The following is a 576,716-nucleotide window of genomic DNA, read 5'->3' as shown; positions in this document are numbered from 1 at the left end:
ACAAATACCTTTTTGGTATAAGTATGTCTCAGATATGCCTGGGACACACTGATGCTGAAAGAATTTAAAAGTCAAGTACTCACATCATTTTGTCTGTTAAGTCTGAAAGCTCAGCACAGTGAGCCTCCAGGACTCAATTCTGAAAACAGCAGAAAGTCATGCAAGGACTTTAAGCGGTGCGTGCCATGGATTGACGTATGTATTTGAAAGACCATTCTGGCTTCTGTATGGGAAATCAATTGTGGTGGTGCCAGATACGGAGAAAGTTACTATAGATGGTCATAGAGGGGGTGACGGTGGTCTAGTGCGTGGTGGGAGTGACTGTGGCTGGAGAATGGGCTGGTTCAGGGGCATCTGAGTGAAACTCATTAGAGCTCAACGTGGACTGGGTTGTGTGTGTGTGTGTGTGTGTGTGTGTGTGTGTGTGTGTGTGTGTGTGTAGAAGGAACTAATGGCTCAAAGGGAATTTAGAAATGGATGAACAGACTCATCTGTTCCTTGGGCCTGGAGAAGCTTCTTGGGTGTGAAAGTTACTTAAATGAACCAAGAAGTCTCTGCAGTCAAGATAAGTGGTGGCATTATGACATTCGGGGACTTTGGTGGCCAAGATACATGGTGATATTAGTGGACTTAGATGGTCAAGATCTGTGGAGATATTTTGTGCAAAAATATGTGGTAATATTAAGGGCCTTTGGTAGTCTTCCTCAATTCTATATCATAGCCCATCGCATTATATCTTGACTGTTAACATTTTTAACCAAATGTGCCTATATGCTTTAGGGGTTTTTCATGGGGAGAAATCCCAGTTTCCATGTTTCATATGATATTCCCACTCACTCTGGCAGAAGCCAAAAATAGCTGACATCTGGGACTCTAGATTTTTCCATTTGTCAAGCCAATTTTGAAAGATGAGGTTGCTTTCTGTTTAAGCGATGACGACCTTTACCCAGGAGAGACACAACAGTTCATTAAGCTCTTGTGGGCTTAACTAAGAGAGGCGCATACTGGAGCCAAGAAGAACTTGTGAGCTGCACACAGCTTTACAGGGCCAGTTCCGATCACTTCAGGGAGCTGGAACTAGAAAAAGGGAGTTTAGGAAAGAATCTAAGGAATAGATTCTAAACATGGCAGAAAGAAACAAAGAAGGGCCTGTGTTCACTTCCAAGACATAATCCCCACTGTATATGCTCCTGAAAGCTGAAGAAATAAACACATTTATCATTCATGGGGCAGAATTATTTTGGCAAGAAATCTACACCCAGAATACATCAGACTGATAATATATTCTGAGGGGGAAAATGTCGATTTTCAAAGCTGGTAGATGCTTCTGTAACATGTCAGGTTAAGGGACTGATTATGTCATTATATGTGTATCAAATGTCTAAAATACAGAGTAAATGATCCACACATTCAGGTCTTTAGAAGGTAGGGAGTGGACGCCAGCAGCCTCAGCAGGCAGCACACATGCAAAGTCAGACTGGAGGTGGTTGATTGCACTAGGGGCTCCTGAGGAAGAATTTGTGGTGTTCTGGCTGAAACGCTGCATTCGGCATAAATAAATGCATTACTCTAAACATTAGAATTGTAAAGACTGAAGCAAAGCTCTCTCCCTGCTCTGTATAAATCTGGCTGCTGGGGGAGGCCAGGAAAGAATTTTTCAGAGTGGATTTCTGTTCTGGAGTGCTAGTATAGATGCACTTACCATGTTTAGCACAGTTACTGTAGGGTCTGTGGGTGTGTCTCTCCTTAGGATCCTCCAGAGGCTAGCATTGGGACACTCATGTATTCAGGAACAAGAGGAGGAGGTTTTTCTAGAATACCTCCCAGGCTGCATGCTGACTTAGAGGGGCAATAAGTTTCTGTCTAAATGGGTGGTTGAAAGTGGGGTTTCTCGCCGGGCGGTGGTGGCGCATGCCTTTAATCCCAGCACTCGGGAGGCAGAGCCAGGCGGATCTCTGTGAGTTCGAGGCCGGCCTGGGCTACCAAGTGAGTTCCAGGAAAGGCACAAAGCTACACAGAGAAACCCTGTCTTGAAAAACCAAAAAAAAAAAAAAAAAGAAAGTGGGGTTTCTCACCCTCAGAAGTATTAACTTCTGGGATTGGATCATTCTTTGCACTGTGCCATATTAGGAGCATCCTTAGGCTCTGTCCATAGGGCTTTCCATGCCACCCAGTATGAAAATTAAGAATGTCTCCAGGGTCTAGGGTGATGGCTCATTCAGTAAAGCACTTGCCATGCAAGCATGAGGAGTTGAGTTTGGGTCCCCAGCACTCAAGTCACATGAAAACCCAGGCATGGCAGTGCACATCTATAACACCACCAAGACAGGTAGATCCCTGGGGAATCGCTGGCCAGCTTGTCTAGCCGAGTCAGTGAGCTTCAGAGCCTGTCTAGAAAAATAAAGTGGAGAATGATTAAGGAAGACACTCAACATCTACCTATAGCCTCTACATGTGTGTATATCTCTGTGTGTGTATGTCTCTCTCTGTCTCTGTCTCTTCCTCCCTCCTTCTCCCCCTCTCTCTCACTCTCCTTTGAATCCCCAGCTTATTATCCACAGCATCCCAGAAACCAGCCTTCTCAGGCATATCTCCACATACACTTCTCTGTCCTTCTCCCCTTGGAGAGATGTCCAATTGTTTCTTCTCGCAAGAAAGGGATACCCTATTGGTATGCACTGGCCTCTCCTCTAGGCCCTACCATATTGTCTTAGTCCCTGTACCAGACAGCTCATCTCTTCCCACCTTCCCCTGGGAGGTTTGTCTGATTCTCACAGTCAAAAGGGCATCAGGGAGAAATTGCTCCAGTTACCCCCTAAGCCCCTTTTCTTTTACTGATCTGCTCCTGTGGAAACCTGGCCCAGTCTCACAGGGCGGCTGGGAACAGTGGCCACTCTCTTAATCTCCAATCACAAAACCCAGTGAGCATGCACTGTGTGTGCAAGTATGTGCAGCTAATGAGCTGCCAGGCTGAAGAAGAAGAAGCCCTAGGTTTGGTGTTCCCCTCTTTATGAAGCACAGCAGAGGGCCAAAGAGAATCAAATTCACAAAGTCAGGGACACTGAGTCTATTCATAGAGCCTTAGTGATCAAGAGAGAAAACCTGAGTCTGGGTGTTCACTACGGACTGGGCATCACAAATGTAAGCATTTTAAAACAAGAACTTTATTTCAACTTTACATCCTGAAATGATACTGTTATGTAGGGCAATTACATAATAAATTTGTTAGAGGGATAGGCAGCAATAAAGATGGTAGTAATGGTTTGTCATTTAATAGCTGAATTGTAAATGAGTTTTCGGCATTAATGTAGCAGGTTGCCTCAATTAGGAGACCATTCTTAGGGACGTCTTCAATTTCTTAAAAAAAAAAAATGTTTCTGAGGTTCGGTATCATTAATTTCCTCATTTGAAGATGGTCCATATTTAACTGTTTGAAGTCAGGGATGTTTGGGTTTTTGAGGAGTTGGAGCCAGCTGAACTTACGAATGTGTACATATATATGAATTGATGTGTGAACCAACAGGGTCTCTATCTGTACTAACAGTCCTCCAGGGCATCCAGCTGGCACAGTGATCAACCACGAGCAGGCTCGGGGGAGCATGTGCAAGTGGCGTGGTCATGAAAGCCTCCTTCTAGCTCCCTGCTCTTAATAAGCAGCTTTGTGATCTAGAATGCTTCATTCATAAAACACAAAAAGCTAGATAACCCAGCAGACAGGCTTGTTGATCCATGAAGGTCATTGTTCTGTGTAGACGGATTATGTCAGGTGACATAAGCAAAAGATTTAGTGACATCCATGGCTTTGTGGGAGCTATAGACAAGGTAATCCCTGCTTTCACTGATACTACCATTCATAAGCCATTGGACTCCTCTGTGATTCCTTCCTTCCTTCTTTCCTTCCTTCCTTCTTTCTCCTTTTTAGACAGAGCCTCATATAGCCCAGGCTGGCCTCAGACTCCCTAGGTAGCCAAGGATAGTCCTGAACTTCCAATTCTCCAATCCCTCCTGAGGGCTGCACACCATCACACCCAGTTTATATGTTTCTGGGGATGGAGCTCAGGGCTTCCTGAATGTGAAGCAAGCACCCCACCCACTGAGCTACAAGCCAGCCCTACTCTGATCTTCTTACCTTCTGGTTGGCCCTACTAGTTCAGACAAGACTCTGTTCCTCCATTTGTCCTCATGTGTCTGGTCTTCCAGAACAAACAAATATCAGGAAGACAGATTTTCCTCCAAACATACCTAAAACTATGCTGTAATCCTCTCTGTTGTCAATAAAACCAGGGAAATGGACCTTTCATTCGGCCCTAATTACCTTGTGGGACCCATAATCCTCCATGTCTTATGAGTTTACGCAATCTTCCCCATGTTCCTCAGCTGAACGGTGGCCGGATGGACTCCAGCCTAATCCTTCTCACTGGATCCCAGCACGAGGTTGTGACGATCACCTGATCATCAACTTGACAAGATTGAGCATCACCTTCTGGGGACATCTATGAGAGAGTTTCTAAATTAGGTTAGCCGAGGGGCGAAGACCACCCTAAATGTAGGCAGCACTACCCAATGGGCTAGGGTCTGCGACTGAATGAAAAGAGAAATTGAGCTGAGCACCAGCATTCATCTCTCTTTGCTTCCTGACAATGGATGATATGTGACCAGCTGTCTCACGGTCCCGTGGATGTACCTTCCCCACCATAGTGATTTGTTCCCTGAAACTGTGAGCCAAAAGCAAACCTTCCTCCCCTAAGTTGCTTTTGTTGGATGTGTTATCACAGTTAGAAGTAAAGTAAGCAATCCAGAGCTACTCAATGAAATCTATGGTTTGCCATGATTGTACGAACACGGTAGGGGAAGTGGGAGTATGGCTGGGGCATGCAGGAAGCCGATGTGAAAACTGGCTTTCACTCCTGCTATAAGCAGGGACAAGACACGCCCATAAACAGACTCAGAAGCAGCAGAATTCTCCCTCAGCAGTGCACAGCCCTCTTCCTTGTCCCAGGCTGTGCCAGGCTTACTTATGCCTTAGCACCTGTGCCTAGAGCCCTCATCCTCGTGCGTGTTCCTAGAAATTCCTTCTTAGCTCTTAGCCTTCTCTCCTTACAAGACTTTTGCTGACTCCAGTGTCTAACAACCCATCCCCCTGCTTTACTTTCTACAGCAGTTGTCTCCTACAACTGAAGTGCATCTGTGCAGGGCTGGCTGAGGAGAGCATGCACAGAAACGTGTTTCCTTGGTTGTCTGAATTCTCTCAGAAGTTAGAGACCTGTGAGCCAGGCAGATGTTCAGTCCATAAAGCAATTGCTTTGAAAACTTGAGATTTGGGTTCAGTCCCTCAGAACCCACTTTTTAAAACAAGCCTGGTATGATGGTCTGCACTTGTAATCAGAGCTGGGAAGATGGAGACAGGCAGGTTCCTGGGACCCACTGGCCAGGCAGTCTAGCCTAGTTGGCTTAAGCTCACGCTGTGATCCAGGCACGAGTTTCAGACTTTGTCTCAAAAAAAAAAAAATACCAAGATGGATAGCACCTAAGGAATGATGCTTCAAGTTGACCTCTCACCTCCATGTACATGCCCACACACATGAATTTACAAAAGCATGAAAATATACACATGGGGAGTTGAGTTTTTGTGGCTATTGTAGTTTGGTTCCAAGGTATAACCCTAAAGCTCATGTGTTGAAGGCTTGCCAAGTACCCAGTTTCTCTTTCTGCTAATAGAATATTAGTTTAACTATAGAGAACCCTCTATTCTCACTGGCCACACAGAACCTGCCAATTGGAGCCAGAAAGAGGCACATGACTCAGGCCTGGCAAATTAGGGTTTGCAGTTCTGTAGCTACCATGATTGGTTCTGAGATAAGCAGGGGACCTGAACCAGGCCACTGATACTCTATTCTGTGTTTATGCAAATTTGCAAAGAAGTACACTCTCTGTGTCTGTGGATGTGGCCTGGCTGGCAGACCCTCAGCTGTCTACTGCCTGAGTTCATCTTACCATTAGGACAGGGGGCCTACTGAGAAAGAAGCCAGTGTAGAAAAGCCTACAGAAAGATAAGGAGAGAAGAGAGAATGAAGTCTTAGGATTAACATCTAGATCCAGCCACACCTGAAACTAACATCCCTCTGAACTTCTCAGTAATGAACCAATAAAAATCTTTGATCAATATCTATTATATAAAAAATTTTACATATTTTTTAATCTTTTTTTAAAATTTACTCAGTTTGAGTCTTTCGCAACTGCAAAGCTAATGCAGAAATCAAAGTGATAAGAAGCCTGGAACTCACGTTTGGCTCCCAGCATGAGCTTAAGCTCTCTCAATCCTGGATCTATAGCATATTGGGCTTCGACCATGAGAAACATCATCGAGCAAAAGCTGGCGACATTTGGGTGGAAAAGAACATTTGTTTATCTTCCAGCTTATCGGTGGTGGATGTGTGACTCTAATCTCTCTTTAAAGGGCAACTCTTTGGAGCTGGATGCTGCTTAAATACCAGGCCCAGACAGCTGCCAAAGGGAACATCATCCAGCAAAGATTTCCAACAGAGGTGAAGTCAATGCTGGCTCTACACTTTCTCCCGACCATAAAACAAAGCAGAATGTACACTGTGCACTTGGCCCCTGGGAACAATACAAAGGAAGAAGCACAAAGAAATATAGCAAGCATTACCAGGAACTGGCCGTGTATTTCAGAACTGGGGATGGGTTTATGCCCTTAGGCTCATTGTCTGGGATCAGGGTTGTGGAATCAAGCCTAGTGTGTTAGCCCACTTTCTGTTACTATATCAAATACCTGAAGGCTTTGACTTATGAAGGAAAAAAGGTTTCTTTTAATTCATGGTGTTGAAGGCTCCAGTTTGTGGTTCGTGGATCCTGGTGCTTTGAGTCTGTGGTTAGGCAGCTTGCCATAGTAAGAATGAAGAACAGAGCAAAACCATTTAATTCCTAGCCAGGAAGCAAAAAGAGTTGAGAGCAACCACGACCCACAGTCTTAAAGGACAACCCTCCAGTCACCTAAAAAGACCTCAGATGGGCCTGTCCTATATAGGTTCCAGCATCTCCCATTAGTGCCACTTTAGAGACCCAGAGCCTTTAACCTTTTGAGGGATATTTAGAATCCAAACTACAGAATCCAAGATCTGCTGCTGTCATGGCAGCCTTTGTTTCTTTCCCTTATCATATGAAGTGGTAAATACCTGCCATGGTCAGATAGCCACAGTCTACATGATTGGAGTCTGTCTAAAGGGGTGTGTATGTGTATGGCACATACACTCATGTGAGTGCACAAACACGTGGGGTCCTAAGGACAACCTCAGGCGTCACTCAAATGCTCTTCATCTTGCTTTGGAGCCTTTTATGTTCTGTTTTTGTGGGTATGTAGTATGTGTGTGTATGTGTATGTGTAGTGTACAGATGTGGTATGTTTGTACGGTGTATGCATCTGTGTGAGGATATACACATCTATGAACGCTGCAGATGCCGAAGGAGAAGTCAGCTGTGCTGCTTGATCATTCTCTGCTTTATTGACTCCAGAAGGGTTTCTTGTAGCTGGAGTTTTCCTGCCTTGCCCACAGGCAGGACAAATCTCTGTCACTCGCCAGTCCTACAGCTGCTCAGACCCAACCAAGTACACACAGAGACTTATATTGCTTACATATTGTATGGTCGACTTCTAGCTATCTAGTTCTTACAGCTTAAATTAACCCATTTCTATAAATCTATACCTTGCCACGTGGCTCGTGGCTTACCGGTGTCTTCACATGCTGCTTGTCATGGCGGCGGCTGGCAGTGTCTCTCTTCTGCCTTCCTGTTCTCTCCTTTCTCCTCTCTGTTAGTCCCACCTATACTTCCTGCCTGGCCACTGGCCAATCAGTGTTTTATTTATTGACCAATTAGAGCATTTGACATACAGACCATCCCACAGCAGTTTCTCACTAAACCTGACTTCAGAAGGGTTTCTCACTAAACCTACAGCGAGGCTGATGACCTACAAGCCTCATTGAGCCTTGTCTCTACACATAGACACATGCATGTGTATACACACACACACACACACACACACACACACACACACACACACATTGGGGGAGAAGAAGAGGAAGATAAAGAGAGAGCTGGAGTTATACTCATACACCTGGCTTTTAATGTGGGTGCTGAGGATTTGAACTTTGACTCTCTTGCTTGTACAATAACTGGCACAGTGAACTTTGGCCCTAGCCTACCCCTTGTTTTTCTGAGACAGGATCTCTCAAAAATCTGGAGGTTGCCAGGTAGTGTAGACTGGGACCCACCTGTCTCCACCTTCCCAGTGCTGGGATAACAGGCTCATGCTACCACACCCGGCTTTTTCATGTGCATCCAGAACAGAACTCCTTGTGCCTGTAAAGCAAGCATTTCTGAATGTAATGAGCTATGTCCCTAGTACTATTCGAGGTAGTCTTAAAGGAAAAGCCAGGAGCCATTGTCGCCTTGAGCTTATCAGAGTCCCACATCATGACTTTCTAGGGAGACCACAGGCTCTCAGCTCTGGATCCAGGCATCTGCCTGATCGCTGCAGGATTTCCATTGCCACTGAGCAGCCAAGGAGCCGTTGAAGCTCCAGCCTCGAGTGCTGGCATAGAGGGTGCCTCTACCAAGCCTGTTTCCTGTCTTAGAGAATTAAAGAAAAGCAACATCAATGGTCTGTTTGGAGAACTGTGCAGTGTTGGGTATACAGTCAGTGCCCAATAAATGCTAATCCGGAAAGTGTTGGAAAAGTCTAGGAAAGTAATGCTGGCATGCATCTTGGAGAATCCTCTTGCTCTAGGGACCCTGAAGCAGCATTGGCAAGTCCCAATTCCTTTAGCTACCAGGGCTGGGGAGGAATGGGGGAGGCAGAGATGAGGACTAGCCAGAGTCCCATCTAGCTGGGACTTGCTCTGATTCCAACTAGATACTCTTTGCCTTGGAATGCAGTCCCATACTGATAAATCCATCTCAAGTTGAAAACGACCCACATCAAAAATACATTTGTCATTATAGCTACTTTGGGATATGGCCACTTCAAGAATTTCCCTGAGGTCTCTGTTGCCAGAGATTAAAACTGTACTAAACTCTTAGCAGCAGGTGTGATGGTTTAATCTTGACTGTCAGCTTTCTGGGATTTAAAGTCACCATGGAAACAAACCTCTGGGCATCTCTGTGATAGAGTTTCTAGATTGGGTAATTGAAATGGGAAGGCCCACCCTCAATGGGGATGGAACCATCTCATGGACTGGGGCCCAGACTGAATAGAAAGCATTCATCTCTCTCTGCTTCCTGACTGTGGATGTGATGTGACCAGCCTCCCCACACTCCTGCCACCAGGGCTTCCCTGATATGAGCAATGCACCCCCAAACTGTGAGCCCAAATAAACCCGTCCTTCCTTAGATTTCTCTAATCGAGAAATGAATTCAGCAAGTCCTCAGTCCTGGTCCCTCTGTGCTAAAGCTAAGGCAGCTTTGTTTTAACACCTGCTTAGCCCGGGTTCTCTTAAAAACGACAAAGCCAAACCAAAAGGCCGAATGATCCCAGCATTCTCAACAACTACTAATCCATTAAGGTCCATTTTGAAGGCAGAACAGACTTCTTCAGGCATCGTAATCTGGGAAGAGGGTTCAGGGAGCAGAGAGTCATTGGGCAGAGAACACACATATTGGCATAGTTGTGAGAGTGAAGAAGGGAGGGCAAGATCCAGGAGCCCTCAGATCCCTCCACTTCTGCCAATAGACGACAAGGAATGTCCAGACGGCCTTTGGATAGCTAGCCACAGAGCCACAGAAAGAGAAGGCACCACCCACAGCAGTGGCTGTTTTCCCTAGACATTGCTAGAAGAAATTGAGAACACGAGCAGACTGGAGGGCGAGGGCTCTGTGCTGCCCCCAAACACTGGTCAGCGCAGACTCTGACATTTACAAAGCCGCCAGGACCACTTCAGCCAAATCCCTCTTCCCTTCGTATGCCCCTCATGATATTTAAACAGAAATGTCACCCTTGTGGCATTTATGTACCCCGCAAGTCCATCAGAAATGTGGCTGTCGTTGGGCTGACTCCTTCATGCTCTCTTTTTAGAGCCAAAGAGGAAAGTGCTGGTTTCCAAGGAAGAAGAAAAGGGACAAACAGAGCAAAACCCAGTAGGGGCTTTATAAACCAGGACGAAATCAAGCTGCAGTAGCAAACACTGTCAATGCAAATGCTGGAATAGACAGAGAGGTCCAGAGACCCTGCCCACCTAAGGCACTGGGTGGTTTACTCAAGCCTCTTGTGTAAGATCGTGACTATGGTCAGAGCCATGGCACAACTCAAAAAGGAAACCAGCAGAGAGAGCATCAGGCCTGCAGCAGAGAATTACAAACCATGCCCCTTGGTGAGAGGACAGCCCACACTGAAGGTGGCTTCATCTTGGCATCATCTCCTGTCTTTGAAAGCCAGGGACAGGTTGGACAAGCAGAGCCACTCAGTATCTGGTTTCTTGAGTTGGAGATCAAGTTACTACATCCTGGGTTTGTGTTAGCAGAATAGCTTTTTTTCTTCTTCTTCTTCTTCTTGGCAACATGCGCTAACGACTATACGTTTTTAAATGCGCAACAGTACACAGCACAGACAGACTCCTATTTGGAAGCATCGACACCTCTGTAAGGGCTGCAGCTAAATTGGAAAGTGTGCACTTTTGAGCTTGCTAGGGTAGAGATGCATTTGTGGCAGGGAATGTCTGATAAGCTCTGTCATTGCAGTTCCTCTCCCCCACACACACACACACATAGGAGGGGGTCAGAGAGAGAGAGAGAGAGAGAGAGAGAGAGAGAGAGAGAGAGAGAGAGAGAGAGAGAGAGAGAGAGAGAGAAACATCTACACTCGCTCACTCCTGAGTCTCTCCCCTTTACCAGTGGAATTTTCTTCCTCATGACAGCTTCAAGTGAGGAAGACCCTGATGCCCATTCTCTGACTCTGCAATGACTTGGGCACACTTGTGAGGCTAGGTGACATTTGTTTGGGCTCCGAATATGGTTGCTACACCATCTTGCTGTGATTTCCCCAGTGACGTCCCTGGAACTGACCAAACTCACGAAAAAACAAGTTATGTGTTCACGTCTTCAGAGGAGCAAAGCCTGTGGGACCTGCATCTCATTGGTCTTGTTGGCCATCAAAGTTAAAGCTTTGTAGCTGAAGAAGCTAGGCTTGGCAGGAAGACAGGGAGAGAGAGCTAGCCCCTCACCACTGCCTTCTGTGCTCTTTCAGCTTGACCCTTATAATTGAAGTTCTCGGGGGCAGCCTCTTCGGAAGTTTTGCTGTCTTGGCTTTTCTTAGTGTGGTTCGGGATACCTGGCTGGAAGGAGAAGACATGCAAATAGGCATCGATGCCCTTGGCCCTCCTTTGGCACAGACAATAGAATACTGACAATACCTCCTGTCAAGCAATAGATAACACATCCACAATCACCAGGCTTCTTAGCATACATTGGATAACTCAAGACCTTTGATTTTCTAGATATAGAAGAAAGGAATTGCAAACAAAGACTGGAGTGGGGGACCGATATTAAATCTATTTTCTTCCTAGCAGTTTAATTTCAACAGCGATTGCGAGCCATCAGGTAGATAGGCAATCGACCTCCTGATTCTTAGATAAACCCCTCATTCCCACCCTGAAGGTCCTTTTTTCTAGCACCAAGGTCCCGGGCAGGTCCTGACTCCATAGCATGTTAGAGCTGTGAGTCATCAGATTATGCTGGTTGCCATGGAGATACTCATCTGGGTCTATTGGTCCCTCCAGGTCTGGGTCTGTTGCTTCTGCACTAGGCGTGAAGGATGGAGATCTTGGTGAGGTTGGGAAGCTTGTCCTTAGCATCTTCACCCTGTCCCTGCCTTGGGCTATGTCAGGGTACAGGCTGCTAGGGGCCCTCACTCGCAGAAACCTTTAGGGGGCAAGTCCAAGGAAAAAGCTTCTGTTCAAAAACTATCCCTTCCTTCTTCTTCACATCCTTCTTTCCCTCCTCCTTCAGACGTTTTTCAAGGGTTCTCCTTGGTCTACTTCTTTTTACCTTCATGGTTTCAAATTTTGGCAAACTAAAAGGGAAGCAGCATTCTATAGGGAACTCCAGTTCTCCATATGTTCGGAATCTCCCAGCTGAAGATACACAGCCCTCTTCACTGAAAGATGAAAAAGAGAGAATGGAGAAATCATCTTCAGTCTGGGAATGGAGTTCAATGGTAGAGTGTGATGGAATCTACATGGATTCCAAAAATCTCAGTTTACCAACTGGGAACCAAGCATTCAAACATATGGGCCTCTGTGGGTCATTCTAGTTCAAACTACCATAGATACACATGACCCAGATACACTACTCCTGGGTATTTACCCAAAGGTAAATAGAGATTCTTGTTAAGTCTTATTTTGCAAATGTGTAACCAAAGCGCTTACAGATGCCCCTGTGGGAATCAGCACAACTCCCCAGATAAACACAGACAACATTAGAGGTCTGCATTAAGCCAGTGACTGGCTGTCACAATTTCTCTTCTGTTTCTGTGATAAAGAGAGACTGGCCAAAACACTTTAGGAGGGGAATGGTCTATTTCAGCTCATAATTCCAGATCACAGTCCACCAACAGAGCTGGGACTCAAGAGAATATCTGAAGCAGAAACCATGAAGGAAGACTCACTCACTTGTGTTTAGATAACCTTCTTGTATCTATCTTGTAGCCAGGACCACCTATCAAGGATGCAGCCTTGCCCACCGTGGGCTGGACCCTCCCACATCAATTAGTAACCAGGGCACTGAAGAGATGGTTCAACAGTTAAAAACCCCTGCTCTTCTTGCAGTAGACCAGAGTTCAGTTCCTAACACCTGTATCAGGTGAATCACAACTGCCTGTAATTCAGCTTCAGGACATCCAATGGCCACTTTTGGCATCCCTGGATACTCTCGTGCACATGTGTGCACTCACACTTACACATGCATATACATTTTAAAAATTGAAATTAAAACAAACCAATCAAGACAACCAATCCCCTACATGCTCACAGGCCAGTGTGTTCTGGGCAATATCTCAATTGAGATTCCCTTCTCAGTTGACTCTAGGCTGTCAAGCTGGCAAACAAAGCTAATAGCCATGGATTTTCCATGCCAAAGCCCCAGTTTTCCAGTCTGGCTCTAAATTTGGTCATGTGTAAAACTAAAGAATTGCATCTGTTGACACCAGACCCTGCCACTCATCAGCTTCAACAGTCTTGGATCTTTGATGCTTTTAATATAGACAGTATTTTTAAGTACTATTTTGTGGATGAGGGACCTGCTCCACACCCAACTGCAGAGCAGGATGGATTTAAGTCCTGAGCATGTCAGTCTGCCATGAGTGTACCTTCGCTGTGACTCTGTAAAACCCAGCAAACTTTTATATGTATTAAAGTTTAATCATAGCCCAAGAGTGAGAAGGCAAAAGGGAAGTGAGCAGTTCCTAAGGGGTGATTTATCCATGTTGATTCTCATATGTATGGTAAATAGTTCCCTTGCCTGATTCTGTGATGAGAGCAGTTTCTTATAGCCTGGGGGCAGGAGGCGGGGCTATAAGAAAAGCAGAATCCATCTAGCATAGAAGAAAGGGCTGAAATATTCATGTATCTCTTTAGAAACATAGCATGGTGTGAACAGAAACACGGACTTTCAACTTGGTCACATGTACATACCACAAAGGCACTACTGCCTTCTCAATGCTGACTGGATGGGTAAAAATGTGGGATGGCACTGGGCACCCAGCAAAGACATGGAGCCAAGGAAGATGGCATGTGGGTATGAACATCTGAGTGGCTGCATGGATATGTGACAACATGTGGACACACATAAATAGATGTTATGTAGTAGAAAGGTGATAGACAGACAGACAGATAGATGGCAGACAGACATATAGATATAGAGAGGTGAGTGATAGATGATAGATATAGATAGATAGATAGATAGATAGATAGATAGATAGATAGATAGATGATAGATAGATAGATAGATAGATAGATAGATAGATAGATAGATAGATAGATGATAGATGATAATAGATACTAATTTGCTTTATATTGTTGTGATAAAACACTCACCAAAAGTAAGTTGAAGAAGAAGGTGTTTGTTTCAGCTTACACTTCCAGGTAATAGTTCATCAGTGAGGGAAGTCAGGGCAGGAACTCAGAACAGGAACCTGGAGGCAGGAACTGAAACAGAGGCCATGGAGGAGTGCTGCTTATCTGTTTCTCTCCATGCCTCACTCGGCTTGCTTTCTCATATATGCCAGGACCACCTGCCTAGGGGTTGGCTCATCCACAGTGGGTTGGGCCTTCCTTAGGTCAATTAGCAACCAAGAAACTGCCCCACAGACATGCCTACCAGCCAATGTCATGGAGTTCCTCGGTTGAGGTTCCTTCTTCCTGGATGACTCCAGTTTGTGTCCAGTTGACAAAAATTAATCATCATAGACAAACCAATGACAGACAGACAGACAGAGATGTTTGAGTACATACAAATGTATAACGGAAGTATAATTATATACATAGAAGGATATGATGATGATGCAAGCTGTATTCTAGTAGTAGGTTGCTTAGGTTTTAGTAGGTTATTTTATATCACTCAGAATGGAAGTAGGCAAATATTGTCTTTAAAGAGCCAGATAGCAAATATTTCAGGCTGTGAGTCACAAAGTGTCTGTTGCTCACTGTGAAGAATAAAATCTACAGACAGCATGAAAACACACAAGGGCCTCATATGCCAATAAAGTTTTATTTCTGCACACCAGAATTGGAGGTTCTTGAAATGGTCACATGTCAGCAAGCATTATGTTTCTACATTTTTCAAGCATTTGGAACTGGAAGTACAACCATCTGCTGGCAAAGTACACCCTACAGACACAGACGGTAGGTGAGGCTTGATGGAGGGGTCACAGTTTGCCAATATGTAACTTAGAATGCCATTTCTCAGGAACAGATACTCATATGTGCTATCTAGGTGAGACTGGGTCAGTCTGCAAAGGTCAGTTCAATCCAGTAAGAATCAAAAGCATACCAAAAACAGTACCTGATTTGTGGGTGTTTATGCTAGACCCGGGCTAAGCTTTCAAATCTATCTTTTCCCTTTGTAATCATTACAATTCTCAGAGGGAAAGGTTTGGATGCTTAAGTGACTTGTCCTCCTGACCTAAGAAACTGCATGGCTAAGATTTGCATCTTGGGGTCATTGGGCTGTGGTGTGTGTGTATGAGCATCTGTCTGTGTATGTAGTGTACATGTTTGTGTGGGTATATGCGCACTCATGTAGAGGCCAGAGGACAGGGTTGGCAGGTCCCCGCCACTCTCCTCTTTACTTTTTGAGTCAAGATCTTTCACTGAACCTGCAACTCTGATTGGCTAGACAGGCTGGCCAGGGATCTTCAGGGATCTACCTGTCTCTGGTTCCCCCTGACCACCAGCACTGGGGTTACAGGTGTGTGCTGTTGAAGCACCTTCTGGTGAGGTTTCTGGGGATTCCGGTCCTAATGCTTGCACAGCGGGCAGTTTGCCAACTGAGCCCTTTCCCCAGCTCCCAAGCTGTGATATTTCAGCAGAGGCACACAGCCTTCTTGTAAGATAGGGATGATATCTGGTGCTTAGTGGGCCCTGGAAGCATATGAGTTACCATCTTTGCCACCATTATTGTTAATTGTTCCACATCAGCCATACTGAATCACTACTCACAATACTACTTCCTCAATCTGGCTTCCAACATGAGATGCCCAAACATGTTCCCTTCTACTGGCTTTCTACACCCCAGAAGCATCATTAGCAAATAATGATGTAACAGCATTTAACCTGTGCTTTTGGCTCTGCCTAGGATCGGACAAGTCAATCATTCCCCAGATGCTCACGTAAGGTAACCAATAGGGAGAGGGAACTCTTTTGGGGTCTGGGGAGATGTTTCAGTCCATAAAATGCTCAACATATAAATGTGAGGACCAGAACCCACATAACAAGCCAGGTGCATGCAACACACACCAGAAATCCCAGGGCTGGGAGGAAGAGATATGAGGATCCTGAAACTTACTGGCTACCTAGCCTAGTCTATTAATAAGTTCCAGGCCAATGAGAGACCCTGTCCCCCCAAAAAAACCAAGGAGGACAGCTCCTGAGGAATAAGGGCAAATGCTGTTCTCTGAGCTACACACATGGAGAAAGAGGAGAGAGAGAGAGAGAGAGAGAGAGAGAGAGAGAGAGAGAGAGAGAGAGAGAGAGAAAGAGAGAGAGAACTATTTTCTGGCATAGTCTGCCCATTGCTAGTATATGAATGGTTAGCGAGTGTCTTAGTCACTGTTCTGCTGCTGTGAAATACCAAGGCAACTCTTATAAAAATAAAACATTGGGAATTTGCTTACAGTTTTTGAGGGTTAGTTCATGATCATCATGGGAGGAAGCACACAGGCATGGGACTAGAGCAATAGCTGATAGCTTTACAGAGAGAGAGAGAGAGAGAGAGAGAGAGAGAGAGAGAGAGAGAGAGAGAGAGAGAGAGAGAGAGAGACTGGGCCTGGTGTGGGCTTTTAAAACCTCAAAGCCCACTCCCAATGCCACACTTCCTTCAACAAGGCCACACCCCTGAATCTTTTCCAAACATTTTCCTAGTGTCTAAACATTCAAATATGTAAGTCTGTGGGGCCAATTCTAATTCAAACTACCACAGAGAGTCATGTATCAAAGAACCAAGGTGCCAGCCGGGTGTGGTGGCACATGCCTTTAATTCCAGCACTTCAGAAGCAGAGGCATGAGGCTGTCTGTGAGTTTGAGGCCAGCCTGGTCTACAGAGTGAGTTCCAGAACAGCCAGGGTTACACAGAGAAACTCTGTCTTGAAAACCAAAGAGAGAGAGGGGGAGGAAGGAAAGAGAGAGAAAGAGAGAGAGAGAACAAACGAACCAAGGTGCTCCATATATATGAATGTGTTACATCCATGTCCCAATCTGGAAACGAATTATTTCCTCATCAGCATCCTTAGAACTATTTAGTATTCATACAGACTACAATGTTTGCTGAGAATGAAGAGCTCAGATCAGCCACTGCTGAAGCAGACTGCCTGAGACAAAGATACGAGCAAACATATTTGTGCCCACCCCCTTCAGTTTTCATCTCCCTGCTTTTGGCCATGGCCTCTTTGCAAGTTCCTAGTGGCACATATTTTTAAATGGATCCTGTACCGCTTCGCTGTCCTTCCCGATGCCCAAATCCTCCTTGCCCTGGACTATTTTGAGATATCAGGAGACCACTTCAGAGTAAGGTACAGACAACAGATTAGACAAAATGTTCTCCTTGTCACCTTCACCACCCCCACTGTCCCCATCTTGAAAGAGATCACCTGTCAACCCTGAGTGAGTCTCTCTTAGCATAATCTAGAACAATTGGGAGCCTGTCTTTCTGATCAGATCATCTAATTGACCTATGACTACATACAGCCTGCCTCCCACATGCAGTTCATCAAATCCTTAATCCATGTACCTATTAGTGCGTAAGAAACCAGCTGAAGAAGTAGTGGCTTACAACAATTTACTGTCATGTCACACTGCTGGGAATGAATCAGCTTAGCTGGGTGGCTCTCACAAGAGGTCCTTTGTAAATTACAGTCAGATGGTGGTGGTAGTTGGTGCTGAAGTCACATGAGGCCTACCACCAGTGCCTGTGCTGGGTGCAAGTCTAGTCTGGAGTCTTAGAATCTCTCTGTCTCTCTCACTCTGTGTGTGTGCGTGTGTGTGTGTGTGTGTGTGTGTGTGTGTGTGTGTGTGTGTGTGTGTGTCCATCTATCTGTCTGCATGAGAAGGAGATGCAGAATGTAACACGCCTCAGTGGTAGAGTGCATGCCAGGCTCATCCCCAGTGCCACCCCAACAAGCAATGGTGTGAATCCACACTCGCCCAGCCTGTACCTGAAGCTCCCCGGGGAACAGAGGCCTCACTGTTTCTCTGAGCAGCCCATCCAGCAGCAAACATCTCTGCCTCCCAGAAAATTCTGTTTGCCTTTAGTAAAGATCTGCCTCATGCTGACTTTATTCTAGCTGTAGTTCTTAGGAAACAAAGAACAGTCTTCCTCTTTTCCACAGGACAATGATTGCGGTCCTAAAATACCATTCTCCATCCCCTCTGAGTCTTCTTGTCTCAGAGCTGGGTTCCCCTGAATCCCATCCTCTCCCCACCCCACCACCATCCCGTGGGCCCCCTCCCAGGTACATTTCTCATCATTCCTCCCCCAGCCTCACATATCTCCTCTTAACAAGCTCTATTTTCTCCATGTCGTTCTTGAAGTGCAGAAGAGGAGGCTGGCTAAGGACACCTCACATCCTAGGTGGCATTGCTTGAGCAGGAGGTTAAAACTGACCAAGGGGGCTGGAGAGATGGCACAGCGGATAAAGTCCTGCCACGCAAACCTGAGGATCTAGGTTTACAACCTCAGAACCCATATGAAGTTGACTGGTAACATGCGTGTCTGTAGTCCCAGAGCTTTGACAGGGAGACTGGAGGCTGAGATGGGAAATCCTCAGCATCTTATGAGCTAGTTAGCTTGGCATATGCAGATGAGAACAAAAACCCTCTCTCAAACATAATGGAAAGTGAGTACTGAAACCCAAAGTTGTCCTCCGACCTTTACACATGCACTATGGCATGAGCAGGGAGAGAGAGAGAGAAAGCTAGTGAGTGAACCAGTGGCTGACTGATAGATCCATACATTCACAATAAGATCCAACATGCTCACCATCTGGGGGGGCAGGGAGGGAGGGAGGGAGGGAGGGAGGGAGGGAGAGAGAGAGAGAGAGAGAGAGAGAGAGAGCTAGTGAGTGAACCAGGGGCTGACTGATAGATCCATACATTCACAATGAGATCTAACATGCCTACCATCTGAGAGAACTCAGGGGCTGAGAATAGAACACAGTGAAGGAAAGTCTGATGATCAAATCCCAATGACAAGGATGACAGGCTTAAAAAGATGACACACACACATCATCATCATCATCCAAAACCCTCTAATGTCACCAGCTCAGTACTGGGGAGAAATAACCATGACAGAGAATTAGGGCAGGTGGGTGCTCCTGTGCCCACATGTGTCCCAAGAAGAGTAGCAACAAAACATGGGACATGGACCCAAAGCGCACTGTGTTTAACTTAATAAGCTCTTCCAATCCAGGAGAGACCAAACTGCCTTCACAGGTACACTGAGCACCACCCGTCCCCAACCATGGATGGTGAAGTGTAAATCTATTTAGTCTTATGAATAAACACCAGGAGTCAAATATTAGGGTAATAACCTGAAAGATCAAAGAAATGAAGGAGTAGCCACAGTCACTTCTTACTTCTACAAATCATCCTCGGATGGAAAGTGGTCAGAGATTCTGCCTCCATCTGCCTTATATTCTTGTCTCCACTTCCCAAGTGCTAGGATTAAAGGCCTCCAAAGTGCTGGGATTAAAGACCTCCAAAGTGCTGGGATTAAAGGCGTGTGTCACCACTGCCTGGCTTCTATGGTTAACTAGTGGCTAGCACCACCCTCTGATCTTCAGGCAAGCTTTATTTATCAGAACACAAACACAATATCACACAACAGGGTGGCATGCAGGCCTCTTGAGCAAGATAAATACATTTCAGTAAAGCTACAGTTGTAGTGTTTTTCGTACCTGAACTACAGAGTGCAGATTTCCCATCTCCTGAGAGCCCAAGACTGCTTTTTGGCAGCTAGTGGTTGAATTTGTCTTCCATGGAATGTTTTGAGCATCTCCAAGGCCACCAAAGGTAGACAGCAGCAGTGCACCCCCCACTCCCTTGCTGCAGATCCCCTAAGATCATCCCACTAAACTGCACAGTTCATTCTCGCATACATAGGAGTCATCTACTGAAGGGCTTCACCAGGTTATGGCCCAAGGACCAAGTGACTGTGGAAGCCAAGAAGACCCCATCTTCAAGGTCCTGCTTGGGGACAGAGTTTCACTCTGGGGAGCATTCCTCATGCCAAGGCAATGTGAAGACCCCTCAGGGTGGCTTGTGGATGAGAAGAAGTGAGGGAAGAATGAAATGGGAAGTTGGTGTTGGGTCATCAACCTGAGTGTGTGCCCGGTGGGCTAACTGTAAGATGCCAACCAACTCTTTTATCTTCCCTTTCTCTTCCTTTGTTGGCTTTATCAAACATTCTTCCTCATCATCATCACCATCAGGACCATCATGATAGCCACCATCATTACTGTCTTAGTTAGGGTTTCTATTGCTGTGAAGAGATACCATGACTACAGCAACTTTGAAAAAGGAAAATGTTTAATTGAGGTGGAGGCTTACATTTTCAGAGGTTTAGTCCATTATCATCATGGCAGGGAGTATGGTGGCTTGGAGTATGGCGGTATGCAAGCAGACATGGTGCTGGAGAGGTAGCTGAGAGTTCTACATCCTGCACAGGCAACAGGAAGTGGTCTGTCTCACTGGGCGTGGCTTGAGCATGTATGAGACCTCAATGCCCACCTCCACAGTGACACACTTCTTCCAACAAGACCACACGTACTCCAATATAGCCACACCTCCTACTAGTGCCACTCCCTTTGGGGGCCATTTTCTTTCAAACCACCACACGATCACAATCATCATCACCACCACCACTGAAACTATCTGACAATTGCCACTGAGTACCTAAGAAGCTCTGAAATAGAAACAAAGTACAAACTGTTTCTGACAGGTTTGATGATTTGTAATTTTTTTTCTGCTTATTTTATTATTGTTTTAGACAAGGTCTATGCATCCCAAGCTAGCCTCAAACTCTCTGTGTCTGTGGAGATGACCTGCTGATCCTCCGCCTCCTGGAATGACAGGCTTGTGCTACTGTGTTTGGTTTATGTACTGCTAGAGATGGAACTCAGGGCTTCATGCATGCAAGGCAAGCGTTCTACCAACTGAGCTACATCTCCACCCCCAGTTTTACATCTTATAGAATTTTAGTTCATGATTTTCAAGATATAATCCCTGGATCTCTAAGTGTCCCTAGAGCCTCCCCTTCAAAGATGGAAATGGTGGTACCAGAAGGTTCTGGAATAGATAGGCAGTTCATCTCCCAGTTGTGATATCAGACTGAGTGGGAGTGTGGCTCATTCGCACTGGTTTGCATGCCCCTCCTTCACACAGAAGTCCCTCATTCAGAGGGTGTGGGGAGTAGCAAGTCTTTGGTTTCAGGGAAGTGATACAAGGAAGATGGCAGCAGGCTGTTGGAGGGCATCATGGCCTTCCATCTTTCTCTCGAGAACCCATGTTGCTCATCCCTTCCACCCTGGGCTACCTGAATCAGCATCCCACCTACCCAGCCCAGGTCAGAGGTTCCCCAGCCCAACTTGCCAAAACTCAACAGTCCATCCTTGCTGGGTGTGCACCTCATATACACAATCGGGAAGCCTTCCAGACACACGCTGTCTTCTTTCCAAAGGGCAGCACTTGTTATTATGCGCCAATGAACTGCTTTCTCAATTGAAAACATGTATTTTTTACAATTTTCATTTCTCTCCTTCTTCCAAAAATGAGAATCAAGTTATAACTGTGGTCGGGCACCTTGAGAGCATTCCTGCTTTTATACTTCATAGACTCCTTAATAATACAAAAATTGCCCACAGCACTTCACACTGAGTTATGAAGTCATTAACATTTCTGGGGTAAACACAATACCCCAGGACAAGTTATTAGACGGATCGTAATAGGGGAAGTGTGCACACTGAAAGGGCCCCGCATCACACTTCCTCCTGCTCCTACAAGAAGGCGTTGGGAACAGTGCTCCACATCCCACACAGACGGCACTTTTCTCAGCCAACCAACTGGGCATATTGGAGATTGGTGAAATTTTAAAGAATTGGTACCTTGGTATCCCAAGGCCGGCAATCTTTCCAAACTCTGAGCTCTGCATTCTGCCTCAAGGTTCCTGTGTATTTATGAGCCTGTCGGTTCCCCCTCCACAGTCCATCAGACCCATAACAAATTCTATCTGGCAGTGCTGTTTGCTTTTAAATTAGATGAGGGATCCATCACACATGTTCTCCACTCTCCTCCCCTGGCCCTTGCTCACCAGTCCTTCACAATTATGTGTCAATGTCACTCAGCAGAAACTGTATTTTCCCTCCTTTTTGGAAAAAAGAATTGGGTGTAATACGTATGTGTGTATGTGTGTGTTTAGTGTGTGGTTGTGGGTATACATGTGCCATTGGGTGTGTGGTCAGAGGACAATCTCAGGGGTCTATCTTCACCTTTGACCTTGAGGTATGCTAACTGGACCTAAAGCTTCTGTGATCCTCCTGTCTCTATGTCTCCCCTCACCCTGGGAGTGCTAAGGTTAGAGGCATGCGCTACTATACCCAGATTTTACGTGGGTGCTGGGGATCCGAACTCAGGCTCTCATGCTTGCCTGGGAAATGCTTTACCCACGGAGCTATCACACCACGAAGCTATCACACCAGACCTTCTCTTTCTTACCTCGATGAACAATAGAAACTGAGGTGGAGAGGGTAACTGTACCCTGCCTGATGATTCTCTATTTTATTGTTGTTTTATCTGTTCACATACAGGATCAGAAATATAAGGAATATGAAGAAACTGGGGAACAGGGTAATTCACCCCACAGTGGAGCATCTGTGCCTCTAGCTGCATTCCCAGTCAACAGATAGAGTTCCGGGAAGTCCATAAGAGGCCTCACACATCCTGTGTCCTTGTGGAGATCCACATACTCCATGGTACTGGGGTTGAGCTTACTGATAAAATCCCTTCCAAAAGAATGTGATCAAAGAGTTAGGTGTATTCCCCCCAAGGAGAACCCCAGTTTCCCATCCTGCATCCACAGCAGGTGCTTCTAATTCACACACACACACACCCTTTCTTTCTCATTAAAATGCTCCAGTGGGCACTTCCACTTTCCACAGATACAGGATTAAAAACAACGTGCTAATTATCAGGGAGTCCCAAAAAGGTAACCCAAGTCCAAGTGCACATGACTCTTGAAAGCCAATTAAAACCATTGCACCAGCCTGTTGTCATGGGGCATACCTGCAATCCGGGTCACTGGGAGGCTGAGGCTGGAGGAGGAAGAGTTCAGGGCTGCAGAGTAAGACTCTGTTTCACAAACAAGCAAAACCCCACAGCACTCACCGTCTAAAGCACAAGTTTCCATCTCACTGCTGTGACATCCGCTACCCGCAGCTCTTGACCATGCTCTGGGCAGCCTGTGGCGTCTTCAGCAAGAGCCTTCAACCTCTGACACCAGGAGGGTTTTGAAGCTCATGGGTAGAAACGATGGTGGCCACCACCTCCTCCTCTGCCTCCAACTCCAGATATTCTCCTGTTCCTTCACTCCATTTCCCATCAGCCACATCCTGGATCCTTTGAATCTACTGCCCAAGTTCTATCCTGAGTTTGGAGCTTTCCTATCAAGTCCCTCTTCCATTCGCTGAACACATCCCTTGTCCTCTCCAGACATTGCCATTGCCTGACTGGCCAGCTGGAACACTAGCTCCCATTCTGAGTGCATGAGTTCACTAGGCACCTTTACTGTGTGGCCTCTTCCTGTTTCCTTCTTGTTCTAGTTTCATTTCTGTTGTTGTGATAAAAACACCCTGACAAAGGCAGCTTTAGGGAGAAAGGGTGTATTTTTAGCTGATAATTCCATCATCTCAAGGAAGGAAAGGCAGGAACTCAAACAGAGAGTCACATCATATCTGCAATCAAGAGCAAAGAACAATTAAATGTGTCCATGCTGTGGCTTGCTTGCATCTACCTCTCTTCTGTCTTACATAGTTCAGGACCCCTGCCTAGGGAGTGACGCTGCCCACAATGGCTTTCTACAGCAATTAACAAGCAGGACAGTTTCCCACAGACATGCCCACAGGTCTACCTGATCTAGATAATTCCTCAACTGATATTCTCTTCCCGGGTGATTCTAGGCTGTGTCTAGTTGACAATTTAGCCAGCACAGCTCCAGTGCCATCTCAAGCTCCTCTTGGCCATGTGCTGTGATGATCCTCAACCCACTCACCCCTGCATCCTCATTGCCTTTCTGCAGGACAATGTCACTGGATCAACCTGTGGTGATGTATTGTGTACCCCAATAAAATTTACCTGAAGATCAGAAAGCAGAACAAGCCACTAGATTAAACATAGGTGCCAGGCAGTGGTGGCACACACCTTTAATCCTAGCACTTGGGAGGCAGAGATCTGTCTGGATCTATGTGAGTTCAAAGCCACCCTGGAATACATGAGATTGACTCAGTCTAAGAGAGAAAACAGATCCAGCTGGGATCTCCCGCTCCCCCAAGCTCTCTTTCCCTCAACCCTCGCCCAAGGTAAATGAAGACCACATGAGAATAGGAAGAAGCAAAGTGCTAGAGAGGCCCACAGAAATCCACAAAGATACCCCCACAACAGACTGCTGGCAATGGTCGAGAGACAGCCCGAACTGACCTACTCTGGTGATGGGATGGCCAAACATCCTAATTGTCGTGCTAGAAACCCCATCCAACTACTGAGGGATCTGGATGCAGAGATCCATGACTAGGCCCCAGGTAGAGCTCTGGGAGTCCAATTAGCGAGAATGAGGAGGGTTTATATGAGCGAGAATTGTTGAGACCAAGGTTGGATAAAGCACAGGGACAAGTAGCCAAACAAATGGAAACACATAAACTATGAACCAATGGCTGAGGGGTCACCAACTGCATCAGGCCCTCTGAATGGGTGAGACAGTTGATTGGCTTGATCTGTTTGGGAGGCATCCAGGCAGTGGGACCGGGTCCTGTGCTCATTGCATGAGTTGGCTGTTTGAAACCTGGGGCCTATGCAGGATCGCTTGGCTCGTCCTGGGAGGAGGGGACTGGACCTACCTGGACTGAGTCTACCAGGTTGATCTCAATCCGAGGGGGAGGCTTTGCCCTGGAGGAGGTGGGAATGGGGGGTGGGCTGGGGGGAAGGTGAGGGGGGCTGGAACGGGGAGAACAAGGGAATCCGTGGCTGATATGTAGAACTGAATTGTATTGCAAAATAAAAATTAAAAAATTAAAAAAAAAAAAAGAGAGAGAGAAAACAGAGCCAGGCAGTGATGGCACACACCTTTAATCCTAGTACTGGGAAGCACACACCTTTAATCCCAGGAAGTGATGGCTGGGCAGAGAAAGGTATATAAGGCATGAGGAGACAGGAACAAAAGGCTTTTCGGCAGAAGCATCCTTTTCGGCTAGAGGCTTTTTTTTTTCAGGCTGAGGAATTGGTGATGTAAGAGGTGGTGGCTGTGGCTTGTTCCTTTGTCTTTCTGATCTTCAGACAGATTTTATTAGAGTATACAATATATCACCACATCAACCCCAAGACACTCAATAGGACTTTGCTTTGTTTATAAGTGCTGGGAAATGTGGTACTAGTTTTGCCACATGATTGTAGTGCATAAAAAAAAAAAAATCCCAGACAAGGGATTATGGAGGTTTGGGGGAACTGTGGGCATGACACTCCCACATTTCTAACATACCTGAACTTTAACACTTCCCAAAATGCCTGTTAAAAAGTCAAGAGTGAGCCGGGCGGTGGTGGCGCACGCCTTTAATCCCAGCACTCGGGAGGCAGAGCCAGGCGGATCTCTTTGAGGCCAGCCTGGGCTACCAAGTGAGTTCCAGGAGAGGCGCAAAGCTACACAGAGAAACCCTGTCTCGAAAAACCAAAAAAAAAAAAAAAAAAAAAGTCAAGAGTGAGTATCTGTGGCCAGAGAGAACTCAGCTTCTGTCCCAAATAAGGGCAACCTTCTTTCTAAGAGGTCAAACCAGGAGTACAGAACAAGACAACTTGGTAAGAATGGAATGGCCTCTGAATGTCTTCTTAATGAAATGACCAGAAGTTCTTCAGACTGACCAAAGAGTACTCTTCACTAGCTGGTACTAGAAGAGCCTGGGACTCTAACCTGGATCATAGTAGAGAAGGTGTGAACCATACAGGCCCTCTTGGATTGGCCAAGGAGATATAGTGTGGCCATCACCCCAACCCAAACACAGTCCCAGATGATATGCTATTTATTTTTTTAAACCAAACCCCATGTAGCCCAGGCTGGCCTCAAACTTGCTATGCAACTGAAGATAGCCTTGATGTTCTGATCCTCCTGCCTCCACTTTCCAAGTGCTAGGATTAGAAGTGTGAAGCACCCTGCCTGGTTTATGCACTGCTGAGGATCGAACCCAGAGCCTCTTGAATGCTAAGCCAGCACCTTACCAGAAGAGCTGTAGCCCTAGTCCTGAGAAGCTAGCATAAATAGTGACCTTAGCACCAATGCAAAGTGATGGTTTCTTCTCTTTCTGTTTCAAGGCACTTGGGGTGGACTTGAAGCTCTCCATACCTTCCTGTTCTTCTACTCTTCTTTGTCTAGATCCTGTGTGGGGAAGGAAAATGTAAGCCTTGCAAAGGTGCTAGAGATAGCAGAGGAGGCCCAAGGGCTACGTGCAGGTGTTTTTAGACCTGTTCTCACCCTTGGGGAAAGGGACAAATGACTGCCAGATGTGTTTCCCTGAGTACCAGTCTCCACTGGGGTGACACAGACAGTCACTCTTGACATTGGGGTGGGAAGACAGAGATGCTCAAGTCCAGACTCAGGGGTCTCTGGTGTGAACAACAACGACCATCCTCCAATTATCCACAATAGGAGAAGTTGGCCACGCTGCTTTTTCTCCATCTCTCTGATTCTCTGTCCCTTCCAGATGCCAGCATCAGATGAGCTCAATGCCCCCTAAACTGTGAGATACAGGAGGGAGGGACCACACCTGCCTGTTTTCGTTATATCCCCAAGCACTGGCAAGGTGTCTGGCATATAGAAGAGTCTCAGTAAGCATGTGGAAAGGAAGGAAGGAAAGAAGGAAGGAGGGAAGCAGGGAGGAGGAAGGAAAGAGGCAGGCAGGTAGGCAGGTAGGCAGGCAGGCAGGTAGGCAGGCAGGCAGGCTGACTGCCTAGTAGGAAGGAATGCACCACAGGCCTCCCATTTTCGCTGTCAATAACACTCCACAGAGCTTGAATTGAAAAGATTTCCTCAACTCCAGACCTCCTCGTCCTTTCCAGCCATTCTGAAGCCACACTCCCATGTCAACCATCGTCACTGTCTAGCAGAACAGTCACTGTGCTGGAAATGTTTTGTGTTTGCCATTAGCATGGCAGACACTAGCGCAGTGGCTCTCAGCCTTCCTAAAGCTGCACTTTGATACAGTTCCTCACACCGTGGTGACCCCCACCATAAAATGACTTCGTTGCTATTTCATAACTATCATTTTGCTACTATTGTGAATTACAATGTAAATATCTGATCTGCAACCCCTGGGAAAGGGTCATTCAGCCCCTATGGGGTCATGACCCCCAGATTGAGAACCACTGCTCTGTCATGAGGCACTCCTTGCAGGCTGGTCACACGGTTGTGTGTGCGTGTGCTAGTTAGCATCTGTCACTACAGCAGCAGACAGCTAGAAAGTGGGGACAGTTATCATGGAACTCCGTGTTGTTTGGGAAGCTCCAGCCATAACTGAATGGCCTCCTTGTTGGAGGCCTGTGGTGATACAACCTATCATGGTAAGTGAATTGTGAAAGAAATCTGTTCAGCCCCAGCAAGAAAGGAAAGAGAGTAGACGGGAGCTGGGGAGGTGGCTTGATCAGTAATGTGCTCGCTATGCAGGCATAAGGGCCTGAGTCCGATCCCAAAAAAACATGTAAAAAATCAGGGCATAGTGGCATGCACTTGATCCCAGTGCTGGAGAGGTGGAGATGACAGATCACTGGGGCTTGCTAGCCACCCAACCCAGCTGAACCAGTGAGTTCCAGGTACAAGTGAAAGATGCTGTCTCAACATCTGAGATGGACAGAATCCTAAGGAACCACACCTGAGGTTGACCTCTGACCTCCACACACACGTGGACATGCACTCCCCCACAAATGCACCCACATGTACACAAACACACACACATATACATACAAGAAAAAGAGAGAGAAAGGATAAGAGGGTCTGCATCCCACAGTGCCCTTCAAAGGCACATCCCCAATGACACAAGGGTCTAGACCCTGCCTCCTAAGGTTCCACCACCTTGCAGGAGTGTCACAGGCTAAGCATTTAATACAGAAGCCTTCGGGGGACATCCAAGGTCCAACTATAGCACTGCAGAAATGAATGGTGAATTTTATTGCATTTTAACTCTTACAAACACCAATGAATGGCCAGATGTGGCAGTGCACGCATATAATCCCAGCACCCAAAAGTGGAGGCAGGAGAATTACAAGTTCAAAGCTCATCTGGACTCTATGTGGATCTGAAGCCAGCCTGGGCTGTATAATAAGACCTTGTCTCAAACGTAAAAACATTTAAATATCTAGCTGTCTGTGTGGCCCACGGGTTCCATCTTGGGTACACAGGTCTAATTTGATATGTACTCGGCAGTTGTTATCACACCCACCCAGGAATCCAGTTTCCGTTTAGTCCATTTGGACACCTGCCACTCGCCCAGTAAATTTTTATAACCATTAAATTCCCAGTCTTGATTTTTTTTTGTTTTTTTTTGTTTTGTTTTGTTTTGTTTTTTTTCGAGACAGGGTTTCTCTGTGTAGCTTTGTGCCTTTTCTGGAACTCACTTGGTAGCCCAGGCTGGCCTCGAACTCACAGAGATCCGCCTGGCTCTGCCTCCTGAGTGCTGGGATTAAAGGCGTGCGCCACCACCGCCCAGCCCCAGTCTTGATTTCTACAAAAAAAATTGTGTGATTTTTTTCGAGATTTATTTTTATTTTATGTGTATGAATATTTGCCTGTATGTATGTATGTGTGTATGTATATATGTATGTGTGTGTGTGTGTGTGTGTGTGTGTGTGTGTGTGTGTGTGTGTGTATATATATATATATATATATATATATATATATATATATATATATATATATATATATACACTGTGTGTGCGTGCCCATGGAGGTCAGAAGACAGTGTTCGATTCTCTGGAACTGGTGTTACAAGTGGCTCTGAGCTGCCCAGTGTGGGTGTTGGGAATTGAACCTGGCTGGGTTCTCTAAAAGAGCACCAAGTGTCCTTGACTTCTGAACCATCTCTCCAGCCACAGCTCCTGTAATGAGGGAGATCATCCACATGAGTCTCCTATGCCTCACCCATGTGAAGGAAGACTCTGGGAGATGCTGAGGATACCCTGGAGCCCCTCAAGTGGTGTTCACATGTGTCTTCTCACTTCCCTGTCCTTCTGGATGCTCGTGTTCCTGTTTACACACTTGTATCTATCTGATCAAACACAGCTTTGCACAAGAAACAACCCAGGAAAGGGGGACTAACCTCCACCCTGGAAACTGGGAGAGGCTGTGCCCACACATTTAAGACGATTTTGGTTGTAAAGAATGATGCCCTCGAGAGCAGCATAAGTAATAAATGAGTGCTAGGGAATCCCAAGGAAGCATCTTCAAGTCAGGACCAAGGCAATCACAGCTAAGTGGCCATCTGTGACTGGCCAAGCTCAGGGGCTTCTGGGCTTAGATTTTGCCTTTCATAATCACATGATGAACATCTAAGAAAGTCTAGAGAGCTAGAAATGATCATTCCCCTTCTAGACACAGGTGTGGCCAACCTCCTGCCTATGGGTCACACAGGTCTCAGGGTAGCTATGAATGCAGCCCAACATATTTATAAGTGACAACATGGTGTTACAATGTTAAAATGTTGGACACGTTTGATAAAGTCAACTGTCTGGTCAGTTAGTATAGTTAGTAACTTACTCTTTTTTTTTCATGTTTTTTTTAAAGATTAATTTATTTATTATGTATACAGTATTCTGCCTACATGTGTCCTTGCAGGCCAGAAGAGGGCACCAGATCTCATTATAGGTGGTTGTAAGCCACCATGTGGTTGCTGGGAATTGAACTCAGGACCTTTGGAAGAGCAGTCAGTGCTCTTAACCTCTGAGCCACCTCTCCAGCCCTTTTTTTTCATGTTTAACGATCAGTTTAGGGGAGGTCTTGGGTGTGTCCCAGTGAGAAAACACTTGCCTAATATTCACAAAACTTTATACTCCATCCCAGTACCACAAAATAATAATAATAATTTTGTTTGATTCAGTTTGTTTTTTTCTGAAAATGCACACAACACCAAAGAATATAAATAATATTACTAGGACTGTGCTCTAAGAAGTAAATGTCAGGACCAGGGTCCCTCATGCTCTGAGACACTGAGGTTTCTTGGAAGGATGAGTGGAAGAAAAGATCTCATTTTACAAAAAAAAATCAACCAACTGATCACTCATGAAATGATTCTCCTTCCTGATTACTACTAGAACAGCAATATAAGCATCTGTCACCAGGGTGGCAGGAAGACATCCATCATCCAGTATGACAGGAAGATCAACCCACTCCACACAGGCTTTTCCTACTGGATCAGGGTCCAGGATGCCCCCTGTTGACCAGGAATTTATCTTTCAGTTGATGCAATAGGGAAGGAAAGAGAAACTCTCTGGGCATAGCTGTTTCCTAAGCCTTGCATGAATGTCTTAATATTTTAACAGGTAAAACTGTGTTCATACCTAGTCTATTCATCACAGCCTAAATCACCTGAGAAAGGGGTCTCAATTAACTAGGAGTCTTTACCAGGTTTGTCTGTAGTCTTGTCTGTGAGGGATTATCATTATTGTTAATTGGTGTAGGAGAGCCCAATCCACTGTGGGTGGCACCATTACCTAGGTAGATAGTCCTGAGCTGTGTAAGGAAGCTAACAAACCAGGAGCTGTGAGAGTGAGCCAGAGAGTGAAGCTAGTAAGCAGTTCTCCCATGCTCATTGCTTTGGATTCATTCTTGGGTTTCTGCCCTGTCTTCCTTCAATGACCCAAAGCATAAGCCAGGCAAACCCTTCCCTCCCTATGTTGCTCAGAGTCAGAGTGTTTTACCACAGCAACAGAAAGCGAAGTGGGAGAGCTGTGAACGGACTGAAAATCACTCCAATTTAACCATTGTGTCAAACCCCACTCCTGTGCCCGACCCCACCTTAAACGTCAGCTTTTCACTGTCAGTCTCTTGCTCTGCAGAACTGCCAAGACTGCAGCTGACGTATGGCTTCACAAAGTCAATAAAAATGATGTAGAAGAACAATGTACGAGGAGCTCCTGGCGAGCCACTGACAAAGGATGAGCTGGCAGAATCGGTCTAGGCAACATCGTCAGAGAGGATACTGAGAAAAAGACTTCAGGAGACTGTGTGCACAGAATAGTGTGGAGTCCTCGATGAGACCCGGGGACAATAGAGGGACATTTGAGGGAAAAGAAAAAGAACCAAACCGGAACAAAGTCTGTTATTTAATTAATAGTAACATAGTCACATTAATGTCTTATTTTTGACAAATAAGAGCATTATGAGACAGTGGATTAAAAAATAGATGAGGATTTGGCATATTATATAACCATCACAACTTTGGAGTAAGTCTAAAATGACCTCCCAATAAAGGGAATGATTGAGTATAACTAGGGTGGACCCATGACTTGGGTTCATAAAGTCCCCAGATGGATGTTTGCAGAATGTGTCTCCCTTCACAGTGTAGCAACAAACATCAAATATGATGGAGGGTTGGAAAGTAGCTTCAAGTTTAATGGGGGGATGTCAGATTTTATTTGAAAGACCTCATTTGATTTGCTTTTGTGCTAATTCCAAGAATCAATACCCAGTAGCCATTAGGACCATCAAATCTTGTTAATGTAAAATAATTCATGTCCAGAATTTTTTTCCTTTATTTTTTAAGGTGGAGTCTAGTTCTAATCATATAGATGTTGCTGATTTTAGCCCCACCTGCCCATGAAATGAATGCATTAAAAAAAAAACCTCTGTGTGTATGCGTGTGTGTGTGTGTGTGTGTGTGTGTGTGTGTGTGTGTGTGTGTGTGTCCATCCCAGGGCACATATGTGGAAGTCAGGGGACAACTGTGTGAGGTCACTTCTCTCCTTCCACCCTTACATAGGTTCTAGGAATCAAACCCAGGTCATCATGCTTGTGCGGCAATTACTCTTACCCACGGAGCCATCTTGCCAGCCCCATAACTGTATATTAAGTCATCATTTTCTAGTCTCAATGACACTTGGATAAGTGGATCCCCCCCCCCCCGGTCTGGTGTGTCTAACCCCCTCCCCACCCTCCTGTCTCTGTGGGAGTCTCCATAGTGCTGGAACCGAGAAGTCCACAGAAGACTAATGCACTTTTATGTGTAATAAAGGTACTTACTGATTGTGGAAGGGTGGCTAAGTAAAATATGATGTCACTTCACCTTATTGGCCCCCAGAGACCTTCAGCAAGCTTTCTGGATTGCGTCTATACTTTGGCTTTGTGTTGGCTTTTTATGAGACCATATGTTGATACTAGCTTTCAAGGTAAATGCCAAAGGGTCTGGCTGCATGCTGGGTACCAGATCTGTTGAGTGGTGCCCACTGCCACCTTCTTTCCAGATGGGACACACACCATTTTCTGTTCTGTAGAGGGAAGTTGAAGCCCAGATGGGTTGGGCATATGCCAGCCTTGTTGAAGGACTGTGAACCTGTGATCATTAAGGTCTACCCACACTGGCCACAGAGATCCCTCCCTTCCAAGGCAACAGTCACACAGAAGCTTTAGGGTACTCTGCCTTTCTTATGGCTTAGAAGATGTTAGCTAGCACTTTGGATTTTTAAGTGAGATCAGATGTTTTATTTTTATTTGTTCCATTGTTATTATTGTTGTTGTTGTTGGTGGTGGTGAGATATATATATATATATATATATATATATATATATATATATATATTCTCTCTGGGTCCCACCAAGCCCTGGCAGTCCAGACGCTTATATTATTTAAACTGCTCGGCAATCAGGCCTACCATCGTCTAGCTCTTACTCTTCTACTCAGCCCATTTCTATTAATCTATACTTTGCCATACTATACCTTACATCTTCCTTGTCCTGGCAGCGGCTGGCAGTCTCCCCCTCTGCCTTGGAGGTAGACCGAGCAGAGTTCTCCAGAGAACACCATCAGACTGCACCGTTCCCAGACCCTGTAGCCAATCCCTTCACTTGTAAGTTACCCCACAAAATAAACCTCCCTTTTAACTACATGGAGTGGCCTTAATAATTACACACACACACACAGACACACACACACACACACAGACACACACACACACACACACACACACACACATGTTTTACTGAAGCCAGAGGTCAAAACAAGTGTCTCCCTCAATTCCTCTTCATGTTATTTTTTAAGACACATTCTCTAATTGAACCTAGAGCTCATGACTGTGATAGACTGGCCAACATTTAACCCCAAGGATCTTCCTTGTCTCTGCCTTCCAGTGTTGGGATCATAAGCATGGCCACTGCACCCACCCTCTAGTGCTGGGGTCATAAGCCCAGGCCACTGCACCCACCCTCCAGTGCTGGAATCATAAGCCCAGGCCACTGCACCCACCCTCCAGTGCTGGGGTCATAAGCACAGGCCACTGCACCCACCCTCTAGTGCTGGGGTCATAAGCACAGGCCACTGCACCCACCCTCCAGTGCTGGAATCATAAGCCCAGGCCACTGTACCCACCCTCCAGTGCTGGGATCATAAGCACAGGCCGCTGCACCGGGTTTTTTTTTATATGGAAGCTGGGGATCAAACTCAGGTTTTTATTCTTGAGTAGCAAACACTTTACCAAACAAACCATCTCCCTGGCCCCTGTATTTGTTTTTAGCACAGAGATATTGAGTAAGTGAACTATGTAAGAGTCCTGTGAGTAGCAGAAAAATATTAAAAATAGGCAAAACATACATGGGTTCCTGGCATTTGGGAAAACAAATTTGTTCTGTGCTAATAAAGGTGATCAGCAAACACCATCTCTTCTGTGTGTCAGCAGACTATGACGACTATCTTAATTACCTTTCTTCTATGCTGTGATAAAACACCATGTCCAAAAAGCAACTTGAAGAGGAAAGGGTTTATCTCATTTATGCTTCCATATCACAGTCCATCATCAAAGAAAGTCATGGTAGGAAGCTCGAGGCAGGAACTGAAGCAAAGGCCATGAAGGAAAGGGAAATCAAGGCAGGAACCCAAGGCAGAAACCTAGATGCAGAATCTGAAGTAGAGGCCACAAAGGACTGCTGCTTACTGACTTATTCCCCATGGCTTCCCAGGACCAGCATGGAGATGGTACCACCCAATGTGAACTGGGCCCTCCCCCCATCAATCATCAATAAAGAAAATGCACAGCAGGCTTGTTTGCAGGCCAGTCTGGTGGGAGCATCTTCTCAATTGAGGTTCCCTCTGCCCAAAGGACTCTAGCTGCGTTAAGTTGCCATAAAACTAGCTGTCACAGAGACTATGTATTTAAGATGAATAAAAGTACATGCATTTACCTGACAAGAAGATTTGAGCTCGACTTAGGGAGGTTGTTCTTTCCCATCGCCACTCTCCACAGCTGTGTGACTAACGAGATCAACAAGATTGGGGGGCTCAGGCACATACTACAAGCAAAGCCTTCCCCAAAGCAATGCAGCTCCCCAGATGTAAGCAGCTGAGCCAGACACCAATGCGTATAGGCCCTCTCTCCCCTCTCCGCGGGGAGTTTTACCACGTAGATTCCATGCCCTGCCTATATTTCTAAAAGTTCTTGAGTTCTCTGTCACAAGATAATCAAGTTGAGCTCTACCATCTATCTTCTACCTCTGCTTCCCCCAAGGACAAATGAAATGGCTACAAATTAAGCAAGTATTTTTCCAAATGGCAAAGATAGAATGAATTCCCAGGGCGATTTATGGGACGGGTGAGTAAAAATGAACCTTCCTTCAACAGTGGTGATTTGTGGACATGCAGTAAGCTCTTTCCTGGGACACGTGGCTATGTGTGCCCCCACCCTCCAAAGCACAGAGATCTAGGCAAGTTCAATCCCAAACTGGGGACATAAGTCTTCGATTTGTATTTCCCAGGCAGATGAGTGGTATGAAAATGCTCCTGGCCCCAGGAGAGTAATCTAGAATCTACTGCTGAGCCAGGGGACATGGAGTTCCTCACTAGACCCTCCCACATCGAATTCTGGCAGAGGGTTTGGATATAAGCAAGATCAGTTTAGATAGGATTCAGAACTTTGGAGAAGACATGCTGGTTATGAGGGGGCAAAGCTTGCTGCTCTCTGAGGCCATGGCCTTGCTGCTCTTACATGTGTCTGTTTCCAGCCTCTGAGTTATAGATTCTGATCTCTCCTCGTCCTTCTTTTTTTTTCAACTCTACGAAAAAAATTTAAAAAAGCATGTGTTTCCCTTTCCTGGAACTGAACGGTTTGAAAATCTCTCAGTCCCATCTTTATAGACAGCCTCCGCCGTCACACAGAGCAATTTCAACTGAGGACAAAAAGCAGCAAATGGAAATGATTGCTCATCTGCCTTGGCAGCCCAAAAAATCAGAGTTCAAAGCTGAGGCCTGTTGAGGTTATTACGGGCTCCCCAATTCATTACAGAATATTGTGTCCCAAATGCACAGATTGGTAGTGTTGTGACTTTAAAAGAAAAGAAATACAGGTTTCTGGGATGGAGCAAACACAATATACAATAACCCTTTGGAATGAGCTTTATCATGAGAGAGAAAGAGAAAGAGAGAGTTCGTGATCTAACAGGTAGATCAACCAGGGTATCATGCACATATTCCTGAAGGCAGCAAGTGTGTGGTCTGTATCTAGGGTATTCACTCTAGGATCCAGAGGCTCCTTTTGCTCATAAGAACTCTATAAATTTATCAATGCACACAAACATGATGCTAACCATGAAGAACCAGTGACAGCAGGTAACACTTATTCACATGTATACTTCATATTTCCAGAACCAAGACAATCCAACACAAATGAAGCCCTATCCCTTTACCTTCTGCTCAACTCCAATGTTGACAGATTGACAGGTCAGGGAGCAACAGAAGTCAATGAAGACCAAAGTCATGTGTATGCACAAATACAGTGGGCACCACCCATGTGGTCTAAAGCACTGCATTGCTAGACCTGCCCAGCTCTGAGTGGCAGGAAAGAAAATCAGCATGGGTGGTTGTCTTAGTTAGAGTTGTTATTTCTGTGAAGAGACACCATGGCCATGACAACTCTTATAAAGGAAAACATTTAATTGGTGCTGGCTTATGGCTTCAGAGGTTTAGTCCATTATCATCATGGTGGGAAGCATGGCAGCATGCAAGCAGAGATGTTGATGGAGAAGGAGTTGAGAGTTCTATATCTGGATCCACAGACAGCAGGGAGAGACTACCACACTGGGTGTGGCTAGGGCATCTGAGACCTCAAAGCCCACCCCCTAGTAATGTACCTCCTCCAACAAAGTAGCACCTATTCCAAAAAGGCCACACCTCCTAATAGTGCCATTCCCTATGGGTCTATGGGGGGGGCATTTTTATTCAAATCACCACAGTGGTGGCAGGGTTAGGGGCACCTTGAGGTTGATCCTGACTCTCAACTTGTTTGGGTTGAGAGGTGATGAAATTGGTGAAATATACCTCTGGAGGTGTTCATGAGGGAGTTTCCAAAGACAATGAGATCATTGGGACTTTGATCTAATCAATAGTTTCTTTGATTGATGGGTTCAGTATATAAGTAGACTATTGGGAAGGGGTGGAGCCTGTTGGAAGAAATCATTGGACATATCTGTGGGTATTATATCTTGGCTTGGTCCCTTTCTGTTAACTGCTCTACTCTGCTCCCTGTCTGTCACAATGCCTAATGCTCTGGCCACCCTGCCCTTCCTACCATGATGAACTAAACCCTCTGAAACCATGAGCCAAACAAAACCCTCTCATTTTTAGTGGTTTATATCCGATATTTTGTCAGAATGGTGCAAAAGTAACATACTTACTGTGCAGTCGGCTTCCTGTTACTCTAACAAGATACCTGAGATGATTAACTTATCATAAGAAAAGGTTTATTTTGGCTCACAGCTCAGAAGTTTCCAGTCTGTGATCAAGCAGCCCCTTTCCTTTTCACTGATGGAGCTTGTGTTATAGCAAAGCCATGGATACCAGGGGTCAGGGAGCAAAAGGAAAACAAGATATCTAGCCCACCCACCCCCCAAATCACCTTTGGAGTGTGTAACCAATGATCTACAGAACCCCCACTCATCCTGCCTCCTGAGGTTGCTGTCCTTTCCCAGTAGTACCACCACTGGGACTAAAGCTTTTAACATATGTTAAACATTTGGATAACACAGTTATCCAAAGCACAGTGTCTATTTATAAAGTACTTCATGTATCATTGGCTGGTCAGTAGTATGATGAGAAGCAGAAACTTGTAACTATCTGGGTGACCTTGGGCCGTCCTTGACATTTCTAAGCCACACTTATTCATCTTTAATTGGGCTCTATGGCCTGTGTCTCACTGCACTTTACAAACACTTTATCACAAACAATATGAGTGGATCTCTACAAAAGGTAACAGTCATCTATCTGCATTGTGGGCACATCCCAGAAGCATTTGAAGCCTTGTGATAATGAATGCACACTCTAGGGATGGCAACAGAAGCCCTTCAAAGTCTACATCAGAACCAAAAGATAGCTCAGTCAGTAAAGGGCTTGCCATACATGTGTGAAGACCTGAGTTTAATCCTCAGAAGCCAGGTGAAAAAAAAAAACTGAGCATAGTACCACACACACTCGAAATCCCAGCACTGAGGGAAGCAGAAATAGGTAGATCCCTGGGGCTCCCTGGCTGGCCAGCCTAACCTAACTGGTGAGCCCCAAAACAGCATCTTAAAAAATCAAACCAAACAAACAAAGGAAACAAGGAGGAAGGATAACACCCTAGGGCGGCGGGCTCTGGCCTCCATATGCACACACTCAACACACCAGTCTGCATCGAAGAATGCTAGTTTTGTTCTACTTGCATTGAGTTGAGTAATGTTTGAAAGAGGGCTGTCTAGAAAGACAGAAGATGCTTGCCCAACTCTCATTAAGCCTTTCGAGACTTTGCCTTGACCAGTAATGAGGTTGTTATAGAATGGGCTCACCCAGCAATCCTCTGCTCTGCTCTGAAGTGGGTGTGGTGTGGCATTTATCCCCTGACCCATGACCTGTGAGATTAGCTGATCCTGGAGTGAACCATGCATGCATGGGCTGGAGGGTGGACCTGTGCCTTGCCTGCCTCTCATGCATTCAGTGGCTCACTGCTACCCTTGGGAAATTATACCATCTAGTTAAAAAGTGACCTCTGCTAGGTGTGGTGGCACATGTCTTTAATCCCAGTACTTTGGAGGCAGGGAGATCCCTGAGTTGGAGACTAGACTGGTCTACAGAGCTATATGGTCAGTCAGGGCTACACAGAAAAACCCTGTCTGGAAGCAAAACAAAACAAAACAAAAAAGTGACTTCCATCCCATGAGTAGGATCTCCTTTCATGTCTAATAGCATGCGCGCGCATGCACACATACACACACTCACACACACACATTCCACCCCATCTCCCACTCTTCAGCTGTAGAAACTGCCTCATCCTTGCTACATTGATTTGGTAGCAAACAAATGACAAGATGATAACGGGTCACGTGACACTCACTTCCCTCTTACTGTGAGCATCGTCCGCTCCCCCAGCTCCTCAGAAACTCCCCTCTTCTGAGTCTCTTGCATTAGCTGTGAGAAAACCAAAAGTTCCATAGATGGCAGCTGCTTCTGTGAGCAATGAAACAAATATGGAATCTGATTACGAGCTGACCAGTTAAAGGAAAGGACAGCCCAGGCATTGCTAATACGACAATTAATTGTAGGTTTTGGCTCATCTCCGTATATTTGGTTGCCTATTAAGATAATGAATCAATTCTCCAAGACTGGATCTGAAAACACAATCAGACTCAGCCAGAAAGAAACAAATCCTCGTATTTCTGACTTCATGAGATGCATGTTTTTACCCAAACAGTCTTAAAATGGGCTTTGACGAGTTTTGAAAAGAGCCCATGGCCTTTTGAGGAGCCCCAGCTGAAATCAGAAAGGTTTTTTGAAGAAAGATCTCATTATAAACGGAACAATTTGGGGAAACTGACATTGATTCAAAAAGTGTCTTGAGTAGAGATTTCTGAGTTGGGAATTAGGGGATGGGTGTCTTCCCCCTTCAGGGATTTTCTAGGGGATCTCAAACAGAGATATAGGTATAGATATAGATATAGATATTTGTATAGGCAAAACACAAACTTCAAGTTTTGGGGTTCTTTTAAACATCTGCAAAAGTGTAAAAAGAGATAAAATGGGTCCTTTGAGTGCCAAACAACCAAGGATGTGGAGAGCACGGGAGGGTCAAAATGTGTATATGTATAAATGCAATATATATATAATATATATGTATATATGTATAAATGTATATATATATAAAATCATAAAGCAATGCAGAAGTGGAGGTTTCTAGTGAAATTCAAAGCATGCTGTTGTCTCTCTTCTTGCCTGGGAACAGAAGAGTCCACATTAGGTTAAATTAAAGGGGGTCCTATTTTTGAAGCACTTTTCTTTGTGTAAGAAAGGGGCATTACAAGATAAAAATAGAAGGATAGGAATGTCGGGAAGGGTTTGGATAACTCCCTGAGAATGTATATATGTCAAGAAAAATTGTCTTTATGTAGAGGAAGAATTGATAAACGTTCAGGGAACACTTGGTAACTTCTAGTATGCTGCCATCCAGCTTTCCTAGACACCCAGGTCATTCAGAGTTCTCTCTGCTGACCTCCCAGAGAGTATCCCATGCTACCCACATGTAGCCCCGATGAAAGGTCTCAGATGGAGGCTCAAAGGAACACTGAGACCGATTGTTAGAGGTAAGATGCTGTGGGATGTTCTGTATGTCAAATGTGTTGCTGATTGGTCAGTAAATAAAACACTGATTGGCCATTGGCTAGGCAGGAAGTATAGGCGGGACAAGGAGGAGAATAAAGCTGGGAAGTGGAAGGCTGAGTCAGAGAGACACTGCCAGCCGCCACGATGACAAACAGCATGTGAAGATGCCGGTAAGCCACGAGCCACGTGGCAAGGTATAGATTTATAGAAATGGATTAATTTAAGCTGTAAGAACAGTTAGCAAGAAGCCTGCCATGGCCATACAGTTTGTAACTAATATAAGTCTCTGTGTTTACTTGGTCGGGTCTGAGCAGCCGTGGGACTGGCAGGTGACAGAGATTTGTCCTGACTGTGGGTCAGGCAGGAAAACTCTAGCTACAGTAAGAAGTTTATTAGAAGAATTATTAATGCTATGCACAGACAGACAACATCAGAGCCAGGCCTCTAAAGAGAATTCAGGCCCAAGAGACAGGGCTGGGGTCTCTTATTGGTCTCTGAGGATGGGAAGGTTTCACAGCCCAAGGCTGTAGCTAGGCCCTCTGATTTCCGGTTTGGAGGCAGGGAAGGGGCGGGAAACTGGACGCGTGACCACCAGTGCCCAGTTTCATGTAAACTTACTTCCCAAGTGAGATATTTTGGCACCTGGACATCTATTAGCTAGAGACTCACAGACAGTGACCTCAGTAGTCAGTACCTGTGAGAGGGAAGGACTGCTGAAGGTGTGGCCTAGTAGCAGTCTGGTCTGGAGTCTAACACTACACTCATCTCCTTTGTTTACCCATCTGTCTGCCACACACTCTGCTACACGCGGGGAAAGGTCTTCAGTGTCTTTTCGCTTCCAGCCTGCCTCAGAGTCGTATGGAACAAGCTTGGGACCCAACTGAACACTGAGTTCACCTTCCCCACAAATTGCTTCGTGGCTTTGTTATTGATGTTGTTGCTTTGAGGCAGGGTTGTGTGTAGCCCAGGTTGGCCCCAAACTCGATATATAGCTGAGGATGACCTTTAACTCTGTTCTTCCTGCCTCTACTCCCAAGTCCTGGCTTGCAGGCCTGTCCCACCACGCCCAGCTGCTCTGAGATCTCCTTCAGAACCTCATTATTTCTCTCCCAATTGCCTCTAGGAAGACACTCATGTTGCTCTCCACAGATCAAGAAAAGCTCTACTTGGCCAGACTTGTGCCTCTTTCTTGGGGGTTATTATCCTTACTAACCCTGAATTTTGTCTGCAGAGGCAGCAAGATGGGTGAAGGAGTGGTCAGATGGGAATCTCTCTGAATAAGAGGCCATCCTTCTTCTCCTCCACGAGCAACAGCATGGCCTCCCTAAACGGCCCACCCAGTGCAGTGGTTTTTATACATTCTCTGGAGACAGATTGCCCAAAATGGACTCTGAGCTTCACCACAGGCCCCCCCAGTGACCTCGGGCCAGTTACTCAATGTCTCCATTGCCCACAGTGCTTCATCAGCAAAAGGGAAGTAATGACATAGTCCCTCTCACAAGATTGTTGTAATGCTCTGTCCAGAGCGCTCAGCATATCGCCTGACTCTCACATGCCTGCTAGCATAGGTCGGCATGAGCTGCGGTAACAAAACAGATAAGATCTCTGTGTCTTAAAAATTGAATCCAAGTAATGTGCACTCTTACTACACATAGGCAGACCAGGGTCTCTGACCACTGACGCCCTAAGAAAACTATAGTAAAGGAGCTGCCAGCTGTTTGTCATGTCAGAGAGAAGGAAGGAGAGAGGGGTAGGTCACAATGGCTCTAGTGCATCCCTTATATTCACATTGGTGACCCTCTATGTCTAGCTTTTCCATATCTGTGGTTTATCCAACCACAGATCAAAGATATCCAACAACAAAAATTGTGTCTGACCAGACTTTTTCTTGCCATTGTGTGTGCACATATGTGCATATGTGCATGCATGCATATGTACACATACATATGGGAGTCAGAGCATTACATCAGGTCATCCACTTTTTTTTTTGACAAAAATGCTCACTGCTGTATTGGTCTCGAAGTCACCATGTATGCTAGAAAAGCTGGCCAATGAACCTCCAGGGCTTCACCTGTCTCCTTCTCCCTGGCACTGGGATTGCAAATGTCTGCCACCATACCTGGCTTTTTTGCATGAGTTCTGGGGACCTAATCCATGTCAAGGCTCAAGAGCTTTACCAACTAAGCCATCTACTCCAGCCCTCTTGTCACAGCTACAAAGTAGAACAGTTGTTAGTGCTGCATTCCCATCAGCGTTGTGAACCATCTACAGATGACCTAAAGGTGTGGTGCTTTGAATAAGAATGGCCCCTACAGGCTCATCTACTTGAATGTTTGGTTCCCAGTTGATGGGCTGTTTAGGAAGGATTAGGAGATGTGGCCTTATTGGAGGAGGTGTGTCACCAGGGGTGGGTCTGAGGTTTCCAAAGCCCTCACCAAGCCCAGTTTTGATCTCTGCCTGCAACTGGTAGATCAGATCTGAGCTGTCAGCTACTGCTCCAGCACCATGCCTGCCTTCCTGCTGCCACACTCCCCAACAAAGTAATCATAGACTAACCCTCTGAAACTGTGAGCAAGCCCCTAATTAAATGCTTTCTTTTATAAGTTGGTCGTGACCTTGGTCATGGTGTCTCCTTAGCAATATATCAGTAACTAAGACAAAAGGATCTTAGAGGTTGTGTATTGGCTGTGTGCAAGTCCTGTATCATTTCAGATAAGAAGCTTGAGCACCTGTGGGCCCATCCCCCATGGATAACAATGGTGAATGTGTTTCATTGACTATAACAAGTTGCCACAAAGAACATCTTAGGTCCTTTGAGGTAGGAAAATAGAATCCTACCAGGTGCCTAAATATTGGGAGAACCAGCCAGGCATGAGGTTAATCCCAATGTTACGGAGGCTAAGATAGAAAGTTTGTACATTCAGATGAGACTGAGATACTTAGTGAGACCATGTCATTGTGGCAAGACAGCAGTGGGAGATGAGAAACTTTTGGTGAGTGATCACACTGTGCTGACTGACACATGCTGATGGGATTCTTACACAACCTTCAAGCTTTCCCAAGCAGAAATGTCAAGGCCAGTGGCATGTGCCAGGCACTTACCATGACCAAAGCCACCTCTCGGTTCTCCCCCCCACCACCACCACCCTTGCACTTTACCTCATTTGCAGCAAAGACACTGTCTCCACCTCCCACCAGAGTTCTAGCTACACTTTTAGAATATACATTGTGGACAGCCAATGATTCTTGAGTCAGCTGATGCAACACTTCGGTCTGGGTGCCTGACAGATGGAAGGAAAAGCTCCCAGGGAGAAAATGGAAGTCTGCTTCTCTGCTTTTCTTCCGGAGTGTAGGAAATACCAACAACCTGGTCCTTAAGAAAAATAACCCCCAAGTCCTCAGGCCTGTTGGTTGGCTTAATGGGAAAGCCTTTTTGCCCTCCATCCTTTACAGGGGAGGTGAGAGGTGCTAGGAGCTGGAGAAGAGCCCTTCCCCGATTTTAAATGGCTTCCTAAATGTTCTTTGGTGATTTACGTAGCAAATAACTAAAACACACAAGGAAGCTGGTAACCTCTCCTTTGATCTCGCCCACGGGGAGGACGGGGAGGAAAGGCCTCTTGGAAGACTTTCAGAAGCCACTAAACTGCTTTCTATTGATTTTACACTAAGATACTTTATCACCCTTGTTGCCTTAAAAAGAAATGAAATCTGTGTCAGAGTCTAAATAGACTTTCCTAGAAAAATCAGCCCCATGCTTCTTGGCAAACGTTGGAAGGGATGTTTATCAGCTCTGCCACATCAACTTTTGGGGGACTTTTTTTTTTTTAACAGATGCATCTTTCCTGCCATAATGCCCCAGTCCTCGAAAGCACTGTGACCCATGTGTCAGCTCCTGAGATTAAGCTTCAAGGGGTCTGAATTCACACTACAGAGTCCCTTGTCCAGTCTCCTTCCTGCACACCCAGGAAAACACCACTGGGAGATGTCAGCAGCTTGCACATGTCTGTTAAGTGGGCAGACCCCAAGCTCAAACCCAACTCTGTGGAATCTCAGAACTGTGACCAATGTTAAACTTCCAATGTCTATTGCAGTTTCTGCCTCACCACATGTGATCCAAAATGTCAGCAGCTTTGTCTGCTGTCCCCAGAGGAAGGGATGGGACAGGAAGGGGCTATGTAGGCTCCTTCTTCATTTGTACTTGGAGAGTCAGCTCTCCTGTTTGAAGAATTCAATACATAGAAACCCTAGCCTACAAAACTCATCAATCATAGAGATCTTTCATTTCATGAAAGGGTTCTATGTAAGGAAAGACCTGGATTCTAGTCCTGACCTTGTCTGTGGCTGGCTACATTTCTGTGACCTACTCAGCAAATCACTCCTGGCCTGAGCATCAGCATCGGTCAAAATCACCTTTCCCTGCCCTTCAAGCAGAGCATAGTCTTTGAGTGGATTACAGAAACCAATATAAGTTCCTTCCTGGGATGTGCTTTTTGGTTTTAAGGTTTTTGAATTTTGATTGATGATTGAGTGAGTGTTTATGTGTGGAAGTACATGTGTGTGGAAGCATGCGCCCACATGTGTGCATGTGAAGGTCAAAAAACAACCTCAAGGGTCAGTCTTCAAACATCTTCCACCTGTCATTTGAAACAGCATCTCTCACTGGCCTCGATCCATGCCAAACAGGCTAGGCAAACGAGCAACCATGGATCCCCCTGTCTGTACCTCCCATGGTGTTGCTGGATCCAAGTGCACACCCCTGTGCCCAGCTTTTTACAAGGTTCTGAGCAGCCCATCTCAGGTTCTCATGCTTGAAAGGCAAGTGCCTTACCAACTGGGGCATCTCCTCAACCAATTAAAATCTGATTTTATAATAATTCATATTTACAAAAAGGGCATAAAGAACTCCATAGTAGACACCCATTAGACTGAAGATCTAATCTGTGAGAAAGCAAGTGAAGCCCTTTTCCTCCATTACCAAGCCAGGCCATCCCCATCTTTGCACACCACCCCATCTTTGGCCACCACCCCAGAAGCAACTCCTACCCGGAATTCAGTACTTTGCACCTCCACACATCTCTTGATCATTTCTCAACATATGTTTAAATCCATGAATAATAAACAGTTCTGTTTTGCATATCATGAATAGACAAGTGGGGCAATTCTACGGGTTTCCTTCTGGGATTTGCTTTTTAGCTCCATGTTCTATGTAGTCTAGAGCACACTGTGGCTGGCACATTAGCCATAGCGGTCTTTCCTTTTCACTGATTAGTAATCTACACTATTTCATGGAGTGGAGACAGTGAGCCCATTTGTGTCCTCTTAGGAGTGGCAACCAGGGAGATTGTGACTTTCCACTGTTTAACAGCACTGCCCTGAGCACTCCTTCCCTATCCCCAGCACACAGTGTGAGGGTGAGGGGGAATGTTCTCCAGTGTGCGGCACAGGGGTGGGATGACTGAGTACTAAGATGTTAGCTACCTCTAACCTCTGGTCTTTCTGGTCTTGACTCTTCATCATCAATCTTTCCAATTATGTCTTGGGAACATTTTACAGTTTTATCTATAACTGGTTTGCATAGGCTTTGCTGCACCCTTTAGTGTTTTTCCCTTGCTATCATCAATGAAATTAATTTTTGTCTACCGATATTTTCTTATTCACTCATTTATTAGCGATTTTGAGACAGTCTCTCATAGCCCAGGCTCACATCAATCTTTGTTGCCAACACTGGCCTTCAACCCTGATCTTCCTGCCTCTACCTCCCAAGTGCTAGGATTGTAGGCATGCACCATCATGCCTGGCTTGTCCACTGAGCTTATAGAAGAGCACACATGCTGATCTCCTTGTTCGCTTTCATCCTTCTTCAGTAGCATCCACGCTGTTCTCTTTGTAGATAATCAGATCATCGTGTTGTTTTCCAAATCCTGCGGTGTTGGCTGCCTGTCCGCCATCTCTCTCTCCCTACTTCTTTCTCATTAGCAGAACCTAGAATTCTGGCTAAAAATATTCAATTGCCCAGTCTCCTTGAATCTTGGAGAGGACAATGCATGAGAAACAATTCAAGAGAGAGGGATGGGGCAGGCATAGGTCTGAGTCTCTGGAGATGAAAACCTTTCCCAGATAAGAGGCCAAGCTGGGAGAACAGAGGACTGCTGAGACTCGTCCTTAGTTGTGTCTATAGCTGAGTCATAGGACATCACTGATCAGAGACGGACTGTGTTCGTTTCTCATCTAATGAACATGTAATTAGTCAGCTTTTCACTACTGTAGCAAAACACCTGAAGCAGACTACTTATCAAGAAAGTATGTTTGTGTAGTTCAATTTGGGGTGGTTGAAGTACACGTTGGGTAGCTTTGTTTCCTTGACATCTGGTACAGGAAACAGATGGCATTATATTACAGCGGGAGTATTCAGGAGCCAGGAGCTTCATTTCAACCTGGGAAGCAGAGAGTGGGAAGGACTAGACTTGTTCCTTTCATAACAACCTTCTCTTGAGAACAGCCAAGGGGTTACTTGAAAAATACTTTCATCCCTTCCAAGGCCACACCCCTGATATTACAAGGACCCCTGAAAGGTTTGAGGATGGAGCTCAAGGGGGGTACTAAGACAGATTACTGGGGATTGAGGAGTTTATTAGAAGAGTTATTAGTGCCATGGATGGACAGACAGAGAGGCAACAGCATGGTGGGGACTCTGAGGAGAGTTCAGATCCTAGCACTAGGGACTGAGAGCATGGCCAAGGCTCTGAAGAGAGGCCCATGTGACAGGAGTGGACAGGAGAGGTTTCACAGCATAAGACTTCATCCAGGCTCTCTGGTTTACAGACAGCAGTCAGGGAAGGAGAGGGGGCAGGAGCATGGCCACCCATGTCCCTTTTGATGTACACTCACTTCCCAGGAGAGTATCTTGGCACGTGGGAGTCTGTTAGTTAGAGAGTCATAGACGGTGTCTGTGAGAGGAGATGTGCTGCAGGTGTGGTGGCCTGAGCAGCACCTGGATTCTCACATCCCAGGCTTATAGCCACCAGGCCCCTCTCAGTAGTATGCAGCTGGGGACCAAGCCTCCAACACATGGGGACTCTTGGGGGACATTAAACCACACCTACATGACAGTAGTCCCCACACTTAAGAACACACAAATATTATCTCCAGGGAATTCTGGAGTTTTTGCTTGTGTGCTTGCTTTGGTTTGTCCAATACAGAAAGGACAAGGTCCTTGCCACTTCCTTAGACTACAGGTAACTTCTTCCATGGTCTGTAACTCTTTGGAACCTCATCCACTATGGTTTGAACATGTCCTCAAGTCTTTTGTTTTGGAAAATCTGTCCTTACTGAGGTCTAGATGAACTTTCAGTGTTCTCTATGAAGGACCAGTCTTTGGAATTCACTTAGTGTTATGTTGGCTTTTCTAGGGAGTCATGAACAGGCATCTACTTACCCCAGTTAACTTTTCTGGGGAGTCATCAACAGGTATCTACTCACCCAGAGCATCAACAAGGAATGAAAGGAACAGCCCCACTGAAGTCCAGCCTGGAGGGCCAATGACTTCATCTAGCTTTTATGTAGATCATATGGGAGGGTTTATTTAAAGGGGTATAGCGGGACCCCCAAAGCAACTGCATAACCTCAAAGACCCAACCCATGGATGACCCCATGGAAGCTTCATCATAGAGACCCCCTGCCATTTTTTCATCTTCCACTTTATATATATATATATATATATATATATATATATATATATATATATATATATTCTAAAACCTCCCAAGATCACTTGAAACTAGAGGAACAGAAAGGAGCCTCAGGTGACAGTCCTATGACCCATTCTACTAATGTCCACAGCCCCATCATCATTAGCACCAACCTAACTATCATTGTATTGTTCTGCTCGATGGATTGCCATGGCTACAGGGCCAAGATCTCAGTTCCAACGTGGCAATGAGATAGTCACATTATGCCCAGAAGAAAATGCTGTGCAATAGTTAAAATGGCAGAAAACAGAAGAAGAGTTGACTTGGTTTTATCTCCCTGTTTGGGGGAGGTTCGAGTCTGTCTCTGGTCTCCAGTAAAATCCACACATCTTTGTACTGAACTTACCAACATCGGTCATGCCTCTTGGTACCAAGATGGCTCCCATCCTCAGCAAGCATGGTCTTGGCCCTCTTGCCTGGTTTCCTGCTCTTATTTTTTTCCCTTTTCAGGAATTCTCTCACTCTTTTTCAGGCTCAATGGCATCTGAGAGGATGCTTGTTGTATCTTGTCCAGCATTTCCAGATGTTAGGTTGTGTTCTAGATGTTAGGATGTGTGTTAACTCTCCCCTCCTCTTGGTACTCAGGACATAGAGACAACCTGACTGCAAGCACACACTATGGTCTACTCATCAAGTCCATGGCATGGGACCTTCCCCAACTTCTAAAACCTAAAAGTGGGAACCCCCCTCCATTGCCTCATTGCCTGAACACTCTTCAAAACCCTCACTGTGTTGGTTGTCTGTCTGTGACGTTAGAACTCAGTTCTGACAAATATATTACCCCCAAATAAAATCCTTGGGTCAAGCAAACTAGTTTAGTGAGTAAAGCGTTTGCCATCAGACCTGACAACCTGAGTTGCTGGGATCCCTGGGACCCACGTAGTAGGAGGAGAGAACCAACTCCAGCATGTTGTCCTTCTATCCCCACATATACTCTATGTCAGATGTACGCATGGGCACGCACAAAATCCTACCCACACACATGAAATAAAATGTAATATAGGAAAATATTTAAAGTACAATCAATTTTAATGTTCCTCTTAAACATTACAAACATTAAAAGGAAATTTCAGAAGTAAATAATTCATTAGTCCTAAATTGCACAGTGTTCTGAGTAGCATGGGAATAGCTCACCACATTGCACTCCATCCTGCCCAGGACATGTCTGGTGTGTCCATGCTGTATGTACTACCCACCTGGTAATCACTCAGCAATATCCCAGTTGTCAAATGAACTGTAGTCATGTCACAGTGCTTATGTCCAAGTACACTTTATTTCACTAAATAATGGCCCCCACAGGACAACAGTAGTTATAATGAACATTTTTTCCTGGACCAAAGAGAGGCCACAAAGAGCATTTTTATGTGAAAGGTAAAATCTTACCTCAGGGGTGTATGCATGCATAGGATTCAGCATTATCTGTGGTTCCAGGGATACACTATTGGTCTTAGAATGTGCCATCTGTGGGTAGGGTGGAGGAGACTACTGCAATATACAAGAGAATGGAACAAAAAAGAACCTTCCCCAGGAGTATCTAGAACATTTGACCTAAGGCTTACAGATCGAAAACCCAGTCAGGAAGAAAACTGGGTGGAAGTGTTCCAGGTAGAGGGCTCAGCCAACACAGATACTCCAGGGACGGGTGAATACCAGCATATACCTGCAAGCAGGACAGTGGCCTTGGAGCAGAGGGGTTGCATTTTTAAATGTTTCTATTCTGCTTCTTCCCAAGGTGTCAAAGCCAGCCATGGGTAACACATACTTCTACCTTCTGACAGGAGCCTGGTTTAGACTTGGGAAACTTTTAAATTGTGATAATTATTTTTAGAATAAGTTAATTAGAATTAGATAAAGTCTGAAAAGCCTGCTCCCCCTACACACACACACACACACACACAAAAGCATAACAATTAATAGAGAATGCAGTCTTGACTTGATCCAGGGATTAAAACCAAGGACAACATTATTCTCAGGAGCCAGCAGGGCTCTGGGAGAGCATTCAGATTACAGTGTTTCTTCTTCACCCTCCAGTCTGTTTTCCGCCGTGGTCTCATGATGATGACAGATGGGACAGATAGTTGATGCTCCTCAGTGCTACATTGCTTTATTGGTGACTGAGATCCGAGATGCCTGGATTGTTGGTCCACCCTGGAGAGGACATCAGAAAAGAGACTTTTGAGTCAAACATAGTGAAGGAGGTGGATATTCACAAAACCAAGTAACAAAGTCCCAGGTGATGGGAACAGCCTGAGCAAAGGAGGAACGAAACAGTGTGGCTGGGTGCAGGACCCAGGATGGCAGGGTTTGGAGTCTGTTTAACATGGCTTCTCATTTACAGACTTCATAGCATAATGGATCCGGGGCTTGAGAGATGGCTCAACAGTTAAGAGTGCTTATTGCTCTTGCCAAGGACCCAAGTTCAGTTCCCAGCACTCACATGGCAGCTCACAACCACCTATAACTCCAGGTCCGGGGGATCTGGTCCTCTCTTCTGACTTTTGCAGGCTCTTGCACGCACACTGTGCAAATAAACTCACACAGGCACACACACATACAATTTGATAAATACGTACATAAATACATGTTTTGAAATAAATAAATAATCATGGGCCTGAGTCCCAGGGCACTGGCACCTGTTGAGACATCCAGGTTCTTGGGCAATGGATTAGATGGGGGACACATGGCTAGACATAGAAATAGAAACAGTTTATAACAAAATAGAAAGTGCTATCAATGTAAGTGGGCTAGTGTGCCCCAAAAGTGCTGGGCCACAATGCACACAAACCTTTATACACAAAACCAAGTATATATATATATATATATATATATATATATATATATATATATATATATATATATAAAACAAAGCATTCACCTCCCCAGTGTATGCTTATTGTGAGCCTTTCTTGAGCATGCTCTGTTTGTTACTTGAAGGTCAGGTGAGGAAGGGTGGAAGGGTGGCCATTATTTCTCTGCCAGCTGGATTCTTTTAGGTGTGAGTTTTTTTTGGGGGGGGTGGTTGGAGATAGGATTTGTCTGTGTAACAGTCCTGGCTGTCCTGGAACTCACTCTGCAGACCAGGCTGTAGGTGTGAGTCTTGATGTAGTTCTCTCCAGTATCTAATCTCCTACCACAGGAGGCCTGGGAAGTTCCTGGACCCCTCAGCTCCAGACATCTTTGTCCCATGGGAGCAGATCTCTACTCTGCCTCTCTTGTGCCCCTTGGCAGTCATCTGCCAGTTCATCCTCAGCACAGATGGTGTCCTCCAGGAAGGGACCGTGAGGTCCTTCCTTCGCAGCACCTTTACCGCCAGGTTGAAGAGACAGCGTCATCTCTTGCCATCTCTTGGTTCTAGGACTTCACCAGTACCAAAATGCAAGATGTTCCAGTTCTCTCTTCAACACGGTATGGTACTTGTGTGGAACCTCCATACTATCCAGGGTGACTTCCAATATCTACGGCATCAGTGCTGGGAACATGGTTGCTCTGCTCTATTCTTCAGGGTCTGAGGACAAGAAAACCATTGCCACATTTACTTCAGATGAAGCTTTGTTTTGTTTTGTTCTCCCAAATAGTTCCTGGTTGACACTGCTGATGTGGGCCTCCTGATGTGTGAGGATAATTCCCAGAAGGTGATTATCAGGATCTGAGTTCTAAATAGGTTTGGGTCAACATTAATATCATTATTTATCAGTGGTGTGTCAATGTTTGCAGAGATCAAGCCTAGATACATGGTTGATGCCTGACTGGGATGGGACAAGGGAGCTGGGTAAAAAGGGATAAGAGTCTCTCTCTCTCTCTCTCCCTCCCATCCTCCCTTCCTCCCCCCACTCCACCCCCATCTTCCCTCTTACTTATTCCCTCCTCCCCTCCTGCCTATTCTTGTGGGGACCCCATTCCCAGGATCAGATGGAAATTCTTCAGCCCTAGGGATGGCTGTTCCTTCCCTCCCAGGTCCTGCCCCGGCCTCCCCAGCACCACCTCCTTCTACTCCTCATCTTCAACCGCAGGCTCCTCTCTCCACCCCTACCCCATCATTTCTGCTTTGTTCACACTTCTCTGCTCCCCAGAAATATCACTTTATCCAGCAGTCTCGCTGGTTGTAAATTGAATTGCAAGTAGATCAGCATAAATCTGAAGGCGCATTTGCATCAGTTACATCATGACTAGACAAGCCTGAGGCCCCGGGAGGTCTCCGCTTGTAAGCCCCACTACCCTTTGGCTATGAACTTGCGACCCATCACTCAGTATCCACCAAGCCCACATCTGAGGGACCCACACCAACCAGAGATCCCACCCAGGCTTGTAATTAGAATGGCAGGCCACTGGTGACACTGGGAAGGACTCACCTTCCCCCTTCCTTGCCACCAGGAGCCATTACGGAGGTACAGCTCCCTTTGTGAAGCCTCTTGTGACTCTCTTGGATGGGAGGAATCAAATTAAACCCCAGAGAGGATTTGGGCTGCCTCTATTTATGTAGCTGGGCTCCGCACAAATCTAATATTCTGTAAAGATGCTAAGCTCTGCGCAATTGTGTGCCTCGCGCCTTGTGCAAAGGCACTCATAAATATCTGCTGGCTGCTTGGTTACAAATAACAGCAGCACCACTCTGGCAACTGTGTAGTATCATCTGCTCAGAGTGTTTGTTCCTTTCTAGGTCAAGGCCTTCCGTATGTTGATAATGGCCTGGGTGAGGCAGCTGGTAGGGAGACAGAGGGAAGCAGGCGTAGACGCTTCCCTGCCTGGCCTTCAGGTTCACAGCCAGTGAAAGACAGCACAGTCCTTCACCGCCGATGTTTAACCACTGACGGAGGTAGGCACAGGTGTAATAACCCAGGCCTGAGGGAAAGAATTAAAGCTACCTGGAGCCCTGCTCGCTCCTCCCCCTTCCCAGAGGATAGCAAACATCCCGTGTCTCTGTCCATGGCCATCAGGGAAAGTTAAACCGTCTTTATTCTCTTTAAATGTCACCAATATGTTTGAGTGCCCTTGACCAAGATTTCTAGGACTTGGTTCAAAGCTGAAAACCTGGATTATTCCTCTGGAGCCCCTTCAATTTAATTTAATTTTTAGAATAGAAATGGCTTAGGATAGACATTGCTGGTTACTTTCAGCCCAAGAAATCTAAGAGTGTGTGTGTGTGTGTGTGTGTGTGTGTGTGTGTGTGTGTGTGTACCAGAACACATGCATGTGCACAGGCATGTACATGAGGATGTCAGAAGTCCTCCTCGGGTGCTCTCCACTTTATCTTTTTGAGACATCGTCCCTCACTAAGACTGAAACACTCCATCTCAGCTACGCTGGCTGGCCAACAAGCCCAGGGATCCTCCTGTCTCCACCTCCCCAGGGCTGGAACTGCAGGTATTCGCCTCTGCTCCTGGCTTTTTCCTCCGGGTCCTGGGGATCCAAACTCAGGCCGCCATGCCTGCCCATTAACCACTTTATGGCTGAGCCATCCCCTGCACACAAGCAGGGCTTCTTGGAGGAAGAAGCACTTCTCCCAGCCTGATGGGATGGCCGCTTAGGAGTTTGTCCTGAACAGTTCCTGTGACTGACAGCCCAGGCCAGTAAGGCCCTTCCAACACATACCAGACCCCAAGAGGGCAGAGTCCCAGGCAAGAGGACTGGGGGGTTACCTGTAGAGGATAGGATAGCCGCTACCTGGGCCCTGTCTCTGTACCCACTGCCTTCCCTTCCCTTCTGCCAGAGTGCCTGCTCTGTTTTCCAACCACAAAGGGAGCCAGTATCAAGCGGTGACTTGGGGGTTGCCAGGGAAACAGCTTCCTGTGTTTGCTGGTTGAAACTTGTCTCTGGTGTGTAGCAGGTGGGTCTAAGGAGCCAGGGCTGTCTACATTCTCGCAGGGAGATCTGTTCCTATCTGAAAAGCGGCAGGAGAGCCCTGAGAGAGCCTTCATGCAAAGTTGGGCATGAGCATCCTGGGGGTTGGAACCAGATTCAGAGAGTGGCTGGACAAGAAAAAAAAATAGTAATAATGAGACCCAGTCAAGAAGAAAGCCTCTTTACAGACTGCTTATAATGAGTCAGGCAATGGTTTAATCCCCTTAAGGTGTATTACCTAATTTAATGCTCTGTCAAGGGCACCAGTCACAGGGCTTTGAAGCAAGCCCAGGAATGGAAGTGACTGGATGGTGCTGCTCTGTGGCAATGAGGCCCATGGGGAAACTGAGGCTCAGTTTTTCCAAGACAAGGTGGAATGTGAACGCATAAATGAAAACTTCCTAATTCCTAAATCTTGATGACAAGTAGGAGAACCACATTTAGCCCATGCAGGTAAGAGGTACCGCGTCAGGGAACGGTGGCAGGTTCTTGGCCACCACTTTTTGTTCATGGCCCTAGGGCTCTACAGGGTAGAACAAGGCTTGTGTCTCTCTGGTGAGGATACACACTCTCCAAGTACATATACCACTGGCCAAGGCCACGAGGCCAGTGAAGAGGTCACTAGCACTCTCATGTCAATGACCTGAAGCTTGGCTCCTGAGTGTGGGGCCCCTACATGCTGATTGCCAACCATGGTCCGTCTGGATGGAGGGCAACACAATACCCAGCTCCATCACTCTCAGAAGCTGTAAATGAATCTACAGTCAGGCTGGGTCCTGTCGATGCTGGACTCCACCCCAAGGGCTTTGTGAAATGCCAACACCTGGGCCTCATTTCTGGGCTCTAACTTAATTAGCTTGGAGCAGGACTTAAACACCAGTGTCTTGGGTTTCATTGTAGTTTATTTGAGACAGGGTCACACTGTGTAGCCCTAGCTTGTCTGGAACTCGCTATGTAGACCAGGCTGGCCTCAGGCTCACAAAAGCACTAGTGGTTTTTTTGTTTGATTATTTGTTTTGTTTTGTTTTGTTTTTTTAAAGGCATCCTCTGCGAATCTAGTACACATCCAAGAATGGGGTGACAAGCCCTCAGCCAAGCTTCTGGGATAAAGATGATCCAGGTGAAAGGTTAGGAGCCAGGCTGGATCTGGTTGGCAATCTTGCCATGTCACACACCCCAATCCTCAGAGCCCTTCTTCACATCCATGAGGGTGATGGTAGCCAGTCTACTGGACTCTCATGAAGAACACGGTGCGGGTGATAGCAATGCCATGTGGCATGCATGGAATTAGCATTCAATAAAAGCCATGTGGACTGAAGAGATGGCTCAGTGGGTAACGTGCTTGCTGCACAGACATGGGACCTGAGTCTGGATCTCCAGAATCCACCTTCAAAAGCTAGATACAGAGGGTGTGGAAGGGGGGGCATGTCTTTAATCCCAGCACTTGGGAGGCAGAGGCAGGTGAATCTCTGAGCTCAAGGCCAGTCTGGTCTACAGAGTGAGTTCCAGGACAGCCAGGGCTACACAGAGAAACCATGTCCCAAAAAAAAAATTTTTTTTTTAAGCTGAGCACAGCAGTATGCACCCATCACCCTAGCACAAGGAAGATGGAAACATGGATCATTGGGGCTTGGTGGTCACTCATCCCCAGGTCCTAGCAAGAGATCCTGTCCAAACACTAAAGTAGAAGCAACTGGTGAAGACACCTGATGTCAACTTCTGGTTCACAAACACATGTGTATACATGTGCGCACATGCGTACACACACACACACATGCACGTGGGCACAGGAAGTCAGGCTTCAGCTCTGCTGGCCTCTGGTTTGGGCCACACCCATATGGGAGCAAAGAGCAATAACCCCTTGAGGACTTGAACTGATCCCCTGTATCACCCAATTGCACTAGCTCAGATGTTGGGGTGCTCATCCAGAGGGACATAGCAGTTCCCCTTACAGAAGAACCACCTTCCACAGGAAAATATCTCAAAATCCCTCTCTACACATCAAGTCAAAAAGAATATTTACAGGCATCCCCCTGGAATATTCAGCAGGTCTCCCCAACACCATCAAGTTCATACATTTGATTTGAAGGATCCAGAGGCCATTTAGAGGGAAACATATAGAAATATTAATCTAGTACTTGAGGTTTCTAGAAAGATCTGTATTAGAATCCACATTTCCATGAGCAGATGATCCAGTAAAATAAAGATCAAAACACTGTCATGTGGTGTCACTCCTCCAGAGTGAGCTATCTGGTGGACTCTGTCTTGCTTTCCAGACCCGTGCTAAGCTCACTTCGCTGCTGCTGGCTACCTGCATCCACACCATCACAAGTCAGCCCAGAACTACACAAACCAAATACAACATCTTTGAAGACTGGGAAACATCAACGCCCTTTCTGTAATGAGAAATCCATGGACTGTTTAAAGGAAAAAGAACTTATTAAGGGGAAAACTCACTGTACGGAACAGAATTGACACAGGTTCTGGAACGGTGTTCCGGCCACCTGGATCAGTCCTGCATCCAAGTCCCACGAGGTAGCCAAGAGAGAGATGCCTACATGCATCTCAGGTCTTAAGGGTCACCAAGAGGTCATGCCGCAGGGGCATGTACTTCAAGGTCATAGGCAGGTAGCTCAGTAACCAGCATCTCTAGAGCTGGGGCTTCAGGGTCATAAACAGAACAGCTACCCACTACATCTCCCCCTTTTGTCTAAATAAGAAAGTCCTAACCTAATACAAAACTATATACAATAGGAACGATTGCTAAGTGTTGTCCAGGAGAGGGGAAAAGTAATAACCTAAACGAAAATAGAATTACAACCAAAAAGAACAACATCAAACAAGAGACACATACTAAAATCCAGGGATGTTCAGAACATAGGTAAATGGCATATTACCGAGATTACTCCAAAAGCTGTTCTATCCTAAAAAAAATCTAACCTTAGTATCTAAATGTTCTTAGCTAAGATATGAGAGGATCATAAGTGTAACTATCTAGTCTTCAATCCCATCAAAGACCTGAGAAGAAACATAATACCTGAGAAAACAGGAAATGCAAGCCAGCAATTGCCCCATGTGTGCTATGGAATAATCCTCCTGTACACTGTGTAATTATACTCTGATTGGTTTAATAAAGAAGCTGACTGACCAATAGCCAGGCAGGATAAGTTTAGGCAGAAAAACCAAACTAAGGAGGGGATGAAGAATTGCAGCATTGGGAGAGAGATGCGAGCTAGCTACCCTGTAGCTCGAGTTTTCCTGCCTGGCCCACAGTCAGGGCAAATCTCTTTCACCTGCCAGTCCCACAGCCTCTCAGACCCGACCAAGTAAACACAGAGACTTATGTTGCTTTCAAACTGTATGGCCATGGCAGGCTTCTTGCTAACTGTTCTTATAGCTTAAATTAATCCATTTCCTTTAATCTATACATTGCCACATGGCTCGTGGCTTACCGGCATCTTCACAAGCTGTTTCTCATCGTGGCGGCTGGCAGTGTCTCTCTGACTCAGCCTTCCACTGTGGGCCAGGCAGGAAAACTCCAGCTAAACTACCCAAGAGGCAAGATGCCAGAGGACTGGTAAAGCCACGAGCCATGTGGCAATACATAGATGAAAAGAAATGGGTTAATTTAAATATAAGAGCTAGTTGATAATAAGCCTGAGCTAAGGGCCAAGCATTTTGTAAGTAATATAAGCTTTTGTATGTTTATTTGGGACCAAGTGGTCAGGACAGAAAACTCTGCCTCCATTTACACATGTGACCTTGCCTAGCTTTTCTTTATGTGACTTCTGGGGATAAGACTCAGTTCCTCATCCTTGCAAGGCAAGTGATTTACCAACTGAGCCATCTTCCCAGCCCACTTCTGACTTCTTATGAGGCATCACATCTACAAAGACTGGAAATGCTGTCTTGAAATTAAAATTTAGGTGACGTCTGAGCAACATTCATATAAAATCAATTACACTTGAGGGCAATTATGCACATGGCAATTCATGATGTCACATTGGAGGCTGAAGCCAGCCATCACAGCAGTATTTACGCTACAGACATTAGTGGATACCATGAGTTAAGACTTTTTGTGACCAAAGGCAGTTGTTAAACATGTGCAGCCTATTACTCAGGCATATATGCATAAAAACTGAAATATTTAATGTGGGCTTATGGAAGCATGAACATAGATCATTTTAACCTGAACTAATTCAGCCAAGGGAAATTTTTCTCTGTGTTATCTGCCTTAATTTTTGGGAAAGGGCCTCTGTTCTGACTAGCTTTAATTGTGTGTCAACTTGTCACAACTTAGAGTCACTTGGGAAGAGAATCTCAATAAGGATTGTCTGCACTGGGTTGGCCTGTGGGCTTGTCTGTGGGGCATTCTAAGTTAATTGATGTGGGAAGACCCAGTGCACTGTGGGTAGCACCATTCTCTAGGCAGGGGCATCAGAGTTGTATGAGAGTGGAGAAGTCAAGCTGAGCACAGGGAAGCAAGAACTGGACATGCGGGGCTGGAGAGATGGCTCAACTGTTAAGAGCACTGGCTGTTCTTCCAGAGGTCCTGAGTTCAATTTCCCAGCAACCACATGGTGGCTCACAACCATCTGTAATGAGATCTGGTGCCCTCTTCTGGCCTGCAGGGATACATGCAGACATTACACTGTATATATAATAAATAAATAAATCTTAAAAAAAAAAAACTGGACATGCATTAATTCCTCTCTGCTCTTGATTGTGGATATGATGGAGCCAGCTGTCCCAAGTCCCTGTCATGTGACTTCCCTGGAATGATGGGCTGTACCTGGAATTGTAAGCTAGAGTAAACCCTTTCTAAGTTACTTTTCTGTCAGGGTATTTTATTGCTACAACAGAAATGAAATTAAGAAGGTCTTTTCGCTGAATCTGGAGTTCCTTGATTTGACTAGATGGGCTGCCTAACAGGCTCCAAGCCAGAGCAACACAGGAAGCTTCCAGATGTGCCTCCCAGCAACCCATTTCTTTCTGCTAAGGTTTGCCTCCCAAAGGTTCTACCACAGCGCCCCCACCTGGGGACAAAGTGTTCAAACATCTGGGCCTGTGGGAGACATTTTATTGTACTTCCAAATGGTAACACACTGTGTAGCTGATTAATGATTGCACTCCCAGATCCTGCCCTGGGGCTTGACATTCAGCAGAGAGCTGGTGACTGGTTGGCTCCAGAATCAGAAACCAACAAGAACACTAATAATAGTACTTGACCTTCAGAAGCCCCTTCCATTAGAAGTAAACAAACATTACAAATTTAGCTGGCTCCATGGGAGCTGCCAAACCTGGTATCCCAGTGGAAATCATTCTCCCAGGCCCCCGTGCCCGTCTTACCATGACACACCGACATCAGAAGGGAAGAATTCCTTCCGAGTTTCAACTTCTACAGTGTACATCAACATGACCAAACTTAGCTGGCCTCCTCTTAGCCTGGAAGTGACTGATGGACCATCCCCACTGACTTCCCAGAGAAAGCCCAGCCCTTCTCCTGGATGGTTCAAGTTTTATCCCCAGTTCTTTTCAGTACCAATTCCCAACAGGACAAATGCCACTGTGTCACCTTGTTATGCTAGGTACCCCAATGAGGCACCCATAGCAAAATGCAAAAAGTAAATAGACAAGGAGACATAGCCACTACTTGAGTTGTGTGTTGGTGTCAAGCATGCCCAACACTACCACCACCGCCACCCCCAGAGAGGCAGGTAAGCAGTGTCCTTGTTTTTACTACTTGTCACTCATCTGCCCCTGAGGATCTAGGCAAGGGCTGATGTTTGTCAAGAGAGCCTAGATGAGCCAGCCACTGGGATAAATACCACTCAGCAGTATAGACAGACTTTCTAAGTATCTTCTCAGCAGGACTTCATTCAGGTCTTATTCTTCATAAACCTGGAACTATGCCCTGTTTCTTGGCCAGTATTCAGCAGACAATCCTGAGCCCCAGCCTGCAGCACTATAAAATATGAGGTACACACAGGAAGTAGCTCTAAAGGGATGTGAGGGACACACAAGAAGCAGCCCTGAAGGGTGACGTGTACACACAGGAAGGGGCTCTGAAAGGCACGAGGCTCTCACAGGAAGCAGCTCTGAAAGGTCACAAGAAACACACAGGAAGCAGTTCTGAAAGGTGTGAGGCTCTCACAGGAAGTAGCTCTAAAGGTCACAAAATACAAACAGGAAGCAGTTCTGAAAGGTGTGAGGCACAAAGGATACAGCCTTGAAGGGCATGTGCTTTCTGACTAGCTCTGACCCGTGATCCTCTGTGTGCCAGCATCCATCCTGGGGCATCTAGCCTGGGGCAGGCTATCAGAGAGAGGACCCTTTTGTGCACAAAGCAGAAATGTGTCAAGTACGCTCAAGGTGAAAGACGGGTTTAGACAAGGCATCCATGGATTCAGGGGAGCAGAGATCAGAAATCTCCTCATCTTTCCTCTTCACTTCTCATCTCCTCCCTGCCTCCCAGCTTTCTCAGATAACCTACAGCCAAAATGATTGCTCAAGTTACACTGAGATCTTTCAGCACAAGCACCGCCTTGAACCAGAAATCCCCTTTATAGCTTTTGTTCCAAAGGGGTTCTGATTGGCTCAAGCCAGTTCCATGGACCTCACGTTTCCAATCAACTGATCATGGTCACTGACTGGCTGGAGCTGGTCCTCCTCACACCAGAGGCACAGGAAGGAAATGTAGCTTTATATAGATATGTGATAGTCAGTGCATGGAAATGAATCAACTCACCAACTAAAGAGCCATTTCCCCTAAAATAGAGAAGAAATAACCAGCTGGGGATGAATCAGTGGCACCCCCATTCCTGGTAGCAGGTGTCCAAGTCCATCCTTTAGGGCAGCCAGGTTCACACTCTGTAGCAGGCTTTTTCCTTTGAGTCATCAACCAGTCCCCAAATAATAACCTGGAGACTTATTCCTAGTTATGAATGCTCGGCCTTATCTTAGCTCTTATTTTAATCTGTTTCTCTTTATCTATATTTTGCCTCAGGGTTTTTTTACCTTTCTTTCTTTCTTTCTTTCTTTCTTTCTTGTTTTCTTTCTTTCTTGTTATCTTTCTTTCTTCTTTCCTTCTGTACATTTTACTTTCATTGCTTCTTGTATCTGGATGGTAGCTGCCTGGCTTCTGGCCTCAGGCATGTCCCTCTCTTTCTCTTGTTCTCACCTCCTTCTTCTCTCTCCTAGAATTCTCCTACTTATTCTCCCTGTCCACCAGCCCCATCCCTCTCCTGCCTACCTATTGGCCATTCAGCTTTTTATTAGACCAATCAGGTGCCTTAAGCAGGCAAGGTGAAACAAATGCAACACATCTTTACATAATTAAACAAATGCAGCATAAACAACTGTAACACATCTTTACACAGTTAAGGTAATATTCCACAGCACCTCTGGGATTTTGTTTAAGCCATTGATGGTATGAGGTAGAAAACTGATATGCAGTACCTCTGCTGACAGATGTTCCATTTCTTGGACAGCAGCATCATCTGCTTCTTAGGGCAGTTGTGAAAACTGAAACATGTCTGTGAAGAAGATACCTGAAATCCTCAAGCCTGAACTGCATGGCCCAGAGTCGCAGCCATTGCCACAGCTAGATTCCAGTCCCTCTCTATTTAGAAATAGGCCCCACCCACCCCTTGCCTGGAAACAACACAGTTCTGCAGGGGGAGTCCAAAGACTTGAAATCAAGAACCAGTTCTACTTCCAACTCCTGTGTGAGCTAATGAAGCCACTCACATTGTCCATGCTTCTGTGTCCCTCTTAAGCAATCTGAACTTTAGAAACAAACCAAGCCAGGAACTGGGGATAATGCAGGGTCATGTGTTAACTCCTGTGTGGCAAACTAGAAATCCAAATGGGCAATAATACTCATCTACTGGATCTGTGTGTGTGTGTGTGTGTGTGTGTGTGTGTGTGTGTGTGTGTATGGAACATGTGTGCAGGTGTGTATGTGTGCACCAGCACTGGGCTGGCTATGCAAAAGATCCCATAGATCTACCAGTCTCTGGCTCCCCGGTGCTGATATTACAAGCACATACCACCACCTCCAGCTTTTTCTATGTGAGTTCTAGGAATCAAACCCAGGTCTTTGTGTTTGCAAGACAAACACCTTCCCCCACTGAGCTATCTCCCCAGTCCTCTGGTGAGTTTTTGTGTCTGTTTTATTCCATAAAGAGAACTTGACTCTGAGGTTATATCTTCCTTACTCTTTTAACATCAAATGCTCTCTTCCACTAGGGGTGGTGAAGGTTACATTTTCATTTTATACTCCTATTGTTCTTTCTTTAAGAAATCATAAGGTGACAACATTGTGTCCCGCCCACCCCCCATTTTCACTGGCCTATGAAACCCTAAGGTTGGCAACAATAACAATAATCTTCAGTCAGTGTGACCAGATTTGAAACCACATAGAACACACATCTTTAGGCATATCTCTGAAGGTGTTTCCAGAGAGATTTAATGGACAGGAAAAAATATATCACTGTAAATGTGGATTGCTGAAGCATGGTTCTAATTAGTCTTAACAACAAAAACCTGGGGTCAGATATTGAGAGTGAAAGCTGAAAGATCAGAGAAGCAGATCAGCAACCTCTAGAAACTTCTTACCTCTATGAATCCTCAGACCAAACAGGGGAGATTCTATCTCCACCCACTTTATATTCCTGTCTCCACCTCACTAGTACTGGGATTAAAGGCGTGAGCCTCCCAAGTGCTGGGATCAAAGGCATGATCCTTCAAAGTGCTGAGATCAAAGGTTTGAGCCTCCCAAGTACTGGGGTTAAAGGTGTGTACCACCACTGCCTGGCCTCTATGGTTAACTAGTGGCTAGCTCCACCCTCTGATCTCCAGGCAAGCTTTGTCAGAATACAAACAAAATATCGTACAACAGATAGTACCATCCCATAAGCTGGGGTCTCAGACTGAACAATAGAAAATTTAAAAAAAAAAAAAAAAAAAAAAAGGTGAGCTGAGCATTCGTCTCTCTCTGCTTCCTGATTCTGGATGCAAGGTGACCACCTACCTCATGCTCCTGCCACCACAGCTAGAGTCATTGTCAACACCACACCTCCCCAGCTCTGATGTACTGTACCCTCAAACTATGAACCGAAATAACCCCTTCCTGCCTTGAATTGCTCTAGTTAGGAGTTTCGTCACAGCGATAAGAAAAGTAACGAATGTGGCAGATGAGACGAACTCTGAAGCCTTTGATGTTCTGACCGGATCAGAGTCTATGGTGAGCAAGGACAGACCTGGGATCCAGACAGCCTGGGTTTACTGAGAACCATGTCACACTGCACAGGTCACCACCCTCCTCACCTGACACATGGAGGTTGTAACAGTACCCAGAGGACAGGAGGTGACACTGGTGTGAGAACTGAGCATGGTCAAGATCTAAAGTGTTTTGTTTTGACAGGCGGCCAGCATGGCAAAAATGCCCATTAAACAGTTGGCACTGGTGAGGGTGGTGTAGAGGAACTGGGAAGCAGAGGAGAAAGAGAAAGGAGGAGAGAAGGGAGGGGAAGGGAAGGGGCTTTGCTCCCGGTAGTCCCTCTTCGCTTGGTCATCTTAGGTTAACAGAAGAGACACAGCCAGGCCCTTAGTGGAAATGACAGAAACTGGAAGGCAGGGGAGTATCCTGCGCAGATCTTGTTTCTGGGTGGAAATTACATTGCCCACTGAAGAAATTAAGCGTGTGATTCTTGGTATCGGGGTCCCATCTTGAACACAAGCCAGGCCACCTCAGCTCCTCTGCATGCTCCCAGGGGAGGTAGCACCGGCTAAGGTCCATCAGCGCCAGCTCACTTTCTGAGAAACACTCAACCCAGGTTTCCAGGTACAGGATGCTCAGACTCTGGTCAGGTGTTCTGCAGTGGTCCAATCTGCTAAAGTAGGGGCGTGGCTAAACCCCTGAGCCATCTCAAAATACTCAAAAAGACTTGAAGAGCCGAAACCGCTGTAACTTCTCGCCAGTGGCTGACAAGAGACAGAAGAACCATGAAAAGATAATCGAGGAAGGTTAGCAACATGAGACACCCAGAACGCGCAGGGGAGAGGTGGGACGAAGAAAATAATGACGTTGGGAGTAATGCTTGTTTAGGACTGTGCTTTGATCGGTTGTTGTGGGGGTCAGATTCTTATCCCTAAAACAATCAACTGTGAGGAAGAGTAGATTATAGAACAACAACAACAATAAATGAACCCAGTGACTACAGGAAGAGAACAACTCTTTCTGCAAAGCTCTAGGTACATACATAGTCAGTGAAGGATATGGCAGCTTGAGTTCCAAAGGCCTAAAGCGCCTGGTTTGTCTCCCCGAGGGGAACCGACCCATCAAAGGCACAGTTACTTACGGGGTAACATCTCACTCAATCTTTGCTTAGGTGGGAGCTGGCTCCTCCAGAGACACGCGGAGACACAGGGCTGCCATTCTGTTTGTTCAGCAGAAGATTGAAATCTTCCAGCTAATTTAGAGCTATTCATGCTACTAACATCTAATGTGGAAAAGGGTGAATTAGTTGTGAGCAATTGCCTGAGTCTCAAAGCATGTAAGCCCCAATCTTAACCAGAAGCAAGTGGAAGGGAATCCATCTGAAATGTTTGGAATGCAGAAATACATATATATGAATACATATACTGGTTTTGATTTTCTGGGCAATTGATAGTAGTTCTAAAACCACAGACATTTTGTAGCTTGACACACCTGGGTAAATTTGACTAGACCTTCACAGACTACAGGGCTGGCTCCGAAAGACCCACGTGGTCTCTTCGAAGAAGAAATAGTTCCAGAGTGGGCTGGGAAGATGGCCGATTCTGTGGGTAAACTGCTTGCTGCACAAAGCATGAGGCCCGGAGCTGTGGCCCATGCACACACCTATTTTACAAGTCAGTGTAGTGGCACATACTGGCGGGCTAGACATCTAAGATGTCAAACTCCGGATTGAGTGAGAGAGCCTGCCTCACAATAAAACAGGGGGAGCAATTGAGACAGCCAGTGTCAACCTCTGACTTCTACACACACCCATACAGCACCCACATGCAAACACGTGAACACACACACACACACACACACACACACACACACACACACACCACAATTTCTGAGTCTTATGTTGGTACATTCCATGCACGTCCTAAGCAGGTCTCAGGAGTCCCTGGTCAGCTTTTCTTCTGTTAGATTTTCAGTCTCTGGAAACATTGCTGGTGTTCACAGAGATGTGGACTGTCGTGGAATCATGTGTACAAGTTACAAGCAACTCATCTCTGCATGTATCGGCTGAGTACCTACTAAGTGCAGGTGTGAGTACAAGGAATGCCGTGTTTATTTTCCAACCACTTGCAGTAAATGTTGATTAGGGGGAAATCTTTCCTTCTTCCTACACGTCCATATGGCAATGCCTTCCAGAGATGGCTGCTTTAACGATCAGCCGGCCAAGTCCTTGCTTGCATAGGGCTCTGAAGTATATTTAGTTAAGACAGCTCATCTCCGAGGGGATTTGTGGGAAACAGTGTTGTGGATCATTTAAGAGGCCTTACACCGAGTAGCACTTGGACACATTTGTTAAGGAGCTGGCACAGATGGACAGGGTGAGCTGTTAAATAAGAAGATGGCATTTTAAGAGCCGCTGGAAGAAGCCTGTGGTGGCTGTTCCTGTGGAGTGTACCAAGCTGCAACAGGCACCAGGATATCAGCCATAGGGGTCTCCCAACCCAATAGAGACTGGCCTAAGTTAGAACTGGAGACACTCTAGGTCCAAAGTCGTCTGTCTAATCACAAGTGACTCCTGAGAACAGGATACACCCAGCAGTAATCCACAAGAGTTACCTGGGGTAATGGTTCAGTCAGTAAAAACGCTTGCTGTGTAAGCATGGAGCCCTGACTTTGACCCCCTGTGACTTACATAAAAAGCCAGGCACATCTGTGCACACCTGTCATCCAGAAGTGGGAAGGTGGAGGCAGGAGGATACCTGGGACTTGCTGGTCAGCCAGTGCTAGCTGAATTGGTGAGCTACTGCTTCAGTGAGGGACTCTGGCTCAAAAAAATAAGGAAGCAAGAAAATGAGGAAAATACCAGACATTGATCTCTGGCACACACACACACACACACACACACACACACACACACACACACACACACAGGGGTGGGGAGTGGGGGTGGGACAACACATCCAAAGTTCACTCTCTCAGAAATTCAGGCTCCATGATCTGCAGTGGGGCCCAGGAAGACATCTTACCAATACCTCAAGAGTGTCCAGTTGATGTCCCTCTCACTCCTCACCCCCCACCCCCGGTCATTTTTTGGGAATGATTCTCAAACATACTTCCACCATGGCCTCTCTGCAGAATTCCTGGTTGGGAGAGTCGGGATATGTACCAAGCTGCCCCAGCCTATCTCAGTGAAGTCTTCCTCTCCCCGGGTTTGTCCTGTGGGTAGGGTCAACCTCACCTCATGCCTGTAGTTTAGGAGCCTGCCTTATGCACCCTTCCTTCCCTGCTCTTCACTCTTTATTATTCTCAACTCATCCTAGCTCCATCTCCTGAGGAGTGATCAGATCCATCCATCATCCACTCCTCTCCACCATCCCAATGGACGCTGGCCTAGTTGAGCTGTCGTGATTCAGCTTCTCGCCCTGTTTCCTGAAGAGCTTCCCAGGGAGTCTCCCCGCCTTTGACTTTGCATGTTTATATGTAACTATCAACCAACTACCTTGGTACCCAGTTGCTCTCAGAACAGAGCTCAAGCTCCCTAATGTAGTATGTGAGGGTCTCACCTTCCTGCCCGCTCTCGTCCCTCAGGGTTTCCTTCCTAGTGACAACCCCTGGGCTTGATTTTCTGCTCCTCACATTCCCTTTGTGTGGAGTGACCTTCCCACGATTGTCTGCCAGGTGGACCTCTGCTGAAGCTAGAGATCTGGGGTCAATTTGGACTTGGCCCTCGATTTCATCATCTGATTAAGTCAAGGAGACCCGTCTCCTGCCTACATCCCTAGGTTTTGTTAACTGAATTCCTTTATTCCTCCACTCCTGTTCTGTTTTTTAATAGCTTTATTGGAATATGATTTACATAAGGTAGAATTTACCCATCCTAAGAGCACAGTTGGGTTTTGTTTTGTGTAGTAGCTGCAGCACTGGATATATTTGCCGCCTGATTTCAGAACATCCCATCACCCCAGACAGAAACCCTGGAGCTACTTATAACCCCCACCTCCACTTCCTACCCTAGCCCTGGCCACCCACAGTCTACTTACCGTGACCACAACTGCCCTCATTCCGGGCTTTGGGTGGCAGTGGGATTGTAAGATGGGTGTTCCTTTGCATCTGGCTCATTCACTGAGGGTGCTTTGGAGGATCCTTCCTGCTTGAGCCTGTATCTGCTCTTGTTTCTTTTGTTTGCCATGCAAGAGTTCACCGGTAGGGATGCCCCCATTTATTTACTGGCTTGTCATGGGGTGGGCACTTGGGTTGTTGGCACTTTTTAACTCTCATGAATGGTGCTACCGTGAATGTTCACTTACGAGTCTTGTGGTGGTGTTTTACGTTATATTTCTGCTCCTGTTTACCTCTGAAATATCTACCTCCAAACCCTGTAGCACACATACACACACACACACACACACACACACACACACACACACACACACACACACACACTGAGAGCAAGAGAGAGAGATAGAGGTCCTTCACTTTTTTTTGGCTTGGATTTATTTTTAAAAGCAAGACCAAATATAACCTTGCAGATCTGTACATAAAAGTGAGGGCAAAGAACTGTAAGCACAATTCGCCTCTCAGAATACCTCTGATTTTTTTTAATTACTATTGAGGATGAAAATTAGGGTTAAAAGGCTTAGTATAATACTGCCTTCATGTGATAATTACTGCAAAGACAAATAAACTAGGGATTATTGCCCGTAATCACTCACCTTTTTTCGTTTTTGAATCTCTGTCCTCTGCTCACCCATCTCCTTTTGCAAGAATCACTAAGTGGCCTTAAGCCTCTGTGTTTGCTACAGCCTAATTCAGTAAAATGGGCTCTTTGGGGGGTAATGTCTCTTGGCAAACCTCCTTTGAATGCCCTTGGGAGGCTATGTGCGTCTATGCTTGCAAGTCTCCAGGCAAATTGGTGACAGACTCAGGAGGCCAGCCTGAGAGCAAGACCCCTGCAGGAAAGGCCGCCATCCTTGTGAATTCATTCTGCTTGAATTAGGAATGGATTGGCCTTGAGAACTGAGGGCAGAGTGAACAGTGGGACCCCAACCACCACCACCAGGGCACCATGGAGGGTTAGTCTTCATCTTAGGATCTGCCCCTACCTTTAATTGTGCTAGCAACTGGGGTGAGATCACAGTGGTGCAGAAGGAGGGTGGAGCTTGCACCCCATTGATATTTAATGTGCCCCTCCTTCCTTTGGAACTGTACCCAGAGCCCAGCAGAAGGGCGTGGTGCTGGTTTAATTCAAGCAGCCAGGGAAGTCCCCTAGGGACCTGGCCCCAACCCCAGTGCTTTAGGAAGGCTGCCCCCTGCAGCTTAGAGGGCATTTTCACTGCAGCCTCTGTGCTCACAACCCTTCTGAGGCAGGCCAAGTCACTACCATCATTTAATGGGTAGGTGGGACATGTAAAAATAACTCAGTGGGTGACACTTTACATTTAAATGCAGCTTTAGAGGTTATTTCAATGGTGGCCACTGGACCGTTTGGGGGCTTCATATTTCTTGATACAGATTAGTGACACAGGAGCCACTGTCACAGCCAGCACAAAAGCTGTGCATTCATATGGCCAGCCATGTTGTCAGCAGTCACACTAAGGGCCTCAGAAGTTGCTGGCCCGGGTTCAGCACCTAGGGGCAGAGGAAAAGAACTGGACACTCCCCTGATCCCTGAGCCTTCCTGAGTGAAATGGCCCCCAGAATTCAAAAGGGTTCTCTACAATGGAATCTTTCTGAGGAGACCCTCTGTGAGGAGGCCGCCCTCTCCACAGATGTCTGCTGTGACTTGGGGATCTGAGACCAGGCCTGGGAAACAGGAGCATAAAGGTTTCCAGTGTAGTTTACCATCTTGTCTCCGGTGCTCAGAGCCCAGGTCCTGGACCTGAGTCTTTTCCTAGGGTTTTCTGTAAAAAGGCGGAGTAGATCCTGTACTGGAGAATGTGTTTGGGCTTTACGCACGCGCGCGTGCCTGTGTGTGTATGTGTGTGTATGTGTGTGTGTGTGTGTGTGTGTGTGTGTGTGTTTTCCTGTGTGTATACATGTATCAGTGGAAGCCAGAGGCCAAAATCAGGTGTCTTCATCTGTCACTTCCCACCTTGTTTTGAGACAGGGTCTCTCACTGAACCCCAACTCACTGATAAAGCTGCTGATTCTCCTGTCTCTGGCTCCCCCATAGTAGTCATGTGCTGCTCTCCCTGGCATTTTAGGTGGATGGTGGGGATCTGAACTCAGATTCTCATGATTGCATGGCAGTCCCTTTAACAGCCGAGCCATCTCCCCAGTCCTTATTTGTGACTTTCTTAGTGAAACCAAAGCCTCTACTGTGAAAAGCAGAAACACTCAGACTGTGTTCTAAGAGCAGCTGGGAAAGCCCACTCCCACGTGCTGTGAATGGGAATCTGAGGCCAGGGGTGTGGGGAGTGAGCACGCACACACTATCTACCAGGTGACCTGTCCCATCTCGTCAATATTCACGTTCACACTTCCAGATGGTGAAAGACCTCACAAGGGTCCCTAGGTGTCTCTTCAGAGCCTGGACTCAGTCTCCATTCATGAAACCATAAACACCTGCTGGATTAAGCGTTTATACAAGCGTTAAATACTCACTGTATACTGAGCACTCTCCTGGGCATTACTGAGTCAAGACAAGAAGGAGGGAGATTGTTCCCTGCAGTCCAGAAAGCAGATATGCCACCTGTAGCAACCCCTTCAAAGGCCGTGATGTAACAGACCAGAAAATGTAGCAGACTGTTCAAGTGCTCGTCAGCGCTGATGGATGGGAGAGAGGTTTGAAGTCCTATTTCATGCATGAGAAGCAACCCACTTCTGATTCATTAAGTTCCCTTCTCCTAGGGGTCAACCCATTTCTCCTAAACTGAGCAGAGCCTCCCACCTGCTTCCTGGGCGCTCCCTTGCGTCTGGAGGAAAATGTAGCTGAACCATTCCAAATCACACGGGAAGGGCTGAGCAAAAAAATAAATTAAACTGCTTTGCAGAGAGCAAGTGCATTTTCAGGAATCAACTTGAAGCTTTCCCATGACCCTTTTTCCTGAACAATGGAAGCATGAGAGAGGCCTGTCAACCCCAAAGGGAGTGAGCACAGGTGTAAACTTCGAGTAGATGTTGACAGAGACTCGTGGCGCTCTCTGGTCCATGGGTAAAGGTTTTGTTCCTAAAGCTGCACAGAACTTCTTTTTCTGAAGATTGTCACTTTGGGGAACGGAGAAAGGAGGAGAAAACTTGGCACCAGTTTGTGAAACAGAAAACATCTTCGTTAAGAAGAAACACCTTCATGAAGATAAATGAGCGGTCAGCGTCAGAAGGGGCTGGGAGCTCTGCTTATGTTTCTCCACTAGACCATTTCTCTTGGTCTGGCTGGCTTTTCTCTAAAATATATACTCTTATACCAAGCAATAGGAATTTCTGGATGCTGGATTCTCAGTGAACAATTTTAGGCATGCATATCCAAAGTTCTGAAGAGACTCAAGGAAATCCTTGTAAGGACTTTGGAAAAGTAAAATCCACCACTGAAACAGCCACATGGTACATGGTGGATATCTTAGTTTACTTTCTATGGCTGTGATAAAGACCATGACCGAAAGCGACTTGAGGAAGAAAGGGTTAATTTGGCCTACAGGACACAGTCTATCAGCAAGGGAAGTTAGGTGAAGAACTCAAGGCAGGAACATAGAGGCAGGAACTGAGGCAGAAGCCACGGCAAGGCAGTGCTTACTGGCTTGATCTCCTGGCTCATGTTCAGTTACCTTCCTTATACCTTCCTGCATCACCTGCCTAGGGGTGGCTCTGTCCATAGTGGGCTAGGCCCTCCTGCATCAATCATCAATCAAGAAAATGCCCCCATAGCCCTGCCTACAGGCCAATCTGAAGGAAGCATTTTCTCAGCTGAGTTTTTTCTTCCCAGGTATGTCTAACCAGCATGGCAGAGGTAAAGCAGGTCACTCAGTAGATAATATAAGTCTGCCCACTTGACCCTCCAACCCAAGATGTTTCATTCATTGCACAGGGAAGCTGCGTTTCATAACCAGTCCCCAAACATCATCAATAGACATGAAGTAGAGTTCTGCTTCTTGCAAATTCAAACAGGTTGTCTTTGTTCTCTGGAACCTTGCCTCCACTCATGTAGCCATTCCTTATCAGGCATCCACTATTGATGATGCTATGTTCCTAGGTGCCGAAGATACAGAGGGGACATAGTACTCATCTCCACCCTGGTGAGTTCTCTGCCTGATGGAGGTCAACACCAGGTAGAGGGTACCAGCCTCTGGCAAACCAAGACTTCAGAAAAGGACCAGAGGAGGAAGAGCAGGAGGAAGAGGGGAGCAGTGGTGAGGGAGGGCTACTAGGTAGGGGAGTTCTGAGGTAGAGGCCGGGTCAGTGTAATGCTGTAGATGTTAAAGTTCCAAGGAACAAGTGGAAAGGCTTGATTAGAGTAACAGCTCCCAGAAAACGGTAAGATAGGATTTCAGCTGGATGGAGAAAGAGACAAAAATGGGAAAGCAGGGAAGGAAGCACCAGGAGGGTCTTTGTAGGAGTCTGTGTGCAAATGACAGCATCTGAGCGAGATCAAATGCGGGAAGGGAAGGCTGAAAGACAGTCAAGAAGTAGGATCTAGGACCCTGTTTATAAATGTGTGCACATGCATGTGTGAGTGTGTGTGTCTGTGTGCATGTGTATGTATGAATACATGTGTACTTGTATATGTGTGTATGAGTATGTATATATGTGTGAATGTGTGTGTGTGAGAGTGTATGTGTGTGTGTGCATGTGTATGTGTGTATGTGTATGTATGTATACATGTATACTTGTGTATGAGTATTGTGCATGTGTGTATGTGTGAATGTGTATGTGTGAGTGTATGTGTGTATGTGTGTGTGTGTGTGTGTGTATATATATACATGCACCAGGGTATTATGTATATGGAGATCAGAAGACAACCCAGAGGAGCTGCTTCTCTCTTTTGACCATGTAGATAGATCATCAGGTTGGCCAGAAGTGCCTTATTAAAAGAAAAATACCTTATACTTTATGTCCTGGGGATCTGGTTATTCTATCATAAGGATGACATCTATCAAGTCACCCAATGCTGATTCTATATAATTGTTATCTGGTTCTACTGGCCTTCAATGTTGGGAGCCAACAGGGACACCATTCTGTTACCTCTCTCATCCATCAGTGTATCTCCAGGCCTCTGTACAGTGTCTGGCACAGGAATCAATACAAACTCATCATCCTGTAGGTCAGTGGTTCTCACCCTTCCTAATGCTGCGACCCCTTAATGCAGTCCCTCATGTTATGGTGACCCCCAACCATAAAATTATTGTCATTGCTACTCCATAACTATAATTTTGCTACTTTTAGGAATCATAATATAAATATCTGTGTTTTCCAATGGTCTTAGGCGACCCCTGTGAAAGGGATCATGACCCACACGTTGAGAACCGCTGCTGTTGGTGTACATGAGATAGATGGAGAGCCATTTGTCTTTCCAGATGCTAACACTGTTTATCTTTGACAATTCAGACTACTGCCTAAGGCAGCCAGGTTATTTGTGGCAAGAAAAAGAGCCCTTGATTTGGAGCTGTGAGGTGACCACAAGTCCCTACCTTTGTCATACAGTCTATGCCCTGAACAAGTCACCTGACCTCTTGGAGCCTTAGTTTCCTCATATGTAAAATGAAAGTGATATTGGTGTTGAACTTCACAGATTATGGTGAGCATTAAAAATGGTTATTCAGGCTGGAGAGATGGCTCAGCAGTTAAGAGCACTGGCTGTTCTTGCAGAGGTCATGAGTTCAATTCCCAGCAACCACATGGTGGCTCCCAATCATCTGTAATGAGATCTGGTGCCCTCTTCTGGCATGCAGGTAGAACACTGTATACATAATAAATAAATCTTAAAAAAAAAAAGAAAAGAAAGGAAAACACGGTTATGCAAGGTAAGCATTATTTATAATGTTTTCTGCAAGGTAAATAAAAAGACCTAATAAGACAAGAAAAATAGGAAGATAGGAAAGAGGAAGGAATGGTAGTTGGTTGTTAAGTGTAAATAATAGATACATAATTAAGGGATGTATGTATGTATGAGTGGATGGATGGATGGATGGATGGATGGATGGACAGATGATTATCCAGAGGGATGGATATGTGGATGGGTGGGTGAATATGAAGATAGATAGATTATAGATATGCAGATGGATAGATGGATGAATGGATGAGGAGACTGATATCCAGAGGGATAGATACGTGGATGAATGGACAATATGTAAATGGATGGATGGATGGATGGATAGATGAATATGAAGATGGGTAGATTATAGATAAGCAGATGAATGGATGGATGGATGGATATGTAGATAGGTGAGTGATAGACAGATAGACAGATGGATAAATATTCAGATAGATGGATGATGGAGGCATAGAAGAACAAAATATTCTGAAGATGATACCTGAACCAAGTGCTCTTTTTCAGACCAAACTTAATCCATTTTAAGAGCTTCTAAATTATTAATTGATTAGTGCTAAACATTGAGAGGCCACCTGGCCCTGGTTTCTACAGATGTCTACAGCTGACTGCCCCTGGGTGCTGAAGACTTGAGGTTCTTATTTTAGGTTGTGTCTAGACATCTCTCTAAATAGGAATGCCGCCGTGCTAATCTGCAGGTGTTGTTTCTGAACAGTTATTTCTAAACACTACAAAAGAAAAGATCCAAAAGGAAATAATACCAATTTGAGAGCAAGGTCTGTCATGTGAGAAGTCTTGCCAGTGTGTCTGTCCCTCCCATGCCACCTGGTTCCTGCCTAGATGCTACCCAATTACTGGCGAACCGGATAGTCACAGTGGGTATCATTAATTAAATGCATTTTGACTAATTAATTTACGAACTGGTAAATAGGGCCTCCCTTTGGTAGTTTGGAGGTGCAGCTACCAAGGCTGCTGATTAAAATGTGAAGCCAATCTGGCTAGATGGATGGGAACACTTGGGCAACATTTGTTGTGAGGTTTACCGAATGGTATCCTACTGTTTTCGTTAACCCCCCTTTAATCAGTAAGTATAAAATTCATCCAAGAGCATAAACTATATCTGACAATGGCATACATCAAATCCCAAACTGAGCATTCAAAATAAATTGTATCGAGATTTTTGTCACGAGCATTGATTTCTGCCTTTCAAGCCGGTTTCTGGGGCAGCCACATAAAAGTTAAATACAAGCTATCTATGGGTCCATTGGATTGCAGTAATTCATTAAGCCAACAGCGGCATTAATAAATCTAAGCATGGAGATTGCCTCTGCAGACACCCTCGGCTTGGAAACATGCCACTAATCAGTGAGGGTGGCACAACTAATCTCATCGGCGGCACAAAGTACTTTCGGAGAGTGGTGAAGGGCCGACTTCTGAGGGTAGGATTGTGCTCCACAGGCAGGATTACATTGGAGGGAGAGAAGAGCCCCAGTGGAACCAGAGCCTGACACGCAGCATGTGGACAGCTCAGACCCTGGAGCTGGTTTGCATCTTGACTGTGAATCCATTGGTGAGAGATCTAAGGTGTCCACACACACACACACATACACACACCACACACCACACACACACACACACACACACACACACACACACACACACACACCTCCACGCTCAGTTACTTCTGCTGCTGCTGTAGTGTTTTGTTTGTTTGTGTTTTGTTTTGTTTTGTTTTCGTTAACGTGGCACAAACTAGCATCATCCGGGAAAAGGGAATCTCAACTGGAAAATGCTGTCATCAGATTGGTCTATAGGCAAGTCTATGGGGCATTTTCTTGATTTATTGATGTGGGAGAGGCCTTAGTCTCCTCTAAGAGGTACTATCCCCAGGTAGGCGGTCCTGGTCCTGGCTTGCATTAAAAAACAAACAAACAAAAAAAAAAAAAAAAACAGGCTTAATGAGCCATGAGATCAAGCCAGTAAGCAACATTCCTCCATGGCCTCTGCTTCAGTTCCTGCCTCCAGGTTCCTGCCTCCAGGTTCCTGCCCTGACTTCCTCTATGATGAACCTGTAAGTCAAATAAACCTTTTCCGGTTCCAAGTTGCTTTGGATCATGGTAACAAAAAAGCAAACTAGGATGCCTATCACCCAGGGGGATAATGACCTCTATGCTCTTGAGGCAGATCTGCAACGTGAGTTTGTATCCACTGTCTCCTCTACTCCCATAGCCATGCCGGGAGGGACAAGACCCAGGTTATTGTTATTACACCCATTTTCTAGAAGTAAAAAACTGAACTTTAAAAACAAAGTGATGGACAGTGGGGGCACTTTTTAGTCAGTAAAGCACTTGCTGCACAAGCCTAAGGACCAGAGTTCAGATCTTCAGCACCCACATAACCCAGGCAAAGCATCATGTGTGGTAATCCCAATGCTGGAGATGTAAAGACAGAAGGGTACCGTGAGTTACCGGCCAGTCTAACTGATCAGCAAGCTCCAGGGTCAGTGAAAGCTCTGTCTCAAAATTAAGGAGGAATCCATAGAAAAGGACACCAACATTGGATCTGGCTTCCATATGCACGTGCACACTTACATGCTTACATACATATGAACATCACATGCACATATATACACAAGGACACACATACACATGGGGGAGGGTGATGAATCTGAGTCTCTATGACCAACAGAACTGGAGTCTTGGGTAATGCTCAAATGTCTAAACTCTGAGTTCAAATTCTGCCTCTTGTGACCTAGTTCTGTGTCCTTGGGCAGGTTAGTTATTTTCTCAGCTAAATAGTGAGGAATAATATCCATTCCCCATTTGCCAGGTGATCTAAGAAGTGCCTGATTTAGGCTACACACATACTGAGGACTTTATAGTGTTGGCTGTGACACATATAAAGCCTTCAGATGCTGTCTGCATCAAACCCATCTGGGCAGCCATGGAAAGCAACTAGTGAGGAGTTCAAATCCTGCCCCCACCCCATGGGCCAAAGGTGGAAGACTCCCTCGTCCTTGCCATTGGCCTTGGCCTTGACTTGCAATTGCCCTTCCCAACTTTTCCCAAGAAGCGTCCTTGATGGTGTATATTAAAAGCAGCCGGGATATTTCCGTTCCTTTCAGCTGTGACTCATTATTTTAAATAGCGGCGCAATGAGGAGATGAGAAAAGAATTTAAATACACTAACTGACAGGATTTTTAGGGAAAGTGATAAGCAAGGAGGAGAAAACGGCAATCAAGAAAATTTACATGAAGCCTTGTGATCCTCCGGTCATCTATTTAGGGGTCTGGAGATGGAAATGCGTCTTTTTACGTCGGGAGCAATCATTCAACTGGACAGAAAAGAATCTAGGTGAATCAAGCTGTAGGTGCAGAAGAGAGTTACATCAAGGAAGACCAAATGTGCATGTTTCTTTGTGGGGGAAAGTGGTCCAATTTTACTGGAGGTAAAGACCATGGTGGAGTGGTAAGTCCGGTCGCTCATTCGGAGTCTGTGGATAGAAATGTGCCTTCAGATGTAGTGTCAGCTTCCGGTTATACATCTGAGTATAACCTGGGAGGAAAAACGGTTTCATGTCCATTCATTTACTTGAACTTGACAATGTGCCCTGAGATAGGCAGGTAAGCATTGTCATTCCCAGTCCAAATAGTATAATATAAGCTTCCTGAGGCCAGGGGCAAACCTTCAGCTTCATTCCCCCCTCCCTCTCCCCTCCTCCCTCCCCTCTTTCTTTTTCCTTCCCCTTCTCTTGCTCCCTTCTTTTCCTCCCTTTCTCCTCTTCCTCCTCCTCTCTCCCCTCTCTGCCTTCCTTTCTTCTCTCTCCCCCTCCCTCCTTCCCCCTTCATCCCTCTTCTCCTTCTTCTCCCTCATCTTCCCCTTCCCCTGTTCTTCCTCCCTGGACTTGCCTAATAAAAACATAAACACAGCCAAATGTTACAGCCAGGGCTCCATGATGCCATGCTCGCTCACGACAGGAACATCTCCCAGAGGCTGCACTGCACAGAGGCCTCGCAAGCACCCAGCTCTACCATCAGCACCCTGGAGTTCAAACCCCAGCTCCGCCACTTGTCGCCTCTGGGACCTTCAGAATTGAGCGCCTAGAACCTGAGCGTGCACCAATACTAATTACACCTTCCTTTTGAAGTCCTTATCGTAATTACATTTCAAGAGGCTCAAATGAGGGGATGGAAAATGCCCAGCACCATATTCAACGCCTATTGCTGTTCAGAAGCTGTTGTCCTCACTCTCTGGGGAGAACACTCGACGAACATAAGCACGTGTGTCTGACCGCTACCCGACATTGTTTTGGAGAGAGCCTCAATCATCCCATTCAGAATGAACGGGAACAAAGTGAGCGGCTGGCCCACACATGGCACCAGGAGGACTCCTTCAGCTCCCGGGCAGAGCTTCCCTTTAATTTGATGCAGTGTTCTGGTGTTAATCAGCACGGGAGGCCTGCTGTGAGGCTGCCCGCTGCCACTCAGAAGGGTCCATCCACTTTATTACTTCTCAGAACATCATAGAGGCCTTCTGCTGGGTGGCAGTGGGGGTGGGGGTGGGGAATCTGCTCATTTAATTTCAGAATAAGGGATAATTAGTACCAATCACAATTCATAGCTACAGGAACCCGACACCTTTTTCATGGCATATTACTTAGGATTTCTGCAAATTCACTGATGGGCTCTGAGACTTCCAGAATAATCAAATGGCTGTACTCAGCTCCTCTGCTTTCATCCTCACTGGGGAAGGTGTCATTAAAACACTCGTGCTTCAAAGCCGTGTGTCATGATGATTTATGTGACTTATATTAGTGGTATGGGTGTGATAATAAGACTAGGTGACCAGTAGCTGTGAGTTGGACAAGGTCCGTGGTAGGTGAAGAATTCAGAGAAATGAGGCTGACACTGTGTGATCACCTACCATACACTAGACCTGTGGACCATAAAATCCTCCTATCTCATGAAGTCCCTAGTCAGGGCCACCTGTAACCTCCATGTTCTAGATCTGCAGTCAGTCCTCAAATCCCTCTGTTCGCTTGACCCCTCAGAGGGGAGCAAAGCTCCCTTCAATCATTTTCTCTTTTAATTCCCAGGGCTGTACCAAAAATACCTGACCAAATCAACTTGAGGAAGGGTTTGTGTTGGCTCATGGTTCAGAGGTTCAGTCCATCGTGGTGAGGTAAATGTGGCAGCTAAAGTAACTCTAGCTGTGGAGGCAGGAGCTTGAGTCGTGGTCACATGCATCCCCAGTCTGGAGGAGAAGAGAGCTGCATGCCAGGGTTATTTGCTTTCCTTTATTTAGTCCATGCACCACAGCCCATGTGATGGTGCTGGACACAAGGTAGGATCTTGAGTTAAACTCTGCTGGAAACATCCTCACGGTACACCCAGGAATGAGGAGCATCACTTCCCCTCTGTGGCTGTCAGGATGCCATACCTGATTATCTCTTCCTGTTCTCGAGTTGTTCCTCCTATCTGACATGGTGATGTCACAGGGACCCTCCCATTCCTTCAACATGCACTTGTCCATCCTTTCTCTACAGCCCATATCTTTTCCTACAGATGGAGTGAGGGAGCGCTCCTCAATAAAGTGCTCAGTTCAATTGCTTCCATTGCACAATGCTTATCAGAATCCCACGGACAAACCCCACCCTCTCCAGGGCTTGGTCAGCTCTTCTGACCTTCAATAAGGGTGAGGTAGGCATGACTGAATGGGCTCACTTCTAGCACGGATCCAGGGAGGGTGGGAAAGAGAGAATACTTACTACAGTGGTTTGCATGAGGAATGTCCCCCACAGGCTCGTCTATTTGGACACCTGTTCCTCAGTTGGTGGTGCTGTATATGGAGGTTATGGAACCTTTAGGAGGTGCAGCCTTTCTGGAGGAAGTGTGTCACTGGGGGCAGCCTTTGAGGGTGTATTGCCTGGTCCTGCTTCCTATTCCCTGTGTGATCAGCTAGTTTCCATGCTGTGTCATGCCATGACTCCCAACCATCATGGACCCTCCTTCTGGTACCATAAATCAAAATAAACCCTTTCTTCTCTATATTACTTTGGGTCATAGTGTTTTACCACAGCAACAGAAAATGAAATAATATACCTATAGGATCACAACTTTCAAATCCCTGTTTCCAGCCATGCCCATCCCCTGATGTCCAAACGCAAGTATCCTTCCACCTTTCTGATGTTACCATTCTGATGTCTAACATGTGCCTGGAAAGTAGTAGCACATCTCCAGCCCTGCTCCCCCTGATGCCTTCCCCAAACTATGAACAAGTTGTTCATCCTTCCAGTCTCTAAAGGCCAAAACCTGAGCTCAGGTCATCCTTGGCTCCTCTTTCTATCCCAAAACTTCCAACCTGTCATCAAATCTCACGACCCAATCTTCAACATCCCTGGAGAAATGGGCCCATAGTACCTCAGATGAGGTGGTCCCTATTGGTGGTGCTTCTCAACAGCTCCTGCTACCTCTTAATAGGAAGGAGGTGGGAGGTACCCCAACCTAGATTTACAGAAGATACTAGAGGTTAGGACAGATAATAAAGGGACCAAGATGAGGGAGCAGGGGAAAGACATCATTCCTTAGCCAAGAGAAGTCAGCTTTTCACATACTTTAACCTTGGTCTTCCAGCTTCCAGAACAATGAGAAAATTTGTTTCTATTGACTTCCCAACTCTTTAGTAGTTGGCTGTGACATCTCTAGAACATTAATGCATTCTTCCCTCCATATCTATAGTGTCCACAGGGATGTGTTCCAGAATGCCCCAGCTACCCAAATCCCAGTCCTATCTATAAAATGGTGTGAACTTGCATGTAAATGAAACTATCTTTCTGTATTTTTTAAAGTCATCTCTAGACCATCCACAATGCCTAGTAGAGTCTAAATGCTATATAAATAAATACATGTATTGTCTGGAGAGTTCTGGATTGCTTTTCTTGGACACTTCCAAACCACAGCCAGTTGAATCTGCAGATGCAGAAGCCTTGGAAATAGATGTGTCAGATGCAGAGGGCTGACTATTCAGTCGGCACCACAAGCCTTCATCCACATGCTGTTTCATAATACCTTAGTGGGTTTCTGCGGTGTATCAGCCGTAGACTCTCAGCAGCTTACAACAGCGTTTATTCTTCAGGTTTGCAGATCTGCCTGCTAGTAAGGTGTGGTGTCAGCTTGACTGGCTTTTGTTCCAAGCTGTAGGCCTGCCTCACAGTTCGCCACTAAGTCTTTGTGGGCCACAGCATTTCCCTGATGCATACTTGTTGCTTGGAAGATCACAGAACCTAGAGTCCAGTCAGAGAGGTGTGAAGGTGTTCAAGGCCTGTCACTGTTGAAAATCAACTTAACTGGTCAAAGCAAGCTATAAAGCCATGGCATAGAATATCAGCAGGTTAGGGACATGTACCAAACTGACTTCAGGAAGAAGTGACGAAGTCACAGGGCAAGAGGGATAATTAGCCTGAGGACTAGACCCGGGAGCAATGATCCAACTACTTACAAAGAGGCAAAGGGAGTGAGGAGGAGACCCTAAATGATTCCCCAGGCAGCACAGTGCACATCCCAGCCTCTAAAGACACACGTGTCAGCGAAGGTATCCTGTTGCCACGGACGCGGGGGAAACCAGGTTTCTGCTGCTCAGTTACCTCGGAGCCCATTGGACCTCAGCACCTTCTCTGAACTGCACACACCATCTCAAGGCACTGGCTGTGTGGGCAGAGGAACCAGATCTTTCCAGGAGAGGAAGGTCGACTTAGAATAGGCCCAGCTGTTCCCTGGAGGGGCTGACGGAAGAAGGGAGGGGCTGTGGCAAAGGGGCTTTGTTTCTTTGTTTTTTAAGTTGTTGAGACAACTAAAGAAGAATTTTTTAAGGGTTTGGTTATTCATTTCTGGGAGAGCCCATTGCCAAGTTTGCAATCATTTTTTTTTTTTTTTTTTTTTTTTTTTTGTGTGTGTGGAAAACGAGTGTGAGATCAAAGGGAGACTTCTGAGCAGAGCAAGCACCTCGGACCCGTTTGGACGCTTTTCACAAGGCAAGGACCAGAACCAGAGCTGGCTGGGGATTTTCATGTGCCCTCCACACAGACAGACAGATCAAATGGCACAGCTTAATGCACTCAGCTAATATTTATCAAATATCCCCCGAGGCCATATAAACACACAAACATATTATCCTAATAGTAAGAGAAGTGTTGCCTTTCCATGTGTAGATCATGGAGACTGGTCGGTCCTCTCCCGGGTCTCAGTCACTCCATTTAAAGTAGGGGTGTTTGGCAAAAGTGAAACTACTTTGAGATCTCTTTCCAGTCAATCTCTCTCCCTCTCTCCCCTTCTTTGTCTCTCTCACTCTCCTTCCCCATCTCTCCCTCTTCCTTTCACCCCCTCCTTCCCCCTCTCCCTCTCCCCCTACCCCCTTCCTCTCTTCCTCTCCCTCTCTCACCCTCACTCCCTCCCTTCCCCTCTCCCCACTTCCCCCCTCTTTCTCTTTTTCTTGTGTAGCCCAGACTGGCTTTGAACTCCCTACATACCCAAGGAAAACTACTAGCCTCTAATCTTTCTGTGTCACCTCCTGAGGGCTAGGATTATAAATGTATAAAGCCACACTAGTTCCAACACACTGGCAATCGAACCCAGGGCATCCTGTATGCCAAGGCAAGTGCTCTGAACTGCATTCCTAACCCCAGACCTAGAATTCTAATGGCGACAGCCGGGCAAAGTTCTTGCTTAGTTGACAAGCGCTGAAACCAAGAACCTATGTCTTTAAAAACATGCTGGATGTGGTCACACAGGCTTATGGCCCAGTGCTGGGGAGGTGGGGACAGGCCGGTCCATGGGGCTTGCTGGCCAGTCAGTCTAGCCCACTCAGGCCAATGAGTGACCCCATCTCAAAAAACAAGGTGGACAGTTCCTGATGAATGACAGCTGGGGTCACACACTTGCTTATAAACCATAAACACATCATCTTAATAGTATTGCCTCTCCCTTCTTGATCTTTCTATTTATTTATTTTTCTTTTTTTTTCCATGTCTCTCTCCCATAATAGGAAAGGACAGTGAGGTCAACATTTGACACACACACACACACACACACCCCCCCCCGCCTCCCGCACCACACACATATACTTACACATGCACATACACACAAGTATACCTGTGCTCTCTCTCTCTCCTCTCTCTCTCTCTCTCTCTCTCTCTCTCTCTCTCTCTCTCTCTCTCTCTCTCTCTCTCACACACACACACACACACACACACACACAACATACACACACACATTTTTTTAAAAAAAAGGCAACTTGGGCCAGGGAGATGGCACAGTAAATAAAGAGCTTGCTACAAAAGTGGGAGACCACAGTTTGGATCCCCAGCACCCACAACGCTGGGGCGTTGTCTCTAATCATAGCACTTGGGGAGCAGAGACAGGTGACCCCCCAGAGCTAGCTGGCTAGCTAGAGTAGCTGAGTCAGCAAAATCTGTGTTCAAGTGGGAGACCCTGCCTCAACATGTAAGGTAGAGGGTGACTAAGGAGAACATTCACCATCAACCTCTGGCCTCGTGGACATGAACACAGTGAAAACTCCAAGATGGAAATTTAGTGAGAGATGTAAATTATTCACTGTCCTGTTCAGAGATCTGTGAGTGTCTGTTCTTTGAATTAAAACAACAGTAATAAGTGTATCTTAAAACTAGAACTTGGAGCCAGGGATGGTGATGCAGGCCTGTAATTCCAGCATGGAGAAGGCTGGAGCAGGAGGATGACCATGAGTGTGAAGTCAACCTGGACTACATAGAGAGATCCTGCCCACCCACCCCCCCACACACACACACAAATAAGCAACAACACTATAACCTAATTCGCCATGGAGTCCTCTGAGCTAGGAAGGGGGCAATCCAGCTGGCAGGTGGCATGACTTACTTCTTCCTGCCCTCAAACAGGGAAATTCTCTATTCTCAAGGTTAAAAACACCCCATTGCTTTATCTTGTGGGGCAATTAATGCATTGTTTAATCTTTAAAAAAAATTTACACGTGTACACAACGTATTTTGGCCAAGTTGACCATCTCTATTACTTCCTCTATACCCTTCTCTCTCCTGCTGAACGCCTTTGAGTTCAGCATCACTGTCTTCTCAGAACGATACCCCGAGGGCTGGCTGAGCCCCAGGACTGACACATCTTTGGGGAGATATTTACATTCACCCTTGAGTTTGATACCTCCTAACAAATGACTGGATGAGTGCCCACATCCATCTTTCTTTTCTTCCCCAAAGCTGACTAAAGGGCTCAGGCTCTCCATCCTGCCTCCAAAGTTATTAGATCCCCTAGGGCTGTGAAGTGGCTTTGCAGGTCTCCCTTAGGGCTGCTGAAAGGGATGTAGCTCCTTTACAGATAGTTTCTTTGTTTTAAATCATCATCATCATTATCATCATTATTATTTTATTATTATTGGTGGTGGTGGCGGTGGCGGTGGCAGTGGCGGTGGCGGTGGTGGTGGCAGTGGCAATGGCTGTGGTGGTGGCGGCGGCAATGGCAGTGACGGTGGTGGTGGTGATGGGTGGTGGTGGTGGTGGTGGTGGTGGCAGTATGTGTGTGTGTCTGTGTGTGTGTCTGTGTGTGTGTGTGTCTGTCTGTGTGTGTCTGTGTGTGTGTGTGGGTGACATGTGGCGGTCAGAGGACAACTTTCAGGAGTCAGTTCTCTCCTTCTACTCTGGGCTGTAGAAATGAAGCTCAGGTCCCCAAACTTCCATATCAAGCATTTGTAGCCCAGGCAGCCACCTCACTGGCCTCAGTTCCATCTCGTAGAGATAGGATGACTGTTTTGGAGCCAGGACAGAGCATCCTGTCACCTGTCACTCCAGTGACCTCAGAGGCCAGGCATGGAACAGGGTTAGAGCCGGTGACTCAGAATCAGAGTGCAGAGGCTTCACGGTGAAGAGAAATAAGGATTCATTTACCCAGCACAGCCTGTCTCCTTTACAAGCAAAGCTCCTGTGTATTTGTTTCTCAAAATAAAAATATCAGTAGTTAGCTGCAACGGAGCAGGGGGGCTCACAACACCTTCTGGCTTCCAGGATGGGAGGATGAAGCATAGCCCACACTGCTCTGAACAATACAAGCTCCTCTTGACAGCACACATGCTTATTAATGTGGGCTTGGGATGCCAAGGATTGCCTTATAAATTGTTTTACATGTCCCTGGCATAAAATAAGGCAGACGATAAAGAGACAATTGCTTAATACAACTTTCCCATCAAGTAGACTGCTACATAAAATGGCTTCCTTTTAATTTCATGTCTTAACTGGACAGCTGGCTAGGAGTACACAGGGTGGTGGCTGCAGGGGAATTCTTTTGCGGATGCTGGTTTGAACAATCTATACTATTTGGCAAATAAATGCTTTTCTTGGGTCATTTCCTTACAGGTAGATTTGAATATTGGTTTAAAAGAAAGATTGGGGCTGGAGAGAGGGCTCAGGGGGAGGGAAAGCTCACTGTGCAAGCATGGGTTCAATTCCTGAGTTCAATTCCCAAGCAGCCACAAAAAAAAGCTGGGCACGGCTACACATGCCTGTAATCCTAGCACTGAAGAGAGGGGTGCGGAGACAGGAGAATGGCTGGGACTTGTTGTCCGAAAGCATTGCTGAGAAACAGCAAGGTTCGGTTTAGTAAAAGACCCCATGCCCGGGGAATAAGGCCGAGTGATAGAGCAGGACCCTCGATGGCCTCTGTACACACAAGCGCATATGCCTCATGATAAATACATGCACACAGAGAGCATGATAAATTTTTAGAGGAAAGATCTGAGCAAGATTCCTACCAATATTCCTACTTCAGATTCCTCAGAAGAGATGGTATGTCATCCCTAGGTCCCAGCCTCCTATCAGTGGGTCATTGGGTAATGTTAAAATCTGAATTCTTATCATTGGCTGGTGCCTCTTATATTGTCTCTGCTGTGGCCTTAAATGACAGTCATAGTCACTGCATGGCCTATGTGTAGGAGGATGTACTTCTCTTGGGGAAGGTAGTCTGGGAGCATAAGGTATGGGGGTTGGGGGGAAGCAGTGTACTGGGCCAGCAGGATGACTCAGCAGGTAAAGGTGCTTGCCACCCAGCCTGATGACCTGAGTTCAATCCCCAGAGTCCACAAGGTGGAACAAGAGAATCATCTCCTGCTAGTTGTCTTCTGACTTCTACATGCTTGACATCACATGCGTGAACACACATGTACATGCCAATTATTGTTTGTTTCATGTGTGTAGACAAAACAAATAAATGTAAAAAAACATTTCGAAAAGCAGTGAACTCGGGGAAATGGAAGCTGACAAAAGGTGTGCAAGTGACGGGGACAGATGTCAGCAAAACTGAGCAGAGGGCTTTTCCCAGTCCAGATGATGCCAGCTAAAGAAACAAGAGAAAAAGACGCCACAAAAATGCCTCCTTTTTAAAGGGGCGTGTGAGAATACGCCCCTTACCAAATCCAATCCTCCCCCCTTTTTTTGAGACAGGGTCTCACTATGTAGCCCTAGCTGGTCTGAAACTTGCTATCTAGACAGGTTGGCCTCGAACTCAGAGAGATCTGCTTGCTGGGATTAAAAGGGTCACTAAACCCAGGCCAATCACTTATATTTTTAAATGCCTGCAACATCCTTAAAGCACAAAATACAACTTTTCCTTAGTAGGAGATCACAGGAAAACTAGCATTATCTGTAAGGTCAAATTTTAAATTGTGTGTGTGTGTGAGTGTGTGTGTGTGTGTGTGTGAGTGTGTGTGTGCATATGCAATGTCACTGGCCCTAAAGCACCATTTTTTTTAAGCTAAAAGAACCAATTTACCAAATGGGTCCCCAGGGCTAGAATAATTAATATCCTCCTCACCCAGAACAGCCCCCTCCTCCCTTGCCTTTGAAGCAACTCAGGACCTTGGGCAGAGGTGAAGGGCATTAGGTTAGGAGGGACACAGATGGTCTTAGTGTAGCCACGTGTTCAAGGAGAAATAGAGAAAGAGAGACGAGGTGGGGCCCTAGAACTGGGCATGTCCACGGGGATTAGATAACTCACAGAGTGCCACAGAGCTAGTAAGCACAAGGCTGGGGCTTGTGGAACTCTACCCCTTACCAAATCCAATCCCTACCCCAACCCCAACCCTACCCTTTTTTGAGACAGGGTCTCACTATGTAGCTCTGACTGACCTGGAACTTGCTATGTTTACTAGGCTGGTCTCACAGAGACCCGGGTTTGACTAACTCACTCCAGAGCCAAGGAACAGAAGCAGTGCCCTCCCTGGAGGTGAAGGGAACACACTGAGGAGTCAGCACCATCCTGCCTGGGAGCTGGCAAGTAAAATCTTCACTAAGATGCGAAAGTAGGGTTGATGCAGCACATGTGTAGGGGCTGAGGGTGTAGCTCAGTTTGCAGAGTGCTCATCTATCAGGCACAAGACCCTGGCTTCAGTCCCCAGCATCACATGACAGTGAATGTCTGTCATCCCAGCACTTGGGAGATGGAAGTTCAAGGTCATCCTCGGTTATATAGGGAGTTAAAGGCCAACCTGGAATACACGAGACACTGTCAAAAAAGAAAAAGAAAAGAAAAGAAAAAAGGACAACACAATAGAGTGTGAGAATAGCTGGGAGACTCGTCCCTAACCTTTGTGCCTTTGTCAGAAGAGCTTCTGGGAGATGCCGGAAAACAAAATGGTGTCTGCTACATTGAAATAGCCCGGGTGGAAAAGGGATGGCTGTGGGTTGGGCCAGTTCTTCAACGGTTCTCTGTGGGTAAAAACGTTCATCTCAGAGTCTCATATTTTGCTTAGTTGTTGCTTTTTGTTCATGGTCATCCCAGATACCTCGACAGAGTCATCATCTGTCAATAGCTCCTCAGCTGGGAGTGGGGACCTTGTGACACTCTGCCTGCTCCATGCTTGAGTGCTGACTGGGTTGATCCTGTGAGGGTTTTTGCAGGAAGTCACAGCTGCTGTGGATTTGTGCGTTTCTGAGTGTCCTCCAGTCTTCCTTAACTTCTGGCTCTTACGATCTCTCTGTCCCCTCTCCTCAAATGGTTCCTGAGCCTTGGGATGGGGAGGGGGATATTGATGTCACACTGTGGCTTAGTACTCCACAGACACTTACTCTCCACACTTTGACCAGTTGGCATCACGTGGCTTTTGAATGTCTTTTTGTCAATGAATCTGCAGAACGGATGGTTTTGGCTACACACATACACAAAAGGGGCACACCTGGTCACTTTCCCAAGCTCCAGATGAGCCATTGCTTAGGAGGCTACCTCATGCTTCATACTTATGACTCTGCATTATGTCCATGCAGACATAAACATATGTACATCAGTGGATATGGTCAGCCCCCATGCACCTGCCTTCCCATCTCACAGCCACAGGCTCTGTCCTAAAGCTGGACAATCCTCTCCCGTTGGGTTCCTCCAGTTTCTTTGTTTCCTCACAGTGGTTGTGAGGGACCAAGGATGGGGTCCTGCTGTCTGCTCTCTCTTCTCTCTCCGTCCCAGTGAGTCTTCTCACCCACAGTTGATCTGCTGGCTGTTCTGCCTTGCCCTTTTCCCCAGAGTGAACGCTAAAACCCACTCAGCCAAAGTAAACCATGTAAATGTACAAGAGATACATCTCCGAGATTGGCCGGGATTCACATGTGACAATTTGAATAAACACAGCATCCGTCTGCAGAGGGGAGGGGAATTCCCTAAGGACTCTGGCAGAGGGGGATGGGGGAGACGTGAGTCAGACAACGAGGAGGAGAGGGGACCCTTAAAAACCCCTCCTGAGGCTGGCAAGCTTCTGACATTCACACATTTCACACTGCACCTGGCACTTTGTGAACCCCTGCCCTGAGTATCCAAAGTGAGTTCCAACTTGATCATGCGTTGGATTCTCCCATGCAGCTTGCTGCAGATGTGGATTCTGGGCTCTGCTCAGGGACGCTGGTAGGTCAGGAGTATGTCCTAATGTCTTTTTATTTTACTGTGTATCTATATTTGTGTGTGTGTGTGTGTGTGTGTGTGTGTGTGTGTGTGTGTGTAAACCAGAAGTCAACCTTGGTTGTTGTACCTCAAGTGCTATCCATCCTTGATTTTTTTACTAGCCTGAAACTAGCTAAGTAGCCTAGATTGATTAGCCATGGGGCCCCAGAGACCTGCCTGTCTCTGCCTCATCAGCTCTCAGATTATAAACACACACTACTATGTCTGGCTTTTGTGTGTGTGTGTGTGTGTGTGTGTGTGTGTGTGTGTGTGTGTGTGTGCAGGTCTGAGGCTCCACACTCAGGTCCACACACTTGTAAGGCAAGCACCGTTCTGACCGAGCCACCTCCCAGCCCCCGGGCTTCTTGTTCTATTGAACATCTTCTGAAGATTGCAGTTTGGGGAGGGCTTCATCTTCATTTTGAGAAATACTAGGAGCAGCCTGAAGTTTAGAGAGGTGCATCACTGAGCCTGGCAAGGGACACTGTTTGGGAGGAGTGGCCTTTGACTTCTTAAGGCAGTGGCTGGGCCACCTTCCCAGATGTTCCCCATCCTGTGGTAGCCATGTGCCAAGAAGTACCGAGGTTTCATGGTCACTGACTCCAGAGCCAAGTGGTCTACCATATGTTGATTCCTCCTTCATACTCTCCCTCCCACCTGTCCTGCACAGGGATCCCCACAAACCCTTGGCTCGTCTCTCAGCTTGCAGGGGATGTACATGAATGCCACCCCCAGCTTCCCAGTCAGACAGAAAATGAGTCCCACGTTGAGTCAGAGAGAAAACTGGGCCACATGTGGGTGTAGCAGAGTGCAGGCCCCCAATTCACCCACTCAATAAAGACATGAAGAAGGGCGTGCAGGCAGGGTACGAGCCTCAGGAAAACCTTCCAGGAAGCCCTCAGAGGCTTGAGCATCAAATGCACAATCCAGCCCCCTCCTCACTCAGCAAGAGTATAGCAAGAATCAAATGAGAGAGCGGGGAAATAGCTTTAGTGGAAGTAAGATGTGCCTGGGTTTCCTAGGGACAGCTGAATATTCGGAGGGTTTTAACGAGGGAAACGAGACTATTTGTGGATATGGAGGTGTGAGGACAAGGGGCATGAATTTGCTTCACTGTCCACAAACTCTTTGGAGAAGTGTAGATGATGATCCAGGCAACAAAATCAGAGTTGAGGAAAGGCCCCCCTCCCCTGCCCCACCACTTGAGGCCTACACTCCCGCTGGGTAGGTGTATGTGGCGGGAGAGGGGGAGTTTTATACAGGGGATTCTGTTGCAATATAAATACTCAAATTGTATTTATTTTGCAGAAGAAACAGGGCTGCCTGGGGCCTCGGGCAGAGAAACAAAAAGACCTCTACTCAAGTGAGCTACACTGACGGTGACTTACCCCTCAATCCATCCAAGATTGCCCTCAATCCATCCAGCTTCTCCTCTCTCCACTCCTCCAAGAGCACAGTAGCTCAAGTTATCAAGTAATAAACAGAGCAATCACCTGTGGTGGTCTATGCCAGGAAGTGTCAAAGTGGAATGTTAAATCTGAGAGGTGACAAGGACTTAGGGACAGAGAGTCAGGGGAGAATATTCTAGGCAAAAGAAAAGCAAGGAGAGAGGAAGACTGCCAGGTGGGAAGGATTGAGAGCTGCGGTATAAGGAGCTGGTGGCCTGATTGTGCCAGGTTGTGGCCTCACCGGTAATTTAGAACAGGGCCCTTGATACAGTATAAAGATGGATCACTCTCCAGATCATGGTGTTAACTGCCCCTGGCTCCTTCCTCAGCATCCTGGCCCCTGTTTCTGCATCCAGCCTCCATTTGTCTGCAGACAAGGAGGAAGGCAAAGGACACGAGGCTTGTTGCCTTCTGCTACCAAGCAGCATCATTACACCATGGAGGAGGGCAGCCACATAGGTGGGGATCCAGGGCGTTATTCACATTTTTCCCTTTAGAGGGTCTAGTTTGGAGTTAGGTGACAAGGCCCATCTGTAAAAGGGTGCATGCAGATGGGTCGTCTGCCATGAATGGGCACCGAGCCTTGATATTCTCTCTCTCTCTCTCTCCCCTCTCTTCATGGTATGCATGCCTGTGTGTGCATGTTTGCATGTGTACGTACAGGTGCTCATGCACATGTGTATGGAGGACCAAAGCTGATGCCAAGAACCACACTCCATACCTCCTCCGCTTTATTCACTGAGGTGGGTCTCTCATTCAAACTCAGAACTCATTGATGAGACTGCTCTCAGTCCCCAGCTTGCTCTGGGGATGCCCTGTCTTCTGATTCCTGAGGCCAGAGTTACAGGCAGGCTGGCACACTCACATGCCATGTGCAAGGACTCTGGGGACCCAAACCATGAACTCTGGTCCTCTTGCTTGCACAACAAGTGCTTCCACAACTTGGCCATCTCCCCAGCCCGTGAGCATCATTCTCGCCAGGACTTTCCTGTCTCTGGGCTGCCATCGGAAGACACGGGCTTCTGAAACTTTTTGTTCCTTGAGGTCATCCAGGGAGGAGGAGTGTGCTAGGCTGGAATTCAGGAAGTAAAAGCAGACCTTTTCTTTTTTTTTTCTTTTTTTAAATTTAATTTTTTTAATTAACATGTTTTCATTTATTTTACATACCAACCACAGCTTCCCCTCTGCCTCTCCTGTTCCCCCGCGCCCCCCCCACACACACACACACACTCCCATCTACCAACCCTCCCACTCTTCCTCCTTCTCCTTTCAGAAAGAGGCAGGCCTCCCAGGGGCTTGAACAAAGCAGGGCACTCAAGTTGAGGTAGGACCCAGCTCCTCCCCCACCACCATCCAGGCTAGGCCAGGTAAACCAGTTTGGGGAACAGGTTCCCAAAAGCCAGCTAAGTGCCAAGGACAGGTCCTGATCTCACATCTAGGAGCCTTACAAACAGACCAAGCTACACAACTATCACACACATGCAGATGGCCTAGGTTGGTCCCATGCAGGCTCCCCAACTGTTGGTCCAGAGTTCATGTGCTCCCCTGAGCTCAGGTCAGCTGTCTCTGTGGTTTCCCCCTGTCATGACCTTGACCCGCCTGGCTCGTACAATCCCTCCTCCTTTTCTTCAGGAGAATGGGTAGCTTGGCCCAGTGCTTTGCCGTGGATCTCAGCATCTACTTCCATCAGTTACTGGATAAAGGCTCTCTGATGACAAATAGAGTAGTCACCAATCTGATTACAGTAGATGGCCAATTCAGGCACAATCTCCAATACTGCTAGGAGTCTTAGCAAGGGTCATCCGTGTGGATTCCCGGGAGTTGGCCTAGCACCAGGTTTCTCCCCAACCCTGCAATGGTACCCCCTATGGAGACGTTTTTCTCTTTCATTGCTCTCCCTCTCTGTCCTGCCCCCAACTGGCCTCCAGCACCTGGCCTGCCCAACCTGCTCCCTCAAGTTTTCACCCCCCATCCCCCACCCCACCCCCATACCCCTCAACCAAAAGAATGGATAAAGAAAATGTGGTACATTTACACAATGGAGTATTACTGAGCTGTAAAAAAATAATGACCTCATGAAATTTGCAGGCACCCAGTCCCAGAAAGACAAACATGGTATGTACTCACTCATAAGTGGATATTAGGAGTAAAGTATGGGATAACCAATCTCTAATCTCCAATCCACAGCCCCAGAGAGACTAGATAACAAGGAGGGCCCAAAGAGAGATGTAGCACGAATCTCAACAGGTCTTATTAATAAAATCAAACCTGAAGCCAGGTATTGGGGTGAACGCTGGAACATCAGAGAAGCAGAACAAGCCACAGCTACCTCAGCTCGCCAATTCCTCAGCTGATCCTGTTTTCTCAGACTGGAAGCTTCTGAGTTCTCATCTCAGCTGAACTGCTGCTAAAAGCCTAAAAGCTTAACCAGCTCTAGTTCCTGGTCCTCACGCCTTATATACCTTCCTGCTTTCTGCCATCACTTCCTGGGATTAAAGGCATGAGTCCCCATGCCTGGCTGTTTCCAGTGTGGCTTTGAACTCACAGAGATCCTCCAGAAGGCTAGGATTAAAGGTGTGAGTGCCACCATTTTCTGGCCTCCATGTCTGTCTAGCAGCTGTTCTGTTCTCTGACCCCAAATAAATTTATTAGGGTGCACGATATATTGGGGAACACAATATCACCACAGAGGGATGAATGGATTTCCCTGGGAAGGGGAAATAGAAGAGATCTCCTGGGTAAAAGTAGACCTTTTGGGTTGAGAACAGGTGCATCTTGATGCTTTTGTGTGCAAGTGTGGCCCAGCCGAAAAAAGCCCCTTTTATCGTGTTGATAGAAACAAATTAAACACAGACCTGTAATTCTTTAAAAACACTGGAAGCATCCCCCTGTGTTTCTAAGTCAAGGTCTATGAACCCACAGAGAAAGCAATCCGAAAAGACTCCAGAGGGCTTCAGAGACAGTTCAGTCAACAAGGCGCTTGCCTTGCAAGCATGAGGACCTGGATTCTGAACCCCCAACACACACATAAAATGCCGAACAGGCCTATAATCCCAGCCCTGGGGGCCAGAGACAGGCAGATTTCTGAAGCTCACTGGCCAGCCAGTCTTACCAAACCTGTAAGCTCCAGCTTCAGTGAGAGATTCTGTCTCCAAAAAAGTAGATGGAGAGTGAGAGAGGAAGACATGGATATTGACCTCCACATACGTGTGCACACAAGTGGGTGTGTAAATATGTCCATGCACACATAACACACACACACACACACACACACACACACACATAAAAGACAGAAAAAGAGAAATCCGAAAGTATGTCCTTGCTTCTCTCTCTCCCTAGATGTTTGATTTGTTCTGATTTGATGTGAAGATGCCAGTGTGGGGGACAGTCTCTCCATGGAGGGAAGATGAGTAACACTTGCTCAGTTTGTTTACCGCACAAACACACTCAGACACAGTGGAGGATGCAGCACTGGCGAGGGTCTAGGTGTCAAGAATGGGAAGAGAAACAGTGAAAGACCCAGCCACCTTTGTCCCCTGTCCTCAGCTTCACAGTGAAGCTGGAGGAGCATGCAAATAGACACATCCCTGCCCTTCTGGTGAGTGCCATAAAGGGTGTGAACACACACACACACACACACACACACACACACACACACACCACATCTGCCTACAGCCTCTCTTGTTTTCTGGTTGAGTTTACTCCTGGGGCACCCCCACCACCATCCATACATGCCTTTCATTCTACGCCCTCAGAATTCATATAAGATGATATCCACCGCTCTATTGCAAGCAACTTGATGACATTTGATCTGTTTACAGCACTGTGCAAACACAGCCACTGTCTAGTTCTGAGACACCTTCACCACCCCAGCATACCCTACAAAACGCCTAAAATAACACAGTAAGCAGTTCCTCCTCAGGCTCTGCTCTCTCAGCCACCTGTCTGCCTTCTGTCCCCCTAGAGTCACTTCTCCTGCATTTACATATGAACAGTCACCCATTGTGTGACCTTTCATGTCTGGCACCGTGTTTTGGGGTTTCATGGTTGTAAGGAATGTCATGTCTGCCCTTCGCTCCTTACCATGGCTGAATAATATTCCACCACGTGGATCGCTAACACCGTGTCTTCATCTGTCGGGCAGCTGAGTTCTTTCCACCTTCTGACTGTGGCAGCACAGTGCTACAGTGAACACTACACCATTCCTGCCATCCCTGGAGTTTTTCTTTAGCTATATAGGTTGTTTAGAATGGATATGCTGAGTTCCGTAGTAATTCCACATTTAACCTTTCTCTCTCTTCACTTCATTAATTTGTTTGTTCGCTTGCTTGCTTATTGAGAGGCAGTGTCTTACTATGTCTCTCTGGCTGGCTGGCCTGGAACTCCCTGTATGGAACAGAATGGCCTCAAACAGAGAGACGGCCCGGCCCCCCCCCCCCCCCCCCCCCCGCCTCTGCCTCCTGAGTGCTGGGGTTAAAGGGCATTGCACCACCTTTAAGGTTTGAAAGTATGGCCAATCAGGGTTCCCCAGTGACATCATCCTTTAATAACGCCACAAAGCCTTGTGGGTAGATGCCTCCTAGTAGATGTGGATACATGCCTTCCCAAAGGCCTTCCAAGAACTGGACCTAGAGGTTAAACACATCCAGCCTCTCTGAAGGCCGCTGCCGACCTACTTGGTCAAAGCTGAGCTAAGAATACTAAGGTCAGAGACACGATCCCTACACCGAGCAAAGTGGATACACTGTGCCCTGGACCCTACACTCTGCCACCCAGGAATGTCCTCTCCTCTTGCAAAAGCTTGTCCACGGGGAGAGGGGCAGGACAACTGTATAATTTTACGGGTCTGCATAAAAGAAGCCAATGAGGCTGTAACTCAGTCGGTGGAGTGTGTCTCTAGCATGCCCCACACCCTGAGTCATCCCAACACAGAATAAACTAGGTGTGATGTGGCATGCCTGTTAAGCTCAGCACTGGCCTGTAACATCAGCAATCCAGTAAGTAGAGACAGGAGGATCAAAAGTTCAAGGTCATTCTCCACTATACAGTGAGTTGAAGAGACCCTGCCCCCCCCCCAAAAAAAAAGAGAAAAGAAAAAAGAAAAAAAAGTTTACTGAAAGCACGTAGGATTAATTGGCATCATAGAATTACTTACTCCCAACCTCTCACCATCTAGTTTCTGTGGACTTGATGGGTAATTGCAAACGCTGCCCAGAGTCTCAGTTTCCTCCTAAAACAGGGCCAGTACTCTTTACCCTACAGAGTCAATCACACACAAATGCCTCATGCATGCATGTTCTGGTTGGTTCTCGTGGACTTCCAAGAAATGCTCTTGAACCTAGAGGGTGAGTATCTGTCTCATCTAGAGGCCCCCCCTTGGCTTCTGCAGTTCTCTCTCAGACCCTGTCCCCAGGTTGACTGGGCTGGAATGGTGGCACACTGTTGGCGGGGTTACACTTGGCTCTTTGAAAACCTCCTATTTGCATGGAATGAAGCTTGCTATGGTAACAAGGTCTGGTGGCTGGAATCCAGGGCCCCACTGAAAAATGCAAAGCCTGTGTGTGCTCTGGGAGAGAAAGGAGCCAGAAGGGGCTTATCCAAGCTAAGGTTACCTCGATTCTTCTCAGAGGGGGGAGTAGGTAAACCGAGGCAGCCGAGTTCAACATTCCTACCTCGGAAGGAGGAGAGAGCAAGAAAGCCTGGCCACACCTCCCAACCCTCCTCTGGTCTCAGCTCCCTACTCCCACTAATGTTCGGGCCAGCCAAGCAGCTTAGGACCAGGTACAAGCTAGTCCTCCATCCAGGGGGTGCACATACTCGCTTTCCGGGCTGCAGGCAGGCCCAGCACCACTGGCCAGGCTGGGGAAGGACAGCGCAGGTCAGGCACTGAGGTGGGGGTGGAAGGTGGCAGACTCACTGTCCACTAGCTCTCCTCCCCGCTGGGCATTTCATCCCTGTAACTGGCAAAGCAAGAACTCCACTCTTGAGCTCACTCCAGCAGCCCCCTCCCTCGGCCCTCCATCCCACGCTCCCCTCCAAGGGGCCCCCTATGCAAGCACCCCTCTCTGCTAAGCATACACCGCCTCCTCCGCGGCGACCCCAGCCCAGAGCGGAGCAGTAGTTGGCCGGGGCGGGGCTGCCCACCGCCGCAGGGAGGGGACAGTGGGACAACTGGGGCCCCGGACGCACCCCTAACCCTTCGCTTGGGGGTGCCACCTCCGACCTCACACGGGCGCCGCCCTCTTCTCCCACTCTCCGGGGATGTGTCCAGGAGATGGGGGGCTCACGAAGCCAAGGTGGTCCCTAAGGTCCCCGGCAGGGCCCCCTCCCGAGCAAGCCGCGAATGGTAGGCTCCACTCGGAGAGCGCCTGGCCCGGGCGGCGCACGGTGTCCTCTGCTCGCAGCTCGCCCGCCCGCCCGCCGGGGTCTCGCCGTTCGCCGCTGCTCCTCCTCCTCCCTTCCTCCTCCTCTTTCTCCTCCTCCTCCCCCCGCCGCCTCGCCACCGCCGGCTCGGGCTGGAGGCGCCGCTGTCATTCCTGCGCCGGAGGAGCCGGCGCTTGCCGGTGCCCGGGGGTCGGGGCGCGGGGGAACCCGGGCCGCTAGGGTGACCCAACAGGTAGAGCCCGGGCCACGGCCGGTCACGCGCCCCCCGCGCACATCATGCAGCTCTTTGTCACCTCTCTCGCCCCCAGGCCAAAATCCTGAGCATGATGGAAGACAATAAGCAGCTCGCGCTCCGCATCGATGGGGCGGTCCAGTCGGCCAGCCAGGAGGTGACCAACCTGAGAGCCGAGCTCACGGCCACCAACCGGAGACTGGCGGAATTGAGCGGCGGAGGCGGCGGCCCCGGCTCGGGCCCGGGAGCTGCGACCAGCGCCTCGGCAGCAACGGTGACGGTGGCTGACTCGGCGGTGGCGACCATGGAGAACCATCAGCACAGCGCTCAAGGTAGGAAGCGCCCGGCGCCCGGGGCGGGGACCCAGAGCGCGCTAACCGGTCCCAGTGGTAGCCTGGCCCGCAGTAACCCCCATGCTCGCAGCGAGATAGCTTTGCATTGTGGCTCATAACCCTTTTCGCCTGGCCATATCTACGCGCTGCTTCCCAGCTTGGGAGTTGCAACGCGGTTGTCATGAACGCCAACCCGGGTGCAGTGTGCACGGGGGTCACACGGTCACACTAGCCCCTGCCGGCTAGAGCTAGGCGCCGCTGGCCGGTCCTTTTCAGGAAGCAGTGGAAAGTGCCCTTTGGAGAGCACACAGACCCCAGCTCCGCCGCAAACTTTTCATGCCCTCGCCCCACAGTCCTCCCACCCCTCCAGTTCCAAAGGCCTCTGAAATGATTCCCGGGGGGAATCTTTGAGCTCTGCTGCCCTGGAGGAGTGGACTTGCATGCACTTTTCTCCACGGACGCCAATCCCCTTGGCTAGGTTGCATCTGGAGTTTATTTTCTCCAGGCTTGAGATGGTGCAGGCAGTCCTGTGGATGCTTGAGTCTGCAGGGAGTTTTACATTTCCAGCAACTATACAGGGAAGAGCGCTTCCCAGGGGGAAATCACGGATCTCAAAGCTTGATTGATGGCTGTCTGGAGGAATGAAGGCTTGAATGGTGGGTTGCTAGGAGCCCCTGTTTGAAGGACCCTCTGCAGTTTGGAGGAAGGGAGAAGAAAAGACAGCTGGCCAGTGCTGACATTGAGAGATGACACTTCTGAACCCTCAGCAAGGGGTAAAGGTGTGAAATAAGGTGGCCCTGCCATGCATGCTGTTTTCTGAGCGTTGGAAAGCAGAAGCTGAAGCCAGCTTTTCAGGATTCCCCCCTCCTGCCCCTCACCCTCATCGTCCTTTAAGAAGCAATACTGCTGCTTATTCAAACCATTTGAATTGTAACCTAAATTGCTAAAATCCAAAGGGATGGAGAGAAGAAAAGAAAAAACAAAAAACAAAAAAAAACCCTCCAGCCCAAGAGGACCACTGTATAACTATGTCACTTGGAGTGCAAGGTACCAATGCCCAATGGTTCAGAATGGTTTTCTGATTCTGCTATCTCAACAGCTCCTCCTGAGTGTTGAGAGAGACTGTTTTTATGAGCATGCCTTCACTACTCACTCCATCGGTGTGTTTTGGCCTTACCTTCACAGGAAGGTATGCCTTTGCCCTGTGAGATTCGCAGCTTCAAAATCTGCAGTTCTGTGATTTCTAAGTCAGACCCTAACTTAGTACTTCCGGAGCCTGTTGGGCGTCTTTAGGGATCGTGGATGTAATTTGGCCATGATGTAATGGTGAGAAGGTGGTGTGGCCCTGGTGTTTGCCACAGGGTTTTCAAGGTTGGCATCTGGTTGTTCTTGTCATCCATCCCTGGTTATGTCATCGTGTGAGAAAGAACCGTAGGTGAGAGGAAAGCAGACTGCAGGCTAATGCTTTGGTTTTGCAAGCAGCGACTGTTCTAACATTCCAGAACTAGCTAAGGGCTGGCGTTTGGCTGTGGAGCAAGAGCCCTAAGGGACATGGAATGATACTGGGATAGTCCCACTGGCCACCCGTTCCTGGATGGGGAAAAGTTCAGTGGCTTTTCGTCTGAGTGCTGGTTGCTCTGTGGACTGGGCGTGCTAAGGAATCCAGAGTACCCTGCTGATGCACTTCACTTGAAAATCGAAAGACCTGGGCATCATGATGACTAAATGGTTGTGGAGGCACAGCAGGGGGTGTTTCCTTTTTCTTTTGTGTTTTGTTTTTTTCTAATAAGATGCACAAGGCTGCAGACATGGGAGTGGTTTTGGGATCACTTGGTATCTTTAAAAACACACACCACCAGTAGCTCCCCTGTGCCCATGGGGACCTTCGCACCTGCCTGGTGCCAGTGTCCATGGCAATGGGTAGGTAATAGGCGGACAGAGGAGGAGGGTCTTGTTGTTTCTGATGGTCTTGTTGCTGATGGTTTTCAGAACCGGTACGATGGGCCCTTGGTGACTGTATAATCAGAAAGTGTGTTAATGATTTTTAACTGAACTCATCTGTGGGTAACATGTCCACTTAAGTTAGTATGACTTTACGTGGGTGAGGTGGGTGGAAGGAAAATGAGACTCCTGTATAAGACACTGGGCATTTACTTATCTACAGTAACAGCACTCAATCCTGGAATGTATGTGTGCACACACACATATATGTGTAATACATACATATATATATATATGTATATGTATATGTCATTTAGTCCTTGTGAGCTTTTGCTCTCATTTGTTTTGTTTTTCTTGGGAACTCTGACACTGTTTGCCTAGAAGCCCTGAGCAGGGCAGGTCTGGTCGCCTCTTTTGCCACAGCTCCTGTTATGTTCCTAAAGGGGAGCCTTGAGTTGTTGCGAGCTAGTTTTCAAGTATGGCGGGTCACCTTCCCCCTGTCCTTCCTGACAAGGCACGAGGGTGGTGCAGGGAAGCTGGGGACCCTTGAGGCTTTCTGTTCCTCCAGGTTAGAGTCACTCGTGTGTTCTCTTTTTACCCGCACTGGAGCCGCTCAGTGGGACCAGACCCTAAGAATACCTGAGGCCGTTAAGTTGTCATTTCTCAAATCGAGGTTTTGAACGAAATGAGTATCTTTTAAAACGCAACTGTGTAAGTCACTTTTAGCTAAAGTGCATTATGTACACATTAAGAGCACGCTAATATGCCTTTGACAATATTGGCACAGATAATTACAGGAAAATGCCACCTTTTCCATCCTTACCCCCCTCCAAGAGACGGTCAGAACCATTTTCAGTTTATAAAAAATTCTTTTTGGAAATGAATAGAGGAAGTGCATCACTCCGCTGTTGGGTACTTTTGTTGCAGGCGAGACCACTGGGTTGATGCCTTGTGATAAAGCAAACCTGGGTTTTCCTAGAGGGTTAAGGCAGCGTGTCGTTTAAACAAAATATTAACTCACTTGGGTACCCTGTGTGAGCGGGCACGGTTGCTATGTAACAGGATCTAGAAAGTGAACTGCTGGAAATCTGGGCTCTCGGCACTTCGCAGGATCTGCTTTCGGAATTTCTGTTGAAAGAGCTCTTGGCAGAGGGCCCATTGCCTCTCTCCTGTTGCAAGTGAGTTGGATAATCCTAAGGAGGACTGTAGGCCAGCCTCACCAAGGGCATCCGTGCCGGGTGGCACATTTCACAGCCCCAGAGGCCACCTCTTAGGCTGATGGGGTCACAACTGCTTTTGACAGGTGGACAGAAAAGGGGCTTGGTTAAAAAAGAAAGAAAGAAAGAAAAAAGAAAATACAGAGCTAAGCATTTGTTTCAATTCGTCTTGTTGTGGGAAGGGGGTTGTTTGAAATACATTTCTAAACTGTGCTCCTAGCGGTACCAGCTCTGGGAAAGTGTATTTAAAATGCTTACTGTTCTTTGAAGGCAAAATATAGCAGTTTGCTTCTCTGAGAATGTTTTATCTGATGAATGACTAATATTAGATTCAATTGGCTGCTTTGCTGTGCATAGAATAAAACAATTAAGAGCCATTACACCCAATTTAAATAGGTGTTAACTGTATAGAACATAAAATGCTTACACCCGGTAGGATGGATGCTCACGGCCTTGAGTTCATTGTTTATTTGCGGTGTGTGCACATGGGTACCCGTGGATGCCAGCAGTCAGCACTGGATGTCTTCCTCGGTCCTTCTCCACTTATCTCTTGAGACAGGGTGGTTAACTGACCCTGGTGCTCACTGATTGGCTACACTGGCTTGGCCCCTGAGCTTCAGGGACCCTCCTCTCTCTGCCTCCCCAGTGCTGGGATTACAGGCTCCTGCTGCTGAGCCTAGCTTTTGTCCATGGATGGTGAGGATCTGAACTCCAATGCTCATGCTTGTACAGGGAGAGCATTTCACTGACTGAGCCCTCTTCTCAGCCCCCACTGGCAACTAGAGGTACAGAAAGTACCTTTCTTTGGTATTGGGGAGAGGGGGCAGTCCCTGTCTGCTGCATTTGTTAAAATGGGAAGATGGGAAGGATCAGTCTCCATCTCTGTAAATGTTCATAACTACACACAGGTTGTATTTCCTTCTCCAGGCACTCCAACAGGCAGTTGCCTGGATCTCGGCATCTCCTCACTACAAAACACTGCAAATTCTTTGGTGAAGTTTGCATTACCTTAGGAGTGGTGTGTGTGAGGAATCCACGGAGACACTAGACATTGTTGTTCTGCAGATTGACTTCTGTGCACTGGCATCCACTCCTCCGTTCATTCAGCTCTTGCTCTCTTTTTTCCAGGGGTTCTATCTGCCTCAAAAGAGGGGATTTCCTAATGGTAGACAGGGTGGAACCCAGGCATGAGGCAACATCTCTGAGGCCCCGCACGTTTTTGTCTCTGCAGTGGGCTGAAGGGCCGTGTCTTTGCCTAACGTGGAAGGTGGGGCTTTACATTTCCTCCTAAAAGTTACTGCCTGGAGTCACCAAGAGATCGCTTACACAGGAGGCCAGCATGGTTGAAATTAGTTATTGATTGCCTATCATTTACTATCTTTCCTTTGTCTTTAAAGATGCCTTGGGAGGGTCCCTGGAGCCAAATTTCTGGTTCTGGTTCATTTTGTATTGTGGTGTTTATTTCCTGATTTTTTGTGACTTTCCAAAACTTCTTTGATGTCAAGCGGGGAAGTCTTAGCGGGTCTGGTTTTCACAAGAGGCCTATTTGCATACATATCATCTCAGTGTGAGGTGACCAGTGTCTCCACACCCTCTCCCTCACTCCTCAACCCCAATGGCGCCTTTGAGGGATCCCATAGGGTTCTAATTTGTGACTTCCTGGCTGCCAGGGAGTGGGTGGCAGATGGGCTTGGCAGGTGAGAATTGCTCACTGGAAGGCTGCCTGCCCATCCTGTAAGCCATGTGGAGCACAGAAGGTCAAACTCAGGGTCTTGGACCGCTTGCTGGTTATTTTGTGTGTGTGTGTGTGTCCAGTATTCACTCCCATGTTGTACAGCTAAGGCAGGAAAGGGCAACAGGAACACCCCCATCCTTTTCAGCCCTCTGTACCCATCGTATTGAAGACCTTACACGACAGCCTCTTAGGCTAAGTCTGGTTAGCAGCCCAAGTCAGGGCGGGGGCAGGGGGCAGTTACTAATTGTGCTGGCTAATTCTGACTATCAACTTGGCACACCTGGGGAGAAGGAACCTCATTTGAGGAACTACCTCCATGGGATTGGCCCGTGTGCATGTCTGCCGAGGAGCATTTGCTTGATTGATAATTGACCTAGGAGGGCCCAGTGCACCATGGGTACTAACCCTGCGCAGGCGGGTATAGACTGGGTAATAAAGGCAGTTGGACATGAGCCTGGAAGCAAGCCAGTTCGCAGCATTCTTCCCTGGTCTCTGCATCCGTTCCTGCCTCTAGGTCCCTCCCTTGATCTCCTGTCCTGGCTTCCCTGATGGTGGACTGTAGCCTGTGAGCCCATAAATCCTTTCTTCTCTAAATTGCTTTTGGTCAGATTTCATCACAGCAACAGAGAAGGGAATGAGGACATTTACTTTAATTCCATATCTTTAAAACCAAAAATTTTGAAAGGTTCCTATCAGTAGAGAACTGTGCGTGTGTGTGTGTATATGTATTTGCATATGTGTGTACACGTGTGCATGTATGTACCACAGTGCTTTCAACTTTGAAGATCTCTAATCATTAAAGCCTCAAAATTAAGCCATGCCAGGTATGACTCAGCATTGTGTTATAATTGTTGGAAAGTTCTAACAACTCACATGGATTAGAAAGTTGCGTACATTGGCTGTAGTCAGAGTCCAGAGGGCTCGGATCCATCACCTCTTCCCATTCATTCTTGAGGCTGCAGGAGCCTAGTCTCATGGCGAGTCCTGCACGCTCTGGATTGGTCTACTTGAACTCTGGTCCTTGACCCCACATGCACACACATGCTTACCTGGACACATGCAGCGCCACATAGATCAGGCAAGATGAGAGGGGACTCATTCTGTCTGTTAGACCCAGGGAGCTGGGCGTTAAGTGATCTTTCAGATGTGAATTAGCCCGTATTGTTTGGGCTAGATATCAGGGCAAGGGACACTCTAAAGGACACAGGTGCCACCAGCGTATCACACAGCATGTTGATACCCCAAGGTGCAGAGAAGCAGACTCAGATAGAATCCCTTAGGAAGAGACAGCGTCCCTGAAGCTACAGGGTGGCCATCCACAGTGGTAGAGTGTACCTGGTAGATGCTTCATAGCAGGGTACATTCCCCCCAGATGACAATTACCATCTCTGCTCTCCCTGCCCGGGCCCACCTCTCCTACATGGAAGCTAGCACAAGACCCGGGCTCAGAATGCTTCTTCTACTCCATGAGGCTGGACGAGACCTAGTGATCTTGCTCATGTGATGAACCTCAGATCTGAGTGGTGGCATGCACGTTGTGCTCTGCGGGCCTTCCTGCTTCCCCCTTGGAATCCTCAGCCTCCGCAGACATGAAAGAAGCTGGATGGAGTCTGAGTGAGTTTGGCAGCAGCAACTGTTCAAGCAGGTGGCTTCTGTGGAAAAGGAAATCATCGGTTCTAAATTTATTCTGGTGTCTTTGTTAAGGTGGCGCCAGACCTCTGGGTCAGGCTCCTGAAAAGCCCTTGACCCCTTTTCACCCTCTGATCAATGGGGACCCTCACCCCGGAGCTTTTAACACACAATTCTGCCAGCAGAGAGGTCCGGGCTTCTGTTCCCCTTCTAGACTCTACTGTCAGGCCCAAGGACAGAGACAAGTTGTAAAGAGATGATGCCCTGCTCAGCCGCCAGCCCCTGTCCCCTCCCATCCAAGCATGTGCTTAGGGACCCTGTAGGGATGGCAAGGCCCTTCCTCTCTCAATATTGCCTCAGCTGTGCCGAGTGTTTGAAATACATGAACTGTTCATTATGATCCAAATGGCCTTTGGAAGGAAGCTGGCCCAGGGCTAATATTTTCCATTCGCCTTCAGACTTGTCATTGTGGTTCTCTGAGAACACCTCTGAGGTGCGTGACAAAGCACCCCAGTGTTTCAGGACCCCCTTAAAGCGTGTCCCCTCTCCTTTTTGAATATTTTACTGTAGTTGTAAATGAGAACTAATTTCAATGCCTTTGTCAAAGTTCTCAGTAAACAATAATAAGCTATATGAATAATACTATATGAACCCCAGGCCCAGGGTAAGGGCAACAGTTATGCCCAGTTTGGGGTAAAGGAAACCATGTCTCAGAGAGGTAAAGTCCCCTTTCCGTAGCAACATGAAAATGACCAAGATGGTGACAATATCAGGTGCCATGTGTTGATTCATCTTATGGCAGCCACGGGTCTTTGTAATGATTTAACAAGCATGTGCCACTCCAGTACCCATTACTTATATGGGAAAACTGAGGCACAGAGGTGCTAGGGTACTTGCCAAAGAACATGCAGCTGTTACAGGACCAAGATCTGGCTCCAGGGTCCATACCCTCACTCACACAGCACTTGGGTGCCTGGGGTCAGTCTACTTCCACACACCAGGCCAAGATGAAACCTACAGGTCTCTCTACTGTTTAAGCCTGTGCATGCCCCCTGGCTGCCTCCTAAGCTGGAAGCATCCTTAGGTTGGCTCCATTAAGAGGCCTTGGAGTGCCCCATAAGCCTCCTCTCCCAGATGGTGGGGCCTAAGGTTGGTGGCATTTTGAGGGATGCTCATGATCAAACACCAGGCCCTCTTCCGAGGCAGTGAGGCTGCCAACAAGGACGCAGCTGGGGCTGCTGCAGGCTTAGTGGTCCCCGGTCAACAGTGGAGGGAAAGCTTAGGAACTTGGGTTGAGGACTTCATGTGCTTTCTGTATCTTGGGAACGAAGGTTCTAAACAAAACTGGAATTTGGGGATTCCCTTACTCTCCTTCCAACCAAAGCCCTTCTTCCCCCTCAGCTTCTCCCTTTATGGTCTCGGGAACTTCCCATGGCCCCCAAACATTCCTAGCAGAGGACCAATTGATTCTCACAGACCCTTTCCCCAGGGTCCTCATCCTCCGCTGTCAACAGGTCATGACAGTTTCTTGTTGTTACGACCTTTCTCTTCATTTGTAGGCTTAGCTCTACCCCAGCACCAGGAGCTCTCTCCATACTCCAGTTGTGATGACCAAAAAAATGTCTCCAGAAGTTGCCACACGTCTCTTTGGGCCAAAATTATCCCCTGATGTGACCTCAGGTGAGGGCCATCTCAGTGCCTAGGAGGACAGAGGCTTTTCCTGTTTCCTTCTACTTCCTAGAACTCTGCCTGACACACAGAAGAGCTCAGTAAATATGTGTTGAATAAGTGGGTGAGTGGATGGAGGGATCACGATGGGTGAGGAGATGGATGGATGGATGGGTGGATAGATGGATGAAGGGAGAAATGGATGGATGGAGAGATTAATGGATAGGAGGCACTGGATGAGTGGGTGGGTGGGTGGATGGATGGACAAATGGACAGACAATACTGACTTGTGGATGTGTGGGATTAGTCTACTTATTACATGAAACATGCTATCCTGAGGCTCATTGGTTAATGATGAGTCTCTTTAACTGAAAGCTTATGTATCACAGCCTAAGCACCGCCCCAAGCCCTTTGTTTGTCATGCCTCCATTCATCCTTTAAACCACCATGGGAAGGGGCTGGGGAGAAGACTCAGTGAGAAAAGTGTAGGCACAAGGACCCGCGTTTGATCCCCATAACCGATGCAGAAAACCAGGCAGAGTAGCAACACCTGACACTCCAGCACTGCGCGAGGTGGAGGCAGGAGACTCCCAGGGCTTGCGGGCCAAAACCTAGTGCAACGGATGAGCCCCAGGTCCAGTGAGGGACCCTGTCTCAACGGACAAACGAAATGAATTAAGGTGGAGTGAAGAGCAATTGAGGAACACACCTAACATGGACCTCTGGTCTCCCCCTGCCCTGCGTGTGTGTGCACACATGCATGCAAACACACACACACACACACACACACACACACACATACACACACACTTCCAGACCAGCCTCAGGCTCATAACCAAAAGCCGGATTTTGAGAAATTGAGATTTAGAAAGATTTGGTTGCTTCTTTGCCCCAAGCTCCCCAAAGTGGCCAGCTGACAAGTGAGCAAATGGGTAGGCGGGCACAGGTCCTGCCAACCTCGGAGCCCGCCTACCTCACTATGAGGAGGAGGAGGAGGAGCATAGTTCACTGCTGAAGACACCCCACCTCCAAGATGGGACGGCTTTTGTCCACCACTTCCCCTTCCTCTTTTGTTCTGTCTCTGTCTGTCTTAGGAAATTGGGCTCATTGGTTTAGAAGCCACAGATTTAATAAGATACGGACAAGTTATCGCTCAGCCCGGTAGGTGTGGCTGACTTGGAAACATAATTACTTTTTATAATAAAGGTCTAGACATATAATGGGGAAACAGACAAGAACGTGACAGCACAGAGGCTTCACTGACAGGCGTGACAGCCGTGACATGTAGTAAGAACAGCGTGGAAGCACATTAATGTCACCTCGAAAGGGCAGACTGGCCATGACAGATTATTAAACAATACAGTTTCTTCATAGGTTGGGATTGGACACTGTAGATTACAGTGATGAGGTGGGACCTTCTTGCCTAGAGAAAGATCGTGGACAAAGAGTTAGGCCCAGCTCTTGAGAATCTGAGGCCTAAAGGACAGAGAGTTCAAGTCCAGTCTGGGCTACATTGTAAGACTGTCTCAAAAGAAATCCTCGGCTGTTGACTACAGTCTTTAAGACTCCACGTTAGGTTCCTTTTGACCTTTTAATGTAAAATGCTTTCTCTAAAGGGCATTTGTGTGTTGTGTGCTTTTTTTCTCCATATGTAGAAATGACATAAAAATAGAAGGAGATGGTGGAGGAAAAAGGGAAGGGGAGGGGACCAGAGAGGGTCCTAGAGAGTGTGGGTGATCAAAATGTGTTAAATGTGTGTGACAATGTCAGAATGAAGCCCTGTGATTTGTACAATTTATATAAACCAATAGAAATAAAAAATGATGCAGGAGAAAGCGACTGGGAGAGATGCAGGGCTTAAGTCTAGAATAATTGCTCTGAAAAGTCCTCCCTCCCTCAAGAGAGCAAGAGAAGATGCAGGTCTCAAAGCAGGTGTACACAGAGCTTTTGGGATGAGCTTCCCACTGAGCCCCTTGCCAACTGCAGTAAACCAACTTGAATTTCTTCACTTTCCTTAATGAACCTGAATTTTAAAAAGAAAGCAACTATTGAAAATGGTGTGTTTGTTTTAATTTAGTAAGTGCGATTTGGAACTCATGTCCCCTCTCTTTTCTTTTTGTTTTGTTTGTTTTTCCATCCCCTCCATTTGAAATTCTGTGCTCTGGATGGCAGGATGGTATGAAGTTGAGAAGTCTGCTCCTCACCCTCAACAGTGCTGGGATCTAGATAGTGTGGATAGTATGGAGGAGACCTGAACCACAGGCTTCTGTCCATGGATTCTTTTAATCAATCTATCTATCAACTTCACTGGGCTTTTCCTGGTCCTACAAGGTAGCCACACCACATTCACAGTCAAGAATGGAGAGAAATGGATGTACGTATGGTCTCACTGCTTGTGCCTATCCTGACTTCTCCGTTAACACAGTCCCAAATGGCGCTGCCCACAGTGGGCTGGGTCTTCCCGCATCAATCAACTTAAGGTAGTCCCCCACTGGCACAACCACAGGCCAGCTTAATGTAGACAGTTCTTCATTTAGACACTCCTCCCAGATGATTCTAGGTCATGTGACATTGACAGGTAAAGCTAAACAGCAATATGGTTACATCATCTCTCAAGATGATGCCCTGTTCTCTATACCCAAGGAGAGGCCATGGCATGGGAACCTTCTGGCATCTCCTTTCACCATAATCTTTGACCTGTGCTCAGGCTCACTCTTAGCTCCCCATTGGTAACCTAGCCAGATCACTAGGGAAATGTCTGCTGACTCCAGTGGCTTCTACCTGGAGATGATTTCCCTGAAAGACAAGGTCTTCTATATCCCACATCACCACCATCCAGGATTTTAGAGTATGGGAAGCCCTGGTATGGAGCCCTGAGGTATCAATGCATGAAAGTTTGTATTCCCCCTGTGTCAGGGGAGGGGAGACAAAAGCATCTAAGCCACCAAATCTACCACTTTTCTTTCTCTTCACTGTCCCTCCCAGGAGACCCTTGAGGTCCCCAGAGCCTTGGTTATCAAAGTCCCTGAGGTAGGATGTCTTACAAAAGAATGACAACCCACAAAGTCTTCAGATGTTACCAGGTATCCCCTGTAGAGGATGAAAGAGCTTCTGGCTTGGAAATTCCTGGTTGAATGGAAATGACATTCAGCATGCCCCATGGACTGAGACTCATTGAGTGAATTCTGTTACTAATGGCACATTTGTTGTTGAACTCCAAGTTCTCTCCCTTTTAAAGGAAATCCTTTTATTTCCCCAGTCCACCTCTGTCTCCCAAAGGCAAAGTTGTTTGTCTTTAATCCAAAACATAAGTTTGGGTGCGATGCTTCCATGCGACTTAGGAGCCTTGCTTGTAGGAAAATCTCTGCATCCCCTGGTAGCCTATTGGCTGTCCCTGCTTCCTAATATACCTAGACCCCACTCACACTCATGTTGGAGCCTCTGGATGGAGCCCATTGGTGGTGGTTCATGTAATAAACCAGTCAGCTGTCTTTGATGGGAACCAACAGAAGGCTGCAACCAACTTCTGAGATGCTCAACCCTCAGAGGCTGGAGGGCTGAGCTCAGACGAGACAGATCATATGTTGCAGACTACTTCCAGAAAGTGACCCTTCCCTGCTGAGCGATCTCATGCTGGCAGCATTAGCCAGGGGCCACTTTCCAGGAGTTTAAACATTAACCAGGCGTTTTATTCCATGTTTACATCCAGATAAGACATTGCTGCTACCACCTTCCTGCTGGGGCAGTGATTCCAAGAGAGAGGCAGGAGAGTACTTTCTGGCCTCTCCATATTAGTGGCTATGTCTTTTTCTGTTTGAGGAAATGCTTGAATGCAGTGGGTTAAGTTACACTCCGCAATACTGCTGCTTCTGCATCAGCGTGTGTTTGAGAAAGCATGGGGGCTGGGGAGATGGCTCAGACAGTAAAGTCCCTGCTCTGAGCATGAGGAACCAGGTTTGAGTCTAGAATGGTGGTGTATGCTTGTAATCCCAGAGCTAGGGGAGGCAGAATTAGGTGGAGCCCTGTGGCTGGATGCACAGACAGGTGAGATGTTTAGAAAGCTCTGGGCCAATGAAAAGACCTTGTCTCAAAAATCAAGGTGAACCACTCCTGAGAAATGACGCCTGAGGTTGACAACCCTGTCCATGTGCACGTATGTGCATGTGTGTGCATGTACAACCAAAAACACATGAGTACCTGTGTGCATATGAACATTCACATCTGTAACACACACATGTAAACACACACACATCTACAGAACACACACAAAGAGAAAGGAAAACACAAAAGGACATGTTCTCTCATCAAGCTGTACATTGGAAATACAAAAGTTTGGACTCCCTGCTGCTCTTTCTGGCCACCCATAGTCCCTGTGGCCTTTGGATCTTACAGCACTACAATGGATACAATTGGACACATGTGCAGCTCCATGTAGGACAGTACCCAGCAACGTGAGGTCACAGTCAGGTTTTGGGCACGGGCCCTGGATGATGGAATATGCCGCCCTAAAATTCTGCATCTCTTCTTGATGTTAAAATGATTCTTGTCTCTTGAGCCTGTTTCTGCCCTGGTGTGACATAATCTGATTACTCTGTGATTTGGGCTTGTGGCTTTAAGAAAAGCACTACAAAATTTTCTGCAGAGTGCCTCATTGACTTGAAGACAGGAAAACACCAGTTATTGTCAGAATAACAGAACTGGCCCCCAAACTAGATTTTGGGCAATATGATTTGATTGGCCAACTGCCATCCTTAACTAGCATCATCCTGCCCCCTCTCCAGCTCTGCCCTCAGACCCCTCAAGCATGCCATCTATCACATCATTTTCTCATTTATGCCGGCACTGGATAATGACCTAATCTCCACAGCACGTTCCGATTTATGAGAGGAGATGGCATTTACAAAACCATTTCTCCATTCTACCATAGACACCCGAAGCAGGTCCGCACTTTCTTATAATAAACCTTCCTTTTTACAATGGTTTATCACCTGCAATTAAGATCACCTGGAAGAGCCTCATAAATGGCTTTCATTTCTCTTCTTTTGTGTTTGGTTAATCTCTTGCTGGTGGGTTGCCCAGCAATTGGGAGGGAACAGCCCAGGCAAGGGAATTCCACTCAGAAGACACACCTTACTGTTGGAGAGGAATGGACTGACAGGATGTGGTCACCCCAGGGCCAGACTTAGCTGGGAGGATTGTCTGCACATTGGCAAAGCAGTTCCTGCAGCGGATGTAGCTGTTGGAAGGGAGAAAAGACAAGCAGACACGGCCCACTTAGGAGGAGTCTTCATTGTCTGTCACACACAAGATTGGCATCAAAGAAAACAAAAAGTTTAGGGGACTGGGGAGATGGCTCAGTCGGTCATGTGCTGGCTGTGCGAGAATGAGGCCTCAGTGTGATCTCCAGCACCCACATAAAAAGCTGGAGGTCGTAGGGCATGCACATAAATCCCAGCACTGGTGAGGTAGAGACAGGAAGATCCTTGAGGCTCACTGGCCAGCCAGTCTCACCTAATTGGAAAGCTCTGGATCCCAGTGACAGACCCTGCCTCAAATAAACAAGATGGATGGTGCATGAGGAACTGTCCAATACCCAAAGCTAATTTCTGTCCTCCACAGGTGTACACACACACACACACACACATGCATATGCACCACCACCTCAAACAACAACAATGACAATAACAATAATAATAAATAAATAATTTGGTAGCTGTAGTCAGCCTCATTGTTCGGGTTCAGTCTGAAGTGATGTTGAGAGATCACAGCTCCTAGGAAGGGTCTACGCTGAGTGTGTGGTAATCATTTCTTCAAACAAACGGCAGTGCTGTCGGGGGCAAGTTCAGCATTTAAAGAGTGGGACATAGATCTCTGTCCCCTACTTAGTGTCTGGCCCAGCTCTTAATGTGTCTTAGTGGGAGGAGGTAGAGACGTGTCTTTACCAACAGAAGCCTCAGTTTCCTTGTAGGGAGCCCTTCTCCTAATGTAACTGTAAGATTAAATTAGAGGGCTATGATATGCCAAGCCCAGGACCCAGCGCTTGCCAAGTCCCCTGTAAATGTCATTCATGAACGTCCCCAAGGGTTTGGCATTCTCAAGGCACTGAGAGAAGAGACTACAACCATTTCCTCGTTTATTCCTGCAATAACATTGAAGAGAAGAGTCTGATTGACAGATGCTGTGATGGGCACAAGGGATACCCAGGCAACTGAGGTGTTCACCACCTGCCTGAAGATGGATGAAGGAAGGGCAAAGAGAGGAGACCACAGAGTGGAACTCGAGACCTGGATCCTAACCCTGACTCTGCCACCTTCGGACTGTAGAATAGCAAAGGGGCTGTCTCACCTCCACAGTGACTCGTGATACCAACGGTCTGACCAAGGGATGGGATGTGTTACCCCCACCACCTACGACCTATAGAGCTGTGTGGAGGAAGGGCGCTGGTCACATTGCTGTGACAATTCCTGACGAAAGTGACTAAATGGAGGGAGGGTTTCATTGGGATCACAGTTTGAGGGTGCAGTCCCTCATGGTGGGGAGGAGCATGAGGCAGGGGATCCAGATCCCCAGGCCATGGGATAGTACCACCCACAGTTACGGTGGGTCTTCCTACCTCAGTTAACTTCATCTAGAAACTCCCTCACAGAGACACATGCAGGCTCACCTAGGGAATCCCTCACAGCTGCGCCTCGTGGCATGTCTCCTAGGCGATTCTAGACCCTACCAAGTCAGCAGTCAGTACTAACCATCACAGGAGATGGGACATTGAGTCAGCCAACATGAGCGTGTTGGGTAAGCCTGACCTCTCCTAAGTTCCTTCTACCCGTGATTTCCTTCGTAGCATTAGTGATGGCATCACTCAATCAGCTCCATTTCCAGGTCTATTCTAGAGAATTCAGGTTGTCTCGTTGGGAGAATAAAGCCTTCCTTGGCTTAAGCAGAGATGGCGTAAGCCTGTGATCTTGGCCGGAGGTGTGTGTGCAAGGTCACTTGAACTTCAGTGTGTAAAGTGTGGTTGCCCCAGTGCAAAGCATGCAAGCGGGCTGTGTCTGCGCCAGAGAAGGAGTGCAGAAGAGTGACTTTGCAGTTGAAGAAACTGAGGCCAGAAAGGCCAAGTGAGCCCGCTGAGCCGCAGAGCACTGGGGTCAACTCATCCCCAAGTCTCTATGCTTCTCCAAGTGGTGTCCACATAGATACAGAAGTACATACTGCAGACCCTGGAAAAGCCATGTGACACCATAGACACTTCCCTTCGTGTGTGTGTGTGTGTGTGTGTGTGTGTGTGTGTGTGTGTGTGTGTGTGTGTGTGTATGGGGGAATACATGTACATGAGCATGCCAGGATATAAGGTGTGTCTCCCTCTATCACTCTCCACCTTATCTTCTTGAGATAGGGTTCCTCCCTGGACCCAAAGCCTGCTATTTCCAGTGTAGACTGGCTGTCAAGAAAGATAGGCCTGTCACCACCCCCAATGCTGAGGTTACAGGCACATGTAGCCTTGCCCAGATTTTTACATGGGAGCTGGGGATTTGAACTCAGGTCCTCATCCTTTCAGAAGCAAGCACTCTTACTCACTGAGCCATCTCCCAAGTCCCAGATGCATCCTTTCTGTGTCTCAGTGAACCTGCACTGTGGAGCAGACAAAGTGGAGACAGGGGAGTCCCTGGTCTAGGGTGCATGGCTCAGTTTGGCTCTCATAGAACACAAAAGATCATGATTTGGAAATGAAATAAAATAGAAAAGAACAAGCCAGATGCCCAAATTAAAACATTAAATCTTCCTGGAGTTTCCGTGCTCTGAGCCATGTAAATAGGGGTGAGGGCAGAGTCCCTCTGTCCACAAATCAGCCTCTGGAGCCCGCGGCCCTGGCTCACTCAGGTAGTTCAGCCCCTCACCCTCGGTGCTTGGCATTTCTGAGATACAGGGGGGTTGGAGGGTCCATTTGTCATCCTGACTGCTCTCCCCAGGGTTTCTTGGAGGCACGATCTCAGGGTTGCCTCCTGCATGAAATATGAAGCTCGGGACAGAACCGGGACATTTCAGTGCAGCAGGGTACACAGGGGAAGGCCGGTTCTCTGCCCTCACAGGCTCATTTGCATTAATTCTGCTCCCAACCATTTGTAATATAGTGGTGGGTGTCCATCAAACAGCTATTAACCGCGCAGCCTACTCCTAAGGGGCTGGCTGGGCTGCCTCTTACACATCCAGGGGACAGCGTGGCCCACATGTTGGGTCATTCTGTGGTCTCCTGAGCCACCGCGGAAGTGAGAACTCCCCCTTTGTTTCTGCTTAGTCTCTCAGGATCCTGCATGCTAATGACCTTGGCGTATGACTCCAGCCCTTGAACTGGGTGCAGACACCTGCTCCATCCATTTCCAGCACGCTGTCCTGTTGGATCCCATCGCTGATACTTTCTTGTCTGTGCAGTACAGCTGTCATACAACCATCCACAGCTGGAGTGGGTCAATGCATGTGAATCTCCATCCTAAGTGTGTGACACACATGGGCATGCTGAGGGCTCAACTGACATTAAGTGTGAATGTTAAACCACGTTAAAAATCGAGGACTGGGAAAATGGTTCAGTCTGGAAGACCTAAGTTTAATTCTGAGATCCAATATTCTAAAAGAGAGAGAGCGGAAGGGTCTTTGGGGGGATCTAGCATGTCTCTGATATCTGTGTGGTAGACCAGCATGCCACGAGGACAGGAACACAGTGGAGGTGGGTAGCATGGCATAACATTATTATTATTATTATTATTATTATTATTATTATTATTATTATTATTTTAAGATTTATTTATTTAGTATGTATACAGTGTTCTGTCTGCATGCATCCCTGCAGGCCAGAAGAGGGCACCAGATCTCATTACAGATGGTAGTGAGCCACCATGTGGTTGCTGGGAATTGAACTCAGGACCTCTGGAAGAACAGTCAGTGCTCTTAACTTCTGAGCCATCGCTCCAGCCCAGCATAACATTTTTATTATGCACCCATGTCCCTTAGTTTTCTGGAGACTAAGAAACGATGTCACGTTTCTAAGACCTTGGGTGTCAGCCATTCACTTTGAGGAGCTTTTCCGGGTATATTTTGGGCATGAGGTGCCCACATGAACCTTCTGCTGGTCTAACTGGGAAATCATCCTCCTCTTCCTAATGTATGGATCTCTGGTGTGAAAACTGGCCATAGGATAGACCTGGGTACGTCCAGGTATTGTTAATCTATTCCCCTTGAGCTACTAACGGTGACCAGGTGACTTTGTGGGTAACCTGGGCCTTGCTGACTGTGTAACCTGGGCAAATTCTATAACCTCACTGGGGCTCCAGTTTCTCTGTTCATAAAATGGTACAATATAGTAGAGACAGGCTCATTTTGAGGTTCAAGTGAGATGACAAATACCAAGACATTTTGGTTCCCAAAAGGCTCGTGCCTGGCTTTAAATTGTTTTTGTAGGAGACAGAGATACATGCATAGCTGATCTAATACACTTGGAAAGAGAATTTCTTTAAAAAAAAAAAAGGTTTATTTATTTATTTGTGTATATGTGTGAGTGTATGCACATGAGGTGGGGGTGTATGTGTACATGGAGGCTAGGAGAGGATGTTGGATCCCTACAAGCTGGAGTTAACAGGCATTTTAGGGTGATCAGGCTTGTTGCATGAGCTGGACCCCAAGCACAGCAAGCTTTGTGACTGCTAAGCTGTCTGTCAAGCCCCAGAAAGAGAATTTCTAAGGGAAGTTCTAAGGCCCTTTAGGAACTCAAAGGTGAGACTCTTTCCAAGCACAGGCTGTGGTGGACTGGAAGTGGGCCTCCGTTCCAGGTGGAGAGTCCACACCGACAAGATGGTGACAGCAACACCCAAGCTGTGGGAACTTTAAGTCAAAGGAGCTTCTTACCCTGTGAGTCCCAAATGCTGCAAGCTAGAAAGAAGCTGATCGAGGCGAGTATGGGGGCAGAGGCTGGCTGCCATGCCTGGGCAGAAGTACTGGGCTTTCAAGTAACAGTCAAGGCTTCAGGCCCGGCTCTGCCATTTACTAGCCATGTGTGACTTTGACCAGGGCAATCGATCTCTTGCAGCCTTTGTGTGTGTGCACACATACACATGCCACACACAAACGCACATACACAAACACATACATACGCACCACTTATACACCCACACAACACACACACTGCACATATACACATACACACAAACACATATACACACACACCAGATACAAACACATATGCACCCACATACCACACATAAACACACACTTACACCACATATACACACATACACATCACACATACACCACACGTGCACACACACGTATATATACACAAACCTCCCATACATACATAGACACACATACCACACACACACAGAGACATATACATATACACACCATATGTGTGGTGTGTATATGTGTTTGTGTGCAGTGTGTTTGTATGTGTTTGTTTGTGGGCTCTGTGTGTTTGTGTGTGTGTGTGTGTGTGTGTGTGTGTACTCACACACACATGTGCACATGTGTATAACCAGAGGTCATTGCCAACTGTCTTTCTCAGATGCTTCTCACTATTCTTTAGAGACAGGGTCTCTCACTGAGCCTGGAATTCATCATTTCAGGTAGACTTGCTGGCCAGCCAGTCTCCAGGGCCCTTCTGTCTCCACCTCCCCAGTGCTGGCATTACAGGCAGGTGCCATCACACTTGGCTCTTTACATGGGCTCTGGGAATTCGAACTCAGGTCCTCACGAGTGCATGGCAAGCACTTTTCTTACTGAGCTTTCACCCAGCCCTGCAGCCTGAGGCTTATTTTCTTTAAAATGGAAACAGACAGTTGCACCTTCAGTCTGGAGCAGCTCTGGGGCTCCTGGGAAATGCTGTGTAGACACACACGGCAGAGCTCCCAGCACACATGAGCTTTGATGCAAGTCTTGTCACTGCTGTCATCAATACCCCAGGTCACTGGCAATGGTCCCCTCTCCAAGCTCTACCTAGTCTTCAGGATGGAGTTTTTGGGCCACCCTCCCTGAATAGGAACTTTCTCACTGGCCCCAAGAGAGACTATAGAAGACGGCCACTCTAAGGAGGACATTGTCCTGAAGTTTGACCTCTTACAGGAGTTGCCAAGGAAAAAGACAGTTACTGGGGGCAAAGACTGAGTCCTCTGTGTGGTGGTCCATGGTGGGGGGTGGGGTGTCCAGGACCCCCCACGTCATTGTCAGGCACTAAAGAGCTAATGGATAACAGGATGGTGGAGAAAGGGGCGGGGCTTCCTGCCTGCCAATCCCAGAGCCACGTCAGGGTATTCAGGATGACTGCCATCAGTGGATTTTCCCCTTAGAACCAGATGCTGTGGCTCACAGGTGGGTCTATTTGCCTTCTGAATGCAGAAAACGCATATGCTAAATCCAGACGCTTACGTAGGAAGAGTGCTATTCATGTCTGCTGTGCCTTGAACCACACTGCTCTGCAAGATTTCTGGCTGTAAGGAACCTGAGAATAGGACTGCCCCAAACCCCTAGGAGATGGCTCAGTGATTGCTATAGGATGTGATCCTCCAAGTCAAACAACCACCATCTTCATCAGAACAGCCTTGCCTGCTTGCAAGAGTCCATCACCACCAGGTTGTTGACATTTCCTCATAGAAGAGGGAGATGGGGAGAGTTGTTGACCCCTTTCCTGAGATTCCAGCTGCCCCCTGTGGCCCTTTGATGCAAGTCTACCCTAATTGCTGGTAGTCTGAAGAGTGGGTGGGAAGAGCTAGAGCACACAGGGTAGAGGAGAAGGAACTTAAAAATATGTTGCATCTGTGTGGCTGTGGGGAAGCCACCATCCATCCCTGGTGTAGACTTTCCAGTGCGACTGCTTTGGGGTCCTCTGCTCTCCTGGTTCCCCAGGGAGGACTTGATAGGGTCATACTTTGGTTTGTTTTGGGTCCTTCTGAGGAACGGTGTACACTGCTCATGTCTCCCCATAGATGGGATTCTCTCAGTACCACCATACTGACGCCCTGAGGCCCCTTGGCTTTGCTGGGAGCCTCATGGCTGGGACACCTACCTCTGTCTAGCATTCTCCCCCAAACCAGCTGCAGAGTGGCCCTTCCTCTCCTGATACCCCAAAGAATTTGGGCCTTAGCCTAGGAGTTGAAGTCTTCCTTGCTCTGGGGGACCAGATGGAAGCCAAGGAAATGGCATGCATAGGAAGATGCAAAATCTTGCAAAACCCACTTCTTGCCTGGGCATTCTAAGTACGCCACCGCAGGAGCAGAAGCCACCAGCCAGCCAGTCTTGTCCAGCACAGACCATCAGCCACTGAGACAGCTTCTCCCCTTCTCAGCACGCATTGAAGGGGCAATTTTGGAAGAAAAATGTACCGATTTTTCTTCTCCTTTACCCTGTGTCTGAAAGTCAGCTGTGCCTCTGACGTTTGAAACACAACAGGCCTTTAATAAATGACACCGGTCAGAAGTCCCCAAAGGCAGCCCATTGGAACTCCATCTTGGAAAGAGTGGATTGTATTGATATGTTTTGATTGAGTTTGCTTTGTGTTGGGCCTCAGTGGGGGAAGGGGGACACAGTAGACAGTGAGAAATGGAATTATGTTGACTAAAAGAACCTATCTTTTAGAGTCTCCTTATAAAATATTAATACCTCAAAATCTCTGCTTCACCTTTAAGCCTTACCTGAAGTGAAATGCCCATGTGCCTACCTAGAGTGACACGTGGCTTTGTGGCGGGGGTGGGTTCTGAGAACCTCTTAGATAGACATTGCTGTCCTGTGTGAACATCCATGATGATAGTGTGTGTTTAAGTGGCACACAGGGTGGCCGCTTCCTGGTCTTGGAGATACAGTAAACACAGATATGTGAGGCTGAACTGAGACACTGCTTATGGTAAACTTCTTTCTCTCTTTTTTGTTCTTTCTCTCTCTCTCTCTCTCTCTCTCTCTCTCTCTCTCTCTCTCTCTCTGTGTGTGTGTGTGTATGTGTGTGTGTGTGTGTGTGTGTGTGTGTGTGTGTGTGTGTGTGTGAAAGACAGAGGATTATCTTAGCTGTCTCTCCTCAGGAGTCATTCACCTTATTTTTGAGACAGGGTCTCTCACTGGCCTGGAACTGACCAATGAGCCCCGAGGAGCTTACTGTCTCAGCCTCCCCAACACTAGAATTAAAAGTGCACACCACCATGCTTGGCTTTCTACATGGGTCCTGGGGATAGAACTCAGGTCCTCGGGCTTGCGGGACTATCTCTTCAGCCCTACTATTCTTTATAAATTTTTATTTTGAAGACTCCACAAAGCCTCCACGGGCTTAAATGACCAGAACAGCATGCCTGTGACCGCAGAACTCAGTAAAGAGACTTCATTCATTTATGAAACAAAGTCGAGTTGATTCCTTTTGGGGTGCGAGCCCTGACTGAACCCGACTGGTCCCTACCTGCAGTGACTGCGTTTGTCAGAATGTGGCTTTTGGCTTTGCAGGGATAAATACCACTGTGAGCAGCAATTCCCAGGGACATCATTACTACGTTGGTTAGCAACACCAAAGCCCCAAACCCTCTCATTCCCTTCCCTCCAGCCCCACCTGCTCTCCCCAGACGTTACCCCCAAACTTCACCTGAACAAACAGGAACTCTTGGCTTCTCGGTGAGGTGATGTCTGGCTTTTCCAGTGAAATCTCACAGATAATTGCTAGTCTGTGCCAGGAGCCCTAATAGAGGGAACTGTGGGTGCCCAGCCTGTGTCACCTGAAGGATGCCCCACCCCAGGGGGTGATCATGGAAGAAGTTAGCACTGGTGCCAGGCAGCTGATCAGTAGGGGCACATCTCTCTCCTTCCTCAGCATGCTGCATGTAGGTGGGTTTCTTTAAGCTTCGCAAACAGTTCAGAGGATGAAAGCATCAGGAGACCCACGAAGTAACCTTCGGGGTAGGAGCTGTGATGAGCTGTGTGGCCCCTCACACTTCAGAGTCGTCCAAGGATAACATTCCAATTGTAATTAAAAGTGAGAAAGAAACATCACGTGTCACAAAAAGAATCCAAGTCATTTAAAACCAAGGAACCCAGGAAAAAAAAAAAAAACACTTAGAGAAATTCCCTTTTTAAAAAGCCCCCAAAGAGGTTTCACTTATTTTAGAAGCTAAAAATCCTGCTCAGTGGTAGTTCATCAGACTGTTTGAGGGAGGGTGGGACTCAAAGATTATTTTGACAAGATAGAGTTTTGACTGAGATTGGGGAAAGCTGAAAGCGTTACTTTCAGATGTAATTATGTGAAATTTCAATTATCACCCATCCTTTTTAAAGTCTCTCAGTTTGGCAGGCAATTAGTAGACGTGACAGCGGGTGGGGGTCTGCGAGGTGTGCTGCGTGATTCTTCCCAGGGTCAGCCACCCTCGCAGTAATTGGATGTCCTGGCTGCTCCGGGAATGATAGGATCGGAGAGTGGCATCGATGTGACTCAGGAATCTTGAGGTGCCACCACTATGTGCTCTGGGGGCCCCACGCCTAGTCGGTCTTGATAATTGTCTTCGGTGTGTCAGGTCCATCTAGACCCAGATGCTCTTTGACTGTCGGCTTGGGCTGGAGGAGCAAGCCAGGCACAGGAGCATTCCTGTCTTGCCCTGATTTCTGGCTGAGCCCAGAAATCTGGCCCCACTGAGGGTGCTGATGTCACGAGAGGCTGTTTCTTCTGCCTGTCTGTGCCTCTTTAGCTGCCTGTAACCCATGACATGATTCAATGACCCAGGTTGTCAACCAGATGTCACCATCCCTGAAGTTCATTCAGACGCCTTCACTAAGGGTAACACTGCAGCCATCAGCTGGCCTTGGGGAGTCGCTTCATGTCGGGCTGAGTGGCCTGAGGCACACAGCGCGTGGCAGCCCCTTGTGGTATATAGCATGCCTACCTGGCACATGGGGAAGCAGAGATCCAGAGGGCTCAAGGTTTTGCAACCTGCCCAGGGATTCCAGGATCACCAAGACAGAAATGGATTGGGTCCAGCTCTGTTCTCAGTAGCCTTGCCTGTGAGCTGGGTGATTGTGACAACCCCACAGTGATGCCATTAGCCTCCAATCACCCTGTGAGTCTCTTGTAGGCCTTCTTACAGGACATTTCTGACTGCAACTCTCTCCATAGTCCAGCCCCAGCTTCTGTCTTTGGTACCTGCCCTCTACCCCGTCTCTCCACTCTCCTGTCTTATCATCCAACACCCATGCTCCAGCCACACTGATATTCTGTGTTTGTGTATGCATGTGTGTCTGTGTGCCTGTGGAGGCCGGAGGTCAGCCTCAGGTGTCGTTTCCCAGAAACCATCCACCATGTTTTGCTTGAGGCAGGGTCTCTCACAGGGTCCTGGAATTTCCTAAGTGAGTCAGACTGGTAGTCCATGAGCCCCAGGGCTCTGCCTCCTGCATGCTGGTATTATAAATGCTCTCCACCACACCTGGGTGTGGCACTCAGACTCAGATCCTCATGTTTCCATTGCAAGCATTTTATCAACAGGGCCATCAGCCCCCACACCCAGATTCTAACTCTTCTAGGTTCTCAAAGCTTTTCATGTTGCCTGCAGTCCTGTTCTCTCCTCTTCACACACACAAAAAGAAACCTGCCAATGCTTAAAGGCCTTTTCTGAAAGCTTCAGGGCTCTACCAGACACTGTGTCCCTCCTGTGCACTCCCGGAGCACACTCACTGTGACTCCTGGTGATTCTTCATTGAGCACCTACTACGTTCCAGGGGCTGTTGGAGACACTGGGGACAGAACAGGGAACAAGAAAGTAAAGGAGAGATGTAGAAAGCAGATTTGTCTGCACAACGTCTGGGAAGTGAAGGAAAACAGGCAAGGAAAGGAGCCAGAGATGGGGCCTGGGTCTCCTCCAGAGTCAAGTCAGATGACAGAGGGAGGCATAGGACCAAATACAGAATAAGCATCAAGATGGTTGGGAGAGTCTGTGCAAAGGTCTGTGAAGCTGCAGCCTTCTTGTGTGTTTGAGGAAAGTAAGGAGGTCCACGGAGCTGTAGCTTGGTAAGAGGGAGAAGTAGAAGTTGGCACAATACAGGAACAGGTCAAGGCCGGAGGGGCAGCTGGGCCAGAGCGTGCAGACTGGGTGAGAACGCAGAGGGTATGGCAGTGTGGCTCCTCTCTGCGTCTCTGTCTCTGCCCGCCCCCCCCCCCCCGTGTGTGTGTGTGTGTGTGTGTGTGTGTGTGTGTGTGTGTGTGTGTGCTCCAGAGTTTGATGTCAACTGTCTTTCTCAGTCACCCTCCACGTTACTTTTGGGGACAGGGTCTCTCACTAGGAGGTCACCGGCTCACCTACACTGGCTGGCCACTGAGTCCCCACAAACCTGCCTCTGACTCTTCAGAGTTGGGATGTCAGGTAGATGGTACCATGCTTGGTTTTTATGTAGGTGCCGGGAATCCCAAACAAAACTGGTATCATCTCTGGGCTTTTCTGTCCCGGTGGGATGAAGTCCCCCCCCCCCACAACCCTCTCCCACAGACTCCGAACCTCTACACCTGACTACCGTTAGTGGGGTCCATGAGGCAGTTCTGCGGACCATGTGTGCCTGCAGAATCTGAAGATTTGTTTGAAAAGACGACCCTTGGTTGCCAGAGTAATTTTGGTTCAAGTTGGCACCCGAAACAAAGCGGCCTTTCAACATCCCCGTGGCCTATAGGCAGCCGGGACTTTTTCAATGAGATTGTGGGAAAGTTGCCAAGTCATTCGGGGCCTGTAAATTAGGCCTTGTTTAAAAATTTAGATAAAGCCCGATGTGAGAGAGAAACGCTTTCATAACATTCAACGTGAATTACGCTGCAGACCCCTTTCAAGTTCAATGGAACTGTTCTCTGGAAGCTTGGAGACATGAAATGCCTCAAATGTCAAAAGATTTTTCATTTATTGTCCCAAGTAAAACGAGGGCGTTTTATGTGGTTTAATGGCTCAGATGCACATGTAAATGGAATTCGCTTGGAGAATGCTGGGCCTGTTTCGGGATCTGTTTTCACAAACCTGCCTGCTTTCATTCCATCTCAGCAGCAGCCCTGCAAGGGTGGGTCCCGTGGTCCCTACACAGAGATGAGGAATGTGTAGCAGAAAGTCACCCATGTCAGCTGCAGGCTTGCCACCAACACGTCGTGTGTCTGTTGTTAACCCGTGACAAACCCAGAAGCATTGTTTCATCTTAGCCATGCGTTCCTAAACAGGCCATGTATGACGCCATGGGTAACGGTGGTCCCCAGGAAAGACTTAGGGCTTCTGTTTGGGTCTGACATCCTTTTAAAAAGATCCTTGTTTGTTTTTTTGTGTGCACACACATGCATGCCGTAGTACATTTGTGGAGGTCAAAGGATAGTTTCAGGAGTGAGTTCTTTCCACCACGTGGATCCCGGGAATTAAATTCAGGTTGTCAGGCTTGTTGGTATGTCCCTCTACCCACTGGAACTATCCTGTCAGCCCGATCTGACATCTTAAGAAGTGCTTCATTAACATGGCAGCTGCCTTCTTGGAAAACTCACTGTTTCTCTCTCTTCTGGTCACTGAGGATGTAATCAGTTGCATGCCTGTGTGTATGCACGTGCGTGCGTGCGTGCGTGCGTGCGTGCGTGCGTGCGTGCATGTGTGAGTGTGTGTGTGTGTGTGTGTGTGTGTGCGTGCATGCATATGTATGTACATACATATGGAAGTCAGAGGTTACCTTTGACTGTCATTCTTCAAGTGCCTTCAATCTTTTGTTTGTGACAGGATCTCTCCTTGGCCTGGAACTTCACCAAGCAGGCTAAGGCTAGGCTGCCCCGCAAGCTCCAGGGATCTCCATCTCCCTCTCTCATCTCGCCATGGCTGGCATTGTAAGCGTGTGCTACCACACTTGCTCTTCTACGCAGGTTCTGGGGAGCAAACACAGGTCCTCACACTTGCAAGGCAAGCACTTTTGTGACAGCCCCCAGGATGTGGCCTGTGGTAAGGAGCAGCAAGCCTAGTTATGGTAGCTGGAACCATGACGGGTGTCCCTTCGGAGCCTCAAGAGCATGTGCTCCTTCACACAGCCACAGCTGCAGTTCTTGGGCAGATGATGACCAAGCCTGGCCTCATCTTTGTCCCCTCCTACTGACCCCACCTGGAGAAGTCATCTCCTTTCTGGTCCAAAGATGGTTGCCTGCTGTCCCCAGGAGATCGATCATGTGTTCACATTTCCCCATTCCCATCCACTGCAGAAGAGCTGGCCCTTTGATTGATCTTTGAGGGGTAAAAAAAAAAAAAAAAAGAGTCTTGGATTCAGATCTGACTATTTTGGGTGGGTTCCATGCCCAGCTTTGATCCAGGGGCTAGAGCAAGGACATGTGATGGGACAGAAAGAGGAGGCAGGGGAGCAGGCACTAAGTGACCTCCTTATTTATACCTCAGTAAGCCACAAGCCCTGAACCCAGAGCTGACATGAAGCAGTGGCCACTGGTGCGGTTCTCAGAGGAACAACAATGTGCTTCCCCGGTAGACTACAGCATTCGCCAATTCCCATGTAACTATTCCTTCTGTGGCTGATCGTAAGCCACCAGTGCAGCTAGGGATGTGGCTCAGTGGCAGGGCACTGGCCCAGCATGCACAGGCCAGGGGTTCTATTCAAATATAAGAAGTAAAGCAGTAAGTCACCAAGGCAATGCCACTGAGCATGAGGTTGGGGACAGGAACACATACTTCACTCTCAGGCCAGTGTGCTGCTGTGACACCTCCCCCAGAGGCGCACACATGTTATAGAGGGAAGGCTGGACCCTGGAGTCAAATGCAGAAGGAGGAAAGGATAACAAGGGATGTTAACATGAGCTATCCCTGGGGTGTCCTCACGGTGCAACTTAAAGCCAGGGGCTAGCGGTATTTCCTGCCTCCTCTGCAAAGGTTCAGATAATGGAGCAAATTGAACTAAAACTATAAAGTATATTTTCAAGCCACTGTCCTCAAGTAAGGCCTTTCACATCTCGCAGTCTGCACAGTCATAAATGATTATCGTAATGACCTGTCCCTCCAATGGGCAATTGTGGGGGATTGAGGGGACACTGGCTGTGGCCTTGCTTTGTAAACCACAGGGTGCTATGCAGTCCTAATGTAAGGCTGTCTCTTATTCTTCCTAATGTATCCCTCACCCTAAATGAACCATAATTCAGTAGCATTGTATGGAAGAATGTGTGGCCCTAAGAAAGACACTTAACCTCTCTGAAACTTTGTTTCCTCCTCAGTGGACTAGAATGTAATAATACACATTGTCTTGAAAGGTTGTTGCAATAATTTAAGTCATTATCGTTTTAACCTAATCGTATGCCTATAACATTTTGGCTGGTTACAAACTCTGAACACCACACAAATTCATTGCTTTTCTGACAATAGACCCTGATTTTAGTTCAGAAGTCTATCTTTTCTTTCCATAGAATATGAAGATCATGGCACATCCTCCTACCCAACCCCCATCCTACACCATATCCTATGACTTAGACTAAACAGTATAGTTATTTCTATTGACTTCTGTTATTAGTTCAGAGATAGACCCATCATCCAATCAGCAAATCCAAGCACATCAGTGGCAGCCATCTGGGGACTAGAAGGATGGAGCAAGCTGATACTTCTTAGCACCAGGAAGAGAAAGCCAGGTGAATATAAAAAACAGATGATAGGGACTAGCATAGACATTGCTATTACATATGTCCATACTGTATGTATGTATGCATGCATGTGTTGTATGCATTCGCCAATTCCCATGTAACTATTCCTTCTGTGGCTGATCGTAAGCTACCAATGCAGCTAAGGATGTGGCTCAATGGCAGGGCACTGGCCCAGCATGCACAGGTCAGGGGTTTGTACGCATGTGTAAGTGCCGCACACGTGTGTATAGATATGCTTGCCTGTGCACATGTGTGTGGAGACCAGAGGTTCGCATCAGTGTCTGTACATGTCACTTTCCACCCTACATTTTTGAGTCAGGGTCTCTCATTGAATCTGGAACTTACTGTTTCGGCTAGAGTGACTGTCTCTGGAATCCTTCTGTCTCTGCCCCTGATAGTGCCAGGCTTACAGGTGTACACGGCCACATCCAGCTTTGGTGTGGCTCCTGAGGACCTGAACTCGGGTCTTCACACTTGTGCAGCAAGCGCTTTACCTACTGAGCCGTCTCCCCAGCCCAGGTTGGGGATTTCTGGAAGAGACTCATTTGTCTGCATCTGGAGGATAAGCTTCAGAAAGGTCCTGCAGGTAGCACTGGGGTCCTGCAGCCCTGCAGCCTACAGTGTCTCTGTCTCTGTCTCTGTCTCTGTCTCTCTCTCTCCCTCCCCCTCCCCCTCTCCCTCTGGATCCAATTCCCTCCTACCCCACAGCTCTACCACCTAGGGAGGCTCATTCCCAAGCTTCCAGCTGGCGCTGCACTGCATGCTGATGACATGAAGATGTGCGACTCCAGGTGGCACATATCACAGCTTCTCACCTCACCCTGTGTACTCGAGAGAGTGTGAGGGCACAGAACCCACTTCCTGGCTGGATTCCTCTCAGGGGAGTGAAAACTCCCAGGCACTCGCTCTCTTCCATAGACAAGAAGCTGGGTACAAAGTGCAGGCTGGCTCAGAGGTGTGTGTCCCCAAAGGTCTATGCTGTTTCTGCATATGTGTGTGTGTGTGCATCCATTCGTGTGTATATGGACATGTGTGTGTGGAGGCCAAAGGTCATTGTTGGATGTCTCCCTAAATAGTGCTTCACCGTACTTTTTGACACAGTATCTCTCATTGAACCTGGAGCTGACCGATTTGGACAGGCCAGCAAACCCCGAGGACCCTGCCCACTCCCCTCAGCACCCGCATACCTCCTAGACTTGCTGGTGCTAGGATTGCAGATGTGTGCTATCTTGCCTTGCTTTTGTGTGTATGATGTGTAAGCATGTGTAGTGTGTTTGTTTGCCCATGTGTGTGTGTGTGTGTGTGTGTGTGTGTGTGTGTGTGTGTGTGCATGTGGGCACATGTACCATAATACAGGTGTGGAGTTCAGAGGTCATCCTCAGGAGTCATCCTCCTCTTCCACTTTGTTTCAGACGTGGTCTCTGTTGTTCACTGCTACATAGGAGTCTAGCTGGCCCGCAAGCTTCCGGGAAGTACCCCATCCCCACCTTCCATCTCACAATAGGAATGCTGGGATTACAAGCATGCTACCAGCTTTACATGGGTTTGAACTCAAACCAGGTGTTTTAGCCACTGAGCCATCTCTTCAGCCTCTGCACCTGGTGTTGGGAGTCCAGCCTCAGAGACAGTATGGGAGAGATCTGAGGTCAGCCCTTAAGGTCACACTGCAGCTTCTGGTAAGCTCCTTGGGTTTTAATAAACATGATTTTGATTGGACTTAGAAGTCTGGAGAAGACAAAATGAACATTTTAACAGTTCCCTGTCAAACCCAAGGGTGATCGCCAAACTGTCAAGCTAAAATAAAGCAAGATGAGGCACAGCTCATGTGAGCATCTCTGTTGCTGTTTTGAGTTTTTTGGGGCCTTTCTGTAATTTGCATTTTTCTCCTCTCTCCCACATCACCCTTAGCAGGTGCTAGCTAAGCCTTCTGGGACAGAATGGTGGGCACCAGTGAGTTCACAGGAGGATTCTTGAGAGAATGTTTACCCTGATAATACCAGTCAAAATGAGTTTGAATGCACTGAATATTTGTTTTTATTTGAAATCAAACTTGCGTAGAGCATCACGCACACATACACATAGAGGGTGATTTTTAAGAGCACTGCGTGGGGATGCTTTGTTATTTAGGAGACTCCGTGTGTGTGTGTGTGTGTGTGTGTGTGTGTGTGTGTGTGTGTGTGTGTGTGTATTTGTGTGTGTGTATGTGTGCATGCGCATGCGTATATGATTGTGGGAGACGGAGGTTGACATTGGGTGACTTCTATCAATCTCCACCTTACTTTTTCAGGCAGAGTCTCTCACTGGTCCAGAGCCTATCAGTTCATCTAGACTGACTGGCCTACAAGCCACAGGGATCCTCCTGACTCCTCCCACTCCATGTCAGAGTTACAAGCAAGTGCCATCAGTCCTGGCTTTTTATGTGGGTGCTGGGGCTCTGGTTCTGATGCTTGTGTAGCAAACCTTTTACCCACTGACCCATCTCCTCAGTCCTTTTTCTTGACTTTTTTTTAAATCCACTAATCTGAATTCCACTCATCCTCTGACCTATTCTGTAATTAGAGGCTGTGAGGCCATGATGTTATCCCTTCCCTTCACATGGACTTGTGCTGTTCTTGGTGAGGTGGACAAGGGAAGAAGAAGTTCATCTCCCTGCAGAAGTTCCCTTGTGCGACTTCATCCCTACAGATACCTCATATACCTACTTTTGACCACTTTTATGGGTCAAGCTAGGTATGGCTAACTGTGTCCTTTTCCAGAAATGGACTGGAGGAACTAACATATTTGTTTCTTCATAGTGGTGATTCCCTGTTTGAGGCAAAACCACATACACTTAACATTGTGAGATCTGGTGACTGTCATATCCTTAGTGTCCATGGGGGGTGGGGTTTGGTGGTTCCACCACAGATACCAACACTTGAGGGTGCTCAAGGCCCTTATGGAAGATGGCAGTATCGGCATGTGACCTCTATGCCACCTGTCATTTTTGTCAGACTTTTTTTTGGAACCACCAGCTCCCTAGTAATGACACGGAGACTTTTTATTAATTATGCTCAGGCTTGTTCCCAGCTAGCTCTTATAACTTAAACTATTTCTATTCATCTATGACCTCTGTGTGTCTTCCCAAATGCCTTCCATGGCCATTTCTAAATGGATTATGGTGCCATATTCAAAAGTGAGTGCCATATTCAAATTCAAAAGAAAAGGGCTCCTTGGCTGTGTTATTTAGTGAGTGTGGACTAGGAAGCCAGTGTCATGTCTAGGGTATAGCTCAGTGGCAGAGTACATGCTTAGGTATGCCCAAGTCTCCAACCTCTATCCTCAACACTAAAAGCAAGGGTCTACATGCAACTGTCATAGACAGCATGCTCCATGAACTAGACACTGGACCAAGGATGCTAAAACAAAAAGTGCTAGAGAAAGAAAAAGGGTCCACGATTCCTCAAGAGGCTCCAGCAGTGGGTATCCCTCAACGCCTCGTTTGCGTGCCTTTAACATGGCTCATAGAGCAAGGCTCACTCAAGGTTTGCTGTTGGGAAACTTCTATAATTTTTTTCAAATACTTCTGATCTGAAGTTGGTCAAAGGCAATGACACAGAACCCAGGCATGGAGCTGGGGGGGTCACAGGTTTAGACAGAATACACCATTCTTTCCCCTCTCTTTGCATTTCTCCTTATTGCCTCAAGGAGTTACATGTGCATGGGTCAAGATAGCATGGGGACTAACTCTACACAACCAGTACACAGAATACCCTACATACCATCTTGAACTGCTCCTTCCCTGTGAATCCTGATCATTCTCAGGGAGACCTATCCAATGTTCTCAAGTCTATTTTCATCAAGCCTATTTGATAAAAATTGAATGACCACAAAGGATTGTGGGAAATGGGTGCATCTGCTTGGGCAGGGAAGGTGACTGGAAGGTGAGTTGCCTCCAGAAGGATGGGAGTGAGCATGCCTCTCGAATAGTCTCTATCCTTCCACCTCCACATTCCACTCTTAAAATACAGGACCCCAGGGATGGCTAGCAGCATCCGCCCACAGGTGCCCCTGCCTCTTGTACGCATAACTTGCAGTCTCTACTTCCCACCCCTTTACATCTACACAGACAGCATCTTCTATTGGACTAGGTCACCTTCCCAGATCTTCTTTGGTCTATGCTTCTGCCATTGTCTCATACTACTGTTCATCCCACAAACTGGGCTGGAGTCACATTAATGTGTCTTTGGTCTCCCAGGACACTTTTCTGGCATTCTTTGGCCAGATGCCCTTTATGAGTCTCTCCTGTCTGGAAGGCTACACGAACATCATCACCCCAATTCCAAGGTAACAGAGATTGGTGTCCCTGGTTGGGGCACTTGATCCCCAGAAAGTCCAACAGTAGAAGCTGGAGCAGGAGAAAGGGACCACCCTTTCAAGGACATCTCTCTGGGGACAGTCCCCAGCCACTCTCCAAGCTGGAAATGAAATGGCCAGCTGTAAACATGGGAGGCTTCATACGCACCAGCTTAATGGTTTTCAGTGACATTAAAAATTAATGTTAAACGTCAACACTTTTAGTAATCAAATGTCTCCTTGAAGCTGGGCATCTGGAAACCGTCCCTGTCAGAGTCACTGGGGCCTGTGGCCATAGTCTATTTGGAGTGGTACAAATGCTCTGGGGAGACGAGGCCATCTGTGAGGGGAGCTGGGCTTTGATGGCTCAGGCACACAAGGCCGAGTGGCTAAGCAGCTTCCTCCTCCCCTCAGTCCCCCAGCCTGGTTGTCTCTTACTGGCTATAAATTTCCAGGTCTCCCTACTGTTCTATCCTCACTGTGTGGACAGCACAGAGGGCGGATGGTCTCAGGGGCCCCGAACCCTGTGACACATCCATGCTTTGACTTCTTTGCCCCATCCAAGAATGGAAGGTAAAGCCCCTTCCCATGGCTACCTAGTACTTCCCACATTATGCCTGGGGCCACATCAGCCTTGCCTGTTGCTGACTCCCAGAATCCTTTGTTCCTGCTCTCCTGTGAGGTCAGAGAACTGGAGGTATACAGCCCCAGCTGGAGACGTCTCTCTGTTACACAGTGATCTTCTCTGTGCCTTCCATGAAGGTAGCAATGGAAGACCACAGGCATAGATGATAGTCTAGAAGTCCATGAAAGGTTTTTGGTTTTTGGGTTTTTTTTGAGAAATGTCCTCACTGTGTTGGGCCTGAAATGGCAATATTTTTAAAAATCCAATCTGTTGCTCTAACCAAGTTTAAAAACATCCTTCTATTGCCGATTTAAAAGCTTCAAATTGTTTACTATGTGAAGTGTTGCTTAATAAAATTAGGGCCTAATGAGCTGCCTCGTCCGCCTTGCCAGGTTTCAGGCGCCTGGGCCCCAGCCTGGGGTTTGCTCAGAGCCCAGCAGCTCCATCACAGGCAGACAGGGCCTCCTTCTGTTGCCATGGAGAGGCTGGATCTGAGTTCCCATCTCTCCACTGCAGGCTTCCTCAATGCCCATCCTTCCCCTGTGTGCACATGTACCAGGGACCAGGGCTGCCTGGGACACAGCACAGGGCAGTACCCACACCAGTCCTTGGTTGTAGCCATTTGCAGAGGACAGGCATTCAAGAGAATTGTAATACTTGTTTCTGCACTGGGTTCCCACCGTCACCTCCTCTCCCGGTCACTTTCCTTGTTACTGCTATGAAATACTTGCAAAGGCAGCTTAAGGAGGGGAAGGCTTAGTCTGGCTCACAGTCCGTGTTTGCAGTCCATCATGGCTGGGGAGGCATACAGGCATGAAGCGGCTAGTCACTGAACGTGACAGTTTCCTGTGACTCAATGGCCACTGGTTGGTGGTGTCCTTTCTCAGGGACCGATTCCTTTCTTTCTGTCCCCATAGATGAGTGACAGAAGCCAAGGGACAAGCAAGGTGAGAAGCGGAGAGGCCCGAGGAAAGGGTCTCCTGGTGTGTGCTCCACAAGCTTCCACCACTCAGAGTCCGGAACAGCTGTCCCACGGCTGCCACCTCCTCCATCGGTGTCCCCCTTTTTCTCCATCACTTCCTGGTTCCAGTTGGCAGGGGATGAGGTTTCCCTGTACGTTGTATGTGGGTTCCCTTTGGCTCATTTTAAAGCTTGGAAAAGTCATTCCACTGTTTAAATATGGAAGAGTAACATATTTTAATAATCAGACCCCGGGGCATAGTTTTTCCTGTTGCATGAAAAAAGATTGGTCAAAACAGCCTGCAGTCAATTGCAACATTATGTGAAAGGAATGCAAAGAGATGCGAACCCACGTGCCTCCCTTGCGCTAGACCACCTTGCTGCAGGGCTAAGCTGCTGCTCCTAGTTCTCTGGAGTTGCTGGAGTCGTGCACCTCGGGTTCAAACGAGCTTGGCCTGTTCCCAAGGTTGCTTTGGAGGTCCTGTTAGAGATGGTGCAGTCTGGTTCTTTCTTAAGCTTAGGGAGAGGCAGCAGAGTTTCATGGGGCCTTCTGGTAAGAGGTCTGGCGAGCCAGGTGGTGGTGGCACGCGCCTTTAATCTCAGCACTCGGGAGGCAGAGTCAGGTGGATCTTTGTGAGTTCGAGGCCAGCCTGGTCTCCAAAGCGAGTTCCAGGAAAGGCGCAAAGTTACACAGAGAAACCCTGTCTCAAAAAAACCAATAAAAAAAAAGAAAAAAAAAAAAGAGGTCTGGCGAGATGGCTCAGCAGGTAAAGGCACTTGCTGCCAAGCCTGATGACTGGTGTTTGATTCCCGGAACCCACATGGTAGAGACAGAGAATGAACTGTTGCAAGTTGTCTATGACTGCTACTCACACACACCCTGTGGCAAGCACACATTCACCACTTATACACACGTGGATGTGTATGCGCGCGTGCGCGTGCGTGCATATGTGTGTGTGTGTGTATGCATGTGTGTGTGTGTATGCATGTGTGTGTGTATGTATGCGTGTGTGTGTGTGTGTGTGTGCATGTGCGTGTGTGTGTGTGTGTGTGTGTGTGTGTGAGTGTGTATGTGTGTGTACTAAAAAAGTTCAATAGAGCTAGTAAGATTGTGGGGCTGGAGAAATAGCTCAGTCGGAAAGTTGCTTGAGGACCTGAGTCTGATCCCCAGAACCCACATAAAAGAAAATTCAGCACTGGGGAGGCAGAGACAGGATTTGGTGACCATCCAGTCTCATCTACTTGGCAAGGTCCAGGAGAATGAGAGAACTTGCCTCAGAACAAACAAAACAAGAACAACACCCAGAGTTGTCCTCTGGCTTTCACATTCAAGTGCATGTGCACATTTGCACATAAATATGTGTTTTTAAATGTGTGCATGTGCACACTCCCATACACACACACACACACACACACACACACACACACACACACGTTAAACCTTTAAAGATTAGGTAAGATCAAACATCATTTTAGCACACACCCTTGCAGGCTCTGGGTCAGTAAGTCAGGGAGCCTGTGCAGTCTGCAGACCCCAGGGCCTGCTCATACCCACATACCTGCCACACTGAAAATGGGGCCTGGCATTGTCAAATCTGTTCCAGCAGAAGCTACAATGCTCCTTGTTTCTCCTCTTCTGCTTTGTACACATTGGAATAAACTCAGACTGCCAAGAACCAATCTCAAGTCACATGCTTGTGACATCGTCCCTTCTCCCTGACTGACCCTTGCAGGTCAGCCCCTCCGAACAGCACTGTGCTAGTGGAGCCTGACAAGAATCTTGCCAGAAAGACCGGGTCAGAGTCAAGTATCAGCACCAGGTGCTCTCAGCGCCCAGCTGGCCTTGCAGCTTCCACTGCTGCCCCTCCCTCAGCCACTGCCCCTCCCCCAGCCACAGTGTACACATTCCTATCTCATCGGGAAAGCATTTCTCTGGGGGACCCTGTTTCCCATCTGCCTCCTGTCATGGTGGCATAGTAAATAGAGTCAGGTGTCAAAGTCCACACTGAAGCAAGTGGGCATGACGTCACAGGGACAGAATGACAGTGTTTACACAAGGGCCACCACCAAGAAGCGTTGTACAGAGAGGAGACCAGAAAAGATGGCAGTGCTTAGCTCTGGGCAAGAGGAAAGAGGCCATTCCCACCCCCACCCCACCCCAATCATCTTTCTTGTCTATTTCAAGAGCTTCATGCTGGGAAGATATTTTTGTTGATTTATGGAGAACGTTTTTTGATAGGAAGTCTCACTTGGAAAAGTATGAACTGTGAAGAAGGAATATCAGGAGTGGCGTTAGCAAGTGGAGGTTATCAGATCGGTTATCTGGTCTCCGCAAGCTAATTTCTGCTGCCTGACAGGAGGGCACATGATGGGGGCTGATCTAATAACATACAAAAGCCCATCCCCCTCCCCCACTACCAGTACAGTCCACAGAGAGAGGGCATGGATGCTTCCCTCTGGAATCCTGAGAAGATCTGGAACAGTATTAAATGAGGATCCATGTCAAAGCCAAGGTTAGACTCAAAGGTAGAGCCCTAGCTCATTAGCACTTTGTCCCCCACAAATACTTAAAAGTGGGAGAGGAAAGAGGGGTCACAGCTTTAAAGATGAAGACATCTAAGAATGGACAGACATACTCTGACATGTGCCACTTGGGCATGTGCAGCCAAAAGGTAGGTGGCAGGAAAGGAAGCCGACCTCCAGGGCAGGTTTCCAAAGCCAGTGAGCCTGGAATTCAGAGCAGGTTATTCCAAGGCTCAGGGAACACATTGCAGTGTGGAACATCCTTAAGATGAATTGTTGGCTCCTTGAAGGACCAAGCCAGGCACAGGAAGTGGAGTGTGAGCACTTCCTGGTGGGTCTCCTCTGGTTCAGCTTTGCACAGACCCCTGAGGAGGAAATCTGTTGGAGATGGGTTCTGACTTGAGCTGCCTCTCATGTTTAGAAGAAGCGTTACACTGGCTTGGGTGGCAGGTGGCAGGAGCTTAAACCTCAGTTGCGTTGGATGCAGGTGCCTTGGGATGCTGTACAAGTGAGCTTCCAGTGGGTGTGGGCAATGGCTGGGTACTGGAATGTGCGTGTCCTTTGCTGAAGTGCAGGGACTACGGGCTAGTGTGAGAGAAATCAGTATGTCGCTTCTTAACCGCTTCACCCAACACTAGAGGACTTCGTGCGGAGCCTGGAGGTTGGGGTTTCTTCCTCTGGCCACCACAGAACTAAAAGTGCATCTACAAATGAGTGGGGGTCAGCTGGTACAGCTGGTACAAATCCTCCAAGTTGGCCCTGCGGCGTGAACTTGGCCCTGATGAGTATATTCTGCGGAAGCGTCATCGAAAAGAACATTTGATTGAATCTATTTTCCACAATTTTGATTGGGGCTATTTTTCCTGAGAGGATAATTATGGGGTCTAAAATGAAGCCTTTATACTCCAACATCGGAAGAAAGAGCAATGCAAAATGTAGCTAATGATGCTTATGGCTTGCTCACTGGCGAGGCTGAAGCCAGGGGCCCTCTGCTCACCTTCTCAACTTCATTCAGCAAAAGGGGGGTGGTCTCTGGTATGACCCCAGGGAGCCCCACATGATGTGTCAAGAGGATGTAGTATCCCCAAGAAGAAAATCATCCTAAACTTTGCCGCTCCCCCCAAACCTTGCTGTGGTTTTGAGTTTTGTTTTTTTTTCTTCTTTAAATGAATTCTTGCAGCATGTCTGGAGCTGAAATGAGGTCTGTGCAGGGAGGGTCAGCTAGTGGAAAAGGAGGCCCAGCATTGGGAATGAATAGTCAAAATAGACCACACTAGCGTCTGAAGACAGATTGTGTTGAGAAAGCTGAGTCTTTGTAAGGACCCCAACCATATCATTCTGATCCCGTTATAAATCTATGACAAATGCCCTTCACTTTCAACAACTCCAGGTGCCTATGAAAAATAATTTGAAACCAGAGCCATGCTCTCCTGTAAAAAAGCCATTTCAAAGATCTCACTGCCTTCACTATTCCTTTTTCTCAGTTGGTTTGAGGTTTGGCATTGTTTCTCTCTCTCTCTCTCTCTCTCTCTCTCTCTCTCTCTCTCTCTCTCTCTCTCTCTCTCTCCTTCTACCCACTGTTTAGTTTTATGTATTTATATGTTGGCTTATCTACACACTCGCTGCCCAACCACCTTCCACTCCCATCTTACCATCAATCCATCACTTAGAAAACACCTCATTATTATCTGTGTGTAGGTCACACGGCAGCTTGGAGATCTTCTAGTGGGGACAATCCTGTCCCACCTCGTGCAACATCTGGAGACATTTGGGTTGTCACAACTGGAAGAGGGGAGAGATGTTAGCAGTATCTAGTGAAGATGACATTAAAAGTCTCACCGTAACCCTGACAGCCCCCTGTAGCAGAGAATTCTCTAGAACAAACATAATAATGCTAAGATTGACAGGTTCTGTCAACTCGGAGAGGTTATGGGATGCCTGGCCACTGGCACTTTACAGCCTCACGTGAAAACCTGGCAGATCACGGGAGGATGGTGCCTATGTGACTTGCTGGCCAAGCTGCAAGTGTGTGGTCCTTTCTCCTGCAGAGGTGGGATTAACATTAACAGTCTGCTGTAGAAGCTCTGGGATGATGCTTTCTCTACAGGTCCAGAAGGGTTGCATGAACATGTGGTTGGTGCATCGTGACGGGGTACATGTTGGAGTGTAGGGGAGCCTCTGAGGCAGAGCTAACACCTTCAGGCACCCCCGTGTGTCCGCATGGCTTGACCACAGATACAGACAGGTGGGAGTGCCTGGGTCAGTGGCACCTGAGTAGCTGCTGAGGCAGGCGGCGTGCTCATCAAGGTGTCTGTGGTCCCGGGTGACTGGGAAGGAGCACTGATCCCACAGCTCCACGTGAAGTTCCCCAGTGTTAAGTGGCATGGTGAGGAAGGGACTGGCTGGTTTCTCCTAGGCTGACACTCAACAAGGAAGACATGCCAGTGGTGGAGAAACATTGGCCATTTCCAGCACTGATTGAAAAACGCTTATCTATGCAGAAGAAACCCACGGCACCTGCCCCCACCAACAGGTCCTTGGCCCTCTCCAAGAGGGCTGGAGGTGCTCTCCAAGAGGCCCTGCATTTTAGATGTTAACAATTCATTCAACATTTGTTCAGAAAGAAAAACAAGTCACTAGCTGGGCCAAACAAAATATCCACTCCTGGGCCACATACCACAGGAGTCTGAACTCAGAGTCACTTGGGATTAAAGGAGCGCAGGCCTGTATACCATTGGGTACCTGGGACAGAGTAGGTGTTCAATAGTTGTACACCATGAACGAATCACAGCACAGCCAAAATCTAGCAGTGAGCATAGAATGGCCTTGTGACCTGAGCCTACTGACACTCCAGACTGAACACTTCCCTGTGACAGGCCCAGTCTGAGCACTGTCCTTGTATGATGACTTACATTTGCATCCAATGTCCCACAGCCATTGCTGAGGTCTCTATGTGAGCAGCCCATGCCAAGCAGAGAAACCAGCAAGAGCCAAGCAGGGCTGATCAGAAAGTGCCCCACATCCCCTGGGGCCTCTCAACTTTGCGCTGTCTGCCTCAGGGAGAACCTAGGAAGGGTGTTGCAGGCACAGTCACTACCATTGGAGAAGGTTACATGTCCTTTCTCCTCCAGCCCCCCTCTTTTCCAGATCCTGCCCGTGCCTTGAGAGAGACTCACCAGCTGGGTCATGGTAAACAAGCATATAGTCCCCCTCAAATTACAGATGTTATCTGGTGGCTCTGCTGTGTCTTTCCCAGGCCCCAGGTGGCCTGTTTGATTAACAGTCACAGACACACTGTACACTCAGCAGAGTCCCTGCCTGCCCACTGGCTGATAAGGAAGGAGAGTCCTGTCTTGGGGAAGCACAACACACGTGTCCCAGGCTATGGGAGGAAGACAGACACCTCCTACCCAGGTCCCTGTTGGAACTATTTGTTAAAGCAACCAGGACACATCCCAGGCTGGCTACTGACTCCAGGCCAGAAGGCCCATTTACCTGGTCCTCTCCACTTTGAGCTGCCCAGGAACCACATGGAGAGGAAACAGCTGGGGCTGCACCTGTTTGAAAAAAGACACCCCCCCACCTCGTTTCTTTCTGTGTGTCTCTGTCTCTCTCTGTCTCTCTGTCTCTGTCTCTCTCCCTTCCTCCCCCTCCTCTTCAAACTCCGTATGTAGCTGAGGAGAATGACCTTGAACTTTCTGCCTCCGCTTCTTGAGTGCATGCCTGTTTTTACTCCACCACTGGGGACAGAACCCATGGTTTCAATCACGCCAGGAAAGCAGTCCATCAACTAAGCTACAGGCCATTCTTGAACATTCTTGCACATGCTACTGGCAGCCTGGGGGCCAAACTTTGAGGACACTCACATGGACAGAAAGACTCCCAGATCTTCCCTGTACTCATTCTCTCCCCCTAGATGGAGAGAGCAGAGTTGGGGGCTCAGGAGGATTTGGGAACCCCTCTCCTGGGTTCCTAGGGCCGATGGCCACTCCCAGACCCCAGTCTAGTCCTCCTGAAACTGGTTACATTATAATTCACTGTGCAAGGATTTTGGTGGTTTAAGAAAGTGAACTTATGTCTCCACCCCTTCGTTTTTAAATTATTCTCAACCCTTTGATAATGTAGCAAATTTGGATAGGTCTCCTGGTCATTAGAGTAAATTAGTGAAATCCCTCTTTATAGGTTTTTGTTTGTTTGAGCTTAACAGAGGTCGCTTAAATCAGCGGACGGCAGAGATGCCTTGTGCAGCGAGCGCTCGGATAATACTTCATTATAAGCAGGCTTAGTGGCCAGGACAGACACAGATTAAAGCTGTTTGCTTCGCTGCCCAGGATATGTGGGTGGCTGTGGCACAGAGCTCTTTGCCAGAGAGGGAAATCCTCATACGTTTCTGCATTTACCAAACAATTGCATATTTGCAGTCCTTTACCTATGTGCAGCTGTGGGGTGGGGGGTGGCTAGGGGCAGGGGCTGCTTGCCGGAAGAGTGTGACCAGGTTATCCCCATTTGCTAAGAACTGCTGGGGTTGTTAGAGTCTTCCGTTGAAACCCCAAGTCCAGACAACCTGAGAACTGGCCAGCCTAGGTAGAGAGGCACGGTGCTGGAAAATACAAATCGACAGAGCTCAGAAAAGCTGTGAGGTACCAAGTTACCAGGCACAGGTTTTTCTTATTTGTTTTTGTTTTGCAGTAGAATCACATAAACCCCAGGCTGTTCTTGAACTCACTGTGTAGCTGAGGATGACCTTGAACTTCTGAGCCTCTGGCAACCCCCTCTCAAGTGTTGAGATTACAAATCTGCTCCACCACATCAGGCTTATGTGGTGCTGTAGATGGAACCCAGAGGTTCCTGCATACTAAGCAGGCAGTCCACCTACCGAGCTGTAGTCTCGCCCCACTGGTCACTGTGGAGCATTTACCAGCCTGCTTCTTCGTCTGCATGTTTCCTCCATTTATTCTCAAAGCAATGCAGAGTGAAGGGACTGGGTAGATTTCTCAGTGGTTTTAGCCATGCAAGCATAAGGTACAGAGTTCAGATCCCCAGAAACCCCACACAAATGCTGGGTGGGTATGGTAGCTCACTTGTAATCCCAGGCTCAGATAGGAAATCCCCAGAGTGAGCCGGCAAGCAAGACTAGCCGTATTGGTAGACTCCGGTGAACTCCATCTATAGAGATGTCCTGCCTCAGCCAATAAGATGGTAAAGGAAACAAAGATGATTCCTGACATCCACCTCAGCTTTGACATGCGCACGTGTTCACAGCGTGCACACGCACACTGTGGTGGTTTGAAAGAAAATGGCCCTAAAGGGAGTGGCACCACGTCTGTCTGCATGCCACCACGTTGCACCATGATGATAACAGACTAAACCTCTGAGAATGTAAGCCACCCTGGCTAAATGTTGTTCCTTTCTAAGGGTTGTTGCAGTCATAGTGTCTCTTCACAGCGGTAGAAACCCTGACTAAGACATGCACGAGCTCGTACACACACACACACACACACACACACACACACGCACACGCACACGCACACGCACACGTGCGTGAAACATTGAAAACGAAAACATTTGAGAGTGGTGCAGGTGAGGAAACCGGGGCGGAAAGAGAACCCTCCAGCAAGCAGAATGGTTCTGACTTAGACAGAGCCGAACAAAGTTAACCCAGCAGATCTCAGGACCGCAGTGCTAGGAGAGGCAGCCTCTCGCCTCTGATGGGCACTCACACCACCTAGGCCCATGTTCAAGTACAGATTGCTGCCCTGCCACCCCCACCCCCATGGTTCTGACTCAGTCAGTCTGAGTGGAGCCCTGGAATCTTCAGCTCTCACAGGTTCTTACGTGCATCTGCTGCTGGTCCCAGGGCCTCCGATGGGGGTGCTGAAGTTCAGGCCTGTGCAGCAGAGGCTCCATATTCATCCTCCATACAAAAACAACCTAAAGGTTAGGCTGAGCAGTCCTGAAAGGGGGTGTGTGGGGTCCTGGCTGTCAGGAGAAAGAAGCCAGCACTTTTAGGCAAGAAGGTCGTTGTGACTGTGTACCGTTGTCATGAGTAGGGTGGAAGAGGAAGCCTCTCACTCCATGGCAGACAGGAAGTGAAGATGAGGGGTGAGGGAACTTGTGGCCTACCCCAAGTGATCTACTTTCTCCAGCTACACCTCACCTCCTAAACTTTCCAGAGCCTTCCAAAAGAGAGGCATCCACTTGGGGACCCAGTGTCAGGAGCACCGCCAAGCCGGCTGGAAGGAAGAAATTCTCAAACAGTTGTCAGGATATCAGGTCCCTGCAGGGCCAGAGTGGGGCCCAGCAGCTCCTAGCTCTGTAGCTTTGCGTGGAGGCTCAAGGTCTCTGTACCTCTGAACCGGACATGACTGGGAAGATCTGATAGACTCGCCCTGACACAGAGCTCACACTACATGCCTGTGGCTGGGTACATCCATCACCATTGTATGTGTGTGTTCATGTATGTACAAGTTAGGGGGCACATTCCCACGTGTGTGTGCATTTGTGTGTGTATGCTTGTGGAGGTCAGGGGTCAATGTAGGGCCTCTTCTCAATCACTCTGCCTCGACCTTATTTTTTGAGACAGGGTCTCTCACTAAGCAGAGCTCACCAACTTAGCTAGAGTGGTTGGCTAGTTCGCTCTAAGATCCTCCTGTCTCTGCCTCCCCAGGGCTGAGATGAAAGGGCACACTACCACTCAGCTTTTTACATACGAGCTGGATATCTGTACTCAGGTCCCCATGGTCATATGACAAGATCTTTACTGACTGAGCTACCTCCCTAGCGCCCTTATCATTTATTGTGGTCACTCATTCATAGCTTCTGTTTCTCTATGAAGAGGAAAGAGGGTAGAGTGATCCCACTGAGGGAGAGGAGGGGGGTGGGAGCTGTGGATCCAAGTGCAGTGCTCACCCAGTACCACCACTTCTACATGTCTCCAGTGCATGCTGTCTCAGGGCACTCCAGGCAGGCAGAAGTTACCGCAGTTAAGACAGGAAAAGGGAGATTTTCAAGAGCTTCTGCCTGTACGTTCCTTGGTATGACATTTTAAGAGGTCATGAGGATTAAGCAGAATCTACCCGAAGGAATGTGTGACTGATGGTGGAATTAGGGGTTGTACTGCTGTAGGGTACCCAGGAGGGGAGAGGTCTTGACAAAAATCTAGGCTCTTTGGGGTCTTTGCAGGAGTGTTAAGATAAGAGAATAACTGTCAGTAGTCACCTAGCCCCTCCACTCACTTGAAGTCCAGGGAGTTCCTTCTCTGTTTTATCCTCAGAGGCAGCATTTTATGCTGTTGACTTTATAATCAATGGAAGATAATGGCATAGTAAACTTCTAGAAAGTCAGCCACCGTCTTGCTACTGCCAGGGAGAGTAAAATTTTACGTTTTCCATAAATTCAAGATGAAAACGGCATTCAAAGTCTGTCCCTGAATCAGATCGCTCATTTTCATAGTGAGTGTACAGGCCCAGATACTCTGCAACAAGGCAGTTTTCAGTGTAAGATGGGTCCTGGCACTGGGAAGCTGTTTCCTGTGTTGCCAGGGGGATTTGAGAGTGGAAATCCCCTGCCTCCCAGCTCCCAACCTTCTTTCAATCACACACACACACACACACACACACACACACACACACACACACACACACACATTCTTCAGTAAGACAACAGACAGCCGAAGCTCCGACGCATTACTGTGTATTAGGAAGGGCACTTAGCTTAACCGAAGGGATAAAAGGGCATCACAATTTTGTTTTCAAATGTGTTTAAGAACCTGTTATTAAAACGGAATTAGACCCAAGTCCCTGGGCTGCAGCTCTGTGACTACCGGGAGATAATCTTGGTAATGCGATTAGCTGGAGCAAGAGGGAGAGGAAGGGGAGGCAGCAGGCGGTGTGGGGACTGACTCTGCGGGGTCACTGAGTCACAGCCGCTTCTAGACTTGGTACAATAGACGAGGAGACAATGACCTTCAATGGCTGATCATTATGTACTGTGCAGTGTGTACCTACATTTCTTCCTGTCTACCCCACGAAGTGGATGCTGTTGTACACACACACACACACACACACACACACACACGGAAAGTGAGAGGCCTAAAGACTTCCCTGATATCACCCAGCCAAAAAAGCCGGATACTGGTCTACTGTTGGCGGTCTCAATTTTAAGTACCACATCCCCTCAACAGCAGTCACCACCCCCATCTAGCAGTGAGCTAGTCCAGCAGCTGTCACTGGTGCCCAAGGGGTGACCACTGAGGAAGTGTGAGTGACACATGAGCCTGGTCCTCCTCTGTCATAGCACACTGTCCTCCGAGCCAACAGCTGCCTCTTCATCGGAACAGTGTTGTAGAATATTATTTAAGGTGTGTAACTTTTGTTTGTGTTGCATTTGTTTAACTCTGTGAAGCTCTGTTACTGTGCCTGTGTAAAACACCTGATGGTCTAATAAAGAACTGAACGGCCAATAGCAAGGCAGGAGAAAGGATGGGCAGGGATGGCAGGCAGAGAGAATATATAGAAGGAAAAATCTGAGGGGAGAAGAAGAAGAAACAACAGAGGAAGGAGGAGGACTTCAGAGGCCAGCCACTCAGCCACCGAGCCACCCAGCTACCCAGCCACCCAGCCACCCAGCCACCGAGCCACCCAGCTACCCAGCTACCCAGCCAGACACGGAGTAAGAAGGAAAGAAAAGGTGTACAGGAATGGAGAAAGGTAAAAGCCAAAGCCAAAGATAAATGAGATAACTTAAGTTAAGAAAAGCTTGCTAGAAACAAGTCAAGTTAAGGCTAGGCATTTATAATTAAGAATAAGCCTCCATGTGTGATATATTTGGGAGCTGGGTGGTGAACCCCCCAAAGAGTAAAGAGTCATAGAGAAAAAAACAGCTATGCCTTCATGTAAAAAAATCTCTCACACTGGGCTTGCTGGATATGGACATTCCTAGAAGGACCCTCACCTGAGAATTTAGCCACTCCTCCCAGCCATCGAATGCAGTTCTGTCTGCCCTAATTATACATGTGAGGTCTCAAAGGGGCTTGAGTGTGTAGGCTGGGAGAGGATAAATACGGGTATGGGGGTCCATCTGTGTGGCTATGGGGAAGCTAACCTTCATGCCTGGCAAAGACCTTCTACTGGATCTGTATGTGGGTCACTCTTGCTCTGTAAGAAAGCCTGATAAACATGTTGGTTTCTCGGGGTTAGCTGGTGGAATTTTACTTTGGTTTGTCATTGGGACCTCATGAAGCTAGCGAAGACATTGTTTACATCTTCCCAGGAGAGGAATTCTTCTAGTATTCTTCTTGAGGAAGATTTATTTCTTTTCATTTTGCATGTACAGATGTTTAGCTGCTTGTATATATGAGTATGATTCATGTGTGTGTGTGCTTGTGTACGTGTGTGTGTGTGTGTGTGTGTGTGTGTGTGTGTGTGTGTGCTTGTGCGTATATGTGTGTGTAGTGCCAGCAGAGGACAGAAAAGGGCATTGGATTACAGACAGTTGTGAACTGCCATGTGGGTGTAGGAACAAAACCCAGGTCCTGAAGGAGCAGCAAGTGTCCCTTTAACCTCTAAGCCATCCCTCTAGCTTCTATGCTACCTTTGGCATATGCAAAAAGCTGAGTCCTCTCTGTACCTCTGCCCAGCAGGACCATAGAACAGCAGGTTGGTGGCAGAATACCCTCTAGGACGCCGTGCTTCTGCAGGCAGGTTCCAAGCAGCTAATAAAAGGGTTGGAAAGAGCCATGTGTGTGTGGAGAGTTGGCTGTTCCAGCCCTGCGTGGAGCCTTCTCCATAGTGGATCTCACTTAAATATTGCAAAGACTCTACAAGAGACAGGGTGTTGCTCTCCTCGTGTGTAGATGGGGAAATTGAGGCACTAAGAGGTGGAGCAGTTCTCAAGCCTGAGAGAAAGGGTGCTCTTCATTACTACTGATCCTGGCACTGGGCACAGGTGATGGAGACATGCAGTTCCTCAATGATCTCATCTGGGTTCCGCTTGCCCTCTTCAGCCACGTGTTTCATCCCGGGCTGTCCTCAGAGGATCTGTGGACCTCCAGACAACTGAGCATTGCTCTGGTGAAGAGCAGTAGCAAAGTAGGTGGACCTATCCATTAGAGGTCCTATGACCTACAGTGATCAGCATCACTGTGTGGCCCCACAGCATCCCAGAGAGAGCCTCTGAACAGGAGGATGGTCACATAGACACAGGAACAGGACTAGATGCTCGCTGAGCTGAGCACTTTGTGATCTCACGGGTAAGGGGGAGTTTGTCCATTGGTTGCCTTTTCCTGTGACTGTGACTGATAGCCATGCATCGGCCTGTCTACTGCGCAGTCTTTCCATCCCATGCAGTTGTTCGCCATCAAAGGAGTGACGTTTATCGACTCTGCAGGTAAAGTGAGTGGTGAGCCAGTTACGCAATGGTTTCATTTCCCGTCAATACATCTAGATTTGCTGTCAGGACACTTGATGTCTCAAGAGCCAACCCCCAAGTGTTTCTGAGGGTGGGAGATGGAGGAGGATGGTGTTGAAGGTATTGGCTCTGGGCAGCTGCCAGGCCTGGAAACCAAGTCCTAACCTCTCATGGCTTCTGTTTTTCCTATGGAATCTGGAGGAGTGACCCTCTCTACCTCGATGGAAAATGAAATTAGAAAAGGCCATAGAGGTGAAGGAGAAGGCCCAGTGAGTAAAGCGCCCAGCGGTCCAGCATGAGGATGTGGGATCCACCCCCAGCACTCGTGGTCTGTGGCAACGAGCTACCGTAGGGCGAAGGCTTCAAACCAGGGTAACTGTTTCACTCTCAATTCCGCAAGCGGAAATGCAGAACCCAGACTTCCACAGAGGCTTGCTTCCTCAGAAAGCTAATGGGAAGGAGCCTTCCTGCCTCACGCAACTTCTGGTGGCTGCTCATGCTCCTTGGGTTACAACCGTAGCTCTCCCATTTCTGCCTCTGTCTGTACAGGGTTTCTCCATGTGGTCTCTGCCTGTGTCTCTCAGGATGTCTCAGAAGGATACTAGTTGTTGAGTAAGACCCAGGAAGATTTTATCTCAAGAATACCCCCTCAAGATTCTTAATTAATGATATTGACAAAGACTATTTCCAAATGAATCCTGAGATTCCAGGTGCACAAGAATTTGGGAGCAGGGGACTGTTTAGCCCTCTGTGGATATTTGCTGCATCTTCCAGCTATGACATCCCAGGACAGACAAGTAAAGCCCTGGACACCTCTGGAATTAGAACATTCTTTGGCACCCTCAGCACACTTGGTCACTAGCTCTTCCTGTGTGAGTGTGCATGTGTTCATGTGTGCTCGTGTGTGTGCAGGCATGCATGCACATGGAGATAGGACAATGATGTCAGATGTCACAGGTCTTCTGCTCCTCCTCTCCCACTCTCCACACTGTTTTGTTTTGAAACAAGGTCTCTAATTGAACCTAGAGCTCACGCATTGGCAGGCTAGCCGATAGCCTCCTGTCCCCACCTCCGAAGTCTAGAGATTACAGGCATACACCACCATGCCCAGATTATTGTTGTAGTGTTGCTATTTATTACTGTTATTATTATTATTATTATTATTATTATTATTATTATTAATGAGATGTGTGAGTATGGGCATGTGTAAGCCATGTCATGCAAGTGGAAGCCAGAGGACAACTTCATGGGGTCTGTTCCTCTTCTACCTTTATGTGGATTCTAGGGATGGAACTCAGGTCACCAAGTTTGTGTGGCAAGCACGTCTACTCACTGAGATATCTTCCTGGCCTCATGTCTAGCTTGTTTTGTTTTTTAAAATGAATTCTGGGAATCGAACTCAGGTCTTTACGCTTGTACACCGAGCTCATACGTAACAGAGCCATCTCTCCAGCCTCACAATAGCATTTCTTGAAATCTGGCCTTTCAGAGGATCTGAAAATCCACCAGGGACAGTAGATGGCAAGCTTAGCTCATGCCCAGTTTGCCCCTGGCATACCAAGGACATAGAAGTCGGGAAAATGGTGGTTTTAAAAGACACATTGGAGGCCGTGTCCTTCTCCAACCTTGTGTCCCGGTTACACCTTTGTGGGTCTGAGCTCATGCGTGACCCAGGGACATGGAGGTATGTGTCTTTTCCAGGCAGTCCTGCTGAGTTTTATCTGAACCATCTGACTTTGTCTGCAGGCGGATTTCACTTCAGGTTGTAATTGTTCTGAGGTAAACAGAGCAGATAGGGTGAGGCCTGGGGACCAGGGCTCCTGGATGGACGATTCCCACTGGGAACTGTCCAAGCACACTGTCCTTAAGTTGCTCTTGGTAACCATGGCTGCAGATAACCATGGTATATGCAGATGAGGCCTCAAAAGACAGAAAGCAAAGAGAGGGGATGGAGGTAGATCTCATTTCAAGATTAGGACCCATTCTACGTGAGTCTCAGTGATCAAATTGCTCCTCGAAACTGGATCAGAACAAAGAGCGGTCTACACTTCCCACCATCAAATCCGGCGACTCCATCTTCTCTAGAAAATGCCATCCTTCAGGCTGAGGTCACGGGAATGTGCTCTGAGATGACCCGATTCTGTGAATAAACTCCTTAGGCATCCAGAAGGGAAATGGATTGGAGGGGGAATCAAAGTCCCCAAGAGGCTCGGGAGCCATGTACATAATATCTTTTCTTATTAACAGAACCATAATGAATAAAAACATCCATGCCTGCCCCATCCACTCTGTCCTGTCTGTATGAGCCTAGCATTTTGCCACAGAAGCTTCTGGAACATCCTGGTGGCCATTATGTGTCCCACCCATCCAGTTATTGCAGCTGCCCAACATGTGACAAACCCCTCCACCACCTCAGTACCTCAGCGCCTTGTGATGGGGTGAGGCTACTTTACTCCACGGCAGGGTCCTGTCCCCTACTTCCTTCTGTCCTGTCCTCAGGGCCCCAAATCCCTGCGTGTGCATTCAGAGGTACCCAGCTGTCCCCCAACCCTGCCAAGCTGCCCACACACCCAAAGGGAAGACTACCATACCTCCCTTTCCTGAGTTCAAGGGGATACAGGAAACTACTGAACATGGGTGACCCTGACCTCAGACCCCAGGTCAGTGGGCAGCTTAGACCCAGGAGGCCACCCTTGGCTGAGCTCTGCAGGCCTCAGGGAGGAGCAGCATCTATGCCTCCTCTCTCAGATGTTTCAGTTCATGTGGCTACCCCATGGTGTACACTGGATGGCGGTAGCCTCGTGTGATCCCCACAAGGACCCAAGTGAAGCCCCGTATTACAGATGAAGAAGCCAAGCCTCAAGTCCCAACAGAACCTTCAAAGTCATTCAACCCTGAAGGCTATTCCTTGGACAAGCCAGTGTACTGTAGTGGGTGGCTGTTTGAGCCATGCCCTGAAGCACCACCCCTAGTGAGGTAGCTGTAGCTGTTACACCTGCCAATGACCTTGAGGTACCTGATCCTGGGGCATGGCCACTGGGGATCCTTAAGACCTGGGATGCATGTTCACCCTCCCTTCTTTGCTACCCCTTGGTTTTGGATGCTGGTACAGTCCAGGGCAGAGCTTGCCAGAAAACCACGGTGGATCGTGCCTCACCTTCCAGGATCCTGTGACAATTTCCTTTATTCTGTTCTGTGAGTTAACCCCCAAATAAATTCCTTTGCTCATTAAGCAGGCTCTATGGATTGCTTGCGATATAATCCCAATAGCATATTATTTCCCTCCTGCAGAACATGCATGTGCCTCACTTCCTGCCTCATCTTTATAAAGCAGGAAGTGTCTCCTTCCCTCTCTCTTGCCATAATGATGTTTCCTTAGGCATCTATCTGTCACTGCATCCTTGGATCAAGGTAAAGGTGGTAGACTCTGAGGAATTCCCACAGCAAATACTGCCTTCTCTTCTCTAGCATGATTCTCAGAGTTCTTATTCTTTTAACTCCTGGTAACAGAGCAGGTGTGTGCTGGTGGTCTGAAGCTGGTGTGGCTGACCCTGGTAATTATCATCTGATACGTACATAAACGGATCAGAAACTCTCTCCCAGAACAGTTTGCAGAGGGGAAATTACACAATGGAAACCCTCACCCTCACAGCTTGATCATGGTTGTGGGCAAAGGATAGTTTTTGAAAGACTTAGTTTATTCATATAAACATCTTTTAACCCATTGCCACCCAGCAGTTTCTTCTATTGCTTGGGAGGTTGTGAATTCAGAGTGGAACCAAGTCTTCGTCTTCAGGATGAGGAGCCGTCCCGGGAGTGTATCCACCACCCACCCCACTCCAACACGGGAGGCCATTGTTCTCTTCCCCCAGGACAGTTTTGGTTAGCAGCTTCAATTTGTGTAGGATACACGCAACAGTCCACAACTGCGCAGGTATTTTGAACGGACAGCGTGAGTCCAGCAGGTTGCCGATTGTCTCATGTTGGGAGCAGATGTGGCTTAGGTTTGGGGGACAAAAGGCTTGTTGGGAGCAGTTCTAGTAAAATGAAAGGAGAGAGGCAGGATTGCCCATATTTACCCTTAGGAGACCCGAGCTCAGCCAGCCTAGGGGAACACTCAATGCCCTCAAGGAGGACGCTGCCTCAGCCAGCACAAGCCGGGTGCTGCAGTCCTGCTGGACCGGTCCTTAGCCAGGCTGCCTTGAGAGCCGTGGGATGGAGCAACTCCTCACTCCCCTTTCCTACTTCTTAGCGGAATCCAGGCCTTTGCAGGGTGAGACAGGCTTGCTCCCTGTGAGATCTTTGGCAATGTCTAGAAACACTTTGAGCCATCATAACCTGGCAGCTGCTATTAGTTTCTAGTGAGAAAGGTAGGGATGCAGCTGAGCTTGGTGGACACAGTGTCCATGCTGCAAAAACCTGCCCTAATCTTTTTTTTTTTTAATGATCAAATGACAGACCTGAAGCTCTGAGGATCTGCCCTTCGCTATGAAGCCTTCTCCTAACAGAAATCATTGGTTATGGTTTGAATGTAAAATACCCCCACAGGCTCATGTGTTTGAATGCTTAGTTATTAGCCGGTGGCCCTATTTGAGGAGGATATGGACCATTTAGGAGGTAAAGGAAATGGGTCACTTGGGTGAGGTGTGTTATAGGTTGTGTTCTGACCCCAGTTTTGGCCAAGCTCACTGTTTCCTGATCTTCCGAGATGCCAGCATGCCACCCAACACCACAGCTTGCCACAGTTTCCCCTCACATCATGAGTCAGAATAAATCCTTCCTCCCTGAAGTAGTGCTTGTCAGGGATTTGGTCACAATGATGTTGAAAGTAACCAATACACTGTTCTTGGCGTGCTTTTTAGGAAATAGTTCACAGTTCAGAAAATACTGACTTTTCCAGAGTGTCTCCAACCTGTTAGGCTTCAGGCATGTCCAACCTACAGCCCACAGGGCAGGTATATCCCTGGAGAACTATGAGTGAGGTCCAACACATTTGTAGATGACAGCATCATATTACAAGGTTGGACACCCTTGTGAGGTGACCTGGAAATACATCTGTCTTCAAGAGACGACCATTGGACTTGAGAAGAGAGCTGCGTAGGTACCTCAAAGAGTAGTCAGGTTAGGACATTGCCTCTCTCAGGCCTGCCAGCCCCCTGGGTATTGGGATACAAGGTGCTTCATTTGGCCATCAAGTGCTCCTCCTCCCCCTGCTCCCCCCACCCACCCACACTTCAAATGCCTTTGGACAAGAGCTTATGCTTTCTAAGTACGGCAGGTCTCTCCAGGACGTTTCATCTTAACCATCCTGGGGATGCGGGCATTTGTGTATCTCCACCTCCGAATTGAAGATAGTTCTCTAATTTTAAGATTTGATGCTTCTAAAACCCCGAGAAGTTACCCTTCACCACGTCACCTTCCCCTGGTGGATAACATCTGTTACAGCTTGAATGTGAAATGTCCCTATAGGGTCATGTGTTTGAACACCAGGTCCCCAATCTGCAGCGCCAGCCACTGTTTTTGAGAGAACGTGGAACCCTAAGGAGGTACACATGGCTGCAGGAGGTTTATAGGTTATAGTATAGCTCCAGTGTAGGGGCTGACTTTTTTTTTTTAGAAGCATCTGGAAGCTTTGTAGGCACAGATCATTGGACCCCACCCTAGTTCCAGCTCCAAGAAGTCTGAGGGGATGAGGAGAGGTGTGACATGTTGTATTTTTTAGTTGTGTGTCTCTGGAGTGGTGCATGTGCCGTGGTGTGTATGTGAACATCAGAGGATAATTTTGGGGGTCCTGTTCTCTCTTTCTACCATATGAGTTCCAAGTATTGAACTCAAGTTACCAGGCTTGGTGACAAATGTCTTTACCCACTGAGCCGTCTCACTGACCCCACAATTTGTATTTCTGATGGGTACCCTAGTTATGCTCATACTGTGCTGGTCCAAGACTACCCTGTGAGAGCCACCTGTCTAAAGCTGGGGCTCAAGGGTGGTTGGAGGTGTACACAGTACCATCTAGAGAGCTTGGTAAATACAAAGAATACTGCCATGGATTCAACTGTTGGATTCCAGCTCAGTAGATGTGAAGAGGGCCTTTGCCCCATATTCCAGTGATTCTGGCACATACTGAGATGCTTGAGAACCATCCCTCTAGGAGTCCAGTAACAGGATAGAACAAGTTCTTCTCAAAAGTGGCCAGCACAGTCAGCCACTCTTATTCAAACCCAAGGGCTGAATGAGCCAGCCTGGCCCAGGGCCCCAGAATCTGCATTTCCATCAAGTTCCCAGGTGTGAAGCTACAGAAGTAGCTGAGTGGATAGAGTGCTCACTGGCAAACATGAAGCCCTAGGTTCGATCCCCAGCACTGCATAAACTGGGGATATTGGTGTAAGCCTATAATCCTGGCACTCAGGATGTGGAGGCAGGAAGATCAAAAGCTTAAGGTCATCTTTGGCTATGCAGGGTCAGGAAGCATATTTTGGTAAGAAGGGATACACCAGTAGGGCTTAACCGGGGCTGATTTTTGTCCCAACCTGGCAAACATCTGGCAAAATCTGAGCATTTTTAGCTACTACAGGTAGAGTCTGGTGAAGTGCTATTGGCATCCAGTAGCCAAACATCCCACTGTGCACAGCAGAACCGAAGAATGAATTCATCAGAAACTGCCTAACGCTGAGATGGGGAAGTCCTTACACAGGAAAGGTATTGACAAGCTGACCAACCACCGACAGGGAGCCAGGGTGGTCAGTGAAGACTTCCTGTGCCCACTGAGATGCAATCTGTCAGCCTATAGTATCGTTCGCGCTGACCTAGAGATCTGATGAGTGCTTCTGAGGCTTCCCCCTTCTCCTAACACCTGTCCTTTGGTTTCATTCTTTCTCTGTAGCCCCCGCTGCTTGCCAATGCGTGTGCTGTTTACACATCTTCTCTATGTTCTGTGCCCCGTACTACAATGTCAACTCCAGACTTCTTGCATCATTTTCTCCATATTGACAGCCCCTGGACGATGCTTGATGTGAGCAGATGCTGCATAGGGAGTCCTCACATGGGTCTGCAGAGACAGCACCTGCTGCTCATGCCGAAGACCCAGGTTCAGTTCCCAGCACCCACACGTCTGCACATGTGTCTGTTAACAATGGTTTGTAACTCTAGTGCCGGGGGATCCTGTGTTCTCTTCTGGCCTCCGTGGGCACCGGGCACGGACATAGTGCACTTACATACAGACAGACAAAACAATCAACACATTAAATACGTTTTAAGCTGTTTGCTGAGGGCTGGTGAGATGGCTCACCAAGTGAAGGTTCCTGCGGTCACGCACGAGGACCCGAGTCACAGGAAACCCCCTCGTGGGCTACACTGTAGGCTAGCAGAATGACAAAGCCACTTCTCAAACTGTCCTTCCCCTCCCCCATCCGTGAACGGCGATTGCAGATCGCTGTGGCACGGGGCCCCTGCACCCACCTCACTGTGGCCACTGCTCATTTGTCTTGCCTGTCACCTGTTCAGAGAAGGACAGTAGAGTTCCCTGTAATAGAAAAGGGGCCTCTGCTTTGAGGACTATTCAAGTATCCCAATTTCATGGTATCACAGGGAGACTTGAAAATGAAAATAAATGTCTACATCTCTTTTTAATTCACTGCCTTTCTTGTCCTATTCTTCTTCTACCTCATTTCCATCCAGAAAGTTCTTGCCCTGTATTTTCTGAAAATTAGAAAATCAGACCCTTAATTTGCGTGTCTGCGAGTGCCAGTGAGGGAGCCGGGGAGCGCAGATTCAAAGCAGCCCTTTTAGAACATTCCATTCTGCCATTAGCGGGTCTTGCTCTCTTTGGAAAGGGGAATAATGCCAGAAAGTCTCCTAATTATCACTCGCCTTTTATTCCTACAGCGCCTGCAATGGTCGCGAAACCATCATCCTTGCCTGAGAACTGGGTCCTTATTTGGGGGAGACTTGTGGTCCCCACAGGCTGGGGACAGAGCTGGCAGAATCTGTCTAATGTGTGTGAAGCTGGGGAGGTCAGGACCCCGTCCCTGGCTGGTTGGGAACAAAAGTCCGTGCAGTGTCCAGCAAGTCACTTCTTCACACTGTGCTTCTTGAATCCCTTTTTCTCACTCCGGGCTCCTCTGCCCAGTGTTCTGCAGACGGGTTATTAGGGCAGGAGAGACGTGGACACTCTGGACTGTGGTGTGGTTCAAACCCTCTCTTGAGACAGGTTGTTCCTTAAACTGTTGGGCTCTTAAACTGTTGAAGAACTCAGGCCAAAGATGTGTGCAGCCGGTCATTTTAAGATCCTCCCCAAAGACACACCAAAGAGTTCCCTCAACACACACACACAACCCCCAGTGGTACCTCGGGAGTCCCTTGTCTGTATCCGCATGCTTTGGAACAGATGATGGTGGCACTCTGGCAAGTTCAAGCAACAGAAAATTTGTCGAAGGGAACTTATATGATGTACATGAGACACCCAAGAGAACCATGCCGTGATCCCATGGGCCAATGGCTTTGTAGGGAGGCCAGTGCTCTCCGTGTTTCTTCGGAATAGATGGAGTGAGCACCCTTGTGGCCCAGATCTCTCCCAGTCCATCTCTCCCAGTCACAATCTTCTAAAGCCCAGCTGAGACACTATCTGCAGTAGCAGCCAGAGAAAGGTTCCTGTTTCTGATTGGGAAAGATGTGCACTTAAGGACAATGAACTCTGGAAATGTCCAGTGTTCAGCCTGACCACGAAAAGCAACAGAGGAGGGCCTGGGGAGATGGTTCAGACAGTGGAGCGCTTGCCCTCTCCGCCTGCTTCTCCCATAAAACCCAAGCTGGCCCTGGTGACCTTGAAGAAATATTCCTCCCCAGAAGCCTGGGTTTCAGGATCATTACAACATGAAGGCTCAGTGCTGTCTTCCCAACTACCTGTCTCCAGCTTCTATTCAGAAAGACTCAACTCATCACGAGCCTACAGCTGGTTCTTCAGTGAGAGAAACTCAGACTCAGTGCAAACTGTCCTCTGGGGCATCCAGGAAGTGCTGGATGATGGCCTGAGTTTGGATCCCCAGCATCCACATGAAGACAGAGCACAGTGGCCTGTTCCTGTCACCCCAGTGCTGGGGGAGCCAGGCAAATCCCTGGGGCTCCCTGACCAGCTCTAGCAAAGTCAATGGAATCCTGGTTCAGTGAGAGATCCCATCTCAAAAAAGGATGACGGAAAGCAACTGAGGCAGCTACCCAGTGTCTACCTCTACCCCCTTCCCCTGCATACACAGACTAGCAGATGCCCTACAGCCATGGAGGGCTCTCCCATGACTCTCTGCGTGATGACAAGTGGGGCTTTTGAGAAGAGAGAGACAGAGACTGTAAAAGGTTTCACCCTTCCTATTCCCATCATGGGCAATAATGAGTTAAGCTGGCATTTCCTAAGCTCTTCCTCCCTTCCAGGGGCTGAAGGTGAGTCCTGTTGATGAGGGCTAGACCCCGTGAATGCATGACCATGCCTACAAGCCCCTGCACAGTTCCCTGGATCCAAGCAATACTTCCAAGCTCTCAAAATTGACCAGTTCTCCAATGACTCACGCAGGAGACTAGCTGTGGGCCTCCCTGGCTTGTGGAGTAGGAGTGGAGTCCAGGGATTCTGAAGTGATGACAGGCTCCAAAGCACCCCAGGGGCCCATCCTCAGACCTTGGTGATGACAAGTAGCCATCCTGAATTTCAGGGACGCTTTCCCAGGCTTTTTCCCCTAAGGAGGGTTGGAAATCAGCTTGTCAATGACATCACATAGACAGGAAGACACTTGCAGGCCCCAGAATTATTGAGGGGACCCCTGGAGCCTGTTTCCATCTGGGAAGAGACATGAGGAAGTAGCCAGCCAAGTCTTGCAAGGTCTGCGCCAGTTTCTCAAAGAACTGCTGAGTGGTGACAAGAAACTCTGTGACGACCAAGTACTGAATGTCGCACACATGAGCAAAGGACAGATCCTGGCAGGAAGAGGTCCAGGACTCCAGGCTACTAGTTTGTCTTTCATGGAAGATGCACAGTGGCCTATCACAACAGTAGACTCTTTTTGGAAACCCTGAGGTGGGGCGGGGCAGGGCGGGGAGCGCTTTGATATTGATGCTCTGATTGACACTGGCTGTGTGACTCTGGGTGGGTTACTTTCCCTCTCTGGCACAGTCTGTCATCTACTCAAAGAGGGGCTGATTGCAGAGCCAGCGGACCCCATTCATTCATCTACACTTTGCTGAGGCCCTCTCTTCCCTCTGCCTAGCCCTCAGCAAGGCTCCGGGATTGTCACAGTAAACAGAAGACGGGCACTGGCCTTGCTTTTTGGAGCTATGTCAGCAAGCGACCCCAGATGTATAATGACAGACTGGACCGTGGTCACCGCTGGGGAATAGATGCTGTTATTTCATGAACTCAGTCTTTGCAGAGCTGCTGTGTGTCAGCACCCTCATGCTTCTATTAAGATGTTAAATTTATTCAGGTGTGGTGATGCCAACCGATCAGAAATCAGTTATCAACGAATAGATAGCTTGCAGACAGGCATGGTAACACACCCCTATAGGAAGCACACTTCTCACAGGAAGACTATGAGTTTGGAGCCAGCCTAGGCTACATAGCCAGTACAAGGCCAGCTTGAGCCATGAGACCCTGCCTTAAAAGACCAAAAAAAAAAAGTAGTTCAATAAGTCAAGAGTTTGCCACACAATCATAAGGGCTAGAGTTGATCCCCAGAACCCAAGTTAAAAAGCCATGTGCAGAGGGATCCCTGAGGCTCACTCTCTAGTCAGCCTGGCCTAACAATTGAGTTCCAGGCTCCTAGAGACTCTGTCTCAAAACAAAGGTGAACTGGTTGTGGTAGCACACATGTGAAACATATGCTGAGGCGGGAGGATCCTAAGTTCAAGGCCAGTCTGAACTACAACTTTGGGATGGCCAGATGGCTCAGTGGGTAAAGGCACTTGTCATCCAGCCTGTTGGAAGGAGAGAAGCAACATGGCAGTGGGTGAGGATAACATCACTTAGAGGCCTCTAAGAGAAGGGGCTTGGCCCTCTGTGTTGAGCCCCAGGGAAGCCTCGGGATTGGTGTGGAGGCTGCCAGAGTGCAGGCATGCTTGGAATGGGCCACAGCCTTTCTTGGGGTTTTGGTGGGGAGGAGGAGGCACGGTACAGGTAAACACACTGAGAGAGTTTGTGGTAGAAGACCTTCCATCATTTTACTGGCTCTGAGCTCCTGCTCCACCCCCACCCCCCAGACCCCGGCGCTTGGTCCTAGAGTGATTTAGGGTAAGACAGGCTGGATAGGGGAGCTTTGGTGTGAAAAGTGAAATCTCTGTTTTGCACATAAAATGGGTGTCCCCAGACAAGTTGTTTACACTCTCTAGAAGCTAGCATTAGCTAGTGCTTGAGGGGGCCACTCCACTATTCAAAGACTCCATGAAGTCAATACGTCGTAAACTAAAGAAAATCTAAAACATGATTAACACAGTACATGTTGGTAATGACTAATTAATCACATCTGCACTATGAGGTAGATACTAAGAACAGCAGCACCCCCACTGCAATGAAGGAAACTGAGGCACAAAGAGGTAAGGGACTTTCCCAGGGTCATTTGGTTACTTGGACATGAGTTGAGATGTGAATCCAGGCAGACGTATTCCACAGCCTGTGTTCTGGGACCAGTTTCTGGCCTTTACATAAGAAAGATGTTGTTCTGGTTCACCAAGCATATCTGAGGACTGACTTGGGACCAGGGTCAAGACTGAAGGGTGCAGGGAGGCTGGGAAGGCTGTGCTGACCCCAGAACCAGTGCACGAGAGGGCATGGCTACAAGGAGCCTGGTGACTTGGGGCTCCTGTGGGTGTCTGATCCTTATCCTAGACCTCTGACCTAAGTCTCTACAGTGGTATTTTTCAAATGTTTTAAAAAGATTTATTTATTTTCAGTCTGTGTGTATGAGTGTTTTGTCTGCGTGTACGTATGTGTGTAACATGCATGCAGTATGGAAACCAGAAGAGGGCATCAGATCCCCTGGAACTGCAGTTGTAGATGGTTGGGAGCCTCCATGTGGGTGCTAAGAACCAAACCCAAGTCCTCGGCGAGAGTAGACAGTGCTCTTAACCACCAAGCCGCCTCCTTAGCCCCTGGGGCGATTGATATCTTTAATGAACTCAAGTGATCCTGTTTTACTTCATTTTTTTAATGATCCTATTTTTAAAATGACATTCATATGAAGTAAAATGAACATCTCTAAAGGGTTTTCAACCAGAGGAGTATCAACAAACTCACAAACAGGTGTCATTCACACCCTTATCAAAGCTTTAAGTATTTCCACCAACCTTGAAAATTCCTTTGTGTCCCCAACACCCCACTAAAAGAATCACTGTTCTACAATTTCTCTTTGGGTTTCATGTGCCTCGCTGGGAACTTCACACACATGGGTCCTACAGTGTCTGTGCCTCCCTACAAGGCTACTTGGGCTCTGCAAAGATATTTTGAGACCCAGCCAAGTGACTGCACTTCTGTAGTGCGTTCATTTTATAGCCAAAGGGAATTAAAACATATGGATTGACCATAGTTTGTTTATTCCTTCTGCGGTTGATGGACATTTGGACTGGTTCCAGTTGGGAGCTTGTCTGAGTAAAGCTGCCGTGGACATGTGTGTACATGTCTTATTGTGGACATATTAGCCTTGCTCCTGAGTAAATAGCTCAGACCTCCTGGCTGGGTTCCCCGGGTGACTCACTGTCACAAGCCCAGCACTAGCGTGTTGGATCCCTTAAATGACCCCCTCCCCACTGAGCTCCTCCAGCCCCTAAATCTTACCATCTTAGTTCAACTCAAAAGTAGTGTTTGATATTATTATATTTGTTTACACTATGAGAAAATATACATAACAAAATTCACTATTATAGTACATACCTGTAATTCTAACACTTGGGATGCAGACGCAGGAGGGTTGCTGATTTGGAGCCAGCCTGGCTGACATAGTGAGACTATGTCACTAAAAAACAAGTTAAAGGGACTGGAGAGGTGGCTTGGTGGTTAAAAATACTAGTCACTCCTGCAGAGGATCCAGGTTCAATTCCCAGCACCCACATAGTGGCTCACAACCTTTAGTAATTCCAGGCCCAGGGGATCCAAAGACCCCTTCTGGCTTCTGAGGGCACCACGTGTATATGTGATACACATACATACATGCAGGCAAAACACTCATATGCATGAAATAAGTTAAGCCATATTGAAAAACAGAAGGTTAAAACCCTGCAGTAAGATGACCAGTCTTTACCATGTCCACATTTATTGTGACCACGTCCATGTGTACCATTCACAAGCACTGAGCTACATTCACCATCCTGGCGCCATCACCATCATATATCTTTTCCATCTTTTCAAACTGAAAGACTGCCCTCCCTGCCCCCAGCACCTCCATCAGCCACCACCCTGCTTGTCCTCTCAGTGTCCCCCACCTCCGGCGGCCACCACCCTGTTCCCGGCTGCAGTGAGTTCAGTGGCTCTGGGCCCCTCCTATGTAAGTGGACTCCCTGGGATTTTTCTTTTGTAATTTTGTGTCACCCTTACTTAACGTAGTGTGGAACTTCCCAGGCTCATACAGATGGTAACAGAGGTCAGAATTCTTTTCCGTTTTTAGACTCAAAGATATTCCACAACCTTCCTACACTCTAATGTGATGTTTTAATGGAGAACTGTTTCATATCAAGAAGGAAATGATTTTTTTTAAATCTCTACAGTTATGCCGACCTAAAACTATAAATTCCTTCTGACCCACCAGGACATATTTGACTGTGTTCATCCACGATATTCCAGAACCAAGAGACTGTAAAATGCAGAGGCGTGAACACAAGGTAGATTTCACCAGCTTTTTAGGATAAAAGATGAAGGAGGGTAGGGACTCAGGAGATGGCTCAGCAGTTAACAGCCCTGCCTGCTCTTCTAAACCGACCTGGGTTCAGTTCTCAGCACCCACAGGCAAGCTCACAACCGCTTATACCTCCAGTTCTGGGAGATCCGATGCCCTCTTCTAGCTTTCTTGGGTGTGTAGATGGCATATACACTAACAGACACATAAATTTAAAAAACGAAATATTTAAAAAATAATAATAAAAGTGTGTGGTATAGGGGATGTCAGACTCCACTATCCATTCCTACCCCTCTGGCCCCACCCCCCCCCACTCCCCCATACCCCGCCAAGTCATCTACTCCACCCCCTGACTCCACCCGCTGAGAACTGATTCTCTGGCTAATTCCTTAGACACCCCCTCTCTCTATCTCTGTCTCCAGAACTGTCGGTCCCAGAGTCTGAGAGACAGATCTCTTTGTTTGTATCTCCCTTGGCTGTTTTAAAGCCCGATCTGTCATCGCTGATACACTGTGAATTTCCTATCAGATATGAGAGGAAGCACCCTCAGAATACGTGATGGGCTAAGAAATGTGAACTGAAAGCCATTTAGATGGGAACCAGGGACCTTCCCGGGGCTGAGAAATGCTGAGTGTCTTGCTCCGAGGTGGGGGCAGACCTGAGAGAAGCAGGCAGAGTTAATTGCCTGGGTGTCGAACCGCCCCAGAAGTGTAAGGAAATGAGAAAGGCCATAATTAAAACTCAGTTGTTGGGATTTGACAGTCTTAGATTGTCTCACAGAAGATAAGCAGGTCAGAGACACAGGTTATGTTAATAAGATGTGACCTGAGAGGCACAGTGCAAAGTTTTCCACCCGCTCTCCACATGGAGGCGCTACTCAGCCTTTCTCCCTCAATTCACGATGCCATTGGGACTTTCTCGGACCTTCCTAGCAGCTCTTGCTGTCTCTCCCAGCAGCCTTTGCTGTCTCTCGCTTAACTGTACTGCTTGTTGACTGTTTCGAAGCGTAGAGTACGCTAGCAAATATTTGTCTAATGTGTGCATGAAGAATGAATGCCACCTGTTTGTTAATGTCACCAAGTTCCTTCATGACAGTATCTCCGCTCCTCCTCAGCTGCTAGCATAGCAGCTGGTCCAGGGGACCTCAGGAAAGGTGCTCACGCTTAGAAAGCCAACAGGTCTCCCCTGTCAATCTCAGCCATGTGGGCGTGGCTCCCCCCTGCCGGGCAATCACGGAGGCAGTCAGCATCATAGAAGCAGTTTTTGTTTTCTACCAAATTCTTTGGATTTCCAGCACATAGTTGGAGCTCAACAAAATATAAAGACTAATTAAAGATTGAGGGCTGGAGAGATGGCTCAGTCAGTAAAGTGATTTCCGTACAAGCATATGGACCTGAGTTCAATCCTCCGGGATTCATGTAAAACAAACAAACAAAATCGAAGCAAAACAGGTCCCAGAGATTAGGTATGTTGTGTGCTTGTAACCCCAGCGCAAATTCCCAGGGACCCAGCCCCTTATTCTGGCCTCCGAAGTCACCTTCACTCACATGGTGCACACACACACACACACACACACACACACACACACACATTTTTAAGAATAGTAAGGTGAACAGAGATCAAGGAAAACACCCAGCATTGACCTCTGGCCTCCACACATGCTCACACACACAAATTGCACACTGACTGAAGATTGATATTCAGGTGCAGATCCTCCTTCCTCACCCACTTGGGTATATGACAAAAGTTGAACTACAATGCCCTGTCTGCTCTCCTTTGTTCTGGAATAGAAATCATGAGCCTGTCTTGGGCCTCGCCCAAGTAGGTGTATTACTCCTGGAACAAGCTGGGCACTAGCCCTGGACCACACTCTTGTGAGGTTCTCCTTGAATCTTTGCAATGCCCTGTTGATGTACTTTGATTTCGTGTTAATTCTTTCAAGGGTCATCGGGACCCAGGAAAACCAGCCTCAGGGTGGTAGCACAGGCTTGCCCTCGGAGTCTGTGTGGGAAACTTGGTTGGTTGACTTCAGGCTTGGACAGATTGGCTGTGACCTCAGCTCTGCCTCCCATCAACTCTTTCCTTGGGGGCAATCTGTTCCACACCTGAATACCTGTTTTTCCCATCAACAAAAATGAAAGAAATGGCATCTTCTAGAAACTGATGTCAGAATTAGTTATTTATTCATTAGCTTTGTGATATTGTTTTGTTTGAGATGAATGGAGTCATACAGAGGAAAGGTTTTGGGGGGCTGATAGTTGCAAAGGTTCTGACTGTCACCAGTTGGCCCAGTTGCTATTGGGCCTGTGGAAAGGCAGGGCATTGTGGTGGACATACATAGAAAAGGAAGCCTGTTCACACTGTAGCCAGGGAAGCAAAGAGGGAGTAGGGAACAAGGTCCCAATATCCTTCCCAAGGGTAAATGGCCAGTGACCTCACTTCCTCTCTCTAGGCCCCACCTCCTAAAGGTTCCACCACCTCCCAATAGGGCCACAGCCTGAGAACTATGCTGTCAACACATGAACCTTTAAGGAACATTCCAGATCTGAGCAGTTAGCAAATTACCACAAACCGAGTGACCTCAAGCCATGTAGAGTCCTCTTACAGTTCTGGAGGCCAGAAGGCTATAATAAGTAAATTGTTCCAGGCCAGAATCATGGTATTAGAAGAGCTGGCTCCTTCTAAGTCCCCCAGATGAGTCTGTTCCTTTCCCCTTATGGCTTCTAGAGGCTGCCAGGTGTTTTGACTTATAGCCCCTTCTTGTCTTCCAAGTCAGTGATCTAGCATCTTCTGTCTCTGACTATGTCTCCATTACCATATGTCCACCTCTCTGACCTTTTCTGAATCCCTCTTGCCAAGGCCTTTGTATGTCTGCTGAGATGTCAGGCCCATCTTCAGATCCTCAGTCTCATGCTCTGTGTCCCTAGTGCAATGCAAGTTACCATATTCCCAGGTTTAAGGGGTCAGAATGAGGACATCCCTGGGGACTGTTCAGTTTACCACAGGTGAGATTGTCTATACAGGGACCATCATGTGACTAGAGTGCCAGGTTATCCTGCAACCCCCTCCCCATTTCCACAGTAAAATATATATCAGAGGCTCTCTTAGTTTGCTTCCCTTGAAAGTAAACCGAGTCAAGGATCTTGGAGCATAATGTTGATCTGGGTGATGCCAGACACAGGCAGGACTCTGAGAGGGTGAGACCAAAAGGAGTTGTTTCTAGTCAACTACTGCTGGGAGAGGAAGAGCTTAATCAAATGGAAGAGCTGTAGGAACCCGGATAGTGCATGCCTCTGAGTTACCAACCTTGGCACTGAGTGAACTGGGCCATCTGTAGGTCAGTTCCCATCACTCACTGGAGGAGGGCTTCCCTGGGAGTGTGGCTCTGGCCTCGGAATGCTCCCAACTTCCAGTATCCACCTGTTCCAGCAATGTCCTCAGCTAAGGGTCAATTATGACACCCCCACCCCAGCCTGTATATGTCACTTACATGTGACACAATGAAACTAAGGTGAAGTTAGGGTCATTTAACAAAATTAAAAGGAAGACTTGGCTTCCCTTAAGTGGCTTCCAAAAAGTACTCAATTAGATGCAATTAAGACACACAAAAGATGATGGCTGGGAGAAAGAGTGGCATATGTCTAGAAGAGGTAGCTTCATGTAGAGAAACCCAAGCTGGGAATCGTGGCTGATGGACGTGTGTGTGCACATGTATTCAATGGCCATGACTCCAGAAATTACTACTCCCATTTTATTTATCATTGTCTAACAAACTGAGGCTCAGAGAATTTCGGTGAATTCCCAGTGTCTTGCAGTCAGCAGAAGGTAGCACTTAGGGTCAGACCTCTCCCCTCCTTTCACTCTACGAGCCGTCCATCAGCCCCCGTCACTCTCAAATGCCTCCTGGAATCGCTGGTGCAGGCACCATCTCTTTGCTGGATAGGATTTGATGAGGTGGATGTGGTCTGCAGGTTCCCTCTGGAGTCCTGTTGCTGGGGTCGGCGGTGGGGGGGGGGGGAGGGAGGCAGGGAAAAAGGAAGACCCTTCAGAGTGGCTATGCTTATTGCCCGAGCTCTTGCTGGCCCCGGGGGTGGCTTTCCTCTTCCATTCTCTGTGGATCTCCCTACAGAGGCAGCTGAGGAAAGAACTCACCCCAGGAGCACTAGCTGGGTAAGAGGTGTCTAGAGATCCATCAGGAGACCCATGTGGGAATAGCCAGCATGCTGCTCTTAGGAGGTGGTCCTCACTCTACCTCAAACGGAACACTTGTCAAATTACACTACAGTTTCCAGCATTTACAATAGTCTTCCCTACTTCTGCTGAGATGGTGTGTGTGTGTGTGTGTGTGTGTGTGTGTGTGTGTGTGTGTGTGTTCTTTTATTTGAGACTAGGTTTCAAATATCCTACGATATAGCCAAGAATGACCTTGAGCTCCTGAATGTCTTCCCTCTAATTCCCAAGTGCTAGGATTTCCAATAGGCACCACCACACCCTGTTTTTTACAATACTGGGGGAATGAACCAGGGATTCAAGCATGCTAAGCAAACTCTCTACCAATTCTCATAGAGAGCCACATCCCCAGCCCATTCACTGGCATTTCTAAAGGAAATCTTTGTTGCATGGTAGACTGATTCCCTCAACACCACATGGTGGGGTGCGGGGAGGGGTGCAGGGTAGGAGGTTGGCAATAATAGATTGTGTAAGGGGACGTGGACCAAGTTCACAGTATGTATGCTCTGTGCCTGGGGCACAGAACTAAGTCATCACCCTTTGCAGGACAGAGATGAGTCAAAAGACAGGTGGGGATTCTGGGAGAGTGATGGGTTTAAGATCCCAAGGGTGAGAGTCTCTCCATTTGGGTTGAGGTGCAGCAAGGAAGGCTCCACACAGGAAGTGACACACACACAGGAAGTGACACACACAGGAAGTGACACACACAGGAAGTGACACACGCAAGAAGTGACAAGTGGAGCGGAAAGGATAAGACTGGATGCATTGGGTGGAGAAGCTGAAAGGGGTTCTCTAGGCAGCCTCAGTGACACCAGGAGGCAAGAATCAAAAGTATGTTTTAAAAGATTTTATGTTAGTCCTATCACAAGAGATGAGGTTAGAGATATGAATAAATTCTACTCAGTGGAGCCCGTGGATCTTGCTAGAAAGCTGGAACTTGACATCAGAAGTCAGGCTTCACTGGGCATCCTTGCTTTCTTCAGGGTGACAATTGGGTACGAGTGAAGAGGAGCCTGGGGTGATTTACCTAGGCAATGATGTTGTGTTTGAAGAGTTTTCTCTGCATTTCCACGGTACCAAAGTGGTAAAGCAAATTCTGGTCTTTGGTTTCAGTGATGCAGATTCCAAGATCAGAAGCGGTTTCCTTCATTTACACTGTGAGCATGGTGTGAGCAGTGGACCCACACCTGCAAATTGAACTGGGGCTCTGCGGTGCCTCCTGCATAGGATGGAAAGGCCTTAGTGCCCGGCCACTCAAACTAGAGACACTCACATATTCCCAGCATGCTCTTCTGCTCCCATCACTGATGTTGGAAAATACCATCTATGGCCCAGTTCTGCCACCTGGCAGAGAGGAGGAGACTCTCTTATTGGGGATCTCTAGCCACCCTGTGTCCATCCTCTCTGATGCTCCTGGCCTTCACACTCAGCCTCTGGTCCCCTAAATAAATGGTCTCATGGATGTGCTGTCATTTGCCAGATCATGTTCTTGTGAGTAGTGATGTGGTAAGAGCTCTGCCTGGGTCTGGGTCCAGCTGTGTGACCACAGATTCTTTTCTTCACTGAGCCACTTTCTTTATTGATTAAGATGTTGAGGGCTAGAGAGATGGTTCAGCAGGAAAGAGTGCTTACTGCACTTATAGAGAAGCAGAGCTTGGCTTCCAGCATCAGGCAGCTCATAACCTTCTGAATTTCCAGCTGCAGGAGATCCGGCGCCCTCTTATGGCCTCTGCAGGCACCTGCACTCACACACACATACCTACACACACACACACACACACACACACACACACACACACACACACACACACGCAATTAAAAATAATAAAATCTTTTTCTTTAAAGGAGAGATTTTTGAGTTAACAGGGATTGTCAAGGTCATTTCAAGGATACACCTGTCCTGGTGACCCCTGTGTTCCTGAGGCTACATGTAGAAAAGGCGCTCTCAGCTTGTAAAGGGTAGAATGAACCCTAGAGCATCATCCCACCCTTGGCAGTGTTTGACCAAGAGCCAACACTAGAATGCTTAAGAAGAAACCACTTCCCTTCCATGTTTAGTAACAGAAACCAATATGAATGAAAATAACTAGAATATGGGCCAGGCAAGCATAAGACACAAGGAATGTTCTGAAGTGGCAGCTGGGGAGAGCCTGATCTATGAATTCCTTAATTCCATTTCTTCTTCATGAGGGAATTGTAGCAAAAGACTGCTCCACAGAATTACCTCCAATTGTCGGCTCACACACACTAGGGCTATGCCAAGGAAACTGAGTGTTAAGCATCTTGCCTCCCAGTTCACGCATGCGCTTACTTGTTATTCTGTTTGCAGAGGAAGGTGCCAAGAATACACATGCCTACTCCCCCTCACAATGGAGACTACACATTTGGATGCGATAAATTTCTCTTCTTAAAAAAAAAAAAGGGGGGGGCATGTAACAGCTGATGAGTGTGAAAACGTGCTGGGCTTGGGTACGTTTCCTGAAACTCACATAGGCATGCTCAGGACCCAGGCATATGATGCCAGGGTGAGTTTCTGGTCCTTGCTACAGCACAAGCCTGTGCCTTGTGCCGGACAAAGATTCTGGAGTGTGTCTGTGGCATAGGAATGCTCTGACAAGTGTGTTTGCCACGTGGGACATTGTGTTCTGGAGGCATGGGGTCCCCCTGAGGCTGACAGATGAAATCAGAGAGTAGAAGCTTTTTGGCTGTCACTTCTCAGACAGACTTTGCCAGGGCTGAAGACCAGGAATAATTTTCTCATTGCAAACCTAAAACGCTCAAGAGGAGATAGGAACAAGTGAGGGGCCTCCTGGCTCTCCAGAGCCTGGGGTATCTGTCCCCCAAGCTGCACCTCCTCAGAAGTTGATAGACAGGCCTTCTTCTCAAGGGTCCACATGAGCCTTGGGCAGGTAGGTGCCAAATCTGCCATTCCCTGTGTCCTGAGTGCGACACTCAGACACTGGGGAGGGCCGGCAAGCATGAAGACCAGTTAGGGCAGAACATGTTCCATACTGACAGGCACCTTCGTCACCGAGGGAAGGAATAATCATTTTAGGGAGTCCTTCTCTTTCCATGAAGTGTCCACATGCTCCAGAACCTTCTGCTTCTCTCTGGGCAGCAAATTTATCAGACCCTTCCACACCTAAAGGGAATCCTGGATGCTGCCGTACAGACACCGTCACTTCCACAATCAGATAGATGGTCAGCCTCTAGAAAGAAGTGAGAACAGATTGGTCACTTCATCTTTAGGCTTGTCACACAATCCTCCTCGTCACTTATGCATCCGTAGGGCTACTGGCTCCCTTCATGCTTCTAGCTTCGAGTGCGCTAGTACTAGACACAGCCTTATAAAAACATATACTGTGCACTGTTCCCAGGTAACAGTGAACCTGAGATGGCCTGTTGGATGTTTTTACTGGGAGCCTCAAGTTTAAAGAGGCCACTAAACCAGAGAGACGTCAGGGAGTGTGAAGATCTACTTCATTTATGTATTCACGTTGAAGGCCAGTCTGGGAACTCTGCATCCAGCCTGACATGGCAGGTTTTGAGAAACCCTCCTTGTCACAAATGACTCAAATGAGCCCTCCGTGGCTCAAATCTGATTTGACAATGACAGGTGCTCTCTTCGAGTTCTCATAAGTCACAGAGAGGAGGGTTGCAGTTCAGCAATGGCCAACACCACTGGGCATAACAGAAATCAAGGAAATGAACAGGAAACCTCTACCAGCACACCGGAATGCTTTTATTCAGCCCACTGTCAGCGCCCCCCCCCCCGCCCCCTGCAGCCCAGCCCCCCAATGAACTCACAGATCCACAATATATTCCAGAAGACCAACTCTGGAGTTCTCACTAGGGTTTATCTCAGTTTGGGATAATTACACCCCACACCAGTCCTGCACATTCTGATTTACAAAGATGTCAGCATAGCTGGTTATCATTCCTCACCCTGGACCCGTTATTGCTCTTTCTAATCCCGGAGAGTCATTCGCTGGAGAAGGCCACTTAGAAAACAAATGCGTATTTGAATAGCTAATATTGAATTTACATTTCCATCTCAGGTGTATAGGGATAATGATGCAGCAATTAAAGGCAAATATATAATTTTGAGTCACGACTAGGGATTGCTCCTCGGAGTGAGCAAGTGCTGACTTAGGTGTTTAACTGAATGTTGAATTTTTTTTAAAGCTTTGGGGATTTTTATTATTATTATTGATGGACGGCTTGGTGCTTTCAAATTTCAAGTGGGCAGGTGATGTAGATGTTTTAGAAGAGTGTGTCGGTTCATTCACTGTGACCACAATGTGTCAATAAAACAAGCCAAGCAAGACACAGGAGTTCACACACAGTGACCCCCATCTCTGTGTGTAAGTACAGTTACACATAATCATACACCCATGTGCCATGTATACCAACCGAGATGACCTGGGATGGAGTGAAGTCAGTTCTGCGGAGGAAGGAGGTACCATGCCCAGATCTGATCTGGGTACTGGGAATCCGAAGTCAGGTCCTTATGTATGTTCAGTGAGCACTTTACCAGGAGCCACCTTCTCCCTGTCCCCTATTATTTCCACTTGAACCTGGAGAGCAGAGCACGTTTTCAGGTGAACTTGCCTGTACTAGAATCTAACTGGTGCCGGTAGAGACGCTGAGATCTCTGTTTCTACACTATACCCATCACCCGACCTTTGGCCTTTAATCTTGCCTACGAGTCTGGTGAAGGGAGAGACAGAGGGGACTGTTGTGTGCCCTTCAGTTTCTGCTCTACTTGTCACTGGCCTGTCAAAAGAGTCTACAATTGCCCCTTGATTCTCAGAGGCACCCTGTTTTTCTTGGCTGTTTGGAGGCAAGTTCACAAATACCTTCCAGAGAAGGCACCAACTTAATTCTTTCAGTTGCTGTGTGTAGTTGAACTTGCCCTCCTGGCACTCAGTTTCATCCCCTCCCTGAAGAGGTCAAACTGGAGGATTGTTCTGACACGCTGAGGGTCCTCAAGAGTCCACCTTGCTGCATTGGTAAGGGCCTGCATTGTATGGAAGGGAGCTTTGCATGTGGCACGGAGACTAAGCAGGACTTTACCTGGTGCTATCAATCCATATGACACTCTCTTTGTGAAGCCTTGGATTTCAATCCCATTAAGCTCTGGGGGTAGTGTTTACAGGTCTCGCTATGAAAACAGAACCTCTGTGGAGCTGCAGCTGACCTCTGGGCCTGTGAGCACATCGGTTGGCTTTGGCCTACTCAGCTGACTTCCTCTGCTTCATCCTTACAAGACAAACTCTGTAGCTGCCAGCTGCCAGCTGCCTCTGCTCGCCCACCCATCTGTCACCAACTGAGCCAGAGGTCGGTGAGCCTGGTGCCCTTTAGTTAGAATATTGAGAGGAGAAAAGTGAGCAGAGTGCATCTGGAAAATAGAAAGAAAGAGAAGGAGGGGTGGTCAGGCCTACCGAAGAATCTAGAATCCCAGTGTTACAATTTCCAGCCTTGCCCCCTTCCCCTTCATCTCTCCTGGACTAAACTACTCATTTACCCACTTGTATTCACTCGTTCACCCACACCTCTGAAGTGTTCTGTGATAGTCACAGTCACAAGAAAGAACATGACAGAAGAAATCTTTGCCTGCTCACATCCAGGAGCAGGGCAGAGTGAGCCAGAGGGAGGTTGGGAAGTGTCAGAGTGCAGAAGCTGGAAACAGATGGCCTATGCAGTGAATGAAGCCTGACTCTGCAATTGTAGACGGAGTGGCTTGGGAAAGAGTCATACTTGAATATCCTTCCAGAACTTTCTACCACAATGGTCCCATCCTGTTGGTTTGTCCTTCATTGAACAACCAAGAGGCAAACAGTATGATTTGACCTCCACACACACCACTATTCAGAGGTTAGATGATGTTGAGAGCTGAGGCTGTCTCAGTGTGGTCCTGAGGATGGGTCCAGCTGGCCTTGTGAGACCTGTGAAGTCTTATTAATGTTGTGTTAGAAGCTTGACTAACAGACTGAACCGAGCAGCCATGGAGTGTCAGGAAGAAGGCTAGTCCCTGACAGACTGAGCCCTGCCCTGGAGTTATTACAGAAGAGGGATGGAGGAGGCCCAGGGGTTGGGAGTAGGGAGGGTGGCTCAGTGGGTAAAAACATTTGCTGTGCTAGCCTGAGAAGCTGAGTTCAGATCCCTGGAGCCCTCATAAAAAGTATCTGTAATCCTAGCACCACTAAAGTGAAATGGGAGGTGGAGACAAGAAAATCACCCAGAAGCCCTGGGTCAGGCTAGCCTGGAATAGGCTGAAAGAGAAACAAGACCCTGCCTCATTAAAGTGGAAGGCAAGGACCACCAACTCCTGACCGTTGTCCTACAGATAGGCACACGTGCATCATGACACACACACACACACACACACACACACACACACACACACACACACACAAACATACTCCATACATATAAAAAATAAGAAATATAAGAGGAAGGGGAAGGAAGAAGGCAGGGAATGTGGTCCCCAGCAGCTTAACAATGTCCCATCTTTCCCAGCTCCTGTCCCTCTCTGTGCCTCTTCCTCTCATACACTGCAGCCTGGAGGGGTGCTGTCTCTCCCCACTGTAGCCAGCAAGCTTGATGGGTAGGAGATGCATGATCCTGAACATCTGTATACAAGTCCTGTGTGCTCTGGTGAAGACTATAAACCCTCCAGGAGATGCTTTCACATACAACACTGTCTATGCGGTAAGCACAGTTGTGATCTGAAAGGGAAGAAGAGGGAGTTCATTCTGGAGCCATTTTGAGTGATCATGGCCCAGGACCATGGCTTTAGGTTACTCTAAATTCCATGGTCCAACATGGGAACAGTTTCATGAAGTTTTATAGTTTTGCAGAACAAAGAAAGTCACAAATCAAGGCAAGTTTAAAGTACTTTGGTGGGTACATCACAGAGGCAGGTACAGGGAGATGGGGGAAGCTTTTCTATAGGCCTAAAATGCTATTTGATGACATTCTCAGCTTTTGGGTTGGTGGAAGCTAGTAATCTGCTAAGTTAATAGATTCCAAAAGTTTTTGAGTTTTTTTCATCTATTAATTACAGGATATTAGTTATGACATAGAGGTAGGTGGACAAGTACTGGTTATTCAGGAGGCAAAGGTTAGCCCAAGGTAGGGTGATTCACCTCTGGACCTATAACATCCACCCTATCTATATCACTACAGTCTTGATTAGCCAATCAGTCTTTGCAAACACATCTTCTTTCCAGGAATTCTCATTCATACCATGTTATACATAATTCAGCTTTCCTTTAGCTGATAAGTTCATTTTGCATGGGTTAATCTTAAATCACTACTCTGCTGAGAACACCCCTGCTATGTGACCCTGAGACCCTAAAGGGGTTCACTATTGTCTCCTCTTTATCCTAGAGTAGGATCTGAACACTGTCCTCCATACTGCTGAGCTTCTCGGGGCGGGGGGGGGGGGGATCAGGTCTGGTGCCAAGGAAGTAGAGAATAATTGAACAAAGTGGCATTACTCCCAGAGATCCCCAACCTGTAGGGAGTAAGGATACCAAATCCCAAAGTAGCTAGAAACCAACTAAAGGCAAGCTTTCCAGGCAGAGGAGACAGACTGTGCCATTAGGGAGAGGCTGTGGGTGTAAGAAGTTAATGCTACTCGGTGCAGTAGCAGGGGGATAGTCTGATGGAGCCAGGTCATGGAGGGTTCATGTATTTCATCTAGGAATAAAGGAGGAAAGATACCCGGAGAGGAAGTGGGTGGGTAAGAAGGTAAAGCTATGTGATGGGTTTCCCACTTCTAGGGGCAGCTTGACTATTTACAGCAGAAGTATTGTCATAGTTGGCTTTAACTGTCAACTTGACTCAGCCTAGAGTCCCCTGAGAAGGGAGTCTTAATGAAGACATTGCCCAGATCAGATTGGTCTGTAGGCATGTCTGTGAGGGATTGTCTTGACTGTTAAGTGATATAGGAAGACCCAGCCCATGGTGCCTGAACAGGTGGTCCTGGGCTGTACAAGAAAAATAGCTGAGTTTGAGCCTGAGAGTGACCCAGCCAGCATGCTTTCCTCCATCCACGGCTTCTGCTTCTGTTCCTGGACTGACTTCCCTCAACAATGGACTGTGATCTGTAAGATAAAATAAACCCTTTCCCACTAAGTCGCTTTGATTGGAGTGTTTTTATCACAGCAACCGAATGAAACTAGACTAAACATACACCCCTGGCCAGGGGTTCGGTCAAACTTCTGAGAGGTTTAATAAAGCCTAGGTGGCTGAGTCTTATTCAAGAACACACACACACACACACACACACACACACACACAGAGAGAGAGAGAGAGAGAGAGAGAGAAAGGGGGGGTGCGTGCACTACTCAGAGTTCACTGATGACAGGAAAGGGAGGAAACAGGGTCCCATTAGTGATTTTCCCTGTGTCTATGCTAAAATACCATTACAAAAGCAACTTAAGGGTGGCTCACAGTTTGAGGTTGTAGTCCATCATGGCAGAGTCATAAGGACAGGAGTTTAAGAAAGCTGGTCATGTTGTGTCCGTAATTAAGAAACAGAAAGCAGGCCAGCAAGACGGCTCAGTGGGTAAAGGCATTTGTTGCCAAGACTGGTGACCTGAGTTTGATTCCCCAGGACCCACACTGTGGAAGTACCAAGCTGATTCCTGCAAATCGTCTTCTGACCTCCATGCTCATGCCATAACTGATGCAGTCACCCATTAATTAATTGATTAATTTTAAAAATGTAATCATTTCAAAAATAAAGCAGTCAACAATGAATGTTGCAGCTGAGCTTGCTTCCTCCTTTTCAGTCAGTCCTGGGTCCTAGCCTATGACATGGTGGCACCCACATTTAGTGTGAGTCTTCACGCTTCAGTTAACCTACTCTAGACGACCCCACACAGGCTCAGATAGTGGTTGGTCACTCCCACAAGCTTTGTGCTTCCATTGCACCTGTGTATCTTGCAGGCAGGACACCATTGTAGATTAAAGAGTTTGTAGCTGGGCTGCTTTTTACATTCCTCCTTTGGTAGCATGCAGAGTGCCTTCTGGGTGAAGGCTCAAGGCAGGCACCAGCTCAACTTCTCCATGTTCAGTGAGTTGTATAGGTGTTTTCTTCAGCAACAGGACCTTGTCATCAGTTTGTGGAGAGCAACCTATATCCTTGGTAACAGGCTAGGTTGTTTGGGGTTCCCATTGGGACCCCTTTGGCCTACAACTCAGATGTAACCCTTCCCAGCACCAGAAGCTTCATTTGGTGACAAGAGATGTGCACGTGGAGCTCTGTCTCCCCCATTATTTGGCAGTTTCATTTATATGCCTTCATATACTTAGGAAGCTTTCATTAGGTTTCCATACTACCACTCAAATGGCCCTTGATTTTAGCTACCATTCCCCATATTCCCTCCCTCATCCCCTTCTTTTCTCCCCATCTCAGCTTGATCCTCCTGTTCCAGGTCCCTCCATGCACAAATACCTATTCTTTCTCTCCTTCCTAGGGAGATCTATCTGTTCCCTCCCAGTCCCATACTCTATACCTAACCCCCGTGGGTATGTGGATTACAGCTCAGTTACCATTGACTTAACAGCTAATACCCACATATAAGTGAATACATACCTTATTTGACTTTCTGGGTCGGGGTTACCTCACTCAGGATGATCTTTTCTAGTTCCATCCATTTACCTGTGAATTTCATGATTTCATTTTTAATGGCTGAGTAATATTCTGTTGTGTAAATATATTTCATTTTCTGTATCTACTCATCTACTGATAGAAATCTAAGTTGTTTCCAATTTCTGGCTATTATAAATAGAGCAGCAATGAATGTGGTTGAGCAAGTATCTTTGTAGTAGGATGAAAGGTCCTTTGGGTATATGCCCAAGACTGGTATATAGCACTTGAGGTAGATTGAGTCTGATCTTCCTTAGGAACCACCACACTGATTCTCATAGTGGCTGTACAAGTTTGCAGTCTCGGTGTGGTGCATCCTTTTCATTCCAGCACTGAGAAGGTGGCAGCAAGCAGATTCCCTGGTGTTCACTCCCTCACTGGACAGCCAGCCTTGCCTTTGTCAACTTTCAAACCAGTGAAAGACTTTGTCTCCAAAAGAAAAGTGAACAATAACTGAGGGATGGTAGCTGTGGTCACCCTATTGGCATTTCACATTCATGCACACACACACAAGTACTCACACACGTGCATATAAATGCACACATTTTTTCATTTATTGAAGATAGATTATCTTCTCATACAATATATCCTAATTGCAGTTTCTCCTCCCTCTACTCCCGGTTCCTCCCTACCTCCTCTCCCCTCCAGATCCACTCCTTTTCTGTCTCTTATTAGATCAGAGCAGGCTTCTAAGAGATAACAACCATACATGACAAAATAAAATATAATACAACAAAGCAAAAACTATCATATTGAAGTTGGACACCAAAGCCCAACAGGAGGAGAAGAGTCCCAAGAGCAGTCACAAGAGTCAGAGACCTACTTGTTCTCGTGGTCACGAGTCCCATAAAAATACTAAGCTAATAGCTATAATGTGTATGTGGTGCAGACCCATGTCAGCCCCGAGCTTGCTGCCTCAGTCTCTGTGAGCTCATCTGCATCTTGCTCAGCTGATTCAGAGGGCCCTGTTTTCCTGGTGTCACAGGACCAGTGAAAGAAGTAGGTGGCTGTTCTAGAGAGACTGCAGTGGAAGGGGTGTGCCATCAGTCACTGGATGTGGGTTCTATGATGACAATTAGGGTAGACACCAATCTGAGTGCAGGGGAAGGCTAATTCAAGCACCCTCTCCACCATTCTATGAGTCTTAGCTGGGGACAATCTTGTGAGTTCCTGGGGTTTTCCCTAGCTGCAGATTTCTTTCCATCCCCTTAATGGTACACTCTGTCAAGATATCTCTTTCATTGCTCTCCCTCTCCATTTCTCCCCCAACTCAGCCCTCTTCAGTCCTCATGTTACCACCTCCCATCCCCTCCCCTCTTCTCCCCCTCCCACTTTACCCAGGAGAACTTCACCCTTTCCCCTTCCTGGGGCGGTCCATGTGTGTCCCTCTTAGTGGGTGTCCTCCTCTTTACCTAGCTTCTCTGGGATTGTGGATTGTAGCCTGGTTGTCCTTTGCATCTAATATTCACTTATGAGTGAGTACATACCATGTTTGTCTTTCTGGGTCTGGGTTACGTCACTCAGGATGATTTTTTTCTAGTTCAATCCATTTGCCTGCAAATTTCATGATGACATTGTTTGTTTTGTTTTGTTTTGTTTTTTTACCACTGTGTAATACTTCATTATGTACATATACCACATTTTCTTTATCCATTCTTCAGTTGAAGGGCATCTAGGTTGTTTCCAGGTTCTGGCTATTAGGAATAATGCTGCTATGAACATAATTGAGCAAATGTCCTTGTGGTGTGGTTGAGCATCTTTTGGGTATATGCTCGAGTTATATTGCTGGGTCCTGAGGTAGGTTGATTCCCAATTTTCTGAGATACTACCATACTGGTTTTCAGAGTGACTATACAAGATTCCATTCTCACCGGCAGTGGAGTGTTCCCCTTTCTCCACATCCTCTCCAACATAAGCTGTCATCTGTGTTTTTTATCTTAGCCATTCTGACAGGCATAAGATGGTATCTCAGAGTCATTTTGATTTGCATTTCCTTGATGGCTAAGGATGTTCAGTTGAAGAGAGGGAGGAAGGATTATAAGAGGAAGGTGGGGGGTCAGGATCATGATTGGGAAAACGACAGAGTTGGCTGACCCAAGCTAATGGGAGCTCATAGACTCTGGACTGACAGCTGGGAAGTCTGCATGGTACTGATCTAGGCCCTCTGAATGTGGGTGACAGTTGTATGGCTCGATGTGTCTGTGGATCCCCTGGCAATGGGACTAGGACTTATCCTGGGTACAGAAACTGGCTTTTTAGAACGTATTCCCTATGGTGCGATGCCTTATTCAGCGATGCAGGGGGGAGGGCCTAATTCCGGCCCCATCCTGATATGCCAGCCTGTGTTGACTACCTAAGGGAGGCCTTACCCTCTATGAGGAGGGAAGGGGTAGGATGGGGGTAGGTGAGGGGGAGTGGGAGAAGAGGACAGAGGGGGAACAGGGGTTGGTATGTAAAAGGAAAGGAAATTTTTAAAATAAAAAATTATAAAACAAAAGAAAAAGTAAAGTATCATTTGAACAGAACCTTGAAGGACAAGACTGAACTACCCAGAGCCAACATCTCCTCAGGGGAGAAAAGCAAAACCCAGACTTGTGGAGTTTTGCCAATGACCATAGATAGTGTAAATGCCTCTTGCATAGCTGATTTCAATCCACTGGCCTGATATACTGGGAAGAGAGACTCCCCCATTGGCTCAGATGAACTGTATAGATCATGGGAATGAGCTCTGCTGGGAGAGTGTACAGCGCAGGTGGAATAGAACAGCAAGTGCAAAGGCCTTGGGGTAGAAATAACAGGTGCTTACAGATCAGAAGGAATGGGAGTGTGGCCCGTCCCAGCAAACAAGGGATAGAGAGAAGCCAGATCACATGGCTATAAAGGTCTTTGAAAAATCTAAATGGCAAAGCCCACATGCTAGGGAGGTGTGGGCAGATGAGTCTCTGGAGAAAGGTAGGCTTGCCCCAGATATTCTGGGAACTTTAACTCAGTGGGTAAAATAGAGACTGCTGAGCATGGTGGCATACACCTTCAATCCCAGCACTCAGGAGGCAGAGGCAGGTGGACCTCTGTGAGTTCAAGGCCAGTCTGGTCTATATATTAAAATCCAGGCTAGCAAGGGCTATGTAGTGAGACCCTGTCTAAAATTAAAAGTAGACTGTGCTCACTGCCTGGTCCATTTATGATCTCATCCCCCAGTGTCTGAGGTGGGTGTATGTTTACTAAACAAGAGAATCAATATTTCAGCTGGAAAAGAAATATTGTAATGTCAAGTGTGTCCACTGCCTACCCACCCTCTGCTTCAAAATGTCACTGGGACAAAGTTGAGCATATGGACCTGGTTCTCCTCTGAAGAAGCCAAGAGTGGCTTTCCAGAGGCAGCTAGAACCCAGCAGACTCTTGCCAAGAATGTGCAGCCTCCTTGCACCTGGCCTGTGCTGGTTCCTGCAGTCCTGGTCATGGGGCCAGAATGGGGCCTGAGCAGTTGCTAAGAAAGAAAGAGCTCCTTAAGGGCTTGAATGTAGTGGGGTCCAAAATCAGTCTGGGGTGGGTCTGCTTGACTTCTTGGTCTTCATAATGAATTCCTATGGCAATCTCAACTAGATCAGAAGACCACAGACATGTGAGTAGGCTTCCCGGGAATGTCTTATTCACATGCCTCTGGAGAAGATGTTACTAAAGCTGCTTATTTACTTATTTGATTTTCAAAATTATGTTCTCTCAGTCCCTTGCCAGAGGACTGAGCATGTATTCAAAACAAGCACTTTTGGTATAATTTCTGAAATCCAGTCCGGCACCCTACAGCCTTCTCCAGGCCAACCTCTTGGACTGCAGATCCAGTCTGTGTATTTGTGAACCTGTTGCTCCTCTGCAAAGTGAAAAGGCACAGAGGAGTCAGGGTCCATGCCTGGTGGGAGGCCACTGGGTGCCTGGACCCTGGATGATGATCTGGCAGGCCACCCTTGGAAAAAGAACTAAAACCTTTAAGTTCTCCAAGCCAGGCCATACAGCTGTCACTTCCTACACTTTGTTCAGGGACAACATGTATACTCCATTCAGCTGACTCTGTGCCCCTATCCCCAAACTTCTGTTTCTTGAAGTATCCTGGTTTCATTTCATTTGCTGTGATAAAATACCATGACAAAAAGCAACTTAAGGGGGGGGGGCGTATTTCAGCTCACAATTCCAGGCTATAGTCCATCATTTCAGGGAAACCAGGGTGTCAGGCAGTTGGAACAGTTAATCATGTCACGTCCATAGATAAGAGCAGAGAAATAAAGGCATGCATGGTTGAACTTAACCTGCTTTCTCCACTCTCATACAGTCGAGGATCCCAAGCTTAGGGGATTGTGCCACCCATAGTTGCCTGGATCTTCTTACATCCATTAACATAGTCAAGGCAATCCCTCATAGACATCCCTACAGGCTAACCTGATCTAGACAACCTGTCACTGAGACTCTCTTCTTAGGTGGTTCTAGACTATGGCAAGTTGGCAATTTAAAACAACCATTGAGGGAAGAAACTTGAGAAAATATTATGCTTGGGTTTACCACTTGGAAGTCCCACCCAGCAGGACTCGGAGGGAGAAAGAGAGTAAGCTGAGGTTACTGGCCATCTTGGCTCCTCCCTGCTGCCCATGCCCCTCCATCAAGATAGCCTTAGGGGAAGCCCTGTCCTCAACTAGGTAGACTCTGTAGGTGGTTACAATCTGGGTAGTCACAGCTTCAGTGCTATATGACCCCAGTGACTCCTACACCCATAAACTGGGCTGCCACCCTGAGACACCAGAGGTGAGTAGTGTAATGATAGTGTAATCTTCTTTGTTCTAGAGACTGAAGTCCAAGCTCAAGGTTACAGCAGGGCCCATCCTCTCCTTGTCTTGCTAATGGGCTACCATCATGCCATCTCTTCCCAGACATCCTTCTGTGCACAGGCATCCCTCTTATCTTTCTTCTATGTGGACACCAGTTAGATTGGATTAGAGCCCTACCCAAATGACTTCATTTTAACCTAATCCCCTCTTAGAAGACCTTTATCTCCATCCAAATCCTATTACATTCTGAGGCTTGGAGGTTTGGGACAGGAATTAGGGGAAGGGAGTGATACTGTTCAACCTGTGGCAGGTCCCCACACCCTTTAGTAAGCACTTGATCCTGATGTGAATGGGCCATCTGTTTCTACTGACTGGTTGACCGAGGAAATGCTGGGCCTGTCTCTCTTGTTGGGATTTACACCAAGCCACCCACTTGTAACCCTCCGCTAACATGCAGGAATTGGAAAAGCATATAATCTGGGTTAAATTGTCTAGAAAGCCATCCACTCAATCCCTGCCTAAAGAAGCCCTCCCCTTTAATACATCTGATCCACAATCATCCTAGCTCCAGGACTGAGAGGCTATGTATGGGTTCAAAGCCCACCTCCTTTCCTCAAGGCCCCAACAGTGTGTGCAAGAATCTAGGACAGGACATTGCAGGATGCTTATCAGTGAGGAGGAGATATTTTGGTTCCCACTGAATATGCCAACCCTGAAGGATGTGTCAGGGTTGAGAGGACAAGAATACAGATCCACACAACCACTCTCACTAATATGAAGAGTACCTTTAGGCCTTTATGGCCCTCAACTCAGACCAAACCAGGCTTCCATGCTCAAAAGAAGTTCAATATTAGCTGGTATAGTAAAACAGAGTTGGAAATTTTATTAAAGATTTTGTTTTAAGATATATTTTATTTTTATGTGTATGTGTGTCTCTGTATATGGGTATGTGCTTGTGAGTGCCAATATCTGTGGAGGCCAGAAGAGGGTGTGGGATCCCCTGGAAATGGAGCTACTGGCAGCCGTGAGCTACCTGACATAGATGCTGGGAACTTGGGAACCAAATGTCCTCTTGAAGAGCAACAAGCACTCTTAACCACTGTGCCATTTCTCCAGCCCTAAAGATATTTTAATATGGACTTAAACATGAGAGTTAAGAGACAGAGAGGCACTCAAAAGAAAGTGACAGGTACCCAAGCATGGACTTCCCAAGGGAGAGTAGAAGAAAGGTGTACCCGTGTGAATCCTCAAGGGAGAGCAGCAGTTGATTGCCTTGGCCTTAGCCATATGTGCCATTCTGTGGCGCTCATGTCACATCTCCAAAGGTAGTTAAGAAACCTTGTCTACTCTTCCTCTCTTGATAAAAAAGAGGCATGTAGTCGGGCAGTGGTGGCGCACGCCTTTAATCCCAACACCCGGGAGGCAGAGCCAGGCAGATCTCTGTGAGTTCGAGGCCAGCCTGGACTACCAAGTGAGTTCCAGGAAAGGTGCAAAGCTACACAGAGAAACCCTGTCTCGAAAAACCAAAAAAAAAAAAAAAAAAAAAAAAAAGAGGCATGTTGTGGGCTGACTCTGGAGATGCCTGGTGGAGTTATAAACTGACGGAGTAAAACCAGGAGCCACTAAGATTGCGCAAGAGTTTCACTTGTGCCCTTTCCCACGAGGTTTCCAGTGAGAGTCCTAGAAAATTGCAGGTTCATGGAGGGGAAGGGGATCATTAACGGTGCCTGGATCCTTACTCTGCAGCTGATGAAGGCTTCAGCCAGACTCCAGAGTCAGGGGCTCCTTCCCCACTTCTCATATCCCCAAGATTTCCCGTGCCTTACTGTTCTAACTCAGATGAGATTGTGGCCATGGGGTAAAGGGGGACATCAGGGCACCCGTGAGTCAGATGAGGATTTTGCCTTTGAGGTAAGATGTGTATCAGAGGACGAGGAGCCAACATCTCTGCTTTGACCCCGCACCTGCTCCAGGGGCAGATGGTGCGGAAACCAGGCTCAGATCTTGATAATGTCGACACCACATCCACAGCTCTCTCCTCAAAGGGAATGAGAGAGTTTATTCTAGAGCCAGGGATGAGTGACTGGTGTGGGGACATAGAATTGGCTTTCCCCAAATACCACATCCCAACATGGTGACAATTCCACGGAAGCTTCTATGGCAAGAGAACAAAGAAAATCAGAAATCAAGATGGTTTTAAACATAGCAGCAACATCAGCTGGGTGTGTTACGGCAACACTGGGAAATCGCTGCTGTGAGCAGCAATGAGCGAGGATCCAAAAGGATTTACCTACTAGTCATAAAGGTGTTAGGTCACACACAGAGGTGGGCAACAGACAGCCACTCAGAGGACTAACGATGACTCCAGATCAGTTCGGACCCCAGCCTGTAACATCCCAGCTCTCCATAGTTCATCAGTCGTACAAAATGTATAAGACAGGCCTAGCTCTTTCTGGGAGATGCAGTTTGCATCACATTCTCAGGTGTGGAAAGCAGGTGCCCCATCCTGGAGACGTGCTCTGTGCCAGGCTAAGAGTTCCTCCCCTAGCTGATCTCTTCTAGAATTCTCTAAACCTATTAGGTGATAGAATGGTTTGTCCTTTGAAACCTTTATTGTCTTTTGTGACCAAACCGAACTCTCCCACTCACTCTGTACTGTTGCCAGAGAAACCGAGGTGTCTTCTGAGTTCTGGAATTTTCTGCCGCTGCAGCGGCGACTGCTTTGAAAGCTTGAGCTGGTGCTCTGAGCCCCAGACTCTCCTGTATTTGTTTGTCATGTAAATTGAATCGCATTCCATATGTCTCTAGCTTGTTTCCGGTGTCATCAGCATTCTGAGTCACTTGGCGCCCATAAAGGCTTTATGTCCCTGGGTTTCATTCCTCTGCTTCATCTCTAAGTAAATTTAAGGCATCCAACATTTGCAAACGGTGTGTGCTGTGTGCTCAAGGGTATGTGCTCAATGCCAGGCACTGAGTCGTAGTAAAAATAAAGCCCAGAGTCTCCTCCCTGGATCTTGAGGTGTGAGCCACCCCAACAAGGGCTCTTGGAATTTGAATGGATGATGGAGATGGTCCCAAGACGCCACAACTCTGATATTGAACAGCCCATGTCTGTCTACCCGCAAAGGCTCAGGTGTGGGGCATCCTCTTTCCCAGCTGTGGACAGGTTAGAGAAACATCAGTTCTCCGAAGCTTCTTTGGCACCCGTGAACCTGGCTGTGTCTTCCCATACATGAAGACATCCTGTGCTCACCTGGAGGGCCCAAGCCTGCACGGACAAATATCATATGATGAGAATCGAGACTTAGCCCCTGCTGCTCCAGCAGGGAGAAATGGGAGTTGACTCAAGGGAGCAAGCCATGTTCTGGGTTGCTGTCTGTGTTGCCACCTCAGAGCATGGTCATGGCCAGGGAGCTGGCTTAAATCCTGCCCTCCTGGTACCTGTGAACCTCATCAAAGCACAAAAACCCTTTCTTCCTTCAATCACCACAGAGGGGACATTAGCATGGTTTGCCTATGTGATGCCCATGGGCTTGGCCTTTTGCTCAGCCAGGCCAAGTCTGGTTAAGAATTGTTTTGTTTGGGGCCCATGAGATGGCTCAGTGGGTAAAAGTGCCCGCTGTGCCAGCTGGTGACCTGAATTCGATTCTCAGAATCCCCAGTGGAAGGAGAGAACAGACCCACACATGCTGTTCTTTGACTCCTGTAAGCACATGGCAACCATGTGCCCATGAAGCGACACTCTCTCCCTCTCTCCCCCCACCTCTCTCTGACATACACACACAATGATAATAAAATAAAAGAATAATTTTATTTTGTTTGTTTCTGTTTCATTTTTTTTCTCTTGAAACAGGGTTTCATTATGTACCCTAGGATAGCCTTGAACTCACTATGTAGCCCAGGCTAGCTGCCTCAGGCTCCTGAGTGCTAGGATTATAGCTATGGGCCATCATGCCAGGTTGTGGTTGGCATGTCGCTCAGTGGTGAAGCACTTTTCTAGCATAAGAAAGGCTCTAGGATCCATCCCCAGCACCAAGTAAATGTAATGGAATTATGTTGGGGTGACCTCAGGGATGGTGGACTAGTTACATTTCTCATTGCTGCAGCCAAACACTTGACAAGAAGCCATGGCAGGGAGGGAGGGATTTATTTCGGCTCACAATTTGAGGATACAGAGTTCATCAGGGCGAGGAAGGCATGGCGGCAGGAGGAGTGGCTTGTTGCCATGGCAGCAGGAAGGAGTTCGAGGCTGCTTGCTTGCATCACTGCAGACAGGAAGCAGAGAATAGAATGTCTACATGTAGCCGGCTTCCTCCTTCTTCCATCCTGATCAGCCCAGGACTCCCAGTCTATGGAATTATACCACCCACTGAGCATGTGCCTTCACCCCTGCTCAGTTTCTCCTCTCAAGCCCTCCCAGACGCACCCAAGGGTGGGTCTCACTAGTGCTCTTCATCTAATTGAGATGACAACCAACTCTGCCGTCCTAGGTGGGGCCACTGAAAGATATTTTTGAACTCCCAGGCAGTGGGGCGCAGAGGGTGCTCTCTGTACGTCTACTCACAAGGCGATCCCAGCTTCTGATTTTAAGTAGCTACATCCAGTTTCCAGATGTCCATTCTCACCTTTGGCATCTTATGTTGCCAGAGTAGTGTCCAACAGGTGGCAGCTGATGTGGATTATAAAAAGAGGAGTGTTTCATTTTGTTTTCTGTCCTGCAGTTTGAGGTTTCTACAGATTATCACTCGATATTTTTTAATGTATTTCCTTCTACTTTTCTGTGTGTGTGTGTGTGTGGAGGGGGTCATTTTATTTCCCCTTACCAAGTCCTTCGGTGTGGAGATACCCCTGACACTCTTCCTCTTCCCCCTCTTCCTCCTCCCATGCCTGCTTCCCCTCCCCTTCCCCTCTTCTCCCTTCCCCCTTCTCCTTCATGGACTACAGCTTAGAGACATTGCCTTCTCTGTCGTATTTCCTGCATATTCCAATCTGGAATCCACCACGGGGCCTTTGTGCTGACTGTTCCATCCACCCAGATGGAACCCCCTGCCTTTGGGTACCAACCTGGGGTGATCGTCAATTTTTTTAGGACTCTGAAGAGAAGGGCAGGGGCCATATGGTAGTTTGGAGGTGGGGACTGATTTCCTTGGGGGAAGGGAAGATGATGCAGATAGCTTCTGGAATGTTCCTCATGTTCCCCAATGTCTACACCCGGTGTGACCCTCTCCTTGGGTGGAACAAGACCGTGACTGCATCTAAGAGATGACAGGGAAGGGGACAGGTGTCACTCCTGAGGCCAGGTTACAGGGAATCTGACCATCTTGCTGACATAGTCTCTCCTCTCTCAGTTGACAAAACACCTGCTGGGTTCTGAGCCATAGAGAGGCCCACATAGCAAGGAACTGGAGATGGCCTCCGGCCCACAATTCATAGGGACGCGAATCACACCAACAGGCACATGAGTGAGCTTGGAACTTGATCATCTTCATCGCAGTTTCGGAATAACAGCAGCCTCAACTGACACCTAGCAGCCTGTGAGAGACCCTAAGGCACAGGAGTGGGTGGACTGCAATGTTTGCCAGCAGACTTGTGCTACACAGAGCCTGCGGGATGCTCAACATCGCTTTAAGCTCTGTGTCTGAAAGGACTTGCCATGCTGCAGCAGATATCTCCCACAGGGAAGGGTCAGGCTGAAGAGGGGATGTGTCGGAGATAAGAGGACCCATCTGAGTCTAGTCTGGCTCTTGACTTCCTGATGCTATAACTTAATAATATAGTCTGGGTGTGGACATTAGCGTTAACTGTCAACATGATGGAATCTAGAATCACCAAAAGATGGGCCTCTGGGTGTGCCTGTAGGGGACCATCCTGAATATAGAAGACTGGCCCACTGTGGGTGGCAGCATTCCCTAGCTAGAATCCATGACGGTGGACATGAGAAAAGGGAAGCTGAGCAGCAGGGTGCATTCTTCACTCTCTGCTTCCTGGGTGTGGGTGTGATTTGACAAAGTTTACTACCGAGTGGACTGTCCCCTTGAACGACAGGCCAAAATCAACTCTTTTTCCCTTTAGGTGGCTTTTGTCCAAATGTCTTATCACAGCAAAAGGAAAAGAAACTCAAATGTTGGATGAGTTATACATGGCAGTAATGCATTAGGCTCCCGATCCTTCAGGCTGGAAATGCAAGCTCCTGGCTTGGGTATCTGCTGAGGACCTTTGTACCAAATCATCTGAGGCAAAAGGCAAGAGGGCAGGTAAGGCTATCCTTTCTCAAGAGCCCTCTGCTACCATCATAGTGTGAATCCATCACGAGGACAGAGCCCTTCTGACTCGTCACTAAAGGCTCTGTCCCTTAAACATGGACTCAGCAGGACCTGAACTGTCACCACCTGGAGGGAACATCCCAACCATGGAGAAACCAGGAGCCAGGGAACCCTTGGGAAGGAAGGGACAAAGGGCATGGGTGTTGGGTGTTGGATAGGAGTTCTAGAATAAAATACTCATACAAGAGTCAGGTGTGGTGGCACACACCTATAATCCTAGCACTCGACAGGTAGAGGGAAGAGGAAGAGTTCAAGGTCATCCTTGGCTACGTAAAAAGCCTGGGACCATCCTAGGCTACACAAGACCCTGTCTCCAAAGGGTTGACCTAGACTCCAGGCCACTGAGATGCTAGACAAGTGGGGAAGTTACTGGCACTTTCTGGAGAGCAAGGGCAGGGTGGAGCTGGAGCCCTGTTTTACTAAAGGGCAAGCCAGGCCCTGGGACTTTTGCAATCATCTGAAAATCTCCAGAAAGACACACACTGGAAGCTGCGTGCTGAATTTCATGGAAGGTTACTCCATGGTCTCAATGACCCAGGACCTCCTGGTTGCTAAATAATCTGCTTCATCAAAGAACTGAAGTTGGGCCTTTACGAGGCAAAAGTACTGAAAGCCAAACATTGGTGGGAGACGCAGTCCAGACATGGGCAGGCTAGAACATTCCCCAGAGTAACCCATGGCTAAAATAAACCTGCAGCAGCTACAGAATTAGTACTTAGTCCCCAGGCTACCTCTTCCCTGCTCCCTCTCATGACATGAGGAGCCCTGGGCATCCCTAGGCATACTAGGCATGATGCAGTTATACCTTCCTTATAGATAGGTACTCTTATGTTGGTATGTGTGTGTGTGTGTGTGTGTGTACACATGCGTGCGGTGCACACGCATGTGTTGGGGGCATATGTGTGCACATGCATGCTTGTGTGTGTGCACACAGGTGCATGTGTGTGCTTGTAGGTGCATAAGTAATGTTGTGGGGTGGTGTTTGATTGTGTTCTTGTGTGTGCAGTAGGGCATGAGCATGCATGTTTGTGTGTGTGTGTCCATGTGTGTGCATGCTAGAGGTCAACCTCAGGTGCTGTCCCTTGAGAGCTATGCAGCTTGGATTTTGACACAGGGCCTCTCACTGGGACCTGATCGTACAGATCCAGCTAGGCTGACTGGCCCATAAGCCCAAGAATCTGCCTGTCTGCTTCCCCAGCACTGGGATTTAAAGTTGCTACCATATCATCCTTTTTAAACTTATTTTTATTTCATATGTATGAGTGTTTTGCCTGCATGTATGTCTATACAACATGTAAGTGCTGTGCCAGAGAAGGGCAGAAGAGAACATCAGATCTCCTGGAACTAGAGTTACGGGTGGTTGTGAGCTGCCAAGTATGTATTGGGAATCAAACCCAGGTCTTTTGAAAGAACAGTAAGTGCTCTTAACTGCTGAGCCATCTCTCCAGCCCTATACCTGGCTTTTTAACACCATGGATCAAGCTCAGGTCCTCATGCCTGAGTGGCCAGTACTTTATTAATTGAGCCATCTCCCCAGTTCTTCCAGCTGGAATTATTTATAGTCAAATAAAATGGTCAAGAGACCTCAGGGGTTCTCGTGTTTTGAATGTGAAGTGCCCCCCTGAAGCTCATGCTTCTGAACATTTTGTCCAAAGTTGATGGCTCTGTTTGGAGAGATCATGGACTCTTTGAAAGTGGCACCTTGCTGGAAGAAGTCTGTGACTGGGGGTGAACTTTAGGGTTTAATAGCCTAGACTCACTTCCTGTCACCTCTCTCTGCTTCCCATGTGGGGGTGATAATATGACCAGCCAGCTCCATGCTCCTGCAGCCATGTTTTCCCTGCATGTTCCCATGCCTTCCCAACTGCAACGGACTGGATCTCTGGAACTGTGAGCTACATTAAACCTTTTCACCCCTAAGTTGCTTTTTTGTGAGGGTGTGCCATCACAGTCACGGACAAAGAACCAAGACAGTGGTAGGAGCTCCACCGGGGCTTCTCTCTGATGTCCTGTGACTAAGCTCCTGTGCTGAAGGCTTGGTCCTGCCTGGAGGATCCCCCATGGAGGAGTAACTGGACCCTCAGAATTCTGTCCTGGATTCACTCCTTGATGGATGAAAGATATAGCGCTACTGGGAGATGGGGACTACTTGGAGGAAGAGGTCACTGGGGGGATGCTCTGAAAGAACTTTGCCCCAGGCCCTTCCTGTCTCCCTCTCTGCTCCCCAACTGTGATGAGGTGAGCAGCTTTGCTGCTGCATGACCTCCGCCATGCTGTTCTGCTCTACAGAACCCAGAAGCTACAGAGTCAGCTGACTCTGACTGGAAACCTCTGAACTGTGAGCCCCAGTAAATCTCTGCTCCCTGAAGTAGTTTCCTTTGGATGTTTGAAACAATGACCAACACGTCAATTAACATATAACCCTTAGCAAATGGGTATCATTGGCCTGTCTTGGGTGGCCAGCTCAGCCATGCTGATTGTTGTTGACTGGGCATGCTCAGTACCTATGGACCATCTGTCTATCTGCTGAAGTGGCTGCTCCATATCTCTTATCCTCCATCAGCTTAGCCTGGGCCTGTCACCATAGCAGTAAAAGAGGGAAGAGTGTCATCACTCAAGGCCTCTTCAAATCCCTGCTTGTCTGTGTTCATTAGCATCCCAGCACGTCATTGCCCAAGACTGGTCACGTGGCTAAGCCCAGGTTGCAGGATTGGAGCCATTTTGCAATTTTCCCTGGTACACAGATATACCTGTTCTGTCAGGTCTGGCACAGCCCATCACTCCCGTGTCCATCACTGTCAGTCACAGAGTTGGCCCTGTGTCCCACGTACTTTACATCCATTCAGTGACCTACATACATGTGGAAGTCAGAGGACAACTTGTGGCAATCAAGTCTCCCTTTATATTGAGTGGGTCCTAGAGACTGAACTCAGGTTTAGCTTCAAGTGCCTTTACCCACTAAACCATCTCATCACCTCTCTCTCTCTCTCTCTCTCTCTCTCTCTCTCTCTCTCTCTCTCTCTCTCTCACACACACACACACACACACACTCTTCCTTTCTTATCTATGTTGCCCTCTGGCTTGACTGGAGATAAAGAATCCAGATCTGTGCCATCTGATTACCCACATAGTAATTCCATTTCCTTCCCAACATTTACTACAACCCTAACATAGGTGCCGATGCCACCCGCCTCTGCTCCCATACATGATGGACAGGTCCCTTCTCAGGTCTGTCCATGCTGCCTTCAGAGCTGAAGAAGAGCTGCTAGACCCTTGTTCTCAGTTAGCTGAGTAACCAGGACCATGTGAAATTTCTCACTGAAGGTGTTGAGGGGACTGTATTCAAAGAGTTCGTAAACAAACTTTTCCTAAGCAGCTAGGGTGTTGATACAGCCTACTGGTCTACCTTGAACCTCTGGGCATGGAGGGCAGTGTAATGAGGGGGCACAGCTGCTTCAGGGTCCGGGTGAGGAATGGTGACAGAGACACCTGGTCTTCCAGTAATTTCTAGCCTCCTTCCAACTGCTTGTGGAAGTCTCCAAGGACCTCAAGGAAGGTGCTGTCTCTATAAACAGCTGCCTGTTGTCCACTCTTCCTTTGAGAGAGCTGTATGTGTTGGGCTCTCTCTAGCAGAAAAGAGCTTTGTGGTTTTGAAACAGGCTCTGGTAGAGTTGGGAATGTGATGCCCTGCCCCCTAGAGGTACTTTAAGGGGCAGAGGTGCCTGGGCTCTGGTGAGAGCTTGGGTTTTTTTATCCGCGAAAACTGAAGCACAGAGCAACTCATTCTTCAGGCTGCATGGCCTGGGAAGTACGGACTCTGTAGTCCGGCCCTGAAGCCTCATTCATCACCAGGACCCTTGCCTGGGATTTCTCTGGCCCAAGTGTACATGGCAAAGCTATTGCTCAGTGTGTCTGAGATAAGCAAAGGTCTGGGGCACACTGTGAAGGCCAGTTTAGGAGAGGGACAATAATGCAGCATAAAAGATCTGCTGTCGCTCAGGTCTGCACTGGGTGGTGCTTTACCACTACTGGAGGATTGGTTGTTAAGTGGCAGCTAGGGCAGCTGGTAAGGGAGTGCCAAGGTGTCTCTCGATCCCCTTTCTTCATCTGTGGGAACACGCTGGAGAAGTGTGGTTTGGTTGTTGGTTGTTGTTGTTGCTTTTGTTGTGTTGTCTTTATGCAGGGTTTCACTCTGTAACCCAGGATGGCGTCAGACTCACCACATAGCCCAGGCTGACCTCCAATTTATGCACAATCCTCCTGCGTTAGCCTCCCATGTGCAGAACTGTGTACTGACAGCTGTGCTTTACCACACCTGGCTAGAAGAGACTCTTGATTCCCACAGTCCCTCCCAGATCTGGCATTCAGTGCAGGCCTGTGTGGACAGGCTCTGGGAGGAGGACTTTTTTTTACTCTGCCACAGTAACCAAGCACACATCTAGTTCCAGACCACGGGCTTCTACACAGAGCCTCAGGTGACAAGGTCTCTGGAAGATCCAGTACAGTGAGAAGGGCGTTTTAATTCCTCTGCCCTGTCAGTTGATGATTTTTATCTTTCTCTCTAATACGTAATTCCTAAAATGGCCATCCAGCCCCTGTCATGTGTCAGGAACCATCCTCGTCTCGGGCAACCCTATATGCTGTCCTGGGGCTGTACTGACGTGATACAGTGGTCATGAGAGTGTCAACCTCCGTCCATCGCCAGCTCCCCCTGCCCACCCTGCATCACTGGTAGACATTCCCTTCCCTAGTCCTGTGTGGTTTTTCTGCCCTCCTCCTCTCCCAGCTGCTGCTGGCAAGGGCACAGAGCTTCACAGTCTGCAAAGTAGCTTGAAGTCACTGGGACCTCCAGCTAGTGGGGGAACGTGTTGACGGGATCATGACCTCCACTTTGGAGGTGAGAAAACGGCCTCACGGGGATTTCCCGCCATCCGCAGACATCTTTGACCTTGAACCCAGGCCACCTTTTCTTTCACACATTGCCATTGTACCCACTGCCTGCACTCACCGGGCCCCTCCTCTCCCTCCATAAAAAGGCAGAAGTAGCTAACTCATGGAATGCCCGCTCACAGCAGTGCTCTGGCTATGCTCTCTAAAGGGTAGCCTGTCCATTCCTCAGGGTAACATTATAAGTCCGAACCATGTTATCCCATTTCACAGACAAGGAAATCAAAGCCTAGAGAGGTCAAATAACCTGCTCAAGGTTACACAGTAAGTCCCAGGGCAAGCTTATCTGGCTACAGAATCCAACATGTTCCTGACCCATTATTCATCACCTTTCTCAAGTACTCCTCATTCATTCATCCACTCTCGCCATTAGAGAGACTTCCAGATGAAAGAAAATAGGGTTCTAGTTCTCCATGAATGCACTGTGTGACTGAGAGGGTATGTTTTCTATTGCTGATCACCACAAACAGGGCCTCATACCCACTGATCCCCTTGCAGGGTGTGGAGGTGGGCATCCAGGTGTGGCTGCATGGGGCTGGGCTCTGCTCAGGGCCTCACAAGGCCGAAACTAAGATGCCACCTGGGCTGTGCCCTCGTCAGCAGAGGGACCCTTGCCAAGCTCACTGGCTCCAGCCTGTGTTCACTCATTCACATGCAGAGCATCGTGTAGGTCACACCTGCGTGTTGGCACACTCCGCAACAAGACTTTGGCCAAGAAATGATTGGCTTCCCCTTCTTTCGTGATCAGGGAACAGAGGCGGCTGCATTTGCAATGTTTCATCTCAAAACTCGGTTTTAAGGGCATTTGTGTTGGGTGTGTTTTCTAAATGACTGCTTTGTGTGCTTTCTGGAAGCAAGATGCATATGCTTTGGCCTCGGAAAGATTTGCATTTCAGAGCCAGCAGTTGGCTTCCAGTGAGTAGGAGGCACCACCACAGCTGAGAAGGGATTGGGGATGTCGTAAATTTGAGGAAACTCCTCTTACACATCCTCCTGGGCACCTCTTCCTTTAAAAGGATCAATAATACTGTTACCTCATATTTCCTCACAGCCATTCTCATGGCGCCCCTTCCAAACACTGGCCACTGTGAGCGGCTACAGACTCAGAAACATATAGAATATGACTTGAAATTGCCAAAACGACCAGTCCCATGTGCCAGGTCCCCGGCATGCCAGTTAGTTCCTAGGCTTTGTCTCCTCTGGTGAGGATGTGATGTAAGGTTTCTCCCACTGTAGTCATGAGAGTCATGAGGCAGCTGAGACTTGGAGAGGTTAAATCATACAGATGGAAATCTCTGAGATGGCTTTGAACCATCTCAGTGTTCGTGATGTGTCTGTGCCTCGCACATCTCTCGTAATCTGAATCTGCCGTGACTCTGATAGGCTCAGGTTTTGAATGCTTGTTCCCCCAGCTGGTGGCACAGCTTTGGAGGCTGCAGAGTCTTCAGGAAGTGGAGCCTAGGTGAAGGGGTAGGTGGGTTGCCAGGGGTGGACCTTTGAAGGTTGGAGCCCCTGCTTCTAGCCCTGCTTTTCTGCTTACTGTTCACCGAGATATGAGGAGTTTCAAGCATCAAGAACTTTAGCCTGCTTTCCCCCATAATGGTGGACTAGAGTAATATGATACCATGAGCCAACATAAATCTTTCTTCTTTGAAACTTGTTCAGGTCTTATGATCACAGGATACAAATGCAGCTAGCACACCATCCCAAGCGATGAAAGTGGCCCAGGCAACCTTTGTCTGTCTCCTCCCTGACGGGAATTCTGGACAGAGGACAATGCAGGTCGCCCTACCTGTGGTCCCCAGAAGCCCCGCTCCTCTTGCTTCTCGCTCTGAGCAGGAGCTGGGATGCTGTGTCCTGGCTGGTACTCCTGATGATTTGCTTGCACCACAAAAGTTCTTGGAAATGGCAAAGGTGATGGGGACACCGCTCTCCACCAGCTCTGTGACTCTAGGGGCCCCTCTCCCCACTGTCTGCAAATTCTCAGCTGGCAAGAGGGGCAGGGTCTTTGTCTTTAGTGCTAGCCAATGCAAGGAGACACTTGGCATGAAAGAATGGCAAAATGCAGTCTTCCCCTCTACTCACAGCAGAGCTGTCAGAGGCACACAGTGGTGGGTCATGTCTGAAGCCACGATGCTCTGAACACTGGGGCTGTGTGTTTGGGGCTGGCGGATAACTCAGTAATGAATGCTCCACATCCCAAGAGCATATTTGTCTTCAAAGACTCTCACCTCTCGTGTCCTAATGCACGTTGATGTTTCCCTGTCCCCTGAAAGGCTCCACTGCAAATGTACACTCAGAACCATTTTTCCTGATTGAACTAAAAGCAGCCCGACTTTGTTTTATCGTTGTGGTTTTCTTTTTTCTTTTTTTTTTCCCCTCTTTGGGTTAAGGCAGTATTTAAAAGGCTTTTTTGAAGAATGATGCCCTATCTAATGTAGAGTGCTCTGGTTCCCCATCACAGAGACCCAGTCTGCAGGGGCTCACATGGTCCTGCATTCCTGTCCCGAAACATTTAAGCCATCCCTGTACTCTGCCTACATACTGGAGCCTCCTCTGCAGGGCTGGGATGAAAGCAGCTAGACCCAAGGTCTTTAATCAAGACTCAGTCAGCAAATAAAAGGAAGTGGCATTCCCCTCGATATCTGAAAGGGTTAGACTTCTTGATCAAGAGTGTTTTAAGAACAGACTATCCAGGTTATTGAAGTAGGATGCCAGCCCCTTTATGCTGACACACAACAATCCATGTTAGCTGCAGAGAAAAAAATGTGTGCACACATGAATGTGTGAACACAAATGGAGTGTATGTGGGCACATGTGTATTACACACACACACACACACACACACACACACACACACACACACACACACACGGAAGGTTACTCTTACCACCAAAATTCTCTGTTCCCAGAGTAAACGTGTAGCGTGAAGGTTGAGAACACTGAAATTAGTGAGAGCAGACTCTCTAAAAATTTCTTATGTGAGAAGGACAGTGTTTCATCAAACCTTTGTCGCCTTAGTGTGACTCTTCCAAGTCACCCTCACACTGTCCTCCTCCTGGCTCAGGGACGTGCAGTAGGCTGCACCTGTTTGCCCTCTTTGAAACCTTTTCCGGCATCTCTCTACTTCCCATTCCCACCTCCACGCAGCAGTCAGGCCTGATGACCCTTCCACTGGTACACTGCAGTGGTGTCTCTCCAACCTCGCAGATGTTCTGGATAGGTCCCGAAGGTAGAGGCAGCTGCTGGACAGATCCTGCCATAGCGCCTCCTACGGGTCACTGTTGGAATCAGGCCCCACGGCTCTGCACAGCCCCAGCCAGCATAGCATTCCAAAGTTGCCTGTAGCTCTTTGCTTCTGCTTTATCTGCTACCCCTAGCCAAATCCAAAGTCTCCAAGCCCCTCCACTGCAGGTGAACCCTAAAATCTCACTAAGGAGAGTGAGGGGAGCTCAATAGCACAGCTCTCCTCCAGCCTCAGACGTGGCTCTTGACACGGCAGCTCCTGAAGCACCTTGTGTCTGTAGTAGTCTGTATTGCTTCACACATTGCTGAGACAAAATGCCCAACAAAAGCAACTCAAGGAAAGAGTGGTTTATTTCAGCTCACAGTTTGGGGAATATAGTCCATCGAGGTAGGGAACACATGGTGGCAGAGGTGCGAGGCAGCTGGGCACATGGCATCCACGGTCAGGAAGCAGAGAGCAATGGATGCTGGTGCTCAGCTCACTTTCTCCATTCTATTCAGTCCAGGATCCCAGCCCACAGGATGGTGCTGCCTACATGTTAGGATGGGTCTTTCTCCCTCAATTAACCCAGGAACTCCTTCCAAGAATGCCCAGATGTCCCTGGTGATTCTAAACCCAGATAATGGTCAATATCAGGCATCACACTTTGGTTGATCCCATCTGTTGTGCACCTTGAAGCTTTTTGAAGCTTCTGGGTCAAGTCTAATCAATGAAGGTGGCTGGAGGTGGTCCCAACTCTGGTCTCCCGGCACATCGTCTGCTTTCTGCATCTCACACAGGTCTCTCCTTCTGGAGTGCCTTCTCCTTCCACCCCAATACCTCAAGACCCTGCAAGGAGTCATCATGGCTCATGGAAGGATATGGACTTTGTCTAGTCACCTGGTCAGAACAAAGCCACTCTCCCCGAGAGCCTTTTATATATCTCTACTGTCTTCCACACTGCTTACAGCATCATGATGTCATACCCAGCCTCCCATTTCCACTCACCTGAGATAGACACTGTGAGAAGCTTATCCATCTCATGTGCTCATTCAGTGAGCACTCGTTTGCCCTTGTTTTAACCAGCTTGCTGGCACTGTGACAACAGACCTGCAATGACCTTACAAAGAGGTTTATTTGGCTCATGGTTTTAGAGGTTTCGATCCACAGCTACATAACCCTGTTGCCTTGGGCCTGTGGCAGCACAGTACAGGTGGAGGGAGCATCTGGTGGAGAAAGCCTGTCTATCTCATGACTGCTTGAAAACAGAGAAAGTAGGAGAAAGAGACCCCTGATTTCCTCTTTGAGGATAATGCCCACCCGTGACCTAACTTCCTCCCATAAGGTCCATTCTCCTAAAGATTCAATCAGCTCCTAGTAGAACCACAGTCCAGTAAGATGCCTTCTTCATAGAAGGCTTGGGGGATTTAAGATTTACGTCATAAGTGCCCTTACATGGGTACTTTCCCATACAGTGCTCTTGGATGTGCCAATAGTTAAGAGAGAGAGATCGCCAACCTCACGGCTCACACAGTCTAAATGGAAAGAGCATCTAAGGCCCTAAGGCCAAAATCAAGGCATCGTGGTTGGATGGGATGGGGTGGGGCTGAGTGGTTGAGCACTTCAGTGAATGTCCAAGGCTCTGGGCTCCACCCCTGGCACTGTGGAAATAAAGCAAATGGAATCCAGGTACTGACTGGACTGTGCTCCTCTGGGCACTCTAGGGAAGGACTCATCCAGCTTCCAGTGGCCTCAGTTAAGTTTTGGCTCTTGAGTCCCTCTGTCCCTTCTTCATTCACTTGGCCCTCTTCTACGGTGTGTCTGCATCCTCTCATGCTCTTAGAACAGCTTCATTAGATATAAGGCATTGTGGTGGTCTGAACGAAAATGGTTCCCATAGGCTCACAGGGAGTGGCCTTGTTGGAGTAGGTGTGGCCTTGTTGGGGTAAGTGTGTCACTGGGGGGAGGTCTCAAATGCTTAAGTCAGGCCCAATGTCACTCTCTCTTCCTGCTGCCTGCAGATCCAGATGTAGAACTCTTAGCTCCTCTCCAGCACCATGTCTGCCCGCATGCCACCATGCTTCCTACCATGCTGAAAATGGACTAAATCTCTGAACTGTAAGCTAGCCCCTATTAAATGTTTTCCTTTGTAATAGTTGCCATGGTCATGGTGTCTCTTCACAGCAATAGAAACCCTGACTAAGACAGGTGTACTCTAAGCCAGCATCATTTGACCTTGAGTTTTACCCTAATGACATAGATAGAGAGACCCTGCCTCCAAAGCTTCTGAATTCTGAGTTTAGGAGGGGACACTGCCCCTCTGACAACAGTGGCCTTCATGCTCTTCTGCTGGGTCAAGATGGCAGTGAAAACTGAGGCCCAGGGAGGCAGTGTGTCTGGAGCCTCCTTAGCTTGGTTTGGCCAAGCAAAGATAAATTGAGTCATGGCCCCAAAGTGGGAACCCTTCCTCCATACCTATTCCACCTTCTAGAAGCACAGGGCTGGACATGCAGCCACTCACCATCCTTAACCCATTCTCTGGTTAAGAGTGAGGAGAACAAGATGGGCCTCTTGGTTGTCACAGCAGAGGCCAGAGGTAGTCACGCCATAGATTCTCTACTGAGCCAGCATCTCTACAGTCAACCACACAGCCCAAGAGTTTCTGAAACTGGTCTCTCCCACAGGCTGTGTGTGGAGAGCAGGGGTCCCTGGAGAGCCTGGCTCATGTCTGGCCATGTCGTTTGCTACCTTCCACTCATTCATGTAACCACTCCCAATGGTCATTTCTGATTCTCTGTAAGGAGATGGTCCCTCATTCTCCTCTTCATGTCCCTCTCTCCTGCCTTGCTCTGCCCCCACAACACAAGTAGCAGCATTGCATGCTGTGTGCCCTCCCGTTCCACTAGACATCCTTAGTCATCTGCTTCACAATGTGTAGGCTCCATGACCCCTAGCCTGGTGTGCTGATGTCCTTGTGGGGACTCTACTCTCTCAGAGGGTTTTAGTATCTCACAGTATCCTTTTGGAAATAAAAGGAGGGGAATTGCTGACAATTTTCACAAATTTGGGCTCTTACAAGGATAATTTTCTTTGAATTAGCTATGATTCTCTTTTTATGGAGCCCTAACATTTTGTTTCCTTTGGGGGCTGCTACTAAGTGGGCTGTTAAATATTTGGTCTCTTCTGCCACTGGGTTTTCAAGCCGGGAGGGTTCAGCATAAGTAGGAATGCTGGAGGATTGGACTCACGGTGTCATTGTCTTGTGGGTCATCATGAGACAGAAGCGATGGAGGGAAGGGGGGATGGCAGTTAATTTAACTCCTACACCTGAGCTCTCCCAATCTGGGGGGGCTGGGTCCTTGGAGATGAGATGGAAGCAAGAAGATCCCTGAGATGTGAAGGAAGGGATGGACAGGATGTAGAAAGAGAAGATGTGGGGGATGCAGGCAACAGCTTTCAACTTCCCAGGTGGCATGGCTTTAGACCGAGGGTTGCTGGGTCCCTAAAATGCAGCCCTGGTTTTCAAGACTAAGAATCTGGGTCTGCTGTCAACTGTATGTCTTGATTTCTTTTCTTGTTTCTATGATAAATGCACTCTTGTAAAAGCAACTGAAAGAAGGAAGGGTTTATTTTCATTCAGTGACAGTCATGTGTGGTCCATCATGGTGGGGAAGTCAGGAGAGCAGTATCTTGAAGCAGCTGGTCACATCACATTCACGGTCAGGAAGCAGAAAGAGATGGATGCACACTGTCGCTCAGCCCCCTTTCTCCATCTCTACACTTCAGGATCCCAGCCAGGGAATGGTGCTGCCCACAGTGGGCAGGTCTTCCCACCTCAATTTAACTACTCAAGATAATCCCCCAAAGATGCACCTCCCAGATGATCCTAGATCCTGTCCAGTGGACAATTAACACTGACCAATCATATGGTGTAATATATTGTTATGAGACACTATTCCTGGGGAGACAAGAACAAATATCTACTCTCCAGATAGGGAATCAATAATAAACCAGAGTACAGATACCACTAAAGTCCAACTTGGTAAACCAATGAGCTTATTGGAGTTACTTCCAGGAATATGGGTGAGGGGCTACTTGGAAGGGCAGAAATTACTCAAAGGCAGCTGATGCTCCTAAATCCCACCCCAGCAAGAGTGACAGCTCATGAAAGCTGGAAACCTGGAGCTTACCACATATCCTGCAGGAAGTTCAACAGGTTAGAGAATGTCTATTTCAGGTAGCTCAGGTGGTTTGAGCTTCTTTCATGTACCTCAGCTGGCCTCAGCTTCTTCTAGGCAGCTCAGCTTGTCTTTCTCCCAGCAGTCCTTACTGCTTGTAGAAGTTAGGGGAAGAAAGGGCCAAGTGCATCTGCTCTGTTTCAGGAACTTCCTGAATCCTTTGAGTTGTTTACTTCCTGAGTTTAATGAGCTTCTCTGCAGATGGAAGTTTTACCTCCCTTAAGATCATCCAGCATTTTAATGAGTTCTCCCCAGGATGAAAGGCTTTATATTAGAGGGAAATGCTACATAACAACTATCTACAGACACTGTGTGACTGAGCCATGCTCAAGCATGCACATACACTGCCTTACATGCCTGTTCCCTTGCAGGCCTGGCCCCTTGACTAAAATGCAAGTCAGGAGAGTTTGTTGTCTGCCCAGCCCTCAATGTGGTAGGCAATGAATAGTTCTTGGTCAAATTAGCAGCAATTCTTTATACGTTTGCTTAGAGATTTATCTCCACGGTCACCTGCCAGGTACATCCCACACACTGGACATCTGTGTTGAATGCTTAAACAGGGAGGGGAGAAAACAGGTAAAACCTCTTGCCCGTCCAGCGCTCAGATCAGAGAGGGAGAAAACAGGAAGCAAAATGCTGTAAGTCAGATGAGATTGTGCCGGGTGGTCTGTTAGCAAGTGACAGTCACGTGGGGACAGCCTGGGAGTCAGAGGGGGTGAGGGGTGCAATTTGAAGGATACACAGCGTGCTATTGGAGCACAGATGAGGACAAAGGCCCTGGAGCATTGGAAAAACAATTAGGAAGTCTGAGTGACAGGAGTAGAGTGTGGGCAAGAAGAAATGTGAGGGGGGGCGGGGAGGTGGGAAGAAGTCAGATTAGTGGACCACCCTCCCTATTCTGGATATGTAAGACATTAAAGTTTGAGGAATTTGAGGTACATCATGAGGTACCTGGGAAATGAGTGGTGGGATAGAAGCCAGGGCTTGGGTTCTGGATCTGTTTTGTCTGTGACATGATAAGTGAGTCCGTTAGAAGGTGACACGTGACCTACCTTCTCTATAGCTGCTGCTGCTGCTCTACCTGGAGAAAAGAAAACTGGGATTTCTTTAATGTGCCCCTGAGAACACCTTCCATGGCAAGGTGGTTCTGGCAGCTTGTTATTTCCATTTGAACCATCTTCAGGTTCCCAGCTGGATGACAGCTACCTCCCCATCCCTGCCGCCTCCCCCTCTCCTCCCTGCCCCCCTCCCGCCGAGGCCCCCATGTCTCCTCACCCCTGCCGCCTCCCCACCCCTGCTGCCTCCCCATCTCCCGCCGCCGCCCCCATGTCTCCTCACCCCTGCCACCTCCCCACCCCTGCTGCCTCCCCATCTCCCGCTGCTGCCCCCATGTCTCCTCACCCCTGCCGCCTCCCCACCCCACCCCCACCCCTGTTGCCTCCCCATCCCTATTACATCTTCTGGGCTGCCAATACCATAGGGACTCTGACTTCTTTCTTTCCCCCGGAGATTCTTGTCTTCTTCTGGAACCTTCCTCAGTGCTGAGGCCAGGAGTGCATTTAATTTAGGGCCTCCACCTGTTCAGTCAGTAAATTACTTCTGCAGGTTCACTCTGACAAAACCGTCTGCCTTGCCGACCTTTCCCCACCTCATGCGTGGGTGACATATTTCTTTGCTTAACTTCCTGTGCCATCTCTGTTCTGTTTCCTGGCTTTGCTTCCTAATCAGTCTCATGACTGCCCTTCCTGACCCCCTTGCTTCTGAAGCCCACTGCTACTGCTTGCCCCCATGGATGACTGGGGTGCCCTCCAGCCTACCTACTGCTTCTTAGGTAACTTTTGCAATCTGGCGAAGGCTTCTTCATGCCCACAGCACTATTTAAGATGCCTGGGATATAGGATGCCCAGGGTGATAGATTTTGCATATGTAAGTGAGTACATGTGATGTGCTAAGTGTTTATGAGTGTTTGGGTATGTGTGGTGTACGTAAGTATGTGTACTCATATGTGCAGTTGCACGTGCATACGTGTGTAAATGTCAATGGGGTCCAGAGTTTGACATCCGGTGTCTTCCTCAATCACTCTACACTTTATATATTAAGGTGGAGTTTCTCACTGAACTCAGGGCTTGCCTTTTTAGTTAGTCTGGCTAGCCAGCTTGCTCCAAGAAGCACCTTTGTCTCCACCACCCTCTTGCTGATTACTGCTTTTACTAGCTTTTCCATGGGTTATGGGAACATGAACTCTGGTCATCATACTTGTGGGGTAAGTGCTTACCTGCTGAGCCGTCTCCCCCAGACCAAGGCAGTGGTTTTGATGTGTCTTCTAGAAACATACGGAACTGAAAGATCTGTATGTCTTCAAATTGAACAAAAGAGAACCTTGACCTCAGCCTTGTCTATGTCCAGCGTCTGATCCTGGCTGAGTGATATACCATTTCAGAGGTGATATTTCAATGCTGGCAGTACACATATATACAAGCCAATGCAGTTTTTTTCCCTTTTCTCCACTCCTCCTTTAAGCAGGATCTCATGTGCCCATTCTGTCCTCCAACTCTGTGTAGTTAAGGATGACCTAGAACTCCTGATCTCCCTGCTTCCACCTCCCAGGGGCTGGGATTACAGATATGCACACCCCTCCCCCATTTTAGTACAGTGTTTTTTTGAAAAGCACTTTGGTGATGTCTGTTCAGATTTCCGATCCTTCCTAAGGTTTCAGAAATCCTAAGCAGGTTTGGCAGGGATCTGTGTATAAGACTGCCCGCTGCAGCACTGTTTATTACAAGGGCAAATTGAAATCCAAATTGGCCATCAGTCCCTCAGCGGCTCAAACCGGATGCATGTCAGAGTTAACAGTGGGATACCCAGAGGAAGTCACAAGTGCTGAGATTGGTTCTCACAGACACGGAGAGACGCCTGGAAAACAGGAGTGAAGGTTAAAATAGGACTCAGGGGATGGCTCAGCAGGAAGAAGCTCAGCCGAGCAAGCCCGAGGACCTGAGTTCAGATCCCCAGAACACACATAAAAAGCCTGATTCAGCAGTGCACATCTGGAATCCCAATTCTCTTCCAGCAAGCTGGGTAGTGGAGACAGGAAAATCTCTCAGAAGCTGCCAGGCCAGCTAGCTTGTAGCACGCAATCTGGCGACAAGAGACACCCTGCCTCACGCGAAGTGGAAACTAACCCCTCTGACTTCCACACACATGCTGTGGCATTCATGAGTGTGCACAAACACATATACACAGATTAAAGGACTTCCACACACATGCTGTAGCATTCATGAGTGTGCACAAACACATATACACAGATTAAAGGACTTCCACACACATGCTGTGGCATTCATGAGTGTGCACAAACACATATACACAGATTAAAGGACTTCCACACACATGCTGTAGCATTCATGAGTGTGCACAAACACATATACACAGATTAAAGGACTTCCACACACATGCTGTGGCATTCATGAGTGTGCACAAACACATATACACAGATTAAAGGACTTCCACACACATGCTGTAGCATTCATGAGTGTGCACAAACACATACACACACAGATTAGAAGGGGAAGAAAAGTTCAGGTCAAAATAAGCAAACTGCCATGGCACTCCAGTATATGCGATGAGTTGTTTTTGTAGAATAAAACTATGTAGCCATTGCAGAGCAAATATGATATTGTTAGGAAAAGCAATTAGATAGTTCACAAATCTTAAACACTGGAGTATTCTCAGGTTATTGAGAGGCTCTAACATTCTGTCCAATTAATATAAAGAGTTCAGTTGAATGAATGACCCAAAGACTGTCTCTCAAGGGCTGGGGAGATGGCTCAGTGGGTAAGGTATTTGCTGCACAAACATGAGAACCTGAGTTCAAATGCCCGGCACCCATTCAGAAACTGGGCACAGTGGCATATATTCAGCACTGTGAGACAGAAATAGGTAGGCACCAGGTGCTTGCAGGCCAGCCAACCAGCCAAGCCAAAACTTGGAGCTCCAGGTTCAGTAAGAAACCCTGTCTCCAAAAATAAAATTGAGAGCAATAGAGGAAGACACCCAACATGAACTCTGACCTCCATATGAGCACATACAAGTGAGTAGACCTACACACACACACACACACACACACACACACACACACACACAGGTGTGTCATGTGCCCAGTCGTGTCCCCAGACATTTGTAGTGGGGGGGGCACCCAAAAATGGGTAAGAAAGGGATGTGAGGCTTGGCTGACTCAGCATGCCTGCACTTGGGGGTACAGGAGCCCTGCATCCAGTTCCCATGCCTTTTTAAACTAAACACCCTACAGGGGAAGTATCTTGGCCTTATCCTTTACATCTCTCAGTCTTCTTTCTCTTTTGTTGGAGAGTTCCAGACACACAGAGTGAAGATATGCCGTCAGGTTGAGTGTCCATCAACCAATGAATGGATAAAGAAAGTATGGCATATATCCATAATGGATCATTAGTCAGCCATAAAATAGAACAATATCCAGCCAGTAAGGTGGTCCAGTGGATGGCACCTGCCACCAAGCCTAATGACCTGAGTTCCATCTCCTGGACCCATGAGGTGGAGGGAGAGAACTGGCTTTGGAGAACTGGCCTCTGATCTCCATACATGTACTGTCACATGCACACATCACTCCCTACACACACATATAAATAAATATGATCACTAAAAAAAACATTTTAAAGAACAAAATCATGTCATTTACAGGAAAATAGATAGGACTGGAGACAGTTAAGTGGAAAAAAAGCCAGCCTCAAAGATGAATATTGGGTCTTCCCCCCTATCTGGGGACAGAGAAGGGAAGGGGATGGGGAGAATGAATGTGAAAGTATAGAGAAACTATTAGGGACATAGAAAGAAAGCTAGAGCTATGACAGGAGGGTTCTGGGAGTGTGAACATGGTCAAGCTTGTGCTTGTGTGGACATGCCACAGTGAAACTCAGTCAAGGCCATAGTTGATCCGAGTTCATTTTTTAAAAGGAGCATGCTTCAGAGCTGGGATGTGGCTCAGCTGATAGCGTGTTTGCTGAGCATGCATGAAGCCCGGGTTCCATCCTCAGCACTGCACACAACCAGGTAGGCATGGTGGCATGCGCCTGTAATCCTGGCACTTTGGAGGGGGAGCCAGGAGGATCAGGCGTTCAAGGTCATCCTTGGATACACAGTAGGTCAGAGGCCAGCCTAGGCTACATAAGACCCTGTTTCAAAAAAAAAAAAAAAAAATAGTGCATGTTTCGTTTTTTTACTAGCCCAAACTGTGTTATTCTTAAAACTCTCAGATGTAGGCAAAATGGCACACACCTATAATCCAAACACTGGGGAATGGAGAGCGGGTGAAGTTGGGGAACTGGAATTTCAGTTCAAGGCTAGCCTGGGGTGCGGCTGAGGGATTTCAGTCAAGGCTAGCCTGAGATGAAGCTAAGAAGTTTCAGTTCAAGGCTAGCCTGAGCAAGAAAGGAGAACCAGGCACAAAAGGCTAACGGTGATCAGTTCTGCACAGTGGATGTGGGCCCTGTCATTTTCTTATTTCTTCTTTGATGTCCTTTTTAAGTCCCCAGCCAATTTCTGGATTTAAAAATAAATGAGATGCGGGGAAAGTGGATTCTTTGGAATTGGTGGCGAAGCAGCCCCAGAGCAAGGGGGACAGCGAGAGTCTTTCTCCTCTGACTCCGCACAGAAGCTGCAGGATGGATGCCTCCCCACAGGGCACAGATGGAGCTGCAAGAATTCGGGATTAGAGTCCCCCAGCTCTGTGGGGCTTTCTCTCAGCTGCCTTTTTGTATCCTTAATTCCATGAATGCAAACAATAATTACCAACCTAAGTAGGTTACTCAGCCCAGCTCAGGCACCTCTGGGTCCCCAGTGAGTCACATTATTGACTGCTCACAATTAATCTGAAATATTAAGCCATTTGCTCCTCGGCTTCCTCTGTCCCTGTCTTGTGCCTGGATGACACGTCCACGGATTTATTGTCTGAGCTATTATTTTCCTTAGTGTTCTCTCTCTCTCTCTCTCTCTCTCTCTCTCTCTCTCTCTCTCTCTCTCTCTCTCTCTTTCTCTCTCTCTGAAATATTTTATTAAACAAATTCATTTCCCACCCAAGTCTTTGGGACTCTTGTTTTCTCTCTATCTCTTTATCTCTTCCTCATGTCATTACGTTAACTTGGACTCACTGTAGAGGACCTGGGCTTTCTTCTAATCCTTCCACGTCTGGCTAGTTTTTCAATTACTTTGCGAACTCCGGCCTGCCCTTCCTCACTATGCCTCATCAGTTTTCACTTCCTCTGCCAGGTTTGGAAGAAGGCAGCCGATTGCCTCGACCTCCCTGCATCTCGATTAGTTAGGGGTGAAGAAATGACCAGGCAGACTAGAGATGCATAAAAACGGATCTGAAAGTATGTATTAAGTCCCTGTTAGTACAGAAACACATAAGAGAGGTAGAAAAAAAGAAGGAAGGAAGAGAGAGAGAAAAGGAAGGGAGGGAGGGAGGGAGGGAGGGAAGGAGGGAGGGAGGGAGGAAGAGAGGGATAAGGAAGGGAGGGAGAGAGGGAAGGATGGAGGGAGGGTGGGATAAGGAAGGGAGGAAAGGAGGGAGGGAGGGAGGGGCTTCTTCCATCTGAGCTCATCATTTACCAGAGGAGAGAAGCGTACGCTCACCAATTACACTTTCTGGATGTCTGGGAACAACCTGTTACACAGCAGTAGGTAACTGATGCAGACATTCTCTCCCTTGCTCACTGGGTACATATTGTGTTTACTTTCATTTCAAATGTGTGCACTGGTCTAGAACATTCTTCTGTCTCCTTTGCCTGTTCTCTACTATATTAACATATACCTCCCCAGTTCCATTTCCGTTTTTTATTTGATTCATTCTCTCTCTCTCTCTCTCTCTCTCTCTCTCTCTCTCTCTCTCTCTCTCTCTCTCTCTCTCTCATTTACCCCCTCTCTCGCCTCTCTTACCCCTCTCTACCTCTCTATCTCTTTATCTCTGTCTCTTTTTCTCTCTGTCTCTTACTGTCTCTCTCCCCTCTCTCTCTTCTCTCTCTTCCCCCTCTCTCCTCTCTGTCTCTTTGTCTCTCTGTCTCTTGTCTCTCTGTCTGTGTGTGTGTGCACATGTGTGTGTACCCTCATGTGTGTAAGTGTCTACAGAATCTAGAAGAGTGTATAAGATCCCCTGGAGATGGAATCACAGGTAGTTGTGAGCCCCCGTGTAGGTCCTGGGATCTAAACTGTGGTCCTGCACAAAGCAGCCAGTGCTCTCAACCACTGAGCCATCTCTCCAGCCTGACTGCTGTTCTTTAAGGACACGCACACTGCCTCCAACCAGGCTCCTGGTGGTTCCGGTCTCTCTTGTGGCATTTTCCAGTGTTCCTTATACTTTTAAATTCTTTAACATTTCCTCTAATTCACCAAAAGCCCTCTGAGGGCAAAGGCTTTCTTCTTCCCCCTTGGATCTCCTGTATCTCCCTGAGTCCCTGGCTCATGACAGGCATCATGGAACTGCTTGGTGTGAACGTAGCCTCTAAATAGCTGCATTACTGCTATTCCTGATTTACAGAGGAGGAAACTGAGTAGCCAGGGCCAGAAGGGGTTGCCCATCTTTAATTATACAGGTGCCAAGCAGGAGAGTCAGGGCCTAAGCTGGACCCCTGGGTGCCAGTTTTCATGGCTTCCTTCCCTTCCACAGGGTCACTCAGTTTAGCCCTTTGGCTGTAATGGATGCACTGACCCCCGGAGATAGTGTTTGAATTAGCATTTTGACAGATCAGAGGCAGCAGAATCCGCATTTCTGGCAGGCTGCAGATACTATGGCTGCCCTGGGTGCCTGGACCATTATGTGAATAGCAATGGTGGTCTTTGCTGGTGAACAGAAGGAGGTAGAGGAAGTTCTGGGCCAACGTCCAGAGTCACTTGGTATCTCAGGAGTGAGGCCACTGAGCATGCTCCTATTGACATCAGCTCCATGCTGTCTGGAAGTGAGGCCCAGCTGGGCTCTGAGCAGGTTGTTGGGGAGAGGGCAGCCTGTGTACACCTCTTTTCACTCACTATTAGCTCTGTGGTTGGATAAAGTCCGTGATTCCCCAGGCAAGGCCACCACCGAAGGTTCCAGAAAAATCTGACAGGCCCTGTTTGTAGAAGCATCCCAGGTGACTCTCCCAGGAAGCAGCTCCCAGATGGGCACTGAAAGCTGGTGCTTGGGGGAAGCAGATGTGTGCCCACAGAACATCTGGGAGAGCTGGAGCCCATATGGAGCCCTGCAAGCTGACAGAGGCCCTGGTCACCAGAGTAACTAATTGTTCCTATTCTCTGCTGGGAGGAAGTGTCCCCAAGAGATAGGATCCTAGGTCTCACCAAGGAGAAGCTTGTTTCCAGGTACCCCCTCCCCAAGACATAATGGGTCCCACTCCCTGAGTCTTTGTCTCCCTCACTACCACCAGCTTTCACACAGAGGACTTTGTTCATAATCATCCTGGGACCATTGATGGGCCAGGACCAGCAGGGCTGTGTGAAGACCTTTAGCAGCTGCTGGCCCTGCCAAGTTCCTGGTACCCCCTATTCACAACCACAAACACATGCTGGAGAGACGGCTCAGCCAGTAAAGAGCTTGCCACACAAACACGAGGCCCCGAGTTCAATCCCCAGAACCCACATCAAAAGATGGGTGCAGTGATGCATGCTTGTAACCCCAGCACTGAGGAGGTGGAGACAGGCAGGTCCTTAGGGCTGTCAACTTGGTAAGTCCCAAACCAATGAGAGACCCTGTCCCAAAAGGCAAGGTGGATGATGGCTCCTGAGTAATGACAATGGAGGGTGGCCTCCGGCCTTCACTCTGTCACTCACATGAACACACACACACACACACACACACACACACACACACACACACACACCAGAACTAACAATCAAAGCAGAAAAACCTGGGCAGCAGCAAACAGTAATTCTGAGGTTCAGACACTGAACCTTCTAGAAATAAGCGCTGCTCAAACTGGTGCTGAGTATTTGAAGTTCACAAAGTAGGTTCCACAGACCCTCAGCATCCGTGTCACTTGCCCTGCCTGCTGCATCAGGGACTTGGGAACTCTGTATTGTAACCCGCCTTCCGTGGCTCACACACGAGTCCGCTCCATCACGGAAGTGAAGGTACTCATGCAGCACCCCTGGGATGTGCAGCTGCCCGTCCAGGTGCAGACACCTGTCTCCAGGGCAGTTTCTGTGAGGTCGTTTCACAGGCCAGGGCTCAGCCTGTGTTGTGAAATATATCTGAGGGGTCAAGTAGGGCAGTACGTTGGCCTGTTTTTCTCCTGGGAAGTTTTAAATCGTGTATACAAAATAATAAAATTTCCTTCAAGTGTTCTTTTCTCTTTCTCATGCTTAGCATTCCTGTTGGAGAACCCAGTGCTAGGCCACAGGAGGCAGGTGCAGAGGAGGATGTAGCCCCGCCGAGCCTGGGATGGTTCGGTGATGAAGTGCTTGCCCAGTATTCAGAAGGCTCTGGGTTCTATTCCCAGCTCCATAGAAAAGCAGGCCTTGCACTTGAACCCCAGGCTTGCTGGATCAGCGTACGTCCCAGTGAATTAATTAATTGGATGAGTGAGTGGTGAACTAAGCTGGTAATGATGAGTGGGTTAGCAGAGTAGTTCTCATATCAGCTGCAGGTTCCTGGGCTCCGCCCTGAAACGCTGACGGGGGTCTCAGGGGTCTGTGTCTTAGCAGATTGTCCCCTGGGTTCTGAAAAAGCCACCAGATTGGATATCTGCAGGCTTGCTCCATGAAAGTTCTCTTTTTTAATGGTTTTTGTTTTTATGGTTTTTTTTTTCTTTCCGAGACAGGGTTTCTCTGTGTAGCCCTGGACATCCTAGAACTCCCTCTGTAGACCAGACTGGCTTGAACTCAGAGATCTACCTGCCTCTTTCTGAATCTTTCAATAGTTGGGGAAAGTCCAGAGAGACATTTGACTATTTTATGATGTGTGGATGTTACAAGACGTGTGACCACGCATACAGCGTTGTTAGAACAGTCCTGTTTGTTCCTATGTGAATGCGACGACAGAGCTGAACATTGGTGACACAGATGGCCACCTAGCTCTTTCAGGAAGCATCCGTGGGTCCCCCCCCAACACTCAATCATCATAGCATTCCCCACCGTATGATGTGGTCTGACTGTGTGCCCTTCATATGTGGTCTGACTGTGTGCCCTTCATGTGTGGCCTGACTGTGTGCCCTTCATGTGTGGCCTGACTGTGTGCCCTTCATATGTAGTCTGACTGTGTGCCCTTCATATGTGGTCTGACTGTGTGCCCTTCATGTTTGAACTCATTCAGTCTTCACAACAACCCAGAGTGGGGTAATCTTGCCAGCCCCCTCTCCCAACAGGAAAACAGAGGCAGAATAGTTTCTTGTGGCCTGCCCTCCATCCACTGTTAGTAAAGAGAAGAGTCAGGTGACATTCCTCGGACCAGAGAGGTGACTCACCAACTCTGGTGAGCTGTTAACTCCAGGTAGTCCCCAGATTCCACTCTGCATTCTGCTCTGTGCTCTTGGCATACATACTGGAGCTTTGGCAGTCTCATGTCAAAGGGCATCCACCCATTGGCATATATACACATATGCATGTGCACCCTCACACATGAACATGGGTACACACACAGGTACCCACACTCTGAACACTCACACATGATGCCTGCCACACATATGATGAAGCAAGTATGTCCCAGGTCACTCTGGAGAGTGAGAGTGATAGACTTCAGTCTGGGTCAAGGTTGAAGATGTTGTGCAGCATACAACAGGCTCACACATCCCACTGAAAGATAAAATAAGAGTTTTTCTTTTGATAGATTTACATTATTTTTTGAACTGGTTATTTAGTTGTTCAAACATAAAACACTTGGAAACTGTCTTTCTAGAAACCTGAAGGATCCCCGGGCCTCTTAATTATTTTTTTAGATTATACTTTTTATTTGTGTGTGTGTGTGTGTGTGTGTGTGTGTGTGTGTATGTGTACGTATGTTTGTGCACACACACACACACACACACACACACACACACACACACACATGGATTTGGAGGCCAGAGCACAACTTGCAGGAGTAGGTTCTCTTTTTTTCACCTTGTGGGTCCCAAGGATCCAACTCAGGTTGTCAGGCTTGGTAACAAGCTCCTTTACCCTCTGAGCCATCTCGCCATGCCCCCTCCCCTCCCCCTGGCCTTCTTGAGCTAGTTCACAAATGGCTCTTTTCAGAATGAGCAGGGAAGCAACGGAAGTGCCTGGGCTCCTTCTGCCGTGCAGATCAGGAGAGAGGGGCCTCGTGGGCACTAGGAACTGAAGTGGATCCTCTGGCTGTGCTTACAGCTGCGCAAGTCCCCCGCTCCGGGAAAGACACACATGCAGAGTGACCGCCCTGTCTGTGAAAGTGTTGCTGGAGACCTGCAGCTGCTGCAGAGCCCCCTGACCCCACTCTTTGATGGAGGGCTGGCCACCACTGCCCGGGGCCTGGGTAATTGATCAGTTTCGGGGGCTGCAGAATGCCCGTCTTCATTCCTGGCGACCTCAGCTCAGAGTCAGAGTGGAAGCCGGACAAGATAGGTCCCAGAGAAACTCAGCTGATAAACAGAAAATTGGAAAATTATTTCCAGCACACAGTAGGAGGTTCCAGTTCCTGAAATGGGGACAGAGACTTTCTGGGCTATTCTGCCTCCTGCCACATTCATCCCCCAGTGGCTGCCCGCTGCCAAGACTCTTGGTAATCATTTCTTCAGCATACCTGAGGTGGGATCTGGGCATCTTCAGAGCTGAGTTTGCAAGAACACCTTGCAAGGAGTTCGGGAAATTTCTACACACCTTCTATTGTTGGAGCCCTGTGCACAGTGTTAAAGATGTGATTGGTTCAAGGCCAGCTCATCCATGCACAGCAGCTCCCTCCAGTGACCAACACTGTATGCCTGAAGTCAGGTGACACCTGCTGTGGAGTGGATGAATCTGGGCATGTCCTCACAGGCGTTGGTACTAAGGCTCTGTGGGTTGTGCCATGGCAGGGGAGAACACTTAAGTGTCACTGGGAACACTGCCCTTGGAAGGGTATGTTATTCTCATGGGACCCCAGTTCACTTCCACAAAAGAGGGCTGCTATGGAAGGCCAAGACCAGCCCCCCCCCCCACACACACACACACACTCTTTGGCTTCCTCTCTTAACTGTGTGACTTCCTCATTCCAGCACAGTTGCCATCTGACCTGTGACCTGGCCAAGGGGAGTCTCTCCAAAGACAAGTAGATGTTAGCACCATGTCCATGAACCTCCAAAATATCAGCTAGGGGCTAGAGATCTACCTCCGTTGGTAGACTGCTTGCATAGCATACGTGAGGCCCTGGGTTCCATACCTGTGCCACATAAACCAGATGCGGAGGTACACACAAACTCAGTACTGGGGGTGTGGAGGCAGGAGGTTCAAGGTTATCTTCAATTATATGATGTGTTCCAGACCAGTCTGGGTCTTGAGACTTGAGACTGTCTCAAATAGGTCGAGGGGAGGGGGAGAGCTGAAATCCTCTCTCCAAAAGAGCTCAATGATAAAACAGACAGAAACACTGTGTGCCAAGCACCTTTGCCAGTGAGGGAGAGGGCAGTGGTATGACTAGGTGATAAAGCACTTGCCTCGTATGCACAAGGCCCAGGGTTCCGTTCCTGGCATGAGAGTCAGAGGCAAGTGAGTGGGAGGGGGAGGGAGGGAGGAGTGGGAAGAGGAGGATGTAGCAAGATAGAGTACTGTGGAGAGACAGGCCACACTGGCAAATGCTGGGAGGCTTGGCACAGCCTCGCTGAGGAGATGACATTTCAGGAGAGGCTGGAAGTGAGTTTTAGGACTGTTTGGATCTTTAGAAAAGCAAGTGCAGAGACCTTGGAGCCTTGGGAACCAAAACATACAGGAGGCAGAAGGTGTAGGTCTGCAGGCACAACCACAGCCTTTCCAGAAGGCAGCTTTGACGGTACCCGGAGCTCCGTCAGTACACCTTGCAGGCACTTTCTGGGTAGCTGAGTCCATTTGGGAAGGCAGGAGGGGACAGAATCACCCATTGTGTTCACAAAGGAAAGTACCCAGTTAATAGTGATGTGTCACAGAAACAGGCACAGAATGTGTCACAGAAACAGGCACAGGATGACTGAGGCTCTTTGGAGAGAGTTGGAGAAGGGCTGGACAGTGCCTGTGTGTCTGTTATGAACTGCTGTGTAACAAGTCACCCCAAACACAGCAAGCAGCTTTACAACAATGGATGGGCATTTGTTACCTTGCATATCAGAAGCTTGGCTGCACCGAATTCACTGCTTAAGCTCCCCAGGCTAGACTCGGTGCTGGCCAGACCTCCTTGTTCTCCAGAACTCCAGACCCTCTTGCAAAATTAAGTTAAATGTCATGGCAGAATTCTGTTTTCTGTGATCAAAAGGCTGCAGCCTCTGTCATTTGGGTGGTGTTTGTCATGTGCCATGACCTAGCTTTCCACGGCTTTCCTGCAGAGCCTTGCTACCCAGGCCCTTCTATCGCCATCTTGGTCTTCCAACCCCCAGGAAAGGTTATTGCGTCATCCAAGGCATCGCCTGATGAGGTCAGGCCCATAGTCTTCCTCTTTCTTCCTTGATTGTTTTGAGACAAAATCTCATGTAGCCTGCGTCTCAAACTCACTGTGTAGCTGAGGCTGGTTTTGGACTCTTGATCTCCCTGCTATATCCAAAGCCACCTGACTATAGCCTAAGCACAGGCAATGTGATCTATCATATTCCCAGTTCTGCCTGCGCCCAAGGGACACCCACAAATGGGGTCTTGGAAACATCCAAGAACACTACTTGCACTGTTGAGCACGCCCAAGTCCTCCGAGCATTGAGACAATGTCCCCTTCTGCTGGCCCCAACGGAGGCTGCCTGGGAGGAGGGGACAGGGTTTTGTGTCTCATCTTCCGTTTAACTTGCCATGAGTACATTAACCTTCCTTCCCTGGGTACAGAGGAAAGGAAGCCCTCGTGGCTGCAATACTCTCTGGGTTGCCCGAGCCCTGGCTGAGCCCTGGCTACACCCTGGCATGCTCAGTCTTAGTATATTGACATTGGCAGCCCTGTGTCTCTCACCAAGCCAGTAATGTAATTGACATAGAATTGTCTCTGAGCATCCAATTAATCAGCAAATAAATCATAAACCTGTGGCCATTCATTCAGGGAGGCAAGAGGCTGCTCCTGGCTTCCTGCCCCTGGAGATGATTGAGCTTAGACGTGACACAGCTCACACGAGCTGATGAGAAGACAGGGGAGGTGGGCAGGTAACTTTCAGAGCACTGGTGGGGCCCCAGGATCTCTGTTTGAGTGCTCTGTACAGGCAAGTTCGTTTCTAGGAGACTGACAGACGGGATTTCATTCATTAAAAAAATATCATCGCTAGACATGGAAATGCACACCTTTAAACCCAGCATTGGGGAAGCTTAGACAGGCAGATCTCTGAGTTTGAGGCCAGCCTGGTCTACAGAGCGAGTTCCAGACCAGCCAGAGCTACATGGTTAAGACCCTATCTCAAAAAGAAAAAAAAAGGACAAAAAGCATCTCCATGAAATAAGGGTAATGAGCCACGTCTTATAAGGAAGAAAACTAAGCCTTAGAGAGGTTCCAACACGGGTCACACAGCATCTGGAAGGTGAGTCTGCGTCAAAAGTCCCCATGTCGCTTTAAGAACCGTGCCGTTTTCACCCTACACTGTGCCAGAAATGCCACCCCACAGGAAATCATTGTTTCTCTTGTAACGAGGCTGAACCAGGGAAGAGTAGCATGGAGAGGGTCTTTGCTCACTCAGGCACCAGCTCTCCAGAGTGGCCCTTTGGGACAAACTCTTGCAAGGCACATTAAGCAAAAGCCAACTTCACTTGAACCCCCATTCAGTGGCATGTTTTAGGGGTGATTAGCAAGGCTCTGAAATACATTTAAGCTCTGCCCTTTGGGCCAGGCTCAAATGCTGCCTTGCTGGTCCCTAACCTCTCAGGTAGCTACCACTGGGTTCAGAGGTGCTGCGGTTTAGGCTTTCCTCTGAAACAGGGCATGTCCATCTTCTTGCTACAGTGTGACAACTAAGCATAGAAACCATGCCCTGGAGACTGTTTCCCCTGAGAACCAGCCCAGAAGGTCCTTTCTTACCTCTGCAATGTCAGCCCTCAGAATCAGGGACCTGTGTGTCTTGCTTGCTGCTGGGCCGTTTCTAGAACAGTACTTGATATGTAGCAAGTGCCAAGCAAACATTTACAGAGAGTGCCTCTTCGCATGCTCTGTGATGCCACAGCCTGTGCCCACGTCCATTGTGCTCAGTGTCGTCCCCAGTGCTTAGCTACCAGCAGATGCTCATTCATTCAGTGGGCAACCATGTGCCAGGGATGAATCCTGGCCCTGGATAAGGAGCTGTTGACTTAACTACTCATCTGCATGCACAAGTGGATGAAGGAAGAAACAAAGAGAGACCCCCGAGAGTCAGTCCATCCCCCAGGCGATACCTAGGCCCATCCATGATGCCACAGTCCTGGGACAGTAACGCCTGGGGGCTGTGTCCCTGTGGCCTTTCTCGGCTTCGTTCTTCCTAAAATCCAATCCCTCTTCTCCCTATCCACTGAGTCCCACTGCATGCCGGTACTGATGGAATTTCTACAGATCCCTCCATCTGCTAGGATGCCAACTCTCTTGCTTTTGAAGTGATGTTTCATGATATTAGTCAGGGTTCTCTAGAGGAACAGACTGGAAAGAATGGGTATGGTGATGGCCATTCTTGGTTGTCAACTTGACTAAATCTGGAATTAACTAAAACTCAAATATTGGGCACACCCATTTTTTCTTTGTTAAGTCATTTGAATTGGGAAGAGCCACTTCTCATCTGGGTTTTGGGGGTGGGAAGATAAACCTTTAATCCAGATCTTTCAAGGTGGGAAGGTCCACCATTAATCTGGACCACACCTTCTGCTGGAAGCCTATATAAGGACATGGAGGAAGGAAGCTTGGCTCTGCCTGCTTGCGCTCGCCTTGGTAGCAAATCCATTCCTTCGCTGCATTAGAGCCTCCTTCTTCAGGATTCCAGCGTAGACAGAACACCAGCTGAGACATCCAGCCTTGTGGACTGAACAACTACTGGATTCTTGGATGTTCCACTCATAGACAGCCATTGTTGGGTTAGCTGAACCACAGGCTGTAAATGAGTCTAATAAATCCCCTTTCTATATATAAAGAGCAAGAATCATTCTATAAGTTCTGTTACTCTAGAGAACCCTGACTAATACAGACACATATTAAAAGAGAATATATTAGGTTGGCTTGCACAATACAGTCTGGGTAGTCCAATAATTAACATCTGCACACTGGAGAGGCTGTGAAGCTGGTAACTATTAAGTCTATGAGACTGGGTGTCTCAGCAGCACCAGTCTGGTGCTTAAGGCCTAGAAGAATCTTAGAGAGCTGCTGGTCTTCAGTCCATGTTGGAAGGTTCTGGTGTCCACCAAAGATGGAGACAGCAGCAGTGGTGGCACTAGAAACAACAGGGTAGATGAACTCACCTGTTAGACATGAAGGCAGTCAAGCAAAGAGCAAGAGCTTTTGCCTTGGACCTCCTTAGATCGGGGTTGCTGCTGGAAGACAGTGTGATGATCTGAATTAGAATGGCCTCCCTAGGCTCATGTATTTGAATACTTGGTGCCCAGCTGGTAGAACTGTTTGGGAAGGATTGGGAGGTATGGCCTTGTTGGAGGAGGTGTGTCATTGTGGTAGGCTGTGTGATTTCAAAAGACCCCTGTGATTCCCAATGTTCTCTCCCTGCCTCTTGGTTGTTAATCAAGATGTGAGCTCTCACCTGTTCCATGCCTTTGTGTGACTATCATAGACTCTAACCCTCTGAAACTGTAGGCCAAATTAAATGCTTTCTTTTATAAGTTGCCATGGTCATAGTGTCTCAGGACAGAACCAAAAAGCAACTAAGATAGATGGCACCTGTATTTAGGATGGGTTTTCCCACCTTAATCAATTAATGTAATTAAGAAAATCTTCCCAGGTGTTTCCAGGAGACTGGCTTAGTTAATCCTAGAGCTAGTCAAGTTGACAACCAAGATTAACCATCACATTCAGTTTTTTCTAAGACACTGAGCACAGTTCAAAATGTGTTTCTGGGCTGTAGACATGGCTGAGAGGGAGAGCATTTACCTAGCGTGTGGAAAATTAGGCTCAATCCTCAGTGTAAAAACAATAAAGAACCAACATTTGCTGAGCCCTCCCTAGGGGCAGCAGGAGGGCAGGGTCTATGGTGGTGGGATCCAGGAATATGGAGCTGGGGATGTAGCTCGGCGGAAGAACTCTTGCCTATCATGCGCAGGGCCCTGTGTTCCACCCACAGCACCACAAAAAAATGAGGATAGCCCATCCTTGATATGTCCTCCCCAAAAATAAATAACTTAAAATGAGTAAACAATAAATTTTTATTAATATTAAAACCTAAATAACAACCCAATGATTAAAACAACATAAAAAAAGAATTAAACAAAATTAAAGGGGATATTTTCTCTAAAGAGAGGAAGGACAGCTTATTTGTGGAACCGGAGCAGGGTGGAACTCAGCAGGTTCCACTACCTAATTATATGTCAACCTCAGGAAGAGGGAAAATGGGCTCTGGTGCACCTAATTGCACAACAGCAGGTAGAAATACCTGTCTGACAGCTGGAACATCTGCAGCCACATCTAGAGGTGACCGTGTATCAGCTGATGTGGGCAGAGCCTGATCTAAAGTCAGAAGCTGCACTGGTCCGTCTTCTGACACAGTTGGCTCCCTAACTGCTGGGTCCATGAGCTCAGTGTCCTTTTGGGGCTTCAGATCTCCCTGTGACCCCACCACAGAAGCTGGTCCTAGATGCAGGGTCTCTGCCATGCCTGAGGCATCCAGCATTGGAGCTTCTGGAGTCGTTGCCCTGAAGAGCCTCAAATCCTAGGACAGAAAGAGATGAACCAGTGACTAGAGACAGCCTAGAAGTTTCCAAGATGGGGTGAGCTTCCCAGAGATGACCTTGCTGGCCACACAAGACCTGTTCATGCCAGAGAATCCCCAGTCCCCTCTCCCTGTAAGAGGATATTCCACCGACTGGTGCCCAGTTCTTGGTTCCAGGCCAAGACTTCTGGAGAATTCCCTGGTGCGACCCATTACCAAACCTCCTCCTACCTTCCCAGGCATCTACCCCAGGCCACCTCACCCCTTTTGGACTCCTGTGCCTCCAGCACTGATAGGAGTTCCTCTGCTTGGACAGTGACATCTGAGGAAAGGCACACCAAGCCTCACATAATCCAACAGCCTCTTCACAATGGCCAGGTCTGGAGAGTCACTAAAACCTGGGGATGTTTTTTGAGCCACATGGACAGAAAGCAGAATATGGCGCTGCAGGGAGGAGCAGGTTGGCGGGAAGTAGAGTCAGAAGCCTGGCTTCACTTCACCAGCACAGCAGTGGTCCCTCTGATGAAGAAAAGGCTGCCCAGCCCGTGTGGTCAGGAGTGGGTGCCTGTATGGAGAGGGCTCCAGACACTTTCTGTACCTTGGAGGGCAGACTGGGCAAACCAGGCTGAGCTGTGGTAGGGATGGATTCCCCTAGGGCTCTTTAGTTCCCATCCATCCTGTGCTCCTCAGAACCAAAGAGACCATTGGGGATCTCTCTTTTTCTCCACCTGCACGTGAAGTCTCTGGTGTCATCCCTCTAGTAGGAATCCCAAGGTAATCACTTAGTCCATGACCCTAGCTACTCAAAATATCCCATTCCACAGATGGGCTCTTACCTCCCTCTTCACCCAAAGCCCACTCGTGTCTTTGTCAGCTGATCCTTCACACAGTCAGGCATTCCATGAGAGTGTCACCGCTAAGGCCATGTGTCCCCAACCCACCAAGAGATCTAGAAGAACCTTCTTGAATTTGATGTAGGAATAGAAGCCAGGAAGGGGATGGGGTGCTGGGGGCATTTTTGCACTGTTTTGATTTCCATGCTAAGGGCCTGTGAATGAGCCTCTGTCCCAGCTTTTCAAGGATTTTCATGCAATGGGTGAAACCTAACCTCTTCCTTGCTAGGTTTCTCGGTTGGTACAGGGTTTCTTGGGTGCCCCCCAAGGACTCTTGTCAGGCTTCATTCATCCCATCAAACCTAGATAGTATCTAGAACCTTTTATACAAATGGGGAAAAGGCTCTCCTCGTGACATAAGAAAGGACAGTGTTTGACACTTCTTGGAGAAAGTGAATGATACAATCTAGAGTTGTCTCTCCAACCCCCATCTCTGGCCATGTCACTTTGAAGGTCCAGGCCCAGGACAGTTGATGTCATGGTACAATCATACTTGTCCTATGAGAGCATACAGTCCTAGAGAAGAGAAGAGCCATCCTAAAACCAAACCAGGAGGCTTGAGGCCCTAAACTTGTATGTAAACACTCATGTTTTCATTATCAGGTCCAGCATCTCCCAGATGGTAGCAGACTTAGGGTAGACACCAAGAAAAACACAGATGAAGGTGTTGTCATGGTTATGAACAGCAGTTGACCATTTTTTCCAAGTAATCTAAGCTGTTGGGATTGAACCTGGGGGGTTTATGCAGCTCGCTTTTGTTCTGAGGAAAGACCAAGGAAGGAAGGAGGGTTTAAATGTGAAAACTCAGAGGCATTACCCATTACCCATTACCACACACTGAAGTGAAAAGGAGGCCTAAAGAATGTTCCTCAGTGTTCTCACAGGAACACACACCTAGTCAGGGACTACAGCAGTTCAGGGGGACCAGAAAGGTTTCCTTCCATGAGCTGGCCTGTGTTACCTTGGCTTTCCTGTGAGAAAATGGCCAGATGTGTTGAGTCAGACAGTGCTCTCAGTGTCTCCAAAGATGGCCAAGGCCACCACTCTTGGCTTTTCTGTGCCCTGAGCTGCCAGAAGGACAAAAACAAGAGAACGTCCTAACCTCTGAAGCTCTTCCAGACTAGACAGTTAAGTCAGTTAAGGCTGCCACTGGCCTGTGGTTACCTGGTAACCAGGAGTCCGTGTTCCATTTTTTAAGGAAGTGAGGTCACTTCCTTGGGCCCTCCAGTCTGAGCCTCTTCCTCATAGGCTTTCTCTAGGGCTGACCAGGGCTGCCAACTGCTCTCCCTCTGCCTTTCCATGTGTACAGTGGAACACAGTAGCATCCATATGCTCATTCCACACATTGACTTTGGAAAGCCTGGCTTCAGCTAGGCCCTCAGTTTTGAGAAGCTAGAAGAACTTTCCAAACCATTCCCTCTATACCATGTGTATCCCAGGAAAAAATAAGTTCCTCTTAGGGTCATCCTACTGTCCTGACCTGCTCCCTGTAGATCATTCTAGTATTGATTTCCCAGTATGTCATCATGATCACAGATACCCTATACCTGGGATCCCTATACCACTGTCACCAGAAGTGAAGGCACAAAAAGGCACATGTGCCCATGCACTCACATCCACACTCTCACAAGGTCACCCAGAGGGCCACTTACAAATGTCCAAGAGCATGTCAGTGTAGAAAGGGCCATGCTTAGGTGGCCTTAGGGATATTTAGGTTGAGGTTAGTGCTAGAGTAACAGACAGAAGCAAACTGTGTGTGCTCGTGTTTAATCGTGGCTTTCACTTAGAGGACCAGGCTGGGCTCCTCTCCTTTTCTATGCATTCTGGTGTTTATTCCCTTTGGGCTCCCAACAGGCAACAGTGTACCTCTTCTGCATTCCCCAGGCATTGCTGTCTGGGTCCCGGTTTGCAGGGTGTCTCACACCTCTCACAACATTCCTTACCTAGAAGGAAAACTACATACTAACGTTAAGACTTTGGAAAAAGTTTTCATATCTTCCTTCTTCGATGGCCAGTTTTAAATGCATTCATATTTAAGTTTCAGGCTTGTTGAAGGAAAAATGAGATCTTAAAAGTTCAATACAAAAAGAGAAGGAAGGTAAAAGAAAGTAATAAGTTCATGGCTCCTGGAGTTTATAGAAATACAAAATCTCATATTGGTATATACAGCATGAAATATATAGACCAATGGAGTTCGAGGGGACTTATAGGAGGTGATATGTTCAATACAAAGATGTATTTATGTGAAAATATCCTCATGTTACCCATTACCAAGCACAATGTACATTTACATAATTAAAAATGTTTTGGTTCTTTAAAAAAATGAGGAGGAGGATTGGGAGGAGGAGGAGGAGGAGGAGGAGGAGGAGGGAGAAAGCAGCAGAAAGAGGGGAAAAAAGTAAAATAAAAAGGAAATGATTTGTTGGACCTATCTATCCTGTGGGCAGCTGTGATGGTAGAATCCATAAATACAGAAGTAAAGGAGACCTAGCCTCTTCCTAGGGAAGAGTGTATGTATATCCTGCCCACCCCAGCTGTGTGACTGTATGACATCCACAGTATTCTCTCTATGGTTGCTTATCACCCAGTACTGATTCTGGCCAGACCCATATCCCTATGTGAATGGACTCCTGGAATGTTCAAGCCAGGATACTTTGGCTTTGGTGAGAGTGACATGTGGGAGGTGACCAGGATGTCTCACATGGTTGGACTGGGGGGGGTGGGTCTCAAAGATTCATGGGGACCCAGAAGAAAGGGGAACAGGACCAGGGCAGACAGAACTATACTCCCTTCAGTAGCAGGCTCTGAAACAAGACTGTGTGTAGGCAGAGCTCAAATGCTTTCCAAGCTTACTTAAGAAAAGTAAAGCAAAATTAACCCTTCACTGGTTCCCAGATGTAAAGCGTCACAAGTAGGCACTGGTATGGTCAGAGGATGGCAAATGGGTTCTGACATGAACAGTGTGGTGGCAATCAGTCCCTCTCTCTAGTTCTCAGGTCTACTGTCCCTATCTGGCTGCAGGCTGCGGGCTCCTGGGTCCTCCCCAGGTTCAGTACTCCCAGCTTTCTGGACCACCATAGCATTGACAGTGACAAGAAGGACACTGTCCCCAGAGCTTCAGCAAGAGTGTGGCACCCTGCTCACCTCCCACATGTTACCCTCAAAGCCACAGTCTCCTGAGTTGAGTATCCCAGGAGACCATTCACACAGGGGAATGGGTTTGTCCAGCGACAGTTCCAGGTATATAAGCAACCATAGATAGGAGGCCATGGGTGCATACATGGTACTGATCTCAAGTCAAGGAGGCTAAGAAGCTAGATGTCATGGTCTCATGCATGGAATAAAAGGGCCAATCTTCATCCTGCTATGGAGACCAAGAGCAAGGTTTTCTGAAGCAGAATCAGGGCCTAGTGCTAAAAGAGAGGAAAACTCAATCCAGGCAGACAAACCCCACCACAAACCCCTGTGGTGCCCTCAAGAGAATCAAATGAGATAAGTCAAGAGCCTCCCTGGGGCCTGAGATCCACAAGCTATGCCTTGTTATCAGAGGCTTTCATGGAACCCCTTAAAGTAACGGTCATCCAGTGGTTCAGGGAGTTGTTTTCTGTAATTATCATCGTGGTCATGGCTATCACTCTATATAACCTGTCCATTGGTGATAACAATCCTGATGGTGATGATGGTCATGATAGTCATGGTGACTATGACAATATGGTGATGGGGATAATGATGATGGTGGTGTTGATGGTGATGATGTTCATGTTGGTGGTGATGGGGATAATGATGGTGGAAATACTGGTGATAGTGGTGATCATGGTACTAATAGTGATAATAATGATGAACAGGAGGTTGATGATGGTGTGACATTAAGTGTAGTATAGTTGGTAAGTAAAGCGATGGAGGTATTTTCACGCTAGCTAAACTCACTGGAAAACATATAAATCAAGTTATGGGTTGCTGCCAGCATCCAGAGCCACCTCTAAGGAGGCTGCAGCCTTGATTTCATGTACCAGTGAAGGTGCTGTGGGTGTATGGGTTGCTCTGAGTCCAGCCCAGGATCCTAGCCCAGGTGTTCTGCCCATGGGAATTGGGACATTGCTTCAGACTGACCATGAGGGTCAAATGTTGATGAAGGGAAATCTTAGCAAGGCAATCAGATTGTCTTGGAACCTAAACACAAGCTTTGGCATAAAATCTAGTCACCACCCTGGTGCCCTGGACCTGGATCACCTAGCACCAGGGCCAACCTAAGAATGAAAAGGAGCTTATTATCACAGAAAAGTCAAATCCATTCTTCTGTTACTAAAAGGACTTTTCACCAACACTTGTAAATAGATAGACACAGCTTTAAATAGATAGGACCAATAATGCATGAAGGTAAATAGAGAATCCCCCAGAACAATCTTGGGATATTTTTTCTCTGCTGGTAGCAAAGCCAAGAGTAATTAGCACTGTGAGAATGGGGGAAGCGATTGCTGCTCCTCCACCATGCTAATTAACAGTTACTAATAGTCATAATAAAGCCGAAAGGAGGCTTTTGAAACCTCATTTCTGAGTGACTGCTTGGGATAGCAACACTCTCAGCATTGGGGATCCCCTGATTCTCAGGGCCATAAACTTGGCCCAGATTCACGTCTTTAATTCTGTTAAGTAAGATGGAGGAAAACAGCAGTTGAACGTGGCAGAAGAGTGAAGGGGGTGGTCCCCAAGTCCCTAAAATTACCATCGCCACTGAATGATGAGAACAACAGCTGCCTCCCACAGGCTTCATTTAGTTAGTCACTGTGAGGGAGCTGTTACTTTGTCCCGCAGGCTAACAATTTAGGTAATGTCACTGCCATTCTCTCTGGTGCTGCTGCCTTTTTTTCGTGAGGGAGGAGCAGAGTTTTCACTTGTCATAAGTTGGTTCTCCAGAGCCCGCTCCATGTGAGCCTTTCTGCTGGTCACCAGGCATGAGAGAGGGACCCATACAGGAAGGCCATTGGTCTCAGCCCCTAGGAAATATCATGCAATAGAAACAAAATGTAAGAGACTTTGGTGTGGAAGAAAGAATCACCAATCAATTACATCATGATTCATCTACAGTTCTGTGATGTCCATTCAAGTGTGAAGGCAAGTACTTTGTAGCCCTTTTGTGGCATGTAATTTCTGATTTTAAAGCCAATAGAGATAAATGAGTGCCAGGATTCCTCTACCTGATTAAACATAGTCCCCCGAAGATGTAGGCTGAAGTTAGTCACATGTCTACTTATTTAGTTGGCACTAATGTCCAGTAACTTGAACAGGCAAATAGTTATCTTATCCCTTACTTAGCTCAACAGAGTATGATTATATCAGCTGACTGAACCATGACTTCAAAGAAGAAAGCTTTGAAAATATCATGATTCCCAGAACCCTATGGAGGAAAAACAATTTTTCAAAAAACTATGTTAATCAGAATATGGATGTTCCGGTTTTTTTTTTTTTGGTTTTTTTTTTTTTTTTTTTTTTTTTTGGTTTTTTCGAGACAGGGTTTCTTTGTGTAGCTTTGCGCCTTTCCTGGAACTCACTTGGTAGCCCAGGCTGGCCTCGAACTCACAGAGATTCACCTGGCTCTGCCTCCCGAGTGCTGGGATTAAAGGCGTGCGCCACCACCGCCCGGCTGGATGTTCCGTTTTTACTGTCTCCCTGCTTTGCTGTTTGACCATAGGCAGGTCACTGGAGCTTCGGGGCCTAAGTTTTCCTGCTGTCAAAGGATTCAAGGATAGTCAACAAACATGCCACCTGTGTCATCCCTTCCCATTGCAGACATTACTAATTGATGCCAGCACCCTGATCTCCTGACAGACATTAGTAATCAATGTCAGCACTCCTGTCAACTGAGACCCATTGTAGTCTCAGAATCCTTCTTAAAGAACTGCTGTAGGGAACTTCTAGCAGTCCATAGCCACTAACCAGGGTTTAAACCCATTTACTCTTCTAGGTGGCAATCTTGACCCCATTGCTTGCTGAAAGCTCTTCTCCCAGACTACCATAAACATTGGCAGACATGCTCAGGTTTACTTTAAAAAAAAAAAATCTCAGTTGTAGCCGTAGGATGCTTTCCCCCGGCTGATTACTGAGAACACCCTCAATGGAGCAGGAAGCCTCCTCCAGGAGGAGACTGTGGCCTGGCACAAAGAGGTGAGAGGGAAGCAAGAAACTCCTGCCAAGGGGATGCATCAGATAGACCAGAAGAGATAGCTGGCCCCACTGCAAGCTGGCTCTTCCAACTCTGCCATCCAAGGGAGGGGAACAACCTAACAGGCAGGGGGGCCTCCAACCTTCCTGGTGGGGAGGGTGAATCCCCAAGGCCAGCTTTCTGCTCAGGGCCTCTGTCTTGCCCAGGGCCTGAGCATCCCACACAAGGGACAAGGCTACCTGCTTAGCTTGGAGCTAACAAACGTTCTCCAGATTCCTCATTTCCTGGTTGTTGGTGTAGCCATTCCTAAGGGACCTTAAGTATTATCAGGGTGTGTGTGTGTGTGTGTGTGTGTGTGTGTGTGTGTGTGTGTGTGTGTGTGTGTGCGATTTATTAGAGTGGCCTACAGGCTGCAGTCCACCTAGTCCAACAATGGCTCTCTCCCAACATAAAGGTCAAGAATCCAGTAGTTGTTCAGACCATGAGGCTGGATGTCTCAGCAGCCCCAATCTGGTACTAGAGTCCTGGAGGATTCCTAGAGAGCTGCAGGTCTTCAGTCTAGGTTGCAATCCTCAAGAGTAGGTTTTAGCACCAGCAGAGGGATACCTCAGCAGCAGTATGGACTTGCCTGTGAGAGAGAGGGCAGGCAGGCAAAAAACAAAAGCTCCCTTCTTCCGTGTCCTTTCGTATAGGCTGCCACCGGAAGGTGTGGGCCAGAATTAGGGTGAGCTGTAGTTGACAACCGAGATTAGCCATCGCAGGAGCCCTGTGGCTTCCTAGGCCCCAGCCTCATCAACTGTCCAGCTATGAGAATAACAGTATCCTGTTTCCTCACTCCTGCCTTCCTCACGGGTCACTGAGCCGATCCAGATGTGGGGACACTTCTGTGTCTCATTTGTGGAAGGGACTGTGTGAATCCATGGTTCTGTGTCATAGAACAAACACCTGAACACCACCCAGAGCAAGTGGGAACGGGAGAAACTAGCGAGATCTGAGCTACCACACCTGCGCTAACTTCCTCCTCCCTCTTTCCTTCTCCTCTCTTCCTTTTCCCTCCCTCCCTGTCTCCTTTTTGTCCTCCTCCTCCCTTTCTGATGCTGCCCATGGAACCCAGGACCTCACACATGCTAGACAAGCATTCTACCACCTAGATAAACCCCCGAGCCTCACAATGACAGTTTCTTAGGGAGTTTGCGGTTGTGTTTGTTTTTTGGTTCTTTATTTCTTTGTTTTGGTTCTTTGGAACAGAGTTTCATGCAGCCCAAGCTAGCTTCAAACTGCTATGTAACTAAGGTTACTCTCAAACTCCTGACCTTTCTACCCCATCTCCCAAGTGCTGGAATTATAAACATACACCCTCATGACCAGCTGTAATTTCTCAGTTTTGATAATAATGAACATCTACATTGCCCCAATGGGAGAAAACTAGTAAAGAGTACAGGGGACTCTCTATTCTATGTTTGAAACTTTCTACATGGCATTGTTTCAGAATAAAACAAAATTCAATGTGAGCCTTAAAATATATATGGATCAGGGGCTGGAGAGATGGCTTAGTAGTTAAGAGCACTTACTTCTTTTCCGGAGAATATGGATTCAGTTCCCAGAACTCACATGGCAGCTCACAGCCACCTATAACTCTAGCTCCAGGGGTTCCTGAATCCTTTTCTGGCATCCACAGGCACTGGATGCATGTGATACATATACACACATCCAGGTTTATACACATAGACAAAATAAAAATAAACTAATCATTTTCAATGCATTTATCTATATCAGGACAGAACTTTATGGGATTTGCCACAATCGCAGCCTTCTCTGCCTTGTTCAGTAGGGGTACTGTTAGAAGGTGGCAAACACAGCTCCCTGGTCCCCACCACACTGTGGCATAAACACCTAGTTCCTTCATCAGGCTGGCTATTGACATAAATTCATGGTAGCTGGAAATTTGCAAGTCCCCATATTTCAGATCTGAACACCAAGTGGAGCAACCTACAGTGACTTGAAAATCTGTGGCTGGCGGTTGATGGTGTAATGGTTTAAAAGAAAATGGTCCCCAAAGGGAGTGGCACTATTAGGAGGTGTGGTCTTGTTGGAGTAGGTGTGGTCATATTGGAAGAAGTACGTCACTGTGGAGGAGAGCCTCAAGGTCTCATGTGCTCAAGCCACACCCAGTGAGACAGACCACTTCCTGTTGCCTGTAAATCAAGATGTAAGAACTCTCAGCTCCTTCTCTAGCACCATGTCTGCCTGCATGCTGCCTTGCTTCCCTCCCACCATGATGATAATGGACTAAACCTCTGAACCATAAGCAAGCCACCACAATTAAATGTTTTCCTTTATAAGAGTTGCCATGGTCATGGTGTCTCTTCATAGCCATTGAAACCCTAAGACAGATGGGGAGATAGATAGCTTCTTGGGTAAGAACACTTGCTAAGCAAGCATAAGGACCTGAGTTTAAATCCCTACTACCTACATAAAAATCCAGGCATGGCACACATGTGCCCATAATCCCAGCATTGTAGGGGACATAGGATCGTTGGAACTTGCTGGCTGCCTGCATAGCTCCAGTGTTCAGTGAGAGACATTATCTCGGGTGAATAAGGTAGAAACTGATAAAGCAGACAAGGCACCTAACCTCCTCCTATGGCCTCCGTGCATGTGCACATACACCATACACACACACACACACACACACACACACACACACACACACACACACACACGGGGGTGGGGGTGGGGTGGGGCAAAAAACACAGTGTTTGTAACTTACCAGGCATGGTGGCTCGCAGTTGTTGTCCCAGCACATGGGAGATAGAGGCAAGAAGAGTCCAAGTTTGACACCAGTCTGGGCATATAGCAAGGCCTTGTTTCAAAAAGACACACCAAAGCAGCTGGTGGCTTGCCTCTCTTCTCCTGCGGACTCGTCCCTAGCCTCTTCCTTAAGGGGAGGAGCAACAGCGTCTTCGATTTCTACACGTGACAAGATTTCCTTTCTTAAAGAAAAATGACAAAATAAAATCTTTAAAACCCATTTGTCTTCCATTCTCTTTGCAAAGGCTGAAGAACCCAGGACCCGGGAGAATTGATTCATTCTAAGAGTGGTTAGTTACTCTCCTACGGAGAGAAGCCGATAAGCCCTCCTTGAGTCTGGGAACCTGGCTTGCACTTGAGCCCTGCATGAGGCCAGTGCAGCTGTGGGTGTTTGCACTTGGGAAAGCAATTGATTGGGAGATCTTGGTGGGGTCCTCATCATGAGGCTCCCCCTAAAAACAAGCACTTGAGTCTACCAAGGACTGTCAGTGGCAAGGTCCAGCTCCACTCCTGATGGTCCATTTCTGCTCCAAGATAACCGTGGGTGAAGCCCAGTCAGGGAGGGAATGGTCCCCATGTCACATGGGGAGGTGACCCAGATTCTGACCTCTTTATGGAGATGCGATGCTTGACTATGTGCAAGTCTGTTTCAGTGTTTTTAATAGCTTTCTTGCCTCAGGAAAAAAAAAACTTGCTCTTTGTGAGTTTACCCTAAATCCCACCAGGAACATTTTGGTGAGTGTTCCTGAGTCTCCTGTGCCCGGTCACATGGGGACATTGTACACATGTACCCATGTGAGTTCTCTATGTCTCTACATGCTGACCTGTAACCTGCTATCCCCCAATCCACTGTCTTAGTTACTTTTCTGTTGCTATGATAAAATACCCTGACAAATTCTGACTTAAGGAGGAAAAGGTTTATTGGGCTTCACAGTTCAAGGCTACAGGCCATCGTGGTTTTGAAGTCATGACAACAGGAGCCTGAGGCAGCTGGTCACATGGCATCCACAGTCAGGAAGCAGAGAGAGGTGGACGCCAGTGCTCAGCTCAATCCAGGCCCCCAGCCCATGAGACCGTGCCAACCCCCGGTTAGCGTGGGTCTTCATTTAACCTAATCTAGATACTTTCTCATAGGCATTCTCAAAGACTGGTCTCCTACGTAATAGCAGAGCCTGTCAAAGTGACTATTACTATCAACCCTCCCATCTATTCTCTTGGTTCACACTGATGGAGATGTGGCCTCTGAATTCCCTGTCATTGGTCTTGCCTTTCTGGGTTAGTCACTTTTCTGTTTACTGTGACGGAATGCCTGCCGAGAGGAAACTGGGGAAAGGAAAGGTTTCCTTTGGCTCACAATTTGAGGGTGCGTGGTGGTTGGAGTGTGGGGCAGCCGGTCACATGGCATCCACAGTCAGGAAGCAGGGAGCGATGGCTGTTGGTGCTCAGCTTGCTTTCTGCTCTGGTACCCCAGCCTTTGGAATGATGCTGCTCACATTTAGGATGGATCTTCCTGCTCCCAATTAGCCCAATCCAGACACTCCCTTGTAGACATGCCCAGAGTCTCCTAGGTGAGTCTAGATCCTGTTGAGCCGACAGTCAATATCAACCATCACAGGCCCTTACATAGAACTCACAGTGACCACATATATTGTGATGGCACAAGGCACCACCACTCACACATTCCTCATAGATTGTCTTATTTCTCTATTCCCATGCCCATTAAAAAGCGAGTACCGTAACTCTCAATGGTATACACTCAGAGCAGGTAAGATGCTTGCCTAAGGCCACCCATCTGGAACTTGAATCAAGCAGCCTGGTACTGCTCTGTGCTCTTCTACACCGCCACTCTGTCCTGAATCCAGGGAGCATTGGTGGGTCTGGCTCTGGCGTGGTAAATCTCCGAAACACACTGTGCTTGTTGTTCCTCATTCAGCACCGTCCTACACTCTTGTTTCCGGGACAGACATCATTAGTCAATCACAGCACCTTTTCCTGAGGCTCCCAGACTACTACAGAATCCTTCCCGAAGAACTGTCATGGAGCCTCGGATGGAATTATGAGATGCCTTCCCTTATCCATCTAGTACAGCTTTCTCTTTTGTGTGCAAGGAAGCAGCCAGTGGGATTGACTTGTCTGTTCTGTTCTGTGGCTCTCTACCTTACTCCCTTGAGACAGTGTCTCTCGCTGAACCTGGAGCTAGGCTGGCAGCCAGCAAGCCCCAACATCCTGCCTGCTTCCCCACTCCACAATTACAGGCATTCACATAACCATGCCCAGCTTTTCACATGAATGCTGGGGGTTCAAACTCAGGTCACCGTGCTTATATCAGCAAGCAATTTTACCCACAGAGCCATCTTTCCCAGCCCCTAGTTGCGGATTGTTTGAAAGGCAGGAGAACAGAGCGCCTGGGAAGTTCTCATCCACAGACGTAAGTAACAGTCATTAAGCAAAGGTCTCGGCGCAGATTCCCACAAGTTACAGAGAAGAAAATGAGATGCTGGCTTGAATTTGCATAATCATCACTGTCTGCTTCTCATTGCCACTTTGCAGGACATGATGCAAGAGGGCAGGCCCTTCCTGGCCCGGACACCGTCCGTGCCCAGGACTCCACAGGCTTCGTCTTGGAATGGTACTTTAATGATCACTCAAGTGGTGTTTAGCCTCCAATTAAGAGCACAAAGAAAAGCTGGAGCTAAATGGGGTGAATGTTCCAGAAAATGCACCCACTTAGAAGAAGCCAGGAGAGTTAGCAGGCACACAAAGCCACCTCTTGACTGAAGCAGTCAGTCGCCTTGAAGGCTCCCAGAACTCGACCCCCCACTGACTGGGAAGGAAGTGACTGAAGAATTGACCAGTCTAGAATTGAGCCTGAGACTCCCCTTGAATTTGGGAGGTGTGGCTTGTGCAAATTGGTTTCTCTGCAGGCTCACTCATTCATGCCCATAGCAAGCTTATCCCAGACCTCAGGAAGTTCATGGGACACTGATGGAAATCTATACGCCCAAAGCTTTCCGAGTTATTTTATTTCATTTTACTTTTATTTTTTATTTTAGAACAGGGTCTCATGAGGCCGAGGCTAGCCTATAAAGCCAAAGATGACCTTGAACTGCTGACCTTCCTGCCTCTTCTTCTCAAGTGCTAAGATTACAGGTGTGCAGCACCACACCCAGTTTACACAGTACTGAGGCTCAAGCCCTGGGCATCGTGCGTGCTAGGCAAGACTCTACCCAATGAACCTCATCCCTAGCTCCTCCTCCTAAGCCTAAGTTCTCCTCTGAGTGGGGTCTATTGGGAGCTCCTCCCCACCAACCTAGCTCCTCTTTCCTGCTCCATCTCTACCTCACACTTATGCCCCTGCTACCAGATTCGCTCTTTAAAGGTAGACTCAGAACATCATGCATGAGATAAGGAAGGCTAACTTTGACCTACCTCCTGCTGACTTACCTTCAGAAACACCATTTACCCAACACTGTGATGTTGCCTGTTCATTCTGGTTAGTTTAGGAAAGAATCTGTGGTGTTGCAGACCTGCATCACTCCAGTGCCAGGCTTTCCTCAACATTCTCATTAAAACATCCTGCAGTAGGGACTGAGGAGGGAATCTCGAGTTACGTAACATGTGCAAAGTCCTAAGTTCCAGCCTCGGCACCATGAAAAGCAGACAAGGAGGTATATATCTGGAGTCTCGGCACCCAGAAGGTGGATTTCAAGAGGATTGAAAGTTCAAGGTCACCCTTGGCTATGGGGTTTAAGGTCAGCCTGGGATACAAGAGACCCTATCAAAAAGAAAGAGAGAGAGAGAGAGAGAGAGAGAGAGAGAGAGAGAGAGAGAGAGAAAAGAAAGAAAGAAGAAAAGAAAGAAAGAAAGAAAGAAAGAGAGGGAGAGAGAGAGGGAGGGAGGGAGGGAGGAAGGAAGGAAGGAAGAAAGAAAGAAAGAAAGAAAGAAAGAAAGAGAGGGAGAGAGGGAGGGAGGGAGGGAGGGAGGGAGGGAGGGAGGAAGGAAGGAAGGAAGGAAGAAAGAAAGAAGGAAAGAAAGAGAGGGAGAGAGGGAGGGAGGGAGGGAGGGAGGAAGGAAGGAAGGAAGGAAGGAAGGAAGGAAGAAAGAAAAAGAAAGAAAGAAAGAAAGAAAGAAAGAAAGAAAGAAAGAAAGAAAGAAAGAAAGAAAGAAAGAAGACCTGCATCGTCAGCAGCGGACGATGGGAACAGAGCCTGCTCCATCCCACTAGGTGGTAGGATGTCAGGTGACCTGAGATAACTCCGCAGTCGGCAAATGAAGCCAGATCCGTCCAGTTTCTCTCTCCTACACCCCCTCCCCCCATGTAGGTAAAGTGAATATAGAAAGTGACTTGTGGGTTTTGAGCATCTTCTTCCTAAGAACGCTCTGAAAGGACACATCATCTCTTTATCGGAACTGCCTTGGCCACATTTCAATGTGGAGGGGAAGAAAACCCAGAATAGAAAGAGCCTTTTGTGTCTCTGCCAGCAGAGGGTCGGCACTGGCTTGTCACTTTGTGCGCGGTTTTGGTTAAGCATCCTTTTACCTTTTAATTTGTACTTTGGGGCTTGAGATATTCTGTCCCGAATGGGAGAAATTGTCATTTGTCTGCTGAATAGTTGTAAAACTCACTTGAGAATCTCCAAACTCATCCAGGCTGGAGCTCGGGTGATGCACGTCTCTAATATTACCAGGGCTCCATCCCCTACCCTCAGTGTCCACCGGCAGAATTCACAGTGGCGTTATTGGCATCCGTGTGCCTCCCTGACAGCCCAGACTTGAGTCTGTACCTGCTGCTCCTGCTGCGTCTCCAGGACCCAGATGCTGCATGGTGGCAGAAGAGAGACAGCTGTTACCAAAGCCAGCAGGAAGAAGAGCTGGAAAATGCTGGAAGCTGCTAGAAAGAAAATCAATTCCAACCTAAGGACTAGGTTGGAGGCCCAGGTCTTCCTAGAGTGAATTAGTCACCCTGAGTTTCAATGTCCCCAACAGCGAAGTGGTGTTAGTGGCAGCCGCCTAATGAGAGGTGTGTGTGTGTGTGTGTGTGTGTGTGTGTGTGTGTGTGTGTGTGTGTAAAAGTCAGAGGACAACCTCAGGCATTGTTCCTAAGGTGTGATATTTCTGTCTGTCAGTCTGTCTGTCTTTTTGAGAGTGTCTCACTTTGGCCTAGAGCTTGCCAATTAGGTTAGGCTGGCTAGCCAGCGAGCCTCGGGGATCTTCCGTCTGTCTCCCCATGCTGGATTACAAGCAAGCACACTCATGCCTGAGTTTTTAAACATGGGGTTTGGGTATAGAACTCAAACGTTTTACCACCTGAGCTGTTTCCACAGCCCCTATCTCCTGAGGTTTGTGATGGACCCACATGGAAAGTAGGTGATTCTATAATGTAAACTCTGGAACTTTCATTCCTGGAAGATGGTGTGGAAGGCCAACTGTGGTCAGCCTGCCTATCTAGCTTAAATGAGACATCCTGAGCCCCACACCATCACGTGGAGACAACAAAATGAGCTTGGGGAGCTTTGCCTGTGTCTTCCCTGGGAGTGTCCACCACTTCCCGAGTGCGGGTGAAGAATTTTTCTTCTCTGAAAAGAAAAACAAAAGAAAATTATTTTTAAAAACAATAATTTATCTCCCAGGTCACACAGTCGAATCGTTTGTGTCATCCCTGGTCGCTGTGGTTTTCTTTCCTTCTTTCCTTTCTTCAGGAAAAGGAGAGAAGAAAAGAAAAGGGGGAGAGGAATGCCTGTGACCTTGGCGGATGCCGCCACCTTACCCAGTGTCCACGGCAGGTAGAACTCCTGGTCCAGGTCTCAACACTTCCTGAATTTTATGTGTGTACTGTTGCTATGGCTGGCTGCCTAGAGTGAGTGACTGGACCCCATGCCCCTTCACTACAGACTCAGCCATGGGACTTCCTTGGCCAATAGGATGCTCGCTTCAGGGTGTACTGAGCTAGGCCATTGAATGTGCTCTTCCCGGTTGCTGCTCCCACAGTTCTCATGACGGCGTGCTTGGAACCGGGTGGGAATGTCACCAGAGACTGCAGTTCCAAGAGCATGGGTTACCTTTCTGATGGTGAACAAGTATGGCTTTGCCTGGGACACCTGGAGGGTCTGAGAAGCAACATTTCTCAGAGTAGACGTTTAGAATCTAGAAATGAATGAGAAGAGAGAGACCAAATGTGAGATCCAGGGCAGGCTGGAGGGAGGGAGGGAGGGAGGGAGGGAGGGAGGGAGGGAGGGAGGGAGGGAGGGAAGGAGGGATGAGGAAGGGAGGGGAGGGAGGGAGGGAGGGAGGCAGGAAGGGAGGGAGGGAGGAAGGGAAGGAAGGGAGGGAGGGAGGGAGGGAAGGATGAAGTTCTTATCATATGCTAGGCTGGAGTTCTGCCACTGAGTGACATCCCTAGCCTTTGTTTTCTGAGATAAAGTCTCACTGTATAACCTAGGCTAGCCTTCAACTCATAATCCTCCTGTCTCATCACCTCCAGTGTTGAGACTATAGGCAAGTGCCACCACGCTTGACAGCCACACAGACTTTAGTTCAGTCGGTTCACCTGGACCGTCAACTGGCCATGAAGCTAGGTGACAGTGCTGTGACCACTTGAGGGGGTTTTAATGCGGGAAGGACGCATTTAAATCTGAATGCTGGCTTTGGCCCGAATGAGTCTTCAGAGACTTTACTTTAGTGTGAGTGGGTGGGTGGATGCATGTACATGCACACTCACTGGCCTTGTATATGTATGTGGAGGTCAGAGGTCACCATGAGCATCTTCCTCCATCAGTCTCCACCTTTTGTTTTGAGACAGAGTCTCTCACCAGACACGGAGCTCACCAACTTGGTTAGGTTGGCTAACTAGTGAGGCCTTGGGATCCTCCTGTGTTCTCTGCCTATCCCCCCCCCCCCCGAGAACAGGGGTTACAGGTGCACACCTCCACACCCAGCCCTTGTGTGGAGACTGAGGCTCTAAGTCAGGTCCTCGTGTGTACAGCAAACATTACACACCCTAAGCCTTCCCCACCCCCATTCGTAAATTTCAAATGTAAAGCTGTGGAGCTGGACACCCATGGAGCAGCCAAGGCTATAGGAGTGCCTTTGGCATGGAAGCATCTCCGAACCAAGGCCTGACATTTGTTTTGATAATTGAAGACGCCAAGCTGCAGCTTGTTGCTATGAGCACATCCCACCGTGGCTTTGGTGGTGTCGTGGCTCTGCAAAGAGTGAGAAAAAAAATCAATTTCCACTGTCCACAGAGTGTTTGATTTATTACTGCTGAAAGCAGAAATTCTTTATCTCCTACCCAGACTGGCAAAGTACTGGCTCACAGTCAGCTGTAAGAGACTGGAAGCTGGGGGGGCGGGGAGCTGTGTTTGTCCAAACTTTGGTATTTGATGACCTTCGTGACTATTCAGAGGACGCTTGAATACTCCCAAGTTTTACAGCCCTCGTTTGTTCTTGATTAAGCAATTATAGGCACTAAGACAATCTGTGGAGTGTGGCCATGTTCCTGCAGGATTGTTGCATGCCAGAGAGGCAGCAGAGGGCGTTTTTCATGACCACAGGGGAAGTAGGGAAGGGTTGACTAGGGACAAGAGACCAGGATGGGGTCAGAATGGGTCTAGGCCTGGAGTCCTGGCTGCCACTGGACACAAGCCTTGGTGTTCTTTTCTTTTCATCTGGTTTGAGACAGAGTCTCTCTATGTAACTCAGACTGGCCTGAAACTTGCTATGTAGACCAGGCCTGCCTCAGACTCAGAGATCCCCCTGCCTCTGCCTCCTGAGTGCTGGGATTAAAGGTGTGCACCACCATCAGTGAGTATTGGGTGGGTATATGTACCACCTCATTTCCTTAGACCCTGTGTGTGTGTGTGTGTGTATGTGTGTGTGTGTGTATGTGTGTGTGTGTGTGTGTGTGTGGTGTATGCATATTTTTTTTTCTGTGTACATGTATTTCTTTGTGCATGTGTGCTCTTACACAGAGGCCAGAAGACATTGCATTACCTTTCATCAGTCTCCATCATATTACCCTGAGAAAGGCTCTCATTGAATCTGGGCTTACCATTTTTCAACTAAGAGGGCTGGCCACAAAATTCCAGTTTTCCTACTGTCTTCACACACACTCACACACACACACACACACACACACACACACACACACACACACACATAGATGTATGCACACATACACACACAGGTATGCACACACATGCACTGGCATAGACATGCACACGCAGGTACACACACACACACACATGCAAGTACACACACATGCATGCACACATGTACACATGTGCACACACACCCTAGGCACATGCAGCCATGTCTGAATTTTTCAGTGAGTGAAGAGGACCAAACTTGATCTCATGCTTATGCAGCAAATGAGCCCTCTCCCAAGCCTGATCCTTTTAATCCTGTGTGTGCACACCCCTACACACTTCCTTTGTGGGTACACACCCACCCTCTCAGTTTTCCACCTCCAACAGTCTGAACTGTAGATCCTTCCCTAGAAACTCTCTTGATCTCAAGTTACTTTGCTCACATGAGAATCAAAAGTCTCTGGACTTCATGCTTCCTCCTTGCAGGCAATGATTTACTCCTGCAGAAGCATGAACACCCAGGACACTTGCTGAGGTCTGGCTTTCTCTCCAGGGTCCCCTGGAACTTCAGGGTGAGGCTCCAGATACATGGCTTGCCTGGAAGCAACCCTCCCTTGGCCTTCTCTTCTTCCCCAGTCAGCTTCCCTACACGCTTACGTGAAGACTTACTTCCTTAAAATATCACTTATAATATCTCAGGGGTAGAACACCTGCTTAGCATGCATGGGTCCTGGGTTCAATTCCCTATATTCCCCAACCACGGCAAAAAAAAAAAAAAAAAAAAAAAAAAAAATCATTTGTGCCCCAATCCTTGACTCAGGCTCTGCTTCTAAAGATTTTCATCCAAGATGGTAGAATTGTGCTTCTGGCTGATTTGTTATAGTTGAACTAGCTTGTATCCAGTACCCCAGCTTTTGTATCTAATGCCTCATCGTTAGTTAAATGTTTGAAATGCATTACTTCTTTAAAGATGGTAATGGTGGGGCTGGAGAGATGGCTCAGCAGTTAAGAGCACTGACTGTTCTTCCAGAGGTCCTGAGTTCAATTCCCAGCAACTACATGGTGATGCACAACCATCTATAATGGGATCGGATGTCATCTTCTGGAATAAAGGTGTGCATGCAGATAGAGCCTCATAGACATAAAATAAATAAATAAGTCTTTAAAAAAAAAAAAGATGGTAATGATAAAGTCTTAGAGAGGTGCTTTTGCCCAGTCACTAGCACAGTGTAAAACTCAGTCCATGGCGGCAGTATGCACACCTTGAATCCCAGCACTTGGGAGGCATAGCCAGGCAGATTTCTGTGAGTTTGAGGTCAGCCTGGTCTACAGAGCAAGATCCAGGACAGGAACCAAAACTACATGGAGAAACACTGTCTTGAAAAAACAAAAAAAAACCTCAGTCCATGCTGAGCCCATCCACATCATGTTTGAGCTACAGCCTGGGTAAGAGCAGTCCTGGCCCTAGGACTCCTCTTTACTGCTCTGGAATCCTTCTGCCACCCCCCAAAAGTCCCTTCACACTGCTGTGTGCATGACCATATATATACATTATTATATTATATATATTACATTTATTTATTGAGGGGGAGGGGCATGTACATGTCCATATATGGAGGTCAGAGGATGACTTGCAGGAGCTGGTTCTCTCCTCCCACCATGTGGGATGAAGCTGGGGTCATCTTAGTGACAAGAGCCCTTACCCACTGAGCCATCACTGGTCCTAGAATAGTCTTTGAAAACAGAGCAGTCAACCGTGTAAGACCCTACATAGCAGTGGTTCTCAACCTTCCTAATGCTGCCACCCTTTAATACAGTTCCTCATGTTGTGGTGACCCCCAACCATAAAATTATATCATTGCTAGTTCATAACTGCAATTTTTACTACTGTTATGAATCATAATGTAAATATCTGTTATGCAAACCCCCAGGAGTCATGACCCACAGGTTGAAAACCATTGCTCTAGGGGCTACTTAGTGTGCACAAATATACAACAAGCCAGGATATAAATATTTTAGCTTCTGTAGGCTATAAAGTCTCTTGCTACTTTTCATCTCTGCCTTTGAAGCCCCAAAGCACCCATAAGTTATATGCAAACAAGAGGGTATGACTGGCTTTCAATAAAACTTTATTTATAAAAATAAGCAGTGGGCCAGATTTGGTCAGCAAGCTCTAGTTTTGCCAAATCCTGGTCTATATGATAGCTGAGTAGTGTGGACTTGCCTCGTTCCTCAGCCACCAGCCTCATCCTACCCTCCCTCCCCCTAATTCATCCACCTTCTGGAGACTTCTACCACATTCCTACACAGCACACTCATGTCAGCTGCTTCTTTCTCTCTTCTGGCCTGAAGGCTTCTTCCTGGAGCCTCTTGCATGGCTGTTTTTTGTTGTTATGTAATTACCAGCTCAGATGTCGCTCCTCAAAGGTGCATTCATGACTCCGCACATCTGTGAGGTGCCCTTCCCCCAGCCCTCCTTCAGTGTATCGCATTTGTAGTTAACTCTCACTTCTTTGAAGGTGTCTCTGTCCTCCTGAGAGGCAAGCTTTCACGTTGTCTCACGGTACCTGCAGCTTCCTCAGCCTGTGTCATAGGGCCTGGCCCCAGAAGTGGTAAATGAGCATCTGTTGCTTGTTAGTTCCTGGTTGCTCCTGACACCACAGGCACAGGCACAGGCACAGGCACACGCATGCGTGCACACACGGAGAAACTCTGATTCTACAGAGCACTGGGATTGCAGGAGATTGTCTTGGCCATAATGCAAGTCTCCAAACACATAACCTTCCTCGTGTCTCCTTCTTCGACTATTATCCCTTTAAACGAAGCGCCTCCCAGGAGGATTGGCAGAGCAAATCCTCACTCTTAGGTCTTGGTCCTAAGCCTGGGCGGCATCTCTCCATCCTCCAGGCTGAAGACACCATGAGAAAGAAATTCTCTGAATGAAGCTCTGAGATTTCCAGTTAATTAAGGAGGGGTTTAGGAGTTAGTCAACATCTGGGTGGCAGGTGTGTTTTCCACTCTGCAGTGCCGACTTCCGCTCCAGCAGATACACACTCACGTGACTTCATTCTGCAGGAAGGTGAACCTCTTCCTGGCATCCTCAATTCCCGGGCACCTGGTGCCCTCAATGGGGAGACCATGGCACCTGCTCAGCAAAGCACAGCCACCAACACGTTGACTCTCCTACCCATCTTGTACAGAGATAGGAAAGCGGCAGTGTCTTCCACAGGGAGTGGGACTCATTGTCACCAGCTGCTCCATACAGAAGCTTCACCAAACCTCTGAGGCACTCTCTGCATTGCTGATTCCCTCAGCAGCAGTAACGGGGAGATATCACACTGCCACAAGCCAGGGCTCTTCAGTCATGTGACCTGGGTCCAAATCCAAAGCCTAGGCCCAGTCCCTCTCCGGTTGTGTGCCTTTAGTGAGGATTTCTAAGTCTCCGTTCTCTCATCTGTGAAACGACAGTTAGAATTGTACCATTTTCAAAGACTAAATGGGTTGCCACCTTCCTATGCGTATGCGCCACTTAGAACAGCACGTGGTTGCGGGAAGCTTCGTGAGAGTGACTCTGCTGGGCCGTGGCTGACTTCCTGCTTCTGCAAGCGTAGGTTTCCCGTGGCTGTGACAGGTACTTGCATGTCTTTGTGACCAAGTGCCTAACAGAAGCAACTTAAGGGAGGAAGGCTTTGTTTTAGGCCCTGGTTTCAGTTCATCATAGCTAGGGAGGCTGGGCAGAGGTCATGGCGGTGGGAATGTGTGCCAGGGAACCATCACATCCTGACAAACCAGGCAGCAGATGAGAAGCCCCAACCAGAAGCACTGTGGATAACCTTCAAGACCCACCCTGGTGACCTCCAGGAAGGCCCCGTGTCCCAAAGTTTCTATAAAACCTCATCCCCACCTGGGGACCAAGTCTCCAACCACGGGAGCCTGTAGGGGACATTTCACACTCAAACTGCATGCCAGGCAAGTTGCATCAAAGGAGGATAGAACAATGTGCCTTGGACACTAGGTTCATACTCTGGTGAGATTATTAAAGACTGATTTGCAGGCCAGCAATAGTAAGTAGCTCATGCCTATAATCCCAACACTTTAGAACCTAAGGCAGGAGGATCGTAAGGTGGAGGCCAGTGTGAGCTGTAAACTGAGTTCCAAGCCAGTTCAGGCAGAGGACCTTTGATCTCAATGTTAAAAAGAAAAAGAAGATGGAAGGGAGGGAGGGAGGGAGGGAGGGAGGGAGGGAGGGAGGGAGGGAGAAGGAAGGGAGGGAGGGGGAGGGAGGGAGGGAGTAAAGAGAGAGAGGAGGGGGGACAAAGTAACAAGTTCTTGCTGTGCTGGTGACATTTGTACTCACTTCAAGGACAATACAAAGCAAAGGGCCTCCCTCTCTCCTGTCCTGTGGGGCGGGGGGGGGGGGGTGTTCCTCTCAGGTTAGAGGGCTCTTTCAGACTCTTTCTGGAGAGAATGGGGAGAAGGTATGCCAGGCATCAGGGGGTTTTGGGTTTTTTGTTTTGTTTTGTTTTGTTTTGTTTTTATGGTGGTATTTTATTTGTACTGAAATGTGATTTTAATTGTATGTTAATAAATAAAGTTGCCTGGGAGTCAAAGCTATTAGAGCCATAGCAAGAGCCAGGCGGTGGTGGTGCACGCCTTTAATCCCAGCACTTGGTAGACAGAGCTAGGTAGATCTCTGTGTGTAAAAAGATACAGCCAGCATTGGAGACACACACCTTTAATCTCAATCCCAACCATAGAAGACCTGGAAGTCTTTACAGACAGGCAGTGACGAGGCATGGGTTTACAACCAATGAGAAGGCAGAACCGAAAGTCTTTATAAAGACAAACACACAGGAAGTAGCTCCCCTTTCGGAGAGCTCTCTTGGCTGAAGCAGGAAGGGTAAGGCTCTTAGTTCTGACCTCTTGGCTTTCTTCTCTGAATCGGCTCTGTGTTTCTTATTTAATAAGACGGTTGGTTACATCTACATGTTTTGTTGTTGTTGTTGTTGTTGTTGTTGTTGTTGTTGTTGTTTTCAGGACAGGGTTTCTCCATGTAGTTTTGGTGCCTGTCCTGGATCTCACTCTGTAGACCAGGCTGGTCTCGAACTCACAGAGATCCACCTGGCTCTGCTTCCCGAGTGCTGGGATTAAAGGTGTGTGCCACCACTGTCCAGCTAGGCAGCAGATTTGAGCTCCACATCTCACATTTGTTAGTGCCTCCCCTGCAGAATGATGATGGTTGACCATGCTTGAGACAGCTGGCCTGAGTGTCCTCACTTACAGAAACTGTGGCCTGGAGCACTGGGGCTGCTGGGATGCTCCGTGGAGAATGAATGGACAGTTCTTTGATCTGTGTTTCCATGGATACCAAAGCTTCAATCCTCATCTCCATCCTGAGGTGTGGGGCATTGTGGGAGGAGGACTCTCCCTTTCCAGGCTCTCACATCACTGCTCCAAGATGGAGGTCAGAGCTACCTACAGAGGATGCTCACACCCAATCCAGAGCCAGGGCTGTGGGTGAATGGACCCTTCCTATTGTTAGTGACTGCACTACCCACTGAGGGGAACAGAGGCACTTCTGCCTGCGCCGGGCTGTTGAGCAACTGGAAATATCTGCAGCAGAAATCTAATTGAAGTAACTGAAAGTTGTCTTTAGCGCATCATGCTGGCCTCAGGTCAGGCATTTACAGTCACACTCTCAAACCTCAGGCAGCCAGATGGCCAACTTTGTGGCGGTCGGGGACCCCGTTTGTTTCCCACACTGCTGTGTTTTCCCAGCACAGGAAACAGTACCTAGTGTTTGCCAAAGCCAAGATGCGTTAAACAAATGAATTAATAAAGTATCACTCTGCTTCAGATATGACCACCGCCCCCCCCCCATTCTTCCCCTGGCTCTTTAGAGACTTCCGGAGTAACTTAACTCACTGGCTGCCTCCTGAACGAAGGTCCTCTGTGGCCAAGGCACCATCCTCTGATCCTGCTATTTCTGCACAAGAATGGTCAACCTGTGGTCCCTGTCCTGACAGAGTAGCACTCTGCCCTGTGTCCCAAGTGTGTCCATCACTGGCTGAGTGTGGTCAGGTCTCAAGGCCCTGGGATGATTCCCATTGGGGAAATCAGAAGTAGACTCATTGTGTGTTTAGAGCTCTCTCACCATCCCTCAGAATTCAGGGCCCCTACACTAACTGACTCTGGGGGATGCCACTAACAAGACAAAGCTCATGTAAAAGTGGTTCCCTAGAGTTGGGCCACTTGGGAGGCCTTGCCATCACCACCATGGGTCCTTCAAATTGGCAGAGGCCCTTTGTCTCCAAGTGTCAGAGACCTCAGAAACCTCCCCAAAGATGATTCGGGAAACCATTCTGTGCTCTGTGTTAGTCACACACACGCCTCACCCTCGTGCCAGCCACTCAAGAGCTAAAGGACCAAAACGACTTAGAGAAACTCTTAGTCTTGGGGAAACAGAGACAAAGAAAAGAGAGAGGAAAGGAAAGAGGGATGAAGGGAAGGAGGGAGATGGAGAAGTATACAGCCCTCCTCTAATCAAAGCTGTCACTGCCTTGGGATTCTAGAGGGACTTGGCATCACATTGGAGTTGTGATCTTGAAGGGTCCCTTTGGCCACATTTACAAAAATCCAGACTGTGTCAAGCAGCCGATGGAAAGACAGATATGGCAGGCCAGTCCTCCCTGTGTGGTTCCACCAGTGCCAACCTTTAAATGACACCAGGAGCCAGTGCTGTGAGTGAATGTGGGGTGAACCTCCGTCTCCTCATCTGGGAGCTGGAATCCGGACAAGAACAAGATGAGAGGCCACGCTGGTCCCTCTGTGTCCTTAATATACAAACGCCCTACTTATCTGTCACCTGCATATCGGTCACCCTAACTTGCTGCCATGATGAGGAAATAGATTGGGGGTGGAGGGCACCACTCAGAGAGGCACAGGGCTTCAATGCTCGTTCCATCGATGGTCAGTGCAAACTCGGAGACTTCCTAAGAGACCTTCCAGGATGTGAAATCTTAGTCAGGGGTCCTCATTTGTGGGGAAGTGGGCACAGTTTCCTGTTTGCTTTTCTCTCTTTGGGCAAACAATGGGCTTGAGATTGGTTGAGCATTAGCCATCAACTAAGTGCCCCAACAACAGATGGGGTCTAGAAGAGTAGGTTCCTAGGGAGGATGCCCTTCTTTCTAACAATAGCAGCCTCCTCTCCTAGCAGTTAGAGTCCTACATTTATTAGTCTGTTCTGTTTTCCCCTTGAAATGGCTAGGAGGAACCCTATAGGGAGTCTCCATTTAGCTGAAAGTCCAGGGGCTAGCTGTTTTCCCCAGGCAAGAAATCAAGTAATGCTTAATATTTTGACTCAGTGCAAATCCGTACACCAGCAGCTTGGAGGGGTGCCTTGGAGTCATAGGCACTGCTTGGCAGTGCGAGCCTTTGTGGACAGACGTGCTGCAGGGACAGAGGTGAGTGGTTCCCAGCCACCTGCCTTCCCCAATTTGGTCCAGTGGCACACAGCCAGAGGGCATGTTGGGAGCAAGCATTGCTTGGACGACCTTGAAAAACCTCAGCAATTGATGTCCAAGGACAGTCACCTGAAAAATAGAGCTCAAGGGCTTTAATTGAGCTACCTGGGTGTGGGCTGTTGGGCCGGAGCAACAGCCCAGAGGGAGGTGAAAGGCCGCTTTTATTCTACAGAGTTCCTGAGGGGCCTGCAAAGTCCACTTACAGAATAGAGGGCCTGAGCAAGCAGGAAGGAACTAGCCAAGTAGGTGCCTTAACCTGAACTTGTGCATGCCAACATAAAAAAGCAAAAACACACAGCTCAAAGGAGACAAGTGAGTAATCTTCTGGGGGCAAACGAGCAACCACAGCCTGTGAACATGGATTCAGATTGTCCCAAATATTGTGTCCCAACATGGTGACAATTTCATAGTTTTTTAGAGTAACAGAACAAAGTCACGAATCAAGATGCTTTTTAAGTACATTGGGGGCGGGGGGCATCAGGTAGATATGTAACAGCCACGTGAGTAAAATCTGCCATTGGCTTCTGATGCTCTCTGACAACATGCTTAGCTTTGGGGTTGGTGGGAGCTAGGGGTCTGGTCCCACATTCCAAACAGATTTACCTAATGATCACAAGGATGTTGGGTTCCTCACAGAAATGGTTGATAAATGACTATTTTGGGGGGTAACACAGCTCAAGATCCCTGGACCTGCAACAGTCCCCCTCTCCACAGTCCCTGAAGGTCTGATGAGTTAGTCGGCCTTTGTGGAATTATCGCTGCAGATAAGGCATCTTTGAGGGAACTTCGGTTCATAATCCTAACAGATTCCCACGTCATTGCTGAGATTAAAATATCCACAGAAGATCAAAGAGCAACAAACAAATGCAAAGTCCAATAATCAATTCTCTCTGTGTTGTGAATTTCTCCGTCTCAGTGTATCTGTAAGGATCATGGATCCCTCATGCCATCTGAGGAAGAAGAGAAGGGAAAGAAGGTGTGAACATAAGTTCTATTTATGTTAGCATGGCATACCTTCTTATCCCAGCACTCGGGAGGAAGAGGCAGGTGGATTTCTGTGAGTCTGAGGCCAGCCTGGTCTGCACCGTAAATTCCAAGCTAGCCAGCACTGCATCGTGAGACCCTGTCTCAATGAATAAATAAATTCAATTAAAAATGTTAAAGTCCTGTTTATGTTGATACTTGGATACCAAAAAAATTAACTATTGTGTATGTGTATGCATGCATCATATGTATATGAGGGCGTATGCATGCCATGGCGTGCATGTGAGGGTTAAATGTCAACTTCGTGGAGTCAGTTCTCTCCTTCCACCTTTATGTGAGTTCCAGGGATCAAACTCAGATTGCCAGGTTTGGGCAGCCAGCGCTGTTACCCACTGAGCCAGCTCACTGGCCCCCTTGACGATGTTTTGGATTATTTGCTGCATTTGTGAAAGTATGCTTGCATTTGCACTTCTAGAAACGGATCGCACAGGCAGAGCAATATCCAGGACAGCGCAGCTCTGCTGTGTTAGGTACAGAGGTGATTCTGCAAAGTTGGGCTGTGTTTGTCTCTTCCGTAGGAGCCACCAGAGCCTCACCTGAGGTTGTACTGCCACAGAGCTGGGTGCGCGTGTCTAAGGAGGCAGACACCTGAGAACCTGAAACCCACTCTGTGGTGGTATTGTGTTCCCCAAAATATTGTGCACTCTAATAAACTTATCTGGGGTCAGAGAACGGAACAGCCACAATGTTAAACATAGAGGTTAGGCAGTGGTAGCACATGCCTTTAATCCTATCACTTGGTAGGCAGAGATCCATCCGGATCTCTGTGAGTTTAAAGCCACACTGGAAACAGCCAGGCATGGTGACTCACACCTCTAATCCCAGGAAGTGAGCCTTTAATCCCAGGAAGTGATGGCAGAAAGCAGAAAGGTATATAAGGAGTGAAAACCAAGAACTGGATGGTTAAGCTTTTAGGCTTTGAGGAGCACAGTTCAGCTGAGAGGCATCCAGTCTAAGGAAACAGGATCAGCTGAGGAATTGGCAAGGTGAGGAAGCTGTGACTTGTTCTGCTTCTCTGATCTTCCAGCATTTACCCCAATACCTTGCTTCAGGTTTGTTTTTATTAATAAGAACTTTTAAGATACTTGCTACACCCACTCCTTCTCTTGGGGCTTAGTCCTTGTCTTAGCTAGGGTTTCTACTGCTGTGTTAAAATACTGTGGCCAAAAGCAATTGTGAAGGAAAAGATTTATTCCATGTATAACTCGTAGTCCATAATCCAGGGCGAGCAGGGCAGGAACCTAGAGGCAGGAGCTGATGCAGAGGCTGTGGAAGGGTGCTGCTTACTAGCTTGCTCCTCATGGCTTGCTCAGTCTGCTTTCTTATAGAACCCAGGACCACCAGACCAGGAGTGGCAGCACCTACAGTGAGCTAGGCCCTCCCGTATCAATCATGACTCAAGAAAATGCATCACAAGCTTGCCCACAAGCCATTCTGGTGGAGACATTTCTCAATTGAGATTCTCTCTTCCAAAAGGCCTCTAGCTTGGGTCAAACTAACCAGGCCAGCCTTTGTCATATGACCAGTTTGAGCCCTTTTGGGGGATTAATTCTAAGAGTGAGTATTAGGGTGGTCAAGGTGGAAGCTATGGACTCTGGAAGCTCAAGAAGTCACCCTATGTTACTTCTCCCTGGGTTTCATGGCCAAACCAAGAAACCAACCTCACCCAAGCATAGAGTCAAAGGAAATGTCTCCAGCTCTCTGTGGGGCCACTCAGATAGGTCCTACGCCTTGGGAATATTGTCCCAGTCATCTTTGGAAACCCAAGTTATTTCTTCCCTTTCAGACCCCAGAATTTGACTTTTGCATCTCCTACCACTAGGAGGTAGCGTAGGTTCCCCTTGTTTCCTTCTGAGGCTTTCCTAGAGCCTTCCGCTCACAGCTCTTGGCACTGGAGGGTAGAACCAGGGACTCTCACTTGGTGCTGCTCTCTTGGGTGACAAACAGGGCTTCCCTCATATTTACCTGTGCATTTGAGAACCACAATGGATCTGAACTGGTCTCTGACCTCAAGGAAATACTGAACAAACACGATGTGGGGTGACTGCTCTGCCTTTGATTTGCAGGCTGATTGGTATTGATTACCCTCAATGAGCTTTGTTAATTTCCTTTTGATGAGCTCTCTTCTCTGTGGGGTTCCTGGGAAGGGTCTGACTTTTGTTATTTTTTCACCCCAGGGCTTGGGCAATTTATATCCCCCCAAATCCCAATGTCCCTCTTCCTGTTTGTTTTTATTTTGTTTGTTTGTCTGTTTGGGCTGCAGATATACCAATAATGAGCAAAGCCAACTGAGAACGTTCTGCTTTGAGAAGTCTTTCCAAGCTAGTGACAGGCACAGCCCGTCTCCACCCTGGGCAATGCTCATGGCAGTGTACCTAGGGCAAAGGATCGGCATTCAGTTTGTGTCAGACTCACTGCTGAGTGCTTGACCAACTTGATCACATTCATCTCTCCTGACAAGCGCAGGAACTCTGTCCTGATATCACCTTGGTATTGTGTAAGACTCATGGAAGTTTTAGAATATAGAAAGACCTTAGGGCATTGGGACCTCTTTTGAAGCTGGGTATATTTCTTATTTAGGGCTTTAGAGCTCTGTTCTACCTCCACCTGGAAGCCCTGGCCCCATCTCTGCCCTCTGCACAGCTCTGGCTCACCCTTCCACCTCCGCACGGGTCTTCCGTGGCCCCCTCCCAGGCACTCCCTCTTCTCAACTCCTGCTTGGCTTCTCTCATAGCACATGGCCTCCTCACCTCTTCTGTATGGAGAACAAAAGGGCCATACCACCTCTGCAGGTCCATTTATTCCTTTGTTATCCCAGTAACTGTCTGTTGAGTGCCTAGACAAAGCTGTGTCCTCACACTGGCTGCCTGCATGACCTTGGCAAGCTTCTGAGCTTGTCCAAGCCTTTTGATTCCTCATCTGTCAAGTAGAGGTGGTGATTGGAACCCATGCCATAGGCTTGAGTGAGAATTAAACAAGAGACTATAAATAAACCACTTAGCTCTTTCCTGGAGTGAAGGCATTAACCGTTTTCTGAACTCGCCACTGTAGCTCATACCTGAAATCCCAGCATTTGTCTTATGGGCATTGGAAGCACACAGAAAGCTATTTCCTTCTGGTTAAAAGAAAAGACTCCATCTCTGGTGGGGACATGCCATCACCTCCCTCCTTAAGCATTAGTCCAGTTGGACCTGTCAATCCCCTAAGAGACCACACCTCAGGAAGGCTGGTTCACCTTAAGCTATGCTAAAGAGATGGGAGGAATAATTATCCCTTTAATGAGATGCTGTACTTTTCCTTCCCAGAATCCTGCCCTCTGCGCAGGTGCTACAGCACCACCATAGGTTCTGTTGTGTCTGCCAACTTTCCTTTTTTCTTCTCTCTTCAGATGCTGGCCAGAGCTAAGCACGCTTCCCCTGGTATGTTAGCCTTTTTCACTCTTTCCCTGAAGCCCTCCTTCCTGCCATGTGGTTTTTCTCTCTTCCTCTTCTCATCTCCCTCTTCTGGGAAGCTGCTGAGATTTACAGCTCACCTTGCCTGGTTCTTCTTTCAAGTTTTAATAAAATTGTCCTCTGGATTTCTTTTAAATTAACAGGACTAAGAAACCCAAAAGGGGACCCCAATTCTCCAATAACACTTGGGGAGAGGGGGAGCTGAGGGAAGAGGATTGCTGTGAATCCCAAGCCAGTCTAGGCTACACTGTAAAACCTTTAAAATCAAAACAACGTCAGCTGTAGTGGTACACACTGGGGATCCCAGCACCTCAGAGGCTGAGGCATGAGGGTTATGAGCTCAAGGGTGTAGTGAGTTCAAGACCAGACTGGGCTGCATAGTAAAACCCTAACACACACACACACACACACACACACACAGAAGAGAGAGAGAGAGAGAGAGAGAGAGAGAGAGAGAGAGAGAGAGAGAGAGAGAGTGTTAAAACAAATACTGTTCTACAGACTGAGAATCCTGAGATAAAATGAAATGGAACGTTCACAGTAGTGCTGGCAGAATGGCTCAGTGGGTAAAGACACTTGCTGCCAAGCCTGACAACTTAAGTTCCATCCCTGGGACCCACATAGTAGAAAGAGAGAGTCAACTCCCAGAAACTGTGCTCTGACTTCCACATGCACACTGTGGCACTCGGGTGCACCACTTACACACACACACACACACACACACACACACACACGCACACGCACACGCACACGCACACGCACACAGGAACACACACCAAGTGCCTAGGTCAGTGCCGAACCCTTGCTGTGCTCCAAGGTAAAGGCTGTACATGATTTTCTTCTGCTGTTGTGGGTCAGGGGATGAATCATCTCCAGCATGCTGAGCCTTGAGTTCTGATAATGACTGAGGTGTAAACTGATACAGCTTCAAAGTTCAAAGGCATCTTTTATCTTCACTTAGAAACAGAGGAAGGCAGTTCAGAGGATCTAGTGTGTGTCCTGCAAGCCTGTTGCAACATGAGAGACAGAGCCTAGAGGATGCTGGGAGTAGGAGGTGAGGACTGCCAGAGGGTAAACATGATATGTTACAATGGGCTAAGAAACCACACTTCCTGTTTGTAAACCTTCCCAGGTGCCAGGTTAAGATGCATGACCTCATCTGTTAAGCACAGGGTCAAGTTCTGAAGGGGACAGTTACAGTCAGCAAGCTTTAGAAATACAGGTCATGCAGGCTGAACACTGTTCTATGTCCTAATTCAACCCAGCAGATGAAGCTATAGAAACCTCAGGGGGAAGTGGGCTGCTGCATCCTCAGATGTTCAAGGGCGGATGCTTTGGGGTTTATGGAGGCTATCTAGCCCCGCCAGGAGAACTGTATGGCATCAAACGCCACCAAGAAAGCAAGCAGCAAGGCCTTGCAGTCTCAGATGCTCCTCCACATGGGTGGAGGGGGGGAACCACACATGCACACACACAAATACACACACACACACACACACACACACACACACACACACACACACACAACACAAACACCTTCCCTCTACTCAAAACAGCCAGTGCTGAGAATAGGAGGGGTAGGGATGTAGCTCAGTTGGTAGAGTTCTTTCCTAACATACAGGGAGTCCTGTTTTCCATCCCCTGCACCACATAAATGGGTGTGGGGAATGCACACCATGATCCAAGTACTCTGGGGGTAGAGTCAGAAAGATCATGAGAAACTGCCTAAAAAATAATGATGATGATGATGATGATGATGATTGGGAGAATTGGGAGTAGTGGCACATGCTTTTGATTCCAGCACTCAGGAGGCATAGACAGGGGGATCTCTGTGAGTTCAAGGCCAGCCTGATTTACAGAATGAGTTCCCAGACAGCCAGAGCTACATAGTGAGACTCTGTCTTTAAAAAAAAAAAAAAAAAAAAATCCCTGGGGGTGGGAGGAAGGTAGCCCACTGGTAAAGTATTTTCTCTTGCAAACATTAGGCCCTGAGCTTAATCCCTAGAACCCACGATTTTAAAAGATGGGTATGGCAGTGTCTCTTACCACCCCACTAAGGGGAGGTCAGAGACGGGAGGACCCCTGGGGCTCCTCAGTAGCCCACCTAGCCTACTTGGCAAGCTCCAGGCCAATGGGTGATCTTGTCTCCAAAAAAAAAAAGGTGAGCAGCTCCTGAAACTGACATCTAAGGTTGTTCTGTGTCACAAACACATGACAGAGCTCTGACCCGGTATGCATGAGACCCTGTGACCCCATAAAAGCCCTCTCTGCTTTTGTTGTGTTCACCGTAATTACTCATACAGGCGACCAGCAGCTGTTCCCCATGCTGAGGAAGGGCCCTCCTCGTCGGCCCCTCCCCTTCCATAGGCAAATGTACCGAATTCTGTGATCTTCCCTACTCCCTGTACCGCCCCCCCACACACACCCATGCAAGCTCAGAGCTCAAGGCAGTAAAAGTCTATTCCCTCCTCTGAACAACTGAAGAGGCTCGTAAAGCATTAATAAACATACCCAGGTTTCTATGGAAACAATTACCTAATTAGATTGTTTCCTCCAATCAGTGGGATCCAAATGTAGGGACTTAGTTTCCTGAAAGAGACCATTAGTGATTCCCTTTCTGGAGGAATCTCAGGGTAGAGCTGTCACCCCTCCCCCACTCTGAACCACCAACCTGTCTGCAAATGCTGTCCTTGCAGACAGTGGCCCTTGTCATCAGCTGCCCAAGGGCTAAGCATGCTCCCAGCGCCGCTAAATTTGCCAATAACTCTCTTGCCTGTGGCTTTCCCAATTTCGGCTCTCCTTTTCCTTCATGATGGCTTCCAAAAATACTTAGAGATGCCCACGGGTGCTAGTGTGACAGAGGAGTCATCGCTTCCCTCAGGGTCCCTGCCCTGAAGGGCTCTGTGTGAGCTCAGCTTGGCCTGGCCATCAAGTGGCAGATGAGACAAGACTGTTTGCAATGTGTCCTGCAAAGCCTCTGCAGATGCCATTTTCAGCACCAAATACCTGTCCGGGGAGAGATGAGAACATTTAGTTTGAATCACAAGGGTCATACAGGCATCCATCTTACTTATGGGGGCCTAAAGACGGGCAGGACAGCCAGGAAAGCTCACTTGCTCCAGGAGCCTCATGGAAAGACCAGCCACCACCAAGAGGACAGTTGGGTGTAGACCAGCTGTCCTTCAAGGTGACTTTGAGAGGCCAAGGGTAGTGGGGCCTCTTTACATTTCAGGACCTCCCACCAGCCAGACCATCCACACCAATGCCTGTGCTCACATATGCATCCATTGAACAAGTGGATTCCTGTGCACCAGAGATCAAAGAGGAACCTCTGTCCTTAGGCAAGGACCTCCGATCCGAGGACAGGCAAAAATGCTAAGAGATGATGCCACTGTGATCCCCAAATGCTAAGAGATGGTGCCACTGTGGCCCCCCGAGCCTTCTGAGTTCACAGAGGAGAGCTTTGTCTGAAGGACCCAAGGAGGCTCCATAGAGGAGAGAGGGTGGGCTGGAGACAGCCTTTGTTTTGAGCAGACAGAAAAAGAAAGGCCTAGAAGCACAAGAGATCTGACCTGCAGGGGAATGAGATGGAAGTTCCTGGGGAATGGGGCACGAAGATGTAGTAGGACTATGTGAAGCAAAAAAAGGGTGAGGTGGGTCAAGGAATTCCACATCCACACATGCATGCACATATGAACATGCACACACACACACACACACACACACACACACACACACACACACACACTTGTGTGGTACTGCAGTCAGGGGGAAGACACAGGTTTCAAAGTCAGGAGACTGGAACTTCTCCCCTGCTGGGAATCAGCCTGAGACAAACGCATCAACCGCTGTGAACTTGTTTCCTCATTGGTAGAGGGAGGGAGGTAAGAAGGGTCTTGTAGAAGAAGCTGGACTACTCGGATCAGATGACACCCTGGGGTGGTACTCGGCAAGCCGCACAATGAGTAAAGGTGCTCGTTAGAAGGGGCTTCTAATGATTGTTATTCCAACCATGAAGTCGTTCATTTAGCCAGATAAGCTCCTACACAGGGTGGCCACCCAACTCCATCTTCTAGCCATCCTATGCACTGGGCCTTCTCCTTATCTGCATCTCAGGCACCTGCTGTTCTGGCTGCTAATAATTAAGACTTGGGGTCCCCAGGGCCAGCCGATGGTTCAACTGATAGGGGCACCTGCCACCAAGCCCAGTAATGTGAGTTTGAGTCCCAGGATGAAAGAAGAGAATCCACATCTACAAGTTGACCCCTGACCTCCACACATGTGCCATGTACACACACACACACACACACACACACAAAAAAAATGTGATAAGAGAAGTTAGTTAGTTCTTAAAAAGGGGGTGGGTTATGCCTTCTACCCATGGCAAGGCTGTAGTTAATAGTTTCTGAGCGTAGCTGTGTGTCAAGGTTTAGAGTCTGGGGAGTGGCTTGGGTTTTACTTAGGATGGGACAATGAGCTCTTCTTCCCTGAGAGGGGAGCCAATGTGGAACTCGAACGTCCTCAACCATGTGTCCTTTTGTGAGCACACACAGCTGATGCCCCACACTGGGCCAAACCAGACATGATGATTCAATTCAGGCTCCTGAACGGACCTGCGAAAAATCAAACCCTCCTGAGGAGCCACAGTGGGCTAGCTGCCTTTGTTTTCATCTGTCATTTACTGAGAAAGGCTGTCACTCTCATCTCAGTGCCTGTCTTTAACGTGTTCCCGATCTCCCTCCCCAACTCCCTAAAACCAGAGTAGCGAAACCGTCTTGTTTGTGGCTGTACCTGGGTGATCTGCACACCCTGAGAGTCTCACATAACACACACTCTCCCCTCTATTCTGGCAAGATGCTTAATAGACGGATGCAGTGCTGACATCTTCTCTTGTAATGACATTGTCACCATACGGAGATGTGCCACGGTGAATTTTCTGGCAAACAGTGAAGTACCGCAGGAGCACTGTGAAATTGCGCATTTCTGAGCTAACGAACAGCATACGTCTAGGGGTCAGAGTCGGCATTTTGAACTGCGTTCTGCTTATTGATTTCTAGCTCTTGACGCCAGCATCATGGACTGGGATTAAACTGGATTAGGCACACTTTGCTGAAGCCCTGTTTGGTTGAGTGGATGGTGTTGCCATTGTTGTTGATGTTATTGTTGTTTTCTTGAGTGTCTCACCCTGTAGCCCTAACTAGCCTAACTAGTATTCACTAGGTACTCCGAGATAACTTCACACTCAAGGAAGTCCTCCTGCCTCAAGTTTCCAAGTGCTGGGATCACAGGTATACACCATCTCACCCAGCTCTCGCTGACATCTTTCAGTATTGTATTTCTCAACTTCCTTCTGGAGGCATTATGTGGTCCAGTAGTTAGATTCACAGACTTGGAATTCTAACTCTCTTGAGTTCAAGTCCTATTCTGGCCACTTTGTACTTATGTGACCTTGGATATGTTCCACACAGCCAAAGCATCCTTTAACATATGTGTGGCATGTGGCACAGGCCTAAGGAGTATGTCAAGGGCTCAGTACCTAACGTTTCTCACGCTTAGGTCTGCGGCAGGGTGGGAGAGGTGGTTTTCTTGACACTGCTTTGGTGCAGATAGAAAGCCAAGACACAGTGAGGTTGAGGTTGCCTCAAGTCTGGATTCAGTGGGTAAGAGGCTTCCGTCTTGGCCCGAGGGTCTGGACTCTGGAGACCTGGCTCTCACCTACAACGCTTAGGTTAACCTCTTGTAGCACCACAGCCCCCGTACAGAAAAGGACGACTAGCTGACACCTGCTTCTGCAATCATAGATAGTGAGCACATGCGTGAAAACTGCTTGATGCCAGCCCTCAAATACAGCATGAGCGTAGCTGCTGCTGCTGGTGACTGAGATACACAGCTGCTTCCCAGGGCCCGTGCCTCATGAGTCCAGGAGCTTCACTGCCGTGGATTGCAGCACAGCCCTCTGGGACCTTGTGCTCTCTCTGGGATGATTGGTGCTCCTGCGGTTGGACCACATAAGAGCAGACATGCATCACTCCGGACAGTCCAGAAAGGGTCAAGGTTTGCCATGGCAACCCAGGAGAGAGAGGCCGAACCCTGGACCAGGCCGGTGACCATAGCATGAAGGCAAAGGGAACTGATGCAGTGAGAGTTTATTAGCTGTGAGTATGTGTCTGCAAGACCTGCCAGACTTAGGCCATATCAGTGGTCCCAGAAGGAAAGTAAGCCAGTTGCCAATGAGAGGCAGGCTGCTTGCGTTACTGTGGGGACATAGTGTGAAAAGAAGGTATGAGACTCCTTGTTTAATAATATTAGACCTTCAGTGCTGTGGAGAGAGGTCAATGGTTAAGCACTTGCCATGAAAGCGAGGAGAACAGAGCCTCAAAACCCATGTAAATGCCAGATGGGCAAGAAGCCTCCCAATAATGCCGGCTTCAGAAGGTAGAGACAGGATCCCCACAGCAAGCTGGCTAGCAAGACTAGCCATATCCGTAAGCTCTGGGTTTGATTGAGAGATCTTGCTTCAATGAATAAGGTGGAAAAGCTATTGAGGATGACTCCTGACATCAGCTTTAAACTTCCACATGCATGCACACACATACAAAACATACATATATGCATATCTCTCTCTCTCTCTCTCTCTCTCTCTCTCTCTCTCTTCTCTCTCTCTCTCTCACTCTCACTCTCTCTCTCTCTCTCTCTCTCTCTCTGTCACACACACACACACACACACACACACACACACACACACACACACAATGGAAAAAGAAAAACTAATATTAAAATTTGCAAGATAGCAGCAGTTCCTAGGCACAGGGCCTATACACCTGCCTGGGTCACGTGATTGCCAGTAGCTGGCCCTGCCTCTGTAGTACTGTCCCATCCTACCCCAAACTCCATGAGCTAGGTACAGACAAATAGGGGCACTAAGAGCCAACCCACAAGCTTCAGTTCATCTTCTCGTTGTATGTAGGAACTGGATGGGAAGACCCATCTGTATCAGGTAGAAAAAGATGGATTCTAGCAGGAGTGATGCAGAGAAGATAAATCCTTAGCCCAAATGAACTGTGATTAACTGCAAATGCTGGGGGGTGCTTCGGAAGAGCCAGGGTGGGTAAATTGAATTCATGGAGAAGCATCTAACAGAGCATTCCAGAACAGGCTCTGTCTGGAAGATTGATGGGGTATCAATGCTTCTAAGAGTTTCTTTCCCTGCATTGGACTGCTGAGTGATGAGTCAAGAGTGACAGGTACCTGTCCATATGAATAAAAGATGCAGCGGGACCCAGTGGGGCCCAGCACATCGTGCATCAGAGAGCCCCCCCTCCAGCTCACAGTCCAGAGGCCCGGCCAGTGCTACTGCACCATAGATACCGCCCACCAATAGAAGCTGCTTTTCTTCTATAACTCCATCTACTCTATGGCACAGGGGCACCTCAGGATGTCACCTAAGGGACTGCTGCGGTCTGAGGTTCTCGGACAAGCACTTGTGTCTGTGATATCCTGAGTGTACAACATCAGAATCCCTGGGCTCAGAATTTTTGCAGAGTTACTTTACAAATGCTACCATATCACCTGGGTAGATCATTGAGAACATCCCATGGTGCCATCATGGCTATGTGGGACTGAACTGAATCTTTTCCAGCAAAATCCTGGAGGACACCAGGCATATTAATTTTGAAATGAGGATGAGGAGGATGAAGGCTTTGCTCAGTGATAAAGCATTTGGCTCCTGGCTAGAGGCCCTGTGCTCCATCTCCCTTACATGCCCCCAAGAAGTAATTTGACTTATTAGTTATTTTTTAAGATGTATTTTTATTTTTAATTATGTACACAAATGTGGCTGTGTGCAAGTGATTACAAGTGCCTACAAATGCCAGAGGAGGAATCAGCTCCCCTGGAGCTGGAGTTACAAGTGGTTTTGAGTCACCTGACATGAGCGCTGGGAATCAAACTCAGGTCCTCTGCAAGAGCAGCAAGTGCTCTTAACTGCTGAGCCATCTCTCCGGCCCCTTGATTTTAAGCAGAGAGGGGGCCTTATATGTGAGGAGCATTCATTCATTCACTCCTTCACTCATCATTCATTCCCCCATCTGTCACTAGTAGAGTGTCGTTCAGGGACGTGCCTACCAAAGCTGGGACTGTGGGCACAGGAAGGCAGGTACTGGGAATCTGACAGACAGGATTGTGGGATACAATCCAAAAACAAACCTTACCTCCTCACTATGTAAGACCAGAACCACCCTAGAGGCAGGAAAGGACATGGGACAACTGGCTCAGTCACTTCACGAAGATGTCCATTGCGGTAAAACAAATCCACCCTGCTCCTAATGGTTAATGGGCAAGGTGCTGCTTGCCTTTTCAGACCTACCTTGGCCCTCCACAGCCCCTTGTGGCCGTGAGTTAAAACACCATCTGTTTACCCTTGGACCTTCCTTGCTGACTAGTCTTCTCCTCGGACGTTGCTCAGCAGCACATCCACCTAGCAAGGATGCCAGCCATCCTTCAAGTCCATCTCAGGGACTTGGGACGTCACCAGGCTGGTGGAGTGCTTGCCTAAAGCACAAAGCCCTAGGCTTGATCCCCAGCCCTGGATTCACTGAGCATAGTGACACACGCCTGTAGTATCAGCACTCAGAAGGTGGAGGCAGGAGGATTAGGAATCTAAGGTCATCTTTGGCTACATAACATGTTCAAGGTCAGCCTGGCATACATGAAACTGTCTCAGAGAGAGAGAGAGAGAAAGAGAGAGGGGGGGGGAGGGAGGGAGGAAGGAAGAGAGAGGTGGGGAGGGAGGGAGAGAGGGAGAGAAGAAGAAAAGAGGTGACAAGAGGGGAAAGAATAAAAGAGAGAAGAGTGGAGAGAGGTCTGTCTTGGACTCAAGTTCTCCTTGAGTCCTGGTTTCCTGTCCTCTGACCTATGACCTGTGGCCTTTGCCCTACTTGAGACTTCCTGAAACTAAACTTCATGTGCCTCGCACTGCCTGAGATACGTCCCACCCCATGCTCACATTTTCTGCTCTCTCGGCTTCTCGTTCTCACTCTGAAGGCACACTCTTGTCTCCTCTGCTGTGACCACAGAGAGCCCAGCCAGTATCTGGCATGAGGCCCATCTGCTCATGCAATGGCGGTTAATGCCGGGACAGGAGCTCCAGGTACCCAGTGGATTGCTGCCATTTTCCTTTGATTGGTTTCTGGTCTTTGCAGAATACCACCTCATTCGTCTGTCAGCAAACCTCGTTTTAAAGTATGACATTCATGGTTTTAGTAGATCCACACAGCGTCAACTGTCCCTATCTAGCCAGCAGCCCCTAAAACACAAAGGGGCTTGTTGTTCAGCTCTCTGAAAGTCCTTTGCCTGATTCTCACAAGGATGACCAAATCCTTCACAACCTCACCTCCCCACTTGGAGGAGCCACTGGTTCCAGAAGTTTCTAGGGCAGGAAGGAAGGCTGGGCGTTGCTCACGTGGCTTTCCCTGCAAGGGACCCCCTCCGTTTCATGACCCTTCCTCGCTTGCCCCTGTGGTTCTAGAGAACGGAGCCTCAAGCAGCCTTGAGAGTCTCAGAGGCATCCAGGCCGGCCCTCCTTGAACTTCATCTGGTCTCCGCTAATCTAATGGGCAGCTTTGTGCCTGCTGACTGGGGAGCCAGGGAGGGGCCCTTGGAGGACAGCGCAGTCCCGGATTCCTCCCCATTGGAATCAAACCTCTCTGCTTGCTCCCCCCTCAGTTCTCAGTCCCAGACTGTCACTCTACCTAGTCACTGCTCTCCCCATGCTTGCCTGTTTGCATGTTTGTGCCCATTCCAAACGCCAACCCCCTACCCCAGCTCTCTAGGGCATGGTAGACCCCCTGTGACTTCTAAACCCATGTCTCCCCAGCTGGTAGAGAAATGGCACCCTGGCCCAGGGACCAGCTTCTGCTTGCCCTGTTACCCTTGCCCTTGCCTACAGAGCACCTGGTAACACATACCTGGGTAGCCCCAAGAGACAGTGAGTGCAAAAGAGCCCCCCCCCCAAAAAAAAACAGGAGTGGTAATGATTCAGGAAGCTTACAGAATGGAGGGGGAAATTGCTGGATCTCATTGTTTATTATTATTATTATGTTGTTGTTGTTGTTGTTGTTGTTGTTATTGTTGTTTCGAGACAGGGTTTCTCTGTGTAGCCTTGGCTGTCCTGGAACTAGCTTTGTAGACCAGGCTGGCCTCAAATTCACAGAGATCCGCCTGGGATTAAAGGCGTGCACCACCACCGCCTGGCTGGATCTCATTATCTGTTCCTCTCCTGAATGTGGCCACACTGAATAAACCTCCTTTCCCTGCTTGTCACTATTACTTGTGCCTTTAATTGGCCTACAGGGGACAGGTGGCCAGACCTAGATAGCTAGGACTGCCAGGGTGCACGCTTTGACCCTGTCGGCTCTGCTAACAGTGAAGGAAGGATTGAGATTCAGGATCTGCCTCGATGTGTTCGACCCAGCTCTCCCACCTGTTTTAGCTGTGTGGCCTGGGACCACTTACTTAGCTCCTCTCTGCATTTCTGTACTTGGCGATAAACCAGAGATGAGAATACTAGGAGGACCCAGTTCCAGCCATTGTGAAGACTTAAAGTGCTGAATACTGAGTGCTGAACAGTGTTGGGTGCAGAGTAAGCCTCCCAAAATCCTTTGCTTTGTTCTTCCTCTTTCCCTTGTTGTCTGTGGCTAAAGACAGGTGAGAAGACTCATCTGTACTTGATGTCCACGGAAGTGTCCTCTGGGTGGCCCTCTGGCAAGTGATCCCCCCCACCCCCGGCCCAGGCTGCCTCTCCTCCATCACCAGCACCCTGTGAACCCACACGGCCCGCACTCCACCTGAGGAAATTAAAAACGAGATTGGTTTTCTCTGTGTAATCAAACATCGTGCCTTGGGCCTGACCTTTTGTTCACAAGTCATTATATAAGTGGCATTTGCCAAACCTCACCCAGGCCTCCACTGTTCTCTGCCCCGTCCCTAGGACACAGCCTGGCATGGAGGGGCATCCTAGACTCACTCTCCGGTAGGCCACTTGAGGCGCCCTGCTGTCTAGGGTCAGCCGGGGTCCTCATGTCACAGGATCCTGTGGGGAGGGAGGGTCGCAGGGATTCTAGCTTTCACCAGAACCAGAGTGCAACAGAACCTCAGCGGCTGTCAGTGGACTCTCCGCAGCCCCTCTGGTCTCCCTGCTGTTCCTCTGTCCACAGTTGCTTCCATGTTTGGGTCCTCTGTCTACCCCGTGGGGAGACCCCCTTCCCAAGGAACCCCCTCCTTCTCTCCTGGATCCACTTCTTCTCCCCCCACCCCGACCCCTTGGCACAGGGGAAATGCCAGGCAGGCTCCTTCCCAGCATTCAGCTGGCGCTGGCCCAGGCCCCTTCTCTCCTTGGAGGCCTGTGGTGCCCGTCACCTCAGTACCACACACCTGCAAACAAGCCTCCAAAAGCCTTAGTCCAGGACAGCCCTGCCTGCCTCAGGTGCCCTACCCCCAACCTGTGTTTTCCCATCCAGAGGTCAGGCTCCTGCTCTTCTATTTATTCCCTTTTTTTTTTTAAGATAGGGTATCATGTGGCACAGGTTAGCCTCTCACTCACTATGTAGCTGAGGTTAACCTTGAACTTCCAGTCTCCTTGCCTCAATTCCCCTCAAATGTTGGAATGACAGGCGTGTACAACCATGCAGTTCGGGAGATAGACCCAGGGCCACATACATGTTAGACAACCACTCTACCTGCTGAGCTACAACCCCCACCCCAGGCCCCTGCTTTCAGACTTCAGGCTGCCTCTGAGTGAGACCATGTGTGGTATCCTTGTCCCAACTTCGGACAGCCTGTAACAGACCTGTCTCCCCATGCCTGGATGTGAGCTCTGCAGATGTGGGACCTTGTCTTGCCAGATGTTTTCCCAGTACCTAGAACAGAGCCTGGCACACACAGTGGGTGTATGCTAAACTTTTGGGGGACCCGCTGACCCTTGGACAGCCCTGAATCTACAGGAGAGGCCAGCGTGCATTTCTGCTACACCAAACCCTCTGTTGGGCTCTGCTAGACATGTGAGCATGTCTTGGGGAATGACTGTCCATCATTCTTGAGTGTGATGACACGGAAGCCACTTCACGGGTGTTCACTGGCGGAACTGGCCTTGGCACCTCATTCATGTAGTCCTCAGCCCAGGAAAACATTCAAGAAAGATCTGAACTAAACCAAGGAAGAAGGCCGAAAGAGAGACTGCTCTCACCCCCAACTCCAGCTACCCCCCAAATAAGACTGAGGTCAAGGGAGGAAACACCTAAGTCAGCTCCATACACAGCTGCCATGTCAGGAGCCAGACAACAGTATTCTGGGCTTAAACATAGTGCCATGGGCCAAGAGGCTGGGTGGACCATATGGCAGCCACTTGGGTAACACATGCAGGCGATGAGGAAGAGTGTCGCTGGCTTCTGCTGAATTATTTTACCCAAGAAGCACTAAAGGGTGGTGTGGGCTACTGGATGCTGACAGCCATTCCCAGAGACAGGACTCTAAGGAAAGTGAGAGATAAGAGGACCAGAGAGTCTCCTCTCAGAGCCAAGCATGTGAAGTGGTGGCTGATGACAGAGACTGCAACATACTGAGCCAAGAAAAGTGGGCAACCAAGCGTGGTGACGCATGCCTGGAACCCAGCACCCCGGAATCAATGCAGGAGGACCAGTGAGAGTTGAAGGCCAGCCTGGGCTGCATAGTAAGACTCCCATCACATAAGGATGGGAGGGGGCAGATGTGCTTTCTGCCCCTGCCTGTTGGTTAAATTCTGCAAAGAGAAGTTCTGCTCTTCCAAGGCAGGGTGTCAGCCCCAGGGTCAGAAAGATCTGGATCCAGATTCTGGCTCCATTTCTGACTAAGTCACTCACTGCAAAACATTTTAGCCTTTGAAAATGTACCCCATGTCTGATGATATCACCATAAATGCTGATTCACATGACCCCATGACATCATGGCTGTCTTATTTTGTGTCTGATATTTGCACACACACACACACAAAAAAAAAAAAAAAACAAAAACAAAAAAACTTGCACACATAAATTTCCCAGAATGTATCCCTATCAGTAAGCAACACATAACTATAGTTAGGGATCCTGGATAAGTTACCGCTCCTGGCCTCAGTTTCCATATCTGTAAAATGGCCATTGTCATATTGAGCTGTGAAGACAATAAAACACGGTGTGGGGGCAGTGCTGAGTTCATACCCTAAATCGATGCTGGAAGGCACCAGTCACCACTATTCACTTATCAAAAACAAACAGTACCGGTGATAGGCCAAAAGACCTACTTAGCATGTCACAGGCATCGAGTCACCTCGTATACCAGAAGGGGGCATGATTATTTTCCACTCTATAAGTGAGAAAAGTGAGATACAGAGAAATTAAGAAAACTGTCCACGTCTCACAGCTCAAGAGCAGCAGACACAGGATTCAAACCCCTGTGTGCAGCTCTGTCTGTGTGTCCTCTGTCCTTGATGGAGGCCTGCTCCATGCCTGGCCCTGAGACAGCAGAGCAGTCTGGGAAAGTAGAAGAAAGCATGGTCGTTCCTTTACACAGCTTCTTAGTGGGGAGGTCATGTTACATGAAACCCTCTGACTGTAGAGTAGAAATTAATTAGGTAGCATGGCAACCAAACAACAAAGCCAGCCCAGAAATACCTCTTCTCTCTGGTCAACAGTCCTCAGAGCAAAGCTTAACTCCCTTAGGGAGGTCAGATGAATGGAGCCCCAGTCAGAGTAAGGAGCTGTTATTGAAGACCTCTGACACTTGGTGGGGCTGTTTGTTACTGCAGCATAACATAGCCTACCCTGACCAATACACCCTCTTAATACTGAGCTCTGTCTAAGTATGCACCATGTGTTTGGAGAAAATGTGCAATGAATGTTTGTTGCGGTCAGACAACTTCCATCTGCTGACTCGTTTGAGGGCTGGGATGGCAGAAACATTATTGTCAACCCTTCTGTCCACTCAGTCTGCCTCTTGGATGCTGTGCAGTAGCTGTTCATGCTAGCCAGCGTGGGAAGCCCTCATCGGCTGAGTGTGCAGCTCATAAACAATCAAACCCCAAAAACTGACGCAGTCCACAGTAAATGATTGGAAACATGCTCCCAGGGTTGAGGGTAACTTCCATTCCGTGTTTAGAGGGCCCAGTCTGGTTGTTAAAATGATCAGAAGTGGCCTCTCCAGGGCTAGCTCTGCAATGGTGGGGCATTATTACCTCCTACACCATTAGCTTAAGCGGATCAAGTTGGTGTCCTTAAAGCAACCATCCTCACTAAGGATGGGGCTCAGATTACAATGAACAAATGACTGGACTTTCATGAAGAAACCTCTGAAAAACGTTTTCTTTTAAAAATAGCAATCTTGTCCATAATTTTAACTTTTTTCTAAGATTTATCTATTTTATGTGTATATGAATGTTTTGCCTGCATGTGCATCATATGTGTGCAGTACCCAAGGAGACCTGAAGAGGGTATCATATCTTCAGAAGTGGCTATAGATGCTTGTGAACCCCATGTGGGTGCTGGGAACAGAACTTGGGTTCTCTGGAAGAGCAGCTGTGGTAGTTTGAATGTAATTGACCCCCATACTCTCATAGGGAGTGGCACTATTAGGAGGTGTGGCTCAGCTGGAGTGGGTATGGCCTTGTTGGAGGAAGTGTGTCACTGTGGGGTGGGCTTTGAGGTTTCCTATGGATACTGCCCAGTGTCTCAGTTGACTTCCTGTTGCCTGCAGGATATAGCACTCTCAACTCCAGCACCATGTTTGCCTGAACACCACGTGTTCCCTGTCATGATGATAATGGACTAAACCTCTGAAACTGGAAGCTGCCCCCTCAATTAAATGTTTTTCTTCATAAGAGTTGCTGTGGTCATGGTGTCTCTTCACAGCAATAAAAAACCCTAACGAAGACAACAGCCGTTGCTCTTAATTGCTGAGCCATCTCTCCAGTCCCAATTTTAACTTTTTTAAAAATATGCAATTTAGCTTCAACTGTACTCAATATTTTAAGGAAGCCTTGGAGAGTACAGTCAGAATTTGTTTCCCCATCTTGATACGATAGTAGAAAAAGATTAGCTGGTAGATGTCCCCAAAGACACTGTCAAATTTCTAAGGATTGAGAAGTCATTGTCAGCTTGTCGATGGACATAGTGAGGCTGTGTGCGTGGGAACTCAGGCTGGGTGTAGGAAAGCCTTTCCAGGATTGGGGCATATTGTGTCTAGGATGGAAGTTCAAAACATGCCTCATGGGAAACAGTTGGGGACTGAGGTGGCCCAGAATCTCAACTCATAAGGATCCCAAAACCAGCCAGCTAGATCTCCCAGGTTTATGATCACAAAACCAAGACCCACAGACACCCCACCATCCTGCTACTGCATGTGGATCCATGAGTGTGAAAGCCTCAGTCAGCACAAACTTGGCCATGAATGTTCAAATAGCCAGAGGTGCTAGCAACTTAGATGCTCATCAATGGATGAATGCTCACAGGAAACAGTATTTCAGTCAATGGAGTATTGTTCTCCCATAGGAATGAATGAAAGGCTAACCCATGCTACCACATGGGATGAACCTGAAGCACTGTGTGGAAAATCTGTCACAGCACACAGCTTGTGTGATTCCATTTACAGGCAATGCCTAGAGAGAAAAAGTAGGTTTCTGGGGCCTGGGAGAAGAGGGAAGAAGAGGGACTAATGGGTAATTGCTGTTTGGGGGGTGGGTAGTGATTAAAATGTTGTGAGCAGACTAGGGATGTGGCTCCATTGGTCAAGTGCTTGCCAGCATGCATAAGGCCCTCCAGCATCACATAAGCCTGTAATCCCAGAATTCTAGAGGTAGAGATAGGAAGATCAAGCCCAGCCTCAGGTACGTAACAAGTTCAAGGCTAGCCTGTGCTACATGATACCTTGTCTCAAAATTAAAATTGAACTAGACATAGGTAGTGGTAATGTTTGTACACCTTAGTGAATATGTTGAAAACTTGTGAGTTATACATTTTAAAGGACGATCTTTTAATTGTCACTCTGTTTTGGGTACATGAGAGGATGCCCCGACAGCGGCTGGAGGGGGCGGAGAGAGGCGGCCATTCCTCTGCTGGCTTCTTCCAGGGCTGTGGCTTTGAGAGTCATCCTGAGAGCCTGATTCTTCATCTCTCCACATGATTGCATAACCCTTTTAATATCCCGTCATAAATACTTCCCTGCTCGAAGACAGAGGAAGAGCCTGGGCTCAGAACTGACTCTGGCCTGTGGTCTGGCAGTAAACTCAATATTTCTCAACCTCAACACTATTGACATTGGGAGTGGGATCATCCTTGGTCCCTCCTACCATGTGCTAGGAGTCACCTATTTCTCCTGGAAATAACATCTCTAGACAGTCATTATTAATATCCTCTGAGCTGAAAAAAATCACCCCCAGATGGGAACCTTTGGTCTAGAGAATCATAGGCACAGAGGCTAAGGCACCTTAGAGGAGAGTCTGGCCTCCTTCCTTGACCACCTCCCCTGAGGTAGCACCCACCCGCCTACATCTCTCTCCTTCTGTATCTTGCTTAATTGTCTTTATGTTCTTCTGTCACCCTATGGTTTCCTTTAATCCTGTGAGGGGAGGTGGCAAATGTATGCGTGTGGGGGTCAAAGGACATTCTTGTGTGTTGGTCCCCTCCTGCTGTCTTATTTGAGACAGGGGCTCTTGTTCACTGCTTTATTTATATGCCAGGTTAGCTAGCCTGTAAGATTCTGGGAATTCTGTCTCCACCTCCCATAATGCCGCAGAAGATCTGGGATTACAGATGTGCATAGGCACAGCCAGCTTTACATGGGTTCTGGGGATTCAAACTCAGGTCGTCCTGCTTGCAGGCAAGAGCCTTACCCACTAAGACATCACTCTAGCCCTCTTGCTTTTCCTTCATGATCCTTCCCACTCCTTGTCTTAGATGGTCTGGTCGGTTATTACTGCCTATGCTTAGTCCTGGCTTATAAGTCTTTTTTGTGGGGGAGGGGTTCAAAGCAGGGTTTCTCTGTGTAGTTTTGGTGCCTGTCCTGGATCTTGCTCTGTAGACCCAGGCTGGCCTCAAACTCACAGAGATCCGCCTGGCTCTGCCTCCCAAGTGCTGGGATTAAAGGCATGCGCCACTGCTGCACGGCTCTTTCTTATAAATCAAGAGCAGACCTGTCTTCCTCCTTGAAGTGTCCCTGACCCGTGATCAGTACATCACAAAGTAAGACTTCAGCTTATGCATGCTGGATAAATGCATTCGATGCAAGTGTGGTCCAGCCATTTAACATTGTAATACGACATTTTCATCCATTGTAGTACATGTGTTGGACTATAGTCATAGCTATCCTGGAATATCTGTGGCCTGTGCACTGCAAGTTGGACATGCCTGCCAAAGATGTCCCTTAGGGGTTCCCAGGAGAAGTGATTTAACAGGTACCCACTCTGCTCCAGATATCCAGATGGGCGGTTCCTGTTCTCAATCTCTTGAACTCAATGAAGAAGCTTGGGTGCAGCAAAGTCCAAGAGTGAGGCAGGCTCCATCTTAGGACTTCCTTGTCCCAAGCTGGATCCCCAGAACCCATGCAAAGCTGGCTGTGCCCATGCACATCTGTAATCCCAGATCTCCTGGGGCATGATAGGAGGTGGAGACAGAATTCCCAGAATCTCACAGACTAACTGACCTGGCATATAAAGCAGTGAACAAGAGCCCAACTCAGACCATGTGCAAGGAGTGGACCAACACACAAGGGCTTGTGTGGGGGACATGAGCCTGCCCCTCCCCCAGGATTCAAGGGTAGCTTAAAGAAGCTGGGACTACAGTGCACCCATTGCCCAGGAAAACTGACTCAGGAGGAACTTGGCCTCCACAGCTGAACCCGACAGTACAAGTCAGCCAGGGAGTCCTGGCACTCATCAGAGCATCCAGGCTGACTTGTCCGATCGAGGACCCAAGGCCTCCAAGATCCCAGGGAATTCCTATCTTTCCACTCTGTAGAGCTATGAAGCAGCTGTTCTTTGGTGGCCTCCAAACTATTTCTTCCTCTTTCCAGAAAGAAACCACAATCCCAGCCTCTCAACAGCCATCTCCCACTCCCTGAGAGCAGCTACGGGAACCATGGCCCCCAGGAATTCCCCTGCCCTGGCTCTCCAGACAACTGTAAGAAAACTCAAGAACTGATCAAGATTCTGGCGGCCTCCCTTTGCCGCCCTCTGTGGCCACAATCAGGGATTCAGCTTTCTGTCCTGTCTCTTACGTGTTTACGCAACAGAGTTCATTGTTTCCAAATGTGTTGAACCTCTCTATAAATCAAGCCCCAGACTTTGACTCTCATTCCAGGGAAAATTCACAAGATGACTCTACACAAATAAATCATAGGAGGGTAGGAATGTCAGAGAAGGAATAAAACCATTCAGACTCATACTCTGGGAATGCAGCTTTCCCAACTACTTAGCGGTACCTGATACCGATGCCATGGCTTCTGCAAGACCCAATGGTCAACTGGTATTTTACACGACTCCATTTCAAAGCTTAGTTGGCTGATAAAAATTAATATTCAGTGCTTTGTGGCTCAGTTTTCGTTTTTGTACTGTTTTTTATTTCCTTTCCTTGTTTATTTATCTTGCTGCTGAGGGTGGAACCCGGAGTCCTGCATATGTCAAGCTTACCCACTCTACCACTGAGCAACACCCCCAGTCACATTACACACGATGGCATCAAACCCTCAACATATTTTTTAAATGTCACCATGTTGAAGGCATGTTTTGCTTTTAGTGTTGGTTTGGGGGCTTTTGTTGTGGTTTTGAGTCAGGGTCTCACTATTGAGTGACTGTATAAAGAGCTCATGAAGTATTTGACATGGGCCCAGCCATGTCAAGGACCCCAGTGCCTCAGACCCATGGGAGTGGCAAAACTTTCCTTGAATGAGAGGCTGAGACAATGGCAAAGCCCTCCCCTAATCCAAGTACTAGTATCTACAAACAGTTGGCCAGGGTGTGGGGGCCAGCCAGGGATACACACGACCCTGTCCCAGTGTATATGTAGTTAGAAGAGATGCTGGGCTTTGTGAAATCTTCTCCATCTTTCCCTTGAAATGTTCAGCCTTTCCTTGTGATACTCAGATGCCTTTGTTTGGAAGGTATTTGTCTCCTGGGGCCAGCCAGGCTCCACTGGCCACCTTGTATAACTTCACGGCTGGCACTCAGATTGCAGATGACACAGTCTTGGAGACAGGAGTCCAAGAGCAGTTTCAATCCCCTTCAACCCTGAGGTGATTTCCTTGTGTGGTTCCTCAGTAACTGCCTGCCTCTGCCTCCCAAGTGCTAGGATTAAAGGTATGGGCCACCACTGCCCAGCCTGAACTTATTTCTTTACTCACAAGGCGCAAGCCTGTCTCCAGCTGGTCCAGTGAAGGTACGCCAACATAAAAATGCTTGACAAAGAGAAGGGAAGTTCAGGTTCAGGGACTGCCTCTCTATTCCACCTCACATTCTTCGCCTGAGCCTGAGGTTTGCTCCGATGAAGTCTTAGCTGCCCGTGTAGACAGCCCAAGTTTGGCTTTCAGAGAGAAACGGAATGCTTTGGGAAATTCAAACCATCTTAGGAAACTCAAACACTGCCTTATTTTTAATGGCCTTGCTGGGCCTATTTCTGAAGGTACGCCCTGTTAGCAAAGCCAACCAACCGTCTACATCAGCTTGCTGAGTCGGAAGGGCTGGTTCTTGGAGCTGACTCAGATCTGAGTTCTGGTTTGGATTTCTGCTGCTCAGTCTGAGAAAGTCCCGGAGGCCACTGAGACCTCCAACTCCTCATCCGTAGAATGGATGTGGATGACTGAAGATGGCCACACACCCTTTGTTATTGTTCCCAAGGAGAGGTAGACTGTTTCTCCCCTTGAAGCTAGATTAGCTTCACTGATGATAGACATTGCATGGAACAGAAATGCATTCTGGGGCCTCAGACTCTGGGTTACCACACTGGAACTCAGGCACCAGGTTGGAAGGAAATCCCAGCCTACAGAGGACCACAGGGAAAGCGTCTCAGTGGACAGCCGGGTGACTGAGCTGTCTGGAAAGTGTGTCTTCCAGCCACCGTGTGTAGCTATGACAGGCCATCCCCACCCACCTGTCCAACTCAGCAGGCTTGAGAGCAAAATCAATCAGCAGTTGTTTGAGAGCTCTGGGGTGATAGATTCTGCATCCATGGCTCAGAGGTTGCAGGGCACAGAGGTCACAGGGCTCGAGGTCATTAGGACCCACCCTGCTGTGTGTATTGTACAAAGTGCACCACTAGCCCCTGGGAGCACACTTCATCGAGGCCCTTCAACCCTGACGTCCAGGGCATGTTTTCTCTGGAGCTGAGGCGACCATGTCCTGTGATAGCAAGAGAGCAAATGCCGCAATCCCGTCGATGGCTGTGTCTTCCCTGCTCCCCACTGCCAGCCTCTGCCAGGTCTTCAGACCACAGGAGGCCAGCCTCCCTGTCCAGGAAGAGAAGCTGCGGACAATTGGACCAGCCTGGTCTGGCCGGGGGCAGAGTGTGAATACACTGTCAGTGGCCCTGGCCACAGGCTCCTGGTCCCTGCTCCTTCTAAAGCCCCTTGAATCCAGCAGACCACCAGGGGGTAAGGTGGGTACCTCGTGAGTCCTTCACACCCGGCAGAGAGCCCTGGACTCTCAGTTGCCTATGTCAAACGTCAGCCTGTGAGTCGGGGCTGACAATGTGGGCCTGTTCAGACCCCTCCCCGTGCAGCAATAAAATCCCAGAGCAGTGTTCTGCAGGTCACTGGAAGGGTCACACAATGCAAGCCAAGGCCACAACAGTGGGTACCGCAATCAGTGAAGTCCTCTACTTGAGCAGGAAGCCATTCTGGGTGCTAGACACTGTCCAAAACACCTCACAGGAGCCGCTGTAGTCACCCAGAATAGAAGGGATTAAATGGGATGTGCCATGGACCTGCACAGTCCTGCTTTCTACACTGTGGAACTTGTTCAAGGTATGCTTTCTTGGGGGAAAGGAGGTCAGGTACATTGTTGGGGGGTGCACATGTATCTATGTGTACATGTATGTAGATGCCAGAGGTCAATCTCAGGTGTGTGGTTCCTCGGAAGCCGCCCACGTTGTTTGTAGGCTGGCTGGCTGGCTAGTGAATGTCAGAGGTCCTCCTGTCTCCAGCTCCCAAGCACTGGGATTGCAAGCATGTGCCACCAAGTCCAGCTTTTCACGTGAGTTCTAGGGGTCAGCATCGGGACCTTATGTTGGCATGTCAAGCACTTTACCACCTGAGCCAGCTCCCCAGCCCTCACCCCCAACCCCCGTTTGTAATATTCTTGACAGTAATAGGAATGCTAGTCTTCCAGCAAGTCTCTGGAATTAATCTTGGATTCTCTGTGATGAGGACAAAACTGGGGGCCCAGGGGGTTCTGGATTAATTGGAATGGGTTTGGGTGGGGTACGAATGCACGTGGGAAACAAGAAAAGGAGTCACTTCTTGACTCTCAGGGACACAGAAACTGCTTCAGCCGTGTTACTGAAAGTAAATTGCGGAACCTAAACACATACTGGTCCCCTTCCTGGGTACAGAAGGGGCTGGCAGAACCTGGCAGTGGCATGTGTGATTCAAGGCAGACAGTGAAGCCTGAGCTTGGCTTCCTGCACACCATGCAGGGCCCGAGAGTCTCCACTCAGCTCAACATCAGGCGGGAAAGGGGACAGTGACAGTTACAGCTCTTGACACCGCTGTCCCCATTCCTGACAGATGAGGGGCGTACCATCTAGAAGCTGCCAGCCTTGGAGCCTGTGAGCCCAGAGCCCAGAGCTTGGAGTGCCTGCCCTTCTGGAGAGGCTCGAAGAGGCATTTCTCATTCCAAAGTCAGGCACCTTAGCGAGACCAACATTGTAGAAGGCCAGAGTCTCTTGGAACCCTTGCTTCTGTGGGTTTGAGGAGGGCAGCCAGAGGCCAGGGTGACTTAGCCCACCTGCCTTCTTCCATGCCCTGCACCATCTTTTATAAATCATTGCATGACAGACCCTCCACCAGGGATCTGTCATCCTCTACAACTGTTGAATAACATTTCTTGGGGAGACTTGAATAAGGCACCACCAACAAACCAAAGAAATGCTCATAACCAATTCTAGCTTCATCTAAGTGAATCAGTGGGTTTATGGGGGTTATGTACAGGAGCATATGTGACTCAAAATCAACTGTGTCACCAAAGAGTCCACCCCAGTATGAGAGGTGGATGGTTCATGAAAGCAGCATCCCTACAGCTCCCTGCAAGACTCACAAGAAGCCTAGCTGATTAGCACCCACTCTCCCTTCAATATGGCACTGCTGATACAACCTCAGAGAGGAGCCTTGTAAATCCTCTAAGTTTCATGAGCTTCCTGAACCTTGTGAGTTTTGTTTACTTCCTAAGATTTGTGTGTTTCCTTTACTGTCTTGATTCTTAGCCACTCTTCCTCCAGGAAGAAATGCTTATACACAGCAAATGCGATCACCAAGTCACCACTGCTATCTGGCCTAAAGCATCACATGCACATTGTGACCCCAGGTCTATGTGCAGGTCTAGGGCCTCTGCTGGTCTCTGCTCAAGCTTGGTATCTGACTGTGGTCCTGGTATTGACCAGCCATATTCTCATCTGGAGGTGAGCTTGGGGAAGAGTTCCCTCAGTGTTCCTTCAAATTGTTACTAGAGTTCTCTGAACGGGGACCCTGTACTGTGCTGATTGTCATCTGGAGACCACACTCAAAGTCTAGAAGCTTCCCCAAGGACATCTTGTGAGTTTCCTGCACCCCTGCTGGCTTCAAGGAGCCAAAAATAGAATAACTCCAGTTGTAGATACCAGACAGGACATGGATGCAAAGGTCAGCAGGGGATGGATGATGAGACCAGCAGCATGTGTAAACACTCAAATACATACATAGACTATAGATGATACAAAGAGATACAGATAGTTAGGACTATTCATGAGATGACAGAGCCATGCTGTCATCTCAGTGCATGAGTGGAGATAAGCAGGTTACAGATTCAACCATGTTCATCTGGCTCCCCACCCTTATGGAGAAGCCACAGCATGGGATGTGACCCCAGGGGAAGCATATGGAGTCTGTTGGACTCCATTCATCCCCAGCACCTTGAGAGCTGAGTAGCAGCATTCCCACTTTCTAGATGCAAGACTGAGGTCTGGAGAGGCAACTTGCCCAAGCTACAGTGACTGGCCAGTGGCCAAGTTGGAGTTTTAGAGGGTGCCTTCCTGCCTCTGAGTGGGTGCTACTACTGTCCCACTGGGGCAATGAGCCCCCAAGCCCTGACTAAGCTGTCTAAACACCCACTTGCTAATGCTGGCTGTTGATCCAGAAGCCCCAGCTCTCCTCTGTGATGGCATGCTTTGTACACACACGTAAAGGACTTGCTGAAAGTGTGTCTCACCTCCAACATCACTGTGATGAGCTTCAAGAAGGCAAGGGCTGACTCTGCTAAGGTGTGGCTGTTTCCATCTTGGGGTCTTGATCGAGTTTGTTTTTCTGCCAAGAAAAGAATTAAAAGGCAAGGAAAACGTCAGGCATAACACACAGAAATAGAGGGCAAACATATTAAAATAAAGTGGACACATGTGTGCACATGTGTGCACATAAACACACACAGAGAGAGAGAGAGAGAGAGCGAGAGAGAGAGAGAGAGCCAAGGCACACTGAGAGAAAGACTCCCCGCAGAGTAGAGAGCAGATTCAGAAAATAAAATGTTTTTCTCCGAGGGCTGAGGGTTTTTAAGTATTACTGGTGGCCTGGGATGGGTCCCTCCCCTCATTTCAGATTGGCCAGTTAGACAAAGCAAAGTACTCTGATTGACTTACAGCCCGTGTCCAGGACCTGTCCGGGCAGGTCAGCTGAGGGAGCCCAGGGTGAGAGTAGAGAATCCTGCAAAGTCTTGTGTCTGGGTTAAGAGGCAGACAGAAGGACGCCATCTTGTCATCTTGTTTGTTCATGGCCTCCTTCCCTTCTGTCAGGGTACTGTCATGCTTCCCTCATGGCCACAGCCCAATGTTCAGACAGGTTTGGGACCCATAGTGACTACCCTGTAAAACAGCCACACTGTTGAGCATGGTGGGACATGTCTGTCATCCCAGCACTCCAGAGGCTGAGGCAAGAGGATCCTGAGTTTGACGCCAGCCAGGTCTACAGAACATGGCTTCAGAAATCAAAATGGCAACAAGTTATATGAATATCCAACCGAGTTCCTCCATCTGGGCTCCACGCCACAGATGCAATGATGTCTTAGATGGTTTTGTCTTCTCCCCCACACATTACAGACACAAAACAGTGTGTTATGACACGATGTGTCTCCAGCCACCTTTGCAGGCCTGCTCTCTCTTTTGGTCCCAGGCTCTGAAACACTGGCCACCGCATGCACAGTAGGTGTTCAGTGATAACTGCAGAGTCTGGTCTTGTTTGCTGCCATGTCTTTCTCTCTTCTCTCTGCACATGAAAGAAAATATAATATAATTTCTGGCCTCTCCATACACATGCATGTAGACATGTGCACACAGAACATCTACACTACACACACACACACACACACACACACACACACAATCAGCAAACAGTAATTGGCCAGGAGGTTCCCAAGGAATTGGAGAAACATCATGGCCTCCACGCCTGGCTGCAGAGGCCCCAGACATGGGCTTGAAGGCCTGGCGCCTCTCCTTAGAACAGAATTTCGCATTTCTAAATCGGAGGAAAGGAAGGCTGTAATTATTAAAATTGTGTATATAGAAGAATTTAGCCTTTCATTGAAGGTGTCCTGATGACCCTTGAACAACTGCTCGGGAAGATAATAGGGCTTAGAGCAATTATGCCGCCCGTCAAATCGCGGGCATGAATGATCCTGTCCGTGCTCTGAGCTGGAACGGCTCTCCGTGTTGCTCATGCACAGCTGTTTCATTTTAAATATCTTGGCAGAGAGCTGCTGAAGGGGATGTGTGGGCCAGCCTGGCTGCCGGAGCTTAACTCCTTCCATACAGAGCATCATCTTCTCTTCGTTGTGCCTCTGTCCTCCTGATTTCATTGCTGTGTAGAGAAGTCTTTGAGCATTATGTTTGGGTGTTCAAACTCAGCCCCGTAGTAAAAATCTCTCCCTCTCTCTCTCTCTCTCTCTCTCTCTCTCTCTCTCTCTCTCTCTCTCTCTCTCTCCCTCCCTCCCTCCCTCCCTCTCTTCCTCCCTCCTTATCTTGAATTTACTTTTTTACTGAGACTTTGACAAATTGTACATGAAGCTGGGAATATGGCTTCATGCTTGTCCCCCAAACATGAAAACCACAGTTCAGGTCTCCAGAATCCACATCATCCCAGCAAGGGAAGTAGAGTCAGGCCATCCCTGGAACAAGCCCAAACAGTGAACTCTGGGTTCAGTAAGGACCCTGCCTTGATAATATAAGATGCAGCGTGATCAATGAAAATATTCATCATCAACCTCAGACCTTCATGGGCATTGGCACACGCATATACATACACATACACACATATATATGTGTAAAGAAAAATTGTACATGTTAATGGCACACCACATGATGCTTGCTACCTACATGCATGTATAATTGTATGTGTATATACACAGTAATTGAGTTAAACATCTGTAGAGACTCAAATGTGTAGTGTTTTTTTGTGGTGAGAACATTGTAGATCCTTTCCCCTAGCTTGCTGAGTTAACCCCATCACTATCTACTGCTATCCTCTACACTACATGCAGTAGCATACCAGTGACTTAGTGCCCATCAGGCATCTTTTCCCTGTCCCGCCCTCCCCCCAATGCTCCCCAGCCTCTAACAACCACTATTCTTCTCTGAGATTCAGTAACATCATCTTTCATATTGCACACCTGAAACCCTGTGACCCTTGTCTTTCTATGCCTGGCTTATTTCACTTAACGTAATGATCTGCAGTTCCATCCATGCTGTGGCATGTGATAGAGTTTCATTTTTTTATGGCTGAATAGTATTCTGTAGTGTAAATGTACCACAATATTTTCTTTACCTATCCAGCAGCTAAGAAGATTTAAATTGTTCCCACGTCTTGTATTTTGTCTTTCAATTTGATCAATGGGCAGCATCCAAGCTCAGCAGCAAGTAATACAGGATAGTATGTTCAGGGTCCTAACCAAGAACTGACTTGACACACCAGATGAGTTGAGAGTTCAACAGGAGAGTTGTTTACAGGGGCTTGGCTTGGATTATGAGAAATGCAAAGGGATACTTTAGGCCCCCCCGGGGGGGGTGGCTGGGAGCTGCTACCTGCCTCCTCCCAGAGTCCCCAGGAAAATGCAGCAGTGGGAGAGGTGGGAGGAGAGCCAGTGAGAGCGGCAACTTCAGGCCTAAGACACTTGGCAGCAGCAAGGACATCCCATCTTCCCCCCAGTGAAGCTCAATACAACTAGAGGTCAAAGGTCAGTGGGAAGAGGGACCACTGGGACATTCCTGGCAGATAAGCCTCCTAGGACTCTGGGAAGGGCAAGGGAATCATAACAAGGCCAAACAGAAGCTATAGCATTCGGCATCAAGGAAGTCTGAGAAGGTGGATTTACGCTCATAACTGCCCCTCTAGTTCAAACCAAAAACCTGGCAAGCAGCCAATAGGGGGCTAACTTGACAATATGCAAGGGCTCATTAATCTACCCCAAATTATCAAAAGGTCATTGATGGAGGGCTGACTTGGAACCCAGAAGAAGCCACATCTTAATGCCTCTGAGTCACTGGAGTACCCCTGAATCAGTTAACTGTTCATGTCGGTTTGGCTGGGCTGTAGCACTGACGTCCCACCAGACGCTAGGCTAGCCATTGCACTGCAGGTCTTTAGTGGGTGGGTTAACATCTATAATGTAGACTTGAAGTCTAGGAGATCAGTCTTGAAGTGTGTGTGTGTGTGTGTGTGTGTGTGTGTGTGTGTGTGTGTGTGTGTGTTGTCCAACCAGTTGAAGGCATTGATACAAAAACTATTTTCTTGAAAAAGGAAGTAATTGTGCCTCAAGGCTATTATGTAAAAATTCTGCCTGAGTTCCCAGCCTTCCCTACAGCTTCAGACGAACCAGTCCATAGTCATGAAGCCTGTGCTTTAGAAATAAAAAGGTTGATCTATTGATCTGTGTATCATCCATCATCCACCCATACATCCCTCCATCCACCTATCCTCCCATATATTTATCTACTATCCATACATCTATTCTCCCATCCATTCACCCATCCATCCTCCCATACTTACAATTACACATCTATCCATCCATTCTCCTATCTATCTACCCATCCAGCTCCCTCTCCCATCCATTCACCCATGTGTCCTCTCATACATACACCCATGATACATGCTTCTGTTTTCCATCCACTTACACATCCATCATCCAGACAGACTATACATTCTCCCATATATCCAAGTATTCATTCATTCATCTTCTCATCCATCATCCATCTGGCCACTCACCTATTTATCCATTCTCTTATCCATCCAACTATCCATCCACCATTCATGTATCCATCTGTCCGTCTGTCCATCCACCATTCATGTATCCATCTGTCCGCCTGTCCGTCTGCCCCCCCCCTCTCTCTCTCTCTCTCTCTCTCTCTCTCTCTCTGTGTGTGTGTGTGTGTGTGTGTGTGTGTGTGTGTGTGTGTGTGTCCTTTACCTTCATTCTAATCTGCTGCTGGGGATCCCCTGGAACTTGCAGACAGCTTTCTTGCCATTTCTCAGAGGTCCAGACTCAGGAGGATCCTGGGGCCCTTGAATATGCACTCCACCCAGCACACACAGGATGCTGCAGCAGCTGGTCCAGGAACCACATGGGATGGCGCTGGATCATCTGTTTTGCCTTCCACACCTAACTGTTTCCTCTCAGTGGCTTTTGGGGATTCTGAGGTTACTTAGCTAAGTCATTGCCTCTGCCCCCATCTGCCAGTACCAAGTGCCACATCATCCGGCTGTCACTAGAGCCCATATCCATCTGCCAGCCTGGAAGCAGCCATGGCAAATGGAATGCATTCCGTGGGTTCCCATTAGCACCACAGCTGAGTTTGTTCTTGGAGCTGCAAATGCAGTTCTGGGCTGTCCACTGCCTGAGTGAATTTGCCGCATATTGAGGGAGCACAGGGAATACCAAGTTGAGCACTCATTTTCAGCCCAGCAAGCTGGACATACTGGCCCAGTGGGCTCTGGGGTCTTTGAATGAAGGAAGATAGGCTTTCAAAATGAAGAGAAGGGCTCCCTCGAAGGTGGCATCCCCACTGGAGCAAAGGCCAGAGTTAAGAAACACAGGAGCAGTGAAGGTTGGGTTCTGGGGAACAGTGATGGCCTGGCCTGATGGATTCAGGGATCACCAAGGAGGAACAGTGGGGTCGTCTATAACGTCACCTGGAGAAGGGCTGAGGGACAGGGAAGAAGCCCTGGCAGTTGGATGCAGAGGAGAGACATGCCAAGAAATAGGATGGGAATGACTGGAGATGAAATGAACATAAAATAACCTAGACTCCACTGACATGCGCCGGGGACAGTGAGCTGGAGACAAAGGGCCATGAGCTATCCCATGATGGATTGCGAAAGGAAATGAAAGTGTGTGGGGGGTAGAAGAAGTAGCCAGCAAGATTCTGAGCTGTGTCTGACCATGTGAAGCCCTGAAAGCCTCCACCAAGATCAGGGGTGGAGGTGACAGGTGAGCTGTACAGCATCCTTAGAACCATCACAGGCTTGGTTACATCCCCCAAGGAGTCACACATTGAAATCATGACCCCCTGACTCCACACACGCTTCAGAATGAGACTGAGCACGGGGGTAGGATCTTTCAAGGTTGAAAATGAGGTCACTATGGGGGTTGTGATGGCTGTTCTTGGTTGTCAACTTGACTACATTTGGAATTAACTAAAACCCAAATGGCTGGCTACACTTGTGAGGGATTTTTTTTTCTTAATTAAATCTAATCTGGATCTTTGAGGTGGGAAAATCCACCTTTAATCTGGGCCACACCTTCTGCTGGAAGCCTGTATAAAGAGTGGAAGAAGGATTCTCTCTCTCTCTCTCTCTCTCTCTCTCTCTCTCTCTCTCTCTCTCTCTCCTTGTTCTCACTCTTGCTAGCAAGTCCATTCCTTCCCTGGCATTACAACCTTCTTCTGCATGATTCTGGCATATACTGAAGACCAGCTGAGACATCCAGCCTCATGGACTGAACAATTGTTGGAGTTTTGGATCTTCCGTTGACAGCCATTGTTGGACTAGCTGGACCTCAGCGTGTAAGCCATTCAAATAAATTCCCTTTATTAATAATATATATTTTAAGTTCTGTTCCTCTAGAGGACCCTGACTAACACAGGGGCTCTAATCCAAGGTGTGCGGTGTCCATGTGAGAAATTAGGGCACAGTCACACACCGAGGCGTGACACAGAGGCATGGCAGGACATAGGGAGCTGGTTGCCATGAACAAGCAAAGCGAGAGGCCTCAGGGAGCAGCCCTGGGAGTCTTGCCTTCAGAACCACGAGAGGATGAGTCTTCAACACATAAGTCCTGCTCTGTGGTGCCCTGTTAGGGTCGCCCCCACAAATGTCCATGTCGTTCACACCGACTCTCCTCATTCTGGATATGTGAGTATCGAGGCCCCTGTGGGCTAGGGACTTGCTCCAAGTGGCAGGGTGTGCTCTGCCATGCAGTGGGCTTCTGATTTCTGACAAGCTATTGCTTCCCCCCATTGCCTCTCACGTCGTGAAATATTGACCACCTCCCTGTCGGTTGTCTCGCTCGTTCGAACAACAGGCTGCCGTGAAAGCAAAGCAGACTCCATTTGTTGTTTTAGATAATGATTTTCTCCTGGGGTCAGATTCCCTCCTCCCTCAGCATCAGAGTCCTGCACCGCCCTTCCGCCTCCTCCACTCCCGGCCCTGAGAGCCCAGCCCCAGAAAAGGAAGCTTTCATCCCCACAAACCTAGCAGGGGACCGGGTGGGACCTGTCTCTTGTGACCCTTGGAGATGGTGGCACCAGCAGGTGATGGGGAATGGGGGATCCTATGAGGTGATTAGAAAAGCAGAGACTGTATCCAAAGGAGGTTGGACTGGAAACGGTGACTTAGGTGCTGTGAGTCGAAGCATGAAGGTGTGAAATCAGTGAGGCCCGGGGGGGGGGGGGCGGGGGGGGTGAGAGAAAGGGAAAAGATGTCACCAAGCTCTACGGGCCTGTGGGCTGTGGGTTCTGCGTAGGAATCTCTCTCTCTCTCTCTCTCTCTCTCTCTCTCTCTCTCTCTCTCTCTCTCTCTCTCTCTCTCTCTCTCTCCATAAAGGAAGTCTCACTGGGAAGGCCACAGGGAGAGACCAAACACTGGGAAGCAGCTGCCCCTTTCAACTCTCCCAGGCCCTGTCCTTTGTCCCTATGTCATAGTGTGGGTGTCTTCAAACCTGACGGAAGACTGTGTCTCAATTTGCCCACTCGGCAAGGAAAATGAATTCTCTTCAAAACCAGAGTTCTCGAAGGAGGAAGGGAGCCCTGAAGGCAGACACAGGTCACCAATGAGGAGGGAAGTCTGAAAGGGAGAAGCTCTGACAGAGGAGGGAAGTCCTGAAGGAGGAGGAAGTCTTGGAGAAGAGAGTGTCCTGAGGAAGAGGGGAAGGAGGAGAGTCTGTGGGAAGAGATCCTGACAGAGAGCAAGTCCTGAGGAGGAGGAAGTTCTGAGAGAGAATTCCCTGGTGGGTTCCTTTACAGCCTCCACAGTGCATGCAGGCCCTGACTATTCCCATCTGCCCACTCCTCCATTCTTGATCCCTGTCTTCATTGTGAGTGTTCCCTCCAAGGGCTGAAGATGGCTGTCAAAACAGACAGGCCAACGTCTAATCCAAGAGGGCCATGGTGTTGCTCAGTGTCTTCTTTGCCTTGCCTTGCTAGATGATTCTCCCACCCTCCTCCATGGGGAGCTCGGTTGTCTAGCTAGGTCTCATGCTAAGTCAGTAAGATGTAAGATGGATAATGGATGAGCCCTCTGTCCCATGGGAAGGAGGCCTTCTCAAGAAAAGTGGGGCCCCTATTAGAAAGCAAAGGGGGGGCCGGGCGGTGGTGGCGCGCACGCCTTTAATCCCAGCACTCGGGAGGCAGAGCCAGGCGGATCTCTGTGAGTTCGAGGCCAGCCTGGGCTACCAAGTGAGTCCCAGGAAAGGCGCAAAGCTACACAGAGAAACCCTGTCTCAAAAAACAAAAAACAAAAAAAACAAAAAAAAAACAAAAACAAAAAAAACAACAACAACAACAAAAAAAGAAAGCAAAGGGCACCTGTGAGCATTTTCTGGGAGACAGCTCTGTCTCTCCCTGAACACTGGCCTGTTTTTCTGTTGAGCAACCTCCTATGAGGTTGATAGATAGAGAAGGATGCTGTTGATGAAACCCAGGGCATCCTGTGTAGCAGGCAAGTGCTATTCCACTGAGCTATACCCTCAGTCCAAGAGTGTCACCTGCATCAGAGGCCTCCTCACCTCAGCCCAAGTGACAGACAATCTCAATTCCCCAGGGTTAGAGAGAACCCACTGCAGCCCACTTGAGTAGCGTCGTGGGTAACCTCTGGTCAGTCACTTGGGACATCACCAACAAGCAAATGGCTACTTGGGGAAAGGACTGTGGCCATGGGGCTTGTGAAGATTCCCCCTAGGGTTTCCACATGGCCTGGAAAATGTGGAGATTTAAGAAAATAGACAGAAAGTCACCAGCTAGGGCTGGTATTGGCCCAATGGGAAGTATTTAGAAACATAAGAGCTATTTGGGCTGGCACCAGCCTGCGGACGTAGTGACCAGGGGTGTGAACTGTTTGGATTTGTAATCATCAATCCCACACACTGAAGCACTGTATGATGACATGACAGGTGTGCCAACTGGAGGAACCCAGAGTGAGGAGGGGAAGTGGGCACAGCGTGAGGTGGGGGGGTCCATAACTCAAAATATGGAAACCAGGTCATGGGGTCACTTAATCCTTAATCCTTAATCCTCTAGGACAGCAGAGAGAGGAAGATGAAGTGTCCAGGGAGAATGGCAGGTAAATGTGAAAGTTTGGAGCAGAGGAGTGACTTAAAGACGGTCTTTCAGCCTCTAATCCAGGCTAAGGTACAGTGCAAAAAGAATTGGTTGCATCTTGTTGGTAACCTTCCCAGCAAGATGGGGAGGCTGGGGGAGTAGAAGTGGGGGACAGAACCAGTGAGTAGGGGACACAGATCAGAGCTTGCATCACTTTCCCTAGACACTATCAGAAGCCTACCTGAGGGGTTGGGGATTTAGCTCAGTGGTAGAGTGTTTGCCTAGCAAGCACAAGGCCCTGGGTTCGAGATGATCATCTGTGGTTAGTGCTTCAGCCAGACTTGGTCAGTAGTACAGGAGCCCCTATCTTGCGTTTTACATATCTCCATGGGAAACACTCAAAGTAGTTTGGGGTTCCTTTTAGTTCTCCTCTATTTGCATAAAAGTGGGCCATGCCTCCTTGTCTGCTCAGGAAGAATAATCCTAAAGAAAACAGCAGCAACAGGAAGTTCAATACTTAAACCAGAGATGATGAATACTAGCACACGTGTCATAACTCAGTCTGCCCCTGGCAGTAGCAGACATATGCAATCAATCGCTGAATTCTCTATGCCTTCCCCCAGCAACCTAGTCACAGTTCAAGAAACTTTCAGAATTGTGATCATTGTGTTTTGCGTTAATAAACCTCTTCCCTTTACTAAAGAACAGAACAACATAAATAATAGAACTGAAACATGTGCCACTGTGTAAATATCCAGGACCCTGGAGATGCAGCTCAATAGTCTTATTATCAGCCTGTTTTGTTTAAATGTAAGCAATAAATATTTTGCAGATTATTAATGGAAAGGCAAGCTTAAGAATTGCAGCTATTACTGATCAATTGGACGGAATAATTACTACAATCACTGAATAATTCAATCCTTCCTGGCCTGAGAGGGGGGTGTACAAGCTGTGGCAGCTCCTTCACTCAACAGAGTCCCAGAACCAAAAAGAGACAGTCTTGAACTCGGGGGCAGCTCAGTTGGTGACTAGTCTGCTGAGGCTCCAGATTGTCCACCGAGGCTCTGCCCAGCTTATGTGCTCTGAGAAGGAAGCTGCCTCTGAGATCCTCACTGGAAATCCTCACTGGGTGTTTTCAGGACTATTTAGGTTGCAGAAGACGGAATGAGTATGAGCAAAATCAAGTGAATTTAGTAGCTTTTTGAAAGTGAAGATCTGGACTGGCCTATAGCTCAGTCAATAGAGTGTTTACCTGGCATTCACAATGCCTTGGGTTTGAATCTGGGTATGATAGTACACACCAGACATCCTAGCACTCAGGAGGTGGAAGAAGAAGGATCAAGATTCAAAGTTGTCCTTGACTACATAAAGAATTGGAGGCCAGCCTGTGCTACATGAGGGCTTGTCAAAAACATTTTTTTTAATGCTCAGAAGAGAATATGTCGCTGTCTGCTTTCTGAATTTCTGAACTTGTGATATAAGATTTGACCCTCAGATAGGTAGAAAGAGCCAGTACCAACAAAGGCAGCCTCATGCACACTTGCTTCTTATTCCCACTGCGCATCAACAGGCCTTGGTGAAGACATGTCCCAGGGGTTCATTTATGTCTCCATGCCATAGGTACCATGCCTTCATAATTACTGCATGCATGTCTGCTGTGTGCCAGGTACTGCAGGAATGGGAATCAAATGCAGTCATATAGATTGCAGATGTCAAGACTATGGCCACCCTCCTGCATGGATGATTGCAGATAAGAAATTCAATGGAAGCTGCAATAAAGAATGTGAAGAAAAATAAAATGAGTAATGAGAGGAGAGTGAAGGGGACAGGACATTGTTCCATAAAGGCACCCAGGAAGGAAATCTCAGGAAAGGTGATGCCATGGGAAGAGGAAAAACACACTAATCCTAAAAAACTAGGGCAGCATGGGGCATGGGGAAAAAGCCCTGAGATCCTGGTACCCAGAAGGCTGAGGGAGGAGGATGGCAAATCCAGGGCCAACTTGGACAATAGGGAAATGTAGCTCATAAAACTAAGGGCTGGCCATGTAACTCAGTGGTAGAGCACTTCACTAGCATGCATGATACCCTGGGTTAGGTCCCCAGCAACACACACGCATGCACACACACACACACACACACACACACACACACACACACACGTGCCTTTGCACAGCAAATGCAGCGCACAATGGCACCACAGAGGTTTCTAGAAGAACTCACCTGTAAGCTGGGCTATAGATGAGTAGTCTTGTAATGCACAGGCTTAAATGCAAAAGAGGATCAGCACATTCAAGTGCAGGCTTCTAGGAGCAAGAGCAGTGTGAGAGCTCTTTAGTGTTCTATTTTATGTTTTAAAGTGTGTTTGTGTGCATGTGTGCATGTGCGTGTGTGTGTGTGTGTGTGTGTGTGTGTGTGTGTGTGTGTGTGTGTTGCATACAGTACCTGCAGAGACCAGAAGAGGGCATCCCTTAGAACTGGAGTTGACAGAAGATTGTGAGTCATCCAATGTGAGTGCTGGGAATTTAACCCAGATCCTCTGCAAGAGCACTATGAGCTCTTAAGTACTGAGCCATCTCTCCAGCCCCAGTGATCACTCCTTAAAATTCTAGTATTACACTGGGGAGATGGTTCAGCAAGTGGAGTCACTTGCTGCTGGGCCTAGGGGTCACAGTTTAATCCCTGGGGCCCATGTGGTGGAGATGGAGAACCAACACCAGCAGATTGTCTCCTGGCTTCCATGCATGTGCTCCGGCACCCATGTGCCCCCACCTCCCATAAATAAGTGTGATTTAAAATTTTTTTAAATCTTTTTTTTTTTAAGATTTATTTATTTATTATTTATCCAGTGTAATGTCTGCATGTATCCTTGCAGGTCAGAAGAGGGCACCAGATCTCATTACAGATGGTTGTGAGCCACCATGTGGTTGCTGGGAATTGAACTCAGGACCTCTGGAAGAACAGCCAGTGTTCTTAACCACTGAGCCATCTGTCCAGCCCCGTGATTTAAATTTTTAATAAAATAAGATTCTGCTAGTGCTAAGCATAGCGGCACAAAGTGGCCATCCAGACCCTTAGGAAGCAGAAGCAGGAGGATTCTAGGCCAGCCTAGGTTACATAGCAAGATCCTTTCTCAAAAATGGGAAATATAACAAAAAGTATCATAGTAACAGTCATGGGTAGCCCCTGTGGGAGTGCTGCAGAGCATAGGTACTGGAACTGGATGACCTGTTCCCTCCCATCTCTTCATCCAGTGACCCCCATGTCTCATTGGCAGCTCAGCATCCACCACAGTAGGAGTTTCCAACACAAAAAGCAGGGATGCTGTTTGTTTATTTGCTTGCATGCTTGCTTGTTTTGAGAGCCCGCTGATATGCACTGACCAGAACACCACTGACTCTGGGGCCTCTCTAGGACTGGATTGGACCCGCAAGGTCACCTGTCTGACTGCATCACCTCTGCTCCCCCTGTTTAGCCTGTTACAGCCACTCTGGCCTTCTGGCTAGTCAGCACGCAGACCATTCATGCTTCCAACTCCAGGCTCTCTGGCCGGCTATTCTCCTGGGCATGTGCAGGCCCAGACCTCTAACTCCCTCAGGCCTTTTCTGAGACCCTCTCTCCTCCACTAGTGTTTCCCGAGCTGCACAAACACTGCCAGTCCTCCTCCTGATCTGTCACAGGGTTCAGACTCTCTTTTGGTGTCTTTTACTGAGTTACCATTCCCGCTCTCTCTCACCTGAACTGCAGAAGGTAAGCACCGAAGGAAAGAGGAAGCCATCCTTTTATACCCAGCCTTTTAAGCCATGCCTGGCACATACTAAATGGTTGCTCAGCTTTTAGTGAATGAATGAATGAATGAACAAATGAATGAAGGGCCTAGTTGTTTTTCTCTTTTTATTGGATTGGATCCATCTGTTTTGGATTGTCTATCTAGAACAATGATAGACAGCCAAGGTCAAGCAGGCCTTGCTACACAAGAGAACCAAGTACAGCCTGTGATAGTCATCTTCCCATTACTATGACAAAATGCCTGAGATGACCAACTTATAATGATGAAAGGCTTGTTTCAGTTCATGGTTCCTGAGATTTCTATCTGTAGTCACTCAACTCTATTGACTTTGGGCCTGTGTCAGTGCGTCACGACAGAGAGTATGTGGTGGGAAGCAAAAAGAGAGGAGCAGGATCCCGATGTCCCCTCCAAGGGTACTTCCTCTGCTGATCTACCTTCCTTCTGCTAGGCTTTCTCTCCTAAAGGCTACACTGTCACCCAGTACCGCCAGAGGCTAAGGACCAGGCCCTTAATACCTGACCTCAGGAAGCACTCACTGGAATCACAGCACAGCCCATGAGAGGAGTGATAGTTTTGCTTAGAGCCAAAACATGGGCCCACGGGACCAGCAGGGAGTCCCTGGGCAGGGCCATGCTCCCTTTCTGCAGCAGTCATGTGATCATGTTGACCATGTCAACATCCATGCTCCCCCAGATTTTTAATGCCTAAAGTCCTCACTGTGCTGCATGAGCTTGGGATGCTTCCAGTGTGCCTGTCACACTCATCTGCACATGGAGCGCTTGCCTGGAGGCTGCAGAGCCATCCCAGAGCGCATTATATTGCGGCATCAGAGGAGCAATGAGACTCGCAGTGGGACTTGTCTGTCCTTTGTGCTTTTTAATGTTTTTCTTAATTTTTACTTTTACTAAAGTAATACATGCACATAATTTAGAAATCAAAGCATACTAAATAGGTGTAATAGAAAATGCCAGTGCTATCCCCTCCTTGCTTGTCCCCTGATTCCAGCTCCCTGGAGTCTGGTACTTCCCACACTTGCAGTCAGTACCCTTGCTTCTTCACTTGAAATAACTGGTATATTGCTGTTGATTAGTGAGTCCATTTCAAAATGGTCCCTTGGTACCCCGTGACGACAGTGGATAAGTTTTGGCCCCTCACACACACCTAACCCAAATCTTGACCCCAGCACACAGAAATACATCACTTGGTGAGAATGTTGCAGGAAGAGTGTGGCTAGGTGATTTCATTCCATGACTGTCCCAGAGCACACAAATCTCGGTGCTACAAGTCAGCCACCCCGTGTGACCTCCTGGTGGGTGGTAAGCAGGACAGGCCTGAAGCTGCTGCTTGTACACCCTAAAGACTTTCGCCAGTATGTAAAAGGAATCTACTCTAAAATAGTAATAAAAAAGCATTTACGGCAGATATACAGCCAGCAACATAGTCATTATCATGATTGAGCATGAGGTGCTGTGCACAATGGCTTGTGGTGTGTCTTTTACTCTGTGTATTTATGTGTGCATGTGATACTATAGTGCATGTGTGGAGGCCAGAAGACCATCTCCAGAAGCCAGCTCTCTCCTCCTACTATGGATTCAGTAGTTCAAACCCAGGTCATAGGGCTTGGCGATGAGTACCTTTTACCACTGAGCCATCTCACTGAGCCCAATACAAATACTACCATTTGTGGTAGTATTTATATTTTGGTTTTGTTTTGTTTTTTCCTTTGGTGCTAGGTCTTTCAAACATCAGGCAAGTGCTTTGCCTCTGGGCTACATCCCCAGCCTTGCTCTGTGCTTTATCTACCTGGAAATGTGTAAGGTTTGTTGACATCAGTGTCACCATCACAGGGTGACAAGTGTAGCTGGAGTTCTCCTGCCTGGCCCACAGTCAGGACAAATCTCTCTCACCTGCCAATCCCACAGCCACTCAGACCCAACCAAGTAAACGCAGAGACTTATATTGCTTACAAACTGTATGGCCATGGCAGGCTTCTTGCTAACTGTTCTTATATCTTAAATTAATCCATTTCTATAAATCGATACCTTGCCACGTGGCTCGTGGCTTACCGGCATCTTCACATGCTGCTTGTCGTGGAGGCGGCTGGCAGTGTCTCTCTCCTCAGCCTTTCACTTCCCAGAATTCTTCTCCTCCTTGTCCCGCCTATACTTCCTCCTGCCTGACTACTGGCCAATCAGTGTTTTATTTACTAACCAATCAGAGCAAAACATTTGCCATACAGAACATCCCACAGCAGACAAGCATCATGTACTAGACATTTCTCAGCTCTGCTAGATTCTTTCAGAACCGTAGTTGAATATGTAATCTGCCGTTGACCCCAGTGCCTTTGCTCGGGGTGTGGCTGTGAGGGGGACCACATGTCTCCATTTCCATCAATGGTCAGAGATGATGTGTACTAAAATCCATGTTTGCTGGAGAGCCAGAAGCTGGCTCAGGTTTTTCCTACAATGGCTGCTGTCTCTGTCACCTTTATGTCGCTATACCAAAGAGCTGAGACAATCATCTTAGAAGAGAGAAAGGTTATTCTGATTCACAGTTCCAGTTCTCATCAATGGTTTGGGGCCTGGGGTGAGATAGGTCATCTTGGACGGAACACACAATGGAGTAAAACTACTCACCTCATGACCAAAGAGCAAAAAGTAAATAAAAATAACGAATCTGGAGTCCCACAATCCTTTTCGGGACATGACCTCCTCAGATTAAAGTCCTCCCATCAGGTCACACCTCTCAAAGGTGTCCCTGTCCCTGTAGCCTCCCTGGGGATGGCATCTATCCACAGGCCTTTGAGAGATGTTTGATATGCCAACTCCAGAAGCCATCCTCTGTACTGATCCCACTGTGGGTTAGACTCAGGAGCTAGGAAGAGAGGAAACCAGAGGTTGAGAAAAAGAGGATTTAGAGTCGGAGTGTGTAAGGGGGACAGGGGATAGCCTCTCTGAGGAGGTGGCCCTCAGGCTGAGCCCTGCAGGATGAATGGCAGAGTAAGTTAGCCTGGTAGGAACTGAGGTAGGGTTTCTGCTGTCCAGGCAGAGGGAAGTCCGAGCTGTAGCATCAAGGTTTAACTCTGTGGCTATTGCAATAAGAAGCCAAGCTCCATGAAGGAGATGACGTTTCACAGGATGGACACTGTGGTCAAAGGTGGCAGATGAGACCAAAGTAGAAAGGCATTCATAGCACAGGAACCAGCCTAGCAGAAAGCCAGAGGCTGGAGAGCTTCCCGGAGATTTACACTTATCACTGCATCCATGTCCACATTCCATAGCCATGGGGACTGTTGAATGAAACAGTGCCCTGTTGAACCCACCACCACCACCTCAGGCCCTGCCAGATCATTTCCTCCTGCCCATCCCCCAGCACCAACTCTATTCCTCTCATATGGATTGTTTCCACTGGCCTGGAGCGTGTGAATCCCACCACTCTTCCTCCACGTGCTGTGGGGTGTTCTTACGACCACAGCCCTCACCCAGATCCATTCGATCACATGCTGCTAACACCCAGTTGGTTCCCTTCCAAAGAAGATGGCATGGCTCCCATAAGCTTAAAAACCACTTGGCATGTTGTGGTTTGGATGACAATGGCCCCTATAGGCTCATACGTTGAATACTTGATTCCCAGTTAGTGGAACTCTTTGAGAAGGATTAGGGGGTGTGACCTTGTTGAAGGAGGTGTGTCACTGGGGGTGAGCTTTAAGGTTTCCCAAGACTCCTATCCCACCCAGTGTGCTCTCTCCCTTCTGCTTAGGCTTCAAGATGTGAGCTCTCGGATGTTTCTGTCACCATGCTTTGGCCCCACCCTCATGAGCTCCCACCCTCTGGACCATGAGCCCAATTAACCCTTCATAAGTTTGCTGTAGCTATGGTGTTCGTTCACAGCAATAGAAAAGTAACTGAGACAGGGGATTTTATCCCCACCCTTGTCCTCCACTGCCTCTGTGGCAAGCATGTGGAGCCCACAGTTCTCGGGAGGGATCCAGCTTCATGGTGCAGTGGCTGCTCTGGATCCCACCAACAAGGGTTCCTTCTACCCTTGTAGCCCAGCTGGACTCCTGAGACACCCACAAACTCACTTATGTTTTCTCACCCTCTCAGGCTGCTGCACTTCTCTGAGCCTCTGTCTGCTCAGCTGTAAAATGGGGCCACTAACCAGGACTCCTTCCATAACTGTTACTTGGGATAAGGCAAAGAGTCAGCAGGTAAAGGCCTAGTCCCAAGAAGGTTTCTGGGCCGGGGATACCAACATGCTCCTCCTCCTCTTCCCACTCCTCCTCCCTCTCCTCTCATCTTCTCTCTCCTCATCCCTTTCCTCTTCGTTTTCCCTCTGCTCCTCCTCCCTCTCCTCCTCCCTCTCTCCCTCCTCCCTCTCTCCCTCCTCCCTCTCTCCCTTTCTCCCTCTTCCCTCTCTCCCTCCCCCCTCTCCTCTTCCCTCTCCTCCTCCCTCTCCTCCCCCTCCCCCTCCTCCCTCTCCTTCTTCCTCTCCTCCTCCCTCTCCCCCTCCCTCTCCTCCTCCCTCTCTTCCTCCCTCTTCTCCTCCCTCTCCTCCTCCTCCCTCTCCTCCTCCCTCTCCCCCTCCTCTCTCTCCCCCTCCTCCCTCTCCTACTTCCTCTCCTCCTCCCTCTCCCCCTCCTCCCTCTCCCCCTCCTCCCTCTCCTCCTCCCTCTCCACTTCCTCCCTCTTCTCCTCCCTCTCCTCCTCCTCCCTCTCCTCCTCCCTTTCTTCCCCATTCACCCTCTCCCTTAAGCATGAGTCGCTCCACCTGGGCATTGGGGCCAGAAGTTCCAGCCTCATTTTGCAGCAAATGCTAACACAGGCCACAGTGATAATAATTTTGAGTTACTGAGCGCCTCTCATGCCACACACGGACCCGAGCAATTCCACCTTCATTATACTTTAGTATTTCTGCACAGGAAGGGAACAGTCTCAGAGAGGTTAAGTGTCTGGTGTGAGGCCACACAGCCAGCAAGTGACAGGCCACATCTGAACCTTGGTCTGACTCCTTCACAGCCCCTGGAGATATCCCTTCCTTGTTTTGTCGGCAGCAGGGCTCCGTGGTCCCCCCAGGTTGGCTGTTCAGAACAGGCTTTATATCATAAGGAGGGTGGGCTGGGGAAATGGAAAGCAGGCGATGATCCCCGCCCTCTTTCTTCAACTGCCTCTGCTTATTGAGGGACAAATCATAGCTATTTTCATTGGTGTTTCTAGCACAATAAAAGTAAAAGATATGCTGGCAATCTGTTTTAAAAGCTCGTGCAATGCTAGAATTTGAGCTGATGGATTTATGGTGTTCACAGAGCCTGCGGATGTGAGGATGCCAGCCACCAGAGCCCACCAAGGGCTTCTGAAGCTGCCGTTATCAATCACACAGTGTGGCCACGAGCTCAGGGGACCACGTGGCTGACCACTTGTGACTCAGGCTGTGAGCCATGAAGGACCAGCACAGCCTTCACTGCATCCTGTAACTCAGAGTCTTAGGTCTGCTGCTGTCTTATTGTTAGAGTCCATCGTAGCCTGGGAGGTGTCTTCTGTCTCCCACCCCCAGGGTTACAACCCCAACTGTGGGCTCCCTGTGAGCTCTGCACATTTGCACGTTTGCAGCAGGCCCAGGTTGCCAGTGTCTTCGAGTCCTGCCCCCCACTTCTGCCCTGTCTGCTCCTCTCCTGGGCCCCCCTGTCCAGTCTGGGAGGCCAGTGGCTCTCACTGGTTCCTATCAGCACAATATCTACATAGTAGGTGTTTAATAAATGCTAGTTGGATGGGTCTTCAAAGGTCACACACATACAAAGGGCAGGCAAAACACAAAGACCAGGCTAGGAGGCATTCATCCCGCTAGGGTAGGCCCCCTCCCTCTTCCTCTCCCAAGACTCCTCTGGCTTCTCGGTCTGTTCCTTTCTCATTTTTTTTTCTCATTTTTCCTTCCTTTCTCTGATCTCTCAGTGATGATGTCACCACACTCAGGTCTTGGAACATCTCAAGGAGAAGTGTACATTCCAGTTCTGCCTCTGATCACTTGAGCCTCGGGACCATCTCTCTGAGTCTCAGTTTTCTCTTCTGTAGGATGGGCACAGTACACCCACTGCAAGGATGGGATTGGGGAAATGAAACAAGGGTAATGCTACTCAGGCATTCCTACGCCCAGGAAGACCAAAGTCTCTGGAAGCCCCTGAATGCTTGCAGGTGACAGGCTGAACCCTTTGTTCTGGAGTTCTGTAGAAGCTTCTGCCCGGGGGAGGCAGGCATCCTTTCAGAATCTAAGCCACAGATGCCGACTGTCAGTGAGACCGACAGTTCCATTAGGCAGCTGCCCGCTCTGCCTGTGAGTGATTAAAACGTCACCATCCATCCAATGCTCTATACATCATCTCAGCAGGCTGGCACTTCATCAAGGACTGCATGAGTGTGGGGCATTTTCGTCATCTTCCTCGGGATGCCCCAAGGCCGAGTATGCGGAAGGGTGTGTGTGCAGAGACCTAGGGAGCCTTGGGAATGAGCAGTAGGCAAGGTTTGAAGTAGGTCGAGGGGCTTGAATGTCTGATGGAAGCTGGGGAGTGGTCCCAGTGACATTGAAGCTGGGCCTTGGGACCACCTGCCTGCGCCTTGCTCTTCTTCCAGATCCACAGTTGAGCCTGAGTCACCTGAGGCTCCCAGGTTTGTGTACCTCAAGGGGAACGTTCATCCTGAGTCTATCCACTTCCACCCAGGGCCGTGGCTCCTTCAGGGTACATAGCCAGGGTCTCGCATGGTGTGTGGTATACAGTAGGTATCACAAAGTGTTGATTGAATCCAGGAAGTGACAGTGGAGAGCTGCAGGGTCCCTGGCCATGGGGAGTTTAGCGGCAAGTTCTCCGGCCCCTCATTTGAGGATATCAAAGCAGCCACAGGAATAGCCATCCTGACGGTGCTGGTGTCCACGATTTACAAGGTAGCAGGCAGTGTGCTGAGTGTGTCACACCTGAAATGGTGTCTTCACTGTATATGTGCTCCCAGAAACCCTGAAGTCTATAATAAAAAAATCCAGGCACCCAAAATAGCAAGGCTCATGAGAACAGGATTCCCGAAGTTAGGCAATTCTAAACCTGAGACACACTCAGAAACCATTAGAATCATCTAAGCACCTGACGATGCTGAGTCTATACCCAGCCCCCCTCCCGCCCCCATCTTTTTTCAAGCATCCCATAAAGATGCCTTTAAGGATTCAGGCTGTCTCCTTTCGGGATGTTGATCCCAGAGGGCATTCACTCTGATAGAGACCGTTTGCATCAAAATGAAAAACTGGACCCAGGCTGCTCTTTTATCATCCATACATTGTGTCCTTTAAGGAGAAGCATCTTCCAGCCTTCTCCTCTCACCCTGGATCTCTCAGAAGACTCAACTGCATAGGGCACACAGAGCTTCATGCAACAATAGAAAGACAGGTGTGTGTGTGTGTGTGTGTGTGTGTGTGTGTGTGTGTGTGTGTGTTGCTGGGTGATGAAGCCTGGAGCCTTGAACCTGCTAGGCAAGCACTTGTGATGAAGCCACACCTTCAACCCCTCACTGGGGGATTCTAGGCAAGTGTTCAACCACTGAGCTACGCTCCCAGCTAAATCTTGCCTTTAAATGTTGGAAAAGCTCACCCCATACTGTTCCAAAATATGAATGTGCAGAGGAAGATGACCCATGCTCTTGGCTTTCTGATTCTAATCTCTTGCTAACCAGCCACCTAAGAGTTTGACTCTCTTTGCCCTGTTTATAGCGAACAGACGGTGTCTTCTTGAATTGTCACAGCAGCTCAAAGAGACAGGCACGGCTGAAGCCACCCTCATTTTACAGATGGGAACGCCAAGGCTTAGGGAGGCTGAGCCGCTTGCTCAGTAGGCGAAGCAAGACTATGAATACAAGCCTGCCCAGACCTGTGGCCCTGATTCCCCTCCCACCACTGCTCTGGTGGCCACGTGCCTGTCTGTCATGTCAGTTGTTGCCTAAGGTAAGCAGCTTCAGCAGCTGGGTCCTTTCTGTAGCCCCAGCTCCAGCCAGGCAATTAGAAAACGTTTGAATGAGAGGCTGCCATATCAGAATCCGACTCACCTGGAAAATCACACAGAGATGGCACAGGGCAGCAGCCACCTGCCTAGGGAAAGGAGCCTGCCACTTAAGGGGAGCGTGGCTCAGGATGGCAGCTGGTATATATAACATCGTGAAAGCCAGCATGCTCTGGCCTGTCACATGCAGCTCTCTTGCAGCCAAACTTCCGCTGCCCCTGGCTCTCAGCTACTGAAGCAGAAGTTCAAATAACCCCGGACCCTGGGCCAGCAGTCTTTCCAGAGACTCTGGGACCTGAAGGAAGGATGCTCGTGGGGGTAGAAAGCAGATGGAGCCAGTAAGAGTGGGGGATGAAAGCAAATGCACCCCCCTTTGGTTTCCACCAGGGCTACCTACTGAGGACCTCCTGACGTCTCCTTGCTGACCCTGAATTCGGGCTCTCCCCCTTTGCATGGGAGCAGAGATAGACCCTCTCTGAACTCCAGTATTTCTTAGCTGGAAAGTGTGGTAGCAAGGCCTGGCTCAACACAGATTCATAAAAAGTAGAGAGAGGGTATATGATTTGTGCACAGGCTCATAAAATATTAGCTTTCTTCAGGGTCTCTGTTCCCTTCTCTGCTTCTCTATCCCTCTCTCCTCCCTCCATCTTGGGCTGTCCAGCTGGGAATGGCATCTGGAGAGCTCCAAGTGTCCCTATGTGAGGGTCTGGCTTTCCTGGGGCCTCCAAGTGGACAGCAGGATGCAGACAGCCCTGGGAGCTCGACTGCAGCCAGAGAGATGTGGTTGGCACTGGCTGTCTGTGCTCATAGCCCAGCGTGTCTTGAAGGGGAAGCCTAGTGAACAGAATCAGCCACACTGTTAGGGTGACTTAACAGTGCCAGTGATCTATAAATGGATCTGGTGTCAGTGCTGGGGTCCTCTCTGGTAGCGGCTACTCTGGGATGTTGCCATCAGGAAGTCCAGCCCCTCCCCTCCCACAGGCTCTGTCACTGCCTGCTGGGCACTGCCTTGGCTTGGTCAGAGAGTCCAGTCTCTGCCCATGCCAGAACTGCCAGTGTTGGGCATGCTTCCAAAGAACCAGATGGCCTCACAGGATTCATCTGCCCAGAGTTCATGTCACTGGCAAGAGATGAGAAATGTGGGCCTCTAAGAAGTGGCCCAGGGGTTCAGGAGCCGATTGCAGCTTCTGTGAGAAGAGGAATGGAGAAGGGAGGGGAGGGGAGGGGAGGGGAGGGAAGAAAAGAGAAGAGAGAAAAGAAAAGAAAGGTGCTTTTCCTTGCCTGCAATAAAATTGAAAGTTTCAACTTTCAGGGCATGTGCAGATCCCTGACAGAAGCAAACTAGTTCAACCTCTCATCACTCCAGGGTAGTCCCTGAACCCACAGTGTCATCCTCCCAGGAGCTTGTTAAAATTCAGATTCTTGGGCCCTGCCCAGGCTTGCTGAATTCAGATCCAAGCTTTAACCCGATCCCCAGGAGACCCCAGTGCTGGTGACAGCTGAGATGGACTCCACCTGTGCATGCATTTACCAGGGAAGAGCCTGAGCCTCAGGGTGGAGAAAAGAGTGGCCTTGAGTGGCTGAGCCAGGAGAGCAGAACTGAGGTGCATTTCCATCTGGCAGCCTCCCAGGGCCAGGTGCATCCTCCCTCTTTAACAAAGGCTTCTGGAGGCACTTGGGAAGCTGCAGATGAGGAGCAAAGATTAGAAGAGAGAAGGTGTTTGGTGCTGATGTTGGGATTTCAATATACGACAAGATGCAGAGTCCTCTTGTAGGCAGCATCCTCGACCTCTTATAGAAGGATGCTTGCCCTGCCCACCCCACCCCCCCTGCTGCCAGGGGAGATGGCAGACTACTGAGGGACTCGGGTGGCTGCAGCTCTATTCCCTGAGAATCTACTTGCCTGCTCCCTGCCTAGACCCTGCTGAATGGGCTTTCTTTCACACAGACGCAGAAAAGGGACTCGCCAGGCACATCTCCACTGAGCCTGTGCACGGACTCATCCTCTGGCAACCACAGGGCACATATTGCATGTCACCCAGCAGATCCCTGTAGGTCAGGGATTCCTCTGCAACATTCCATCACATCATAGGACATGTCCCTTTCAAAAAAAAAACCATGCAGCTGAGGGCAAAGTGGCAGCAGGCATTGCTCCCAGTGTGGTGGGCGTTCCCGAGCTCCCTGGAATCCAGCCAATGTTCCCAGGTAGGAGATTTGCAGAAATAGTAACTCCACAGTGCACAGAGCCTCACCTGGCTGCAGAGCCACAAGGGTGAGATTATTCTGAGAGCACAGACCTGGAGCACCGAGCCAAGGACAGCAGGCAGCAGGGACTCGGCTGCTGTTTTTAATAGAGCCCTTCCACAGCAGTCTAGATAGCAGCTCTGGAGAAGGCAGCAGGACCGTTAGCCTGTTTCCAACCCACTGCAGTCATTAGGACTTTAAGAATAGAATGCGTCCCCCCTCCATAGTGCCTTGCCTTAATATCTGTCACCCTGAGACACTGGAGTTATTTTTATCTATTGCATGTTGTTCTGGGTGGAATCAGCCTTCCCCAGTCCTACACATGGAGAAGGAGTTGCTAGATTAATTTGCACCTTGCACGAAGCTTCAGTGGCTGCCCATCCCCTCCCCGACGCTCACCCAAGTCACCCTTTGAAGCCCATGCTCCTCATGGCATTCATCTGCCACCCACTGGGCACAGCACCAATGACCAAGTACAGTGTGGCCCTGAGATGGCTCACTGGCGTAATTGCGTAACATTCTGGTCCACCAAGCCAAGACCCATGACCTGTATGACATGCCATAGGGTCTTCTTGGTTCTAGCATCAGCCTGTAAATGGACCAATGACTGTCCTGCACACAGAGAAGGAAGCTAGCTGGTTCTGTTGCCAAAGCGTTTGCTTGAGGTTGAGTTTGATCCCCAACACCCACATAAAAGCCTGATGTGGTGGCTTGTGTTTTTAATCATGGTGCTGGGATGTGGTCTTTGGCCGCCGGCTTCCGTCCCTTCACCTTACCAGGCCATGCCAAGCATCACCACTTCTCCTTGATGGAGCTCCATCACTTTGTGCAGATGTTGCCTACGATGTTTATCCATTTATTAGTCGAAAGGTATTTGGGCTATCCCCACCTGTCGGCGCCTGTGAATACCACTCTGAACGTTGCATGCATGTTTCCAATTCAATTCTACATTTTCCTTATAAATGTGTTTCCATGGAAACAACTAAGTATTGACAACAATAGCCAGAGCTGGAGGACAATGTTCTTTTTTAAAAAGATGGGTATGTAAAGAAAGATCGAAAGATACTTGTAATTAGCGGCTCTCTTCTCTGCTGGAACGACAACTCTCTGCATGGCTAACAATAAGCATCTGAAGGGCCCGTAAGATGGCTCAGTGAGTAAAGACACTTGCTGCCATCTGGGATGACCTTTCAATTCCTGGAGCCCACCCTGTGGAGGTAGAGAACCAACTCCTGCAAATTATCCTCTGAGCTCCACACATGCATTGTGGTGCATACACACACACACACACACACACACACACACACACACATACTCGCATAAATATGCACCTAGCCTAAATAAATAAGTGTAATAAAATAAGTGTTTTAAAACAACTAAAAGAACACAGGACATATTTGAGCCTACGGTTGAGGAGATATACTCCATCATGGCCGGGAAGATATAGGGCAGGAAGGTGAGGAATATAGTAAGAGTCGGAAAGCAGAGAGAGGTGACTTTGGGTGCTCAGCTAGCTTTCCCCTTCCCAGGGAGTCTGGGGACCCCAGTCCGTGGAATATTGCTGACAGCACTGAGAATGGGTCTTCCCATATGGGTCAACCCAGCCCTGATAATCTCTAAAAGATGCACAGAGATTGGTCCCCAAGGTGATGCTAGATCCTGTCGATACTGACAATCAATATTGACCATCACAATACCCTGGTCCCTAGCTCTGCATTCTCATTGAAAGACTTCACAAGGGAGTAGCCCCCTGGGACTCACTAGTGGTGACATCCTTGCCCTGCTGTCTCTTATAGTATGTATATGAAGAGACACAATTTCTCATGGCTCCTGTGGTAGTCAACTTCCAAATAACCAAGGAAGGCAACCTTAGGAAAGGATGTGCTTTCACTCACGGTTTCAGAGGGTTTGATAAGGCCCTTGGTCACCGGGTCCCATGGGCTTGGATGGAAGGACGTCGTGGTGGCAGAAGGATAGGAGAAGGATGCTGTTGACTTGTGCCTGACCCGGAAGCAAAGAGAAGGAACAGTGCACATGCGCACTTGGCTGTCTCCTTGTCCCCTTTCATTCTGTCCCCATGGTGAGAGCCAGAATTCAAGTCACTGTAGGGCCGAGGCGATGGCTCAGTTGGTAAAATGCTTGCCATGCAAGCATGAGGACCTGAGTTTGATCCCCAGAACTCACATAACGAGAAGCCAGAGGTGGTGATGAGTGCTCACAACGCCAGCACTGAGGAGGTGGAGACAAGCCGGTCCCTGGGGCTCGCAGACAAGCCAGTCTAATGAAATCAGTGACCCCTGGGCCAATGAGAGACCTTGTCTCAAAAACAATATAGAAGGCTCCACACTCAAGATGGACCGCTAGCCTCTACGTGAGTCCCTCCGCACGTGTATTTGCACACACATGGGCACACAAAAATCAATAAAAACTAAGTGACTGAGACATTTTCAGTCATGGATGTCAAACCGTAAGATTCCCCACGACCCCGCCACACCCTGCATTGCCCTGATCCTTAGGAAGATGGTCCAGATGCAGACTTGCCGGCCAGCTCTAGAACTATCTTACCTGGTGCTTTCTGCACACTTGCCACACATGAGCCCCTCACAGGCCTTCAAAACACAGAGAATATTCTGATCTGCATTTTCCAGGTGAGAAATCAAAGGCAGCTGACTTTCTGTGCTCATGTGCCAGAAAGTGACTGAAATGAAGCAAGAGAGCAACCCCGGTTCATGCTTCCACACCTGTGTGTGTGTGTGTGTGTGTGTGTGTGTGTGTGTGTGTGCGCGCGCGCACTCCCACAAGCTCCTCTTAGCTCTGTGATATCAGCCCTCAGATGTGACTCAGTTGCTAAGTGGGAAGCCTCACTTGCACTCAGTCCCCTGTTCCTAGCATGGTCCTGTGATCTGGCATGGTGGAGGGAAAGGCAGCAGGATTCCTGCAGGTCTGTGCACAGTAGATCTAAGGTCTGTGATTGGTAGCAGCTAGCGGCAGATGATGAGACATGGATCTGCATTTAGCCCTGCAAACAAACTTAACAGAGTCAAGTTGCTAAGAGGATGGCGGCCTCACCCTTGTTCTTAGTGCTGACGATGCAAAGCTCTTTTTATGAGCAGGAATGAGAGAGAGAGAGAGAGAGAGAGAGAGAGAGAGAGAGAGAGAGAGAGAGAGAGAGAGAGGGGGAGGGAGCAGGGTTAGCGCCGGTGCATTAGTGGCTTTTCTCATCCTGGGACCAAACACCTAAGGAAACTGGAGGCTGGGTTTATTTCGGCTCACAGTTTGAGACAGGGAAGGCACAGCGGCTGAAGCTTGAGGCCGCTGGTCCCATGGCAGCTGCAGTCAGAAGCAGGAGAGCACTGGTACTCTGTCTCCTTTCTGTACAGTCAGGACCCCAGGTCACGGGCTGAAGATGAAGGGTGTGAATGGGGAGACGGCTCAGTGAAGGCTGGCTGTGTAAGCATGAGGACCTGACATGTGTCCCAGCACACGTAAAAATCCAGGTATGCAGGAACAGTGGAGAGGCACATGAGGACCCACCTCTACCTAAGTAGCTGCTGATAGTTAACAGCTAGCTACTGGAGGAGTGGGGGTCACTTTTCTTCGAGGGTGGAGCCACTGAAGTTGCCCATAATCCAATAAGTAACTGGACTCATGCACATGCGTGAGGCCCTAACGAAACTCAGTGGTTACATGACAGTTGGAAAGGGAATGTTGGGAGGAATAAAAAGGGTTTGAGGTGCAGGGGGGCGGGGGGCAAGAGAGAGGAATGGGGGCAGGAATCTGAAATAAAAAAAAAACATTGTATGCTTGTAAGAAATTGTCAGAGAATAAACTAAAAATTAGTTAAAAGGAAAAAAGACAAAAATAAAAAAATTTAAAAAGCCAGGCATGGCCACTAATACACCGATGTAATCTCAACACTGAGGGACTCTGAGACGGGAGGACTGAGACAGGGGCCTACTGGTGGTCAGCCTAACTCCAGATGCAGTGACTTTGTGTCGTAGGACTAAGGTGGAGAGTGATAGAGTGGGACGGACACCCGATGTCCACTTCTGGCTTCTATCTACATGTGCACAAGCATATGCACACATACACACACACACACACACACACACACACACACACACACACAAATAGAATAAAAGAAGCATAAATAAGGGCTTAATGATTGAGTGAAATTATCACATCTAAAATTGCAATTAAAATACAATTTAACAATTGCTATAATTAATGTGCAAGCCAAGAATCAGGTAACCAGAAGGTGTTGTGAGTCACTAGACTTTGGTTGTCTGTGTTGGGGAGCCTTATGCAAGTGGGACCTTGAGGTGCTGTGTGTTGGAGCACTGAACCTAAGAAGAGGCACGTGGCCTCTCGGGCACTCACGGGCTGAGGCCCAGGACGGCTTCCTTTCCCAGTGCACTGCGATCAATCTCACTCCCAGTCCAATCAGATGTGGTAGGGTTTTAATTGCTTCAAATTGATTTTTGCCAGTGGTGCCTTCCAAACCCCCAGCCTGGGGACAGAGAGAGATTAGTCACGTCAGAGGAGGCTCCCCACTGACAACAGTGAAAACCAGCAGGGTGTGAAGACAAGCTTAAAACTAATCTTTGGAATCAGCCTCCTGGGTGGACCCAGGATGCCAGCGGCCATCTTGACAAATGGCAGCTGGGTGCTCAGGGGTCAGAAAAAACATTGCAAAGGGGGCTGGGGACGTAACTCAGCTTTCCTGAATGCAAAGCCCTGGGTTCTGTCCATAGTGCCACATAGGCAGGGCAAAGTGGCACACACCTGTAATCCTAGCACTTGGAAGGTAGAGGCAGGAGGATCAGATGTTCAAGATCATTCTCAGCTCCCTAGCCAGCTTGGGGCCAGCCTCTGTGGCTACTTCAAGTTCAAGGCCTAGTCTTCACTTCTCTTTTCTCTCTCTCTCTCTTTTTTTTTTTTTGTTTGGTTTGGTTTAGTTTTTTTCCCTCTTTTACATTTATTTGTTTGCTTGCTTGTTTGTTGGGGTGGGGAAGTGGGGGGATGCATGCTACAGCATGCCTGTGGAGGTCAGAGAACAACTTATCAGAGTGAGTTCCCTCCTTCCACCATGTGGGTCTCGAGATCCAACTCAGGTTGTCAGGCTGGTGCTAAGCACCTTATACCCTGGGCTGTCGCTGAAAGTTTCCTGTGTCCCAGCCTGCCAGCAGTTAAGACAAATCTCTCCCACTCATGTCCCCCAAGTAAACACACAGAGACTTATATTAATTATAACTGCATGGCCATAGCTCAAGCCTTTTGCTAGCTAGCTCTTATATCTTAAATTAGCCCATAACTATTAATCTATATATTGCCACATACTCCATGGCTTTACCTGCATCCCATTACTTGTTACTTCTTGGGCAGCTCGCTGGCATCTCCTTCCGCCTTCTTCCTGTCTCTCTCTTTGAATTTCCTGCCTGCCTCAAAGCTGCCCTGCCATAGGCCAAACAGCTTTATTTATCAACCAATCAGAGCAACACATATTCACAGCATACAGAAAGACATTCCTCCATCTTTTCCCTTTTTCTTTCTATTCAAAAGGAAATTGTAGCTGAAGTTTTTCTGTGTCCCACCTGGTCCATAGCCACTCAGACCCAAGTAAACACACAGAGGCTTATATTAATTAAAACTGCTTGAACATTAGCTCAGGCCTACCACTGACTACCTCTTACACTTACACTCAGCCCATTTCTGTTAATCTATATGTCACCATGTTTTCCGTGGCTTTACCTGTGTGCCATTACATGCTGCTCCCTGGACGGTGGGATGGCATTTCCTGACTCAGCCTTCCTCTTCCCAGAATTCTCTCTATACTCTCTATAGTATTCCACCTATACTTCCTGCCTGGCTACTGGCCAATCAGCATTTTATTTATCAACCAATCAAAGCAACACATATTCATACAGAATATGTGTTTCATACAGAAAAGCATCCATAGCACCTCCCCTTTTCTGTCTAATCAAAAAGGAAGGTTTTAATTTTAACATAGTGAAATTACATATAATAGAACAGTTATCAAGCAAGAATTACAGTTACAATATCTAGTCTATTTGTATTTGGCAAAATTAAAGAAAATATTCTATCTATCCTATATTTGTTTCATATCTAAAGTTTCATATCTAATTTGTCTTTTATCATAACCAAGGAAAATTATAACTATATAATCTTCAACTACATCAAAGACCTCAGAAGGATATAATATTACCTAAGTAAGCAGGAAATGAATTGTAAGCAACTTCCAAAAATCTAGAATGACAGAAACAGCTGGCTACCTGGACAGTTACCCAAAGTTCCTCTGTAACATTGGGACATCCATCTTCAGCCCACAGGCCTAGCGTCTCTCAGTCACCCCTTCCTGTATCCTGTAAAATGTCTGGCAATTTCTTCTATGAAGCAGGAACCTGAAGAACCATCTCGCCTTGCAAAGTTCAGTGGTCACCTTCCTATGGTTCCTGCATGTCCAGTTTATACAACATATTATCAACACAAGGGCACTTTTTTTGCCCAGGGGCTAACTTTTGCCATAAAGAAAGCAAACTCCATAATGAGTTTCTTCAATGCCCATTATTTTTTCTGAAGTAGATTGGTGTTGCCAGGAGCAAACATGTCTCAATGTACAGAAAGTCAAAGTTCTTTAAACATTTTAAATGCCATATTCTGCAGATCTTTGAAGTGTTTGAAGATTACCTACCTAATTGAAATGTATCTATGTGTACCTAGAAAACTTAACATGACTATAAGTTTGACTATCATAGAAGACTACTTATTAACCTGTATTTTTTAATTATCCCTTACAATTTAAATGAGCTGCATAAACATAAGACCTTTAATGAGTAGAAATATACATACAGCATAACAAAATTAACTTTAAATTTATATCAATAAACTAAAATCTATACCAATGTAAAACATTTTAAACAAATTGCTCTTTAAAAGTAGGTTCAACAATCTGCCCTTTCATCCTATCATATCTATATCCTACATTTCCATATCACTGGGCTAGCTCTCCGACCTCTTGTTTTGTTGTCTTGAAACAGGGTCTCATGTAGCCCAGGCTGGCCTTGAATTGACTGTGTGCCTGAGAGCAATGAATTCTTGACTCTCTCTCCTCCCTCTACCCCTTGAATTTGGGATGAAAGACATGCACTACCATGCCTGGCTCAGGCCAACCTGGTCTACACAGTCAATTTGAGGCTAGCAAAATCAAATATAACAAGATCCCCTCTCTGAAAGCAAACAACAGCAGCAACTAGGAGTGATGGATCAACTGAAATCACCCTTCCTGGGATAGATATAAAGCTTCAAGAATGAATGACCATAGACGAGTGAGAAAATCTCTTGTAAATCAGTGTCTAGTTTCAATAGTAGTTTCTAGGTAGAATTTGCTAAGGGACTATGACTTTATCTTGTGATAAAATACCTGAGACTGTATGATTTATAAAGCAGTGAGGACTAGTTAACTCACAGTTCTAGGTGGTAGGAAGTCCAAGAATGCAGCTTTAGCCTCTGGCAGACCCTCTTGCCACATCACAGCATTGAGTAGTGAGGCAGAGCTGGCATGCCAGCCCAAGTACCTCTTCTTGCTCTTATAAAGCCCCTAATGCCATCTGGGGCCCTACTCTTGGGATGTCATCTAATCCTAGACACTCTCCATAACTCCTATTTCCTAGTGCAATGAACACGGAAGTTTGGGGATTAAACATCCAGCACATGAATTCTGAGGGGCAGTATTCAGAGAGGGGCACATCCCTAAACTTGCAGTTGAAATAGTGGTAAAGCCAGGCAGCCAGGAAGCTTGGTTTTCTGTTCTAACTCTTTCTTTTAACTCCTGCAACATCTGCAAAATCTGGCAGGCAGCTTGGCACTGTATCCAGGAGGTGAGCTCTGGGCTGAGATCGCCCAGGGCCATGTGTCGACTACACCACCATCTGCCTGTCAACTTCCTCCACTGTGGACCTCGCTGGGATCACAAGTGAAGTGGGATAACCAGACCCACCCTGCAAGGGCGTTGTGATATTGTGACTGCACAGAAGAGGCTCATTTTAACCACCCCTTCTGTGGGAACCCCACACAGTTCAGGCGGCCCCATGCTAAGAAGCTAAAGACATTGCTTGTCAACTTAAATGCCAAGCCCCAAGCATCATTTTTTCAACAGATTACTTCCTTCATAATGCATTGGCATAGCTGGGCATGGAGGTGTGTGTCTCTATGCTGAACTCAGAGAAAGAGACAGGAAGGTTACAGCAAGTTCAAGGCCAGTCTGGGCTCCATAGAGAGACCCTATCTCAAAACAAACAACAGTAACAAAACTCTGTACTGGCGTGTGTAACAAGAAGCCAGCGAGTCAACACTGAATGTAAAGAACTAGACGTTGGGGGTGGGCTGTCTACTTCTGTCCCCCACCCAAGGTCAGACCCACTTTCTTCCACACCAAACACAATGTCCAGAGATGCCAAGAGCAGCCGACTTTTGCAAAGAATTGTGGATGCAGCTCCTTCCAGTATGAAAATAGCTCACCATGGGACGAGAGCAGCTAATAAGATGGTAATTAGAATTGCTTATTAGGACCTGTCTTCTAAGGTTCGCCTGTGCTTTTAATAGAACCTACAACACATCTGCTTAGCGGGGAAGACAGATCACCCTGGTCTGGTGTATTTTAAAGCCAGGTCCCTGCTCTCTGGCTTCCCCTACACCCTCATCCCCCCATCTGTGCCAGCTGCTGTGGCCACAGCCTGGCCCTGTGCAATAGCCCAGAAGCTGAGACCAGTCAACATGCTTCTTCTTGCTCAGAACCCCTTCCCTCCAAGCAAGAGAGTTTGTGATCTCTGTCCCCCTCCCCCACTGAGTAATAACCCCTTCTAGAGCCTTCTGCCCCGACTCGGAAGCCACCCTGGTGGAATTGTGTCCCTCAGATTCATGTGTACCTTGAACCTAAGGAAATGACTGTGTTTGGAAAGAAGACCTTAGAAGACAGGTAGAGTTAGGTTGAGTTCACCCCGGATATCCAATCTCAGGGTCCTAGTAATAAGATTGTGTGGGGACATAAATGCCTGTGTGTAGCTAAAGTTTTCCTGCCTGGCCCACAGTCAGGACAAATCTCTCTCACCTGCCAGTCCCACATCCTCAGACCCGACCAAGTAAACACAGAGACTTATACTGGTTACAAACTGTATGGCCGTGGCAGGCTTCTTGATAACTGTTCTTACAGCTTAAATTAATCCATTTCCATTAATCTATACCTTGCCACATGGCTCGTGGCTTACCAGCATCTTCACATGCTGTTTGTCATCGTGGCGACTGACAGTGTCTCTCTGACTCAGCCTTCCACTTCCCAGCTTTATTCTCCTCCTTGTCCCGCCTACACTTCCTGCCTAGCCAATGGCCAATCAGTGTTTTATTTATTGACTAATTAGCAATACATTTGCCATACAGAACATCCCACAGCACCTGTGACTGAAGAGGCACAAGGTGGAATGGTGACGCCACCAGCTCAAGACTGCTGGCAACTCCCAGAAACTGCAGAAGGCTGGGAGAGTTCTCCCAGAACCTCCAGGCCAGCACCTTGAGATAGAAAGCACATCCTTGTGCTTCTGAAACACCCTAATCAGTGACACTTTGCTACAGTGACCCTGGAAAACATTTCTCTGTTCCTGTATCCCAGTGTCCTACCCCTGCACATAGTATTCCATCTTCCTGGGACCTCCTTTGACCCTCCACACTCTCTTCAGCTGCCCATTCCCAGGTCACCTGGCCAGCCTACTTAAGACTCCAGTGAGATTAGATGCCTTCTTGGATTGTCCAGACCACAGACAGAGCCGCTCAGCTTAGGTATTTGCCAGCCATGTTCCTGGCATAAGCAAGGGGACCCTGTTAGCTGATAAACTGATGTTCTGGGTATGTGAACTGTGCTGTGGGTTGGTCTAAGCTGTTGCTACCATCTCCGTGTGTCTCTGACTCTACACCTGGATAAACTGTTCAGATCCTCTTAACTAAAGGTTCTGCAGACCCGCTTACTGACCAGTGCAGATCTTGATGACTGACACATGTCACCTCCATGAGGTGAGGCCCCTGTGTGGTGGGCACTTCTCCTTTGGGATCCTTGCATGTCGGTACCTGTTTAATAAAATACTTACTTGAGGAAGTGACACCAAAAGCATTCAACCTGACTTCTCCAGAATTCTATCAGAGCCCCTGCCTCCATCCCATAAGCTCCTGGCCCAGAGTTAGTATACAATAACTTGCTGATGGTCAATGTTGTATAGCTAATCCCAGCCTGGTGTGGTTGTTATAATACATACCTATAATCTCAGAAGCAGGAGGATCGTGATCTCAGGGCTAGCCTGGGCTACATCAATAGAACCTTTCTCAAAAGGAGAAAAAATACATTTAATCCTAAAATTTGCTAGACTCAGAGGATCCTGAAGGTCCTTCCAGACTTTTCAGCCCTTAGGCCTAACTCCATAATCATCCAGAAATCTAATCTGCATCTTCAGATGTGGAATTCTTACTGGCCAGATCTGTGAGAGATCCTTGCTTGTGAGACAACCCAGATGGTGTGAGAGTCTAGGCTGTGAGAAATCCTAGACTATGGGATATCTTGGACTTCAGGATATCCTGAGTTGTGGGACATCCCAGACTGTGGGAGATCTAATACTATGGGACATCCTAGGCTATGGGAGAGTCTGAATTATGGGAGATCCTAGGCTGTGGGCCATCCTGAGCTATGAGTAGCTCCTGCAACTAGAATGCCCAAGGATATGTGAAATTGTAGGCCATGCTGTGAAATTGTATAGGAGGCAGAAGAGAAGTAGGAAGCCGAGCAAGAGTGGCTACTTCCCTTCCCCATGGTGGACTTCTCATCTTCCATGCCTTTCTCTTGGATCTAAAGTCCAGGATCATTTTTCCAGACTCCCTTAAACACAGTAGTCGGCCAGAGCCCTCTGCATACAGGAGCACCAGCCACATCTAGGGCCAGTCAACAGAGCATGGCAGCCGTCATGTGGGAGGCCTCTGTTCCGTTCCTTCATATGCATGAAAAGTCTGCTGTCTTGTGAGATCTGCAGGGGTGGTGAGCTTCAGTCTTCACTTAGACTGTACATGGTTTAGAGGTAAACATAAAGCGAATTTACACTTGACTTAGATGAGGGAACCAAAATAGACATTTCCCCAGTGTTTGATCCCCTAGGACCAGACTCCAGTCTCAGGCCTGGCAACAGAGTTCTACTGGGCCCAAGGTTGTCTTTTTATGGCACGGAACTATGATATGAGTAAGTGGATGACTTCTGCTCACCAGGATGTTGACAGGATGAAGTGACATATCATACGGTTGTCACCTAGCTAATGTTAGGAGTTGTTTGTGTAGGTAATGATAGCAACTGTCGCTGTCTTAAGTGCCTTCACACTCTCCAACTGGATAGCCTGGAGCCTTATTGGTTCAGTGGGATCCCTGTCATCCTTGTCTTCACTTGGACTCTGAAAACTGGGGAGCATCTTGCCTGTGCTTCACAGCCCTTCCGCCGTAAAGCCCAGTGTTGGCACTGGGGAAATTCTAAACAGGAAGCCAGACCTTATCACCATCCTTGCTAGAACCTTGGCAAGTATTTCTCGTGGGAATAATATTTGGCTCAAGTGTAACTGTGTGCGCCTATCTGCCCATATCTTACAATCAACGGATCTTTCTTTCAATATCCTGCTGCCCATGGTACACTCCCATAAAAACCCAGCCCCTGGGGACTGAAAAGATGGCTCAGCAGTTAGGAGCACCTCCTGCTCTTTCAGAGAACCAGAGTTTGGTTCATAGCACCCACACTGTCTGCTCAGCCACCTGCAACACCTGCAACTCCAGCTCCAGAGGACCTGAAGCTTTCTGCTGGCCTCCTCAGGTACCCAGATGCAAAGGCATTCTCTCTCTCTCTCTCTCTCTCTCTCTCTCTCTCTCTCTCTCTCTCTCTCTCTCTCTCTCTTTCACACACACACACACACACACACACACACACACACACACACATACACACATAATTAAAAATTATTTTTTTTTAATTCTGAAAGCTCCTACCCATCTTTGTTGTCGTTTTGTGTGTGTGTGTGCATGTATAGACGTGTGTACAGGTGTGTATATGTATGTGCATGTACTGGAGTGTGCAGAGGTGGGAGCTCTCTTTTCTACCTCTGTACAGCAAGCTTCAGGTGAGCTGCCCTGGAGCTTCTAGATGACTTTTTTGACTCAGCCTCCCATCTCACCATAGGTACTCTGAGGTTGCATACATGCCACTGCATCTATAGGTTTTATATAGGTTCCAGGATTGAACTCAGGTCATCCGGCACGCAGGGCAAGCTCTTTTATATCCTGAGCCATCTCCCTAAGCTCTCTGTTTTCTTTGACAAGCCCAATTTGATACTTTAAATCTCCATTTGCCTTTCAGGCGTTCTCGAGCTTCTCCTGCCTCTGGGGTTCTCTTGTACTTCTCGGGGTGAGCTCTCAGTCTTTCATGCCCCCCCCAACCATGTACACACAGTTCAGGGGACAGACTCGAGACTCTTTATGGAACCTCGGCGCAGGGTACCTGCAAACACAAATTCAGCACAGTACGGCCCTAATTACAGGCAGCACGCCAGAGACCGGTCATTTTGTGAGTCATTGGAGATGCATGGCTGGCTCCATAGAATATCTTTGGACAAGTTCTGTAATTTTCCTATCTTCACCTATCATGGTGTTTTCAGTGAAGTGGAACATGACAACGGGGCTGGTGGATGTCACATCTCCTGGAGGGTTTCCAGCTCTAAATTAAAAGGGTCTTCCCCTCTGCATACTGAGGAGAGAAATATTGATCGGGACAGGGTTCGAGGTTTGGAAAGCAGGCCTGGGTCTCTGCTTCCCACTCATCGATATTCTGAAGCAGCACTTGCGGGTGATGTTGGAATACTTGTTTCTGCTCGCCTTCATGTTGGCAAATTACAGCTTTCAAGGGAGGTCCCCATCCAGCGCAGTGGCTGTGAGGGGCAGGTTTAATTAGCGCACAGACCTGCTGGAAGAATCCAGGGCTATTAAGAGTCTGTTTCTGTGAGCAGCTGCCGGGCTGTGCCAGGCTCGTGTGCTCAGCATCTTCCTTCCTGCAGCTGCCCAACACCCACCCCACATGCTTTGCCATTCAGCGCAAGGTATCCGGAAGGAGTAAGAGAGAGAAGAGAAATCACAGGAAGATAGGAGGTTCTGATTGTCCCCCAACGGAGATGAAAACTCAGCTCTGATCTTGACCCACCCCACCCCTGCAACATGCTTGCAGGGTGATTTTGGCCAGATGACTTAACATCTCCGGTCTTCAGCTTCCTCGACTGCAAAATGAGGTTAATGAAAGTGATTCCCACATGAGTTCTGATGACACTTGGTGAGATGAAGTATAGAAAGAGCATTGGGCCACGACAGTCAGCTCTACAGCCAGGAAATTTGCTCAAAAGTTTGCACCATGGCACTTGTTACGGAAGTACCACATTTATTGTCCCAGATAGGATTCTTAAATTCTTACTCTGCAGCTAAGTGAGCAAGAGGCCTAACACACCCAACCCAACCAGGGTGAGCAGATGACACCATCCTGACCAGCGTGGTGAGAAAGGAGACTCTGTGGGTGGAACATGCTCCCCCACTTGGGGTCATCCAATAGCCCAAGCAGTTTGTCTGACATCTGGGGACTGAGGAAGGGAATCTTTCATCACCCTGGTCTCTGGCCAGTCTGATCTCCCTAGGTGTGCACAGCACAACACCTTGAACCCATATGTGTCTCCAATGACACTGAGAGCCTCTGTCCAGGGCCCAGACCCATCACCACCATGTGGTCCCATCCTGTGGTCCCTCCCCTCAGTGGTCTCACTGCCTCCTCATTGCACAGATCCTAGCAAGAATTACAGAATCACCAGTCAACTCTCTTCTAGAATGTTCCTTATCATTACCTACCCCTAAACCCCACCTCTTGACCTCCTTTTTCTTAAGTCCATGCCTGAACCTCATGTTCGAGGGCAGAAGGTTGGAAGTGATGCTTGAGTTCTCTTGCTCACAAGCCTCTAAGAGACCAGGGGCGTGGAGATGAGCTCTCTCCCGCAGCACAGATTGGGAGCTGGGAATGAACACAGAGCTACAGGGCACATTGGGAAGATGCTGTCTGAGCATCTGCATCTCAGTACCCAGAACCAAAACCAAAAAGAGCCCACCAGGGAACCTGAGTCATCCGTGTGAACAACAGAGGGTAGTGTATGTGTGCGTGCATGTGTGTGTGCGTGTGTGCATGTGTGTGTGTGTGTGTGTGTGTGTGTGTGTGTTCTATTAGAAACACTGTTTTTAATAGAACCCTTCTAGAAGGTCCTGTCCAGAATTGCAGCCGCAGACACATGTGTATCTAGAACACTTAAAATATAGTTGATGTGACTAACTCAGCCGACTATTAATTTGAACTAATGTAATCAGCCCCTGTGTTCAGCAGTAACCTTACTGTGTGTTATGGTCACAGAGTGCTCAGTGGGTTCATGAATATGAAAGTGTCTCACAAGCTGTAAAGCAGATTACAGGAATAGTCATCACATGCTTAAACGGAAAGCACCATGCATGAAGCCAAGTGATGCAAGAATAAATCTGGATCATTCTCATAGTTATTGTAACCACTAACCTCAGGAAGGCCTAGCCACTCTCCACACTCCCACAGACCTGCTTCTGAACATCCACTTTCACACATGAATGTCTAACAGAATGGACCTTCTACAACCCTGTCCAAACTCACTGCAGAAAATTACTGCATGATTGACTAGTTGGAAAAATGAATGGAAAGATGGATGGATGATGATGCATAGACAGATGAATGGACAAATTAGTGGATGAAAGAATAAATGGGTAGACATACATGGATAGACTAATTGATAATTTATAGACAGACCAGTGGATGCATTCATGGAAAGGTGGGTAGATAATGCATAGATAGACATATAGATGGATACAGATAGATGCATGGATGGATGGATTGCAGCTGGATGGATGAGAGATGGTGAATAGATGAGTGGATACATAGATGATGCCTACATAGACAGATGTATGCATGGATGGATGCAGGCATGGATGGATGATGGATGGAAGAGGAAGATGGATGAATGAATTGACTGACAGATGGATGAGTATCTGAACAGATGAAAGATGAGTAGATAGGTTGGTGGATACCTGCATGAATGGGTGGATGAATGAATGAATTGACTCTTTGTTATCTGCTGGGCACTGGGCATCATTCTATAAGTTAAAACAATAAGCAGGACTCAGCCCCTGCCTCTGTGAAGGCTGTATTATAAAGAAGTAGTCAGGCACTAAAGGGGAAAACAAATAGCTGAACTAATACAAGCACTAGAAGGGCTGTGAGGCAAAATAAAGAAGAGCAGAAGAACCCAGCATTTGGGAGGCTGCTGTGTCACATGGGATGGCAGGAAGTCTTAGCTAAGCAACATCTGGGAACACTAGAGAAAGGTGAGGGTGTGCCATGCATAGACTGAGCTAGGTGAGAGTGTGATTGAGGCAGAAGAGGGTGCACTATGCAGAGATTAAGGGATGTGAGGGTTGCCATGCAGAGACTGAGCTAGGTGAGGGTGTGATTGAGGCAGGAGAGGAAGTACTGTACAGAGATCAAGGCAGATGAGGGTGTGCCATGCAGGAACTGAGGCAGGAGAGGGTACCATGTAGAGACAGCAGAAGGTTATTGTGGCCAGCCATAGTATGGCAGGAGGAATGTCAGAGGCAGAGAACCTGGAAGCAGGGAGGCCTGGCATGTTTGTGGCAGGCTTTTAGTTTCTCCTGAGGACTATGGGAAGTTAAAAGCAGGTTTGGGAAGAGCAATGATAGGGTCTGATGTATGTTTTTTGAAAAACAGAAGCAGGAGACAAATATGGATGCTGTTGTGGTAATCTAGGAAAGGCATGTTAGTGACAAGACACAAGGAGGGCACAGTGCCACGTGGAACGAAGTGAAGGGTGGGGCTGTGTTTCATCACAGCAATAAGAACCCTAACTAAGACAATGCTACCGACAGGTTAAGATGGGTAGGGGAATTGACTGTTAGATTTTGCAGTGTCATTGGTGACCTTGGATTGTTTCTGAGGAAAAGTGGTGTGGCTGGCTAGATGGACTTGGGTTGGTGGGTGGGTGGATAGATGGATGCATGAATAAGTGGAAAGAGAGAGAGACGGAGGGAGGGAGGGAGGGAGGGAAGGAGGGAGGGAGGGGAGAAGGAGGGAGGAAAATAGAGATGCATAAGTGGATGGATGAGTGGATGGGTGAGTGGATGGATGGATGGATGGATGGATGGATGGATGGATGGATGGATGGATGGAGATAGGATTAATGAATAGATGATAGTATAAATGATGCATGGACAGATGTGTGGATAGGTAGATGAATGGAGAGATGGGTGGATGGGTGGGTAGATGAAAGGTTATGCTATATACTACAGCTAACTGCAGCGTCCCTTTACCTGTCAACAATGAAATTAATTCAAATGTCTTACACTCTATGTCAGAACAAAATGATAACCAAACCAGCCCCACCCTCTAAGCTCTCAACTTGTCAGATCTAGCCCAAATGTGCTGGAATAGTCCATTTTGGCCATAGACCCTTGAAATATCTCATTTCTACTATTCGCTTTATTGCCCACAATGTTCTTTATTACCCATAATGCTCTTGCTTGGGCTTTCCCCATTGGGAGGCTGAAAGGGGGTTGAAAATGAAGAAAATGAGAGATGGACAAACCTAACCAGCTCTGGGCTCCTCTATCCACTGTTTAGTATTTCCGTTTACCGAAGCTACTACTTTGCAAATCCCCAGCCTGCCTTTTGGAGAAAGTAGAGTCACAGAGCTTCCTCTACTTGTGGGCAGTGTCCTTGGTGACTGTCTCCCATACTGAAGCAAACGAAGGGAAAGTTCCAGTGATGTTTGTAAGTTTAGAAAGGATTCTATATTATTTATAATATATATAAATATATTATCTAATATAATTATATTTATAATATATTATAAAAATAATATAAATATATATTATTTATCCACTTGAGAGTTGATCTGAATGCTGTTTATTGGGAGGGCATGGCAGCTGGTATTCTTATATTATCTTTCACTGTTTTTAAAGTCCCGTTTGGGTAAAGCATCTCTCCCTAGTGAGAGTCAGCGTAGGCCAGGCTTCCTATCCAGTGGGCTAGAATCAGTAAATTGAGACTCCTGAGAGCCAAGGTCCAAAGTCCCAGGACTACTCTGGTGGTTTGACACTGACAATGGTGTTTACACCACAGGAACTACCACTCAAGCCACAAGTCAGGGCTCTTCCCCTCCTCTGCAGTTTTGGTAGCAAAACATTTGCCAATCTACCACCACCGACTGCCCCCCAAGAAGCAAAAGAGGCTTCTGAGACCTCAGGAAGGTTTTGCTCTCCTGGGAGAGGTGACTTAGCAGGTGTGACTGCCACATACATGGAGATGCTCAGGAAGATACACTGTCTGCAACCTTCACCCATCAACAATCCTGGCTTCGAGCTCTGTGTGGTCACTGCATAAGTATGGAGGGTTGCTGCTCTTGTGAAATGGGACATTTAAAGCAGTCACTTGGCTGAGACATGGAGGAAGCAGCAGATGCAGGCGTGCTGAGTGGGACAGCAATCTGAACAGATGTCCGGGTCCTACCTCATTAGGGTGCCGCGGAGACCGGCTGCAGAAGCAAGAAATGGTAGACTAGGAGACAGCCGTACGGAATTGTTAGAGCTGTTCCTTCTCTGTTGTCGATCTGATCTCCGACATCACTGCCTCTGCCGTCATCTGTCCCATTTCCCATCTGTGGCTCCTAACAGTGCCGACTGGGAAGGAAACGCTAGACAGGTGATTAAACATGCCTTTGGCAATGAAGCAAAGAGCAGGTACATGGGAAGACATGCCCTGGATCTGTAGGTGGGAGGTGGGGCTAGTAACCATCACTCTTGTTCGGGTCTTTAACGGGAAGGCAGACAGAAGCTTGTAGCTTGTGCGGTAAAGTTGGGAAGCAGGGTCTGGGCTCCATTGTCAGGGCTCCTGTCTTGCTCTGCTATTTACTGTGAAGCCCTAAACATGTTTGCATTCCTCTCTGTACACCTTGGTCTACCCACCTGCTGGATGGGATGATGACAGTGGTACCCAAAAGCTGTGTGCCTATGAGGATCGATAAGTGAATAACATTAAACGCTCAGAGCAGTTCCCATCACACAGAGCTTAGTAAGTGTGAGCTGTTGAATTGGCGTCTTTTTTCATCGCTGGGAGAAAATGGCTGACAAAAAAAACTTAAGGAAGAAAGGGTTTATTTGGCTCACAGTTTGAGGATGCAGTCCGTCGTGGTGGAGAAGGCGTGGTGGCAGGAGTGCGAGGCAGCTGGTCACATCGCATCTGCAGCCAGGGACCAGAGAAGGGTGAGTGCTGGCGCTCAGCTGATTTTCCCCTAGGTCCCGGCAAGTTGACGTGTTCGTCACAGCTGCCACTGTTTTGTCGAAGACCTTTTGTGTTTACATTTATTGATTTTATTTGAGGGTGTGTGTGTGTGTGTGTGTGTGTGTGTGTGTGTGTGTGTGTGTGTACGCGAGCGCAGGCGCTGTGGTCTGAGTGTGGATGTCAAGGGGCAACTCAGGAGAGTCAGTTCTTTCCTTCTACTATGTGGGAATCAGGGATCAAACTCAGGTTAAGCTTGGCGGCAAGCCTCGTCAGCTGCTGAGCCATCTCACCAGCCCCAAGATCTTAGAGATATGCTTGTCTAGATGTAGAACAGCCCCGTCTTGCCACTTGGGGTTCTACAAAGTCATCTACCCTCAAAGGACCCAGAGAAAGTGACTAAGCCTTTGGGAAAGTTGAAACCAACTTGGACGAGTCAGACATCTTTGAGCTTCAGGTGAGAGAAATTCCCCCCCAACTGCTTTGAGCCAAGTAAATACACAGCAAATAGTTCCCACTGAAGGTGGCTGGGATCCAGCACTGATGCTTCAGGGATGGCTGGATCCAGGCGTTCACCCGGTGCCATCTGTACACTTCCGTCCTCTCTTTGCCAGCGGCAGTCTCCTGACTTTGTTTCCTGTGTCTGTCAGCCCCACTCTGCACTACTGGCCATGTTTCCTCCTCATGCTGGGGGTGGGGGGGTGGCCTCCAGCGCCATCCTTATATTTAAGGATATCCAAGGGACAGGGACATATTTTCTAGGAGCTCAAGGAAAGTTTCTGTTATAACTGGGATAGCAACACATACCCTTAATCCTCGCACTCTGGCAACTGAGGCAAGAGGAGGGTCTAAGCCAGCCTGGGATGCATAAAGACCCTATCTCCAAAAGGGGGGGGGGGTGAAGAGACGGCTCAGTGGTTAAGAGCACTGCCTGCTCTTGCTGAGGACCTAGATTTAATTCCCAGCACTCACATGGTGGCTCACAACCATCCGTAACTGTAGTTCCAGGGATCCAATGCCTCCTTCCAGCCTCCGTGTGCACTGCGGACATACATGCAAGCAAAACATCCACATGCATAAAATAAAATGAAAAAATAATAATAGAAAAATGGGGGGCAGGGAGTCCCAGGCAGGATGCGGGCTGGTTCCTGGTTCACCTTTGGCTCTTGTGTCCATCCTGACCCAATCACATTGGCCAGAGGCAATAATAGGCTTGGGTTGTGCACCGATCCTGAGCTCTGAGGTGGGTCAGCAAAGGCCATGCAAAGGAGAGGGTCCCCCAGGGGGAGTGTGAGGCAGACACTTGGCACAAGGTCACCCCAAGGCCACAGTCGCTGCAAAGGTTGGGAAAGCTGATGACACTGGCCTCGGGTTCAGATCCTGGCTCCTCTTTCACACACTTGGCTGTTTAGGACTAGGTCATTTTTCTCTTCAGCTTTCTCATCCGCAACACATCCGTGATTATGATATCCAGTGCCGACAAAGTGAGTTAGTGTACGTCGCTCTTGGGACAGCCCTTGGAGTTAAGAAATAAGCTCTCCTTACCTAAGGTCTCTGTCATGCTGGAGATTTTAGAAACACTTTCATTAGTTCAACCAATATTTTCATATCTTCAACTAGTTATGTACTAGGTCCCAAGTATCTGGATGAAGTCCCCGGTACTTTAGGAGAGACAGACATTAAGTGAATATGCAGTAGTTAGAGAGAAAGGGAGGATGGATCGTATAAAGTTGCTGTTAAGGTTTGAATTTCACATTGCCCTCCACAGGCATATGTTCTCGGTCCCCAGCTGATGGCACTGTTACCTTGGTCACCTTGGGAGGCAGACCCAGGTTAAAGTAAATAAGGTACTAGGGCCGGGTCCTTGGGGAATGTGGTGGTTTGAATGAAAATGGCCCCTATAGGCTCATAGGGAGTGGCACTATCATGAGGTGTGACCTTGTTGGAGGAAATGTGTCACTGGGGATGGACTTTGAGGTTTCAGAAGCTCAAGCCACGCCCAGTGTCACTCTCTTCCTGCTGCCAGTGGATCCAGATATAGAATTTCTCCAGCACCATGTCTGCCTGCATGCATGCCGTGCTTCCTGCCATAATGACAATGGACTAAACCTCTGGACTGTAAACCAGCCTCTGTTAAATGTTTTGGCAGTGGTGGCACACGTCTATAATCCCAGCTCTTGGGAGGCAGAGGCAGGCGGATCTCCGTGAGTTTGAGGCCATCCTGGTCTCCAAAGAGAGTTCCAGGACAGCCATGGTGGGTACACAGAGAAACCCTGACTTGAGAAACTAAAAAAAGAAGAAAAGTATATATATATGTGTGTGTATATATATATAATAAAGTGTTCATCTATTTATTTTTTAAAAAATGTTTTCCTTTATAAGATTTGCCGAGGTCATAGTGTCTCTTCACAGCAATAGAAAACCTAAGACAGAGTCTATTACCTGCATCTCCTACTGCTCTATTTCCTGGTCCTCTGTGATGTGGACAGCCCGGATACATACTCCTGCCGCCAGGAGCTGAACTGCTCCCATATGCTTTCCCTGTCATAACGGGCTAAAAATCCCCCTGAAGCCAGGAGACTGTTGAAGTTGTTTACTCGGGGGTTGTGGTGGAGGCAGCTGAGTGGGAAGACAAGAAGGCAGCTTTGAAAGTCAGACTGGCACCCACTGGCATGGCTTCCGAGTCCAGCTGTGGCCTGAATTGGCTGTGTCCAAGGACAAATCACATCCTCGCTCTCTTGTTTTCAACTCTCTTTCCTGTCTAGATGAGTGTGAGTTTCCGGTGGTTCTGAGTCCTGCTGCCCAATGCCCCATGCCTACTTCCCACCCCACAGACCTGGGCTCTGAAGTCCAGCCCAGGCTTCTCAAACTCGGCGCTATTCCACCTGAGGCCAGATAAGCTGCTGGAGGGCTGTCCTGTCAGTTTTTATTGTTGTTGTTTCCGAGACAGGGTTTCTCTGTGTGATTTTGGTGCCTGTCCTGGATCTCGCTCTCTAGGCCAGGCTGGCCTTGAACTCACAGAGATCCACCTGGCTCTGCCTCCCAAGTGTTGGAATTAAAGGTATGCATCACCACCGCCTGGCTGTCCTGTGAGTTTTAGGGTGTCAAGCAGCAACCCTAACTTCTGCAAACTAGATTTTAAGGCACAGCTTCAAATGTCTCCAGATATAGCCAAATCCCCTTGGGTGCAAAGTCCCACCCACCTCTCCCAACTCGAGGACACTGCTCCAGAGGCATTTGTATTAGTTACTGTCCTCGTTGCTATGACAACATCCCCAGCAGAAGCCACTGAAGATGGAAGGAAGGGTTTATTTGAGCTTACAGTTTGAGGGTGCCGTCTGTCATGATGTTGAAGGCACGGTGACAGGAGTGTGAGGCACCTGGTCCTGTTGCATCCTCAGTCAGGAAGCAGAGAGTGATGAATGCCAATGTACGGCTTGATTTCTCCTTTTTATTCAGTCTTGGATGCCAGCCATGTGCGATGGTACCACCCATTTAGCTACCTCAGCCCAATCTAGAAACTCTCTCACGGACATACCCGGAGCTCTGTGTCCTACATGAGTCTGGAGCCTATCAAGTTGACAACCAATATTAGCCATGACTCTCATCCTGTGCCTCAGTTTCCTCTCATCTTTTGAATGAATAGTTTGGCCTATAAGACAGCCACTGACCCCCTCAATCAATGTTTTCACCAACTCCAGATTTTATCTTGAAGACTGGACGTGCGCTACCAGTAGACTTCAACAGAAGGGAAAATGAGGCTAAGGGCCTGGGCTGGACGGGGAAGTTGCTGTCATATGTCCCTACTTCTCTGGGAATGGAAATCTTCCAGGCTCTCAATGGGAGCAGGAGAGTCCATTGAATATTAATGAATTTGTAAGTGAATTTGTGGTTGATATTGATCACATTCCTGTGGCCTGCGCTGGCCTCGTCTCCCCCAAGGTGGCCTTGCAGTCCTGGCCACATATGTCTCAGGGACCTTGTCCCAGGTTTCCTGAAGGTCCATCTCCTCTTAATTTCACCAAGACAAAGACTTTTCCACTACCATGAACCCCTGTGTGACCTAAGAGTATGTCCCCATCACAGGCTGGGGATGATACTGGGCACATGACTAGAGAATGGAAGATATCTTAGGGTTTCTATCGCTGTGAAGAGACACACGACCACGTCAACTCTTATAAGGAAAACATTTAATTGGGGTGGCTTACAGTTCAGAGGTTCATTCCGTTATCATCATAACGGGGAGCACAGCAGTATGCAGGCAGACATAGTGCTGGCTTCATCTTGATCAGAAAGCAACAGGAAGTGGTCTGCAACACTGGGCAGTACCTGAGCATAGGAAACCTCAAAGCCTGCCCTGGCATGATACATTTCCTCCAACAAAGCCACACCTTCTAATAGTGCACCACTCCCTATGAGATTATGGGGGCCAGTTATATTCAAACTACCAAAGAAGGTCTCACGTATCCCTTATGGGCCAGGACCTGGCCGGTGACCTGGGGTCACCTGGTCTCTGAGCCTCAGTTTCCTCGATTGTACAACTTACAGATGGGTTAGATAGAGACACAAGAAGACGCTGCTCTCTGGGGGTTGTTGAGATCAGATTAGTTAATACATATGAGACACTTAAATCACCATAGGTAACAGATGCCCCGCTTTTCCTCGCAGTGGTTGCATGGATTATGATTGAGAAGTCAAAGGAGCTCGTTATGTCCGGAGCTTTGTAAACTATTCAGTGCTACACGCAGAAGCAGACCACTCCGAGATGTTATCGACACCATTAATATTATCACCTTGCCAGCCGCCCCAAGCCAAATGGCCTGATACAATCTGCCGTGTGACGGTGCAGAAGCTTGAGACACAGTTGTCTCTGACTTCACATCAGAGCTAGCCCAGCTCTCTAGCTGGGTGATCATTCAGAAAGGGAACTCGGGCTGATGAGACAGCTCAACAGGTAAAGGCGCTCGCCACCAGTCATGACGACCTGAGTTCAGTCCCCAGGCCTCTGCACACATGCAAGTGCACGCAGGCACACAGAGTGGGGGTTGGGGAAGAAGGAAGGAAATAAAAACATGTTTTCAATAAAGTTTAAAAGAAAAGGGGACTCTTACTGGCTCATGGTGACTTAAAGCCTTGCTCCAAACACTCCACAGTTCAAAAACAGTCCCAAAGTATCACCCCTGCCATAGATCAGCTGGACTCCAGAATGTTTGATCATAATATGACATATACCCTAACAGACACTCCCACATGGAATCGACATATGTAAGACACAGCCATCATGGCAGGACTGAGCAGAGCTGAACAGCACAGAGGCACGTGCATGTAATCCCAGCACTTGAGAGGCAGAGACTGGGGGTCAGAAATTCAAAGTAATCTCCAACTGCATAGTGAGTTCAAGGCCAGCCTTGGACTTGCCTAGCCCGCATGAGGGCTTCAGCACAGTCTGAAGCTATACCTTGAACATTTGTGATCTCATTTGACCCCACACACCACTCTGTGTGTGTGTGTGTGTGTGTGTGTGTGTGTGTGTGTGTGTGTGTGTGTGTTGTGTGTCGTGTGCTGTGGCATGATGTTCATTCTTGGAGAATGTGGTGATGCTCACAGTCTAGCTGCTGGTTCCAAGAGGCAGCAACATTATATTCTTGGAGTTATTCCTGAATGAACCTCAGCAGGCTCACTGCATTCAGCGGCCAGAACACGCCCATTAGTAAACGCTTTGTGATAAACAGGGTGTTTCCCATTGCACCAGAAAAGTCAGCGGAGTGACCGGCCAGATAACATCCAAGCAACCTTCTCCCCAGTCCTTGTCAAACCTGAAGAGGAAGGAACAGATGTTAGTACACACCTTTGCACGTGATGCACCCCCAACCTGAAAGGTGGGGGAAGAACCTGTTTCCAATTCTGTAGAAACCACGCCAGGCAGGAAGAGGACTCGGAGCTGGAAATCAACTTCGTGTTGACAACCCCACAGCACTGTGTGATTTCACCTTCTCCTGGACCTGCCACGTGTCCATTTCCTCATCCTGTGTGTCTGCATAGTGTGGCATGTACTAGGCATTATCTACCCTGGGTACTGTAGGGAACAGAGTGGAGCTGGTCACAGTCCTTAAGAACGTGTAGACCTGTGGTCTGTGATTACTTCCTGCTTCAGGTGAGGCTCTGGAACCAGGCCACTTAGAATAGAGTTTCTGGTCACCATTCACCACCAGAAGTCCTCTTTGTAAGTCAGGTTACTCAATAGTTCCTTGCTAACACGAGACACAGTACTAGGACCTTGCCCATACAAATCCCTCATATGTGCTTGTGTAAGATTTGGATCCCCAAATGTGTGTGCTGCTGGTGACAGTGGTCGCTGTTCCTTTCCTTTCTAGACTACTCGGAGTTCCTCCTCCACAGTGAGGTCTTCTCCAAGCCTCTGACAGTTCATAGGGTTGGCCTTGAGATGCCCATGAAGCTCTTGCTCTCTGAGTACCTGCTGAGTTTGGGCACATCAGTCTTGGATTTCTCTGCCATTCTGAAGGTCATTTAAAATAGTCCTGACCATAGTACATCAAAACTTCTCATTTCAGGGCTGGGGACATGGGTAAAGCGCTTAGCATGCAAGGCATGAGTTTGAATCCCCAGAACCTAAGCAAAGACAGCCACAGCGGCACACATCTGTAATCCCCATGCTCTTCTGGGGAGATGGGAGGTGGATACAGAGTCTCTCAAGGTCAGCTGGCCTGGTGTACACAGCAGTGAACAGGAGTCTCTGTCTCAGGCTGGGCTCCAGATGAGGGCTGACACCCTCCTATTACCACCACACATGTACAAAAAGAAAGAGAGGCAGAGACAGACACAAGGACAGAAACAGAGATAGAGAGATCGAGATGGAGAAGGGGGAGGAAAATTCTAGTTTCTCTAGAGAGGAAAAAAATTCTATTTGGAAGAAGAGAAGCTTCGTACCCTGTGACCTTAATCTCAGACAGTCCTCAACTTGGCTCAAAACTCCTTGACTAGAAGACAGCAAAGATGGTTTAGTGGGTAAAATCACTCACTGCCAAGCCTGATGGTCTTAGTTCAGTCCCTGGAACCCACATGGCGGAAGGAGAGAACCAACTCCTACAGATCACTCACCATAGCATATGCACCCACCCCTACCCACCCCACAGCATATATACCCACCCACCCCATAGCATATGCACCATCCACCCACCCCATAGCATATGCACCCACCCCCACCCACCCCATAGCATATGCACCATCCACCCACCCACCCCATAGCATATGCATCTACCCCCACCCACCCCATAGCATATGCATCTACCCCCACCCACCCCTTAGCATATGCACCATCCACCCACCCACCCCATAGCATATGCATCTACCCCCACCCACCCCATAGCATATGCATCTACCCCCACCCACCCCTTAGTATATGCACCATCCACCCACCCCATAGTATATGCACCATCCACCCACCCCATACATATGCACCATCCACCTACCCCATAACATATGCATCTACCCCCACCCACCCCATAGCATATACACCATCCATCCCCCCACCCCATAGAATATGCACCATCCACCCACCCACCCCATAGCATGTGCACCCACCCCCACCTACCCTGTAGCATATGCACCATCCACCCACCCCATAGTATATGCACCATCCACCCACCCACCCCATAGCATATGCACCATCCACCCACCCCATAACATATGCACCATCCACCCACCCAATAACATATGCACCTACCCCTACCCACCCCATAGCATATGTACCCACCCCTACCCACCCCATAGCGTATGCACCATCCACCCACTCACACATACCTGCATGAATACATAAGTACATGTAATTTTTAACAATTCCTTGACTACATACAAGCTTCCTTCCTTCCCAAGTTGTTTTCTCTCCTCACCACAGTTGCTTCATCTGTAGTAAGGAGGCTGCTTGCTCCAAGGGGAGTTGGGAGAACATGGAATCAGGCATCGGGGCACCTTGCTCAGAGCTGGTTTTGGCAAATAAGGACATCATCCAGGGCTTAGTTGTAGGGATACAGTTGCCTGTGTATGGTGAAGCTTGGATGCAGCAGCGCTTCTGCTCAGCCTCAGAACTCTCTCTCTCTGTATACTCAGAGTAGATGAGAATGGCCGCATAATTCAAAGCAGTGCAAGCTGCCCTCCCCACCTACCCACCCTGCCCCCACCCACCCCCATCTCCCGCCGCCACCGGAAGCTCACTGGCATTTAATAAGTGCTCAGAAACTTCTAGGTGCTACTCTGAGACCTTGCCAGGGATCACTCTATCCTCGTCTCGTATTGACCCTGCAAAGCAAGTGTTGTTTTTCATTCCTCTTGGACCCAGGAGGAAACTGAGGTGTGAGAAGGCCAGGAGCCTTGTCAGAAACCATTTGGGGGATTTGGGACTTCAATCTGACATCCCTCTTCACAGATGCTTCTTAGCCACCTATTGTGACTCTAGGAGAGGGCTCTTCTGGTGCTGATCCTGAATGCCACAGTGCCTTGGGGCACTGGTGAATGATACCACCCCTCCTGCCAACAAAGGACCTAGAGCATTTTCTCCAAGCACACTTTCCAAAGGTGAGAGCCAGGCACAGTCAGGGGAGCGTCCTCTCGCCTGGTCCTCCCCATCGTCTGTCAGCCAGCCACCACCCCTGAAACAAGTACAGTCACTTAGAAAGAGGAATGCCACCCCCAACGCTAGCCCATCTCCTTCGCAGGCACACAGATACGGTCTTCTAATTAAGACTCAGAAGTGAACACCCCAGCAGAGGCAGCTGGGGGCCTGCCTCACCTCTGAGCAGAAACTCTAAAATTAGGACTTCATTGTCCTGTGCCACTGACTTAGAAATTGCTTGCTTCTCATGGGTCACTAGTCAAATGTCACCGTGACCATACTGTTTGGGACTTAGAAGCCCTTTCCTTTGTCTTTACGTTCCCCAACCCCAATCAATTTTACAGAGAAGGGGAGCAAGCCAGAAGGAAGTGTGGACCATGTTACTCCATCCCTGTATGCCTCCTAAGATGCCCATAGACTCCGGCAGAGGGAGACCATATTCTCCCCCTTTCCCAGATGGAGAAATGGAGGCTGAAAGACACTATGCCACCAACCCAGGGTCTCGTAGCCTACACGTGACAAAACTAGAGAGCATCTCGACAACAAAAACCATCCCTTTTTACACCGCTTCTGAAGCGAATCAAGTTAGTATTTGACATTCTGTGTGAGAGAGCCAGGTAAGAGTGCTTGGCCACAGCCTGAGAGGACCTGACCTCAGTCTCCAGGACCCACATGGTGACAGACACAAGTGACTCCTGAAAGTTGTCCTCTGCTCACCACACAAGCACCCACACACATGCACAGGAAGAATAAATAAACCTGGTAAGATCTTAAAAATACTTGCTGTGACAGAAGCAGAAAACACCCTGCTTTGGCTGGCAGATGGGGACTGCCAGTGCCCCACAACTGGAGTCATGGAAGCCTAGATTCTCTTTCTTATTTTATTTTATTTTATTTTATTTTATTTTATTTTATTTTATTTTATTTTATTTTATTTTTGCACTAGGAAGTAAACTGAAGGCGTTACACACGCTAGGTAGATGTTCTATCGCCTCGCTACATTCCCAGCCCTGGGCAGATTTTTTTATAAGTTCTTGAAACTTCTCAGACATGGTGAGTGCGCCTCATAGTCTCCTGAGGACCCTGCTGAAGCACTTGTCACTGAGGACCTGACTGGGATTCCCCAGCAGCCTTGGAAAAAGCCAAGTGGGTGATATGCAGTCGCCCGCCATCCTTGCTTTGGGGAGGCAGAGACAGGAAGATCCCTGAGGCTCCACTGACCAGACAGCCGAGCCTAATTGATGAGTTCCAGGTTCCCTGAGAGACTATGACTCAAAATAACAAAGTAGACAACACCCCTGAAGAGTAACGCTCAGTGCTGACCTCTGGCCTCCACATGCATGTACACATGTGAACACGCGTGCACACACACACACATGTGCACACACATACACACAAATGCAAGTGGTGACTCCGTAGATCTGGACTGGGGACCCGGGAGTCTGCATTCCTAGCAAGGCCCACACTACAGGTCATGAGCACACAGTGGGCAGATGGAGGCCATCAGGTCCTCCAGCCTGATTCAAAGGGCTTCTCAGAATGAAGCAGGAAGCTTTGGCACCTGAGAGGTAGCAAAGGAGGCTATGCATATCTCCATAGAAGCAAGAGGTCGGAAGAAGTCTGACTCAGGGTGGAGGGGACCTTAACTGCCCCCAGATACCGAACACCATTTAACACGCATCACAAAGCAATGCTCGTGGAGGGAGCCCGCCAGGGAAAGAAGGACATTACTGTCCTCCGGAAATGCCTGGGAGGTAGCCATTATTTGTCTGGGATGCAGTCGTTAGGGGAGTGTTCTCTGAAAAACATTTTAACAAGAAATCAAGAATCAACAAAAATAGCGTTACCTCTGAGTTCCCCTTCATTAACCTGGAAATGAGGGTGTAATGGCTACCTCCTTGCTTCCATTAACCCTGGAAACCAGCCAAGGGTAGGCAGCCCCTTCCAGGCCTCCCATAGCCCAACTCTGCCATCCTTCTGGCTTCCTGCAGCTCTGCCAAGTCCCAGGTCCCCTGCTCCCAGAGGCCTTCACACCTGCTGGGCTCAGTGCCCGCCAGGATGCCCCTCCCCATCTCACTGCTTGGCCAACTCCAGCCATCATTCAAGGCTTCCCACTTCCCCAAGGATGCATCTTCTGATTCCTCCACTCCAGGTCTAGCCCCCACCCCCACTCCTGAGCGTTTCCCTAATGCCTGATGTTGAGTAGTGTGTTGTATTGTTTTCTTCCTTGTTCCAGGTGCACGGCCAAGACTTTTGTCCTAACAGTCACTCAAGGCCGCCCTTGCAAAGCCCAGCCTCACTCAGCTTGCCTTCCTACCAATCTTCACTTCCTGAAATATATGTGTGTGTGTGTGTGTGTGTGTGTGTGTGAATATATGTGTGTGTGTGTGTGTGTGTGTGTGTGAATATGTATAAGTGTTGATGTTCCAATCCCTGGAGCCATGACCGAGGAAAAGAAAGAAAGAAGCATAGGGGATTGCCCTGTACATCATAGAGTATGGAATAATATCCTTGCCCTCTATCTACCAAATGCCAGGAGCACACACCCTATCACCAAATGTGATGGGCAAGTCTGTAGATGCTACCAAATGCAAACACCATATGCACACACACACACACACACACACACACACACACACACACACACACACGAGTACATGCTTCTGTGTACACTTTAACCTATGTGTACATGTGTACATGAATGGCTAGGCTGATTTCTTATGTTAGTGCATCACATGAAGATGACATGTTGTGTTCACTGGGGTGTCTTTAGCACCAAGAACTTTTAGGGGGATCTGAATAGATGCTCATAAACTCCGGTTAAATGGGTGGAAAAAGTGTATCACCCTCCACCACCCCCAAATTCAGTTGTAAGGATTCGGTGAGATGATTGATTGACCAATGATTGGTTGACTGAGTGAGTGAGTGAGTGAGTGAGTGAGTGAGTGAGTGAGTGATTGTAGCACCTGTGTGGGAATCAGACATGCTCAAGAAATGCTAATCCCAGGTCAGCAATTGGCTCAGTGGGTAAAAGCACTTGCTGCTGAGCCTGATGACCTGAGTTCAATTCCCAGGGCCCACATAGTGCAAGAAGGGAACTGACTCCCAGAAGTTGCTCTCTATCTCTATATACAAGCTGTGGTGCACACATACACACACACACACACACACACACACACACACACACACACACACACATACACACACACACACATTCACACTCTAAAAAATTTTAATGAAAAAAATACTCATCTCCATTTTTCTCCTTTCCCTTAACTACCAAAGACATTCTTATTATTCTGTCCCCCTCCAAGCCTCATATTTAGAAAGATTTTTTCCCTCAAATGGTTAGATAATAATTCATCTGGAGACTGGGGTTGCATCTCAGTAGGTAGAAAGCTTGCTCAGCATACATGAAGCCCTGGGCTCCATCCCCAGTGCCACATAGACAAGTCTAGGTGGACAAACCTATCATCCCAGCCATCTGGAAGAGGAGGTGGGAGAATCAGGAGTTCAAGGTCATCCTCAGCTACACAGGGAGTTGGAAACCAGTCTGTGCTACATGAGACCCTGTCTCAAAACAAAACAAAAGATGAGTCCTGTGAAGTAAAGTGAAGATAGACCATGTCGTGCATCCATGCCCCTGAGACTCTTCCCTTCTGTAGGAGCACCAGGACCTCAGATGAACCACAAGCCACTTCTACAATCTCAGAAATTCCTGAGTATCACTAGGTACCTACTATGTATCTTCTTGGTCTGAGCACACTATCTGCACTGAGATGACGGAATTCCAGACCAGAGGAAAAAACAGACACTACTCACCCATCTACCTGTACCAGCTTATCCAGAGTGAATTAATGGTTTCTATTAAATATTCAGTAATTTCTTGTTTAAAAGAGATTTATTTTTACTTTATGTGTGTGGGTGTTTGCCTGGATATATGTCTGTCCACCATGTGCATGCAGCCACCATAGAGGCCCAAAGGGGGCACTGTGCCTCCTAAAACTGGCAGTTGTGAGCCATCACGTGAGTGCTCTATAGAAACAGCCAGTGCTCTTGACCCCTGGGTCATCCCTGCAGCCCCGTTCATTAATCTCTTGAACAATGAAACCACCCTTGTATTTCCCCCACTCCAATGTGTGAGGAGCCCCAGCTTGGGAATCATTAGAGTCATGGTTTTTGTTTTTCATGTAACATGCTCATAGTTTTGTTTTGTTTTTTTACATAACATACTCTTGGATTTTTCGGGTGTGGGCACTGGGTTATGCATCTTCCCTACTCCCAATAACAAGTAGTCAGGCATAATTAGAATGCAATATGCTTCCTTCCCTTTCCTCTCCATCCCCTTAATGATCACTTTCTCTAGAATGGATTAATTCCTCCTGACCCTCTCTCTCTCATTATGGTGGCATTGGTGGCATCGTGGTGCGTGCCTGAGTGTCTGTGAGTCTGTTAACCGCACAGCTGGCCATCATTAGGGTGTCTCCTTAGTGCTGGGAATTAAAAAAAAAAAAAAGAACATGGAGGAGGGGGGAGGAAGAAGAGGAGGAGAAAGAGGCAACCAGGAATGAAAATGGCATCAAATGAGCCTTGTTCACAGCCTGGCTAGATGATGCTGAAGAGCAGGGTCCTGGTTCAATAGTCTGGATGCTGGAGGGGAGGAGCCTTATTCCAACAGCCTGGCTGGATGATGCTGAAGGGGAGGAGCCTCATTCCAACAGCCTGGCTGGATGATGCTGGAGGGGAGGAGCCTCATTCCAACAGCCTGGCTGGATGATGCTGGAGGGGAGGAGCCTTGTTCAACAGCCTGGATGACCCTTGAAGGCAGGAGCACCTCACAGCACCATTTATCCTACTTTGCCATTCCCTCAAGGAGTAAAGGAAATTAACTTCCTGCCCTGCCCACTGTGAGCTTGCAGGTGAAGTCAGGGGCCTGTGCAGGGCTTTCAAAGGCTCGGGGCAGAAAATCTTTGCCCAAACTTGACTTTCCTCTTCCCCCTTCTCCCGTCTATGCACACCGTACCTGCTTCCGTCACTGGCACTGGAACGTTCCAGCTCACATGTGGTTTGTCATTGGCATTTCAAACACTGAAACCCCTGATGACATTGGTGTATTCTGGCTTAGGTCCCTCCCTCCTGGATGAGGGAAGAAGTGAGGGACCCTGGAAGGCAGATGTCAAGTGGCAACTGGCCCCCAAATACTTATTATCTTCAAAGCATTTTCTGGCTGTTCGTGAATCATCTTCAGTATACACCTTGGCAGGGGGTGGTTTTAACCTGATTGGACCTGTCAAAGATGGCTTTTTGCACTGCTGGTTAAATTGGTCTCCCAGGAAATGGCCACAAAGATCCCTGCTCTGAAAGCACCATGCTGTGGCAGAAAGCATACTATATCAGTCAGGGTAGTTTCCAATATGCTGTCATAACAAACAGCCCCATGACATCAGTCTCTGGGTAGTGGCTCTGCTCCACATAGTATCTATCCAGGACCCAGGGGCTAGGCCAGGAGAAGGAGAAAGATGCTCACCACTTGCTGACTATAGACACTCTACTGGGGGCAGGGTACATATTAATTCTGCTCTCATTTCATTGGCCAGGCAAGGCCACAAGGCTAAACCTGTCACCACCAGAAAAAAATGTCAGCCCTCCCCCAGGAAAGAGGAGGGGATATTACTAAAAGAACAAAAAAGACAATCATCTTCCATGACTGTTTGAACATGCGTCCTCTCCAGGATTCAAATGTGGTAGAATTATGAAGCAGGACTTCATGTGATGACACATTCTTATAACACCTTTGGAGGCTGAGGCAGGAAGGTGGAGAGTGGGGCCGGTCAGGCTGACTTAGAACCTGTGTTGAGAGGGGGAGAGTGGTGGGGCAGGGGTCGGGGTGGGGAGATGACTCGGCAGTTAAGTGCACACACTGCTCTTGCAGAGAACCCAGGTTCAGTCCCCAGCATTCCCGTCAGGCAGCTCTCCCCACACTTACCATCTGGTCCTTCGCAGACATGTTTGACACACACAAGTCCCTCAGAAGCAGAAATCAAACGTCATCCTCCGTGGTGGACGTGGTGACACATACCCGCAATCCCAGGACTCCAGAGCCTGGGACAGGAGGAGCTCTAGTTTAAGCAAGCCTGAGCTGCACGGTGAGACCCTGTCTCAAACGAAGAAGAGAAATGTTAGCCTCATGAGGTGTTTTGCAAGGAAAGGGTGCAGAGAGGAGGCGACTTCAGGGTCAGGACCCAGATGGAAGGCTGGGGAGATAGCTTGCTCGGTCATGTGCTTGCCACTAAAGCGTGACAACATGACTGAGTTTGAACCCCAGAACCCACGTTTTTAAAAGCCAGGCATGGCAGCGTGGATTCAGCCTTGAGGAGGCAGAGGCATGAAGCTACCTGGGGCTCAATGGCAAGCCAGTCTGGCAGAATCGATGAGTCCCAGACCAGCAAGAGATGCTGTGTCAAAGAAGCAAGATAGAATCCTGAGGAACAGCTTGCAAGGCTGGTCTCTGGCCTCTGTGTACACAGAAGCACCTGCATACATGTGCACATACACACACACACACACACACACACACACACACACACACACGCACATGCACACGCACACACACATGAACCCAGCTGGAGATGCTTGCAGAAGGTTGGCACGGGAACTGCAAGAGGCTTCTTCAAACTTGCCTAGTGTTCTCCTTTTTCAACTTTGCGAATTTGAGCTTGGGGTAAGTGAGCCAAGCTTAGTCAGCTGGAATGCTCTGCAAACAGGCTGATGAGGGCATCTGGAGAAGTCTGAATGTCATGGAACTCAGAATCTCCTTTTGGACACCAGTCCCCAAGGGCAGGACATTTCCTACCACAGAAAGCTCAGACAAACAGATTGAATCTGCCAGATTATGACAGATCTATGTGTGAGAGAGTGTGGTGGGGGGGAGGTACAAGTGTGTGTGTGTGTGTGTGTGTGTGTGTGTGTGTGCATATGTGTGTGACTGTATATGAAAGTGCATGTGTGTGTTCATGAGAGAGTACGAGTGTGTGTGTGTGTGTGTTTGTTTGTGTGTGTGTGTGTGTGTGTGTGTGAGAGAGAGAGAGAGAGAGAGAGAGAGAGAGAGAGAGAGAGAGAGAGAGAGAGCATGCCCAGACACAGGCATGCACGCACCATGATGCACATGTGGAGATCAGAGAACATCCTTGGGTATCAGTCCTGTCCTTCCACCTTGTTTGAGGCAGGTCTCTGTTGTTCCTTGCTGGGTATGCAGGTTAGCTGGCCTCTGAGCTCAGGGATCCTCCTGTTTAAGCTTCCCATCTTGCTTTAGAAGCACTAGGAGCCGTCAACCTGGCTCTGCATGGGTTCTGCAGATTTGAACCCAGGCCCTTGCATGGTAAGTGCTTTACCTACTGAGCCGTCCCCCCAACCCCAAAGCTAGTACCAAATTTTAAAATCTTCTGGAGGCTGGGGATGTAGCTCAATGGTAGAGTACTTGCCTAGCATGTCAGAGATCCTGAATACGCAGTTTATTTTAAAAAAAAATAATAGTAACAATAATAATCTGTTCCCTCTGCTTGATTTGCAAAAGAAATAAAGAGGACTGCCTTTGACACTCCAGTCAGTCGGGATTCTGATCAGGTTCCTTGGCTTCTCAGTGTGGAGGCTGCTGGTCTCCATGGCTGAGCTGTGGTGGATCTCGGGGTGGGAGCTGGGAATCTGTGTTAAACTTCCCAAGACAGCCAGCTAGTTCAAAGTGTGAGTGTTTATATGGGGAAATGTCTGTGGAATGCTATTAAAGTTTTCGGAAGAGGTGGGGCTGGGGCTGCAGCTCAGCTGGTAAAGTGCTCCCTAGCATGCACAAAGCCCCAGGACTACATGAACTCAGCAGGACGGTTCAGCTCTCAGGAGGTGGAGACAGGCAGATCAAGACTTCAGAGTCAACCTGGACTACATAGCAAGTTCAAGGGTAGCCCAGCTTCATGAGACCCTGCCTCAAAAGAGAGGGAGGGAAAGAGGGAAGGAGGTGGGGGGAGGAAAGGAAAGGAAAAGAAGAGAGAAAAGAAAGGCGAGGTAGCCTGTGTAATACTGATTCGGAGAGGGAAAGACCTATACCTTGTGTCTGTAGGAGAGAAAAAATTAGAATATACGTGATATGTACTTATTTCTTCTCAAACTACTTTGGGGTTTATGCAAAGAGCACATATGTTTCTTTTAAATGAGGACCACCTCTAAAGGCAACCCCAAGTTTGCACCTCTGGAGAGAGAATCTGGTTGCCTCTCTGGGTATCAGACCCTTGCATCTTTCCTGGCCTCTTGGTAAGTCCAGCAGTGCTGGGCAGGATCAGGAGACTAACACCCACTTACCTCTCCTTCCCTCCCCCATGGACTGCCTTTGGCCTTTGTTCCCTCAAAGTGTCTGTAAGTCGTTCACACACTTACTCATATGCTCACTCAGAACAGAGCCCCAGTGGGGACCCTGATGCCATACACTTTCTTCTCCCGGCCTAAGTGGAGGTGAGGTCTCCCAGAAGCCCTGCCTGAACCTGCCAGGAGATCTGCCAGAACTCCAGGGAGAAAACAGCCCAGGCAAGTGAGAATGCAGCCCTGCCTAGGACTTACTGCCCAGCCAGTTCCCAAGTCCTTCTGATGAAAAGAGAGACAGGGAGACTTTCAAAGACCCCCAAAGGTCCCTGCCCACCTCTCCTCCCTCTGTTCTGTAATCCCTGGATCATGTGCAAGCTCACAGTGCTAGGCACATTTCCCCTGACCCCCCCCCCCCTCCACAAAAAACCACCCTGTAGTCTTTCCCCACTCTGTCTTCAAGGGGCAAAGTTGCAGAGAAGGTATTAAAAGGTTTCAAGGGAACCTCCCCAAAAGGTGTGTCCTGTATTCAGTTAACTGAGATGGGAAGACCCATCCACAGGGGGTGGTACCATTCCCTAGGCTAGGATCCCAGAGTACATCAAAAAGAGAAAGTGAGCTGAGCACAGACATCTGTTACTTTCTCCTTCTTGACTATGGATGCAAGCGTTGTGACTTCCCCACATCATGGACTATAACCTCAAATTGTGTCTTACTTACTTTCTTCTTGCTGTGAAGACACTATGACCAAGGCATCTTACAAAAGAGTTTATTGGAGATTTTACAGTTCCAAAGGGTGAGTCCATGACCGTTATGGTAAAGAGCATGGCAGCAGGCAGGTAGGCATGGTGCTGGAGCAGTAGCTAAGAGCTTACATCCTGACTCACAAGGGTGAGGCAGAGCTTTGAAATGGCATGGGCTTTTGAAACCTCCAAGCCTGTCCCCAAAAACACACCTCCTCCAGCAAGACCACACCTCCTAACCCTGTCCAAAGAGTTCAACCAAGTGGGGACCAAGTGTTCAAACACATGAGCCTATGGGGGCCATTCTCATTCAACCTACGACTTTCCATTACTCTTTCTCGTTTGAACCACCACAGACTGTGAGCCCTTCCCCCCTGAAGCTGCTTGGGTCAGATTATCACCTGTCTGCTTTCCTGAATCCTGCCCCTCTTCTCATTCATCACCTGACTGACTCACTTCTGCTCCCCAGCTTGACTCAACTCATAGCGTCCCTGGGAAGAGAGGGAATGTTGGGATGTCACGAGCACAGTGTCTGATGACAGGACCTATCTGCCCCCACCACTGCAGCCACCCATCTGTCTCATCCAGCTCCTCCAAGGTTCTTCTCAGTCTCCAGTTCTGAGAGAGGGGTCCCACTGGGGCCTGCGAAGATGAGCACACAGTCACTGAAGGCTGGTCTGAGTCCTTGTTGGGCACTAAAGTCCTTGACTGGAGACAGCATTCCTCTCCGTGTCCCCGTGCCAGGATTGGAGTGCACAGTAGGGACCGGATGGATGGGTAGATGGATGGGTGGGTGGATGGGTGGGTGGATGGATGGATGGATGGATGGATGGATGGATGGATGGATGGATAGATGGATGGATGTGTATATATCTCCAGGTCTGTGATTCAGGACTCTTATCAGTGATAAGAGTGACTTAGGCCACAGCTGACCGGACACAGCTGACTGCCCAGCATCAAAGGGATGAATTTTGGAAATTGCGCATCCAAGACCTATCCTCTCATCTTCCGGTACAGGAGGGTCCGTAGCTGGCCTGCCTCACTTGTAGCCTTTCCCGTTGTCCATGCCTCTTTCTCCCTAAACCAGGGCAGTTGAGTGCCCCAGAGCCTCAGCTACCACCTGAAGCTGTCTCCTTCATTCCCCATGCCTTGCATGCTGGGCACAGGCTTCAGGCTCAGGGCAACTTTGCCAGCCAGGAAATGCAGACTGAGCCCGATTAGCATAAGCAGCTCGCTTTCCTTGGCTGGGTCTGGAGCTGTCACAGCCTAATTAGCAAAGCTGCCAGATCAGCAGGCTCGGCTCACTCATTAACTCCCACCCGATCCCACCCACATCTATTGCTGAAGCCCCCACCGTCCATGGGCACAGTGCCAGTCCCCTAGGGGCACACCAGGGCTCCAGGCATGGGGTCACAACACTATCATAAGCTGATGTATGACCCAACAAGGGGCTTATCTTTTGGGGAGGGTGGGACATCTCAGGTCTCATCAGTACAGAGAGACCTCATACTGTGTTCTGCAGAAGGTGTTTAAGTAACCTTGGTCCCCAGCAACACGGAAACTCTGTTCCTTCCTGGTCCAAGCCACTCTGCCTCCCCACACGCACCTGAGCTACAGACCCTCTCACTGGTTCGCACCAAGAGTGGAGTTAAATCAACTTAGGTCACTGAGGCCAGAGAAAGGAAACACTCAGTCAAGGGGTGTGGGAGACCGATTTGATTTAGGCAGCCAGGAGGGCTGTCAGCGAGAGAGGTACATTTTAGCTGAGACTTGAATGACAGGCGAATTGGGAGCCAGCGATCTAAAGGAAAGATGGTCCAGGGCAATGTCCATGAGTGCAAATAAAAAAAAGGATGGCTTCCTTTGAAAAGACCAAGGAGGATCATGAGCAAGAATCAGGGAGGAGGTGAGGGTAAGACCAGGATGTAAAGAAGCAAGAAGAAACGCCAGGTGAATGAATGAGTGAGTGAGCGAGTGAGTGAGTGAGTGAGTGAATGAATGAGTGAATGAGGAAGTGAGTGACTGAGTGAATGAGGGAGTGAGTGAGTGACTGACTGAGTGAACAAGGGAGTAAGTGAGCAAGTGAGTGCAAATGGGTGACTGAGTGAGCAGGTGAATGAGTGAGAGTGAGTGAGTGAGTGAGTGAGCGAGCGAGCGAGCGGGTGAATGGACTGAGGTCCCGGAGGGCAGCAATGAAGCTTCCAGAAAACAGGAGGCTTCTCTATCGCCACAGGAAGAGCTTCAGTGCAGGGTGAGAAAAGAGGAAAGCTGTGTGAAGCTTGGGCCAGTCTGGGACCGGCTTTGCGATGCGCACACATGGTATCTCCAAGCAGCAGTTCATTAATAAAATGCCAAGCCCTCCACACATCTGAACATCTGGCTCTCCCGTCAGCCCCCATGGTGGGGTGCTACAGTCACCCTATTTTACAGCAAAAAGAGTGAAGCCCAGAGAAGGGAGATCAGTTGCCCACTGCACATGCTTGTGTGTGATGGAACCAGGGGTTGAGCCCCAGCACCGATCCCGAGTCCCTGTGGATCAAGAGTTTGCTCTGCTCTCAGGAAAGGACCTGCTGTGCACACAGTGGCAACTCAAGCCCTTGCTGGAGGCTGTGCATTTGTCTCTAAACAAAACACACTCCTGACACCCAGAACCTTTGACCTGAGTATCTGGCTGGGGCCTCCGGGTGACTCTCGAAAGACTGGAGACCCCTCTGCAGTAGACGTGTTGTTCACTGGAACCACACTATAGGTGAGCCTGCTTCCTCCAGTCAGCTCCTAGTTTTCCCATCCTCCCTTGCTGCTGGAGGGAAGGCATGTGGCCTCATCTCCACCTATCAGATGATCCCATCTCATTCTCTGAAGCCAGGAGCCAGGGACTGGAACAAGAAACAGGAAGTGCCAATTTGGATTCAGTTTCCCAAGATTGTGGTGGCAGCAGGCAGGACAGAGAGAGTCTATGCCCAGAAGTGTGGACTAGTCACAAGCTGCTAGTCAGTGGCATAGGTTCTAATCCTGCCCCCACCCGAACCCAGGTTAGCTGTACCGCCCTCCAGCTGGGTGAGCTGCCCAAACACCACACCTTGCTGCGTCAGTCTGCCAGGACTGGGTCCTTGTTGCTTGCATCCCAACAGTGTTGACTGATACGATTGTCATTTATGTCCTATCAGGAGAGACCGGAACTCTGGAAGTGAGCAGCAAGCTCAGGCTTCATCATGAGGGCTAGGGACAGCTTCCAAGTTCCCAGCAGTGGACACAGAGCCTGTCCTTTTAGGGGGACAAGTGGGGAGCTTTAGGAAATACTCGTGACTGGGGATCTGTGAGTGCCCTGATCCCACTACCAAACCCGGTGAGTGACGTGTATTTGTGATCTGGACTCTAGACAGAGAAAACCAAAGACTCAGCATTGTGGAGCTGCCTAACATAGCAGAGGGCAGGCAGACATGAGGTGCAAGAAAGCTAGGCTAGCCCTCACTTGACCTCTGGGGGCCTCGGTTTCCTCATTTGTAAGACGGAGGTATCCGCGTAAATGCTTTCATATATACATACTAATTCCTACCTCCGGCGGACCAGAGTTGCTTGAGTCATGAAACCATGCTTGAAGCACTAGGTTGGCTAAAATGGCTGTCTCCTCCCTCAGCAATTCTGTCAGCTCAGCCCACCTTAGGGGTCAGTCCCATGCTGAGGCTGGCCATGAGGCAGCTGACAAAGTCTTGGGGATGTCAAGTCAAGGTAACATCAAAGGAACCAAAGGGGTTCTTCTGGTCAACCAGACCCAGGAGGAATTTCCCTTGTGACCCACAGCAAACAGCTCTCTCACCTCATTGGGCCAAACTGTGTCACGTGACCATGTTGGATGCTATAACTGGTTAATGTCTGAGCTCCAGAGCTAATCACTGGCAGGGGATTGTGAACAATCCTGGTTGGCTTAAACTAGGTGTTCTCAGACTTGGTCAAAGGAACTTTACATTTTTTAACAGGCAGAGCTAGGGTGACAAGATGGCCCAGGGGGTAACGGTGCTTACTGCTCAATTCTTACAACCTGAGTTTAATCCCTGGGAACTACACGGTAGAAAGACAGGCCTGAATCCCATAAGTTATCCTCTAACTTCCCACATGTGTGTGGCACACCTGCCACACACACACACACACACACACACACACACACACACACACACACCCCACACACACAAATAAAATAAATGTAATTTTAAAAGAATTTTTGAAGGTAGAGCTGACCTCATAAACTTTTCTGAGGTGGGTGGTATTTTATTGATATCTACAATTTTAAAAATTAAAACTGAAAATATTAAATATTTATACTTGAATCTCTGAACTTTATGTACAGCCCAGCTTCTCAGGGGCCCCCTTCAACAACTTCTCCTGCCCACATGAGGGAAATGGTATCCCAGAGCAAACACAACACATACACACACAGGCACACACACACACACTGTCCATACCTACTGCCCAGCTCGGGGTAGGGCTAGCCTCTCTGCAGCTCTCCAGAACACAGCCCCCCACCTTCTGAGTCCCAAACTCAGTCCCCAGTAAAAGGCCTTTTCAGCAGCCAAGGGCGCTGGAATGGGACCAGGACACTGGTACACTAGCGATTTGAGGACATGCTTAGGGTTCACAGGGACAAAGGACTTTTTGCAGTGTGTCCAGCTTAGCCCTCTACACCCCCTCCCACCGCCTCCCTCTGTGTGCATGCGCACACACAGACACAAGCACGTGCACAGATGTTTCTTGTAACCAGAGTGCAGGAGTTGTACTGCCCCCACCTCGTTTTTTCTCCCCATCACCAAGGCCTGCCCTGCTTTCTCTCTCCAGCGCTGGCCTCAACCCCACAGTTTTCAACTTCCTGTCTCCAGCTCCAATCTGCTAGCCAGATGTGGGTGCCGGATGCTTTGACCTGACCCTCTGGATCCTGGTCTGTGTCTATTCAGGGGAAAGAGTTCTGTCCTGCCCCAGAAGGAATCCTCAGCTTGCCTGAGGCTCCCTGGGAACCCTACTCAGGCTATCTTCTGACCTCTGACTCTATTTTTTTTTTTTTTTTGAGATGGAGTCTCGGATGCCCCAGGCTGCCTCTATCTCTATATATAGGCAAGGACGAGTCTCCTCTCTCCCCATTATGAAAGCTGGGATTGCAGCTGTGCATTGCACACCCGTGTGCTTGGGAAGACTGTATACCTGTGAAGAGCTTCGCCACTGACTGGCCATAGGAAGCCCCAGCAGGTGACTGTAGTACTATTAATAGTACTATGTCAAGGCCTCTCCAGCTGCCCTCTAGTGTGGCTGGGGAGCCACCAGGAAGAGGGATGTGGGCACAGCTGGTCCGGGGAAGAAAGCTCCCTACCCACAGCCTTTGATTTCACGTTTAGATACAATGTCCCCTTGACTATATTGCACTGTCCCCATGGCCCAGATATAGCAGGGACAGTCAAAAATGGCCTTGCCCTTGGGTATCACACACCGTCCTACTGGAAGAAGACAGTCTGTGAGCATTCAGCCAACCATCTCAGGGATGCCTGAGAGCTGGTCAACATTTACCCACAGTGCAATGGGATGGCACAGGAGGGCACTAGGTAAGGTAAGGGACTTGTGGGTGTGGTTGGCTGAACGGAGAAATCACAGAAAGGCAGAGAATGGGAAGCAGGGAGACCAGCAGGAGGCTGATGCAATAGTTCAGGTTAGAGACGACAGTGGCTAAGGTCAAGGGTTAGCAGCGTTGGGACAGTAAGAAGCCATGGGATTGGGGATGTCAGTCCAGCAGGACCTGTTGGTAGGTGTGCACATCCACACTGTTTCTTGAGAGCAGCCATCGCGGGAGAACTCCCTGGCGGCCCAGCATCCAAAGTCAAGATAGAGGGGCCAAAGTTAAACTAAGGGTCAGCCAGCTGCTTCTCTCTAGAGCTAGGAGGGGGCCACCTTAGTTTGTCTCCTGGAAGTTGAACCCCTCACACTGTTATGCATGAGGAAGCAGGGAAGAAACACATGGCCAGTTGTCAGAACATGTGCCCAGGGCCTGGGGATGCCCCTCTGCAAAATGCCACAAGGGTCTCCAGCAGGGGAAGATGCTTCTCAGTGATAAAGATAACCCAGGACATTTACACACAGTGGCCCACCAGGCACATGAGGGACACAGGAACTCCATGGAGCATAAAGCACCTGGCAGGCCTGCACAGACAGCTTGAACACATACATTGGGAAATAGTTTCCACGGGCCCTGGGAGTCGGGGAGGACTCAGGACATGCTTTGATGGACATAAGCCTTTATAGACCAGAAAATCTCCAGCCCTGAGAACTGCAATTTTTTTTATCTTCCATGTTATTTCCAAGGGGAACTAATATGTGGCTAGAGATAGAAAATGTAGGTCCTTTTTTTACCAGCTCTCCAGCCATTTTGGAAAATGGTGTCATTAAGCCCATGTGCATTGAGCTGAATCACCTCACAAAGCTCTTAGAGCAGAGTGGGGGTGCCATTGGGGCTTCCCATGGCTAGGGTGTGCACAGGTGGGCAGGCACACTCTCTATACAGTGCCAGTTCTGGGTTTGATTTTATTCTGTTACTGTGAAACATTGAACCAGGCTGGGGGAGTAGCTCAGGTGGTAGAGTGCCTGTCTAGCACGCACAAGGCCCTGGGTTTGATCCCCAGCATCACATAAACCATGGATGCTGGTGTACACCTGTTATCTCAGCTTGGCAGGGAGAGACGGGAGAATCTGAAGATCTGAGTTCCTGCCACACTAAGCTGTGTAACATATTGTGGCAAGTACTCAGCCCCATGTGCCTAGGTTTTCCTCATGCATGAAATGGGCTTCAGAAGTACCCATGGGGTAGGACGTAGGCTATGAGACAGAGAAGATGAAAGCTCATAAAAACCTGGCCTGTGGCAGGTGCTTCATAAATGCTTGCTGCTGCATTGTGGAGTTCTAAATGGGAGAACAGCTACACTGCCCCCACCAAGCAAGAAACACCCACGGGCAACACATAGACAAGGGCCTGCAGGATGCGTGGGACCCCGCTGTAGATTTCACTGCAGACTCCTGCTCACAGTGAGGGCAGTGGTATCAGCAGGCCCATGATGCACGTGCTAGGGTTTGCCACTCCGCAGCAGGTGCACAGACCCTTGTCTCACTCACCTAGAATAAGAGCATCTTAGGTATAAAGTTTCCTCGGGTTTGCCTGGTCACTACCTACAAAGGGTCCTGAGTTGGAAGAGAGCCCCTCTCCACCCCCACCCCACCCCCTTGTCTGCATCTGGCACATCTCTCAGGGTTCACTAGCCAACTGATAAGCAGTCAAAGCTGGAGAGATGCTTAGTGCTTAAGAGTCTTTGCTGCTCTTGCAGAGGACCCTGCCTGCCCTTGCAGTTTGGTTCCCAGTACTTGTGTCAGACTGCTCACAACCACCTGTGACTCCAGCTCCAGGGAATCCAACGCCCCCTTCTGGTCTCCATTGGCACCTGAACTCCCATGCACATATACTCTGTCAGACACACACACAAATACACACAAATAAAAATAAAATAAAATATCACTTTTTTTAAAAAAGGAGTCGGACATTTGATGCAAGCATTTCAAGGAAATGATACAGCTTGCTGATAACTACTCCAAGGATCTGAGTGGGAAGAGTAAACAAATTGATCATTGACACAGTGTGTTTCTGTGTTCTGTTGTTGTTTTGTGCTCTATCTATAGATCCCTTCAAAGAGTCCTATGGTCACCTAAGTTGCTTTTTTTGTTCCTTGATTTGGTTGGTAGTAGCAAGAAGGATGTGTGCTGGGTAATGAAGGACAGTTAGCCCCAGAACTGAAACATCCTGTGTTGGGGACCTAGAGGATGCAGCCTCATGCTGTCAGTCATTTTATGGTCCATTCATTTTGCTTTTATCCCATAAAATCAAAGCATGTCAGTGGAGTGTGTATGTTGCATTACTGTGACAAAACGCCTAAGTCAAGTAACTTAGAAAAGGTTTGTTCTGGCTCGGAGTTCTGGAGGATTCTAACCCAAAGCAACTGGACTTTGCTCATTTGGTTGGTTTTGTTTTCTTGTTTGAGATATTCTCTCATGTCTCTCAGCCAGTCTCCAACATTATATAAGCAAGGATGACCTTGAACTCCTGACTCTCTTACCTCTACCCCCCCTCAAGTGCTGGGATTACAATTGTGCATCACTGTGCCCCACTATTATTTAGTTTATTTTTAAGGATATCAGTTGGTTCTAGAGAGGCAGCAAAGTAAATCCATGTTAGCAAAAGCCAGCCACCTGCCGGACCCTGTCTTCCTGATTCAACTGTGTATCCTTAGAAAGGTTCCAGATCTTTCACCTCTAAGTTTCTCCTTTTACTAGTTTTTAATTTTTCCTGTGTGTGTGCATGTATAGTGTATATATGTGAGAGTCAGAGAACAGTTTGCAGAAGTTGGTTCTCTCCTTCCTGGGGATCAAACTCAGGTCATTAGACTTGGCAGCAAGTATCTTTACCCACTGAGCCATCTCGCCAGCCCCTAGATCCTTCTTTTACACAGTGGACACAGTAGAGTATGGTTCTGTGATGGTTACATCACATGTAGTTTAGTGTCTTGGTACAAGGTAAACCCTACTTGTGACATGGGTTGAGCACCAGGCATCCTTTATCTGAAATTTTAAAGTTCAAGATGGTCTAAAATCTGAATTTCTTTCTGTAGTGGGATTGGAATGCAGGGCCTCTCACGTGCCAGGCCAGTGCTCTATCACTGAGCTATACCCCTGCCTTTTATGTTTGTTTTGGGGTCGGGAGAGGGTTCCTTTTTGTTTGTTGACACAGGGTCTTCTTATGTGACCCTGGCTAGCCTGGAACTCACTATGTAGACCAGGCTTGTCTTGAACTCACAGAGCTCCACCTGCCATGCCTGGCTTGTTTGACTTTTGAGGTAAGGTTTCACTGAGTTGTCCAGGCTGACCCAGAATCTGCTGACATCCAAGTCTCACCTGTGACTCTCAAGTCTCCTGCGTCAGCCTCCTGAGTAGCTGAGATGATCATAGGAGCAATCACAGGCTAAAACATGAAACTTGTTGAGCATGCTGTCACAGCGCAAAGTTCCTCACCTGACCCCATGATAAATCACCAGTGTCTTGGTTAGGGTTTCTACTGCTTTAAAGAGACACCATGACTGTGACAGCTCTTACAAAGGAAAACATTTAATTGGGTGGCTTATGGTTTCAGAGGTTTAGTTCATTATCATCATGACAGGAAACATGGTGGCACACAGATAGACACGGTGCTGGAGAAGAAGCCGAGAGTTCTACATGTTGATCTGCAGGCAGCAGAAGGAGACTGTGTGCCACACTGGGTGTAGCTTGAACATAGAAAACCTCCAACCCGCCTCCACAGTGACACACCTACAAAGTCACAACTACTCCAACAAGGCCACACCTCCTAATAGTGCCTCTGCCTATGGGCCAGTCATTCAAACACATGAGTCTATGGAGGCCATACCTATTCAAACCACCAAACTGGTTTGCTAAAATATGTGAAATTGCCTTTAGGCTATGTGTCAAAGATACATAGAGGCCAGGCGGTGGTGGCGCACGCCTTTAATCCCAGCACTCGGGAGGCAGAGGCAGGCGGATCTTTGTGAGTTCGAGGCCAGCCTGGTCTACAAAGTGAGTTCCAGGAAAGGCGCAAAGCTACACAGAGAAACCCTGTCTCGAAAAAAAAAAAAAAAAAAGATACATAGAAAACACAAATGACTTGTGTTTTAACTTGGAATCCATCCCCCAAGATATCTTATTATATATAGGCAAATATCATAAAATCTGGGGGCGGGGGATCCAAATTCCAAAATGCTTCTGGTGCTAGGCATTTTGGATAAGGAATGCTTAGCAGGAAGTTGTTAGCACTGTGGTTAATCCTAGGGAGCAGAATGGAAATTGAGACCCTAGGAATTGAGGTGATTTCTCCAAGGCTGCAAATGGGCCAGGATCCCCATGGGGTATGAACTGTCTCCTTCTGGCTTATCCGGAGATCCCGTATGCTGCTCCCACAATCCATTCCAGCAGCAACTTGTCCCTGCACTTCCCACACCCCCACAACCCTTCCACCTGCCAGACGACATCTCTTGTGGTTATGGGTCAGAGTGATGGCCTATTTTATCACCCCAACTCTTCAGCTCTCTACCTCACCTGATTTCAGTGGCACCTTTCAAAGCCATAGCCACTGAACACCTGTTTCCTGGGGACTCCGAGATGCTCTTCAGCCAGGACAAGGCCCCTTTCATGCCCAAGTGTACCCTCATCCTCAGCTGGCCACCTCCCGCGTGTCCAGAGGGCCTGGCCCATCGTCACTGTCTCTTACCTTAAGAACACAAAGCTCTGTATACCATCAGTGTGTAACAAATACACAGTGCATAGGTTTCTGGATCCACTCCAAGCCATCCTCCCTGGCTTCATAGGGCAGCTCCATGAGGACTATAGCCAGTCCTGTGACTCTCCTGATTGGCCCCTCTCCTCTCTCCAATGTTCATGACTGACAACTGTAGACAACTATCATGATGTCAGCTTGCTAAGAGTCCCATGCAGTAAATACTTTACGTCTTTTACAATTACAAAATGGAACTCTGAGCTCCAGGGCGGGTCCAGGCTGTCCCTGGCTAGGGTTCTCTGCAGCCTCTGCCCCACCCTCTTGAAACCCTGTCGCCTTTTCTTGGTGTTCAACCCAGGAATTCTTGGCAACAGCGCCGCTGACATTGAAGGGCTGATAGTTCTTTGTCAAGGAGACCATTCTACACATAGCACGATGTTTAGGAACATCCCTGACTCACTCGCGAGATGCCAATAGCACCCCTCCTCCAGCTGTGACAGCCAAAATGTCTCCATTGCCCAGTGTCCTCTGGAGAACAGAACTGCTTCCTGCTTGAGAACTAGTTATGCACGGAATTCCCAGGGGTGACCAAGAAAAGAGACACTGTGTGGTTTTTGCCACAGCAAGATAATAAAGGAGGGTCTGCTGTCCCCAAATGGATCATGAGGTGCCATCCCCAAGGACAGATGCCTGAGCGTGTAAACACCAGGACCTTGCATGTCCAGCTCCCCCCGGTCCTCTCTGGGTGCAAACTGTGATCCAGTTTTTGTCAGATCTTGTCTTCTTTTTCAAGAGAAATCAGAAACCCCATCTTCTCTGCAAAATCTCCCAATTCTTAAATGTTGGCAACTAATGAGAATTGTTTTTTTAATCGCAAGAAAAACAAAATATGTCTATGAGCCAAGTGTGGGCTGCCAGCTTCCAGTTCTAAAATCTGCCCTCCTCCTCAGCTTCCATAGTGGAAGCCTGGGCAGCTCACACCCTCTGCAGCCTGCTGCCCAGTCCCGGTATCTTAGATCCCTGAGCACGCAAGCTTCTCTGGCCTCACCCTGTGCAGGCCCTACCCATTAGGCCCTTTTGAAGTCCAGTATGATGAAGCCAGAGGGGTCTAAATTCCCAAGAGAGAGGAAATACGGGCGGTACCAGAGGAAGGAGGTCTAGAAGCCTGGGTTCCTACCTGGCTGTGGCATTGGCTTGCTGTGTGACCTTGGATAAGCACTTCCCCTCTCTGGGCTTCAGGTTCCTTAAACGATTACTGAGAAAGAGAATTTATTGGACAGACACAGGCTTCCTACATTCCTGGAACTTACCTGGGAATTAGTCCTTGGCACAGGTCGCCAGTGCCCAGCAGGTGTCTTTGTCTCTAGACTAACCCCAGCATGGACAAGCTGCCTCCACATCCCAGCTCTGGCATCCTGTGTTTCAGAGTGAAGAAGGGGTCCTCCCTGGTGTCTCGGGCTCTGCAATAAAGGGCTTAGGGTGGACACCCCTGGGGGCACTGGTAAGGTCATCCTCCAGGCTCCTGCTGGTGCTGCTGGAGACACTCTGGGTTAGTGGGACCATCCTCTTGCCAGGAGAGCCACAGGGTGGCTTAGGTGGGCGAGTCCACTCCTGCACCATTTCTCAGTGAGCTCTCTTGCACCGGCCTGTTGGTGAAGATCGTAGAAAGGAGTGTGGAAACGGTGTTGCCCAGCAACCACATTGTTTCATTTTTATTACACGCATTCAGTGCGTGTTCATATGGGGAAGGTGGGTATATATGGGTGTGCATAGGCCATGTCATGCATGTAGAGGTCAGAGGGCAGCTAGTGAGAGTTGGTCCTCTCCTATCCTGGGGGTTCTGGGGATTAAACTTGGGTTGTCAGGATTGGTGAGTAAAAAGGCCTTGACCTGCAGAGCCAGCTCACCACTTGGTTTCTTTGTTTTGGAGACAGGGTCTCATGTATACCAAGCTAGTCTTGAAATTACTGAGTGGCCGAGGATGGCCTTGACTTTCTGATACTCCTGCCTCCGCCTCTCTACCGCCCTGGTGCTGGGATTATAGATATATGCCACTATTCCTAGTTTATAAGATGCTGGGTTTCACACATGCTAGGCAAGCACCCTGCCAACTGAGTCATGTCAAACCCCTTAATTGTATAGATGGAGAAATTGAGGCCCAGGAAAAGCAAGCATTCTGCCCAAGGTCACCTGACAACAGATTAGAACTCACGTTCTTAATTTCTCATCCATTGTTCTATTCTGTTATACCAAGGTCTTCCATGAATGAAGATGGACAGATTGAGAGAAACCAGGTAGACATGTCCAAGATAAGCACTGGCTTTGTCTCATGAGCAGGAAAATGATGAGTAAGACGAGAGGAAACCGGGAACCAGTCAAGACGGGCAGCAGGGCACATTGTGACCACATGAAATGGAATGGAGTTCAATGTCACCATATTTCCTGAACTTTCTTCCAAAAGTGGGAATAAAAAGCTTTAAAAATAGGACTGTAAGATTTTTTTTTTACCCACAGGGTTCTACTGTGCAGACCTGGTTGGTCTGGAACTCTGTGTAGACCTATCCCAGGCTGGCTTTAAACTCCCAGAAATCCACCTGCCTCTGTTTTCCCAAGTATTGGGATTAAAAGTATGTGCCACCTCATCCCAAGGTATAAACTACCTTAAATTTAAAATGTTGGCTAGGGCAGCAGGATGGCTCAGCAGTTGAGGGTGCTTGCTGTCAAGATTGACAGCCTAAGTTTGATCCTCAGCCCCACATGGTAGAGGAGGAGAGTTGACCCCTGCAGGTTGCCTCTGACCTCCACAGATATGCACACACACACACACACACACACACACACACACACACACTAGAACTAGCATAGGACTTTTAATAAAGCCTCATAGTAATTGAAACTAGTGTTTATAATGTTTTTCACCATGGGCCTGAGAGATGGCTCAGTGGTTAAGAGCACTTGCTGCTCTTCCTGAAGACAGAGTTTGGTTCCCAGGACCCAGAGCAAGCAGCTCAGCTTCAGCTCCAGGATTCTGGCGCCCTCTTCTGGCCTCCATTTGCACCTGCACTCACAAGTACACAACACAGAGAGAGACAGAGACAGAGACAAAGAGACAGAGACAGAGAGAGAAATAAAATTAAATTTAAATTTTTCAGGCCAGTTATAGTGGAACATACCTGTAATCCAGATACTGGAAGGTAGAGACAAAAGGGTCAGGACTTCAAGGTCATCTCTTGTTACAGAGGAAGGAGTTCAAGGCCATCTGAGACTACATGAGTTCTTGTCTCAAAAAAAGGAAGGTAAAATAAAATGTTTTTTTTTTTTAGTAGAGTACTGTATTAGGGTTCTCTAAAGGAGCAGAATTTATTTATATAGAATATATATGTGTGTATATAATATGCAATATATATACATATACACACACACGTGGGATTTACTAGCATGGTTTGCAGGCTATGGTCCAGCTAGCCCAACACTGGCTGTCTCCCAACAGAAAGTCCAGGAAGCCAGTAGCTGCTCAGTCCACCGGGCTGGATGTCTCAGCTGGTCTTCAGCATACTCCAGAATCCTGAGGAAGTAGGCTCTCATGCCAGTCGGTGAAGGGATGGACTTGCCAGTGAGACCTTTTTCCTGGTCTTTCCTATGGCTGCCACCGGAAGGTGTGGTTCAGATTAAAGGTGCATCTTCCCACCTCATATGATCCAATCAAGAACATCTCTCGCAGCTGTACCCAGCAGCTTAGGTTTTAGTTAATTCCAGATGTAGTCAAGTTAACCACCCAGAATAGCCACCACAAGTGCCATACTAGAAAAGGAAAATGCGGTAGTTAACAACTGGTCAGTCTGGCCCTGTGGGTCACTGGCCGGACACCGTCTCTTCCGTCCCGTGTCCTCAGCTTCCCAGGCTTACAGAGGTTATAAGGACAGTGTACTCGTTACTTTTGTGTTGCTGTGACAAAATGCCAGGGTCGGGCAACTTGTAGAAGAAGAGTCTATTTGGAATTATGGTTCTAGAGGGATGAGAGTCCATCATGGCAGGCAGGCACGGCAGCATGGTGGTTGGAGCAGGAAACTGAGAGCTCACATGCTAACCATGGTCATGTAGCAGAGAGAGGAAATAGGAGGAGATGGAACCTTAAGTTTTCAAAGCCTCCCCACCGCCCCCAGTGACATACTTCCTCCAGCTAGGCTGCCCCAGCTAAACTTCTCCAAACAGCGCCACCAACTGGGGACCAAGTGTTCAGATGCCCCACATTGTGGGGGACACTTCTCATTCAAACAAACCACCACAGTCAATAACCGACTTTCCCAGGGAAGCTGAGGGATTATATGAAATATAGGATGGATGGTGGGGATAGAGGCCCATGTGGATGGCCTAGATTAAAACTCTGTGTCTTATTGGGATATGAAATGATTTTCTTAGGTGGGATGGGGGAAGGGCTGGAGCCATGGAAGGGACCTGTCAGGGTTATCCAGGGCTCCAAAGAAGCCCTGGTGGGGAGCGGGAATACAGAAGAATAAGTGTTGGGCATGGTGGCACACATCAGCAGTCCTGACACTTGGGAGGTAAAGGCAGGAGGATTCAGAGTTCAAGGTTATCCTCAGCTACACAGGGAGGTTACCCTAGTCTAGGCTACGTGACTCTGCCTCAGAAAAACAATACAGTAATAATAAAAATGATAAATATAAGTGCTTGTATTAGGCTCTGGGAGCAGAGAGTTCCATTAAGACTGGCCCCTACCTTTCACTGACAGGAGCTGGGATCTGACCCACCCTGCCTCGCAGAATCCCTGAATCAGCCCCACTGGGCCCCGGGTGTGGTAGAAACCATCTTTTCTAAAGGTCACATCTCTAAACCGAAAGAATGCAGCTTCGCGCACCACACACACCCTTGCTTGTTTGTCTGACTGGGAAACTTTAGGGAGAGATGTCAGCGCTTCCTACATATCTATTCAACAAATCTGCCTCCAGAAACCCATTCAAAGACAGTTGGAGGACAATTCAGAGGAAAAGAATTTAGAACACATTCTAATTAGTCCCGCTGGGACCAGGGGCCGGGTCAATCTCCAGCCCTGAGAACCTATAGCCCCTTCTCCCTGTCCAGAGAGCAGAATGATCGGCCCGCTCTCAGGCTGGCCCTTTTTGGGGGCCTATGGATGTGAAGCCTGGTTCCTTCCTCCCCTTTCCGGGACCTCTGCAGTCACCACAGCCTGAAATTTCCAAGTGTCATCTTCATGTTGCAGAGGTGAAGGGGGCGGGGTTGTGCTCTGCCTTCATGATTGGAGAAGCAGGAGCGGCCGCGGCTGACAGTGCCCGAGTACCCGTGGGTGGGTGGCAGGCATACACAGCCCCTAATTACAGAGAGGCAGGCACAGGCGTGTGCAGACAGGCCTCCCAAGAGCCCAAGCAGGTGGCCTGCCGATGAGGAAGGCCCCCAGCTTGGACTCTGACTACAGGAAACCGTCAGTATGGAAGAAGGGACGTTATGTAACCATGAGCCCGCAGCTTCTAGAAATGTGACTGTGTCTCGATTTCAGCCTCAGTCTACCCACTGGGAGGGCCGCCACACAGGAAGAAACTTCCTCCAGGGAAAAAATACCCCACTTCCTCCATTCCTCGTTCAGGGGGTCCAGGTGCCGCTGAGGCTGGTGTGTGTGCCTCATCCTTGGCGGCGGCAGCTCAGGTGAATGCCTCGGATCCCAAGGCCACACTTGGAGAACTACTCACTCAGAGATGCTAGGAGCAACCCCCCTGGGTCCTGGATTTGTTGTGTGCCCACCCCTCAAGTGTCTGAGCCTCTCTGGGCCTCCAGTTTCCTCTTACCCACACTGATTTGTCTCTGAACAGCTAAACCAGTCCTTGGGTTGGGATGCCTAATTACTGTTTGCAGGGCGCTTGGAGATTTTTCCCGCAGAAGACACAGGCTGCTCTTCCTCTGTTGCAACTTGCTCAGAGCCACCGGGGAGCTGAATGTCTCTGGGAGAGAGGGGCTCTTTGGCTTTAAAGGTGCAGGCAGGCTAACATCCCCGGGACTCGTCACTCAGCTGGAAAGACTTCACGGTTCTTAACTGGCCAGGTCTTCTTCGGGACCATCTTATTTCCTACGCAGTGGGTAGCAGAGGCTCAGCTCAGGCCGAGCATTTAGGAACCCATGTCCCAGCAGCTACGATCAAACTCCTGTCCATGTCTGTAGCCGTTTCTTTTTTATTTTTGTTTTCCTTCCTTCCATTGATTGATTGATTGATTGATTGATTGAGATAGGATCCTGTAGCCAAGGCTAGCCCCAAACTCTCAAAGTAGCCAAGGATGATCTTGAACTTCTGATTGCTCTGCCTCCATCTCCCAAGCGCTGGGACCACAGGTATACATTACATTGCTCGTTTTGATATGGTCCTAGGACTGGAACAGGGCTTGGAGCATGCTAGGCAAGCAGTCACCAATTTGAGCCACATTTCCAGCCCTCACGGCCACGATTATTTCTCATGCCAACGTCAAGTTGGACCAGGAGCATCCTGTGCACTGGGGTCTGGTTAAGGACAGGCACAGACTCTAGACAATGCAGAGGGCAGGCTGAAATGGTGAAAGGTGATTCTCTTACTGTCCAGGCTCTGAAGCCGACTGTCCATGTGGCTGACTCTCTACCGTGACACGGACTGTCCCAACCATGGTCTCTTTTCTCCTCATGCAGCATCCCTGTCAGATAGACAGGTGTTCTAACCTCCATGGGCATGTGAAGAAGTAATTCTGTAGTTGGGGGTCACCACAACATGAAGAACTGTATTAAAGGGTCACAGCATTTGGAAGGTTGAGAACTACTGCCCTAAATCTCTGTGTGGCCCAAAATAACCTTGAACTTAGGATCCCCCTGCCTCTACTTCCTAAGCACTGGGACCCCTCTTCACCCTTACCTCACCACATAGTCAGTGTGTTTTGTTTTCCATGTTCCTGCAGGTCATGGTGACAGACGTGACATTGATAATGAGGTGAGCTATGACTCCCGCATGGAGAGGTAGGCTAGGGAAGAAAAGCAGGGCCACCAGAGTGGAGCTCAGGAGCTGAGAACAGAGCAGAACCACCAGTGTTGCTGGGACCCGGCCTGGGTCCTTGTGGCTTCGCTGCCTTGCTGTGGTTTGGTTAGGCCCCTGTGCTAGAAGCTTGGTTCCCCGCCTGGTGCTTCTCGAAGGTGGTGGAACCTTTAAAGGGTGAGCTCTGCCGGAGGGCTTCCAGTCATGGGGACATTCCCGTAAAGAACGTTGTGGGGCTCCCCCACTACCTCTTCCTCTCTTTCATCTCTCAACTTTTAGAAGAGTGTTTTATTCCACCATGTGGGCTCCACTGAGGTGCTACCCCATCCTACCCTACCCCGCACAAACCCCCCAGAGGCCTAAAAGCAACAGATTAAGTGCAGGAGTTCAGTGCAGCTCTCAAGTGAGGGGTGTCCTCTGTGGAACCGCCTTCCTTATCAGAGCTAGGAAGATGCATACCTCTGTACCGGGTGCAAGAGCCCCTAGGGGACTCAGGGACCCCGGAAACCCTCTCCAGTGTGCAGGCTGGCTTTGGCCCTCTTCTGCCTCCAGTGGCCACTATTAGAACTTCACGCTCACCTCCAACCTGGGGGAGGTCCCTGAGCTCATGGGCTGGCTCGGGCACAGCTGTGAGCATTTTGACTTTCTAAGCTGAGTGTCCTGGGGATACTTAGTGGCAGCATGGGGGCATAGCCACACAGTGGCTCACCTCCACAGCAGCCTAGGACAGGGCCTGGCCCTGGGGTGACACTGGCTGTTGGATCAGTAAGTAAATGAAGACACACTTGGCTGAAGTACTGGTCTCAGTTTAGCAGCTGTGTGATCCTAGGCACATCTTTTCATGTCTCTACACCGACTGCCTTCACTGGAATACTTACGGTAATGAGGGAATGGTTTGTGGAGCAGGCTGTGGAGACGGAGCTGTTGAGTGTGAATCCTGACACCACTTTGTTCTAGATGTGTGTCTGAGGCGAACTACATTTCCCTGCAGCTTGCTATTCCTCACTGATCAAATGGGGGCTATAATACTACTTATATATCTAGACTGGGGACTAAGTTGGGCAAGTGTGTGTAAAGTGCTTCATCTAATATTATTGATCACCCTTAACAATAATGATCATGTTTACCCACTGATGAGATGACATTTACATACTATGTACCCAGGAGGACCTGGCACAGAAGTGTGGATACTCTGTAAATAGTAGCTCGTACCTTGATGTGTGCAGACATTGCATATTTGTGTATGTGTTTCTGTGTGTGCACATGTGTGCAAGTGCATGGTTCATGCCACTTGTGTGTGAGTGCTTGTGGAGGCCAGGTATCTTCCTTAATAGTTCTCATTCATAGTTTTTGAGACACGCTCTCTCACAGAACCTTGAGCCCACTGATTCTGCCGGACTGGCTCACTCCCAAGACCCAGGCATCTTCCTGTCTGTGTCTCTCAGTACTGGGGCCACACTACCACACCTGGCTTTTTATGTGGGCATAAGAGATCTGAACTCGGGTCCTCAGGCAGCAAGCACATCACCTACGAAGCCTTCTCAGCACCAGTAACTATTACCTTTCCTTGGACACTTGCTAGGGTATGGCCCTTTGTGTGCCTGGCTGGTGAACCTGATGGGGCTCTTCCCAGGGCCAAGTCCCTGGATTCAGGCCTTTAAAGAAGAGGGGTGCAGTTCTATTTGTGGCCACTGGGGGCAGCTATGAGTCAAGAGTGGCAGACTCTGCTGAGCGAGACTCTTGCGGCTATTCACAGTGTGCGATAGTTGAGGCTGTAGCTCAGAGGGCTTCTTTAGCATTTGTGAGACCCTGAGCTTGACACTAGCCCTGAAGGGAGAAACACAGGCTCTTCTGTGGAAGGCAGTTCCCCTCAGCAACCCTGTGTCCATTCACCAGTCCCATCTTACATAATCCCTTTATTCCCCTCATCCTCAGTTTCCTCAACCAGCACATGGGGATAGGGTAGAATTTGGGACTGAGTGAGCATGGTCCCTAGAGTGATGAAAATACTTAACAAATCACAAATATTGCCAAGGTAGCGTAATGGCTATTAGTGTGCAGCCAAACTGCACGGGCCTGAGTCTCAGCTCCATTAGGCAGTGGCTGTGCAGCTCTGGGATAGTGACTTGACCTCTCTGTTTCTGTACCTCTGGGAGTGGAGCTGTTAGATGAAAAACACATGAAGTAGTGCTAAGTGCTCTATAAATATTTGCCAGTGTTGCTGTCACATAGACTTTTTCCCCTGAGAAGCTGCCATTTTTAATCTTCTGTTGGAAACATCCTGAGCCTGATATAGTGAGGCTTAGAGGAGGAGAATAAGGGGAGTCCTGATTAGGAGGGGATTTATCCTCTCGTCCCAGGAAGAACCCATCTTGGAGCTGGGCGTGGCGGCACACTCTTGAAATATCAGCATTTAAGAGGTGGGGTCAGGAGGATCAGGAGTTCAAGGTCAGCCTGGGATACTTGAGATCCTGTTAAACAAACAAACCAACAAACAAAAAACCGAGTGTCTCCTAGCACAGGGACACACCTCTAATCACAGAATTTAAGAGGCTGAGCTCATCAGATTCTGTAAATTCAAGGCCAGCCTGGGCTACATGGGAAGTCCCAGGACTGTCAGAGATACAAAATATAAAAATAAAAATATATAAAATATATTTTATATATTTAAAATATAATATAAAAATAAAACAAAAGGCAACAGCTACAATTAAAAAAAGACTGTCTTGAGGGAGTTGGGCTTGATGGTCCGTGCCTGTAATCCCAGCACTGAGGAAATGGAGGCAGGAAGATTAGGATGTCAAGGTCGTCCTTGGCAGCACAGTGAGTTCAAAGCCAGCATGGACCTGAGACCCCACTTCCGAAAGAATCCAGCTTGGAGTAGGGCACGGTTGCACCGATCTGTAGGCGCAGCACTTGGTGGAGGCAGGAGGGTCTCAGAGAAATTAGCGAGGCTCAACAAGGCACCCTGCCTGACAACTTGAGGCAAGTCATCCTCTGACGTCCACAAGCTCGCTCTCTCTCTCCCTCTCTCTCTTCTCTCTCTCTCTCTCTCTCTCTCTCTCTCTCTCTCTCTCTCTCTCTCTCTCACACACACACACACACACACACACACACACAGTATAAAATATATTTTCCAAAACAAAATGCATAGTGAGACCCTATCTCACAGGACAGCCCGAGCAACCCGACACCGTTGTGAGCGGTGTTCTGGAAGACGCTTTAATGCCCTGTGTTCCCCGGGGCTGGGGCTCAGCCTTCTGCCTCCAAACCCTTTGGAGCCCATAGAAAGAGCAAGACTGTGGCCAGGGCATCTGGGGCCCTGAGAAGACCGTCAAAGGGCACGGTGAGTCATGACAGGCTCACAAAAGTCTCCAGCCTTGCAGGGCAGATGGCGAAGGGGAGTTTGGGTCAAATCCTTCACCCACTGAGAACCAGGTCTGAGCAGGGCTGGGAGAAAATCCCATCTAATCCTTCCCGCTGCACCTGTGCCCCTGGGTCCTGCTGGGATGGCCAAGGGGATCAACACCGTCCCCACCTGTGGCCTCAGACACAGAGGCAGCCCAGGGCTTGCCAAAGGGCTTTGGAGTCCCACTAGAGTCCCTAGGAGCAGCTGCAGGGGGACATGTGTGTCTCAGGAGCAATGGCTTGTCACTTAGCTTCTCCTAAGAAATGTCCTTCCCTCCAGGAGCAGAGGTTTCACTGTGCCAGATACAGCTGAGAGATTGACAGGCACAGCTCATTTCCCAGCAGCCTCAGCTCAGCCCAGCCAGCAGTTACCACCAGCACCACACAGTCAGGGAGACCGGAGCTCCAAGACTGAAACTGTCTGCCTGAAATCATGAATCTCAGAGCTGGATTTGAGAGTCGTTGTGTTTGTCTCCAGGAATGGTCTCTGCTTCTTGAGGTGAGCAGCTTCCAAAAGGTCCCCACAATTCTCACTTCGTGGTGTCAACACTCTCACTTAGTCCCCCCAAGGGCATGAGAGACCTAATGATGCACCCCAATAAACATAATAGGAAAATGGTGATGGGTCGCATTTCCAAGGCGAGCTTCCATCAGGGCACACTGGCTTTTGCTCTTCGTCAGAGCCCTCTATGGGACACGAGCTGCCATCCTGTGAGCTGAGGCTGCAGGGGTTCCTCCAGGAGGAACTGAATGTCCCCGTGGGAGCGTGTCTGGAAGCAGCTGCTTTCCAGGTGAGCCTTGAGCTAACAGCAGGCACACAGCTGCAACCTACAAGTGACTTAGAACCAGAGAGCCCTGCCGTTCCACCCCGGAATTCCTGACCATCCTTGTTTCATGTGGCTATGTCTGGGGGGATTTGTTACACAGCAGTAGGAGACTAGTGCACTTCCTGTTAGTGTTTGCCACACACACACACACACACACACACACACACACACACACACACACATAATCTCCAAGAGAAAGGATGAAAAAAGACAGTGTAAAAAGTTGGGCATGGTAGTTCACACTTGTAATCCCAACACTCAGGAAGAGAAAGCAGAAAGATGATGTTTGGGCCAGCCTCAGCCAGATAGCAAGTGTGAGGGCAGCCTAGGCTACACAAGACCCCATCTTTTTGAAAAACAACAAACATACAAAAATGTAATGGATCAGCTAGAGCCCCTAAGCTCTACACACCCTCTAAGCCAATACTCTGGTTGCTTAGATGTAGAGACAGAAAGCCACGTACCCATGGTCACACACCAGCCAGGGTACCAGCACTGCAGCTGACTCAAGTCTCCAGATTCTCTGGAAGTTTTGCTGGGGAGAGTGAACAAGGGTGTCAGAAAACTACACCCTTGGCAGGCTCACGAGTCATACCATGCCTTAGGCCTTTGGAATTAGTGTGACCACAGTTAAACCTGTTCTATAGGGGTTCACAGAGGGCTTGCCTGACGTCCTCAGTTCAACACCAGCACCACATAAAACCAGGCATGAATTCCCAGCATTTGGGAGGTAGAAGCAGGAGGATCAGAAGTTCAAGGTCATCCTTAGTTCTGAGGTCAGCCTGAGCTACATGGACACTGTCAATAAATAAAGGCAGCTGGTGAGATGGCACAGTGGGCCAAGAACTTGCCTTGTAAGCCTGGTGACTTCACTTCTATCCCCAGAATTCACATAAGTGTAGAAGGAGAAAACCAACTCTCCAAAGTTACTCCTCTGTTCTCCACATACATGATGCACGCGCACACACACACATCCACATCACACACACAATAAAAAGCGAATACACTTTTTTGTGCCAAATGTGGTGGCCCACACCTTTAATCCCAGCACTCGGGAAGCAGAGGCAGGCAGATCTCTGTGAGTGCAAGGCCTGGGTCTACAGAGTGAGTTCCAGGGCATCTGAGGCTAGAGAGACCCTGTCTCAAAAAAAAAAAAAAAAAAAAAAAAAAAAAAAAAAAAAAAAAAAAAAAAAAAAAAAAACAAACAAACAAACAAAAAACACCTTTGATTTTTTGAGGCAGTGTTTCTCTGTATAGCCTTGGCTGTCCTGGAACTTGCTCTTATAGACAGGCTCCGAATTCACAGAGCTCCATCTGCCTCTGCCTCCTAAGTGCTGGGATTAAAGGCATGAGACACTATTGCCAGGCTAAATTAATACATTTTTAATGGAAAAAATCTGTTTAAAATGTTATAATAAAAACATATTCAAGAAAAAAGTACCCAGAAATCTCCCATGGGCTCAAATGTACAACTTGAAGCAGTTGGCTGCCCAATAGTGCCTCCAAATAGGACGTTGCTGGGTTTGCCCCTTAAACCAGTCTGTCTTGAGTGCTCTCCCGTAATCTGATGGAATTCTCCTAAGAATGAGGAGACAGTGCAAAGAACTACACTGACCCCTGTGTCCCCAGGCTCTTTGTGGTTTCTTTGGTGGTTCCCTGTCAGCCCGAGGTCAGGGTCAGGGGGATACCACCTGGCCTCAGAGCCTAGAGCCAGAGAAGTCGCTGCCCATTGGCTGGACTGTGGAAGTCACCTCTTGGACTTTCCAACCATTGACTCTAACCCCTCAATATCATCCAACCAGTCTCCACAATGGGTGCTGGGAACCCACGAACCCAAATGCTTTTCTAACCTCCACATCTTCCCTCTGCTACCCTGCAGAGGCCAGACGTGTGGGCTCTGGTCAAGGACAGAACAAACTGAACCCCAGGCACAGCTTCCCCCAGCACTGGTTTCTAGGTCCTTTGCAAGTGAATTTCCAGGTTTCAGGGCAACAAGAGGACCCATAGTTTGAAAAAAAAAATTAATAAATTGAGCTGGATAAAATTCTTTTAAAAACCTGAATTGGATCATCACTTAGGATTCATGGTTTTTTTTTTTTTTTTTTTTTTTTTAAAGCTAGGCACAAAGCACATTTGTAATCCCGGTACTGGGGAAGGGGCTCAGTGGCCTACCAGCCTGCTCGGCTCACTTGGTGAGCTCTAGGCAAGGAGGAGACCCTGTCTCCAAAAATAAGTGAGCAGAACCTGAAGAATGGTACCCAAGGTTGTCCTCAGCCTTCATACACATGAGTACCCGCATGAACTGCACGCACACATCAAAACATTTAAGAATTTCAAGGCAGCCTTCAAAGCATTGGATCCCAGCACAAGACCGTTTGGAGCACAGGACCCTTGTGGTTTCCCAGCTAGAACCCCCAACAGCCAGCCCTGCTGTGGTGTGTCCTCTGGGGCCCACTCTGGGGTGTTCCTTTGTGTGGGACCTGTCCAGGCTGCTCCAGGCAGGATATGGGTTATCAGCATGTGGCTCTCAGATCTTGTTATGAATCTGGGGCAGAAAGGTCTCCTGGGCCCTGGGTAGCCTTCTAGGGCATAGCAGGGACTGTGGTCACTTCCTGTCGTAGAGGCTGTAGACTTGGTGCACAGGAATGTGGGCCCAGTGTTTTCCAGAAATGTTCCTGAAGGAAGCGCCTGGCTGATAGTGTTCTGGTAGACTACATAGCTCAGCCTTGGCTAGCAGGATCCTGCCTGCAAGGAAAGCTGTGAGCAGGAGACTCGGGGAAGCCCAGGCATTTTGTGAACTCCCAGAAAACTAGGGAAAGTGAACTGAACCCAGCTTTCAAGTGATGTTCTGATCTTCAGTGTGGGACTTGCATGCATGCGTGGTGTGTGTACACACACACACACACACACACACACACACACACACACACACACACGGCTGAGCCAGGGCCTAACTTTGCTGAGTAAGGAGAGCAGTGGAAATTCCCCAGGGCTGTGACCTTGTGAGCAGCCTGGGTGATTGATATGTCTCTGGGAAGTTTGTGCACGCTTCTTTGAGGTTGTCCTGGAGAGAGCACTGGTGGTCAAGGGTCAAGCAACACAGAAACTTCTAGACACATTAGCTTCATTATTCCTCCTCTTTTTCTTATTCTTAAGGTTGTTGTTTCTGCTTTTAAGATTTATTTATTTTACGTGACTGAGTGTTTTGCTTGCATGTATGTACACTACGTGGGTACCTGGTGCCCACAGAGGCCAGAAAAGAGCGTTAGATCCCCTGGAACTAGAGTTACAGGTGGTTGTGAGCAGCCACGTGGGTGTCGGGACTCAAACCTGGGTCCTCTGTAGGAGCAGCCAGTGCTCTTAATCACTAAGCCATCTCTCTGCACCCCTGTTCTTAAGTTATAAAGAATTATCAATATCCCAAACTAAGAAGAGTATCTGGAAATACTGAGCCCACATTCCTGTTCATGAAGTCTATGGTCTCTTCCACAGGGACTGACCACAGTCCCTGCCACACCCTAGTGTTACCCTGATACTAAAGCCAAGTGGCCACTGTTATCTACTCATGTGCCTGTGGTCTTTTCCCTTATGCTGGAGTTAAGGGCATGTCTCTAACAAGAGTGGGAAAACAGGCATGGTGGCTCACACCTATAATTCCAACACTCAGGCAGGAGAATCAGTGCAAGTTCAAGGTCACCCCCAGTTACATAGTGAGTTCTAGGCTACTCAGGGCAACATAAATGAGGCTCTGCATTTTTTTTTTTAAAAGGAAGAAAACAAAATAAACAGGAAGTGGGAAAATAGAAAGTGGACCAGGAGTTCGTTGTACTTTAGTAACTGTGGCCAAAGTGTCTTTCTTTGTGGAAATGAAATTCTAATGGTTTCATTTTGTTATTGCTGTTTTCTTAGACAGGGCATGATACTGAAGCTTGGGCTAGCCTGGAACTCACTATACTGCCCAGGCTGGCCGGGAACTCCTTAGCTTGCTGAACCACTATGTCCAGCTTTTGCAAGACATTTAATAGACAAGGTGTTCTAGCTAGCTTTCCGTTGCAGTAGTAAACACCGTGACCAAACGCAATTTAAGGAGGGAAGAGTTTACTTCAGCTCATGTGTTCAGGACACGGTCCATCACTGCAGGAAGTCAGAGAAGGAACTGAACGTGAGACCCGTGGAAGAAGACAGTTAGCTGGTTGGCTCCCTGGGTCACTCACACTTTTCTTACACAGCCAAGGACTACCTGCCTAGGGGATGGTACTCCCCACAGTGGGCTGTGGCTTCCAACATCCTTTATTAATCGAGTTGTTAATCAAGACAGCAGCCTACAGAGACGCGCACAGGCCAATACGATGCAGGTAATCCTTTGATTGAGGTTCCCTTTTCTCAGGCAACTCTAGGTTGTATCTGGTTGACAATAAAAACTAGCCGGGACAGAAGGGGTGGTTAAGTCAAAAGAATACAGCCTGAATTCCCCGATGAAGCCTGCCTCAGCACTCCCTGCATTCACACACACACACACACACACACACACACACACACACACACATACACACACACACATACACACACACACACATACACACACACATACACACACACATACACACACACACACATACACACACACACACATACACACACACATACACACACACACACACACACACATACACACACACACACACACATACACACACACACACACACACACACACACACACACACACACACACTGGAGGTGTCTCCAGGATGAGATTTTTCCAGCATCCAGGACCTGGAAAGGTGTTCCCAGCTTTTCTACCTTCCAGGGTTCAGAGAGAGCTATCCTCTTCTGCTTCTCATTCCAGTAAATGCAGTGGGCTTGGGGACCTGCTGTGGCTTGGTGCCGGGTCCGTGCCCTTCCTCTTGAAGGACTGGGTGTTTAAGCCACGGGCCGTTTTCTTGCACACCAGCAGCAGCGCTTGGTGTCCCCCGTGCCCTCCATGGTGATCAGGGCTAGGAGTTAGGGATGGGGAGGAGGGTCTTGGCACCCCGGTAGACTCCTCGGCTGGGCCAGTTTCCCAGGAGGAAAGGGAATGGAAACTGGAAGGCCATGGTGGTTAGTAGCCAAGTCCCTGTGGTTGAGGAGAGGCGGGGCTTCTCTCCTCTGGTCCAGAGAGTGACTGTAAAACGTTTCAGACTTGGAAGCGAGTAATTTTGTTCCCATAGCTTGTTGGAGAGCCATTTGTGAGTGGCCAAGAGACTCACAGCTCACAGGCTGGGGCACGGAGAGTCCACGGGTCATAACAGCGAGTACCTAAGGGGTGGTAGTGGTGGTGAGTTCCGAGACTCATCACACCTGGCTGTGCAGCTTGGCTCCCTGGAGTCTACAGCAAGGCAAAGCCAACCCTGCTCCCAGGGCTCTGGGGAAATAATTAGTCCCTCTAAAGAGCATTGTAATCTCAGATCAAAGGGGTCTCCCAGCTGCAAAGCACTTTACAGGCTCATGGCCAGTCCCTGGAACACCCACTCCAGGCCACTCCAGCAGTGGGTGCAGACTCGCACACTCTCCAAAGTGCCATCTAGTCCTGAGCTTGCCTGGCCTAGTAAACCTCTGTCCCCTAAGAACAGAACGTCACTTCACTCGCCAGCACACTGGAGTGCCAGGCACCAGCTGCAGCCTTTCTTCTGGCACACTGGGCTTGAGTACTGTGACTCTGGATCCCTGGGACACGGCCAACCATCTACCTTTCGGATCCTTGGTTTCTCTAAGAAGGGCTGGGGGCGGAGAAGATGGGGGTTGGGGGGCGGTGGCTTGGGGCCAGACGCACAAGGGGCCAGTAGGCGCCAAGGAGGAGAGGGGCGGGGGCGTGGTCGAGTAGAGAACGTGGTACAAGAGGAGGCGTGTTCGGGGCGTGGCCAGAGGGTACCTCGCTAGCCCGGAAGGAGCGGGAGGAGGAGCCCCGGGATCTGGAGTTGTTCCCACGTGAGAGGATCGTGCCGGATTCCTCCGGTGCGGCGGCCGCGGACTGCCGGGCGTCCGGCGTGGCTGAGATCGCTGGCTGGGCGCGCGTGGGTGGCCCGATGCGGCGGCGGCTCCGCGGGCTGTGAGCCGGGCGTCCGCCGTCAGAGCCCCGCGTGCCGCCGTGGGGCCTCGCGTCCCGGGCACACGGGATGCGGGCGGCCGACTCCGGCTCGTGGGAGCGCGTCCGCCAGCTCGCGGCACACGGCCAGCCGACTCTGTCCTGCGGGCGGGACACCGGGCCCCTGCGCGCCCCGGATCCCGGAGCCTGCGAGCTATGCACGGACGCTGCAGGGTCCCGAGAGCAGCAGCGAGCTGGGGCGGTCCCCGATGCAGCCGATGGCTACGGCAGCCAGCTGGGTAGGTGCTTGAGGGGCCGGTAGGGCGGCGCGGCTGCAGGCCCCGGTCCGAGAGCCGCCAGGACCGGGCGCGCGGGGGCGCTCGGAGCCGGGGAGCTCCGCGGCTCCGAGCCCTTGGTGGCAAAGTTGTGTCCCCGAGCGCCGGGTGGGTGCGGCCAGTTGGCGCGCTGCATGAGAAGACTTCTTAAGCTTAGGACCTGGGGTCTCGGGGCTCTCCGGCAGCCCCCCTTCCCCCTTCTAAAACCACAGGAGTACTGCAGGGAAAGAGGTCAGGGCCATGCCTGTCAGGATCCTGCGATCCCATGGTGCCTACAGACTCAGCTCCTGGATGGATCCAGAGCATGGGAAAGGGGTTAGCCCTGTGCAAAGTTGGGATGGCCTCTTGTGAGTTCTTCAGCATAGGAACTGGGGTCTTAGGGCTATCTGGCTCCGCGACTCGAGCTCCCCAAAGCACTAACTACACGGAGAGAGGTCAACTCCATGTTTGTCAGGGTCCTGCAATCCAGTGGCGCCTGGAGACCCAGCTCAGGGCAGGACCTGGAGCAAGTGTGGGTTAGGGGCTAGCTCAGTGCAAAGTTGGAGCGACCCCTGCACTGTACTTGTAACCCATCTGGCTGCCTTAAGTCCGGAAAAGAGCTCCCCTTCGCTCTAGCCACTCGCATTTGCTGGAGCGGGGCAGAGAAATTGCTGCCTTTCACATACTCTTTAACTCCAGGAGAAATTGCAGCCATGGGAAGCTCAAGTGCCGAGGTCTAATTGCGTGTGCTTGGCCGATCCGCCCCGAGTGGAGTACAGTGGTTCTGTGTTAAAATGCGCCCAGTGGGTGCGTCCATTCCCGGCTCAGCTGTCTCCCTCCACCCGCCCCCAAGTTAAGTCATGGGGTGGGGGCAGGAACCCTGGATCCGCCCGTCTCCAACGGGGAAACAATTTAGATGGAAGTCTGCCGGCTTTTCCGAGAAGAGCCTGCCATCCTTCAGTTTGAACTTCTGAACACTTTTCCAGGAACAACGGAAGTGCACAGGATTTTTTTTATTAATTGTTGAACACCTTACTGTGTTGTAGTAATTTTTGTGCAGTGTCCTGAAACCCCACTTGGGAGTGAGGCTGTCTGTGTTCTCTTCATGCAGATAGGCACAGAACAACCCAGAGGCTGATCCACTTAAGCGTTCTCACTGTCTTAAACCTTGCTGGCATTTCAGATTTCATTTTGTCTAAGGCAGGGTCTTATGACCAGGCTGATTTTGAACTCCAGATCCTTGTGCCATGCTAGGATTACAGGCACTGGCTACCTGGCCTGGCTTGGGCATCTCAGATTCTGTCGGTTGCATGGCAAAGCCTAGCATGTTGATCCCGCTCCCAGACGGGTTGCTCTGAGCTGGGGAACCCACAGAATACCTGCCAAGTAATTCTTTCCTTTGAGAAGGAGCCAGCTGATGTACAGCAGCTCACAGGTTAAGCAGGTTGTGTCATCTGTTTGAGACTCGGTTTACCCACAGTGGAAATCGGTCCCCGCTAAGGGATGTGATCATTTAAAAGATGCCGTGTGTCAGCTAGGCAGAGTGCCTCATACCTATCATTCCAGGTTCTCAATAGACTGAGACAGGAGGATGTTGAGTTCATGGACTGCCTGTGCAACACAGTAAGGTCAAGGCCACCCTGGGCAGCTCAGGGAGACCCTGCCTCAAAATAAAAAGTACCAAGAACTACAGCTCAATGGTAGAGCACGTACCCAGAGTGTTTGATTTGCTCTCCAGTATAAACAAGAAAGCAGGCAGGCGAGATGGTTCTGGAAATAGCACTTGCTGCCAAGCCTAAGAACTTGAGTTCCATTCCCCCATCCACTTGGTGGAAGAAGAGAGTTGTCCTCTGACCTCCAAACGTGAGCTCCCGCACGTGTGCCAGCCCCCCCCCCACCTCCATACACAAATTATGTTTTTAAAAGAAGAGAGGAGTGAGAGAGCACCTAGCCTCTGTCACAGCAGGTGCATGATAAATATTAGGCCTGGCCTTTTCATGCCTGGCATACTTGCTGAACCACCTGTCACTACCCCAGGGACTCAGTTTCCCATTAGGTTGTGATGCTATCTTCCTTGTCTCTGCCCTTTTGAACTGTGCGTGTCATGATGACTTTTGCCCCATCTGTAAAAATGCTTCAGGAATCTGAGGCCTACGTGTTGTGGCTGTGGACGCTGTTATTATGTAAACGTGTGGAAGATGGCTGGGCGGAGATACAGCTGTTGACTCTGTGTCTAGATGGGCTCCATTCCTGTGCTCATGATAACAATATCCTAATGGCATGCTGCGAACCGGGAAACGCCTGCCTCTCACATCTGAGACCGATTGTTTTCCACAGCCCTCCCTCATTGCGTGTCCCCAGAGGGGGAAGGGTGCTCATTGTCTCTGGAGGGGAGAGGGTGTTAGAGATGACCCAAGTCACAGGCGGCATTCCTACAGGAGACAAGGTTAGCCAGCAGGTCATCAAGAAAATGCTGCCTTTCCCCAACTAGTCACCACCTTCTTCTGGTTCCCTTCTTTCCTCTCCCACTGTCCTTCCTTTACAGGGTCTTCCGTAGCCCAGTCAGACTCGACATGTAGTCGAGGATGTCCTTCAATCTCTGATCCTCCCGACTTCACAGACTGAGCACTGGGATTATAGGCGTGTGCCACCACGCCCAGTTTTATCTGGTATTGGGAACCCAGGACCTCATGCACACTATGCAAACACTAACCTTGAGCTACATCTCCGGCCCCTGTGTCTGGTCCTTTTTTAATTTAAGCTTGAGTTTATTTTTATTTATGTGTATGTATATGTGTCTATATGCACATATATGTGGGTGTGCTCAGGGGCCCGAGGAGGGGTATTGGATCACGTGGAACTAGTTTCCAGTGGTTGTGAGCCACCTGATGTGGGTGCTGGGAGCCGAACTGTGGTCCTCTGCAAGAACAGCAAGCGCTCTTAACTGCTGAGCCACCTTTGTGTGTCGTCAAGGACAGTTTCAATGATGGCTGGATGCCGGTGGCAGCCAGCACGGAAATGGTTTCTGTTTATGGGAGTTTTCTTCTAGGAAGGAAATGGGAACTCTTTGCCTTAGCACCGCAAGCTGGAGCTGTTGGGGAAATAAACATTCCAGCCAGGCTGTATGGCTGCTCTTCTTAGACTCAGCCGTTTGTCCCAAACTGGACATGATGCTCAGCTTAAGGATCTGAAGAGATGCCTTGCTGGATGAGAGGCAGTCTGGGAATGAACACTTTGCCTCAGGATGGAGGTCTGGACATCTTGACATTCATTGCTCAGGAAGCCTGCCCTGAGATCCACAGGGTGGTGACCCTGGAATAGTGATAGCTCTGACCGCTAGGGTAAATGGACCAACGACCAGAGGAGAGGATACAAGCATTGGCTGTTTGTATAGTCTGAACTCCACCACTCCCTGGTTTCCTCTGACCTTGAGATACCTGACTGACCAGTTTGCCTCTCATGTGGGAAATCATGATCCCGGAGCCCCTCAGAGTGAGCCAGGTGCCCACTAGGTGTTCTTAAACTGGGAATTTGGTTTGGTCTATCGGTCATTGTCCGTTTATTCGGTCATATATTTTGAACACCTGCTAAGAGCCAGGTGCTGTTGGAGCTGTCAGAGATATAGTAGCAAACAAAAACAACTGTAGGCCTGTTTCCAAGACTCTTAGACTCCGTGGGAGGAGATTTCCCATAGGCAAATGTGTCTGAGATAGACACATCCAGAGACGGCAGATGCCATGCCGAAAAATGAAGGTGGGAGGGGATCTGGCTGGTGGGACGAGGCTACCTCTTGTTAAGAGAGTGTGGTTAGAGACAAAAGCATATGAAGGAGGCTTGTGGGTGTTAGGTCCCTAAGGCAAGGGGACTTTGCCATTGGCTGACATTCCAAGTCCGTTTGGAAAAGAGCGTGACTCTGTGGACTGGATGCTTATTCTGTCTACATCGGAACGGACGGTTTTTGGTTTGTGTTTTGTTTCTTTGTTTTTGAGACGCGGTCGGTCACCTCTTTCCTAGGCTGGACTCCACTCTTTTGTCAACACTCTTACATTTCTGAGCCACTTTCAGAGTGCTGGGGTTGCAGCCCGGGCCACTATGTCTGGTTTATGCTGCACCTTTTGTACCTCTTGGTCAGAGAAAAGTTTGTTTGTTTGTTTGAGATAGGGTTTCTAGTTCATAGTTTGTAGACCAGGCTGGTCTCAAACTCAGAGAACTGCCCGCCTCCGCTTCCCGAGGGCTGGGATTAAAGGTGTGCATCGCTACCGCCCAGAATGTAAGATAAAAATTTAAAAGAAGAAAACAATCCCTCAAGGGATCTAACCCAAGGCCTTACGCTGTTCCTCAAGGTCTCTGCCGTGTGACCTGTGTCCCTAGCCCACCCTTTGAAGTCTTTATGACCTTGTTACCATTTCTTTCCCGTTGCTTCTAGCTCTGTCATGGCGTTAGCACACCAGTTAGTTTACCCTGGCGCGCCCGCTCCCATGAGCCCATGTCAGTATAAACTAAACTGAAAGCTTGTCTTCATCTGCCCTCGCAACAGCCAGGAGTAGGTATGGTTACCAAGGAAACCAGTGCTTGGAAAAGTTGAGAGACTTACCCAAGGTCACACAGGCCACCGGTGGGTAGCACAGCCTAAGAGTGTAACCCAGCTTGTAGACCGACATCTTGGAGGAACAGAAAGACCTTGTGTTGTTCTTTGGTTTTTTGAGACAGGGTTTCTCTGTATAACAGCTCTGGCTGTCCTGGAACTCAATTCGCAGACCAGGCTAGCCTCACACTCACAGAGATCAGCCTGCCTCAGCCTCCCAAGTGCTGAGATTAAAAGCGTGTGCCCCCACGGCTGGGCTCCATGTGGTGTTCTTAAAATAGGTAGACTCTTTATTAAACTTGGTTGTTTTTTTTTTTTTTAACTTTTTTGTTTGTCTTTGTTTGGGGGTTTTGTTTGTATGTTTTTCGAAACAGGGTTTCTCTGTGTAGCCCTGGCCATCCTAGACCAGGCTTGCCGCTGCCTCCCCAGGGCTGTGGTTAAAGGCATCACTGCTGCTTGGCTTCTTTTAACTTTGTATCTTACAAGATCCAAAAAGTGTGTCTTCTCCACACTCTTGGTTTAAGCAGCACCAGCTAGCATTCACTTATCTCTGAGCGCTAGCAATTTTAGTGAGAGATCTTTCCATTACCTGCTCTGCAAAGGCCTTCCGCTAGGAAGAGGGTGAGAGAGTTTCCACTCCACACAGAGCATTGGGACGCCCCCAGCAGCCGCCCACTAAGATCAACTGGCTTCGTTTACCATCCCCATGGGGCAGGGCAGGGTGGAGGTTTACCAGTGCCCAGGCTGTCCGGGTGATCAGGGGTGTAAACCATTTTGAAGGTTGTTTTCCCAGTGGCTACTGTGTCTCCTTGTTCGGTGCTTTGGACTGAATCTTATCCTCTGCCAGGGCTGGTGGCCCCTACACCACAACACCAGTTTTAGAAATAAATGCACACCAGTTAGAATTCCTGGGTTCTGTTCCTTACAAGTTGTGTGCCAACCAATAAGTTACTGAACACCCCGAGCCCCCGTTTACCCTTCTATAAAGTGTAGAGTTCTTTTACCCAGTTGAGAGTTAGAGCTGGGACAGGAGTTTAATGAGTGTCCTTACTCCCTGTAGCCCTGGGGTTGCTACAGCCACCTTCGGGGACAGGGGGAATTCCCAAGGTCTAAAGTACTTGAAGTGTATGGAGCTGGGTGTGATGTGCCACATATATCATCATTTCAAGCTTTTGAGGTTTGGTTTTGTGTGTGTGTGTGTGTGTGTGTGTGTGTGTGTGTGTGTGTGATAGTCTCATGTAGCCCGGGCTTACCTTGTACTCACTATGTAGCCAAGCTGGGCTTTGAACTCTGAGCCCCCTGCCTCTTCTTATCCGCTGCTGGGACCACCAGTGTACATCACAAGGCCCGTATATATTGGGATTCGGTCAAGCAGGTGGCTCAGAAGAAGGCTGCTGCGTTGCCTTGTGAGTCACTGGGGATTCTCCACAGGGTTGCCGGACACCCTTGATGTTCTCTGTAATATTCCAGCTTGAGTTACCTGGTCCACTTGCCACTCAACCCTGGTGGGAGAAGCGTTTACGCTTCTTTTCATCATTTCAAGGCAAACAGCACCCGCTACCCTGAGACCTGCCTCTGTCATCATAATAGGGCAACTTGTCAAAAATGGAAGATCAGGTGCATTTTCAAGCAGACAGGGTTTTTGTTGTTTTTTTTTTGCCCCAGCAGATAAGCCTGGCCAAACACATCATTAAAGCTGGCCAAAGCAATCACCCAGGAGCCCTGTGTTGGCTGTGAGTCACTAAGGGCTTGAACACCCCAGAGAGCAAGCCAGGGCGAGGAGGTGTGCACTAGCGCGTGCAAGTGTGCGCGTGTGTAGTTATTTTAATGGATTTACTCTCGGTAAAGGCATTGGATGTTGTGTGCATCCGATGAGTGCCTTCCAGGGAGGGGGAACGTCGGGATCACCACCACCAGTTCCCAGGGACCACCTTCTCTGCAGTCCCTGCGCGAGCCTGCGTGATGGTGGCGACTTCAGGCTTTCTCTCGTTTGCTGCTTGGATGCTTTCAAAAGAGGCCAGATGGAGGACTCTGCCCATGGTGATTGCTCTCAGCTCTTGCCCAGTATCCACGGCCCTGCAGATGCTGTAGGACCCCCTGACCTGGAAGAAATTCCCAGCCAGGTGGGAGCTGCAGGTAGGTGAGACCCGCCCGATGGCTCAGCCCTGGCCTGGAGACCCTGAACCCTGGCTATGGAGGAGTGGGGGGGACTATACCAGGGAACCCCCCCGCCACCTGGCACCTGGTGGCTGATCTGCAGGTGCCTAGATTAGGAAGGTTGGGTGGCACAGGCTAGTTGGGGCTGTAACTTTATCACAGGCATTGAGTGTGGTTCCTGCCTTTTCATTGTGTGAAAGCTTCAGAAGGGCTCCCTGGAGGACAAAGAGGTGAGAACAACAGCCGGTCCCCTGGGAGCTTTATTCCCACACCTACCTGCTCAGCCTCCACACCAGGCTCCTAACTGTAAAGCCTTGTGTGCCCAGGCAGGGAATAATGTGCCCTTTCCTTAGGGCAGGGGAGAATGTGTCCTGGCCTTAGGGCAGGGCCTGTTAATGTCAAACTCCCTTGCTGAGGGGTGCTCTGATGCAGGTGCTGTGGTCTGTTGATTCCCATGGCAAAGAGACAGCTGGCATTCTCCCCATCTTACAGATGAAACCATTGAGTCCTAAAGAAGTTACCGGACACTCAATGTCTGTTCCAGATTGCCTTCAGCAGGGCTGCTGTTCCCTGTAGTTTGTCCCACAGCAGAGGCTGAGGTGCTGGAAACCATGAGCTTTTTTTCTATCTTTGTTTTTAATTTTGTGTTTGCTTCTTTTTGAGACAGGGTCTTTCATGTAGCCCAGGCTAGCCTTGAACTTGGCATATAGCTGAGGATGACCTTGAGTTGTTAGACCCCCTACTTTGATCTCAAGTGGTGGAACTGTAGACATACACCTATAGTGTGTGTGTGTGTGTGTGTGTGTGTGTGTGTGTGTGAGAGAGAGAGAGAGAGAGAGAGAGAGAGAGAGAGAGAGAGAGAGACGGAGAGAGAGAGACGTCTCTCTAGAACAGTCAAGCCTGCACACAGCTCCCCTGCATCAGTCTCCCAAGTGCTGAGATTACAGTTGTGAGCTGATGAGCCCAGCCTATGGGCTTTTCTTTCAGGCATCTGGCACCCAGAGCTGATCCTACCTCTCTGTCCTTTAGAGAATCCACCCTTAACCCTCTCCCCGAAGAATCCCACCAGGTAGCTGATCCATGGGACAAGACCCCACTCACCCTTGCTGTTTGGGAACCCAGCATGCAGACCTTGCCTGAGTGGAGAACCTAAGCAGGGCTGAGTTAATCTGTTCTGTCCACATGGTGTGAGAACTGAAACCTGGCAAGGGAACATACTCCAAGAAGCCATGAGTGGTGGTTTTTAGGGTCAGATGGGTCCTAATAAAAGTCATGTGAGGGAGGCTCTTGGGAGATATCCCTCTTCTCTCTTTATTGACCTCCTCCCAGGAGCCTGAAGCTACTCATAGATCCCAGTGGCCTGGGGTGCTGGCTACTATGAAGGTTTGCTGTGTTTATTTTTTAGCTATGGCTCTTCCAGGCTGGCCTAGAACTCACCTTTTAGCTGAAGATGACCTTGAGTAGTTCTCATTTTCCTTCTCCACAAGGTCTCACTATGCAGCCCTGGCTGACCTGAAACTTTCTATGTACACCAGGCTGGCCTCGAACTCACAGAGATTGAGGAGTGCTCAAATCACACTGGTATGCACTACCACACCACTGAGCTAGGGATCTACGTGTTTAAGAGCCCTGGGTGTTTTTGTTGTTATGATATATCCCTTTTGAAACAGGGGCTCTTTTTTCAGGCTGGCCTTGAGCTTCTGACCCTCCTGTTTTCACTTCCCAGTTCCTGGGATTACAGGCACATGACAATACTATTTTGTTGTTGTTGTTGTTGTTGTTTGTTTGTTTGTTTGTTTGTTAGTGCAGTGCTGGTGATCAAACCCATGGCCTTGTGCATGTTAGGCAAGATGAGCTACATCCCCAGCCCTGCATTTTGACACAGGATTCCATAGACCAGACTTTGAAAACCTTTGCCTTTTTGGGGTCAGGTTGGTTTTGGAGGCCATGCTATTCATTCTGGCTTCCCTGGATCCTGATATCATTTTCAGCAGCATCCTTTTCTCTCCCACGGGTGTCAGTAGTGAACAGCAGTGGACACACAGCCTAGCTAAACTCGTGACTTGTTTAATCCCTTCCCCCTCTTTTCATCCACGCCCTGGCTTGTGTTCTTAGATTCTAGTACAAGGAAGCATGTATCAGTTCTTGGTCTTGTGAGCTCACGAGCCCCTGCTGTGGTAAGGCAGCCGGCAGGGCGCTCAGATGCCCTACTTGGGGCCCCAGGCAGCCCCCAGCATTTTTGTGCCTTTTGTTCAACTTGCTATCCCCTGGCTCTCAGGAGCTGGGTGCTAAGGAGCCGGAGGAAGCCAGCTCTTGTCTGTGATTCATCCATTCTTAAGTTCTGGTCCCCAAAGCCACCGGTGGAGCCTGTTTTTCCAGCCTCGGAGCCCAGCCTCCGCCCGCCCTGCCCCACATCTCACTGGACGCCTTTGTTGTTGGCGGTGAGGGTGTGTGGAAGTAGGCTTGTTTAGCTGTGTGCCTGTCTGCATTTCCTCTGTCCTCTCTCATTTCTCTCTGCCCTGGGGAGGAGAACCACCAGGAGGGCTGTTTTCTTCATGTCCTGGGGACTTTCTCAGTTCCTTTGGGGTCAGAGACTTGGGTGGTGATAGGTGGACAGCCCATGTCTGTGACCCTTTGCATGCTGAGCCCCAAGATAAGTGGACTTAAGTAAATTCTAGGGTGAGGTGGATTCCATAGATCCAGGCTGGCGTTGGGCATCCTACACTCTTTCCTTCTGAAGGTTTTGGTTTTGGTTTTGGTTTTTCCAGACAGGGTTTCTCTGTGTAGCTTTGCACCTTTCCTGGAACTCACTCTGTAGCCGAGGCCGGCCTCGAACTCACAGAGATCTGCCTGCCTCTGCCTCCCGAGTGCTGGGATTGCACCACCACCACCACCACCTGGCCCTTCTGAAGGTTTTTAAAATTGCATTTGTTAATTTATTTGTTTACAAGTGTGAAGGCCAGAGGGTACCTTCTGGAACTCGACTTTCTCCTTTAGCCATGTGGGTCCATGGGATTAAACTCAGTTTGTCAGGCTTGGAGAGAATTGCTCATAGCCACTGAGCCAAACCTCAAAAACCGTTCATTGAAACAAGGGCTTGCCTTGTAGCCTAGGCTGGCCTTGAACTCCTGATCTTTCTGCTGCCACCTCCCAAGTGGTAGTCGCAGGTTGTGCGCCACCTGTTTGGCTGTTGTCACCTCTTTAAAGAGGGAGTGACTTGGGCCCTTACCACCCCTTAGCCGTGGTGTGTTATTTGTGACTCCGGTTTTGGGTCTTCTCCTTGTCCTGGGGATCTGTCTAGAGCAGAAAGGTGACTGATGCTCAACAAAGGGCCTGGGTTTCACCAGGAGACGGGGAGTTCGCCGGTGCCTCGGGGCACCAGGCAGGGCCCTATTGTGCCTTCTCAGGGCATCAACCTGGGTCCATGATTTGGTGTACGTTTGCTTCTGGTCTATGTGCTGGGCTTCCTCACCATGGCTGCCAGGTGTGACCTCTATGTCTCCTTTCAGGTAAAGCGTAAGGGATTGGATTACTGGGGTTTGTGGCGATATAAACGTCCACACACCACGAGTACTCCTTGCTGCCCGTGGGCTTCTAGTATCTGGCCTGGCTTGGGAGTCATCACTGAACCAGGGCAGCCTTTGTTGGGCAGATCCCTGCAGCGTTTTTAAAAATCTCCTGTCGTCAGGTAGGGTGGCATCTCCATCCATATCTTTCCAGGGCGCCTCTGAGGCCCTTCAGCTACTCCAGCAGCTGACAAAGAGACAAGCTTGCAAAGCTTGCATCCTGGCTACTCCCCGTGGAAGACAAGCTCACTCTGGCTACTGGAGCACACATAGGGCTGTCCCCACAGTGTGCTTTTCCTGCTGTGCTCTTCAGGTGTGGGTACAAGTGTCTGCCCTGTGGGAATGATCTGGAAGGGACCCTCTTTTTATTATGTTGATAACAAAACCCTGCTTTTGCTCCCAAGAGAATGGGAGAGTTTATTCTGAGCCAGATGTGAGTGACCAAGGCCCAGGTGGCCCTCAGTGACATTCCATTTCCAAAGACCTTACATGAACTTTTATAGCCACAGAACAAAAGGAAGTCGTGAATCAAAGCAAGTACCAAATCCATCCATGGGGACATCGAGTAGGTTAGTGAGAGCAGAGCGGGGGTGGGGTGGGGTGGGGTGGGGGAGGGGGGGTTGGGGGTTCAGAGAGGCCATCTGCAGGCATACTGAGCTTTGAGGTTGGTGGAAACTGGGGTCTGCTAAGTCAATACATTCCAAGCATCCTACCCCACAGTCACAAGGTCAGACACAACCAAAATGGCTCCTGAAGATACCAGTGACATCTGAGATGATCTTAGCTCTCCAGCTGCAGCATTCCTTCTGTCTCCAGGCACAGGTTTCAGTCAGTTTTATCCAGCCCTTCAGAGAATGAATTTCAGTTCACAAAAGGGGAAATGGAGGCAGATGCCACAGGACAGGTGTCTCACAGGACTTTCTGAAGCCTGGACTGGAGGACTGAGCTGTACATTTGCTAATTTGTACATTTATAAGCAGCCGCTTGTGTCTGGTGCTCAACACTTCGGATGCAGTCAGGACTCCCGAATGTTTCTGTGGTCTGTTCCAAATTGTTCATAAAAACTTAAGATGTTTGTTTTGCTGTAGTGATCTCTTGAGGACATAGGACTCCTGGACTATCTGTCTCTGACTCACCTGGGAACATGTTACCTTTAAATGTCATTTCCTAGACCCCATGCCTGACCCAGACAGGCAAAAAAAAAAATCTGAGAATGGTCTTTGAATAGGGCATCTTAAAGATCCATTTTATCATTTTTTTATAGTGTGTGTGTGCGTGTGTGTGTGTGTGTACATGTGTGTGGGTACCTATAGTAAAGGGTGTCTTGTCCCCTAAAGTTATAGGCAGTTAAATCTTGAATATGATACTGTCTGACTCTCTGGGAAACAGTGTCCTCCATGTTTTTCAGAGTTGATCGATATTTTTATTTCATAATTTAACAATTATACTGGGAATGTTACTTCACATAACCACATGGTACGAATTGGCAGAAGTGTGTTTAGGGCCATCTCAGTGATTGTTGTGATTTCTGTCCCAATCGCAAGCCAAGATTTATTGAACGAGTGTTGTAGAGCTGAAGTCAGCAACTTGAATAGCAGTTTTCAAAAGCAAGCATCCTAGCAACACAATCCAAAGATATGCTGATTTGGTGTGTACTAAGGCACGTTGGGAGGAAAATATCAAAGTCTTTGTTTTCCATAATTAAACTGTTAATGTTTCTATAAGAGCAGAAAGTCCTGTATGTCCAAGGAAAACACAGAAGTCTTGGATCTGAGCCCGAGGAGTTTCACAAAGCCTCGGTTGGCATTGCTTGGGGTGAGGGCAGAACAGAGCAGTGTGCATGTTGTATGGTCAGAACCGAGGCCGCAGTGAAGTTGCAGGATGCAGCACAGGTGAATGCTACCAGAAGCACCTCAGGTTCATTACATCCTTGTTCTTGGGATAATTTCTATGTGTTCAGAAACCTTTTTCTGTTGACAGTTTTTGGTTTGGTTTGTTTTGGTTTGGTTTTTCTATGACACTCACATTCAGGACCTGTAGGTTAGGAAGCCATGGTGTTGAGGAGAGCCAGCCTGTGGGGTGAGGAGTGGAGTGTGTCTCTGTGCCCTTTGCTGTGGTAGTGTGGACCTTATTGGTCTTTATTTTGCAGATTTTGTTTCGTTTTACTGAGACTATGTCTCATCATGTAGCTCTTCCCGGCTTGGTGCTTAAGGAGACTAGGCTGACCTCGAACTCAGTCTCCCTGACTCTTCCTCCTGAGTGCTGGCAATACTACCGCACCCAGCCTTGCGGGTTTGTTTGTTGTTTGTTTTGAGTACTTGATAAGGCAGTTTGGTCCCTTTGCCTTCTGTCAATCACTCATTCTTCACCTCTCAGGGTCTCTCCCTCCCGTCTTTGGTCATTGCTGTCGTGGGTGGACTTACACAGAACCCCTGGACCCGCTGGCTCTTTGCAAGTTGACTTGAATGCCACCCACTCCAGAGTGCCCCCTGCTCCCATGGGGTCCTGGGTGAGTCATTACTGTGATGTCCCCATCACCACCTTCCTGGTACTTCCTGGGAGAGCTATACACACTGATCGCTGCTTTGGGCAAGGGGTGTGGTAGCTTCCTCTCTGTTTCCAAAGCATTGGCCCTCCACAGGCATGTGTGCAGGGGAAATGCTAGATTAGAAAACTCAAGCTCTCTTTAGAGTCCAAGGGCTGCCCAGGCTCTGGGGTGTCACATAACTGAACCCATCTTTTCCTGAAAGCTATCTGGTCTCTGCTGCAACTGAGTTATCTACTTGTCCCAAGAGTCACTTGGCTTCCTGGAGGTGGGTTGAGGCTTGCTCCAGGTCAAGGACAGAGAAGGACCAAAGCTGACATTGCATTTCTTTGTCACAACTGATTTGGTAGGTGGCAGTTCTCACCAGCCAGGTGGGCCCTCGGCTTGCAATGCCAGGAGGAACAGGGCAATGACTGAGGCTACTTTCTTTTTTTACATCCTAAGTTAGCGATGGTGCAAACATTCCTCTTATCTGGGCCGCTTGAAAACACCAGCCAGCTGCAGGGTGTGTGTGTGTGTGTGTGTGTGTGTGTGTGTGTGTGTGTGTGTGTTCCATTGTTTTGTTTTATGACCTCCACCCCTGCCTGTCCTGTGAGCCCAGGGAACATGCATCTGTCTTCCACTCAGGCTGCCACCAGGGATCTGGAGTATTTTGCAGGTGTCAGGAGAGAGGTCCCCAGCCCAAGGCCCACACAGTCCATGGTGTATATGGTTTGAAGCTGGCAATGTAGGAAAGTCAGGGACTCCAGTTAGCTGAGAGAGAAGGACAGGGAGGCTGATGCACAGGACTAACTATAGCGTGTAGGGCCTGCTAGAGACTTTTTGCCTCCAGGCCTCTGTTTTCTGGTTTTGAGTTTTCAGTGCTGGGCATAGAACCCACAAGCTCTCTGGCACTGAGCCCCAGCCCTAGCTCCCCCCACCCCTCTAGCCCCCCACCCCACCCCCACCACCACATCCAGTGTTTGTCCCCTGTCACTTCAAGCTTCCCTTTATTGAAGTTAGACACTTCTCCGTGATCATGCAGTGGTCAAGCTGGAGCCGTGCTCTGGCAGCTTTGTTTTCCCGTGGGAGGTATACAGCAGGCTTGCAAAAAAAAAAAAAGAAAAGAAAAAACCCAGGGCAGTCCGATCCCAATCCTTCTCTGCCTGTGGCTTGTGCCTGGGTGACTGTCACTGGAGGTACATTTCTTGGGCTTCTGGAGTGGGTTGGAGCCACCCTAACTGCGGGGGCCTGCAGTCTCTGGCTCTCACCAGCAGCCTTCCAAAAGGCCCTGGCATAAAGGTGTTCAGTGTTCAGAGTGCCTGGTCTGGGATAGGCAACAGAGTCGCCATCGGGTAAATCCTGTGCAACCCCTCTGCCTTGCTCACTGCTCTTGGGCCCACAGTACCAGGCCTTGTGTTCTGTATTCTGTCAAGCTGGCTGGGAGCTGGGTGGGAGTGGGGGTAGAAAGCCACTGGCTGCTTTCATTTACATTTTTCAAATACTTTTCCCCCTCTGCTCTCCCAAGAGGCAGCTTGCGGCTCGGAGGCAGCCTGACCTTTGAACTGTTGGGGGAGCCAGGCAGCCAAGGTCTGGGGCAGGGAGCATGGAAGATGCTATTGGGATGTCAGCAACCACTCCAGGCAGGAACAAGACACATCCCTGGCCATAAACTGGAGAATGCCAGGAGAAGATTCCTGTGTTGAACCCCCTCTATGAATACTGCGTGGAGCAGCCAGCCCCTAACTGCTGGAAACCCTACTCTGAAAGGCCTGTCAGCAAAGAATATTCTACCTGAAGGCTTGGGACAAAAGGTTCCAGAAGTCCTCAGGGACATTGCTGCCAGGCAGGAGGAGAGCCAGAAGGTGATGTGGCTCTCAAGGAAGGAGCAGCGGGGAGAATACCCCAAGTGTGTGTGTGTGTGTGTGTGTGTGTGTGTGTGTGTGTGTGTGTGTGGTACTTCTCACGTGCCAGAAGGTTCTATTATGTAGAGACTCATTCACTGTTTCATCAACCTTGTAAGGTGGATGAGGTCACCAAGGCCAAGGAAGTGACTTGCAGACACTCAACCCGGACACCTGGTGCTGGAACCTCCTCACCACTGAGCCACAATGCCTGTGGGGAGGTGCCCAAAGCCAAAAGTCATACAAAAAAGCTCTGTGGTGGGATCAGGTTTCCCTGGGACTTCCCCTCACCCCATTGTTCCTCTTCCCAAACCCCACATTTTTCTGGGTCTTGATTATACAGTTAATTCATAGGCCACATTGCCCAAACTCAAAGCAAAAACAAAAATGGTTTTTCTTGTCCTTTTCTTGTTTTTCTTTTTCCTCTTTTTGTTATTAGTTAGGGACTCATTTAGCCCAGGCTAGCCTTGAATTCTCTATGTAGCCCAGGATGACCCTGAACTCCTGATCCTCTTGCCTCAACCTCCTCAGTGCTAGGATGAAAGGCTTATTTCACCATGCTGGGGATGGAAACTAGGACCTTTTGCCTGCTAGACAAGCACTCCACTAAGAGAGCTCCCTCTCCAGCCCGGCCCAATGAAGCATTTTTTTAAAAATAGCTTTGTTCATGTCTAGTCCTGAAGGATGTGACTTCCTGGATGGAGGGGTGCAGTAATGGGGCCCCCATTGGTCTCTCATTTTGTGGTTCTCAGAAGCTGATGGCAGAGGTCTCTAGAGATATGTCAGACCACTTTGGAATTGATGGCTCATGGTCCTGACAGACAAGGGTCCTAGGAGGAGAGGAGTGGACAGAGCAGCCTGGAGATGATTAGGTGTGCCCAGGAGGCTGCATGCTGGAATAGGACAGAATGGGCAGGAGGGGGTGGAGGGCCGGGCTCAGGCCAGGCTGCACCACCCACCCTGTATGACTAGGCTGAATCACCATTTATCCTTCTAATGAGGACAATAAAACACACCACTGGGTCAAAATAATAAACCTAATAGATGTGAGGGCGCTTTGAAGACAGAGTTAAAAGCCACACATTGGGACTTAGCAGTCTGGGCCCATTGCAGAGCCTCCTGGGCATAAGGACACTGTCTTGTTCTGTGGCGTACGGGCAGCTAGCTCCTCATGCGTCCTGTGGCTGGTGTTCATCTCAGGCATCCCTTGCAGTTAGGTTTACCAGGACTGGGTGTTGGAGCAGCACTGTGGCTCATCTCAGAATAGCACCTTGGGATGTGGTGTAGCCATGGGGGATACCTGCCAGCCAGGTGAGCAAGACCCACACTCACTGGCCTGCATTCTTTCTTGTCCTTTTTTTATTTTTGTTTTTTCCCTTTGTGCCCAAATTTCCTCACTGAAGGAGCCTTGCACCTCTGATTCTCCGGCTTCCGCCTCTTCCCGCTGAACTTACAGTTACACCCTGCCATACCCAGTTTATGCAGTGCAGGAAACTGAACCCAAAGCCTTGTGCATACTCAGCAGGTTCTCTGCTCAGTTCAGTTACATCTCCAGTCTGAGGCTGGAAGTGTTCATGGCCTTCTGCATAGCAGAGAGAACCCCAGGGCTGCAAAATTCCTAGAAGGCCCAGCAGCACTTCCCAGCTCCTGTACCCTCGCTCTGCTGTAGACCTTTAAAGTCCCGGGCTTGCTGGGGACCAGCAGGGTTCCTGAGAGCCTGTTTCTCCCAACACACTCCGCCCTCCCCCAGACAGGCCTGCTTTTTCTCAGCCTGAGGTAATTTTTCAATTGACTTGATTGGCTAGAGACCCAGGCACCCTGGAGTGTGGGAAACAGACCCAGACCGGAAGTGCCCCCCTCTCCTCTGGCTGGACTGGGCTTCCAGAGGGAGGATCCTATTTCATGTGGGGACACCAGGATGTGATCTGGTGCCCCCTCTGAGACATCCCAGATGGCGCCTTCTGGGAATCCCAGCCACTTGGCTGTGGCGGAGGCTGCTCCTTCTCCACCCCAGCCCTCAGTGAGTCCGGACCAGTCTCTCAGAAGTGACTTTACTGTTCCACCGTTTATAAAGTTGGCCCTGACATTTTCATAAGTGAAACATTTAAAATATGCGGAGCGTATTTTATTCCCTCCTGAAGCAGCTGTTCAGTCAGGCTGGAGAATAACGAGGAGAGAGCTACATGGTTTGAGGGTGCCTGGCAGTGTTCATGAGCTCTGCGTCCCTGATGGCCTCCCTTGGGCTTGGGGATGAGTGTCTGCTGTGGTCCCACAGCCCAAGGCATCCTCCTTGTCTTTTGGTCTGTATTCACAGGTCCTGCTGACCCCTAGCTGGTCCAGACAGCTGGCTGGCCACCTGTGTTGACTGAGGGCTGATGCTGTGCTATGCTTTTTGGAGAGAGCATCGTCACAACAGCCCTGGGAGCCAGGACCTACTATGACACCTGTTCCCCCGTGCAAGGGAAAGAAAGGTGACTTGCAGGGTCAAAGGACTAAGATTCGTGTGTGTGTGTGTGTGTGTGTGTGTGTGTGTGTGTGTGTGCGCGCGTGCTCATGTGCAGTGCCCACAAAGGCCAGAACAGGGCATCAGATCCCTGGAGCTGGGGTTGTAGGTGGCTTTGAGTTGCCTGGTGTAGATGCTGAGAACTGAACTCGGGTCCTCCAGATGAGCAGCACATACTCTTAACCCCTGAGCCATCTCTCCAGCAAGAGTCAAAATTTGAACCAGGGAGTTGACTTCAGAATCAGGGCTTATCCTGGTCACTGTGCTCATTTTCACAGGGAACTGAAGGATAGGAGTCACAGGTCACAGGGCAGCAGGAGTCATCACCCCGTTCTTGTCTGTATGGCCCCTCCAGCTCTGTGGCTTGTTCAGACCAGTCTGGACTTGGTTTTGATGCCTGCCTTAGGGGAGTGTGCCGAAGCAGGCGTCTCAGCTCTACCCCCCCCCCCCCCCGTGTGATGGCAGCCCCAGGGGAGCCCACCCTCAGCCTGAAGCCCACTTCCCTGTGTGTGGTGCCTGTTTCCCTCTGTGTGACCATTCACATCTGCAGTGCCTCAGCAGGCTTGACATGCACTGGTGCATTTGACCTTGAGTTGACAATGAGACTGGCTGAGACTCTTCAAGCCCAAGCACATTTTCTAGCCTGGCTTCCAGTCTGTGATGACAGGGTAGCTTAGCGATCAAGGGAATGGATCTATCTAAACCCTCCCTCTGGGTCTCAGTTTATCTGTCCGTGCAATGGGAAGAGAAGCCTGGCTCTTCCCCTAGCCCATTTCTACCCAGAGTTCCTCAAAGCTGGTCAGAGTAAACCCACTCTGACAGTGAGTGGCAGGGGTTTACATCTGCTCCATGGATGCTGGAGGCAGCTGGAGAGAAAACTGAGGCTTGAGGTGCTGGCCAGTCTCTGGAACAGCAAGCCAGCGTGGGCTGACCGAGTTAGGTGACGGATCCCACTTGCCGTGAGCTGTGCGCTCGCTCCCTGTGTTGAAGGCCTGGGCCACTGCATGGTAGGGTGATGAATGTCTGCTCGTCTCTTTTTCTTTCCCGTGTCTCCATCGTGTTTTCTTTGGAGGTGGACAAGAGGAAAGAAGTGACCGGGAGGGCTATACGAGGTAAGAAAGGAAGGGAGCAGGCGGGACTGGTGACTGCTGTGTCTCTACCCCAACCCCATGGATACCTCCTTTCTGGAGGTTGACCTTGGGAGGGAAGAAGGTCACTCAGATAAGTCCTCTTTCATGTCTATCCCTTTTGGTCAGCCTCTTTTCCTGGTATTTCACAGGGTGGCATTTAGGACAGGGGCCTGGTCTTGAGCTTTGGAATCTGATGGGCTTCTGGACTGGGACGCATCTGAGCCGTCAGAACCAGCTCTCTGGCCTTGAGCTGGCCAGCCCACCCTCCCAGCTTTGCACCTGCCAGTTGGGGTTGGCTTGTTTTTGCAGCACTGGGGATGGAACCCAGGGTGTCACACATGCTGGACAAGGGCTGCCACGCCCACCCTCGACCTTGGCTTGCGCTGATTGGTCCAGGCTCTGCCACTGAGTCGCTCTCTCAGCCTTTGCATCTGAGGATTGGCACAAATGCTGCCCAGTCCTTTGCATATGCTTGGTGAGGACTCTTGCCTCAGATTCAGTGTCAGCCATTGGGTGAACACCCAGCTCAGGGTGTGAACTCAAGAGCAGGATATTGGTGAAATTATTTAGGCCACTCCACGTAGTTAAAAGATTTATTTAATGGCGTAACTTACAAATTAAGGGATAGGTAGGTCGCGGGGTCTGGGGAAGGTGTATCACAGTCCAGCGGTGTTCTCTGGAGCTCTCCTCTGTCCACCTCCACCATCCAGCGTCCTGGAACCAAGAGAGCGTTCGCCGATCCCGATCTCGGGTCCCCAGGCGCCTCCCTTGGCCCCGCCTTGTAGCAGTGACAGTTGCCGAAGTCTCAATGGGGGTTGGAACTTCCAGAACAAAGCTGGAATGGCTACCCACTACAGCAGGGTGTTTAGTGCTCCAAGATCCCTGTGGGTAACAGAAGAGGAGAAAGGCCCATGCGGACAGGGCATGCCTGGAAATAGCCTGGAAGCAGAATTAGGAGGTTTGGGATGGCAGGGCTTCAAGATGGGGCAGGGCTGAGTGGGGGGCAGTGGGAGACTGGTCTCCGAGGCTACAGAGCAGTGGGAACTGACGTAGTTGGGGAGGGAGGCTCATCACTCTGAAGCAAGTAAATTCAGTGTCACTTCTTGGTTCTGAGGGAGGACCACAGCTTGGAGGACTTGGCACACAGCAGGTAGCCTTCATGTTTGAGGGGATGGGGGCTCCTCCAAAATTGGCAGAATTGATTTGCCAGGCTTCTCTTTTTTCTTGAAAGCAGTAGAAAACCTGGCTCACACTAGGCAGAACGTGAAAGTGACTGTTCACTCAGTAATTCAGGTGTAGATCTGTCTTCAGAGGTGGGAGTTACCTGGTCTGTGCCTTGCCGGCTGCCATTCATGGGGGTAGGGAGGATTGCTAGCAGGCCCCAGCACACCTGGAGTCTGACCATGAGCCGGTGGGCCAGCTTGGGTCACGTGCCTTCCCCTGAACCAATCACAGTGGTCAGACAAGAACCCATTTCTGTTTCTGAAGGACAGGTGTTGATGAGGTAGGGGGTTCCCAAAGTCAAATGGGGGGGGGCGTGCTGTGTCAAAAACGAAAGGGGGATCTGGAGACATGGCTAGGAGGATAAAGGTTTGCCACATGGGCCGGGCGGTGGTGGCGCACGCCTTTAATCCCAGCACTCGGGAGGCAGAGCCTGGCGAATCTCTGTGAGTTCGAGGCCAGCCTGGGCTACCAAGTGAGTTCCAGGAGAGGCGCAAAGCTACACAGAGAAACCCTGTCTCGAAAAACCAAAAAAAAAAAAAAAAAAAGGTTTGCCACATGGGCGTGAGGACTTGAGTTCAGATCCCCAAAACCCTACTAAAGACATGTATCTTTAATCCCAGCTCTCCTAAGAGAAATAGGAGGCAGAAACAGGAGAATCCCAGAAGCTCACAGGCCAGCTAGTCCAGCATATGCAATGGTGAACACAAAGAGACACCCCCCACCCCCACCCCGTCTGAAATAAGGTGAAAAGCAAGGACTGGCACCTAGGGTCATCCTCTGACCTCTGCTTGTATAAGTGTGTACATATTCTGTAAATAAGTAGCTCGTGTAAGTCCACACCCACTCGTGAACATAGACACACAAAATAATAAAATTTAAAACAGGAAGGGGAATCCCTATCCAGAGACGCCCAGGGTTAGCCATCAGCAGAGCCTTATCCAGGGGTGTGTAGAAACTGGGAAGGGAAGGTGGGCGAGCCAGCCTCAAAAGAAACATTGTAGCTCAGGTCCTAAGTTCTGTGGGACTCCTTGTATCAGAGCCTGGGACAGCCCTGTCAGCTTGCTAGATTTGGGTGAGCTACAGTCAGATTGATGCTTCTAATCCCAGCCTCCCAAAAACTGTGTCCACTAAGGACGGAAGGAGATGGCCATCTGGCCCTCCCCCATCCTTCCCAAGCAAGTGCATGATAGCAAATGGCTCCTCAGAGCCACCAAAAGCCGGAGCCCAGGCTTGGAAGCTGTGCAGTCCAGGCCACCTGTCCGTGACTCGGTCACCCACTCCCCTTCTCAGCCAGACTGTGTATTTGGCGCTGGAATCACTCAGTAAGGGATGTGTGCGGCTTCGTGATGTCCAGGTCTCCAACTGGCCAGAGAGGCAAGGACTGGCACCTAGGGTCATAAGGTGATGATCGTCAGATTGAATTTGAGTCTACACTTAGGCTTCCTACAGTCTCCATCTCCAGGGCATGGACCATGGTCACTGCACAGCCCTGTCCCAGGAGAAAATCGGAGCTCTGGGGTATTGAATGGATGTGTACAGCTCCTTGGGGGAAAGCCATGGCCTCTGAGGCAGATGGTGGGCAATTAGCCTAGTGTCCTCACAGGAGCAGCCTCTGCAGGGCAAGCAGATTAAACATGCCCCAAAGAAAAAACAATGATGTGAAATTCCGAGAAAAAGAGGCAGCTTCACCTGGTCCCTCCTCTGCCCAGCCACACCCACACTGGGATAAGAATCACCTTACCCAGTGGCTCTGCAGGCCTGGAGGAGGCATGAGTTGACGACATGAATGAAGGGTGGGATTCTGTGGCAGTCCTTCCTGTTTGGGAATGGCGCACCAGAGTGGCAAGATCACATGACAGAGGCCTAGAGAACATGGAGTCATGGCAAGCTCCAGCCCCTTCTCTGCCAGCCGCTAGGGATCATGGTGGGGTGGCTGTTGAGACAGGCAGAGGAACCTGGCTAGTGGGAACAATGGTGGTCCCCAGGCAGGGACCAAGGCAGGAGCAGGGCAAGCCTAGCCTGAGAAAGGAGGGAGACCCAGGCCCAGGGTGTCTGCATTAGTGTAGCCCTGAGTAGCTTACCCTGCCTGCAGTCCTGTCTCTGGCTCTACACAAAGGGGAGCCATTGCATCCTGACCCTTCCCGTGCTTTCCTGCGACACTTCTGGCCATCACAGAATCCTGAGCGCCTTCAGAGCTGGCTTTCTAGTAGACCTTTGTCCCCCTCAGATGTCAGGAAAAGTTGGAAGTGGTAGTGACTGTTTAGGGAGGCTTTGGGATCCTCTACCCAACTGTGGGAAGGGAGGGGGGTGTGGGGAGATTGAGATTAAGAGGCTGTGCCTGTCACCTCGAGTGCACCTTCTAGTCTGACACCCTCAAGAGACACCCTCAGGAGAGAGCAGCCCCCGTTTACCCCCCACCATGTCCCTCTGGGCTTCGATATCCCGTAAGATGCCTTGTCCCCCGGGGTTCATGTGAGGATGGAGCACTAATGTCACATGGAGGTGAAGAGCATTGGGAGGTGGTGTTGGTGTGTCGTGTGTCGTCCCCCCCCCCATAGTCCAAAAGCAGAAGTCAGTCCACAGAGCTGCAAAGATGCCTTCTGAAGAGGCCACCTAGAAAGCACAGGTTTGTTCAAGGGCTGGATGGCTCCCTCCCTAAATTTACTTTGTAGGAGGCCAGAATCTGAGCTCAGGAGCAGGTATATGCCAGGCTGGTGACCCAGGTGCCCATCCATGGTGGGCGGCTAGCAGCAGTCCCTCAGCCTAGCTTCCTCACACAGGCTCCCTCCACTCTGTTCTGTCTTCCCTGGGCTAGTGACAGGGCCTGCCTGCCCTGCCTTTTCACCCCATAGGTCACCCCATAGGTCAGGAAGGCTGTGGCTCAGGGTTCTTTGGGTGCTGAGACCATAGGCTTCTCGGAAAAGACAGAGGACATAATCTCTATCATGAAATTGAGCCGGGTGTGGTCGCACACACTTTTAATCCCAGCACCGGAGAGACAGAGGCCGGTGGATCTCTGTGAGTTCGAGGCCAGTCTAGTTCCAGGACAACCAAACAAGACCCAAACAAACTCTATCTCAAAACAAAACAAAACAAAACAAAACAGGCCGGGCGGTGGTGGCACAGACCTTTAATCCCAGCACTTGGGAGGCAGAGCCAGGCGGATCTCTGTGAGTTCAAGACCAGCCTGGTGTACAGGGCAATATCCAGGAAAGGCACCAAAACTACACAGAAAAACCCTGTCTCAGAAAACAAAAAACAAACAAACAAAAAATAAAAACAAAACAAACTGGTGGTGATAAACTACACTTGACCCCCACTTAGAACTTTCCAGAATGTTTCTACTCTATCTGTAGCTGGTAGGCAGCATGTGCCCCAGGATAACTGTGAATGCAACCCTACATGATATGATGAACTTACTTAAAATTATGCGATTTGGAGGGATTTTAAAATATTACTGTTATTATTAGCAGTAGTATTATCATCTCCATTGCAGCTCCCAGGGCCTGAACTTTATAGGTAACAGCATTGTGTCACAGTGTTAAAAGGTTGGGGAGAACCTGAGAGACAGTTGCCCTGTTTAATGTTTACTGAAGCCTGGGAAACCAATCTTGGCTCCATTTTTACATTCAGGTCAGATGCCAGGGGTTAACATCAGGAAGTGGAGGAGCCAAGACTGAGTCCCACTGATTGCCTTGACCTGCCTGTCCCGCCTCTATCTGAAGCACCCGGCACTGTGGACACACGCCCACCAGAGCCCTGCCCAAAGCTGGCACTGGGGTGCATGTGAGGAAATGCTATTCTTGTCTCTGAGGAACCCCACATTCTTCTCAGGAGCTGCAGGGACCATGAACTTGGTGCAAGGGCTGGGGGACCACACACACACACACACAATTGCCCAGATCCACTCCACCATGGAGAGCAAGAGCAAGCTCACCCCTAAGGGAGTGGGGCTGGGGGCAGTGAGGAGGGTGAGGAGGACGAAAGACTGCTATTACTCCGTGCCAAGACTGATAAAGACCTGGGCTCTACTGCTGAAGTCACTCAGTCTGTGTTCCTCTCCTGAGCCTTACAATCATATTTTGGATAACAATGTACAGTAAGTGTTCTGGCCACTATGGAGGTCCAGGCGATTACACTGCCCAGGACTCTGTAGCTCTCTTAGCATGCTTCATGTAGACACACGCTGGGATGTTTGCTTGAGGAAGTCAGCAAGCATCACTGATCCCAGAATATGCCTCAAAACTCAGAACAGGACCATATTCTAGAAGCCAAAACAGGGTGCTGACGCCAAACCACCCAGGCCCGAAGCCTGGCTCTGCTCTTTGCCTGTGAGCTTGGCTCTATCACTTAACTTCCCATGTACCTCAACCCCCAATCTATAAAGTTGGCGTGATAATAATAATACCTCTTTCATGGGTTATTGTGAGGATTGACCTACTTAAGACATTGATTGCCTCTCTATTACAAGGTGGCTGTTGTATCTCCCGCCATCAAATCCACTCTCCGAAGATAAAGTGTGGGGAAAAGACTCAGCTTTTTTCTTTTTTTTTTTTTCTTTTTTTTGATCTTTTGGTCTTTAAATGGCAGTCCTTCTCAAAAGCATTTGTTTTTCTATACTCCGTTGGCCAGAACTGGGTCACATGGGCAACCTTAGCTGCATTGGAGGCTGGGAGGTTACTCTTTAAAAGCAGAACTCTTACAGACTGAAGGAGATGGGCAGTGGAGCAGCAGGTTCCATCTCTGTCCCCATGGTCACCGATTGTGGATGTGTCACAGGGAGGCTGCACGGCAGCCCTTCCTTAGGGAAGAGGCCCCTGGGGCACTTGTGTTGGTAAGTGTGCTCCATGGGTAGCGAGCAGCTCCCTGGAGCAGGAGGGTCTCCCAGCAACAGTCACCTAAATACAGCTTTTGTTGGTACCTCTGCATCCCTGCCTGCTCCCTGCCCGGAGGTCAGAGGATTGTGGTTTGCCCGGTGCAGGGGACTACCATTCATGGTGCTGTTTGCTTTTCTGTGCTTGGAGAAAGCCAGGACAGTCCTGGAAGCTTCCCGTGAGCAGGGGCACGAGCCTTCGCGGCAGCTTGGCTTGGCAGTGTGGCCTTCCTCCCATCTCCCTCAATGGCTGTCTACACTGGCTGGAATGGAGAGTCGACAGTCTGGACCACTCACTCTCCAGCCCCTTAGCCTCCTGCACCTAAGAAACAAGTGTGGCCTGTGCGGCTGAGAAACTTGGCTCACTTTTTCTTAAATAATTTGAACCCAACGAGCCACCGTGTTCTTGCTGGCAACTGTGTTGATTTGTACAGCCACACACCAGAGTCCAGGGTCTCTGTTCCCACACACTAGGAGTAACATTCATCTAGATTTACAAAGACTACTCCCCTCTAAGTACCTCTCTGAAGGCCCAGAAACAGATAGCGTCTTGTCCAAAGACATACTGCAAGGTACCACACCTTCTGAGGCACAAAACCAAAGGTAACTCCATTTTCATTGTCCATTGTTTCTGATGTGTGTGTTTTGGTCCCCTCTATACAGAAGGCAAAGTGAGCTGTGCATATTAGTGGTGCTCATGTACTGTGGGCAGGGTGCCTGGGCATATTTAAGTGGTTTGTTTTGGAGTAGGGCTGGGGCTGGAACTCAAGGCCTTGGGCATGCTAGGTACCCTCTCTGCCCCTGAGCCACACCTTCAGCCTCCATTTAAGTTTCATTTGCCCCCCCATTTCACAGGTAAAACAACCGAGGCCTATGGACATAGCCCCTCCCTGTCCACTGATCCCAGGACTGCAGTCTAGGGGCCAGTCTTTCAAGGCCATGGGTAGGTTGGCTCTTCCCCGGGAGGGTGCAGGGCAGTCTGCAAGCTGTACCGCCTGACCAGCCGGTGTGGGTGCTTAGTGAGCTCACAGGAGCCTCTGGTCTTCCCTTAGTTGTTTTTCCAGCCTGGCTTCCTGAGACTGGGCCCTTGTTAGGTGTGCCTGGTTACCATTGGCTACTTCAGAGCTGGGCTGGGCTGGAGGGCGGGGCCTCGGTGCCCGGTGCACCTGTTAGGGTGGTGGTGCTTGGTGCCAGGCCCACTCCCATGTCTGCTCTTGGCCAAGCTCAGGTGCAGCAACTACTGTGTGTGTTCCACCTTCACCCAACGCCTCGGGTGTTCTAGCAATGCCAGCCCCCGGGTCGCTCTGCTTCCTGCGCCTGTGACCGTGGGCGGGAAGAACCGCACGGGGAAGAAACCGCGTGCCAGGTCAAATTAGAATGCAGGACAACACAAATGCATGCCAAGCCTAACTGTGTACCACATGCTACTGGAGGTACCCTAACTCTGAGGATTACCCATCGTTTCCCTGAGGGCAGGCGCCCTGTGTGTCTTGGGTTTTAGATCTTGTTTTACTTAATCTTTTTGGATTTTTGTTTGTTTATTTGTTTTGTGTTTTGTTTTTCGAGACAAGGTTTCTCTGTGTAGCTTTGAAGCCTTTCCTGGAACTCACTCTGTAGCCCAGGCTAGCCCCGAACTCACAGAGATCCGCCTGGCTCTGCCTCCCGAGTGCTGGGATTAAAGGCGTGTGCCACCACCACCCGGCTTACTTAATCTTCATGTGGCAACCCTAACTGGATCCCTGTGCTGAGTAAAAAACAAGACCCCAAGAAAGGACATAAAGTTGGTGGAAGAATTGGCAAGGGACTGACAGGGCCTCTTGGGACCCACTGTTGCCTGGACAATAAGACCTTAGTGGCTTCCTTGAAGTGCCTTGAAGACACGTAGAAACCATTCATTTAATATAATATAATATAATATAATATAATATAATATAATATAATATAATATAATATAATATAATATAATATAATATAATATAATAATATGTAAATTATATATGTCAAGCAAACAAAAACCAACTGCATAGTGTAGTATCAATGGACTTGTGCTTGCAGTCACTCACACTTGATTCTGAAATAAACCCCTGGTGACAGTTGAGTATGCAAAGGGACCCTGTCAGGATGGGCAAATGAAGACCACTGATAAAGGAGCTGAGAATCCCAGAGTCTTGGGTACCACTAAAGATGGCAAGCCAGGGCGAGGGGCAGGTGGCCAGGGTTCAGGCCTTTCATGATCTGACCTCCCGTCTGGAGAAGTGTGCCTGGAGTGAGGGCTGGGCCGGGACCAAGCAAACTTACTGTGCAGGTTTTTGGAGGGATGTGACAGTCAGAGCCTGCACTGGAGTCCCAGTGTGAGACAGAGCAGGCAGGTGCCCCCCGGCTCCACTGGGGTCTTTGGGGGAAGAACCTGACTGAGGAGGCGAGGTGGGCTGTCACTGTGCCCTTCAACTTGATTCTTTTCCTGCCACCAAGATGAGGACTCACTCTTTTTTAGAGGGTGGGGGCCAGGCTTGCTTGGAACTCGTTATTAGCCCAGGCTGGCCTTGAATCTTCAGTGGTCCTAGCCTCATAGACTGGTGTTCAGCAAGTATGTTACCATACCCCGGAACCTCATTCCTCATGTGACTTCGGCCATCACAAAGGCCCATACAACCTGCTACCTGTGTCACCTGCTCCCAGGAGGGCACAGTGCTGCCCCCAGCACTCCTGACAGTTTGAGGTTTATTGGTCTTAAAGGAACACACCCGGGCCCACAGGACCACTGTGGCAAATGACGTTCTATGAGCTCTCATCTTGAAAGGCTCATCTGTTACCTGGGTACCTTCTCAAGACACAAGCATCTCTCAGGATGCACACACAGGACGGAATATAGGTGCTGTTATGTCCTACACCTATGTTGTCCCCATTCTTGGGGATATGCTTGTCAATGCTGGGCTCTCTGTGGGGAGCAGAACCCCCAGGGAGCATGTGCTCTGCAGGATGTGACTGTGCCCTTCATCACCAATTCTCCAGTGTGACACTGTTCAAATTCTGACTCACCACCAGAGTCACACCTGTGACATACCATAGCCTGGCCTTTCAGAGTTCCTTAACCTCTCTGAGCCTCAGTGGCCTGATGTGTGAAATGAGGATCATGTTGGTACCAGGCTCAGGTTTGGGGGAGTCTGTGAGAAATCACACACAGAGCTTCCCTGGGCATGGGGAGTAATTCATGGTCAGAATGTTAACTCCTAAGTCTGTAGCCATCACGGGGACACTGAGTGGCCACAGAAGGATCTGCAGCTCGGGAGTGTGGCAGGTTCGGTGTGTGTGGACTGAGTGGGTCCAGGGCCCATTTGGGAAAAAGTCCTTTGTGCACAGCTCACAGGAGTCACCTGAGCCCTTCCAGGTCCCCCGCCTCTGACCAGCTGCTCTTGTCCCCTAGTGCTCCTGCGGGAGGAAGTGGTCCAGCTTCAAGAGGAAGTGCACCTTCTCCGGCAGATGAAGGAGATGCTGGCCAAGGACCTGGAGGAGTCACAGGGCGGCAAGTGCTCTGAGGTCCTCTCAGCCACAGAGCTTCGGGTGCAGTTGGTGCAGAAGGAGCAGGAACTGGCCAGAGCCAAAGAAGCCTTGCAAGGTGAGTGACCGGCAACAGGGGACAGACTTGGGTAGCGACTGCCTGGGTCCTCCCAGCCATCTGAGCCTCCTGGAGTGGGTCCCTGTCACTTCCTGTCTCAGGGTGACGGTTGCTCTGAGAAATGAGTAGCGAATGAGCTTTAAGAAAAACCTTATTTGAAGCCAGGTGGTGGCTGCGCACACCTTTAATCCCCAGCACTCAGGAGACAGAGGTAGGCAGGTCTTTGTGAGTTCGAGGCCAGCCTGCTCTACAGGGTGAGTTCTGGGATGGCCAGGGCTGTTACACAGAGAAACCCTGTCTCAAAAAAACAACAGCAACAACCACGAATGTATTTGAAGTTTTTCTTTAGTATATGTTTTACATAATAATGGGTTTGTTATGATTTTCATACACGTGTATAGTGTATTTTAGTCACATCCCCATTCCCCTCTCTTGCCCCTCCCACGCCCGCTGTTCCCTTCCTCTTCCCAACCAGCCCTTCTGCGTCCACCCCACCCCCACTGAGTCTCATTAGGGCTGCTTACAGGAGGGTGGGTGAAGGGCTATTTCCAGGAACTTGGGCACCCTGCCAATGGATTCACCACTAAAGCAAATATCTCCTGTGCCTTCAGCAACTATTAACTGCCCACAGATTCCCAGGGAGGGGTGGGGCCTCAGAGGCCATCTTTGACAGACCGGGACACTGGCCTATGGCTGAGTCTATCCTACATTCTCGGGGTCCTGTGGGGCCTCCCTGAGCATGTGCTGGGCTCTGCCGGAGAAATGCCTGTGGCTCCACATAGCACTCCTGTTCCTCAAGGTGGGCACTGAGAAGGGCATGGGTATTTTCTCACCACTCAGACCAGTGTCGTTTCCCCATGAGATGTAGCATCCTGCAGCCCTGGCACTGCGGAGACACTTGAAGCTATGCAGGTGTGTAGGAAATCTCTTGAGTCGGACCGCAGTTCCTTGGTCACCAGCTGGCCAAAGATGACAGTGGACCTCGAATGCAACCAAGTTCCCTGAAACAGCTCTTAGCTCCTTTTCTCCTGCAAGCCTTCTTGTCCATGCTCTGGGCTTCAGGGAAGGTTCCAGAAAGGACGCCTGCCTAAGATGCAGCTGTCATGGTGCTTTGAGAAGTTGGTCCCACAATGTCTCCAGAGGACAGGTTTTGGGGTGTGCATGCTTCTGCCTCTGAAAGAATGCATTTAGCCTTCCGACACTGGTGACAGATGTCATCTGCAGAAGTTCACACTTGCGAACTGTACAGTCCAGTTATAAGACATAAAGAACTGCAAAACCAAGTCTCGTATTTTCAGTCAGTTTATGATGTCCCTGAGGGCTGCGGGTTGAACACATCTGCCAGACATCTAGAAAATCTTTGTCCCCTGAAGCCAGAACTGGCTTGTTACTTCGACCACCATGATACAGGGAGTAAAGTTTTTCCTTTGACCTTTCCTGGGTGAGCATCTTGGGTCAAGGAGGGAGTGTTTGAGCCTTGTAGTCCACAAGACACCATGCAAGGGGCCGCAGTGGTGGGTCACAGGTTGTCTTGACAGGAGCCTGGCCGAGAGTTGCTGGAGGGTGAGGCGTCTGGGGTATGAACTTTCTTGCCGTCCAGCTTTGTCCCAGATGCAGTTCTCACATTATGAAGGAAGAGGGATTTTGTTGGCCAGTGAGCCTCCTGCATCCCAGCAGCTTTCCCTGACCCTAGCTTTGTTGTGTATGGGTGACCGAGCAGGTGGCCATGTGATACCCCGTTGACATCCCCAAGGATGTGTGAGGAGCCATTGGGAGAGTGAGTGTGTGTAGCATTCAAGGCATGTAGGACACCTTGTTGGTGGGGATCTTAGTTCAACAATGTCTTACTTAGGATTTCTATTGCTGGGAAGAGACACCATGACCATGGCAGCTTTTTTTTTTTGTTTCTTGTTTTTTCGGTTTTTTTGTTTTTGTTTTTCCAGACAGGGTTTCTTTGTGCCTGTCCTGGATCTCACTCTGTAGACCAAGCTGGCCTCAAACTCACAGAGATCCACCTGGCTCAGCCACCCGAGTGCTGGGATTAAAGGTGTGAGCCACTCCCCCACCACACCCCCACCCCCGCTTGTGGCAACTCTTATAAAGGAGAACATTTAATTGAGGCTGGCTTGCAGTTCTGAGATTTAGTCCATTTATAGTCATGGTGGGGAGCCTGGTAGCACACAGGCAGATGTGGTGCTGGAGAGGTAGCTGAGAGTTCTACATCCAGATCTGCAGGCAGTAGGAAGAGAGGGAGCCACTGGACCTGGCTTGAGCATTTGAACCCTCAAAGCCCATCCCCAATGACACACCTCCTCCAACAAGGCCACCCCTCCTGACAGTGCCACTCCCTATGGACTGTGGGGACCGTTTTTATTCAGACCACCACAGCCAGGATTGCTGTGACTGTGGGTACTGATGGCGCAGGCATTGTGACCCAGCTGGTACACGATGACGGCATGCTTGGGAAGTTCATTTTGTCAGATGTACCTGCTTTTTCTTTATGCAGCCATCTAGAGGTCCATTCCAACCAGGGTAACTGCCCTTTACTCGGCTCAAGGACCTCATAATATCCCTCATGTCTTCACTACAGAGTCTCATGGCCTATAGTCTCCCAGGGAAGGTACTGCTCAGCCCAGGATGTACAAGCCCAGGTCCTTGGTCTCGCTGAGCCTGACACTCCTATGCAGCATTGGTGCTGGCTTGGGGAACCACCAGACTGCCTCTTGTACTTTTCCCAGAGTTTATCCCAGAGACAGAAGACCTTTCCTCCACTGCCCTTGGCCAGGGGCAGAATTCTCAGCTGTGTTTACTCTTTAAGACTTGGAAGGAGGCAGTTTATGGGCCAGGAGGCATGTGCAGGGCTCAAGCTTATGTACCCCACTGCTCCCCAGCTCCTGGGGCACACATCCTACCCTGACCCAAGCAAAGGACGAGAATCCAAGGTTACACAAGAGTGTGTGAAAATTAAAAGGAGTGCTGTCTGCATCGAGAAACCCAGTTCCCTGGAACCCACAGCATGCAGAATGTGCTGAGTACATGTTCTAAGATGTTACCTGGATAGTATGGAACCTGCATGCACTGGGTGTTTTTCTGTTCGTTTGTCTTATAATAAAGGTTACCATATATGCGAGGCACAGTTAGAGCTTACTAAGAAAAACTAATAACAGAACAGAGCAGTTGCAACTATTTACTCAGAGTCATGAAGGGGCCAGGGAGATAATGCAGATCCAAGCCCGGGACCTGTGATCACTTTTTAGCATTCACATTCAGAAGCAAGGCATGGCAGCGCGCACCTGTAAACCCCCCCCCCCCCCCCCCCCCGCGCTGGGGAGGCGGAGACAACAGGATCCCGCAGGCTCACTAGCCATCCAGCCTAGCAGAGTCGGTGCGCCCAGGCTCCGTGAGAGACTCTTCTCAAAAAATCAGGTGGAGAGGGATTGAGGAAGACACCTGCCACCGACCTCTGGCTTCCATGCACATATACATGCAAGAAGTCATTTAAGACTTATGAATGACTTCTAGAACTTTCTATTTAGTTTTTTATTTGTTTGGTTTTTGTTTTTGTTTTTTTGGACAGGGTTTCTCTGTGTACCTTTGGCTGTCCTGGAACTCAATCTGTAGCCCAGGCTGGCCTTGAACTCACAGAGATCCACCTGCCTCTGCCTCCCCAGTGCTGGGATTAAAGATGTGTGCCACCACTGAGGGCTTCTATTTAGTATTTTCAGTGACCGTGAATAATGCACAAATGTGGATAGTGCAGGTGTCTTTCCTTGAATTGGGGTTAAAACATGTCTTACTTACTTTTTTATTGTTGTGACTAAGGCACCATAACCAAAACACCTTGAGGCTTATAGTTTCAGAGGATAAGTCCATGACCATCATGGCGGGAAGCATGGCAGCAGGCAGGCAGACATGGTGCTGGAGCTGGAGCCGAGAGTTTACATGTTATAAGACAACAACCATGAGGCCAAGAGAAAGCTAACTGAGGCTGGTGTGGGCTTTTGAAACCTCAAAGCCCACCCCTAGTGACACAAAGAGACTGCACCCCTTCCTCCAAAAAGACTGCACCTCCTAATCCTTCCTAGTTCCACCAACTGGGGACCAAGTATTCAAACAGATGAAGGCCATTATCGTTCAAACCACCACATAGGACTTCTTGCCTTTTTCCACATGAGGACCCCTGATGGTGGCCTCTCTGCAGGGGACCAACACAGCCAAAAGAACTCTGTGTTAGCTTCCTGTGAAAGCCCTGGGTGAGCCTCAGGGATGTCAAGCAAGGCAGAGGTCTTTTCTGTTCCACTAGCATGCACGCCTTGGGCTTCCTCTGCCCATGTCCACTGTGGAGTCAGCTTGAGACAGAAGATGGAGACCACATTAGCTCCGCCGTGGGATGGCCAGCTCTGGAGTCCGATTTGAACTGAACGTGTACCCCCAGCTATATCTGTCCCTTATTGTTTCAATACCACATTTTCCTTTATAGCCCAGGCTAGCCTTGCACTCACTAGGTAGCCTAGGCTGGCCGTTATGTCACTGTGATCCATCCATCTGCCTCAGCCTCCCAAGGGCTGGGATTGCAGACGTGAGCCACCACATCTGGCTCTACCTCTTACTAATTCTGACCTTGTCTAACATTCCCAACCTGCCTGAACCTGCATAATGGTAGTACTGGTGTTTCTTACCTTCAGGACCAATGACAGTGGCTGCCTGTCAGGCTGAGAGGGTTGAGTGACATACATGAGTGGCTCATTGCTTACTGTGATTTATACAGTCTAGTGATTGGCAGACGGCAGGGGATAGGCCCACCTTCTCAGATCTGCTCATAGCTGCCACCTGTCTGGCTTCTAGGCCAAGGGCACCCCAGAGCTCATGCACTCAGAGCAACAGTGTCCCCAAAAAGCTAGTGGCTGGACGCCTCCAGCCGCCCACAGCATTCCACCTGGAATCCTGCAGCGTCATAAAGAACTCCACTTCCGCACCAGCCCCTGCACAGGGTGCACAAATTGCAGACAGATGTGGCAGGTGGAGGTTGGGCATGCAGAGGGTTTTATGCACAGTAATGAGGAGAGTGAGCAGACGTGAGCAGACGTGTGCCTGCAGAGCAGGCGGCAGATGGCGGTAACACTTGTTAACAGCCGGTGGCCCCAGGGAAAAGCAGTGCCCTGAAGACTTCCGCCCTGGCAGAGTCCCCGCTCCGCCATCTTGCAGTTTAGAGGAGACCTGAAGTTTGCAGCTTAGGTGAGGATTGGGAACCCAAGCAGGCACTGGAACAGTGGTCCCCAGTGCTGACATCAGATTGGGAAGAGAATCAAGTGTGGGAAGCCAGGGGCTTGGAAGGCACCTCTGCTGCCCTGGAGGTGAGCGTGGAAATGTTGGCTTCGGGTGTTTGGTCTCCTCATGAATTTAAAAGTAGAAAGTGAATGAACAAGAAGCATGGAATTGGGGGTGTATCTAAATGCACCCATAGATACTCCATGACCCCCACTGTGCTCCCTGAGAGCTTGCACGACCATCTGGTGTCTGATAATTTCCCAGGATTCCATTTCCCGACTTCCCTGTAAATCGTGGCAGTCATGAAAATTGCTTTCTTTCATTTTTCTTTTAATCTCTTAACAGTGTGTTGAACATGCTGAGCAATTTCCAACAACAATAAATACGATTCGAGGACATAATTTTTAATGACTGCATAATGTTCCACCAAATGGAGGTTCCATTATTTATTCAGCCATTTTCCTGTCACTGGGCATCTGAGCGGTTTCCATGTCTTCTCTTCTCTTCCTCTTTTGGCCACTATACCACGACGAAGATCTGGTTTGAAAACCTGTCTTTTTCTTTTGTTATTTTCTGTATTGCATTTCTAATTTTGTGTGTGTGTGTGTGTGTGTGTGAGAGAGAGAGAGAGAGAGAGAGAGAGAGAGAGAGAGAGACTCCTGTTCATGTGCATACACACATTGGCCAGGGTGTTTGTGTGGACAGCTTGCAAGAATCATTTCTTTCCTTCCATTATGTGGGTCATCGGGATTGGCAGCAGGAGCCTTTACCCTCTGAGCCATCTCGTCAGCCCTGTTGTTTGTTTGATTGATTTTTGAGAAAGGGTCTCATGTGTTCCAGACTGGCCTCAAAATTGCTGTAGTGTTGGGACTGGCCTTGAACTCCTGATCCTCCTGCTTCTGAGTCCTAAGTGCTGGGATTATAGGCTCCTACACCTTGTTTATGTGGTGCAGAGGGTCAAACCCAGGGCTTTGTGAATGCTAGGCATGCAGTCTACCAACTGAACCACACTCCCAGCCCCTTATTTTGTTTGTTTGTTTATTAAATTTATTTTATGTATGTGTATATATGTGCATGTGCAGTTACCTGTGGAGGTCAGGAGAAGGTGTTGGATCCCTGGAGCTGGATTTAAAAGTAGTTGTGAGCCACCAGGTATGGGTGCTGGGAACTCTACTTGGGTCCTCTGTAAGAGAAGTGTGAGCGCATAACCACTGAGACATCTTTCCAACTCCTGTTTGTTTCTTAACATACTGTTTCTCAAACTTTTCTCATGCTCTTAGGGAACTGAAAAGCCACAAAAGCTATTTCTGTGGTTTGAAATATCACTGTTTACCATTCAAGATCTTAACACTATTGAAATATCTGAATTCTCACTAATTTATTCTAAAATAACAGCAATGAACTGATGCATGTTAACATCACTTGCATTGATTTTGTTTTGTTTTGTTTGTTTGCTGTTGTTGTTTGCTTGTATCTAGACAGGGTTTCTCTGTGTAACAGTCCTGACTGTCTTGGAACTCGCTTGGTAGACCACTCAACAGAGATCTACCTGCCTCTGCCTCCCAAATGCTGGGATTAAAGGAAGGGTCACCACGGCTGGCTAGCATTGATTTTTTTTTTTAAGGTGAGAAGTAACTTGAAAGGGGTTGAATAGAGTGCAACATTGTGTCTCATGGTTCCTATTTGTTTTTTTGAGGCAAGCTCTCTCCATAGCCCTTGGAGCTTACTATGTAGACCAGGCTGGTCTCAAACACACAGAGATCCTCCTGCCTCTGCCTCTTGAGTGCTGGGAGTTAAATGTGTGGTGCACTGCCATGTCCAGCTTTGTTTTTATTTATTTATTCATCCATTTATTTGTTTGTCTGTTTGTTTAGGGGTTTTTAATTTCATTTTATTCATTCATTCATTCATTCATTCATTCATTTTGAGACAGAGTCCAGCTGTGTAGTCTCATTCACAGCAATCCTCCTGCCTCTGCCTTCCAGGTGCTGGGATTACAGGTATGAACTGGCATGCTTGGCTTTACTGCTGTTTCTGAAAAGATCCTCTGCCTACATCATAGCAGAGTGCAAGTCCTCTGGGCTCCTGCAGTGTTTGGTTGAAAGCTGACATCACACATGAGGTGTTGGAAAATAGAGGAGTGTATCAATTACCTTAATGATGTAACCATGACTACACCTTGTCAGCAGGAAAACTCACCAGGTGATTGTGTCCTGAAGAATTCATTGCAATTTCATGTAGTCCAGCCTGGCTTCGAACTCCCTATGTAGCCAAAGCTAACCTAGAACTTTTGGTCCTCCTGCCTCTACCTCCCAAGTGTTAGGATTATAGGCACACACCACCACACCAGGTGGCTGGGCCAACTGTTGAGCATTTCATTATCCATTATCAAAGAGTACCATGGGTTAATGTCACCAGCACTGTCTCCCAAAAGGTCGTCTTAGTATAGAAAGTCCTTTATATACGATCATGGTGGCAAATCAGTTTTGCCAGGTGAATTCTGATTCTTATTGCTCTAAAAGAAACTCCTTTAAAAATATCATCATCATTATTATTATTATTATTATTATTATTAGCCAGACATAGTGTCTTATGCTTTTAATCCCAGCACTCCAGAAGCAGAGGCAGAACTCCCTGTGAGTTCAAGGTCAGCCTGGTCTACATAGTGAGTTTTAGGACAGCCAAGGCTAGGTAGAAAGACCCTGTCTACAAAAAATTATTATTATTGTTGTTGTTGTTGTGTGTGTACACATGCCATGGTGCATGTGTGGCAGACAGAGGACAACTTTGTGGAGTCAGGTCTAGCATTCCACCTTTACAGGGTCCTGGGGATTGAACTCAGGTCATCAGGCTTGCGTGGCAAGGGTCTAACCACCTGTCTTAGTCAGGGTTTCTAGTGCTGTGAGGAAGACACCGTGACCACAGCAACTCTTACAAAGGAAAACATTTAATTGGGGTGGCTTACAGTTTCAGAGGTTTAGTCCATTATCATCATGGCAGGACATGGCAGCATGCAGGCAGACATGGAGGAGCTAAGAGTTCCACATCTTGCAGGCAACAGGAAGTGAACTGGGCGTGGCTTGAACATATATGAGACTTCAACGCCCGCCCTCACAGTGACACACTTCCGCCAGCAAGGTCACACCCACTCCAACAAAGCCACACCTCCTTGCTTTTTAAAACTCGAACAAACAGTGTGAAGAACACAGTTCTGCTAATACAGTTTGACGCCACTGGTGTGATTTCCACGGTGACGTCAGGGCTTACCCACTGTTGCTTTGCACCAGCTGTATATACATAGTAAACAGTGTTGAAGAAGAAAAAAAAGACAAATAGCATTTCAGCATTCTTAGGAAAACTCTTCTGGTCACAGACCGCTGAGAGGCCTGTTTCGGTGGTGATGACTAGCATCATTTTTGCACATTTTTTGGGCCACACACTACAGAACTTAGGCTCGTCTTTCCCTGATAGTCGCATAAGGCACATGCTGTTCTTTTCCCGGTTTTTAGAAGTGGGGAGTACCAAGCTGCTGTGGATGTCTAGGTCACATGGCAGTTCCCGGACGGACCTGGGTTTGAACGCCAGTCCTTGGGTGGCACTGGCAGAGACAGTGAATACCGCGTTAAAGAAATGGTCAGAGGAGACAGGAAAGCAGCTGAACGGGCAGGGACCGGGGCTAACAGAGAGACTTTGCTTTGGGGGACACTAGGAGGTGATGACTATGCCCCTCAAGAGCCACACTCACAGAAGGTCAGGACTGTGGAAGCTGGAGAGGTGGATATGAAAAGAGGGATTTTTTAGGTCGTCCCTGCTTCCCTCCTTCCTTTCTCTGCTATTATTACATCCTTGTCTCTGTCACATGAACACGCATGTGATTACGTCTGTGCAGGCTGCCCTTGCACAGGTCCCTAGGCCTACAGACCGTGGATGGCCTATGGTGGTGGCCCATGCGGCTGAGGAGTAGCTGGGACGGCTGTGACCACCTGTTTTTTCAGACACTTATCTATGGCACTGTAGCACCTCCAGGTTTGAAATGTTCCTAATGCTTCCTGTTTCCTTCTCCGTATCCACACTCTGCTTCCTCTCTCAAGGGCCTACTTCTCTCCGTGAGGTTAGTTGAACTGTTGAATTCCTTCTTGGTAAACTGGAGGCCCACTCAGAGCCACTCCGTGAAAACCCTCGAGCTGGGAAACCTCAGAACTCAGTGGAAGCTTCCAGAAAGTTTCACCCTATAGACAGAATGTCCTCTTGAAACACCACCAGCTCCTAATTTACGATCAGGTTCTGATGGAGCGCTCAGTGGGCACTGCCTGCAGCCTGATCCCGGATGCTTCACCGAACGACCAGGTTCCTAAGAAGGGCACATACCCTAAAGCACAAATGCTTGCCCTCCCCCGCAGACAGGGTCTCACTATGTTGCCTAGGCTGGCCTTCGACTTGAGATCCTCCTGCCTCTGCCTCCTGAGTGTGGAGGTTACAGGTGTGCACCCCTACACAGGGTTTCACAAGTACTTTTTAACTAATAAAAATGGGACTGCCAAAGGGGTGCCGTGGCAGAGCACTTCCCTAGCATGTACAAGACTCTGGGTTCCAGTCAGCACTGCAAAAATAAAACGATATTAACAGTAAGGAGGTCTGCAGAAGTCACAAAGATGTGTGAGAGTTCCTGCAGAAGTCACAAAGATGTGTGAGAGTTCCTGCATGCCCAGATCCCCTGCTAGGGTCCTCAGCATCTTTGATTACATTATAGAAATGCTTTTAAAGCCATCTCTAGGGCCAGCGATAGGGCTCAGGGGGTAGAGGCACTTACCACAGAAGCCTGACAACCTGAGCTCGATCCCGGGAACCCAGCTCCTGAAGGGCGTCCTCCGACCTCCACATATAGACCATAGCATGCCTGTAGCTGCTAGCTCCCTCTCCCTCCAGCTCTCTCTCTCCCACACACACATCTACTAAGAAATAAAATTTAAAAATTAAAAAAAAAGCTGAGGCTAAGGAGGTGGCTCAGTGTTTCGGAGCACCTGTTGCTCTTGCAGAGGGCCTGGGTTTGGTTCCCAGCACCTTGGTGGTGGGTGGTTCATAGCCATTATCTGGACCTCTTATTGGGTAGAACAAGTCATGTGACCAAGCCATGCCCTTAGGGGGTGGGGGTGGGGAGAGAACACTTTAAACCCAGTCCCTTGGCAGCCATTACTGCCATGATCTACCAGAGATCATTTCCCGGAGAATTACTAGCAGGATCTGCCCAGGGGCCCGGGTTCTGATCACAGGGTTCTAGATGTCAAGCTATGGGTTCTGGGTTTATGTGATTTTTGATAGGTTTTCTTTTTCTAAGTTTTAATTTTGATTGACATGTGATTGTACACACGTCCGGGGTAGTATGATGTTTTGATCCATGAGTATGTGTATAGTAATCACAAGATGATTAGCTTCTCTGTTACCTTAAACTTTATCATCTCTTCATTTTGAGGACATTTGAAATCCTGCTCTATCTAACGGTTAATCATAGCCTCCTATTATGTGTGGTAGGAAGAATCACCTCACTGTGTGGTAGGTCAGTGCTGACCCTGCCTCTCCCCAGCCTTTAGTGACCCTTCCGTGCTCAGCTTCTTCATATTCCACATGAATGTGAGATCCATGTGTCTTTTTTTTCTTATTTATGTATGTATGTATGTATGTGTTATGTTTTTCGAGACAGGGTTTCTCTGTGTAGTTTTTGGTGCCTGTCCTGGATCTCGCTCTGTAGACCAGGCTGGCCTCGATCTCACAGAGATCCACCTGGCTCTGCCTCCGGAGTGCTGGGATTAAAGGCGCGCCCGGCTCATTTCTTTTTTGAGGCAGGGTCTCACTATGTAGCCCTGGCTGGTCCAGAACTCACTATGAAAACCAGGGCAGCCTGAAACTTCACCAAGATCCTCCTACCTCCACCTCCCAGGTGCCACGATCAAAGGCATGAGCCAGCATGCTCAGTTATCACGTCACCCATCAATCATTCCCACACTTTTGCTGTCTGCTGGGGCAGAGTCTGCACACAGACCCAACCTTTGGGTCTCCACACTTCAGTTTTTATTAAAATTGTGTATGGGTGTTTTGTCTGCATGTGTGTCTGTGCACCCCATGTGTGCAGTGCCCTAGGAGGCCAGAAGAGGGCCTCGGGTCCCATGGAGCTAGAGTTCTGGATGGTTGTGAGCCACCATGTGGGTGTTAGGAATTGAACCCAGGTCCTCTGGAAGAGCAACCAGGGCTCTTAACTACCACCACTCCAGCCCCAACCCTGCAGTTTGGGCATTTTACTTCCAGTTTCAGGCAGTCTTGTGATGTACTGGTGGGCTTGTTGCTGTTGCTGCTGCTGCTGTTGCTGCTCTTATTCTTCTCTTCCTTCCTCCTCCTCCCCCCCCCTCCTTCTTCAACAGGGTTTTATATGGGCCAGGCTATCCTCAAACTAACTCACTATCTAGCTGAGGATGACCTTGAACTCCTGGTCCTCCTACCTCAGTACCAAGATAGAAGGTACTGTACCCAGTATATGCAGTGCTAGAGATTGGATCCGGGGCCTCGAGCATGCTAGCAAGCTCTATAGCAACCGAGCTGCATCCCCAGCTCCAGGAATGTCCTACAGTCTGATGGCTGAAGCCTTCCGTTCGTGCTGGGAACACCTGTAGGATGAATCTGCTTCAAAGCCCACGTGTGCGTTCTGATGCCTGCTCTATACGTACTGTATTGTCCTCAGAGTTTGCCATCCCTGACTCTTGTTCCCTGGAGGTTCAGGGAAATGCTCCCGTTTGCTCCCTGGGAGGACTGAGGTGGGAACTGATCCGGGGTCCTTTCAGATAATGGATGGTCCAGGTCTGTTTAGCACTGGGATGGCCCGTGTTCTTTCCACCTTGCCTTGCCTGCATAAGCCCCTGCTACTCCCAGCAACCCTTGCTAGCCAGCTACTGGACCCTGTCTTCAAATGGTCATGAGAGAGCTAGGTGGTTTGGAGGCCAACACCTGTCCCCAGAGTTCTCTCTGCATTTTGAAGACAGACATTTAGCAGAGTCTTCCTTAATAGATATCACAGCAGGAGAGAAGGGAGCCCCAAAGAGTAGGGAAGGGAAGTATGGATTACCGTGTCCTGCTGAGACCCTGGAGGCACTGGACTTGTTGAATCACCCCCAGTGTTTGCTCTAGAAGTTGTTCCTGGTAATAAACGCTAGTCTAGACCAGTTTCTCCACCTCATTCACCCAGCCCCTTCCCTGTGCAGTTCAGTGAGCACATGCCAGGCCCCTGAATGCCTGCAGCCTGAACTGCAGCCCAGGGTACATTTTAGGAACAAGCAAGAGCCGCTGACCTTGAGACCTTGACCCTGACTTATGATTCATCCCTACTCCTTCCTGGAGTGGGGAGTGAAGCCATATAGATGTTGGCAGAGTCTGCTGTGAGACACACCAGGCTCTCAGCCAAAAGATCTGGCCCAAGATATGGTTAAATTGTCTCCCCAGGTGGGATCTCCAGCCATCTTGCCATGCAGGCTCAGGACATGGCCCTGCAACTGTGTTAGGAGAATGAAATCTGTGCTGGCCTCTGTCCCAGAAGAGGCACTGGGGCCTGATCCCGGGAAGTCATGTGCTGAGCTGGCCTCTGAGGTGGTCAGGTTTAGCTCACCCAAGAACTGGTCCAAGGTGACCATTGGCACAGATCAAGTGTGACATGGCCTTTGTCCTGGTTCTTCTCAGCCATGCTTGCTCTACAGGGTTATGCTTTTGTGGCCTCAGACAAGGCCCAAGGATAGGGTGGGAAATGCCTTTGGACCACTGTTCCAGCAGTGGTCAGTCAGTAACGCCATCAAGGACCTTGAGGGGCGCAAGGTGGGCACACACTGCAAGTCCTAAGAATCAGGTTAGTGGACAAGCCCTGTGCCCAACATGTCACACACCCTTATCTACACATCTCCATCACTTCTCACAGTGTAGGCGGAGTGAGCCTGACTATGGCTAGGGAAACTGAGGCTCCATGAGAATCACACAGTGCAGAAGTCCCAGCGTTTGACGCAGATCCCTTTTAGCGAGATTCTTTAAGTGAGTTTTGAGTGAGTGTGTGTGTGTGTGTGTGTGTGTGTGTGTGTGTGTGTGTGTGTGTAGGCATGCATGCCACAGCACATCTGTGGAGGTTAGAGGACAGCTTTGTAGAGTCTCTCTCTCTCTTTCCTTCTATCATGTGGGTCTAGGGGCTCAAACTCAACTGGTCTGGTTGGCAGCAAGAGCTTTTATACTTCACTTTGGCAACCCCTGGAGGTCTGAGCATGAGTTTCCAAGGAAAGGAATAGGGCTTAGTCAGAGCCCTGGGCTCAGACACTAGACCACACCCAGCCTCCAAGCTCCAGGAAGAGCTGAACAGGTACTGCTCTGGGTCAGATTTGCTCAGCCGCCCTGCAGACAGGCCTAGCTAGATGATACTGGAGGAGAGGTGGCCGTCTGTTGCCGGGAACTCTCTCCTACCCTGTGCCTCACCCTTGGCAGAACATCTGGCAGAGCCTCAGAAATGGGGCCTGACCCAGAGTACTCACGGGTCTCTGGGCCTGTTGCTACCCTGGGAGAGACAGTTACCACTTTAAGGGTTTGTGGCGCCTGGGATCAGGCCTTCAGGAGACTGTTTTTCAGCCTTTGGTTTGTGCCTCCTCTCCTGCCCCTGCCACTCAAAAGTGAGCAAGGTTGGGGGTGAAGAATAGCACACATGAGATATGGGCCAATGCCCCAGGCTAGCCCAAAAGTGAGGCTCAGGAAAAGGATGGGGAGGGGAGTAAGGGCTCAGACTCCACGAGTACCTACCCACAGTTCTGCGTCAGATTCCAGAAGGTCCTTGGACCTGAGTAATGTCCCTGGGCCCTGGCTTTCTGGTTCAGTGACCTGTGAGCACGGGCCTTTGTGGTCCCCATTGCGTGACCACCTGAATGATCTGTGGAATGTGGCTTCCAGGCTAGCCTGTGCTGCCCTGCCTCTCCGGGGAATTTATTTTCACCTTCCTTCAGTGCAGAGCAGGCTGGAGTGACCCTGGTGGCACCTAGGGGCAGGTCGGCCAGATGGCTCTGTTCAACCGTCAAAGCCTGGCCGGTTCTTGGGAAATGTCCTCTGGGGAACTGACTTAAGGCTATGAGCTTGCATGCCAAATAGGCCAGGTCCATCTTGTCCTGCTGTACTAGGCCCCATGCCAGGCCTGACGGCCTCCCCACTGAGCAGGGCACAGTATTGGCCTCACACCTGATCCAAGGCACCATTAGCATCTCAAAGGCAGAGTTTCTGTTTCAGGCAAAGACCACCTCCTCCAGGAAGTCCTCCTGCTCCTAGCTGTGCCCTCTACAGCTGACGACCTCTCTCTGCCCTTGAGCATATACTCTGCCACAGGGTGTCATCAGATCTTCATAGTTTACAGCCCTTAAAGGGGCTGAGGTCTGAGTGTGTGACTTTCAGAGGCCTTGAGAAACGACTGGGTCTGTGTGAGGAAGGTGATGGGTTATCCCAAATGTTATCGCTTGACTGGTATAACAGTGAGGAGGAGGGTCTCAAAGTGTCATGGTGGAATGGGCATAGCCCGCTCCTTCCACATGTGCTCAGCTCTTTCTCAGTGAGTGCTAGTATCGTGCCGGTCCCCAGTGAAGCCACCTGAAGCAACTGTCATTGTGGAATTTCTCTTCATCTAATAGGATGCCTTCCAGGACTGTTCTGGAAGGTCAGGTATCCCCGACCGGCAATTTTTAGCTTGGTAGCTGACGCTCTCTGAATGTGTCACATTTATACAGCCTGGAAGTTCTGGGGTACCCAGGGCTGAGTGTGTGGAAGTGGCAAATCCCTCGAGAAGAGAAGGACGTTCCTAGGTAGAGGCGAATGCAAACATCCGTGGCCTCGGAGTGTTAGTAGCAGGTGGGAAGATGGCGGTCCGTAGGGTGGGTGGTGTCGGGAGAAAGCGGCACAAATGAGAGGCTCCGCCACATCACACTCTGCATGAGAGCAGGGTGAGAGAGCCCTTATCCCCAGAGAGTCCTTGTTGTAAACCGTTAGGAGATGTTTACACAGGGCTGGGATGGAGGAGTTTGCCGGCCATGCTTCTGGCTTCCTCGGTTATCAAGAAAGAATGACGTGCAGGAGCGTCCACTACTGAGCATCCAGGGTACTCGGTCACTGGAGGAGCACACTGGAGCTCCTCTCATCCTCCCAGACACCTTCGTCTCTTTACTGGGGAGGGACAGAACCTCAGACAGGTCACTTGACTTGCTCAAGGTCATGTCCACAGCAGGGGCTAAAGTCAGGGCCAAGTTGTGGGGCTCCCAAGTCTGGGTTCCTCTTTCCTTAAGTCCCCCAAGAAAGGAAAGACATGTAGGAAGTGAGTCCAGCAGGGTCAGACCCTGCATTTGGCCAGTCACGAGGTATATCCGTCTACCTGCTATATTCGGGGGCTGTGGCTCCATCCCATTGGCCCCTACTGCCGCATGGACTTGGATGTTGAGATTTCAAGCAGGTGGTTCAGAAGCTACTGCACACGAGCCCTTCTTGAGGGGCAGAGGCTTCTTAGGATGAACTGGATGTGGGCAAGGGAGACCAGGGGAGTGGAAGGTAGTATGAGATGTTAGCCGGGGTTATAGTTGCTGGGTTCAAATCCTCCTTGTACTTGAATTTGTACAGATGGCTGAAGCTCTCTGTTCCTTACTGATAGCAGAGGTTTACGTTGCCCCTTCCTTCATGTTGTAAACATGAAGTGAGATGATTTGTGGGGTGCGAAGAGGTTAGACCAGCAAATATAGCCGCTGTTTATTAAACATCACCTGCTATGGCCTTATCACGATGCTTTTGCTATCTTAGAGGGTAGACTGTAATTCAGTGGAGTGCTTATTTAGCATGCAGGAAGCTCGAGTTCCACTTCCACACCACATACGGGTAAGGTGGCACATGCCCATAATTTCAGTCCTTTGGACATTAGATGTTCATCCTCAGCTACACAGCAAGTTTGAGACCAGCCTGGGATATGGGAGACGTCGTTTCATAAAAATAAAATGAGGGGCTGATCGAGATGGCTGAATGGGTAAAGGAGCTTGCTGCCAAGCCTAACCCACCTGAGTTCGGTCTTCAGGACCAATGTGGTAGAAGGAGAGAACCAGCTCCTGCAAGCTGTCCTCTGACCTCCCTGTGCTGTGTGTCCATACATACAAATATATAAATATATATAGCAACATTTTTTTAAATTCAGTTTTGAGACAGGGTTTCTCTGTGTAGTCCTGGCTGTCCTGGAACTCACACTGTAGATCAGGCTGGCCTCAAACTCAGAGATACGCCTACCTCTGCCTCCCAAGTATTGAGATTTAAAGACATGTGCCACCTCCACGTGACTAACATGACATTGCTTTAAAGAGCAGACACAGTTTGTCTTGGGCACTGGAAGAGTTTTTTTGAGAGAATGAGGACTGTGTTGAATGCTGTGCTGGAACAGTAGGAACAGCCTAGGTCCGTATGGACAGGATGGCTGGCCCGGGAGTCGGGCTGCCAGTGGAAGACGGTTGTCAGCAGGCAGGAAGGGGAAGCCATCAGCAAAGGTGGAGGCTGGATGCATGCACAGGTCATCAGGAGGTAGCCAGGGGGTTCATTTGCTCCCCCCAGACAGGAGAATCTGTTTCTATCTGCACCCTTCTGGAGCGCATGCTTCTGCTCCCTCTTGTCTACATACCCTGAGGCTGCCCGCTGGAGCTTAGCACCATGATTTACAAAGGCACAAAAGGCCACGCTACTCTTCATGGACCTGAAAAAGCCCATCTTTACCATGACGGGGAGGCACAGGCTTCTCAGAAATTGTCCTCGTGCTCGTGTAATCTGGAGGGTTCAGAGGTGTCAAGGGGAGCTATTAAAACATGGATCACATCCTCAGTGACGCCAAAGGAGCAAAACTTAGGTATCAGCTCCCTCCTGGAGAAAGCTGAGGGACCTGGAGGAGGCTGGTGTCTCCCAGGTGCGGCTTTCCCTGGAAACCTCAGCAATCACACAGGACTCCCCGGTGGCTGCTTATCCGGGCAACCATGACTCCTCATCCCCACAGCCCTTGGCCCTCCCTGTGTGGCACTGTATTCCTGGGGGTCAGGCTTTGGGATGGGCATGATAGCCTCTCCTGAGGAACAGGGGGGCCTGACAGGTCCAGGGAGGGTGGGCAGAGTGGCTTCTGGGAGGGACCCAGCTCACTGAGGAGCAGGCAGGACTTGCTCCCAACTCTGAATGCTCGGAAGTGTCCTCACCTACACTTACACTTACATCTGAAGTAGATTTTTAGACTGTCTGCACAGGAAAGACCTCAGCCTGCAAAGGAAAAGTCACCCACCTGTGTGTTAGAATAGACAATTGTGAGCTGCTGACTGACCTTCCGACTGGTCTGTATGGTTTCTTTGTACAAACCAGAAGAGGCTCGTTGTAGACAGAGAAGAAAGGACGCCTCCTTGCGTTGAACACAGTCCTGCTGATGTGTAGCTGTAGGCAGGCAGTGGTACCTGCTTGTGACCCCCGCTCTGAAGGAGGCACAGCCAAGCACGAAAGGTGCCAATCACAGCACCAGCTGCATCTCAGCTCACCCAGTTACCAGGCATGTTGGGCCAGTGTACACGCTGGGCAGGGGTCCAGAGCAGCCCTAGGTACAATTCGTGACCGTCTCTGCTGGTTGTGCTTGGTGTAAGGAAGAATCTTTCTTTGATTTTGTCCAAAGAGTCTTTGGATTGGCCCAAGTCTGGTGGTACAGGTCTGTAATCCCAGCTACTCAGGAGGCTGAGGCTGGAGGATAGCAAGTTCGAGGTCTGTCTGAAATAAGAGAGTTCCAGGCCTCTCTGGATGATGTAGTGAGACCCTGCCTCCGAATAAAAAGCCAAAAGAGGCCTGAGGCTGCATCTGGCATGCACAAAGGTCCTAAATTCAGTCCCCAGTACTGACCAAAAGATTAGGCTTGACGGGATGTAGCAGCCATGCCTTTCTCCTGAGTGCTACAGCAAATACTAAGTTTGCTCAGAGTAGAGACCCACCCATGTACGAGGCATGATATGCCCTCCACTATGCAGAGTGTGAGAAGTGAAGTGCCTGTCACAGGGGCTGCTCCTGGCCACTCAGCTGTGGTCTCCATGGAACTGTCCCTGGTGTGAGGTGAGCAGTTACTGAACTCCTACTGTATGCCAGGCTCTGTGGTCTGCATGTGATCATCACAGCAGGCCTGCAGGGCGGGTTATATCATTACCTATGCTCTGCGGTGGAGTAACTGTGGCTCCAGGGAGGAAAGAGAATACACCAGAGGCACAGACGGCAGATGAAGGAGCCACGGCCAGCCCTTGGGCCACCTTGTAACATGCTATGAAGACGGAGCACCTGCCTCTGGACAAGCAAACTTTCTCTGGGCCCTTCAAAATCAGCCTTCTGGTGGAGGAGGCAGGCTTGAACCTGGGAAAAATGGGACTGGTGTCCTGGGACTGGTGACAGGTGGCCTCAGGGAGACTGAGGCACCAGGCCAATCTTCCCCTGATGTGAGAGGTCCAGGTGTCCCCTGAGGACACAGGCCTCCCATTGCTGACACAGGTGGCCTCATAGGCCGGCCCTGGCCAGGAGCCCGTAGCCTCTGCTTGGGACACTGGATGGACTCAAGCCCTGTGGCAGTTGTCCTGCAGCTCATTCCTGATCAGCCAAACAAAGGGCCAGAAATTTGCTTTGGTTTCTTGAAGGCAGCAGGGAGCCCTCTGTTCCAGAAACGGCAAGAACGTTCTCCAAACTCTCTTGAGAGATCCGCAAGCTCCTTCCCCCGTGCCAGAGGCCAGAGGCCAGCACGAGCACCTTCCACCTGCAGCATTCATTGGTCAGCCCAGGGCCGGTGGGGTCACAGTGGCAGGCTGTGCACACCTGTAATCACTACTTGTCTCTCATTCCGCACCTTCAGGATAAGCCCTGGACATGAATCCAGGACTAGCACCTCGACCCACGGTGTGGCAATTGGACTTGACCCCAGGACTGAAGCCTTGCTTGGTCCAAAGCTGTGAATAAAAGGGTTTGACGAAGATGGGAATGAAAACAACCGTGAGGCACGCTCTCCCCTCAGACCAGCAGATGTTGAGACCTATGCCAACACAGCTGTGCTCCATCAGGGAGCCTTCAGGGACCTCACACTCACACGAGGTTGGTGGAGGTGCAGAATGATGTGACCCCGTGGAGAGGAATCTCTGTGTCTAGTAAGATGGCCAGTGAATTTACTGTTGCTGTTAGCAAAGGTAAAAATCCAGTGATTTTTCTGTGAGTAAATAAATCGTCAAATAGGAAGCGAGTGGCCGGATGCTGGCGGCAGGATGCGCGCCAAGGTGAGGGGGAGGGAGGAGGAGGCAGGTTTAGACATTTGCACAGCAGATTTGCCAGGGCTGTTGAAGTAGTAATTATGGAATCTCGCCCCCAGCATGCCTGGTGCTCGGTGAGCAAGTGTGGGAGTATATGAGCCGGCCTGTGTCACATGTCGGGGTATCGGGGTCACGTTCTCCTATGGGAGCGGATGAAGTCTGGAGTGAATATGTGTTGCTGACTTGCACCTCCTCTTCCTTCAGCTGTGTACAATAAATAGTGCTGAGCTTCCAGGCGGTGGACGTGTCTCCATCAGAGCACACGGCCTACCCTCTGCCAGCTTTTCTGTAGTTTCTTCATTTCCCATGATCTCTGTCAAGTCAATCATAAAACTGAGCATGTTCTCATACTCCTCATATGGGACTCCCAGGACCTCACGGGTGTAGATAACCCTGATATTGCTCTGTTTTAGTGGTCCTTTAGGAATGTGGGGCTCAACTCCCAATCTGAGCGGAGGGGTCCACTGTTTGCTAATGGCTCTGGTGGGGCGTGGGCTGGCCACCTTCCTTGCACCCCAAACACCGTACCTACACTTACGGACTTCATTGACGCTCAGTCCACAGCCGGAGCCCTGCTCTTTTTTCCCTCTCTCTGTTGGCTTTAATCAGACTGGCAATTGCAAGCTTCCTGTTAGGTAGCAGGGCACAGACTGTCTGTCACTCATTCCACAAATAGGGATTGGCATCTGTCCCAAGCCAGGCCACAGTGGGTGACTGAGGGTGTTTGATCATGGTGAGCCCAGAGTTTGGACTGTGGCACACAGGCTAACCAGCTTGGTCCCTCTAGAGTAAGGACCTTCCACAGAGACTAATGGGACAGTCTAAGCCCCAGGAGGCACCCACAGGCCTGGCAAGGGCTGAGGGATGAGTGGGCTCTGCGTGAGGGGATATGGGGACTGGAGACAAGGAACTGGAGGGCAGGTAATGAAAGGAGGCACTCCGAAGTCCCGGAAAGGAGTGTGGATTGTGTGATGCGCCAGCTAGCTTGCTGGCAAGTGCCTCAGGCAGCATTGAGAATAGGCTGGGGACATGCCAGCCAGGAGCAGGTCATCCAGTCCCCTGGCCACCATGGACTTCAGGTGGGGAATATCAGGATCAACTTGGAGGTCTGAGAAGGTATGGGGAGGTGAAAGGGGGAGCCCTGTCTAGAAAAGGAAGAGGGGAAGGGGGAGGAGGGGGAGAGCCAGACCCTCATGCTGAGGTAGCAGCTGCAGGCGCGGGCTGCCTACCTCTAATGTTTGATCCTGCTCCGTACCTTGGTTACATACCATCACTTTCTCTCTTCCTGCCCTTTCCTGGCCTTCTCCAGGAACCACAGGATACTCCCCTCACCTGGGGCAGCAGGCCAGGGCTGGATCAGGGTTATATACCTAGGCAGAGGCAGCATCGTGTGTGTATCCCATCTATGGCTCTAGGTCCCCCAGAACAGTTCTGCGGGAGGGATCATGCATGCAGAATGACATGCTGCCATCACTGTGGCTCCTAGGCTCTGCTTTCTACCATGCCGGAAAGCCCAGGAAGCCAGGTGAAACATTCAGTGGCTAGGACATGGTGCTAGACTTGTAAGTACCTCCACCCAGGTGTGTCTATGACGGCCCCTTTTTATTTTATGACTATGAGTGTTTACCTGTTTGTATGTATATGCAGCATGTGCATGCAGTGCCCAAGGAGGCCAGAAGAGGGCATCAGATCCCTGGAACTGAGCTGCCATATGTGTCCCTGTGTTCTTAGGATCTGTGGGTTTGGAGGCTCTCATGGCACTGAGCACTACCTCACTCACAAGGTTACTCTTGACCTGGCGGGGAGAGGGCAGTGGACAGTCAGATGCCTAGCTCGGGCTTAGCAGCAGAAGCTGCCAGACTGACTTAGGCCATGGGAAAAGGAAAGAGATCTAGGGAAAGACTTGTGGGCCTGCCATGGCTCTCAGAGGTTTCCCAGGCCTGCCTGGCAACTTTGGGCACACTTCATGCCACTGCATGCCAAGTCACCTCCTTTCCCCGGGACTCTGGGACTCCTTGCACATGATTTTGTTGGTTGGGGCAGTCCATTCTATCTGCCCACTAAGCTCCAGGCATGTGAATCCATAGTAATTCAATCCATTAGCTCTCTTTTCCCCTGGGGCACTGAGAGAAGACTGGGCCGGCCTGGCCATGGCCCTCTGCACTCTGGGCAGTGGGGTCGCATAGTCCTCTGGATGTTGCTTGCTTCTCTGGCCTTTCCCCTCAGGCTGTGCCCTGTCACTAGTCCATCGTCCTTGAGCGTCTTTGTCTGCACCGTTGGAGGTAGTGCCACACGTGGGCTTGCGTAGATTAGATCCTGAATGTCTCTAAGGTGCATGTGTTGGAAGTGTGCTCACGTCCTCGGGCACTGTGGTTAGAGGTGGTGTAGCTTGTCAGAGGTGAGGCCCAGGAGAAAGAGATTAAGTCACTGGGCGTGTCTCCCTAAGCCCCTTCCTGTTTTAACTCTTTGCTCCCTGTGAAGTGAGCAGCTTGTTCTGCCATGTGTTCCCACCATGGTACGCCTCAATACATGCCCAAACTTGGGCAAGGGCTTGAACTTCCCAAACCATGGGCCAGAGTAACCCTTTCCTCCATAGATCTCCCTTCTCCCGGTGTTTTGTCATAGCAACAAGAAGCTAACCAATTGAGCTGTGAGCTCCGGCTTGAGTCCCTGGCTCTTGGCCCATCTACTCAGCCTCACCTGGAACTTGGGGTGTTCCCCAGACAGGAGACTCTGAGGACCCATCATGATGTGCTTGTGAGATACTGAGCATGGTTCCAGGCTCCCAGGGATGGCATCAGTAGTCCTGACAGAGTTTCTCGTGCACCTGACCTGCCTGCAAGCCACAGCAAGTGCCGAACCTCACCAGAATCTAGTGTGTATGTTACCAGAGCAAACAACAGTGGTACCCACTGCGGAGAACACGCTTTGTTTTGTTTTTTCAAAGGAGCAGAGCAGGCAGGAGTTAATGTTTAGCCAGCACCTAGCTGTCTGGACGCCACATGACAGTCTTTATCAGCTGCCACACAGATAAGAGGTCAGGAGGGATCCAGGCACCAGCTCAAAACTGCAGAGCTTCTGATCCAGTTGCAGGTCCGACACATTCCAAAGCCTGAGTTTGTCCAAAGGGGAAGGGGCCAGTAAACAGAGCCTGGCCCACAGGCCAGATCCAGTTCTCCACCTCTTTTTGTAAATAAAGTTTTATTGGCATGCAGTTGTAGCCCTTAGCCTCCCTGTGTTCTGAGGGGCTGTTTTTGTGCTGCATTGCGCAGTTACAAAGCCAGGTGGTCTGTAGACATTGCCCTCTGGCTCTGTGCAGCCAGTGTTCACCACCCCTCCCAAAACACGCTGGGTCACAGGCCAGCCTTCCTTGCACCTGGTGGAATCCATGTGTTGAAGTCCTAGTCCACAGAGCCTTATTTGGAAGTCAGACCACTACAGATGTCCCTGAAGATGAAGCAGGCCTGGAGAAGGATGGACCTCGGGGATCATGTGACTGAACAAGGGGAGAAATTCAGGCACAGAGTCAGGCCCAGGGAAATGCCAGGCAAAGATGAAGACAGGATAGTGTTATATCAGTGAGCCCAGGAAGGTCAAAGACGGCCTGCAAACCACCCACAACAGGGGGTAGGAGGCTCACTTCCTCCTTTTGATACAGTCCAGGGTCCCAGCCTAGGGAATGGGGCCATCCACAGTGGGCAGGTCTTCCACCTCAGTAAGCCTAATTGGAATAATCCCCCCTTGATTATTCGCTGCTCTAGCACTCTGTCGCAACAGCTCCTGCTATCACTTCTCTATTTCTTCCTTAGAGTCAGAGGGATATGGCTGTAGGAAGTCCCCCCAGTTATCTGGCCCAGCCACAGAACCTTCTAGCTGCTGCTCTTTCACTTACCTTCACACCCCTGCTTCTGCCCAGGGAACCATGCACCTCACTACAATGTGCTCAGCTGCACCTGCACTCCGGACTGGAGGGGCTGGTCCAGGGGTGTCAGAGTAAAGGTGTAATGTTCTGCTGAGCAGTGTTGTGCATCCCAGGTATCACAGTCTCAGTGTCCCTGGGATTCTTGAATGCTCAGAACCCCAGATTCCTGGGGGAAGCCAAAGATCCCAGGTACAGCTCTCTGGCTGAGGAATGTCCACAAGTAACAGTTTTTCCTCATCTCGTCTGGATGTCCCTTGAGGCCCTCTGATGACCATGGGGTGGCCTCGTCACCATCATTATGATAGGAATCACCATCCATATGATAGGAGAGGCTGCTCTTGCAGAAGACTCAGGTTTGGTTCCCAGGATGGACACAAGTGCTAGTAACTGTAGTTCCAGGGGATCCAACACTCTCTTCTGTTCATATCTAGTGTACATATAGTAAGCAGACACACACAGACAAGACTAAATAAATAAACAAACAAACAAACCAACCAACCAGTTCAGGTGGCAGCTGTCCCTGCTGGGCAGAATTCTCCTTAAGGCTAGTTGCAGTCCTGCTAGCTTGATGGCAGTGCCCCTGGCCTGTGCCCCACCTGTCCTTGTGCCCATTGCCCTCTTCTGTGAAGCTAACTTTTGAGGAGAGCCCTGGGGTGTGGGGATAGGGATAAATGGCCATTTTGAGCCCTTCCTTGGTTCCCAGAACATGTTTGTAGTGTCTGACCTAAGAGGGGTCCCGGGGCCCCAGGAAGGAATTCTCTCCCAAGAGGCAGAAGAGAGACCATGGATCAATCTGTAATGTGCCTATATACGTGGCATTGGAGCCTTGCCTGAAGCATGGGAGGATTGTTTAGTGAGCAGGGCACATGTAGACAGACATTTGCAGCAGGCTAGGAAGGGAAGGTGTTGAACTAGGTGTACCTGTAACAGAAGGCTTCCTCTAAGGTGTGGGCAGAGTTCAGGTGTGGCTGCCTCACCTGCCGGGACTTGCCCTGGGCATCTCAGGGCATCTCCCTCAGCTCTGCTTTGGTCTTGGCATGTGGAAGCAAGTCCTCTCTCCAGGGTATCTCTAGTAAGTATGTCCCTTGACAATGGGCCTAAGGGGCTGGGTCAGGTAGCAGGGAAGAGACCCAAGAAAAAACCAACGTGAAAGCTCTAGCCCTGGGTGACTCAAGTCTGTACCACCACACACCTTGGCTCCCTGGGGCTCTGGGCTGCCCACATGGGGCCTTTGCTGGCTTAGCCAGTTTAATCTCATATGCACGTGAGTGCATACACCTGTGTGTGTGCCCTGCATGTACATGCACACACATTTATGTCTCAACACTGACAACAAGTACACTTGAGGCCCAGGGGATAGGGAGACTGTAGACCTCCCATCTGGGAAAGCATGGTCCCCTGTAGCAGGGGCACCCCTGCCAGGTGGGCTGGGCTTAGAGGTGAAGGCCTAACATGTCTAGTGACCGGTGACAGAGGTTGCTCTGGGAATGATCTCCTTGGAGCACCACTGTGACCAGATTGTCTTTGTGTTGCTTGTTTCTCTTGCCCATCCTCTGTCAGCCCTCCCTAGGCCTCATCTCTGGGAGCTCTGGGTTCAAATCCTAACTGATCTATGGGGTCTGTGGGACCTTGGGCCAGTCATTCTTAGCCAGTCTGCAACTCAGCCAGTCACATCCACTTCTCCAGACCCCTGCACCCTGAGGTGAGGACTCAGAACAAAGTTGTCACCCTAAGGTGACATTCCTTTGCTGTGGGAAAGGCTGGAGCCACAGACATGGTCCTGGCTGTGCCCCCCTCAGCTCCACAGAATAAAACAGAGACAACTCTGGCATGCTCATGTGCCCCACTCTCTTCTCCCAAGTCTCCCACTCAACCTAAGTGCCTTGGGCGTCAAGGGCAAGCCACCCATGTACATTTACCCTCATGTCCTCAGCCCCCCAAAACTCGCAACCCATGCTCTCCAGAATCGTCCTTTGGAAAGTCTTCAGATCCCCTTCTAAAGTCAGAAGCTTTCAGACTTTGTCTTAAGAAGTGACTGGGACTCCACACCCGGCCTTGTGCTACCATCAGCTGTGGTATGGCCGAGGGGCCAGCTAGGGCCAGCCTCTATCTGTGACCCTCCATAGTCCCCTCACCAGGCTGCTATGGAGGCTGGCATATGACCCCCACCTTACTCCCAGGGAGCAGACCTCCACCTCCAGACCCTTTCCAGACCCTCTGACAACGGAACTCACTAGATCTTCCCTCCCCCACTGTTCATGACCCCACCGTGGGAACACATGGGGACCGTGCTCTTGTATTCCCGTGGGGCTCCCTCCACCCAGACCGGCCCATGATGATTCACTCTTTCTTTTCTCCCTCTGTCCCTTTGGGATGGGTCTTGACACACTGGCTTTTTGAGCTGTTGGGTGTGTGGCTGTCTCGTGGGCAGGGTGACAGCTTAGTCATCCATGCCATCCATCAGCCTAGAGTGGGTGCTCCAGGACCATAGAGAGGGGGCAGCAAGATGGGAAGGCTGCTGCATCCCTGCTGGCCTCCCTCCAAGGTCCCCTGACTATGCCACCTTGGGTTGGGATTGGGGCTGTGACAACTTGAGTTTGTAATGTGTGTGCGCGTGCGCGTGCGTGCGTCTGGTGTGTCCTCTGTACATTTGGCCGCCACCCCCTCCCTACCCCTGGAAGGAAGTGTTGATCTTCCCAAAGACAGCCACTTTCAGGAAGAATTCTGAAGCCTCCCCTGGTTCTGGAACCTTAGAAAGAGAGACAGTCTTGTTACTTCCCTAGGTGACCTATCGCCCGCCTTTCTGCCTGACCTCATCCCAGTCCCCTCCCATCAAAACTGGGTCACCCACCCTTTGCCCTTTCTGTCCCTCTAACACCCTAAGGCCAATCGTTCCTCAGGGCACCTCTATGCTTTACTGAGTCCCCAGCCTGGAATGTTCTTTCCCAGCATTCCTTGCCTCCCACTGTGCCCGGCTCTTCCTCATGCTTCACAGACTCCGCTTAAATGTCACCTGCTCAGTGAGATCCTTGTGGAACTTTCTGTCCCCAGAGAGATCCGCCTTAGGGGCTGCAGCTCACCAAGCCCTACCGGGACCCCCTCCATAGCTTGTTCTGCAGGCTCGAACTGCTCTCAGCCCTGGAGATAGTCTTATGGCAATTGGCTCCTGTGGCCAAATCCTTGTCTTCCCAAAGCACCGCAGAAAAAGCCTGCTGGAAAGAGAATGAGAAAACGTCCCATTCTGCAACCCCCAAGACTGGGGAGGATGCAGGCCGAGACCTGCCTCCTGGGCTGGGTCTGACCTGTCTAGGTCTGACCTGGGACCCAGCTTCAAAAACACAGAGGCATCAGCCCGACCCCATCTGGTCCTAGCCCAAGCACTGAGTTGCTGTGTGGCTTTGGGGAAATGATTTAACCTCTCAGCTCCAGCTTCCTTATCTGCATTCCTGCCATAAGAATTCCCCTTGCCAGTACAGTAATGGCTGAAGCCACTGAGGGTGGGCATGTTACCCTCGGTAATGAGCTTGCTTGGCCCAAGTGTTTGGTTTAGAAAGGAACAGACAGGAAGTGGAACTGTGAGTCTGTGGCCAGGCGTGAGGCAGGCCTTGGACCTGCTCCAGCCTTTGATCCTTGCCTTGAGAGTTCCACAGCTGGCATGCAGGGGGTGGGAGGTAAGCTCTCCCCCCAGCCTCTGGTTGACAGACTCAACGAGAGTGTTTGTCCTAAAAATTGGCCTGCAGGATTTTAGGGATCATGTGCCATACGGGTATCTAGGTTTCTCTCTGCCTCTCCCCCAAAAAATGGTAAGACAGAAAATGAGGCTAGGGGAGGGACAGTCTTCAGGGTGATGGCCACTCCCTCTGGGGGCGGCCCTAGTCCTAAATCCTCACAGCACCCCAAGAGGGAGGTGGCTTTGTTGGCTCCACTTTAGGTAGGGACACTGAGGGGTGGAGAATGGAAAAGATCCCCTGCTCGCCACCCCCTGTTTGGTGGCACCTGGGTTCACTCACATCTAGGCTCTGAACTTACCCTCAATGTTTCTCTAGTTCACACACTGAACTTCAGGTGTTTGATAAAAGTAGAAAGTGCACGGGTCCTAGCGTCATGGGAGAATAAATAAGGCCTGGAGTAGCAGACAACAAATCCTCTCCCCAGGGAGGCTCACAAGTGTGTTTAGTATTTTCTCTCTGTTCCCTCCTGCTCTGTTCCCTCCTGCCGGGGAGCCCCAGCCACTGGCCCCTCTCCAGGGCCTGACCTTGGCCTTGAGCTTCAGGGAGAACTTCGGAAATGCTTTTGGATACCGCAGCAGAGCCTCGCTTGCGGACGGGGGCTCTCCAGCACCCCTTGCCAAGCCTTTCATGTCCTGCCCTCGCTTTATTTCACAAGAGCCCCGGCATTTGTTTAGCAATGGGGTGGTATTTTTAGAGCTTGTAAGCAATGCTGCGCTTCGAGGAACTGCGGGCGGACACAGCCACAGCTTGAGCCAGGCCTAGACCAGACGTGCCTGCGCACTGTGCTTCACCGCTGGGCAGCCACATTCTGTCCAATGCTGACCCATCAGCTGCCCCATCCCGCTGGAACTTACCTGCCCCGATGCCCCCAAAGCTGTGCACGGTGTGACCTAATGGATATGTGACCTCTTGTGACGACATAGTATTTGCAGATGCCATTGGTGACCTAGAGACTGGGAGACTAAGGTGATTACCCCCCAGTGACTCCGTCATCACAGGGACGCTGGTAAGAGACAGGCGAGGAGGTCAGAGAGTTAGAGCAGCTATGCTGAGGCCCTTGGAGGTGGAAGGGGCCCCAAGCCAAGACTGCGGGCACTTACAGAAATTGGAAAGTAAGTGTGGGAAGTGGGCTTTTTCCTAGAGCTACAGGAAGGGGGCATAGCTCTGCTCACTACTCACGTAGGCCTAGGGACGTCTGCAGACTTTGGACCCCTAGAACAGTAAGGTAGGAAGTCTGTTGCATTTTTGTCCCAGCTGATTGGAGATAAATGCTCAGACAGCATTCCTCCCTCCTTGGAGGCATCCCCCACCGAAGGTCAGCTGGGGCTGTGCCTGGTACAGAGGATGGAATGAGGGAGCCAGGCCAACTGTGACCAAAACCCATTGAGCTGCTCTTCTTGCACATGTACAGACCCATTCTTTCTCTCTACAACTGGTGAGAGGTTTTGAGAACCTAAAGCTCCCAGCCCCAGGCCCTGGCCTGCAGCAGGAACCCAAAGATCCCTAAGGCTCAGGTGCCCTGGCTTCTCTACAGAGAAAGAAGAAAGCTGGCCCAGTGGCTAGCTGGCCATACTCTGAAACCTGGATTTGAACCCAGCTCCCCAAGCCAGGGAAGTTGATGGGGGCTGTGTAGGTCAGGGAGAGTGGCTGTTGTCCCTAAGCCTTGCGGGGATCATTTCATTCCACACTGGGCAGTGTAGGGTGGGAGTGGTTTCTCATGGCCCACTTAGTCTCACTAAGCTGAATCCTAAGGGACAGCTACAGAAGCTGTTCCTGCTCCCATCTGGGGCCTCCCGGGGTCACCTGCCCATCTCACACTCCCTGGGAAGGAGTCCTCCAGGGACACAGCAGCCTCTAGGACATTGGTTGGGCAGTGAGGTGGACCTGGCAGCAGAGCTGGGGTCTGGGGCTGACGGTTGGGTGTTCCCCACCCTGGCCAGGACTTGCTGGTGGCATTTGCACAGAGAAGTCACAGGAATTGGATGAGAGAATGCATTGTGTGGGGAGAGAAATGAGAGTGTGTGACCTGCTGATAACATGGGTGAGGAACTGGGGCAGGACGCGGCTGCTCGGCAGCCTTGGTGGCTGGACACCCAGTGCCCTCAGGCTCACAGTCTGGTACCCCAGAGACAGTGGCGTGAGGGTGGGGACAGTATCTCTCAAGCCATCTGAGTTCTAACCTGGCTGAACAACTATGAGCGAATGGCTGAACTTCCTAGAACCCAGGTTCCTCATTGGGGGGGAAAAATCACTGTCACTGTCAGTAGTATGCCAGGCACTGTCCTGAGTCCTGCAGATAGATCTTAGCTTCCAAGATCCACTCTTGGGTGACCGAGGGGCACAGAGAAGCCAAGGAAAGCCCCCAGGCCACATGGCTGAGAAGGAGCAGACATTGGCACTGTGCGTGGAATGTGGGATGGCCCCGTGATGGTTAATATTGACTGTCAACTTGACTGGATCTAGAATCACCTTGGAAACAAACCCCCGAGTGAGTCTATAAAGGAGTTTGCAGATTGTGTTAGCCGAGGTGGAAAAAGCCACCATAAATGTGGACAACACCCTCCCATAGGCTGGAGTCCCTGACGGAGAAATGGAGCGGCACACCAGCATTCATCTCTCTCTGCTTCCTGACTGTGGTTGTCATGTGACCACTTGCCTCATGCTCCAGTAGCCATGTTTTCCCTACTGTGATGCACTGCCCCCTTAAACCGAGAGCAGAAATGACCTTTGCTTCTGTCAGATACTTTGTTGCAGGAGCAAAAAGAGTAACTAATACAGTCCCCACAGGCTGTCTTGGAACACAGTTGGTGCTGTGTGAGGAGGTCGTGGGGCCTCTGGGAACTTGGACCTAACTGGCAGGTGTGGGCCACCAGGGATAAGCCCTGAGAGGTCTTGCCTGGCCTCACCTCTGCTCCGGCTCTCTGCTTCCCAGTCCGCTCAGATATGAGCAGTCACAGCCTCGAATTCCCACCATGGCAGATGGGCCCACCCCAGCTGCTGTGCCTTCTCCTTGATGGACTGAGTCCCCTGAAGCCATGAGCCCAAATAGCCTTTAGTCACGTTGTTGTCATAGCAACGAGGAAAGTGACATTCTAATACATTGGGGTTTAACACTAGTTGTGTGGAACTTATCTGTGTAGCCTTCACCTCAGGGATGATGTGGGGTGACCTGACCACTGTACTCTAGAGCCTTTGGGGCGGGGTGGGGGGTGGGTAGGGTGTGTGGTAAAATGCAAAGTGCCCTCATCATCCACTATCTGTTGCCATCACTGCTACTCTGTTTGGGAACTTGTGTTTGGGGTGTGGCTCAGAGTTGCCTGGTCCTCCTGAGAGTCCGGTGTTATCACAAGCTTCAAATGTGCTCTGTCAAACTTACCTACCACGTGTATTAAGTCACGTGTGGGTTACATTCTCCTAATTGTATACTGATACAAAATATTTAAAAAGCAGAAGTAACAAAGGAAAGAAACCCAGTTTTTTGTAAGGCATCTCCCCATAAAAGGATGCTTCCTGTATCCTGGCAATGTGGAAGGGGGCCGTGTGCATCACACTCAGAGACACAGAGTAGACCAGGCTGAAGCCAACTGAGTCAGTCTGACTAATGTCAGGCTTGGTCTTGTATGAGCTCTGAGAGCCTGTGCTGATCCCTTAGGCCGACCATGCCTCAGTTTCCCCCCATGCTCATAGTCAGGATGAGGATCTTTCAGCTTTACCAGGCTGACAAGGGGCTGAGAAGAATGCATTAAAGACATAGCTCAGTTGGTAGAGTCCCTGCCTAGCATGCACAAAGCCCCAGGTTCTGTCCCTAGCTGCACGGACTGAGCATGGTGGTGCACACCTGTGAGCCCAGCATTTGGGAGTCCTGGGCCTTGCCGTTGGTGACCCATTGCACCATTAGATTTTGGAACTCAAAACCTCCAACATGCATTGGTTGTGTATCTTTGAGCTAGCTAGTTAGTTATGTCTCCTGCCTCAGTTTCCTCGCTTGTGAAATGAGGGCAAGAGGGATAGCTGTCAGGCCTGAGGTCAATCCCTAGAGTCCCTGTTTAAAAAGACAAGCCTGAGAACAAGGGCTCATAAATGCCGTGCTAGGGAACGGGGACGCATGGTTCCCCGGCCTGTCACGGCCTGCCTAGTCTACTTGAGAGCTCCGGGCCTGTAGAAGACCCTATCTCAAACAATGAAAGTCAGTGGCTCCTGAGACGTGACCCCTGCTGGCTGTCCCTTAACTCTACACACACACACCTCCACATACACAGTTAGCTGAAAACACATGAACTGTATTCACACACATTCCTACACACATGCAGCTGCACACGCATGTATACACACAGGTTGGCATAATAGTAGAACTTCCACCTAGACCTTGCCTGTGCTAATTAAAACCACTCATTCCGGGGCACTAAAATGCACTCTGTGCTGGGCATGGCCCTGGGCACCCGAGAGCCCAGTCTTCTGCAGGGCCATCGTCCATGGCCAGGATTCATGTCACTAACCGGCCCCACAGATTTGGTTTTTGCAGGTTGTAGGGGAGGGACCGGGGCTCAGAAGTTGAGGCACACCACAGATGTGTAGTGTGCAGCCACAGGGCAGGTCCCGGCAGCCTGTCAGCCCCAACTCGGCCCGGGCTCCAGAGTAGCCGCGTCATGCTCGCCACCTCCTACTTTTTTCCTGAGCCTGCATGTGAAGCTGAAGATGACTGGTGCTGAGAAACAGCTGCTCCAGTCTTCACCCTGCAGTGGAGTGGCATCTCAGGGGCCCCGAGAGACACTAACTGTTAACCATGTGCCTGGGCACTGGCGGGGACATCCCGGCCATACTGGGGGAGGCTGGAGGATCGAAGATCAGAACTCAGGGGCGCTTAGAGCTTCCAGCCCTTATGCCCTGAACTGTGCTGGCAGATGTGGCTCCACCACACCCAGCCGATGGCCAGCCTCTGGGGTCCTAGTGAAACACGGCTAAAAACCAAAAGCCAGGGCTGGGCTACAGCTCAGAGGCCAAGGCTTGTCTGGCATGTGAGAGGTCCCAGGTTCCGTCTCCTGCACACAAAAAACCAACAACCATCAAGAAAAGGCCAAACCCTTTAGAGTGTGTAAAACATGTTTACTCTCTGTATCTTGTTCAAACAAAGCAGAATTCCATGAGGCTGGCGGAAGGGGTGGGCGGAGGAGGGAGGCCCTCTCTCCCTGCACAGGGGGTACTGACCTGGTACTACCTTGCACAAGTACCTTGCTAATGGAGCAACCAAGGCTCACTCAGTTATGATCATACAGGGATGAATGGGAACCAGAAAGGGCTGGGCTGGGCAGGTCCTAACGGTGGTTCAGCTGTGTGCGCAGTGTGACCCTCTGGAGGAATGGTGTCTTTTCCCGATCTGTGTTACACTGGATCCTTTCCACAGCACTGGCTGCCCGGGGGTCAGAGTAGTGTTCAGTGGGTTGGACAGAGCATGAGAGCAGCTCACTCACGCTATTGTTCTTCACTCCCCAGATATTTACTGGCCACCCCCTCAGTTCCAGAAGCCAATGATAAAGCAAGTGACAAACAGAGGGCCATAGAATAATTAAAAATAGCCGTGGTGGCTAGAGCTAAGCTCTAAAGAAGAAACGAGCAGGGAAGGGTGGGCCACGCCAGGGAGGGTAACCTTAGAAACTTCCAGAAGAAATGGACACTGACGGTCTATCCTCACTTGGTGCCTCAACAGCTACATGTGGCACTTAGTGAAAAATCGTGGAGAGGGGTACCCTGCGGGACTCGGGGTCCAGGACGTGGGGCATGGATGAGAGCCCTGCATTGCACACTGGTGTGACCTTAGGCTGTTTGCGGTGTGGCTGTGCACACTGGGTCTCAAGAGACTGACAGCAGCACCTTCTGTCAGTTGAGAGATTTGAGGAGCTAATACTCTCAAATGCTCGCAGCAGTGGCCAGCCCAGGTGTAAGCCCATATGTGGTCACACCTGGACTGGTGTCGTTATCCCCATTTGATTGCCTAGGAACCGCAGCTGGGATTTGAACCCAGAGCCAGCGCCCTTAGTCCTGCAGGTGATTTCTAGGGCTAAGAACTCAACGCCTGCTGCTCAGGGCTCCTGCGCCCTGTGAAATGGGTCCACTTGGCAGATGGAAATATCAAAGCACTTCATCAGGAAGGGTGGACGGTGTGGCTTGATCTTGGGGGTCAGTCTGGCCTTGCTGCTGCCCAGGCTGTCTGTGTCTGGACTCTGAGAAGGAAGTGGATCATGGGAGGGGTTCAGACAGAGCATAGCAGGATCCAAGTGGGGCCTGGCTGGCATCCATGGGGCGGGAGGTCGCCCTTCCTACCTGTCTCTCTCACTCTGCTCTCATGTTGGTCGTTCACCTGCTGAGCTCAGAACACTTTTATCACCCACCCAGGGTCCTTTTTTTTTGAAACAGGTGTTCATATAAACCCAGGCTGGCCTCCATTTACTTTGTAACTGAGGATGAACTTGAACTTCAGATCCTCCCAAGTTCTGGGATTGCAGTTGTACATCACCATGTCCAGTTTATGCACTGCTGGGGATTGAACCGAGGGCTGTGTGCATGCCAGGCAAGCACTCTACCAACTGAGCTACGCCCCCAGCCTATGGCAGTTGCTAAAAAAAAAATTGCTTCTAAGCTTAGTTTGCACAGGAAGCTTTTCCTACCACTACCAACACTGGGATCGTCTCCCAGTACAGAAGGCTGGGAGGCTGGTGAAGGGTGACTGGCAGCAGGTGAAAAGATCATGCCCTCACCCAGCCTGGGTGGCCCTGGCAAGCCCGCTGAGCTTCGTCCTTCCGAGCTCCAGAGCAGAGCGCTGCCAGCTTTCCTTTTTAATACAATAACCGTTTTGCCCAGAAGACTTAATGAGAGTCCAGGAAGCTTGTCTTGTTTTGAGCTTGTTTGAGCTCACTGCTTCCCGTAGGCCGGGCTCCAAGCCCTTGCTATAAGCCCAGCGCATCAACCAGCCTCGCCACCCAGATGCACCCTCTCTGAGTCTGGGCCCCCATGCTGATGCAGTGGGCAGGGTTGCCGGGATCACAGAGAAGGATGTTTTGCAGGGCAAACAGTTCTAGGGTCACTGCAGGTTCTCAGGGTCATGAAGGCCTCAGTTTAGGCCTGAAAGTGGGAGAGCGTGACTGTCAACCAGCTATGTGTGACCAAAGGTCGGTCTTTCAGCCCCCGCAGAGCGTCGCTTTGCCCTGTGAGATGGTAGCCCAGGTAAGAGTGCCGTGAGAATGAATCATTTGGGATAAGGAGCGATGATGCTCCATATGTTTGCAGAGCATATCACCAAAGGTCATTTCATGTCACCGAGGTGATTACATGTGAGCCTTCAAACCCAGATCAGTCAGGATCAAAAGTCAGAAGAGGTCAAGGATTTGCAGGCCCTCTAATGCTGGGATCCGGCCCTAACCCTAAGGCTCTTTATAGCGTCCAAGTTCAAGTTACTGCTTTTTGTCCTGTTAACCCCAGTCCTCAATGGTTCCGGAAGTAGCTGGGAACATAATTGCCTCTACCCCACCCCCCTCACTACCCCGCCCCCAGCTCATCACAGATCCCAAAGCCCCTCCTTCACCTTCCTTGTTTAAGTCACTCAAGGTTGTTTGTTTGGGCTGTTACTAGCCCAACTTCTGTGATTTCCCCTCCGGAGCGTCAAGCCGGAAATTCTTCACTCTCGTTTCCCTGAGCGGGAATGCTTTTATCCTGCACGCTGACTCAGCACTTTCTCAGTCCAGGCCTGCAAAGCCGAAAGCGGCCAGATCCCCTTCTCCCAACCTCATTCGGCCCCACCCGAGCCATGCATGGTCTTTAGACCCAGGCTGAGGCACCGCGCTGCTCCTGAGACATGTCTGGACACATTTCATACCAGTCACTTCTCCCCTCTCGGACCCCCTTTGCAATTTAAAAAAAAAAAAAAAAAAAAGCAGTGCTGGGTCCTCATTCTAACAAAGAGACCTGGCATGTGGCCACCTCGGCTCCTGAAGCCTTAGGAAGGAAAGGAAGCCTTGTCAGGCAGAGGCCCCTGGCCCAGGGGTCACTGTGTCTCCCACACACTACCCTGATTAGCCAGGACCTGTCATAAAACACAGTGACTTAGTGCAGGTACATCAGGAGCTGGTGCTGGGGTCCCAGGCCGTCACCCGACGGGTAGAGGGCAAAGATAAAAGCCAGCTTTGCACACCACTAGAACCAGGCCAGCCCTTCTGCTAGCCTTGTGGTAGAGCTTTTATTAAGGAAAAACTTCACTCATTCACAGAGGCCCCAGGCAGTGATGTCATGAATCTGGCACCTGCCATTGGCCCCACCTCTGTTACCGATTCTGTCCCACCCCCGCCTGCTCCACTCTCTTCATGTTATCTGGAAGCAAGTCCCAGCCACAGGGTGACATGTCAGGTCTTCACATTGGAAGCTCTAGAAGGCAGACACTCTTTCAGAACCAGAGTCCACCGACACCCACGTGACAAAAAAGCTCTACACACATAAACTTTTAATTAATTCTTTGTTTCTTTGTTTCTGTTTTGCTGGAATCAAGATCCACGTTCTGTGTTCATAGTGTATTGAGTTGCAGTGTCCTGTGTGTGTGTGGCCATGTTTGTGTGTGCACACAGTTGTGTGAGGTCAAAGGTCAATAGTGAGTATCTTCTTCAACCATTTTTCCACCACAGTGTTTGAGATGGGGGTCCCTCGCTGATCCTGGATCTCACTATTTCAGCCAGACTGGCTGGCCAGCATGGCCTCTGATGGTCAAAACTGAGGGAGGCCTCTCCTTCACCCTGAGACTCCTTGGGCCATCTGAGTCCCTGCTCGGGGTTTCCACACTTCACACTGACCACCATCCTCCTCTGACAGCCAGCCCTCCTCCCGTCCCTCACTCTCCGTTTTCCCCTCCTCCTTGTATCACAGGCTCTCAGGTAAACTAGGCTGGCCTCAAAACTTACTGTGTAGCTGAGGATGACTTTGAACCTCTGATCCTCCTGCCTCTGCTCTCCCAAATGCTGACACTACAGGCATGTGCCATTACACCCAGTTTATGTAGTACTGGGACTTGAACCCAGGCTTTCATGCATGTGAGGCAAGTATTCTGCCTACTGAGCTCCATCCAGCCCCTCTAAGCTTTTTGCTAAACATCCCCAGCATCTCCCGGACCTAAGTGCAAAGTCCAGCATGGGAATCAAGGAAGTAGACAGAGTGCAGGACCGCACACCACCACTGTAGGAGTGGTTCCTTCCCTCCACCCGCCCATCGCACCAGGCGGAGTCCCAGCATACCACCCCTGGAGCACGCACTGACTGCCCTGGTTATGTGGAATCTATTGTGGCCCCTGAACACTCACCCCTCCCCATCTCCTCAAGTATCTTTGACCACAGAAGTACCACCCTGCCCCGGAAATGGCACCAATTCGGTTTCCCCAAAGGCGGCTTAGACCCTTCTGACCCCTGTAGCTAGAGTTTTCCTGCCTGGCCCACAGTCAGGATGAATCTCTGTCACCCGCCAGTCCCACAGCTGCTCAGACCCAACCAAGTAAACACAGAGACTTATATTGCTTAAACTATTTGGCCTAATGGCTCAGGCTTCTAGCTATCTAGTTCTTACATCTTAAATTAATCCATTTCTATAAGTCTATACCTTGCCACATGGCTCGTGGCTTACCGGCATCTTCACATGCTGCTTGTCATGGCGGTGGTTGGCAGTGTCTCCTTCCGCCTTCCTGTTCTCTCTATTCTCCTCTCTGTTAGTCCCGCCTATACTTCCTGCCTGGCCACTGGCCAATCAGTGTTTTATTTGTTGACCAATCAGAGCAATTTGACATACAGACCATCCCACAGCAGACCCCCCACCCCTCTGCCACCTGCATCCCCCGCCCATGGGACCATTTTGACTCTTGCAGGAATTATATAGATAAACCACTCCACACCAGGCCTGCAAGGTCAGACAGTAAGTCTGAGTGCAAAATATACATGACATCAGTCAGGTGGGGAAAAACAGTACAAAAAAAAAAAAAAAAGGATGAAGGAAGAAGAACAGTGGGGTGCAGAGTGTCTAGAAGCTTTACAGTTTCAAGGGGGTGAGAAGAGCCGTCAAGGTGACAGGAAGTGATGGGGGGGGCGGGACAAGTGCCATGGAAAGTGTGGGATGAGGGATGCATTTCAGACACAGTGGGCAGTAAGTAGAGAAGTCCTGTGGCCCCTCAGAGAAATGGTTTTTCTGCCATTCGGAAGGGCTTTCTGGCCGTTTGTTTATTTGCTCACCCCAGCCCCTCCCTGAACAACGGTGGAAACCGGGAAGATGTGCAGGGGCCACCGGCCAAGTATCTCTGGCAACTCCCCTTCAAGAGAAGGTTCTGTCAAGGGGACCCACCAACTCGGGCTCAGATGCCAAGTACTTACTGATTTGCTCTTGGGCCCAGGAGAAGGGCCACTGTTCTGCCCCGTGGGCCTTTGGATAGTGAGTCCTGGTGTCTGCAGGGCCAGCCACACAGGGAGCTATGTTGGAGAGACTTGGTCTAAGGACTGTTGGCTCTCAGAGCCTCAGCTCCTGCATCTCACCCCCCATTCTTCTGTACCTCACTCTCCATCCCTCATTCTTCAGGAAGCTGGTCCTTGAGTCCCACGGCCCCGCTGACAGGCTGGGAGTACTTTGCTCATCATGCTACACCGTGGCCACAGCCGGCCGCAGTCCCGGGTCCCTGCTGCTGCTCTACATAACTGCCACCTTCCTCAATGTCAGTTCCCTCCCAGGCCAAATCCCCAGCTTAACTGGCCAAGCTCTGCCATTAACTTCTCCCGGTGTGGCATTTCCAGCGCCAGCCCTGTGCCACCAGCAGGGCGGGCTGTCACCAGCTCCTGGGCAGCACTGGCCTTTGTCCCTTCCTGAAAGCTAGTTTCTGGAAAATCTTGACACCTGCCCCCAGCTTAGGGCAAAGGGAGGCTAAAGGAAAGAAATGGTCAGTCATTTGTGGGGCCGACAAGAACCCCGCCACCCTTGGGAGAGAGCTGCCTTTTGGGGATACCAGCTTTGCCTTCCAGAAGGTGCCCCCCCCTCTGCTGCCTCAGGACCTTTGCACATGCTCTTTCCCTGCCGGAATGTTCTTTCCTTCCCTGTTGTGGTCAATCTTTGCCACCCTGCTCCTAGGGATCTCTTTATTTGCCTCTCCCTGCACACGTCAGCGTGCATTTAAAGCTTACGCATTGTGCTTAGATAATCATTAAAAGGATGTCCTGTGCATGTGTGACTCCCTTGTGATGGATTTCCAGCAGAGCAGAGCTGCCTCTCAGTTGCCCACGCTGTCACATTAATAACAAGGCTTTCTAGCAATAACGCTGGTCCTGCAGGTCCACGAGATGACTTATTTAAATGTAGTTCTGCATGATTAGATTAGAGTTTTAGAGGTTCTAGGGGATACCTCAGTGTCACCCCCATATACTGTCTTGCCCAAGCCTGTCTAGTGCTTATGAGAGCCAAGGCTGGCTGGTCTCAAGAGCGAACTCTCCATCCATAGACGTAGGTGAATTTTCATAGCCAATAGCTCATTTGGTCTTATCCATCTTCCCTGACCCTTAGGGTCTTCAGGGTCCCCTTCAGTGACCTCCCTGCCCCGCCTGTTCTTTCCTGGGCCACCTTTTGAGCTCTTTGTTTTTCGGACAAATCAAAGACCCACAGGCCTGTGGGTGTGTTCACCTGTAATTTTACAGTAGGAGGTTTTATCAGTCCTAAATATATATTTAGTGACAGGCTTGCCTAATCTTTCAATCTAATTATACTCATTAACATTTAAATGTATAATCACTATTATATCTGGCCATGGCAGTCTAAATATTTTATAGAGATCATAAGTACAGTAGACTTCCAGTATTGCCATGAAACTCCCATCCCCCCAATTTAAAAGATAGTGCCAGGTGGTTCCAACTCCCCCACCCGCACCTTGGTTGATGATGTCTGGTTCCTAGGGTAACAGCAGAGAAGCAGGGGTTGGGGGTAGGGGGCTATGTCAACCTGTCCTGTGGCTTCATGGCATAGTGTTGTCTGTCACAGTCAAGGGCATTGAATGGAAGATTCTGAAGACAAAGACGAGACCACAGAGATGCTGTTGTATAGAGTTAATTAAAATAATAATAATAATAAGAAAACCTGGGCTGGTGGGATGGCTCCGCTGGTAAAGGTGCTTGCCACCGAGCCTGACAACCTACACTCAGTCCCCAGGATGCACACGGTGGAAAGAGAGCCAGCTCTTACAATTGTCTGTCCTTTGACCACACACTTTCTATGGTATGTGCAAACTCACAAAATAAATAAATGATAAAACATTTCTTTTTAAAGTCCTTTTCTTCCCTAGTCAAACTGAGAAGCGACAGAGAGGAGCGCCTCCCAGGAGTTGATAGTGATAGCGGAATGTTTTGTGGAAAGGAGCTCTGACCCTTAATGCAAGTCCAAGGCCTGTCATTACAGCTGTCCTCTGTGGTAACAGCTGGAGCCTCTGGGAGCTGTATGTACATGCCTGTGCGGCTGCATGGCCGGGATCAGGGCTTCCTCAGGACACTGTCTCCCTGTTTTTTGAGACAGGTCACTCATTGTCCTGGAATGCAGAGAGAGGTTTGACTGGACTCTGAGCCCTGGGGATCCTCCTGTCTGTCTCCCCTGTGCTGGTATTACAGGCTCACCCCATCACTTCTGGCTGTTTAAATGTGGATGCTGGGGAATCAAAATCAAGTCCTTCTGTTTGCACAGGAGTCGTTTTACTGACTGAACTATCTCCCGGCTCCCCCAGCTTTTGGGCACAGGTGCACACAGAGATGGAGGCTGATCACACTGTTCCTAGGTGGGAATGGTGTGTGTGTGTGTGTGTGTGTGTGTGTGTGTGTGTGTCCATCCCTGTTACAGATACTAAAGGACTGTAACATGGTAACTTACTCTGGGTCCCAGTAGCCCATGGCAGAGCTGGGGTTCGAACCCAGGCCATCTGTCCTGGGGTCTGCCCTTTAATCCTTGTGTTCCAAAACCATGCTCTTCCCTTCTGTGCTTGCTTGCAGCTTGGCTGTTACTGCATGGAACTTTGTAGAGTCTCCCGTGTGGAACAGCAGTATTGAAGGCAGTCCCCCAATCACTGGGTGCCCCCCAGGACCTCTGGGCAAAGCCCAGAGAGGGTTAGACTGAGTTCCTGAGGCCACACAGTGTGTTGTTTTGCACGCTGATGCCCTGGTCATCCCTCTTAGGACTGAGTCCAAGCCATTGTCTTGTTTGCTAATGGCCTCACACACAAATGTCACCCTTTAAGGATGCTGCTGACTGTGGGGGCGGGGTTGGGGAGGGAAGCTGGTGGCCAATGTTTCCAGAAATTCCCTCTTCAAGTCTAGGGAATGTTGATGCTCCCACACACACACACACACACCTCCCGGCTTGCTATTTTTAGGAGGACTTTCCTGGACTCCCCTCCAAAGCTTGGAAAACAAACACCTCCTTGAATGCCCCACCCCCCACTTCCCCCCTGCTGATGACTTCTGGGGAAGGGGAGGAAGCGCCACCCGCCAGGGCTTCCTGGTGTGAGGAGGGTGAGCAGCTTGCATGTCCCTAACCTTTTCCTTGGCTGGCCTGGCCTTCCCGGTTCAAGTTCTCACTTAGGAGTCTGCTCTACTCTCACCCCGAGCTCCAAGACTGCTCCCATCCTGAGCTCTGGCACCTCTAATCAAACCTCTCCTTCCCAGGGCCACCTAGTCAGCTCCTGACAGCTTCATCCTTACCCCTGGGGCGGTTAGGCACAGCCAGGCAGAGCCACTCACCACCGGCACCTGCAGCCATGAGCTCCGCGCGCTCCAAAGTCCCCCGTTCCACACAGGGAGCATAAGGGACTTCTCCAGGGTCACACAGCTGGTGTCTGCAGAGCCAGACCCCTCAAGTTCAAAGAAGTCTTTTTTTTTTTCCTTTAAATAAGGATTTATTTATTATGTATACAGCGTTCTCCCTGTATGTCTGCCAGCTTGCCAGAAGAGGGCACCAGATCTCATAATAGATGGCCATGAACCACCATGTGGGTGCTGGGAGTTGAACTCAGGACCTCTGGAAGAGCAGCCAGTGCTCTTAACCACTGAGCCATCTCTCCAGCCCTCAAGGAAGTCTTGAATTTACCCTGTGTTGTAAAGGGACATTTAAGACCTTAAAAATAGTAAGAATTGGGAATTTGGAATTCCCATGGAAAGTTGGGGTGTGTGGTGTTACCCCGTGCAATTAGAGTAAAGCTGCTCTCTGTGGAATCTAGGAACAGGATTCTAGGTCCCCCACCCTCTCTTGATGATAGATAGGTCTTGGCAGGGGCCTGAGGATGGTCTTCCATCCCAACCAGGATATGGTGGCCTTGAGTTCCTGAGCTGAGGACCAAAGAGAAGCAGCCTGAGATGTGTGGAAATCATAGCACAGAGCCTTCCACTCTTTCCCAAGTCATTGTCTTCCTGTCCCTGTCTGTCCTGTGTCCCCATCACCACTGTGAGTGGAGCGTGGGAGAGACACTCTAAGACCCAGACTGCTGGAGGGACTAGTATGTTGGTCGCATGTGTCATAGGAGGCTCTCAGATGCTCCAGTGAAGGTGTAGAGCGTGTGCGGGCTGGAGTACAGAGCTCACAGGTATGGAGCACCCAGGGAGTGGAGAAAAGCCTCCGAGGCAGAGGGCTCCCAGCTGAGAAGCCAGAGCCAGGAGAGCCCCAGGGGAGACCACGGGGGTGGCAGGAGAGAAGGGGACACCCCAAGGAAGGGACACAGCACCCAGCCCTGATGGAGCCAGACTCTGGATTCTCAGTGATAGGAATGACCAGGCGTGGAGAAATCGTGGGGTCTCTTAGAGACTGAGGACCTGGAGGTGGAGGTGACACTGTGGGTAGCCCTTGGGAACATGTTGCATCAAAAGGAAGAAGAAAAATGGAATTTGCTAGAAGAGAGAGTGGTGAGGGGTGGGTGGGGCTGGCCATCTGGGAGGCCAGAGACAGGACTTTGCATTGGTGTGATGCTGGGAAAATCCTGGACAGGGCACCTGCCGAGTTTAGGGACTCAGATGCCCAAAGGGGGTGGTTTCAATTTCCACCAGTAGATGGGGATGGGTGGAGCTGAGAAGACCAGTTCCCCTCATGCCTAGACCCTGCAGTGTTCAGCTAAATCCCTGCTTTCCCATCACCCAGAGCCTAACAAGGCAGAGAAGCCTGGAATCCAGGGACGTCCCTGATTCTGGGGTTCTCCCTGTTTGGAATATCCAGCTTGGAGGGTGGCCCATTCCATAAAGCCCACCATTGGCAGCTTCTCCCCCACCCAACCCCCAGATGCCCAGGCCCACGCCTACCGGCTATTTAAGACCTGGCCCATAGATCTGACACGTGTGCTCTCCTGTTCTGTCTCCTGCCTTCCTGAGAGCCACCCGGGAGTGCTCTGCTTTGCATTGCCCTGTTTATTAAATCTGGATTTATTAATTCGGTTTGATTTGGCTTATTGCATTGGCGGTGGAAGAACCCAGCACCAGGGATCCAGTACTTATCACTCCCCAGATGTTCCAGGTGCGCATCCTACATATCATCCAGAAGAAAGTCAAATCTATAGATGAGAACTGGGAGGCTTAATGACGTGTAGAAGATTTTTAAATAGTGCTTCTAATCTAGCCATGTTGGCCTAAGCATCTGGAGACCTAGGATGGCTCACTGTGTGACATCCAACATTCTCTTTCCCTCTCTGGGCATCAGATCTCCCAACAGTAACAGGAAGTTCAACTGGAAGGATTCAGTACCTCCCATGCTGGTGGGTATTTTATTCAAAGGCTTAAGTCCCACAGCACTCCACCTCCACCCTCTGCCTGACCACCCTCACTTACCAGGAGTCTGCATGGCCCATGGATGGGAAAGCAAGCCTGCCCCCTGCTGGCTGTGGCCATTTACCTACTGCAGCCTCCCACTTCACCTCAGAGATTCCAAGGAGACCAGAGGCTTCTGAGTTCAGGCTAGTGGAAGCCAGACCGTGGGAGGGGATTCCACATGAGCTGTTCACACACACACACACACACACACACACACACACACACACACACACTCACACACACACCTCCGGCAGCCACAGGGCAGTAATGGGGCACACTGTGGAATGTCAGATTGCATTTAAGGGAAACCTCAGAGAGCCCCTTGAGGGGCCAAATGGTGAGGGGGCCACATCTCAGAACGAGAGCATCCGGACAGCACTTGGGAATCATGAATCCTCCTCTGGTCTGTGGGAGGATGCAGAGGATTGTGCTGTCCACAATGATGTGTGTTTTCGTAATGGTGAGTGAAGAGGTCAAGGTGTCCTTGGTTTGAGTCCAGGACCTATTTCTCTTGCTCAGTCTCTCTCTGTCTCTCTGTCTCTGTCTCTGTCTGTCTCTGTGTGTGTGTGTGTGTGTGTGTGTGTGTGTGTGTGTGTGTGTCCAGTTAACACTGGGGCCTCTGTTTCCTCCTCCACAAAACAGGCTCAGCTGAGGCTTAGCTCAGTGGTAGAGCACGCACATGAAGCCTGGGGTTCTGTCCCAAAACAACTCAACCAGCTTCAGCCCCACCCAGAGCCCCATGGCCAGAAGAACAGATAGGGACAGTGTGTTGTCCCCAGTGTGACGTGGGACTGGTTTGGGTAGGTGACCTCAGGGGCTCTGAGCCGAGGGCATAGGAGGTGAGGGGCTGGGGCTGGGTGGGCTTTGACGATTAATGCATGGCCAAGTCCCCAGTCTGTAATGTGTGGTGCCATCACAAGGCAATTGAAAGGTGACAAGAACCCACTTGGCCTTAGCATGGCACCTGGCACTTCCCCAGTGTCACAGCACAGGAATCATTAGATGTTTGGGTTTGGGTTTTATATATATATAAATATACTTTTATTTTGATTTGTGTGGTGTGTGCGTGTGTATGTACATGTGGGTGCAGGTGCCTGTGGAGACTTTTGTCACAGCATTTGTGCTCTTAGCTGCTGAGCCATCTCTCCAGCTCCAGAATCATTGTAGTGTCTAGTAAAGCAAAGCTCTGGAGGCTGAGTGACTTGCCCCAGGTCTTCTAGAACTTAAAGTTCCTTTGTACACACTCACCCTCCCACCCCAGAATCTTCAAATTCCCTGGAGCCAGATCCTGCTCACACCATGACCCTACGAGGCCCAAAGGGCATGACATCCCCTGTCACCATGGCAGTGGTTCCAGTGGCCTGGTTGCTGGAATGAGACCTGCCTAGGTGAAGCCAGTTTCTGGGAATACAGAGCATTGGCCAGCTGCCACGTCAGGAGACTCACCCCGGAGAGAGGCAAGCCTCACAAATGCAACTCACCTGGAGAGAAAGAGAAAGCAGCTAGCCTAGCGAGGGAGGGAGGGGGGAGGGAGGGATGGAGGGAGGGAGAGTCCTGTTGCCATTCCCAGGGATGCATTATTTATTTATTTACTTACTTACTTACTTACTTACTTACTTACTATTTATTTATTCTTTGTGTCTTTCACATCATGCATCTCAATCCCATTCATCTCCCTGTCTCTTCGTATCCACCTTCTGCCCTTGCAACCCTGCCCCCAATAAAGAAAAAATAAAATTTAAGAGAAGAACAAAAAAGAAAAGTTTCATCCTGGAAGCTGTAGTGTGTCACAGTGAGTCACACAGTGTACCCTTTTGTCCATATATCTTGCAAGTGTCCATTGCAGAGTCACTGGTCTGGTCCGAGGCCTCTGGCTTCTACACCATCATCAATGCTGGGCCCTCACCGGATCTCCTCTTGGATATTCTGTTGTTGCCATGTGTCCTGGAGATCCTGCAGCTTTGGATCTGCAGGACGTGCCCCTTCACGTGCTCCAGCAGATCATGGACAGGGTGTTGTAAACGCTTTCTTGAGCACCTGTGGTGGAGGATGCTGATGGGGATGCGTTGCCGTAGCAGTGCCCACCTCCGGTCTGGTCACTTTGTTGTGTGCTGTGGTGACAGTGCATCGGCTGTCTGCTGCCTTGATGGGTACCATGCCCACTTCCTTACCCTGAGCTGGTATAGCGTCCCAGGGGCTCCCCGGGCCTCCCTGCCGGTTTCCTCGAGCGGGGCAAGGAAAGATGACATGGAAGATGACAGAGCCAAGGGACCACGGTCTCAGCTCTGTCTATGTGTGCTTTAGAGAGACTTGTGTTGACTGGACCGACACTGGCCTCCGTAAGTACAGTTCCAGGGGCATCGGGTGGTTTGAGTGAGAAATGACTCCCATAGGCTCATGTATTTGAATACTCAGTCCCCAGTTGATGGCGCTGTTTAGGGAGGTTATGGAACCTGTAGGAGGTAGCACCTTGCTGGGGGAAGTACATCACTGGGGATGGGCCTTGAGAGTTCCACTTCCTGTTTCTCTCTCTCTCTCTCTCTCTCTCTCTCCCTCCCCCTCCCCCCCCCCCCCCCCCCGCTCCTGTGTATGGGAGATCTTTGCTTCTGCTGCCATACTTTCTGTGCCTGTTTCCATGATGGACTCTGCCCCCCTGGAACCATAAGCTAAAGTGAACCCTTTCCTAAATCTGTCTCTTTCTTTCTTTCTTTCTTTCTTTCTTTCTTTCTTTTTTTTTCTTTCTTTCATGATTTTTTGAGACAGGGTTTCTCTGTGTAACTGTCCTGGCTATCCTGCAACTTGCTCTGTAGACAAAGCTAGCCTCGAACTCACGGAGATCCGCCTGCCTCTGCCTCCCAAGTGCTGGGATTAAAGGTGTGCGCCACCACCACCCGACCTAAGTTGCTTTTGTCAGGGCATCCCACCACAGAAAGGAGTTCATATCAGTAGGTTAGGTTGGCTTAAATGTGACCTTCATTCCCAAAGGTTAAGCTTTCTTAGACTCTCACAGGTCCAAAGCCTGACAGGTTGCAGCCCCAAGTTGGATGGGGCCCAGATGGTGCAGGAGCATTTGTGAGGTGGGACCAGAAGTGGTGCCTCAGAGCAGGTGCCCACATCCTGTGAGTTGGGAATGCCTTGGGCTGTACATCATGGGGAGTCCCTCAGACACTGGGACATGCTGTCCTGTCTCAAGGCATCCTGACCTGGTGGGTCTGCAAGCAGCTAAGAAGAAAGGCTGGTTCTTACTGGATAAAGCTTTTCTTTGTTTTGTTTTGTTGTTGTTTTCCGAGACAGGGTTTCTCTGTGTAGCTCTGGCTGTCCTGGAACTCATTCTGTAGACCAGGCTGTCCTTGAACTCACAGAGATCCTGCCTGCCTCTGCCTCTCGAGTGCTGGGATTAAATACTTGTGCCACCACGGCAGGCTTGGATAAAGCTTATGATGGGGCAAATCAGAATCCTAGGGGCTCAGTTTCTAACCAAAGGACAAAGGTGCCAAGGCCTCGAGGACACTGCCCCTGCTCCACAGTGCCCCAGCTCTGCCCTACCTGACTGCGTGGCCAGAATGACCTCTCTGAGATGGGATAAGAGGACTCATCCACCCACCTCCATAAGAAATGCATCTGAAGTGCCAGCCGGTGGCAGGTGGGGATGCCGTCTGGTGCTGGGGCCTGTCTGTAGGGTGCTTGCCGACTAGGTGACTTTGCCAGATCTTGGAGTCTCTTTGTGTGTGTGTCATTTATTTATTGATTTGTAGCGTGTGTGCACGGGGTCAGAGGACATCTTTCAGGGTGAGTTCTCTCCCACCGTGTGTGTCCGGGGTTCCAACTCAGGTCATCGGACTTGGTGACGAGCCCCTTTATTCGCTAAACCGTCTTGCCGTCCTGGATGCTGGCGCGTCTGAAAGCCAGGTTCCCCCGTAACAGGCTACACCGCGTTGGAGGGAAGGCACCAAGCTGGCCCAGCTGTGTCCTCAGCTCCACCCTGCAAGCTTCCAGCTCAGTAGGTCTGGGAGCCTAGCCCTGGTGACCTCAGCTGCTGTGCAGCCAAGCTGGCTGAGGAGAGCACAGAGTCAGCAGGATTCACCAGGAGGCTCAAAGCTGGAATTTTGAATGCCGACCAGCCCTGGAGTCCCCACTGCGTAAGGTTCCCCGTGGCTCTCTGTGTGCAGTGGCATGGCCCCAGATGCCCCACCTCTCACCTGTTCTACCTAGGGGGAGAGGGCAAAGGGCAGGAGGGCCGGAAGACATTAGCTTACATTGGTTGCCAGGCCCAGGAGCTAGGGTTCTTGGTTCCTGGGCCTGACCCCTGTCCCTAATTCCTTCATGCACACAGGCTGAGCCTGCAGAATTGTGTGTGCAGAACAAGATGATAGGGTGGGTAAACACTGCCTGCCCCATACCACGGTCCTGTGCGTACCGTGCCATAGGAGACCACTCAGATCTGGGGAGCCTCGCAAGGGGGCAGGATGACATAAGGTGAACTGTATGGGCTTTGGAGTTACACATGGCTATTTGCCTTTGGACAAAAGATTTAATCACTCTGGGCCTTCTCATGTTGGAAGCTTCCAGAACCCAGGACTTACTTCACCCTGCTCCTGCCACCTCCATGGTGAGCCTCAGAAACCTTTCTCTGCTGTCCTATGCAAGGGATAGCATGGAACTGTAGGGGCACTGGGGAGACCCTTCAGTTCCAGCCGGCTCTATCAGGTTGCTCCATCCACCCAGCTGCTAGTGCTGGGGGCACAGAATCTGCGGGAGAGGGGAGGGGGCCGGGCGATGACACTGCTTTGCCTTTTCCTCAGAGCATGTGACACTTCGTTTGGTTTGATTTGTTTGAACAGTTTTGAGGTTGAATTCATATGTCCCAGTTCACCCGCTTGAACTTCACGGGGCTGTGATTTTTAACACAGTCAGAGTTGGAACTCCGGACAGCTGAGCTCTAGAATCGCCTCACCTCAGAAAAAGCCTCCGCCCTTTGTAATCTTCTCCATCAGCTTCTCTGCTCTGTCTCCGTGGGTTTCCTCTTGGGGACATTTTGTGTATGTGGACTCACATTTTGTAGCTGTCAATGATTGGCTGCCACCAGCTGCTTTGGCTTAGCGTTTCATTGTTAAATCATGGTTCGCTATGTTGATGGGTCTCATTTTGTCATTCGCCATCCCTGGCTGAACACTTGCATTTTGCTTCTTATAACTAACACTTGCTTATATACAGAGGTTTCTTAAATATTTATTTTTAATCATGTATGTGTGTGGTGGGTATGTTTACGTGAGTGCAGGTTTCCATGATGGTCAGAAGAGGGCGCCAGATCCCCTGGAGCTGGAGTTACAGGCAGTTGTGAGGAGGCTGATGTAGGTGCTGAGAGCCAAACTCTGGTCCTTCACAAAAGCAGTGCATGCTCTTAACGTGTGTGTCATCTCTCCAGACCCTGTATATAGGATTTTTTTTTTTTTGTTTGTTTTTGTTTTTTTTGTTTTCCGAGACAGGGTTTCTCTGTGTAGCTTTGCGCCTTTCCTGGAACTCACTCTGTAGCCCAGGCTGGCCTTGAACTCACAGAGATCCTCCTGCCTCTGCCTCCCGAGTGCTGGGATTAAAGGCATGTGCCACCACCACCCAGCTGTATATAGGATTTTACATCTGGTTTTGGTTCTATCTCTCTCTCTCTCTTCTCTTTCATTTTGAGGTCAAGTTTCTAGATCAGGCTAGCCTCAAACTTGCTATGTAGCTGAGGGTGACCTGAACTCCCATTTCTCTGCCTCTACCTTCTCGAGTGCTGGGATTACAGGCGTGAACCACCATGTCCAGCCACCATGTCTGGTCCATGAAATGCAGGGGCTGCAGGACCTGGTTGTGCTAGGTGAGCATTTTGCCAGCTGAGCTCTATCCCCAGCCTGGTGGTTTTCTTTATCTTTGGTGTATTTCTGGTAGTGAAAACGATGGCCATATGGTGAGTGTATGTTTGGTCTTTCGAGAAAGTGCCAGGCTGTTTTCCAAGGCATCTGCATCGAGTGTGGCCCAGCATGTGTGAGGATGTACTAGGGATCCAGTCTCTCCCAGGTCTAGCCAACACTCATTATTGTCTGTTGAATTTTAGCCCATCCAGAGGGTAAAGTGGCCCTCCTTGTGTCTTTATTTTGCATTTCATTCTGTACTTCCCAGTCATTTCTTGGGCGGCTATGTAAAGACTCTTTACCTCTTTTTAAAAGTGGGATGTCTTCTCTTGTTTTCTTTTTTAATATATAAATGAGTTGTGTTAGGCTTTGTGACGAACAACCTAAGAGAAACCATTTTAAAGGAAGGAAGCTTTCCTTTGATTTGTGGTGTTTGGGGTTTCAGTACATGCTTGGCAAGCTTCGTTGTTTTGGGGTCAGCATAAGACAGAAACCTTGGTAGCATGGACATGGCAGAGCCTGCCTGTTCACCTCGAGACAGTAGAGAAGCAGGGGGCCGCAGGAAGTGGCCAGGGCCAACGGGGGCCTGATCTGAGCAACCCACCTCCTCCACCTAGGCCCTGGCTTCCACAGCCCTGCCCACTCCCGATACTCTATTCAGACTGTGAATCCAGCCACTGATGAAGTCAATGCCCTCAGGATCTAATGGCCTCTGAAAATGCCCTCACATACACACCCAGTGTGTGCTCACTAATCTCCCAGACATTTCTCATTGCTATCATGTTGACACTCAAAATCGACCCTCACAGGTGTCTTTAAGAAAAAATAAAAACTTATATGGCTCTGTGTGTGTGTGTGTGTGTGTGTGTGTGTAAATAAGTGTGCATGAGTGCAGTACCCACAGAGGCCAGAAGAGGGCATCAGAAATCCTGCCACTGGAATTGGAGGCAGTTGTGAGCTGCCTGGTGGGTGCTGGGAAATGAACTTCAGTCCTCTCCAAGAGCAGCAAGTGCTCTTAACCGCTGAGCCCTCTCTCTAGCCCCAGCAGTTGTCTTTTTATTGTTGAGTTGTGAGAACTTATTTTTTACATTTTTATTGCATTTAATTGTGTGTGTGTGTGTGTGTGTGTGTGTATCTGTATCTGTGTGTGTCTGTGTCTGTGTTTGTGTGTGTATGTACACACATCACATATACATTACAGGGCACATGTGGAGGTCAGAGGACAGTTTATGGGATTCAGCTCTGTTCTTCCACCATGTGGGTTCTGGTGATTAAACCCAGGTTGTTAGGCTTGACCATGGGTACATTTACCAGCTGAGCCATTTTGCTGGCTTGGGATATGGGGTGTGTGTGTGTGTGTGTGTGTGTGTGTGTGTGTGTGTGTGTGTGTTTACATGTTTTCCAAGATAAGACAGGGTTTCTCCGTGTAGCTTTGACGCCTTTCCTGGAACTCACTCTGTAGACCAGGCTGGCCTCGAACTCACAGCGATCCGCCTGCCTCTGCCTCCTGAGTTCTGGGATTAAAGGCGTGCGCCACCACCGCCCGGCTTGGGATTTATATTTTTATATTATAGATGTCTCTTATTGGATATGAGATTTGCAGGTATTTTCTCCCTTCTGTGGGCTGTCTTTTCCTGTTCTCCATGTCTCCCTGTGGGGCACAGAGTTTTTAATTTGACAGAGTCCAGCCCTGTGTGGCCCATGCTGTTTGGTGTCTTATCTTGTGTGTAATTAACCCCTTACATGTTAGAAATCAGGTGGGCTGACAAGAGAGTCTTGGATGGAACTGAGCTGTTCTGTGGGCTCGGGGGGGGGGGGGGAAGGCTGACCCTGGGGCTCGTTTCAACCTCAGGGTTGCCACCTCCCCTCTTAGGAGCCCCTGTGGCCGCCATGCAGTCTAGCGGGGCTTCCATTGTAGATCGTCAAATCAGTGACAAGAAAGGGCCATTCACACAGCAGGCCTGGGTCCCAATTCTGGGACACTGCAGTGGTGCAGGGGGTCCAGGAGGGACACAGAGTGGGTGAACCCCATTTCCTCACCTGGCCAAAGGCACCCAGAGGATCAGCTAGGGCAGCAGGAGCTAATTGACGCTCTCTCCTGTCTACAGCCATGAAAGCCGACCGGAAGCGCTTAAAGGGAGAGAAGACGGACTTGGTAAGCCAAATGCAGCAGCTGTATGCCACTCTGGAGAGCCGGGAGGAGCAGCTGCGAGACTTCATCCGTAACTATGAGCAGCACCGTAAGGTCAGCTCCGGCCCCTGCCGTCTCCGGCCCCTGCCGTCTCCGGCCCCTGCCCTCCCCACTCAGACATAAACAGTCCTCCTCTCCTCTCTTGACCAAGTACAGTCTCTGCCTTGAATCTCAAAGCACTCTTGGAGACTGCTGTGTGCTTCCAATCTGGACACTCCAAGGAAACCAGCCCAGCTCCCAATTGGGCCCTCTGTCCCTAGGTGGACAGGCCTGGATATTGTGGACTTGGGAATCCAGCTGTTTCAGTTCCCTGCTCCTCTGGGCATACCCTTGAACCTCCCATTCACTCTAGAGCCTCAGTTTCCCCTTCTGTGGAAGGGCAGAACTGTTGTGAGGACCGAGATACTGAGCACTCAGCACCCAGCCCGATGAGCTATGCATCATCCATAACACCATCACAGAAGTGTGCGGAGTCAGCCAGGAGCAGTGGGAGACAGCAGGGCATTCTGCCTGCAGAGAGGGCGCTCAGAAGGCTGCCTGAGGAGGTGGCACAGGAGTTGGGGTCTATATTAATTACTTCCTTTTTCTCGTTGTGACGAAATGCCTGACCAGCGTTTTCATACCAGTTTCATGGGGGAGGGGTTTGTTTTGGAGCCTGGTTGGAAGATAGAATCCATCCCGGTGGGAGAGAGGTCCTGTGGCTGGTCATGTTGCATCTGCAATCAGGAAGCAAAGAGATGATGCTTCACTCACGTTCTCCTTTTTATTCAGTTTGGAGCTCTAGCTCATAGGGTGGTCAGGGTAGGAATTCCCACCTCAGTTAACCCCTTCTAGAAACCCCCTCACAGACCCACCTAGAGACCTATCTCTTAGGTGAGTCTAGACCCTGTCTAATTGACAGTCAAGATTCACCACCCTGGGCTCCGTGGGATGAGGAGGAGCTTGTGGATTGCGTGACTGAGGGATTTGGGTCCACAAAGACTTGTGTAGCGTGTGCAGTAGATGCCTCCAAGGTGTAAGTCAGGCCCCACTCAGGGGCCTTTGTGAGCCACTGTGTTGAGGTGTTTTCACCTACTGTTGTTCAGGTCAGAAAAACTGGGCCAGCGAGATGGCTCAGCGGGTAAAGGCGCTTGCTGCCAAGCCTGATGACCCGAGTTCAATTCCTGGAACTCACCTGATGTGAGGGGAGAACTGGCTTCTGGCCTCCACATAGCATGTGGGCAGGGCTGCTATTGAGTTCATGGACCTGAAAGTAGAAACATTTGGTCATATATGTGTTCCCTGTGTGTCACTGTGTCCCCAATGCCTGGCAGGAACAGCTTGAGGGAAGGACTTATTTAGGCTCACAGTTTCAGACCATCAGGGAGAAGGAGCTGTCAGGGAGTTAATGACAGTGGGAGTGTGTAGTGGCGGGGGCGGGGGGGGGGGGGCGGACTGTAGTGGAGTTAGTGGCAGTGGCAGCATGCGATGGAGGCACTCACATCATGGCTGACCTGGAAACAGTAGAAAGGCTGGAGGAAAGCACACCGGACGCAGAGTGCTGTATCAGGAGCAGAGGCAGCAATGGAACCTTCCAAGGTTCACCTCTAGGGTCCTACTTCTGCCTGCCTGTCCCCACTTCCTGAAGGTGTCACACTCCCCAGAGAGTGCCACCCACTGGGGAAACAAGCCTGCAGAACAGGATCCTGTGACAGGCATTTCTGATTCATACCTAACAGTTCAGCCTGCAGCTTTGGGGACAGAAAGGTTGAGTGGCACTACAATGCTGTGGTGGCAGACAGCACCGTGGGTCCAGCCACGTCTGAGCTGTAGTTAGGGGCCAGTTGGCAGAGGCTGGATTGGAATTGACGCGATTGTCACATGCCTGCTGATGACTCTCGCTGTCACTTCCCCGGCATGCAAATCTCTTCCTCTCGGGTCAAATGGCTCTAAGCACCAGGTCCAGGTGCCACGTGCCTGCTGTGTGTCCAGCTGCTGCCCTCTGTGTGCCTTCAGGGTAGGAAAGCCAGAGGAGTGGCATCTGAATGACCTTTAGTCAATGGCAGCCCAGGCCCACTTTGCAGACAGCAAGATTAAGACACTTAAGGGTCTAGTGACTGATCAAGATCGATTATTCATTTTGTGGTGTTCCAGATGAACTCAGAACCTCCCTTATGTGGGCTAGGCAGGCTGCCTACAACAGGACTGGCACCTCAGCCCTGACTGGGGGATTCGAGGCAGGCTCTCTACCACATACTTAGAGATACTACGTAGAAGCTGAAGCTCTGGTTTTATCTGACACACATGATTTGCATCTTATGTAGGAACCAATGAACAGTATTAATAGAACTCTCTGGATCCCCAGTCACTGGGCTGCAGGCTCTCAACCTCTCGGGGTCCACTGGCTCTAGGACCCCCACAGACCCTAACTGGAGCAGGTGGGCACATCAGGGACTCGAAGCTGCTGACAAACATAGGGCTTGGCCTGACCAGAAAATTCTCAGAATTACGATGTCCCAGAAAACTGTGCCAGAGACACACGCCCTGTCCCCTGAGTGCAGCTGGGGACTGTCCACAAAGCCAGCTGGAGGTGTCCTCATCACAGGCCAGGCAGCCAGATCAGAGCTAGACACAGGGCAATCCTCTGCGGCCACCACCTCACCACCCCTTCTGTCCCCTGTAGCCTCTCTCCACTGCCCACCTCAGGCCCCTAACCTAGCCTGCAAGGCCTTAATTGTCCTAGCCTTGTCCTGCCCTTGTACGGTCCAGCCACCCATAGCCCCTGGGCCCCATCAAGTTTCAGATCGCCAGGGAAGGAGTTCTGTGGGTCTCTTTCCTGCCTCTGTGATCAGCAGCGGGCTGAGGGCATTTCTCCTCTGAGCCTCAGTTTACTCTTCTGTGAAACAGGAATAAATAATTGGAGTCTCTACCTCATGGGTGGGTGTGAAGTTCAAATGCAGGCATGCAGAGCCTGCTGACCTCTCCCTGGGAACAATGTTGTGGAGACATGGCTCCAGTTCTTCAAAACACCTGCAGACCCTTTTCACCTGGCCCAGGGCCCTCCTCTGCTCACAACCAGCAGAACAAGCGAAAACTCAGAGGTGAAAAGGATCCCAAGGGTCCTCGTGGGTCTTTCTCCTAACTCGGGATCACCAGCCAGCTCCCGGAGTGGCATTTACCGAACTCCCAGGGTGGTCAGCTCCACTCTGGATCATACAAACAGCTTTGTCTGGCTGTGTCTGCCTCGGATATCTGTTGGTGGAGTACGGGTCAGGTATGAGGAAGGACTGGCTGGAGAGGGCACTAGGTGGTCACCCTAAGCAGATGATCAAGGAAGGCTTCTTGGAAGAGGAGGTGCAAGTAGGGGTCCTAGGGAGTGAGAAGCTTCGGGGTGAAGCTTCAGATCACAGGGACATCCCAGAATGCATACAGGATGGATGGGGAACAACAGCACCAGGAGCTGGGAATGTGGAGCTGGCAGAGTGATTGCCCAGCGTGTGTGAGGCCCTGGGTTCCATCCCTGGCACCACAGAAACTGGGCCAGCACTTGGGAATTGGAGGCAGGAGAATCAGAAGTTCAGGATTGTCCTCGACCACAGAGAGAGTGGGAGGCTAGCCTGGGCTACATAGAGACCCTGACTCAAAACACAAAATGCCTGACCGGGCAGCATTGTCTCACGCCTTTAATCCCAGCACTAGGGAGGCAGAGGCAAGCGGATCTCTGTGAGTTCGAAGCCAGCCTGGGCTACAGAGCAAGATCCAGGATAGGCACCAAAACTCCACGGAGAACCCCTGTCTCGAAAAAACAACAACAACAAAAACACAAAACACCTTTAAAAAACAAAAAAACTCTTTCATCCCTCATCCCTACTTTTATCAGATCACACTTTGTTTTCCCCACATGAAGTTGTTCCATCCTTGAAAAACGTCATGTTTCGCTCCGCCCCCGTGTTCCCTATAGAGATGTGCCTTCCCCAGGTTTACTCATGGGGAAAGAGCTCTCTAAGGGAGTCCATTCCAGCCGTGTGCGGGGGCTCCCCACCTCCCTGCCCACCCCATGAGCCCTCCACCCCTGTGCCAGCCACCCTGCATCCCGCCCTCCCCTCTCTGTCACCCCCGCCACAGGAGAGCGAAGACGCAGTCAAAGCGCTGGCCAAGGAGAAGGACCTCCTGGAGCGGGAGAAGTGGGAGCTTCGCCGGCAGGCCAAGGAGGCCACGGACCACGCCGCCGCTCTGCGCTCCCAGCTGGACCTCAAGGACAACCGCATGAAGGAGCTGGAGGCCGAGCTAGCCATGGTGAGCTCGCCGTGCACTGGGGTGGCCCCGGCTATTGCCAGAGCTCTGAGGTTGGCAACTGAGGAGCAACCTGGGCCACCCGAGCCCCTGGGGGAGAAGACGGTCATGAGGCTAAGGGAGAGCCGCGGGCCACAGCTCACTCAGGAGTTGCCGATTTCCTCAAGCCCAGGAGCACAGGGACCCTAGGAGGCCTCAAAGGCCTCACCTTGACCACACACTCCCCAAGCAGCTGCTAGAAAGTGGGGAGATGAGAGGACATATTGTGATTCAGAATAATCATAATTGCTTGGGGAAATATCTGGGAAGAGACACACAAAAAATGATAACATCTCTGACTCTAGGATTACAAATGGCAATATCTAGCTATACAATATCTACCTATCTATACATTTATATATGTGTATGTAACATACACCTATATGTGTATCAACTATTTATTTGTGCAGGCTATCTAAAGGCTTTGGTCCAAATGTATTTATAGCAAAATTGTCTTTCTTAGGTCATCAAGTGAAAAAAAGATGGATTTGTTGTTGTTTTCAATAATCTAAAATCACTGGTAGCCGTTGAAACAAGAAGGCATGTTTCAAGGCCTAATTACATTTACGTGTGTGTGTGTGTGTGTGTGTGTGTGTGTGTGTGTGTGTGTGAGAGAGAGAGAGAGAGAGAGAGAGAGAGAGAGAGAGAGAGATCGATCAGAGGACAACTTGTTGGAGTTGGTTCTCTCTTTCTACCATGTGGGTCCTGGGATTGAACTCAGGTCATCAGGCTTGACAGCAAGCCTCTTTACCCAGTGAGCCACCCCCTCCCCTGCCCGCCTTGTGTGACTCTTTAGTCGTGGGATCTATTACCCTGCAGGGTGCCGTCACCAGCTAATGCAGTTACAGACCTCAGTTGGGATGTTTGACCTCTTCGGCCTCCATTCTACGTAGGGATCCCTGCATATGCCCCGTAGGGCTTCGGGGAGGGGATGTAAAGCAATCACAAGGAAACAGCTACCATGGCATCTGTGTATGGTGACAGCAAGATTGCAAAATTAGAGTGAAGCCACCCTGAACAAGGCCGCTGCCTTGTGCTATGCTGACCCCTAGTGGTGAGGCCGTCCAGGCAGGAAGACTGCCTCCACTTTTCTCTTGTTACTTCCTGCAGCCCTGAGCAGGGTGGGTGGGAAAGACCCTGTGTGCCCAGGTCACCCAAGTCCCTGTGGACAGATAGATGAAGCCCATCTTGGTGCTTTGAGCCCTGGCCTCAGTATCTTATGGGTTCCCTGGTGTTCCCTATACTAGGAAGTAGCCCCTCTGGCTTCTGCTCCCAACGTGCAGACACACTCAAGCCTGCTTCGCTCTGACCAAAAACTCTCAGCTCCTCCCCCCACCCCCTTCAGACCCTCTGCTGCTGCAGGCTGGGATCACCATTACAGGAAATATCCTCCTAGAGGCAGAGGGAAGTGCTTTACATGGACCAGTGATGGCTCCATCTCCTCCAGGTGTCCTTCTGACTGCACATCCCCTTCATCACTTGACAGGCTTCAGGCTGTGCTGTGGACAGCCCCAGACCTTTCTGCTCCGAGGTCAAGGCTGACACAGGGAGCCCTCTCCCAGAGCACAAGTCGCAGAGATTGTAGGCAACAGAGCTGCAGTGCCTAGCAGAAGCGCACGGGAATTCTGGGAGGAAGCCAGGACCCACCAGTGTAGTAGGAAGTCAAGGGATGCTCACGTCAGAGCAGCAGAGGTCAAGCTCAGCTCTCTCTGGACTTGGGTCATGCGAGCATATTCATCCAAGCTTAGAAATCCCCAAGAGCTCAATGCTCCAGGTTCGGGGTACTCAAGGGATGATGGAGGCCCAGAGAGGAGAAGTGCGGGGGTGGGGGGTGGGGGTCAGAGCTCAAGAGGAGTTGTATGTAGTGGAAGTGATTAGTCAGACATGCTTTGTCGACTGCTGGTGGGAGATGGTCCACACAACCTGAGTGAACTCATGCCTGCCTCCTCTGCAGCTCACCTCTGCCCAGAGATTTTCTTTCTTTCTCTTCTCTGGAAATCTTTCTCAGAGAGTTCAAGACCTGCATGGACAGCGTGAGAGGCTCTTGGGTCTAGTGCTAAGAGATCTAGACACGGAAGCCCTAAGGGATCTCTCACTTGTCAGGTAGTGATGTTCTACTCCACACAAAGGGCCCACTCCTGACCCAGCCAGAGGTGAGGTCCTTCACCCGGAGGAGAAAGCAGTGGGAATGGGAAGGCATCACGCCTGGGCCTCTTCTTGTGCTGCCCCAAAAGGCTGCTGGTTCTATGGGTTTGTTTGGGCAGTCCTCTCATTCTGTGTATGTGCCTGGGATATTTGCAAAAGGGGAAAGCAGGCCGGGCGGTGGTGGCGCACGCCTTTAATCCCAGCACTCGAGAGGCAGAGCCAGGCGGATCTCTGTGAGTTCGAGGCCAGCCTGGGCTACAGAGAGAGATCCAGAACAGGCACCAAAGTGACACAGAGAAACCCTATCTCAAAAAACTGAAGGTGGGGAGCATGATGGGCCTTTCCCTGTCTCCTTCCCTTCCTCATTAGCCTCCTCTGGCCTGCAGGATCCTGGAGTGCTGTCGTAGAAAACAAGTAACCGAAAGAGTATGCATGATTCCATGTCTAATGCATGCTCCTTTTCTTACCCAACAAACTTAAGATCCTGTCTGATAAAACCCCACTTACCTGGGTGGAATAGAAGATCACTCCAAGCTAAGAGGTCTCTGAGGCAGGACAGAGAGAAGACCTTTGCAGAGGCAATCTCGCTACCCCCAACCCCACATGTCGTGCCATGATTGTGGCAGTACCCCCAATATGGGCCTTGTCCCTTGGAGCCCAGATTATACCAGCCTTCCACCAGCTCACCTCTTCTGAACTAATATTTAGTGTGTGCGTTCTGCATGGCGGCCCACCTTTTCTGTTGCCGACAGATGCTGGATAAGTGTGGTGCGGCTGTCCTGTGCATCATGGGGTGTTTAGCCGCCTTCCTGCCCGTGACCTTCACTTTTCCCAAACTCATCTCAGACCTGCATTTTACAAGCTTTACCCAAGAACATACCCCCTACCCCATGTTCTTAGGCCCGTCACAATCCCGGCTGGGGTCGGGGTGGCTCTCCTGACAAGGTGCTTGCACCTCAAACATGAGGACTGGTGTTCAGTTCTTTAGAACACGTGTTAAAAGGTGGAGACGGGATCCCTGGGACTTGCTAGCCAGCTTCAGTGAGAGACTGTGTTTCAAAGAAAAACAAGGTTCCTGCGAAACAACACCTAACATTGACCTGCAGCCGGCACACACATGCATACACATGTACCCACCAAGAATCCTTGCTTGTCCTTGGAGAACCCAGAAGTGATGAGTGTGTGCTTGCTTCCTTCTCCCCAATACAGGGAGGGGGGTCTCACTTTGCTCTTAATGACAGCTGAAGGGGAGACCCTGGTGAGTGTGGGTGAGACCTATATTACAGGCACATGGCGTGCACCACACGGCTGGTGGCCCACTGGTGTGGAAGTAGAATTCTTGGCTTTCTTGCCATGGTGGTAAGAAGTGCCAGGCAACTGCATGAGAGGTCCCCTCTGCTTACATTTTCTTCTCCCTGTCTCCCGCTTTTGCTCCAGGCCAAGCAGTCCTTAGCCACACTGACCAAGGATGTCCCCAAGCGGCATTCACTCGCCATGCCTGGCGAGACGGTGCTCAATGGCAACCAGGAGTGGGTGGTTCAGGCCGACCTCCCGTTGACTGCCGCCATCCGTCAGAGCCAGCAGACGCTCTACCACTCCCACCCTCCCCACCCCACAGACCGGCAAGGTGAGTCCTGCCCAGCCTGGTCCAGCAATAAGGGAGGGCCCTGGGCCCCGTGGGAAAGGCGGCTCTTGGTTCACACTTCATCAGCCTGGGGCATCACAGGACACTCTCCTAACTCAGCCCACTAAGAGATGGGCTTCAGGTATAGCTGGGTCCGGAGGTTCAACTGTGCCTAAGGAGAAGTAAAACTAATTACCCTGATTGGCCAGCCTGGGTTACATGGCCACCCCTGAACGAATCACAATGTCTAGGAGAGCCAGTGTTCTGATTAGTCGGTCTGGGTCACCCAGGCATCCTTCATCAGGGGAGGGTACTGAGCTCCTTGACTGACAGCCATAGCTAGTCCGTAGATTATATAGAAAAGGTATAAATGTCACACGTGTTTGCTCCAGGTACTTAGCAGAGCACCTGGCATCCATTCCCACTGTCTGTGGTACACACTCCTGCCATCCCCTTGTGCACCAGTGGGAGCCACCGGACTCTCTTAAGGGTTCCTCTAGGGGCTGTAGTAAAGCTGACCCTCCAGCTGCTCACACAAGGCCACAGACAACTGCACAGGTCCTGGGCTGCCTGTAGCGGAGCGTGTAGGGTAAGGCAGTTGAACCTCAGAGAGAGGGTCACAGGCACAGGGTTCACACTGCTGAGACCATACCCTGGCTCTGCCACTTTCAAAGGATGTGACCTCTGACCCGATACAAGGGTCATCTGTTCCTTTGGTATGAGGGATGCTGGATTCTTAATGCACAGCATGTGTTATGTGTCTGTTTGCTGATCCCCCGCCCCAGGACTGCCAGAAAGGTAAAGTGTACAGAATTCTCAAGTCAGGGCCTTGGTAAATATTAGCTGCCCCTTCCTGTCAGCACTGACAGGGGATACACAGGGCTTCAGACCCCCTTCTGTAAACAGACTCTGAGCCTGCCTCCACTGAATGGAGAAGACAGGAGCTGCTCTTTGCTGACCTAAGCAAGAATACTCCCGTGTCCCCCCCCACCCCCCACCCCGATGCCCTGGGGGATCTGCAGGCCTTTGAAGCTATGTCAGAACTGAAGACCTTATCAAACATAAGTTCAGCTCTGCCCCTAGGCAGGGATGCTGAGCCTGGTCAGGGGTAGCTACCTGGTCAGTCCCAAGATCCAGGTGTGCAGGTGGCCCTCCAGCCTCTGGTCCGCCTTGATGGCAGGAGGCAGAGGTGCTGGTAAAGGTGCGTGGGCAGTGTATGCAACAATTCAGGAATTAATGGAATGGTGTTGCTTTGGGCCACTGCTCCTGTGGCTCCAGGCCTTGCCTTGGTGGGGCTGACCAGGAGTTGTGGTTAGCCAGGCCACGGGGTCCACCGTCCGGGCCCTTCCTCCTCTGCAGCCCCCTTGGAGCTTTTGATTAAACATGTCTTCTCAGACGCTTCCAGGCCCTCTCTCTGGCCTTTCCCCCGGCTCGTCTGTGATTCTGTAACTCGGTATTTACCTGATGGGGGTCACCCACCCCCACACCAGGCCATTGCTGGGAAGGCATTTGGTACACGGCTCCTTTCCCCTTTCCTGCTGCGCACACCACAGTAAGCGTGCGTCTCACGCCTGCTACTCTGCAGAGGGGCTGTCCCCAGCATTGTTCCTGTCTGCTTTGTGTTGCTGGGGTGAGCTCCATGACAGAAGAAACTCGGAGAGGAAAGGGTTGTTCCATCTGAGAGCTTCCAGCTTCATGTTGAGCAGTCAGGGCAGGAACTCAAGGCAGGAACCTGGAGGCAGGGATGGAAGCAGAGACCATGGAGGAAAGCTGCTCCCTGGCTTGCTCCTCATGGCTTGCTCAGCCTGCTTCCTTATTACCACCCAGCCCAGGGGTGGCACCACCCACAGAGCCAGGCCCTTCCACATCAATCATCATTCAAAAAAATGATGCCCCCACACACTTGCCTACAGGCCAATCTGAAAGAGGCAATTTCTCAGTTGAGACTCCTTCCCAGGTGACTCTAGCTTGTGTCAAGTTGGCACAAAAAAACAAGCAGCACAGGCAACTCCATGGTTCAGATAATTGAATTGGCTCAGAGAGGGTGAGAAGCATGCCCAGGACTGTACCACCTGTAAAGGAACTCACCTAGATTAGAACTGATTCAGAGCGGCCAACCAGCAGCTTTCCCATTGGGCCACACGGTCATTGGTAACAAGGACTGTCTGTCAGAAATGCTTGCATAGAGTGGATGCCCAGGTAGCAATGTACCCTCTGTGTGGTGCTGGCACTGACCTGTGGGAGAGATGTGCAGTAGGGCCCAGTGGGCTTCTTAGCTATGGCTTCTGGGCAAGACCTTTGAGTCCACCACAGTTTATTAAGCGCCTCCAAAGAGCCAGACACTGAAAGCCCAGGAAGTGAATGCATGTAAGGACCACATGGTGTACTCATCACCAGACAGGCAATGCATGTGTAAAGTCTGGCAATAAGACCGGCAAAGGGAACTGGGAGAGTGACTCACTTGGTAAAGTTCCGGATGCAGAAGCATGAGGATTTGAGTTCAGTCCTCAGAGGTAAGAAGCTGGGCATGGCAGTGCGCACCAGTAATCCCAACCCTAAGGAAGCAAAGACTGAAGGGTCCCAGGGTTCACTGGCCAGCCAGTCTAGGTGATTCAGTGAGCTACAGGTTCCGTGAGAGAGCCTGTCTCCAAAAATAAGGTAGAGAGGGTTGGAGGGATGGCTCAGCAGTTAAGATCAATGGCTGTTCTTGCAGAGAACCTGGGTTCAGTTCCCAGCATCCACACAGAGGCTCACCACCTGTGACTCCAGTTCCACGGGGGTTTGATGCCCTCTTCTGGCCCCCACGGGTACTGCACAGACATGGTGCACATACACACAAGCAAGCATACAACATACACATAAATAAAGGTGAATTTTAAAAAGGGGAGAGTGATAGAGAAAGACATCTGTCAATCTTTGGCCTCCATGTGCACGCACAAGTGTCTCAGGGAGTGAGTGACTGAGCCCTGGCTGCTGAAGTGCACAGGGTTTACACACACCAGGCTTCATAGATCAGGAGGAGGAGTGTAATCTGGCTTCACTGTGAGGAGTGGAGGCAGGGAGGCTACCCTGGTCTTCAAGGGAACAGATGGCAGTTGACATGGGCTAGGAGAGCAGATGGACTTGGCTGTGTTTCACAGACTGGGGAAAGAAAGGAGTTGGCAGTGGCCTGCAGGGTTCTTGTCTGGAACTCTGCTGTTGAGCTGTGGTTAGGGTTACATAGCCATTCAGGTGCGACTTCGTAGGCCCTCACCTCCCAGGTGAGGAGGGGCTGAGCTGGATCGGAAGGAAGGGGGAGGGTCTCCCCAGCAGCCACCCCAAGAACAAGCAGGTCTGTGGTGCAGAAGGGAAGAGCTGGCCACCACACTCACCTTCGCTGACTCAGCGTCGTTGTCCATCCAATGGGTGTATCGGGTTGTCTTTCCTGTGTCGCACACTCACCAGCTGTCCCTGTTTTCCAGCGGTCAGGGTGAGCCCCTGCCACTCAAGGCAGCCTTCCGTCATCTCCGATGCATCTGCTGCTGAAGGTGACCGGTCATCGACCCCGAGCGACATCAACTCCCCACGACACCGGACGCACTCCCTCTGCAACGTAAGGCCAGCAGCAGCAGGGCCTGGGCGCTTGGGCCCTGCCCAGAAATGGCGGGGCCACGGGGTGGGATAAAGATGTGCCCGCTCTTTCCTCTCGTCCACCCAGGGAACGCTGTGGCGAAGGCATTTCCCGTTCTGTTCTTTCCTTTTGCGAGAAGCGGTGGATGTGGGGAGAGAAAGAAATGAGGCCTGTTTCCTCCTGTGTCCGGGAGGGTGAGGAGGGCCTGCGCAGCCTGGAACCCCGCCCGGTGCACCCCATCTTGGGCCCTCTCTGGGACCTTGGGCCTGACTACAGGACCACCTGTCCCCTGTAGCACCCGCTCACATCTTTCACCCTGGAATGAAACGGATGGCTGTGTTTTCATTTTAAGACTCCAGTAGTTGGGGACATGTTTGTCCTCTGCAGAGAGGTCCTGTGAATTGGTCTTACTTTTTTAGTTAAAAACATTTGTAATTGAGTGCTGACCCCAGCAGCTAAGAGGCGTGATTCCTCCAGGTGGGCTCTCTTAGTCCACTTTTCATGTACTGTAACAGAATGACTGAGGCTGGGAAACTGATAAAGGAAATGATTCCTGCCAGGCTCTACTTGTAAAGGTGCCATTACTTCCCATATCAGCACACTGGGAACAAGGGTTCCAATACAACAAACCTTTGGAAGACTCTCTGAAACCCTAGCCACTCCACTGCAGGCTCCATGCTGATGGCCCCGGCATCAGTGGATGGCTGAAAACCATGTCAGCCTCCAAGAGGCGTGGAAGGTCAGAGGTGGGGACCACTTGGAATTTTTGTCCCATAAACATAGTTGATAACCCAGAGGGCTTCCCTGCCATGTCCTAATGACAGAGATGCCACACCCAAGTATCTTCAGATGCCTAAGAAGACGTTTTCCTTCTTTCTGATTTATTTTTTTATTTTTATTTTATATGCATGAGTGTTCTGCCTGCATGTGTGTGTCAGTATACCACCGTGTGTGTGCATGGTCCCATGGAGGCCAGGAGAGGGCATCAGATTCCCCTGGAACTGGAGTTCCAGGTGGTTTGTGAGCCACCACATGGGTGCCAGGAACTAAACCCAGGTCCTCTCCAAGAGTAGCAAGTGCCCTTAACCACTGAGCCATCTCACCAGCCCCAGGAGGCATTTTCAGAAACTCAAGTTACTATTGCTTTATTAACCAACAGAACTTGCTAACTTTGTGATTATTTATTCAGGATACTTAGGAGAGGGACGTGCTATGAGAACCCATAAACAAGTCCGTAAGGTTATAAAAAACAGCGACTTTCCTGGGTACAAGTGAGGGGACCTTTTTCCCCGTCCACAGTAAGCTTGAAAAGTGCTTATTATTAAAGTGGCTTCGACTACAAGGGCTGAGGAGAGGGCTCAGTTGTTGAAGTGTGTGCTGGGCAAACATGGAAAGTAGAGGAAAGTCCCCAGAATCCACATAAAGAGGCCAGGCGCAGTGGTGTGCACTTGTAATCCCAACCCTGAGGAGGTGGAGACAGGAGGGTCCCTGGGCCTTCCTGGCCAGCCAGCCCTGTCTTACTCAGTGAGCTCAGGCCCGTGAAAGACCCTGTCCCAGAATACAGTGAGTGGCTCCTGAGGAATGACGCTAAGGTTGGCCTCTGGGCTACACGCACACTCACATACTCACATAAACCCACATGTGCGTACACACATACACAAAACCACAAAGACTAAACTTGAAAGAGGCACTCCAGCCTGCTTGGGTGGCCTTGGGATTACTGGCCCAGAGGCTACACATTGCCCATGGCAGGGCTAGGGTCCCTTCTTTTCCAGAGGCTGTGACCGGAGCAGTGTGACTTCTCTTGTCCACAGTCTTGGGGATGAGGCTGACAGACCAAGAGAGCAAGGAAGACCACTCCAAGGTCTCTGTCACCCATTTTTCAGCTGAAAGGATCATAGTGGAGAGTGCCCTACCCCTACCACGCAGGTGCAGATTCTCGGTCTTTAGCAGACACTCTTTGGCAGATGCGCACACCCCCAAACAGGAGCACCTTCCTAAGAGCCATGCTGACCTTCTCCTGGTGACCTCAGGGACAGAATATTGCTGACAGATCCACCCACAGAAGGACTCCCAGAACTGCATTTGACACAGACCAGCCTCTTCCCAGCCTCAGCACGTACCTGCTGCCTGAGGCATCTTATACATATTTAGAAAAGACACTACTTCACAAAGGGGCTGTCGCAGCTGCCTGCAGAGTCGATTTTTGTTTGCACACCTTGAGTCTGGACCACAGTCTGGACTGCCGTTTGACAGATCTCTCCAAACCCCCTTTAGTCCCCATCTCAGCAGTTGTGCACATAGGTAAGTTAAAAAGCCAGAAAACGGCTCCAGGTAGCGCTCTGTCCGAAGGGATCTGACCTGGTACCAATAAAATCAACACAGACTGAACTAAAGAACACCTCACACTCTGACCACTAAGTAGAGCAGAAATGAGGACTCAGTACAGGGAAATTGGATGGCTTTTTTGTTTGTTTGTTTGTTTGTTTGTTTGTTTGTTTGTTGTTTGTGGTTTGGTTTGGTTTGGTTTGGTTTGGTTTTCCAGACAGGGTTTCTCTGTGTAACAGTCCTGGCTGTCCTGGAACTCACTCTGTAGACCAGGCTGGCCTCAAACTCACTGAGATATGCCTGCCTCTACCTCCCAAGTGCTGGGATTAAAGGCATGTCTCACCACCACCCGGAGGGGAGATTGGATGTTAAGAGACATTCATTGGTCTGTTTATTTCTTCATGGGCAATTCTGTGCCTGCAATTCCAGAAAAAACCACCAGGAGTCTCCCTAGTAATGCCTTTTGTAATCTCAATGGGCTGTCTGCTCCCAGATAGGGCAGACATGATTCACAGATGTAGTAAAAACTTTTACACATTCGCAGGCTATTAAGAGTCCCTTTCCTACCCATTTGGAACATAGTTGGCAACCCATGGAAATGTCCTACCTACTGGAACATAGTTGACGACCCATGGAAATCTCTTCCCTACCCACAGGCTATCTGATGTTCCCAAGAAAGAATTTTAAAAGAGTCTGGACCTGTGTGAGCAGGTTCCCAGGCAGTCAGGACCCAGTGTGTACTTGCTGTGACACCCTGCCTGGAAAAAGCATAGAGCTAGGAAAAATCGGGCACCCCAAATTTGAGTCCCAACTCTATTTGTTATTAGCTCTGTAAGAGATTGTTGGTGGAGCCCTGCTTATACCTGCACCCTACTAACAGTTCCTGGCAGCCCCTCCACAAAAGAAGGGAGTTGGTTGTGGGTTTCAGGGTATTTTAGTGACCATGTGGTCTCCTGAGTCAATTATTTAATTTGTTGTTATACTTTTTTTTCTTTTCCTTTTCAGTGAATAGAACATAGGGCTTGCTATCGAGCATCTATCACCGACCTCAACCCCCTCCCACTTAGGTGCTTTTTCCATTAAAGTTGATGTCTTTATTTAAAAAAAAAAAAATACTTAATTGAACACATGGACCAATTAAGGCAGGAACTTAAGCCTCAAAGGGTTAAGGGTTGAAAGGCCAGAGCATGCAGGAGAGCCCGTCAGGTCCCCTGACTTGATGTCTGATGAGCCCCAGGCCCATCAGTCAGCTCTGTGGAAGTACCAGAGGGTAAGGATCTCCACTGTGAGGGCAGGGCAGCCCTGGAGGAGTTGGTGGCTTCCTTCCAGGGAAGACACCACCGTCCCCACCCCCACCCCGTCCCCATCCTCGTGGGTCACCTGTGCTGTCATGTGTCACGTGTCCGCCACTTCATCTTCTTCTCCTTTGGCTACAGGGCGACAGTCCCGGCCCAGTTCAGAAGAGCCTGCACAGTCCTATTGTACAGGTGGGTATAGCTTCCCTGGCTGCCCTCCCTCCACCCCAGCTTGACCCTCTTCTGTAGACAGATTTTCCTTTGGGTCGCCAGCTCACAAATAACGACATGGAGACTTATTATTATGAAAGCTCGGCCTTAGCTTAGGCTTGTTCCTAACTAGTTCTTACAGCCTAAATTAACCCATATTTTTTAATCTATGTTCTTTCGTGCGGCTCACTTACCTTTACTTTGTACTGCCCATCCTGCTTCCGCCGCGTCTGGCTGGCAACTCCACCTTTCTTCCTCTCTGAGCCCTCTCCCCAGAAGTCCCACCTAACCTCCTCCTGCCTAAAGGAATGTCCCCCAACACTCTTCCAGCCTTGTTGCTCTGAACCTTCAGTTACCAGATGCCAGTTTTGAACTCCCAAGACAGAGAGGAATTGAACCCCTCTGAGTCACATGGGCGCTGGCACCCCGAGCCAGGTTGGCATGCTCTCTGCCTGACCTATAGCCCACTGTGTACACCACACATCCTGTATCCTACTGCTGTGGTCCAGCCTCCTTCCTTGCATCAATGCCTCTGAATTACCGTTCGCTTCATTCTTTAAAGGTGAACCACAGACAGTGGGCACTTTGGGCCCCCGGCTGCTGCCAAGTCTACCCCCTTTCTTGTTGTCAGTGTGAGAAAGATGCACAGGGAAGAACTTGAGGGCAGCATCTCTCATGTTGTGATGTTTCCCATTTTCTGGCTCTGCACCATCCATCTGCTCTCAGCAGGTGCTACCCCAAATCCCCAGTTACGAGATCATTGTCAGAGCTCCTAGCCTGGCCTTGTTCCGCATTCGGCATGTGTTGATGCGTCAGGCAGTGGTCAGGTTCATGGGTATGTTCCTTCAGTCTGCACACTTAAGTGACAGTAATAGTCCAAGCAGCTGGAGCAACTCCAACATGGTGGTCAAGCCAGGATCCATCCTAAGTGTCTTTCTTCGCCTTACATCAGCGATATACTCGGGACAGTCTTGAGTGGGTTCTGGTACTGTCAATGAGAGGCTTTTAAACTAACCTCAGTTTGCCCAGAGGACAAGGGACAGACTCCTAGGATTCCAGCCCCAGAGAACAGCTTCTTACCCATGCTCTCCATCCCTCACCTCGACCTGGACCACGAGTTAGGAAAGCCTCCTCCCTGCCCTTCCTTCCACCAAGCTGAGTTTACCTTTGTTCTTCTCCCCTCTGCCTCAGTCACTAGAGGATCTTGAAGACCAAAAACGGAAAAAGAAGAAAGAGAAGATGGGATTCGGCTCCATCTCTCGAGTCTTCGCCAGAGGGAAGCAACGGAAGTCCCTCGACCCGGGCCTCTTTGATGGTACCGCCCCTGATTATTACATAGAGGAGGACGCGGACTGGTGATAACCCACCACCCTTCGCCCATTGTCCGTGGGCGTGTCTGTGTGTGGATGAGCCATGGAGCGTGCGAGTGTGTGTGCATGGGGGCGCGGGGCCTGCGTGGGGTGCGTGTGCAGGGGTGCATTCACCCGCACGGGTGTGTGTAGCCGAGCGCCTAGGACAGGCAGAAACACAAATGTGACCCCGCCCGCCTCGCGTCGCCACCTCTGTAATCGATGTACATACCACAGACCGTGTGTGACTCTGTCACCTCTGTTGTCTCCGAGTGATACAGTTGTGTTTGTTTTTCTTGTTTGTTTTGTTTTTCGATGTTTGGGGGGCTTTTTGTTTGTTTGTTTAATCCGTTGTATTTTTGTTTTTAATTTCCCCCTCTCTCCTCCCTCCTCCTTTTTATGAAACTTGAACACTTGAAGGACTGCTGTGTATTTGTAAATAACAAAAGTAGTGTGCACTTTGTGCTCGTAAAGTCCCTCGTCCAGCCGCTACTGCAGCCCATGTCGCCAAGGATGTGGTCTGCTTTCCATGTCCCCCCTCCTCCCAACCCCTCAGTGTGAACATGTGGGACCAGACCCTGTTCTCGGGGTGTGCCCAAGTCACTTTAACCACCAAAACACCCCGTCATCGTTGTCAGGGTAAGGTCACTCCGCAGAGACTCGTGAGTCCAACCGAGAAGCCTTGGCTGGGCTACAGTGTTTATAGGGGTCATACAGGCTCTTTTTAATGGCCTGCCTGTTTTTAAATTGTGTTGCTGTTTCTTTCTTTATGGAACAAAAGAGAGAAAGAAAACTGTTGCATTTAATTTATTTGCACAAATGCAGAAACGTATTCTATCTAAATTATTACGTGAATATCGGAATGTATATTTTTCCACGGGGTGGGCGGGAGGCGGGCATTTCTGCTGACTTGTCTATTCTGTGTTCATGCCGCTGCAGACACTGTGCAAGGTAGAATTAGAGTGGCTAGAACTGGGGACCTCAGATGGCCAGCTTGCTTATTCTCTTTTCTCTTTTCTCTTTTCTGTCTCTCCCGGCTGCTGTCCCTGCATGAGAGGACTCCTACCTTCTGCTCTGGCCTTCCTCTATATATATTCTCTCTATATATATTTATTTATCTGACATACAGAACGTGACTTCAGTGAGCAGAGACTAGTGATCACGTTCCTCTTCTCTTGGGCCTGTCTTTGGAGCCATGTTGATTGAGTCCAGGGAAGGACAGCCTGGGGCACATCCATAGGGTCTGACCAGACCTCTGGGCCTGAGTCAGCTGGGTAAGAGGCCTCCAGTGGCACACACACACACACACACACACACACACACACACACACACACACGCATGCATGCACGCACTCGAGTGCCTCTCTATCCTTAGTTTATTCCGCACATGGGCCAGGCAGATGTCAACAGAGAAGATGCCCACCTTCTGGGAAGGGCTGTTGGGGAGAATATCTGGCAGGTGAGCCCTCTGCCCTCTTTTCCAATTGGTTTCTTCAGCCACACATGGACTCTCTTGGAATCCCCAGAGCCCTGTCCTCCAATTCTATCAGCAGCTCAAGCAGGCTCATCCCATGAGGGCTGGCGGATGCCTATGGCTGTTTGGGGAGCAGCATTGCCCCACAGGGCTTCATCAGGGCATGGAGAACCCAGAGTTTCCAGCCAGTTCTGCCCCACCCTAAAACTCAGTTTCCCCTTTCTTTTGCCCCAGGACCCCCCTTTCTACTGATCCTTAACCACTAACCCTCAGTCCACACCCTCGTGGCCTCTGTGGCATTTCCACTAACAGCAGCATTCTCAATTCTTAAGAAGAGATTTTCCAGTGCTGGATGGAGCATCTGGAATGTATAGGATCTTGTGCCCAAAGCCTCTAAAACAAGCCAAAAAGCCCCCGCCAGGTCCCCTCTTCCCTCCCAACCTAGCTCAGAGGCTGAGAGAGCAGGCAGGGACACCCAGTGAGCTTCCCTGTCTCTTTTTCAGCTCAGCTGGTTAACCCAGCCTGATGGCGAGGGAGAGAGGCCAGAGCTGGCTTCGGGGGAGATCTTAGGAAACACTTCCCCCCCCCCATTGAATTTTTGTATTTTATTTTATTTTATTTGTTTTTTATGATTCCCCCTCCCCTCTTACTTACAAGAAAATAAGATTGCAACCACTCCTGGTAATGACTTAGTCATTCCTTTTCATTTCAGTTTTTGGAAATTAGGAGATCGTCCTAAGAGTTACTAAGAATGATTTATTTGAGAGAACCACGTCAAATAGCGAATGAGTTATGGGTAACTATAGATGAGAACCACCTTTTCCCGTGGGAGAGGTTTCTCGAAGGCATGGATGCAAAATATAAAATATTAAAAAAAAATCTAAATAAAGCTTATTTTAAAATATGACGGAATTCTATGTGATTTGATTGTTTCTACGTTGCTCCAAGGGGAGTCAGCCGTGTTCCACCAGGAGGCACAGCTTGCATGACCACCAGGAAATTCCCAGGCTGGGTGACAGGAGGGACCGAGGAAAGCTGGCCGGATGCTAAGTCCCCTGAAGGGGGCCAAGCCAGGTGGACTCCCAGAACACCTTGCCTGTGTCGCCTCTCCTAATTTGGAGGTGCAGTCAATATCCGGGGTTGCCCACATCCTAATGCAGCACCTCCAGGCCCGGGATCCCCCATTCCCTGGAGCTCAGAGGCCCCGCCAGCTTTCTTCGCCCCCCTCCCCTCACACTGCATCCGGAGGTCAGTGCTGTGTCTGTGATTTTGAGGTGTGCTGCCTTGCCTTGAGCCTCAGCAGACCTCTTCATCCCAAGTTCCTACCTTGGGCAACCAGAGTGGCTCAAAAAAGACCGCAGGGTCCAAGGCAGAGTAGACAAGGCTTTTTTCTCAGCTTCACAAGATCCCCCAGATACAAAACTCTGTTTTTCCATGTGTCTTGGGAAGAGCCCATCATAGTAACTCTACATCCTGATTGTAACCAACGCCCTCAGTTTCTGTTTGTGCTCAGAAGCAAGACTAATGGGAGGGTGCACTTGAATGTCCCTTCCAGCTCTGCTGGCAGAGAACATGACACTCCGAAGAGAAACCATGCTCCAAGGTGCAAAATGCAGGACCCCAGGTCAGTGAAGTCACAGGGTCAGGAAAGCTAGCAGCTATAAGGAACTTTGGCCACCAGAGTTCTCAATGGCCAGCCATATCCCTGGAACCAAAGGCTTTTATTCCTCCAGTGATTCTAACCAGCAGCCAGGATTGAGAATCTACCACAAGGCTAATTTAAGCAAGGCAGGTATGTTCAGACTTGTGACCCTGTAGTCTGTGCCTGACCCCGTGCAGACATTACTAATCAATCAGAGTCCTTCCTACCCATCCAAGAGTAGCCTTAGACTTCTCACTTTACAGAGCTTCAAGTATCAGTACTTGAAGTACAGATTTGCAAGGATGAAGTTTATTTACTATCCCAGAACTAGCCTGGTCTCTCAAAACTGGTTTTAAAAAAAAATGGGGGAAATTTAAGCTCAGAAAGGAGTGATTTGGTCAAAGACCACCATGCAAGAGTGTGACCACACTGACTCAAAAGTTCTACTTTACTCTGTCCTTTGTGTTTTTCTCTTGTGGGGACTCATGCTAGAGACACACCCTACTACTGAGCTACAGTGCCCATCAGGACCTCCTTAATAAAAGAATCCCTTCCAAGTGGCACCTGCTAGTCTGAAATTCTAGTGGGGTCACCCAGAGCGCCCAAAGCCAGTGTTCTTGCTATGCAGGTTTTATGCTGTTTCTTAAGAAGGTACCATTCTCTGGGCTACTGAGTGATTGATCCCCTGGCTTGTGCAGTACTCAACCTTCAGGGCTATCCTCAGTAGCCTTTCTGCGTGCTCTCCCACTCATACTACCAGGCTCCCACTAGTGTAACCAATAATAGTAACAACAATAACATCTAACATTCATTAGCATTTGCCACGGGCTAGGCTCTGTGTTGTATGTTCTCCATGGATTAACTCGGTTAACCCCACATCCTGTGTCACCAGTGGGGAATCTGAGGTTAGGTAACATCCATGTGTGGGGATTGTAGGTGTGCACTAGCATGCCTGGTTTGTGCCGTGCTGGGGATAGAATCCCAGGCTTCGAGCCTGGGGAGTCTGACTATACCCCAGCATCTGGAACTGGGAGGGGCCAGGACTGTGGAGGCCAGCTCTGACCTGTTGAAGGGTTCTTGGAGGGAGGAGAGAGGAATGAGGAAGTATTAGATAGAAATATAGACGGAGATGACTAGAAAGACAGAGACACAGGATAGCTTTGGGAGGGCCCTGGGTCAATACCCAGTAGTCCCGAGTTTAATCATGATGGGTTTTTATACATCAGCAAAGGGAGGAGCAAAAGACTCCCCCTTTCAAGGTCGAGGTATAAAGGACCAACAAGTATAGACTCTTCAAAATACCTGGTAACCATGCCTTTGGCCAAATCATCCCATTATGCAGCCCTGCTGGACAAAGCAAGCTCAGACTTCTTGACCTTGAGTAAGGTCTTGCTAGGGAGCCTCTGTGGGCCCCCACACAGAACCTATAGGTATTCCTGTCATCTGGGGTGCCTTTCTGCTCAGACCTGGCTTGAAGACCCCACCCTAATCCCACACAGGCACAATGGCCTCTGACCCAGCCTGGTCCTGCTTTGTTGTTATAGAACAATGTTCCCATATCTGAGCTATGGACCTGAGAACCAGCTCTACTCCAGCAGGGGGAGGCATATGGCACCCCAACCCTAACAGATGAATCAGCAAGCGGCCCTGAGCTGCCCCACCCCTGACACTCTGTGACACTTACCCACTGCTGTTGGCACTGGGAACCCAGGTGAGGGCTGGCTGCACTGTGGATCCTTGGCCTTTGGGGGTAGGGGGAAGTACGGGAGGTTGAAACGAGGTGCTCATGCGTGTTAGACGTGTGCTGTACCACCAAATTTCATTGCCCAGGACTCTTCTTTTTACTTTTTATTTTGAGACAGGGACTCAGTAAGTTACCTAGGCTGGTCTTCAACTTGAGATCCTCCTGCCTCATACTTTCTGGTAGCTGGTATTATAAGCATGCTCCATCAGGCCTGGCTTTCAAACAATATGGGTTTTGAATGCCCTCAACTTACATTTTAACAAAAGAGACCTCACAGAGGCCCTCATTCCCCCACATCCCTCTTTATGACTCTTAAGTTCTTTCAACTTGGACCCCACTAGGTGTGGTTTCTCCATCCTGTTTTCCAGTAGATAAAAACTCTTAAAGGGTGGCTAAAGAAGTCTGCACTATAAAACAGAAGTTCCTTGTGAGCAGTAAAAATAGCCCCAATGGCTGGGTGGTGATGCACACTTTTAATCCCTGCATTCAGGAGGCAGAAGCAGACAGATCTCTGAGTTCTGAGTTCGAAGCCAGCCTGATCTACAAAGCGAGTTCCAGGACAGCCAGGGCTACACAGAAAAAAACTCAAAAACTGAAGGGAAAAAAGGAAGAAAACAATAATATTTGTATAGTAGATGTTCTTTAGATATCAAAGTCATGGCATGCTCCACAGCAAGTTGGGGTTTCTGCCTTTGTGATGGCAGCTGGGGTGTGGTGATGGCCTCCTCAGGCACCCTTGCGTGGTGTCCTGAGGCCCAGATGTGTTAGACTGTGTCCTGCACAGCTGTACACAGCATCTGAGAGAACAAGGTCGCCAGAGAATTAGTGTTTGAGAAGCAGGACCAGGGCTGTGGAATGTTTCTCAGGGGTCTAATAGAGTCCCCGCCTAGCATGGGTTCCATAATAGTGCTTGGAACATGAAGGCAAGAGGATCAGAAGATCAAGGTCATCCTTGGCTACTTAGGAGTTGAGGCAAGCCTGGGCTGCACTAGACCCTGTCTAACACAACCCAACACACACACACACACACACACACACACACACACACACACACACACACAGGGGGTATATCAGGACGACCTCTATTCTAGTAGTTTGGGGTTTGGGAATTTCCTAATTGCTTTCTAAATGCGTCACCAGGACATGGGCTGATGTCACTAAGACACAGCAGTTGAGGGCCACAGTACTAGGGGATCAAATTGTATGCAGTGCCCCAGCTCAGATGAAAGATGTGTCTTTGGGAAGTGAGGACCCTTGTAGTGCCCAGTAGGTCCCAGGCCACATCCTATGCCTTGACTCCAGTTCTGCCTTCACCCCTGACTTCAAGTGTTTAGCCCATGCGCCCCAGCAAGCTTGTCTGTAAAGTGAGTGTAGCCACCCCCTTGCTGTGAGATATCTTTCTGTACACTGTGAATTTATGTTGTTCCTATTGGTTAATAAATAAGCTGCTTTGGCCTATGGCAGGGCAGCTTAGAGGCAGGCGGGAAAGGAAAGAGACAGGAAGACGAAAGGCAGAGACAAAGAGACACGAGCCAGCCGCCCAGGGAGCAACATGTAATGGGACGCAGGTAAAGCCACAGAACACATGGTGATACATAGATTAATAGAAATGGGTTAAGTTATAAGAGCTAGCTATTGAGAAGCCTGAGCCATTAGGCCATACACTTTGGAAGTAATATAAGCCTCTATGTGTTTACTTGGGTCCGAACAGCTGTGGACGGCAGGTGAGAGAAATTTGTCTGGACCTCAGTGGAGCCTGGCAGGACAGGAGAAAACTTCCAGGTACACCCCCTCTTTCTCATGAGTTCAGAGGTGAGAGCCAAAGCTTTTAAAAACCATGCCACCACCCCCACCCCCCGGTTGTAGTGTGGGTTTAAGTTCAGTGGAAAGTAGGAAAGGGGGCTCAGCGCGGGATGGGACCAGGGTATCTATGCCCTAGAGCCAACTATTGGGACTAACCCAAGGCTGGTTCCAAGGGGGAACACAGGGCACGGGGTTGTGAGAACTCAAATCTCTCCAGCTGCCAATCCCAAGTGCAAGTTCATCTCCAGGGTTACGCTGAAGAAACATCCACCCAGCTCCTCTGCTCCGCAATAGGGCTGCTTAGGCCTTGGCCATGGAAGTCATCAGCCCCAGCAGCATCCTGCCTCTCCAGCATCGAGGGAGACTCTGCTTGTGGCTACCATGTGGAGAAGCACTACCCAAGGCTGTGTCCTTGAAACAGAGACTCGGGGTCACCCAGGATGTGGCTTTTGTAAGGAGATGTGCCAGTAGCCAGGGCTAGCCTGGTCTAGGGGTGAGGTCTCTCTCTTTTGTTCACTATTAGTTCTTTCCGCTCTCTGAGAAACACAATGGGCTCACCGAGGCACAGAGAGGTGAAGTTATTGCCCAGAGTCACATAGCTAGGAAGAGGCAAAACCCTGTCTGGCTGCCAAGACGTTGCTATGTGGTTCCAAGTGAACCCCCCTGACCTTAAGGTCCCCACCAGGGCCAGCCAATCAACAGAAAGCCTCAGAAAACTCCAGAAAGTTTCACCAGGAGGGTAAGACCAATTCTCATCACCTCTATGTTGTCGGTTTCTCAATCCAAAGAAGATGAGTCATAAGTAGGAAATTTGCACATTATGTTCCAGGGAATCCTGGGGGATTCCTCAGAGGTCTAGTAAAGGGCTCTTAGAGCTGCTGAATGATTAGCAGGCTGGGCTGTAAAACATCTTCAATCAGAAGCAGTGTCTAAGTCAGACACCACCCTTCTGTAAGGGGGTCCCATGGCATGATAAGTGACAGAAACAGAACAGTTAGAAGTTTAGGGGACACAGGTAGCTCCGTAGTTGGTTCTAGGGCACAGATTGCCTGGCCTCATCCCACATCTGCTGAATTGGAAGGCCTGGGGTCGAGACCCCAGGATTTAGGCCCATTCTGAACATGCTCTCCAACGTGGGCTTAGTGGAGGCTGGTGCTAGGGTAGAGGCTGAGGGGGCAGCAGCATGCCTGTGTGACATCCTGCAGAGCCTGACATGGTCACCACAGGGAAGTCTGGGGAGCCACAAGCAACAGGACCCCAGCTTACTCCAGACAGAACTCTGCTAAGAGCCTTGAGGGGCCCTGCTGAGCAGAGCCGGCCTCAGAAGCCTACAGCAGAGGAAGTCCTCAGTGTAGCTAGAAGAGTGTTCAGCCATGGGATGGGAGGCCGGGGATGGAAGACCTGAGTTAAGTCCAAGTTCTAAGCTCACCATCCACTGTGGCTGACGCCTCTTCTGTGGCCCACCAGCGTCTGTTCTGAGCATCAGGTAGCCAGGAGCTGTGGTGCCACGTGGACACCAGCCTGTGAATATTAAACACCAAACAACAGTTTGGTGGGAGGGTTGGGGAAACAGTTAGACATGGATCTCCTGCAGAGGTACCAGCAGGTGTCTGCCCACACCCTGCCTCAGGCTGCTAAGGAGACTGGACCTTCCCCAGTCCAGATGCCCATCACCCCTTGCCTAGCTTGATCTCGGACTCTTTGACAATGGGCAAGTTATTTCCCTCTCTGGGCCTGAGGTTTTCTTAAAAGACATGCCAGGCAGAAGTTACCGATCTGTGGCCCATCATCTCAGAAGTCCCTGGACCGTTGTATAAGGGCTTGCCTGCAGCCTACTCTGGACCATCACCCCCGATCCACACACTGCCTTCCAACCCCAAGTTCTGGCTTCCTGAACCTTTAACATATGATGTCATTTGAATGAAGGCTCTGTGGCATTAAGACAATGCATAAGCTGGGATGGGTACCCCTGTATGTTCCTCGGGGCCTGCAGACTGTTTCCAGGATAGGGAGAGAAGGAAGGCCCTACAAAGACCACTCCCCATAGCCCCAGCTTGTCCACTCAGCCTTTTTCCCCACCAGACACAGATGGCATAGGTTCCCCAGGAAACACGGGAATGGAACTAGTTGCTTCTGAAAGCCAGCAAGGTGAGGCTAGAGACCCTCCCCACGAAGCTGTGAACCTAGATCCTGGCTGACCCCCAGCAAAACTGTTAAGCAACCCTGTTCCCGGGTCACAGCCCCTTCACAGTTTATGGCTCTCTTTCCCAGGCAGATGGGGGGAGGCTGAGTTCTGAGTGCTGCTGCTGGGTCTGAACTCGGTCCCCACTCTCCCTAGCTAGTCATTTTCAACAAGTTATTCAACTCGCTGGGCCTCAGTTTCTTCAGCTGCACAATGGGCAGAATAAGATGCAGTGTCCAAGGCTTCTGCAGGATGATGCCCACACAGGAGGTTCAGCTCAGACAGCGATGGCCTCGGTTCACCGGGTCACCAGCTGTCAGATAGGCAGGATGCCCCCTTGCACAGGGTGAGTACAGCAACTGTTCCAGCTACCCAGGTGACCTCTGTCGGCCCCTCCTATAACAGATAGGAGGGACTTAACCATAGCCAAAGAAAGTGCTGGTGTCTGTCTAACCAAGTGCTGGGATCCAGGGCTTCCCATTCTCAGACCTGTGCCTTGAGCTGCATTATAATATTCAGCTGAGAGGAAAAGAAAAATCTGATCAATAAGTTTGAAGAACTGTACTGCAGATCTTAACAGAGCATATTCACTCACGAAGGCCCTCACAGGTTCTGCCATGCAGAAAAAATATTTTACATTCTCCCATCCAATGATTCCCTGGCTTAGCTGAGGCCAGAACCAGGTCTTTTAATCTAGCTGTGTGGGTCATACTCTGAGAAACAATGGGGCACTTCATGTCATCTGGCACCTTTTGGTCCAGTACTCTGTGCCATGAGATGCTGAGGGGGCTCTTTGGGGATGTCTAAGCATGTTCTTTCTGGCATTGCCTAGACATAGAAGCCCCTAAGGTCCATGTCTGCTGGACCAGTGCACTTAAGAAGTGAGGTGAAACCCAGGCATGGGGCACACGACTCTAATTCCAGCACCTTGACAAGCAAAATGGAGCTGGAGATGTAGTGCCAGTGGTAGGTAGTGCCAGTGGTAGCATGCCTGCTTGGCATGGATGAAGGCCTCAGTTCCATCCTCATCACCCCACATACATACACCTGTAATCCCAGCACTCAGGTGGGAGAGGCAAGATCAGGAGTTCAAGGTCATCCTCAGCTACATTGTAAGTTTGAGACCAGCATGGGCTACATGAGACCCTGTCTCTTACAAACAAACAAACAAAAAACCTGAGGTGAGCCAGGCCCCAGGTTAGGCATCTAGATATTCTGAGCCATGCCTACAGAGACATAAGGATCCCCAACAATTAGTTAAATGGCTGGGACCAGGGGTGCGTTCTTATGCTGTTGTTTACTGTCCAGCTATAAGGGGCTGAGTGCATTTTACAGGCCCAGCTCTCTTGCCCTCTAGCATCTTCTGGTACCTTGTAGGAGTTCCAGGCTGCCTAACTGTTGTCCCTGCATGGGACAGGCATGCTGGATTCCCGTTCAAGTTGGCCCCTCTTCCAGACAGGGCCAGCATCCTTCCTTGATAGGAAGCTGGTGTCTCTGGAGGTGACTTGGAACAGATTATCAGGACACTGTAAGGGCCAGGGAGGGGAGAAGGCAGGGAGGGGATACTGCAGGGGTCAGAGAAGACAAAGACAAAGGGACATGAGGAGTCACTAGGACAGTGGTTCTCAACCTGTGGGTCGTGACCCCTTGGGGGTCCAATAACCTTTTCACAGGGGTCACCTAAGACCATCGGAAAACACAGATATTTACATTATGGTTCATAACAGCAAAATAACAGTTATGAAGTAGCAACAAAAATAATTTTATGGTTGGGGGGTCACTACAATATGAGGAACTGTGTTAAAGGGTCGCAGCATTAGGAAAGTTGAGGACCACTGCCTTCGAGAGATGAGATCATGGGTTACAGTAGGCATGTGAGTGAATCCCCGCTTCCTTCCCTCCGGCCCTGTGTGTGCAGGAAATGCACATTTAGTGACAGCTGAGCTAGCAGAATTGACAAGTATCCCCCTGCTGCAGAAAGGGTTATGAGCCCGTTCCAGCTCTGGAGCCAGTGCTTAGAGTGGTATGACTCTCAGCCAGGGGCCCAGTCCTCGGAGCCTCCATCTCTCCCTCTGAGGTGGAGATGGGAAAGTTGCAAAGTTGAAACAATACATGGAGAAAGGGCCTAACGTCACAGCAGCTTGTCTCGGGGCTGCAGGAGGCCCAGGGAAAGCAAACCCGGGCTGGTAACTAAGGCTGGGCTCCACCATGCTCAGGGGCCTCTGGGCTCCCCTGCCCTCACCCCAGTGCAGTGGCCTTCCAGAGATCGGAGTCTACCTCTCAGGAAGAAGCAATGGATTGTGGGACTTGGTGAAACTGGCCCAAATTGTTCACATCTGTGTCTTCTGACAGTCCTGATAGGCTATACTGCAAAACGTAGTGTGGGTGACAAGGACTCAGGCCCACCTCCGTGAGCTGGCCCCATGCCAGTGTTATACTGCGCATACATCTGCTTCATGTCATCTGTGCTTCAAACTTAGAGGCCTGGGGAGACCCAGCAGACAGGCAAGTCTGCGTCATTGAAAGCGTCTGGCCCATGTAAAGGAAGAGGACTTATCCACCCTGGCAAGCCTCGGGAGGATGCCGGCCAGATGTTTCCAGAGCTCTTGACCTTGAAGGAGGGCTCAGATGCAATGCAGGACCCCAGTGCTTCAACGTTAACAATTAGTCTGAAAACTTCGACCTCCAGCCAAGGAAAGAGATCCATAGCCCCAGTTCACATCCTGGTCCACAGCTTTGCTGCCTCTAGGCTGGGTGGTCTGTGTGCTCAGCATCCTGGGTCCAGGCTCCCTCCTGTTGGCAGAGCCTTGGGGCCACAGGTGCCCAGTTCTGTTCAGCCAGGGACCCTCCTGCCCTTTTCTGCTGGGCAGGCACATTTGTTTCCTAACCCTCAGCAGTGTGAGTGTCCGGCCAATGGAGTGGAGGGGACAGAAGGCCTCCCTGAGAATGACCGTCAGGCCATTATCTTCCTGAAACTGGGGCCACCTTCCTATAGCCTAAGAATATAGTCACCTTTCACTTTGTCTTCCAGAGTCCAGGGAACTCGGAGACAAAGTTGCCAATGGGCCTGGTAAAATGGGCTCCATACTGTCCCAGAGCCCCGAGAAGGATGTCTGCCCATCGTCATGGATAGCTGCTGTAAGGCAGGGCTTTGAACAGGCTGTCAGCATGAGGGTAAAGAAAGACCTCGCCTTAGGACAGAGATAAATGAGGAAAGCTGGCGGAAGACAGTGTGATATGACACTGAGTGCCTACTGTCCCGGGCGTGTGCTAGGCACTTCATATACACTCATTAAATCATACGAAAAGTGTCTCTGAGCACTGCCAGTGTGCCAGGCTTAGGGATAGGGAACAAGGGTGTAGATATAATGTTTTGTTGTTTCCTGTGTTTTTGTTTTTTTGGACAGGGCTTCTTTCTATAGCCCTGGCTGTTCTGAAACTCTCTCTATAGACCAGGCTGGCCTCGAACTCACAGAGATCCACTTGCCTTTGTCTCCTGAGTGCTGAGATGGAAGGCCTGTGCTACCACAGACATAAACTGAGAGGTAACATCAGTCATTTTCATTAAAGTCTTCCACTTTAAAGCCGACTTTACTAAAGTCCTAGAATTGAATAGTGTTGTCTCAGCTTGGAATATGGGAAAACTGAGACTCAGAGAGGCAACACAGTAACCCAAGAAGACAGAACAAGCTAGGGGTGAGACTTGGGGTGCAGCACACTATTGTACCCCACCCCCCTTTCAGGCAGACACAACTGAATTAGAACAGGAAGGTTCAGCTCATTCATGACTGAACTTCAATTGGAAGAAGCAGCTTGGGGGCGGGGCAGGACAGTGGAAGGACAGAGAAGGCCTTTGCAAGGTGGGTAGAAGCTTCCTGGCATCCTCAGCCCCAGGCTGTGGCTCCAGGTGAATGCATTCATGGATTCTAAAAGGGCTTCAGCAAGCCCTGAGAGTGAACACACCATGGCATCAGCCCTGGCTACGGGCACACCAGGGACTGTGTAGGAATCAGTATGGGACAGGTCAAGACAGACGTTCATCTTCCCTCGACACCTTCCTGTAGTGTCCAGGTGGTAAGAACTGTGCAGCCCCGACCTCGTCGAAGCTTTCAACACCAGGGAGGAAACTGACTAGCCACTGCCCAGCTCCAGGCTTGTAAGCCTGCCCAGCCTTGATGCCGTTGATAATAGAACTTAGCGCTAGTCTGTGGAGCTCTGGGGCCGTTAGTTGTGAAGCATTTTGAGGGGGGTTGGGGCTGTGTAACAGTTTACATTAAATGGCAAAATGGTCCCAGAGGAATCAGATACTGTCATGCACACCCAGGATCCCAGCACTCGGGAGGGGGAGGATCAGGAGTTCAAGACCAGCCTCAGCTTCCTAGAAAGCTCATTTCACAGATAAACTGTCTCAAAACTGGACAACAAATGAGACAATCCTATCAAAAGGGATGTCCCCAAGTGCTCAGCGGTGGCTCCTGTGTCCCAGTGGGCACATGGGCGATCAGAGTGGCAACTGCTAATAGTGACTGGCTAACCTAAGCCCGGAGTCATGAGTTGTCTGGAGGGTGGTAGAGCAGCTACAAGATGAAGGTCACAGGTAGGCGAGCAGAAACATATGACTTCTAAGTAGGGGTCCAGAGCCTCCCAGACCCTCATCCCCTATCATCTCGACTCTGCTTTCCACAGCCTGGCAGACTCAGTCTCACATAGTCTCTGTCCAGACCCCCTGCTCAAAGATCCTCACTTCTCATGGGATCCACCTCTCATACACACCTATGCTGGAGCAGGGTCGCCTAGGAAATGTGTCAGCAAAGAGACATGGATATGGGAATCTCAGGATAACAGATGAGGGTGTACTACAAGCAGTAGGAAAATAAACTTCCGTAACAAATTAGATCATAAGAAGAACTTCCAAAATTGAAGTGTATTCCTTGTCACTTGCCAAGGACAGGGGCTTGGACCTAAGCCAGGGTGACTGATAGATAAGGCTGATCTGAGATCTGAGGTCCAGGGGCAGCACAGGCTACTCTAGTGGTGTGTGTATCCTGCTTGCTGGTACCCTGTGGATACAGTTCAGGTACATGGCTCAGTCTTCTCAATGCACAGGACAGCCCTGGGGCAAAGAATGATTGTGACCTCAATGTCAGTCATTTCAGGTGGACAGACCTTTCCACAGGCAAAGAGAAAGGACAACGAACACACGACAGTCATGAGGGAAAGGCCAGCTGCAGGCTATGGCCTAGGAGAGTGGAGGTGGCTGACGGGAAAGCAGCCTGCTGCTGCTGCTCCTCCCTTCCTGGTCCCTTCTCTTAGTCCTCCAGACAGAATGCCTTGAGAGCATCCCACCCCACCCCACCCCCACCCCCAGCGACATACTATTGGCATGAAGAGGGAATACTTAACACCGCAAAACAGGCAAGAAGGTGCTTTTTGAAAGCTGCCACACTTTCTAGAAACATGAAGAGTCAGCTGTTAAACGTTTGCTTTGGTTTAGCACCTTGCTAGGTGCCAGAGACACCCAGGGGCCCACCAGGCCAAGTTCCTTCTCCTGTGGAAGAGTGGGTGACAGGGAAACATGGATGCTGGTCCAATGGTGCAATTTCACAGGTTAAATTAATCCAAGGTGAGAGGAGCAGTGTCAGAAAGTGTCCTGAGTTAGTAAGAGCTTGTATGCGTGTGGTGATGGTGGTGGTGGTGGTGGTGGGCCACTAGGGACCGGGGAGGAGTCCATGACAGCAACAACATGTAAACAGAGCTCCAAAGGTTGGAAAGGAGCTTGCCACCTGGGCCCAGGGAACAGCAGGATCAACAAGGTTTTTAGGTTTTGAGAACCTAAAACTTTCCCACAGTTGTCAATGGCTCCTGTTAGGGCAGGGACATCATCTTCATGGGCTAGGACAGCAGCCAGCTGGGCTCTCCCTCTGCAGTCAGAGAACATGATAACAAGGTCTTTATCTTGAACCCTCTGTACTCCGGTCTCTCATGTGTGTGCCTGTGTGTCTGTGTGTCTGTGTGTCTGTGTGTCTGTCTTCTTGCCTGCCTGTCTGTCTCTGTCTCTCATCTCACTCATGGCAGGGTTCCTGGCTCCCTAGCTCAACAGGCAGAGCCAGAAGCAATTCCCCAGCCTCAGAGCAGGCTGCTTCACCCTGAGGATCATCCCAACTCTTGCAGTTTCTGTAACGCTTCCCAGAGTTCTCCACTGAGAAGCACACGTGTTGCGCCTCACGGTGAGTCAGCCCAGGTCATAAAGAGTCAGGAGACCAGAGCAGGGGTGTGGTTTAGTTGGTAGAGTACTTCTCAGCACAAGGCTCTGAGTTTCCTCTCCAGTACTGCATAAGTGTGGTGGTACATGCCTGTCATCTGGGCACTGGGAAAGTAGAGGCTGGCGGACCTGAGGTTCAAGGTCACCATTAGCTATATAGTGAATTTGAGGCCAGCCTTGGCTACATGAAACACTCTCTCAGAAAAATCAAGTAGACTGACCAGAAACATCATTTCATGGCAGGACAGATGAACGGCCCCACACCAGCAACATCTGCAGATCAAGCCAGAACAGAATGGACAGCGCATGGTATAGGAGAGACATCCATCTTGGTCAGGAGAAAGGAAGACACACTCTAAACATTTTAGAAATAGTACAGTTGATAATATGAAAACTAAATACACAGTTAAACTGCAGATTAAATAGCTAAAGAGAGAATTTTTAAAATAGAAAATAGCTTTAAGGAAATGACCTCCTAAAAATGCAAAGAGACAAGGAGTTGAGTCTGTAGGATATTCTGAAGAGGAAGAAGCAAGATGATTATGAGTTCTAGGCTAACCTGGACTATGCTTTAAAAGTCACTCTCTGATGGGGGTTAGGTCATATGGCGATAAACAATGATGAAGAAATTCCAGCTGTCTGGTCTAATACAACAGCCACTAGCTGCACACCACTGTCTAAATTTGCATTTGAATTAATTAGTTAATTAAAATTAAATAGAATTAAAACTCACTTCCTCAGCCACACTGCCAACCCCATCCCATTTCCACCCTTACATGGATGGGTTCTGCTGACCTGCTAAGCAAAAAAGTGGGAAAGAGAATTTAAAAGCGCTAAGTTATGTCTCACTGAAATCCAGAAGGAGGGAACCATGAGAATGGAGCAGAGGTAACATAAAGAAATGAGTCTTGAGACTATGCCCAAATGGAGCCCATTGACCCAGAAAGCAGAATCTATATGACTCAGAATTGATTAAGAAATTAAAGAAAGTGGGGTTGGGGAGTCAGCTCAGTGAGTGAAACTCATGTCACGTGTGAGCAAAGGTGCTCAGAGTTCCAGAACCCACATAAAGTGGACAGGATAGCATGAATCTGTAATCCCAGCACTCCTAAAGTGAGACGGGAGGCAGAGACAGGAGATTCCCAGGAGCTCCCAGGGCAGCCTGTACTGCACAGTGCGGAACCAGAAAAGGTAGTGTCTCTAGTGAGGCGGAAGGCAAAGACTGACACCCAAGGTTGTTCTCTGACCTCCACATGTGCATCATGGGATGTGTGTGCCTCCCTCCCAGACACAAAGAGAGAGATGATAGACAGACAGGATAATAGATAGATAGATAGATAGATAGATAGATAGATAGATAGATGACAGATAATAGATAGATAGATAATAGATAGATAGATAGATAGATAGATAGATAGCTAGATAGATAGATAGATAGATGATAGGATAATTGATTGATAGATGAGATGATAGAGATAGATATAGACAGATAAGATAATTAGGTAAGTATAGATAGATGTTAAGATAGATAAGATAAATTATAGATAAGATAATTAGATAAAAAGGTAGATAGGATAGATAAGATAATTGATAGATTGATGATAGATAGATAGATAGATAGATAGATAGATAGATAGATAGATAGATGACAGATAATAGATAGATAGATAGATAGATAGATAGATAGATAGATAGATAGATAATAGGTAGATAGATAGATAGATAGATAGATAGATAGATAGATAGATGATAGGATAATTGATGGATAGATGAGATGATAGAGATAGATATAGACAGATAAGATAATTAGGTAAGTATAGATAGATGTTAAGATAGATAAGATAAATTATAGATAAGATAATTAGATAAATAGGTAGATAGGATAGATAAGATAATTGATAGATTGATGATAGATAGATAGATAGATAGATAGATAGATAGATAGATAGATAGATAACTCACATCTAGTCTCATTGTAATGAGATACACAGAAGAACACGAGAAACCTTCAAAGCAGTCAGCAGAAACCAACATCAAGACTGCCCTGACTTCTACCCAACAGGAGGATGGGAAATTAAAGGAGCCATGGATCCAACGTGCAGCAAAAAGTGTGGGAAACCCCTCACTGTGCATCCCTGGGAGTTAGATACAAGCTTTCTTCAGATTAAACAAGTTTTGAGAGCTTCCCACTCTTCTCCCAAATACTTGGAATCAAGGGAAATTTCTTCTCCTCCTCCTCCTCCTCCTCCTCCTCCTCCTCTTCTTCTTCTTCTTTTTCTTCTTCTTCTTCTTCTTCTTCTTCTTCTTCTTCTTCTTCTTCTTCTTCTTCTTCTTCTTCTTCCTTACTCTTTTTTTTCTGAGACAGGGTCTCACTGTGTAGCCCTGGCTGTCCTGGAACTCACTTTTAGACCAGGCTGGCCTCGAACTCACAGAGATCCACCTGTCTCTGCCTTCTGAGTGCTGGGATTACAGGCATGCACCACCACCACCTTCTTGGGATAGTCAGAAGATAGAATCCCAGACAATAAGCAGTGATAAACAAAAACCTGATAAGCTATAAGTGAATTATCTCAAGCAAACACATATCAGTGTAAAGTAATCATGATCACAGTGTCCCATGACTGAGGTCTTTAGGATTAAAAGTAGCTGTAGCACTGTAGAAGCAAGGGGTGTTGGGAATCCTTGGTGTCCATTCTGATTATCTGAGATGAGACATTAAAACAATGGTGGATGAGCTGTACATCTTGGTCAGCTGACTCTGCTGACCAAGTGTGAGAGGAGCCACTAAAGTAATGGATGTGCCACTGGAGTGTACCTCCAAAGGACCGGGACATTTGTGGAAGCTGGGCTAACCCTAGAGTCACTGCTCCAGGAGACATGAGGTCCTAAAACTTTTATCTCTAGCCTGTTATCGGGTGATGTTGATGTTGATGTCTCAGGGACCACATTCTGAGGACAATTACATGAAAACCAGAGACTCAGAGAGTGAAGTTTCCAACCCACCAGAGAGAGAAGAACTGAACAAGACAATAGAGAACAGAGTCCCAGTGTTGACCTTCAACCTCCAGGGCAGGCAGGCCATTCTCCCAAGGGCTTTGTGCAGTGAACCAGACATGATTATTTGGGGCTTTGTGGACCAGATGATCTCTGCCACAGATACCCAGGTCCTGACCGTGAGCAAAATCAGAACCGAAGGGCATGGCTATGGTCCCACAAAAGGAATATTAGACTAGGACTTTTTCTCCCCCACTCCCCCAGGCTGGAGATGGGACGAAGGGCCTCAAGCTTTCAAAACAAAAGGGCGACTGGTGAGCCATGCATATGCTTTTTAGAAACTCGTGCAAGGGGTTGGATGCAATGTTGTGCCCATCCCTGTGTTTGGTACCTACAGTAGCTTCCATAGGGACTGTGGCCTCCTGGGAGGTCTCTGCAGCAAGGCTGGGATCAGCATTGCCAGTATTCTTAGTATCTTGTGAGGTCTGTGAGTGTGTGTGTGTGTGTGTGTGTGTGTGTGTGTGTGTGTGTGTGTGAGAGAGAGAGAGAGAGAGAGAGAGAGAGAGAGAGAGTGTGTGTGTGTGTGTTTCATGAGCGTGTGCAAGCAGATTGGTAGTGATAGCAAATCCCCAATCCTCTGGCTCCAGCCCTTTGGCTGAGCAGCCAGGCTGTAAATGTGACCCATTTCTACTCTCAGGGCTGAGAAGGAGGGGAAATAAACCCAGAATTGATGGACACACAGGTGTGGAAATTGATACATTAGGCCAGCATTTGGGGAACGACAGTTTAGTTGAGGCTTTATGACCCTAAAGACACCTCTCCTGCCATATCCTCCACTTTACAGTTCAGACTTGGGGCAGAAGGCAGGAGGTGGGGGTTGGGGGCTGACTGTACCTAAACCGGAGTGTGTGAGTTCACGGTGGGAGCTTGTGTGGACGCTTGTGCTCCCTACCCTGTGCTCCATATGCAGTGTAGGTGTGAGGAAGATCAACTCCCACACACTCGCACAAGTGTGTGCACATGAATGCTCCCACGTGCACACACCTACACCCCCCCCCACACACACCTGATGTCTGCAGAGGATCTGCACACAAACACAGAGGAGTGCACACACAATCATGCACACACAGGTGCACACACAAAGGCACACACAGGATGTTTCTCATCTGTGTTCACAGTCAGTCATTCCTCCCTGCCTCCCACTCTGCCTCCCTCTCTCTTCCTCCTGTTCACCTTTTGAGGTTTGCTATGTCTTTCTAGAGGGCTGGTGTTATTGTGCTCAGCCCCCCACCCCCCTTACCTGCTTCTCACCTTCTCTTTTCTCACCCCACCACCCCAACCCCAGACCCCTTCACCAGGCACAAAACCTCAGCTCCACCCCTCACCTCCCAACACCTCTGCCCCAAACCAGGATCTAACCCAGCTCACTAGAATCCCTTCCTTGGCACCTGGGTTGAATCACAACAACAAAAATGCATCTTATCTAAGCAATGTATGAGACCAGGGCACCTGCTGAATTCTAAGTGTGTCCCAAATGTGCCCAAGTCCCAGGGAGAGGCCCTAGCTACCAGTGTCAGCTGTCCCCGAGGGAGGGCCTATGGCGTCATCACAGTCAGAGGTGGAAGATGCCTGCCCACCTAGGATAGCACTGTTACACTCATTTAATACAGAGTAACTGAGGCTTCAGGAAGTTTGCCCAAAACCAGAGTCTGTACAACACCAAGGCCTGGTGGCCGAGGACAGCAAGGGCCTGGAATTTTGATTGAATACTAAGACCGCACATCACCTCTTATTTCCCCCAAAGTCGGTAACAGGCCCTGCCCTGTGCAAATGCCTCCAGTGGGTCACTGTACTCAAAAATCCAGAATGTGGCATGAATCTTAAAAGTTCTTATTAATAAAAACAAACCCAGAGCCAGGTATTGGGGTGAACGCTGAAAGATCAGAGAAGCAGAACAAGCCACAGCTTCCTCACCTCACCAATTCCTCAGCTGATCCTGTTTCCTCAGACTGGAAGCCTCTGAGTCCTCATCCAAATGAATCTCAGCCAAACTGATGCTCAAAAGCCTAAAAGCTTAACCAGCCTAGTTCCTGGTTTTCACACCTTATATACCTTTCTGCTTTCTTCCCTCACTTCCTGGGATTAAAGGCGTGAGTCACCATGCCTGGCTGTTTCCAGTGTGGCTTTAAACTCACAGAGATCCGAATGGATCTCTGCCTCCCAAGTGATAGGATTAAAGGCGTGTGCGCCACCATTTTCTAGCCTCTATATTTAGTGGCTGTCCTGTTCTCTGACCCCAGATAAGTTTATTAGGGTACACAATATTTTGGGGAACACAATACCACCACACCAGAACGTGAAATGCTCTAAAATATAAAACTTTTTGAGCACTAGCATGACACCCTTGAGAAAATCCTATGACATGGGGCTGGCTGCTCTTACAGAGGGTTTGGCTTTGTTCCCAGCACCACATCAGGTGGCTCACAACTGCCTGTAACTCCAGCCCCAGGTGTATGACACCTCTTCTGGCCTCCCCAGGCACAGCACTCACACGCACATACCCATACAGACATAATTTTAAAATGATAAAAATAAGTCTTTAAAAACAAAAATTTTGCAACACAAAAGTGTGTTTTATGTACAATATTGTGTGAAGTTATCATCATAAGATGCACAGGAACCATGAATGAACTTCACGTTTAGACCTGGATTCTCCCCCAAGACATGTCTTTACACATATGCAAATATCTCAGAATTAGAGAAAATAATAAAATCCAGAATCTAAAACACTTCCAGTTCCAGGCATTTTGGATAAGAGATTCTCATCCTAGACAGTCAGTGCAGAAAGCCTGAATATTACACACACACACACACACACACACACACACACACACACACACTCATGCAGTTATCAACAATGTCATTGATCTTCCATGGATAAAGACTTTTAACATTTACCCATGTTGTACTGTGTGTGTACAAACACACACACACACACACACACACACACACACACACACACTCATGCAGTTATCAACAATGTCATTGATCTTCCATGGATAAAGACTTTTAACATTTACCCATGTTGTACTGTGTGTGTACAAACACACACACACACACACACACACACACACACACACACACACTCATGCAGTTATCCACAATGTCATTGATCTTCCATGGATAGACTTTCAACTTTTACCCATGTTGTACTGTGTACACACACACACACACACACACACACACACACATCTATGTATGTATCTTGAACTCCTGATCTTCCTGCACTGGGCTTACAGGCATGCACCACCATATGCAGCTTAAAATTATACATCTCATATATTTTGTGTGCATGTGTATTCATAAATGTTCATATATGTGTATGCAGGTACACATTCACATTCAGGTGCACACACACATATTTGTGCATGTGTATGTATGTATGGGTGCAGGTGTGTGTTCCTGTGTGTGCATACAAGTGTATGAGACCAGAGAACAACTTCAGCTTTCCTGCCTCAGGTGCCATCCACCTGTGTTTTTGAGAGAGCATCTCTTGCTGGACTATGCTCTCCTAGGAGCCGGGCTATTTGGTCAGGATGTCCTGGGGTCCACCTGTCACCACTGTCCACAGCCCTGGGGTTACAAGAACGGCTCGCCACCCCATCTTTATATGTAATCATAATTAGTGTATTTGTGGGGAGATGCATATCTACAATGTCCCTGAAGAGACAGAGGCCGAGGATAACCAGAGCAGCTGTCTCCTTCCATTTTTACATGGGTTAAACTCAGGTCGTCATGCATTTACAGCAAGCGCCTTCGCCCACTAAGCCCTCTGGCCAGCCCCATCCCATTTTTCCTGTTTACGTGGATTCAGGGAATCAAACTCAAGTTTTCACATTTGCAACAGAAGCACTGTACCAGCCTGTTTGGGGTTACTTTCCTTCTGTGTATGAGGCTACTCCAGGACAGGCTTCCATGGGTTAATGGATGGAGCCGCGTCCCATCTATCCCAAGAAAACAAATCACCTGGTTACCCAAAGTGCTCGCTGCCGCTCTGTATCTATAATGGCGTCAAACTGGAAACAACCCCCAGTCCACCCCTCAACCCCCAAGCCTATGCAGAGTAAAATAAGCCGTGAATGTCCTTCTGACACTGTTCAAAAGATTGCACTGAAATTCTCTACTGAGAAGGAACAATGTCCTGCACAGTGTCTGACCAAAAGCCTCTAGCAGAACAGAGCCATCGTGTGTGGGTCTGCGAGTGGGGGCGTTTGTGCCTCCTGGAGACTATTTAACTAAATACTAACAGCTGCTGTCTAGGGGCGGCATTGGGAGATTTACATTTTTGCGTTAGGTTTATTTCTTTCTGGAATATCATGTTTCTTCCTCTTTGCGGGGAGCAGAGAGGACTTTGTAATGGGGGTTGGGTGGCCAACCAGAGCCACTTTGATTGATTGATTTCACAATTTCATACATCTACTGATCATATTTACCCCACCCCTCCCTCGTTCAACTCTCCCTGGGTCCCCCCACACACTATACATATCCCCCTCCCAACTTTATTTCTCCCCCTTCTTCTTTAATGACCTCTGAGACCTATCAGTGTTTCTTGTGTATGCACGGATGTGAGGCCATCCAACAGGAGCATGGGCAAACCACCAGGACAGCCACTTTGGTTTTGTGCCTTGGAGTCCCCCCACCCCCACCAAGAATCTGGCTCCTCCCCACAGCAAGGCTCTGTGTACCCATGTGTTGCAGACTCCGACAGCCAGTGCAGCCCCACACGGCACAGCCTGAGCCTGTCTGAGGGAGAGGAGCAGATGGACCGTCTACAGCATGTGGAGCTCGTGAGGACCACGCCTATGTCCCACTGGAAGGCTGGCACAGTGCAGGCCTGGCTGGAGGTGGTGATGGCCATGCCCATGTACGTCAAGGCCTGTGCAGAGAATGTCAAGAGCGGGAAGGTAGGCAGCCCGGGCCCCTGGGGGATGCCCCTGGACCTTCCCATGAGAGCTATCCCCTCCCAGGAATTGACTGTCTCCATTCTATCTTGGGGACAAGAGGAGATATAGTCTAGAAATTGGTCAACTTATTGCAGGCCCAGGTCACCAGTAAACCAGTCTTCCTAGCGAGGAACACAGCCCTTTGTAATCAAGCCACCTTGTCCTTAAAATGGGACCAACCTCTCCTTAGCTGGCAGAAGAGGGACAGGGCTGGACTGGGGGGTTCTTCAACCTAGGTGGTGGTCCCACACATCTTGGTCCAAACAGTATCCCACCCAGTGGTCCATAACAGCAGCTGAGCCCAGGACCTCCAGGAGCCCAGCAAAGGGTGACAGAAAGGCACAGCCAGGCATCAGGAGAGAGATGAAGCAAGATGGTCCCAAGGGACTTGGAGCTCCACATTAGACATCCCACAGCTCCTAGAAACAGGCTATTTATTTACTTATTTTTGGTTTTTTGAGATACAGTTTCTCTGTGTAGCCCTGGCTGTCTTGGAACTCACTCTGTAGACCAGGCTGGCCTCAAACTTAGAGATCCACCTGCTTCTGCCTCCCCACCTGGGGTTCCAGGTGCCACAGCCAGGCTCTCCTTACTCCTTGCCCCACCTCTCACCTTCGGGCACTAAGTCTAGCTCTTGAAAGCAGGTGCTTCTCAGCCTGAGCGATGAGGACCTGGAGTTGGGCCTGGGTGTGTGCAGCTCCTTACACAGACGTAAGCTCCGCTTGGCGATCGAGGACTACCGTGACGCCGAAGCTGGCCGCAGGTGAGCCTCTGAGACCTGCAAAGACAAGGACTTCCTAACCCGAGCCTCCCTGTCACCCAGGCAAGCAGGGCACTGGGTCACACCACATTTCAGGATATTGGGTGTAGCCAAGATGGTGCCCTGCCATCCAAGAGAAATGGACACACAGGAGGGGGCACGCATGCCCAGAACATTGGTGACATACCTCCACCCCAGGGCAGGAGTCAGGAGAGTAACTGGCTCCCAGCACTTTCCCGCCTGCCCAGTTGGCGGGGACCAGGCCACACACAGCCAACAGGTCTGCCTTACCTACTCAAAGCTCAGGTCTATCCATCCCAGAGTGAAGGAATGAAGCAGGAGGGAAGACAGAGGTAGACACAGAGGTAGAAAGAGGAGACAAAGGGGCTGGATATCCTCACGGAAGTCTCTTACAGAGGAGCAGAGACAACTGGTCCAGGCCTCCCTTAGCAGATGTACCTGATGGTGGCTGGCAACCCTTCCCTCCAGGCTGTCCTTGCTGGAGCACCCCCACCCATACCACCCCCAGCCCCATACCACCCCTACCCAGCCCCATCCTTCCCTACTTCTCTCTTGACTTCCTGGGGTTCCACCTTTTGAACAACTCTTATGCAAAGGGAAGCCCCCCTCCCCCAACACCCGGTCCTTGGTGCTCAGAGTGGGGAGGGGCCGGTTTTGTAAACCTGACGCGGTCTGTTTTGCATAATTATCTCCTTCGCTGGTTTCCCTTCGTTTCTGTACAGGTTAATTAATCAAACCCGATGGTGTGTGCTACTAACTGCAGAAGATGCTTTGTGGATTAACAGAGAGAGAGAGAGAGAGAGAGACAGAGACAGAGACAGAGACAGAGACAGAGACAGAGAGACAGAGACAGAAAGAGACAGAGACAGAGAGGGGGAGAGAGAGACAGAGACAGAGACAGACAGAGACAAACAGAGACAGAGACAGAGAGAGAGAGAGAAAGAGAGAGAGAGAGAGAGAAAGAGAGAGAGAGAGAGAGAGAGAGAGAGAGAGAGAGAGAGAGAGAGAGAGAGGAGGGGCTGAGGAGTGCACACAATCCTATGTGGCAGGAGAGGGGGCTCTGGTGCCATGCCAAGGTGGCAAGGGTTACTGAGAAGGGGTCGGAAAGCTGGCAGCCTGGAGCCGACAGCGGAGGTGTTGGGCTAGGAGGGAAGGGCTGACTGGGTGGTGCCGGGAGGCACCTTCAACCCTGCTGGGTCCTCTCTCCCAAGAATTCCGGCTCCAGAAGCACCTTCCCAGCCATCTCCTGACCATTTCCTTTCTCTAGACCCCAAAGTCCCTGCACATCATCCATCCTGACCACTGGAGCTGAAAACCCCTCCTGCTCACATCATGCCTCACACCCTAGAGGTTTCCTCCACGCTGCCTACGTTCCTCAAGCATGTGCGGCTGCTGGCTTCAGCTCTCAGAAGTTCAGGGAGTCCCCGCCACTGCCTGTGTCCACCACTGTCCCCAAAGCATGGCTCTTCCCATCAGCTTGGGTTGCCATAGCAAAATGCTACCAACTGGGTGGCATAAACAACAGACATCTATTTCTCCTGAAAGCTACAAGTCTAGGGGAGCAAGGTCCAGGGGGTCCAGGCTCCAATGGGGGTACCCCCTGGTTATACATGGCAGCCTTCTTACAGGGTCTTCACACGGGGCGGCGGTATCATTTACCGCTAGTGACGCCAGGTAACCCTAATGCCGCCCATGGCCCCACTTCAGACGCCATCACATAGACATGTGGATGTAGGGGTCAAACACTGGTGCATTACAGGAGCTGAGCCTGAAATCCACCAGGAGCTCAGAAGGTGTGGTTCAAAAGCACAGCCATGTGTACAGGAGAGAGTTAGAGCAGGATCATCCCAAGGAACACAGGGTCCCCACATTAGACAGCCCAGGTCCTGTGAAGAGAGCCCTTACTGTGAGATTCCTATGCCAGGTCGCTCTGCCTTCTCTGGGATCCAGTTTCCTTACCTGTGAAGTAAAGAGGGGAGATTTAACCAGAAGTTAAGGACTGGACCCTTTTAGGAATCCAGTACAGGTTGATCCCTTTCCCAGGTGAACATCTTTGCGTCTTGAGCCCTCTGACTCAGCCACGGAACTTTTAAAAGCTCGTTGGACTCTGGGGTCAGAGTCCCAAGGTGGGTTGTCTCAAACTCTGTCAACTGTGATAATGGACGTAGCCACTCCGGGCCCAACACCCCCCTTTGCCAAACCGTTACCTGTCTCTTTACAAATACAATTCCACTCACCCATTCCATCCATGCCTCAGACATAATTACCCCCCTCTTAGAGACAAAGAATCAAGTACAGACAGACAATATGAAAAAGTCGCACCCCCTCAGAGCTGGCTCTAAGGACATTGGTAGAAACACTGTCACCTCCTACTGTTAGCTGTGGAGCTGGGCTTAGGGATTCCTGTTCTCCAACCCCTTCAGTCCCCACCACTCCATGTGGCAAGTGTGGCTATCTCCATTTTCACAGAGGAAACTGAGTCTTGGGGTTGCATGCTCCCAAACCCAGAATAGTCTCCCAATATAACCAGATGGTCTCTCCATGACATGCCTGTCATCAGACCACGGGGTCTGGCCTAGCTCCACCTGAGGAAGAGGTACGGACAACTGTTAATGAAACAGCAACTGGATTCCTTTTGGAAGCCAGACTTGAGTTCCTATGTCAGCTCTGAGTAGCAACTGGGCAAGCGTGACTGAGCTTCAGTGCAGAGGTGTTTTGAAGGTCAGATGCACATTCTTTGAGGGCTTGTAGAGGGACACTGCTAGTTACAAATGAGCCACAGCTGAGGAGGTCAGGCCACGTGTGCCTCCTGGCCACCGACCCCAACATTGTGGCACCATTGACTTCAGAAGGATGAGGGGCAGGGCACTCTTCCCTTTTTCCCATCAGTGCCAACCCTGCCAGGAGCCTCCAATTCAGAGCCATGATGGTCATGAGGGCTGGGGCTGGGCAAGAGCCTTCTGTGGCAAAGTAGACCAGCCCTGGAAGTCAAAAGGGCTCTGGACTGGAACCATCACCCCAAAAGGAAGATTACCTTGGGCTGGAATTTTCTGGTATAGGAGCCACATCAGGGTAGAGTGGAGCCCAGTCCCACCCCTGGCCTTGAACAGTTAGTTATGAGACATGCCAGGCAGCATTCACTATGCAGGATGGGCTGAGTGAGCTGGCCTGGGCCTTACCAGGACAGTCTAGTGAGGGAGTTGACCTACAAGCTGTAGTTAACCCCAGCATGCCAGGTACACACACGGGGATCTGGGACCTTTGGCAAGAGAAAGGATCCTGGTCCTGGGGGGAGTTCCTGAAAGGTGTCTGGGAGACTAGACAGCCCAGTGGAGCCTGTAGGAGTGAAAAAGAGGGAATGGTGAGCAACAGGCCTGGAGACAGAGGACAAGGTTCTGCTTGGGGAAATAGCGAAGCAGTTCCAGGAGGCTGGGCAGAGGGAGGGAGAGGGAGCCAGGACCCATGCAGACATCCTGCCAACAAGTAGTTAGTGAGTGTCTGCCAATCAGCCCCACACCCACTGTGTCAGAGAACACGGCCCTGCTCCTGACCACCACTCCTGTACCCTAAGTTAGGGGCGAGGACAATAAACCAGTGGATAAATCCCTTTGTACTTAAATGCACCGGGCATTGAGTGCTTTGAAGGCAGTAACCAGAATGGCAGGATTGAAGGAGGGGACAATCTTAGATGGACAGACAGCCCCTGGGGGACGGATGGAGGAGAGAGCCCTATCAACACCTTGAGTGCAGGCTCAGAAGATGCTCAGCAGGTGTTGGGGTAAAAGAAGGTCAGGAAAGCATCTGAAACAGGAACAGCGTTGGGCATGCCAGCTTTCTCCAGCTGCCCCAGAGAAGGGCAGCATCCCTTTGTAAGCCAATTGTGTTCCCTTCCACCGAGTGTTCCCTCATGTTTGCTCCTGGCTCCCACCTAGACAACGCTGTGCTCCCACCAGCCAGCACTAGGTCATTTTTCAAGTCCCTCTGCAGGTATGTTGCGAGGGCCTCATTCCTTCTGTGAGGCTGCCACCGTGTGGCAGTCAGAGGAATGACATCTAGAGACCGCCTTAGCCAGGTGTATCCCTATTCTTCAGCAAAGCCTTTTTGCAGAACGCACACCAGGCGGCTCACAATCGGTACCTCCAATTCCAGACAAGTTGACACCCTCTGGCCTCCAAGGACACCTGCACACACATGGTGTGCATGAACTTACACAGGCACACCCACACATACACCTAAAATAGTGAATAAAGCTTTTAAAACGTGTGTGTGTGTGTGTGTGTGTGTGTGTGTGTGTGTGTGTGTGTACCTACAATGTGCATGTTTCTGAGGTTCTGTCCTGCGCCAAGTCTGAGGTGTGGCAGCAAGGTAGCGACAGCGTCCTGGGGATAGGGTGATCTGGGTTTCTCTGACTCAGAGATGAGCCAATGGGGGAAGGGCTGAGCCACAGCCCTGTCTTGGGACAGAAGACCTGGAACACTATGTGTGGATCCATGAAGACTTCTCATCCTCCTCCAAACAGGAAAGGGCACCAGAGGATAACAGACAGGTGGACAAGGAGGGGGGTGGTCATCCTGGGACTTTGAGGAGTCCTGCAGATCCCTAGGGAAAGAGAGTGGGTCAAAGCAAGGATGTCCCCAGAGGGACACTTTCTGTAGGTAACCTTTCTCCTGACACTGCTGCTTTCAGTGTGAGTCTGAATGTGGTCCAGGGGTATTCATTTTGTTCCTGTGAACCTCTGCTGCTCTTTAGTTGTGTCTGCCTTGCTCTCTCCCTCCCTACCCACCTCTGCCTGAGTGTGTGTATATGTGTGTGTGTCTGTCTGTCTGTCTCTGTCTGTCTTAGTCGCTCTTTCTGTGTGTGTCTGAATCTCTTTCTCTGTCTCAGTCTCTCTCTGTCTCCACATCTCTGATCACTCCATTCTTTTCTTTTCTTTCCTCTATCTCTCTACTCTGTCCCTTCCCTCCTGGTCTCTGGCTTTTTTGTCTACTCCCTGTCCTGTCTTTTGTCCCCTCTCTCCCCATCTCTGACACCATTTCCACCTGCCCCTGCCTCTGACACTTTCCCCACCCCCACTTCTCTCTGGTTATGTCTCCTCAGTCTGTCCAAAGCTGCCGACCTGGACCATCACTGGGTGGCCAAGGCTTGGCTGAACGACATCGGCCTGTCCCAGTATTCCCAGGCCTTCCAGAACCACCTGGTCGATGGGAGGATGCTGAACTCCCTGATGAAGCGGGACCTAGAGAAGCACCTGAACGTCTCCAAGAAGTTCCACCAAGTCAGCATCTTGCTGGGGATCGAGCTGCTGTACCAAGTGAACTTCAGCAGGGAGGTGAGGATTATAAGGGGTGGGGTGGGGGCAGGACTCTCCCACAACCCATCTCCACATCCAATTTCTGTCCAACCATTCACCCATCCACCCACTGATCCATCCATCCATTCACTTATTCATCCATCAATCTACCCACCCAATCATCCACTCATCTACCCACCAATTCACACATCCACCCATCTGTTTACCCATCCATCCCTCCATCCACCTGCCCACCCATTGCCCATCTACACCCCCATCTATCCACCTACCCACTGTCCATCCATCTAACCCTTCACCCACCCACCCACCCATATACTTAACCCACAGTCAATCTACTCCCTATCTATCCTCCTATCCACTTTCCATCCCACTAACCCCCATCCATCCATCCACCCATATACACATCTATTCATCCATCCATTCACCCATCCATTCATCCAACATCTCCTCCTCTCTCCCCCTTCTAGCAACTCCTTACTTGAGTAGACAAGAGCCTATGATCAGTTCAGGGGACCGAGGGAACCCTCAACCTCAGAATCCATTGCTCCTCAGGGAGCACCACTGAAGTCCACGGTGACAACCCTGAGGAGGACACTCAGGGCTCCCCGAAAGCTCTGAGAAACACCTTCTTGGGGATCAGGAGAGTCTGCTGTTGTGGAATTAAACAAAGATTAAAAAATCAGCAACTGATGATTAAGGAAGACAATACAGCAGAGAGAACCATGGTGATCAAGGCCCAGAGTCCAGCTCTGCAGCAAAAGGAGGACAGAATGAGTGCCAGTGGGTTTGGGATGGGAGATGGGACCAGAGCCCTGACTGCTGTGGCAGTTCTGATGCCCCTTGATTCTGAACTCTGTTAAGCCAGAGAGCACAGGGCCCCAGCCTCAGTCCCCTACAAGTCCCCTGGGGAAGGTCGCTGAGAGGCTGGTCCTCAGGGTTGGGTCCTTGTGGTTGACTTTATCTAGAGCCATGTCAGAGCATAAGTAGCTCGGTGTTGAGAGAGGAACACAGAGAAGGCCGTCAGCCTTGTGGTCCTGTCACCCACAGCATGGCTGGGCAGAAGGAGAAGATGGGGGCCAGGCCTTGGCCTCTAGGAGCCCCAGTGTGATGAAGAGGGTAGACATGGGGTGTTCTGACAGTGACATGGAGCAGGACACACTGAGATAGGGAAAGTGAAGGGGACTTTGGGCCGGAAGTCCTAGAGAGGGGGTCATAGCTGCTGTTCTTTTGCTGTGAAGAGACACCATGATGGAGGCAACTTATAAAAGAAATCATTTAATTGGGGGCTCGCTCACAGCTTCAGGGGGTGAGTCCATTTCCATCACGGCAGGAAGCATGGTAGCAGGTAGACAGGCATGGTGCTGGAGCAGCAGCTCAGAGCTTACATCTGATCCACAAGCAGAGGCAGAGAAAGAGAGACTGGGAATGCTACAGGCTTCTGACACCTCAAAGCTCACTCTCAGTGACACACCTTCTCCAATAAGGTCCCAAGTCCTAATCCTTCCTAAACACTTCCACCAATGGGAACCAGAGATTCAAATATAAGAGCCTACGGGGGCCATTTTTATTAATCTACCACAGAGGGCATGCCTCTGGAGCTCCTGGCCTGGGGTCAGTCCCCTAGAGCGACTTGTGAAAGGATAGAAAGCTGATTCATCCCCAGGACCCCAAAGATGGTATTTTAAACCAGGATGCACTGACCCGAAGAACCTCCCTGCCGTAGGCAGGGTCTCCACAAATGTCCATCACTGTTCCCATCGCTGGGGCAGAGCTGCCACAGGCCTGGGGGACATTGAGCAGACAGACTGTGGGTCTCTATCCAGCCCACACATCTGATCCCCTGCATCCTGGGAGGCAGCTCCTTCTGTTTCTCACAACACGGATGGTGTGGCTCAGGCAGCTGTGGGTGGCCCTCATCACACTTGCCCTCCGAGGTCCCCACTAATACCATGGAACGTCCTTCCGCATGTGACCTCCGTGTGTCCCTCATCCTCTCAACTGACTCTCTGTTCCCCATCCTTCCAGGTCCTCCAAGAGCGCCGAGCCCGCTGCGAAACACAGAACACAGACCCTGTGGTCTGGACCAACCAGCGGGTGCTCAAGTGGGTGCGCGATATCGACCTGAAGGTGAGGGGCGATGGTGGTGGAGGCAGGGGGCTGATTCTCCAGCCTGTACAAATGACATGCAAATCAATGTCCACTTTGATGTAAGGTAGGGGGCCCCATCACCCAGCCTGACAAGGTCACACTTTCTGTCACTGGAGGGGTCCTCCGTGCTACAGTAGGGCCCCTGTTGAGTGTTCTCATCACTGGACAGGTCTTCGCAATACTTTTTCCATAAACATCTATGGTTCCTGCCAGGGTCCAGCCAGTGCCAGTGACATAAGACCCCTATGTTTACAGCTCTGAGGATGAGGAACAGGTCCCCTTCACTCTCAAATCAGTTGACCCCCGTGGGTGAAACCCTTGCGGTTGGGGTCATATCTCTGCTTGGCACAGTTGGTCCCCAAGACCACCCAGCCTCGCGCTTCCGCCCTCAGGAGTATGCAGACAACCTGACCAACAGCGGTGTCCACGGTGCTGTGCTGGTGCTGGAGCCTACCTTCAACGCCGAGGCCATGGCCACCGCCCTAGGCATCCCCAGCGGGAAGCACATCCTCCGAAGGCACCTGGCAGAGGAGATGAGCACCATCTTTCATCCAGCCAAGTGAGTGTGTAGGGCGCAGGCGCGAGGTGCAGGAGCGCAGGCACCAGGTGCGGGGCACAGGTTGAGGATGCAGAGCACAGGGTGAGGAAGCAAATGCTATTGTCACAGCCTTGGTCCTTGCCTAGCTGAGTGTCACCCGTCCTTGCACCAAGCTGGTCAGGAAGCTGAGGCTCTGAGAAGGTCAGATACTAGAAAGAGGAGTGTTGTGTCCCAAATGCACGAGTTAATAAATACCCACCGCTGGGACATTTAGAATAGGGAGAGTGAACAGTTGTGAGTGAGAAAGGCCAAGTGAGGTGTGGCTTGAGCTGGGGACAATGTGCACTGATTTCATAGAACAAGGTGGCCATTCTGCCAGGTGTAGCCATGGAGACAAAGGTTTAGAGGCAGGATTTGACATATAAACCGTGCTTCTGGTCCAAGGGAGCAGAGCATGGCCACCCACCTACCCTGGACCCCCTGGATCAGAATGAACATACAGACAGCCCAGACCCTCTCTGTGGATGCTGCCCTTACAAGTGGTATACGGGGTCACACTAGGGCGGGGACCAGCACTTGTCCAGCACTTATGGGGGACATATTTGATCCTAGCATCCTGTCACAGGTGGCAAACTAGTTCTAAGGGCCACTGCTTCCCAAGGCCACCCAGCAGCAACATCCTGCTTGGTCTTGTGTTATATGGATACTGTGAACTACATTTCTGCCCATATGTCAAGCCAACCTTGGGTTCCTGGGACAGGTCTCACTTGCTCAGAGTATCCATTCCTTTCTGTTGTTCAATCTGATTGGTGCGGTGGGAGGTTTTTGCCTTTATATTCATAAGGCTTACTGATCTATACAGGTTTGATATGGTTTGGGCTTTGGATTTTTGTTGTTTGTCTCCTTTGAAGAAGAGTTGGAATTTATTAAAAGACTTTTTTTAAGCATGAAGGTTAAGAGAATGAGAGACACTTTGGAAGGAAATAAGACACACTCAAAGGGGGCTGGAGAGATGACTCAGTGGCTAAGAGCACTGTCTGCTCTTCTCAAGGACCTGGGTTCAATTCCCAGCACCCACCTAGAAGCTCACAACTGTCTGTAAGTTCCAGGGGATCCAACACCCTTGCACAGACATGCAGGGAAAACACCAATACACATAAAATAAAAATAAATAATACATAAAATAAAATACACACTCAACAGCAGGGATGTGGGCTTCTCAGGGGAGAGCCAGCTTGTTTTGTTTTGGGGGGATTTGAGGGGAGCAGGTTACTGTTGGTAACTTTGAGACAGGGTCTCATTATGTAACCCAAGCTGACCTTCAACTCACTATGTAGCCCAGGCTGGCCTTGAATCATGCATCCTCCTGCCTCAACTTCCCCAGGTGCTGGAATTGCAGGAATGCACCACCATACCTGGCCTGTAGTCATCCTACTTCTCAGGCCTTCTGTCTGGATTTTGGTGTTGGTGCAGTCCTGGCCTATTAGGGTGAAGAGGGAGGTGTTCCCTCCTCTTCTGTTTTTTGGGAAGGGTTGTAGGGCAGGTGTCTGTCATTTGGGAAGCCATCTGTTTCTAGGCTTTCTCTGTGGAAGGGTTGTGGTCACTAATTCAAGCTCTACTTGCTAGGGATTTGTCTAGATTTTATATTTCTTTTTTTTTAAAGATGTATTATTTTTAATCGTGTGTGTGTGTGTGTGTGTGTGTGTGTGTGTGTGTGTGTGTGTGTGCAGTGTGTATGTAGGGATATGTGCATGTGAGTGCTGATACCCAAGGGTGGGTGCTGGGACCCGAACCGAGGTCCTTAGGAAGGACAATGCATACTCTTAAACCACTAAGCCATCTCTGCAGCCCTAGACTTTCTATTTCTTCTTGAGTCAGGAAGGAAGGCTTTTCTTCTTAGAATCACCTCCCTTTCCCTAACCCCAAATTTTAACAGGCTTAAAATACTCGGAGCCCTGGAGGGGCAGCTTGGACCAGGCACCAGGAGACATTGGTGTGACTACTTAGAGCTTGACTATGGGGAGTAGCAGGTGTCTCTGAACTGTCTAGGGTTCATGGGTGAGCACTAAGGAGGTCTGGGGGGAGAACGGGAGGGTGGCTCCTCGTGATTGGTTGGGCTGCCAGCTCCTTGGGAGCTGCAGGAAAGTTGTGGGATTCCTGCCTCTGGATTAGAAGAAGGAAGTGGACTTGCTCCAGGGCTTGGGGGCTGATGGGCCAGGGACCGAGAGGCAGTGCGGCCTTCCACTGGAGCCCTGCAGCTTGCTGCCACCTCCGTCCATGATGCTGCCCCCACCTATCACACTTGGCTCGTGAGACAAGATCCCCAAGTTGGGATTCAGGAAGCTTTGCTGAGACCCTTCCATGAACCTGGGAACAGACTTCAGTCAGCTGAGGAGACACAGAACCCCAAGAGTTCCTAAGGAGTTCAGAGACCACCTCAGTGGTTAAGAGAGCCCTCCACCAGAGGGCGTAGTGAGATGCTTGAGAAGGGTCCTAGATTTGATGTTAATGGGGCAGTTCTGCAGTGAGCCACACAGGGAAGGTCTCTGTCCTCTGCCCCTCCTTCCTTGTCACTACCTTCAGCTTTCAGAGAGGAGAAGCAGGTGGGAGATGATGGTGGTGACCCTTTGGCTCCTCCCAGGGTGGTCCTCCCAGGGTGGTCCTCTCGTGGTGCAGAGGGTTGAGTGGGAAGATTCCAGCTGCAGAAACATTCCTAGTCATTAAGATCAGTATCAGGGCTCCAACCTGGATAGCATCCCAGGCTGGGTGGACACAGTAGTCCTTCACAGTAATGCCAGAATACGTCATCATCAAGGTGCTGTCTCTTCTCTGCTTCATTTGTCCCCCAGTCTCTCTCTCTCTCTCTCTCTCTCTCTCTCTCTCTCTCTCTCTCTCTCTCTCTCACACACACACACACACACACACACACACACACACACTCACACTCCATGAGAAAGGATCATGGATGTTTATTTTTAACCAGTGCTGGAGGTGGAACCCAGGGCCCTGCATATTCTAGACAAGCAAGCACTCTATTCACAGCTCTTTAACTTTATTATTTTTTTTTGAGTACCAGTGTTTTGCCTGTGTGTGTGCACCACATGCATGCCTGATGCCCACATGTGGTGCCCATGAAGGCCAGAAAAGGGCATCAGATCCCCTGGAACTGGAGTTAGAAACAACTGTAAGCCACCATGTGGGTGCTGGGAACAGAACCCCAATCCTGTCTCCGAAAGAGCAGCAAGTGCTCTTAAGCAGTCGGAATGTGGGAGTGGGGACAGTGGCAGTGGGTTGACTCTCTTACGAGTTGAATAACTTACAACCTGTGAAATGTCCCAGCTCCACAGGCATCCGGGAGTCCGAGCGCTTTGGGACACCCCCTGGCAGGGCCTCCAGCGTCACCAGAGCTGGGAAAGAGGACAGCAGCAGCAACAGCAAGTCCAGATCTGGCCGGGTAAGTCATCTTCCTGTCCCGAGAGCCAGGCATCCTCTCCTGGGTGTACCTAGGGCTCCTTTGTCACCTTTGAACTTGGAGCAGCCTCAGGTCACAGGTGCATGCAGGAGAGCCATCACGTATCCGGGCCCTTGCTTAAAACAATGCCCAGTGACGAGTATCCATAGAAGGCAGAGTCTATGGAAGGGTGGCTGCAGACTGTAGGATCCCCTCATCCTGCCCTCCCCCCGAAGCAAATAGCCCCAGGGGTGCAGAACACCTCACACAGCTAGCTGCCTGTTGGGATCAAGGACCCCTAGACTCTGAAAACCTCTGACTTAGGTTCTGAACTCCATAGCCAACAAGGAACCCCTGGCACACCCAGTAGGGCAGCAGGGAACAGGGGCAGCTGGGCAGAGACCAAACAGAAACTCTAGTTATAATCAGCATCATGGTCACCACACTCATGTCTTCCTCTTCACTTGGCGGCACTTGGACCTCAGTTGAGCGTAGGAGTTGCAGTTCAGGAACAGCTTCCCACTGGCCTTTGAGGGCACTTTATCTATCCTGGACTGGCCACCTTTGGTTTGGCTTTGGCTTTGGTTTTATGGTGCTGGGAATCGACCCTAGGGCGTTGTATGTGCTAGGCAAGCACTCCAGCACTGAACTACACCCCAACCAGCCTTCCTCGCTTTCATGTTTTACCTGCTTTTGTAAATATTTCTATTATATGTGTGTGCTTCTGCACAAACACAGGAAACTCACGTGTACACGCTACAGCATGCATGTAGAGGTCTGAGGACAAGTTGCAGGGGTCAGTTCTCATCTACCACCAATGCCAGGGACTGAACTCAGACCGTCAGTCTTGGCATCAAACACCATTGCCTACTAAGCCGTCTCACGGCCCGGCCCCTTTTGTTTTTGAGCTACATCTCACGATGTGGCCGAATCTGGCCCGGAACTCCCCAACCCAGCTTCCGGAGTGCTGGAATTAAAGGCATGTGATCTGTTGAGGTTGGAGGGCTCGCGTCCGGTTGCAAGAAAATTTGTTGGGAGGGAGGGGGATGCAAGAAAACTAGTTCTCTTCTCATGGCCCTGCGTAGATTACATGTGCTGCTCAAAGCAGACTCACAGCGGGGAACTCAGGAGGCCTCGACTGCAAAGGCCTCGCAGGAGAACGGCTTTCAAGTGGGGGTGCTGGTCTAGAAAGACAGGCAGTGGAACACATAACTGCAAAGTGCTGTGGGACCAAAACAACTCACAACTAGAGGCTTCATCAAGAGACCACTGTGTCGGGGGACAGTTCCCACAGGTCACTGCTCTGAGTCCCCTAGCCCCCCACCCCCGGTGTCTTACGGAGTTCTACTCCTTCCAACAATCCACCCAGGTCTCTGTCACTTTTCCCGTCTTGTAGCTGAGAAAATCAAGGCTCGGAGATGGGCAGTGACTCAGCTCAGGTTCCACAGCCAGAGACACAGAACAGGGACTCTAACGCCCATCTGCAAGCCCCAAGCTCATACTCGTGGCCATACCAGGTGGTGCTAGAATATTCCTTCTGGACTGAGCATGGAGTACTGCCTCAGACCCATGCTTATACATACTCACAGGTACTGTCCCCTCTGCCGCTCCCAACAGGAAGGAGCAGGGCAACTGTCGGATCATTAGTCGGAAGTTACCCTTGGTAACTACTTGAATCTCTAGCTGGAAATTCAAACGTTGATTCCTCATGGAAATTCCCCAAATCCCTTCCGTGTGTCTGGGCAGCAGGGGTGGCACTAATAATGAAGGAGCCCAGAGAGGTCCAGGGAGATGCTGAAGGTCACGCAGTAATTAGATCGGAGATGCCTCGCCGCCCAGTTCTCATTTCTCTCTTCCTGTGTCCTTTGGTGTGTGTCTCTCTCCTCAGCTGCCCCTAGGGAAGATAGGAAGGGGCTTCAGCAGCAAAGAACCTGATTTTCACGATGACTATGGCTCTCTCGAGAATGAGGACTGTACGGATGATGACCTCCAAGGCAGGCCTGAGCAGTGTCGCTTGGAGGGATACAACAGCCTGGAGGTCACCAATGTGTAAGAGAGCCGTGTGACTCAGCTCAGGAAGAGCAAAGGGAGGAATAGCCCAGTGGCCCGGTGCCGCCCACCCCCAACTGTACAGAGAGACCTGGGACTGAGGGCGGATGTGGTGCCAGGACAGAATTCCCAGAGATGGCCACCATTTCCAGTGGGCACCAAGGACAGAGAATGCCCACCTAGGTGTCTTGGATCTCTGAAGACAGGCCCTGAGGACACATCACCCAGCCATGACCCAGCAGGTGGCCCCAGCGCTGTGGTTCAAGGAACTAGCCCGGTACTCCTGGCACTTAAGGGGAGGAGGAGTGTCAGTCTCTAGGCCTGGAAAACCCTACTGGGAGGAGCAGGAACCCTACCCCCTCCCCACACCCCCCCACACACCCCCACACCCCCACAACCAGCCTTGGCAGAGCCAAGGGTATTGAGAACCAGTTGCAAAACCAGCCAGCAGTGACCAGGTGGTGAATGCCACCCTTCCGCCCACTGGGCAGAGGATGTAAACTCTGACCTGGTCACTCGCTCTGGAAGGATGCAAAATAGCATGGGCGTTCCTTCCACTTTGAGAGCACTACATCATGAGGTGGACATGTTGGGAGCAGGAGGGGATCTCTGCAGGGCAGAGGGGCCTGGCAGCAGCAGCCCCAAAGGATGCAGACATCCTGTCACCAGAATGAATGTGACTTCAAGAGTGTGTGTGTGTGTGTGTGTGGTGGTGCGGGTTACTGAGCTCTGTCCCAAACAGCCATTCCAAGCATGGGCACAAAAATGGGAGAGTGCCTGTCATTAACCCAACAAACCTCTGTCGTGATGTCACCTGAGACAGGTGTGCTCACCCATAACCTAACAGAGGTACAAATCTCTGGGTCGCTGGGTTGTCCAAGGAAGGAGCTCCCAGCCAGCCCCTTTCTTGATCAGCCACTATTTTGCTGTGTGGCTTCCTCCCAGTAGCCCCACCTCTCAGTGCCTCGGTGTCTTACCTATAATACTTCCGGTTCCTCCCAGGGAAGCTGTGAGGATTAACATGCGCTAACCTTGGTCCCAGGCTTTGAACCTCTCAGGAAACAACCAGAAGGGATGGGATGAGGAGGAGTGAGTCCAGTAACTTTCATCCACAACATTTGCAGACACTGGACAAGTTCGCTCCATCAATAGGCAAGGGGGGGGTGCAGAATGTTTATACTGAGAGTTTCCCCAAGCCCCCAGCGAGGCCTGGGAGGGCCGCCACCACAGTCTGCAGTCCTGGGTGCAGCACCCAGGCCCAAGCCGACGGAGCAGAGACTTTGCCTACTGACACTAGGGAGGACTGGAGCACAGTTGTGTGCTGTCATTCTGCACCAAGCCTCTCTGAGGACATTTGCACCAGGAGTCCAAGAAAAGTTCAGATTCCCAAAGCTGACAGTGGGGGCAGCCTCTGAGCCATCAAAGCCTTCTACAGCGATATAAAGAGCGTCGCCTTGTAGGAGGACCACAAACAGCCCATGAACTTGAGAGTTGCTGGTGCCCCGTGTTGAAGACATCTTCTCGTGAATGATCCCATAGGCACAGTCTTCCTTACAATCCGAATCCAGAGGTCTCAGGATCGGGAGGACCCTTTCTGTCTGCATATCAGCCTCCGATGAACACACATCGGATGCCAGAATGCACAGGGTGAACCTCTGGGGTATATATAACCCAGCTTTGCTCAGGTCCTGCACCCGGAGTGTTTATAATATGCATTCCCACCCCTGGAATCCAGAAGCTACTGAGCCCATAGCCCAGCAAGGAGAAGGAAGCCCTCTTCTAACTGAGATCAACTGTCACTCTCAAACTGTGTCCCTAAAGGGTGACAGAGACTCTGGGCCCAGGAATGTATCGACAACCTCTCTGGAAGGGTTGCTGGCTGTGCTGGCTCCTTGGAGGGGAAGGTCTAGGTACACCCTCTTCCTAAGGGCAGGGAGTCCCACGGCATCAGAAGGCTCCTTCCCAGTGGACTCTGGGCTTCTGCCCTTGGTGCCTCTGCCAGTCTCCACCCACACCCAGTGGTCACTTCTAGCAGATTCTCTGTCTTGACTCTTCAATACAGGAGGTTGTCATGTGGCAGCTAAATACAGAAGTGGAGAGAAGGGATTTCTCTTAAGTCTGGCCAGTATGGGGCACTTAGATCAGGAACCCACCCACCCCCGCCGCCGCAAAAAATTAACTGAGGTCATGAAGATGGGTGGGGTCTTGGCAGATGTGACTTTGGAGTTCACTGCAGGAGCCTGGGGGAGAGACAGCTCTGCTGGGACCATGATACCCCTTCCCAGAAAACCACTTATTCCAATGACCGCTTCACAAACCGTGGGGAAAGGTGCCTCCTGGGTGGTGGCAACTTTGGGGTCTCACTCTAGGAGAGGCCACCAGTGTGGATGGTGACAATGTCCCTGACCCAGGAAAGGTTTGTAAATGTAAAGCACATGAGCCATGAATGGCAGAGTCCCACACCTTCCCCAAGGAATTCTAACACCGTAACAATAAATGCTCGGCCTGAGGCCACCCCTCTTTTCTTGTTGGCTTTCTCCTTTATTGTCCCAGCATCTTCTCAGAGAAGGGAGACTAGGAGCCCCTGAAACTGATGGGGGTGCTCATTAGAAAGGCTGAGGGTCTCACAGGGGTTAGGAGTATAGACGCTCACTGCAGGTAAGTCGGTCTGAGAGTCAACAGAGTTTCTAGGCAATGCTGTGGGTCCAGGGATCACACACAGGTGCCCAGGTCACAACAGACAGAGGGACCTTCCCAGCCAAGACCTTGTCATCATAGATGGGGCTAGACTGTGAGTTCTACCCAGGACTCTCAGTGGCCCTGACAAAAACCACCAGCCTAGCCCAGCTCATCCTGTCTTCGTCTCCCAGACGAGAGGCTTCTGGCTTGACACTAAGGTCAGGTGATGTGTGCCCTCTGAAGTAGGTGCTTTGGGGCAGGAGATGAACTAGAAGATACAGGAGGTAGCCTGGTCACAAACTTTACCTGCTGCCACCAGGCTCTGGCCCAGAGGACCTGGTGACCCTAGGCAAGTGTCCCGAGTGTCCTGTTTGTCTTCTGCTAATGTTTTGTTTGCTTTTGTGGTTAGGGTCTTGGTCTAGCCCAGGCTGACCTGAGACTCATTCTGTAGCCCAGGCTAGCCCCTAAATTGACAACCATCCTATCTCAGCTATCTCAGTGCTGGAGCTACAGACGTGTGCTACCATACCTGGCATGTTTTTGTTCTGTTTTAATGAGATGGGTTTGCTGTGAATGTGGTGTGAGGTTGGTGCTCGGGACCTTTTACTGAATCAGACCATTTATGTACTCTGTGTTGGGCACTCGTGGACTAATAGGCTGTCTTTGCCCTCTAAGCCTGTCATTTACAGAGCAATTGTCTTCTGGGTAGGAGGGAGATGGGTCCAGCTTCAAGATTTGCCAATAATGAAATCTCTTCTGCTCTGGGGAATTGGATTGTAAAGATATACGTGGTCAGGTGGTCCCAGGCAGGGGCTGTGTGGCCCTGTGGGTAGAGCTCAGACCTGGAAAAAGTTCACATTGAGGTCCGAGCTCCCTTGATTAGGAATGGTCCCAAGTGGATGTATATAAACCACCTATGCCTCAGTCTTCCCAGCTGAGAAGCGCAGTCCCTACCAGTCGAGATTACTGTGGGGATGAAATAAGCAGACCTACATACAGCTAGAACTTGGGTAGAAATAATTGCCCTTCCCCACGGAGACAAAAAAAAATGAAGAAATTTGGGGTGTGGAAGGGACACTAGAGAGTCAAGGTGGTGGAGTATTTTCTGGCCCAAGACATCGGTACAGCACTACTATGGAATTGGCATTGAGGGTCGCCCTGAGTCTTTGGGTAGGGGTCCCCACATCCTCAGTTCTGGCCTGGGACCTCCATGAACTGCCAGGACTGAGGCTCCTCTCTGAATATCACCAGGCTCCTCTCCCCTGGGGCCTGGCTGTCTTACTCCCACCTGGAGGGGAAGGGATCTTCAATCAAGAGAAAAGCCCCTCCCATCACATCAGAACATCTCAGAGCTTCATGGAATAGCCAGTCCTCATATCTGCAGGCTACCACTGGAGAATTCAACCAACCAGGACAGAAATACTCAGAAAAACAATTGCATTCGTAACAAACATGTAGACCATTGCCTTGTCCTCACTCCCTAAACAGTATGATATTAAATAAGTTCCAGCTGTGCAGCAAGTAGTGTTGACAGGTGTAAGTCATCTACGGGTGATTTAAAGCCTTGGGAGGATGCCGGCAGACAACTGTGAATTGCTGTTTCTGTTAAGGCCTCATTCTCGTAGCTGAGTAACCACAGTGGGTCCCAGGCACCCACCTCCATCCCTGGAAACTGAGGGAGGATTGGTCCCTAGTTTCACTTATCTTGAGAGCCAGGAAAAAACAGCAAACACTGACCCCACACCTGGTGGACTAGAAACCCTAGCCTGTCTAAGCCAGTGTGACCACCTCAAAACTTCCATAGAACTATCAGGAAACAAGCCACACCCACAGCCCAGGGCTGGCTCCTTCTGAGGCCTCTCTCCTTGGCCAGTAGTTGGCCACCTCCTCCCTGTGTTCTTCATGGCTATTCCTTTATATTCACATGTATGATAACACCATCTGTTTATAGACACACAGGTCACATTGCACTAGACACCCCCCTCCAACATCCTCATTTTCACTTAATCTCCAAGTATTGTTACAGTCTTAGGTGCTGCGGTTAAGATACCAACACCTAGATTAGGAGGGATATGATCCAGCCCATAACAGTTCACCACAACTCATGTTGGATTTCAGTCACTTGACTGAGATACCCCAGATCAGTCTCCCATCATCTTCTGAGTTTAAACCCAAAGAAAAAGGGATTCCCACCCCTTCCTTCAACTCCTACCAAGCAACTAGTTATCTCCACACACCAATGCACCCACCTGCACACCCTCAATCTCCCCAAGATCTGCATCTACGTTGTGGGTGACATGGGAGAGGGAGCAGACAGACAACTCTGGATTCTCTTTCATAGAAACATGGACCAAAGTTTGCTATTCAAGATACCAAAGGCAATAGTCAGATGTTCAGCAGTGGCCACCCTACATCTCCTCACTGCCCCCTCCGAGGGGCCTCCAGGATTTCCGTTTCCATAAAGAATTCAGAAGCAGAGACTAGGATCTGCATATGAAAATTGAAATGTGTATCTACAGGCCTCAGTTTCTGCTGCAATAGGAACGGGGTGGGTAACTCTAGGGCACAGCCAAGAGCTTGGCTTTCAGCTGCCCTGGGATGACCTTCCTAGGGTCACGGCAGCTTTCAATCCCAATGGGCGCCACTAGATGGCGGGACACATCCCTTACCAGTCCTGACCTGTTGAGTTCAGCTCAGGAGGTGCAGCACCCCCCAGTACCCTCCAGAACTCCAGTCCAGCAAAATTCACCAAGGCTGGGCCCCCTGAAGTTCTTGCCTCTTTCAGAAGACCCAGTGGATGGGCTCAGAGAAATGTCTTTTGTTTCCCGACAGAAGGCAAGATGCTCACCTTTAGTAAGGCAGGCAAAATGTAGACTCTGGCTTCAGGGTGAATCAAGACCCAGGACCCCAGCCCCCATCCCATTCTAGCAGAAGGTCCCATGGTGGGGGTAGCGGGGGGGGGGGCAGGAGTGATCAAGGCAGGCCAGTAAGATGGCTCAGCAGGTAAAGACACTTGCCTCCAAAGCGTGACTTGAGTTCGGTGTCCAGAACACATCTGGCCAAAGGAGTTGACACCCTCCTTCCCCTAAATGAAGGAATGTTTTTAAAAAAGACAGAGGACCCAAAGGAGAACAGTGGGGATGCAGCCCCAGCCTCAGGGCGTTTTCACAGAGTTGCGCAGCACTTCCCATGTCCCCTGCAGCCACGGGGTCACTAACTCAGCATATCTGGCCACTGCTTCCCCTTCTCAACAGCCGGGTCCTGAGAAGCCAGGACACACTGGCCACAGCTGCTTTTAGCTCAGGTCACCTCCAACCTCTTCTTGAGTGCCAGGGCCTCTCCATCCTCTGCCCCCCCAAGCAGATGGGAAGTCCAGATCTGGCTTTGCAGCCTTCTGGGTGAATCCCACAGCCCCACCGTGGTTCTCCAGTGTCCATAGCGACAAGGCAGCTGGATGTAATGTCCAGGACTCTGACCTTGGCCTTCAAGTCACAGGTGTGCTAAGACTGGCTACCTGCACTGTTGAGCAGGGGTGCATCTCACCACCTCTCCTCCATCCAGGGCATCTGTAGTCATGTTGGGAGCTTGTCTCTGAGGTCCACAATCAGAACTTGTGTTTATAAAGCAACTTACCATGAACCAGCATTGCTGTCTGAACTTCACAGACATCAGTTCAACCGACTGCCACCAACTCCATCTTACAGAGAAGGATGCCAAGGCCCCAGAGGGCTAAACAGTTTACCTAAGGATCTGGACCCCGTCAGCACCCCATAGAGCTAGGGCTTAACCCCCTGATGCTGGGCTTGTGGGGCCATGCACCCCTGTAACACGCTAGCGATTGCCTCCTGCACCTGCAACTCTAAACACCCGTGCTAGAGACCCGGGATCAGTGTGTAAAGGCAATTCAAGGAGGAACAAATCATTAATCCTCTAGCAAGATATACTGACCCTAGGCTGGCTGGGGGTGAACCCCAGATATTTGAGAGGGAGGATTATAAACTCAAGGGCAGGTAGGTGGCTTGGTGAGCAGTGGGGGGCAGGGTGGGGTAGCTAACCGGGTAGAGCGCTTGTCTAGTTGGCATGGAGTCTTGGTTTCCACCCTCTGCAAAGCACGAAGCAGGTGTATAGTTGCACCTGTAATTTTAGCACTAGGGAGGTAGAAGCAGAAGTATCAGGAGTTCAAAGTCATCCTCAGCTACATGAGACCCTGCCTCTAAATAAAGAAATAGAAACAGCAAAAAGAGGGCCAGGGATGAAGTTCCAGGATCCAGAGCTTGCCCGGCATAATGGAGGCCATAGGTTCAATCTCTAAAAGAAGAAAGAAAGAAATTTTTTTAAAATGTCAATTAGCAAAATAAACTTTAAATTTAAGTTACAAAAAGAAAAACCCCAAACTTTGCCCTTTCTGACCAAATAGAGAATGAGTAGCTCAGTGAGGCTATCTCACCCCACCCGACCCCTGAGGAAACCTACAGGCTGGGCTGTCTCTGTCTCAAGCTGGGTCAACTCTCAGTCCTCTTAGTGAGCTGGTGGCCGCTGTCCCCACTATGCAGCCTTGAGCAAAGCCGGCAGTGGCAGAGGATTGGTGGGACATGCTTAGCAGGGGTTCCTGCCCACCCAGGGAGGGAGAGAGGCCTTCCTGGCCAGGTGCTAAAAAGGACAGAAGCCAGGGGGTCCCTAACTGCCAAGCCTGGGGCCGCTAGCAGGGTGGAGTGACAGGGAGGTCTACCCAAACCCCAGGGCAGAGTTCGAGGTTCTGAGTGATAACTGGATTTTCTGAAAAATGACTTCACCCTGCTCGCTAGGCCAGCTGCTGACTTAGACCTGTCAGCAGCCAGTGAGCACCCGAAGTAACTCGATTTGCTAGCTCAGTGACTCAGCCTCGGGTTTCATCTCTCCCTTCTGGCTCTTGCCTTCCTCCAGAGAGCAGGTCTGCACTGGCTGGCAGGCCTCCTAGGATGGGGTTCCAGGGGCACACCCACTCTGAACACAATCCACTGAGGCCTCACCAGCCAATCAGGCACCTTCAGAGGTGGGCTTTAAGAAAAAGCTGGCCCAACAGTCTTTCGGTCTCTTCTGGGAGAGGACACTACAGGAATTATGTCTGGGAATCAAAGCTACACTTTTGATGGTGCGGGGATGGAGCGGTGGGGAGTGGGGTAGGGAGGTAGATGTTAAGTGCTTAAGGGTCTGAGCTCTGGGTTCGAGTCCCATTCATTTGAGGACATACTCAGCTATGGAGGGAGTTTGAGACCAGCCTGGAATATTTGCAACTGTGTCTCAAAAAACAAAGTAAGAGACTGGAGACATGGCTCCATGGTTCAACTGTTTGCAGCTCCCCAAACCCATGTAACAAGCCTGTGCTGCGCGTTCTTTTGCATTCTTGTGACCTCAGTGCTGGGGAGGGGGCTCGTTGGCCAGCCAGTCTAGACAAGCAATGACCTCCAAGACCCAATGAACAGCTCTGTCAACTGAGCTATACATCTCCAGCCCAACACAGTTGATCTTCATGGTCAAAACACTTCTGAGCCTCTAGCTGTCACATGTCTGCACACAAAAGCACACATACACTGCAAATATGTACACACACGCGTGCGCGCACACACACACACACACACTCACTAAAGAGTAAATCAATCTGGGTGTCATGTAGGGAAGGGTGGGGAATATGGTGAACTCTGAGGTAGCTTGAGAGTGTGACAACCACAAGCCTATAATTTCAGGGCAATGGGGGGGGGCATTTCTGTGTTACAGGGACAAAGGAATTGGCATGTATATATCATCAGTAGGTCAGCAAGGGCACATTGTTTGTGGCTTGCTTGTTCTGAGGAGACCGTCCAGCCTAGATGGCGCCCGGAGGACATCAGGGCTGATCCTGGCAGACACTGACCAGACCCAGGCTTCCAAAGAGTATCCGAGCCCGGACGCCCAGAGACAATTACGAGGTAGACGTGCAGGAATGATAAGGAGAGTGGCATGGATGCCACGAGTCCCGAAATAAGACTGACCACCTGACCAGAGGGACAGACAGCTCCAGACTGACCAATGACCTTTGTGTCTTTCCTTTAAAAACTCAGTCTGGAAATTCAAAATAAGGCTGTGTCTTCTCAGGGTGTTAACCTCTTGCTCATTCAGATAGCCAGCTCCCCAAGTATGGTGAACCCTAAAGATTCAATACCTAGGGCCAGTGGGAAGGGTCAGTGGGTAAAGTACTTGCTTGTTACATAATCCCTGCTACCGGGAAGGTTGAGGGAGGAATATCGTAAGTCCAAGGCCAGCCTGAGCTCTGTTTTATTTTTTACATGCTGTGAATAAATACCTGACAAAAAAAGTAGAAGAAGGGAGGAAGGAGGGGTTTCTTTTCTCTCACAGTTTGATGTCCAACCTCTCACGGCAAGGGAGGCCTGGTGGCAGCTGTGTGAGACAGCTGGCCATGTTGCATCCACAGCTGGTACCTTAGCTACTTTTCTATTGCTCTGATGAGACACCATGACCAAGGAAACCTATTACAAGAAAAAATGTATTTGGAGCTTATAGTTTCAGGGGATGTGTCCATGACCATCATGGTGGGGAGCATGGTGACAGACAGGCAGGCAGATATGGCACTGGAGCAGTAGCTGAGAGCTCACATCTGGAGATGCAACCTTGAGGCAGAGAGAGAGAGAGAGAGATAACTAAGGGTAGTGTGGGCTTCTGAAGCCTCAAAGCCCACCCCCAGTGACACACCTTCTCCTACAAGGCCACACCTCCTAATCCTTCCCAAACAGTTCCACCAACTGGGGACCAAGCATTCAAACACATGAGCCTATGGGGGCTATTTTCATTCAAACCACCGCAGCTAGGAAGCAGAGAGAAGTCAGAATGCTGATGCTCAGCTTGCTCCCTCCCTTCCTTCCTCCTTCCTTCCTTCTTTCCTTTCTTCCTTTTTTTGAGACAGGATTTGGTGCTTCTCAGGCTAACCTTGAACTCACTATGTAGCTGAGGATGACACTGAACTTCTGATCCTCTTGCCCCCACCTACCAAGTGCTGGGATTACAGTCATGTCCTGCCACACCCAGTATATGTGGTGCTGTGGTAGAGCATTTGTGTAGCATATGCAGGGCCCTAGGTTCAACACACACACACACACACACACACACACACACACACACACACACACCAATTAATTAATTAATGTAAAAAATAAGCAAGCAGAAAAGAATGCAATAAAAAAACTCCTAGCTCTCTTCTACTCCCAATGATCAAAGAAGCAGATACTTCTTCTAATACCAATAATTTTAGAATTTAAAATTAAAAAGGAAGAAGCGTTTGCAGGGCTGGGTGGAGCTCAGTGGTACATGCCTAGAAGTCTTGGGCCAAGAGGACACTGTCAATGGACCACCTGGAGTCCCACTCAGACCCTAACACAGAGCAGCCATGTGCACCTTGTCAGGCCACTTGGTCCTGCTGTGTCTGTTTCTGATCTGTAAGGTGGGCTCAGCTGGTGACTTCCTTCCTTGCGTGGCTAAGGAGGATAAATGGGTCTGCATTCAGTGTGTGGAGGGACATAAATACACTGCACGCTTTGTGGGTGTTGGCTGCTAAGGTGGACAGTTTATGTGTGTGTTTGTATGTGTGTACATCTGCACATGTGTGCAGGTGTGTGTGCATATATGGAGGCCAGGGTCAACCTTTGGTGTTATTCTTCAGGAGTCATCCACTGTATTTTTTTAAGGCAGTCTCTCACTAGGGCCTGAGGCTCACAGATTAGGCTAGACTGACTGGCCAGCAAGCCCCAGGCATCCTCTGTCTCCACATCCACAGCCTTGTGCTTGTAAGCATCCACCACCACAATGCTCCATTTTTTACAGGGTTGTGTATGATAGCGCAGAAAGCAGCCTTTCAGCCTCAGAGTGGATATTAATTGCCATTTCTCTGCGTAAGGGTTGAGTTTATTTCTTCCATGTCTAGGCCACAGGGGATTCTCACGCCGCCCCTAGTGATTTCAAAGCACTTACCAGTTGGCAGCAGAGCCGCATAGCATCTGGGCCTGACCTCCAGTGCTACCTTTACACTGTGGGTCCCGCCCACTGCAGGGCCCTCCCACCACAGGCCCCTCCCACTGCAGGCCATGCCCACCACAGGCCCCTCCCACTGCAGGGCCCTCCCACTGCAGGCCCTGCCCACCACAGGCCCCTCCCCACTGCTGGTCCCTCCCCACTACAGGTCCAGGCTTCAATGTGATTCTTTTCAGGACCTTTTGGTTCACGAAGTGGAAAGCCTTCTGTCCAGTTTGCTTCTCTCTTGCTGTAGTAAAACACTGACCAAATCAATTAGGAGAGGAAAGGGTTTGTTTCAGCTCACAGCTTACAGTCCACCATCAAGGGAAGCCAGGGTGGAAGCTCAAGGCAGGCAGCCTGGAGGCAGGAACTGAAGCAGAGGCCGTGGAGGAACGCTGCTTACTGGCTTGCTCTCCACGCCTTGCTCACCTTTCTTTCTTATAACACACAGAACCACCTGCCCAGGGATGGCAGCCCTCAGAGTGGTCTAGGCTCTCCCACATCCATCATTAATCAAGAAAATGCCCCATAGACATTTGATGGAGGCCAATTTGATGGAGGCAATACCTAAATTGAGGTTCTCTCTTTCCAGATGGCTCTAGCTAGTGTCAAGTTGGCAAAAGAATGTCCTCAGACTAACTTAAAACTTAAGCCAGAGAAAAGTCAGGAAAAATCAAGAATCCCGCAATGCCCTAGGGGCTGGCAGGCCACAGCCTGCATGTGGGTTCTGTCTCACTCCCTCTGTGCTAGAGAGCGAGCCTAGGTGTGGTAGCAGTGGCCTAGCGCTGGCAGCCAGTGCTGTAGACACCTTCCTGCTGCAGAGCCTCCGTGTCTATGTGAGGCTTCCTTGTGCCCCCCAGTGCCCAAGAGTCACAGCCACCATGAGGGGCCCTGCCAAGGAACTTGACAGGAACATCCAAAAACTGTATCGCTAGTAAAGAAAGCCACCAGAAGAGGAGATGGCCCAGTCTGTGATTCAAAGTGGTGAGTCTCAAGGCTGAGCATCACACCCTGCTGAGAAGTGAGAGGTCTAGCAGGTCCTTGCTGGGGAAGCTGGACTTGATGCTGAGAGTAGTGGGAACATCCTCAACTTAGCCATTGATTTCGAGGACAAATATGGAGGTATGGAGGGGCGTTTCTGCACACCCAGGTACACACATCTGGGGGTAAGAGATGGAGCCACTGGTCCTGTAAATCACATGTCTCAAAAGCAGCGGCCTGGCAGGCATGGTAGTACACGCCTGGGATCCCAGCATTCAGAGGCAAAAATGGGAGGCAGTCCACACATTCCAGGCCAGCCTGGTCTACGTAGTGAGCTCCGGGGCCAGCCAGGGTTACATGGTAAGACCTTGTCTCAGAAAGACAGAACAGGACAAGAGAAGTTGTACAAACGTTGGGATGTCTTCCCAGGCTCTGTTCCCAGCTATCTGGCTTGTCCCCACTGTCCAGAGACACTGGGACAGTAGGCAGAGACGGTATTTCTGAAATTTAAAAAAAAAAAAATTTCAGGAAATAAGGCAAAAACTGTTTCCTTTAAACAAAAGGTCCCACTCTCTGATTTTGCATGGCACCATGTGAACACAGTGTGTCTGCTACCAGGAGCTGACTCAACCTTCAGAGAGGTTGGACAACTATGTCACTCTTGAAGCCCACACGCAAGACACGTCACTTCCTGGTGAACAGTAGGGATGGTCCAGCCTGAGGCCACGTTGCACACATACGTGACTTACTGCTGACCGTGGGAGGGGCAGCAGCAAAGAAGTGTGGGCTCAGCTCTTCCTGGGCTCAGCTCTTCTTGAGCCCCTAGGAAGAGTAATTGGGAATCTACACTCAGAAGGCTGAGGCAGGAGGATCGTGAGTTTGAGGGAAGTCTGAGTACACAATGATTTCTGTTTAAAAAAAAAAAGGAAATAGGAAAACAGGAACCTGGGAGGGAAAACAGTGACAGATGGCAGAAGCCACAGCCAGCAATAGAAGGCACAGGGCTAACAGCTGACTCCTGAGCAACTTCTAAATATTGTAAACATAGTAAACATTTGTAATTGTGTTTGTTTATTTATGTGTCTCTGCTCATATACACACGTGTGGAGGTCAGAAGGTAACTTTTGGGGATCTGTCTCCCCTTCTGCCATACGGGTTCCTAGGATAAATTCGGTCAATGTGTTTTACCCGCTGAACCATCCTGCTGGCCCATGAGCACATAAAACAATTATTACTGTTATGTGAGTGTGATGGGGGGGGCATACTGATGCCACAGTGCTCATGGCGGTCAGAAAACAATGTTGTGGACTCGGATCTGTCTTTCCATCTTCTCTTGGGTCTGGGAATTGAACAGTGCTTTTTATCCATTGGGCCATTTTGCTGGCCTATGAGCACATTTTTTCTTGAAGAGATATTTTTCTTTCCACTTATACATGATCAGAAAAGGGTCTAGTCACTGACTCTTAAAATTTGTTTATGTATGTCTCTTCCCTCCCCACCTCCCAGGGTTTCTCTGTATCAGCTCTGGCTGTCTTGGAACTCGCTCACTTTATAGACCAGACTGGCCTCAAACTCACAGAGATCTGCCTGCCTCTGTCTCCTGAGCACTGGAATTAAAGGTGTGCGCCACCTACTTGGCTGATGTATGGTTCTTTAAAAAAAAATAATAAAGGGTTTTTGTTTGTTTGTTTGTTTGGCTGGTTGGTTGGTTTATTGGTGTGTGTGTGTGTGTGTGTGTGTGTGTGTGTGTGTGTGTGTGTGTAGACAGAATCTCACAAAGAGCTATCCTCAAATTTGTTATGTAAAAAGAGTGACCTTGAACCTCTAATCCTCTCGAGGCCTCTGCTCCCAAATGCCAGGACTTAGGGCATGTACCACCAAGCCCAGCTAGACTTTCATTTTAAGTATCGCTTGCCTACTCAGCCAGAGTTCAGGAAGGGCCCCGTTAGACAGGTCTACTCCAAAGAGCCCTGTGTTAGGATCGGGCAGGTCAGCGTCCCCAACAGCAGCAGTTCAGATGACACAGGGACTCACACAGAGCTCCGTCACATTCTGCTGCATCTGATCCTCATATCGATCCTGCAAGGGGGGTATTTTTAGCATCACTATTTTTACTTTGTTTTTGTGCTTTATGTGCTGAGGATAGGACCCAGGGCTATCCATACACAGGCTGTGCATTCATCATGGCCATCATCATCATCATCGAAAGACAGGGTACCAATTGGCCCAGGCTGGCCCGAGGATGACCTTGCAGTTTTGATTTCCCTGTCTCTGCCTCCTCAGAGCTGGGATTACAGGATGTGCCACCCCACGGGGGTTTAGGCCCTGCTGGGGAACACAGGCAGAGCAAACACTCTACCCACTGAGCTACATTTTCAGCCCCTATCTCAAGAATTACTTAATTAAGCTAATTAGTTTATTGTTTTGGAGAAAGGCTCATTAAGTTAGTCAACTAGGGTTGGAGATGTAGTTTGATGGTAAAATAGTCAGCCCATATGCACGAGGCCCACGTTTCAGTCCTCACTGGTAACAAAAGAAGGTTGCCCAAGGTGGCCTCAAATGTGCAATCCTCCTGCCTCAGCATCTCAGATTCTGAGGTCATAGGCATATGTCCCCCATGTGTCCAGCCAGCATCACTGCTTTTACATTTAGAGAAAGAAACTGAGGCCCAGAGAGGAGAAGACACTTTCCCAAGGTCACACAGTTCACAAATGGCAGAGAAGCAAAAAAAATAAATAAATAAAGACAGCTCTGATGAAATCTTACCCTCTTTCTAAATCTGGGATTCAGGATATCTCCTGGAGCCTCTTGAGAGAAGAGCTTTACAATGGACAGTCAGCAGAAGGACTGGTGGAATCAGCATTGGCCTATACAGCTGAGAGTGGTAAATGTATTCGTTCCCAGCGGCTGCTGTAACAACTGATACATGGCTTAGAGCAATGAGGCTACTTAATCTTACCATTCTGGAGGTCCAGTACCAGCTTCTCCCAGGCTGAAATCAATGTGTCAGAACAGCACATGTGATGACCCTCCTGGGCTTTCTACCACATAATCTACTCTTACCTTTTCCAGCTCTTACAGGATGCTAGCATCCCTTGGCTAATGACCCCTTTTCAGAAGCTTTATCTGATGCCTACATCCACTGTCACATCTCTAATGTGACTGACGCTCCTACTTTCCACTTATAAAAGCCCTTGTGACCACTTTGGATGAATCCTGATCACGTGACTCACAACTTGATCACATCTGCAATCTCCTCTGCCATCTAAGGCATCGGATTCTGGAGACTGAATGTGAACATCTTTAGGGGGAACATTATTCTGTCAGCACTCAGAACCTCCTGACATAGCTATTCAGAGCCAGGGTCCTACAGAGACCCTTAGTTCAAATCCCAACTCCCTCGATGCTGGCAGATCCAAGTACATAACTTACTTCATTTTTAGTGGCCTCCCCTGAAAAGCCAGAACAAGGGTCTTCCTTCTAGTGTTGTGTAAAGGTTGGATGTTTGCAGCACAGGGTTCAGTAGATAGTAACCATCATCCAACACTGGCCCTGCTCTCCTGTGACAACAGATGTCTTAGTTTGGGTTATTATTTCTGTGATGAAACACTGTGACCAAAAGCAAGCTGGGGGTGGCATTTGGCTTGTGCTCCTACATCACTATTCATCACAGAAGGAAGTCAGGACAGGAACTCAAACAGGACAGGAACCTGGAGGCAGGAACTGATGCAGAGGCCAGGGAGGGGTGCTGCTTACTGGCTTGTTCCTCGCGGCTTGTTCAGCCTGCTTTCTATAGCACTCAGGACCACCAGCCCAGGGGTATCTCCACCCACAATAGACCGTGCCTTCCCCTACTGATCACTAATTATGAAAATGACCTACAGGCCTGCCTGCACTTATGGAGGCATTTTCGTACTTGAGGTTCCCCCCTCAAAGATGATTATAGCTTGTGTCAAGTTGACATAAACTAGACAGCACTATTAGAGAATATTATTTAACTAGGCAAAGATGTGTTACATTTGTTTATGCTGCAGAATGTTACTTTACCTGTGTAAAGATGTGTTACATGTGTGTGTGCTGCATTTATTCATGTAAAGATGTGTTGCATTTGTTTCATCTTGCCTGCCTAAGACACCTGACTGGTCTAATAAAGAGCTGAACCACCAATAGCTAGGCAGAGAAAGGATAGGCAGGGCTGGTGGGCAGAGAGAATAAATAGGAGGAGAAATCTGGGCTAAAGAAGAAGAGGAACTAAGAGAAGAAGGAGAGAAAGAGTGACACAACTCGGGCAAGAAGCCAGACAGATGTCAGACAGACAGACAGAGAGAAACAGTGAAAGTAAGATATATAGAAAGAATGTAAAAAGCCCCGAGGCAAAAGGTAGATAAAGAGGAACAGTTTAATTTAAGTGAAAAGAGGTAACCAGAAATGAGCCTAAGTTAGGCTGAGCATTCAAAACTAATAATAAGTCTCTGTGTCTTGATTTGGGAGCTGGTTGGTGGCCCAAAAAAAAAAGCCTGGTTCACAGCACAGCAGGTAATAGAAAACCACGGTTTGGGATTCCTCTTTGGATCTTTTCCCCTAAGGCCACATGTCTCTGGCCCTGGTGAGCTGACTTGTGAGCTGACAGGTAGTGGGGTGAATTGGCAGGCAGCTCCTGTATGGGAAGATGCAGGAACAGAAGCACATGGAGACAGTGTTGAACAGGGGAGGCGGACACACTTCCTTTGCCACTCTCTGGGCTTTGCTCGAAGCTCAGCTTTTTCGTGAAGTTCTTGGCCTCTCCCCACTAGGAAGATGGGTTTCTGAGATAGTCAGACCCGCCCAGCTGGACGAGATGCAGAGTAGGGCGGGTCTGGGGCTGGATCCCAGCATGGAAAAGTACCAGTATTCCTTGCTTCCACCTATGAGACTGTCTGAAAGACCTGCCTCGGGTCTGTCAGAATGAAATGTAACCTCGAGGCCTGGGCATTGGGTGTAATCAATAACTATCTGCAGGTTTGGGGGGGTTGAGGGAAAATTATTGGGGGGGCAGGCCAAGTTCAGAGTAAGGAAGTGAGATATAGCAGCTACTCTTGCACTCCAAGCCTCTGTTTCAAAAAAAAAAAAAAAAAAAAAAGCCTTTTGCACCTCCTAAATCACAAGGCACCCCCAAATCAATCTCTTGCTAGCTGTTACTACAAGTTAGAAGTAGCAGTGTACAGTGTGTGTTTGGACTCCGGAAGTATACAGCACGGTGAATTTGCGGACTGGGAGTACCCAGTAAACTTGGCTGCAGCCAAGCTGTGCAGCTTGTCCAGAAAGCGGTCACCCCCAGCAGGAGGCGCCTTTTGTCCCCAGCCAGCTTCTCTGACACCGGGCTGCCCAAGGACTTCTCAGGCCTTGAACTTCAAAGAGTTGGACGCGCACCCACGAAGGGGACCCTGGCCTGACCCATGTCGGAATTCAGAGCTGGCAGGGGACGCAGATCCGTGCCTGGAGTCGCGGGGTTCCCAGGCAAACTTCCAGGCAGGTGAGACGGCTCTCTGCTCGGAGGACCCTCCCCCGCTCCAGGCGGAGGGAGAAGTCAGCCTGTGATTCGCTGGAAAGTTTTCTGCCAAGCTGGGAACGCACCCCTTACGGGGACACTCCCAAGCTGGGGCTCAAAGTAGAGATCCGGAGAGCGTCCGGGAGACCTGGGAGTGGGGAGCTGGCCGACGGCGTGAGCTGAGAGCCTGGGAAAATCTCGCTTCCTTCCTCCTTCCCTCCTCCGCCCATCACTGGGCTGGGCGGCCGGGAGCTGCGGGTGAAGAGGAGGTGGCCGCCTGCGAGCACAAGAAGGTGAGTTAACCCCAGGTGAGGTCCCCGAGCAGGGACTCCCAGCACTCATTACCCCGCAAGTGTCCCCCTAGACAGCCATCCCCCCGCCGCAGAGTGCGAGGTCCAGGACGCTGTACTGCGCTGCGCAGTGCCAGGCCCTCCAGCCTGCTCCGCCCCAGGGTCCCGGTCCCCGCCTGGTGGCGCAGGGCGCAGGGTGGGCAGGTGGGCGGCGCCTCCTGCAGGCGCCCTCGGTCCCTCCCTCCAGCTCTCGGCGCTTCAGGCCGTGCGAGCTAATCCCCACCGCAGTCCCCGGGCTGCGCGCCCTCTCCACGCTGTGCTCCCCAACTCCGGCTCCGCGGCCCATGATTGCCTGGGGTGGGGGTGTCGCCGAACCCCCAGCCCCGGGCCATCGGGCAGAGACCCAGTGCGACCCACTGCCTCCCGGGTGAGTCTGCGCCCTCGCGTCGGGGGTTGTCCTGAGGGGCCCCAGTCGAGTGTCTGTGCTCCCCTGAGCATCACGCAGAACCTGTTCCCCAGGGGACTTCGAGCCCCGCACCCTCTGCAGCCGCACCCGGCCAGTGTGGGGTACTCTGGCCTCTCGGCATCGCTCCGGCTTCGGCTTCGGGGGGGGGGGGGGGCCCTGTTGGCGGGGACAGGTGCCATCTGCCTGGGCCTGGGACAGAGGCACCTGGGCACTGGTGCTTTTGAGAGGAAGGAACTTGGATAGGGTATCTCGCTGGTCTCATGAGCCCCTGTCCTTGTATGTTGGGGTGGACACCATCTACTCTTGTTTCTGTCTGTTACCGGATTAAGATTCGTGCTTGTAGAAGCAATCTGTAGGTAAGTTACAGGGCTCAAAGGAGATACAATACCTATGAGAGAGTAAGTTTGCTCATACTTGACATGAGTGTTGGGGGTGCATTTGAGGAGAGAACACCAAGTTGGTTACCACGTCGGCTACTTTAAGAGAGAAGTTTTCTGAGTCAAAGGGCAGGAACAGATCTGTCCTGGAAGCTGCTATGGAGGACCCTGCAAGGTGGTGTTTTGCTCCTCTGTTGATGCACATGGCCCTGAGCCAGGACCTTGGCCAATCTAGGAACTTAGGGATGGAAGAGTGAAGGGGCAGGGCCTAGGTAGGTGAGACCGAGCAAGCTTACAGGTGAAAGGATCCTCACCTGTCCGCTCCAGGGTCTCCTCTAGCTTTTGTTTTGAAGGCTAACTTGAAGGTTGGCCTCTTAATCAAGGGCCGGCTTCCCCCCTGAGACCTGCTCAAGTTGGGGGTGGGGGCGGGGAGGGTAGTTCCTCCCTTCCAAATAGCTCCTTCAGAACTTATCAAAGGTTCCGAGAACCCAGACTGAAAGAAAGAAATGAGTAGAGAGAAAGAGAGGCTGGTGGTGAACCTGTTAGTTGTTAGGTATCACCCAAGGCCGGCCTGCCCAATCAGGAAACCAAGGGCATCAGAGGTGGATACAGCAAGGGCCCTAGAGGACGGCCAGTGCTACTTCCCACTGTACTCCTGTCGGTTGGGTGATGGAGGGTGGGCAGTCACCCCCTCTGAGATGGGAGTGCTGGGGCCCTAGATAGCAATGAGACATGGGTGACACGTACTTTGTAGTTTGTTATATTAGGAAGCTTGGGGAAAACAAACAAACAAGAACTGGTGTAGTCATGAGGACACTGGCATCCCTTGGGAGACATGAGAGGAAGGTATCAGAGCTGCTGAGATAGCAATAACACGGAGGTCCACAGTGTGGAGATGTGCTGGATGGGGTGCCATTCGTGTAGTGAGGGTGGGTTTGTAGGAGGGCTGAGGGGCAAGTTAAAGGCCTGGGGGTCTGTGACGAGTCGGACTAAGCAGGCAAGGATTATATTGGAACATCCCACAGAGGTGGGCAGAGGTAGACTGAGCATTTTCTGTGGGCTAGGAGCTGCCTAAGGTGGACAGGGTAGACACATTCCATTCTAGGTCTTAAGGCAGGGGAGTCATCTGATCACAAGGTTAAGATAATTCTTGTGTGGGGGCCGGGTCTCAGTGGTAGAGTGCTTGCTTATCATGTGAGGCCCTGGGTTCCACCCCCAGCACTGAACAAGATACAGCAGCAGCATCCAGACTTTCTCAAACTTAATTTAAAAAGACAGCTGGGAGCAGGAAAACTGGCTATGAGCTGGGCAGCAGGGACACAGAGGGGCACTGGGTAGGAAACCATACAGGAGGCAAGGATTAACTTGTGACCTTCACATGTGACTTGACGATCAGGGGCAGGATTCCTGGGCTCCCTGGGAGGCCCAAATGGTTGTCCTCTTTCCTATCAGAGAGCTCATGAGTTCCCAGGATGTTGGCAGGGCCCCGGGCTCTCCAGCTGTTGCTTAGGTTCCAGATATCCCAGGCTTTCTCCATCTACCCTGGGTACGGAAGACGTGGCTCCTGCTGACGTTCTCTGTGGGCAGCTTGCCCTTGAGGGGGAAGGCTGCAGATTTACACCATCATGTTCCTGCGTTTTTGCCCTTCCCTGTTCCAAGGCTAGCAGCGAGCCCTCTCTCATCTCTTGGGCTAGAGGAGTGGAAGGCTTGGGCTCTAGACTCCTCTTGTTGCGACTGCAGATCAGAAAGAGATTCTAGGGTGGGATTCTAGGGAGTGAGAGACGCTGGGAAAGTCCCAGCGCTGTCCCAATGGGCTGGGAGGAATCTGTCTGGGTGCTGTTTCCTTTCACTTTTATGGTCAGTACTCTGGTGTGCAGGGGAGTACGTCCTGCACTTTGCAGCCTCAAGAACACCCTCCTTGCCCAAAGTCTCATTGCCTGGAGGTTACAGGGGGATCCTGCAGTGTATCGGGTGGAGGGGGAGCTTCCGGCTGACCACCCACCACTTTCATGTGACCCATGTAATTCAGAAGGGCCAGAGATCTTCATGAGTGGAGGCACATGGAAGCCCAGACTCCCTTCTGGGGTTCTTCATGTGATTCTAGGGGGTGTGGCCGTGTGGGGGTCAGATTGGATGACTTCTTAGCGGCTGGGTCTTTCTGGATGTTCCATTGAGTACTGCTTCTCCCCAGCCTGGGCAGGTGGCGCAGCCTAGCCTGGCCTGGCAGTGTCTTTTTTTTTTTTTTTTTCTCCAGGCCTTGGCGCCGGGCCTCCTCTCCTGGGAATTCTTGTTTGGTTTTCCTTCTCCTGCCACAGGCCAGGCTGCCTTGACCACTTCCAGATGGCCCGAAACCGGGGCCAGAGATCTGACAGGTGGGTCTATGCTAACCTGTCCCAGCCACCGTACCTTGGGTTGACTCCTCATTCCCCTTTCTCAAGCCCCAGTCCTATCTCAGAATGGCTGGTTAGCCCTGGTGCACGGCCTGCTGCTGTTCAGCTGTTTACTCGGGTTCCTGTCTCCCTTGGCCTAGATTTACAGGCTCAGCCGCCCTCACATTGGCATGCTGGTCACTTTTGGACCTAGGATGTGGGAACCAGCAGGGACCTCAGCTTCAGAAGTGCAATCTGCTACTCTTACAAATGGTGAAACTGAGACCCAAGGAAGGGAAAGGACAAGCCTGAGATCAAAGCCAGGACCAGACCTTGACTTTCCCAATTCTCTCTAGGATGATTCCTTTTTATTTTATTTTATTTACTATTAGTGTGTAAACGCAGGTATGTGCATGCCGAAGCATGTGTATAGAGGTCAGAGGCCAACTTTTGGGAGACAGTTGTCTTCTACCTTGGGTTCTGGGGATAGGAACTCAGATCACAGGACTTGGCAGCAAGCACCTTTACCTGCTGAGCCATCTCATCAGCCTGTCTTGGATGTTTTTGAGGGTCCTTCTGGATGTTTGTTAGTTTGAGGGACAGGGTCTCATGCAGCCCAAGCTGGCTTTGCCCTCCACATGTAGCTGGGGATGACTTCTGATCCTCCTGCCTCACCTCCTGAGTGCAAGGCTCACAGACATCCAGCACCTCACCCAGTTTCTGTGGTGCTGGGGCTGGGAGCCAGGGCCTCATGCACGTTGGGTGAGCCACACCCTAAGACCTTGTGGGTGATTCTTATGGGGAGAGAATTGAAGCTGGGAACAAAAACAGGGTGATCCCGTCCCCAGAAGCCCTTCTCCCTGTGCTGCACCCTTCCACAGTGCTGTGTTGAGAAGGAGTTAAGGGGAGGGGCCTAAAAGACATGGGAGGGGGTTTGACATTTTCAGGGCCTGTCTGCTCATCGTCGTCTGGGAGGGAGATGTTGGTGATATGTGTCTGAGACTGCCTTACCCACTGAACCATGCAGGCATCTCTGCAACTGTAGATTAAAGAAACTACTGCCTCTGGACAGCAAACACACATATCCCTCATAAAGACAGGAAAGGGCAGTGTCATAGACCCAGAAACACTGGCTGTGGGCCTGATTGAGTTTACTCTGCGGTGTGACATCTGGTTTTGCCTTCTGAGGTATTACGCTCCGAAGGGACTAGTTTCCCCCCACAGGTTCTGGCATGCTAGACTCATGTGCTTCCACCTGATGGACTTTAGGATCAGTTCAGCCAGGACGCTGCCTTTGACCCAAATCCTCTAACACAATTCGAGGTGCATGGGGCTTCGGGGTCCGTGCTTCTGTATCACTGTGAGTGTTAGAGAGAGGATTGTGTTTAAGATGTCTGAGTCTCATGAGGTTCTTAGAAAGAGGAGGCTGGCATCTGGATGGGACCGGTGGGAGCCCAAGGTTACACAGAGAAAGAGTCTGATTTCAGTCATGTTCATTTTAAGCCAACCAGTGCTACCACCTCAGCCCCACAGCTTCCCCAGTTTAGGTATTGTGGGATGTCAAAAGCAGGTCCCTATGATCATCTAATTTGGGCTTGTTCATTTCAGCCCCTCTTCTCGGAAGAGGTAGCAAAAGTGGGGCTGGAGAGATGTCTCAGTGGCTAAAAGCACTTGTTCCACAATCATGAATTCAGGTCCCAGCTTGCAAGTAACAGGCTGGGCATCTCTCCATGGCCTGTAACCCCAGGTCTGTAGAGGATGGGGACTGGACGGTCCCTGGGGTTTACTGGCTTTCAGTCTGGCTGAAGAAACAAGAGCCCAAGGTTCAGGGAGAGACCTTGCCTCAAAGCAGTGGTCCTCAACCTTCCTAATGCTGCAGCCCTTTAATACAGTTCCTCATGTTGTGCTGACCCCCAACCATACAAGCATTTTCATTGCTACTTCATAACTGCAATTTGCTACTGTTATGAATTTTAATGTAAATATCTGATATGCAGGATATCTGATATGTGACCCTTGTGAAAGGTTGTTTGTGACCCACAAGTTGAGAACTGCTACCACAAAGGAATAAAGCAGGGAGTGCTAGAGGATGCTACATGGAGCCCTCTTCTGGCCTCTGCACATGTGCTGTGGTGTACAAACAAACACACACACACACACACACACACACACACACACACACACGGGCACACACACGGGCACACACACACACACACACGGGCACATGATACTCATACACACACACACACAATTATTTTAAAATATTTTTTAAAAAAAGAATCAAAGGCAAAATAAAATGTGCAGAGAACTTGCTTCCTAGGCACGTGATGCAGGGAGGGTCTCCTCTTGGGGGACAGACTTCTGGGACAGAACAATGTTAGTATTGATGGAGTCCATCCCTGGATGGACAATGGGCATCTTCCAGGCTAGCGTTTACAGACTGTGGGCAACCTCTTTTATTTGTTTGCTTGGGTTTGATTTGGTTTTTTGAGACCAGGGGCCTTGTATTTCAGGCTAGTCTTCACTAACTATATAGCCAAAGATGACCTTGAACTCCTGATCCCCCTGCCTCCACCTCTGTGGTTCTGGGATGGCAGGTATGTGCCATGGGTTTAGGTAGTATCTTATCAGTGGGTTTGACAGTCAGTTAAGTGTTCTTGCCCTGTTATTTTAAACATAAGAGAGAAGAAAGGCTAGAAACCCGTGTGCGTAATTTTTAAAAACATTCGTTTTTGTGTCTGTCTGAGAGGGGTTTGAACCATGTGCAGTTCGTGGCTTACGTGGAGGTCAAGGGATGACTTCCAGGAGCTGACGCTCTCCTTCCACCGTGTGGGTCCCAGGGATCAAACTCAGGTCACTGGACTCAGTAGCAAGAATCTTTACCTGCTGAGTCATTTCACTGGCCCATGGAGAGTATTTGTATTAATTTTTTTTTTTTATTATTTGGGTATTTTGAAGCAAGTTCTCACCATGTGGCCCTGGCTGTCCTGGAACTCTCTGTGTAGTCCATGCTGGCCTCAAACTCCCAGAGAGAGATCCTCCTGCCTCTGCCTCCCTAGTCCCAGGATTAAAGGCATGTGCCACCACACCTGGTGTGTGTTTATCAGTTTTTAAAATCACATTTACTATTTTGTGTGTGTGCATGTGTGGGTGTGGATGTAAGCTGGGGTACACTTGTGCCTAGGTGTGCCTGACGAGATCAGAGGACAGCTTGAAGGAGTTGGTACTCTCCTCCTGCCTTGTGGGTCTAACAAACACAAGTCATTAGGCTTGGCTTCACCACACATACCTTTACCTGCTGAGCATCTCTTGGGCCTATGGGAAGTCAGTATGTGAGTGTACTCTGAGTCAAACGACACATGTTTGTCTCTGCGGTAAGAGTTTTGGGGAGTCCTGCTTCGGGCCGCTGGGTTTTTAATGCTGTGATCCTAGGAACTCAGGATTCCTTGGATAGTTCCCAGAAGCAGCTCAGGGGTTTGCAAGGACAGAACTCAGGGGTGGGAGGCAGGGCCAGCAGGAAGGGGGAACTGCTTGCAAGCATTCTGCGTACACCCTGAGTGCGAACTGTCCCTTGAAAGAATTCAGAGACCTTAAAAGTAAAACACATCACAAAGTGGAAAGCTGCTTTTCACACAGCCTCCTCCTCAATTTTTTTTTGTTTTGTTTTGGATTTTCGTTTTTGGTTTTTGAAGAAAGGTTTCTCTTTATAACAGTCCTGGATGTCCTGAAATTCACTCTGTAGACCAGGCTGGCCTCAACTCACTGAGATCCTCCTGCCTCTTAGAAAAAACATAGGCAAGGGGTGGGTGGGCACCAGGCCTCACTCTGATGAGTGTTTCCAAGTGGAGACTGTGGCAGCATTCCAAAGGAGGCTAGGCAGTCAAGTGTGAGGTAGTGAGCTGGCCTGGACCCACATCCACAGCATAGACTGTGCTGGCTGAAGGCCACACTGTGCACACACTAGAAACACTCTTTAGGAAAGCCCATTGCTACCTGGCAGCAAGCCTGCTTATAATGCTGTTATAAAGCATCTCTTCATCAGATGGGGAGATGATGGGGAGATGATGGGGAGATGATGGGGAGATGATGGAGAGATAATGGAGAGATGATGGAGAAATGGTTAAGGGCACTGGCTGCTTTTGCAGAAGACCTGGGTTTGGTTCCCAGAACCCACATGGCAGCTCATAACAGCCTGTAACTCCAGTTCCAGAGGATCTGATGCCCTCTTCTGGCTTCCTTGGGTATCTACACACGTATGGATACACACACACACACACACACACACACACACACACACACACACACTTGCAAGCACTCATATACAAATAAATTACAAAATAACTCTTTTTAAAAAGCACACATTACTTTGTTCAGTGGCAGCACTTATCTACCACCTGGGCATAATAATCCCACTTCCTATTTCATCATTTCTTCTTCCTCCACCTCTTTTTTTTTTTTTTTAAAAGATTTATTTATTTATTTTATGTATATGAGTGCTCTATCTACCTGTATGACTTTATGCCAGAAGAGGGCACCCAGTCTCACTATAGATGGTTGTGAGCCACCATGTGGTTGCTGGGAACTGAACTCAGGACCTCTGGAAGAGCAGCACGTGCTCTTAAGCACTGAGCCATCTCTGCAGCCCCCCTTCTTTTCTTTTTAATATTCTCTTTTCTTTTTTGAGACAAAGTCTCACATAAACGAGGCTGGCCTCAAACTCATCAAGTTGCTCAACATGACTTTGAACTCCTGATCCACCTGTCTCTACCACTTGAGTGCTGGGATTACAGGAGTGCTGGGATTACCCTCCACATCCAGTTTATATGGTGCTGAGGCTCGAACTCAGAGCTTTGTGCATGCTGGACAAGCACTCCTCCAGTGAACTAAGTCCCAACCCTCCTCTCTCTCTCTCCCTCTCCCTCTCCCTCTCCCTCTCTCTCTCTCTCTCTCTCTCTCTCTCTCTCTCTCTCTCTCTCTCTCTCTCTCACTCTGTGTGTGTGTGTGTGTGTGTGTGTGTGTACATGTGTACGTGTGTACGTGTGTACCTATGTAGAGATTTATGGTTTGACTGACAACTCCCCAGACTGTCTTCTTGGCCTAACAGGACCAGGAACAGCCTAACTTCACCCAACATATGAACCCAAGAACCAGAACTCAAGTTCACCATGGTGAGCCAATGCCATGAGATCATGGTCTTGTATAATAATATATAATTCTGGAAGTCTCCAGAAGGTTCTGGCATGTTCTTTGCCTGAGACTTGGGGTAGGTGGATGCTGGGACTAAACCCTGAGTCTTGCATATACTAATCCACCAAGCTGTAGGCCCAGTTCCACTTAATGGAATCCTAACTTTTGCCAGTTTCCTCCTCACACCAGGTCTGGAGAGGGGCTGAGAATGACTTACCTTCTTGTGCTGTGTCTTCCCTGCCCCCACCATCTGGCCTGATTAGGGCGTGGACCTGGATTATTGATATGTAGTGGAAGGAATATGGTTTTTAAAAAACTCTCAGCCTTCCCCTAGGAAAGCAACCTGAAGAGGCTTCCGGTCCATAGCACCATGAACTGCAGGCTGGGTTGGTAATTATGGGTTGGAGCTGCCTCTGGGTAACACTTGTTTTCGGAGGATTGGGGTGCAAATGGTTGTGTCTTGGACCTAGGCATATGTAAAAATATTTGCATAAACAAATGGGTAAACAAATGCACTGTTATAGTCCTTAGTTACTGAGCCTGTTCAACAAAGAGGCGGCCTCTGCCCCCAGAGACAGTCTAAGATCCCCAGGGAGACTGTGGGGAATGTACCATACAGCTGGAATATGACCAGGGGACCCAGGCCCAGGAAGGAGACGTTAACTCAAACTCAGAGTGCAGGGAAGAGTTTTATTGTGTTTTAGAGATAGCATCTCATGTTGTACAGGCTAGCCTAGAACCATGTAGCTGAGGATAACCTTGAACTCCTAAACTACTCCTAGAGTTCAGGGATTAGAGATCTGCCCAGCACATATACTTAATGCAATGCTGGGAATTGAACCCAGGACCTCATATGTGCTAGACAAGCAGGCTACCTAGTGGGCTACATTCCTTAGCTTGAAGGAAAGGACTTTTAAAGAAGTTGAGTCTGAGCTGAACTGGGAAAGGGAACGAAGTTCAGGTGGCAGTGAGCGCTTCTGGTGGATGTAGCAACCTGTGTAAAGTCCCTCATGTAGCAGAGTTAACTTCACAGGGGCCCATAGAGCTGTGAGGGTGGGATGGGGTGGGGGAACTACAGAATTTCCTCCTAGAAGTTATTTTAGTGGTGGCAGTTCCTCAAAAAAAAAAAAAGAAAGAAATTAGAATAGAGCTGCCTTGCGATCCAGCAGCTCTACTTCTGGGTCTGTGCTCAGAAGAATTGGGCTCAGGAGAGACATTGGTATGCTGTACTCATAGCTGTGTTTGTGAGAGCTAGGATGTGGAAGGAGCATCCACTGGTGGATGGACAGACAGGACGTGACCCATACACAGACTGGAATAGCCTTCAGCCTTCAAATGGAAGGACATCTGGCACATACTACCTGTGGACTTAATGTTAAGAGAAAACCGCCAAACTAGACGGGTGTGCTCAGTGGGTAGAGCTTGCCGTACAAGCTTGAGGACCTGGGTTCAGATCCCCAGACTAGTGAAGGACGTAGAGTGGATTGCTGGTCCCCAGGGACGAAGGGAGGGGACAGTGAGCTACCATGTGCTGGGGACGGGTGTGGTTTTTACAAAACGAAGAGCTATATGGATGCATGTGCTGTTGGTGAGGGCTGGCCTACGACAGGAGTGCCCTTAATGCTACCAAGCTGCACAGTTAAAACTTGGTAACGAGGCTGTTGAGATGGCCCAGCAGGTGATGTGCTTACCAAGAAATCCTGACAACCCAAGTTCGATCCCCAGAAACCCATGTAAAGATGGAAGGAGAGAATCCACTCCACAGTGTTGTCCTCTGACCTCCACAGGTGCGTACCCTCTCAATATCTTAAAAAAAAAAAAAAAAAAACTCAGTAGGAAAATAAAGTTTAAATCATAAAGAACAAATGGATTGTCCAGCAGAATTTTATCACAAGGAAAAATTGAAGGCAGAATTATTTTGGAAACATGGCTCTGTACTCAGTGTGATTCTTGACTTTGGGGTGCAGAGCACACAGGAGAGGCAGCTCTTGCCCTCATGGGGACTACACCTTATTGGGGAGGAGTCAGTGAATTAGAAAGCAAACAGATCAAATTAGTAAGCAAGAGCTGCAGACAGAGCTGAACCAATATCTTCCTGTTCACTAGCGGTCTATAGGCGGGCCCAGGCAGCTGATGCTTTCCCAGCTCTCAGAACCAACCTCTTCAGAGACGCCCTGCGCTCCAGCCTCCCAACTACGTCCACCATCAGGCTCTCTTGACCCCAGGCCTGGGTCCCAAGGAGCCGCTTTCCTCTCTCTCTCTTCTCTCTCTCTCTCTCTCTCTCTCTCTCTCTCTCTCTCTCTTTCTCTCTCTCTCTCTTCTCTCTCATTCTCTCTCTCTCTCTCATATTCTCTCTCTCTCTCCCCCTCTCCCTTTCTCTCATGCGTGTATGCACTCATGTGTGGGCACACACAAGATGCATATCTGTCATAGAGTGCACGTGAAAGTCAGGCAACAGTCAGAAGGAGTTGGTTTCTGTTGTGTGTATCCTGGAGACTGAATTCAGTGCTCTCTCTCTCTCTCTCTCTCTCTCTCTCTCTCTCTCTCTCTCTCTCTCTCTCTTCTCTCTCTCTCTCTTTCTCTCTCTCTCTCTTCTCTCTCATTCTCTCTCTCTCTCTCATATTCTCTCTCTCTCTCCCCCTCTCCCTTTCTCTCATGCGTGTATGCACTCATGTGTGGGCACACACAAGATGCATATCTGTCATAGAGTGCACGTGAAAGTCAGGCAACAGTCAGAAGGAGTTGGTTTCTGTTGTGTGTATCCTGGAGACTGAATTCAGTGCTCGCTCTCTCTCTCTCTCTCTCTCTCTCTCTCTCTCTCTCTCTCTCTCTCTCTCTCTCTCGCTGAGCACCAGCCTGCACCCCCCCATCTCTGCTCCCTGATTGTAGATGTGATACTATGATCAGCGGCTTTGCCTCTGCCTCCGTGATCTCCCCACCATGATGGACTGTATCCTGAAACTATTGTTCAGAATCAACCCCTTCTCCCTTCCATTGCCTTTGTTAGGATAGTTTATCACAGCAAAAGGAAAAGAAGCAGGGTCTTTTCATACAGCCCAGGCTGGTCTGGAACTTGCAATCCTCATGCCTCTGCCTCCTGAAAGCTGGGATTAGAGGCTTATGCCCCCATGAATGACTCTTTAGATTATTTATAATGCCAACCACAATATAAGTATTGTAGGATTCCTAAACTGTTGGTGTTTAGGGGATAATGAATGACAGGAAAGATCATTTACGTGTTCAATACAGACCCAGCAGTATGCAGTTGGCTGAATCCTAGAATGCAGTTCCCATGGATACAGAGGGCGGCTGCTCTGACCAAATATAAGTCACTACATTATTACCACTGAAGCTATGGGATTTATTTGGATGGCTCTGGCCTTCCCAGTGCCATTTTCTGCTCTGGCATCCAATCTGAAACAGTACAGTGTAGGTTGTCCCAGCTCCTAAGTGTCTTCTGGCCCTTGAGAGTTTTCAGATTTTTCCTTGAATTCCCTGACCTTGAAAGCCTGGACATGTGCTGGTCAGCTTAGTGTCCTTAGTCCTTCAAATTGAGTTTGCCTGTTGTTTTCCCAAAACTAGACAGGGCCTTTCTAGTTCCTACATGGGAGAGGTGCGCCCCCCCCACACACCGTATCAGGATCTATAGATTACCCATATGGCGTTATCAGTCATGATAGTCCTTGATCACTGGGTAAGTGAGGGTCTGCCAAGTTATTGCAGCCCCCTTTGAGAAGGGGCTTTTTAATGTGGTGGATAAAAGGCAAAATTATACAGGGAATGGTTGATAGATTAGGGTTCTAAAATTAAAGCATTTTGACAGACCAGTTGGTAAACTGGGGCAGTGTTCTCAGCACACGCCTGAAAGGTTTTGTTTTCTAAACACTCACAGAAGCTTTCTGGGTCGGCAGCAGAGAAAAGCTGAAGGTTGTTCCTGCCCAGGGATAAAGATGAATTGTTCCTGCCCAGTGGGCACGAGGGAAAAAGTGGAGCGGCATTCTACCTGACTGTATTCAAGGGCATGCCAATTCAGACCGTCCTATCGTCATGTAAGAAACAGAAAGTGTTTTAAAAGTTTAAGTTGATGGGCAGGTAGGATGGCTCAGTGGGTAAAGGAGCTTGCAGCCAAGCCTGTGGCCTGCCTTTGTTCCCAGAGACTCACAGAGTTGAAAGAGAGAACCAACTCCTGCAAGTCATATCTCTGACCGCCACACACATTGTGCCCTTTACACACCCACGTATACACATGCATGTGTGTGTACAAACAGTAAATAAATAAACACAGTAAGAATCTTAAGTGACAAATAATGTTGGTGCTTGGAATGTGGCTCCATGGGTAGAGTGCTTGTCTAGCATGAACTAAGCCCTAGGTTTCATCCTCAGTGCTACATGAACCAAGTGTGGTAGAGTATACATATAATCCAGGGTTTAGGAAGTGGAGGCTGAAGAATTAGGAGTTCAAGGTCATCCTCAAGTACATCGTGAGTTTGAGACCAGACTGGGCTACATGAGACCTTGTCTCAAAATTGGGAAGGAGGTAAGGAAGAAGGAAGAACTCTAAGAGGGTACTTTCCTATGCTCAAGGCAGAAATGTAAATCATTATATATCAGAGGTTGAAGAATTAGATCCCTAAGCACTGGGGTTCTAGGTCACTAGCAGAGGGTTTGGCAAGTGTGTGCAAAGCCCCCTCCCCCCAAAAAAGGACTAAAACTATCCCAATATAAATATTAATTCTCAAACCATATTGTAATAAGATCCTATTATGGGAAGAAATAAAAGGTGTGTTTGTTTTCACAGGATACAAGAAAGTCTGGGGACCCTCACAGATCTTGGAATTAAGGATGATGGTGCAATTAGGCTTGCATTTTCTTTCTGCTGCTCTAGATTTTCTAATTGGCATTTAATAAACAATCACCGTCATTTCTATGGTGCTTAAAGAGAAAATGTTTTCTTTTTAAAAATCTCTCTATGTTGTTTCTGCATATGTTCTGCATAGGTTACTACTAGGTAGGGTGGCCTTGTGTTTAGGGCTTTGTGAATATTCCTGGTGGCTCCTTTAGCATTCAAATTTCAGTCCCCCTTCAGAGGCTTTGGAAATGGGGGTGCAGATGTCTGAAGAAGCAGGGTAGTGAACAAACACCCTCCTAAAATCTCCTGCCTCTGCAGTTGACAAACTTGCATGGGTTTGGCCCGTCCCTCCAGTCCGCAACATTGCTGATGAAGTACTGCCCGTACGGTCCTGTCCCACATGGAAATTTAAGGCCCACAGAGACGACCCAGCAGCAGCTCTCTGGAATTGTGCCTGGTCTCAAGTCTTTGTGTGCCTGCCCCCCACCAGCTGACGTGGTTCCCCAACTCCCTGCTGGACAGGAATCTGGCCGCCTCCTCGTTGCTGACCCCTCCCTTCCCATCACAGCCCTGGAAGTAACAGTAGCTTGTGTATAGTTCTTAAACAATGTTTTGTTAACTCTGTTTAATTATAAAAGTGTTGTGTACACATGACACAATTGTGTCAGAGGCTATCTAGCACTAATACTAAAATCCCTTTTTATTTCGGGGCGCATACCAGAGGTACTCAAGGTTCCTAACTCCTCACACGCCCTTCTAGAAATCATCTCTCCATTTAGTGACACCTTTAAATGTTGCATTTACTTGATCTCCTGATTATCAAAGCAATAAAGTATTACAGTTGTCAGGAGAGGGGCAAAACAGTTGAGTCATTTTAAGCATATGCTAACTCATATTCAGGTCATAGAGCCACTAAGGACCCGATAACTACTTGAAAATTTATGTCCAGACATCTGTATTATAGAAAGGCAGGTCAGTAGTTTTCAGAAGATATTCCAAGGGGTCTGTGCATCTAAGAAAAGAAAGGTCAGAACCAGGCAGGGAGGTCTGTGGAGCAAGCTTACACACGGAGAAGTAAGTGGCCTTTGTACTGGGGGTGACCTGTGGACTTCACAGTTGCTTTGGACTTCTCTGATTGCCAGCCAGCGAGGAAGTTGATGCAATAGCTTTGTCATGGGTGGGGGAAACTCCTGTGGCTGCCTTAGAGATGAAGTTCACAGGCTTCCTCAGCCATCCTCCCCCTGGCACTGACTCACGAGTGTGGAGAGGCTGCAGGCTGCCAAGAGCACATGTGTTCCCTCACCCGGGATGAGCTGGTTACCGGGAACTTGGAGAGGCTTCCTGTAAACTTGCAGGCCGAGCACTATTCAAGAAGTAGCTAGGGAAATTCCTAGGGGACAGATGCACATCCGGGTCGTGATGAAAGCCACGGATGTTTGGGGACTGTCCTTAACAGGACTAATATCTGGAGCAGAGTGGGGAACGTCTTTCCAATCATCCTTGTCTATGTGAAGCTATTTAATGTTCGGAGCAATCTCATGGCTGGTAGGGAAACTGAGGCAGGAGGCCGCTAGCCACCGTGCAAACAACCCCAAATCTCTAGGGCTCCAGTTACTTAGGTCACAATTTAAATAGTTGTAATTTAAATAGGGATGGGGGGTGGTGGTTCTTGGCTCCACATGGTCATTCAGGGACTCATGCTTCCTTATCTTCAGTATTTTCATGTCTAAGGGGTTGGCTAATCATATTGCCTGCCAGGCCATTTACATGCCGTGTGGTATGCCTCTTCTCAAGGTAGTGAAGGGTGGCCAGCCTAGGCTACAAAGTAATACCATCTACTGGAGTATGGAGTTTATGAAGACTTCTGAGATAAAGAAGTGGGGTGATAAGCCGGGTGGCAGTGGCACATGCCTTTAATCCCAGCACTCGGGAGGCAGAGCCAGGCGGATCTCTATGAGTTCGAGGCCAGCCTGGTCTACAGAGAGAGATTGAGGACAGGCACCAAAACTACATGGAGAAACCCTGTCTTGAAAAAAAAAAGTGGGGTGTTTCATAGGTTGGAAGAGGTGACCAGATAGACAACACTCCGCACATTTGGAAGCAAGCTTCTGGGCTCTTCGGGACACTTGTGTTTACATGGCAATGTCAGCATGAGCCAAGGGGCAGTTTTTGCTTTGTGACCTCAACAGTTCACACGCTGAACCCCAGGGCAGGCCAGGGGTTTCAGCAAAAGCAACTTTCAAGCTTCTAAAAAAAGGGACCTAGGTGACTATTGTCATGATGACCCACATACCAGGGTGGCATCTGACCAAAGCCAGCCAGAGACCAGGACAGTGCTCAGCCACCTGTGGCCTCTGACCTTGAGTTATTTTTAGATTCCACTGAAAGATAGGGAGGCCAGGGAAGTTCCCGGGTTTACTTCACTGTTGGTAATGGGGCCGGCAGCTGGGAAGTACTATGGGGACTCTGCTCAGTCGGCCAATGTCCAGACTCTGTGCTCTTCGTTGGTTTGCTCAATGGTTTTTGCTACATTCATTCATTGTGTATATGTGCGTGTGAATAGGCATGTACACATGCCACGGCAGCGTGTGGAGGCCAGAGGACAGCTTGCAGGAGTTGGTTCTCTCTTGGCACCATGAGGGTCCCTGGGATGGAACTCAAGTCTTCAGGTTCGGAGCCAAGTGCCTTTACCTGCTGAGCCATCTCACCAGCTCTGAGTAAGAAAAAATGTAAGCCATTTTCTGTAATGGTTCTGATGGTAATTGCTAATCGACTCTGTGAGGTTTGCATTCTCTCTGTTCTCGCCTGGACTACATTTCTTACCAAGAAACATGTATTACCTTGGATTAAAGTAACAGATTAAAATTCAAACTTTTGTCCTAATGAGGATGTGACTTCCAGCCAGTGTTCAGCTCTCCTAAACGGAGAGAATCATTTTAGGGGTTTGTGAGAGCAGGGCGTGGTAGCCTGCAGGCCTGTAATCCTAGCACTCAAGAAACTGAGGCAGGAGGAGAGAGAATTTGAGGCCAGCCTGAACTAAGGGCATGGAGGGGAGGGGGCAATGCTGTGAGGATTAAATGAACTGACTGCTAACTGTGAATTTTAGTTAAGTATGGTGCTCTTACCGTCGCAGTTTTAAAAGGCAGACTCACATGTAGAGCAGGCTGGATTCTAATCCACTTTGAAGCTGAGAATGACCTTGACCTTCTGCTCCTCCTGTGTCAACCTCAGGGCCGAGAGTGCCATGTGCACGGCTATGCCCAGTTCTTGCAGTGCTGAGGACTGAACCCAGGGCCTCATCCAGGCCGGGCAAGCAGTCCTCTACAACTGAGTTACACCCCCAGACTTCACAACTGCTTTGCAAACCTCCTATTCCTTTTTCTTCCTTCCTTTCTTTCTTTTCTTCTTTTCTTTTCTTTCTTTCTTTTTTTTTTTTTTTTTTTGTTGTTGTTGTTTTCGAGATAGGGCTTCTCTGTGTAGTTTTGGTACCTGTCTTGGAACTCACTGTGTAGCCCAGGCTGGCCTTGAACTCACAGAGATCCACCTGGCTCTGCCTCCCGAGTGCTGGGATTAAAAGTGTGTGCCACCACCGCCCAGAGGGGAGCCTATTCCTAATCCAAACCAGCCACACCTAGCAGCCCATGGGGTTGGTGTTGTGGGCCCAAGAGCCAACCAGCTCCGCCACGGTGTTCACTCTCTCCTCTGCCTCTGGTCACTGTGGAACAAAGAGGCCAGGATCCTACTTTCCTGTGTCATCAAAGCCTGCTCTGACTGACATCTGGTTTCTGTCTGCTGCACAAAGAAGCAGTTTGGTGTTCTGACATAGTGACAACTCAGAATGATGGAGTCAGACAGTCTGAGTCCACTTCTATCACATGGGAAGAGTGATACTGCCACCTGCCCGGGGTGGGGTTGAGGATGCATTGTTCCTGTACTGGGGAGCCATCGGGGAAAGTCTCAGCCAGTACTCACACAGATGTCATATCACAGCTCAGAAATTCACATGACATCAAACCGGCATTTTAAAGGAAATGATTCGGTGTCATTTAGTATATTCATAAACCCAGGTAGTCTCCTCTTCGTCATCCCAAGATCTTTTCCTCACCCCCACCCCCAGTGAAGCCCTGTTTCCACTGTTGGGGTGGCCTGTGATCCCAGCTGCTCAGGATGCTGAAGCTGAGCCGATCAAGTCCAAGGGCAGCAGCCTGGGCAGTTTAGTGAGACCCCTGTCTCAAGTTTAAAAGCAAAAAGGGCCAGGTGTGGTGGTGCACGCCTTTAACCCTAGCATCTAGGAAGCAGAGGCAGGTGGATCTCTGTTAGTTTGAGGCCAGCCTGGTCTACATATGGAGTTCCAAGCCAGCCAGGGCTATATAGTGAGAGCTTGTCTCAAACATATAAATGTGAAGAGGCTAAGGATGCCTCTCAGTGGTAGAGTGCTTGCCTAGCACGTGTGAGACCCCAAATCAATAACAGGTCTCCCACCTCTCCATCCTCCCACCCCAATAGTGCTGGTGGCTGCCGGCAACCACTAACCCGATGTCTGTCTGGACAAATCATTTAAATGGAGTCACATATCATATGACCTCGTGAGTGTGGCTTCTTTCTTTAAAAAAAATGTTTGTATTACATTTTTATTTTGGGGGTGTTTGCTGCTCAAGTGGCGTTTAGAGGACAACTTGCTGGAGTTGCTTCTCACCCCTGAGCGAACTCGGGTCCTGGGGCTTAGCAGCCTACTGAGTCATCTCACTGGCCAGTGTACTTCTTCTAGTTCATTTGCATGCAAACCTTTGTCTTTCAGTTATCTCACACAGGGATGCATGCCGGCTTTTTAAATGTCCACACCTATGTCTGTTCCCAAGGGGCCTTCTGAAGCGGGCTACCCTTCCCGGAAGTCTCCTAGGCCTTAGGTGGAAAGGCCTGCTGGCCAGAGAGGAAGGTGAGGTCATTAAGAGTCGCTCAGGGAAGCTGGGATCAGGGATGGGAGCAAGGTCATATTCAAATATGTGGGAGGCATAAGAGAGTGAGAGGGTTGTTGAGGGTGGAGTCTTTGACATTGGAGAAGCCAGGGCAGCCTTTTGGGAGTGCCGCTCAGGGAGTCTAGTGGAGCACCCTGTGCCAGCCATTTCCCACTACCTGTACTCAGCCAAGGTTCTCACAGTGGACTTGGGGCTGCTGGGACCCGTGACCTGTTTGTCCACTACTGGGCTTGGACACCCTGGAGATGATGAGGGCTGCTGCCTCACAGGCACCTTCCCACGTGGCCATGCAGTCGCTTTGGCCAATTCTCACCAAGAACCCGACAGGAAGGGGTTCTGGGAGCCCGAGGTCCTGTCTCCCGTAAGCCACCCACCTGAGCCCAAGGGTGGTTTGATGGGCTTTTCTGAGGGTCCCCAGTTCTCAAAGCAGGACTGGCTGGCTGGTCCAGATGTGATCCATCCCTGTAACTTTCTGCCAAGATCCTTGCCTCGACCGTCATTCTTTAAGGAACTTTATAGAAACAGGTTTGACCCGTGGTTCACAGTCAGACGTCAGGGGGAGGCCGAGGTATCGCTGTCAAGCTCTCTGGCTGACCCCTCCCCCTTTTCAGACAAGGTCTTTTGTAGCCAGGCTGGCCCCGAACCCACCACTATGTAGCTGAGCGGGATCTGCCTCTAGCTTCCGAGTGCCGGAATTACAGGCGTGCACTCCCACGGCAGGCTTACACAATGCTGGGGTCGCACCCTGGGCTCCGTGTGTGCTAGGCAAGCCTCTGCCGACTGAGCTGTGCCCTGCTCCACCTACCCCAAGCTTGAGGATCCTGATGCCTTGGAAAACAGAGGGCTGTGAGCCAAGACGACGGGGGTTATAATTCTGATTCTGATACTTGTGAGTTTTGTGGTCTTGAGCAAGTGACTCACCCTCTCTGGCCTGGTACTTTTTACTTATCTGTAAAATGGGTGTGATGCCTGCCTTCCTCACTGAAGCTGTGGGGATGAAGGATGTTACACATGTTAAGCTTCTGGTGTGTGAAATACCATGCAGTCGACAGTGGACAGATTTGCCCAGAAGTGCCGGGGTTAATGTCAGACCAAGCAGTCTTCGCCGTGCTCTTAGGAGCCAGATTTGGCCTTGACCCCGTGTTTACACAGATTGTTTCCCCAACATCGTGAAAGCCAGACTAACTTCTCCCATCCCCCAGTTCACATTCCAGGCATTATTTCATATAAATATCACTTGCTTGTTTCTTCTTTAGGAAAATCCCACAAACTCTGTCATAAAAAAAAAAATAAGTTCCCTGTCTAGACCCTTCAACACTCAGCCCTGCTGTGTCTAAAAGCAGTTTTGTTCCATATTTTAGTGGTTTGTGTTGTTTGGCCATGAACTCACTGTGTAGCCCAGGCTGACCCTGAACTCCCGTCCTTCCTGCCTCCACCTCCCCAGTCCTGGGATGACAGGTGTGGCCCACCATGGCCAGCTGCAAACTGAGACTCGTGGATGATCTCCCCTCCGTGTTGGAGGTCTCTGACTTCTTATTCTGTGATTTTCTGTGACGTTGCTGTATCTGTGTTGGCCGGGGGAGCTACTCTCCAAAGGAGCAAGTTGGACAGGTTCCTCAGGCTTGCTCCCCAGCGGTTCACAGCTGTGTCCCCGGCCAGCTGAGGGTGTAAGGAGAGAACTGGCGACTTTGCTGTGACTATCGAGAAAGCTGTCGCTCCCAAGATGCACACAAGCAGCTATGAGGGAAAAGGCTGCTGTTCAGCTGCTTGGAGGTGGGCAAGGGAAGGTTCATCTAGTGATCAGGAAGGAGGCTGGGGAGATGGCTCAGTGGGCTCAGTGTGAGCAGCACAAGGACCTGAGTTTGATTCCCCGGCACACGTGTAAAAAGCCAGATATGGTGGCTTGACCATGTGATTCCAGTGCTGGGGAGGCAGAGGCAGGCAGGTCTCTAGAGCTCGTTGGCCAGCCAGTATTGTCTGCTTGGAGAGCCCTAGATTCTAGTGAGAGACCCTGCCTCAAAAAATAAGAGGTGGACAGTTCCCAAAAAATGGCCCCTGAGATTGACATCTGCAAACATAGGAATACACACACACACACACACACACACACACACACACACACACACATGCTTGCACACACGCACGCATGCACTCACAGAGAGAGAGGAGAGAGAGAGAATAGGGAGGAAGCCTGCAAGGCTTATATCTTAAGCACCTCTCCAAGGTCTGCATGTTGAAGGCTTTGTCTGTGGCCTACAGCACTACTAGGAAGTGGTGGAACATTTAAGAGGTGGGGCCCTGTGGGAGGAAGTTAAGTCATTGGGGACAAGCCCTTGAAGGGGATGTTGGGCCCCAAGCTCCTCCTCCTTGTCTGATGTTACTTCCTGGCTGCTGAAATGAGCTGTCTGTCTCCTCTGCCACGTGCTCCTGCCATGATGAGCTGCCTCACCCAGGCCTGAAGCACTAGGAGGAGGGGATAGGTAGATAGGTAGATGGATGGATGGATGGATGGATGGATGGATGGATGGATGGATGGGTGGGGTGAATGGGTGGATGGATGGGTGGGTGGATGGGTGGATGGATGGGTGGATGGATCAGACAGATGGACTGGACCAGACCGATCCGACAGACGGACGGACAAAGAACTATGCTCACCCCCCTGCCCCGGTTCTTCCTTCAGGGCGCTAAGACTATGTGACGTCACCCACATTCAGGATGGCCACCCCAATTAGTTAACCCTCTCTGGGAACACAGACATCCCTGAGGTCTGTGGCACTAATCTCCTAGGTGTTTCTCAAACCAATGTGACAGTTGAGAGTGCCCATTGTAGCCCCTTCTTGCTGGCCAAGCAGGAGACTTGAGAGAGAAAAAGAGAAGCCAAACATAGAAGGAGGCGAGGCCTTCCTGGTTATCGGGGAGAGGGGAAGGCCAAGCACACAGGTGGGCTGTCCTGTACCCTGGATGTGTCCTGGTCCTGCACTGATCTTCCTGGGAGAGAGCTCATGCCTACCCACACTGGCACTGTTAATGTCAGGTCCAGTGCTCTACTTGAAGTGAGCATCTGAGGGGCAGTGATGTAGGACTGAGGTGAGATGGGTCATCCAGACTCCTGAAGTCAGAACTTTCTGTGTGGGCTGTGAGGGACCTCTCTGATGTACCGATGGCACAGGCTGGAGGGTTGGCATGACCAGGCCTGGGAGCTGACAAAGGCTGAGCAAATCTGGTATGATGATGTGGGGAGTCAGTCGGGGCAAGGAAGACCCCAGAAAAGACTTTGTGGAGATGTATTTAGAAGACAATGGAGTGTAAAAAGGGGCAGGAATGATGAATTCACATTCCCAGAAAGATCCTTCCAGGAAGATGAAGTCAGGCCAGACATGTGGCAACAGGGAGTGGCGTTGACTGTGGCAAAGTGGAAGCTAGACCCCTTCCTTGGGCAAAGCTGTGACTCACCCCGGGTACTGGGGCAGGTAGGCCAAGTCACGTTTGCACTCAACATCACCATGTTGAACGTGTGGCTGTACGTTTCCATGTGTGTCTATCCCACAGTACGTGAGATAAACACCCCACACCTCCCAGGCCAAACAAGAAGCTTATGGGGGGCAGGTGCAGGCGCCATCCCAGGGCTGCCAATCTGAGATGAGGGTGTATGTATGTACCGAGGGTGGAGCAAGGAGGGGAGAGGGTGCCCAGAGTCACTCAGCATCCAAGTGCAGGTCACCAGACCATACTGCGCCCTTGCCCCAGAGGAGAGGTGGAGCAGGCAGGGCTGGAGGTGGCTGTGGGAGGGGCATGGATGGTCACCAACTTTTGTCACAGACCAACAGCTGGTCCTGGGGATACGCTGCTTGCCAAAGGAGATTGCTTCACAGGAGGAAGGAGGCCCGAACTGTGCCTCAGGGGACAGGTATGGAGTGGCCCCTCTGAGTATGACCTGTGCTTCAGTTCAGCACTTTGGGACTGGAGAGGAGTTGTTTGTGTTTGCTGATTGGTACCCTGATGAGAGGTAGCCTAAAGAACACGAGGTAGGTTTGGTGCCGCAGATGCTGGGATTCAAACCCTAGCTGGACGTGATCTTGAGCAAAGCCCTTGCTGGTCCCACTTAGCTGGGCCCCGTTCACACTTAGATGAAAACACTGACCCTGCCAGGCCTGGAGGTCACAGCCCCTCCCCTCACATGTAGCCTTGGCCTGAGTCTCAGATTTTTGCTTTGTTGAGACACCTGATCCCCTCAGGCCCTGGCTTCGTCATCTGAAACCCAGGGGCTCAGATGGAAGGAACCAGCATCCTGCCCATTTCGCTCGGCCTTGCCTGTAGCTAGAGTTTTCCTGGTCCTGCCTGGCCCACAGTCAGGACAAATCTCTCTCACCAGCCAGTCTCCCAGCTGCTCAGACCCAACCAAGTAAACACAGAGACTTATATTACTTAAACTGGCCTAATGGCTCAGGCTTCTTGCTAGCTGTTCTTATATCTTAAATTAACCCATTTCTATTAATCTATAAATTGCCACGTGGCTCGTGGCTTACCGATATCTTAACATCTTCTCATGGCGGCGGGTGGAAGCGTCTCTGTGTCAGCCTTCCACTTCCCAGAATTCTCCTCTCTCCTTATCTCGCCTATACTTCCTGCCTGGCTACTGGCCAATCAGTGTTTTATTTATTAACCAATCAGAGCCACACATTTAACATACAGAACATCCCACAGCACTTGCCTTCATCTTTGGCGTCCCCTGCTCAGCATCACAGGTGGAAGTGTCACTGTGCAGTGACACCCAGGAAGTACAGTGTCCCTAGGACATCCAAAACCTGGGAACAACTGTGTCTCCATACCCTATCCTTTACAGGACAAAATCATTTTGTCCGATCATGAAATAAAATGACTGTGTGGCGAGACCTCTGGAGTGCTTGCTTTTGAGTTTTTGAGGTGGTGGTGGTTGTTGTTGTTGCTGGTGGTGGTGTGTGTGTGTGTATGTGTGTCTGTCTGTCTTGTGTAGCCCAGGTTGGCCTCAAATAGTAGTCAAAGCTGGCCTTGAACTACTGATTCTCCTGCCTCCACCTCTGACGTGCTGGGATTGCGAGCGTGTGTCAACCACATGTGGCACAGGTCTTAAACAGCACAAACTCCAAAGATGCTCAGACGGTCACAATTCTGTCACTGCACTCACTGCGGCCACTGTGGTCAGGTTTGCTGAGATGTTTGGGTCCACCACGGCCGGGGGTGTGTGTGTGTGTGTGTGTGTGTGTGTGGAGGTTCCAGTGTGCTCACAACCCCGAGGAGGGACTGTGTGCAAAGCTTCATGGCTGAGAAGGCAATGTTTAAAAGGAGTCAGGAGCAGGCTGGCGGCTCGCACGCACGTGATTAGGACGAAGCATTAAGCACAAGGACATTGACTACCTTGGCCGGTGGCAGTAATTGTTTAGAACTTGTCCTGAGCAGGTTTTTCAGGATGAGTGTCTTCGCTGGCATTGCTGGTGGCTGATGAAATGAGATGGCTTAGTGGGTAAAGGCACTTGCCTCTGAGTCTGATGACCTGAGTTCAACCCACCAGGAACCACATGCTGGAGGAGAGAGCTGACTTGGGAGGTCAGCAGGTGTCCTCTGACCTCCACATGCACATCTTGGTAAGCATGCATGTGTGCATACACACACACACACACACACACACACACACACACACACACACTAAATACTTTTAAAAATTAAAAATAAAGTTCTCTACAAAAAATATAGCCCCTGAACACTGAACAAACCACTCCCGCACTAGTGTCTGGTGATCTGTTTGTGGAGGTGAACTTGGCCCAGAGGAGAGAAGGCAGAGGAGCCATCTCATGCCTAAATGGACGTCTGCTGTTGCTCAGCCAGTCACCTGAGACCTAACACTCCCTAGATAGCTCAGGGGAACTTCCCTGCAGAGCCTGTGTGTGCTGTCTACCTCATCAGAACCGTCACAGCATCCAGAGGCCCGGGTACCTGCTGCGACATACTTTATTTTCATAGGTACCCTTATGACAGTTAATATCGTCTGTTTGTCAGGGTGTAGGATCGCCTAGGAGCTGTGTCTGAGGGTGTTTCTGGATTGGGTTAATTTAGGTCAGAAGAGCCACCCCTGGGCTGGGATCCTGGACTGAATAGGAAGGAGAGAGTGAGCTGAGCCCCAGCATTCATCTCTCCCTGCTTCCTGACTGTGGATGATGTGTGATCAGCTGCCCCACATTTCTACCGCCATGCCTTCCCCATCATGATGGACTGTGCCCTTGAACTGTATGCCAAAATAAATCATTTCGCTCTTTAAGTTGCTTTTGTGGAATATTTATCTCAGCAACTGGAGACGTAACTAATACAGACCTCCAGCGCTGGGCCACATCCCAGGGGTCTCAGAGCTGAGCTGCCCTGGCTCTTGGGCGGAGCCATCGTGGAGTGGTGAAGAGCTAAGTACACAGGCCATTCAGATCAGCTCAGAGGAGGTGGGTGGAAGCTGAGACCTGAGAGAGGATGCACACTGCCGGAAAGAGGTGGAGGCTAAGGAGAAGCCTGAGAGAGCTGTTCCCAATGCCTCCTTTGAAGTGCAGAAGTACAGCCCTTTCCCTGGCCAAGAACACCTCCTTCACAAAGGGTGCTGGGTCTCTGCTGAAGTAACCATCAGGCCCTTGAGGTCTTTGTGGCCAGAGACCTCTCTGGCCTGGCTGGAGCCTGGCTAGGTGGGCAGGTGTAGGGGAAGGTTATTGTAGAACAGAGCCAAAAGGCAGGAATAAAAATATATCAGTCCCTTTTATTTGACCCTGGATTTCTCTGGCCCGGTCCTAACTTCCTTCTCGTCCCTCGCACACCATCTGTGTCTGTTCTCCATGCCCAGCCAACTCATGAGGCGCCTCACGGATCCACACTGGTGGGGGCCATGTTCCAAGGCTTGGTGAGCATCAGGAATCTGGCATGCGCCCCGATTTCACTGCCTCAGAGAAAACCTCAGACAATACCAGAGGCTCAAATTACCACTCCCTCTGCTCCCTCACCCCCATCTGCTGTCCTGTCTATTGAAACCTCCTCTCATCCACTCCATACTGTGGCGTATGGTGATATTTTATTTGTACTGAAACTTGATTTTATTTGTATGTTAATAAATAAAGTTGCCCTGGGGGTCAGAGCTATTAGCAAGTCATAGCGAAAGCTGGGTGGTGGTGGTGCACGCCTTTAATCCCAGCACTTGGTAGGCAGAGCTAGGTAGATCTCTGTGTATTCAAGGATACAGCCAGCATGGAGAAACACGCCTTTAATCTCAATACCAACCATAGAAGACCTGGAGGTCTGTATAGACAGGCAGTGACAAGGCAGTTATGTGGTTGGGTTTACAACCAATGAGAAGGCAGAACAGAAAGTCTTTATAAAGACAGACACACAGGAAGTAGGTCTCTTTCGGAGAGGTAGGACCACTGTGAGAGGAAGGGTAAGGTTTTTAGCTATTGCTCTGACCTCTTGGGTTTCTTCTTTGCATTGGTTCTGTGTTTCTTATTGAATAAGACGGTTACTTCTACAGTGGTGGTGGGGCTAGCCCTGATAATGCACCCATTCCACAGACAGGGAAACTGACGATCAGCAAGGTGAAGCAATGTATTACTTTTCACGTTGCTGTAACAAAACACCTGACAGAAATAAGGACGGAAGGGTTTACACTGGCGCCTAGCTGGGGGGAGGGGTGTGATCAATAGGGCTGCCAGAGAAGCAGGTGGCAGGTCTCATCGCATCTGCAGTCAGGAAGCAGAGGGAGGGAAATAGTGGTGCTCAGCTCGCCTTCTCCCTTTTATTAAGATCCCAGCCCAGAGATGATGCCACCCACATTCAGGGTGGGTCTTTCCTCCTCAGTTAAATCTCTCTAGAATCTCCCTGATAGACACTCACAGAGGTGTGTCTCCTAGGTGATTCCAAACCCAGTCAGGTTGATGATGGAGATCAACCATCATGAGGAAAAGCCAGGGGACACATCTGGACTCCTGCTGCCATCGATTCTAAGCTCTGGTGTTTCTGCTGCCACCACTGGTCCCCTGGGAGCCACTGATGGGTATAGAGGAAGAGTTGAGAACTATACACTTTAACAGTGCATTTGATGTTTAGACTGTCAGGGAAAGCCTAAACCCTGGGGAGCCCTGGCATCTGGAATGTTCCTGTCTCCATCATCTTGATGGCTTTTAGCCCCAGTGTGAACAGCTCATCATTAGTCAGAACAAACCATCCAGATCGGCTCAGCTTTCAGAGCCAAAGGAAGCAGAATGTGGTGTGACGTGACCCAGGACCATTCATCAGCAAAAGTGATTCTGCTGTGACCCAGAGGAGGCCCAGACCCTCAGAGGTGTCTCATCTGAACAGAGAATGAACAGACAGCAGGCTAGAGGATCCCAGCCCATGGGGGCAGCTGCAGCTCCTGGAGAGACCGTTTAAAGACATGCTTTTCTTTGTGACCCAGTGAGCCCATCCTGGGTGTTTGTCAAGGCCTGCAGTGCCACGTTCATGTAAAGCAGCTGCCGATGGAGGAAGCAGCAGGTGTCCGACAGCTGTGAGCAGGTGTTGGACAGCTGTGAGCAGGTGTTGGACAGCTGTGAGCAGGTGTTGGACAGCTGTGAGCAGGTGTGCGACAGCTGTGAGCAGGTGTGCAACAGCCGTGAGCAAGTGTGCAACAGCCGTGAGCAGGTGTGCAACAGCCGTGAGCAGGTGTCCGACAGCTGTGAGCAGGTGTGCGACAGCCGTGAGCAGGTGCACAGTCTGTGGGACAGGGACAGGATGGGCCACAGCTCATCAGGACCAAGTAGTACTTACTGTAGTGCATGGCACTCCATGGGCGAGAGATGATGATCCTCATAGGAACATGTGCTGTCTCACCCCATGTAGAGTGACTTCTAGTGCAGGGACAGAGGCCAACTGTGAGGGGACACAGAGGTGCTCCTGAGGGCCAGAGAAGTGTCTGTCTCTCTCATATATATATGGCTGTCAAAACTCATCCAGGGGCTGTGCCTGTGGCTCAGCTGGTAGAAGGCTCTCCCAGTGTGCACAAAGCCCTGGGTTCCATTCCCAGCACTACACAGAACGTGTGTGTTGATGCGTGCCTGTAATCCCAGCACTCAGGAATTGGAGATAGGGCCTGGGCTAAAGGAGACTCTTTTTTTTTTCTTTAAGAAAAAAGAAAAGAAAATTTTAAAACTCATATAACTGGGTGGCCCACATCTGTCACCCAGAGCTCTGAGGCAGAGGAGGAGGCAAGAGATAATGGCTCAGTAATTAAGAGTGAAGAGTGGTTACTGTTCTTGGAGCGTGTGGTTCCCGGCAACTACCTGTAACTTCAGCTCCAGAGGGATCCGTGCAGTGTGTGTGTGTGTGTGTGTGTGTGTGTGTGTGTGTGTGTGTGTGTATTTAAGGGCTGGGTATGTGGCTCAGTGATAGAGCTCTTACCTAGCATGTTCAAAACCCTGGCTCCATCCCGAGCACTGCAAAAACAAATAACCAGTCAACACAAAAGGCCTTAACCACACAAAACCACTCACCCGCCTGCACACTGCAGCGTGCCTTTCACTTTGGGTAAAGTATATCTTAAGCAAATGGGATAAGCAGAGCCCTCACCCAGCCCTGGCACTCACAGTCAGCAGGTCTGGGACGGGTTCTCTAGTCTCCCACAAACACCGCAGACCGCCAGATGCCCAGCCTGAGTGGGTATCACCAGGCTGGTAGCCAAGTCCACACAGCTGAGTTTGAGGATGTTAGCCACTTGCTGAGTCTATTTTTAAGCCTAAGTCTAATTAGGTCAGAGGCGACCCCAGGACTGTCTCCTGGTCTTCCAAGAGTCCTGCGCTAAGCCTCAGACAAGGCACCCTCAGTCACCGTGCAGCTTCTGGCTGTGTGCCCTGCATCACAGGGCCTGTGTGCCAGGCGGGCAGAGGGTGGGACTTGCCACACAGCTGCGGATATCCTCCAGGCACAAGGTATCAGGCAGGACTAGACAGGCCCTCTCTGGGTTCTGTCTGCCAGGCTGCGGGTCAAATGATGATGACCGTAACAGCAGAGGCTGTGTCTGGAGGGGCCCGTGTTACAAGTGGAGCACTGGTTGTTTTGATGGTTTAGTGTGAAAGCTTCAACTCAAGAGAGTGGCTTAAAGGGGGCTCTTAGGATCTCTCAGCCCTTCACCCCCACCACGTATCTCCATAATTAGCTGTGCACCTTTGTGCAAGCTACTTAACCTCTCTGAGCCTTGGCTCCTCATCTGTATAAAGAAGGTCACAATACCACCACCACCCTGCCGTACACACACACACACACACACACACACACAGAGAGAGAGAGAGAGAGAGAGAGAAAGAGAGAGAGAGAGAGAGAGAGAGAGAGAGAGAGAGAGAGAGAGAGAGAGAGAGAACCTTTGCCTAGGAAACATTTTGTAAAGGCAAGATGTTCTTCTTATAATTACTATAGCCAGCAAAATGCTTGGGACCAGAAAAGTGTGTTTGAACACTTGTCAAGTTGTCAATGAAGATACGCTTTCCATTATGGGATATGCTTTCTCTCCTCTCCCTCCTCATCCCTCCTTCCCTCCTTCTTCTCCTCCTTCCTCCTGTCCAGCCTTCTTCTTTCCTTCCATTTTTTTCTCCCCACCTCCCCCAACCCCCTTTGTAGTGAGTTCCCCAAACTGTTCTGGTCCCTCTGGGTTGGAAGCAAAAGTCCAAGATGGCCCATCACCATGCTGCCTGCATGAAACCCCTATACAAGGTTGGCTTCACTAATTAAAAACATGCCACCACTTGCTGGAGGCAGATTGGAACACACTGCAGAGCGTCCCTTCTGGAGTAAGTTCCTTGCTGAGCCTTGGCTGGGGTGACCTCTGGGATGCAGCCTTGGTCAAATGGGCACAGTATTGGCACCCACTTCATAAGCTGTTGAGAGGTGACACTGTCCAGGCCCTCTGGTCATCAGCATTCCTGGACTTCGCATTGAGTAGTTCAAGCTCTGGGTACCTTGCTGACCAGCTGTGTGGCTGGAGAGGGGTGAGGTGTGATGCCCCCCACTGCCCAGGGACACAGAACTACCCACTGTCTGTGGACATCAGCAGCTCCCATGTTAGATTTGTCCTGAGTTTGGAGGTGAAGTCATTTTTGTCAGTAGTCTTGGGGAGCATATGGGTAAACAGATCTTGTTTAGACACATGCAGAAAACAAAGATGTCGTTGCCCTAGACACACACAAAGGGCTAGTTAATCTCTCAGAAAAATTCTTCTTTTGTGGTTAGAGAGAGAGATGTTCACTGGGTAAAGAGGCTTGCTGCCAAGCCTGAGGACCTGAGTTCAATTCCCAGTATCCACATGATAGAAGGAGCACACCAGCTCCTGAAAGTTGTCCTCTGACTTCCCTGTGTATGCTGTGGCACACCCATGAGTGTGCACACACACACACACACACATACACACACACACACACTAAATAAAAAATAAAAGTAAATCTCTATTTCAGAAGCTCTTAGCATGAGCTCATTTCAGGGCTGAGCGCCCCTCAAGTGTGTAACGTGCTGTTTGGATTAACTGTGCAATGCAGTGTGGGGCAGAAGTATAGCCACAGCAACGGCACACTTTGCCTAGCCCCCAACAATGGCACACTTTGCCTACCCGCCCCACCCCTGGTAGCACACCTCCTCTGCTTCTCACCATCCCTGGGTCCTGACCACTCCTTTGTTACCTCATCTGCAAAACGGAGATCCTTAAACTCAATTCCTGTCTCGGCTCAGAGCTGCGAAGCCGGTGAGCGTGACCCTGCACAGATCCCTGGCTGCCGCCCAGCAGTTGCAGCAGATGTGCTGGGCTTTCACTGTGACACTGTGTGCCTAGTGCCTCCTGAGTGTCTGCCGCATGGTCTTATACCTTCCTGCCTAGAGCTGGCCTGGTGGAGGTGGAGAGAGACGGAAGGCAGACAAAGTAAACACTGAGGAGGCTAAGGGCTGGAGTGACGTGGCATGGGCCAGTGAGACAGCTCAGCGGATGAAGGTGCTTCCCACCAAACCTGACATCCTAAGTTCAAACCCAGAGACCTACACGGTGGGAGAAAACTGATTTCCACAGGTTGTCCTCTCACCTCCATACACATGCATCCATACACGTACCTACTCACAAATAAATGAGTGTCAGAAAATCTTAGAGGATGACACAGCATGGAGGCTGGAGGCGGGGCTCAGGGGAAGGAAGTGCTTGTCAGGAATGCAGAAGGCCCCGAGTTTCATGTCCAGCACTGAAAAGGAATTATGCAATAATAATAACAATAACAACTGCAGATGTTTAGCTTGGAAACCCGATGTAAAGGGGTGACATTTAAAGGTTTATCTCTGTCTCTGTGTGTGTGTGTGTGTGTGTGTGTGTGTGTGTGTGTGTGTGTGTGTACCCGTAGAGACCAGAAGAGGGCATAGGATCCCCTGGAGGGAGTGTTACAGGTGGTTGTGAGCCGCCCAGTGTGGGTGTTGGACCTGAACCCGGGTCCTTTGAAGGAGCAGCAAGTGTGCTACTCACTGAGTCATTTATCCAACCCCAGGAGTGACATTTAAGTGACAGGTTAGAGGGAGCCACGACAATGTGCTGCAAGGGTAGAGCGGTTCCTCACAGTCCCAAGATGCACACGTCTAGCTCTGGAAAGGCAGGCTACGTACCATAGGCTCAGGATGTCCTCAGCACCTCCATTTGTCACCCCCCAGCACCCCTCCATGCCATACTCCCATGTCCTCTTCAAATTACCTTATGTACTTGTCCATTCATCCATTCATTTATTTTTAGACAGTCTGGTGTAGCCCAGGCTGACCCCAAACTGGCTGTGTGACTGAGAATGACCTTGAATTCCTGATCATCCTTACTTTCACTTCCTGCCTAGATTTCAGGCAGGCACAGCCGTACTGAGTTCATGTGGTTCTGGGGATTGAACCCAGGTCTTCATATGCTCAGTAATCATGCTGAGCTACACCCGCAGCCTGAGTTTACCTCCTTTCCTCTCTCCTGTGTGTCTCTGCCTCTAGGTGTATCGCTAGCCTCGGCAATGCTGTTTGACGGACAGGCCTGCCTCTCTGTTTCCAGCTGGCAACCTCCAGGCCTCACATCTGGGTGACTTACAGCAAGGCCTATGGGCTGGCTGTGCAGTCGGGCTGGGGCCTGACTGAATGCCTGCTTCCAGCCCCGAGTGGTGGCCCTCCCTGCTCATCGTCACAGTGACCTTAATTAACAGTCATTTGTGCAAGCAGAAAGGACATTGTAGGGACAGTGGGGACAGCTGCCGGGAGAGTCCAAGCTCCAAGCAGCTGGATTATGTTGGCTTTGCTTTGTTGTCCTTATTTGGGTCACAGAGTGGAATCCGCTGCAGGTCTCGAGGGATTCTGTGTCCGGGTGGTGTCCTCTCTGGCTCATCCCTACATGGCCTCAGCTGTCATTGTGTCCACTGGGCATCCCTGTAGGAGTGGCAGTCTGTCCCCTCGGGATGGCATGCTGGTCCCCAGTGTCTCCAGACCCCACTCTTTCTGTGAACCCGGAAGGTCTCCAGAACAGAGAATCAGTTGGGTCTCCTGGGCTCTGACCCAGCAAAGGCCACACCCTCAGGGGAACTAGAGAAATTGATTGGCCAGGCTTGCTGTGCCTACTTTTAGAACCCGGAGTAGACAAGGATAGTGGATGCTCACAGGATCAGGGGACAGCACTGAGCAGCTTGCTCCCCCAGCCTGGTGTGGCAGTCCCCTAGACTTCAGAGACCCACCGAGGGCATCATTTGTTTTTTTGTTTTTGTTTTTGTTTTTTTTTGTGTTTTTGGTTTTTTTTTGGTTTTTCGAGACAGGGTTTCTCTGTGTAGCTTTGCGCCTTTCCTAGGACTCACTTGGTAGCCCAGGCTGGCCTCGAACTCACAGAGATCCGCCTGGCTCTGCCTCCCGAGTGCTGGGATTAAAGGCGTGCGCCACCACCGCCCGGCCTGAGGGCATCATTTGTATGACAAGCTTGGACAGCTCCACATTCTCTGGAGAGAAGAGGCGTATTTAAAGTGTCCCTACAGTGCCTTATTTTCTGATAACAGATGTCAGCTCTGTTTGCCAGTCTGAGGTTTTCCTGTTTGAAGTTTCATGTGGTGCTGGGCCCTGGGCTGCTCTGAGATACTCATCGCTGGGTCCCCAGCACCTGGATTCCTGAGTTTATGGGTGTTCTGTAGGTGTCTGTTGAGTGTGTGATGGGGGCGGGAGGGGGGAGCCAGGAGGCAGATGGCGGCAGTCTAGCTTTATGACCCCCAGGACCCACCTCACCAGACAGCCCCACACCCGCCCAATGTACAGGGGAAGTCAGGAAACAACAGCCTTTTATCACTCTGGCTATGGTCACTCAGCCTGGATGTTTCCTCTGGGTTCTGGAGCAGTCCTGCTCCTTGCTGATTCCCACACTCCACCTTTCAGGATTTCCATTTTCTGCCAGAACATTTAGACTTCTGTTTCCTTGGATTGGGATCTAAACACCTTGAAGGGGTGAGGTGATGTTGGTGGTGTTCCCAACCCAAAAGAATGAGAACAGAGGACCAAAGGCTGCACGCAGTGTCCAGAGCAGGCGGGAGCCCTGGGCCTGTGGTTAACTTCAACCCCTGGCCCTGTGCCGGTGTAGCTCAGTGAGGGCAGAGTCCTGGGTCAGCAGCCCCGTGAGCACGAGCCCCCAGTCAGGGGATCCTGAGCATGATGGCGAACCCAGTCAGCATCCAGCTTGGACCCCCGGCTCGAGGCCGCTGATCTCAGACACTGGCATTCATTTTTATTGTTGTATGTTGTGTATCAAGCCCTTATTGCTCTCTGTCTCTGTCACTGACAAACTTCTGCTTCTGACGTTGACCAGTGCAGTTCGTTGTTCATGGGAGCTGAGGATAGAAGGTTTGGGGGAACTGTGTAGGGCATGAACGCGGAACACGTGAGAGGTGGGGCAGCGAGGTGGAGAGTGGACTCTGAACTTCGACTCTGGTTGGCAGCTGAGCTTGGCTACTTATTAACAAGGTTCTCTGAGCAGACTACGGGGGTTCTGGGCCTCAGAATCCACTTCAGTAGCATGGGGGTGACAGCCACAATGCCTTCATTTAATCCTGAGGGTGAGGGTGGTCGTCCGGGCTGGTGACAGCATCAGTACATGCTAGCCATTATGAGGACTTTGAAGATGCTTGCCTTGGGAACAAAAGTCCCCACTCCCATAGAGTGTGTGACCCTTTATTTGTATTCTGAAGTACACTATATGCAGGATACCAGGGGCCCCCAGAACTATAGCTTCATGATGCTTAGCTGAAGGATAATATATCAAGGTGTACCTAGGGCCATTTGGGCTGCCTAAATAACATCCCCTGACTCTCCCCAGAAGGCTACATCCTCATCCAAGAACCACATCTCTGTTAGCCTTCAAGTTGGTGACACAGTGTGTCATCTACAGAGTTCACTCTTGAGAACCATGCAGTTGAGTTAAAAGCATCTTATAATATTTAAAGTAAGTTTATAATTTTATGTTGGACCAAATGCAGCTTGCAGGCCATGGGCTAGACATGCCTGTGTGGTGATGGGGCCTTTACACTGTGACTGTGTCGTAGATCTTGAAGGGAGGAGGTACCCCTGGCTCATCTAGTCAGCTCTGGCAGTCCCAGAGTCTTCATAGAAGAGAGAGTCAAGCAGGGAGAGCCAGGGTGCCCAGAGTACACTTGGAAGATGGGGGAAAGGGCAGAAACCAGAGGACGCTGGCAACATCAGGAGGCTGTGAAAAGCTAGATTGTGGGTTTCACTGGGAAGGTGGCCCTCCCCTGAGTATAGGCTTCTGGAACTCAAGGAAAATAGATTAGTGTCACTTTAAGCTGCTACATTACTAGATGTCTGTCCTGGCAGCCACAGGACACAGCAGACCTTCTCAGTGGCAGGGAGTTGGGAGAATCCTATGGTTGTCCTGTTTTCGCTGTGGGGACAGTCTGTCCCTGGCACAGAACATCCCACCTGGCCTCTGGAGACCCTGCTGAGTGTCACCACAGTGCCTCCCCTCTCCTGGTCCCCAGCTAGAGGCCACCACTATGTTGTGCCTCATCCCTGTTCCCTGGGCCTTCTCGGAGGTGTGGCTTGCAGGAGAAACCCTGGACACCGCTAACATACATTTCTTTCTAAGAGATGCTGACTGTTAATTCTGGAGGGAACCTCGGGGCCTTGTACATGGTGGCTAAGAGACACAGGACTCTGTCCACTTAAATATGAAGCAGGGACAGAACAGCAGTGTTACGGTTCTCAGAGAGCCACCGTGTGTATTCCTTTCTACCCTGACACAGAAACCTTGTGATAGCTCAAGCTGGCTGTGATGGGAAGGTTTTCACCATAGTCATTGGCCAAGGCTACCGTGGCGGCCATGGTGAGACTTGGAGGGGAAGTCAGAGGACACACTTTCTGTATACCACCATCCATGGTAACCACAGGGTACTGGTATCAGATCCAAAACCAAGGATGCTCACTCACATCCCTCCTGTAAGATGCTCACTCACATCCCTCCTGTAAGGATGCTCACTCACATCCCTCCTGTAGGGATGCTCACTCACATCCCTCCTGTAGGGATGCTCACTCACATCCCTCCTGTAGGATGCTCACTCACATCCCTCCTGTAGGATGCTCACTCACATCCCTCCTGTAGGATGCTCACTCACATCCCTCCTGTAGGATGCTCACTCACATCCCTCCTGTAGGGAAGCTCACTCACATCCCTCCTGTAGGGATGCTCACTCACATCCCTCCTGTAGAGAAGCTCACTCACATCCCTCCTGTAGGGGTGCTCACTCACATCCCTCCTGTAGGGGATGCTCACTCACATCCCTCCTGTAGGGATGCTCACTCACATCCCTCCTGTAAGGATACTCACTCACATCCCTCCTGTAAGATGCTCACTCACATCCCTCCTGTCTTGTTTGCTCTGAGCCTGATACATCCTCCCACACACATTCTATCCCCTCGGGATGACTCGGGATGCCTGACCCACTGTAAAGACTGTAAATAGTGCTGAGCCTCGTTCAGGGAACGATGACAAGGAGAAGCCCACTGGACAGGTGCAGGACAAATCTACCCCCAACTCTGCAATCCTGGGGATTGAACTTGGAGCCTTGTGCATACTAGGCAAGTGCTCTACCAATGTGCTACACCATCAGCCCTCTTTTACTTTTTGTTTTGTTTTGTTTTTTTAAGACAGGGTTATATATATAACCCTAGTCCTAGCTGTCCTGAAACTTACTTTGTGGACCAGGCTGGCCTCAGACTCAAAGATCCTCCCAAGTGCTGGGATTAAAGATGTACACCATCACCACCTGGACTCCTTTTATTTTTTATTTTGAGACTCAGTAAGTTGCCCAGGTTGGCCTTGAACACTCTGTAGCCAAGGTTGTCCTTGAACTTGCCTGCCTCAGCCTCACCCAGTAGCTCTGATTACAAGCCTGTGTCACCAGGCCCTGCTCAGACAGTCCTGTCCCCACAGCCTGCAACGCTCTCCACTTATGGTTGACTGAATCCCCAGATTTGGAAGGGAGGCTCCCGAGGGCTGCCTGTATCCTTGCTTCTGGAAAGTTGTGCCTGCCCTGCGTGCGTTCAGATCTCCTGGAGGTCGAGCTACAGGTGTTTGTGAGCTTCCTGATGTGGGTGCTAGGATCCAAACTGAGGTCTTCCGGTAGAGGGGTATGCATCTTAACTGTTGAACCGTCTCTCCAGCCCTGGGAAGCATCATTACTATCATTTTAAAGATGAGAAAGCTGAAGCTTTAAGAGGCACAGAGAGGCCGGGCGGTGGTGCTGGACGCCTTTAATCCCAGCACTTGGAAGGCAGAGGCAGGTGAATCTCTGAGTTCCAGGCCAGCCTGGTCTACGGAGTGAATTCAAAGACAGCCAGAGCTACACAGAGAAACCCTGTCTCAGAAAACCAAAAATAAAAAAAAATAAAAAAATAAAATAAAAAAAGAGGCACAGAAAACACGTGATGGTGAGGTGAAAAAAAACCCAAGCTTCGTCCAGAGTCCGTGGCAGTAACTGCTTTGGTCCTCTCTTTTCCGGATGTTCACGCCCCTGAGGCCACCACCTGTAGGGCTATAAAACCACATATCTTCCCCTCTGGCATCTGTCCCCAGCCACCACCAGCCTCTGCTCCCACGTTATCAAGCTCCTTGGCCTACCTCACCCCAGTTTGCTGACCTCCTCGGCCTTTACCCAGCCCACAGACAAGTCATTGCCCAGTCCGTAAGGGGCCCTTCAGCGCTTCTGCAGGCGGCCACATGCCTCAGGCTGATTAGCCAACATTTACATTTTATCACAGTCTGAGGGGCTTAAGGTCTGGCTTGGTTAGGCCTATCCTCTGTTGGGCTGTGATTAGGGCCTTGTGGACCAAGGTTTTATGTTCATCTGACAGGGCATCTTGGGAAGAAGTCCACTTCCATGCATACCTGGTTGCTGGAACTAGACACGGGTGTGGGAAGAAGGCTGTGGTCTTCGGGGCTTTCTTCCTCTGATCCCTTGCTAAGTGAATTTCCTCTCCAGATAGACACTTGCTTCATCAAAGCAAAGGCACAGAGCAGCAGACAGTTCCTTTGGTCATGATGCCACCCACACAACCTCCTTTATCTCATCCCCTTGGCCGTATCATAAATGGTCAGAAGAAAGCTGTATGACCTGCCTACACCCAGGAACAAAAGCAAGAACACCAGGGCTGGGGAGAGGGCTCAGAGGTTAAGAGCACTTGCTACTCTTGCAGAAGACCTGGGTTTCATTCGCAATACCACATCATGGTTTACAGCTGCCTGTAACTCCAGTTCTAGAAGATTCAATGCCCTCTTCTGGCTCCCTCAGGCACCAGGCTCACATGTGGTACACAGATATGCCTGCAGGCAAAACACCCATACACATGAAATAACAAAATAAAAAATGAAAAGCCCACATGAATGCTAGGTGGCAGGGGTATTGGACCCACTTTAGAGTCTGTTTGGAGAAAGACCCTACGAAGTGGGACAATTCCACATGGCTCTTAATGATGATCAAATAAACTCGTGTGGGTAAATCTTTGACTTAACTGTACCCTCATAAATGATGATAATACCATATTATCATTTCTCGGGTGGAGGCAGACTAAGCAACTCATGACAAGGAAAAAAAATCAAGAGTTTTAAAAAGTGATTTCCGTTTCCTTCACGTAAATAGACTCCACAGGGCAGGTGTCTAGGGTTGAAATGACAGCTCTCTGGTCATCGGGGACCCAGGTTCCTTCTATCTTTTTTCTCTGTCATTCATTACCTCTGCCACCCTTTACCACCCAGCATGGCTGCCTGAGCTCCAGCCATCACTTCCACATTACAACCAGGAGGAAAGAGGAAATGTATCTTTTTCATTGAAGAATGCTTCACGAGTACCCCCTACACTCCCCACACCCTGCCCAGCCCACTGCTGCTTGGATCTCATTGGCCAAAACTCAGTCATATGAAGCACCCCCTTCCTAGGAGGCTGAGTAATGCTGTCTGTGTTCTGGGAAGCCCTGAGGAGCTGAGTGTCAGTTTTCTTACCATGGAGGAAGGGGAGAGGAGACATAGGGAGCAATCTCACTGACCACATAAGAATCCCAGCAGGGAGCAATGTCACCCATTATCTCTTCTCCAATCCCCTCTGACTCAGGAAAGGGGACAAAATAAGCCAGCTCCCTGCTTCAAGGTGAGCTGGGCTGCACAGGCCTCCTAGGGCCTGCTGGATCCTTCTGGCTGAGGAGGGGCAGGCAGCCAGCTGGGCCCCTGCCCCACTCTGACGTTGTTTTCCAGTTCTGGAGTTCTACCAGGCACCTGGGGAGATAAGGCTGCCTTGCTATGCTATGAGATATGCAGTCCCACTGTAGAGAACACAAAACAAGTGGCCACAGGTGTCTGGAGCATGGGCCAGCAACAGGCTAGGAGAGGCTGCTGGTTCTGCCTCCCCCAAGCTCTGTGTCTTGGTCTTTACTCTCAGCTGGAGACTTCATTCTCTGTAAAGCAGAGGGGTGGGATGGGGGAAGGGAGGGTGGGAAGTTGGAAGGCCTGCGGGAGCCCAGCTGGGTGACTGGCTCCCACATTTTACAACAGAGTACTCTTGAGGAGATATTAGATATGCTTGAGGGCTAAGAGATATTAGATAGACAGATAGAGGGGAGAGAAACAGATAGAAACTCAGGATAGCCTTGGGAGGGCCTGGATCATTATCCACTGGCTATTTCTGTCTCTTCTAAAGGGCTATTTATAGGAATGCCAAGGGGTGGAGCAAAAGACCTCTCCCTAGCTCAGCCAAGAGCAGACCCTTCAAATCACCTAGTAACCATGCATACATATGGTCAAGCAATCCTCTAATGTATCCCTGCCGGGTAAAGCAAGGTCAGATCTCACTAGGAACCTTTGTGGGCCTCCACAACTCCCACTTCTTGTTATATTAAAGGGCCCCCCAGGTCCCTCAGATAGACTGTGACTGTCTTAGGTAATTCTTGATTAATTTTACATACATACATTCAGGAAGCTATCAAGAAAAAAGTTGCCCTTTTTTGGCTACCAGCCTCTGGCAAGAGGGAGTACAGAGCTTAACTCAGCTCTGGCCTAGGTCCCTGCTAAGAGCCTGGAAACATCCACAGCAATCTCCATAGCTGCCCCACCTCTCAGTAAAGGAGTAGATGATAATAAAGATGGAATATCCTTTTCAGAATGGGTCTAAGATGACTACAGCAGTCTTAGCTGCAACAAGCCCTTTTCAAAACTCTCTCCTAACAGATGTTCAATAAAATTTTCAAGAGACTATTTTGATTCTCAGGAGAAAACAAGCATTTCAAAACACTTCAAAGTATTCACTCAAGTCAACAAAAACCCATGCTAATTATAAAGACACTTTCAGGTGTTTAAATAGCTCATATATATATATGAGCTATTTATATATATAAATAGCTACCACAGCAGTAGAATTTCTTTACAAACTAACTTGATTGTGGGAGACCTATCCCTTTGTGAGAGGCCTACCCCTTTTGAACAGAAACAGAGAAAGAGTATAAACTTTTAGGAAAAAGACAGAAAAGCTCCCCTAATTATGACACCTTTGCTTAAGTTTTTCAGGGGCCACTGAGACTATAAAATTATATCTTGGGCTACCATAAAAAGTATTCAAATATTTCTGAAGGTAAAAGAGTAATAAAAACAATTCTAGAATAAACATCACTATACACTTTTTACAAACTTACATTCAACAGTTACACTTTTTACATTCAATATTTACACTTTTTACATATTTACAAGTAGCATGAATATTACTATACATGTTTACACTTTTTACAGACTTATATTAAAAAAGAAACTCTATAGAACTATTTTGCAAACTTATCTAGAAGAATCTCTTAACAGAACTAACTTATATACAAAAGCAAACTCTATAGGACTATTTTAGCAAACATCTAGAAGATATTTCTTAGCTGAACTATTAACAAGACAGGAAGTACGCACATCATTTCTAAAATTTAGAGTTTATAGTCAGCTTTGATATCATTCTGAAAGTTTTCTTGAGAGTTTGAAGTCAGAGCCTGATTAATCGGTGGCTCTAAGCTTTATTTGGTGACTAAGGATAAAATTCCCTCTTCTTAATTTTTTAAAGCTGCTTCTTAAGATTATCATGAGCATTTCATGCCAATGTTTCTCTCTTGCATTTCAAGCACAACCCAAGTTTCTTATTTTTTTTTAATTTGCACATAAATTTTTTTTTCTCCAACACCCAAAGCAATTTCCCAGTGTATGGATCTCTTTTTCTAGTTTTCTAAAGTACTTCAAAGTGACTTGTTGACAAATGATATTAGCATTTTAATTGCCTCCTGACAGGCAAGCTGTTCACCTGTTTCTAGTTCTCGAGAGGCAAGCTAACAAAGCTTGTGGAAAAAAATCGCATTTTGAGCTGAAAAAAACAAAAAACAGTTTTTGGGCAGTGTAGTATTAGCATCTCTGTTATAGACTTCATTTCCCAAACTGCCTTTCTCTATATCGTTACACTGTTAAGGACTACATTTCCCAAGCTGCCTTTCTCTATATCATCATGCTGTTATGAACAAACTACAATTCCCATGCTGCCTTTCTGGTCTACCCCACTCCTGTTTCCATTTACAGGGTTTGTGTTCATACTGAAAATCAAGATCAAGGGAGTTTTTTTTGCCACAGGAGGTTTCTGTTCTCCCTGAGCTGGCACTGACAGGTGTACTTCCTTCACCTAATATTGTCCCTGGAGCAGGTCACATCTGTCCATCCACACACACTCGGACAGGCATTTTGGTAACCTTTTGTTCCCCCATCTTACCGGGTCAGTGAAAAAATAAAGAGTACTTGAAAAAAAGGGGTTTTTTTTAGAAAGAATTTTTTTCTAGGGCAATTACATGTGATTTTCTCATTCTGATAAACTTTCAGGTGAGTTTAATTTTGCCCTTGCAGAAAGAAAAAAATCTGAGAAGGAAAGACCTAAAAAGCTTCCAGTTTTTGAGAGAAAGATTACTAAGTTTTTCCCAAGGCTTCTGTTCCCTATTCTTGGCTTCATGGCCAAGGAAACTAATTCTGATGGTACAATGTTTTCATACAGTAACAATGTCAGAGAGTGAAGAGTTTTATTTCATCCTCATTCTCCTCAGGGAAAATTCTTTCCTTGCCACTCAGAACTTAAATTTAAGCTGTTCACAGACCAAAAGCTTCCACAAGAATATTTTTCTGGCCCATTTCTTTCATAGTATTTTTTCATGACTCTGATTCTTCCTAGGAGTTTGTGTTCATGATCCCATAGTTGAAAAATCAAGGACATAGTTCCTCTGTCATACTGCTTATCTTATCCTAAGTTTTTTCTTACACTATATTCCTACATTCTACCTTATTTTTTTCCTTAATTTTTTTTTTTTTTTGGTTTTTCGAGACAGGGTTTCTCTGTGTAGCTTTGTGCCTTTCCTGGAACTCACTTGGTAGTCCAGGCTGGCCTCGAACTCACAGAGATCCGCCTGGCTCTGCCTCCCAAGTGCTGGGATTAAAGGCATGCGCCACCACCGCCCGGCCTTTTTTTCCTTAATTTTTATAGATTAAAAATTGAGAGAGAAAAGAAAGAAACCTGGATAGAGAGAGGTTTGCTGCAGCATCACTTTTCAACGTTCAGCCACCTTACTTTCACTCCTGAGAATAAAATACCATCGCCTTTATTTTTAATTCTTTATCTGGCATGCCCCTTTCACCCACAACACCCCTTCTCTCCTTTTGCCATGTCCCCTGTCCTTGTTCCTGGCATCATCTGTGGGAGCCCAGCTGGGAGACCAGCTCCCACATTTTACCACAGGGTACTCTTGAGGAGAGAGGGCTAAGAGATTTAGATAGAAGGATAGAGGGAGAGAAACAGATAGAAACACAGGATAGCCTCAGGAGGGCCTGGATCATTTTCCACCACCCCCTTCTGTCTCTTCTAAAGGGCTATTTATAGCAAGGCCAAGGGGTGGAGCAAAAGACCTCCCCCTAGCTCAGCCAAGTGTAGACCCTTCCAATCACTTAGTAACCATGCACATGGTCAAGCAATTCTCTAATGCAGCTCTGCTGGGTAAAGCAAACTCAGATCTCACTAGAAAACCTTTGTGGGCCTCCACAGGGGGTGAGGGGGGAAGGAGAGGGAGTGGAGAGGGACTATGTAGAAGGCACCCTTCCATGGCCTCCAGAAGGGGCAGAAGGTGAGGTAGGAAAGGTATTGGCCTTGGAGGTTGTCAGCCAGTGAGAAAGAGGTGTGGAGTCAAGGGGAGCAAGCCCCTGCAGAGGTGGTTCTAGCTGACTGAGTGTCTTCATGTCTGTGTTGAAGTCATCCAGGACCTCAGAATGGAACTGTGTGTTTGGGGACAGGGCCTTTGAAGTGGTGACTGAGCTGACACAGTCACATGAATATCCCTCTTCCTTCAACGCAACCAGTGTCTTTATACAAAGAGAGGCCAAGCCTGGCATGGTGGCACATGTCTGTCGTCCCAGCACTTGGGAGGTGGAGGCAGGAAGATTAGGAATTCAAGGTCATCTTCAGCTACCTAGTGAGTTTGAGGCTAGCCTGGGCTCCTTGAGACCCTGTCACAAACAAAACAAAACAGGAACAGAGGACATAGGCACACACAGAGGGACAACCAAGGAGAAGTGGCCTGAGAGAAAGCAACCCAGTCAGCACCTTGGTTTGGGGGAAGTCCCTGTGGGTACCTGGCCATGGTGACCAAGCAGGCTAGTCCCAGCCATGACTCTCCCAGTTCCCTCTGGCGCTCACCTCAGCCTGCTACCAGGTTTATAATTAAACCACCCAGCACCGGTTACTTAAACCACAGCCAGAAAGGACCAGAGCTGTGGGGACAGAGTGACTCATGCTGGAAACGACTCAAGGAGAAAGGAATTTTACCTCCTGACCTAGCAAGGGCTTCTGGGAAGGAGCTGTGGTGGGTATCAAAGAGGCGTTCAATGGTTGGGGTATAAGCTTCAAATCTGCTGTGCCATCCACTGTGTGACCGTGAGCAGGTGTCTGAACTTCAAGTTTCTTTGAAATTATTCTTAAAAATTCATCATGGAGGTCTGGAAAATTTGAACACAATTATGACTTATAACTCAAAGTATGATTATACTAGAGATGTAATGAGCTGTTGATAAAAGTAAATACATAATGAATAAAATAATAATAGATGGCATGAATAAAATAGCAATATTCAGACGATAATGAATAGGTCATTAAATAATGAGTACCTGTGAAGCAGCCATACAGCGCCTGACCCTGGGTAAGCCTGACGGACCCCGAGTGAGCCCCGCTCCAACGCTCTAGTGAGCAGGTAAAGTTGGAACCTGACTCACCAAGTGGCTGCCTGAGCATCAGACAGCAAAAGCCTGAGCTGGGAGAAGTAGCCGGGGTCCACTGCTCCAGGGAAAAAGGAAAGTCTGAGGCTCCAAAGGGAGAAAGTTGTGGAAGACTCTCATGGGCTCTCTGGCACAAAAATACCTTTGGAAGGTTTTCAAACTGCCTCCACCATGGAACAAAAAAAAGAAAAAAAAAAAAACCCAAAGTCCAGATATTGGAGGACAAATATCCCCAAGTGTGTCCTCCTGTGTAGAAATAGCCAAGGACTACAGAGGGCTGGCCGTCATGAAAAACCTCAGCCAGCTAGAACCCTTTCTCTCATGTGACTTAGGGTCAAACTCTCTCATGTGCTGGGATCTTTGTTTTGTTTATTCTTAAGTAGCCCAGGCTAACCTTGAACTTACTATTTAGCTGAGAAATGACCTTAAACTCCTGGTCCTCCTGCTTCCATCTCCCCAGTCCCTAATTACACGAAAGAGTCACCATGCCTAGCTGATATGGAACTGGGGTTCGAATCCAGGGCTTCATGCATGCTAAGCAAGCCAGTTTCCTTACCACCTGAGCCACGCCTCCAACCCCACCCCCCAGATTTGCACCCAGGAGTCTGGAAGCCCAGATCTGAACTTGAGAAATCAGAGTGGCTATGGATGAGGTGCTGGAGTGCTTTTCTCCCTCAAGCCTTTGCCCCACATGGGAGTCAGGACACAAATTCTCCTGGGTCATGGCAGAACCTGGGTTAAAGTGTAAACCAGAGGGCAGGCCACTTGTTGGGGCCTGATGTATAGGCTCCAGGAGGTCACCGAGAAGTCATGTATCTGGAGGACAGCGTTGTGTGGTCTCAGTGACACTGACTGCTGTGGGAATGGAAGGCATTATGGTGGCAAGTGTAGGGACACTGTTCATATCCACATCCTGTGGCTGCTGGAAGAAAGTCCCCCAAGGTACCAGCTGAACACACATTCTCTTTTGGTTCTCAGAGTTCAGAAGTCCAAGTCAATGTCGACTGTTGACGTTAACCAGTAGGGCAGGCTCCTTTCTCAGGCTCAGAGTAGAACCAGTTTTTTTCCTTGTTTCTAGAAGTTTCCTGTACCCCTCCGTGTTCCTGTCCCACATGCCACCACCCACATGCCACTTCCTCCTTTTACCTCTTCACCTTTTTTTTTTTTTTTTTTTTTTTTTTTTTTGGTTTTTCAAGACAGGGTTTCTCTGTGTAGCTTTGCACCTTTCCTGGAACTCACTCTGTAGTCCAGGCTGGCCTCGAACTCACAGAGATCCACCTGCCTCTGCCTCCCGAGTGCTGGGATTAAAGGCATGCACCACCACCGCCCGGCTACCTCTGTTTTATAAAGATATTTGTAATGTCCAGAGAAATCTGCCTGCCTCAGATCCTTGGCTCAATCAGGACTGAAAAGTTCTTTGGCCACATGAAGTCCCAGTCTGGGATCCCAGGGGTTGTTGGGGATGTGACTCAATTGGTAGAATGCTTGTCTAGCAATGTATGAAGCTCTAGGTTCAATCTCCAGCACCATGTAAACTGGGCACAGTGGTGCACACTTGAAACCCTAGCACCCCAAAGATGAGACAGGACGATCAGGAGTTCAAGGTCATCCTTGGCTACATAGCAAGCCGGGGCCTGGTTTAGGCTATATAAGAAAGACATTGTCTTTAAACAAAAGGAAAAAATCCCATGGCTCTCTTGGAGCTCCCATGTGTCTGGGCTACCATATGCCACCTCCCAAACTCTAAGAAACACAGTACTGAGCAGTGTAGCCACCATCTGAGATACACCCAGATCCCCTCTGCCCGCTCTGACATGGCCTCCATTATGCCTGCCTCCCCTGGGCCTCTGTGAGGTGGACAGAAACTCTAGAGTTTGTTAGACTCCCTCCTGCTGTCCTCTGCTCCTCTGAGTGACGTGATCTGGGGTAAGTGAAGGATGCAGTTGTCCTCTGAACCTGCCACGTACCCAGGACAGATGCTGTCAGCAGGGGGTCCCTGGGGTCATGAGGACGAGGACCTTCAGTTAAACAGTGTGCGTTGCCTCCCTGTCCTCCTTCTCAGATCTGGCCAGTGCCTCAGAAAGTGTCAGCCCTGCTCTTGGGAACAGCTCAGCCTCATCTCCCCCAAATATCCAGAAGATGGCTGAGCCCTTGGAGGCCGAACTCTGTTCTGCCTGTTCTCTGTTTCTCCCTCTAAGAGGAAGCCCAGGCTTTTGCCCCCAGGAGTAAGGAAGGCCCAAGAGAGGCCTGTGGACAGGGTTGCAGCTCTTCAGTGGGGAGGCCCAGGACAAGCACCTCAACCTGTGTACCCTGTGCCCCTCCTCCATAGATGAGCAGAGTTGGGACAGCGCCTCCTGGAGGCTCACACTGCATGTGCGTGAGGCACTGGGCACAGCCAGGTCGGGAGCTTGGAGCCAGCCCAGGCATGGCCATCCACCTTTGCCAGAGTGGCCGGCCAGTGATGGCTCATCTCAGAGAGGCCAATGGACTCAATCAGAGTCGGTTCCAAGTGTCAGCGTCATTTCGAGTGGACAGTGCAGAGGCCTGGATGCTGCTCTGTGTCCGCAAGCTCAGTCCCCACTGAAGAAGACAGGCCGCCAATGTAATGGTTCCCAGGGAACACAGAATGCTCCCGGGACTCATGGGATGGGTCCCTGGTGCCAGTCTTGTCCGTAGGGCCATATTTCAGTCATTTGCTAACAGAAAAGCCTGAGACAAACTCCCATGGGCTCCTTAACCTGCCTGCTGTGGACAGCACCCCAGGGGCTGCAGGGCAGACTTGATGTCTTCAATTGTCAGACATTTAAGGGAATTAGTGAGGGACCTGGCGATATCGGCTCATAAAGTTCACCAGCACCTTGTGCCAGGAGCCTGGGAGGGAAGCTGCCTCTCTTCCTGACAAGGCTAAGTGGTGCATTCTGGGAGATGCCCACTTTTCTGTTCTATGAAATCACTCATGGAGACTGCCCTATCTCCAACCCAGACCCCATCACAGGAACTTAGACAGCTCCAGATGCTGAAGAGCTGTTTCTTCCTCTCCCTGCTCATCTCTCATCCCTTTTAGAGGTGCTACCTGGGTGAAAATCACAAGGTGTTAGATGACGTACACTTCACCCCCTCCCCCAGCATCTGAACCTGAGCATCTTTCTTTATAAAACCAAACTAATAGCATTCGAATGGTTGCTATGGTTTGGATATTTCTTGAGTTTATCCTTTGAAGGGTCTTGTGTTAAAAGCTGGTTGCCCAGTGTGTCAGTCTTGAGGCCATTGGATCTGAAGAGATGCCTAGGGTCAATAAGCAAGTCACTGGGAAAGAACTCATGTAGTTCTCCTATAGCCCAGTCAGGGGTGAGGGGAGGTCAGGGTTTCACACTGTAGCCCAGACTGGCCTGGAACTTACAGTGATCCTCACACCTCAGCTTCCCAAGTGCTCGGGTGCCAGGCAAGCATCTTGCTGTCGCTCACACATGAGCCTTCCCCCTATGAGGGAGTCACTGGTCTTTCTGTGGGCTGTGAACAAATGTCGTGTGCCGGTGTAACCCCCTACACACAGAATGGGCTCAGGAATTATCTGAATCAAACTCTTCCGAGTCAAAGCAATGTTTGCCTGTTACTCTCCATGCTTTTGTGATGACAGACTGCAGAACCTGTCTGCCTAGCCCAGGGAGTGGCCCTGGGGACTCAGCCTTGGCTCAGGACACAGACGGTGGCTTCAGACTCAGCCAGATTTGATTGTGAGTCTTACGAGCTGTGTGACCCAGGACGGAGACTCTGGGATGGCAGGGCTCATCACACCTTCAGCGGCTGGAAATACTGGATGAGTGCCCATGGGTGCCTGACTCTCGCTGAGCCAGAAAGCCATGGGCGTCACTAAGACCTCCAGTCTCTTCCTCACAGGATGTTCAGAGGCTTGCTCATGCCTGCCCAGCTGCCCTCTGCTCTCTCCCTCCCTCTCTCTGGTCTCCTCGACTCATTTTCCCAGGTGCCTAATCACAAGCATCTCCTGTGGTGTTGAAACAGGCACCTGATACCTTTGACTCTTAGTCTTGGGGGCAGGGAGTCCAAAATTCCCTAACAGGCAGGAGGACCCCAATACCAGTGGCAGCTTGGCGCCCAAAGCAACCGTGGACTGAACTTAGCAGGTCCCGCTGGAACTCCTCAGCCAGTGTCCCTGGAACGAGATCACTTTCCCAACTGTGGCAGGCAGAGGTGATGCAGGGCAGTGGCCAGGAGCCTCTCTGAGGTGCAGCAGCAGGCCACTTTGGTCTGGCAAGCCCTCCTCCCAGTAAAGCTGATGGAAGCTCCAAGGAGCCTCCTGATAGAATTTACCTCCCAGGTTTACCGCAGAGTGGCCAAGCAAGGCTCGGGAGCCCAGCCTGGGCTCTCCGCCCTGCTGCAGCCTGAACTCTGCGTTCAGTGCCCGCTGTTGTTTTGAATTTACAGTGCTGGGAATGGGATAGAGGGAGGCAGGGGCCCTACCACTGAGGCAGCCCCCAGTCTTTACTGTCTGATTTCATTTTACTGTTTGTCTTGAAGTTGGAGTCCGTGGAAACTGGGTCCGGCTGAGAATAAGCAGCCCTGACCCACTCTGGCCTCAGCCAGGCCAAGGGAACACTCTGGTATTGGAGCAGAGATGTCCTCCCCCGGCTGAGGGAGGCTGGTCTCTCCTGGGGAGGACCAGAGAGCTGAGCTACTGCAACCTCAGACCCTCCAGGGAATGTGATAAGATCACCTCTCAGGCCCCAGGGGCAATCACTTTCATTCTGGTTACAGGGATATCATTTGCATAGAGAACAAGGTGTGGGTATCCTGTGACTCCTGAGTTAGACCTTAGGAATCCTTGCCAGTCAGTACCTACCCGGGCCTGGAGGTCCCCTCATTGATGGGCTCAATACTTAAACCTGCTAGGTATTCATTTCCACAGCCTAGATGTATTTATTAAGAGCCTATTGCATTCCTGGCTCGGTGTGTTGGGAGCCAGGCATTATAGCAAGGCAGACAAAAGCCGCCTTTCTCAAAATTGAGACTTGGATGCCAGGGACCAGGGAGCCAAGGAGAGCCAAAATGAGACTGTCACAGACTGAGATGGTGGCATCCATCCATGGGAGGAATGTCACCTGGAAACTGAGCAGAGGCTGGGATTCAGGCTGTCACGTCGAAGTGGCCTTTCATCTTCCTCTCGGACATGACCTTCAGTGGTTTTGCTATGGTGCTCACCCATCCCTCATGCAGTGACCTCGATGTGCTTCTGTTTTCTTCTCTGGAGTCATGGTTAGCCTGGAGAAGAGCATGGAAGGATTGGGGATCAGCATGTCCCATGGACTGTCATCATTCTGTAGCCCAGTGTAGTTCTATAGAGTTTTGACTGTGTGTGTGTGTGTGTGTGTGTGTGTGTGTGTGTGTGTGTGTGTGTGTGTTTTGTATGCACACACACGTGCAGTTGTGCATGCCTATGTATGTGGTGTGAAGGCCAGAGGAGGATGGCAGGTGTCCTGCTCTATCACTGTCCACCTTATTCCCTTGAGACAGTGTCTCCCACTGAACCTGGAGCTATGCTTGCCATCAACAAACCCCAGTGATCCTGCTGTCTCCACCCTCCAGGTCCTAGACTTACAGGCACTCATGGTGGTGCCTGGCTTTTTACCTGGGTCCTGGGGATTTGAACTCAGGTCTTCACACTTGTACAGCAAACGCTTTACCTACTGAGCCATCTCCCCAGTCCCCAGCCCCCATTGTCTTCTCTTGGTACTTCTTTTTATATGGGCCCACCTCAAGCTCCCAACTCCAAAACAGGTGTCTCGCCATGGGTACCTCACAGAATCAAAATGCCCATGGCTTCCTTAGAACGTTCCGCCTCTTGTTTTCACAGGTGGATCCACAGCCGAAGGTTTTAGCATGACAGCGGTGCAGGAGTCTGCCCAGAGTCTCCCCAGAAGCCCCAGGTAGGTGAACCCTGTTCCCTGTGCTAACAGTGCATTTTAAAAACCTTGACATAGCATCATCCCTGTGCCGCCAGGCTGCCTCAAACATGAACAGTGATGGGCAGGTCCAGCTCTGGGGTCTAGAGAGCAGCCCGTCAGAGCCGCACACCCGTCTCTGCCCCCACCCCAGGTCGCTGCTCGTTAAGGACATGCTGAAGGCTATGTGGCCCAAATCGTCTAAGCATAAAATTAGCTTCTGTGTATACTCTGCAAGGGAAAGCAAACTGAGCTAAATATACCACAGGGCCATGAGTGGTCAACAAGCCAGATATAAGACAAACAGCAGGCCAGTGGGAACCTGAGTTCCCCAGGGGTCCGTGGGTTGGAGACCATGGGTCCTGAAGGTTGCTGCCATTGGACTTAAATCCTGCTAGGGTGTAGCCCAGACAGCTGAGTACTTGCCCAGCATGTGTGAGGCCTTCCAGCTCCAGCACCACATAAACCAGAGGTGGTGCTACATCCCCGTTATCCCAGCTCTTAGGAGGAGAAGACAGAGGATCACAAGTTCAAGGTCATCCTGCACTGTATAATAAATAGGAGGCCTGAGTGAGCTACATGAGACCTTGTCTCAAAACACAAAACAAGCATCCTGTATGTATGACAGGCTGGCCCCTCTGTTCCTGCTGCAGCTGTCTGTACTCTATTCACCGTGAACACACACACACACACACACACACACACACACACACACACACGCATGCCTTCCACATCCCTGTGCTCATAAGGCACACAGCATGTGCTTATGTAACACCTGCACATGTAAACATGTGTGTGTAGTTCACACAACCCCAATCATGCATTCACGCATATGTGTGTGTGCCTGTTTGTACATAACCGTGCATACATGTGCATACACACCTATGCCCATGCACACAACAGTGAATTTTGTATGTGGCCCGGCCACACCCATGAAACTTTCTTTCTTTGAAGCTTCCAGAAGCCCCAGCCGGAGCTTGGAACCCTGCTGCCCAGCTCCACAGGTCACACACTTGCCTCCATTTCTTATCTCAGCTTCTGGAGTATCCTCACCTTCCTTCTCCAGGCCATCGGCAGCGTCTCCCATGCGCTCTCAGGTAGCCAGATGCACCACAAATATTTACTGGGCGGGAAAGAAAAGAAGGCATGGAGGACTTCAAGCTGAGAGAGGATGTTGTCCCAGATATTTTTAGAGTGATTTTTAACAAAGCGGAGAGTTTCAAACGAAGGTGAAAGTTTAACAAGAAAACATCTTGGCGGCATCACGTTGCAGACTCCCCGATCAGCTGTGCTTTCAGAAAGCTCGGAAAGAATGCAGACTGAAAACAAGGCCTCTCCATCTAAGCGCCGACTGCACCATCCTGCTCAGCAATGTTTCCTGCCCACCCGGTCCCCTGACTGAGGGGTGGGCAGACTGGGGCCTGGCCCTCGCCTCCTCATGATCTCCAAGTCTATCCTAAACTGCAGCTCCGATGCCTTGCCTCTAGGCTCCCTGAGCTGCCGAGGGTTCTGGAATCCCAGCTCCCATGAGCTGGGGCTCTGAGCTGCTTCACCGGAAGAGGGGTTGGTTTGGTTGGTTGATTGGTTTGGTTTTGTGTCCTCCTGAACACAGAAGATGAAGCATGTACAGACCTCTGCCTCCTTTCAGAGGTGGGGGAAGGTGGTACTGCTCATCTTCCTGGGCAATCCTACACTCTCCGTGCATCTCACTGGACACGAACACACTCAGCTGAGAACCTGTTGTGTGGAGGGCTAGAGACAACGAAGAGGCCACTGGGAGGGAAAGGCCCACCCCAGTAGCTAGTGGGGTATACACAAATACCTGGAAGGGGGTAACCTGGTACTGTAGAGGTGCTAGGAGGGGCTGCAGACCAAGGTGGTAAAACTAGTGGCTAAGGAGGCCATGCACACCACTCTAATAAGACAGATTTTCTCCTCCAAGACAATAGGGAGCCAGTAAGGGTACTATGCTGACCCCAGCAGGATGACTGGATGGGACTCATCGTTAACTGCTGCAGTCCCCCTCACCCTAGGGTGACCGTGATGTGACTGACCATGGCCCAGCGATGCCACCTCTCTACCCACCCACCCCCCAAGCTCTCCTAGGAGAGATGAGATCAAACCACACTTCATTAAACCTCACAGCATGTTTCGGCTGCTCTGAGCACTGACCTCGCTGGCCTCCTGCAGGGACAGATCTGGTTTTCCCTTTTAGCATAAGGGTGGTGGCTGGAACATCTGGAATGTATTAGAGGTAAGGCCAGGGTGGAGCCTGGTAGCTCAGCCCAGCCTGGTACCTCCTTCACGTAGAACCTCCCCAAATCAGAGCTGATAATCTCCCATTCTCTCTCTTCTCTCAGACATCTCATCCGCCCGGTCCACCCCAGATGCCTGGCGTTTGAAGAGAGCCATCACTTGAGAGTCTGCTGATGATTTTTTTACTGTGGCATAGGAGAGGTTCTTTGCTGTGTGGAAGGAGTGTCTGTTGCCACTACTGTTTTTTAATTTATTTTTCTCTCTTTGAGCCGAGTCTTGCCCCTCTCTGCTGCCATGATGGCCCAGTCCAAGGCCAATGGCTCACACTATGCACTGACGGCCATCGGCCTGGGGATGCTGGTCCTCGGGGTCATCATGGCCATGTGGAACCTGGTCCCTGGTTTCAGCGCTGCAGATAAGCCAACAGCTCAGGGCAACAAGACAGAGGGAGGTGGTGGCATCCTCAAGAGCAAGACTTTCTCGGTGGCCTACGTGCTGGTCGGCGCTGGAGTGATGCTGCTGCTGCTGTCCATCTGCCTGAGCATCCGGGACAAGAGGAAGCTACGGCAGAGTGAGGAGCTGGCCCGCATCCAACAGCAAGCGGGAGCTGTGCCTCCCACCCAGGAGGAAGACAGGTGAGAGACATGCCTGACTGCTCCCTCCAGCTAGGGTAGGGACGCACTTGCACACAGGCTCGCTGAGAAAGAACTTTATGAGTCTGTATTTCCACTCTCTTCCAGGAAGGTGCCTCATACCATTTTACAAATACCTTTGTGCTTACTAGCTGCAGGCTTCCCGAATCCTGTGGCTTAGGTGGATTACAAGGTGTCCCACAGAAACTGGCGGGGCCGAGGGGGACCAGGGCTCTAGGTTGCTTGTTAGTCTCTCTGTCCCAGGTGCTGTGTGTGTCTGCTTTGATTTGAAAAGGTCAAGACACAATATTTCACTTGGCCCAAAATACCACCAGCATATTTAAAAGATAGATGATAGATGGGAGGGGGGGATATGTGATAAAAGTTGGCACCTCTCTTAAGGTTCATTTCTGTGGCTGTGATTAAAAACACTCAATGAAAGCAACTTGAGGGAAAAAAGGATTGATGTAGTTCACAGTTCAGGTCACTGTCCACCACTTTGGGGGAACCAAGATGGCAGGAGCTTGAAGTAGCTGGTCCTATCACCCCCACTGTCAAGAACGGAGAGCAATGAGTTAATGGTGCAGACCTGCGCTCAACTCCATCTCTCCTTTTCAGCCAGTCTCGGCCCCAGTCTATGAAGTGCTACCACCCATAGTCAGGGTGCATCTTCCCACCTCCACTGACGTGATCAAGATAACCCTCTCACGTGTGTGCGCACACACACACACACACACACACACACACACACACCCCGACATTCTCAGAGGCCCATCCCCAGCTGATTCTAGGTTGTGTCAAGCTGACAAGTACACGTAGTCAGCACAGCCCCTGAACTAGATGTTCCTCTCATTGCTCTGACCAAATACGCAGAGTTGGCTTAAGGAAGGGTTGATCTGGCTCTGAGTTGGAGGCTAGGGTCCATCGTGGAGGGGAAGGTGTGGCTCCAGGAGCCTAGGGTGGCTGGTTATATTATGTGGGAGCTCGGGAAGCAGAGAGAGATGAAGGCTGGTGTGGAGCTCACTTTCTCCTTTCCCCCATCTCGTCCACACTCAGCCCATGGATGGCGCTGCTCACACTGAAGTCAGGGTGGATCTTCCCTACTCAGTTTCCTCTTTGGAAACACCTTGGCCTCATCCTACATGTCTTTGGACTTGACCTGACTGGGACCACAGAGAATAAAGAAATGACAAGATTAAAGCTGGGATCGGGTGGGTGGTGTACTCAAATGGAGGGTCACCAGCGACAGCCAGGAAACTCACCACATTAGGGGTTCTCTGTAGGGGAGTAGCCTTACACTGAAGTCATCTGGGGCTTTCTGCTCCTACTGGTGGACCTTAGACCAAGAAGAAGGCCTTGCCATGCCTACAAGTCTGGGACACTGACATCCTTGACACGGCCCTGCTCATGTCAACAATACACATTGACTCAGGGTTTCATCCATTACCTACAACCCTCACAGATATCCCAGAGGTGTGTCTCCTAGGTGACTCCAAATCTCAATATGGCACTGAAGATGAACCCCTCCCTCCATCACAAAAGAGCCCTTGTGAATAAACACAAAAGATGAACATACTGGTCAGAAAATAGACAAAGGTTATAAACAATGATTTCATAGGTGTTCAATCTCATTAATCTGGGGATACAAACAAAAAGACACTTTCTACTCTAAGTACCCTCTCTCACCTGTGTTAGCCGAGACAGGCAGCCTCTGGCATCACAGAACTGCAAAGATGGTGTGCTATGGACATGATGGGGCCACCAAAATGGTTCAGTGAGTAAAGGAGCCTGGGGACAAGTCTGACAACCTAAATTTGATCCCTGGAACCCACATGAAAATTGCCTCTGACCTTCATATGTGCACCATGACACAAGCACATGAACAAACAGAAGACAGACAGACAGACAGAGGGATGAAAAATTAAAATAGGAGAACTGAGAAACAATCTAATTGTCTATCTATCAAGTGGCCTCAGGACATACCTGTCCCTGCAATTCTCCCAGCCACAACTGGCCTGTGTCTAATGTGGAGCAATTCCACAACACTGAGAATGAAACCTTATAGTGCATGTAGCCTTCGGGGAGGCCTCGGCACATCAGACACTGTGGGTGGGGCTAGAGGGTCAGTGCAGACAGTCAGGTGGCCACAGTATTTATTCACCATGATTGCCTCTGGGTGGAAGGATTGCGTTTTTTGGTTTTGTTTTAGGGAATGCAGGTAGAATTTGCAATGTTTCTCTTTTCTTCCCTTGGATTGTCTATGTAGCAAGGAGGGAGACTGCTCTATGTCAGAAATAGTGGCATTTTCTCTTCCTTTCTTTTCTTCCTTCCTTCCTTCCTTCCTTCCTCTTGGCTTTTTGAGCACTATGTAGCCCTGACTAGCCTGGAACTTGCTGTGTAGACCAGGAAGTCCTCAAACTCACAGAGATCCACCTGCCTCTTCCTCCCCAGTACTGGCATTAAACCATACCCTGGCCTCATTTTCTGGCCATGAAAATATACATGCAGGCTAGGGGTACACTACAGTGGTAGAACACTTGCCTAGCATGGGTGAGGTGCAGGGTCCCATCCCCCCACTACAGAAAAAAGAAGAAACACACACACACACACACACACACACACACACACACACACACACACACACGATAATATTTGTTATGTTAGTGTTAGTCCAAAAAAACAGAGCCAGCTACCGCTGCTGAATGACAGGAACACATTCTGAGAGCTGTGGGATCAGGGTCAGTTTTGTACAAACTAAGACAGCTACGGTATCACTAGGTGATACAGCCCGTGAGACCAGCACCCTGTCTGCTGTCCCCTGTTGAGCCAAGTGTGATAGCATAAGTGGTGCATGACTGTAACTGTAATTAAGAGGAGAAGCTGGGGCCAGGCACTCCAGAGGCAGAGCCAGGTGAATCTCTGTGAGTTCGAGGCCAGCCTGGTCTACAGAGAGAGATCCAGGACAGGCACCAAAACTACACAGAGAAACCCTGTCTTGAAAAACTGAGAGAGAGAGAGAGAGACAGAGACAGAGACAGAGAGACAGAGAGAGAGACAGAGAGACAGAGAGACAGAGAGAGAGAGAGAGTGAGAGAGAGAGAGAGAGAGGGGGGGGGGAGAAGCTGGGGATGTGACTCGGTTGGTAGAGAACTTGCCTAACATTCCTGATGCCCTGGGTTCACCCCCCAGGACCACATAAACTAGTTGTGCACACCTGTAATCCCAGCACTTTGGAGACAGAGGCAAGAAGTTCAGAAGTTCAAGGTCATCCTCTGCTCTGTGGGGAGTTCAAAGCTAACCTATCCCACTTGAGACCTTGTCCCCAAAAGAGAGGGTGAGAGATCTATTATAAGGAATTAGATCATGGATTTATAGAGATCAGGAAGTCCCCTCATGTCCTGTCTGCAAACTGGAAGCCAGGGAGGTTTCTCAGAGGTCCCATTCAGCCTTAACCCAAGAACCTGAGATCCAGGGGACTCCTTGGGGACCATCCTTGGTCCAGGGCATGAAAGAGTGTGAGCTATCCCAGTTCCACAATGAGTCAGGAAAAGGGTAGAATTCCTCCAGCCACCTTTGTTCTGCTGAGACCTGTCATGGAAGGGATGAGGCCTGAGACCTTGGGGAGGACATCTTCTAGGATTCAGATGTCTCTTCTGGGAAGGTCTTCTACCATTCCATGGTCGTCACACAGACTTAACCATCACACAGGCTTAGTCTAGAAAACATGGAAAATATGGAAACGAGGAGAATCAGTTACCCATAATTCCCTACCGCTGCCACTTGCTCAGGTGAGTTCAGTGAATGTGGGGCCATAAAAAAAGTAAAGAATAATGTGGGAGAGATGTTCCTTCTCTATTTGGGGACACCATCCCAGTTAACATCCACAGTGCTTCAAGCACTGCACCTTTGGCCAAAGGACCCAGCTGGGCATTGGGATAAATATTCCATCCAGTATGTTACGAAGCATGAAAGGCTTAAAGCCAAGTTCACACCCAAACAACACCACGCAATAGTTCAGTAAGGCCCTCATCTCCTGCCGTCTAATTCCCTGAATCGGGGACCAGGTCCCTTGATCTCTGTGTGGGCTCCTTTGTCAAATACCCCAGAAGAGCAACTTCAGGAAGAAGGGTTTGTCTGGGCTCAGACTTGAGGGCGCAGTCTATCCTAGCAGGGAAGAGTGGTAGGAGCATGAGGCAGCAGGTCACATGACTTCCACGGTCAGGAAGCAGGGAGAGAGGAGTACTGGTGCTCAGCTCAATTTCTCCCTGTTATTCAGCCCAGGACGCCAGCCCGGAGGATGGTGCCGCCCACAGTCAGGGTAGATCTTCTCACTCAGCTAACCCAGTCTAGAAACCCCTCAGGGGCAGGCCCAAGGGTTTCTCTCTTAGGTGCTTCTGGATCCTGCCCAGTTGACAATCGCATTAACCATCACAACCTTGATGTATTCGTTTCCCCCATCTGTAAAATGGGCATAATAAAAGTCCATACTTTTAGTGCAGTTAGAAATGGGAACTTGGTTCCTCTATGCCACAATACTTACTGATTACTTCTAGAGTCCACACGTGGTTTGCAGAGTTGGTATGTGCAGACCTAGTACTCACAGGCAACCCCAAGTCCACCTTTGGTGGCCTTTCAGTGACTTGAGTGTGCATTGACACTCTGTGTTTGTCATCCTGCAGCCAGGAGGAGGAGGAGGAGGAGGCTTCTTCACGGTACTACGTACCCAGCTACGAGGAAGTGATGAACACAGGCTACTCAGAAACCAGGGGGCAAGAGCAGAACCCAAGACTAAGCATCTCTCTCCCCTCCTATGAGTCGCTCACGGGGCTCGACGAGACGACCCCCACGGGCACTAGGGCCGAGACAGAGGCCAGCCCAGGGCATGCTCCTGACAGGCAGAACTCCAAGCTGGCCAAACGCCTGAAGCCACTCAAAGTTCGAAGGATTAAATCTGAAAAGCTTCACCTCAAAGACTTCAGGATCAACCTCCCAGACAAGAACATTCCTCCGCCCTCTATCGAGCCTTTGACTCCTCCGCCGCAGTATGATGAGGTCCAGGCCAAGGCCCCCGATGCCCGGCCTCCCGACTGACTGACTGACCCCTCTGACTTCACTCCCTCCTGTCTCACCCTCCACACCAACAGACTGCGTCGAAGCCACTTCAGCCCCAGATGAGGGGTCAGGGAACACTTAGCCACTGTGATGGGGATTCTGGGTAGAGGGCTTTACTAAGGATGGTTCACAGGGCCTCACGTAGCAGGTGCATCAGAGGGATGCTGGGGCTTGTGATAAGCTGGACCACCACAAGGTGTGTGGCCTTGGCATCCCCTCCATCTTCCTTCCCAGCTCGGGATCGTTGGTGACACAGCCCTCTTCTGAGCTGGGACAGGATCCTAGTGACCGATGTAAACCCAGGTTGTCTCCTTCCGCTTCCACCACAGTTGCTGTGTTTCAAAAAGAAACCAAGTGTTGTGCTCGCTTTCTTCACCAGAGCTTCAAACAGGCGGAGAACATGGCTCAGCTTTGGCCAAAAGGACACAGAACTGTCTTATGAATAAAATGATGACCGTGTGGGGGTGAGTTGTCCGGGAGGCCCGTAGGGGCCCCTGGTGCTGTCGGTTCTTTGAGGGTCTACGGCCTGATGACCTTCAGCACCATGACACACGAGGTGGTTGTCTGATTCGGTACACTGGTCTCTCGTGGGTGACGGAAGGCAAGAGAGGAAAAGTCACTGTTCCGTGTCTTCTCAAATGCCATGCGGCTGGGCATTTTATAATAAAGTGTTTTATATGTAGCACACCTGACCATTGAGTCATTTTAGCAGGAATAAATAACACCAATAATAACAGCCAGTCAACACGGACACTTAATGCACAGGGAGCTGTGTTCTAGGGACCAGAGGTGTTATCCCATGTCACCTGTACCCAAGTCTGGTGCAGATTAACTCACAAGCCTAGGGGCGTGCAGGCACCCCATATTGCGTGCAGGCACCCCATATTGCATGCAGGCACCCCGTATTGCACCACCAACAAGTAGTTCTGAGCTCAGACCATCTGGCTTCAGAATCTGAGACTGGCAACTTAGAGTACCCTGCCACCCGACCCCAGGTAGCCCAGGAAGGAGCTCAGCCTGTCACTGACCCCAGAACTGACTGGAGGTAGATATGTCCTCTAGGAGGACCCAGTGTCTACCGTGCAGTACACACCACTGTGAAACACCCCAGGGACCACACACTATTAAGGAGGGGAACAGAAACTTTGGGGTCCTGATCCTGGCCCTGGAGGAAAGCCTGGAAGAGAGACCTGAGTTCAAAGGACTCCTTCTGTTATCAGTGGCTTGGAGCAGCCTCCTGGGAGCCACAGGCACCTTGGAATCTGAGGAAGAGAAAGCGGTTGGGCTCTGAATGTTTCACAAACTCCAGGAAGCTAGAAGGAAAATCACAGGCTTAGTCCAAGTGAGATGGGATGACATTAAAAGGTACACATCGGTGTGAAAGTCTGAGCTGGAGATGTGGGTCAGTGGGTAGGGGGCTTGCCTCGCATGCGGGAAGCCTTGGGTTCGATCCCCAGCAGCACATAAACCAGGTTGGTGGTGCACACTAGTAATCCTGGCACTCAGGAGCTGGAGGCAGGAGGATCAAGAATTCAAGGTCATCCTCTGTGAGCCAAGGCTAGCCTGAGCTACATGAGACCCTATCTCAAAAGACAGTGTGTGTGAGAAAGACAGAGAGAAAGAGAGAGACAGAGAGAAGAGGGATTTTAGGGTTTTTTTAATTTTTAAAAAGAAATGGGTGGAGGAAGACTAAAAAGGTAAAAGCAAAAGAAAAGTCTCATCCTTTTTCATTTCTTCTTGTCACTTTTTTCTTTGGGTGCAAAAGATCTAATACACACACACACATACACACACACACACACACACACACACACACACACCACCACCATCCCACACCCAGCACGTGCTGGACAAGACTGTGCCTCTAAAACCCGTCCCCAGCCATCTTCCTGCGACATTTTTTGTTCTTAAGGCAAATTGAAGAAAGCAGAGATCAGGGAGAAAACTCAAGAAGTTGCCCAGGTGTTCTTGGGCCTCAGTGGACCCAGGGCTGTGGAACAGCAGTGAGGGACCCTCATCCATGGGGTGCTTTAAAACCCATCCAGCAGCTGGGCGATGGTAGCACATGCCTTTAATCCCAGCACTCGGGAGGCAGAGCCAGGCGGATCTCTGTGAATTCAAGGCCAGCCTGGTCTACAGAGCGAGATCCAGGACAGGCTCCAAAACTACACAGAGAAACCCTGTCTCGAAAAACAAACAAACAAAAAAACCCATCCAGCAGCCAGGCGGTGGTGGTGCACACCTTTGACCCCAGCACTTTGGAGGCAGAGGCAGGCGGATCTCTGTGAGTTAGAGGCTAGCCTGGTCTACAGAGTGAGTTCCAGGACAGCCAGGACTACACAGAGAAACCTTGTCTTGAAAAAACAAAACAAAACAAAACAAAACAAAAAACCATCCAGCTGTGTCCCCGACCCATGATAGTAACGTCAGCAGTCCTGTGAGTGCCAAGTGACCTCCATACTTCCAGGTTACACCTGAAGGAACTTGAGAAACCCAACCAGAAGCTGGGCTGGGCGAGGCTCCTTCACCCTGGGACTTTGGTCCCCGACTGTGCGAGTGGAGAGCGGGAGCCAAGCATCAGCGTGCAAGCCATGGTTGCTCTAGTGACAGCAGGTGCAATGTGACTAGTCGACTGCTGTGACTTCCCCACCATGAAGTACTGTAACCTCAACTTCCAAGCACCTTATGATGCTTATTTAAAAAAAAATATTTATTTGTGCATATGCATGAATGTGTGTGTGAGAGAGTGCGTGTGTGCGTGTGTGTGTGTGTGTGTGTGCGCGCGCGCGCTCGAGCATGCCACAGTGAACATGTGGGAGTGAGAAGAAAACTTGCAGATGTGAGTTCTCTCCTTCCATGCCGTGTTGAGGGGTTTAAACTCGGATTGGCAGGCAGGCAGGAGGACACAGCATCTTTTATGGCGCCCCCGGCTCTCCCAGGGACAAGGAGGGTCCTCAGCTCACCAGAGGCGGCTTCCTTCTGCAGTCAGCTTCATTACAGGCAGCCTCCCCTGCGTCTCTCACCTTGGCCTTCAAGACAGTCCCCTGGAGACCCTTCCTCTCTGAGATCCCATCAGCCATCAACCAGTCCCTCTCATGTTGGGACGAGGAAGTCCGTTCCTGTAAGTTATCCTTTGGTTCCCCACATATCCACCATGGCATGTGTGTGCCTACACACAAACGAAATAATAAACAAAAAGAATTCTTTTTAAAAGAAACTGTTATCCTTAGAGATCAGCTTGAGTGTGTCACTTAAGAGTTTTCTTTTCTTTTTTTTTTAAGTAGCTTTTACAAAGCCAATTTTCCTATTCCTCCCCCATTCTAGACTTAAGGTGTAATTCCCTGTGGCATCATAGGAGCATACTTCTGGTCCCTTGCTTCCTTTCTGCCTCTGTCCCTAGCTTGCCTTTAACAGAACTTTCCACAGTTGTCCTAACCTGGAATTTATTAACATTCTATAAAAGATATGGGAAAGATAACGGCAAGTGTGCCTACAAAGTCAAACACACTCTGGGAACTTATAGATTATTTATCAGCATGCTTGGAGTCAATGCGTGTAACAAAATAAAACAACCAGAATAAAAATTTGGAAACAGAAATCATGGTGTGGCTTTTCCAGGTTGTAAATCTTCTCAGGAAGAAGAAAGAAAGAAAACATCAGATAAGTCAGTATGGCGTCCAGAGATAAGCCTCGGCACTGTGGAGAATTCGGGAACTGTGTGGGACTTCAGAACCAGACAAACGTTCGCTCTTGTCCTTGTGCTATCATATCTGAACATACCCCCAATGACTGTGCCCAGCCGAATAAAGTCACCAACATCCGTGAGAAAAATACTACGCTGAAGAGACTGCAAACTTTTACTTCTTGAATAAAATCTGATAAGCCGTGTGGCTGGTGTTTGCGTGGAAACGAAAGCCACCTGTGACATCCAATTTTCTGCCTCTTTCAAAATTGAGAGAGAGAGAGCAAGAACCGCATTTTCTTATTTCTGAAAATTTCTTGTTTGTTTTAAAAATCAGATCCCAAGTACTAGTCTCCAAGCTATTTTGTTGGTGGTTTTTTTTTTAGGTACAAGCACACTATGAAAGCCTTTGCCAAGAGTCAATTCATTTCCGCATCAGAACCCACATAAAGGCAGCGGAGAAATGGGAGATGCTGTGGGAGGAAGACAATCCTTTTAACGCTGAGGGAGACAAGATGGCTCAGCAGGTAAAGGTGGGCTGAGTGCAAGCCCGATGATCTGAGTTCTGTCCCCGACTCCTCCACATTGTCCCCTGACCGCCACACATGTGCTATAGCAAGCATGCACACACGCATGTGTGCACATTGAACCAATGAATGAATGAACTGAGAAAAAGTCCTAACAGTAACATGGGGGCAGTGCGATGGCTCAGCTTGCAAAGGTGACTTGAGTTCAATCCCCGGGTCTTAGTTTGGGTCACTACTGCTGTGATGAAACACCATGACTGAGAAGCAAGCTGGAGAGCAAAGGGGATGTTTGGCTCTCACTTCCCTCTCCATAGTCCACAAAGGAAAAAAGTCAGGACAGGAACTCTAACAGGACAGGAACCTGGAGGCAGGAGCTGATGCAGAGGCTATGCAGAAGTGCTGGTTACTGGCTCATTCCTCATGGCTTGTTCATCCTGCTTTCTTATAGAACCCAGGACCACCAGCCCAGAGATGGGACCACATTGATCACTAATTAAGAAAATGCCCTCCAGGCCCGATCTTATGAAGACATTTTCTCCATTGGAGTTTCTTCCTAATAGATAAATCTAGCCTATGTCAAGTTGACATAAAATTAGCCCGCACACCTGGCATCCACAGAGGTTGTCCCCCGAGCTGCAAATGCAAGCTGTGGCATGTCCCTCACCCATGCACATCATGCACACACACGATAATAAGTGAGTTTTTAAAGATAACGCTGTCAATTAAAAGCATCCATTTCATCAATCAAAATGCCAAAAAACAACCCACAACTGCAACCACAAATTCAAAGACTCGATTTTTATATTTATTTTCCAAGTTAAAAAAAAAAAACATTCTAGGACTTAAAATGTTTCCATTTGCTGAAAGCAGTAAAAATTGTCCATTAATCTTTTCCTTAAGCCAATAATAGAAAGGTCTCGGGAGGCCAAGGCAGAGCCAGAAATAGGACAAAAGTAGAGGCTGTGGAGGAACATCAACGGCTGCATTCCATAAATATGCTGGAGACAGGCTGTCCCATGGGTCTACTTTATGAAGACTGGAATACTCTGAGACAGGGTCTCATATATCCCAGGCTGGTCTTGAACTTGCTAAGTAGCTGAGGGTGACCTTGAATTTCTGATCCACCTGCCTCCACTTCATGAGTGCTGGGGTTACAGACATAATCATGCCACCTTACTCAGTTATGCCATGCCAGGGATCAAACCTGGCACCTAGGTTTTGGTGCATGCTAGGTAAGCACTCTTCCCACTGAGTCACACCCACCATCACCACCACCATCCCTGGCAGCAGATGAGTACATTTTATACACCCTTTCATTGAGTGAACATTGAACTAAATGAATACAATTTTATCTGCACAAAGTGTTTCACACTGGCCTTATCTCATTTGGGGTTGGATGAACTGATATAGGGTGTTCACTGAAGGATGGCCAGCAGCACCCTCAGCCTCTACTCATGAGATGCCAAGAGCACCTTCTAAGTAGGCTGTTACTATTTGGATCTGAGTTGTCCCCAGAGATTTATGAAGCAGCCTGTGGTACCACTGGAAGATGGTGGATCCTTGAAAAAGTTGGAGCCTAGCTGAAGGACAGCAGGTCACTGGGGTGTCATGGTTTGGATCTAAAATACCTCCCACAGGCTCCTGTTTTAACTGTTGGGTCCTTGACTTGTGTCACTGTTGGAGGGCTGTGAAGTCAGAAGATGGGACCCGGCTGGCAGAAGTAGGTCACAGCTGTAGGTCTTTTGAGGTTATGTCCACCATGAGGGTTCATACTGATTGCCAAATAGACAGAATCTAGAACCATCTAGGAGACAAACCTTAGGGCAAATCTGTAAGCAAGTCAGAGTAGGCTAATTAAAGTGAGAAGATCCACCCTGAATGTGGGCAGCAGCATCCCGTCGGCTGGGATGCCAGAGTGCATAAAAAAGGTAAGGACCAGCATCCATCTCTCTCTGCTTCCTGGCTGTGGATATGTGAGCAGCTGCCCTACACTCATGCGCCACGCCTTCCCTGTCATGATGGACTGACTGCACCTCAAAACATGAGGCACAATAAATCCTTCCTTCCTTCCTTCCTTAAGCTATCTCTATCAGGTATTTTGGCCACAGCAAGGAGAAAAATAATAAATACAGGGGTGTGCCCTCAACAGGGATTGAGAGCCTGGCCCTCTCCCCTCCCTCTCTCTCTCTCTCTCTCTCTCTCTCTCTCTCTCTCTCTCTCTCTCTCTCTCTGCTTCCTGGCCACCTGAGATGAGCTGTCTCTTCTATCACATGTTCCTACATGATGACCCATGTTATCACAGGCTCCAAAGCAATGGGATCAAGCCGTCATGGACCAACACCTCTGAAAGGATCAGCCTCATTCAGCTTTCCTCCATTGAAGTTGATTGTCTTGGGCATTTTATCATAGCAATGGAAAGATGACTAACATGTGCCAGTCCAAAATGTTTCCAGAATCTGTCCAATATCACCAGAGAGGAAAATATCCCTGGGTTGAAAAACCACATGGAAAAATTAGGGAGGGAAAAATGACTCTAACTGCGCAGTAATTTCCGTGTTCGTACAATGCAATTTTGAAAACAACACTAGGTCACAAGACAGAAAATCAAAGGAGGGAGTCAAGTGTGAAGAGGATCCTGAAAGCAGGGCCCTGAGTAGGAAGGGCTTCGGAGTTCATTTTGCCCAACTTCCTTGTGTAGGAAAGTAGAAGAGAGATAAAGATCTTTTCCGGAGGCCACACCACACTGTGCAAATATCAGCAGTTACAGGTAATACTCAGTGGGTTCCACCTGGGAAAACAAAGGACACAGGAAACACCCCCACCCTTGGAACTGTGAGAGGGGCACCTTGTGAGCACCAGATCTAGCCGTGGCGTCCATGGGTGAAGCACATCTGCATAATTGCTGCTGTTTCATTCCTGTGGCAGTGATAAAATACTATGAAAACAAAGCTACTTGCCAGGCGGCAGTGGTGCATGCCTTTAATCCCAGCACTCGGGAGACAGAGGCAGGTGGATCTCTGTGAGTTGGAGGCCAGCCTGGTCTACAGAGCGAGATCCAGGACAGGTTCCAAAGCTACACAGAAAAACCCTGTCTCAAAAAACAAAAAATAAAACAAAACAAAAAAAAACAACTTAAGGGAGAAAGGGTTTATTTTAGCTCACAGTTCCAGGTTGGCATCCATAATCTCAGGGAAGTCAAGGCAGGAACTTCAAACACATCACATCCACAGTCAAGAGCAGAGAGAGGCTAATGCATGCATGCTGGCTGGCTTGCTATGCTCAGCTCAATTTCTCCACTGCCATACAGCTCAGGCCCCTGCCTAGGGAATGGTGCTGCCCACAGTGGGCTGGGTCCTTCCACATCAGTTTACTTAAGATACCCTCTACAAGCTTGCCTGCAGGCCAACCCAGTGTACACAATCCCTCATTAAGACTGCTCCCAAGTAATTCTAGGTTGTGCTACAAATTGTATTTTATGATAAATAGTGGAAGAAAAACTCCTTACAGAAAAGTTCTAGTTAGAAATCAACAAAGGCAGCACTCGGGAGACAGAGGCAGGTGGATCTTTGTGAGTTCAAGGCCAGCCTGGTCTACAGAGTGAGATCCAGGAAAGGCACAAAGCTACACAGAGAAACCCTGTCTCAAAAAACCAAAAAAAAAAAAATCAACAAAGGAAGAATAGCCCTTAAAGGAAACTGATGGGTGAATGAATAAACAAAGTGTATCATGGAGCATTACCCACCTTAAAACAAGAGGAAATTCTGATACATTCGACTCCATGATAAAACTTGGGGACTTTTTGCCAAGTGAACTGAGTCAGACCCAGAGGGCTAGGAGATGGCTTGATGGGTAAAAAGAGCACTTGATCTGCAAGCGTGAGGACCTGAGTTCAAACCCTCGTCAGTCATGTAAAAAGCCAGGCACACTTCACATGCCTGTAACCGCAACACTGGGATAGTGGAGACAAGCCATCACCAGAGCTCACTGGCCAGACAACCTAACCAAAACAGAGTTTCCTGTTCAGTGAGAGACACTGTCTCAAGCAATAGAAGAGGACACCCGCCGCCCTGTTCTGGCCTCTTGCACACTTCTGTGCACGCAGCACACACATACGTCCCCTGACACATCCCATACAAAGAAATAAATAAAATTTAAAGACAGGCACAGAGACACATGTTTCCATGAGGATTAAACAGGAGCCAAGCTCACGGAAACAGAAAGTGGATGTCTGTGTGGAGCCTGGGAGGAAGAGAAAGAAACCCGTGTTCAAGGGGTGTGCTTTCAGTTTCACAAGACGGCAGTCTTCTGGGGATTGGCTGCACAGAAGACCAAGACACTTCACCCTTGTAAAATGTGTGCTTTAACGGGTAAAACAGAGGCTAGAGAGACGGCTCAGAGGTTAAGAACACTTGCTATTCTTCCGAAGGACTCAAGTTCAGTTCTCAGCACCCATGTTGGGTCGTTCACAACCACCTGTAACTTCAGCTCCAACAAATCCAACACCCTCCTGACTCCATGGGCACCTGCACTAACCTGTGCATACCTACACACACACACACACACACACACACACACACACACACACACATACACACACACTCACACACACTCACACACACACGTGCGCACCTGAGAATGCACGTGTGCACGCACGCACGCACGCATGCACACACACACAAGTAATTAAAAAAATAGCAAAAATAAATTCTTAAGATGGATAAAGCAGAAAATGTTATATTATGTGTATTTTGCCACAATTTAAAATGAAAACTAGGTTCTTGAAAGACGAGAAGCAGAGTTGATGAGGACTTTACTCCAGACAGATCAGTCTGTTCGTACTGATCCCATTTATCAACTTTGGCCTCATGAAAAATAGAATAACTGGTTGTCAAGGTGGCTCAGCAGGTAAAGGTGCCTGACGTCCTGAGTGTGATCCCGAGAACCGATGTGGTGGTGGGGGAGAGCCAACTCCCACAGGTTGTCCTCTGACCTCCTCATGTACTTCTGCACACTGTTCTCTGCCCACCTTACCCTACCCCAACACCCAATAAATAAAAGCGGAAGAGAACTTTTTAGTTGACTAAGTAGGGTTGAGGGTGTAGTTCAGTACACAGAGGGCTTGTCGAGCACACACGAAGCCGGGATTCAGTCCCAGCATCTCATAAACTAGGCAAAGTAGTGGATGTCTATAATTCTCCACACTCAGGAGATAGACACAGGAGGACCAGAAGTTCAAGGTTATCCTTGGCTACCTGGTGAGTTTGAAGCTAACCTGAGCTACATGAGACTGTAGAGGGTGAAGGAAGCCCTGAGTGAGTGTGTAAGGAGCAGATGAAACACTGAGTAGATGTGCGTTCTTGACATGGTCACGGCCATGTTAAGGACCCAATGCCTCAGACCCACGGGAATGGCAAAGCCTTCCCCAGGTGAGGCCCAGGGGATAGCAAAGCCTTCCTCGGGTCCTAGTATAGATGTCACAAATGACTGACCTTCAGCTGAACCCAGAGTGTGAGCAGAAACTGTTGACCACAGCTTCCTCCTCTGGGAAGTTTACAGCCCTAGACTGGTCCCGTGCAGAGTCCTCCTACTGGGACTAGCTAAATCAGCCCCTTATTCATCTATGTGAATAAACTGCTCCCTCCATTCAGATGTGTGCAGTAAACTCTGAGTTTCTGTTGCTGTTGGTGGTGTACCTCCATCAGAGTACATGGCCCACCCAATCCCAGCTTTTCTGTACATATGTCTATGTCTGTGTGTCTGTCCTTTATTTATCCCCTTATGACAACAGTCAGCCTACCTCTATTACTTGAAACCTTACCTCAGGTAATAATAATAATAACACCATAATAATAATAATAATGGCAACTTCAGGATGCAAGTCAGCATAACCCAGCAGCTCCTTCATATACCAACAACTAGATGCTGGGAGAAACATCAAGAAAACGATCCCATTCACAAGAGCAACAAAAGATAAAACACCTAGAAGGCAATGTCACCAAGGAAGTGAATGATTCCTATGGTGAAAATTACAAAATGCTGATGGAACAAGCCAAGAGACAAACAATGGACAGATATCCCATGTTTGTGGATGGGAAATGTCAATACTTTAAAATGTCCAGACTACTGACAGCTGTCTACAGACAGTACAACTTTTACAGAAACCTCAATGGCATTCTTCACAGAAATAGAAATAAAACAACACACATAAATAAACAAATAAGATACATAAATATATTTTGGGTTGGGTTGGGTTTGGTTTTCAAGACAGGGTTTCTCTGTGCAACAGAGCCCTTGCTGTCCTTGAATTTGCTTTGTAGACCAGGCTAGCCTCAAACTCATAGAGATCTGCCTGCCTCTGCCTCCCAAACGCTGGGATTAAAGGTATGCACCACCACACCTGTTGATGATAAATATATTTTTAAAACAACAAAGCTAGATGCACTATAATACCCGTATGTAGGACATGGATACTAGACCCCTGTCTCTCACCAACTGCAACTGCACAAACCAGGTATCTCTGTGCTCAGGATGGGCTGTGGAATCACACGGCCTGGCTGGGAAGAACTGCTATCAGTAAGAGGGCTGAGTGTAAGCAGGCTTCTAATCTAGCAACTGTGCAAGAGAGGAGGAAGCACTGAAGCTCCCAGGAGCAGCCGAGTCCAGGGTGGAGCCATCTACACGGCTGTACTGTTCCTTTTCTGTTGTGACAGACGGAATGCCCCGACAGAAGGCAGCTTAGGAGAGAAAGGGTTTACCATACAGCCCTTCATGGTGTCATAGCAGGAGGATCATGAGGCTGGCCTGGGAGTCAGGAAGTGAGACCAGGCTAGACAACCTCAAAGCCCAACCCCTTTTCCAGCAAGGCTCCACCTCCCAAGGGTTCCATAACCTCCCCAAATGGCACCACCAGCAGGGTCCAAGTGTTCAGATATAGGAGTCTATGGGGGACATTCCTCATTCAAATCACAACAAAGACCCAGGTTCTCTAGCAAGTCAAAGGGAGAGGCAGGTGGACAGCCTGCCCCCGTCAGGATGCACAGAAAGGAATATCGGGAGTTTGAGGCCAGCCTCTTTCTCAAAAAGGTGGACAAGAGTGCTGCTGTAGCATAAAGAGGTTTCAGAGCCACAGCAGCCAAGTGTGGCTTTGAGATTGTGGCACTACAAAACCAGCGGTTAGAGAGCATCCAAGAGAATCGGGAAACAGCAGAAGCCAGAAGTGGGGTCCTCACCAGTCATCATTGGTTAGATGTGACAATTCACAGGGGAACAGAGTGGAAAAATAGAGATTCTCTCGGTGAGGAAGTGTCTGTGAATGAAGCGGCCCAACTGGCTTTAAATTACCCTAGAAAAAAATGAAATAAAATAAAAGGAGGAAGAGAAATTAAGCAAGCTGGGAAAATATGGAAGATGGATAATGGGCACACAGGGCTAAACTCTGTTCTTTATTTTCATTAAACTTCAAAAGCTTTGCAATAAAAACCAACGTCTTCGTAGGTAAACAGTCCCAAACACAGATATGTACAAACACATACTATATATACACACTACATACACAGTACATATACCCACTCACACACATATATGCATACTCCCTCACACACTACATACACACACACCACACATACATTCACACATTTATATACATTACACATATGCCACACACTCATACTACATATACTACATACATATACACACTCAAACACACATATATATATATACACACACCACACTCACTATACATACTCTTACACACATACATACTACACACACGCACATTCACACATACATACAACACTACACATTCATACACACATTATAAACAGCACACACATATACACACAGCACAAAATTAATAAATTAAAATAAGTGACCATATTAAACCAACATTCTTCAAAGAGCTCTACCCACTGGGGAAGAAGAGGACTTTAAATCAGTTTTTCATATTCTGGAAACAGCACCCAAGGGCCCTGTAAGGAAAATACCAATAATGGTCACATAATAGTGATGGTGAGAGCTGGGACTGAAGGACAGAGGAGAGCCTTGCCTGGTGTATCCTGAGTTCAAGCCCCACTATCACAATAAAATAAGTATGGGGGGGGGGGGACAAAGGCAGACATTTGACCCCAGCCCTGGGGCCTGTGGGTCCCCAGGCATTTAGACCCAGGAGCTTGTGGGTCCCCAGGTATTTGGACTCAGGGGCATGAGAGTCCCCAAGGAGAACCATAGGATACTTGTGCTTTGGACATGTCCACTATGGGGGAGAAACGGATCATTCTGCATAATCAAGTTAATTGAGAGGTAAAACCTCCAGTGCCTGCAGAACTCAGAGAAGAAATCCCAATGTGTGCATTGTAGTAGATGTGTGCACTGTAGTAGATGTGTGCACTGTAGTAGATGTGTGCAGAAGGGCAGCCTCTTCCATGGCAGGAGCAGACTATTGCTCTGTATACAGGGAAAAAGTCCAATAGATGATCTGGGTTTCCAAGGGGGGAGAAATCAATACATCCAGGGCTGGAGAGATGGCTCAGTGGGTAAGAGCACTTGCTGTCCAAGTATGAGGACCTGAGCTTGAATCCCCAGTGCCCATGAAAAAAAAAAAAGTCCAGTGTGGCTGAGTGCACTTGTAACTCCAGTGATTAGGGAGTGGAACAGAGGCAGGGGAGCAGCAGAGACTAGTTCCAGCCTTCAGGGAACTCCAGATTCAAGGAGAGACCTCATATCAAAGGAATAAGGCAGGAAGGGATTAAAGAGGACACTTGAATATTCTCTGGCCTGTGCATCCCACCCCACCACACAAATATAAATTTAAAAATCTATAAATCCAGATTTTCAAAGTAAATGAAAATGGTTTGGGCTGGAGAGATGGCTCAGTGGTTAAGAGCACTGGCTGCTCTTCCAGAGGTCCTAAGTTCAATTCCCAGCAACCACATGGTGGCTCACAACCATCTCTAGTGGGATCTGATGCCTTCTTCTGGCATAAAGGTGTACATGAAGATAGCACTTAGGCATAAAATAAATAAATCTTTAAAAAAGAAAGAAAGGAAAGAAGGAAGAAGGAGAGAGAGAGAGAGAGAGAGAGAGAGAGAGAGAGAGAGAGAGAGAAAGAAAGAAAGAAAGGAAGAAAAAAGGAAGGAAGAAAGAAAATGATTTGTCCGCATTGGCCTGGAGGTAAACACCACAGTGTTACAGTTCTTTCTCAGAGGTTACCTCCTTCACCACACCCAGATTTTTACACAGGTGCTGGGGATTTGAACCCTGGTCCTTATGCTCTTTCCAGTCTCAGCCCAGACTCTCAGTCTCTTTGTGGCAGACAAGATTCCATCTCAGTTGTACGGATGACATGTGACCCACCAGAGAAACTGAGAAGCGGTTGGCAGGGAAACCTCACTATTCTCTTTGGGATTCAAAGCTGAGAGGATGCAATGGCTGGAGCTCTGGCTGCCCTGTTGTGACTACTCTTCAGAAATTCTGCCTGGGGTCAGAACCATTGCTGAGAGCTAATGAGCAGTAGGACCTTGTCTTTAGTTAGGGTTTCTATTGCTGTTATGAAACATCATAAACAAAAAGCAAGTAGAGAGGAAAGGCTTTATTTGGCTTACACTTCCACATCCACAGTCCATCACTGAAGGAAGTCAGGACAGAAACTCAAACAGGGCAGGAACCTGGAGGCAGGAGTTGATGCAGAGGCCATGGAGGGGTGCTGCTCACTGGCTTGTTCACCCTGCTTTCTTGTAGAACCCAGGATTACCAGCCCAGGGGTGGTCCCACCCACAATGGGCTGGGCCCACCATCAATCACTAGTTAAGAAAATGCTCTACAGCCAACTCTTACGGAGGCATTTTCTCAATCGAGGTTCCCTCCCTTCAGACGACTCTAGTTTTGGTGTCAAGCTGACATAAGACCAGCCAGCACAGACCGGATGACTTCCGTTCGTGGTGACTAATGAGTCTGCTCCCATGCTGGCTCAGTTCCTGCTGGCGTTGGGCTCCATCAAAGCTGCAGAACGTTTTTGGATCAACATGAAAACCAGCAAACGAGAGCTGACTGACCAGGGCTCATCTTCACAGTCTCAACCTGACTAACCTCCCCTGCCACAATCAGCCTGTGCCTCGCCCTTTGTCCCCTCAGCCCTTCCTCCACCTCCCCGTTCTCTCCTTTCCCACGTCCTGAAATCCTGTCCGTTCTTCAAGACTCGGGTCAAATGCTCCTCTTCTGACCCCCCTCAGACCTACCCCAGGCAGATAGATGCCTGTCCCTGCCTGTGTTTCTCAGATTTCCCTCACTGTTAGAAAACACCCGAGATCATCAACTCACAAACAAGGAAAGGCTTGTTTGGGCCCTTGGTTTACACCTGTCAATCCACAGTGGCTTGGTCCCATGTTTCTGACTTGTTAGGCGGCAGAGCATCAGGTCTGGGTGTGGCAAAGCTAGTTTGCACAGCTTATGGTGCCTGGGACGGAGAAGAAGGAGGGGGAGCGGAGGGAGATAGAGGGAGAGTTTCCCTCCCCCACCAAGAGCTCCATGACCCACCTCCTCACACTTCCTAAAGTTCCTGACACATCTCAATAGCGCGGTGAGCTGGAGATCAAGCCTTCAACACATGAGTGCTGGGAGTCATGTAAGAACAAGGCCACAGTCCCCCCTTCTCTCCCTCAGTTCCTTCCAAGCTCCACAGAGCAAACCGTGCTTCTGCTGGATCCTAGTCACCTGGGAACATTCCTGTCTCTCAGCTCTTGACTGGTCTATATTCAGACCTGGGTTAGAGGGGAGATCTGCGAGCTTAAGTTTCTGAACAACAATCCATTCCCAGAAGAGATGAGAAGACGAGGTAACAGATGAGGGTGGATGAGGGCTTGGAAAGAAAAGAGCAATTGTTCCCAGAGAGAGAGTCTATGCAGAGTGTGGGGAGAAGGCCGGATGTCTTCAGTCCAAATGAAATGATTCAGAGGAAACCTGAGGAGAAAAAAAATGACCAGAGAGGCAAATGCCAACCTTCTCGGGAAGGGAAGGAAAAGTTAGAGCCAGGAATCATTCAAAACAGCCACCTTATGCCCCACACCTGCACCTCTGAGATGACCAAAGCATGCTGGGAACATCCTGTGAAATGCCACAAATCCTCCAGGAGTTGAGGAGTGGCAGATGAGATCACCTCAAGCCAGTGACCAGAGGAAGCTTTCTCCCATGGTAGGGCTCTACCACTGACAGAGATACCTACCCACCAAGGCCTTCTAGAATTTTCTGTACAACTAACAGAGACAAGAGCGCCTTCATGAGAAGTGCCTCAGAGAGCCACTGTGGGTCCATGTGGACAGGGAGTCAGGTGTCATTTATGAGTCAGCCATGAGTGAGTTATCTGTTCTCACTTCTTAATCTCCCTGGGTATACAGTCCCCACGTCTCCTTCCCTGGGACCCACAGCTTCTGCGAGTGACAAGCAGCTAAGGTGACCATCACCACTCGCTAAGGCAGAGGAGAAGCCGGGAAAAGCTCCAGCCTCGAGCTGATGAGATGGCTCGGTTGGTAGAGGTGCCTTGTGTCAAGTCTGATGACCCGAGTTCAATCCCAGGGCCCCATGTAATGGGAGGAGAGAACTGACTCCCCTGGATTGCCCTCTGACCTCCACATCCATGCTCTGTGGCACACATGCCACTGTCCCCCCACATAAAAAATAAATAAATAAAATGCTTAAAAAATAGCATAACTGTTATTACAAACAACAAAAAGCTCTGGGCTCTCCAGAACTGTACACCCCTCCCCAGCTTGGGGTACCATTCTCCTCCCCATCTCAGTGGCTCCCACCCTCTCCAGGGTCCATGGCTCAGTCCATTCATCCCTAACCTCACTCACTTAAGTGAAAAAAGGGTAGTGAGTGTAGTACACACCAGATGTTGCTCTGAGTACCAGGGATGCTGTGCGAACAGAAAGACCTTTGCATGGTTTATCATCTAGTTCCACACAACCTGCGTGTCAGCACAGTGGCCCGGGAATTTGGTGATCCTGATCTGGGGTCAGGTTTAGGATCTACTGCCCACTGGAGCCCAAATGTAATGGTTAATGTTGATTATTGACTTGACAGTCTCCAGAACCATCTAGGAGATTGGTTTCACCGCAGGTCTGCGAGGGGACTTCTAGACAGGGTTACAGAACTGGTAGCTTCCTTTGAGCCAACCATGGAGCCTCCAACCTCTCCTCGCTGGAGCCAAAGCCAGCATTC

General features: G+C 49.1%; 2 protein-coding genes and 1 long non-coding RNA gene across 4 annotated transcripts; 2 read left to right on the top strand and 1 right to left on the bottom strand.

Moving 5' to 3' along the window:
* Positions 1–95,616: 95,616 nt before the first annotated feature.
* Positions 95,617–485,971, top strand: Kazn (kazrin, periplakin interacting protein). Of its 2 annotated transcripts, XM_059255339.1 has the most exons (15): positions 95,617–95,999; positions 380,084–380,275; positions 431,392–431,528; positions 435,579–435,749; positions 439,368–439,557; positions 443,016–443,146; positions 446,929–446,979; positions 448,189–448,312; positions 471,206–471,411; positions 472,095–472,213; positions 477,329–477,560; positions 479,568–479,669; positions 480,083–480,249; positions 483,568–483,682; positions 485,568–485,971. In XM_059255339.1, exons 1-15 carry the CDS (start codon positions 95,759–95,761, stop codon positions 485,730–485,732), a joined length of 2,343 nt encoding a protein of 780 aa, XP_059111322.1. In that variant the 5' UTR covers positions 95,617–95,758; the 3' UTR covers positions 485,733–485,971. The 2 variants fall into 2 exon arrangements, with proteins under 2 accessions (XP_059111322.1, XP_059111323.1); XM_059255340.1 differs by lacking the exons at positions 95,617–95,999; positions 471,206–471,411; positions 472,095–472,213; ... (3 more) ...; positions 483,568–483,682; positions 485,568–485,971 and adding an exon at positions 351,971–352,178 and having other exon boundaries at positions 448,189–450,266.
* Positions 177,276–177,790, bottom strand: LOC131904274 (uncharacterized). The gene is made up of 2 exons (XR_009377717.1): positions 177,527–177,790; positions 177,276–177,391 (listed from the first exon to the last, which is right to left on the bottom strand). It is a non-coding gene; the product is annotated as an uncharacterized LOC131904274 (long non-coding RNA).
* A 66,234-nt stretch (positions 485,972–552,205) lies between the features above and the next one.
* On the top strand, positions 552,206–560,979 carry Tmem51 (transmembrane protein 51). The gene is made up of 3 exons (XM_059256256.1): positions 552,206–552,279; positions 554,655–555,185; positions 559,862–560,979. Exons 2-3 carry the CDS (start codon positions 554,845–554,847, stop codon positions 560,271–560,273), a joined length of 753 nt encoding a protein of 250 aa, XP_059112239.1. The 5' UTR covers positions 552,206–552,279; positions 554,655–554,844; the 3' UTR covers positions 560,274–560,979.
* The last annotated feature ends 15,737 nt before the right edge of the window (positions 560,980–576,716 follow it).

Source organism: Peromyscus eremicus, chromosome 2, assembly GCF_949786415.1.
Source record: "Peromyscus eremicus chromosome 2, PerEre_H2_v1, whole genome shotgun sequence".
Taxonomy (NCBI): Eukaryota; Metazoa; Chordata; class Mammalia; order Rodentia; family Cricetidae; genus Peromyscus; species Peromyscus eremicus.
The sequence above is the reverse complement of the archived record's forward strand: the minus strand, read 5'-3'. Positions and strand labels throughout refer to the sequence as shown.

Bases quoted from the DNA above. Each gene is read 5' to 3' on its own strand.
- Kazn (XM_059255339.1), top strand. From the start codon at position 95,759: ATGATGGAAGACAATAAGCAGCTCGCGCTCCGCATCGATGGGGCGGTC. The intron at 435,750-439,367 runs GTGAGCTCGCCG...CTTTTGCTCCAG, and splicing joins TGGAGGCCGAGCTAGCCATG to GCCAAGCAGTCCTTAGCCAC. The intron at 443,147-446,928 runs GTAAGGCCAGCA...CTTTGGCTACAG, and splicing joins GGACGCACTCCCTCTGCAAC to GGCGACAGTCCCGGCCCAGT.
- Tmem51 (XM_059256256.1), top strand. From the start codon at position 554,845: ATGATGGCCCAGTCCAAGGCCAATGGCTCACACTATGCACTGACGGCC. The intron at 555,186-559,861 runs GTGAGAGACATG...GTCATCCTGCAG, and splicing joins CCCACCCAGGAGGAAGACAG to CCAGGAGGAGGAGGAGGAGG.